The following is a 523,558-nucleotide window of genomic DNA, read 5'->3' as shown; positions in this document are numbered from 1 at the left end:
TCCCACCCCCTGACCTGATAGAGGCTAGTTGGAAGGGCTTGCTTTGGCCATACCCACAGACAGAGGCAGGGGCGGGGGGTGGGGGTGGGGGGGAGGCATGTTGGAAGCTAAATTTTTTTTTTACCACAAGCTCTCTCTCCTGATATTTACTTATTAAAAAAAAAAAACAACGTATCTTTTTAAATTTATTTGATGTGTCAAGTCTTGGTTACATCATGGGGATCCAGTTCCCCGACCAGGGATGAACCCAGGCCCTCTGCATTGAGAATGCAGAGTCTTAGCCACTGGACCACCAGGGAAGTCCCTCTCCTGATATTTAAAATAAGGTTGCAGGGAGCAGTTCCCAGTATGGTTGCTCCCTTCCCCCCTCTTTGTGGCAGACCTGAAAAAAAAAATCAAAGGGGACTGAAACCAGAAGTCTTCAGAAAGACCTCTGTGTAAAGCCCAAGAATGGGTGTGTCAGACCCCACCTAGATTCTGCATCAAAGTGGGCCACCCTGTCTAATTCATCAGCCGGAGCCTGTGTTCTGAAGTCAGATGAAGTTCCCATCTCAGTTCTGCCATTTGCTGACTCTGTGACTAAGGGCAAGCTACTTAACCTCTCAGAGCCTCCGTTTCCTGATTTGTATGATGAGAGCAACAATATGCAAAATATTGGTATTGTGGTTCATATTAAAAGACTGGGCCTATCTTTATCTTCTCAGCCTCATTTTCTGCATCTCCAAGCTTGAGTATAAATCTGTCGCTACAGTGTTATATATGCCTTCTCACCTCCACCCTTGTTCAAGCTATTCTTTCTGCCAGAAATTCCCCTGGAGAACTGGAATATCGCCTGCCATATCAGTAAACACAGGATGGGGAACTCAGGATGGAGACAAATGGGTTGCCCACTGCCAAGTCCATACAACAGTCAGCTAGATGCAGCCACCCCCCAACTGGTACCCCCTGAGGAGACCCAGGATGAGAAAGCACAGGATACCGGCCCCCAGGTAGTTGAGGCATATATCAAAGGAATGATTGCACTGAGACCAGACTCTTACATTTTCCCTTAACTTGAGGTATCTAATTTTCTTTTAACAGTAATCTTTTGATGTTCTGACTACCCAGTCTTTTGTTGCAAAAACGCCTGTATATCCTGGTTTCCCTCTTGCTTCTTTGGAGCAGTCTCTCAGATTTTTGTGAGATGCTGTCTTGAAGTCCTAAGAATGTCCACCGAATAAAATACAACTCTCAACTTTTAGGTTGTGCTTTTTTTTTTTTCGGTCAACACCCTCCTTTGTCCTACACCCTACTCATCCTTCAGTTGTAACTACTAGCCCTCCTTCAACTACTGCACCCTGTGTGCCTAGAGTCTTTGTTCTCCAACAAGAGAAGCCATCCACAGCAGTAAAGTGTAGCCCCTACTCGCCCCAAGTACAACAACGAAGACCCAGCACAGCCCCCCAAAAAATTAAATTTAAAAAATAAAAAGACAGCTGGGATGTCTTCTCCGGGAAGGTGACTTCTTGCCTGGAATCCTATCATCCACGAGGTCGGATTAAGTGGTTTGTCTCTGTGCTGTCTCAGAACTCCGTGCTGGGCTTCCCTGGTGGCTCAGTGGTAAAGAATCCACCTGCCAATGCAGGAGACTATCCCTGATCCAGGAAGGTCCCACATGCTGCCGAGCAACAAAGACGATGCGCCACAGTAATTGAGCCTGCGCTCTAGAGCCTGAGAACTGCAACTACCGAGCATCTGTGCCACAACTACTGAAGCCCGTGTGCCCTAGAGCTCGTGCTCCTCAACAAGAGAAGCCACCCCAGTGAGAAGCCCACACACTAAAACTAGAGAAAAGCTCACACAGCAATGAAGGGCCAGCACAGCCATAAATAAATGAAATTAAATTTAAAAAACAACAACAACAAAATAACTCCATACTGACTTTGTCCACCACCCCATCTTGCCTGCCACACCTAAAACTCATCTCTATCCACACTGCTGACCCGGGCATGGCATATGGAGGCCCTTTGCTGGGGAGATATGGCCTCCCCTGAAACACAGTTGAGCAAGCTCTCTGACCTCCATCAAGCCCCACCTGAACTCACTGTGGTGTTGGAGAAGACTCTTAAGAGTCCCTTGGACTGCAAGGAGATCCAACCAGTCCATCCTAAAGGAAATCAGTCCTGAGTATTCATTGGAAGGACTGATGCAGAAGCTGAAACTCCAATACTTTGGGCACCTCATGCGAAGAGCTAACTCATTTGAAAAGACCCTGATGCTGGGAAAGATTGAGGGCAGGAGGAGAAGGGGACAACAGAGGATGAGATGGTTGGATGGCATCACCGACTCAATGGACATGGGTTTGGGTGGACTCCGGGAGTTGGTGATGGACAGGGAGGCCTGCTGTGCCGTGCTTCATGGGGTAGAAAAGAGTCGGACATGACTGAGTGACTGAACTGAACTCTCTGCACTAAATATAGGTTCAAAAATCATGGGCCAACATTCCAGGCTTTATGATGAAAAATACTGATAAGAAAGAGAAGGGAACATACGTGCTCGGTTCAGCCTGACTTGCCTTCTCCCAGGCCTGATTCCTGATAACCAGCACCCATGGGAGTCACCTGGTCTCAGGCCCAGCTTCTTACCCCCAGGAAGAGGCAAAGACTCAGGCCTGCAAGGGACACAGACTTGGCAAGAGCTCCAATGTGAATTGCGGAGTGGGGATGGGGATAGCAAGGCACTGGAAATCAGGAGTGAGGACCAGATAGGGCTGAAGGCCTGTGGGGCCAGGGGTTGTTAGACACACTGCAGGCATCGTGCAGTAGAAGCACCGTGAGGACTTGAACCCGGGCTCCTCTCTCGGGGAACCTCGCTGCTTACAAAGTTCTTTCACAACGTGATCTCTTTTGAATTTCTTAACCCTGAGAACTAGGTGATATACATTGTCCCCCAAATTCAGAAGAGTACCCTGAGGCTCAGAGAAGTGAGGTGACTTATTCAGGACTGCGAGGCTGGTACCAGGCAGCTCTGAAGTCTGGCTCTTGACCCAGAACTCTCCCTGAAGGGAAGGCGCGGGAGGCACAAGACCAAGGGCTCTGTAGGACCTCCGTGGACCCCATCACTCGATGGGGTAGGTAGATGGCACTCGATGGCGGGGAGACTAGGAGGGAAGAGCAGGAGGACGGCCCCTGGCATACGCCCTCTGCCTTGGGCCTCCCAGACCCCCCCCCTACCCAGCGTGAGTCCCTGCAGTTGCCCTGTTTCCCCTAGAGAGGGAAGCTCTGGACTGGCACCATTTTTTCTGTACCCTGGTGGTTCAAACAGTAAAGAATCTGCCTCCAGGGCAGGAGACCCAGTTTTAATCCCTGGATTGGGAAGATCCTCTGGAGGAGGAAATGGCAACCCACTCCAGTATTCTTGCCTGGAGGATTCCATAGACAGAGGAGCCTGGCGGGCTACAGTCCGTGGAGTTTCAAAGAGTTGGACGTAACTGAGCGACTAACACTGGGGTTCCATAGTTGATTCCCAATGTTGTGTTAGTTTCAGATGTACAGCAAAGTGATTCAGTTACACATATATATATATGTATTTTTTTTTTCAGATTCTATCTCCTTATACAAAATATTGAGTATACTTCCCTGTGCTGTACAGTAGATCCTTGTGGATTTTATCAGACTGTTTCTCAAGAAGCAAGTCCTCTCTCACCTTTGACCAAAGAGATTAGGCCTCTTATACTTTGCCACTGGCAGAGGTCTGTTGGAGGCCCCATAGGATAAATACACAGATTATTTTGAATCCAAAAGGTACTTATTCATCATCTGTTCCTCCTCCCTCAAACGTCCTGAGGTAAAATGGTTTGCCAAACCTGACACAGGCAGTGATCCCTGGTCAGGACCCCAGATATCTCAAGTCTTGAAACACTCTTTTTTAATTAATTTATTTTTTCAGTTCAGTTCAGTTCAGTCGCTCAGTCATGTCCAACTCTTTGCGACCCCATGAATCGCAGCACGCCAGGCCTCCCTGTCCATCACCAACTCCCGGAGTTCACTCAAACTCATGTACATCGAGTTGGTGATGCCATCCAGCCATCTCATCCTCTGTCGTCCCCTTCTCCTCCTGCCCCCAATCCCTCCCAACATCAGGGTCTTCGATGAGTCAACTCTTCGCATGAGGTGGCCAAAGTATTGGAGTTTCAGATTCAGCATCAGTCCTTCCAATGAATACCCAGGACTGGTCTCCTTTCAGATGGACTGGTTGGATCTCCTTGCAGTCCAAGGGATTCTCAAGAGTCTTCTCCAACACCGCAGTTCAAAAGCATCAATTTTTATTGAAGGATAATTGCTTTACAGAATTTTGTTTTTTTCTGTCAAACCTGATTCATACCTATGAATCAGCCATAGGTATACATATATCGAGAAATGTTTTTTCTTTTTTTTTTTTTTTTTTTTTGTCTTTTTAAAATTCTCATCCTGCCCCCATCCCATCAGGCTTGGGCTGATGTGCTAGGGTATTCTCAACCGAGAGAGTTAAAAACAATATCCTCTGTTCTCTATTCACCTTTAGGGGCAATGATGATCCTAAGAAGGGCAATGGTGGAGAGCGGGGTTGGGCTGACCTGCAGACCCCTCCCCTGGCCTCTGGCCCTGACTTAACCAAAATTACCAGAAAATGCTCCTTACTCCCTGAAACTTTCCTCTCCCTTTCTTCTCAGCTGGGAGGTGGACAGCAGGTGGCCAGCTGAGGTTTAACATGGGGACCTCTCCCCATGTTAGCAGAACACTGAGCAGAACTCAGTGTCTTAGACCAACAGCAACCCCCACCCCAGGATCAAGCCCCAGCCAGGGCCCAGCACCCTCTTCCTGCCTGGGTAGTCATCTCTGCTTTCAGAGCAGAGGAATTCGAATCTCCAACTCTGACAAAACAGTCCAGCTCTCTCTAGTCACTACCACCATTTTTCATCACATCACCAGCTGAGTTTATCTTTTTTTTTTTTTTTTTGAGTTTATCTTTAGAAAAGGAATTTTGTTTATTACTTTTGGCAATGTCACACAGCTTAGTTCTCCAACAAGGGATTGAACCCAGGACCTCAGCAGTGAATGTGCAGAGTCCTAACCATCGGACCTCCGGGGAATTCCCAGGAATTTTTTTTTTTGACAGTGCTGGGTCTTCATTGCTGCCAGGGCTTTTCTCTAGTTGCAGTGAGCTGGGACTAATCTCCAGTTACAGTGTACAGGCTTCTCACTGTAGTGGCCTCTCTTATTACAGAACACAGGCTCTAGGGCATGCGGGCCTCAGTAGTTGTGGCTCCCAGGCCCCAGAGCAGGCTCAATAGCTGTGGACGGCGTGTGTGATCTTCCCAGATCAGGGACAAACCCATGTCTCCTGCATTGGCGGATGAATTCTTTTCTACTGAGCCACCAGGGAAGCCCCCGGGGATTATTTTAAATTAAAGAATAGTAGATGTACAGTATTATGTTACAATAAGTCCCCTATATACGAACCTTCAAGTTTTGAACTTTCAAAGATTCGAACGTGCGTTCCCATGTCCAGTCTCGTAAGTTAGTTCTTGTGTCTTGCGTACGTTATCACGAAAGTGCTTTTGTGTACTTTACTGTGCAATACTGTATAGAGTACTACGGTATTTTTATTTCAAGCCCAGGGGCTCCAGAAGCAAAAGGGGTAAACAGAAATGAATCCAGCGAGGAACCAGCACCTGTGCCATCACTATCACATGTGAGTGACATTGCAGCTTGCCCTCCATCTCCTATTGTTGACGACCCTTCAGCTCTACCATCTCCCACCTCCTTTTTCTCCTCCAGTCAGTAACTCCTTTTGCCTGTTCACTCGACGCCACCCCCTGTATGCTAGCCGTTGTACTGTATGTACTATTGTACTTTTCAAGGTACTGTACTGTAGGATTAAAAATATTTCATTTTTCATGTTTGTTTTTTAATGTATTACTTGTGTAAAAGGCTTCCCTGGTGGCTCAGATGGTAAAGAATCCGCTACAATGCAGGGGACCCAAGTTTGATCCCTGGGTTGGAAGATCCCCTGGAGAAGGGATGGCAACCCACTCCAGTATTCTTACCTGGAGAATCCCATGGTCAGAGAAGCCTGGTGGGCTACAGTCCATAGGTTGCAAAGAGTTGGACACGACTGAGTAACTAACACACACGTGTGTGAAAAGTATTAGAAATATATTACAGTATGTACTGTACAGTTAATTGTGTTAGTTGGGGACCTCAGTATGTGCTATACAGTTAATTGTGTTAGTTGGGGACCTAGACTAACTTTCTTGAACCTATGAAAGTGCCCTCAGAACAGAATTCATTAGTATGTAGGAGATTTACCATAGTTTCAGATGTACAGCACCGTGATTCAGTATTTTTATATATTATATTCCATTTAAACTTATTATAAAATATTGGCTGTATTCCCTGTGTTGTGCAATATATCCTTGTAGCTTATTCATTTTATACATAATAGTTTGTACCTCTTTGCCTCCTACCTCTGTCTCTCCCCTTCCCCCACCCCTCTGTCCATGGGTAACCACTAGTGTGTTCTCTATATCTGTGAGTCTGTTTCTGCTTTATTACATTCATTTGTTTATTTTTTAGATTCCACCATAAGTGATAACATACAGTGTCTGTCTTTCTCTGTCTGACTTATTTCACTTAGCATAGTTCCCTCTAGGTCCATCCATGCTGTTGCAAATGGCAAAATTTCATTCATTTTTATGGCTGAGTATATTCTACCATATCCATTTTGTGTGTGTGTCTATGTGAGTGTATATATCACATCTTTGAGAAGGGATTCTTTTAGCATTGTTCTCAGAAAGGGGTTATAAAATCTCCCTTTTTTTGCAATGTTTATGGAATACTATAATCTCGTAACTGCTAAAAAGTGGGTGCTCATGCTCAGTCGCTAAGTCGTCCTGACTCTTTGCAACCCCGTGGACTGTAGCCCGCCAGGCTCTTCTGTTCATGGAATTTCCCAGACAAGAGTACTGGTGTGGGTTGCCATCTCCTTCTCCAGGGGATCTTTCCAACCCAGTGATCAAACCCACATCTTCTGCATTGGCAGGCAGATTCTTTACCACTGAACCATCAGGGAAGCCACTGAAAAGCAGCACAATTAAAATTAAATATGATCTAGTAATGCCATTTCTGGGAATATGTACAAAAGAATTGAAAGCAGGGACTCAGATATTTATTTGTATACCCATGTTCACGGCAGCATTATTCATAATAGCCAAAATGTGGGAACAACTCAAGTGTCCATCTCTGTGTGGATGGATAAGCAAAATGTGGTATCTCTATAAATGAAATATTCAGTCTTAAGAAGAGTGATTCTGACACATGCTACTATATGAATGAACCTTGAAGACATTGTGTCAAGTGAAATAAACCAGATACAAAAGGACAAAAACTATATGACTCCACCTACATGAGGAACCCAGAGTACTCAAACTCATAGAGACAGAAAGTGGAATGGCAGTTGCCAGGGGCTTAAGAGAAACTGAAATGGACATTATTGTTTAATATGTATGGAGTTTCAGTTTTCCAAGACGAAGAGTTGTGGAGAGGGATGGTAGTGATGGTTGCATATAATGTGAATGTACTTAATGCCACTGAACTGCAGACTTAATGATGGTTAAAATGGTAAATTTTATATCGTGTAAATTTACTGTATTTTTTAAAAAGCATCACAATGATAAAATTAAACAAACTAGGGGCTTGAAAATTCAGATATATTAAATAGATGCAATAGTGAGTACATGAGAAAGGGGGATGACCCATGTTATTAAAGGATTTAGCTTGAAACTCTTTTAGAGTGTGGATTTTTTAAAATGCAATATAACACTCAGGAAACTCAAACTGAGGCTCTGTGACAACCTAGAAGAGTAGGACAAGGTGGAAGAGAGGCTTGGGAGAGAGGGGACTTGTGTCTGCCTATGACTGATCCATGTTGATGTCGGCAGAAACAAACACAATATTGTAATCATCCTTCAACTAAAGATAAATAAAAAATTATCTGATAAAGAAAAAATGCAATATACAATATAATTCTATGTACATAGACTCTGGAACAGATTGCCTAGGTTCAACTTCCAGTTCTGTCGCTTATTAGCTATGAGTCCTTAGGTATATTACTTAACATCACTGTGTTTCAAAGTCTCCGTCTGTGACATAGAGATACAAACCCTCATAGGGCTTTTTCTTTATCTTTTTAAATATTTATTTTTTTTTATTTTTTACTGTGCTGGGTCTTTGTTGCTGCATGCGGGCTGTCTCTGGTTTGCCGAGAGCAGAGGTTACTCTTGCTTTCAGTGCATGGGCTTCTCATTGTGGTGGCTTCTCTGGTGGAGCACAGGCTCAGGTGCTCTGGTTTCAGTAGTTGCGGCCATGGGCTTAGTTGCTCCCTGGCATGTGGGATCTTCCCCTACCTGGGATTGAGCACACGTGCCCTGCATTGGCAGGCAGCTTCTCGACCACCGGACCACCAGGAAAGTCCACCCTCATAGGATTTTTATGAGAGTTGTTAATAACACATATGAAATGTTTATAACAATGTCCCACACATGGTAGGTCCTATCTGAGTGTTTGTTTAAAAAAACATAAATTTTCTTCAAACACATTTTTTTCTAGACAAAAAGTAAATTTTCCCCACATTTTATCCTAGGCTGAAGAGTCTATCTGAATGTGTTTTTAAAATTATATCTCATTGCATGAGCCATAAAATGAACAGGTTGCAATAAAATTTGGTTATTCGACATTCTCTGAGGCCCCTTCTAGCTTCATGGGTTAAACAGTGTTCTGGATTAGAGAACAATTAACCAGCAGACTTCACAGTTCCAGCTTGGTTTGCTTCTGCCATCAGGAGTCTCTCAGGCCTGGAGCCTCTGTTTGCCGGGTCACCTTTCCTGGAAGATAGTTAAACTTGGATTTCACAGGTACGTGTGAGCTGTTTGTTCTTGTACTTCCCAGCAGAGGCTGTGTTACGCTCTGGATTTTCACAGAATAAGGGTTGAGTAATAATTACCCTTCACATCGCTGATCGTTTTCTCCATTTGTGTCCATTAGCTAGCTCTTTAGCAATCATTTGTCTATGCGTAGCTGTACACATACGTGCAGACACACATGTGTAATCAGAATATTGAGACAAATTGCCCAAATTCAACTCCAGTTCTGCCACGGACTAGCTGAGGACCTTGGACAATTTCTAAACCCCATTTCTCCAACCTCATTTTTCCTTATCTGTAAAATGGGAATAGGAAGTCTTTCTACTGCACAGGGTTATTGTGATGATTAACTGAGAAAACTTTCTGAGGTTACTTACCTCAGGCCTGACACCCAGTAAGTGCTCAGGGGCTGTTGGTCTGATAACAATAACAAGCAGCCTGCGTGGCACCTTGCCCATCCCATGGAGATGAGTGTCACTTAGGAAAGAAGGATGTCATATCTTTCCTTTTTTTGCTAACTGAAACTTTCCTCCAAGGAAAAAACATTATTTATACTGGCCATTTTCATGAGTCTCTTTGCTACATATATTATACACTTTTCTGGATCATACTGAATATAATTTTATTAAATTTCAAGCAACATAGCCACTCTCTTAGGTGGCACAGTGGTAAAGAATCTGCCTGCCAATGCAGGAGACACTAGAAAATTGGGTTTGATCCCTGGGTTGGGAAGATCCCCTGGAGGAGGAAATGGCAACCTATTCCAGCATTCTTGCCTGGAAAATTCCATAGACAGAGGAGCCTGGCAGGCTACAGTTCATGCGGTTGCAGAATCAAACGTGACTTAGCACACACATATTGATTATATATAATGCTGAAAAGAATCATACAATTGACATCCATGTACTGCCATCCGGATTAAAGAAATGCAAAACAATATTGTAGGGTTACTATGTTCGACCTTTGAGGTGCCTTAGACAAAGTTACCATTCCTTACTTCTTAACTCACTCTTTTTGGCCTCCACGCTGTCACACTTTCCTCCTACCTTCCTGGCCACTCCTTCTCAGTCTCTTTTTGTAAGTTCTTCCTTCTCAATATGATATTTCAATGTTGAAATTGCTCCCTAGGCCACACTTTTCTCCCAAACATTCTCTCCCTATCAGCACATACAATTGCTTACCTGACATCTCAACTTTGAGGTCTCATGTGCAGCTCAAATTCAATGTGTTCAAAACTGAACCATCCTCTTCCTCTCACTACTTCATCTCCCTCCTATGTTCTCTACCTCAGGGACTTTCCCCACCCATCTTAAATCCTCCTTGTCTCCTCTGTCATCCAGTTCGTTACACCACTGCAATCCAGATGTCAAATCCATCTGCCTCTCTCTACATTTGTCACACTAGTCCACATCTATCATATCTCTCTTTTTTGCTTGGTACACTTATTGCCTTCTCATAGACACCATGTCTATTTAGTCATCACTGAATCCTCAGTGCATAAAACAAGTTCCTGGTACAGAGTAGACACTCAATAAATATTTATTACATGAATAAACAAATGAGTGTTCATGACCTTATTTGAGGAGTCTTTATTTATTTTTTTTTTAGGAGTCTTTATTTTAATCAAAGTGGAAGAGGGAATGAAGGCCATATATGAAGAACCCACAGCTAATATCATATTCAGTATTGAAAGAATGAAAGGTATTCCCTAAAATCAAGAACAAAATGAGGGTGCTCACTTTTGCCACTTCTACTCAGCTTAATACGATAATAAGTACTAGTCAGAGCAATTAGGTAAGGAAACGAAATTAAAGACATCCAAATTGGAAAGGAGTAAGTAAACTTACCTCTGCTCACCTCTGATCACAGACTGTATGTCCTTACTTGTTAAGAAAATTCTAAAGATTTCTCTCTGTCACACACACACACACTTATTAGAGCTAATAAATATATTCAGCAAAGTTGCAAGATTCAAACTTTATACACACAAATCAGTTGCATTTCTATATACCAGCAATGAACAATCAGAAAAGGAAATTTTTAGAAGAGCAAGTTTATTTACAATAGCAAGAACAAAAGTATTTTACCGAGAAGGCAAAAGGCTTGTATACTGAAAACTACAAAGCATTGCTAAAAGAAATTGAGACCTAAATAAGTGGAAACACAGCCTGTGTTCATGGATTTGAAGATGTACGACTGTTAAGATGACAATACTACCCAAAGGGATCTACAGATTTGATGCAATTCTTATCAAAATTCTAGTGTCACTTTTTGAAGCCGTAGAAAAAAACCCATCTAAAATATATATGATATCTCAAATGATCTGAATACTCAAAAGAGTCTTGAGAAAAATAAAATAACATTGAAAAACTTACACTTTTTTATTTCAAAACTTACTACAAAGCTACAGCAACCAAAACAGTGTGGTACTGGCAGAAGGTCAGACATACAGATCAATGAGACAGAGTAGAGAGCCCCCAGATAAATCTTTATATCCATGGTCAACTTATTTTCTTCAGGGTTATTGAAGAATATATAATTGATATGGCCAACTGATTTTCTGACAAGGCTGCCAAGACCATTCAACAGGGAAAGGACTGTCTTTTCAACACATGGTACTGGGAATACTGGATATCCACATGTAAAAGAAAGAAGTCAGGAGAATTCCACAGTGGTCCAGTGGTTAGGACTCAGCACATTCACTGCCATGGCCCAGATTCAATCCCTAGTGGGGAAGATCCCTCAAGCCTGATAGTGAGAAAAAAAAAAAAGGCTCTTAGCTAACACCATAAACAAAATTAATTCAAAATGAAGAATATGTACAAAAAGGACTTCGCTGGTGGTTCCATAGTTAAGACTCCACACTCCCAGTGCAGGGATCACAGATCCAGTCCCTCGTCAGGGGAGATTCCACATGCTGTGGGGAAACTAACCCCCTGTGCCACAACCATGAGCCCACGTGCTGCAGCTACCGAAGCCTGGCACCCTAGAGCCCACGCTCTGAGACAAAAGAACCCAAGCCCCACAGCTACACAAAGCAACGAAGACCCAAGGCAGCCAAAAATAAATAAGACGAAGTCAGGAGGAGTTCCCTGGTGGTCCAGTGGCTGGGACTCGGCACTTTCATTGCCATGGCCTGGGTTCAGTCCCTGGTGCGGGAACTAAGATCCTGCAAGCCTCGAGGTGTGGACAAAAAGAAAAGAAGAAGAAGAAAGAAGGACTCTTACCTAACACTATATACAAAAAATTAACTCAAAATTAAGAAAACATACAGAAAGGACTTCCCTGGAGGTCCAGTGGTTAAGTGTCTCAGTGCAGAAGTCATGGGTTCAACCCCTGATCAGGGTACTAAGACCCCACATGCCTCACAGTGTGGCCAAAAAAAATACAGAAAAATCTTCATGAGATTGGTTTTGGATATGACATTTAAAAAATAAGCAAACAAAAGGAAAAAATAGGTAAATTGGACTTCATCAAAATTAAAAACCTTTGTGTATCAAAGGGCGCTATCAAAAGAATGAAAAGAGAGCCCACAGAATGGAAGAAAATATTTGCATATCATATATTTTATAAGGGGTTAATATTCAGAATAGATAAAGAAACTCTTACAACTCAACAACAGAAAGAAACACTCCAATTCAAAAACGGGCAAAGGGCTTATACATACATTTCTCCAACAAGCACAAGGAAAGATATTCAACACCATTGATCATAAGGGAAATGGAAATCAAAAGCACAGTGAGATACAACATCCCACCCATTAAAACGGCTACTGTCAAAAAATAGAAAATAACAAGTACTGGTGAGGATGTGGAGAAACTCACGTTGAGCATTATTAGTGGAAACAGAAAATGATTCAGCCTTTGTGGAAAAGTTTGACAGGTCCTCAAAAACTAAGCAAAGAATTACCATATGATCTAGCAATTTCACTCTTATTATATATCAAGAAGGACGGAAATCAGGAACTAGAACAGATATATATACACTCATGTTCATAGATGAGTGTTTTACAACAGTCAAAAGGTGGAAACAACCCAAATGCTCATAATTGATAAATGGATAAACAAAATGTTACAACATAAATGAACTGGACCACATAATGTTAAGTGAAAAAAGCCAGACACAAAAGGATAAACATTACAATTCCACTTACATGAAGTACCTAAAATAGGCAAATTCATAGAGACAGAAAATAGAATAGAGGTTACCAGGGTCTAGAGGGAGGGCAGAGTGAAGAATTGCTGTTTAATGGATGAAGAGTTTCCGTTTGGGAGGATGAAAAAGTTCTAGAAATATATAGTGGTAACATTTACACAATACTGTCAATATACTTAATGCCACTGAATTGTGAATTTAAAAGATAGTTAAAATGGTCAATTTTATGTTAGGTATCTTTTTGCCTTCCCCTGCTGTTCATGGGGTTCTCAAGCCAAGGATACTGAAGTGGTTTGCCATTCCCTTCTCCCCGGGGATGTTTTATCAGAACTCTCCACCATCTGACCCATCCGTCTTGGGTGGCCCTACACAGCATGAGTTAGGCAAGGCTATGGTCCATGTGATCCGTTTGACTAGCTTTCTGTGATTGTAGTTTTCATTCTATCTACTCTCTGATGGATAAGGATAAGAGGCTTATGGAAGGTTCCTGTTGGGAGAGACTGACTGTGGGGAAAACTGGGTCTTGTGCTGATAGGTAGGGCCATGCTCAGTAAATCTTTAACCCAATTTTCTGTTGATGGGCAGGGCTGTGTTTCCTCCCTCCCAAAGAGTTGATGCTTTTTGAACTGTGGTGTTGGAGAAGACTCTTGAGAGTCGCTTGGACTGCAAGGAGATCAAACCAGTCCATCCTAAAGGAGATCAGTCCTGAATATTCATTGGAAGGACTGATGCTGAAGCTCCAATACTTCAGCCACCTGAGGTAAAGAACTGACTCTAAGGAAAAGACCCTGATGCTGGGAAAGATTGAAGGCAGGAGGAGAAGGGGAGGACAGAGGTTCAGAAGATTGGTTGGCATCACTGACTCAATGGACATGAGTTTGAGCAAGCTCCGGGATTGGTGATGGACAGGGAAGCCTGGCATGCTGCAGTCCATGGGGTTGCAAAGAGTCAGACACAACTGAGCGACTGAATTGATGTTATGTATATTGTACCACAACAATAAAATATGTGGAAGGGAAAAAGACCAACATAAAATGACTATATTTCCAGGAGGAATATCATATTATCCATAAAATAGATGTCTACTTTTCATAAGTCAAGGTATGGTCAACAAAGCAAAAACCACTCCACGTGTTTTTAAATTGAGGGAATGAAATATAAGGAATTACTTACAAAGGTGTTGCAAGTGCTGGAAGAGCAAAGGGGGAAGTGAGACTTGGGCAAAACTACCACACCATCGGTCTTCCCTGGTGCCTCAGATGGTAAAGAACCTACCTGCAGTGCAGGGAACCTGGATTCGATCCCTGGATCAGGAAGATCCCTGGCAACCCACTCCAGTATTCTTCCTTGGAGAATTCCATGGACAGAGAAGCCTGGTGGGCTGCAGTCCATGGGGTCGCAAAGAGTCAGACACAACTGAGTCTCACACACACACACACACACACACACACACCAGCTCTCTTGGAGCTCCAGCTTGTTTCAGCTCACTCTGCAGATCTTAGGACTTGTCAGCCTTCACATCACATGAGCCAACTGCATATAATAAATCACTTTATTACAAGAGATTGTTACAGGATATAAAGAGAGATAATACACACACACACACCAGATATATGCATCTATCCATATGTAGATACCAATATAAGTCACAGACTTTAACGGCTCCATTTCTCTGGCTAATACAGGAAGAAATGGAGTTGAGAAAAAAGTGCACATCATTAAGGGTTTGGGAGTTCCTATTCAGTATGAGGGTATCAGTTTCATAGCGGAGTTGACATTGAGATGGACCTTAAAGACAGAGATGAGAAATGGAAAAGTGAGGGAGAAGATAGAGAATATTTCAAGCAGAAGCAATAGTACAAGCATAAAGCATAAAGACATAAAGACAGGAAAATTCTGGCTGTGTTTGAAAAATAATACATACAACATGGCACTTTATAGTTCATTACTTGCTGTCACACACTCTACTGAGTCACCACACAGGAGCCAATTCAAAAACGGTACCCTGATAAACTTGCCAAAGGGCCCACACAGCTAGATCCAAGTTGTTAGCTCCCTTCCCCAAACTCACAGCCTCTGGAGCAGAATACAGTCTCCTCAGAACACTTCACATTCTGGCACAGGATGCCTTTTCTCCCTCTTTCCCATAAGCTCTCTCTGGATATACTGTGTTTCAGCCAAAGAAGGCTTGAGGAATCAGGAACCAGAAAGTCACCTGGGTGTAGATGACTTGGCCAACTTGAGAAGGCCAGATCCTAAACTGCCAGCAGAGAAAGTTAATTTATCCCACAAAATCCTCAAAAAGCTCATCAGTTGTCAGTTCCAAAGACCTCTGAAACAAGTGTGTGTGTGTGTCTGTTTGTGTGTGTGTGAGAGAGAGAGAGAAAATAGGGAAGGGGTGTATGCTCGGTCATGTCCAACTCTTTGAGATCCCATAGACTATAGCCTGCCAAACTCCTCTGCCCATAGGATTTTCCCAGCAAGAATACTGGAGGCTGTTGCCTTTTCCTCCTCCAGGGGATCTTCCCAACTCAGGGATTGAACCCACATTTCTAATATCTCCCGCATTGGCAGGCAGATTCTTTACCACTGGGAAGACCAAGGCGGGGTGCGTTGAAAGCTGTTCAAGAGGCAGCTCTCTCAATCTCCCCCTTCTACCTTCTATTATGGGGTAACTGCTTTCCTTTCACTCCACAAAAATCTGCAGGTTTATTGTCTTAGTTAAAGCAGGGCCTCTGAACTGGAGGACACGAGGCACGTTTGAGAGCACAGGCGTGGTTCTTTGACTGACTGTGTGTATGCTGAACGCTACACAGAGATCTGCTGCTCTCCGCTCCTTTCACCAGCCAGATCACTAACAGCCAGACCAGCACGCCCCCTGGAAGTGGACTGCTAGATTCTTCTCCGGGAAATCTGATGAGCCTGAGAAGAAAAGCCAGAGATTCAAATATTTGGGAATTTTCCCAGTAAACAGCCCACTCAGCTACCCGCCACACAGCTTCCTTCCAGTCAGCATTTTGGTTCCTGTGTCAAATATTTCCCATCAGTTCCTCCACACCCCTCCTCTGCCCTGCCCTCTGCTTGGGGAAGCTCCCAGGTGTGGATGATGAGCAGCCTCCCATATCCTCCAGCTTCTGCTTGGCTGGGTCAATGTGGAAGCCAGGAAGAAAACAGGAGGGGCAGATGGGGGTGAGGTTGCCTCAGGCCCCCTGTGTCTCTCCACCAGACCCAGCTACTCCATTCTGCCTTCATAAACAGCCATTTTGGAAATAAACCCTCCTGTAATTATCCTAATTTCTGTGTATCTGTGTTTACTGTTGGGACCTGACCAGTCAAGGGTTACCAGACAACTGGGTAAAAAGCCTTCAACACACAAGATACAAGCAAACAAACAACAGAAGAGAAAAACAAATAAAAAGAAAGAAAAGCAATTGTAGAAACAGTCTATGCAGGAAAGAGACTTTTAAAAAGAAAAGTTTCACTAATATTCTCAGAGAGATGGCTAAAGATATTGTGTTCATGAAACAAAAATGAAACCTTATTCAAAAAGAGGAGGGACATTCAAAGATGAAAAAAGAGGTCTTTGAAAATTAAAAACATGACAGAAGAAATTAAAAACTCAGTAGAATAGTTGAAAGACAAAGAAATGTTTCAGAAATTAGAGCCAACAAACCCCAAAGGAACAGAGTATAAAAGGACAAGATAAGAAAATGAAACCGTCCAAGAAGTTCACTGTTTGAATAGTAAGAGAGAAAAAGAGAAAATAGAGAGAAAAAAAAAAAACAGTTTAAATAATTCAAGATTTCTCGGAACTAAAAGACATGAGTTTCTGGACTGAAAGAGCCAGGTGAGTGCCTAAAACGAGGAACGAAACTAGACCCACACAGAGGAAGCACTGAAGACAAAGACTTACAGACTTTCAGCAAGAGAGGAAAAATAATCACCACAAAGAATCCATGTGCCAGTTACCAATGTGTTGCTTCTTGGCTCCAAATCCACTTTTTAAGATCTACATAGGGCTTCCCTGGTGGCTCAGAGGATAATGTGTCTGCCTGCAATGCAGGAGACCCAGGTTCAATCCCCGGGTTGGGAAGATCCCCTTGGAGAAGGAAATGGCAACCCACTCCAGCGTTCTTGCCTGGAGAATCCCATGGACAGAGGTGGTCTACAGTCCATGGGGTCGCAAAGAGTTGGACACGACTGAGCGACTTCACTTTCGGTAAGGATGGCTGGGATTCTTTTAAGCATCTCTTCCTGACAGCCAGCACGTTGGAGGGACACTGGAAGAGGAAAGGACTTTTCTTGCTGGTTTCAGCAGCTGCACCATTGTTCAGAGGTGGGGGAAGGACATCCTGAGGAGCTCTGCCCCAGCCATGCTACAAGCCTCCACACCTGGCCTCTGCGCCCTGCAGGCTACTACACCAGCGCCCCCGCCCTCTGCCAGCGGTGGCTCACCTGTGCCCAGAAGGGTTGCTTTCTGCCTGCCCAGCACAGCCAAATAAATAGATTAAAAATACATACATATATAAAAATAAACTTATGAGCGTTTGGAGTGCCTCACAGAAATGTGGCCAATAACAGAACAGGCCTATAATAGAACAGGCCTGTGGGATTTGCAGGAGGGAGACGGCAGCAGCAGAGACTCTGAGGCCACCTGAGCACGGCTCAGGAAGCACAGGTCGACCCCGATCCCCGTACAGAAAGGCCTGCGGTTCTGCTGCTGCAGACACGCCGGTGAGGAACTGCCCGTTGTTTCCTCCTTGCCTTCAGAATCTGGCTGTCGCCTCTAGAAGGGCTCGGCTGTGGTTTGTGACCTGCCAGGCTCAGGGGACTTTCCGAGGCCTTTCTTTCCTCTCCCCACCCTCCAGCCCTCTGCCCTCTGGGTCCCCAAGTGAAACAATCAAGATGCACACTTTTGCCTCCAGACACCACACCCCATCCCTTTCCTGGAGCTCCACCCTGCCCAGGGTGATGGAGAGGAGGGGATTAGAGAGGAAGAACACAAGAAATGAATACAGTGGAAGTTAGTCCTATTGCTGTCCTTGAACCATAGGAAAGGGCAGGGTGAGAAGGACCCAAAAGCAACTAGGTCGGGGTGTGGCAGGCTCTCCTCCACTTTACGCCCCTCAGAGGCTCTGGCTTATTCCCAGGAGCAGGCTGAAATGCCTTGGCAAAGCCAATGGTGCTCCAGAAACCACCCCTGCTTTTATCTCTTTCCTCATCTCTGGCTACTTTCTCCTTGCAGTCTGGGCTACAGCCACAATAAACAGTGTTGTTGCGTTCAAGAACACTGGTTTGGCGTGAGTAAGTGAGGCTCCTGCCCTGGGCCCCACACATAGAACACCCCACCTTACACAACACACTCACTCCCAGGACACAGCAATTCCCTGGTTCAGCGTGAGGATAGACATGAGGGATGGCACAGGAGACATCTCCTCCCTCGTGCTCTGGATGGTGCTGAGAGAGATGTGAGGCCTAGGAAAAGCCAGAGCCAGAGCCATTCTTGGAGCATTGCCCCCTGGCACCTCCATCACCCAGAGGACAGGAGGGCAGAGGAGCTGAAGTCCATTCACCATCACTTGGGCTTTTCTGATACTCCAACTCAGGGTCGGCCTTTGGGCCACATCAGGCCCCTGACCTATTTTTATACAGCATGTGACAGATGAATCTCGTGACTATAAAAGGGCCGGATACAAAATATCATAGACTACCTGATTCAATTTATATAACGTGTAAAATTGACAAAACTGATCAATGGTGTTGGAGGTTACCTTTGGGGAAGTGGGGGCAAGCGTCTGGACCAGGGCACAAAGGAGGTTTCAGATGTGATTACATGGCTAGCTCACTCAGTATATTTGTTTCAGAAGCTTATTAAAATGGTATTTTTCTTTTTTAAAATACTTTTTAGGACTTCCCTGGTGGCACAGTGGATAAGAATCCACCTGCCAGTGCAGAGAACATGGGTTCAACCCCTGGTCTGAGAAGATTCTACATGTGGTGGAGCAACTAAACCTGCGCTCCACAACTACTGAGGCTGCGCGCCACAGTATTAAAGCCCACGCACCCAGAGCCGGTGCTCTGCAACGAGACAAGACTACGGGGAAGAGTAGCTCCTGGTCACTGCCACTAGAGAAAGCCCGTGCACAGCAACCAAAAATAATACTGTAACTATAAAAAATTTTAAAAATGCTTTCAAAATGGAATCATATTATACATGGCCACGAGGCAGACACTAAGCATATACCTTAAGTGTATAGTTCAATGAGTTTTTGCATATGTATGCATTCATGGCAGCTTTCCAGGTCACACTAGGGGTAAAGAACCCAACTGCCAATGCAGAAGACTTAAGAGATGCGGGTTCCATCCCTGGGTCAGGAAGATCCCCTGGAGAAGAAAACGACAACCCACCCCAGTATTCTTGCCTGGGAAATCCAATGGACAGAGGAGTCTGGTTGGCTACAGTCCATGGGGTTGCAAAGAGTCTGACTGAGCAAATGGCACTCTTACTTTCTTTCATATATTCATAATAGCTCCACACAGAGCAAGATATAGAATACTCCTAGCATCCCAGAATGTTTTTCTCCATCCCCAGCACCACAAAGTAACCACCACTGTGAGACTATTTTTGGTTCTGCTTCTTTTTTTTCCCCTGCACTGGAAGTATGGATTCTTAACCACTGGACCCCAGGGAAGTCCCAGTTCTGCTTCTTCTTGATTTGGGCATAAATGAAGTCATACATATTGTTATCCTTTGTGTCTGGCTTAGTTTGTTCAACAAAATGTCTCTGAGATTAATTCATGTTGTTGTGTGCACCCAATAGTTCATTCTTTCTGTTGCATGAGGTATCTCGTTGTGTGGATGTGCAATTTGTTTACCCATTCTGTTAATAGACACTTCGACTGTTTTGACTTTCCAGCTATTGTGAATACAATTGCTTTGGACATTCTTGTACATGTCTTTTGATAAATATATGCACATTTTCCTCTCTCCTAGGAGTGAATTTTCTAGTCACAGAGCAGGCATACTTTAGTGGGGCTTCCCTGCTGGCTCAGCAGAAAAGATTCCACCTGCAATGCAGGAGCCTCAGATTCCCTGGGTGGGGAAGATTCAGTCCCTGAGTGGGAAAGATGCCCTGGAGAAAGAAATGGCAACCCACTCCAGTATTCTTACTTGGGAATTCCCATGGACAGAGGAGACTGGCAGGCTACATACAGTCCATGGGATTGCAAAGTGTCAGACACGACTTAGCGACTAAACAACAACAAATACTTAAGCAGTTAAGTATTAAGTTATTAAGTTTTACTAGATCGCTCTACTTCAAAGTCATAAAAATAGCCACTTTGTTCTCTTTTAGATGCTTTATTGCCTTACCTTTTATACTTTGGCCTATGATTCATTTTGGCAAGACATCCTGGAATGCAAAGTTAAGTGGGCCTTAGGAAGCAATACTATGAACAAAGCTAGTGGAGGTGATGGAATTCCAGTTGAGCTATTTCAAAACCTAAAAGATGATGCTGTAAAAGTGCTGCACTCAATATGCCAGCAAATTTGGAAAATTCAGCAGTGGCCACAGGACTGAAAAGGTCAGTTTTCATTTCAACTCCAAAGAAAGGCAATGCCAAAGAATGCTCAAACTACTGCACATTGCACTCATACCCCACGCTAGTAAAGTAATGCTCAAAATTCTCCAAGCCAAGCTTCAATAGTACGTGAACCATGAACTTCCAGATGTTCAAGCTGGATTTAGAAAAGGCAGAGGAACGAGAGATCAAATTGCCAACATCCATTGGATGATCGAAAAAGCAAGAGTTCCAGAAAAACATCTACTTCTGCTTTATTGACTATGCCAAAGCCTTTGACTGTGTGACCACAACAAACTGTGGAAAATTCTTCAAGAGATGGGAATACCAGACCACCTGACCTGCCTCCTGAGAAATCTGTATGCAGGTCAGGAAGCAACAGTTAGAACTGGACACGGTACAACAGACTGGTTCCAAATCAGGAAAGGAGTACGTCAAGGCTGTATATTGTCACCCTGCTTATTTAACTTATATGCAGAGTACATCATAAGAAACGCTGGGCTGGAGGAAGCACAAACTGGACACAAGATTGCCGGGAGAAATATCAATAACCTCAGATATGCAGATGATACCACCCTTATGGCAGAAAGCAAAGAAGGACTAAAGAGCCTCTTGAAGAAAGTGAAAGAGGAGAGTGAAAAAGTTGGCTTAAAACTCAACATTCAGAAAACTAAGATCATGGCATCTGGTCCCATCACTTCATGGCAAACAGATGGGGAAACAGTGGATACAGAGACAGACTTTATTTTTTTGGGCTCCAAAATCACTGCAGATGGTGACTGCCGCCATGAAATTAAAGGACACTTGCTCCTTGGAAGAAAAGTTATGACCAACCTAGACAGCTTATTTAAAAGCAGAGACATTACTTTGCCAGCAAAGGCCTGTCTAGTCAAAGCTAAGGTTTTTCCAGTAGTCATGTATGGATGTGAGAGTTGGACCATAAAGAAAGCTGAGCACTGAAGAATTGATGCTTTTGACCTATGGTTTTGTAGAAGACTCTTGAGAGTCCCTTGGACTGCAAGGAGATCCAACCAGTCCATCCTAAAGGAGATCAGTCCTGGGTGTTCATTGGAAGGACTGATGCTGAAGCTGAAACTCCAATACTCTGGCCACCTGATGCAAAGAACTGACTCATTTGAGAAGACCCTGATGCAGGGAAAGATTGAAGGCAGGAGAAGGGGATGACAGAAGATGAGATGGCTGGATGGCATCACTGACTCAATGGACATGAATTTCAGTAAACTCTGGGAGTTGGCAATGGACAGGGAGGCCTGGCATGCTGCAGTCCATAGGGTCATGAAGAGTTGGACACAACTGAGTGACTGAACTGACTGACTGATGATTCATTTTTAATTAATTTTTAACACCACTGAATTGTTCTTCATTTGAATTTTTTTTGCTTCTTAATTTGAATTGTACATTTTTAAGTGGCTACAATGTTCAGTTTTATATTAATCTATTCTACCATAATTTTAAAAGTTACTGAGGACATCATAAGAGCTTTTCTTTATGCGGATTATATTTAACAATATATATCTTATTAGAAAATAAAATTAAGGACTTCCCTAGTGGTCCAGTGGTTAAGAATCTGCCTGCCAGTGGAGGGGGGCACAGCTTCGATTCCTGGTCGGAAAAGATTCCACATGCCACAGGGCTACGGAGCCCGTGGGCCGCAACTACTGAAGCCCATTACCCTAGAGCCCATGCCCAGAAACAAGAGAAGCCACCACAGTGAGAAGCCCATGCACTGCCCCTAGAGAAAGCCCACGCAGCAACAAAGACCCAGTGAAACAAAAATAAACAAGTATTTTTTTAGTTAAAAAAAAAGGAAATCATTAAAAAGAAATAAAAAAAAGAGAAAATCAGAATTTAAAACTAAGAACCCGCATGTCAATGCAGAAGACTTTAGAGATGCGGGTTCAATCCCTGGGTCAAGAAGATCCCCTGAAGGAGGGAATGGCAACCCACTCCGGTATTCTTGCCAGGAGAATCCTATGGACAGAGGAGCCTGGCAAACTACAGTCCATAGGGTCGCAAAGTCAGACATGACTGAAGCAACTCAGCATGGTACATACTTTAATTCATTCTAAAATAATAATAAATTAGATCATTAAAAAAAAAAAATAATAATAATAAATTAGATCATTTCAAATGATATATTTTATTTGGAGGTTATGTTTGTTCATTTGTTAAAAAAAAACAACACACAGAAACATGAGTGGCCTTGTTTGGAAATTCCCTGCCAGTCCAGTATTTAAGACAGGGCCCTTTCATTGCCACGGCCTGACTTCAGTCTCTGCTGGGGAAGTAAGATCCTGCAAGCCAGAGAGATGTGGCCCCCCAAAAAAAAGTTTGCACACCCATTGGATGGCTGCTACCCACCTCCTAAAAAAAAAGGGAACCTCAGAAAATAAGTTTTCTTGCAAATATAGAAAATTGGAGCCCTTGTGTGCTGTGGGCAAGAATGTAAAATGGTGCAGCCACTATGGGAAACAGTATAAATGTCTCTGAAAAATTAAAAATATACCATATGATCCAGCAATCCCGCCTCTAAGCGTATATCCAAAAAAACTGGAAGCAGGATATTGAAGAACTATTTGCACACCCATGTTCATTGCAGCACTGTTGATAATAGACAAGAAGTGGAAACAACCCAAATGTTCATGGATGGATGACTGGATAAAGCAAGTATGTTGTATACATACAACAGAATATTATTTGGCTTTTAAATAGAAGGAAATTCTGACACAAGCCACAGCATGAATAAACCTTGAGGACGTTATGCTAAGTGAAGTGTCAGTCATGAAAAAGACAAATATCCTATAACTCTGTTTACCTGAGGTACCTAAGGCAGTGAATTCATAGAATCAGAAAGTGGAATGGTGGTTTGCCAGGGGCCAGAAGCAGAGGCAAAAGGGACATTGTGATTTAAGAGGTCAGAGATACTGTGGATTCAGTTCCAGACGGCAATACAGTGAACATCGCAATAAAGCCAGTCACACACATTTTTTTGGTTTCCCAGAGCACATTAAAAAGTTATGTGTTTACATTATACTGTAGTCTATTAAGTGTGAAGTTAACATGATGTCTAAAAAAATGTACATATCTTAGTCTGAAAATATTTTATTGCTAAAAACAATGTTAATCACTATCTGACAGCTGAGAGTTCCCACAAACCTTCAATTAACAAAAAAATGTAATATCTGTAATTAAATAAAGTGAAGCACAATAAAACAAAGTATGCCTGTGAAAAAGAAAATTTGGCATTTGCAGAAATGCAATTGGAAAATGGAGGATTGTTTCATAGCCTTTTCAGATAATTGTGGATATTCTGTTTTATATAAAATTCAACAAATGATAGCTTCTTAAAGGCTAGTTGCAATGTGGAATATGAAATCATATTATTAATAACATTTTCATATTCTTTTTGTATATTAAAATAGATTGGTCTGTCTTGCACTTTAAAATGAACTTTTAAAAATTTGCTTAATGTTCATTTTTTATTTTTTAAATCTTACCTTTTTTTTTTTCTGGCTGCATCCCGCACAGCATGTGGGATATTAGTTCCCCAACCAGGGATTGAACCCTTGCCCCCTGCAGTGGAAGCACGGATTCTTAACCACTGGACCACCAGGGAAGTCCCTGCTGCACTTTATTTTTTTTAGTAATTTTTATTTATGTATTTATTTTTGGCCCTGCTGGGTCTTCACTGCAGTGTGGGCTTTTTTCCCTAACTGTGGGTAGCGGGGTCTACTCTCTAGTGGTAGCACGTGGGTTTCTGGTTGCCGTGGCTTCTCTCGTTGCAGAGCACAGGTCCTAGGTGCACAGGCTTCCGTGGTTCTGACTCTTGGCCTTAGTTGCTCTGCAGCATGTGGGATCTTCCTGGACCAGGGATCGAACCCATGTCTCCTGCACCAGCAGGCACATTATTTACCACTGAGCCACCAGGGTAGCTCCCCTCTTGCACGTTAAACGGGCTTTTAATCATGCAAGTTTTTATAACACTGTGCATTCTTCATGGTGTATGCTACTCTTAGTGGGCTATTAAATTCAGTCTACCAGTGTTTTTTTGCGAATTTTTGCATCTATATTCATCAGGAATCTTGGCCCATAGTTTTCTTTTCTTGTCTTATCCTTATCTGGCTTTGACATGAGAATAATGCTGGCCTCAACTAATGAATTTGGAAGTGTTTCCTCATCTTCAATTTTTTTGAAGTTTGAGAAGGACTGGCATTATTACTTCTTCAAATGTTTGATAGAATTCACCAGTGAAACCATCTGACCATTTATTGTTGGGAGGTTTTTCATTACTGATTCAATCTCCTTATTTGTGATTAGTCTGTTCAAACTTCCAATTTTTTTATGATTCAGTTTTGATAGTTTGTGTATTTCTAGGAATTTATCCATTGCCTCTAGGCTGTCCAATTTGCTGATGTATATTTGTTCAGGGTAGTCTCTTATGATCTTTTGTATTTCTGCAGTACCAGTTGTAATGGTTCTTCTTTCACTTATAATTTGATTTATTTCAGCCCTCTCTCTCTCTTTTTTATGTGCTAACCTGACGTCAGTTTGAATTCTCTACTTCTTACCTTATAATTCTAACAACCAGCCCATTTATTTAATTCAAAGCTGAGCAATTTCCCCTTCAGTTTTTACCTTCAGCAAATGTCTAAAATTTTCTTAAAGGGACAGCACATTTAAAGCATAATTTATTCCTTCTCTAGGGATTCTTGGGCTCCATTATTTTTGTGTGTTTTCGTTTGCTTGTTTGCTTGCTTTGGTCGCATCACATGGTTTGGGCTTGTGGGGTTAGTTCCCTGACCAAGAATGGAACTGGGGCCCCTGAAGCAAAGTTCAGAAGAACTAACCACTGGTTTGCCATCACGTTTAGATTTATAGAAGTACAATACTTACTAGTTTCTATACAGTAGTCAACACAGAAGCTTCTTTTAATTTGAGAAACATACTTTGCTCATGTGCCAGAACTCCAGGCAGAAGTGGCTGTTTGTTCCGAAGGAAAATAGCCCTTGGATCTGCAATCCCATCTCCATCCCCTTTTTCTTCCCAGTGGGCATGCCTACCAATGCAGAATCTTGATCTGCCCTGGATGAGGTTATTTTTATCTCTTACTCTGCAATGCGTGCAGCAGTTCCTCTCCCTAGGTGACCTAGGTGGTGACAATGCAGACTCTGTGGGCGGGGGCCAAGCTGCAGCTGCAGAAACCTTCTTTTCAGCATTCCCTTTAATGCTTCCAGAGGCCCTACCAAGCCTTGGTCATTGCTCTGGTCCATCAATGAAATCCCAGTCATTCATGATTGTGGCCGTTCCACCTCACATCTCATCCCACCAGCCTTTGTTGCCCCCCTCTCTTCTCTCTAAGTTCTTCTTATGTCACTGTGTGATGATTTCAAGTAAAAATCTTCTTATAGAAGACAGTAATGCTAGAAAGAAAGAATAAAGAAAACCTGTGCACAGTGATCAGAGCCCATATTCACACAACCAAAGAGTTAAAAAACAATGGATACAAAAAGAAAGAGAAAGAAATGACAGATTGATGGATACAGAATGAGAAATCAGCTATGGCTGGCAGGTGACACCATAGCAACTCCAGCTAAGACAAGGTAAAAAAAGAAAAAGGTAAGCAACCCCTTTAGACCTTCATAGTATTTGTTATATGGATAGCTGTTTAATAGTCAGGCTCTTCTCTTATAGAACTGATTTTCTTATTTACGAATATATAATCAGTCTTTGAGTCTCTTGTCTATCGTTGGCCACTGGCCAAGTAGAAGTCTATTGTCATGATACAGCATAAGCAGTTTTGGATTTCTGGATAAATTATGTTAAAATTCTACAGAGTTCAAGAGTCTATGTCCGCAAAGCAGGTATTATCCTTATATCACTCTTAGACTCAGGATAGAAGGGTTACTGTTCGGGACTTATCCAGAACATCCATCTCACCACCTCCTCCAGCCTCCCCACCCAAGGTAGCGGCTTATCTGGAGCCCACGCTGACTCCTAGGCTGGAGGAGGGCTCAGGGTGCTGGTGGTGAGGGGGGTGTCCTAAAGGAGCCCAGAATAGTAGCCTTTCTTGCCTGTCTCTAAAAGTAGTGTAAAGGTAAAACCTACTTTGGGGATATAGATCATTGAACTGTGTGGATTTCTAGCATAATTTATCCAGAAGTCCAAATTATGCTGTATCATGGCACTAGGCTTCTACAAGTATAGAAATTGAAAGCAAGCATTTCAAAACTTTTACCACAGTTTGACTTTGCTACAACTTCCTAGCTCCTGATGGTCCTCCATTTTCCCCTAGTGCTAGTATAATACATTGTATTGCTAGCATCAATACTAGTAAAAATACATTGTATTTTTTACAAAAGCATCAGTACATCCCGGATTGGAAACAAAAAAAAAAACTAGCCATTCACCAGAAACACTGTTTTAGACTCTGGCATTTTCTGCCCAGATAGCCCTGAGGTCATTTCCTCCAAGGCCCCTGCAGTCTTCTGTCTGGGGTGTCTTCAGGGCGGGCAGACCCTTCTACAAGTGTGCACACCTGGCCTCAACAGGTGGCCAGGAACCACTGTTCAGAGGGGTACAGATGGAGCTTGGGCTGGTGAGCTGGGGTATCCCTGTGTGCGTGCAAGGCCCCTCACACTGCAGAACGGAGGGAGGCGAGAGGAATGGGAAGGAAAGGGGGCAGGCTGAGGGCTGGGGAGCCATGCGTGACAAGCTGAAAATCCAAACTTGGCCTTCCAAGTTGTTATGAAGCTTTATCTGTCAAGGTAGAAGGATAGAACACGCTTTAACAGTCTGCTAGCCTGAGCTCTTAAGGCCTCAGTGGACAAGTGGGTATGTGCGCCTCCATTCCTTACTTGTCCTGACGCCCGTAAACGGACCCTGCAGGCCTGCCTTAGGCATCCCTGGATGGACAGCTAAGGAGTTCATTAAACTGTGTGCACTCTGTCAAGACGGGGTTTCCCGGATGGCTCAGCGGTGAAGAATCCGCCTGCCAATGCAGGAGACACAAGGCTGGTTCCATCCTTGGATCGGGAAGACCCCCTGGAGAAGGAAATGGCAAACCAGTCCAGTATTCTTGCCTGGGAAATCCCATGAACAGAGGAGTCTGGCGGGCTACAGTCCATGGGGTTGCAAAGAGTCAGACATGCCTGAAGCAGCTGAAGACACAAGCATTGAAGACGATCGACAAGGAGCCAGGCTCTGGCATAGCTCGGAGACAGGAAGGAGCTAGGATATACAGGAGTTTTTGCTAGAAAAACAAACAGTAGTCAAACATCAAAAGATTATTGCTAATCACAAAAACAGACATCTCGAGTTAATGATATTAGTACTTCTTTATGTATGGGAAGATGCAAGAGTCTGGGGTCACTGAAATTATTTCTTTGATATTTCTTAACTATCTAGGGCTAGTTTCCTGTTTTGTTTTGTTTTTTCCATCCTGAATTCCCCTTAGGGTACAGCACTGGGCCTTTACTGCAGGAGCTGATGGCTTGATAGTGGGCAGCATTCCTAGTTCACTGAAACAGCAGGCAAAAAAAAAAAAAATTTTTTTTTCTTTTGTCAACAAGAATAATCACAGTTCAAGCATTAAAAAATGGAGTCAGAAGGCCGTAGAGGATCTGGTCTCAGATATGTCTCTGCACCGCTGAGAATCTGAACTTTCTTTGAACTGTACCAGACCCAAGGGCATCACCAGGACACGCAGAACACTTGCCAGCTACAAACTTATGGTCTCAAGGTCTCCCCTTGTAACTACACAGCCATTCAGATCCCAGTCAGTCCTTACTTAACCAGCACCCTTGTGTCTTGCTAGCTTCTATTATAATTCTTCTGAACTCATGTAGCTAACTGTAACCTTGTAGTTACTGCCTTTACAAACCTCTCCCACTTTGTAGTCCAGCAGGACACAATGCAAGCGCTTCTTGAATCTGTGTCTCCGGGCTGCAGTCCTAACAAGCCCCAAACAAACACTTTTTGATTTTTTTTTTTTTTTTGGCTGCATTCATTGCTGTGTATGGGCTTTCTCTAGTTGCCGCATGGAGGGCTAATCTCTAATTTCGGTATGCGGGCTTCTCCTTGTGGTGGCTTCTTTTGTTGAGGCCCCGGGGACTTGGTTGCCCTGAAGCATGTGAGATCTTCCCAGACTAGGGGTCGAACCCATGTCTGCTGCATTGGCAAGTGGACCAGCAGGGAAGTCCCAAGTTTTTATTTCAGTCAGGCGTCTGTTTCTAACATTTGCGTTAACACTCCCACAGATCAGACTTGCTGCGTTTCTGGGAGTGTCCCTTCCTCTCCAGTAGAGACCCAACCCCTGGACCCGAACTCTTATGTTTTGTCTTCAGGCCTGAGGTTTGCCAGGCATTATAGAAACCACTTTCTCTGCACAGTCCACCGCTGGCCTTCCTCCTGCCCTACAGGTGGGGAGCCCCGGGCCACTATGAGAAATAGAAGAATGAACGGCCCCCAGCAGCTCTCCCCAGCTGGGAGCGAGTGCCTAACCTGGAGCTGTGGCACAGCCGTCCTGCACCCAGGCGTTCAGTGCAGAAGCTTGCCCCAAGCTGGAGGGTGACCAGGAAGAGAGGCACCTGGGCTCGCTCCATGGGATGAGCAGTGCTGAGACAGTGACTTGTGGAGGGAGTGGGGCGGGACAGTCTTTTCCTTACATCTGTACCTCTTCCTCACCTCCTGCAGGCCCTGAGTAAACCTGGGCACGCTCTCCACCTCTTCCTGGTACTTGAACCCACACAAGTCCCTGCTGGGCACTGGGGGACAGAGAGCTGACCTTTCCCAGGATGGCTGAGACCTCCAGTTCCTGCAGTCATGGGCAGATGGAAAACTTCTGCAGAATCTTCCACCCAGACAGACCTCAAGCTCTCGTGCTCTTGTCCAGAAAGTCTCATTTCTTAAGGGGAAACACCTCATAACTTTTTTTTTTTTTTAATAGATTCTAGGCCTGAGGAAATGTTTGGGAAAGACCTCCCTGTTTCAGCTCTGCCAGATAAAGGCTACACCCTCCCTGGCTGGCTCGGCAGCTGCCTCTGCAACGCAGCTCCCAGCAACTCACTGAGAACTGGATAGCTTCCAGAGGGATCGGGAGAGTCAGACAGGAGGTCAGTGTCTCTTACCAGGGTCAGGACACAGTCTTTCAAGATAGGAGGATGGAGCCCCTGAGGAGAGTCTGCACTAAGCCTAGAACAGACCACATTTTCTTTCATAGGACACAGAGCCACCCTCTGCTTAGGAGGTAGTGCTCCAAACCCAAACTCTCCCCCGCACAATGTAAAAGCTTGGGTGGGTTCAGGCTTCCCGACTTTGTTCTGAGAAATGAGATAAGAGGGAGAATTCAGCTCCTTCCTTCAGCTCCAGAGCTCCAGCTGCTGGTGCAGGGAATCTCCTAATAGCTGATCCCTCCTCAGTGGAGACCACAGTCCAAAGTCCTGGGTCTTCATCAGTGACTCCCTCCTCTGTGCTCGAAGGGGTGGTGATCATGGGACACTGCAGCCACTTGCCTGTCTGACCTGAGCGCTCTGGTCTCTTCCCATTATCTCCTGAAGCACCAGGGAATGTAGCAATAGCCAGCCTTTCTAGCAGACTTGTCTGTGTTTTGAATCTCAATCTATATGGCTCCTTGAGGGCAGAAATCTGGCTGGTTACAATCAGAGGGAAATAGTGGTTCAGGACGTTGCAGTTTAATTCATTTCATGCTGAACATCAAGGAAGATGAGATATACCACATGGAACGTGGTGGCACCAGAGCAGACATGTAGGGTTTTCTCCAGGACTTGTGAGTCTGACTTTGACAACTGGGGAGATTGTGTGTCATTCACTGAAATGGAGGATGCAGGTAGGAGGAGCAGGTACTGTGGTGAGGCATGTTCATTTGGAGGCTGGTGGAATGTGAGGTGCAGTAGATCATCCAAGTAGAAAGGTCCAATGTATAGTTAAATACAGGGTCACTCTCAGGGCTGAGGAGGGAGAAGTCAGATCTGGAGGTGACTGATGGTGGTGCTCCCAAATCTGTAAACCATGAACTTTGGCTGTGGCTATTCAAGGACCTTGCACAGACCAGAAGAGCTCGGAGACAGGATGGCGCCCTGGGAAAGAAGAACAGGGGAAGGAGCTCCAGGAAAAGAGACTGAGAAGGAGAAGCCAGGGAAGCAGAAGTGAAACCAAGAATTGTTTTTTTTTTTTTAAAGCCAGTGGAGTGCAGAGTTTCAAAGAAAGAAGTCAGCAAAGTCAAATACTAAGGATTGCCAGTAAGATCAAACCTAGGACTGTCCTTTGGACTTGGCCACACGAAGGTCAAAGGCGATTTTGGGGAGAGCATTTCAGGGGTGGGTCAAGGAGGAGCTAGATGGCAGGGAGTACAGAAAGGGGACGAGGACAAGGACACAGATCACTATGTAGTTCACAGGACTGATGATGGGGGAGGGGTGGGAAAAGCTGAGCATCCTTACTTGGGAAAGGGAAGAACCATGGTGAGGGAGTGGAAGGTAAAACAAAGAGGACAATGGATGCAGGATCGTGGAAGATGAGAGGATGCAGGCTGAGTGCCCCGCCTCTGTGGAGACTTGTAGGTGATGGAGAAAACTGAAGAAGTTATTTTCCTCTGTGAAGTAGGAGGTAGAGACATCTGCATAGGGTAGAGTGGGAGGTGGTGGGAAGGAGTTGAGGAAAGAGGTGAAAGTTAGGAATGTCATTGAAAGGAAGTGGAATGAAAGTGAGCAGAGATTCACAGCATTGCCTCAAAGTGTGACAGTCCTGCCGAGGTGGGAGACCGTGAATTCCCAGCTCCTCTATGCAACATGGGGGCTTTCCTGGTAGCTCAGACAGTAAAGAATATGCCTCAAATGTGGGAGACCCGGGTTCAATCCCTGGGTCTGGAAGATCCCCTGGATGAGGGCATGGCAACCCACTCCAGTATTCTTGCCTGGAGAATCCCATGGACAGAGAAGCCTGGTGGGCTACAGTCCATGGGATCACAAAGAGTCAGACATGACTAAGCAACACACACACATACGCACACACTACACAACACGGTCATGAGGCTTTCTCCTTCTTCATGGACAGTTTACCACATGGCAGGGCAGGCTTCCCCAGCATCAGAGTATTGCTGGGCAAAGCGATTTAATAGCAGACCACAGGCTCTGGGCTGGGATGAGAAGTGAGGGCCCACACAAAGGAGCTGCGTGAGCAGGAGAGACGGAAGAGTTTGTAACATGCACTGGGAGTGGAGGAGCTGAAGGATACAGGCAGTCAGATGCCGGATTGTGGCCTTGCAGAGGTGACCCTCCCAATGACGGTGGGCACCCACGGGAGCGTGCTGGTTTGTGGAGAGGAGGTGAACACCCTCAGAAGTGAGGAGGCCATGGGAGGACAAAGCTAGGGCATCAGACTTCTCAGACACTGGGCCGATGGTGGGAGAAGGGAGAAGATAGTAGGCCAGGCACTCAAGTCCTCAGTGAGCGCAGGGAAGAAAAACAGGAAATCCAGGAGAAGAGATGGATTATCTGAGTGGATGGGAGAAAAGATGTCTGGGAGCAGACCCGGCCTCTCAGATATGCATAATGGGATCTTGGGAGAGGGGAGACCTCATTTGCAGGGGAGAAAATTCTTGAATAGCACTTTGAAACCTCTCTTAAAGATCAGCAGTGGAGGTGGGGGTGGAGACACTGAGGATTGGTCACAGCGGGAGGGGGCATCAGCCCTTTGGTCAGGGTGAAAGGTGGCAGAACAGGAAAATTGGGATCCTAGCCAGCCTCAAGGGATTAAGGCTGGTTTCTGTGTCCTGGGGGTTGGGGATCGAGGCCAGATGCCACTTGCTGTCTGAGGCTCCAGGGTCCAGAAAGACCCTGGTGAGAGGCTGACTGGTACTTAGACAGGCTCTTCCTGTGTGGAGGCAGGTACACAGACCCTGGGGGGCGGGGGGGGGGGGGGGGTGGGGGTGGGGGGTGGTCGTGTGCTATTTCCCCCTGGACTATTCCTCCTTAAGAGGAAAACTGATTTTATCTCCGCATCTTTCCTCTAAGCTTAAGCACCTACTTGTAAATGTTTTTTCAGCCAGCCGTGCCTCATGTTTTGGTCTTATTTCCCCATCAGCAATGGAACCCAGGCTGCCTACAGTGTAAGTGCTGGGTCCTAACCACTGGACTGCCAGGGAATTCCTAGAAATCTGTTTTTGAGAAGGAAGAAGGGGAGGAAGAGGATTGTTACAACAGAGAAGACTGGTTAAGTCAGAAGAGGAAAGGCGTGTTGATCGGCATCAGAGTCCAGCACTGGCCTCGAGCTTCCTGGGTCCCTCACCCATCTCCCTCCCTGGAGGAAAGCTCACCTTATCCGCTAACCTTCAATTCCTGCAGTCTTCATCTCTAATACTTAGGCTCATTAATATTTACTTCTGTGAAAAGCCAGGAAGATGGAAGGCTATGAAGCCTGTGCCAACAGGAGAGGCATGGGGTGGGAATAAAAAAAATTTTTTTTACTCAGTACTTTTCCTTATGTGTACCCGACTTTCTGGTGTGTTAGGAATGAGAGTTTGGCTTCTGTTTGGAAAAGCAAACAGTCAAGGTCCTAAGTACCCAGCCATCAGCTGAACACAAAGTCCCTGTGACCTGCCTCAGTCCCGCCCATTGCCCCAACTTGCAGCTGAAACTCTGATCCCTAGAGGTGTGCAAAAGGAGGTGGGGCTCTACCCTGCCAGTCAGATTCAGTTTTCTTCACTTTGGTTCTCATCTACCCAGCCAATTCCGTAAGAAAACAGTTTTCTGTCTTTACTTTTAACACCAATCTTGGTAAAGCATCAGAAAAGAGACAAATCACACACTTTTCAGAAATCACAATTTTATAAAAAGGCATTTTTCTCTTATATCCATAAAATGATATAATTTTTGCAAGTATAGAAATGTGTCATAAATTATACAGAATGTTCCTTAATTACAGCTCAATGCAACTTGATACTTTCCTCCCTCCCTAAAAAATGAGAGAGAACCAAAAAAATAATATATATAACTGTATATATATATATATATTTATATTTATATAATATAGACAAACCAAATATGAAAAAAAATCATTTCTTCTTTGGTATAAAAATCAGACTCTCACCTTGAGAGACACACAAACAGACATGATGTTGAATTTGTAAACCGTGTGGCCAAAAGGAATTTCCCTGTCAAGCTTTCCCCACCCCTGTCCCCTGCCCACCCACCCGCCTCACCATAACACCTCCAATTCCCATGGGACTACCACATCCCTCACTCCCAGCTCCACCCCATTCCTGAGTAACCCCTCCACTACCAAATACAAGGAAAAAGTTCTGCCCAAGGTGATTTGGGGGCAACTAACTTGGGAGACACCTAACTAGGGGAAGAGCTCGTAGGTGTGGACTGTGGAGAGGAAAGACTGCCGAGCCGGGGCTCTGCTGTCCAGACCGGGCCCGGCACCGAGTCTCCTCTGCCTTCCCCCACCACCTCCTGCCGGATGCCGGGCCTGGAGCGGGTGGGACCCCTGTTGCCAGAAGCAGCAGCAGAGGTGGGCTTCCCTTCAGCCTCACCTCCCGGTGCTCAGCTTCCCATCCCAGGCCGCCTCAGGTGCCGAAAGACACCAACGAGGAGGGAGAAGGGAAGTCAGAATGGACTCTGCCCATGAACTTAGGTCTAAATTCGCAATTACAGAAAATGTTTTCAGGACGACTTTTCACACCCAGCTTTGGGTCACTGAGAAGGACGGGGCCACTCTCCCAGGCTCCAGTCCGGTACCAGCAGGACTTACGGAATCCAGGAGTTAGCTGTGTGGGGCGGGAGGGAGTGGGGGAGGGGGCAGCACATCACTCTCAAGGTGAGGAAGGAGACAGGACCAAACAGCCCTGTATATTCTCCCAACACCCTCTGGCTGATGGGCAGCTCCCTCCCGGGTCAGCCTCGGGGTCCCTCAAGGGCACCAGCTGCTGAAGGGCTCCCCCCAAGCTGCTCCCCTTCCAGCCAGGCTGGGGTACACCCGGGGCTGCCGGCCTCCTCTTCCCCCGGAGAGTTAAGACACCAACATAACATAAAAGTCACACAAAGGCCGCCTCCACTTGCCAAATTAAAAAAAAGACGAAACCAAACTGGACACAAACACAAATCAAAGAGAGACGCACACCCTGTGAGGGGCCCAGGCCCCGCAGGTCTCTGGCTTCCCGGCATGATACATTCTTGTGTAATTCAGGAACGGGGCCCTGGGGCCCCTCTGGGGAGCGGGAGTAAAAAAATACAGAGATTACGGTCTCCCTGTGGGCTCCCAGGCAGGGCAGGGCAGACACAATCTCTCACAGTTTTTCTACTGCTTTTGGGTCCACATCTGAGCCCCTAGCGGGGGCTGGTGGCCAATACCCCAGCCCCACTCTGTGATTGGGGCCCGCCCCCTCTGCCCTCCCAGCTGCTCAGAGGGCCCTGGGCTGGGGATGCCCCAGCCGCTCCTAGCAGGACCAGCAGGACAGAGTCTACCAGGAGAGAAGGGATGAGGACCTAGGCGAGGAATGAGGACCCGCAGCTCTGAGACAGACGCTGTCCTCTGGGCGGCCGGCCGGCCAGCCCCGCGTGAGCTGACTGATCACCGGCACGGAGCGTCCGCCTTCTGGCCTTCACCCCTTGAGGGGCTTGTCGGCCCCTCCGCTGGGGCTGCTGGCGCTGTCACTCTTCTTCCTGCGGAGGCTCTCGATCCAGCTGGAGCTGGAGCGGGTGGTGAAGGTGGAGAGCGCCAGGGAGCTGAGCCGCATGTTCTTGCCAGACATGATGAGCTCCCCGAAGCCCTCCTGGTGGGAGAAGGCGTAGCCAGAGCGCCGGGACCCAGTGCGGCCCACCCGCCTCATGCAGCGGTGCTGGGCCTTCTGCTTCTTCCTCACCAGCTGGGTGTAGCGGACCTGGCAAGAGTAGGGCAGCATGAGGGAACGAGCCTCTGTCAGCGAGCGAGCATCAGACACTACCTCTGAGAAGGGACCCAGAGCACGGAGGACTGGGCAGGCCCGGGAACCTCCCAGACAGCACAGGCCTCACCACCCACACACTTGACAGAAACTGCAGCAGTGTTTAAGCCCGAGGGCCTTGGGACGCACCATCTCCGATCCCCAAAGCAGACAGCCCGGCCTCTCACCGTGTCCGAGAGATCCGGCTTCAGGTTCAGCCTGAGAAACCGAAAGGCGACCACAGGCATGATGCAGACGACCGTGGTGAGCACGATGGTCAGCCACACTGTCGGCTGGGCCAGGGTGTTCTGGGCATTACCTGGGAAAAGAGGGGCCGGGGGCTTCAGGAGTCACAGAGCAGGCATAAGGCCAGCCCCTTAGAGCTCCCCATTTCCTTTTTTGGCAGCCCCACTTTCCCAGTCTCAAAACTTAAGTCATCTCTGGCCTCTTTCTGCTCCCCAAATGTTTATCTCCAAATTGGATTCCAGCTCCAAACTCTCCCCAAACGACTTCAGATTTGCTTTTGTTTTTGTGGGGTTTTTCTGGCTGTGCTGCACAGCATACAGGATCTTAGTCTCCCAACCAGGGATGGAATCCATACCCCTTGCAGTGGAAGTTCGGAGTCTTAAACCACTGGACCATCAGGGATGTCCCCAGACCTGTTTTTTTAACTGCCTTAACCTGACATCTCAGCTCATCTCAGTTTCACAAAGCTCAAAGTAAACTACTGTTTCCTCTCTTCGCAATTTTCTCCACGTCTTCCCTGGCTCAGGAGACGCTTCCACCCACTAAGCTGCTCCAAGTAAAAGCTCTAAAGTCAACCTGGTTCCCACCCCCACCATCTCAGGCCCCCATCCAATCTGTCAGCTCCATTTCCAAAATACCTATGGGATTCCACCACTTTTACTCTGCTCCAAGCCACCATCATTCTCACCTGCTACATTACTGCTACAGTCTCCTAGCTAGTCTCCCCAGGTTTCCACATCTGTCCTCTTTTTTAAATTTATTTGGCTGTGCCGAATCTTAGTTGGGGCATGCGGCATCTAGTTCCCTGATCAGGGATAGAACCCGAGCCCCCCACATTGGGAGCTCAGAGTCTTAGCCACTGGACCACCAGGGAAGTCTCTGTGCTCTACCTTTCATCATCCACAAAACAGGAAGAGTGAGCCTTTAAAAACATAAATCAGTTTATGACATTTCCCTGCTCAAAACCCTCTAAAATCCAAAGTTCTGGGCTTCCCTGGTGGCTCAGTGGTAAGGAATCTGCCTGCCAATGCAGGAGATATGGGTTTGATCCCTGATCCAGGAAGATCCCACATGCCTCGGAGCAACGAAGCCCATGCGCCCCAACAACTGAGCCTGTGCTCTAGAGACTGGGAGCCTGTGCTCTGCAACAAGAGAAGCCGATGCACTGCAACCAGAGAGTAGCCCCCACTCACCACAACTAGAGAAAGCCTGTGATTAACAATGAAGACCCAGCACAACCAAAAATAAAAATTACAAGTAAAAAAAACCCCTTAGTTCTTAGCCTTGACTTATAAAAGATCTGGACTGATTTTCATCCATAACCCTCTGCCTCAACCCTACCTTCCAACCTCATTTCCTCCACTCCTCCAGCCCCTCTGCCACTCATGACCTCTCCGCAATCCCGCAAATGAGGTATCTGTATCACTGTTTCTCTTCTTGTACCAGTCCTTCCCAGAGAGGCCAGGGACTAGATACACCTAGATCCCCATGGCATCATCCAGAATAAGTGACACATAAGGAGTGTTGAATAAATGCCAACCTTCCCTGTTAGTCCCAGAATGATTGTGATCCTTCACTGACTCAAGGGAAAGCCAGAGGGACTCACCCACAAACCGGAATTGGTTTGGAAACATGTCGAAGAGCCCATTGCTGTGCATGGCAAAGAGGATGGCAAAGTAAACCGCCAGGCTGCCCCAGATGAAGAAGTGGTTGATGGCTGTCCAGTAGCCAGTATCCAGTCCAATCTGCAAAAAGCAGTCGTCACAGGCAGAAGGAGCAGCCCCCCAAACCCTGTCCCCCTCCCAGGAACAGAACTGCAGTGCCCAGGGCACCCCAGGGACAGGAGACTCACTCTTTCTGGGAGTGGGGGCAGTTCCCGGACCACCTCCTACCTGCACACTGACCACGATGACCAGCGAGGTGGCCACGGTGACCGCAAAGGACTGGTAGTCAGCTAGCTGGGTGCCGTCATCCCGAGTGGCTTCAGCGAACACCCCATAGGGGATGAAAAACATGAGCACGGATGTGTAGATGCCCTGGGCGATGCAGATGAAGAACTCCCGCTTGTTGAAGAGGAGGTTCAGCTGGCCTGGCTCGTAGAGCTTAGGGTACTCCATGCTCCGCTGCTCCGGGACGTCCTGTACACAGGGCCAGCAGCACAGGAGGCTCAGGAGCTGCCCACCTCAGGGGGGACGAGGGCAGACTTTGTCCCTGCCTCCTTTTTTACAATCTTTGGCAGCTAGACTCAACCTCAAGCCCCAAGTCAATCTTTGTTCAGCAACCCAGGGGAGTTAAGGTCAGGAGTGGCTGAGAGGGAGGGCCAGTCAGCCACACTCTGCCAGCTCACGGAACTGCTTTTCCAGGGGCCACAGGCAGTAGGGACAAGTGCCACATGCCCACCACTATTGGGTGACCCCCTCTCAGCAATGCCCCTCTTCCCAACCCACTTGGTCACCCAGCTCCCCCATACCTGATCGAAGACCCCCATAGCCAGGACTGGGAGGGAGGTGTACACGATATTATAAAGGGTGATGAAGTACTGGTCATAGACTGTCTGGAAAGAAAAAGGGAGCAAGAAAGGGGTGAACACGCAGTCTCTCTTCACTACAAATCAGGCAGAGGAAGACAGCCAACGTGGTACAGGGGAAGGCCTAAGGAATTTTCTGGAACTTGCTCTCCACTCCTTCAACAAGTCTTTTTTTTCTTTAATGCATGCATCAGACAACAGCTAGACCCTAAGGGGACCAAGCAATGAACAGGACAGACACAATCTCCGTCCCCAAGGAGCTTAAGGACAGGCATGCCACGGGACTGGGGAACTCGTTACCTGGGCTGAGAAGCCGCAGAAGAAGCCAAACCAGAAGTGGACCATGGTGAAAGCAAAGTTCTTGTAGAAGAAATAGCAGAGGAACTTGCACATTCGCAGGTAAGACCAGCGTCCATGCACCAGCAGAAGGCGCTGCAGGAACTTGAACTGGGAGAAGGAGTAGTCAGAGGCCAGCACCGCCTGGATCCCTTCCTGCCCGCTGATGCCCACGCCAATGTGAGCCGCTGCAGAGACAAGAGACGACAGGAAGATGAAGACGGCCACACACTTCAGATTCCCACAATGTTCTGTCTGCACCTTCTGTCATCACTCCTCCCTGGGTCTCTCTCCCTGCCCGAGGGCCCAAGCCGCCACACGGGCACAGTCCACACTCACTTTTGATCATGCTGACGTCATTGGCTCCATCCCCGATGGCCAGGGTCACAGCCTTCTTGTACTTCTTAACCAGTTCCACCACCTGTGCCTTCTGCAAGGGAGTCACCCGGCAGCAGATGACAGCTTTGCAGGCACAGGCCGTCTCCAGAAACTCCAGCTCCATGTCTGCCTCTAACGCATGGGCCTGGAAGACAGATCGCACTGAGCAAACTCCATGTGCTCCAGGAGAGACCTGGGATCAATACCTTTAAGACCACAGCCCCAGTGACGTCCAGGGAACGGGAACAAGGTAAGACATAACAGCTGCTCTCTGAAAAGATCCTGCCCAAGCTAAGGGTGGCAACACTCACCAGGCTGTGCCCGTTGATAACTAGGGCATACTCCCCAGCCACAGCTTCCAGGACAGAGGTGAGCCTGGAAGAAGAAAGTTTCTCCTGGTAGGTGAAGCCATTGCCCACAGCACGGGATGAATCCATCATCTTCTCCCGGGCTTTCCTGTGAAGGGGAAACAAGACCATGGTCGGCCAGGACAGGAGCAGGATTCCAGCCCATTCAGCAAACCTGTGCATGACCCCTAGGTATGGTGCAGAGCATCTAGGTCTGTTTACCTGAGCTCCTCTCGCACTTCCAGGACCGTGTGGCCAGTGACGATGAACACCTCTGTCATGTCGTCCGTCAGCATCTTGCAGGAATAGCCAATGTTCACGGCCGTCTCTACCAAAAGAAAGTGCAGGCGCTCTAGACGGGCCCCTGACAAAGTCAGTGCACTTGCCAGCCCAGTGTTCTAGGCTTGCCAGGACCCCATGGGGCTGTATCCAGATGCAGTCTCCTCTGCCCTACAGATTTCTCACCTTGCTTGTCTCCAGTCAGCACCCAGATCTTGATGTTGGCCAGCGTCAGGAGGGCAATGGTCTCCGGAACCCCTTGCTGAAGCTTGTCCTCAATGGCTGTGGCACCCAGTAGCTGAAAATAACCACAAGGGTCCCTAGCACAAGAGTCTAGGCCCAGGCCCTCCTCACCCACCCTTGACCCACTCTGCAGACCATACCATCATGTCGCTCTCAACCTCTTCGTAGACACTGGCCAGCCGGTCCTCCCGGCTATCCTGAGCCAGGCTGGCTTGGAGCCGTCTCCCGGCCCACTCCTCGTAGTATTCTTCATCCAGATCCTTGTAGGCCAGGACCAGGGTTCTCAGCCCTTCGCCCGCATACTCCTGAAGGAGGAAGAAGTCAAGAGAGTCAGTCCCCAGTCCCCTACCACCACACTGAGAGCAGCAGAACCACAGGGCCTCCCTTCCTCATGCCTACATTCAGATGGTCAGTGGTGGTGTTGAGCAGCTCTTGGGTAGAATGATGGAGTCTGTCCAGCAAGATGGTGTCAGCCCCTTTGCAGTATAGTCTTATCTTCCCCTCTGGATTCCGCACTGTCAGTGGGGCAGGGGGAAAATGTCCCAGGAAAGAATGGGATATTCAGATAGGTAAAGCCCCTGAATTGCAACACACCAAGGTCATCCAGTACACCTCACCCATCCCAGGCCTGCATGCTGCCCCCGAACGCCCCCGGCAGCCCGATCCCGGCCTCACCTATGACCGACATCCGTTTGCGGATGTTGTTGAAGTCCAGGATGGCCAGCAGTTGGTAGGTGATGGCGGTGCCCATCTCGTGGACAGTGATGGTTTTGGGGGTACGAGAGCGGAATACAAAACCAAAGTTCCTGGCTGCAGTGACCAAGGCCCCCTCATCTGGCGACTGGGCTTTGTAGTAGAGCTCCCCTGGGCGCGGAGAAGGAACAAGCGTGGTGTTAGTGGCCCCACTCTCAGCCACCAGCTGCGTGTTCCTACCCAGGAAACCCCAGGTGGCCAGGCCACAGGCAGAGCACAGCTCAACCTGAGAGTCCAAGTCAGGTAGGGGAAGCGCAGGCCAGCACCTCGGCTCACCTTCGCTTTTCTCTTCTGACATGACGGTGTGACACAGAGAGAGGAGGCGGAAGAACTCGTGGGTGTGGGGGTCCCCCATCTTGACAGCCTCCAAGAGAGTGGGGTCCCAAAACAAGAACTTCTTGTCAGCCAGAGGATTAAAGGAGAAGTCGACGGGTTCGGGCCTCTGGAGCAGGTAAGAGGACAATCGGGAAAGGGTGGGTCCCCAGGCTGCTTCCTGGGGAGGGGCGGGGTGGTCCCCACCAGGATCCTGTCCACTGCTAACCTCAAGATTCCCACCTGCGCCACCAAGTCTTCCTTACCACACCCATCTCCTCCAAGCAGCTTCCACACCCTAGCCAGACAACACGTCACCCCTGACTATGCCAACCCTGGCCAGGCACCCTGTGTTTAACTAGCACCGAGAACCAGTATGGAGGCTGGACCTTACCTCTCCCAATTCAGCTTTGTGTCCCAGGACATCAAACACGTCACCTACACACGGCCAGGAGAGGAGGAGGAGCAGTGTCAGAGCCAGGGGAGGAGCCGCCAGCACCGAACCCCCAGGCAGCTGGGACCCGCGACCCTTGTGGCTGAGTGAGCGTCACCCAGATTCAGCAGGGCTGGCTAGGAGGAGGGGAGGCACAGGCACCGTGGGTCCTGAGAACGCCAGGACTCAAAGCCATGGCACTCTCGGCTCCCCATCCCCACCCGGGCTCCGGCTCTGCCCACAGGGCAGCTCCAAGGCCACACCCACGCCCCGGGGCTCCAGGCCCCTTCGCTCTTAGGCCCACACACCAGACCAAGCCTCACACCGGGCCTCCAGGCCTGGGTTAGTACAGAAAGCAGTTAGGAGAGGGGCTCACTCGGCATAAAAGACCCCAGGCACCCTGTCCCCAAGCCATCCCAGCAGCTCAGCCACGAGGCCACTGCAGTGGGGCCACGCTGGGAAGGCCACGGTCACATTCCAGAGACTCACAGGGACCCTGGGCAGCAACACGGGGAGAGGCTAGCACTCTGCCAGGGCTGACAAGGTCCCACCTGGCCGGGGGCGCCCAGCGGCCAGCATCCTGGGCATCTGTTCAAACCACCAAGGAGCGGCCCCACTGCCTGGAGCTGAGAGACGGCACGGGCACCAGCAGAGGAGAGGAGGGAGCACCGTCAGGGTCTGCCTCCTGATCTGGGCGCAGAGCAGACCCTCTCAAGGCCCCACAGACCCCAGTAGGAAAGAAGTAAAGCCCAGATGTCGAGACCAGCATGGGAGCCCCGGCAGCATGGTCCTTCCAGCCCCCAGCCCCAGTGGCATGGCCATACCATAGCTGCGGCCGTTGATGGAGCACTTGTTGAAGACCATGATGTTCTGGGTGAGGGTGCCCGTCTTGTCGGAGAAGATGTACTCCACCTGGCCCAGCTCCTCGTTCAGGGTGGTGGTGCGGGCCTCGGCGGGCGTCCGCTTCTTCATGCAGAACATCTTCTTGTCCCAGTTGATGAAGTAGCTGTGGCCCAGGCGAATGACCTCCACACTGCACAGGGGACAGGAGGTGAGGCTGCGGGTGGGAAGGGCAGCAGGGCCCACCCCCACGGGCCTTCGCTGCAGGCCGTCCGCCGGGGGAGAGACGAGAAGGAGCGGAGTGGACATCTGGGCCAGGGAGGGTGGCAAGGAGAGCCTGAAGGTGGAGCCTGCCACTCCCGACCGGCCAAGGGGGTCCCCGACCCCGACCCTCTGAAGCCCTCCAGACAAAAAGGTGCAAAGGGCCTGGGCAGGCGGGACAGACGGCACAGGCAGAGGAGGACGGACTGCGGACAAGGCACTCGACCAGTTCTTACCTCTGGGCTAATAATACAGAAACCATGCAGAGAAAAGAAGAGAAAGTGCGAGAGGGAAGAAGGAGAAAAAAAAGAGAAATAATGAGGGTGCTGCGCGGGCCACAGCATCACAGACGCCCTGCAGGGAGAGGAAACCGAGGCAGCCCCGGAGCCCCCACCTCCCTGCCCGAGCCCAAGCTGCCCGGCTCTGGGCTGCACAAGCCGACCTGGGGCGCTCAGGGAGCAGGTGGGGCACATTGAGATGCTGACTCCAGAAGGGGATGGGGCCTCAGGAATCCGGGGAGCAACCCCAATCCACACCATAGCGGGGCTCTCCTAAGGTCGGTTCACGTCAGCCTCTTTACAAGGCAAGGCTTTTGGGATCTGGACTGTCAGCATCTCAGAAACAGCCCCACGTCTGGGTCCTGCCAGCCAAGCAATGGGGCCACATCCGGAACCCTGCTTCCCACCTGACTGGGGCTGCTGTCAGAATCCCCTTACCAGGCCAAAAATGAGCCGGTGGGAAATGCCTTCGTGGCCTGTGCCCCACTCAGCTGATCAAGCGTCCCCTCCCTGCCCTCCTCCCCAAATACACACATTGTAACCTGAGGAGATCTAGAGACTTTCTCAGGCAGCTACCATGGGCTTCGCGTGAACTTGGATACAAAACCCAGAGAGCAAAATCCAAAGATGGAAAAAAAATTCAGATTGGAAACAAGAAAAGATTTAAATAGCAACAAAGAACCAGAGTCGCAGATAATGATGGACATGCTACCACCTGATATTTGTACAATAATCTAATTTTTTTAATAGTTTTTTGACCGCGTCACTCAGCATGTGGGATCTTAGTTTTCCCAACTGACCAGAGATCAAACCTGTGACCCCTGGATTGGAAGCACTGGGTTTAACCAATGGACCACCAGGGAAGTCCCAGTAAAAATGAAATTACATTTTAATTTTAATTTTTTATTTATTTTCTAACATTTTAATTTTTAAAGTGTATTTTCCAATCTATTTCTGATACCAAGATGTTTCTATGAAGAGGATGGAACTTGTCCCATTTTACATGAGAAAACCGAGGCCCTAAGCGACTGTGGATTGGCCTGAGGTCACGTGGCTATTGAGCGGGCAGGACTAAACCCCAAGCCTTCTGAGTCTCCTCCTAATACTTCACAGAAACCCCACTGTCCACCCTCAGCACAGAGATTCCTTATCTCCTGCCCACTGTCAGCAGCACTAGGACTCGGGGCGAGTGGGAGATCCAAGGAGCCTGTCTGGGGAATCTATGTGAACGAGAAAAAGCATAAGAGTTCTGAGCATCCCCCTAATGTCCTCAACAATGTCACAGGTTGGGAATCCTGGTGCTTCAGTGGTTAGGACTCTGAGCTTTCACAGTTGAGGGCTGGGGTTTGATCCCTGGATGGGGAACTAAGATACCACAAGCTGCACAGCCAAAAAAATAACAATAAAGTATACAATTTTATAAATTAAAAAAAAGTGACAGGTTGTCTCAAGCACAAGGCACTAAATACAAAGAGACCTCTCTTCTTGCCATTCTTTCTTCCTCCAGCATTCCCCCTTCCTCTCTTTACTTCCTGTTAACATTTTCTTTCCCAAAAATACCCAAGACGTCCTCTTCCTCCTATTTATGCTGTATGCCACTGCCAGCCAACATTTCCTAAAGCATTCTTTAGATTTTTTCTTAAAGAATCTTTTAATGGTTTACTGAGTGAATGTCCACTGGCAGAGATTCAAGATCCTTCACAACAGAGAACATGCTTATGTTCCCAGCTCTCTATCTCACAGGCCCCCACTCAGGGTCCATGCTCCTGCCGAACTGTCCCAGGACCAACCATTCCGAGGTCCCTATCTCCATGCCTTTGTGTCCAGCCCTCTCCTCCAGGCTCACCTTCACCCCTCCCTGCCACCACTCAAAGTCCTGCTCAACAGCCATCTCTTCAGAGATGTCCTCCCTGATTAACTGCATGGGGAGCAATGCTCTTCCAATCTTCATGGCACTCTGTGCCTCTGGGGTATCTCAGTGGGATGCATTGGTGTCTTACACTGTCTGCACCTCTCTTCCTGCACCAGTCTGCTGCTTTTGAAGGCAGAAGCTATGTTATGCATCAACTGTGTCCCCTTGCTTCACACATAAGCATAACACTGAAGGTAGGATGACTGTTAACAGCACTAGTTCCCCTTCTGTTTCATAACGTATTTAGATTTAGCTCCCTCTACTAGACTGAAGCTCCTGGAGGGAAGGAAATCCATTCCTAATACATCTGTGTGCCACCGCACCTAGCCTGCTTCTTTGCAGTCAGCATGTGATAAGTATGAGCTATATAAATCAACATGACTTTTGTTCTAATACAATCCAAAGTGCCAAGAAACTGCAGTGAAGTCTGCTTTGCCCATGAAGATAAACAGATAGCATAAAATGTTCACAGCACAGGAAGGAGAGGACCCCAAGTTCCCTCTCGAGGATTTCACCCTCAGAGAAGAGAGCAGTCTGCCAAAGGACTGCCTGAGCTCCCTGGAGACCCCGCGGCAGAGAGACGGCATACCTGACATAGAGTGATATGGGCACGACGGTGTTGAGGATGATGATGTAGGACCAGAAGGAGAGGAAGCCAGAGAAGAAGGCACTGTCCACCGCCTCATCCCAGGGCAGGTAGACCTGGAAGCGTGTCCCCACCTCATGTTCCCAAATGGCATTGCCAATGGCCAGGATCACCCCCATGCAGACCAGGAATCCAAAAATCTGGAGAGGAATGAAAAGTAGAAGCTAAGCTGCAAAACCAAGGAAGCCCTTAGGAAGTTCTCAAAACCAAGTGAATCCCTGAAGGTTACCACCAGTACCCAGAGCCCTCAAAGGCTCAGGTATCTTAAAATAGTTGCATGCTCTAGTGGGAAGCACCCAGAACTGGTGATCAACTGGCACGTGGCCTTCTCTCACAATGCTTTTCTCAACTGCTTTCTGAGAAAGCTGAAAGGGTTGTGCAGTTTCCACTCAGATATTCTAGAACCCTCAGGAGACCTCAAAGATGGTAAAGGTCGAGGTAAGCTACTTTCAACATACCAAAGAAATCTACTGGAAATCACCCATTTACCAGAGCTAAGCCTCTATAAGCCAACAAAAACACGTTTCTGTAATGTTCATTATCTCATACAGATTGCCAAAAATTAAAAAAAAAATTTTTTTGGCCATACCACGCGGCATGTGGGACCTTAGTTTCCTGCCCCCTGCAGTGGAACTGTGGAGTCCTGACCACTGGATCACCAGGGATTCCCCAACCAAAAAATATTTTTAACCAGGGACACAAATTGTGTCTTCATAAATGTAGACTTAATAGTCAAAAAACCTGCAAAGCTTGAAAAAGAATCATAAGAAAGCTTTCGTGGTTGAAAGAAAAAAAAATTGAGACCACTGCGTGATTTCAGACATCTATCTTCAAAGCTGCCTCCACTCCAGATGCTTCAAAGCAAAGCAGAAACCATCCTGATGCCCAAGGACCACCAGGGGGCGATAAGAGTCTTGGCCTGATAGCCTCTCAGACTAGGTTTCTGCAAAGCCTTTAAGGCCCGGGAGGAAACTCTCACAGGAGGCTGGCCCCAGCTTTCACAAGCTGGCATGTGGGGGGCAGGCAGTAGGCAGTGGGGGTGAAAGAAGGGGAGCAGAGCTCGACAAGGAGCTCAGATTTCTAGCAAAACAAGAGAAGAATTCAGGAACTGCCAACAACTAAAACAGAAACTTTTCCCTTGGGATCCTTTGCTCTTGGAAGTCAGGGGAAAAGACCCTGTTCTCCATCATCTAAATGGAAATTTTTCTTTTAATTCCCGCTCCGTCCCCATGAAGGCCGCCTTGTCCCTGGCAAAAGCAAACAGAAAGTCACGTGCTAGACTAAGTCACCATCATAACTGGAATCCAGAGAACGGAAGATTTGTTTTAACTTTAAGTTGTTGGTTCATACATGTTCCAAAGGTTTTTTAAATAACATCTTCCAAATCCAAAAGGAGCCTGAAATAAACACTGCCTCGGAGTGGTTGACCTGCCAGTGGCTTTAAAGCTAAAACCTGAAGACTGACTACTGACCAGGGAGGAGAGATGGGAGGAACGGGACCCACCCAAGGACAACCAGAAGGGTAGAGGCAGGAACCGTTTGTGGGAAGCCTTACCCAGAGCACCAGTGTGTTCATTAGGCGATCAATACTTGTTCTCTTGAATTTTGTCCGGCCACTGTTCTGCATCAGCTTAGTGTCAGGACCTAGAAAGGCATGGGAAGGGCTGGGAAAGCCAAACAACAGATCTGCCTCTAGGCTTCTGCCCGGGTATCCAGTCTATAGGACATCGGGGTGGATGAGAGGCATGGCTCCAGGACTCGCTCAAGTCTCTCCCCACATTGCTGAAGGCCACAGAGGCACCGCTCCCGCCCTCCCCTCCGTGGCCCGGGGGCTCACCTGCAGAGGTGCCGCTCCCACTCTCCCCTCCGTGGCCCGGGGGCTCACCTGCAGAGGTGCCGCTCCCGCCCTCCCCTCCATGGCCCCGGGGCTCACCTGCGAAGATGACCAGCCCGAAGCACCACTCCGTGTTGCGCAGCACGCAGCCCCGCAGCAGCATGTTCTGGTTGCTCAGGGGGAACTTGTTCTCCTTCCAGTAGAGGGTTCCGCTGAATTTGTCCAGCTTGTTGTTGGGAGGTTCACAGATCACTTCACCTGAAGGGAAGACAGGAGTGCACCTGCTCAAGGTGTGGTCTGTAGCTTGACCACAAGACAACAGCACAGAAAAACCAGCTGCGGCGACAGGGGGTTAGGATGTGGGCCCATCCGCACACTGCTGGTGGGGGTGTGAACTGATGCAACTTTCTGCGGAAGGAAGGAGGCAGCATGAATTCCTATGAAAAGCACACATACCCTCAGACCCAGTAATCCCACTTTGGGGACTTAGTCTACAGAGATAATAGCATAGCTGGCAAGAATTTTATTGAAGCATTATATATTTTTTTTAATTGAAGCATTATCTGAACAGCAAAAGATTGAAACAATTGTACGGTCAGGGGAGAGCTGAATAAATTACAAAGCATCAATTCTATGAAACATTATATAGTCATGAAAAGGAATGGTGTAAATTTCTTTACATAGAGATGTCATAAGATACTTATGATGAATTTAAGAGGTACAGAAACACTGGTTGAAGAGATCTCAGTACAGTATGATCCCACTGATTTATGCTCACATGTCTGTATAAACAGAGAGAAAAGTGTGGATGAATACACACTAAACTGCCAGTTAACCTGACGACCCTGAGGAGGCTAGAGTTGGAGGGCAGGAGAACTTTCTTTTTTATACCCTACCTAGTGTGTCTTGTTAGAAGAAGCATGTATAAGAAATAAGAATGAGCTGAATTTCTCTCAACATATACAGCAAAGAGGCAGCTAGCAGCCATGAGCTCTTGAAATGACCATCAATTCAAAAGTTAAGTGAGAGCCCCCCAGCATTCCTGACCCCCTCAGCAACCCCCAACCCCCCAAAAAAGTCCAGGGAGCTGCATAATCACAGCAAAAAGAAGCCAAAAAGAGAAGGCACAATTTAGATCCCCAAACCCAAGACATCTCCTCTGCCGGAAAGCTGCTTCTTTGACACTACTCACCATCAAACTTGGCAAGCTTACTGATGTCTCCCAATTCCGAGGTGATAGGAATCGCCTGTCGCACTTTCATGTTGGTCTCTCTGGAAGGAGAGTGTCCCTGAGTTCTGATGCCCTTCCTTCCCTGTAGATTCTCCCTGGGGACACCTGACCACAGCGCATCACCACCCCCCAGGCATTCCTGGGTAGGTAACACTTCTACACACCCAAAGCCTTTCTTACCCAGCGATGTTCCAAAACGTACAGACTCCAGACCTGGGAACCACTTTCAGAAACAAGCCTGCTAGCCCACAGGAGGAAGGAGGACTCACTGGGCATGCAACTCACCCGTCAAGTTCTGCTGTCTCTATGTAACACAGCCCATGGGGCTCGCTGCTGGAGAGGAGGAGGAGATCCGCCTAGAAAGAAAACCTAATGAGAAGGCCGAAGACCCAAACCTCCACCCCGTTGGACTCTCTGATGATCCCTCCTTCCACTAAGCACTCTTGGTCTGCTTAGCACCAAGCACATGAACAGCTAGAAAGGAGGCATATTACTATGACACAGAAGCTCCTCACTCAAGAAAGTTTCCTCCCAAGAGTGTTTAAGAGGCAATCGTCAAAAAAAAAGAAGCAATCGTCAACAGGAAACACTCACTCCTTTCTGCAAAGAAAAAAAAAAGGAGAGCCCTGTAGGCCTAAAGGGGCACCTGGTCCCTTACCGCCACAAACTGGTTGTTTTCTAGCTTGATAATATCACCAACACAGACATTCATCCACTGCTCCTGCTGGAGGCTGAGGCAACGAGAAGATAGAAAAAAGGCCATCAGTAGTTAGAGAAGTTCCCAGGGGACCCTCTTCCTTTCCAAGGCCCTCGGTCTTCAACAAGCACTCACATTCCATTGATCAGCACCTGAGACTGACGGTTATTCACTTGGTTATCACTCTTGTGGCGGAACTGAAAAGAGGAAAGCAAGGTTAAGCCACCTTCTGCTCCAAGGGACTGAGATGATCAGTGGGATGCAGAACATGCTGGGTACCACCATGTATACATCCACTCACATGTCTACTCCCTCCCTGACTCCCCCACCCTACTCTTGGTCAAGATATCATAGACCTAGTGGACCAGGTAAGGGATGGTAAGGTCACTGAGGAATTCTGCTAAGTGGAGGAGGGTGAGTTGCAGGGCTGGGGTGGGGTGGGGGGGTGGGATGGAGGGTGAGGAAACAGCTTAAGAAGGAAAACAACTCACATAGTCATCAGTGGCGTCTTTAACAGCTGTGATGGTGAGGACAAGAACCAAAGGCACAATGGTGGTGAACCAGGACAGGGAAGAGATCTGCGGGATCAACTGAAAAAAAAGGACAGAGAACACACACCTCTGAGGTCCTGTCCTTGGCTCCCCCAAACTTTTCTCTTCCTTAACTTTAGTTGGCTTTGTGAATTAATTGCAAAGGGTCTAAATTTACCAGAGGTCGCTTACCTGCAGGATGAGAAGGAACAGGAAGTAGGTATTGGCCACTTCCTGGAACTGCTCAAAGAGGTTGACAGGCAGGAAGGTGAGAATATTGTACTTGGAGGTCTTGATGCAGTTACTCTGTGGAAGGGGGAAGAAAAGATCATGAGGTGCCCTCCAATGCCAACCCAGAACCAGATTGAGGCTGCCCCCTCCACCTACCCTTTTCAAACCTCTGTCCCCCAAAACCAGGAGGTATAAGAGGAGGAAAAAGGAGGAGAGAAGAGAGTCTCATGGGGGTCAATGGTCTCATGGGTTCCCACTTCACTGACAGGTCAGGGCATGAAAAATTCAGCAGAGCAGCAGATGAAAAGTGGCAAGGAGCCTGCCTTCCCCTCCCCCAAGCACCCTCCCACAGTCAGTCTTCCACCCCCACCCGGGACAGACAGGATGCACCTGTCCCTCCTTCCAGACCCAGGAAGAGGGCAAAGGCAGTCTGGGGCCTCTCACCGCATACTGGAACTTCTCATTGTATTCTCGGTCATTGGCCCGTGCCCTCCTTTCTTCTTCTGCAAGAGAATGATGCCACAGTCAGGAGCAGACTGACAAGGCCCAACACCTTGTCAGGCCCACCCCACTCTGAAGGCCCCTGGTTCCTTCCACGGCACACAGTTTTAAGGAGTTTAGTGGCACATCTGAGGTGTCACTGAATTCTTCCCTCTGGTCCACCTCTCACCACCAGCCTGACCACTGGGCTCTGCAGGTGTGACACTCACAGGACAGGATGCCACTCTCCTTTCCTCACCAACAACCGTCAAGGTCTCCCACCGGGGGTACCCGGTTTCTCGCCCCCATCCCTTTGATTAACGCTGTAGGAATTAACGGTCCTGGGAATCTCCAGGGGAATAGCAGCTGAAGACACCAAGCTCCCTTGCCCCGGGACCCCCTCAGCTTCAGCCCTGGTACTGCCCTCCTCCTAACCCAGTGGGTGGGGTGGGTGGCAAGACGGAGGGTCATGGTGCCCTGGAACTGCTTTGCGGCAGCATCCCAGCCCCACGTGCAGTCCCCCCTACAGACGCCTCTGCTTGTCACATGTCACCAGCAGCGGCTTCTGACTGGCCCACGATGACATCATCTTATTTCAAAGCTCGTCTTCAAGTAGGAGAGGGGGTGGTCAGGGATATGGGTCATGCAGACTGAGACAGAGATGAAAGAGGGAAGAATGGGATGTAGTTGAAGCACTCGCTCTCTCACCGTAACCTTTCTTGTGCTGTCTGCACGTATTTCCCCTAAAACAACACATCTGTCACTAACCAAGTGACTAAAGAAATACACCTATTCTGAACACCCACAGATCTGGGACTGCAGGCACCAAGCTCGGGTCCCAGAACATAGAGGTGTCCTAGATGGGTTCTCCAGCCCATCTCTGGTGGTCAGGACCACAAGCTGAAAAACAGGGTACCCTGGTTAGGCAGTAAACATCAGGACAAATCTGTCCTGGAGTATAAAGCAGCATTCCAGATGCCTTCCCTTGCTCTCCTCAGCACCCTGCAGAGTACACTGCAGTAGCAAAACCTCAGACCACAGCATCCTCTGCCTACCCATCCTCTGCCTCCCTGCCTGGTCACTTTACTCCCAAAACTTCCCCAAAGGGGACCCGTCAGGCTGAGTCGCCTGCGCAGTCAACAACGAGCATGCAAAGGGAGCGGTAGAGCCAGACCCTTCGGAGCCGGGATCTCTGGGTCTGCAGAGGATATGGGAACACTGGGGGTAGGCCGGAGACAAGCGAACGGGAGGGTGGGGGGAACTAAGGGCTCAGGAGAGTTGCCAATAGCTGCCTCCCGTTACCTGTCCCCCAGGAGGGCTTCTTTCTGCTCCAGGAAGGGGGCGCCCCGGCCCGGGCCCACTTCTCGGGCATCTCCTTGGGGACCGTCATGATCCCAGTTTGAGCGGGGGAAGGGCGGGCTGTCTGTCGGTCTGTCCTCGGCCTCAGCGGCTCCGATGGGGCGGCCCCCCGGGGACGCACAGGAGCTGCGGCCGCTCAGAGGGGAGCCCCGGCCGTCGGGCGCGTGCCCCACCTGCAGCCCCGGCCATCCTCGCGGCCGCCCGCACCCGGCGACGCCACGCGCTCAGATGCGCCGCCGCCGCCCCCCATGCCCCCCGCGGACGCAGGCGCGCTCTGAGTGGCCCGGGACTCTGCGCGCACGCCCCAGGCTCCGCCCCCACCCGCTCCCCCGACTGCAGGGGCAGCCGCCTGCCAGCGCGCCGCGTAGGCGAAAGCCAGCACCGAGCCCCGCCTCCCTCAGCCCGGCCAATGCGGGTGAGGGGACTGCCAGCGTTGTCCAGGGCAACCGCTTTCATCCCACCGCCTCCCACCCCCACCCCCGCCCGCAGGAAAACAAGAAGGACCGGGATGGTTGGAAAAATGAGGGGAGGAGATGAAGTGCGAGGACAGAGGGGTGACGGTGGGAACACGCAACCCGGACTCCCCAAAACAGAGAACAGGCGCTCCAGGCGCCCCAAGATAAAAGTCTATGTGTTTGGGGGTGAAGGGCAAGTCTTCAGCAAGTTCCTGGGGGAAAAACCAGCTTAGAGAATCAAGGGGAAGAATGTGGTTTCCTAAGGCTTCCCCCAGGATGGACAGAGGCTGCAATCTACCCTCCTTCACACCCATTACCTGCTGTCCGTCCTCCCTGTGCTCCCTGAGCCATAAAAACAGCCACCCCAGGCAGGCCCAGGGACCCCCGAGCCCCGCCTTCGGACTGTCTTACCTGGGGGGCGCTTCTTTGCGCACAATGCCATCTCACCCAGCAAGGTCCCAGCAATCCCATGGGAGACCCTGGAGAAGGTGACACAGGCGTGAGGCCAGGAAGCTGAGGGCAACCCTTCATTCCCCTTTCCAGACTCCTCCCCAGTGCCCATCCCGCCCCTCCCCAGCCTTCCCCAGGAACTCCACACCAACTCTCTGCTCTCACTGCCCCCACAGGTCCCTGAAAAAGAGGCGACTTCCCCACACCTCCCCCGATGCCTCTGCCTTGGATAACATGGGGGGGACTGACACTTAATAAAAACCAAGACCTGCAGGGAAAGGAAGGGCACAAAGAGAAGGGGCCAGATATGGGCAGGAAGGCACAGTTCCAAAAGAAGCCAGCCCGGGACCACGGATGCCCTGAGTGCTCTCCTGGTGGCATGAGTGGGTGCCTGTGTTTACTGGAAAGCAGGATTTCCACCAAGCGGTGGGGCTGAGGGAACATGAGCCAGGAAACACCTGGCAGAGCATCAGGAAACGGTGGGCAGGCACCACCCTTCTCAAAAAGCTTATAATCTTCTCACTCCCCCCTCCCCACTACTAAGGCTTCCATTATCACCTACTCTAGGGGAGTTCACTGTAGAGGCATGGCCTTCACTTCCTGCACACAGTCCCCAAACCACTTCCTCTCAGTCTGGGACAGCTGCTCTTCTGGACCAACAAAGGGGTCTTCTCAACCCTGATGGACAGGCATCCCTCTCTCTCTCTTCCACCCCAAGCCTAGTCTAGTCAGTATGGCACTGGGTTGCAAGCTCAGGGAACATCAGATAGATTTCTGCTTCATCTCCCCATGTTCATCCTTTCACCTAAAAAGGTAAAAGGCCTGGCCTGTAAGACACAGTCACAGAGCCTCATCCTAGCCTGACCCAAAGGAAACTGCGAGCCAGGTCCTGGGTCCTCTAGTCACCTCCTTTTTCTTTATCTGGGTGGAGAGCCTTCCTCCCCTTTGGTTTCCCTGTCTCCAGCCTCCTGGGAACACTCCTCCAGCCTGTCAGCCCCAAGAGATACTAATTGTCTGTCTGCCCAACCTCTATAATTACACACTCTGGGCAAGGCCGTCACCCACACCAGTTCTTCGTTCACTAAGCTGGACTCCCTTCCTGAACCCCAATCAGGTAATACTTCTCAGACCCTCCCCAACCCTGGCAACCAGGGGTGCCTGGCTCAGGAATAAAAACCTCTTCCAAGATGCCAAGCCCTACTACAGGGCCCCCAGCCAGGGTCTCCACCCAGTCTACAGTATGAGTCATAGGAGGTGGGGCATGAAGAGAGAGGTTAAGAGAGAGGATGCAAGGGTGGGCATCACAAGTTCCATAGCCAGCCCCGCCCTCATCTAGAAGCACTCTCAGCCCCAAGATCTGGGTTTGAGTCCTAAGAAAGAGTTAATGAAGGAGCGGCAAGGCTCTCAGGAGTCAGGAGCCTGGACACCAACCAGGAAAGTTGTTTTACCTCTGAGACCCTGGGGGGACTGAGAGCTGGCTTGGCCCCAGACTTCACCCCCTCTGGGGGGCCATAATAGAAAGGAAAGGGCGGAGGGAGACCTGGGAACAGGGACCCTCTCTCACTGCTCCTTCCCAGTCTCACACAGCCTAGGTTTTCTGAACCCAGGCCCATTAGCCACGTCGCTCTGCCCCGTCACCCTGCCCCAGCCCCCTCTGCAGCCACATTTGGGATAAAAATAGCCAGCTCTGGGAAGAAGGCAGTGCTCCATGGAGGAAAACCGGCTCCTCCTTTAGGCCTGGCCCCTGCTCTCCTCCAGCCCAAACCCAGGAAGCCTGACCCCTTGTTTCAGAGGAAGCTGGCCAGGGATTTTTTTGGGCAGGTCAGGGAAACAGAAGGGAAGGGAATCCAGGACCCCCAGCTCACTTGCCACCGACACCTGGCCGCTTTCCGTCGTCAAGGACAGAACCCGGGACTCACTCCCAGCTCCCAACTCCCAGCGCTGCCACCTCTCCTTGAACCTCGGTTTCCTCACGCAGAGACCTCCACCTTACAGAGACAAAGCCTACTATTCCCTAACTCCCTTCTGCAGGCGCCCAAACCTTCGGACCCCGAGTACGCTCCTGACCCCCAAAACTCTCTGGGCGGTTCTGAGCTCGTCCGCGGCACTCCCGCGCCCCTGCGATGGTCTCCCGCGCCCCGCCGGCACCCCACCCTCCCGTCCTGCGGACGGCCTCCTGAATCTCTCCCACTCTCAGGCACCCAAGACCATCTTCCCTCCAGTCATCCAGTCCCTCCCCTCCACCTGACCGCAGCTCCGACTCCCCATTCCCTCCCTGTCCTCCCCGGCCACTCCAACCCCGAGTCCGCAGCCGCATCTCCCCCTGCCCTCCCGGCGCCGCGCTCCTGGGCTGCTGCCCCCGCCTCACCTCAGCGCTCAGCGCTCGGCGCCCGCCCCGGCGGCCCCGTCCTGCCCATGCCGGGGGCTGGGGCGGGGGGCGCTCGGCTCACCTCCCCGCGGGCTCCCGCCCCCCCAGCTGCAGCCCCTCTCCCCCCGGGGCCTCGGCCCGCTACTTTGTGTCAGTTTCGGCCACGGCGGGGCGGAAGTGACGGAGGTGGCGGGAGAGGGCGGGGGGCGGGAGGGGGTTTTGGGGAGGGGTGAGGAAGGGGGAAGGCGGGAGCCGCCATCTTTGTGCGGGGCAGGGGGAGGGTCTTAACCCCGCGGATGCTCCGCACTGCGAGGCCGCGATCCCCGCCCCACCCACTCCCAGATGCATCCATCCCAGGTCCAAAAAAATTAAAAGTCTGGAGGCGAGATAGCTCTGAGATTTTTTATTTTTAATTTGAAAAAAGGGAAACAGAAGAACGCTGCTTCTCTGCTAAAAGAGACCTCTCTTCGTCGGGGAGGTGTGTGAGAGCTGAGGACGCGCTGAACGATGAGAATTTTCCTCCGCGCCAGCTGGCCTTTACTCCTACTTTTTCCGCTCGGGGCCTTCTGCCCCTTCGCCTTCTCTCCTCGCCCTGGCTCATCTCTTCTCACTGTAGTTCAGCCTCTCCTTGAATGACACAGCTCGGAATGCCTAGGTATGGGGTCGTGCCTCAGTTTCTCCATCTTGCTCTCGCAGTCTCCAGCCACTTGACTGGCTGTGTTCTTCTGGCGGCCCTCCCTTTTCCGTCCCCCCCACCCCGTCCCACGCCCCCTTGGTGGAGGCGGTTTTCCTACCACCAACCCCTAATTACTATCTGCGGGGTGGCTGAATCTGGGCAAGGCGCCCCAGTCAGCTTAAAGGCGGGCGGCGCTGAGGCTACGCGATCTGGGAGTCAGTCAGTGGGGGCCAGGCTTTGGAAGAAGTCCCCTGGATTATGCCCTGCACAGGATGGTCGGCCCCCACCATCCTGCAGATTCCCGAAGCCTTCCCAATGCGGTTTCCAGGGTGCGCACCCTCTGGCGGCTTTTTGGAGGAACTACGTTCTTGGAAGTCCGGGGTCCGAAAACCTGCGTGAGCAAAGAGGGGATGAGAAGCCTTAGTCTGGTACCTGAGCCTCCTCGTTCTCCCTCTCCAGGCATCCTCCCCAGTTTAGGAGGAGGAGATGCCTAGATGAGTACACAGAGAAGCTGCCCAGGGCCTGGCGTATTAATAAAGAGAAAGAACATCTTGTCACCAGGCATGGGGTATCTGGCCCTCTCAAGTGTCCATGAGGGAGGTGAGGACTGTCTTGTCAGAGTCACAGCTTACTCTCCTGCAGCTGAGTTGCGGCCTGCCTTCCCGAGTCTGAGGCTTCCTGTAGATCCTGGGATGGCTGAGTCCTCAGGATTGTGCTGTGCCACCAGCAGCTGGTATGTGGCTGTGCCAAGCGTGGCCCCCGCTAGAAGGCCCACCACAGGAACCCACCACAACCATTGCCAGCACTGCCAGACAAGAACAGAAGGGAGATAACAGGGTGAGTCCCTTTGACTTCCCTCTGAAGAACTGAGGGTATTTGGAAAACTCCCTAAAGCAGTTCCTGGGGTGAGAGACACCAGAAAGAGTGTTGCGGCACCAAAGCATAGCATTTAGAGAGGACGAGACCCCAGAAGAGCTTGATCTTTAGGGATTATGTGATACATGCATTTTGTCAAACACAACCTCTAAATCTCACTGTTTCAATGAAAAGAGTAAAAGGGGAGAAACGGGACAAGACATAAAGGGAGAATTGGGGCTTAGACGAGGCTCAAACTGTCCTGAGATGCCAAGAGAACTCTATTTAAAAAGAGAGGGCTGGAGACCCAGGGTCAGAGCCCTTAGCAGAGGGATGTGAGTGGAAGGACAGCACCAGGGGAGTCCATCTCCTACCTGAACACTTCAGGGCCCCATCCAGCTACGTAGGTGAAAAGCCATGGGCCGAGGTCCTGGGCGGGGTTGATTGGGAGCCCACAGTTGGCACCCATGGATAGCATGATGGCCAGGATCAGTAACCCCACTATCACAGCCTCCAGACCTGCAGGCACTCCCTTGTTCTGTGTGTTCAGGATGGCCAGGACCCCCACCATCAGCATCCAGGTGCCTAGAACCTTGGAGTCGGCAGAGGCAGGGGGGCTCCTATCAGCCGCCAGGTTCTCCACCTGCCCTATCTCACCCAAACACTCCAGGCTGCCACCCCATGGCATCTGGCTTTGTCCAACTCAGGCAGCTGGGGAAGGTAAGATGCAAAGATAAAGCCAGCCCCACAACCCACCCAGAGCCTAAACAGCAGGCCGAGCTTCCAGGGGGCAAAGGGCAAAGGTGTGGCTTTCCCGGGTCACCCTCTTATGCCTACCTGATCCAGGAAGCCATTGCTCAGAGATAGACAGGGGGCAGGGTAGGTAGCAAAGATGGAAGCCATCTCCTTGGGACCAGCCACTGTCAGATTCCCACCTGTGTAGTTCTGTAGGGCATCTGTAGAGTAGGGGACACCCAGGATTTCCATCTTTGCTCATTCAAGACTGCTCTAAGGCGTCGTTAAGCACACACAGGTGCCCCCAACCTTGTTTTCTCTGTGACCATAATAGAGAGCATAGGTGACTCCAGAGGCACAGAAAGCAGACAGCAACTGCACCAAGGAGTAAATGAGAAACTTGGCCCAGGGGAGGCGTCCCAGGAGGCACATGGGCAGGGAGAAGGCTGGATTCAGGTGGGCCCCTTCAAGGATCAAGAAAAGAAAGCCAACATCCATTAGGTGTCACCATCAGGCACTGTCACCAGTAACACTGCTAGTCCTCCCCACAACTCTCAAGTCAAATGTTACTATTCTCATCACATACGTTAGGGAGTTGAGACTGAAGGAGGTTAAGCGACTTGTTAAGGTCATGCAGTGAAGCCAAGTTCAAACCTGGGTCTGTCTGCTCTTTCTATTACAGTACTTGATGCAATGTGCATCTGAGGAAGAGGCTGGTGAAGTCTTAAGCAAAGATGAACCCCAGAGGGCTTAGGTAGGAGACGCAAGATGAGTGCATTTACCCATGATGTCTTGCCATAGAGCTCTGTCTCCCTGAGCGGAGGATTAATGTGAAGTAGGAGGGCAAGGGAGAAGGGACTGGACTGGGCCAAAGGCATATCTCAGTCCAGGGCACTGGTCAAGCTCAAGGAGATAATGTCTGTGAGTCACCAAGGGATCCGCCTTTTCACTGTTACCAAGCTCAAGTGCACGTCCTACCCTGTCTGATGACCAGACTTCACCCTCCTCACCTGAGACGTTACCACTCACATAGATGGCTAGTATAACACCCAGAGAGCCAGCCAGAAACATGGTGAAGAAGTTTCCTTTGGTTCCTCCACTGGTGACAGCCTGGGCTGAAGACCCCTGTATGAGGAGCTGGTGGAGAAAAGAAACATGAGGAAGAGGGAACCAAGAATAGGGAGCCTGGGAGACCCATAGGAGAGAGAGACTGGGAAGAGAGGGGAATGGCCAAGATTGATGAACGGACTTGAGGGATCAGCAGGAAAAAACTGAAAGGGGAAAGAGAAAAGATGGGAGAAACAGAGGGAGAGTAAAGGAGGCGAAGGAGGGTAAGAGATGGAAAGTGACAGGAATAAAAATGGGAAGGTAGGGGAGAAATAGAGGAATAAGAGCAGGAAATAGAGACTGATGGAGGAGCTGTCTTCTAGTACACCAGAGGAGGAGGTAAGGACACTAGGAGGAGCCCACCTCCCTTCTTTCCTCCCCCTCAATGAGACTGCCTGCCACGAGCACAAACACAGCCAGAAACTCCGCCAGGCACTGCCGGGCCAGGAGGCTGCGGATTCAGAGCCAGTCCTTGACTTCAACCAGAGACTGCATGGAGACCATACTGGGGACACTCTGTCCTGGTCACCGCTCCCTCCATCTGCATAGACACACTGCTGCTACACAGCTCCTGCCTGTCAGGGGCAAAGATAAGGAAAAGACTTTAAAACCAGTTAGCTCAGTTACTGACCAGCAGCTGATGTCTGTCTGTGCATGAGTGGAAGCTCGGGAGGACCGAGATAACAAAAGAATGTCCGTGGGCAGAATTTGCACAGCCAGGGTCTGGAGTTTGCCCAGTCTGTCTCCTCCGTCTCGGCCTCAGGCCTCCCAGGAGTAAGGAGCCTCCTCTTATGCTGACAAACTGCTCGGAGTAGCCTGCTTTATGTGCATTAGCTCTCTTGGTCCTCAAACCAGCTGTGGAAAGTACCACTCTACTACTGTCCTGAGGATGAGGATACACTGTACTGAGACAGCCTTAGACTTCCCCAGGCCACACGGCTAGTTAATAGCTAAGCCAGGTCTTCTGACTCTCCGTCTGATATTCCACAGTGCCTCTCCTGTGGAATGTGAAGTCTTTCCCCCAGCCATTTGGATGCTTGGAAAATTTAACATGCATCCAGGCAGACTGGACTGAAGACCATAGGCTGCAGGAATAAAACCCTCATCAGGAGCGCTTGTGGCCTCCCCTTGACTAGAGAATGCTCTACCTTGTGTCTCTAGCCTTGGCTCCAAATGAGGGCTTCATGCCCCCACTGAGCTCCACGTCCCCTTCTCTGGATGCTTGCCACTCGTATTCTGCTTAACACATAGCCACTTCCTACTTCTTAGTATTTCAAGCCTCTAAGATTCATTCAATGATAAATCAAGCTCTAGCCCCTAGGGAAACATAGTTTCTGCCCTCCTAGAGCTGATGCTCTAGTAGGTGGAAGTAGACAATACATAGACTTTTTTTTTTCCTTTGCACCAGGCCGCATGTGGGATCTTAGTTCCCTGATCAGGGATTGAACCCGTGCCTCCTTAACCACTGGACCTCCAGGAAAGTCCAATATACAGGTTTTTCAAAATATATTGTATGTCATTTATGAGGTTCTTGAGAGCTGGACTGTATAACCCCAGGGGCAGGGGTGGGGGTGAGGGGCTCTAGCACAGTCCTGGGCACATCTCTGTGAAATAATACTTCTTCCTGGGTTTAGTGGATATTATGGTACTCCACCCAGGTCCCCTGTTCAGAGCCAGTGCACCCTTCCCCAGCTTCTGGGAGTAACAGACCCTGAGAGCACATGGCTTCTTCCCTCATGGGAGTGACTCCTGTGGCAGGAAAGTGCGTCAGCCAAGGTCACGTGCCCCCCATAGGGCCCAGTGAATGAATGGCTGATGCAGGGATTCAAAGACCAAGCAGAGTTTGGTAGTGTTGCACATAGACCTGGCTGCCAAGAGTGCTGGATCAAACGAAGTGGAACATGAAGTTAGATGTGGAAGAATTTATTGATAAGGGAGCACTCTCCTGGGACTTAGGATTTAATCCTGGCAAGATCCCCCTGGAATGTTGGATGAATACTCTTCTGGGACGCTTGGGGAAAATGATAGCTCATGTTAAGAAAAGTAAAAATGTCTAAACAACTCATTTACGTTGATGACCATTATTGAAAAAAGGGAGAATACTCAGACCTTCTGAGGGTTTCTGGACAAAGGATCTGAATTAACATTGACAGTTGACAATCCAAATTTGTACCATGGACCCCTGTTAGAGAAGTAGCACATGGGCCCCGGATAATAAATGGAGTCCTGGGCTAAGGTCTGGTTCAGAGGATATTCACTGAGACCAGGGATCCACCAGGTGGTCACTTCCCTAAAACCCTAACATGTAATAGCAGTGGACTTCCTTTGGCGTTGCAGAGCACTCATAGTGGTTTTTGACCTGTAGAGTAAGTGATGAAGGCCAACTAGATGCCTGAGACTACCCAACATCAAGAGAACGAATAAAAACAAGACCGTATCCTAGGGAAAATGGAAGAGGTTAGTGCCACCCTCCGAGACACAAAGAATAAAAGAGAGGTGGCCCCTTTCATATCACCACTTTGGCTCTTAAAAACTGGATAGATCATGACAGATGACAATGGTCTACCATAAACTTACTTAAACAGTAACTCCAATTGCAATTGTTGTGCCCCAAATGGTAACTTTACAGGGCAGTTTAATACTGCCTCTAGTTGGGAGTATGTGGTCATTAATCTGGTGAATATGTTATTTTCCATCCCAGACAGATCAGAAAGGAGGTCCACAAGCAGTTTCATACACATGGGAAGTCTAGCAATATCCACTTACAGTCTTACCCCAGGACTGTGTTAACTTTCTGGTCCTCTGTTGTAATAGAATCTGAAGGGAGCGTGACCATTTGGACATTTTGAAAAACATCATATTGGTCCACTATACAATGGACCGTTGAACAACACAGATTTGAACTCTGTGGGTCCACTTATATATGGATTTTTTCATTAAATATATATTATAGTACTACATTATCTGCAGTTGGTTAAATCCATGGACACAGAACCATATATACGGAGGGCTAACTATGAAATTATACTTGGACTTATGACTGTGCAGATGGTCAGAACCCCTAACCTCTGCGTTCTTCAAGAGTCAACTGTATATATAACATCATGCTAACCAGATCAGAAGAGGACTAAACGAAAGTATATTGGAGGTCCTGGAAAGATACATGATGAGAGGGTGGAAAATATTCCTGTAAAGGTCCAGGAAACTGCCATACTGGTGAAATTTTCAGAGGTCCCAGAGGTTCTGGGACATGCTAGATATCCTCTCTGAGGCAAAGGACTGATAGTTGCACCTCATATCTTCCATCACTAAGAAAAAACACATTACCTATTTACTCAGGATTTAGGAGAAATATATTTCATGCTTGAGAATACAACTCTGAAAAATTTACTTGCTGACAGTGACGGCTGTCAACTTTGAGTGGGGCCAAAGCAAAAAAAAGGCCCCTGCAGTCATATGACCCAGCAGACCTAGTGAGACTAGAATATCTGTAGTGTGTGTGGTTTGGCAAGCTCTAATAGGAGAATCATAATGCAGACCCACAGGGCTATGGAGCAGAGCCGTGCCATCGGCAGCAGAGAAGTGCATAGCATTTGAAGAGCAGCTCTTACAGCTCATTAGGTGACCCAATAGCCAGAACTGCCCATCACAAGCGGGACTCTACCTGACCCTCTGTGTCGTTGGGAAGGGTGGTCCCGGCAAGAACACATTGTAAAATGAAAGTGTCATCTTTGGGTTAAGGCATAAGTAGGGTCAGAGAGCACAAGCTAGCAGAAAATAAGTGACCCAGACTCTCATGTCATTCAACAAGCATCTCTCTCTCTCAGCTCACATGACCCTATGGAGAATCATCTTCATCCATTTGGGCTTCTGTAACATAATACCATAGACTGGGTGACTTATAAACAAACATAAATTAACCTGATAGCTCTATAGGCTGCTAAGTCCAAAATCAAGGTGCCAGCAGATTGAATGTGTGGTGGCGGCCCATTTCCTGTTTGATAGACAGCTGTCTTCTCACCATGTCCTCACATGGAGGAAGGGGCAGAGGAGCCCTCTGAAGTCTCTTCTGTAAGGGAACTAATCTGATTCATGCTCTGCCTCATGCTCTAATCACTTCCCAAAGGTCCCACCTCCAAAATACCATCACATTGTGGGTTAGGTTTCAACACATGAAAGGAGGGGGGCACAGACATTTAGTCTATGACCGGGATCCCTTGTGAACGAGGGATTAGAGAAGGAATAAGCTTGTTCAGACATGAGTTGGCATGGTATGTGGGTAAAAGCCAAAAATTGACTGCTGCTGCATTGCAACCCATCAGGAGTGGCCCTAAAAGATAGTGGTGAGGAGAGATCCTTCCAAAGGACAGAGATTTAGACAGTACATCTGATCATCCACTTTTTGTGGAACAAGAAGGTGAGAATATACATAGTCACAACTAGCCTGGTAGTCTGGTCAGGGGTTGAAAAGACAAAGAATGTAAGATTAGTGACAAGAAGGTCTGAGGATGAGATGTGGATGGACCTATGGGTGTAGTCTTCAAGTGTAAAGGTCTTTCAATCACACGTTAACACCCATCAAGAAAGCATCCATCGGACGTCCCTGGCAATCCAGTGGTTAAGACTCTTGCTTCCTCTGGAGGGGGCACCGGTTTGATGTCTGGTCAGGGAACTAAGATCCCACATACCTCACTGCTCAACGAAAAAAGGAAAAAAGAGAAAGAAAGAAAGTATTCATCACAGAAGAGACACTAAACAACCAAGAAGGCAGAAAGACTTAGCCACTGTCCATCATCAACCACCCAGTTCTGTATGATGGATGCACTGGGTAGAGTGACTGAGGGTAGGACAGAGGTTATCCAGGGCCCAGCAGCATGAGCTTCTGCTCGCTGAGGCTCAGCTAGCTACTGCTGCTGCCAACATGCAACTACCATTAAAAATACCAACACTAATGGGACTTCCTGGTAGTCCAATGGGTAAGACTCCAAGCTGCCAGTGCAGGGGGCCTGGGTTCGAGCCCTGGTCAGGGAGCTAGGTCCCCCATGCCCCAGCTAAGTATTTGCATACCACAACTAAAACTTGGTGCAGCCAAATAAATAAATATATATAAATATAAATATATATATATATATGTTTTAAAAATATTAGCACTGAACCCCTAACATGGTGTAATCTCTTGAGGAGAAGAAGTAGATAATTAGGGATAAGTTGGGGACACTAGATTTCCCATCACTTTTGACTGGGATTGACACATATTCCAAGTATAGGCTTGCCTTTCCTGCCCACAGGGTCTTGGTAGGGTCTTATACCACTCTATAAGGACTTATAGAGTACTTGATCTATTGGTATGGAATCCACATTATATAATTTTAGACAAAGGAACCCATGTTAGGGGAATGTGGCAGTGGGAACATGACCCAAAGATCCTCTGATCCTATAGTGCCCCACCCAGAGGCCATCAGTCTGATAGAGCAGTTTGGTGACCTCTTAAAAACACAGCTTCAAGATGAAACCCCAAGAGGATGAGGTACCATCCTCCAAAAGATAATATATACCCTAAATCAATGGCAACTGTATGATTCTGTATCCCCAGTAGGAAGATTACATGGATCTGGGAACTGACTGCATGGATGTAGGATAGAAATCAAGTAGCCTCCACTTATCCTCACTCACAGTGAAACATGTGGGGAATTTGATTTTGAGGTCCAGAAGTCCTGGAAACCAGAGATGTAATGCTTCCTCCAGGGGTCACAGTAAGAATCCCTTTAGAACTTTGGGGTCTTGGTAGCAAGAGACCAGCAGGCAAGAAAAGAAGTCCTCATACTGGCCAGAGTAATTGACTATGATGGAGGACGGATGACTGCAGCTACATGAGGGAGCCAGGAAGAAAATGCTGGCATTCAGGTCATCCACTCTTGCTGTTCCCATGCTCAGTTCTAACAGTAAATAGAAAAATATAGCAGCCACAGCCTGGGAAGGGCATGGTAACAAAGGGCACTCTCGGGTGAAGGCCGGGGTCGTCCCACTATCCAGCCGCCTAGACCAGCAGAGGCATTCACCAAAGACAAGGAAAATCTAGAGTTAGTGGTGCAGAAGGGGGGGATAATAAGAATCCATTAGAGCCGCAAAACCAATTGCAGTAGTTAAGGCTGTAGACTTTTCCACTAAACATTCTCTTAAATTTCCTCCAAGAAATAAAACCAATCAGAGTCCTATAGAAACTTTCCCCCCAACTGGCTAAACTAACCATAAGTATGGATCCAAGCAGTGGTAGTGGTAAACAGTAGTAGACACCATAGTGCTTTACCCAGATCCTCTCTTTAAGATCGTGAGCCTATGTCCCAGCTGCTGGGAAGATCAGTTGGTGATGGCTCTCAGCTGCCTCCCAACTGGAAATTAGCTCAGGCACATTGAACTGTGTCATCCTATCCCAGCAGGTTTCCTGAAGTCAACGATGGGCTGATTCAGGGATACAAAGTCCAGGCCCCTTTGCCTTTTCAGTTCAGTTCAGTTCAGTTCAGTCGCTCAGTCGTGTCCGACCCTTTGTGACCCCATGGACTGCAGCACACCAGGCCTCCCTGTCCATTGCCAGGTCCCAGAGTTTACTCAAACTCATGTCCATTGAGTCAGTGATGCCATCCAACCATCTCATTCTCTGTCGTCCCCTTCTCCTCCTGCCTTCAATCTTTCCCATCATCAGGGTCTTTTCAAATGAGTCAGTTCTTCGCATCAGGTGGCCAAAGTATTGGAGTTTCAGATTCAGTATCAGTCCTTCCAATGAATATTCAGGACTGATTTCCTTGGGGGTGAACTGGTTGGACCTCCTTGCAGTCCAAGGGACTCTCAAGAGTCTTCTCCAACACCACAGTTGAAAAGCATCAATTCTTCGGCGCTAAGCTTTCATTATAGTTCAACTCTCACATCCATACATGACTACTGGAAAAACCATAGCTTTGACTAGACGGACCTTTGTTGACAAAGTAATGTCTCTGCTTTTTAATATGCTGTCTAGGTTGGTCACAACTTTTCTTCCAAGGAGCAGGTGTCTTTTAATTTCATGGCAGCAGTCACCATCTGCAGTGATTTTGGAGCCCCCCAAAATAAAGTCTGTCACTATTTCCACTGTTTCCCCGTCTATTTGCCATGAAGTGATGGGACCAGATGCCATGATCTCAGGTTTCTGAATGTTGAGTTTTAAGCCAGCTTTTTCACTCTCCTTTTTTTCACTTTCATCAAGAGGCTCTTTAGTTCTTCGATTTTTGCCATAAGGATGGTGTCATCTGCGTATCTAAGATTATTGATATTTCTCCCGGCAATCTTGTGTCCAGTTTGTGCTTCATCCAGTCCACCATTTCTCATGATGTACTCTGTATATAAGTTAAATAAGCAGGGTGCCAATATACAGCCTTGACGTACTCCTTTCCTGATTTGGAACCAGTCTCTTGTTCTATGTTCAGTTCTTACTGTTGCTTCTGGACCTGCATACATATTTCTCAGGAGGCAGATCAGGTGGTCTGGTATTCCCATCCCTTGAAGAATTTTCCACAGTTTGTTGTGATCCACACAGTCAAAGGCTTTGGCATAGTCAATAAAGCAGAAGTAGATGTTTTTCTGGAACTCTCTTGCTTTTTTGATCATCCAGTGTATGTTGGCAATTTGATCTCTGGTTCCTCTGCCTTTTCTAAATCCAGCTTGAACATCTGGAAGTTCATGGTTTATATACTGTTGAAGCCTGGCTTGGAGAATTTCGAGCATTATTTTGCTAGCGTGTGAGATGAATACAGTTATGCGGTAATTTGAGCGTTCTTTAGCATTGCCTTTGTTTGGGATTGGAATGAAAACTGACCAGTCCTGTGGCCACTGCTGAGTTTTCCAAATTTGCTGGCATATTGAGTGCAGCACTTTCACAGCATCATCTTTTAGGATTTGAAATAGCTCAACTGGAATTCCATCACTTTGTTCATAGTGATGCTTCCTAAGGCCCACTTGACTTCACATTCCAGGATGTCTGGCTCTAGATAAGTGATCACACCATCATGATTATCTGGGTCATGAAGATCTTTTTTGTTTAGTTCTTCCATGTATTCTTGCCAGCTCTTCTTAATATCTGCTTCTGTTTGGTCCATACCATTTCTGTCCTTTATTGTGCCCATCTTTGGAGGAAATGTTCCCTTGGTATCTCTAATTTTCTTGAAGAGTTCTCTAGTCTTTCCGACTCTATTTTCCTCTGTTTCTTTGCACTGATCACTTAGGAAAGCTTTCTTATCTCTCCTTGCTATTCTTTGGAATTCTGCATTCAAATGGGTATATCTTTCCTTTGCCTTTTAATTTGGGACAATTCAGAAGAATTATCTCCATTCTAGTTGCTTTTTAGTTGCTCGGTCGTGTCTGACTCTTTGGGATCCTACGGACTGTAGCCTTCCAGGCTCCTCTGTCCATGGGATTCTCCAGGCAAGAGTACTTGAGTGGGTAGCCGTTTCCTTCTCCAGGGGATCTTCCCGACCCAGGGATCGAACACATGTCTCCTGTGTCTCCTGAATTGGCAGGTGGATTCTTTTACCAGTGAACCATCCAGAACTCCCTGTAAAATGCTAGGATCAGTTGAGTATCCTATCAGTTGAGGATCAATTGCAACCACACTGTGTCAGCCGCTCCCTTTGTGGAATCTTTATTTCTTCACTTACCTACAGGTATTTCTCTCAAGAGCACTCCTAAACAAACCTTCTACATTAAACTCTCCATATCAGAGTCTATTTCTGGGGGACCCAATCTAAGACATATTGTTCTCCCAGCCCTACACACTGCCTTCTATGGGCCACCCTCCTTGAGCCTTTCAGGCTGAGGAATACCAAAACTCATCAAAACCTCCCCACTTTCTCTCTCTTCTATCATTTTAAAGAAGAAAGGTAAGTTTTATTTTTGTAATTTCTCCTCCAACAGTGGGTGATTTCAAGAAGCCTATAGAAAATTATCTGAAAGGGATGTAGCAGTCAGTTCCCTATGACTTTTTAAAACTAACTCGCCTAGTCTCCCTTCCAAAACAGGGCCCCACATTAAGGAGAAACTATTGGGACTTCCCTGGTGGTCCAGTGGTTAAGACTGCACACTTACACTGCAGGGTGCATGGTTTGAACACTGGTTGGGGAACTGAGATGCCATAAGCTGTGTGGGAAGGCCAAAAAAAGGAAAAAGAAGCAAACAAAAAACTAGAAACAGCTGTGCTTGTTAATTTACATGTTAAAAAGTTGCAATAAATTTATTGTATATAAATAAATTTGTATACAAATAAATTGAACTTAATAAGTTGTATTAGATTTGTAGGTAATTTTGGGCAGAATTGCTATCTTAATATTGTTTGTGTTCCAAGGACACTTCCCAGGGGGCGCTAGTGATAAAGAACCTGCCTGCCAATGCAGGAGATACAAGAGGCGTGAGTTCAATCCCTGGGTTGGGAAGATCCCTTGAAGGAGGGCATGGCAACCCACTCCAGTACTCTTGCCTGGAAAATCCCCATGGACAGAGGAGCCTAGTAGGCTACAGTCCACAGGGTCACACAGAGTCAGACACAACTGAAGCGACATAGCACACACTGTGAACATGGTATTGCTCTCCTTTTATTTAGATTTTATCTCAGCAATTTTTGTAGTTTTCAGTGGTAAGCTTTTGCACTTATTCTTCCAAAATTATTCTTAAATATTTTACTATTAGTTATGCTACTGTGAATGACTTAATGTCATTTTCAAATTGTTGCCAATATATAATATGAAATAATTTTTTTGGTATATTGATCTTATATCCTGAAATCTTGTGATACTCATTTATTGTTGTTATTATTCAGTCACCAAGTCATGTCCAATTCTCTGCCACCCCATGGACTGCAGCATACCAGGCTTCCCTGTCTCTCACCATCTCCCGGAGTTTGCCCAAGTTCATGTCCATTGAATCGGTGATGCCATTTATTACTATTAGTAATTTTTGTGTTGTTTCTTCCTTAGGATTCTTTTTCTACATATAAAATCCTGATATCTTTAAATATAGTTTTACTTCTTCCTTTCCATTCCAAGTCTTTCATTTCATTTTCTGGCCCTATTATCCTAGCTGGAACTTCTATATGATGTTCAATAGAACTAGCAAAAGCACATAGCACATTTGTTCCTAATGTTAGTGAGAAAGCATCAGTCTTTTACTATTAAATATCTTTTTACAGCTACCTCTCTTTTAGATTTCTTTCATGTCTAAACATGACTATTATATTGCCATGTTTAATTCATAGTTTAACCGGATATACAATTTTAGATTGGAAACAATTTTCTTTCAGTATTTTAAGTTATCTTGTCTTCTAAATCCAGTATTGCTGTTAAAGTTTGAGAATATTGTGATTTCTCATCCTCTGATTTTTTTCCTCTGTCTCAAATTATTTGGATTCTCCTTCCTTCAACTCTAGTGTTCTGAAATTTCATATGCTGTGCCTTGGAGTGTGTTTATTTTCATCCTTGGTATCCAGCATGTGGTGAGTCCTTTCATGTTAGAAAGTAATATCCTTCCCTTCTGGGATATTTTCTCAAGTTATTGATAAGTTATACCATTCTAGTTTGCTTTTTTCCTCCTATTTTCTATCTCTGTTATTTGGTCTACTATCTTGGAGATTTCCTCAACTTTATCATTAAAATCTTTTAATAGTTTTTCATTTCTGTCATTTTTTTTTTAAACTCCCCAAATTTCCTCTTATTTTGTTTTTTCCTCTTTTGTAGCTTCTCGTTCTGGTTTATGGGTATATCATCTCGTATTTCGCTAAATTTTTATCTTTCTGCATAGTCTCTGCTTCTTCCAAGTCTTTTGTTTGTGATTCTACATCCTTCATCTTAAAAACTGTCCACGGATGTCTGGTAACATCTAGCAACATTTGTGTTTACAGTGGTACTCTAAAAAGCTGATTAGAAAAATCAATTGCACTCTTATACACTAGGAGAGTTAGAAAAAAAAAGTGGGAGGACATGTTCTACAAAACACAACTATAGTATTTAAAACTGTGATATGGGCACAAAGGTAGGCAAACAGGTTAATAGAAAAGAGTGGACATTGTAACATTTGTACATATATATATTTTTCCAAATGTAAAAAAATGAAGTTGGTCCCCTGATTCATACCATATATGGAGATAAATTCCGAGTGGATTATATTTTTTAAAAAAATATTTATTTATTTTGCTGTGCTGAGTCTTAGCTGTTGCATCTGGGATCCTTAGTTGCAGCATGCGGGATCGAGTTCCCTGACCAAGAATCGAGCCCAGGCCCCCTGCCTTGGGAGCATGGGGTCTTAGCCACTGGACCACCAGGGAAGTCCTGATTTTATTCTTAGAAAAGATAAAAACTTAAAAGAACTTAAATATTAAAGCAAAAATACAGATCTTTCTCAACTTACCAAAATACAGATCTTTCTCAACAGATCTTATAGGGTTTTGTCCCTATAAACTCATCATAAGTTGAACATGCCTTTAATATATCTAACCTTGCCTACCTTTACATGCTCAGAACACTTACATTAGCCTCCAGTTGGCCTCAATCATCTAACACAATGTCTATTTTATAATAAAATGTTGAATATCTCATGTTATTGGATACCATACTGAAAGTGAAAAACAGCACAATTGTTTACCCTTGTGATGCTATCGCTACCTAGCATCATGAGAGAGTAGTATACCACATATCACTAGCCTGGAAAAGACCAAAACTCAAAATTTGAAGTACAGTTTCTACTGAACACATGTCATTTTTGCACCACCACGAAATTGAAAAACTGTAAGTCAAATCATCATAATTTGGGGACTGTCTCTTGTGTTTTGAGATATGTGTTTTTGTGATATGTATGCCTTTAGAAAAACCTCTTTAGGAAATTCCCTGGCAGTTCAGTGGTTAGGACTCCATCTTCTCACTACTGGGGGGGCCTGGGTTCAATTCCTGGTCAGGGAACTAAGATTCCACAAGTTGTGCCCCCCCCCAATCTCTTTATTATCATTTTATTGGGGTTTTCAGAAGGAACAGAGGTAAATTTGTAAGCTCTGCCATTCTTAACGATAATGCTAAAAACTTTAATGAGAAAAATATCCAGTAATTAAAAAAAATTTAAGTATAGTTGTCTTATGTTAGTTTCAGATGTACAGAAAAGTAATTCTTTTTGCAGATTATATTCCATTATAGGTTATTATAAGTTAATGGGTATAATTCCCTGTACTATACAGTAAAAAATCCTTGTTACTTTATCTGTTTTATACAAAATAGTTTGTATCTGTTAATCCCTTTCTCCTGATTTGTCCTCCTTCTGTCCCTCTGCCCTTTGATAACCATAGGTTTGTTTTCTGTCTGTGAGTCTGTCTCTCCCCTTTATGTACATTCTTTTGTGTTATTTTTTAGATTCCACATATAAGTGATATATAGTATTTGTCTTTCACTTATTTCACTAAACATAATATTCCCTAGGTACATCCACATTGCTGTAAATAGCAGTATTAACATTTTACTTTTTAAAGGCTGAATAATATTCCATTCCATACACACACACACACACACATTTTTAAACTAGCAAATGTCACTTATTAAATTCAAAATGATGTCATCAAAACAAAAGAAAGATTTGTACAGATTTTTTTACTTTCTTGCAGAAATCACATATTACAAAAAATTTTTTATTCAAGTATAGTTGATTTACAATGTTGTGTTAGTTCTACGTACACAGCAAAATGGTTCAGTTATGTATGCATAATCTTCTTCAGATTCTTTTCCCTTATAGGTTTTTACAAAATAAAGTATGGTTCCCTGTGCTAAACAGTAGTACTTCCATGTCTTAGTTATTGTAAGTGATTCCACTATAAACATTGGGGTGCATGTACCTTTTCTTTTTTCTTTTTTTTCTTTCTTTACGACCCCATGGACTGTAGCCCACCAGGCTCCTCCATTCATGGAGTTTTCTAGGCAAGAGTTCTGGAGTGGGTTGCCATTTCCTTCTCCAGCATGTACCTTTTCAAATTATTGTTCTGATTCTTTCCTGATAGATACCCAGGAATGGAATTGCTGAATCAAATGGTAGCTCTATTTTTAGTTTAAGGAATTTCCATGTTGTTTTCCATAGTGGGTTTATCAATTTACATCCCTATCAACAGTGTGAGTTCCTTGTTTCCCACATCTTCTCAGTTCAGTTCAGTCGCTCAGTCATGTCCAACTCTTTGCTACCCCATGAACCACAGCACGCCAGGCCTCCCTGTCCATCGCCAACTCCCGGAGTCCACACAAACCCATGTCCATTGTGTCAGTGATGCCATCCAACTATCTCATCCTCTGTCATCCCCTTCTCCTCTGGCCCTCAATCTTTCCCAGCATCAGGGTCTTTTCAAATGAGTCAGTTCTTCGCATCAGGTGGTCAAATATTGGAGTTTCAGCTTCAACATCAGTCCTTCCAATGAACACCCAGGACTGATCTCCTTTAGGATGGACTGGTTGGATCTCCTTGCAGTCCAAGGGACTCTCAAGAGTCTTCTCCAACACCATCCTCTCAAACACTTGTTATTTGTAGACTTCTTGATGAGTCATTTGGACAGATGTGAAGTGATACCTCATTGTGATTTTGATTTTCATTTCTATAATAATTAGCTAAAGAGTCTAATAATGTCCGACTCTTTGTGACCCGACGGGCTATGGTCCATGGAATTCTCTAGGCCAGAATATTGGAGTTGGTAGCCTATCCCTTCTGCAGCAGATCTTCCTGACTGAGGAATTAAAGTGGGGTTTCCCAGATCTGAAAGAGACACGTGCACCCCAATGTTCATTGCAGCACTGTTTATAATAGCCAGGACATGGAAGCAACCTAGATGCCCATCAGCAGATGAATGGATGAGGAAGCTGTGGTACATATACACCATGGAATATTACTTAGCCATTAAAAAGAATTCATTTGAATCAGTTCTAATGAGATGGATGAAACTGGAGCCCATTATACAGAGTGAAGTAAGCCAGAAAGATAAAGACCATTACAGTATACTAACACATATATATGGAATTTAGAAAGATGGTAATGATAACCCTATATGCAAAACAGAAAAAGAGACTCAGATGTATAGAACAGACTTGTGGACTCTGGGAGAAGGCGAGGGCGGGATGTTTCAAGAGAACAGCATCGAAACATGTATATTATCTAGGGTGAAACAGATCACCAGCCCAGGTTGGGTACATGAGACAAGTGCTCGGGCCTGGTGCACTGGGAAGACCCAGAGGGATCGGGTGGAGAGGGAGGTGGGAGGGGGGACCGGGATGGGGAATACATGTAAATCCATGGCTAATTCATTTCAATGTATGACAAAAACCACTGCAATGATGTAAAGTAATTAGCCTCCAACTAATAAAAATAAATGGAAAAAAAAAATAAAAAAAATAAAGTGGGGTTTCCCACATTGCAGGCAGATTCTTTACCAGCTGAGCTACCAGGGAAGCCCCTAATAATTAGCTATGTTAAGCATCTTTTCATGTGTCTGTTAGCCATTCACATGTCCTCTTTGGAAAAATATGTGTTCATGTCTTCTGCCCATTTTTGATTGGATTTTTTTTTTTTTTTTGGTGGGAGATGGGGCACACAGCGTGTAGAATCTTAAGTTCCCCGACTAGGGATCAAACCAATGCCCCATGCATCGGCAGCATGAAGTCTTAACCACTGGACCACTAGGGAAGTCCTGACTGGATTTTTTTACATTGAGTTCTATGAGTTCTTCATATATCTTAGTTGCTAACCCCTTGTCAGTCATATCATCTGCAAATATCTTCTCCCATCCCATAGGTTGTCTTCTTGTTCTGTTGGTTTCTTTTGCTGTGCTAAAGCTTTTAAGTTTAATTAGGCTCCATTGTTTTTTTTTGCTTTTTTTGGTTTTTTTTTGCCTTGGGAGACTAATCCAAGAAAATATTGCTACAATTTATGTCAGAGAATGCTTTGCCTATGTTCTGTTCTAGAAGTCTCATGGCTTCATGTCTTACATCTTTTTATTTTTCTATCTGGTGTAATGGAAAGTTCTAATCTACTTGTTTTGTATGCAGCTGTCCAGCCTTTCCAGTACCACTTGTTAAAATGACCAATAATGCTTCGCTAGTTATATTTTCTCTGAATTATCCAATCATAGTAATTTCACACATAGGGAAGCAGTTTTTCCCCATACACTTACACACATCGTTTTTTTAAAAACTGATGCATCCGCATGTGGAAATTTCCCTGGAACTATCACTAGTTATCTATTCATAAGGAAAATCATTTCCTAAAGGTACCTGGTCCTTACTTATCAAAATCAGTTTTGCAAGTAAAGCAAAAAATTAAGAGATAATTTTTTGTGGGCCAAGTTAATTTGGGAAGCCCTGGATAGTGTGAGTAAGCGGAATAGCCATGACAAAACCAAGACCAAAGAATTAGCATAAATAAAGGTTTTATTGGTCAGTTTGGGTGACGGACACACTGACAGACCTTCAGTTCACTGCTCTGCACACCCGAGGTCCTGAGGGGACAGGAAGACAGCTAAGCCCATTAATACCGAGCAAGGGTAGGAGGTGGAAAGAATCTAAAGGCCTCTGAGGTTAATTAACAAGGCTACCGGGACCGGAACCAACGTCCTAGGAACAAATCCAGGATGGAAGAGGAATCATCCAAGGATGGAGGTGTTGGTGATTCTAGACCTAAAGGAAAAAGTGATACACACAGGCTAAATGAAAGGGATTGGAAAGAGGCAAAGGAGAGCAGTAATGTGAAAGGGCAGGAGAGTAGTAGTTTCCCTTTCCCATGGAATTGAGAGATGGATCCCTTTCATTTATACTCTTCACTTACCATCTCTAGGACTGCCGCCTGCCTCTTCATGGGTTACTGTGGTCTCTTTCCGGCCCTCACTGTCCACCACAGTCCGGCGCTCCTCTATAGTCTACAAGGAGAAGTCCCCCCAGCATATCCCTAACATCACTGAAGGTGAGTTCACTGGTTTCTTTACATAGTCCCCCTTTCCAGAACATTCTCTGGTTAGTTGCCTTTACCCATCTCTCCCAACTCACCCCATCTGGCTTAGTGATCTTGGTCACAGAGACACTCTTGAAATAGGATTTTGGGTTGGGGCTGCAGAACCGGGCCAAGACCCTCCTGAGAAACCTGGGAATCAAGATCTAGGAGGGCACAGAAAGGAAATAAGAAAGAGTCCAAAGCGAAGAAGGGAACAAATGTGGTGGACAGAAATTTCAGGGAGACAGACTACAGGGCTGGTAAATGTCCTCTCCCTCCAGACTTACCATTGTCTTCCCTGGCTCTAGAGTGGGGGGTCACAGGCCACGTATCATCAAACTGTAGAAGAAGCCAAAGTAGGTCACCCTTTCAATCTGAAATATGAGGGGCCCCAGAACCCAAACTATTTCCAAATTCCAAAACCACTTTTTTCAAGAGAAATGATCCCAGCAGGATGGCTTTCTTTACTCACTCCTCCTCCTTCCTGATTCATGTATTTCTCTACCAAAAAGCATTCCTGAACTGACACTTTTCTGTCCTCCTTCAACATTTCTGCTTTCTCCAAGGATCATCTACACTAATTTTTAACAAAAGCAGAACTCCCAGTTCCTCCCAAAGAAAATCCTACACAAAGTTTAATATAGAAAACAGATAAATACAACCCAAGTCTGTTAGATTCCAGCAAGGTTTCCAGTCTTTGCAGTCAGTCTTCTCCACAGATCCCACTTAAGGCCCAGATGTACTCACCCTATGAAAAGGTCTCTGGGGGCCCCAGTCTGGTGCTGGTTTGGGGGATTCAGATCTTGCATCACTCTCCAAGCCCCCACCAAAGATCTTGGGCTGGTGACTATCTGGATACTTAAGCATTGAGTCCCGAAGCGTCTGTCCTTCCTGCCGTCTCTCACCAGGTGTCTCTGACTCAGGACCTGGAAGTTCTGCAGAAAGGTGGCAGGTGGATGCTGGGAGTGGGAAAGGACTTGGGCTCTTTTAAATCTCCTTGAAATCATCAGCTTTCTCACACTTCCCAACCCCCGACTACTCTCTGCAAGTCTATTTTTTTCACCCACCGACCCAGTAGAAACCACAGGTTCTTCCCCAGGAGCATCCACACACCAGGAGGGCGGGAAGGCAAGGTCCAGGCCCCCATCTCGCTGAAGATGTTATTGAAATCCCGCACTAGGTCATCAAAGCCGAAGTTATCGTGGAAACGCATTCCTCCTCCAGGGCTGAAGCTGAAGCCAAAGCTAAATTCCTCGGGGGGCTGGGGACCCTCAAACCTCGAGTTCCCACGGCCCCACGTGACTCCTTCCTCCTCTTCCTCATCATCTTCGTCTTCATCGCGAGTCATTCCTCCAAAAAAGGAATCTCTGTGGCTAGGGGTGGAGGCAGATTAGCCACCAAAATTTCAGCACTTAAACCATAACATCAGCTAATGCGCGACAGAGTGGGACAAGAGTTGGGATCTGAGAACCTGAAGCGAGGGTAGAGGACTGGCCATCAGGTTTGTTTTGCTTCATCAAAGTCGTGTCCCGCCCCCGCCCCCGCCCCCGCCCCCAACGTTTCCTGCGGCTTTTCTTAAGTGTTTTCCAGCCCCTCCCCTCCCCCAAGGTCTTGCTCACTTGTCCTCTTCCCCAGAGTCCCATTGTCTTCCCCACCCGGTCCCCCTGTTGCATCACCCTAAATTGGAGAAAGGCTGAAGCGACTGTTTCTTAACGACCGCCCTGGTTACTGTCGGGTGTGTGTGTGTGTGTGTTCAATGTTGACCTTCTTTTCCGCAGGAGTTGTAGGAGTGGAGAAAAGGATGTTTTTCCAAAAATAGGGTGTCAAAGGTCAAGCTCCCCTCAGAGTACTCCCGCCCCTCCGTGTCTGGCCCGAACCCGCTCTCACCTTCGAGGTCCAGAAAAGCCGAAAAAGCCCCGAAAGAGGTCAAAAAGGCTCATTCCCGCAGTGGGACTCGAACCTTCGAAGCCCACAGCTGGCAGCAGCCAGAGCTACGCTGTCGGAAATTGAGCGAAGCGTCAGACCACGCTGCCGGAAAGCAAGCATTAGATCGCACACTGTCGTAAAACAACCGTAAGCCGGCCGTCGCTGAGGGGCGGGGCGGGCGATCCTATCAAATTCTAAAGGCTTTCAGTTTTGCCCCCACCTGTTTCCTGTGAAGGGAGCGGACGTACTGAATTATTTTCCAACGAACACTTGCCCTCTAAGCCAATTCTTTTGGCTGACCAACCCACTCCAATAGGGTTTCGAGGGGTTGACGCTTGATGGCACTGGAGACAGCCGCCAGAGGGCACCCCACCCACACAAATGAACCGGACCCAGACCCTCGCTCATTGCAGACTCGCCACACCCACGGAGCAGTGTTCTGTCTTAACCCACCTCACTCCCTTCTTTCATCCTCTTTGTTTCTCGCCTGACTTAAGTCTGGTATTAGAGGAATGGACAAAATGTATCAAGCTCCAACTTTAATAATGACATCCCCAGAGTAAAAGATACAGGAGTGCATGGATTTAACTTCATCTTTCCAGCTATTAAGTAGTTTGTCAAGATAGGCTCTGCAACCATCGGAATAGACTTTGTAAGACAGCAAGGGAAATCTGGTCTTTCTGGGAAGGAAGAATTTGGAGATATCAGTATCCCCTTTTGCCTATCAATGACTTTCAAAGCTTCTCCCCCTTTCTGTACCCCCACCTCCTTCCCAAACCTGGCCTTGCTCTAGCCTCCTCCTTTTCAAGGGTTTGGATATTAGCTATGTGAAACGAAAACACTCAAGAAGCAAGACCTACTGCTTCAGTTTTGCTAGTCAACGGTGCATGTTTTGCCTTCATTTCTTTCCAGTTCATTTGCCTGGACCCATCTAAATTAACTTTCTCTTGATAAAAAGTGATTTCTTTCAGTTCTTGCTTAATCCCTTCCCTTTCCACCCAGTATCAGCTATCCCACTCCCTTCACTGCCTAAAATCTGCTACAGATCTGAAGGAAATGAAGTTTGGCAATGATTCTTTCCAGGCACCACTGTGAAATTTTTGAGGGAGGGCGAGGGAATCCCCTCAAGGGCAGCACATTAAGGTCAGAGTTCTTAAAGGGCGAAGATTCCGTTTTTATTCCACTGCCTTCGGGGCCTGCTAGAGAAGGCCCAGTTGGTACAGTAATATTTATTCACCAAGCTGGTCATCGACGAGACTGAGGACATCCTAGACGGAGCAAGAATGGGCAGAGGCTGAAGGTAGAGGTTTTCTTTTTATATATACAAGACACATTAATCCATTAAATTTGAGGACACAGTACAAAAAAAAAAACCACTTCAACTAATTCATCTGACAATGCTGTTCATATTCATGACGCCATTTTTTGTTGTTGTTGTTTTGTTTCCTAATAATAAAGGAGGAGACTTAGGGCTGTTGGGCTGATATATATTTGGGGGTCCCCCCTCCCCACCTCACCCACACACCACCAGGGTGAACAGGAGGAGGAGAAGAGAGGGCAGGGCCCACAGCAAAGTTTCATAATCTTGAATGCAAGGGAGGAGGAAGAGAGGAAAGGAAGAAAAAAAAAAGGAGAAAATACAAATCCTATAATACATACAACAGAGTGGGGATGGTATGGGAATGGGACAGACATGAAGCTGAGGCATGGGGTGGGCCGCTGGGGGTGGGGGGTAGCAGAACCCCCCACATTCTTTTCTCTCTTTGATGCTGTTTCCATAGTTGCCAGGCTGAGAAGCCCTCTCAGAAGATGGGACCGGGAGAAGAGGATCGGGGCCTCAGTTGGCCCCCCAACTGTAGCTGTTGTAGGCAGACTTGTTGGTCTGGGGCTTCTGCGGGATGGAGCTGGTCTGGCTACGTTGCCCGCTGCCCGTCTGCAGGGGAATGGGAGGGTGAATGGGGAGGAAAAAGATGTCGAGTTAGTGGGACGAATTTATGACATCTTCAAGTGGAGATTTAGAAATTGTTTTACTCTCCCATTCCCCTGGCTTAGAAACTACTCTGAAGCTTGCTTCTCAACCATCAGAAATTTGGTTTATACAGCAGTTAAAAGCACCTCTGACAAGTAAAAAAGCACCTATAAACTTTAAATAAGGGAAAGATGAAAAGAGGGCAGGATACTTTTGGAGGCAAGATAGTGAATCAGGTTCTACTCATTTTCAATTCCACCTCCCCCCACCCCTCAAACCCATCCTCTCCTGTTCCAGAAGGCTACTCTCTAGAGAGAATTATGGCCTTTTGGAGATGGGTAATCACAAGGTGATTTCACTTTCAATGATCCCTATAAATGCCTCAATTTGGGTATCTGTAGTTGACAGCAAGGAAGTCCTTACTCTAGCTTCCCAAGCCACCTATGAGGAAGGGGGAGAGGTCACTTGCACCACCCCAGGGCTCCCCAGCCCTATCACACATCACATCTGTGAGCCTATTTCAGAGAAGATAAGAGTCTGAGGCCCCAGGCTCCAGATGCTGCTCCAAGAATCCTTTCCATTCCAGTAACCAAGTGTTTCAAAAGTCAGGGAAGGGTAGAAAGAAAAAGAGCAGTGAGGAGGGGAGGACGAGAGAGGAACGGGAGGCCAGAGAGCTCAGCAAGGTGTGTGTGTTCGTGTATCCCGCCTTGTGACCGTGCAATCTCTTCTCTTCACGTTCCCTGAGACTGTGGAGGTGAAATGGGGACTGAAAAGGAGTGGGTTCAAGCATATCATCATTCAGTTTCATTACCTGCTCCTCCTGCTGGCGCTGGCAACAGAGAATCATCTGCAAATATGGTAGCTGAGGCAGAACCAGGATATATGGAAAATAAAGGGACAAACTTTGACAATAGAACTCCACCATTAGAAGGGAAAGCTATAATGTCAGGGAAGGGGGAAGGCTGGGAGAGGTTAAGAGGGGAGGTGTGAGCCAGGTCTGATGGGATGAGGACAACTGTGCTATGGGAGGAGGTGGAGGAGAAAGGCACCAAAGGAATCGGGGAAAAAAGGTTGCAATCTGGCCCCTCTCTGACATATCCTTTGCCGGCCACTCGTGTTATGTGCGCTGTGTCTGTATGTGCTGTGTGCCCATGGCTGGCGCTGGGGAGGATTGGGTGAAGTTGGTGGTGAGGAAGGGTAAGAAAAGGAAAGGGGAGGTAGTTTTAGGGATAGGAAGGAAGAGGAAGGGAAAGGAAAGAGGGGGAAGGGCTATTACCTGGCCATCCTGCTGCAGGTGATGGTGAAGGATCTGGGAGTGCGGCTGCTGATGGGGAGTCAGGATGTGCATAAAGGGGGCAGGTGGGTAGGCAGCAGCTGTGGCCGGATTGATGGGCCCCCCACTTCCTAGGGCTGAAGGCAAGTTGAAGGAGGCAGCAGGAGTACCGGAATGAAAACCTTGTTTCTCAAAGGACTGCTATCCAGAAGAATAGGAGAGAGAGTAAAAGGATCAGCAAACTATTCCTTGGAAATTCTGAATCTAAGATCCCCCACCCTGAGAGAGCAGCATGGTGTCACAGGAATGCTGCACCTGAAGTCAGATATTCAGGTCTCTGCCTCAGTTCTAGTCTTTAATAGCTATGTGATCCTGAGAAAACTATTCAGTCTCTCAGCCTGTTTTCTCTTACATGAATCAGGGATGCTATTAACCTCTCAGTTTTAAGGACCAAATAAGAGGACAGATGTGAGAGCACTTTGTGAAATCTAACATCATTCATGAACACGGTGAAATCTGTTGACTATTAGCACTATTAGCACAACCTCTGGAGTTGGGTAAAAATTAGAACTTGTTGGATATTTTTAAAAAAAAATGAATACACTGAGGTATCTTAAGTGTTAATGGTCTTGGTCATGAAGCACTCCACCACAGCTCTTAGTACTTTACCTGGAACTTTTAATTATTTATGGTGTGCGTGTGGGAGCAACACAATACTAATCTGTGCATAATTTGGATGCCTGCTCGCTTTAATTACTGGGCTGTGTTGTATCCTTTCCCACTCTATTATAGTCTTACAAAGAATGGGAAGAACTAGTTTCCTTTCATTCCATATCTATTCTCTGAGAAACTTATGAAAAGGTTGGGAGTAAGCAAAGGGCCAGGAAAACTTGCACAGTAAACAACATGACATCACAACAATTTACCACACTTCACCTTCCTGTAACATTTTTCTTTTTTCCAAGAGGGCTAAATTTAAACTTTAAGAACTCACTCACTTTTTAGTAGGATGGGTTTCCTGATACCTCTCTTAAGAAGACTGTTCTTGTTCACTGTATTTTCCCACCCTTTGGCCATATGGCTTGTGGGATCGTAGTTCCCCAACCAGGGATTGAACCAGGGCCCATGGCAATGAAAGTGCCAAGTCCTAACCACCAGACAGCAAGGGAATTCCCATGTTCAGTGTTCTTCTATCACTGCAACTCCACCTCCGTGATATCCATCTCTCTTTCCACTTCTGTCCAGAGCCAGGCACCTACCTGGGTTTTGGAGTACACAGAACCCGAGATATCTGGCACGCCTGTATTACTGGAGGTGACTGACACACCTGGGGGAGGAGGAAACAGACAGGAGGATTAGCTCAGCTAACCGTCTGGCCCCATCCCTGGGAAATGATGATGCTTTTCTAGCTATAGCACTGCGAGAGAATTTTGGTCTGTTTTTCCAACTTCATGTCAGTCCTGAGGAATAAGAGCTCATGACACAGAAAGGTTCCCTAAGGGGTCCTGCCCTTTCCCGATATATACCGTTTATGTGGGACTGAGGTGTGTTGTTTCTGGGAGCACCAGGGAATATAGCCAAACTTCACTAGCCTATGACTTTCAAAACACTCTGTGCCAAAGCCCAACAGGACTGCATTAAACTTTTCATGTCCATCTCAAATCAGTCAGCCCAAACTCCACTCAGTTCTGCCGTCTTGCTGCTGAGTGGGCTCAAAATTCATGCCTCCACAGCATAAGGAAAGTACTAAAGGAGAAGTTCAGTTCAACCCCCAAGAGCACTTTCATTCTCAGAGCCTCAGTTTACTTAGTCCAGCTTCCCTATTGTCTTGGTACTACTAGGTTACATACTTACGATTTAAAGAGCAAATTTCCATTTACTCAATTTAAGCCTAAGTGTGGAGAGGAGAGAGGGTAGACAGGGTTAGGCTATCTCTTATAGCCTAGGTGGAACACAAAATCTAACTGTCATTCTAGTTTACAGTTTCAGCTTTTCCATGAAGTAAAAACTCTAATCCATACTGCAGCAACTTGTGTGTTTCCTATTTAAAAACTCCCTTACAAAAAAAAAAAAAAACCTCCCTATACCACCACTATAATTTTATGGAAACCACAATGATACAATTCCCCATTTTAATCTGTACTCCTTAAACTGAAATAAACATACTGTACCTCCCAGGGTATGAGGCAGTAAGAATAGGAAAAAAACCATCAGGTAAAATAACCCAGCATCTTACTAGCGAAACTGTATGCAAATATTGAAGAAAAAGTAACTGAAATTTTACTAGGAATTTAAAGCTTGTTTTCTAAAGATCTGTTTAATCTCAGAAAGTGAGCTAAAATGAGACTTCAGAAAAACTTCAGTCTGGGTCTTTGGATTTTCCTCTGCTGTTAGGAGCATTTTGATGAGTTTTTTAGAACTAAACTGATGGACTCACCCAACACACACACACACACTCTCTCTCTCTCTCTCTGATGGAGTGACAAATGAGGAATCCTCCATTTACCCACAATTCAATAATCTCCATTCAAACTCCAAAATCCAAATCCTCCCTAGACCAAGGCAGCCTTCAAATGCTAAGCCCACCTTGGACAGCCACTTTAGAATCTTCCCAGTAGAAGTGGCGTTTACCCTGGAAAACCCTCCCATATCATAAGTCCAGACAGTTTCAGGGAGGAACAAACACAAAATAGGAAAAGAAAAGAATTACAGACACCAATGGCTCAGTGATAAAGAACCTGCCTGCCAATGCAGGAGAGGTCGGTTTGATCCCTGGGTCAGGAAGACACCCAGGAAGAGGAAATGGCAACCCACGCCAGTATTCTGTGCATGGAAATCCCACGGACAGAGGAGCCTGATGGGCTACAGTCCACGGGGTTGCAAGAGTCAGACATGACTTAGCAACTAAACAACAACAGAAACCAAGCGTGAGAAAACACTTTCCCATCTTCAAAGTATCAACTCTACATTTTAATGGTGCTGGAGTAAAAGGGGACAACACAGGAACTAACCAGGTAGTTTTTTTCCTTTCCTTTTTCAGCTCCCAGGTGCCCATTTGGCACATCACTGGTAACAGGCATATGGGAACATAAATTCATTTATGAAAAAAGCTAAGCTAATGAGGAGGTTTGTGTAGAAGTGTTAAGAGTAAGGTGAAATGGGCAGGATAAAAATAGAACATCTCTGAGGGAAACCAGAAGAGACAGTGACCTTTACAGTGAAGGTTCAAACAGCTTGCCAGCACCCCTGGTCATCCCATACAGAATGGAAGAGATGGCTGTTCTCAAGCCTGGTGGTAGGAATTTAGTTCCAATGTGCCCTTAACTGGTCTCATTCTCTAGAGGCTGGACTGGCTCAAAAAACAGCTTCTAGTCTAGAAGCCTTGATTGGGCTACTGGTTGAAACAACTGGAGATGCAGAAAAAAAACAAAATAGTGTAGTAGCCCTAAATGGACTCGGTGTAAGCATTTGAGACCCTAGAAAATAACAGGCATTCATTTCCCTACCCACTATTCATCAGTTACAAATCTCAGAGTTTTTTTGCTTTCCTTCCAACAGTCAACATCCCCTAGTTAATCCACACTCCCAAGCAGTGATGATCACACAAACACAATGTGGATGGCGGGGAGGAGAAACAACAAGAAATCTCTCCCAGCATGGCAACCCCTGAGAAAGCTGAGCACACTCAAAAGGCAAAATTACTTCAGAGGGCTGGGAACAAATACAAAGAAGGTCAAATATCTGGGTTTCCAATTAACCAAGAACAGAGTTCTCAGTATCCAAGTTAACTCTACGAATGAAAGGCATTAAGAGGGGGTGAGAATTTCCGTAAAGGAGATGTCTGGCCAAACCTCTCCCATACATCCTTAGCTACACCCAACAAGTGCGAATTGACTAATAATCCACAATCCCTAAAAAGCCATCAAGGGACTATAAGAACAATGTTCCAGGCTAGAAGAGTTTCCATAGCCCGAGTCATCAACTAGCTGGTCACTCAAGAGTTTATCAGATCTCAGCCAACCATGTGGCCTCTGGGAACCAGACATGGGTACTAAACCTGGAAGATACTTTCGTAACAACAGTTCTGAACACCATCTCTTTAGCCTTTCACAATGACATGACACTCATTTTTCTGTCCTTTCCTCTCTGCTTATGTCAGAGACAAGGGGAAGCTCTAAACTGAAAAGTGAAGAGCTATAAGCAGCATGGAGAATGGAGAATTTTCTACAAATAGCTTTCTTTACCAACCAATCAACAGGCTGAGAACTGAGGCCACTTCCCCTCCCCCACCTTAACAGAGTCACCATACTGAAAAGTTAATGGTTCTTTGACTATGCTGGGGTTTGAACGAAAAGGCCACCCTCCACCCACAGCACAACATTGGCTCCTAGAGTCCAGAAAGACATGCACGGAAAGAACGCCAGAGTTAGCTAAAGAAATACCACAGTTTATTGAGGACTACAAATATTTTGTTACAAGTTGAAACTACATGCCTTCCAGAAATCAAAAGCAACAGCAGGTGTGTGCATTGATGCTTCGGAGGAGGTGCTGCACCACTTGAATTCGAAATGGGTAAGACAGGGTCAGACACATGGGGCAGAGGGAAATGAGGCAAGGGCAAGTTCAAAAGCCCAGAAGGTATCCACCAACTCATTCCCCCAAGCCACGCAGGCCATGGCCACAGCTCAGCAGGCTCTCCTCAGTGGTCTGGTTTCTGAAACAAGACTTCAGTGCAAATTTATACACACACACAAAACACAGCCCCCAGCCTTGGGCCAAATTAGCTCTCTGCCGTCCAGAAATGCTTGTAAGGGGGTGGATATTTTCTTCCTAAAAGGAATCAAATACATAAAAATAAATGAATTTAGAGGTTGATGAGGAATGGGATGACAAGAGCCCTCTGTGGGATTGGGAACTGGGGGTCCTCAAAGGGTTGTTATAAGTTTCTGAAATCGTAGGGAAAAACTAGGATTTCCACAATCAGGTAATGCCACCTTCTTATACTACCAATCATCTACCTCTTAAAATTCTTGAATCTGGTCCAGCTAAAACCTAACCCTAAACTCCTGTAATAGGGCCACTCTAAGACAAGAGCTTGTAAGCCTCCCTACCAAGGACTAGGGCTGACCTGCTCAGTGTGAGGGGTCCCGAGCCACAAGGAGTCTGTGTATTTAATCTCAGTGAGTTTAAATACAGGAGGTTTAATCTCAATGAGTTATCTCAGGATTTCTTTACTGTAAATCTCAACCCACTGTAAGTCATACAACACATTCAAAGCTCCACCTGATTGATAGTTTCCAGACCTACTGCCCTCTCAGCTCAGTTTCCCAATTATTGGACAATTTTAACCATCTGGAGCCCATACAAGGGTGAAGAACACAGGTGCAGCTCCATCCAAACCATCATGAAACCATAACTGAGCTAAGAATTTTAAAGAACAACCCTCAACTTCAACCCCAAGCAATGGCAACCACCTACTCTCCATACACATCTATTAGGCACTGAGAAAAGTAGAATTGTTTTATTCAAAAACCCTTACTTCCTGTCCCCCAAAAACAGACAGTAGGTGTCAGGTATGGGAGCAAAGGATAGGATAAATATCTTTTAGGTCAGCGTCCATTCAGAGGATCCCCGTATTTCCCTCCCTGCCTTCAGCTGTACAATGGACTTTGCGAAGAAACCAGCCATACAAATGAAGGAACCCAAAGGTCCAACTCTCCCTCTATTGAGCATTTGTGCCCTACTCCTTTCTTTCCACATCTTAGGCCCTCTAGATAGGGAATAAAATCAGGGGCCACATGAGGAAAGTAGTACTATAAAGAGATTTCAACCAAACCTATCACAGCGTCTTAGCTAAGAACCCATTTAACTCTTCTATTCAGTGAATGAATATATCACCTACTGTACTTACCAGTACCTTAAATGTTAACACCTGCCCCCACTGAAAAATCTCAGTAAAATCTTGCTTAGATTTGGGTGGGCCCCTTGCTTCCCACCCGAAGTGTAGGCCAGCCAACATATTCTAATAGCCAATTTGTGCCCCAGGGCATTCTCATCATGAGTAATAAATACATGTTCTACTATTAAGCTCTTCTGTTGGTGCTGCTCAGACAGTAACCCAAGTCAGACAAACATGAACACATACCTGGAGCAGCAGCACACCCTTACCAGCCCTATTTTCTCAAGCATAGAATCTTCCTCCCTGAAACTCACTTAATAACATCCCAATGACAGCCAGGGTCAAGGTTAGCTTACCAGTGTTGTATCCATGAGACCCATAACCACTTGGCTGTTGGAAAGGGGTGGCTGATGCATTCACACTGACATTCACACCATGCTGCTTGGAAGAGGTAGGAGCCACCTGAAGAACAAAAGGCCAGCACTGCAGTGAAATGGCGCAAAGTTACCATTTAACCTGCTCCAGAGACTGGGCATTCAAGACGGCTGCCCACCCTGATGCAGGCTGTCCAGTTTGCTTAGCAAAATGGCTCAGAGAGTGAATGACAGTCTGAGGGAAGCAAAGCTATACACTGCCCCTTTAGCTAATTCTAACAACAGGGAGTCCCTTATCCCAATACCACCTATCCAGCCCCAATCCCTCTCCCAGGCCAGAAGTGGAAATTGTTCATCCTTATTTGTTATCAAAAAGTCATCTAGCTTTGAAAGTAGCTAGCATAGTGTCGAGGATTCTTCACTACAAGTAAAAACCAAGTCCAAGCACTTACAGGGAACACAGCAGGCCCATACTGGAAGGTGCTGGGAAGGCCAGGAACCCCTGTATAGTATGGCAGGCTGGTGTAACTGTAGCCAGGAGGCAGCGCCGGGTTCAGGAATGTCTGCTGCGTGGTATGGTGAGTCTGCGTCTGGTTCTGTTGGGGTTGGGCCAAGGTTGTGGCTGGGGCCGGGGAGGAGGCATCCCCACGGCCAAACTTTGTGAGGTCACCTGTGAAAGGAGAGGCTCAATGTATCTGCCTCTTTATTCCCCACATCAATGTAGAATTACCTCTTCTGGTTTCACATGATCCAGGAGAGACTTGGTTAAAGTTCAATTCTTTGAATTTTATTTTTTTGAGGCTCCACTGAGCACTGCTCAGGACACACACTGCACAGTGCCAGTCAAGGACTAATGAGGCATGGCTGTGCAATGCTGTGGCAGAGACAAGCTTCCAGAACAAAGCTCCTATATGGTTTCTCTGCCCACCTATGTTCTTTCATCTCTTCCCCACCCGACCCCCTACTTCCCCTCTCTGCTTTTCCTCCATGGGGAAAACTCCATATAGGACCTGAAAAACAGTGACAGTCAATAAGGACAACAGGTCAGGCCTATGGCCTGGCAAGGCAATAAGACTGCCATGTAAATAGGGAACAGGAGTACAGATGAGCAAAGGAAGGTCAGTTCAACCACTATACTTATTCTAAATCTATTGACCCTGATTCATGACATCCATTTTGTATAATATTTCTGTCAAAGATCTTAAGGTCAAAACTGGATCTACTAATCAGGTTTCTCCCACCAATACCAACACAGCTTCCCTTTATTCAGCCTCATCCCAATCCTACCAGAATAAGGGTTGCTGGCCAGGCTACCATCCCTCCCAGTCAGCGGAGTGGTGGGTGTGGGAAATGGGATGCTGTAGTAATCCTGAAAGACAGAAATAAAAGAGACTCAGTGCCACTCATTATTGGCATGACACACTGTACAAGGTGAGAAGCAAGAGAATGTTGGAGAACTGCAGTTTATCCAGCCATTAATGAGCTGGCAAGAGCTAGCACAAACTCCGTATTACTCTTGCATACACTGTCCCCCCTGCCTGGCCATGGGGATAGTCAGGCAAGGTCTACAAGTATGCCCACCAGGAAAACGCTTCAAGTCCATCAGTACCAATAATATTCTAGATAAATTTTAAACCTCTAGATATAATCCTTAATAGTCTACCACTACGAAGATAATACATCTTCCTTCTAGAATTCATCAAAGTGTTTGAGACATAAAGGAAGCTTAAAATATGTTTAATTCAAAGATGCCACAACTTTTTTAAGTGACCTTCTATTAGAACCACTCTCTAAGTACATTCTAATATATCTTAAAGTATGTATATGCAGATATAGGTTGAGAAAAAGCCAAGTCTGTGACTTATCAAGTAAACATCCGGAATAATTCAAACATTAAGATCACTTTCTTTCCCTAAGCTCTACAACCATATACTCACCAATGGAAATCTTGTCTGAAGCATCTGCAAGTCATCATAACCATATACCTGTGGCTGAAAGATAAAAACATGTAACAGTATTAATGGGAACTGGTCATGATGGTAGCAAACCAAGGAGCTAAAAGACAAGATAAATCAACAGAACTTTCATCTTCATTCATGAGAAAAGAGAGGACATAGATTATTTCCTTCATTTTCTTTAAGAGATGAAATGCGAAGAGATTATATGATTCATGAAAGACCTTGGAAGTTTTCCTTGAGCTACATACTGATTCAACTAGGCTGTCCTCTGGGTAGCAGTGGGGTACATTAAGTCACACATGAAAAGTTAACTTTATTTTGCCAGTCTTTTTCTCCATTAGCCTTCAAAATATGGCTTAAAATTTCTCTCTCTCAGAAAGGAGTCACATTTTACTCTATTATAATTTAACTGCTGGATACTAAGGTAGTGTGTTAACTATTTAGAAAGTGCTACTGGGTATTTCATTTGTATGATCATCTAAACTCTCTGAAGGCAAAAACAGGTGTTTTGGGTTTTTTTTTTTTTTTGGGGGGGGGAGTATTTACAATGCTGTGTGAGTTACAGGTGAGTAGGTTCTCATATACCCACTCTTTTTTTTTTTGATCCTTTTTCCATATAGGCCATTGCAGTACAGAGCTGAGTTACTTGTATACAGTAGGTTCTTATTACTTACCCATTTTACATACAGTAGTATGTACATGTCAGTCCCAACCTCCCCATTTATCTCTTCCCCTCCTGTATCCCCTGGGTAATCATAAGTTCAAAAAACAGGTATTTAAAAAAAATGTTTCTAAATAAATATCCTTCATCTTAATAAGCACTGAATACATAAAACACAGCAAGACAAAAGGCTACTCCTGTTATTCACCTATTCTCAGAGAACCACAGACTAACTCAGGGAACTCTACTCTCATCAGGTCAGAGCCAGCATAGACCCCCAGGATTAGGAATCAATCCAACTAGAGAAAGTAATTTTCTAGGAAACAGGGATTCACTAACACAACAGACAAGTTCACAGTGACACTCTGGCCTCTGGCTTCTGAGGCCCAGTAACTTTCACACAGAGAAAATACACAATAGAGGACCTGGTCGAGGTTGAGTCCTTCCTCTTAAAAAAAATTATTTCCCCCCCAAACTACAAAGATTAAAGACTACACATGACAACCGCTCATTTATTATGTATAGTCTTCCACCTGAAGTCACAGCAATAAAGACTAGGCATACCACCTTCCTCTTTTGGAAAAGATCATTCAGTCTCACTTACCGGGTAGGCATGTAACAGCCCTGGAGCCATAATATATGGATTAGGCAACAATGGCGGGACCCCAGGAGGGAGGTTGGGAGGAGCTTTTCCTAAAAGAGAAATTATATTTTTATCCTGTCACACCATTACTTTGCTCCTCCATCCCAAAGGAAGGTAATTCCACTTCTACACAGGGTTACCTGAAGTCGTAGCAACTGAGCTTCGAGTGGAGGCTGTGACGGTAGAGTTGCTGCCAAGGCTGAGGCCCAAGCTACTGCCACTACTGAGACTGGAGGAGACACTGACCACTGGGGGAGGAGCAGAGACGGTGCTGGATGCAGTGGAGAAAGTGCTGGAGGAAGAATGGAGATTCGCCTCACTCTCCACGCTCGTGTGCTTCAAAAAGGCAGTGCAGTGCAAAAGAGGAGGAGACAGTGATTAGTGTAACAGGTCAGGAAAGACATTCCCTTCTGTTGATTTTGTCACACCAACTTCCCAATTAAAGAGGCTGAGGCAGGGTATTGGGCATCTTCTGCCAAAATAACTAGAATAAACGATTAAATACTCTCCAGCTACACATTCACCAAGATTTATCCGGTAAAGATGGTTAGCAATGGACCCACTGCACATTATCACCCTGTTCAAAAAGAGCAGAGCGAGTAGGGACAAACTCCCTAGAAACCAATACTGACTGCCCAAGGAGACAAAGGTAAGTTAGGTCTGAAAAATACATCATAGCCTCCTCGACTACTCTTCTTCACTAGGCTAACACAACAGACAAGTTCACAGGCTAGAAAAAAGTACAAGTTCTAATGCATTTAAACCTGAAATAGTATACTGGAGAAAAGAGAAAATCCTAAGAAAGCCTTAGCCTTCATTACCTGGTCCCAGGCTTTTGACAAACCAGACATGCTTTCCCTGAAACAGGTCCTTTTGAACTGAGTCTTTTTTCCTTACCATCTCAGCTTAATTCCACAAATATAGTTGTCACAAAATCACAACAGTGAAATTAATTCTTTAGCCAAAAGCACTCATCTGGCCTTTACTTTCATAGGATGCCTAGACTCCTTATTTTCAGGACTCAGGTTTGGCAAATCCCAGAGTGAAAATGGCTATATCAGTTAGAAAAAATGTTCTTACAGAATTTATCATAGCATACAAAGCCCCACCCAGTGTCAGTGTCTTAAAAAAAGTCATATACTAATGAAAGTAATTTCCAGGGTTTTAAGAATTAGCCCACAGCTCTGCAGTTATTTCTTGATTCTTCTGCCTTTCTTGGCTTCAAGTATCCTTTACCCCTTTTCCTGGAACCTTAGATCTGTTGTCATTTTGCCACCTCATGAATAAATTTTCAAGAGTTGCTATTTGGGAGAATCTTATGGTTAGATAATTGTTTGAGTATAAGAAGATCACATTTCCTTTTTCCCACATTCACACTTACCAAAAGAGTGGATGTCGAAGTGCGCCCAGAAGATGTTGATGACGAAAGGGTATTCTGCTGAGTAGATAACGTGCTGTAAGGATAAAGTGGTTGCCATCAGTCACAGTGCTATGGTTACTGCCTGACATGGAGCTTCAGTCAAGAACTGGGGACTAGGCTGGGGACTTCCCTAGTGGTCCAGTGGTTAAGAACCCACCTGCCAAAGCAGGGGACACAGGTTTGATCCCTGGACTGGGAACTAAGACCCCTCATGCCTCGGGGCAACTAAAGCTCACACACTGCAACTACTGAAGCCCGCACACCCTAAAGCCTGTGCTCCGCAAAGAAAGAAGCTACTGCATTGAGAAGCCCGCACACCATAACTAGACAGTAACCCCGACTCCCTACAACTAGAGAAAGTCCATGTGCAGCAACAAAGAACCCGTGCATTGCAATGAAGACCCAGCACAGCCACAAAAATTAACAGAGGCCAGACACAGAGAAAATTTGTAGTTGCCAAAGAGAAAGAGATAGAATTGGAGTTTGGGGTTATCAGATGCAAACTAGTACATACACAGAATGAAGGAACAATAAGAATGAAGGAACAATACAGTTCTACTGTACAGCACAGAGAACTATATTCAATATCCTGTGATAAACCATAATGCAAAAAATATAAAAAAGAATGTATATGTATAACTGAATCACTTTTCTGTACAGCAGAAATTAATACATCATAAATTAACTATAATTCAATTAAATAAAAAAACAACCCAGGCAAAGAAGGCAGAATATGGGACCAAGCAGATCTGAGATCGTAAGGTCAACACAATAGCCAGCGAGGGGTAGTGAGCAGTTAAAAGAAGAATGGGTTTTGAGAAAGGGAAAAAAGCCTCCTCTGTCTTTACTTCTCATAGCTTGTAGGTCATCCACTTAGATAATGTGGTCCCTGCTAGGCAGAGAGGGTAAGAGAGAACCAGAGAGTTCTGTTATTACTATTCACCAACCCAAACCTCCATCCTCACCCCAAATCACCTGCTGTGTTGTGTGGTGGTAGTATTTGCAATCTCCTCATTGTGGCTCAAGCCACCCAAGGAGGATGAGTGCTGATTGGTTGTCGTCAGTAAGGAAGCTGCAGATACCGTTTCACTGAGAGGGGGGATGCCAGAAGAGGAAGGTGAGTCAGATTTCACTGCAGACCCCGTAGCACCTGGAAATAAAGAAAGGAATTCACATCATCAGAGGAAGTTAAGAGGTGACAACAGTCCTAGGCTGTCCCGAAGACAAGAGTGTGAGTATGAGTTATTTAGTAATGGACCACTGGCATTTAGGTGCAATCTTTTTTTTTTTTTTTAAATTCCGAGCATTTCACAGTACCAATCTCATTTGTCCAATAAAGGAAACCAAAAGGATTATCACTGTTACAAGACAGAGAACCTGAAACTTAGGAAGGTTTGAGATTAAACATCAAGGTAGAAAAAAATCAAGCTAAGAATAAAACCAAAAGTTTTGATCATTGAGGTAGGGGTCTTTTCATGACAATCTGCAACATGCAAAAATATTGAAAGAGGAGTAAAAACACTATAATTTAGAGGAAAAAGCCTGGAGAACCCTCACCTTCAACAGATTGCGTGGTCTGTAACTGCGTGGCCTGCACAGAACTGAAGCCATTCTGATAAGAAGTAGACAAACAAATAGATTAGGTTAGTACACTGACTTACGTTTCATTTTTTGCCAACCAATTTCTTTCAGAGAAATTCTGCAAGTTAACAGAAGGATTGGCTAATTCATTTCAATGTATGACAAAAACTACTGTAATGATGTAAAGTAATTAGCCTCCAACTAATAAAAATAAATGGAAAAAAAAAAAAAAAAACAGAAGGATTAACATAATGTACACAACCCAAAGGAAAAACAACAAAAATTTTAAAACAAAAGATATACCGACCCTGTGTGACCCAGGGCAATAGGAGGCAATGCCCAAACTGCTGAGAGATCCCCAACCCCAAACAGATAAAAGAGAGGTTCAAATTCAATGATCCCTGGGGAAGGATGTGGGAGTAAGACAGTTCAGCCAAACCACTTATTCTGCTGGCTGCATCTGACAGTCATTCCACATTCTCCACATTTCCTCTGGCATATGCTGTCCCCCTCACCAAGCCAAGACATAGCAAGGTGAGGTCTACTGATATGCCCTCAGAACTCTAGCAATCAGATCTTTCAAGAAAACAGGTATTGGAGAATGATTCTACTAGACAGCATGAATCTTTAGTGGAAAGAGAATGATCTTCTGGCTCTAAGTCTCCAGGATTAGTGCACAGAACTTTTTTTTATTTCATCAACCACAAAAATAGGTTAAGCTTCATAATCAGCATTTCAGAGATATCTCAGCACCATTTGTCAAGAAGTAAAACACTGATATTTAAGAGACTTTGTCTTCTATTCTCCCAACCGATGCCCAGGGGCTAATGAAGCCAATACCTTTGCCTGAGTCAAGTCCTTTTGGGGTGATGAAGAGATGGAGCTGGGGTACCGCCGAGTCTGTGTGGATCTCTGTTCATATAGAGGGCCCTGAGCATTATTTTGGGAGGTATAGGTTGTCGACTGAATTGGGCCACTCTGATAACCGGACTCCTGACTCTGGTTAGATGAAATTGTGGATGAAGATTCACTGTGGGGAATGGAGAAGGAAAATCTCAAAAGAAATGAATAGAACAGATCTACTGATACTAGAAGAGTGGAGTAAGTTACTCTTACTAGAGTTGATTACAATCAACTTATAATCAAATTGATTATAATCAAAAAGACAAACTTCAAGAACAAATAAAAGATACTGCGACAATTTTCTCCTGGCAACAGTAGGAATTTTGACATCCTATAAAGCCAGGTATCTAAGCTAAGAATCAAGCTTAAAAACAATTTCAACTCCTAAAGGAAGAGAAAATTTTCTTGTGTCTCTACATTCTGCTGTTATTAGAAAAAGCAGCTAAAAGTCAGTAGAAAGGATACACTACTCTTGGTCCCTTTCATGCAATTGTATCAAGAACCCTAAGCACAGGAAAAAACACCTTTTGCTTATTTTAAGGAATTCTGAGTTCCTGGCTCTCTCAAAAACCCAAGAGCAAATTCTCTTGAGAAGAACTTTAAAAATACTCACATGCATTAACAACAATTATGATTCAATCGAGCTAGGCTAGGGCAAGGCATCTCTACTTTTAAATTCTAAGGATTGGGGGGAAAAAAAAAACCCTATTACTCTGAAATTCCAGGATTTTCTATTGCCTAAGATAGACTTCTCTGATATCTATCATAGGAAATAGAAAAGGTTCTACAGGAAAGGTTTCTTTTAATTCTGTACTACTAATTTTAATTTTACCTCCTTCCTAGGAGTTCTAAGTCACAACCTTCATAGGCTTTAAATCCACACAAAACGTCTCAAAGTGTCAAAAGCACTGTTCGTTGTGGCAGATGCCAAGGTACTTTAAAGGTGGGGTACACCTTTCTAGGAACTGTGCTTGGACATTCTTTAAGTACCCAAAGGATATATTTCTATCTGTTTAGAATTATGAAAAAACCTAGTAACAAAAGCATTCAACAAACTGCTACAAGTGGCTGCTTTTCCTTCAATCAGAGCCTTGGCTGTCCAGAGTTCTAGGAATCAACAAGAGATTTACAGAGAGTGGTAAAAGTCTAAAAGAAGTCTATGACAGCTGTTTCCTCTACCTGGCCGTGCTGGTATAGAGGCTACTTGGAGCCTGGCTTGAAGAGGCGCTCGTGGTGGGGGTGGACTCATAATCAGAAAGGACAGGCTCTGATCCAAACTGCAATGCCCCAAACTGCAGGTTTAGCCCTGAGATATCTGCTGAACCAGGCATCTCCACAGCCAGAGCAGGAATCTGTAGAGAAGATAAAGAAATGGTTTACTATAACCTTACTGTAAGACTGATAACAAACCTCCACATCAGACTTCCAAACTACATCCTTACAATCTCAATTCTCAAATCCCACACCCCTTTGCCCTAAAATAATATCTATCTTAAAAGTTCAAATACCTTAGAAGTCAAGGAGGCTTTTTTCTTCTGCTGTTTCAGTTTTTGCTGAGCTGGCTGAGGGCTGGAGGACTGGTTGTCTGAAGACCCAGGAGACATTTGTGGAGCCGAGGCGGGTTTGCTCGGCAGAGGAGACGATGGGGGTGGAGGCGCGGCTGTGGAGGTCGCCACAGCAGGCGGCTTCTCCTGAAGGAACACCTCCATCATGGCTGAAGACGGGGTGAAAGCCTGGCGCTTTGTAAAGGGGCTGTGCACTGCTGAATCATTTGGGTTCTTCAAATCTGCATGAGGACATCCAATAGGTATGAGGCCAGAGGTCCTCATTAACCTCAAGAAAATACTATCATTCTGTGACAACTATTGAGTTATATCAAATCAACACTATTACACTGCCTTTGTAAGAAAGCAATCTAGAAATGGCCCATATTCAGAGTATAAGGTCCTAAAACGGCAAAGTTCATAAACTCTTCCAAAGGCAATACACTGTTTTCAAATACTGAAGATAAATCTAGGAAAAATCCAAAACATCCTCACGTCAACAGAAGACTGCAAATGTGTACAGGGTTAAATTTGATGAAAGAGATATACAGCTTCAGCTTATATATTTATTTATTATTCCCCAGCTATCTAAACTGAGCCTCTCTGACAAGGGGAGATCAGTGTGGGAACTACTCCTGCCAGCCTCTTGGCAGTAATCCTCCAACGCTTAAAGAATTCAGTCACTTTCCATCTTTCTCACCATACTGCACCAGCGATGGGGACTGTGTGGTAGAGCCCATGTCCCATGAGGAGGTGGTGGTGGTTCCAGATTGAGAATGCTGAGCTGCCAACTGAGCCAGGGCCTGAGCAGTCTTGAATTGCTCCAAGAACTGGGAGCCTGTGGTGCTGCCGCCTTTAGCTTCACCGACATCACCAAATCCTTTCCCTAACATGCTCACCTGTAGATCAACAGAGATTAGAGAAATCCACAGCCAAATAACCTTGTTCAGCTACTCAAAAAGACACTCATCTGGGTTAAGAGTCAGTATAAAGAAATGTCACTAAATGGAATAGTCTATTACAGCATAAGGCCTGGACAGAGACTGTCTAGACTTAAATCCTGGTAAAGTAATTGTGGAAAAATGACTTGTAGTCATCTGTACCTCATTTTCCTCATCTGAAAATAAAAGTAGTATCTCATAAAGGTGTAGGAGGATTAAACAAACAATAGATAAAAAGCATTTAATATGTGCATGATACATAGAAAGCACGCAAAGAAATTTAAGAGCCATTAAAACTGATACCATTGCCATCACCCTTCCCTCCCTCCTTCTCAGGACTTCCTTTTCTTCTTTGGCCATGCCAGGTCTCAGTTGCCTAACAAGGCATCTCTAGTTGTGGCATATGGGATCTAGTTCCCTGAAACCAGGCCCCCTGCACTGGGAGCGTGGAGTCAGACACTGGGCCACCAAGGGAGTCCTCAGGAATTTCTTTAATGACTGGAGAAGGGGTTTCCCCCCTTCATGAATTTTTAAATCAACTAATAACTGTTTACTAAGCTAACATGAAGATGACATAAAATTTCACTTCAGTCATTAATGTCTTTACCCCTTCCACTGAAAAGCTCAAAGAGAACAAAAACAACTAATTGGAGCTTCATCTCAATGCTTCTAATAACTAGCAGAGAGAAAAGAGGCAAAATTAGGGACCATCCCAACTTCTTCACTAGACGATCATGGTAATAAAGAAAAACTTACTCTCGATGCTTCTGGGGGATCCCCAATACCAAGTAAAACTACCATCCTAGACCAGAAAATTAACCATTCTAAAGAAACTCTAAGGAGATTTAATCTAGTCTTTCTTAGGTTCTTATTTAACCACATCATGATTTTCATCATTAAGCAGCACTTATACAAAATCAATCTGTCCAACTCAAGGTAAGACTTTTTCTTTTGTACTTCAGTCTGTATTTCAAGATTATACAAATAAAAACCGAAACAGCAAAACCTAGTTGAAAGTACAGGATTGTAGGAGAAATGATCCCACACAGCAATGATTACCAAATACTCTGCAAGCACGAAACATTAAAAGCACAGAAAATTACTTTATATTCACATATTATTATGATAATAAGGACTCCTATATTACTTACATCTATTAAATTTTAAGGGAAATTAATCCTGTAATTTATCCTGAAAGGAAAAGAACTATATTAAATAGCACACTAATTAATACAGATAATAAGAAAGAACAGAATAGTATTTATGTTTAGTTTAACATATCACATGACACACATTAAATAGAATGTTAAGGATAAAGTGGAAATACACTGAAATTTCAATTTTTGATGAGAATTTGGATTTGGGTATAAATCTTAAATTCCAGGCTTTAAAGGTAATTTAAAGTGACACAAAGCACTTAACCCTTTTCAAGTCATCTATCTTAGGGGTTGGCAGTTATTTTCTGATCATCTTTATCCCATTTTCTTTCTTTCTTTTTGGTCCTAACACTTCTCTCCCTTTCCCTTCTCTTCCAGTTTTTCTCACCTGTCACCATTCATATATGGCAGAATATTAACCACCAAATTACCATTAACACAGGAAATTATTTTAGGATAATGGTTAAAAATGAAAAAACTTCTGGATTAGAGGCTGACTTGGCAATTTTCTAGTTGAAGCAATTACTATTAATATAATCTTACTACTAGATAAATAAAAGTATATGCATACACACTGTCTCTTACCTCTTGACAACCACCAAAAAGTAAACAGACAGCAAAGTAAAAGAAAGAAAAAGCAGTACTTTTAGGATTTACTGACCATAAGAAAGTTGGTCCTTGTATCATCTTTGTTTATTTAGCCTTTCCCGTAATTGACGACCTTGAATTTTTTTAAAATAATTCTGAATCAACAAGTCATTTGTTGTTAAGTGCTCCAGGGTGTTAACAACTAATATCACTACTGCCACCACATTGTATAACTTTTACTCATAATCTTATCTGTCTTCCTGAAGCCCTGTAAAACAGGCACAGCAAGCACCCTTATCCCCACTTAAGGAGAAAAAGGAGAAACAGTTATTATATGGGCAGATTCAGGAAGACCCAAGTTTTTAGAAGCCTAGCTCAGAAATATCTTGATTTAAACAAATACATATGGTAACTGTGCTCTATCAAGAAACAGGGAAGTGCTACCACCTCTCATCAATGTTTAATTACTGTTACTAATTCGTATTAGTGTTAAAATTGTCATTGATTTTCTCTCTTTAAGAATAACAAAATAAGGACTTCCCTGGTGGCCCAGTGGCTAAGACCCCACATTTCTAATGTGGGGGGCCGGGAGAGAGGACTGGGTTCGACCTCTGGTCAGGGAACTAGGCCCCGCATGCCACAACAAAGATCTAAGATCCCAAGTGCCACAACTAAGACCCAGCACGGCCAAATAAATTAATTTTTTCCCCAAAAAAAATTACATTAAAAAAATATATATATTCTTCAGCACCGTTAAGTATTCAGTAAATGGTGTCAGAGCTTCCCAGGTGACACAGTGGTAAAGAATCCACCTGCCAATGCCGGCGATACGGGTTTGATCTCTGGGTCAGGAAGATCCCCTGGAGTAGGAAATGGCAACCCACTTCAGTATTCTTATCTAGAAAATTCCCTGGACAGAGGAGCCTGGTGGGGTCCATGGGGTTACAAAGAGTCAGACACACTGAGCAACTGACCACAAATAAAATGTTTATTCATTTTTATAAGACAATTCTGTCTGTCCACAACTAAATCCTCTCCTAGAGCTATCCCCTATTACCCAACTCAACATTTCTATACTCAAGTCTGCTCAGGAAGATAAAAGATGCTTTTTACCTTGCCCCAAACCTTTAAGGTGTCACTGAAAGGACTTATGGTATTTGTAAGTATGTGCTAGGGTTGCAGAAAACTTTAAGATACACCTTGTTTCCTGCTTACCATACTGTGATGAGAAAATGTGTTCCCTGAAGCAGGCTGTGATATGGCACTCTGCTTCGAGTTACTGAACACCAGAGGCTGGGCAAGAGAAGGAGCCTGAGAGGGATCCAGATTAGATGAATCATTCTCCATGGAAGATGGTGTCTTTCCCAACAGAACAGCAAGGTCAATTCTAGTGGAGAGAGAAAGTTTGATGAATAATGACAGAATATTCTTGTCTCCAATACCCGACTCAGATTAAGGATAGATCAAAAGGAAGTCACTCGCAGAAACACAAAGCCCTAAAATGCTGAACTCATCAAAAATAACAGATGTATGAGTCACAAGAGTATCCAGATGTATTCCAATGGAGTTGACATCCTTAATGTTATTTAAATTTTTAATTTTAGTGAAATTTAACTTAATGAAATATCAAATGTTAGTTTTAATATAGCAGCTCCATAACTGCCCCCAAATTAACTAACTTTTAGCCATGATTTTCATACTGAATACCTGTCATGACCAATATCTAAGACCACAAGCAGAATGCTGGCATTCTCTAGTGGCTTTAGAACAAGGATTTAGGCAATTTTTTCCCCAGTTTTTAAAAAATTCCAGAAGTCACCTGTGGTATAATAAAAGCATATACTAGGGGCTTGGCAAATTTCCTTAGTAAGAGGGTATATCTTTTATTTTTCATAATTGGTCCCTTTCAACCACAGTTTAAGATAATAGTTACTCGGGGAGGGGGATCCCCACACACATAGTTTTGAGAAGGTGGCTGGTCACCAAAAACACCAAGAAAGTGAAAACTTTCAACCCCACTACACTCCACCCACCTCTAGGAAAGGAAGGGGAATTAAGAGATTGAATTCAATCACCAAAGACTTAATCAATCATGCCTATGTAATGAAACTTTGATCAAAACCTCTTGAACAGTGAGATTCAGTGAGCTTCTGGGTTGATGAACACATATGACCCACAGGAGGGCAGAACACCCGGAGAGGGCTTAAAAGCACCATGCTCCACTTCCCACACCCTGGCCTGTGCATCTCTTCCATTTGGCTGTTTCTGAATACTGGTTAAACTAATAAATCAGGAACATCAAGTAAAACTCTTTCCTGTATACGATCAATCATCCTAGAAAATTCTTAAATCTGAAGACGGGGCTGTGAAAACCCCCAAATTTGCAGCCAGCTGAGCAGAACTCTGTGAGTAGCCTGGGCACCTCTGCAGAAAGGCTGTCCTAGAGTACTGAGCAGTCAACTTGGGTCTGTGCTAACTCTGGAGAGTTACTGTCAGAACTGAATTAAACTGCTGAACGCTTAGCTGAACACACAACCTGTGTGGGGAAAAAATCACAGATATTTGGTGTCATTAAAAACAACACAACAATTAACCTCAGTTAATGACATCCTTAACATTCTATTCTTATCACACTTCTTATTAGGACATTCTGAGTCAGTTCAGTTCAGTCACTCAGTCGTGTCTGACTCTTTGCAACCCCATGGACTGCAGCACAACAGGCTTCCCTGTCCATCACCAACTCCTGGAGCTTGCTCAAACTCATGTCCATCAAGTCGGTGATGCCATCCAACCATCTCATCTTCTGTCATTCCCTTCTCCTCCTGCCTTCAATTTTTCCCAGCATCAGTCTTTTCCAATGAGTCAGTTCTTTGCATCAGGTGGCCAAGGTATTGATTGGAGCTTCAGCTTCAACATCAGTCCTTCCAATGAATATTCAGGGTTGATTTCCTTTAGGATTGACTGGTTTGATCTCCTTGCAGTCCAAAGGACTCTCAAGAGTCTTCTCCAACAGTTCAAAAGCATCTTCTCCACAGTTCAAAAGCATCAATTCTTCAGCATTCAGCTCTCTTTGTGGTCCAACTCTCACATCCATACATGACTACCAGCAGAACCATAGTTTTGACTAGGCGGACCTTTGCTGGCAAAGTAATGTCTCTGCTTTTTAATATGCTGTCTAGGTTGGTCATAACTTTTCTTTCAAGGAGCAGGTTCTTTTAATTTCATGGCTGCAGTCACCATCCAAAGTGATGGTGGAGCCCAAGAAAATAAAGTCTGTCACTGGTTCCCTGTTTCCTCATCTATTTGCCATGAAGTGATGGGACCAGATGCCATGATTTTAGTTTTTCTGAATGTCGAGTTTTAAGCCAGCTTTCTCTCTCTCGTTTTTCACTTTCGTCAAGAGGCTCTTTAGTTCTTCTTCACTTTCTGCCTTAAGAATGGTGTCAGCTGCATATCTGAGGTTATTGCTATTTCTCCCAGCAATCTTGATTCCAGCTTGTGCTCATCCAGCCTGGCATTTTGCATGATGTATTCTGCATACAAGTTAAATAAGCAGAGTGACAGTACACAGTCTTGATGTACTCCTTTCCCAATTTGGAATCAGTCTGTTGTTCTGTGTCCAGTTCTAACTGTTGCTTCTTGACCTGCATATAGATTTCTCAGGAGTCAGGTAAGGTGGTCTGGTATTCCCATCTCTTTAAGAATTTTCCAGTTTTTTTGTGATCCACACAGTCAAAGGCTTTGGCATAGTCAATAAACCAGATGTTTTTCTTGAACTCTCCTGATTTTTCTATAATCCAATGGATGTTGGCAATTTGATCTCTGGTTCCTCTGCCTTCAAGCTGGATTCTGAGTCAGAAACTATCATGAAAGTGAAAGTTAAAGTCACTCAGTCATGTCCAACTCTTTGCGACCCCATGGACTATACAGTCCATGGAATTCTCCAGGTCAGAATACTGGAGTGGGTAGCCTTTCCCTTCTTCAGGGGATCTTACCAACCCAAGGACACAACACAGGTCTCCCACATTGCAGGCGGATTCTTTACCAGCTAAGCCACAAGGGAAGCCCAAGAATACTAGAGTGGGGTAGCCTATCCATTCTCTAGTGGATCTTCCCAACCTAGGAATTGAACCGGGGTCTCCTGCTTTGCAGACGAATTCTTTACCAACTGAGCTATCAGGGAAGCCCTACAGCTATCATATACAGGTCCAGAAATAATCCAAGAGTTTTTCAGGGGATAAAATATTCCCTGACAAGTGTTACCTCCCTCTATTGATCCCTACTTATGTTCAAGTCCTAAAAAATTTGTAAGATAGATGCTAGGGGAAAAAATGATCATCATACTCAGTTGGCTAAAGCAAAGATATACTTAAAAAGCAAGAGAAGAAGCTACTGAACAGTTCTGCAAATTCTGAAATAAATCATGTCTTTCCACTTTTAGTTTTTCTTAACCCAACTTACTGTAAGTTTATATTATTCTAAGTTTTCATCAATATCCAGGATGCTGACTAGGCTAATGTATATATCTATTTTTTTCTGATGTATGTATTAATAAAGGACTATATGGAAGAGAGTTAACTTTAAAATTATAGTATATAGATTTCCATTCAGTAGATTAACTACTATCAACTCTTACAAAAACCTACCTATAAACTAAATAAGACCATAATGTAATTTAATTCTCATTATTATCAACACCATGGGCGTTCATAAAGGCCCAGTATCACTCCTTCCTTACAGCTCACTTAGCAGATCCCTTTGAGAAAAGATACTGATAATTCACACCACACACTTGCCTCTGACCAGCAGTGATTGTCACATTCTCCGCAGGCAGAGGCACTGAAGACACATTAGAGGCAGTGAAGATCTTGGTCTCAGAAAGCTGGAAAACAGAGGAATTAGTCACTCCGAGTGTTAGGCTAGATATAGTCCAGAAACCTGGCAGAGGTAAAGGGAGTGCAACGTCTAAGAAAAAGGGAAAAATTCCTCGAAGAGAAAACGATTTACCCGAAGGAATCCTGAATGGACTGACTTTCAAGCCCCTTCTATCTATCTTCTATAGATCCTATCAAAAGAGAGCAAAATCCATGAACCCAATAAAACCTAGTGGAGTCACATAATATGCACCCTGAACTTACTTACAAGAAGGTGAATATGCTAGATAGAAAAATAGAGAAAGCCCCTTTATATTTTCCCACTATGCCTCCCAACTCCTACCTTAATCCAAACCATACTTTATCTCCCACTAATCCTCTCAAAGAAAGGAAGATTCCAGCCAAAATGAAGACAGAAATAAAAAGAATTCTTGGCTGTTGAGCAGTAAGGGCCCAAGTTCTGATGTGTTGAAATTTGCAGCAATAATTTTAACGTGTTTTGCCTTAAAACTGACTTTAATCCATCTAGTCTCTCTCCTATAAAACATTAAAATCAGGTAAGCAATTGGAGGGAATAAATATTCCTATTGTTCAAAGTTGATTTAATTTTTTTTAGCCATGCTGCCCAGTTTGTGGGGGCTCAGAGTTCCCCAACCAGGAACTGAACCCTAGCCCTCCGCAGTGAAAGTGCGGAGTTCTAACCACTTGACTACCAAGCAATTCCCCAAAGTTTAAAAAAAAGTTTTTTAAAAAAACTTTCCGATTGAAGCCTCCCCTCTAAAGACAGGGAATTCACTCGTCCCAATATATCATTCTCTGAAAGGGTTAAGCAGACAAGCCAAATCTTAGGAAGTATTCAAAAAGCAGTCTAGCTGAGCTACAATAGAAAAGAATCACACTCCGATGCTGATATATCTGGAATTTTAAACCTCAGCCCCGAAAACCAAAACAGCTTGACACACCGTTTCCTCTTACCATATTCTGTCTTGCTTGAGTAAATACAAATACAGGAAAGTTCATCCATGATCATTATAATTCACAGCAAAGGCTTGACTGACCAGCGATCAGCAAAATCCTTTTATTCAGGTACTACTCCAGTGAATTCACATAGCTGTTTATATGCCACTCATCTATGAGGTTTCTAAGTTTAGTCACTGGAGGACAGCCAAACCTACATAGTCATCTCAATTAAAATCACCCAAGTTGGGCTCTGAGTACAATAACAAAATGGGTTTCAGAGTCAACCAAACTTTCACCATGTACCCACCTCTAAACCAATTACAGGACCGTACACCAAAGCCTGAATGTGAACCAAACAACTGCACTGCTCCAAGGAGCATCATGTGCTACCAGAAGCTACCTGCCTGACTCCATCTCTGGTGCCCTACCCAACCACCATTGCTTCCTGGGATAAATCCGACAATCAGATATTGGACTTACACAAGTGCACTTGCCCTTTCCATAGTCTGGTTCCAGAGAGTCCTGTTCATGCCCAGTCTCCTTCATATAACATATGTGAAATGTTCTGGCTCAGAACACTATTTTGGATGTAAAAGTTTTGGGTCAGAATCTTAAGGGTGAATTTTGAGGGGTAGAATCATACCCATTTTCTATCCCTAAAACATCACTTAGGGATAGAAGGTACTAATGAGGAATAACATGGGAATACTTACATCTTCATTCCAATCTTCAGTTCCCCACTCCTCTGTTGCAGTCCTCCATGCACCTGGGAATGAAGGAAACCATGGTGAAGGAACTTTTAATGCCAGTACAAAGCATGTGCAGAAAATACTAATGCATTAAATTTTTTGGCAGCCAAAAGTGTAACCAGCATTTAGTAATCAGAAAGGATTCTTGGGCTTCAGAGGGAGGAAGAGACTTTAGAATACTTCAGAACACCAGGGTTCTAATTAGATTAAATTTCACAGCTACTTTCAGTTTTTGTCACACAGCTGTAATAGGAAAGAGCATGAGACAGCAAGAGAGAGGAACAAAATACAAGAGAGAGCAAGACTCCAATAGACCCAGCACTCCAAGCAATCTCTTACAGCCCTTCAGGCCTGACTCAGTGGTCTGTTCAGTGAAATGGCAGCGGATAATTCAAGCCAAAACATGCACACTCTATTGAGTATAAGACAATATTGCCAGCAGTCTGAAGAGACGTGGCAGCAGGGGCAGAGGAACACAAATGGTCTCAGTTGAAGGGCAATGAAGAAGGCAAGGCCTGAAATCCAAACAGAGCACTGACACCTATCTGCTACGGGAACTGAATTAAAAAACCCCGCTGGCTGTTATTTTCAGAAGACACAAGGTAAAACTTGAAAAATCAAGTTCGTGTGGTAATTACTGTACTAATCCTAACTATACAAGACATGAAATCTGATCTGCTGAGCTCATGGCACAGACAATGGAGTTATACATTCTTCTCCTGTTGGTAATAACGTAGTGCAGATATAGTTTCAGTAGGAGAGGTCCATAAATAATAAAACTATCTTCCACATTCCCCTTGTTTTGCTTCACATATACACATGTCCACCCCTCAGAAAAGGAACCTGCCTTTTCTTAAGGAATATGGGTGAGTTTCTTTTCATTTTTTTGGGGTGAGTTTCTGAGACCTAAAATTCTTCCCTTCAAGCAAAGAACCACACTAAGAAATAGGCACTTATCTGTAGGAAACACAAGAAAAACTCCTGGTTTCCTTCTCTAGAATAACAGTACATATTTAATAATTTTTCTTTTTTAATAATTCTTACAGCATTCTCTCCAAATGGAGAAAACTTCTTACAAGAATCAAAGAATGAAGGTCTGGCATTCAGATTTCATGGTCACTGAAAATAAACATTCTAATACCTACAAAACCCATTTGAAATCCTTCTAAACATTTAATAATGAAAAATCCTATTTCCTAGAAAAAAATATGTCAGTGCAATGCCTTTCCCAGGACAGTGTTAAAACTGTACCACAGAAATTTCAAGCCACTTAACAATGACAATGTTCTCCAAATCAAATTTAAGTCCAACCTCAATTTAGACAAGCTACAAACAACATTCTTCTCCCCTTCTCTGGTGATACCATTCTTCCTCCCCACTGACATCCATCCCACCGTCATTAACTGGAATCCAAAATGTGGGTTAACACATACACACAATCCTAGAATTAGAAGTGATCTAAGAAGTTACATACTACTCAGAAGCTATCTCTCATGCAAGAATTTTCTTCCCCTGCACTCTGGTGACTGTATCTGGAATGGAAAGGAAGACTGTAGACAGCTACTTGACACCTTCCTATACAGGACATATGGTTAAAGCTAAGGAAAAAAAGACTGCACACTGAGGAAGCATTAAGACGCAGAAAGCGTTCAAATGTTCTAACAACAGTTTAGGGCTTCCACTCCATCAGCAAAAAGCACAGACAATGTAAATATTAAAGTGTTCATTAAGCAATTTTCTAATTAAGAAAAACAGGCACAGAATAAAAGGAAAAAGCAGAAAAATAAAAAGCAGGAAGACATAAAGATGACATATCCACAGATATTTCAGTTCATAAAAATCTATTAAATATCCGGGGCAGTTAGGCGCCTGGATGTATCATACCAGGAGCAGTCTCAAATTTTCGGGGATAATTTGACCCCTCAACCCCAATGAAATCAAGTCCTGAAACAAAAAAGAAAAGAAAAGAAAAAACAACCAGTGAAATTTTGCTTGTGAATGAGAATGACTGCCCCCAACACACAACTCCCACTGTACCTGTGGATATTTTAAGGGTAGATTTCAGTCTCTTTTTAAAATAAAAAGGGAATTTGAAGTTTGCTATCATGAAAATATAAAAAGAGATCATGCATGAAGAGTTCAAGTCATCAAACTACCACGGCTGAATCACGGAGCTGACCAAACACTGACGAGATGACAGCAGCAGCAGAGTCTCATTTGGCCACGAATCAACAGCTCTGATTCTGGCCTCCCAGATCTGCTCTTCTCCACACGGTGTGTGTGTACACACACACACACACACACACACACACACACACACACACACACACTCCCAGATCTGCTCTTCTCCACACGGTGTGTACACACACACACACACATGTACACACACACACACACACGTACACACACACACACACACATGTACACACACACACATGTACACACACACACACACACACACACACACACACCTCTTCCTTTCCTCTTCTTCCAACCAACCTAGGACTGCAACTTCATACCTAATTTTCTGTCCACAACTAAAAACAAATCCCTCAACTTCTGTTATTCAGACTGCTACCAATGCTCTAAAAAGCCATCAAGAGATGAATGAAGAGCAGTTCTAATACCTCCAAAGTTAAAATAGAAAAGGACATTTCATAGCCAATAAGGAAGCTCAAAAAGTTACCTGGCTTGACAATAACTTTTGCCTCCACCCCTGAGAAATTCATATTCAAAATGAGCTTTTAAGACAGCTTGATGGAAAAAAAAAAAAAGACAGCTTGATGAACAAAAAGCACATAATATTCAGGACCTGAGGTAAAGCATACTGTGGGCAGTAGATGAGAAGAAGTTTGTGCCAAAGACCTTCCTAACGATGCAAGATTAAGGTAACAGATCTCTGAAAGGGGGGCAAGGCAAATTTAAGTGGATAAGGAGTCAAGAGAGCCTATTTCATGCTCCTCTATTAACCCATCCCCTCTTTATAAGACAAAAAAAGTCTCAGGCTTTTCTTTCCATGTGCTGACTCAGCCAGAACGAGATAGCTGATCTCCTCAGAAGAAAATACTTTGGAACCCAGAGGCTGCTCTCATTTAAAGTAATAAAAGTATCTTACTTCCAAATACATCTCGATGTGTCCCACAAGCCTAACATACCCACAAACATCTATGCTACCCAGATATGCACCAAAATCAGCTAACAAAAAAAAGCAAATCCCATAATACCCTACCCATACCCAGAACACTATCCAACAATGAGAGGCTGAAAGTCTCCAGATTTTCTTCTTGCCCAGATACTGATTATTTCCCAAAAATTAAAGGGAAAAGACATTCCTATCTCTGTACACAAAAACAAATTAACAGTGGGCTTTGATTCTGGGCCCTGTTCACCTCTACAAGCAGTGGTTTGATTAATCCTGGATATCTTGTCAAAAGGCAAAGCCAAACAGAAACACTAGGAAATACAACTGGGAGCTGATGGTATAATGGAAAGAGTATGGCCTTACAGAGTCAAAAAATTCTGAGTTCAAATACTAGCAAATTTCATAATCACTCCTGCAATCTAAATCTTGTCATCTGAAAAGTGACAATAAATAATATCTGTTTTATAAAATAAGTGAGAGATCAGGTGAAACAGCATGTACAATGTGCCTGTAGGCACACAATAAATACAGACTACACAGTAATTCAACTGTTATCCCTTTCTCTCCCTGTCTCAGCACTCAGGAGCTATACCTCCACTTTTTTATGTTAGTATAATCTCAAAAAAATTACTTCCTTAGGTTCCTAGAGACAAAAAATGAATAAAACAGTCACTCACTCGTCCCATCATCTGGTTCAAAGTGGCCAGTGTTGTTCCACGTATTGCCGCTGTTATTGCCATAGTTATCATCAGTATTGGCCGGCTCTGCATAATCAGCTGGGTTAAAGGTTCTGGGAGAAAAAATAAATAAAAAGCTTAAGAGCCTCTGAGCTCTAAGCAACATCAGTTAAAATTAACTCAAAAGGAGGACAATTAGAAACTTGTCTGTTCACTTTTCCTCATTTTACCAGCTTACCTAAAATTTCATGATATAATCTTATATATATCTATCACTCCCCTTGCATTAGCACACCGATAAAATCCACATGAAGATTTTGGAAAAACAGCAGGTATATATATTCATATGAAGTTATGAGATAAAGTAATCCAGGTGGTAAATGCTTATCTCACTAAAATAAGCCCAATGTCTACACACATCTGATGAAATAGTGTAGCAATCTGTCTGATCACATTTGGTTACTTAGCTGCCTATTAATCCTCAGGATACCAGAATATTAACCACATCAAGCTACTATGGTAACAGTTATGAAAAAAAATTGAAGACTTTGACATTGGATCAATGAAACTCACCCCATTCCTTGAGCAGAAAATCTTCCTCCGCGCCTACCAGAGCCACCTAAAGAGGGAGAGAGATACATTTTAAAAGTTGATATAAAACCACCACACCAACTGAGGCAACTTTGGAAAGTAGGTGGTTGACATCATTAGATATTCCTTCTCTCACTCCGAAGCACATCAGTTAATACAGGAGGACAATCCTTATTACTGACAAGATTGTTTCTTTGGTGACTGAACTGCTGGATCCTTAAGCAAATACAGTAATAACAATAAATACTAGAGGAAATGATGTTTACCTTCATTCCCACTGCCCTCACAGTAATCTCTAGAATTTGCACTACATTTCAACAATTAAGGTATCCAGCATCCATTTGAATTTTTTTTTTTAAATAAAGCAGACCCCTACTAAACTAGTAAGAGTAGCATGTCCCCAGCATCCGTTCCCCCAACAAACTAATCACCTCTGCCTCGGCCACGACCTCTTCTGCCTCTTTCTGTGCCTCTTCCAGAAGGCCCTCCACTCTTGGTGCCATCTAATCCATTTTCCTGACCTCGAACTGAAATTTGAAGACAAAACACTACAAATGGCCAGAGTCAAGTGAATAGAAAAAATATATATAAACGGCATGCATACATGATTGGGGGGAGGGGAGGCAAAAACAAAGAAGAGAAAATGAGCTGGAAGGACAGAACATGATGGTTACTAGGGAAATGGTTCCCAGTCAAAAAATTTTACAAACAGCTAACAAGGTTATTTCATGCTAAACTGGTGGCTGTTGCTAAAAAAAACTCTATGTGAGAAATGCCAAGATCTTAGAACAGATGATTGTAAGAAAAATTAAAAAGATAATGGTTACTAGGTCCAGCCTCACAAGGCCCTGACATCCCTCAAGTCTAGACATTACTAACCCACAGCTGGTTTTGTTAAAGCCCCATGCATACACTCTCGTCCACGGCTGGCACCTCTTCCCCGTCTTGGTGGCCCACCACGTCGCCGACTATAGTCTCTGTCGCGGTCTCGATTTTCTTTGCCTTCCTCGTTGGATTCCGTTTGGCCACCATCCTTCTGTCCTGAGACACCCTTCTTCTTCCCGACCATCTCCCAGGAATGCTAAAGAAGGGAAGAGCATTCATGTCAAATCAGTACAGGCTGCTACCAGGAAACAGTTGGGACAACTGTTAACCATTCTCTCTCAGTATCCATATCTAAGATACTTCTATTCTGTTTAAGTTGAGGGTATAGACAGAACCTCAAAACAAATTCTGCACCTATCACTGCAAAATCGAAGCCCTTTCTGTGGAGGAGATGCTTATGAGCAAATGGACTGCAGGAATCATTCCCAAAAGAATCACCGAGATCTCAATCCAGTTCAGTCATTCGATGTCCCCTTAGTCAAAGGGCCCAGTTATTTACTGGTCCTTCCTTTCAAGTGTGTTTCCTGGGCTGAAAACACTAGTTCCCTATGCATTCAGTTATTTCCAATTTTTTATAGCCTTATCCATGTCAAATAAAACCGAAAACTCAAAATTTCTAAAAGTTAACTTTGAATTCAGAGTGAATGAACAGCATTTGACTCTTGAGTACAGTCTCTAATTAAGTAACCTAGAATTTAGAAGGAAAACAACTACACCTGCTCCCTAACCCACCCCTTCCACACACACCAATTTCCTTTATTTAAAAGAAGACCAAATAGCTGTCAGGAAAGCACAGCCCTGGCCCTGAGACATGCTGACTATAGGAAGCATGTCTGGTTTTACTCACTGTGTTCTCCTTACACATCTGAAATTGCTATAATACAATTCAACCTTCCTCAAAACAGTTCAGGAATAAATATTTATAGCAAGGAAAATAAGCTAAACAGCCATGCAAAAACTTATTCCTTAGGAAAATGAATTTTATAAACTTAAAAGTTCTTTTTTTTGTCTTGTTGTGTGGCTTGCAGGTTCTCAGTTCCCTGACCAGGGACTGAACCCAGGTGCTCAGCAGTCAAAGAGTAGAGACTAACACACACATATACTGATTTATAATGTTTGCAGAAAATATGTACAAATAAGTTCCAACATGTACAAGTAAGTTTCAGTTCAAATGCCAAGACTATCATGTTTACCATCCTGGATACCAGGATTCCAAATACCAAATTACGTAATACCAAATTATAATGGCCCTGTTTGCTCAGTAACAGCTATCAAATAACTTTAAAAATATGGAATAGTAACATGAAATTACTATTAATTTTCTCAGGGCTAACAATAATTTGTCATATAAAAACAGTATCCTTTTAGGAAAACATGCTGAAGAATTTAGGAAAAGTACTCTGATGTCTACAATTTATTTCTAAATAATCCGAAGTGTTCACCAATGATGAGTGGATAAACAAAATGTGCTATAAACATGCAACAGAATATTACTCAGTCTTCCAAAGAACTGAAATTCCGACACAAGTCACAATACAGATAAACCTTAAAAATATATTGCTAACTGAAACACAAAAGGACAAATATTTGACTCCACTTTTATGAGGTACCAAGAATAGGCAATACCTTATATGAGATACCGAAAACACAAGATGTTACCCGAGCTGGGAGTAGGGAATGAAACGTTAATTGTTTTATGGATATGGTTTCTAACTGGAAAATGAAAAAGTTCTGGAAATGGATAATGGTAATGGTTGTACAGGAGTGTCCCAGGTGGCTCAGTGGTCAAGAATCCACCTGCCAAGCAGGAGACACAGTTTGGATCCTTGGATCAGGAAGACACCTGGGAGGAGGTCAAGGCAACCCACTCCAGTATTCTTGCCTGGGAAATCCCATGGACAGAGGAGACTGGCAGGCTATGGTCCATGGGGTTGCAGAAGAGTCAGACACAACTTGGTGACTACACAACAAGAATGACTGTACAGCACTGTGAATGTCCTTAGTGACAAAGAACTATTTACTTAAAATGGTTAAATTGGTCAATTTCCTCTAGTGTATTTTACCACAATTTAAGCATTTTTAAGTTCCAAAACAAGTAAATTTAAAACTATACTAAAGGGTGCCATGGAGCAACTAAGCCCACACACTGCAACTACCCATGTCTGTGTGCCTAGAGGCTGTGCTCTGCAATGAGAAGCCACCGCAATGAGAAGCCCACGAACCGAAAGAGTTGTCTGCACTTGCCGCAACTAGCCCTCTAGTCCTCTTGTCTGGAAAAGTCCCATGGATGCAGGAGCCTGGTAGGCTGCGGTCCATGGGGTCGCTAAGAGTCGGACACGACTGAGCAGGCTTCCCTTTCACTTTTCACTTTCATACATTGGAGAAGGAAAAGGCAACCCACTCCATTGTTCTTGCCTAGAGAATCCCAGGGACGGGGGAGCCTGGTGGGCTGCCGTCTATGAGGTCGCAGAGTCGGACACGACTGAAGCGACTTAGCAGCAGCAGCCACAACTAGAGAAAAACCCTTAAGCAGCACTGAAGACCCAGCATGACCAACTAAAAATAAATAACTAAAGGAACTTCCCTGGTGGTCCAGTGGTTAACAATTCGCCTTAAAATGCAGGGGACACAAGTTCAACCCCTGGCCAGGAAACTAAGATCTTGCGAGCCACACAGCTTGGCCAAAAAAAAAAATTAAGCATCCACCTAGGACCCAGCAGCAGCGTGTTGCCTATTCTTCCAACCCACCTGATTCCACATTAAGCTGTAGGTCACTTTATGCTCATAGTAGCTTTAATTCATAAATTATAGTAACCTCATACCTAAACCTGCCATCAGGAACTCTGGAAACGAGACTCAAAACAGTCAGTCCTTAGGAGTTTGTGCTAATCTGTATCAAAATCTAGAAGGTTTCAGAAACCTGTCACCTTTTAGCTTCTTTATGGTTATTTATCAGCTGCTGGCACCAGCTGGTTTTATACATAAAAAGAATTATTTACTATGCTTTGCCCAAAGGCACTACCAGTTTTCTGATATGATCTCATCCACCCAAATACATGCAACAGTCCTGGCAGCTGACTGATTCCCATTGGTTTCACTAGTTGCTAGTTTATTTGGGAAATAAACCTACATTCTCCAGCTTCTTTTTTTAATACTATGGAAGAAGGTCAGACTTCTAGTACTAGGAAAGTGAAACGTGACTTGTGCAAAAGAAAATTTTTTTTCACATTTTTTCTGCTATGCAGTATGTAGGACCTTATCCCCCAACTAGGGATCAAACCCATGGCCAGTGCATTGGGAGCTTGGAGTCTTAACCACTGAACTTCCAGGGAAGTCTCAAAAAAAAAAAAAAATACACTTTTAGAAAGCATAGGTAGTCCCACTTCCATCTCCATCCTACTCCCTGAAAAATCCTGCAGCAATTATTCCAGAGTAAACTCAAAATGAACCAAAACTGCTATCTGATTATTCAGGAAGTAATTTTCAAACAAAAGCAATAATGTAAAACCTAATCTGGGGCCACACTTTTGAAGACAAAAATCTACAAATCTAAATTCAATGATTAAAAACAGTTTTCACTATTATTTCCCATTGTCTCAAAAAAACTGACAAACCTTCAACATTCAGCTAAAGTAACACTGTAACATCAATCAGTTACCCTAAGGATGAAATCTGGTTATCAATCTCAACCAAAAATCCCCTGAGTAAGATCAAGTAAATAAAAATGACTTCAAGTGATACACTGCTCATTTAAAAAACTAATAATAAAGGTCTCTACTAAACCCTGCAGAATATCCCAAAGATAATTTAGTAAAGCACAATCCTATTCTTAAGGGACATAACAATCTAATACAATAGTAAGACAGTAACAAAACACAGCATTCTCATTAAGTGGAAAGGAAAGGAGAGGAACAGGTGAAATCAACTCTAAATTCCAGGGCGAGTTCCTCCCATATCCCCTACCATCTCCAGGAATGGTCAACAAGCTGTAAAGTTTGTTTCTCGGGCTTCCCTGGTCATCCAGTGGTTAGGAACCCATGTGTCAATGCAGGGGACATGAGTTGGATCCCTGGTCTGGAAAGATCCCAAATGCATCGGAGCAACTAAGCCCTCGAGCCACGACGACTGAGCTCAAACGCTGCAACTACTAAAGCCCATGTGCCCAGAGCCTGTGCTCTGCAACGAGAAGCCACCAGTGAGAAGCCACCACAGTAAGAAGCCTGCGCACCTCAATGAAGAACAGCCCCTCGCCACAACTAGAGAAAGCCTGAGAATAGTAACAAAGGCCCAGTGCAGCCAAAAATTCATGAACAAAATAAATTATTTTCAAAAAAGGACTCTTTCTCTGCTACTTCAACAAAAGTAAGTTCACATGATAAAAAGGTATTGTGAAAAAAAAAGTTATTGTGAAATGTAAAGCTGATATTGCTGGGAATGTTCTGAAATCAGAATCCAGTAAGGGCTGTGGCTCTCTGTTCAACAGCAATAAAACAAGTGAACAAGAAATCTTCTATTAGTAACTAAGGCTATTTAGCAGCAACTCTTAATTCAGACTAACCAAGTCTTAAAAAGTAGTCATTAGCCTAGAATTAACAATTATTCCAGGCCAACTAAAAGAAACTGATTTTATCTGTTTCTCCTATTTATTGCACATAAATTTTAAGTGTTTGCAACCTCCAGCAAATAATCTCCAAGACAGTTCCTTGCTTTATTTGGAGAATAAGAGAGTATGCTTTAAGTTGACCCCTCTTGCTATTTTTGGAATTTACTAGCCTTTCAACCAGGGACCCACTTTCTAGAACACTTTATTAGCACTCTACCGTATCTGGGTTTCCTTCCAGCAGTACATTGATGGCTCTGTTGACATCTCCATTGCAGTCATGCAAAGCAATGACACATTCATCCTGGTTCTTGCCTGTGATATCAATCAACTGAAAGAGAAAGATCAACCATTATGAACAAGTTTGCACTCCCCAAAAAAGGAAAACAGATGAAGGAAAGGGAGAAGACACAGCTGAGTTTGAATCAGGTTTAAAAAAGCAAAACATGCAGAATTTTGACATTTTAGCTCCAAAAGCAAAACATTAACATCTGTGATTAAGGATGGGGCAAAAGTATTTATAAATCAATCGAACAATAAAGTATCTAATAATCAAATGCAGAAACAAAAAGGCTTCAGCATACCATGACTCTCCATATTTCCTAGATATCACAAATGCTAAATGTTGCTGTACAACAGTACTAACAAATTCATTCAATAAAGAGGTTTAAATTAAGATAAAATCTCTTTGAATAAGGTATCTGTCCAAAGGGGCACAGTAAATCAGACAATAAAAGCACTCATGTATTGGCTTAACCTATCATATTTCAAGTCAAAATTCTTTTAATACCTAAAGTAGAAAGTATCCTGGTAGGCATCAATCCTATTAACTGTGCTTTAATCTTCATGTTTTTTCCCACAACTTACGGCGAATCAAAAATACACTCACCTGTTTCACCTTTTCCTCAAAGTCAGCATCATTATGGTCCGAAATCATCTGTGCAAGTCGAATTTGTTCTGCAGTGGCCTAAAAAAGCAAGATCAAGAGACAACAGCTTAGAGAAATGAGAGGGACCAACAGTCAACTGGGCTTCCCAGGTGGCTAAGTGGCAAAGAATCCACCTGCCAAGCAGGAGACGCGGGCCCGATTCCTGGGTTGGAAAGATGCCCTGGAAAAGGAAATGGCAACCCACTCGAGTATTCTTGCCTGGGAAATCCCATGGACAGAGGAGCCCGGCTGGCTATAGTACATGGGGTTGCAAACGAGCTTAACTTAGCAACTGAATAACAACAATCAATATTCATCATCTCCCTCCCTGATTTCCTTCTCCCTGTTACACACAACCAAGTAATAAAACATTTCCACCACTTCACTTCACTTCAGTTGCTCAGTCGAGTTCGACTCTGCGACCCCATGGACTATAGAGCCACCAGGCTCTTTCCACCAGTTAAGATGCTCAAATGAGCAAAACAACAGAGTGAAACTGTCACTATTTCACACTACCTTCTCTAAAAAAGCACAGAGTTTTTCTCTTATGTTCACAGTTAGAGAGACTCATTTTGGGATCAAATACCACTTTGAAACATCTGTGCCTTAATTCAATTTCATGTATTTGCAAAGTCATGTGAAAACCCTATTCCTGTTTCTGTAATGATCACTGTCATTCTTATTCCCTAGGGATGAGAATAGCATAAGGTTTAGTCTGAGGATACACTGAGCATATCCTCCAAGTATCCAATGTATGCTTGTAAGATGTCAGAAATTTTAGCCCCAGCTGAGATAAGTACTAGAATTCTGCTAGAAATTCACCTGGAAAGAGAAGCAAAAGAAAAATGAGTAAGAGAAAAGTTCTAATCTTAACATTCAATTTATCTGACCATAACCAAATGTTAACTGATTCATTCACATTAGGTGCCAACAAATACCAAACTGGTTATTGAAAAAAATCTAAATTCAACTTAAAAAAAAAAAAAAAAAAACCAACTCATAAACCTCAGTGCCCAGGTTAATTTACTCTTTAAAACTGAGCAATACTCTAGAGTATCTCATTTGTTAATCTTAAAGGAACACAGTAAAGACGCTAACTCCTCATGGGAAAGGAAAAATCAGATTAGGGCTCAATGAGACAAGAGAGGAAAATAAAAGACAAGTGAGGGAAAAGAGCAAAGGAAAGGAAAAGGTGGGAAGACAAAGACTGGCTAAAGAGACATCAAAATGGAAATTACAGGAAATAAGAAATGTATTGCTGAAACAACCCAGATGAATAAAGGAAACTGCTATCTCAGAAATACAAAGCACAGGACCCATTCTTTCCAAGCCTCATAATGCAGTAAATTAACAATTTAAAAAATTAACAACAAAAAATAAGCACAAGGCATCAGTGTGTCATTAACAGTTATTAGGCCCCAAGTGAAAAGAGAAAAGGATAAGAACGTAAAAATAAAGAACCCAAACTAAAAACCCAAGCACAGAACGATGCTGTACTAGATGGAAACCAGTATCAACCAGCAAGGCTACCCCATGGATCCATATCCCTTGAGTTCTTTACCTGGGGCCGCTGCTTGTGCTGTGTCTGGTTTTGGTTTTGAGGTGGTTCCCAGTTTCCCCGGGCTCGGTTAGTGCCCACCGACGTCATCATTTACAGTATATACAAATAACAGTATTTACAAGGTAGAATACTGAAAGATTAAAAAAAAAAAAAAAAAAAAGGAAGAAAAAAAATTTAATGTTAAATGCAGGTAAAATGTTTTCAACCTTTTTTGCCAACACCTTCACCACTATCATTTCTTCAAAGAACCAACATGCACCTGTTCTTGAGACATTTATAGTCTGATGAATTCTTTAGGGTACTAATCCATTTTTGCAGAACAATAAATGTACAAAACATGTGTTAAGTGATGGTTTGTTTATTTTAAAGTTATGGGCACAATTTGGTTACAGTCCGTTATAAGCAGGCTTTGTTAAGTTTTGCTATCTTGATAGTTAGCAAAACAATGTCAATAATCAAGTTTTCCCATAAGTGAAAATGTCCGAAGTCCCTCTGACAGAAAGAAAGATAATCAGCAAAGCCTGGAAACAAAAGCCTTCCAGGAAGGGGATTAGCCTATACTTCAAATAAAAACAATTTAAAATGCTGTACTCAACCTACCTTTGAAAACAGCTTTACCTGCCTTACAACCTTTTCAACATAAGCTGCATGTGTCCTCCATCATTTGGGAAAGGACAAGCTCAAGTCTAGCCTTTCTCCCTCAAGTCTCTGTCCCTCAGTATGGTGCAGGGGCTCCCACAACTTTCAACAAGGCATGTATTAGCCCCGGTGACTGCTCAGAATCTCAGTTCCTTGGATAATAATCCCAACACCCTGCTTTTGTGGCTGCTTCTGTTGGTCTCCTAAGTCCGAAGTTCCAAGAAACCGGAATGGCAATTACCCTCCACCACTCACCTTAATATACAGAGAATCCCAAATCTGTCCTAAATCAAAAGCATTTGGCACAAAGTTTTATTTGGAAGAAAGTCCTTCAGGGAAATCATTTTAAACTTGAGACATTATTGCCAGCAAGATGACTTTGTTGAGTCTTTAAAGAGACAAGGAACACACAGGGCCTTCCCAAAACCAGATCAGTTTTTGTTACAACACTTCTAACAAGCAAAGATTCTATTGAATTTAAGTCGCCTTCATTCATACTTTGTTTTATAATGCAATCTCAGTTGCTATATTTAGTAAACAAAGAAAACATTCATATTGTGGAGTGCTCAAAAGGAGGTTACTCTGCATGTTTTATTCCATTCCAAAGAGAACAAGTTTATACTTTTCTATATTATTTATTTTTCACTAATAAAACTTCACATAGGGTAATTCTAGGCTGTCCAGAAGACATTGCCAGATATGAGGGACACGGTGGTTAGGTTTCTAAGGAAATATGAAAGCATTAACTATTGAGAGTGAATTTCACCTGTTTCTTGGGCCACAAAGAAAGCTAACTTCCCTGTGGATAAATCCTTCACCCAATTGGGTCAATGTGTCACATAGGTCTTTATTGTTTGATGCAGTCATTAAGAATTAACAGTTCTACATTCCCTATCACCAAGAAAGATTTTCAAGGAAACTTTGGGGCTAATTTTTAACCATTACCTCTTCTCCCTACACATGTGCACAAAAAGCCCTGCAAATTTGTCTAGATAGTACAGGATTATTTGATACACAGTAGTCCATTTCCCCAGGCTGCCATTATTGTCAAATTTCAACACTTAACTTACAAAAAAATCAAGTGATGTTCAACCAAGTACCTAGATTCAAATCAAACAGGAAAAAAAAAAAAACCTAGAGAAAAACTATTAGGCATTATTATAATTGGCTCAAAGATGAAGATTCTAACCATGGGAGTAGCCTCTCCTAGAACTTACAAAATATAGATTGTGTTCTACTCCACATGTGTTTTCCATTTGTGAGCATGAGTTATTAAGTAGAATTTCATGACTACCTGTAAGGACAATTTCATGTACAGTACCTGCCAGCGTAAATACATTAGTCATGTCAAAACCCACATTAATTACTCAGGAAGCGGGGGGGGGGGGGGGACACGACCTCCTGATCATTCTATTAACTTCCATTTCTCTCTTACAAGTGCTTTGAAATGTGTGACTAACAAAATTTTACCACCTATGTAGTAGCAACACTGAGCAACAGGTCAAAAATAAGTGATCTGGGATGGATCACTGCAGGGCACAGAATTAGTAGCCTTTTAGTAGTAAAGAGACACATACCCAAAGTTATCACAGTAGAGGTGAGGATCTTGTTAAGTACTCTTTCATATAGCATAAAAATATTTAATGAAAGTAGGTGAGAAGTATTGGAGACAAGGAACAAATACAGGTTTCAACACAGCAGTGCCCTTGACCATTTTTTGAAAACCAGCTACTTAAAAAAATAGCCAGAGAAATTTTACAGAAAAAAATAAATAACAAGTATTTATTGAGTATCTACTATGTGTCCAGTATTTTAGTAAATACAAAAGCAATATGACTTGGTTGCTGCCCTCAGGGAGCTTACAATCTAATTTGAGGAACAATTCGGAAACTCTGAAGCTGGACGGGGATGGGTTAGGCTTGCTACTTCCAAAAGAGCAAATAATTCCCCTAGATGCTCTGTGGAAATAACCCCTGCAACTCCTTCCCCATCAACTTGAACCTAATTTAAAAGAGTACTTCCCAGTTAGGACACATTTTGGCAAGAAGGGGCTTTAAAAATCATAATCAAAACAGTACATTTTAAGGTCTTTCATCATCAGTTTTCATGCCAGCAACACTTTCCGACTTCCCGTTCACAACGGAAATAATCACCGGGAGAGCCTAATCTTTTTAAGGACAATGGTTGCAGGATCTCAAATGCAGTTTTATCAACTCATACACGGCCAAAACGTTTTAGTTCTCCAGGAATTCGGGTTGTCAATGACCCTCATCACATCCCAGCAAGTCACATCAGACATCCATCCCCAAAGCAGAAGATGGGCAGTGGAAGCAAATGGGGAGGAGACAAAAGACAAAAAAAAAAAACAAAAAACAAAAAACACAACAAAACACGATTTCACCATCTAATAATCAGGGACAGTCAAAGGCAAAAGGAGAACAATAACAACAAAAAAGGCCTGTTACTGTGGTTTTTCTTTCCACAATATCCTACAGCAGAGATGGCTACATCTCAAGAACAGTGGAAAAGGAGCAGTCTATTTGTGACATCAGTATGCAAAGCAATTTGAGGACTGCCCACAAGGTGAAGGGTCTGAAGAAATTTGGGATTCCCGTTACATTATGAGAAGCGTGATCAAATACCCCACTGCTCTAGTGACGTCCCTTAAGCGTAATATACCCTATGAGGGCTTCCATGCCCAGTTTCCTAGATAACATCATAATTGTTTGGGGTACCCAAAACAACAGTATGGACAACAGGAAGCTAAAGACAGCAGCAAAAAAATATATTCCAAGAGCTGGGGCGGTGAGAAAGAAAGAAAGGTAATAAGAGGAGCTGACAAAGAGGCTGGAAACGGAGAGGGGACGCAAGCCCACGCGTGGAGGATGGGAGGTTCACCCCGCTCAGCACCACATCGGGAGCTCACAGGGCCAATCGCCTCCTTACCTCCCACCCGGAACAAATTAATCCTCCGCACTCCAAACTGAGGGCCACATGGGGGAGTTTGGGGCAGCTCCACCCCATCGTCCTCCCTCCCCCCCTCCCCGCCACCCCTAAACCAGGCCGGATCCGGATCAGAGGGGGCCCGCAGAGGGTTGGAAAGGGAGGAGGCCTTCTCGTTTTCTCCACAGGAACCAGCCAGGGTAAAGAGAGGGCCCTACCTCAGGCGGGCCCAGGCCTCGCTCACTCGCGCTCTTTCTCGCTCTCCCCCGTCTCAGGCTCTAGCCGCATGCCCCCGCCCCCCCCCGCCGCCGACTGCCCCAAGCCCCGCCCCGGCCACGCTCCCAAATCGAGGCCCCGGCTCTGGCGCGGCCCACTAGGCCGCGAACCCAACCATAAACAAAACCTCCAGCGGCCGACTCGAGGGGGGGCGCCAGGGCTCGCACGACTAGGTGGGGGGGGTGTACAGTGGGGAACACGGTACGGGGGGGCCTACCAAGGGAGGGGTATATGGCGGGGGTAAGGGAGAAAGAAGGGAGGGTAAAAGGGGGATCGCGGATTTAAAGGGGCCGCGGACAATACCCGGCCCCGCCGCGCTGCCGCTGCCGCCGCCGCCGCCGCCAACGCCGCTGCGCTCCCAACTTTACCTCAGTCTCCTCCACACTGACACCCCGGGCCGCGCCGCCCCTGTCACGTGATATAAGGTTCCCTCCTCCCCCCTCCCCTTTTCCCTCTCGCGCTCGCTCTCGCGCCTTCTCCCTCCCACTTGCCTTCCTGCGTCCCCCAGCACGTGACGCGAAAAGGGACGCGCACGTAAGCGTGCGCGTGCCGCCTCGCCACGAGACACCTCATTCCGGCTGCGCGCGTGTGCCCCGCCTCCTCCGCGGTGGCCCCGCCTCCGCCACGTGACGAGCAGAGGGCCTCTGCTTCCTCTTACTGGCGTAGTTCCGCGTCTCAGCACTCGCCGGTCCCGGTTGTCTTTGCGTGCCTGAGTCACGTGCTTGGGGGAAGCGGGAAGGCGTCCTTCTTCTTTCCTAGCCCCCCCCATCCGCCATGTTTTCAGGCCCGGTCAGCTTTGGTCTATGCCCGTAAGGAAATGGCCGGGGAGTTTCAGGAAACCCAGGCGCCGTTGCCTCAGCGGAACCCGGGCTGACGAGGCAGGGCAGCAGGTTAAACCGGAGCAGTTCCGCGCGGGGTGGGGAGGCCATGGCGTCCGGCAGTAACTGGCTGTCTGGCGTGAATGTCGTGCTGGTGATGGCCTACGGGAGCCTGGTGAGGAGATTCCCCCACCCCATTCCTGCGGTCGCGTCTGACCCAGTAGAGACCCTCCTCTTGAGCAGTCCCCCGTGTCCTCATTCTCCACCCACTCACCTGCACTTTTTCTGGGCTTTGACTCCTATCCCAGGAGTACCTGGGAGCGTGTCACTGCCTCGGACCGCCCCGCCCCCAGCCGAGAACCCTCCCTCTAAACCCTGGGACGCAGACCCCCCACGCATATCCGCCACAGGTTCGCCCGTACCCACCCCATAGGTCGTGGCCTTGCTTTGCCACAACTTATATCCCAAAGCACCCCTGAAAACCTCAATTGAGATGTTAATTGAAGGCATGCCTTTTATTTGTTTAATTTTTTAATTTAAGCTTCTCTGCCTTTTGGACAGGTGTTTGTACTGCTATTTATTTTTGTGAAGAGGCAAATCATGCGCTTTGCAATGAAATCCCGAAGGGGACCTCATGTCCCTGTGGGACACAATGCCCCCAAGGTAGGTCTTTAAAACATGAGATAGGCGTGATTCTCCAGATCTATTAGGGCTCATAATGAGATTTCCTTTGCCTTTAGAAATGACTGAATTCCCATATTTCTTTGTTCTGTTACCCATGTGCTTGCTTTAGTACACTGAGCGGTAAAGGTCATCTTGAGTCCTGGCTTACCTGCTCACTGCTATGCCACAGCTAGTAACTTATCCAAGGACTTCAATTTCTGCATCTGCAGAATGAAGGACTTGAATTAAAATTCCAAACTTTCTGTGGTAAGATACTTCCCTGTTAAACTTAAGCTACCCAGTGTTTTGTGTTTGAGGATTTTGTTTTGTTTCTGATTTGGGATGGAGTTAGAGTGATTAGAATTAGCCCCACATCAGTGAGGAGGCAAACTTTGCAAAACTTTAGATTTATGAAGTGAAGTCACTCAGTCATGTCCCACTCTTTGCGACCCTATGGACTGTAGCTGGCCAGACTCCTCTGTCCATGGGATTTTCCAGGCAAGAATACTGGAGTGGGTTGCCATTTCCTTCTCCAGGAGATCTTCCGGACCCAGGAATCGAATCCAGATATCCTGCATTGCAGGCAGACCTTTTACCGTCTGAGCCACCAGGGAATCCATTTAGATTTATGAGGGCAGCACAAATCATCTAGTTCCATCATTCATGTTACAAACTGAAACCTAGGAAAAGGAAGCAACTTACTGAGGACATACAGGAAGTGAATAACCAAGTAGTCTGTCTCTACTGTCTCCTGAAGATAACTGCCTTTCTTTCCTCACTTTAAATACTCTACTGAAATTTTATTTATATCCCAGTCCTTCCTGAGTTCCATACTTGTGTATCCAAACGCCTTTCTAACATTTCCAGTTAGATGTCTGATAGGCATCTCAAACCTAACATGTCTAAATCAGAACGATTAATACCCTACTGCCACCCCCATCCTGCTGCTGCTCTTCCACTTCTGGGTAAAAGGTGCCTGCTGCCCCTACCAACCTCCTTTTGTATGGCTCTCCATTGATCACTGGGATCCAGCTACGCTGGTTGAGTTTCTTGCCTTTATGCGTGCTGTCACTGGGGTAGAATGATCAACCTCTGGTTTTCATGTAGCTAGTTCATTTACTCTTTAGAGCTTACCTCAAATACAATTTCCTAGAAAGAGGAATGCTTATGACTCATTATAAACTAGGTCTTTTTTTTCAGATAGCATTTTACTACAAATTGTCTTTTATGTGTATTCGTTTAATGCCTGTCTTTTCCCTAAGCTCTAATAATGTAGGCACCATGCCAGTTTTGTTCACTGCTATAGAGCCAGGGCCTACATACAGTAGATAGTTAAAAATTCATTGTTGAGTGAAAAGCAGGTTAGTGGGAGGGCTAGAGCTGGTATACAATTATGTCAACTCCTAGACCAGTGTTCTTTCATTAAATAGTGTTGTAACTCTTCTCATTTTTCTTTGCTGGTACATTTCATGGAAAGCCTGAAACCTCAACAGTGCTTCCACATTCTCTCAGTTCTCCAAATGCCAACTGCCTCCCATAAGAAGGATATAGGGTTAGTTTACACTATATCATGAGTCAGTCATATAAGGTTAGTTTACACTATATCATGAGTCAGTCAAAACTTTTGACTATTTAGAAACACCCCACCACTGCCACCCCCTCCCAGCAACCATAGACTAGATAAGATTCCTTTTGCTCTAAAACATTCTGTCTTAAATTCTTAGCCGTTGCTGGTGAAAAGTGTAAATCAGTAAAACTGCTTTGGAAAATATTGGGATATTGTCTAGTAAGATTGCAAGTGTACCTAAGCCACAGCCCAGCAATTCCATTTCTACCATAGAGAAATTAATTTTTGCATGTGTACCAGAAGACATGTACAAGAATAAAGCATTGTTTGTAATTTTTTTTTAATATGGTATGCTAAACTTCCACTTGAAAACATATTCGTGTTCTGGAACACTATGAGAAATGAAAATAAACTGAAGATAAGAATATGAACACAAATGAATCCCCAAAATATTTTTGAATGGAAACAATAAATTACAAATATGAATGAATCTCAAAAACATGCCGAGTGAAAAAAATGCCAGAAAGCCATTCACAAAAGAGTACATACCATATGATTCCATTCCATTTGTAGAGAATTTTAAAACAGATAAAACATCAATGTTCCCTGGGTCATGGAGGGGGAGTTTAACTGCAGAGGTGGATGAAAAACATTTTGGGATGATGGAAATGTTCTGTATCTTGATTGGAATGGTAGTTGAATAAAAGTATTCATTTGTCAAGATTCATCAAACAACACATGTAAAGTGGATATATTTTATTGCATGTGAATTAAACCTCAATAAAGTTTATTTAAAATTTTAAAAGGTTGCAGAGAAATTCAAAATATTTTTCCATTTGTATGAAGTTCAAAGCCAGGCAAAGCTAAACATCTTCAGGGTAACATGATAAAACAGCAAAGAAAAATAAAACTTGAGAAATTAAGGTTGGAGGTTGCATCTTACCAGGGGTGGACACACAGGGCTTCGAAGTCATTAGTCATATCCCAGTTCTTAAAGTGAGTAGTGCATACAGGTGTTCATCTTAATGAATTTTATAATTATTTAAGGTGTACATATATGTGAAATATATTCTATGTATGACATACTTCACAATAGAAGTTTCTAAACAGTTACAAGAGAATACTTCTTGGGACTCTGGCAGCCCTTTTAAGTTAGAAAGATGAATATGAAACTCTTTAACAGTGGCTTCATATATATATATATATATATGTATATATATATATATATATCTTTTTTTTGTAATTTGACTGCACTGGGTTTTTGTTGCAGCATGTGGGATCCAGTTCCCTGACTGATCTAGGCCCCCTGTATTGGGACCTTGGAGTCTTAGCCACTGGACCACAATGGAAGTCCCTAGTTTCTTTTTGAATTACCTACTTAAAAAATTAAATATGTTCTTAGGAGAAAACCTCTAGAACTTCTGTGGTCCACCAGGTAGAGATAGTTCCCAAACTTCTAAACCACATACAGATCTCCTGATAGGGTTTTAGAATAGATTATGACCTACAATTGATGTCCATTTTTTCCCAGCTCAGGAAAAAGCAGCTAACCAAGACTCTTCTAAATCCAACTGAGGGGACCTCCCTGGCAGTCCAGAGTTAAGACTACACTTCCACTGCAGGGGATGTGGGTTCAGTCCCTGACGGGGAACCTAAAAGCGTTCATGTAGCTCCCTGGTACGGGAAAAAAAAATTTTTTCAGAAAGTCAGAAATAATAAAACTTGAAGGAATTCTAGCAGATTAAAAGATCTAGCTTAGAGATATGCATTTTGGAGAGGTTCTTAGCAAATCCAGCCCCATTCTTAAATTCTTGAGTCTTAACCTGGTGGTTTCATTAAGCCAAATAAGCATTTTCTCTGCTTCTGTTGTCTTAGTTGTTCCCCTGCTTTGCCCCATTTCCAGATTGAGGGGAAGCAAAGTACAGGCTAAATAGCCGTGTATTCTTTTCTCTACATGGACAGGACTTAAAAGAGGAGATTGATATCCGACTGTCCAAGGTTCAGGATATCAAGTATGAACCTCAGCTTCTCGCAGATGATGACGCAAGACTGCTACAGCTGGAAACCCAGGGAAATCAAAGTATGTGGCATGTTCTTGGAGAATACTTCAGTGAGGGGTCTCACAAATTCTGAATTCCTTTTCTCAGTTGTAAACATAGCTGCTGGCAAACTCAACAGCTGTGGTTCCTTGTTACTGGGCATATGTTAGATTGGGAAGCACTTTAAGTTTGCTGGAGTTTGGAGTATCTTCTGAGGTTTATTCCTGACACCAGTCTCTTTCTCAACAGATTGCTACAACTACCTATACAGGATGAAAGCTCTGGATGCTATCCGTGCCTCTGGTAGGTAAGGGCTGCTCAGCAGCCGTTCTGTATCCTGAGAGCTCACCCGGGAAAGAGAGGGAGGAACCCAATTTATGTTAGAATTTGTCCTTTCTACACCTACCCAACTGGTAGGAGTTTGCTAATTTTGAGAGTACTGGGTTACTGTTTTGCCTTAAGGAAATGATGTGGGTGAGTTATTTTTCTCCAGAGAGTGTGGATTTGTTTTGTTCTTTCTATACCTTTAGTTTCATGAACTGGTGGCAATTTGCTTGTTTTTCCACAGGAGACAGGCAGCATCTGCTTTTTCACCAAGCCTACATAGATGGTTCTTGATTTTTTTTTTTTTCCATTTGACCATTGTCAAAAATGCTCTTGAATTTTTTTTTCATTTTTTTCATATGACTATTGTCAGAAATGCTCTATCTCTACCAAAACATAGTTTATATCTTAAACGATGGGTAGGTAGGAGGGTAAATAGGAAAATGACAGTTGTGTACAATTGGTATAATTTAACAGTTGTATTGCTGCCACTGTATATGACCACTCAGACATAGCTCTAGATCTCTAGTCTTCTTAATTCTCTTAAAATTTCCCCCCCAACTCACTCATTGTACCTAAGTTTGGGAAATTAATTAGGAAGACTAAACAAATGGGAAAGGGGGTATCATTGTTCTTATTATCTCCACAGAGATCCCATTTCATGCTGAAGGCCGGCATCCCCATTCCTTAATGGGCAAGAATTTCCGCTCCTACCTGCTAGATCTTCGAAACACTAGTACTCCTTTCAAGGGTGTGCGCAAGGCCCTCATTGATACCCTGCTTGATGGCTATGAGACAGCCCGCTATGGGACAGGGGTAAGCCACAGTGGATGGCCGCTTTTTCCTTCAGGGAACTAAAGGGATGCCCCAGACTGAGAGATCCTCATTCTTCCTTCCTCTTTCTTCAGGTCTTTGGCCTGAGTGAGTACCTGCGCTATCAGGAGGCCCTGAGTGAGCTGGCCACAGTGTGAGTTTGGAGGGGAACACGTCAAAGGAAGCTGGTTAGAGAATACAGTAGTCCTGGGCTGTTCTCACAGTTAGATTACTTTCAAAAGCACTGTGAACAAAATCAGGTCCTAGAACTGTTTCTTACTTATGTTGGAAAGTAGATGCAAGCTAATAAGAGAAGTTTCTCCTACTTTTTTGTATCTCTTTTCTTGTTTTTGTTTTTTTTGTCCAACTCAGTAAAATGTCAAAATTGGTGTAATCTGTTACACCAGTAAAAGGAATAAAATAGTTTTTCAGCAAACAGAGATGTCTTCCTTTGTATCTTGGTCTGATGAAAGTAAGAATTAATTGTCAGCCATCTTTATTACCAAAGTATTAATAACCCTGACTGAAACAAAAGGTATTACTAAAGAGCTAGCTGTGTTTTATAGAAGAGACTTCATGACTTTTTGCTGAGAACATTTTAAATACCTACTAACAGAGCTTCAATATGTTGTTTATGCATGTATGTAATTATAAGAGTAAAGGGGGAAAGCCAATCTGGAATAAAGAGTTACCAGCCACGAAAAGAATACATCTGCTTTCTGCTGTGTTGATTATGACTCTTTCTCAAAAGATGAGGGGTATGTCTGTCCTGTTTTCTCTATATCCTTATAAACTACTTTGTTCTAAAGACAAAAGGTCCTATAAAAACTACTTAGAAAACTAATGAAAACACTTGGAAAGGGTGGAAAAGGCCTGTTCAAGTTCAGTTTCTTTGAAAGTAAAATACTGTATGACTCCACTTATGTGAGGTACCTAGAGTAGTCATATTCATAGAGACAGAAAGTAGAATGGTGGTTGGTAGCGGCTGGAGGAAAGGAGGAATAGGGAGTTGTTTAATAGGCAGAGGGTTTGTTTGCCAAAATGAAAAGAATTCTGGACGTTGGTTGCACAACATTGTGAATGTACGTAACACTACTGAACTGTAAACATTTAAAAATTGTTAAGATGGTAAATTGTATGTGTATTTTACCGCATTTAGTCTCTTTGATCTCTAGTTTCTAGAAAGTTTCAATGGGTATATTGAAGAGTATAAGCTCTAAAATCTGACAGACTTAGGTTTTAATCCCAGCTCTCTGTCACTTACTAGCTTTGTGACCTCAGGCAACTTACTTGATGGACCCTCAGTTTCCTAATCTGCAAAAGGGGTGATACCACCATAAAGGGATAATGGGATGTGAGTAAATTACATGTTGGTAAAAGGACCAGATTTAGTGTCCTAACTTGTGATAACTCAATAGTTAATTTCAGTATTATTTTTTAAAGGTCAGTTGTTTCAAAGGACCCTTTGGACTGGGAGTATATTAGTGGCATGCACACATTAGGTGAATCAGAATTAAAAGTTTTCTTTAAGCACAGTGGAATGAAAAAGAGGTTGAGTCAGAGGCAGGGACTCAGTGGGAAAATTGGTTTCTCCGCTATTTCTAAGCTACCACATGGGATTTTAGTAACTAGTTTATAAGATAGGACAGAGACCATGTATGGCTACAACTGCATGTATAGGATATAGAAGCCTTGAATTGTTTTCTTCCATTAGTCCTCTATCTGTCTGTGACCAGCCCTCTTTGTTTTCTTCAGGGTCAAAGCACGAAGTGGGAGCTCTCAGCGACAGCACCAGTCAGCAGCCAAAGACCTAACCCAGTCTCCTGAAGTCTCCCCAACAACCATCCAGGTGACATACCTCCCCTCCAGTCAGAAGAGCAAACGTGCCAAGCACTTCCTCGAATTGAAGAGCTTTAAGGACAACTATAACACACTGGAGAGTACTCTGTGATGGAGCTGAAGGCCTCTCACTGTTGATGGAGCCAGGCAGACTACAGTGTGCTTGCCAGGTGGCCCTCGCTCAGGTCATCTGGTTCAGCCCAGCTCTGGATCAGCTGAAGCTCTGGTTGTGTTCAGAGTTCTTAAGATTTCGTGCCTAGAGGATCATTCTCCCACCCTCTCTTATGGCCAGTTTCAGAACATCAGTTAAGACTTTATTTTCCCTTGGTATGACTTTTCTCTGGAGTTGAATTAGATGTTTTTCTCAATATTTCTGTCAAAGCTTCCTTAAAAATCCTCACTTGGTTTTTTGATCATGGTTCATCTGTCCTTTTCCAGACTATAAATTATCCCAAGGGTGATGGGGCTTGGTCTCTTGTCTTCTGTACACAGTTGAATGGGAGCCATTTGGTTTGAGACATCTAAGAGTTGACTGGTGGAAATGGCATACAGAATGGTGGGGAAATTGGTGGAGGCCATGAGTGGTACCTAGAACAACTTACCCTGGTGCTCCACTTAAACCCAAATGTTAATGGGAACATTAACAAGTTCTCTAACATGCAAGAATCTGCCTTCCACTTTCATTGTATACTGTCATGAATAAGTTGAAAAAGGAATGTTTTAACATCTGATATAATCCCATCACTCCTTATTTGTGGGATCGTGTGAAGGAATAGACCAATATCCTGATCTGACTTTATAAACCATTTAATGAATAATTAAAAAATAAACCATATGATTCATTCCTCTGTAGTTGTCTTTTAATAAAACAGGCATGTGAGGACTTCAGTGGTCCAGTGGCTAAGACTTCATGCTCCCAATGCAGTGAGTATTGGTTCCACCCCTAGTTGGGGAACTAGAGTTCGATCAAAAGTTTGATCAAAGATCCCACATTCGGCAACTAAGACCCGGTGTAGCCTGGTTTTAAAAAAAAAGTTTATGTTTATTTATATTTGGCTGCACCGGGTCTTAGTTGTTGAATGTGGGATCTTTGATCACACTCTTAAGAGTTGTGGTATGCAGACTCTTAGTTGGATCATGTGGGATCTCAAAAGAAGAAATCCTAAAGTTGCAACTGGGGTCCTTGCTCATAAAATTGCCTGTGTCACTAATAGAAGGCTGGAGAATCAGGATTCCCTTCAGGTCTCTGGGGCAACAGACCAGGTGACCAATCAACGCTCGTAGGCCTAGGCTTATTGTTGGAGGTGTAAATGTTGCTATGACTACTGAATCCTTGGTGACTAAACAGAAATGAGAGCTTGCTCAGTCTCCTAAGACTACATCAAGCAAGTCTGTAGACATGTCCACGGAAAAGATGGGAAAAGTAGAAGAGGTACGCAGAGTTGGAAAAGGCTGCTTTGTATGAGTTTCCCCTGGATAAGGTTTCCAGATGAATTTATCAGAAATTGACAGTTCTTGAGCAAGGCCTTTGATGTGACTGAAGGGTAGTAGCAGGAGTGGGAGATGCACATAGTAGGTATTCAGATATTTGTCGCATACTAACCTCTGCATAATAGGACTTTCTCCACACCTGCCCTAGGAAGTTGGCTACTCCCCTCTCTCTGAAAAGAAAGGTCTTTGTCTCCCACTGTGTTAGGGCGCTGAAGGTGAGGTACTAGAGATCAAGGCAGATAACAGAACTCCCTTTTCTTGCAGCATTTTCAAAGGGCCCTGGGACTTAAGAAGATGGTGGACAGGTAATCTCTGCTTCTGTCCTTTCCCTTACCCTTCATTTTCACTCTCCTGCCCTCCTCTGATATCCGCTTCATCTTGTTAGGGGCTCCTCAAAAAGGCAAATAGGTGTGAAGTGGGCAAGAAGCAGCCCTTGTTTCCCATCCTCTGAAGGAAAATTGGAGCAAGTTTTTTTTTTTTTTAATCTTTTTAAGGAAAATTCAAATATTTGTTGTCTGGCATCACACTCACCAACCACATGGTAGGTATGCAGTAGGTGTTTATTGAATGAATGAATAAGAAAACTCAAAAGATTAAGCTGTATATCTTTTATCACCTGGGGAGCTTTTTTAAAAAACAAAGGTCTTAGGACTTCCCCAGTGGTCCAGTAGTTAAGATTCCTCGCTGCCAATGCAGTGGGTGCAGGAGTGGGTGGGGAACTAAGATCCCATGTGCTGTATGATGTGGCAAAAGATTTTAAAAAGACCTTAACCCAGAAGAAGATTCTGACTAAAATGGTCTGAAATTAGATATAGGATAAGCCTGTTTTTTAAGGTTTCATAGGTTATACCCAGAGGTAGCAAGAATGTGACGTAAAAAGAATGGATATATAGTTTTTGTGGGAGTCAAGATTGATGCAGCCTTTTTTATAAAATTATCAAAATTTTAAATTCACAGATTCTTTGAACTGGCAACTCAACTTCTAGGAATTTACCTTACACACATACCTACAAAAGCAGTAGAATGTACACACACGAGTATTCATGACAATATTGTTATACAAGTAAAAAATTTAGAAATAACATGTAGCTGGTGAAATTATGTTATAAAAGTACTTGGCAGCCTTTAAACAGAGCGAAGCAAATCTCTTAAGTGCTGATATGAAAAGTCCAAATTGTTATGTAATACTGTTTATGTAAATGTATGATTTCATGTTAAAAATAAAAGTTATACTTGCTGATACATGATAGAAAATTTTTCTATAAAGATGCACAAGAAACTGCTAACTTTGTTGAGATGAACTGGGGCAGAAGAGTGATGCTTCCATCTTTCATTTAATATACCTGTATGTATTTAATTTTTCAGCCATCTGTAAAAAATGCTTGTTTTAAAGAAATGTCAACAAGATTATCTGAACAGAGGATATGTGTGTGTATCACGTGTATAATCCTGTTATGTATTAGAGAACCTTAACAAATGATTCCAGAGTGTGTCTAACCAAGACAGTATCACTGGTATGACGGAAGGAATCAATCCTTAGATTAGATTTGATACTGAGGTCTGCCATTAGGTGACCTTGGGCAACTCACCTGGACTTTTAAGTTTCCTTGTTTGTATAATGCAAAAATTGATATCTGTGACACATGGTTATTACAGTGATTGAATGATATACTTAATATATGCTAGGTTCTAAATCAGTGTTTCCCTGGTGGCTCAGACAGTAAAGAATCCACCTACAATACAGGAGACCCAGGTTGGATCCCTGGGTTGGGAAGATCCCCTGGAGAAGGGAATGGCAACCCATTCCAGTGTTCTTTCCTGGAGAAGCTAAGCCAGTACTAGTCACTGGTTCAAGGAGTTTGCAGTCTTCTCTGACAATGGTACAGAAGTTCTGATGAAGAAGAGCCTCCCTGACAGGGTTTTGTCTCTCCTCCCAACTCTAACCTATTCTACCGCTACCTTTGTGCCTGGGACAGGTGGCGAAGTTCACACACTCGCTGTCTGTGGCAGGTAACATTAAGCCAGAGGAGAAACCCATATGCTATCCTAAGGATGCAGGACACCATGGTACAGGAGTTGGCACTGGCCAGCAAGCAGTTGCTGATGGTGAGTTCTAGTGGCCTGAAGTTTCATCCTACTGCACTATTCCTCTGCCCGCTGGGATTCTCAAGCTCCTGGTCTCTGCCATTCCACCAGAGCAGCAACTCTTTAACCCTGAAACCAAAGCTCCTTTTCACTGACTCTCTCTATCCAGCTGTAGAGTCCCAGAGTGGTCTCGTCTCTGCTCCTCTCACCTTGGTAAAACTGCGCCTTGGTGCCCAGTATCTGCCTCTGGGAACCTCTCTCCCTGGAGTCCCCAGTTGCTGTCATGTCACCATCTTTGTATCCCAGATGCCTAGAAAAGTTTCTGGTTTTTGGTGTGTTCTCAGAAAAGATGTGGGTCTGCACACCCACAGAGAAAAAAATGGGTTGGCTTCCCCTCCAAAGTTCAGTCTTTATCCTCCTGCTTAATTTTAAGCCATAGCTAATTCCAGATCCAAGAGAAAACGGGGGATGGGAAAGCAACCAGGGAGAAAGAATGAGAAAGGCAAGTAAACAGAGGGCCAACGTCACACTCTTCTACCCACCCCACCAGGTCCGTCAGGCTGCCCTGCACCAGCTGTTTGAAAAGGAGCATCAGCAGTACCAGCAAGAACTAAATGAGAAGGGCAAAGCTTTTTATGTGGAGAGACTCTGATGGCATTCGGAACATTGTCCTTCCATCCTCACCGCGTCTGCTAACCTAGCCTTCTTGAGCCCCACTACCTCCAAGGTCGCTTCCTAAACGCACCTGGATATAGTTATCTGCCCAGGGCTTAATTTAGTCTTCCCACTCTCACATCTCCTGTTCTTGTCAACCCCCTGGTGCTATCTGGAAAACAGTCTATGAAACAATGGTAAAAACAACAGTGACGCCTTGTGGTCAGAATGAGGTATGCAGTATTGACGTGAGTGGAGGGGAAGTGGACAGATGAACAACGTGAGCAGAGCATCCTGATTTGGTTTAATAAAATAAAGCTAGTTCTTAAAAGTTCAGACTTGGACCGCTGGCTTATTCTCTCAGCCCACTTCAAAGTGCTTTGTTCACAGCTGCCAGAATCTTAATACAGCTCACTGCCTCTCTCTCTTCACAGGTCTTTTCTGTATACTTGGACAACAGCTCTGAATGTGCCTATTAATCCACAGGCACCATGGGGCTTGATATCAGTAGGACTGGATTTTACATTTTGACTTTGTCAATTATTGTGAGACCTTGGAAAAGTCTCTTTCCTCTGAATTTCTGTCTGAATGCTCACCTCTTCGAAATGACAGGGTTCCAAACTCAAATGCCTTCAGGGGTTAGGCAGGTAATATAGCAGTTATGAGGGGGAAAGAAATGGTGGGATTTATGGGGGACTAGAAAGAGCATGTGACATCTTAATCTATTCAAAATTCTGAAAAGTAGTAATCATACGCATCTATAGGCCACAGAGAACCTTACTCATAAAGATCCACTTTACAAATGATATCTCAAGCCAGAGAGACTCCCACTTTGCAGCCAGTAACAGGAGCAGAAACACACCATCACTCTGATTAACTGCCATCATACGTATTTTCCCCTCATCCCTCACCTTGCCATCTGCATTCTCATTGGTGACTCATCCTTCCCACACTGATGATTTCCTGCTCTCAACACTGTGGCTCTGTCCACACTGCAGACTCACACCTTTTCTTTCCCCCGTGCCCCAAGCCTGCCTCTGTCCTTCAATACGCCGTTTTCGTCTTAGCTGTCAGAACTTCTCCTTCCTCCTCTCCTTACTCACCGCGCTGATGAGCACAGGGAGGTAGCAAGGTATAAAGAGAAAAGCACACATTTTGGAATCACGTTTGGGTTCAAAGTCTGGCTTCACTTCTTAATTGTGTGCTGCTGCTGCTGCTAAGTCGCTTCAGTCACGTCCGACTCTGTGCGACCCCATAGATGGTAGCCCACCAGGCTCCCCTGTCCCTGGGATTCTCCAGGCAAGAACACTGGAGCTGGTTGCCATTTCCTTCTCCAATGCATGAAAGTGAAAAATGAAAGTGAAGTCGCTCAGTCATGTCCGACTCGTCATGACCCCATAGACTGCAGCCTACCAGGCTCCTCCGTCCATGAGATTTTCCAGGCAAGAGTACTGGAGTGGGGTGCCATTGCCTTCTCTGGACTTAATTGTATATGTATGTTATTTCTCTGAGCCTCAGTTTTCTCTTCTGAAAGTGAATATAATACCCATCTCATAGAAACATGAGGATTAAATAAGATAAATGTGTGAAGATAAATGTGTGTAGAGAGCAAGCGCAGCCCTTGGCATGCAATAGGTATCCTCCCACTTCCCTCTTAGGAGATTTCCTATGACCCAAGCCCTTCACAGGGGGCCTGCAGCCCCCTTATACAGCTCAAATATCATTCTCCATCCCAGCCCTGTCTTTCTCTTTCTGTCCTAAATGTCCATTCATCCTCCAATCTCCATCAGCCCTGCTTCCCAAGCCCTCTAATCTTTAGTCAATAACTGCTCTTGAGTTGTGACACCAAACAATACACGGAGCTCCAGGCTGGTGGGGGAGGCAGGCGGTGAACAAGTCATGACAGGTATGGTGGGAGTTTTATAGGAGACAAAACCACACACATGTGTCCTCAGTTTGACCCATTAAGCTGAGACTGAGTCTCCCCTTCCTTCTGCCTGTTCCTCCACTCTGTTCCCTATAGGTCTGTCTCACCTCCCTTCCCTCCTCTTTGTATCTGTCTCCCAGCTACCCCCTGCCTCATACATGGCAGCATAGCCTGGTGTTAGGAGAGCAGGCTTCCATATGACAGATTTGGGTTTGATTTCTGACTGTCACTTACTGCCTGTGTGTTCTTGAGCAAGTAACTTTAACTTTCTGGGTTACAGGGCCTTATATGTAAAATGGAGATAATGCCTACCTCACTAGATTACTGTGGTGATTAAATAAAGCACTTAGCAGAGATGATAACCCATAGTGATGTTTTCCTGTCCTTTGATAGTTTTTCTATTTTTATTTCAACTCCATTACCTTGTTGCCCCTCACCTCCCGCCACATTCCCTCATCAACCTCTTTTATTTCTTTTCTGTTCATTTGGGCCCACAGAACGCCCCACCCCTCTGCCATGATCCCTGACCTTGGCCTCTCTCCCCAGGGCTTGTCAGTGCCAGGCCAGCTCCAGTATTGGCAGTCCGGCCCCCTACGGAGCCCATCGCCTCTGCTCCTCTCTGCCTGCGCTGTCTGCTCTCATCACGTCAGCTGAGTAATTCACCCCTTCATACCTCCCCAGCCCCTCTTCCCTCTGTGGCCAGTGCTTTACCCAGCTCCTCAGGCTCAAAAGGGCTCAGTCTGGTTTGAAATGGCTACACAGAAGGTACTTCCGGGGGAGCTGGAAAGCTTTCATCAGAGGCCATCTGAGGTTTCCGCCTGGACATGCCACCCTGTCAGTCTCTTCCTGGGAGAGCTGCTCCTCTCCTACATCAATATTTCCTGTCTCTGCCTCTGTTTCCCGAGTTTGCCGAACACTACAGTCCTTTCAATTCCTGCTAAAATCCCTTTCCCAGCCTCTTGCCCTCCAGCCTGTGGTTCTCCAGGGCAGTCAAGGTTTCCAGAGAAGGGAACTAGAATTTGGGGCAGGTGTGGGTGTTAAGGGTAAAAAAGGAAGGTCAAGAAAGTGAAAAATTACACGCAGACTGAAAGCCATAAGACAACACCACAGGTGTCTACCTTGGGGCTTGTAGGCCCATTTGTTAGTCTTCCCTGGAAGGCAAGAGCCGCACAATACGAATTGACTGGAGCTTGGGACAAGCTATCGATCTAGATCAAGGGCAGTCAAGTTGGCAGATCGTTTGTGTGTGCACGTTGAGCAGGGTGGGGGTGTCCGGACTAATGGGAACAAGGACACATGGAACAGGCCTGGGGGCTGAAGCAGAGCTGCCTCCTCCCACCCCCACACTTCCATCCAAGCCCCCCGCCCCACCAGTGCAGCTATAACTCGGGCTCCTTTCTGCCACAGTAGAGAGAAGCATCTGCCTGCCACAGGACATTCAACAGACCTGATTCTCTTCAGCAGAAAAACCTCCCAGAAAAGCAGGCACCCATGAGGAAAGACCCTGAAAGAAGCCAGCTCAGGAGCACGCGTTGTAAAGAGCCCCAGAAGAGGAGAGTCCCAAGGACTGCAGGCTGTTTCCTGGCAGAGGCGTTTTCCTCCCTCAGCTTGTCCTTCTAAAATCTTGGTTTCAATTCTGCCAGGCAGGAGAGGCTGTCCTTAAGTCTTCTCTGGAGCCTGGGCTGGAGCCTGCTAGTGAGACAGGTCATGCTTCTCTTCTGGACATCCAAGGGTGACTTTAAGGAGGAGAATGCCTGGAGGACATGGGGAGAAGGTGAGAAGGGACAATATGGTGGGAAAAAGCAACCAAGCCTTCTGGAAGTTTCTCATGGCTACTCATCTCTAGTATTCAAGAGCAGGTGGCTTCCAGGAAAGTGTCCGCTGAAAGGCCCTCAGCAGTCTTCCGGGGGTGCTGGAAAGGTAAAGCAGGATGTGCAAGCCCCCACCCCCACTCCCGGAAAGCCTTGGGGCAGCTGGAGGGGAACTGAGGGGAGCAGGTGGCAAGGTTGACAAGGAGCTGCTGACACTGTTGATCCTCTGAGCGCTGAGGCCGTGACACCAGGGGAAGAAACTGTGTTGGAGCTTTTGGAAAGGATAGGTGCCCGGATGCAGAGGGTTGCCAGATATTCTTCCTGGTTTAGGCTAGCGTGATCAAGCAAAGGCCAGGCACTGGTAGCAAAGGAGCCAAGACAGGAATGGCACGAAGAGCCGATGAGTAAGAGCCGGCTGTCTTAGGAGGTGAAGAGCAGGGGTTGGTTGGTGCCCTTTCCCCAGAGAGATGGCTCTCGGGTTGGTGCCTGATGTGTCTGCTCTGCCCTTTCTTTGCAGTGGGGAGGAAGGCAGAGAGCCATGAAAGCTCTTCTGCCTGCTTCTGTGTGATATGTTTGATATTGAGTTGTTTAATTAGGAACCAACTAAATGTCAAACATATTGTTACAGCAGTAGGCAATTTGGCATCATACTCTTTCTTACCCCAACTTCTGGGGCTCCGGGGTTCCTGTTTTTTTACTGAACCTATTTTCTCCAGGACCCCTTTGGAAGACTAGTGGCTGCAACCCATGTGGATTTCAATCTTAAACTGGAGGGCTAGTGTGGGAGCAGGAGAGAACTGGAGTCTGGGTACTAAATGTTCCTCTATCTTTCCCTTGTGTCTGCATGCTGAGTCACTTCAGTCATGTCCCACTCTTTGCAACCTCCTGGACTATAGCCTGCCAGGCTCCTCTGTCCATGGGATTCTCCAGGCAAGAATACTGGAGTGGGTTGCCATGCCCTCCTCCAGGGGATCTTCCCAACCCAGGGATCGAACTCGCATCTCCTACTTCCCCTGCACTGGAAAGCGGGTTCTTTACCACTAGTGCCACCTGTGAAGCCTCTTTTCCTTGTACTAGAAGAGAAATGGCTCTGATCTTTTCCTGTCCTTGTGTTTTTCTCCTCCTTATTCAATCTCCCCACCTTATTATCCACTGCTTCCTGTCCCTGGGACTCCTGTTCCCTAAAGCCAATAGTAGGGGTCTTTGGTTTTTCTGTTTTCTTTCAAGAGTCAGCTGATGGTTCTATCTGTGTAGTTAGTGATTAGAAACAGGCATTTCAGTCACCCCATTGTTGGAGCCTAGTATTAACACCAGCCATCTATCCTTGACATAATGACTAATGAGCACCATTTATATTTTCCTCCGGGTCACCTTGAACAGTGCCCACCTCTCTCTAGCATATTCTCAGATTGTATGGTGCCTGTGTCGGGGATCAACTACCACCTGTCAGCAGCAAGGCTCCAAGTGGAATGAACACAGCCTGGAGCTAAGCCAGGGAGAACAGAGCTGGTAATGATGATTATGATGACGACTGAGGGCAGTTAAGAAGGGAGCAGAGGGTGAGAAGAGTAGAGAGCAACAAGACCTTGGTCTATGTGGGTATAAAAGTTCTATTTAAAGATCACTATGGGAAAATGGAGGACATGATCCTATCTGGTTTACTCTGTCTCCCACTTTTTTTCTCTGCCCACTGGCCTGAAACTCTGAGATGGCCATCCAAATTCCAACCCTATGCTCTTACTCCATCCCCCTGGTTCTTAAGTGGGGAGGAATAATGTCTCTCTGCCAGTTAGAGACTCTCAAAATAACAGTAATTTGATCTCGGGTTCTGGGGAATTGTCAAGGATCATGGGTGATCTCCCCTCTTCACTGTTGCTCAAGCTCCCTGAATACCAGGAATCAAAAGGTAAAACTCAACCAATGGAATTTGATTAGCATCCAACACAGTCTGGGTGAGAGTAAGGGGAAAGCTGAAGAGAAACTAGGAAAACTAGTCACGCTTTGGGTGAAAACTACCATTCTAGAATTGCCAAAGTACCCTTCTATATTTCAGTGTCCTACCCCTCCCCTTTCCTTGCTCTTTAAAATATGCTTGGAGCTGCCCAGAGTGAGTGGAAAGTTTCAGGGTCAGGGAGAACCCTTTCCCTCCCCCACTTTCCATTGTCTAAAATCAGCCTCAGCTGTTCCCTAATTTTTCTTTGCTGGTGATGTCAGTCCATCAAAGTGTCTCACCCAGTGTTCCCCTGAGAACAATGATGGGGCGGAGGGAGCTGGAAAGACCATATTAGGAACAAGAGGTGGAGCCATGGGCAGAAATAAAGGCCCAGGTCTGGGGAGCTAGTCACTCAGCCAGCAGCCCCTCCTTTCTTGCCCTAGTCTCCAGTCCTCCAGTATTCACAGGTGAGCTCCCCAACGGCCACCGTTCAGGATGGAGGCCATCAAGAAAAAGATGCAGATGCTGAAGCTGGACAAGGAGAATGCTCTGGATCGGGCAGAGCAAGCAGAAGCTGAGCAGAAGCAGGCAGAAGAAAGAAGTAAGCAGGTAGGCCTTAACCTTGGTCTTTCTTACTGGCTGGTGAACAAAACTGAAATGGAAGTTTTGGTGGGAAAGGCAGTGACCACTGGTGCCAGCTCATCCTTTGGGTGGGGGACCTCTTCTTCCCCAGCCCCACAGCACACGAAGAGGGCATCTAGGGTATTTGCCTTAGACTGCCTGTGTGACCTTGTGAAAGTCAGTGGCCCCTTCTGAGCCACAGTCTGTCTGCTGGATTTAAATGGGAGTGGATCGTGTTTTGGAAGAACTCCTGACTTCTAGAGGAAAAGATGGGAGCTTGACATGCAGCATCTCTTTTCCCTTAAATGGGGTGACAGACATTGACATCTGAAGATATTTACCATCCCAATGTCTTAATGAAAACTCAGCATGGCCTGGTCATTTCAGGATCAGAGATTACAAGGTCACAGGCCAAAGCTATAGCATAATTCCTGGTGCAGTTGACTGAAACTGATGAAGAAGAAAGTGTGTTGTCTCTCTGAGGATGGTAATATAGAGGGTGAGCTTAGGGGTCTGTCAGGCTCAAGAGCCTAGGGTCTGAGTCTGCATTGTTGTATATGTATGTCTTGTGTGTGACTCTTGGGGCTTCCATAGCTGGAAGATGAGCTGGCAGCCATGCAGAAGAAGCTGAAAGGGACAGAGGATGAGCTGGACAAGTATTCTGAAGCTTTGAAGGATGCCCAGGAGAAGCTGGAGCTGGCAGAGAAGAAAGCAGCTGATGTGAGTATAGGGAACCTGGGAGGTGGGTTTAACCTATGCAAATAGATCTTCATGTTAATAACTGAATTCTAAACACACTTGGACATATACATACTTGTGGATTCTCAGAACACAGGCATAGATACCCACATACATTTTTGCCACATGCTGGTATACCCTTATTAGCATATACTTTCATTCTTTAAAACATGCAGAAGTCTCATTTTTCTTACCCCTAATCCAGGAATTTAATTTTCTTTCCCAGGACCTGGACAGAGGGAGAGGAGTCAAAGCCCAGAATGCTATCACTTACCCCACCCGCCTCCCCCATGCCACATTCTTAGCTTTTGTGTCCAAGGACTGGCACGTAGATATGTGTATTAATAGGGAAACTCTCATCTCTCAACTGCCCAGCAGAGCTAGCTCAGATTTCACAATGGGACAAAGGAGGTCACACTGACCCTGGCCCTATATGGGTTTATTTCTCTTGGCCAACGTGGGCATCTGACCTTATGCCACAGAGATGCCATAGAAAGCATTGCTTATAGGGCAGCTGAAAGAATCTTATAATGATATATCAGAAATAAGAAGGACCAGGGAGTAAAGCTGTTACCAACAGACCTCACTCTGTGACCTTGACTAAACTATTCAGCTTCTCTAGGGCTGAGTTTTCCCACTTGAAAATGAAATAAATTCTCTTTTCCACTTCACGTTATCTCACAGTCACCCATTTCCCTTTATCGTCAACCTTGAAGTTAACCACAAAGATAAATGAGAGACTACACAGAAAAGATTTGTGAAAGAAAAGTAACATAGGAATCTTAACAGCAACAAAAGAATGTTCTGGTATTGATGGAAATACAGTCAATTCTCAGCACTGAGTTAGTAAGAAAGTATTTTTAAAATCACATTTGATTTTGGAAAACAGCTAGAAACAGAGTAGGAGGTTCAGAAATGTTTTCGGATCCTCTCATTCACATTTTTACTATTAGGTTTCTGATCTCCCCTCTGGCTTTCTGCCACTTTCAGTGACCTGGGGAAGTGGTGAGGGTTTTTGACTGTATCATGCCAGAGGTCAGAGATAGAGAGCATATTATATACATGATACATATTCATAGTTTCCAAAAGTTTCAGTTCAGTTCAGTCACTCAGTCCTGTCAGACTCTTTGCGACCCCATGAATCGCAGCACGCCAGGCCTCCCTGTCCATCACCAAAGTTTACACCACTACTAACTATTCATTCTCCCTTCTTGGAAAACTGTGAACAACACAGGTTACTCCCAGGACTTTGGGCTAGAGCTTGATGGCCTGCTTTACAAGGATAGATGACTATATCTCTCTGGTTCAAATAAATGGGCATGGGAGTAAGTTTTCACAAATGAACACAATGTCAGGTTGATAACAATTTTGTGAGATGTAACAAAATTGTAACAACTCTCTGGGAAAGTCCTTAGGCTGCTATAGCTAGTATATGGGCTTGAGGAGGTATTTCCAGGAACAATGAAAAGAACAAATAAGATTAACCCAAGATTTGGGGAGGGAATGAATGACATAGAGGCTCTAGACAATATACTGATACCATTGGGAAGATAAAGGAATTTGTTGGAGATGAATTCTATTTGTCCTTACACATACACACGTAAGCACACGTCAGCCCCCACCTAAGACAGGGTCTACTCGGTATATTCATTTGAAAGAAACTTCTCATAGGCATATAGGAAGCTACCAAAACCATTTAAATATACAAAGTATGGGTAAAAAACCTCATTCAACTTCTCTCCCTCTTGTTAGCTTTCCCAAAAAGTCATTAAGTCCCTTCAGAGATATATAAGAGAACAAGAAATAGGAGGAGAAGCTTGTAGACAAGAGGCAAACAGTGTTGTTGGAGAAGACTGTGGTGTTGGAGAAGACTCTTGAGAGTCCCTTGGACTGCAAGGAGATCCAAGCAGTCTATCCTAAAGGAAATCAGTCCTGAATACTGATGGACTGATGCTGAAGTTGAACCTCCAATACTTTGGCCACCTGATGCGAAAAACTGACTCATTTGAAAATATTTTCACGCTGGGAAAGATTGGAGGCAGGAGGAAAAGGGGACGACAGAGGATGAGATGGTTGGATGGCATCACCAACTCGATGGACATGAGTTTGAGTAAGCTTTGGGAGTTGGTGATGGACAGGGAAGCCTGGTGTTGCAGTCCATGGGGTGGCAGAGTCGGACACGACTGAGGGACTGAACTGAACTGAAGATGGAAACTAGAAGAAAGGTTTCTTTTCTCAAAGGTGGGGTCAGCAAACTATCACCTGTGGGATAAATGATGCTTCAGCCTGGTTTCCTACAAAGTTTTATTGAACATTTCCATGCCCATTCATTTACATATTGCCCTACTGACTTTCCCCCTGCAAGAGAGTGGCAGCCACACACTATGGTCCACAAAATCAGAAATATTTACTATCTGGCCCTTTACAGAAGTTTCAAGTAGAGAGCAAGGGTCAGAGTCAGCAGCACATAACAGATGCATCTTTGAAGGGAGGGTGTTCTTTCTAATAGGAAGGGAGTTCACAGCTCAGCTTCTGCCCTTGAGATTAATAAACAAGTAAAGAGAGCATATTACTTTGATGTAAATATAAGGGGAAAAGAAGGAGCAGGGAGTCAATAACTGCTTATTTACGCTGGGAGTCCTGGTTACCTGAGAAGCCAATTTGGAAAGCATAGGATTTGCTAAAACGCCTTGAACAAAGAAAGGGTAAGGGTGTGGCAAGGTCAGTCTGAACTTCATTTATTTCCTCCCTAAGTTCATCCAAGGTCCTTTTTGTTTTTTAATTGTGAAAAAATACACATAATGTAAAATTTGCCATTTTAACCATTTTTAAGTGTACAAGTCACTGGTGGTAAGAACACTGACACTGTGGTGCAACCATGTGGAAGGTTCTTTTGATCTGAGATGAAATCAGAAGCTGTTGAAGGTAAACAAAAGGAGAATGAAATAATTAGGACACATAAGTTTTACTTTTTTTAAGGACAGGAGGTGAAAGGGATGGGGAGAAGAGGGAGAGGACACCTGTTGATACATTGTACTGTTGGTTACCAGGAAAACAATAGCACTAGGCCCCTTGCTGCCCATCCATCCTGCTTTTAAAGGTCATTAGGAGTCAGTCCACCTGTTTCCCTGGATCAAGAGAAGATTATCTGTTCAAATCTACCAGCCTCAGGAATGCACTGGTGCTCTCAACACTCATTTGGTTTGTCTAAGATGAAGTCTTCTGTTTCTTCAGTAGGGCAAGGGAGCAGTGCAACAGTGTCCCCTGCTGATCAGCACTGAGATGTCAAAGTCTCATTTTTATTTCCATAACCCCTCTCATTGCTGCTAAGTTGCTTCAGTTGTGTCTGACTCTGTGCGACCCCATAGCCGGCAGGCCACCAGGCTCCCCCGTTCCTGGGATTCTCCAGGCAAGAATACTGGAATGGGTTGCTATTTCCTTCTCCAATGCATGAAAGTGGAAAGTGACGGTGAAGTCACTCGTTCCTGTTGGACTCTTAGCGACCCCGTGGACAGCAGCCTACCAGGCTCCTCCGTCCCATGGGATTTTCAAGGCAAGAGTACTGGACTGGGGAGCCATTGCCTTAGATTTCTCCAAAGAGAGCTGGGAAAGTTCTTAGGCCATCAGGGCAGAGCTTACTGAAACTTCAAAGCCTGCTTTTTTCTTTCCATTTCCTGGGGGGAGCGGGAGGGGGGGTGTAAATCAGCATATAGGTTACTCTATCAAGCAAATTACTTATTGTCTGAGTTGTTTCTGTTTCCTCTGATTAGTCTAAATGCTCAGTATTTCTAAATGCAGATAGTTGAAGACAGCCTCTGGTGGGAGTGTCTTCAGAACAAGGCACTGAGCGCAGCACCAATGTCTTACTTATCAATCTTCTTGGGGGTCAGGATTCGTAATTTTAAATCCTGGTCGACATCCTAATTCTCTAGAGAAAAAGAGATCTGCAACACAGGAGAGACTTATTACTATTACTTACTGAGAAGGTGGGAGGAATACAAAGAAATATAGGCAAGAGTAAAATCCTCCAGGCTCTTCATTACTGTGCTTCTAAAAATCCTGCAGGGCAATGCCTGTAGGGGTGGTTTCTAACTGACAAATAGCTCCTGGGGAACCTGAAAGCAGAAGTAGTGTGAAATTGGTGAAAGTTATAACACAGAGGGAAGGCTGAGATCCCTAATACTATATACAGTTTTTCAGATGCTCCTATCAGTGCTATTGCACAAAGGATCTGGTGACAATAGTCTGTAACAGAGGACTCCTGATAAAATGGAGCCTTAAGACACCTTCCTCACCTACAAAAGGAATTGTAAGCGATGATTAATTACAAAGTCCTGAATCATTCAAGGTTTGGAGAGGCTGGTAAATCAGTGGGTATACTGATTCTCAAAAGTAACAGGGGAAAAGACCAGTATTCTAAATAGAACACGTTCATAACTGGTGTCAAATAGAACGAGAATTTTGCCAAACCCCCCATTAATTCCCTTCACTGACTTTCAGGAGATGGGAGAACACCTACCTGAGCTGACTTTGAGAGGAGGCTGGAGAGCAGCACTCTTGAAGACGAGGCCCAGAAAGTCTAGGCTTTTCTTATCACCTGGGTTTGGAGCATTTGTGGGGTGGGTGAAGTAGAGGCTTGTGGGGTGTTTATGTTGTGGAGAGGACACAGGATGCCAGGAGTGAGGGGTCAACTGCGAGTGCGTAAAGGCCGCGCAGGCCATCCATTGTGGGCGGCCTGCCCAGCAGCTGGACAGGCTTAACCACTACGCGCCTTCTGGTTACCATGGTAGCCCTCCCTCTTCCCAACCCCGCCCTCCTTTGCTGGCCGGAGGGAGAGTCTGGAAGCGGTCGCCCAGGGGTACCGGGCGGGCTCGCCCCTCGCTTTCGGCCGCGAGCCTCCCTCTAGTGGACTGCCTTCCCGCCTGCCTGGCGGTGGGAGGGAGCGGCGGTCGTAGCGTCACATCCGGGCGGGTGGGTGAGTTCCGGTATTTCAGGGCGGAGCAGGCGGAAGTAGGGGTGAGAAGCGGCTGCAACGCCGAGCGGGGGAGGCAGGAACCCGAAGGCAAGCAGGAGCTGGGTGGGGACCATGGCCGGGATCACCACCATCGAGGCGGTGAAGCGCAAGATCCAGGTTCTGCAGCAGCAGGCCGATGATGCAGAGGAGAGGGCCGAGCGCCTCCAGCGGGAAGTGGAGGGGGAAAGGCGGGCCCGAGAACAGGTACGGCGAGAGCGAGGCGCGAGAGGGAGAGGCAGGAGCCGGAGCAGATGGGACCCCGAAGTGGGTCCGGATTTGTGCGGTGGAGCACGGTCCTTAGGGGGCCAGCATACTCCGAGATGAAGTTGAAGTCCGGAGGATGGGTGGGGCTTAGCTTCACTTGGACCTCAAGTGGGTGAGGGGGACACTGGCTGCTGGAGCAAGCAGATTTGACTTTTGAAGGAATTGAGCTTCACGGGGTCTGAGGCGTGGTTTTCTTCCTCTTTTCTCCCAGCTCATTCATTCAATCCCTTCAGGTCGGGCGCGGTCAGGGGAGGGGCTCAGCGGCCTCTCCCTCCCCCACTTCCCCGGTGGGGTAGGGGACTTTGCTCTCGTTTGGGGTTTCCGGCCCAAAGGGTGAGAGTAGGTGGATGCCTCTCTGATCTGGAGGGGAGCAGCGCCGAATTTACGGTGAAAGGGTGGGGTGTGGAGGGTGGGAACAGCCGGAAAGCCCCCGGCCTGGCCTGCTGGCAGCTTTTCCGCTCCCTCCTCCTGCTCAGGAAATGAGGCAGCAGTCGACTGAGGAAGCGGTGCCCTCCCTGGAGGAGGTTGAGGCCACAGCACCGCCTCCCATCCTCCGGTCTGGGGCCCTTTCCTCTTAGGGGGAACACTTGCCGCTGCTAAACCCACTCTGTCGGCGTGAAACTGGAGGGGAGGAGATAGTACCTCACTGCTTCTGTGAGTGCAAATGTAGGAACGAACAAAACCTGCCTAGCTCCCGTGGCTACCTGGAAGGCGGGAGCTTCTGCCAGATTCAGGCCTTTATTGCTGGAGTGTGAAGAGTGCAAGCTGAACCGTTTAAGAACACTTCTTCCAAGCAGAGCTGATAAGCGAGAGTATGTGGTAGAGAATCTGATGGAGTGCCAGTTTCTGTCAAGGTTTCTGGTTGCCCTAGTCAGTGTGGCTGATGGAGTTTCAAGGGGTCTATTAAGGGATGTTACTACTCTGCTACGTTCCCAACTATCCACTATAGTGTCTGTTGTTGTTGTTGTTTTTTGGCGTTCAATAAATATTTGCTCAACTAAAAGTTGAAACATAATATGCTAATCGATTGAATGGTGATTCTTGAAACTGCTTTCTGTTGAGAAGTGGTGAGCTAGTTTTAGTAAGCCATAGGTTTTGCACGATCTAGGGTGCAGTCTATGGGTAGGACTGATTTCCTGAGTTGAGACTTTGGTTTTGGAGGATCCTGAGGCTGGAGGGGAAAGTAACTGTTGCTAAAATTTGAAGACCTAATGAAAGAACTCTTGTGGTTTATTGGTATTCCTTGTTCTCCCCTCCCCTCTTTTGGGCAGTGGCTGAGAATTAATGTTTTGGGGAAATGAGAGAAGCAGCTGCCCTCCAGGTTAATACTTAAAGATTGTTAGAATAGTCATTTCTTTTTACAACTGGGCATGGAAATGCTGGGAGCTTGGTTTCCTCAGTCACTCATTTCTCAGTGGATTTTCCCTCCGTTCATTATACTTCTTTTTAATTTTTTTTTTTTCATAACTTCTAATTATCATTCTAGTGAGATGAACTGGCTGGGTGACTCTTTATGACTAGTGACACTTTCTCATCTCCTTTGTTCTGGAGACCAGATCCCCTTAAAGGGGGAGACAGGGTGGCTTTAAGGAACTGGCCTTGTGTTGACCTAGAGCCAGGCTCAAAGTAAGGGCATGCTGGGAATGGTTCTAGGGTAGATGATGTAGTTACCCGCACCCTCAGTAGCCCCCAGAACTTGGTTTCCCCCCTAGGATGTCCTGGACATTCACTGCACTCAGGATTTGGTAATTTTCCTTGCAGAGAAATTTCACTCTTTTTTTTCCCCCAGCCTGGGCTGATAGGTGAGAGACAGCAGAGTGAGCAGCTTCAGGTTTTTCTTAAGCTTCTCCCTCCCTCAGAGCCTGCCAGATTTGCTTACTGAGCTGAGTGAGATCTAGTGAGGAAGCCCTCACTCAGATGGGGAAGTAGAGTGATAGTTAAATATTTTTGAAACCATTATTTTCTACCCCCCAGCTTGAAAAGTGCCTAATCTTTTGACTTTCTGCTCTAGTGAACTTTGAGTTCCTCCTGAGGAAACACCTGTGGGAAGAGAGGCGGGGAGTGCCTGAACTACCTGTTATCCTCTTAGGGCATTCTGGAATGTGGATTTTGCAGGCTCTTCCCGCCCGGAGCTGGAAGCTCTGCCCTCCCTTATGATATTGCATGCCATTAGTGGGATTGTCACGCAATAACTTTTCTGGTTGCTTTGTGTTATCATCCAACCCTCCTTGGGAAGCTGGACGAGTCCAGAGCCCACCAAGTGGTTCTGGAAACCATCTCTACTCTCTTGACCTGGAGATGTATCTTTTATAATGTAGTGCCTTGTCAAATCCACTTTCGATTTTGAATCTCCTTTTACTTTTTTGCGAAACTGAAACAGATGGCAACATAATATTTCAGTGCAGTCTTTTCCCTCATCTGTGTGTGTGTGTTGTGGTGGTGGTAAAGATACACAGTGGTAAATGTTTACTATTTTAACCATTTTTAAGTGTACAATTCACCTTATCTGTTTTTAATACTTGTCTCCTAACTTCTGGTATTTCTCGCTCTTTTTTTTCCCCCTGGTCTAAAAAAATTTAGGGATACTATTGAGGGAGTGAGTGGGCTTGGAATAGCAGTTTGATTGTGGCCTTATTCCCAAATTCCTAGTCTGCAGGGAGTGGGTGGTGGTGGTGGTTAGAATGTCTGGCCATTGTGTGGCTCTCTTCTGTTGGTAGCATAAGCGACTGACTTTATCACCTTTCCTTGGTTTAGGTTGGCTTTCCTCTTGATTACCTTTCTTTTTCTTGCTTCATACTAAGAGCACATACTCATAGGGGAGAGGCAAATAGCCCTTTGCTCTGAGTGCCTCCGCTTAGTCTCCACCTTTGTTTACTCTGGAACAGATAACTCTGCTCCCTTCCTTCCAACTTGCCTCCCCCTTGATGAAATTTAAAGTCCCCAAGGACACAGTATCTCCCTGGGTAGATACATTTGTGAACACTGTAAACCAGAGCAGTCCTTTACTCACAGGGCTCAAGCCTAACTTTTCCATTACTCTTTTCCTTTGAATTTCATCTCTGGCTTTTGTCTAAAAAGAGAAACCCTAGAGTGGCAGAATACCAGATTTAGGCTAATCCCCTTCTGTCCTTGGCCCTGATCTGCCTTTGAACACCAGTCTCCTGTCTTTCCTGCCTTGATGGGTATGGTGCTCTTGGGCAATCTGTTCAGTGTGAAGGATGGTAGCACTTAAACTCATTTCCTAGCTGAAGCTGTTGTCAGCCATCTTCTGAAGTGACTCAGTCGCTGCTTTGTTCTCTCTGGCTTTGAGATCTTTGCTTACTGGATAGTGGAGAATCCTATTATTACCTGAAGGAAGGACCTCACAGTGTACCTCCAACCTAGGCAGGGGTGAGCGGGCTGAAAGATCAAAACTGCATGCTAAACCTAGGATGATATACAGCATGAAGTTAATGTTTCCTGGGGCCATGTTTCCCATTGTCACCTGCAGAAGTTAGTCCCACTTAATGGACCTGAAAGGGACAGGCATTGTGCATAGGTTCTGGCTGGAAGGAGGAGTCAGGTAGGTGTCTTTCCTTATTCCTTTAAATATTAAACAGATCTTGATTCTGCAAGCTTTTGTTCACTGTAAAGAGAACTGATCCTCTGTAGGAAGAGAAAAAAAAGAGAACAGTGACTACCTTGCTCTCCCTCTGCTCCCCACGGGGGTCTCCAAAGCTTTTGCTGTGGGACTCCCATCCTGTGTTCTGTTTTTGGTATGGGCTTGTTCAGTGTACGCGTGCTCTGATTAGGGCACCAAGTTGTGTTTTCTCCTCCTCCCTTTTCAGCCTTGCGAAGAATTCTATTGTAAATGCTGATTTGTGGGAGAAACTGCCCGAGCCAGCTTGTTGTCATGGAAACTCTACACCCCCGCCCCCATAGCCTGTTATCTTTACTTCATTTGGGTAACTGCTGGTGAGCTGGGTGGGGACTTAGATTTCGTGAGCTTCCTTCAAATCTGGGTTCCGTCTTCTTTTTTTTTTTTTTAAGTTCTAGGCATCTGAAGGTAGTGGGGTGGGATAAATGATTGAACTGTCAGTTCTCAGTTCTTCTTTCACAGTTCTTGCCTGACGGCCAGATTCATAACAACCTTGACCGGTTAGCCTTTTTGAGCTTGTGGGGTAAAATCTGTGTTGTCCTAGGTTTCCTGAGATAGGACCAGAGAATACTCATCTTTGTGCTGTTTTGAATAGAGATGCAAACGGTTTCTTAGTAATTTCGGCTTATGTAGACATGTTGACTTTCTTTTCTTGTAGGGCACTGGTTATATAGCCCCAGCCCCTGCAGTTCCTTGAATCTCCCATGTTTGTATTTGGAAATTTTTGTGTGCTACATAACCCAGTTCTTAACAGGAGTCTTTTGGGCTATATCCCTTCCCATAGGGGCTGGTGGCCCAGATTATTTCTATAGCTACCCCCACCCCTGACTGCCAGGAGGAAATCAGGGTAATAGAATTCAGGCACAATCTGGGCTGTAGAAGAGAGATCGTGTTTACCAAGCCTTTGGATAAGCATCTGAACTGGCTAGTGTGCGGGGCAGGTTAAATTCTTGTGCAGTTGTGACGGTCAGTGTGCTTGCCACCAGCAAAGGTGTGGGGAGGGGAAGGGCAATCATAAGAGAGAGGCTTCTTTGCCAGCAGAATTCATGCTCATGCGGCTGCCCCCTTCTTTCCTTGCTTCTTATTCCATGGCCCAGGAGGAGGCATGGGATAACTTGGACTCCAACCTGTGCTTTTTACTGTGGGGTGGGAGCCGGGGGAAGATTGTCATACACTGTAATGGAGGGTGAGGCTAAGGGAGTGACTTGAGGAACAGAAAGGGTCACAATTCAGAAATTCGGAGGGGTGGTGGAAGGCCTGGAGGGAACATTCTCTTCTGCCCCCAGTTTTTTTGGTAATGCCATCAAAGCAGATAATTTTAACCCAAAGAAACTCCTTGTAGTCAACTTTTAAAAGGTGCGAGGTGGGGGCCAGTTGAAAGGGTGGAAAGTATCCCAATATTCCATCCTTTTGTTTTCTGATCTGGAAGGTCCTTCTGGAAAACATTCTCTTTGGCTAGTCATCCTCTTGTTGGGTGTGTTAGGGTAAGGTTATCAGAGGGTTATCAGAGAGTTAAGCAGCAGATTAACAGGTAATCCAAGATTCCCTCTTTGAGAAACCTTTTTTTATTTTTCCACTTTATGTGACACTTATGGGAAAGCTGCTGTAGAATAAGACATGTCTCTAAGCCAGAACTCAGGCAGACCCCTTCACTGGCTTACCTTTTCTGACACTAGCGTGTTTAGGAATTTGAACTGAGTCCAGAAAGGGGGTGGTACTAACTGACACTGGGCTGGGCAAGGAACTGAGTTTTGAAACACTTTTCCTGTGGAACATATGGGAATTCATTGATGGGAAAGGGAGGAAAATGCCTGTAATAACACAGAGTGTATAGTCATGTCTGCTCGGTCTTAGGTGCATCTGAGTTAAGACAGGTTCTACCCTGCTTCCTCATGGTGGTATTCAACCCGTCTTAGTATCATAGTTTCTTTTCACCATGCCTCTGCTTCCTTTTCCCATTCTTTCACTTAAACACAGGCTGAGGCTGAGGTGGCCTCCTTGAACCGTAGGATCCAGCTGGTTGAAGAGGAGCTGGACCGAGCTCAAGAGCGCCTGGCCACTGCCCTGCAAAAGCTGGAGGAAGCTGAGAAAGCTGCTGATGAGAGCGAGAGGTATATAGCAGGGCCTGATGAAGTGTGGATTTCAAAGGTTGTTCATAATGGCTCTAATCAAACAGGTTCCTTAAAAACCTATTTCTTTTTAAAACAGTGACCTGTCTTTACAGGATCTTCTTTCCTTCTGTCCTTCATATTCTCTACATACGAAAACCGACAGTAAGGGTTACCTGGACCCATGACCCTTGTGTAATGGTGTTTCTCTATAAATAAATTCACCTAGTAATAGTATCCCTGTAGTGGCCTCCATTTAGCACCCACTCAAAGCAGTTCACAAAGTGAGGTTCCAGGCTAGCTGCACCTGGGAATTTGGAAGAAAGTCCCATCAGCAGCCTCTGCCACTCATCAGTGGATCAGAAGTGGAGCCCAGCAATCACTGATTTAATAAGCTCTCTAGTCCCTGGCTGCACTGTTAGAATCATGGGAGTGCATGGTAGGGATCTTTGGGGAGTTTTAAAAATACGTCAGAATGCCTGGGTCCCATCCCAAATCAGTTAGAACCCATTGTGAAAGGGGCCTGGTCATTTTTTAAAGGGGCCTGGCTATTTTTAAAGCCCTCCAGTAAATTTTTGGGGGAGTATTGCGTGGCCTCGCTTGCAGGATCTCAGTTCTCCAACCAGGAATTAAACCCAGGACCCAGCAATGAAAGCCCAGACCTCTAACCACTAGGCAACCAGAGAACTCCCCCCTCCATCGATAATTTTAATGTGTGCCCAGGGTTAGAATCACAGTCCTTGAACCAGCTCATCTTTGTTGAAAATAGCCAATTGGCTTCTATGTAACCTAAAATGAGAACAAAAGTGTGTGATGACTTGCACAAACCAAGACTTTTCAGAATTAAAAAAATTCCTTGTTGGGAGTACATTAACATAGTGCAGCCGTGAACATAAATAAGACAGCTATGTATATACTATTATAGAATAGTGGCCAAATTATAGAAAGTGAGGAAAACAAATTGCAGAGCAGTGTAGTATGGTTCTTTTGGGGCGTGGGGAAAGGTGATGAGATTTTTGGTATATAAAACATTTCTGGAAGGATTATCACATTTGATGAGCAGGACTAGAATTAGTGAGTCTTTCTGCATTAGACCTTTAGACTGTTCATTTAAATGTTTGATTTTTTAATGAGGATGTATTTATAAGAAAAGATTTTAAGCAGAATAATTCAACTAAGGTGAGAAGGTGCTATGAAAATTCTTTTTGAGCGACACAAGCAGGGAGGCATGGGCTTTACATGGTGCAGTCCCGGGTCCCTTAGAGTTGAGCTGATGACAGACTCCCCAAGCTGTCGGTGCTGCATTTGTCCATGTTGTTTCTGGCAGAGGTATGAAGGTTATTGAAAACCGAGCCTTAAAAGATGAAGAAAAAATGGAACTCCAGGAAATCCAACTCAAAGAAGCTAAGCACATTGCAGAAGAGGCAGACCGGAAGTATGAAGAGGTATGGCACTCTTAGCTCATCCCTCTCTCTGCAGTGGTTTCGGCCCCTTTGCTTCTGAACTGTACCCTTGTCTTTTCCCGTAGGTGGCTCGTAAGTTGGTGATTATTGAGGGAGACTTGGAACGCACAGAGGAGCGGGCCGAGCTGGCAGAGTCGTGAGTATCTTGCCCCCCAAATCTTGCCGTACCATTCTGTTCTTTTCCTTTTGGCTTGGGCACTAATGTGAATAAACTAGCATTTCTTCAACCTTGTTAAACAGGACCTAGAGAGTGGGAGTCACTTACAGTGTTTTTTTTCTTTTAGCCCTAAGAATGGCTTTGGGCTTTCTTAACTCACGCCATGTGACAAATGAGACTTCCTGATTTTTTGTTGGGAGGGTTTATAAATTGAGGGGAAGATGAAATCTAAAAAAAAAAAAAATGGTGAACTGTTGGCCGGTAGGCCTACTGGGTCCTTCAAACTGGGTTCTGCTTCTCCTTGAGGCATTGAAGTGGCTGTGCTGACTTAAGATCTGTCTCTGTTCTTACTACTTCTCTAAGCTGCTGGGGAACTTTCGGGCAAAGGCAGACAAGACCTGTTCCCCTGATGGCACCTTCTGGGCCTTGTTTAACAAAGTCCGTGCTGATACAGATTTATTTGTGCTTCTCTTGCATTTCCCTCTCCTAGACATGACATATCATGACCATGGTGATGTTTTTCTTTCCATTTTTTTTTAATTTATTTTTTTTCCCATTTTGCTGCTTGTTTCCTTGCTGTGTTCCTTTTTGACCTTTCTCCCTCCCCACCACCTGGCTTGTGCGATCCCTGTGACTATCACTAACAGCCGTTGCCGAGAGATGGATGAGCAAATCAGACTGATGGACCAGAACCTGAAGTGTCTGAGTGCTGCTGAAGAAAAGGTACTAACCATTAAACCCACAGAGAGGTTCTGTGTATGGTGTGATTTTGTTCGGTTTTGTTTTTGTTCTGTTTTGCAGCTGCCTCCCCTCCACTGGTTGGTTTGTTGAGTGCTTTCTCATCTCTTCATGGAATGCTCCATTCCTCTCCACTTACTTGGCATCTTTCATCTCTTCTTTCTAATTACTTCACTGCCTCTCCACAGGGTCTCGCCTTCCCTTGGGTGATTTGGGGGACTCTTTGGGTTGGGCATCCGTTCCCACTTCCACCCCAGGTAGCTGTTATGATTTGTTCCTGGTAGTGATCTCTCAAGTGTTTTCTTTACCAGTGTCCGAACACTCTGAGTCCCAGCCCAGGAGGGTCCAGCTCCTGATATGTTCTCTGGTGGAGGGAGGAGGGTTGATGCTTGCTCAGTTTACCTGGGAACTTCTCTTTTCCCCAGTATGCCTTCCAACTCTCTCTACATATAGGTTCAATTCATGTCTGTGTGTCTCTCTCCCTTTTTTTATTCTCTTCTTCCCCTTTCCTCTCCTGCGGTATTTAAAATATTCACAGTAAGTGTTCTGAGCTGGAGGAGGAGCTGAAGAATGTCACCAACAACCTCAAGTCTCTTGAGGCTCAGGCGGAGAAGGTAGGGGCTGGTTTGTAAAAGTGACAGGCTTTGGGGCCTGGGCCCAGCCCTGCCCTTGATGAAAAATGGGAGAAACTCATTCCTTATATAATCCAGTGAGAAGTATCCACCTATTCTCTCCAGATTCGGGTTTAATGCCAATTCCCATGTACTTTGACTGCTGCAGTTAAAGTAACTTCTTGGTCTCACACCCCCTGGGGCACCTTCTCCTCAGGCTGATACTGCCGTGCTGGCATTTGGGGGCAACAAGTAGGATCGGATCTGAAACCTAATGGGCATAAAGAAAGATGGCTTGTCTTCAGCTTCTTGTGGGACTGTTTCAGCCACATGGCCTCCAGGTGTCGTCACATTTACTCATTAACTTGGAGGCAGGAAGAATGCCTTCCTGTGCTGATCAAAGCCTAGGTCCATTTCAAAAATAATGGTCCTGGTGGAGTCTGAGGTTATCATGGCTCCAAGGACATTGATTTGTGGGTTTTAAGGACTGTTTGTTCTGAAACAGCCTTGTTCTTTCTCATGGATCATCCAACACATTCAATCCAAGAGGATGTTGAATGTAAATGTCGGGAGCGGGGTGTCATCTGTGTAAGCAATATCTATCCTGAGATGTTTATTCTACTTCTCTTACAGTACTCTCAAAAAGAAGACAAATATGAGGAAGAGATAAAGATTCTTACCGATAAACTCAAGGAGGTGAGCTCTGGGGATTATATATGAGGAGGGGGGGCCCAAGACATTGAGAGGCATATAAGGCATCGTGTTGACTTAGACTAGCTGGCTTTGGTTCTGAAAAGTATAGAAGCAGAAGGTGGAAAAGATAGAGGCCCTTCTCGAACTGTCTTATCTCTGATTCTGACTCATTTCATGTTCCCCCAGGCAGAGACACGTGCTGAGTTTGCTGAGAGATCGGTAGCCAAGCTGGAAAAGACAATTGACGATTTGGAAGGTATGGAGCCTGGTGAGGGATTAAGATTAATAGAGAGGAAGATCGTGCCCTTTGATGCTCTTCCCCTCAACACCAAAAGGATTTGGTAGTGACCTGGCGTGCATCCTATGCCCTGTCTGTGCCATAGCCAGGTGAAATGGGTCACATCTTGGAGCTGGATTTTTATACTTAATCTTTTCCTTTAATAAGACTTAACCTAATATTCTGGAATTTGTATCCTCCCCTTGGAGGAGATTGGTCATGGCATGTATCCTCATGTCGCCCCATGGCTACTTTGGGCAATCTTGCTCACCACTCGAGTTATGGGGGGAACCTCACCAAGGGAAGCAGTGGTGGAATGGCCACTTCTCAGAGCTGACCAATGCCAGGGGCTTTCTGAATGCTTCCTGCCCCTGCAGTTTGGCAGCTGCATCCACCCTAAGTCTGAAATATGCTGCTTTGGTACACTGGGTAGCAGAATATTCTTTGAGAGAGTTCAGGGCAGGCAACCTGTAGAGCAAAGGGACCAAGAATATTGGTTATGCTTGGTAGGTCTGAATATTAAGTGTCTGAGTATTAATGTGTATTTTCTCCTTTTCCTATTTTTGTTAAATTCAGCAATATTACTACTAGGAATTAGGTTCGCTGGGTGGGAATGGTATCCTCTTGAGTGCCTTTGGTAATTGGAATTTGTAGTCATGACTGTGCCCAGGTTCTCAACCTTTGCTGCAATTGATTAGAGCTATCAGAGGGATCAAGAAGTCTGGTTGGTCTTGGGGGCAGTGGATCTGAAATGGCCAGTCGTGGCTGCCAGGATAGATATTCTCCTAACGGTGGGATTAGACCCGTGGTCACGCTTTCCTTCGTTTCTAACGATTCCCTCTCTTCATCTGCTTCTGATACCTTTTACTGTGTGTCCTCATTCCTCCCTGTGTTCCTGTGCCTGTCCAGATGAGCTCTATGCCCAGAAACTGAAGTACAAGGCCATTAGCGAGGAGCTGGACCACGCCCTCAATGACATGACCTCTATGTAACTATCTGACAGCAGAGTGGGGCTGGGACCTTGGCTTGGGGCGGGTGGGGGTACAGACTGTGCGTAGTGTGCTCTGCTTTTGTCTTCTGGAAACTAGAATCTCCACTCTTATCTTTAAAACATTGGTGCTGGTTACTTGTTGGCAAAAGCTGCGGCGGCATGTAATCCTGGATCAGGGGTAGAACCCTGATCTACGTGTATAATTTTTGTACTTTTTATTCATGGTCCTTTCATTATGACACCGGGATTTTCCCGTTTGGTTCTTAAGTTTAGTCTCAGAAGAGTTACTGCTTAAGATAATCATGTTGTCATACAATTAAAGAACTAGGGCCCAGAGAGCCAGTGACTTGGGCCATAGCACCCAGACTTCCCTGGTGTGTATGGTTTGTACCCTGATGCTGAAGTTCAGGTGAAACACCCATGATTGGAAATCCCAAATTTACCTAAAAGGCTGAGCCACGTCCCAGAGCAAGCCAGGTAGTAAAAAGCACCAAAAAAAAGAGTTGTGGGGGCCTTCATCTGTTTGCTGTGGATCCCTGATCCTTGACGCTAATCTGCCTTTTCCCCACTAACCCTGAAAAGAAGCCAAATGACTCAGGCTGCAGTGTCTGGCTGTCTTTTACCATTCCTACTGCCACCTCTTCCTTTTTCTCCTCTTCCTTTCTCCCAAATTGCTGTCTAGATTGATGCTTGTCCTTCTCACCTAGAGTCTCCTTACTTTTTCACACAGATAATTATCACCGTTTCTGCTCTGTTCTGGATCTACCCCTTTCCTCGGGGAACCCAACGCCCCACTCTCGCTCTGGATTCCATTTGGGTCAGCCTGGCTGATCCCCAAGGCATTAAGATGGGCGGGGGGGGAGGTGGCCACAAAACAACTTATGTATTCTCTTCCACCCCTCACCCCAAATTAAAATGTTAAGCTGCCGGAAGCCTCATGCCACCCTGCATTTGTGTCATTGACAAAGCTGCTGCTGTCCCTAAAAAGGAGCCTTGGGGGTGTGATGTGGGGCGCAGCTATTGTAGGCTCTCCCTTCTCTGACTTATATAATCAAAGCCACTTTTGTGTGTGTCTATTTTTTCTTGACATTTAAATTCAACTGATCTATCAGAGTGGTGGACTAGGAGAGGTTCCTTAGAATAGGAGCTCTAGTTTGACACTCAAGCTGAGTGAAATTATCCAAGTCCTTTACTTCCAGGTTCTTAAATCATCCTATCTGGAATGTTTGTCTTCTCCTTAGGTTCTTCTTTTAGAGACCACTGAAGTACCTCTCAATATATCCTCTCTACCCTTTTACCAGTGGTTCATCCTCAGAATACACGGTGGACCCAAATATGTGACTGCTGAAATTGACTAAGTATATTGCCACAAGTCAGAGAAAGTACATAATAGGTAGAATTTCCAGCAGTTATAAACCTTTCTTACATATTTGAGGCTCACTACTATTTGCCTGCTAGTATATGCTAGTGGAATGTAAGTGATAAATGATTGTTACTAGAAAAATGAAAACAATCAGTCATGCATATTTCAAATGTTATACACAGGTACCATGTTTTTTAGTACATGCATAAATATGGTAAATTGCTTCTAGTAGGATTGTTCCTAAATTCATGTTGTGGAATTAAATATCAACCTTCCGGAAATTCCTTTGCTGATTTACATAGCAGAGATAGTTTAATCTGGGTAGTGTAATCATTGATTATACTTATCTAAGCACTTAAGTGTAATCCACTTAGTACTTCAGTTTCTCAGCACAGTATATATTTAAAATTTGGCTTTCTTTTAAACAGATATGGCCAGGTATAGAGGTTTTCTCTAATTTAAAACGTTAGGTCCCATTAAATTCAGTTTTCTTTCTGTCTATACCATTTCTTTTTGCCATACAGCCTTTGTGATTAAGGTACAGATTATTACTAGTTTGGGCACAGGGTATTAAGATGGAGGCATCTTCCTTACTCTCAGGTTGCTCATAATCTAGTAGGACAGAAAATATATGTATAAAACTAAAGATGATGTGTGATGAGTACCCCAAATAATCAAGTACCCTCAAGAGGGAGGAAGAGGTTGATTGCAGTGTTGATGATAAGAGAAGTGTCATGATAGGAGGCACATACAAGTTACTTAATAAACATGTTGAAACTTTCCTCTTCATTTTTATTGGATTCCAAAAGATTGGATTTTTGACAGTCTGGTTGAAGGAAAGTGGGTCTTGAGCATTTTCATCAAAGAGAAGCAAAAGAACAAAGGCATAGAATTGGGAAGGACACCAGGGGTTTAAGCGTCCATTTAGATAAAGTAGGGAACAGGTTTGTGCTAAGATCAGGCTGGGGAGTTTTAATTTTGTTTTGTAGGTGATGGGGGTACCACTAGAGATTTTGAGCAAGGATGTGTTCTTAGTAGAAGAGTTAATTTGGCCACTAAGTTAAGAACATATTGGAAAGGGAGCAGATTATCAACGTGATCCATTACGACAATGATTCCCGGATTTCATTCATTTGCATATCAGTTTTGACTGCTTTTTCCATATGTACATGCAGCCTACATTATTTTCTTTTAATTTACTCATTTTAAAATTTCTTAGGCTAAAAAAAAAATTTCTTACACTACACAATTCTAACTTGAAATCAAAAGTTTTGACATGTGCTAGTGTTTTTTTCCTAATGAACATTAAAATCATGTAGCTAATTAAGTTCACAAAAGTATGCTGTCTGCAATCTTCTCACATATCACTAACAGTGACTGTACTACAGTTTAGGAAATACTGGGATAGGTTATTGCAGTTTCCCAGGGAGAAAAATCTGACCTAGATAGTGGTATTAGGGGATGGTGATGACCATGGGCATTATGATGGGTGGTCACTAAATGCAAGAAGGAAGCATCAAGGATGACTGGTTCTGAACCTAGGAAAATGGTGGTATTAAAGGTGTAGGGAGGTCATATAATCCTGGTTTGGGAAGGCAAGGGAATAAGTCTGTAAAACTAGCTGGTATCCAAGATGAAAACAAATCCTAGCACTTGAGGGGGAGAGTTTGATACAAGAGAGATTTAGGAGTCTGTGAGGTTGGCAGGCAGTTTAGGCCATGGAAGTAAATTCGAATCCTAAAGACAATTGCAAATGTAAAACGAAAAACTAAGCAGAGGAAAATCTGTGTAGAGGTGGAAGCCAAATGGAACTGGTTGGAGGGATAGAAGAAATGAGTAGCTTTTTAAAAAATTTGAGTCACTGGGTGATTGCCAGTGATTCTTAACTTTTAACAGGTAGAGAAGGATGATAATTGAAAATTATGAAAACGTAATTATTGATGCTTTATTAATCAGGGTATATTTTGAGCATTAAGGACAAGGAGAGGAGCCATACTTCAAGGAGCAGAAGCAAATTGATGGAAAGGAAAAAGGAGGCATGAAGTATAGTGTAGAACAATGATGTCTGTCTGAACCTTTGACAGTGATTTCCAGTATTGCAACCACCAGCCACATGGGGCTGTTGAATACTCAGTGTGGCTAGTGTGACCCAGGAACTAAATTCTAATTCTGCTTTTAGTTCTGAATTTAATTAACCACATGTGGCTAGTGGCTGCCACGTTCATTGTATAGTATAGTTTAGGCTGTTTTAGTATGTGGGCAGAAGGAATTGACTTTGGCACGGAGGAAGGCTTCTAACAAAGAAAAGAACTAAGAATGGAGAAAGATTAGAAGAGTGAGGTGTAGAAACCATCTTATGTTACTTGAGCCAAGACTTGCTATGGGAATAGGGTGAAGCATCAGAGTAAAGTGCTTCATCCCTTCACTTTCCTCATCTTAATTTCTAAGGAAAAAACCACAGGCTGATGTGTTGGGATCCATTCTTCCCTTCCTCGTTACCATTGTTGGGAAAAGGAATAAAACAAAGTGTGACTGGATCCCAAGTTACCTGATGGGTGGAACTGACCTGTTATGTTAGGCAGCCTTGTCTTAGCCACACCCAGACTCTTCCATTCTCATGAGATTGGTTGAATATTCCTTAGCCTTAACATGAGGAAGGAGTTTAAAAAAAAAAAATCTGTTCTACATCATTCCTTGAATGTGAGTCTTTAACACTGATAGAGTTCCCCTTATTCCAGGCACTCCCATCCTTTTCCTGTTACAGAATGAAATTGACCTGATTCAAACTAGTGAAGCCTAAGAATGTGTAGCATCCATGGGATTATTCCCTGAAAGGAAAATCAGACTAAAGGGGGATTCTCTGACTTGCTTTTTGTTTGTTCATTTTATTTGCTCTTACAGGGAACCAAGAAATTTAATGAACTAGTATCTGGTCCTGAAATTTTAGTTAATAGAAATAACAGAGTTAGAAACCTTACTTATTACAAAGTTCAAGGTGAGAAAATAATCACATTTATCTTTCTGACCTTACGCAATTATAAAGGAACTAGAAGTTCTAGGATTTAATCAGACAATAAAATGCTCCCACTTATTCTCTGCCTCTTTATTTCTTCCCTAAGTGGAACAAAACTCTCCCTGACCAGACTTTTTAGAGTTAGGATCCTAATAACACCTGTCTTTCCTAAGATTGTGGGAGTCACACTAACTAATAGATATAGATGTTATGGAACAGCCAGGTTGCAGATGGTCTCTGGATGTAACATAACACCAAAAAGTGCAAGGAATGAGATTTCAACACAATTTGAACCCCTACTGTTTGTCAGGATTGCCCCAGTGAATAAGACAGGTCCAATCACAGACCCGATGGACTAGTGTAGACTAGTACAGTGTTTCTCAATGGTGGACTTTAGCCCTTTAGGTCAGGATAATTCTGGGATGTACAGAACAATCCTGTTTATTGCTGTCCCCTGCCCAATAAATATGTCAGACCCTCCAATTATTGTGACAATTAAAGCCTGCCCTCACACATTTCTCAATTCCCCTCTAGGGGGAGGGGAGGGAGAGTATTCCTCCTATTGTGACACTGGTTTAGTAGGAAGTGCAGTTTTTAAAATTCTCTTCCAATTCTGCCCCTACGGGGCAGAAACTCTTGTTTTTTGGTTATTCCCCCCAGGATCTTTTTATACATGTATGTTTTCTGTTTTGGATAGTGTACACAAAGTGGCAAGTATTATTGGGAACACACTAGTCCCCAGCTTCTGGGTAGAACTGGGAAAACTTCAGTCCAGAAGGCAAGGTAACTGAGCAATGCCCACGGTGAGCCCACAGATGAAAGACAGAGAAGTCTTTTTCATATTGAGGTTCTGAGACCATTTTGAAACAGACTGTAAAACATAGGAAAAAACTTGTTTATGAACACCAGAGGCTGACATTAGGAGTAGACTGGGAAGACCTATCCCTCAATTTCCATTACCCTTGTGTTAGTCACATGAGGTTGGACTCACTGTAGCCCCTTTTTTATTTATTAAAAAAATTTTTCTTGTGATGAGAACTTCTAGGATGACTTTTTAAAAACACCTTTCATATATAAAACATACAGAGCAGTACTGACTATATTATATTGTATATTACATCTCTAATATTTATTTTATAACTGGAAGTTTATACCTTTTGACTGCCTTCATCCAATACCCCCTTACACACTCTCCCTCTCTGGTAACCACAAATTTGATCTCTTTTTCTGTGAGATTGTTGAAGTGTAATTGACTTATAACACTATGTTTATATTAGTTACTGTATGATACACAGCATAGTGATTTGATATTTCTATACCTTACAAGACGATCACCATTCTCTACCTCTTTAAGATGTGCTCCAAGTGGAAAATCCAAATAAATCCAGGGGATTTGAGCACTTAATTACTTGTATCAGGAACGCTTTTAGTTAAGAAACATCTTAATAGCTGCTTAAATAAATATGGGGTTATTTTTCTCTCATAATAAAAAGTCTTGATTGAGCAGCTTTGGCTTGGTGTAGTTGGGGTTTCTGTGATTCTTATGGCCCCTTTTTTTTAGTTGAAATTTGCAACTCGAGTCATCATACCCATGTTCAAAGCAAGAAAGAAGGCTAGTTTTCCCAGAAGCCCCCAGACACACTACCTCCTACATCACTGGCCAGAACTGGATCACATGATCACCCTAAGCTGCTAGTGAGGCTGGAGAAACAGGATAGTCTTGATTGGCTTGCATTAGTAATGCACCTTCCCTGGGGCTGGCGACTGTGGCCACTAACAGGTTTGGTGAAGTTGAGTTTTGATTGGATGTGCCACTATGATAGGTCTTTCACTCAACACCTACCATAGAAAGCATTAGAAAGTGTAGGGTTGAGTGAGTATGGGCTATGTATCCCAGTCTTCTGTTCATAATGCTGTATTGAATGCTTTTACAGAAAAATATTCAACTGTTCACGTCGGTTCCTTACAAACGCTCATTTTTGTAAATGTATTTCTTGTAAGCCAACTATATTCCTTCTTTTGCTGTGCTTCACTTGTCTCAGTTTCTTAACCCAAGGAATAAATACTATGAAGGAGATATTTTTCTCCCTCAAAATGTCATCCTTTCACCTTGTTAGCCTGCATTTTTTATTTTACTCCTCTGTTGGTCTTTTCACCAACTGACTGAATCCTCCTTGCATCCATCCAGCCTTACAGATGCATGTTATGTATACCAGGTAGTTAAAAGTCTCAAGATTTACTTCTGGTACTCTACTAACTTTCCCTTTTTCTCTTTCTCCTCCTCTTTTCCTCTCCTTCTCTTGTTTTTCTTCTCTCCACTGCTGCTGCAGAGCGTCTCTACAGCCAACTTGAGCGAAACCGCCTGCTTTCTAATGAGCTGAAGCTAACGCTGCATGATCTATGTGACTGATGGGCAGGGCTCACTGATGCCCATAAAACCGAGCTTACGGCTCACACCACTGACCTGGACCCCAGCAAAAAGCTGATTGTCTTTTTAAAGTTTTTATTTTGCCCTAAGCAAATTGCTTTTTAATTGAAACAGTTAGAATAGTGTTGTCTTCCTAACTGCACTGTAAAGTGGGAACAGTTAAAATTAATACTGCCTTTCTGCTCTTTTCAAGAGATTGTGGGTGATGAAGGGAGGGACCTGAGAGATTATAATGAGGAAATCTGGGAGAGTTTTCTGTTTTCCACCCTTATTTGCTGCTCTTTCACTTGTGCACTGACTGTAGGATATGTTCCTTGCATGAATGTTTTCTAACAATAAAAGGACTGACTTGACAAGATGTTGTAACTGCTTCATCTGCAGGCCCGGGGATGGGCCCTTCTGACTGGGTAGAAAAAAGACAAGGGAGAGAAAAGGTTGTGGGATATGAATAGGTCAGTGTTGCCATTCTCATCCTTGAGCTGAAGAGCATTTTCCCCACCTCCCTAGAGCAGAGAGTGGTTTGCTTGCTGGGCAGCTTTGATTTTCCTTGATGTTCAGCTGCTAGTTTTCTTTGTGACGTTTTCCCCGTTTTTCCTCTTGTTTCGTTTTCCTGGTATAGTGTTTAATTGTAAGTAACTGTATCACAGGCTAGTTCCTGAAGAATAACTCTGCGAAAGTCTCAATTGAGGTTTTGCTTACAAGGATATGTTTTGCAGTATTCTTTTTTTTTTTTTTTAATTTGGGTGCATCAAATCTTAGTTTTGGCATGTGGAATCTTCAACCTTAGTTGCAGCATGCAGGATTTAGTTCCCTGACCAGGAAGCAAACCTGGTCTCCCTTCCCTGCATTGGGAGCTCAGAGTCTTAGCCACTAGACCACCAGGGAAGTCCCTGTTTTGTTGTATTCATGACTTTTTCTTTCTAGATTCTCTGACTTAGCTATGGGGGTTCTTTTATTTATCCCACTAGTCATTCCTCTCCTCTCTACTTGTTGAGGAAAACCTGTAGTGCACGAGGATCCTCTGGTACTCAAATTTTCAAGTTGAGCTTCTGCTGTTTCTACTGGTAGAAACATGCGCATCCTTGTTCTCAATATATTAGACTCCAGCAGGCTATTTGGAGTAGGTGTTATCCTGTGGGCAAAGACTTAGAAGAGTGGATGGCTGATGCTTAAGGCCACCTCCTTCAGTGACTGAAAACTAAAAGCCTTGCTTGGGGTGTGGGGAGGAGAGGAAATGACTGATAAGGTCCCCAGCTCCCTCCCCTAGAAGTCCAGCAACGCCTGTAACTTCCGTAGGCAAGTCTGAGGCCCTGAAAAACCAAGTGATGCAATAACTCACTTCTGTGGCTGAGAGGGCAGCTGCTTCATTAGTCTGCAGCTTCCCTGCAACAGGAGCAATTCTCAGAATGGGTAGACCTTGAAATTTACTTCTAGTTTTTATAACCTCTCTCCTTTACCCCCATTAGATAAACTGAAATGCACCAAAGAGGAGCACCTCTGTACACAAAGGATGCTGGACCAGACTCTGCTTGACCTGAATGAGATGTAGAACACCCCAGTCCCGCCCTGCCGCTGCTCCTCCCTCTCACCCCGACTCCGCTGAGGCCAGCCTGCCCGAAGCTGACCTTTAAACTGAGGGCTGATCTTTAACTGGAAGGCTGCTTTCTCCTTTCGCCACCTCTCCCACCCTCTTACTCCTGTGTCCTTTTCGCCAAACTGTCTCTGCCTCTCCCCAGAGATTCCAGTTGGGCTAGAGGCTGAGCACCTTTGGGAACAACGTTTAAGGGAATGTGAGCACAATGCAAAGTGTCTTTAAAAGCATGTTGTGATGTACACATTTTGTAATTACCTTTTTTGTTGTTGATGTAACAACCATTTGTAAAAAACATTCCAAATAATTCCGTAGTTCTGAAGCAGCAGTCTAATCCCTTTCTCACTTTTGGAAGGTAATGTTTCAGCTTAATGCATATTGCCTTCTCCAGAGAGAAAGGGAAAAGGTTTGGGCCTGCCTTACTGAGAGCCTAGCAGCCCAGAGAAAGGCTCCATTTGGGGAAACCTCATTGCTCTATAAAAAGTACCCGCCAAACCAGAAAGATGATTCCAGGAGGAGTTAGCCAAAAAAAAAAAAAAAAAGTGCTGTTCAGGTTTTCAGCTTTATGGTATCTTTGGACAAGTTTTTTTTTTCTTTTTTCATCAGAAGTGACCAAACAATTAAGATGGTGAAACCTCTGAGACCAAATCCTTGTCCCAGCTCTACCCTGTTCCCAACTGCTCACAGAATGGATCATGTGCCCTTTATGTTGAAGTGACCACTTAATTGCTCTCCTGCCTCCTTGAAAGGAAAGAAAATTATGTTTTGCCACTGATTTAGCCATATGAAATTCATCTCATCACCCTTTTCTGGGTCTGAAGCTGCTGTCTCCAAAAGTGCCATCTCATTGTGCTTTGTATCGGTTAGTGCTGGAGAAATCTTGAAAAGCTTATGTACAAAACTTTTTAAATTTTATATTATTTTGGAACTTTGCTTCTTTGGGGTTGAGGCACACTGGTCACCCCTCTGCCTGTGAGAGCTCTCTACAGTCTGTGGGCTAGCAGTGTGCTGATCTTTTGAAGTTTCTTTCCCTACCCAGTCCCCCTTTTTTGATGAGGTTTCAGTGAGGTCTGTTAGGTGTGCATCCTGCAGCTTAATTGGCTTAAAATGTTCTCTCCTTTGGTGTGGTCTCTTTGCGGACCAACTGGGAGAAAAAAACCAATAGTGTAACTGTTTTGATACTGAAAATTGATAAATGTCTTTTTGAAATAAAGAACCAGTCCCTCCAACCATCAGAAGTACTTGCTTTTATTTCCCAATCCAAATGGGCTTTCTCCACAGGAGCTGTGAAGTTTGGGTAAAGATCAGATCTTTGTGGGTGGCAGCAGTAGGATTTGACACAGCACACATGCTTTGGAAGTTGTCCAAACTGGGGTCAAAACTCAGCTTTCAGATCCCTAGTTGTGTGTTCTTATGTCAATCATTTAGTATCATTATCTGTAAAATAAAGATAATATGTATTTTTAGGTAAATGTAAAGATTAGAAATAACATTTATGTGTCAATGTTTAATAGTAATGTTACTTAATCTGACACTGGCATAATCAGGGTCAGCTGTACATTTCCTTTACAATCATTTATTCTTTCTTGTAAATCCCAGATTTATTGGACTCTGCTCACTGAACAATTTCAATAATATGACACTGATTACATACTCCTATATATGTGTGGTTTTAGTAAACTGTCCTGAGACAGCCTTTGAGCTAATACTTTGTTAGATATTTGGAGAAAACAATTTAACAAGAGGTGCTCTTAGGGTATTTGCTTACAGACAGGTTGTGTGAGTGGATAGCTTTCAAAGCTGCCTTTGAGACGCCAGTGCCTGGCATTTCCTACACTCTGGCCTTGAGGCTGCACGTGAATCTGACTTACTAGTAAAAATGACACAGCTTCCTTGACAAAGTCCAGCTGTTTATACCAGAGACTGGAACATTTTTTCCATTTATATGCACGGGCCAATGCTGACTGGAAATTATTGCCCCCCAAAAAAGTTGGTGGGGGGTTGCTCTAGGAGCCAAACACAAGGCAACAGAAGGAGAAATTTAACTGGGAGAGGTTTTTTTTTTTTAGATTTTTCTGCTTGTTCTTTACGATTAAAAAGGCCTGCCACCCAATATTTAAGGAGGTAGCCCTTTAAGTGGATAGCTAGCTGGGTTTCTGCCTTAAAATTTCCATAACGGCTTGTTGGAGCCCTGCCTAAAAGCATCCCCATAATTCCAAGCGGTACGGGCCCACCTGCTGACGTCACGCCTGCGGATTGGCTGATGTTGGAGCTGAGGGCACGGCTGTAGTTAAGCGAGGAGACAGGAGTTGACGGGCGCCATGGCTGCTGTTGGGTCACCAAATCCCCGAGGTTTCGGGCTGTTCTGCGTGACTCTACAGCGCCTCCTGTTTCTACTTCTCTTTTTGCTTGGAACCCTGGCCAACAAACTTAACGTACCACAGGTGTTGCTACCCTTTGGCCGGGAGCCAGGCCGGGTTCCTTTCCTGCTGGAGGCTCAGCGGGGCTGCTACACTTGGTGAGGGGTGGCGGGATCACAAGAGTATGCACACCCACGCCGCCCAGGAAGAATGGGAGGGGTTCATTGAACGGAAGACGCCACCGGAATACTGTGTGGTCACTCATCCTGAAGAGCCTTGCCTGTAGGGATCAGGGGTGGGGTGTCAGCAGGAATGGAGGGCCAGCCCTTCTGATATGGCCTGTCTTTCTTGTGTGCGATGTCTTCAGCTTATGTGTGGGTCCTTTTATGAGCAGTTAACGTGTGAGATTGGCTTTCTCATGGTATGTGTTGGGAGGAGTAGTCACTATGTGAACAGCTGTCAGGGTATAAGGAAACCCTGTGTTGGCGGCTTCAGACAACCATGGCTACCCACCGCAAAGAACTTTTAGTGTTAACAGCTAGGATGAGGAGTTCCCAAAGTCTGAGGAAATTTATTGAGGGGCTAGAGAGGCTTAGGATGCGCGAGTTCTCCGCCAACTAAAGTGAGGTTTTCAGTGTAAAAACACTTAACTGTTGCATACTTAACTAAGCACTTTGTATGTGTTAACTCATTCCATTTTTACAGTCTTATGGATTAAGCGCTATTCCATTCTACAGGTGAGTGAATTGAGGCATGGATAATATGAAGTATAAACTTGTATGAGAAGGTGTATTTTAGGTGGAGATAAGATTTGTCTGTCACATATTAATATAAATTTCCTCCCTCATATGAGTATTCTCGAAGTGTACACTCAAGTTTGGGGTAATCAACTCTGGGGGGAATGACTTTCTGACTGAGGATGGAAAGACATGATTTTCTGGCGTGAGAGAACCCAACCATAGATTGTATGGTTTCCTAAGGGTAAGGGAACCTAGCCGAAGTGGGCTCCAAGGTATCAGAGGGCTTATCCTCATTGGAGATTTCCCTTTACCATCACTGAAGAGAAGCACTAAGTTTTCTCCATAGTGTAAGAAGTTCATTTCCCATTTTATGAGAATGTATAAGGAAATCAGGCTTACACAGTGATCCAGTGTGACTTATCTCCTGACTGAGGATGATGGAAGGCATCAACCTAGCATTGAAAGCCATTCCTTCCATCCATCCAAAAATATTAATGATTTTTTAAACTGTATTTTGAGTTGGACTCACACCTCATAATTTTAGCAAGATTTCCACCTTAGATAGCAACAGTCCAATTTCTAGGAGGAAATTCATTCCTCAGAGTTTGAGAAGCCCGGTCTCTTATTGTTGGAAACAGCATCAATCCTATTTTTACATACTGAGGGAAGAATGTAACAATCTTACTTTAAATATTGAGGGAGGAATGTAACTTGGCACAAGGGATCACTGGAAAATGTTCTCATCAGTCTCTTCCACTTAAATCTTACATCTTTAAGCAATGTTTCTACTTTAAAGAAAAACATTTAAATACACCTGGTAGTATGTAATGTGGAAAAACTATAGGAACCTATTTTCCACCAAAAGTTAATTTTAACCCACATTCGTATTTCATACTCATAAGTATTTTATTCCTGGCAGGCATTCTACCCATCATGATGCAGTAACTGTTGAACCTTTATATGAAAATGGCACCTTATGTTCGCAAAAAGCTGTGCTCTTTGCTGAATCTACCCAACCAATACGCCTCAGCAGTGTTATTCTTGCTCGAGAGATAGGTATGTTGAGACAAAACACACTATGTAACTGTTCACCTGGAGTAGAAAAATCTGATATCTTTTATAGATGGTTAACACAGACAATGTTGGCTTCAAATGCCCGTTAAAGTAGAAAAAAAGGATTCCTGCAATATAAGCCTTAATTGTGGCATCCTAGCCTGTAACTTTTTTTTATTTTTGGACATCTAGCCCCTGGCAATGTGCCTGATACAGAGCAGAAACTCTGGTTGTTTGAATCAGTGGAGAAGGGAAGGACCTATTTATCAGAACTAGCTTGGTTGTTACGTTCTGAGGTTGGTCTTGAGTGAGGCAAAAGGCGGAATAAAGAGTAGTACTTCTCAGGCTTCCCTGGTGGTCCAGTGGTTAAGAATCTGCCTGCCAGCACAGGAGACACGGGTTCAATTCCTGGTCAGGGAAGATCCCACGTGCCACAGGCAGCTAAGCCCACATGACATAACTACTGAAGTCCAAACACTCTAGACCTCATGCTTTGCGACGAGAAGCCAACACAAGGAGAAGCCTGAGCACCACAACTCGAGAGTAGTCACCACTCACTGCAACTAGATAAAGCCCGTGTGCAGTAACAGAGACCAAGTGAAGCCAATAAATAAATAAATAAAATAAAAAACTAGTACTTCTCAAGAACTAGTGTCATCTATGAATCTGCATCTTCAGCATCACCTGGGAGCTTGTTAGAAGTGTAAATTCCTAGCCCCACCTTAGATCCGCTGTATCAGAATCTCTGGAATGAGCCAGGGGATCTGTGGTGTTAATTAATTTATGGCTTCAGTGGATCTTGGTTGCTGTGCCAGGGCGTTCTCTAGTTGCAATGAGTGGGGGCTGCTCTTTGTTGTGGTACTCAGGCTTGCCATTGGAGTGGCTTCTCCTTGGGGAGCATGGGTTCTAAAGTGTGCAGGCTTCAGTAATTGCAGCACTCGATGTCAGCAGTAGTTGTAGTCTACAGGCTTAGCTACTCCATGGCATATGGGATCTTCCCGGACCAGGAATCGAACCTGTGTTCCCTGCCTTGGCAGGCAGATTTTTTACCACTGAGTCACCAAGGAAGTCCCAGGGATCTGTGTTTTTAACAAGCTCTCCAGATGATTCTCATACATACCAAAATTTGGGAAGCACATGCTAGTCTGTTTTAGACCAGAGCAGCTTAAGAAATGCTATTTGTGTCCCTGAGTTTCTGGCACTTGGTATTTTCATATTGATAGGTCAGAAATACCTGCGTCACTCTTAAATGTTTTGATAAATTATATATCTGTACTGTATTATTAAAGATAAATTTAAGATGTTTGGTATACCATATTTCATATAATTGAAGATGCCATCTATTGTAACTATTTTTAATGTACAACTAAGAACAACATTGCCAACTAAACTGCTTTTTTTCACTTAGAATTTTTACTTTATACCTATTGAAGGGCTCTTTTTGACTTAGATGGTTATTTTTATTATGCATCACTCTCAAGCCTAATAAAAAGGAAATAAAATTAACTGGTTAAAATATTCCTAAGATAAATTTAACATTTTTGCCTCATCTGAATCACTTTTTGATTGGGAATCATCAATGTCTGTGTTTATCCCCACAACATCTTCCTTTGTACCATTGAGACTGTTAGTGATTTTGCATTTCTTAAAAGAATCAATTAAACCAAAACCACCTACAGGGTGTTAGTATTGGACTCATTAGTTGGCTTTACAATTTATAAAGCTGACCTGTTTTGTCTCCAGCTTTGAAAAGATTTCTAGCACATCTGAGTCACCACCTTTCCCACCCTGTGTCCTTAACTGTTTGGTTCCAGGGGAAAAGAGTACTCCACCATTGTTCACCATGTTTTCTTCCAACTACTAATACCCATTCTGCAAGTTTGATGTTGGTCCTTTTAAAGTTCTCACGAATGCGGTAAATGATAACTATGTTATGACTGCTGGTGGTTGACAGTTCTAAGATGTCATCAGTCATAAGATAAAACCCTAACTTCAGAGATGTTGAAATGTCAAAAAAATGAGTGTCTTGGAGTCAATGAAATATGAGATTTCAAAGATGAGAATCTTTGAGGACCGTGTCATGCAGGGCAGCTACAGTGGATAGAGAAGGATACAAAGATGAGAAAAGAAGTGTTGCTTTGGTCACATATGCTATTTTTAATGTAATTACTCTTTTCAAATTTTATTATTTTTTGGTTGCACTGGGTCTTTGTTGCTGTGGATGGGCTTTCTCTAGTTGTGGCGAGAGGGGGCTGCTCTTCATTGTGGTGCACAGGCTTCTCATTGCTATAGCTTCTCTTGTTGCAGACCACTGATGCTAGGTGCATGGGCTCAGTGGTTGGGGCTCACAAGCTCTAGAGCATGGGCTCAGTAGTTGTGGCTCACAGGTTTAGTTGCTCCTCTACATATAGAATATTCTTGAACCAGAGATCGAACCCCTGTCCCCTGCAGCAGGCAGATTCTTATCTGTACCTTCAGGGAAGTCATGTAATTACTCTTAACTACATGAATTCATTCTGATGTTGAAAGAGTACACAGTTGCTTGGAGAAATGTCAAATCTGGCTCTCAGCTTAGTTTCATCGGACTTGTGAATATTCCAAAATTATCTTTCAAATCAGCTTTCACAATTTTGCTAGTAAAACAATTGTGTACATAGATGATGGAGATTCCCAATAATGAATGGCAGTCTTAGGGTCCTACAAGATGCATTCTTATCTTAGTGGGAACTGGCCCTCTGACATGGAAGGGACATTTTGAAAGGGAAGAGCATGCCTTAAGAGAAACTCTTCATTTGTTTGCAAAATATTGAATTACCTACTAACTATAAGATATCTGTAAAGGTTAAAAGATTTAAGCACTCCATTGATGTTTAGGTGCTTGGGATTTTGTTTATGATATTTTTGGTGATAGTCTAATAGAGAAAATGAGTGGCTATGACAGAGATTAGCCACTAGCTACTAGGGAATTCCCTAGTAACTCAAAGGGTAAAGAATCTGCTTGCAATTTGGGAGACCTGGATTCAATCCCTGAATCGGGAAGATCTCTGAACAAGGGCATGGCAACCCACTCCAGTATTCTTGCCTGAAGAATTCCGTAGACAAAGGAGCCTGGTGGGCTACATGGGGTCAAAAAGAGTTGGACACGACCGAGTAACTTTCACTACTACTCAACTGTAACAGAGATGGATAATGGTGAGAGACGAGGTGGGCATATTCTGTTTGGTAAGAATGTTAGATTTATTTTGATTTTTCATTTTGTTTTGTTCTGACTAGATGTAACCTCCCTTTGATAAAATATTTAAAGAATATGGAAGGTTATATGTGAAAGTAGTGAAAGTGTTAGTCGTTCAGTCATGTCCTATACTTTGTGACCCCATGGACTGTAGCCCGTCAGGCTCTTCTGTCCATGGAATTCTCCAGGCAAGAATACTGAAGTGGGCAGCCATTCCCTTCTCCAAGGGATCTTTCTGACCCGGGGATCAAACAAGGGATAATCTGCATTACTGGCAGATTATTGTCCGAGCCACCAGGGAAACCCCAAAAGGTTATATAATGAAAAGTAAATCTCTAGTTTCATTTCTCCCAGAGACAACCACTTTTCTGTATCATTCCAGATGTAGTCTATGAATATATGAAAATGCCTTTTTGTAGTGGGATATCTAGATTTTCAACGTTAGGTACAGGACAGGTAGAGGAGTTTGGAGATGAAGGCATAAATTTTAGGTATAAAGGTTCACGTGAAGGATGAAGAAAGGGTTTAGACAGCTGAATGATTTTGGTGGAGAGAATAGAATGGAATGATCAGTACATTTTGCACTGTGCTCAGCATGTGGGTTATTGTTCAACAAATACTTAAACATTTTTTTAAATTTATTTATATTTCAGCTGCACTGAATCATTGTTTCTGTGCACAGACTTTCTATAGTTGTGGCAAGCAGGGGCTACTCTTTGTTGTAGTGCAAGAGTTTCTCATTGTGGTGGCGTCTCTTGTTGCAGAGCAGGGACTTTAGGCACATGGACTTCAGTAGTTGTAGTCCATGGTCTTAGTTGCTTCTTGGCATGTGGAATCTTCCTGGACCAGGGATTGAACCCCTGTCCCCTGCATTGGCCAGCAGATTCTTACCTACTGTACCACCAAGGAAGTCCCAAAATATTTTTTGATAATTTTTAAAAATTTATTTTTTGATTGCATTGGGTCTCCACTGCTGCTCACAGGCTTTCTCTAGTTGTAGTGAGCTGGGGCTGCTCTTTGTTGCGGTACATGGGCTTCTCATTGCAGTGGCTTCTCTTGTTGTGAAGCACAGGCTCTAGGTGAGTGGGTTTCAGTAGTTGTGGCACGCAGTCTTAGTTTCTCCGAGGCATGTGGGATCTTTCTGGACTAGGGATTGAAACCGTGTCCCCTGTGTTGGCAGGCAAGTTCCTGTTCACTGTGCCACCAGGGAAGTCCCCAAAATAATTTTTATTTCATCCTTATTTCATCTTTATGAAAATAAGTCTACTTTCTGTACTGTTTCAATTTGTGTTTCTGAAGTTAATCATGACTATATTGGGCTTCTCTGGTGGTTCAGATGGTACAGAATCTGCCTGCAATGCAGGGGACCTGGGTTTGATTCCTGGGTCAGGAAGACCCCCCTGAGAAGGGAATGCAACCCACTCCAGTATTCTCTTTCAATGGACAGAGGAGCCTGGCAGGCTGCAGCCTACAGTGTCACAAAGAGTTGGGCACAACTGAGCAACAAACATATTGAGTGGAAGTCTAGTTGGGTCTAATATGTGATTCTCAGGCTTTTTAATCTCATGGTCCAGGAAAAAAAATGGAAAGAAATAAAGTGAGAGAGAAATTTATTGGCAGACAGGAATGGCATATGGTTGCCACCCTCTTACTTTCCTAAATAAACACATTTTTTAAAATGTACTCTTTTAATTTCGTAAAAGGAAAAGCATTCTAACACTTCAAAAGTCGTATTGAACATATATTCCTTTAAAGTGAATATATTTAATTTTATTACTGTTTTAAAATCTCATTTTTTGATGGGTGAATGAAAACATTATTATAGATCCGTGTCTGGGAATCACTGCTCTAGTGTCTCTTCTTGTAAACAGATGCTCTTATATTTTGTTGCTATGCTGTTTTCTTCCATAGGTTGAAAGGAACTGTTATGCCTTTCTTTTTCTTAATATTTAGAATAAGCTCCTCAGTATATGAAACATTTACTAGATTCATGACCTGTTCAACTAAATTCTCAGTTTTTGGGTTCATTGTAGTGACTGACCATGAACTGCGGTGTGATGTCAAGGTTGATGTGATAAACAGCATTGAAATTATATCTCGAACACGGGAACTCTATGTAGATGATTCACCACTGGAACTGATGGTGAGGGCATTGGATGCTGAAGGTAAAGAATGTCAGAGGATTCAACAAAATTACTTAAAATGAACACTTTTTTGTTTAGTATTTGGAAACAAATTTGAGAGATAAAAGTAGGTTGGAAATAATATTTATTTTCTCATATGTAGTTCATGTGCAGGAAGAATTAACAATTCTGAGTGTGGTTTGATGTATTAACTACAGACTTTCATTAAAACTTCCTAGTTCAGAATCCAAATTCTGCTACTGAGCTTCTGCTAATGGTCCCAACAATTAAGAACATTTTTGGAGAAAAAAAAAGAACATTTTGGAATTTATTATTAGCTCTGTTTTGATCAGTCTACTTTCTATAGGCCAAGAGAATTAAATGTAAACCTGTGAAAATTTTATAATTTTATCTTTCTTAAGACTGATTTTACATTGTTTTTCATATACTACATAATGTAATATGTTAAAAAAATTTTAATTCATTGCTTCTTTCTTTGTAAACTAGTGAAGAGCAATTTTAAAATATGAGAAATGAGCATATTAGTAATATTCAAATCTAGTTTTTATAAAAATTTTTATTAGAGGGACCAGGATTTAGGGATGCCTGTCAATCCTGAGACAGATTATAAGGTGGCCTTTTTATGTTGAAAGGAACAGAAATAGTGCCATAATTTTGTCAACCAGCAGTTAACCAGCTTGAGTCATTTTCACTTTGAGAAAGCTTATACAGCAACCGTACTTACTCTGTGTAGGGGCCTTCCTGGTAGATGTGTTTTAATTCATTAATGATAGTGCATCTATTTGTTAATGAAAGAGGCTTAAAAATAATTTTCTACTTAAATTTCCCTTGCTTATTAAAGATACCTGAATATTTTTGAATATGTGATTCTGTCTTGTCTGCTCTTGCCTTGCTTTACAGGAAATACTTTTAGTAGTTTGGCAGGGATGGTGTTTGAGTGGAGCATTGCCCAGGATAATGAATCAGCAATAGAAGAACTGTCTAGCAAAATCAGGTAACCTTGAAACCAAACCTAACTATCTGACTTTGGAGGAGACATCTGCCTTTGGGTAGCACACTGAACAGCAATCATTTGTATGGGTTTTGATAATTTTTCTATCTGGAACTATTTGGAACAAATAAATTTATCATGGGGAAATATGGCATGGCTGTAGGTACTTTCATGATGGTTTAATTTTAGTCACTGCAGAGGAATTCATGAAATCAGAACTGTATGATTATTTGTCGTATCTTCTGACGCTTTTGTTATTCAAGCTATCAACACTCACTGAAATACAGTGAGTGGATAATAATATGAAATTTTCAGTACCAAGCAATAGCTCTCAGACAATCCAGGTTTTAGTCCTGCAACAGTTTTAGCCAGAAGCATATTAAGTACTTTTCTTCTATTTGTCATTGTGGAAATTTTAAACTTTTGACACTATACAGACATTGAAGAGATTATGTTTAAAGTCTCTCAGAGCCTTTTGGAAGAAGAATAATTTACTAGAAACAAAGTTTATCTCTTTAGGATTTTGAGATACTCTGAAGCAGAATATTCCCCCCCTGCATATATAGCTGAGATGGAAAAAGAAGAGAAACAAGGAGATAAGATTTTGGTGTCTGGCATTAAAACTGGTGCTGCTATCGTAAAAGTTCGAATTTCTGAACCATTCTATAAGGTAAAAATTTAGTGCTATAGACATTAAGTCTTGCCTATGGAATAGTTTCTTATGTTTATCTGTAATAGAAACCCTCTAACCTGATTGATTTAGGCCGATTGAAAAAATTATTTGAAATGAATAAACATTTTTTGAAAACCTGTCTTCCATAAACATGTTATTACCCAAGTAAAATTACAAATGTTAGTGGCATTTTTTTTTAAAACATATAACTGCATTTTATTCACCAGTTCTTTGATGTAGCTCTGAGACTTTTCTTTGTCTACAGATTCACTGGTTGAAAATATACATACTCATTCTTCCATAAATTAGTTTCTAGTTTCTTTTTCATTTTATTTTATGGGTGAGTAAAAAATTACACATGTGAATCAATTTGAGTGCAGAATTCTAATATATTTTTCAAGGGTTTTCCCCTAGTCTTTTACATTCCTCACCTACACCTAATTTGATAGCAGTACATCTTAGCTATCCTTTAATTTCTTTTTTTATTTAATTTTTTCTTAATTTAAAAAAATTTGAAAAATTTACCCTTAGCTTGCCTTTAACTATTTTTTAAAAATTAATTTAAAAAATTAATTTATTTATTTATTTGTGTGGTAGTTTGTACATTCTTTGGCATTGCCTCTCTTCGGGATTGGAAGGAAAGCTGACCTTTTCCCGTCCTGTGGCCACTGCTGAGTTTTCCAAATTTGCTGGCATATTGAGTGCAGCACTTTCACTGCATCATCTTTTAGGATTTGAAATAGCTCAGCTGGAATTCTATCACCTCCACTAGCTTTGTTTGTAGTGATGCTTCCTAAGGTCCACTTGACTTCACATTCTAGAATGTCTGGCTCTAGGTGAGTGATCACACCATCGTGGTTATCTGGGTCATGAAGATCTGTCTTATATAGTTCTTCTGTGTATTCTTGCCACCTCTTCTTAATATCTTCTGCTTCTGTTAAGTCCATACCATTTCTGTCCTTCATTATGCCCATCTTTGCATGAAATGGTCCCGTGGTATCTCTTATTTTCTTGAAGCTATCTCTAGTCTTTGTATTGTTTTCCTCTATTTCTTTGCATTGTTCACTTAGGAGGGCTTTCTTATCTCTCCTTGCTATTCTTTGGAACTCTGTGTCAGATGGGTATATCTTTCCTCTTCTCCTTTGCCCTTTGCTTCTCTTCTTTTCTCAGCTCTTTGTAAAGCCTCCTCAGACAACCATTTTGCCTTTTTACACTTCTTTTCCTTGGGGATAGTTTTGATCACCAATGTCACGAACCTCCGTCCATAGTTCTTCAGGCACTCTATCAGATCTAATCCCTTGAATCTATTTGTCACTTCCACTGTATAATCGTAAGGGATTTGATTTAGGGCATATCTGAATAGCCAAGTGGTTTTCCCTACTTTCTTCAATTTAAGTCTGAATTTGGCAGTAAGGAGTTCATGATCTGAGCCAGTCAGATCATATGTTTTGGCTGCACTGGGGCTTTCTCTAGTTGCGGCAAGTGGGAACTACTCTATCATTGAGGTGCACAGGCTTCTCATTGTGGTGGCTTCTCTTGTTGCAGAGCACAAGCTCTAGGACATGGGTTCAGTAGTTGTGATGCACAGGCTTAGTTGCTCCGCAGCACATGGGATCTTCCTCAACCACAGATTGAACCTGTGTCCCCTGCATTGGCAGGCAGACTCTTAACCATTGGACTACCAGGGAAGTCCTGACTACAACTTCTTTTCAAAACATTTAAATTTTTTATAAAAAACAACTCTTTTCATATAATGCTTTTTAAAATTAATTATTATTAAAGTTGGGAAAAACAAATGTCTTTTGGCAAGCATTTAATTGAAGTGGCAGGAACATGTATGTGGACATCCTAGAGAGCAGCCTATTAACCTTGTATTGGGTAAGCCTTCACAAGAATTGATATATTCAACAAGGGATACAGAGTAACTTAATCTGGAAAGTCAATTCACTGGAGGTTGGAATTTCAGTGGAATACAGTTAGGTCTTACTCTTTCCCATTTTATCACACTTGCCTTTTTATTTACCTGCCCTTCTCCTTTAGAAAGCTTGTTGTTTTCTTTGTTTGAGTGACTTAGTTTATAAGTGACTTAGAAAGCTCACGCTGTATTAATATTCATGATCACTTTTTTTTCTTTCTTTTTTTCTTCATGATCACTTTTTAAGGCTAACTGAAATAATGATCTGTGCTTAGAAAAGCATTTTTTTAATCTTGGCAAAATATTTTAGAAGAAACTTACAAAAATAAACTTTAATAAGGAGGACAATCTTGAGGATTTTGCCTGTGGAAACTTTCTGGTTTGTTTGTTTTCCCTTCTTTTAGAAAGTGGCAGCAGCATTGATACGTCTGCTTGTTTTGGAGAATATATTTCTTATACCATCCCAAGATATTTATCTCTTAGTAGGTGCATATATTAAATACCGAGTTGCAAAAATGGTTCAGGGAAGAATGACAGGTAAGTTGATTTAGCTTTTCCTAAGACTAACATTTCCCAAATCTTTTCTGCTGATAAGAGAAGCAGCTTCATATTATATATGCAAAATACGTCTTTCTGTTCTTTCGGTCTTAGATTTTTGTGATAAAGTACAACTGACCCTCAAACAACACAGGTCTGAACTGTGCAGGTCCATTTATATGGAGATTTTTTAACAATAAACACTACAGTACTACATGATGTCTGGTTGGCTGAGAGGGTGCATGCAGAACTGGGGTTATAGAGGATTGACTAATACGTGGATTTTCAACTGCATGGGGAGGTCGATGGGGTATGTCAGTGCCTCTAATCCCTGCACTGTTCAAAGATCAACTGTATTCTTTAATTGCTGTACTTGAGCTAATACTGGACTGAGGTAGCCCACATATCTTAAACAGGCTAATGCTACAGTTCAACTGCTACGTAGCTTCAGTGCCCATAAGCATCTGAATTGTGTATTAAAACAACAACCAAAAGTTTACTAACTTAGGACAAGTGAAGAAACTTTACCAGAAGGAATTTGAATGATCTTTGCAAAAAATTGTTTATTGAGAAACTCTGTTATCTGAAAAATTTAATACCCTGTTGATCCCAAAAGTCCCACTCAGTTTATAAAGTGTACATTTGCTCCATTAACATTAGTCCTTTATTTACTTGCCTAGTGGAGATCCTTCCTCCTATTCTCAGTTTACTGAGTTTTAAGAATACAAGCAACAATAAACTCATATAGTGCCCCCCTCAGTTTCTGTATATGTATAAATTCATTATAGTTTGGAGGAAATAAAGAGAAATTAAAAGCAGATTTTGCTGTTACTTTGACCTGCTGCTTCTTATAATCCAACAATATACTATTGTCTGTTGCTTTCATTATGGTTATGTATCTTTCATGTCTTACAGAGGTGAAATTTCCCCTGGAACATTATACATTAGAATTGCAAGACCACAGGGTTTCATGTAATATTTCTCTTTCTGGGAAAGTGGCTTTACTGGATGAGAAAACAGCCATGGTGACTGCTGTCCAGCTGGGCCGCACTAACCTTATCTTCGTCCACAAAAGTATCCTTTTGTCCAAGTTTTCACTGCCAATCTGTATTTCCTTGAGCATGCTAGACATGTTCCTTGGTAAAATAACTGGCTAAGCATGATTATAATGCTACTACATTTATTTTCTATAGGTTCTATCTTTTAAAAAGCACTATAAATTCTTATTGTCATAATTTCTCACAAAGGGTAGGTACAGAAGAGTAGTTGGAATTTGGAATCTGTTGACTTCAGAAGTTATGTGCAACATAATATAAATTGTAAATAGGTGGGGTTCCTTAGTGGCCCAGTACTAAAGAATCTGCCTGCCAATGTAGAAGACACAGTTCAGTACCTACCTGATCTGGGAAGATCCCACAGGCAGCTGAGCAACTAGGTCTGTGTACCACAGCCATTGAACCTATGCTCTAGAACCTGGGAGCTACAGCTGCTGAAGGTCACACACCCTACAGCCTGTGCACCACAACTAGAGAAAAGCCCATGCGGCAGCGAAGATCCAGCACAGCCAAATATAAATAAATAAATAAGGTTATATTAAAAAATTATAAATAGGAGACTGGGGAAAACTCTGGAGGAACTTGTGTAAATGTTATTTAATTTGTTCTTGTTTTAACATGAATAATTGAGGAAAGATGATATTGTCGGCAGTGGCTACTTAATATTTGTTAAATTGAGGCAAGAGTAATTTTTTAATTAATTTATTTTAATTGGAGGATAGTTACTTTACAATATTGTGGTGGTTTTTGCCATACATCAACATGAATTACTCCCAGGTGTACATGTGTCTCCCCATCCTGAATCTCCCTCCCACCTTCCTCCGCACCCCATCCCTCTGGGTTGTCCCAGAGCACAGACTTTGAGTGCCCTGCTTCATGCATTGAAGTTGCACTGGTCATCTATTTTACATATGGTAATATACATGTTTCAATGCTATTCTCTCAAATCATCCCACCCTCACCTTCTCCAACAGGGTCCAAAAGTCTGTTCCTTACTTCTGTGTCTAAAAGTAATTTTAAAATATTCACTAAACCTGCTCTGTAAGGATTGAACAAAGAGAGTTACTTAGAGCTCTAATATAGTCAATGAAAACAAAATAGTATAAAGATTAAAATTGTCAGAAAATTGAAATTTGCAGAGAATTCATAAAATTCTCAGCATTGATTTTGAAATATTTCCTATTTTTGAATCTTTGATTCTCAAATATTTAAATTAATTTGTTTAATTTATTCAGCAAATACCTATTATATTTCTCCTATATGCTCAACATTGCTCTAAGTGCTGAGGATACAGACTATTTTACTCAGGGTAGTTAGGGAAGTCCTCTCTGATAAGGCTGCATTTGAGCAATGAACCATACAGATATCTGGGTGAAGGCTCTCCAGAAAGAGGAAATAGCAGTTTCAAAGGTTCTTAGGCAGAAGCATATTTGGCATGTTTACAGAAGAGCAAGGAAGACACTGAGGCTGAGTGCAGAGAATCAGGGGAAAGTAGTAGAAGAGGTAATAGAGTAGGAGAGGGAGTAACTAGGTAGGGCTTAGTAGGCTTACTCTGAATAAGAACCTATCAGTCTTAAAGGATATAGTATTTCTTGTGGAATAGTATTTGTTAATTAGCTGTTATATTATTTGTCTAAAACATTCAGGAGGGGTTTTGGTTCAGAGTTGTTTGTTCTCTAGTCATTTCAAGGTGCCTAGGACATTTGTGAATAAATACAATAGTAACTACAAAGTAAACTAAGATATTTGATATTTATTGAGTTCCAGCTGTGTGTCAGGCACTTACCTGAATTGCCTTCCCTAGACATACTTATCATGATTTTTTTTCATATTCTCAGTTCATATTGTTATTCCAAAGTATTAAATATTAAAACATATTTACCTCTTGACATGGAAGGTGACAATTCATAATTTATTCCAGTGCCCTGCCTTAGGGTGGCTGGTGGTACTCATAGAGGTGGGTAATATAAAAGAAGGAGCATGTTTAAGGGAAAAGAAAACTAGTTTTTCACATGTCAACCTGAAGTATCTGTGGGGTAGACTTCCAAGCAGAAATTTTTATTATGCGTCTGGAGGAGAAAGATTCAGGATGAAGAAAGGTCTTTCAAAGTTATTAATTTATAGCCAGGTGATAGTTGAAGCTGTTGTTGTAGAGAAAGTGAACCTCGGGAGAATATACAGAGTGAGAGAAGAGGACCAGAGACAGCTGTGGACTGCCAGCATCTAAGGTTCATTTGGAAGAGGAGGAACTTTAAGGATGCCCAGAAAGAATGTTTAATAGGAAATTAGGAGAGTAGGAAATAGTAGGAAAATCAGGAGAGAAAAATTTCATGGTAACCAAGTGAGGAGTGTGCAGTGAGAATGTTCTTCAGGTGAAACTGGCAAAGATAAAGACTGAAAATCTCTAGTAACTAGAAGTCTTGGATCACTTTTCCAATAAAACAGCTTGGCTTTAAAAAGAAGGAATATTGTAAAGTAATTAGCCTCCAACTAATAAAAAAAAAGATAATAAAGGATATCTACAATCTTGTAAAAAAAAAAAAAAAGGAGGAAAACAAGACCGAAGTTTGAAGAAGACAGAATTTTTTTAAGTTAAGAGAAACTTGAATATGTCTATAAGTTAAACAGAGAGATGGCAGAGATATGGATGAAAAGAAGGTCAGTTGATGGAGCTAGATTTCTGAGCAGTAAGATTTTGGAGGAGCAAGATAAAATGAAATTCCAAACAGGGAAGGATTAGATAAAAGATCGATGTCTTATACTGATTATGGAGGGATGAACTGGTTTAGAGACCTATTGAGATCTGTTTACTCATCTGTAAAATGAAAGGAGTGATATACTCCTGAATTTCCTTCTGCGTGCACGTTCAGTCACTCAGTTGTGTCCAACTCTTGTGACCCTCATGGACTGTGGCCCACCAGGCTCCTCTGTTAATGGAATTCCCCAGGCAAGAATACTGGAGTGGGTTGCTGTTCCTTCTCCAGGGGATCTTCCCAACCCAGGAATTGAGCCCAGGTCTCCTGCGTTGCAGGCGGTCTCCTGCACTGCAGTGGATTCTTTACCAACTGAGCTACGAGGGAATTTCCTTTTAGCTCTTATAGTTTATGAATGTAGTACATACTAAAACCAAACCTAGACTGACACAGTGTTTAAGAGATTTGCTTTAATGAGTAGTAAAAGCAAATGGCTTTTAATTGTGGCTCAGCTGGTAAAGAATCCTCCTGCAATGTGGGAGACCTGGGTTCGATCCCTGGGTTGGGAAGATACCCTGGAGAGGGGAAAGGCTCCCCACTCCAGTATTCTGGCCTGGAGAATTCCATGGACTCTACAGTCCATGGGGTTGCCAAGAGTTGGACACGACTGAGCGACTTTGATGTTCCCTAAAAAACAATTTTAATTAGCATATCAATTGTATGTATATTAATAGTTCTTTTGGAGTACTTGGGTAGCTTTAAGAGTTTGATCCCTGAAATAGATTAAATATTTTGCCTTCATTGTCACTATAGATACTGTAGTGCCTAATTATAGCCTAGTGCATGACTGAATTAACAGCACTTCTAAATTAGTGTACTTAGAAATAACAAGAGTTTTCTGTCCAGTCATTTCAGTAATAGATTTCTCAGAGCAGAAATAATATCTTCTTAGATTTTGGATGTAGTATATTTCTGAGAAGGAATTACGTTACTAATTAGATTTTGTAGGCGTGCTAAGTTGCTTTAGTAGTGTCTGACTCTTTGTGACCCTGTGGACAAGAGCCCACCAGGCTCTTTTATCCATGGGATTCTCTAGGCAAGAATACTGGAGTGGGTTGCCATGCCTTCCTCCAAGTGATCTTCCCAATCCAGAGATTGAACCTGCATCTCTTAGATCTCCTGCATTGGCAGGAGGGTTCTTTACCACCAGCACCACCTTGAGAAGCCCCAGATTGTGTGTAGACTAACAGAATAAATAATGTGTAATGTGATGTATGACACAGAAGTATCTTTGGTGGAAGAGAAAACATTTTGATGTTAAAGAATTGCCACAGATAATAGAAAATCAATTAGTGATTTTTAAAACTGTCTGTGGAGCCCGAGGCAAGTTACTGGGCTAGATGACAAGTCATGACGCTCCCTCTCCATCCACACTGTCCATTTCTTCAGCCAGAGCAATTCCACTTTGTCCTACTTTCCCTAATGGGCGCCTATGAAACACTTTTATAGGGGAAAAGGATTCTGCAGCTAAATGAATATTAAAAACATGGGGCATGATCTTTTTTTCTCTCGTTTCATCTTCCTGATATTTGAAATTCAAGAATACCTGATGACTGTGTTTACCAAACCCTCAGATTTTTCTCATTATGTATGTATTTAAGTTTTGCTTTCCAAGAGATAATGAAATATAGAATTTTTACTTCTGTTTATTTTGGTTGCTTATATTTTTCTTTTCACCCAAATCTAGCTCATAAAATTTCCTTAAGCAAAAATTAAGATGTCCATATGCGATCTGTGTCTGGACTCCCAAATTGCACCATATATGTTGTAGAGCCTGGATTTTTAGGTATTTTTGATAATGATTTTCAGAAAGCCAAATAACTTAAAGTATGCCACTGAAATGAGTGCATTAAAGACTAGAATGCTTCATTTTGAGACTTAACTAATTTCTAATTCAACCTTACTTTGACATGTTTTCTCACATTGTTCTAGTTAAATGCTATTTGCAAGAGTAAATCATCTTTAAATAGACTGAAAAAGTATGAAACTCCATGTAATACAAGGTTTGACTAGAAAAAGAGACTTTGTGCAAAGAAAGAAGAAACCTATGTCCTTAAGCCACATGAAGCAATGAATCTGACTGAAAGCAGCTGAAATCTTGTCTGACATATCAGAAATGAGCAAAATTGTGGGTTTGGGGTGGGTGGTATTTGTATACAGATGTAAGTGAGAATGCTTCTTTTATACCTGAGATGAACTAAGTTAAACTAGGATCTTTGGAACCCCAAATTATTATACAGTTTTATAGAAGGAACTAAAGGATCTACTTTGGAAACCATCTATTAGTGACTTTTGCTCTTTAAATGACTTTTTAAAGTTTGTATTTTTAAAATTCATTATAGCAAAATGGCCTCTTATAGTTTTGTTTATTGATTTGTGTACAGGTTTCACAGTCCAACCTGGAGACCGATGGAGTCTAGAGGTGGGACAGATCTATGTAATTACAGTAGAAGTCTTTGATAAAAGCAGCACAAAGATCTATACTTCGGATGTGAGTCTATCTTTTGAATTTTTCTAGTCCCCTTAAGGATAACTCCTTCAGTGAGCAGTCTTTTTCTAGGAAGACTTTTTTTGCTTCCAGATTTTGCCTTCAGAAAATGCAAGTTACTACTTTATCATTATTGTTATTTAGTTCTATCCTTGAGGAATACTAAACCAGAAGTAAAAGATACAACTTGGTTAGAATTATAGGAAAGAGATGAAGTTGGCACCAAGGGTTACACTTTGGAGGGGATCCTCATTCTTAAACTTCATTTCAGAGAAGTTACCAGAGTTTTATAGTGTGATCATTAGATGTAAAATGTTGTAGTCATTCTCCAGCATCCATTCCCCTCCCCACCCCCAACTGTCAATTTCTGGAGTGGCACAGATTACACTAAAATTGATATAAGCTTTGATGCTTACTATTTCTAGTTGCTTGCCATTAATGGATCTTCCAAAAACTAGTACCATTTTAAAATGACATCTTTCCAACTTAGAATTTGATGAGGATGAGCAAAGATTTTTATTTTTACTTCTTTAAGCCCCAGAAAGCATAGTCACGCTTTTTTTTTTTTTTTTAATGATTTGTGTTTAAATTGGCGTTAGGGAAAAAAAAAAAAACATCTCTTCAGATTTGTGCTACTTTTGGGCTGATTTTTCAGAATCTCAGGATTATGTACCAATTCCTGAGGGAGTACTTTGAAGAGCAGCTAACTACTGTGAATGGATCTTACCATGTTGTAAAAGCTCTGAAAGATGGTGTGGTCGTGATAAATGCATCTCTGACTTCCATCATTTACCAGGTAGGAATTAAAAGGACATTTTTTGAATCCTGATAATACTGACAAGATTTGCCTGATTTGTTGATTTGCTAGCACATATATAGCATTTCTCACCATTATCTTTCACAAAATAAACTAATAAACAGTACACTTAGTAGTTTATACCTCTGCAAATTTTCCATTCCAATCTCTGTTATTGCATATATCTGCATTTGTGGTCATTTTGTATATGTGTCATTGAGGTTCCTTTAAAAATTATTCCATATGCATGTTTCCTTGTGTCATCAGATCCACATAAGAGTATTTTGTATTCTAAAAATACATAGGGTTAATATGCCAGTTTAACCATGCCACCAACTTTGCACTTTTAGCAGTTTTTTACTTTGTAAATGGCATAACTGAGTATCTTCATACAATTTTTATTCCTTTTGGTTAATTTTTGTATGGTATAATACAGAAATGGAGTTAGTGGATAAAAGGATAAGGAATTTATCTGTTTTTATTGCCTCTAAAAATGTGCAAATATCCGACTTTTAACAGTCCATCAGATTTGTTTCCCTCTCTAAACCTACTTTTTCTCCAGTGATCCTTTCCCCAGCTATTTGAGACAAAATCCCAAGAGTCACCCTTGATTCTACCTTCTCCCTCACCTCCTTCGTTCAGTACATCATTGAATGCTAAGTCAATTCTTCTAAATATCTCTCAAATCCATCTTACTAGGTGAAGGAGACACTGCTGTCTTTCACCTAGATTTTCACAGTAGCTTCTAAACTGATACTCCTACCTTAAGTATTATCTGTGGCTAGAATGATATTACAAAAACTATAAAAATGATTATGTATTTACTGTTTAAATTCCTTTGGCAGCTTCCCATTGATTTTAAGGTAAAGTTTAAACTTTGCGGTTCATGGGATTCTTATCTCAGTGGCTTCTCTTGTTGCAGAGCACCAGATCTAGGTGCATGGGCTTCAGTAGTTGAAGCATGTGGGCTCAGTAGTTGTGGTGCACAGGCTTAGTTGCTCCACAGCAACTAAGTGAAATCTTCCTTATCCAGAGATGAAACCTAAGTCACCTGCATTGACAGGTGGATTCTTAACCACTGGACCACCAGTTTTTGTTGTTCAGTTGCTAAGTCATGTCCAACTCTGTGACCCCATGGACTGCAGCATGCCAGGCTTTCCTGGCCTTCACTATCTCCTGGAATTTGCTCAGATTCATATCCATTTAGTTGATGATGCTATCTAACCATCTCATCTACCGCCGCCCTCTTCTCTTTTTACTTTCAATCTTTCTCAGCATCAAAGTCTCTTCCAGTGAGTCAGCTCTTCATATCAGATGGCCAAAGTATTGGAACTTCAGCTTCAGCATCAGTCTTTCCAATGAATATACAGGGTTGATTTCCTTTAGGATTGACTGGTTTGATCTCTTTGCAGTCCAAGGGACTCTCAAGAGTCTTCTCTAGCACCACAATTAGAAAGCATCAATTCCTCAGCACTCAGCATTCTTTATGATCCAGCTATTACATCTGTACATGACTACTGGAAAAACCATAACTTTGACTATAGGAAACTTTGTCAGTAAAGTGATGTCTCTGCTTTTTAATACACTGTTTAGGTTTGTAAAGCTTTCCTTTAAAGGAGCAAGTGTCTTAATTTTGTGGCTACAGTCACCCTCTGCAGTGATTTTGGAGCCCAAGAAAAGGAAATCTGTCACTGCTTCCACTTTTCCCCCTTCTATTTGCCATGAAGTGATGGCACCGGATGCCATGATCTTTTTTTGGATGTTGAGTTTTAAGTCATCTTTTTCACTCTCCTCTTTCACCCTCATCAAGAAGCTTTTTAGTTCCTCTTCACTTTCTGCCATTAGAGTGGTATCATCTGAGTATCTGAAGTTACTGATACTTCTCCCAGCAATCTTGATTCCAGCCTGTGATTAATCCAGCCCAGCATTTCATGTGATATAATCTGCGTATAAGTTAAATAAACAAGATGACAATATACTTGTTGTATTCCTTTCCCAATTTTGAACCAGTCTGTTGTTCCATGTCCAGTTCTAACTGTTGCTTCTTGACCTGCATACAGGTTTCTCAGGAGACAGGTGAGGTGGTCTGGTATTCCCATCTCTTGAAGAATTTTCCACATAGTCAATGAAGCAGATGTCTTTCTGGAATTGTCTTGCTTTCTCTGTGATTTAGCAAATGTTGGCAATTTGATCTCTGATTCCTCTGCCTTTTCTAAACCCAGCTTGTACATCTGGAAGTTCTTAGTTCATGTACTGCTAAAGCCTCGCTAAAAGGATTTTGAGGATAACCTACTAGTATGTGAAATGAGTGCAGGTGTTTGATAGTTTGAACAATCTTTGGCACTGCCCTTCTTTGGGATTGGAAGGACAACTGACCTTTTCCAGTCCTGTGGCCACTGCTGAGTTTTCCAAATTTGCTGGCATATTGAGTGCAGCACTGTCACAGCATCATCTTTTAGGATTTGAAATAGCTCAGCTGGAATTCCATCCCCTCCACTATCTTTGTAGTAATGCTTCCTAAGGCCCACTTCACACTTCAGGATGTCTGGCCCTAACTAAGAGATCACACCATTGTGGTTATCCCAGTCATTAAGACCTTTTTTTATAGTTCTTCTGTGTATTCTTTCTACCTCTTCTTAATCTCTTCTGCCTCTGTTAGGTTCCTACCATTTCTGCCCCTTATTGTGCCCATCCTTGCATGAAATATTCTCTTGATACCTCCAATTTTCTTGAAGAGACCTCTAGTCTTTCCCATTCTATTGTTTTCCTTTCCTTGTTTGCATTGTTCATTTAAGGAGGCCTTCTTATCTCTCCTTGCTATTCTCTGGAACTCTCCATTGAGTTGGGTGTATCTTTCTCTTTTTCCTTTGCTTTTTGCTTCTCTTCTGTCCTCAGCTATTTGTAAAGCCTCCTCAGATATTGTCTTCTTGCATTTTTGTTTCTTTGAAATGGTTTTGGTCACTGCCTCCTATACAAATGTTGTGAGCATCTGTCCATAGTTCTTCAGGTCAAACTTGTCTGTTATTCCAGGTATCTCTTGACTTTCTACTTTTGCATTCCAGTTCCCTATGATTGAGAGGCCATATTTTTTTTGGTGTTAGTTCTAGAAAGTCTTGTAGTTCTTCAGAGAACCAGTCAACTTCAACTTCTTTGGCATCAGTGGTTGGGGCATAGACTTGGATTACTGTGATGATGAATGGTTTGTCTTGGAAATGAACTAAGATCATTCTATCATTTTTAATTTTGCACCCAAGTACTACATTTTGGGCTCTTTCATTGGCTATGAGGGCTGCTCCATTTCTTCTAAGGGATTCTTGCCCACAGTAGTAGGTATAATAGTCATTTGGTTTAAATTCACTCATTCCCATCCATTTTAGTTCACTGATTAGTTCACTGATTAGATGTTGATGTTCACTCTTTGTCATCTTCTACTTGACTACAGCCTTGATTCATGGACTTAAAATTCCAGGTTCCTATGCAATATTGTTCTTCACAGCATCAGATTTACTTTCACCACCAGATACATCCACAACTGAGCATCATTTCTGCTTTGGCCCAGTTACTTCATTCTTTCCAGAGCTGTTAGAAATTGCCCTCAGTTCTTCCCCAATAGCACATTGGACACCTTCCGACCTGGGGGTGGGGGCTCATTGTCTGGTGTCATATCTTTTGCCTTTTCATACTGTTCATGGAGTTCTCATGGCAGGAATACTGGAGTGGTTTGCTGTTCCCTCCCAATGGACCATGTTTTGTCAGATGTCTCCACCAAGACCCGCTCATCTTGGGTGGCCCTACATGGCATGGCTCATGACTTCACTGAGTTATGCAAACCCCTTTGCCATGACAAGGCTATGATCCATGAAGGGGTGGACCACCAGGGAAGTCCCTTAACTTCTTAACCCAGGTCTCTCTACCAGAAAATTACTAGAGCTAATCATTGAATATAGTAAAGTTGCAGGATATAAAATCAACACACAGAAATCCCTTGCATTCCTATACACTATCAATGAGAAAACAGAAAGAGAAATTAAGGAAACAATACCATTCACCACTGCAACAAAAAGAATAAAGTACTTAGGAGTGTATCTACCTAAAGAAACAAAAGACCTATACATAGAAAACTATAAAACACTGATGAAAGAAATCAAAGAGGACACAAATAGATGGAGAAATATACCATGTTCATGGATTGAAAGAATCAATATTGTGAAATGAGTATACTACCCAAAGCAATCTATAGATTCAATGCAATCCCTATTAAGCTACCAATGGTATTCTTCACAGAACTAGAACAAATAATTTCACAATTTGTATGGAAATACAAAAAACCTTGAATAGCCAAAGCAATCTTGAGAAAGAATGAAACTGGAGGAATCAACCTGCCTGACTTCAGGCTCTACTACAAAGCCACAGTCATCAAAACAATATGGTACTGACAAAAAGACAGAAACATAGATCAGTGGAACAAAATAGAAAGCTGAGAGATAAATCCACATACCTGTGGACACCTTATCTTTGACAAAGGAGGCAAGAATATACAATGGAAAAAAGACAACCTCTTTAACAAGTGGTGCTGGGAAAACTGGTCAACCACTTGTAAAAGAATGAAACGAACACTTTCTAACACCATACACAAAAATAAACTCAAAATGGATTAAAGATCTAAATGTAATACCAGAAACTGTAAAACTCCTAGAGGAGAACGTAGGCAAAACACTCTCCAACATAAATCACAGCAAGATCCTCTATGATCCACCTCCCAGAATATTGGAAATAAAAGCAAAAATAAACAAATGGGACCTAATGAAACTTAAAAGCTTTTGCACAACAAAGGAAACTATAAGCAAGGTGAAAAGACAGCCTTCAGATTGGGAGAAAATAATAGCAAACAAAGCAACAGACAAAGGATTAATCTCAAAAATATACAAGCAACTCCTGCAGCTCAATTCCAGAAAAATAAATGGCCCAGTCAAAAAATGGGCCAGAGATCTAAACAGACATTTTCCAAAGAAGACATACAGATGGCTAACAAACACATGAAAAGATGCTCAACATCACTCATTATCAGAGAAATGCAAATCAAAACCACAATGAGGTACCATTACACGCCAGTCAGGATGGCTGCTCTCCAAAAGTCTACAAGCAATAAATGCTGGAGAGGGTGTGGAGAAAAGGGAACCCTCTTACTCTGTTGGTGGGAATGCAAACTAATACAGCCGCTATGGAGAACAGTGTGGAGATTTCTTAAAAAACTGGAATTAATACTGCCATATGACCCAGCAATCCCACTTCTGGGCATACACACCAAGGAAATGAGATCTGAAAGAGACACGTGCACCCCAATGTTCATTGCAGCACTGTTTATAATAGCCAGGACATGGAAGCAACCTAGATGCCCATCAGCAGACGAATGGATAAGAAAGCTGTGGTACATATACACAATGGACTATTACTCAGTCATTAAAAAGAATTCATTTGAATCAGTTCTAATGAGATGGATGAAACTGGAGCCCATTATACAGAGTGAAGTAAGCTAGAAAGAAAAACACCAATACAGTATACTAACACATATATATGGAATTTAGATGGTAATGATAACCCTATATGCAAGGCAGAAAAAGAGACACAGATGTATGGAACAGACTTTTGGACTCTATGGGAGAAGGCGAGGGTGGGATGATCTGAGAGAACAGCATTGAAACATGTATATTATCAAGTGTGAAACAGACCACCAGTCCAGGTTGGATGCATGAGACAAGTGCTTGGATCTGGTGCACTGGGATGACCCAGAGGGATGGGATGGGGAGGGAGGTGGGAGGGGGATTCAGGATGGGGAACACATGTAAATCCATGGCTGATTCATGTCAATGTATGGCAAAAGCCACTACAATACTGTAAAGTAATTAGCCTCCAACTAATAAAAATAATTGAGGGGGGTGGAAACCCAGGTCTCCCACATTACAGGCAGACTCTACCAACTGAGGCATCAGGGAAGCCTTCTTAGCATAATTTTATAGAAACCTGTATGACAGAAATCACAATCTGGTGGCCTGCAGACTATCTTGATTTGTAATCTTTTTTTTTTATTTAGGTGTGTAAGTTTCCTTTTGATTAGGAAATTTAAAATAAAATCTGGAAGTTTAAAATAAAACTACTTCCCTGGTGGTTCAGTGGTTAAGAATCCACATGCCAATGCAAGGGACATGGTTTGATCCCTGGTCTGGGAAGATCCCACATGTTGTGGAGCAACTAAGCCTGTGCTCCACACCTACAGCCCATGAGCTGTAAGTACTGAAGCCTGAGTTCTCTAGAGCCCATGCTCCACAACAAGAGAAGCCATTGCAATGAGAAACCCATTCACTGCAATGAAGAGTAGCTCCTGCCAGTTGCAGCTAGAGAAAGATTGTGCACAGCAATGAAGACCTAGCACAGCACAATCTATCCAAATTGTTGAGTGTATCACTATATCATTTAAAAAATTACTGAATAACAATAATTGGTGAATAATATCCCATTGTATAAATGTACTGGATTTTAACTACTCACCTACTAAGGGTGATTTGGGTTGTTTCTGTTGTTTGGCAATTATGGATAAAGCTGCTCTAAACATTCTTGTGGGGCTTCCCAGGTGGTTCAGTGGTAAAGAATCTGCCTGCAGTGCAAGAAATGAGGGTTCAACCCCTCTGTTGAGAAGATCCCCTGGAGAAGGAAATGGCATCCCACTACAGTATTCTTGCCTGGAAAATCCCATGGACAGAGGAGCCTGGAGGGCTACAATCATTGGGATCGCAAAAGAGTCAGACACAACTTAGCAACTAAAACAACAACATTGTTGTATAGAGTTTGCTGTGAATATGTTTTTATGTCTCTGGGATAAAATGCTTAAGAGTGGGGACTTCCCTGTGGTACAGTGGAGAAGAATCTGCCTGACAGTACAGGGAACACTGGTTCAATCCCTGGTCTAGGGAAGATTCCATATGCTGTGGAGCAACTAAGCCCATGCACCGCAACTACTGAGCCCATGCTCTAGAGCTCACAACCTGCAAATCCTGAAGCCCATAAGCCTAAAGCCTGTGCTTGAAAACAAAAGAAACCACTGCAAGGAGAAGTCTACACATGACAATTAGAAAGTAGCTCCTGCTCACCCCAACTAGAGAAAGCCCACAGGTAGTAATGAAGATCCAGCACAGCCAAAATAAATAAATAAATAAAATAAAATTAATTAATAAAGAAAAAAAAATGCTTGAGTGCAATTCTTGGGCCATATAGTAGCTACATGTTTAGTTTTATAAGAAATTGACAAACTATTTTCCTAAAATGGCTGTATTGTTTTATTTTATATCCCCACCAGTGATCTATGAGATACTATTAATAATTTTTAATGTTTCTTCTTTTTATTCATAGTCATTTCAAATTCTCTATTTTAGTTTGGTTCAATTCAGTGGCTCAGTCGTGTCCGACTCTGCAACCCCATGGACTGCAGCACACCAGGCTTCCCTGTCTATCAACAACTCCCAGAGCTTACTCAAACTCATGTCCGTTGAGTCGGTGATGGCATCCAACCATCTCATCCTCTATTATCCCCTTCTCCTCCTGCCTGCAATCATTCCCAGCATCAGGGTCTTTTCCAATGAGTCAGTTCTTTGAAACAGGTGGCCAAAGTATTGGAGTTTCAGCTTCAGCATCAGTCCTTCCAATGAATATTCAGGACTGATTTTCTTTAGGATGGACTAGTTGGATCTCCTTGCTTTCCAAGGGACTCTCAAGAGTCTTCTCCCACACCACGGTTAAAAGCATCAATCCTTCGGTGCTCTGCTTTCTTTATAGTCCAACTCTCATATCCATTCATGACTACTGGAAAAACCATAGCTTTGACTAGACGGACCTTTGTTGGCAAAGTAATGTCTCTGCTGCTTAATATGCTGTCTAGGCTGGTCATAACTTTTCTTCCAAGGAGCAAACGTCTTTTAATTTCATGGCCACAGTCACCATCTGCAGTCATTTGGGAGCCCCAAAAATAGTCTATCACTGTTTCCACTGCTTCCCCATCTATTTGCCATGAAGTGATGGGACCGGATGCCATGATCTTAGTTTTCTGAATGTTGAGCTTTAAGCCAACTTTTTCACTCTCCTCTTTCACTTTCATCAAGAGGCTCTTTAGTTCTTCTTTGTTTTATGCCATAAGGGTGGTGTCATCTGCATATCTGAAGTTGATATTTCTCCCAGCAATCTTGATTCCAGTTTGTGCTTCATCCAGCCCAGCATTTCTCATGATGTACTCTGCATATAAGTTAAATAAGCAGGGTGACAAGATACAGCCTTGATGTACTCCTTTCCCTATTTTGAACCAGTCTGTTGTTCCATGTCCAGTTCTAACTGTTGCTTCCTGACCTGCATACAGATTTCTCAAGAGGCAGGTCAGGTGGTCTAGTATTCCCATCTCTTTAAGAATTTTCCAGAGTTTGTTGTAGTCACACAGTCAAAGGCTTTGGCATAGTCAATAAAGCAGAAGTAGATGTTTTTCTGGAACTCTCTTGCTTTTTCGATGATGCAATAAATGTTGGCAATTTGATCTCTGGTTCTTCTGCCTTTTCTAAATCCAGCTTGAACATCTGGAAGTTCATGGTTCACGTACTGTTGAAACCTGGATTGGAGAATTTTGAGCATTACTTAACTAGTGTGTGAGATGAGTGCAATTGTGCAGTAGTTTGAACATCCTTTGGCATTGCCTTTCTTTGGGATTGGAATGAAAACTGACCTTTTCCAGTCCTGTGGCCACTGCTGAGTTTTCCAAATTTGCTGGCATATTGAGTGCAGCACTTTCACTGCATCATCTTTTAGGGTTTGAAATAGCTCAACTGGAATTCCATCACCTCCACTAGCTTTGTTTGTAGTGATGCTTCCTAAGTTCCACTTGACTTTGCATTCCAGAATTCTGGCTCTAGGTGAGTGATCACACCATTGTCATTATCTGGATCATGAAGATCTTTTTTGTGTAATTCTTTTGTGTATTCTTGCCATCTCTTCTTAATATCCTCTGCTTCTGTTAAGTCCATGCCATTTCTGTCCTTTATTGTGCCCATCTTTACTTGAAATGTTCCCTTGATATCTCTAATTTTCTTGAAGAGATCTCTCATCTTTTTCATTCGGTTGTTTCCCTCTATTTCTTTGCATTGGTCACCGAGGAAGGCTTTCTTATCTCTCCTTGCTATTCTTTGGAACCCTGCATTCAAATGGGAATATCTTTCCTTTTCTCCTTTGCCTTTCACTTTTTTTTCACAGCTGTTTGTAAGGCCTCCTCAGACAACCATTTTGCCTTTTTGCATTTCTTTTTCTTGGGGGTGGTCTTGATTACTGCCTCCTGTACAATGTCATGAACCTCTGTCCATAGTTCATCAGGCACTCTATCAGATCTAATCCCTTAAATCTGTTTGTCACTTTCATTGTATAATCAGAAGGGATTTGATTTAGGTCATACCTGAATGGTCTAGTAGTTTTCCCTACTTTCTGCAATTTAAGTCTGAATTTGGCAATAAGGAGTTCATGATCTGAGCCACAGGAAGCTCCTGGTCTTGTTTTTGCTGAATGTATAGCACTTCTCCATCTTTGGCTGCAAAGAATGTAATCAGTCTTAATTTTCATGTTGACCATCTGGTGATCAAGTTCTCTATTTAGTTATTATATAATTTTTTGGCAGGGGAAGCATGGTATCTTAACCGCTGGGCCACCAGGGAAGTCTTAGTACCATATTGTTTTGTTTACTGTAGTTTTGTAGTATAGTCTTGACAACAGGGAGTGTGATACCTCTGGCTTTGTTCTTTATTCTCAACATTACTTTGGTTATTAGGGGTAGTTTGTGGTTCCATGTAAATTTTAGGATTTTTTATTCTAGTCTTGTGGAAAATATCATGGGTGTTTTGATAGGGATTGCGTTAAAACTGTACATTGCTTTTGGTAGTATTGACATTTTAATAATATTAACTGTTCCAATCCATGAACTTGGGATATCTTTCCATTTCTTTGTATCATCTTCAGTTGTTTTCACCAGTGTTACAGTATTTTCAGAGTATAAGTCTTTCACCTCTTTGGAGTTAAGTTTATTTTATTCTTTTTGATGCAGTTGTAAATGGGGTTGTTTTTCTTTTTTTCTCTCTCTGGTAGTTAATTATTAGTGTATAGAAAAGCAACAAATTTCTGTATATAAATCTTGTATCCTGCAACTTGACTAAATGCATTTCATATGTCTAATAGTGTTTTGATGGGGGCTTTGGGGTTTTGTCTTGTGGCAGTGCTATTTATCAAAGAGACTCATTTCACTTATTGTATGCTCTTGGCATCCTTGTTAAATCCAGTTGACTATAGATGTCAGCTTATTTCTGTACTCTCAGTTTTATTCCATTGGTCTGTGTGTCTGTCCTTTTGTAGTACCACACTGCTTTGATCACTGTAGCTTTGAATTGTGTTTTGAAATGGGAAATGTGAAGTCTTCTAACTGTTCTTTTTCAAGATTGTTTTGGCCATTCAAGATCTCTTAGAATTCCATATCAATTTTAGGATGGGCTTTTCCATTTTTTCCCAAAAGGCCCTTGGGATTTTGATAGCAATTGCGTTGAATTAGAAGATCACTTTGGAGATTGTTGTCATCTTAACAATGTTAGGTCTTCCAGTTCATGAACGTGGGATGTTTTTCCATTTATTCAGGCTGTCTTTAATTTATTCAAGCAATATTTTGTAGTTTTCAGTGTACAAGTACTGCACCTCCAAGGTTGAGTTTGTTCTGGGTAGTTTATTCTTTTTTGATGTTGTTGTAATGTAATTGTAATTGTAAAAATCTTTCTAGTTTGTTTATTGTTAATGTATGTAAGTACAACTGATATTTGTGTGTGGATCTGGTATGCTGCAACTTTGCTGAATTATTTTATTGGCTCTAGTAGTTCTTCTGGGTTTTATAGGATATTTCATATATAATATCATATCCAAGAGTTGGTGATGGACAGGGAGGCCTGGCATGCTGCAGTCCATGGGGTCGCAAGGAGTTGGACACGACTGAGTGACTGAACTGAACTGAACCTGTGAATAGTGGTAATTTTGCTCCTCCATTTCCCATTTTGATACCTTTTATTTCATTTTCTTGCCTAATTTCTCTGGCTAGGACTTATAATGCAATATTGAATAGAAGTGGCAATAGTGGGCCTCCTTATGTTGTTTTTGATCTTAGAGCAAAAACTTTCATTCTTTTAGCACTGAGTAAGACGTTAGCTGTGTAGTTTTCATATATGGCCCTTATCATATTGAAGAAGTTCTTTTTTACCCCTAATTGTTGAGTGTTTTTTACTGTGAAAGGGCATTGGATTTTTCTCAAATATTTTTAAGCATTTTTTTCTTTCATTCTACTAATATGTATATTACATTAATTGACTTTTATATATTGTACTGCCTTTGGATTCCTAGAAAAATCCCACTTGATCATGGTGTATAACCCTATTAATATGCTGCTGGATTTGGTTTGCCAGTATTTTCTTAAGGAGTTTTATATTTATATTCATAAAGGATATTGGTCTGTAGTTTTCCTTTTTTATGATGTCTTTGTCTAACTTTGGTTTCAGGGCAAATGCTGGTCTCTTAGAATGAGTTAAGAAGTGTTTCTTCCTTTTTCTTTTTTTCTTCTTCATCTTTTATTTTTAAGTTTGAGAAACATTGGTGTTAATTTTGTTTTAAATGTTTGTGGAAATTAACAATTGAAGCCATCTAGGCCTGTGCTTTTCTTTCTTTTTTAAAAAAATTATTTATTTTAATTGGAAGTTAATCACTTCACAACACTGTGGTGGTCCCTGCCACACATCGACACTAATCAGCCACGGGTGTACGTGCATGCCCACCCCTATCCTGAACCTCTACTTCCACCTCCCTCCTCACCCCAACCTCTGGGTTGTCCCAGAACACTGGCTTTGAGCACCCTGCTTCATGCATCAAACTTGCACTAGTCATCTGTTGTATGTATAATAGATATGTTTCAATATCTCTCATATCATCCCACCCTCACCTTCTCCCACATAGTCCAATAGTCTGTTCTTTACATCTGTGTCTCTTTTGCTGCCTTGCATATTAGGATCATGGTTACCATCTTTCTAGATTCCATATATATGCATTAATATACTATATTGGTGTTTCTTTTTCTGACTTACTTCACTCTGTATAGTAGACTACAGTTTCATCCACCTCATTAGAACTGACTCAAATGTGTTCTTTTTTTTATAGCTGAGTAATACTGCTTGTGTATATGTACCACAACTTCCTTATCCATTCATCTGCCAATGGACATCTATGTTGGTTCCATGTCCTAGCTATTGTAAACAGTGCTGCAGTGAACATTGGGGTACATGTGTCTCTTTCAATTCTGGTTTCCTCAGTGTGTGTGCCCAGCAGTGGGATTGCTGGGTCATATGGCAGTTCTATTTCCAGTTTTTTAAGGAATCTTCACACTGTTCTCCATAGTGGCTGTACCAGTTTGCATTCCCACCAACAGTGTAAGAGGGTTGCCTTTTCTCCACACCCTCTCCAACACTTATTGTTTGTAGACTTTTTGTAGGCAGGGCCTGGGCTTTTCTTTGCTAGGAAATTTTTGATTATTGATTTAATCTCTTTGCTTGCTATAGCTTTGTTCAGGTTTTCTATTTCTACTGGGTCAGTTTTTCTAATTGATGTGCTTTGAGGAATCTTTCCATTTGATCTAGGTTATCTAATTTGTTTGGTGGACAGTTGTTCATAGTATTATCTCACAATCCTTTTTATTTCTGTGAAGTTGGTAATAATGTCCCCACTTTCATTTCTGATTCTAATGATGTGAATATTCTTTCTTTTTTTCTCCATGATTCTAGCTAAACTCAATTTTGTTGATCTTTTTGAAGAACCAAATTTTGGTTTTGTTGATTTTGTGTATTTATTTTCCATTCTCTACTTTTAAAATCACTGCTCACTTTATTATTTCCTTCCTTCTGCTAGTTTCAGGTTTACTTTGCTCTTCCTTTTCCAGTTTTTTTTTTTTTTTTTTTTTAGCTATACAGTCAGATTATTGATTTGAAATGTTTTCTTCTTTTTTGGCTGTGCCACATCCAGCTTACAAGATCTTATTTCCTTAACCAGGGATTGAACCCAGGTCACGAGAGTGAAAACACTGAGTCCTAACCATTGGACAGCCAGGACTTCCTTCTTCTTTTTTTTAAAATTTAATTTATTTTGTATATTTATTTATTGGCTACACTGGTTCTTTGTTGCTGTGTGTGGACTTTCTCTAGTTGGAGCAAGTGAGCTTTCTAGTTATGGTGCAAGGGCCTCTCATTGTGGTGGCTTCCCTTGTTGCAGAATATGGGCTCTAGGGTGCATGAGCTTCAGTTGTTGTAGCTCATGGGCTCAGCAGTTGTGGCACATAGGTTTTGTTGCCCCATGGTATGTGGAATCTTCTCAGACCAGGGATTGAACTTGTGTCCCCTGCATTGGCAGGCAGACTCTGCCTGGACCACCAGGGAAGTCCCCTGAAAATTCAAGGAGACTGCATTTGAAATAGTTTCAATTCTACTCTCTGTGGAGGACATTTGTTTTGTCACTCTGTCTGGTGCCCTCTGCCATATTGGGAAAGGAACTTTCCCTATTTAACATGGTTCTGCCATGTTCTACTGCCAGTCACAGCACTTTTCCCCTCTCTCTTGTTTTTTAATACAGGTGTTTACAGCTGTCTCTTTTCCTTTGAGCATTGTTTTCATTGAATCCTATAAGTTTGGGCATATTGGATTTTTGTTTTTCTTCATCTCAAAGTTTCCTAACGTTTCTTATGATTTCTTCTTTGACCCATTGGTTGTTTTATTTAATTTCCACATACTTGTGAATTGTCCAGTTTTCCCTGTGTGAAGTTCTAGTTTTTGTCCATTTTGGGTGGAGAAGATACTTTATATGATTTTAGTCTTTTTAAATTTATTGAGATTTCTTTTGTGATTTAACATATGACCTGTCTTGGAGAATATTCCTTGTGCACTTGAGAAAATTGAGCATTTTGTTGTTTTGGGGTGGAATATTCTTTATATGTCTGCTTGATCTAGTTGGTTTATAGTGTTGGTCAAGTTCTCTATTTCCATACTGATCTTTAGTTCTGGTTGTTCTACCCATTATTGAATCTGAATTATTAAAATCTGTTAACTGTTGTTATAAAACTATTTCTTCATTTCTTACTTCATTCCATCTGTCCATTTTTGCTTCATATTTTGGGGTCCTCTGTTGTTAGGTATGTGTATGTTTGTAATTGTTATAACTTGATGAATTAACCTTTTTGTTAATATATAATGACCTTTGTCTCTTATAACAATTTTTAAAAATCTGTTTTGTTTGATGTTAATGTAGATTGCTCCCCCAACCCTCTTTCAGTAATTATTTTTTAAAATAATTTGGTGATTAAAATGGAATGCATTTTTCCATTCTTTCACTTTCAACCTATTTATGTCTTTGAATCTAACATTAGTCTCTTATAGATAGCATATACTTGGATCATGGTTTCCTTTATTCATTCTGTCAATCTCTGCCTTTTAATTGGAGAATTTATGTTTAAAACAGTTACTGATAAGGAAAAGCTCTTGGTTTTGTTTTATTTTTTTCCTACAGATGGACATTATTTTATTCTTTTGTTTTCTATATGACTTTTTTGATATTCTTCCATTACTGACTTCTTTTATGTTTAATTGATTTTTGTAGGTTCATGTTTTTTATTAAATGTGAGACATTTTCATCATTAATTCTTCAGATATCCTTTCTGCACCTTTCTTTCCCTATTTCTGGGACTTATTATATATATATATATTGATTTACTTAATGATGTTCCACTGGTCTCTAAGCCTTGGTCATTTTTTTTCATCCTTTTTTCTTTTTGCTACTCTAAATAACTTCAATGGCCCTCTCTTTAAATTTGCAGATTCTTTCTTCTGCCAGCTTAAATCTACTATAAAGGTCTTCTACTGAAGTGTTCATTTCAGTTATTGTACTTGTAATTTCAGAATATCTGTTTGGTTCCTTTTTTATAATTTCTGTCTCTTCACTATATTCTCTATTTGGTGAAACATACTTCTTCTGGAGCGATGTCTATTGTTTCTATTAGCTCTTTGATTTATAATCTTTTTCAGTATCTGTGCTTCTTTAGGGACAGTTTGTGTTAATTTCCTTTTTTTTTCCCCCTATAAATAGGTCATATTTTCTTGTTTCTTTGAATGCCTTATTTTTTGTTGTTGCTGAAAACAACATTTTATTATAGTAGACCCTTGAGCAAGGTAAGTTCTAATTGTACAGTTCCACTTGTATGTGGATTTTTAAAAATTAATACATACTACAATACTATATAATCTGTGACTGGTTGAATCTGCAAATGTAATACCATGGTATGGAGGGCTAGAGTTATACACGGATTTCAACTGCACAGAGGATTGGCACTCATAGACCCCACTTTGTTCAAAAGTCAACAATATAATATAGTAACTTTCAAAATCAGATTCTTGTCTTTCTTCAGGGCTGCTGTTATTGCTTGCTGTGGGTTGTAGTTGCTTGTATATTTAGTGAGTTTTTGAAATCATTTTTAAAAGATTGTGTTATTTGTAATTTGTGTTATTTGACTGTAAAATCTTGATTCCTTTAGCTTGTAGTCAGTTAGTGGTTTGACAAATAATTTCTTTAATGCCTTAAGTCACCTTTTTCTTAATTCATCATACATTTAGTTGCTGTGAACCTTTGAGTATTTTCCAAAGTTAATTCTGACTCTCTCTCTCTCTCTCTCTTTTTTGGCATTTCTATGGAGGGACAGGTTCTTGGAGTTTCTTGCTTTGCCACTGTTGCAGACATCTCCTCCCTGCTGATATTTTTTATTAGGATTTATGAACATGAAACTTTTTCCACTTATTTAGGACTTTGAATTTTTCTTTCAGCAATGTCTTATAGTTTTCATCATACAGGTCTTGAAGATATTTTATTACATTTGTACTTATTTTATGTTTTAAGCCATATATATTTTTAAATTTTCTCCTTTTAATTCGTTATGCTAGAATATATAAATACAGTGGGTTTTTTAAAATCATTTTTAAAATGTATTTATTTTTGGTTCTGCTGGGTCTTTGTTGCTGCGGGGGCTTTTCTATAGTTGCAGTGAGTGGGGGCTACTTTTCATTGAATTGTACAGGCTTCTTATTGCAGTGGCTTCTTTTGTTGAGGAGCACAGGCTCCAGGGCACTGAGCTTCAGTAGCTGTGGCATATGGGCTCAATAGTTGCAGTTCCCGGGCTCTAGACCACAGGCTCAACAGTTGTGGCCAACGGGTTAGTTTGCTACCTGGCATGTGGGATCTTCCTGGATCAGGGATCGAACTGGAGTCTCCTGCATTGGTGGGCGAATTCTTTACTGTTGAGCCATGAATACAGTGGTTTTTGTATGTTACCTTGAATCTTGAAAGCTTGCTGAGTTGACTTATTCTGTTACTTCTTGTAGATTCCTTAGGAAGTGCTACATATATAATTAGGTTATATGTGAATAAAGAGTTAACTCTTTTCATTCTAATGTGTCTTTTCTTTCTTTTGCCTCATTGCACTGACTAGGACCTCTACTACAATATTGAATAGAAGTGTAAAGTGGATATATTGGCCTTACTTCTGACCTTAAAGTGGAAAATATTCACCCTTTCACCATTGAGTATGATATTGACTATAGATTTTGTGTAGATGCTCGTCCTTATGTTGAACAAGTTCCTTTTTATTCCTAGTTTATTGAGAATTTTCATCATGAACTGGTGCTGCATTTTGTCAATGCTCTTCTCCATCTATTGATAAAATGAATATAGTTTTTCTTTTTTAGTCTTTTAAATATGACGAATTAGTTACATTGATTGATTTTCTAGTATTAAACAAATCTTGCATTCTCAGGATAAACTTCATTTGATTATGGTTTGTTATCTTCACACATTGCAGGATTTAATTTGCTAAAATTCTGTTAATGACTTTTGTATGTATGTTTTTGAGGGCCTATAACTTTTCTTTTCCTTCTTTGGTTTTAGTTGTAATGTCTTTGTCAGGTTTTGATGTGAGGATAATATTGGCTTTATAAAATAAGCTGGAAAATATTCTTTTCTGTTTTCTGGAAGAGTTCTGTAGAACTAGTGTTACTTCTTCCTCAAATATTTGGTAGAATTCACAGTGAACCTATTTGAGCTTGGAACTTTTTAAAATGGTAAGTCTCTTATTATTATAGTGCTAAAATATACATACATAACATAAATGTTACCATTTTAACCATTTTTAGGCCTACAGTTCAGTGACATTAAGTGTATTGATGTTGTGTACCAATACCACCATCTATCTCCAGAACTTTATAATCTTTCCAGACTGATTCTCTCTTTCCCTTAAAAAATACCCACCCCTGTTCCTCCTATCTTCTATTCCTTGGTAACTACATTCTATTTCCTGTCTCTGTTAATTTGATTAATCTAGTTAAGTCATATAAATGGCATCATACAAGGAATTCCCTGGCAGTCCACTGGTTATTTCTTCATGCCTTCACTGCTGAGCATGTGGGTTCAATCTCGGTCAGGGAACTAAGATCCCAAAAGCCTTGTGGCATGGCCAAAAAAAAAGTGGAATCATACATTTGTCCTTTTTGTTTTTTACTTATTTCACTTAGCATGTCTTTAGGGTTAATCCATGTTGTACCCTGACATAATTTCATTCTTTTTAAGGCTGAATAATATTCTATTGAATGGATATACTGCATTTTGTTTGTTATTTATCCATTGATAGACCCTTGGGTTGTTTCCACCTTTTGTCTATTGTAAATAATGCTGCTGTGAACATGGATATACAAATAATTTGTCAAATCTTTACTTTCAGTTCTTTTATGTATATACCCAAAATTCAAATTACTGGATTATATGGCAATTCTATATTTAATTTTTTGAGGAATTGTCATACTTTTTTCCATAGTGACTGTCATTTTACATTCCAGCAGCAATGCACAAGGATTCTGATTTCTCCACATCCTAACCAACACTTATTTTCTATTTTTGATAATTGCCATTCTAATGGGTATGAAGTGCTATCTCACTGTGATTTTAATTTCCATTTCTCTAACAATTGGTGTATGAGAGGTTTTAAAACTATGAATTTAATTTTTATAATGTATATACAGCTATTCAGGTTATTTATTTCTTCTTTTATTTATTTTTGGCTGTTCTGGGTTTTCCTGGCTGCACGTGGGCTTTCTCTAGTTGCAGAGAGTGGGGGATACTCTTCCTTGTGGTATGCAGGTTTTTCACTGTGGTGGCTTCTCTTATTACAGAGCACAGGCTCTAACTGCACAGGCTTCCGTAGTTGTAGTGCGTGGGCTGAGTAGGTGTGACTTAAGGGTATAGAGTGCTGGCTCAGTAGTTATGACACACAGGCTTAGTTGCCACATAGCATGCAGGGTCTTCCCAGAGCAGGGATTGAACTCATGTCCCCTGCATTGGCAGGTGTATTCTCAACCACTGTACCATCAAGGAAGCCCCTATTTATTTCTTCTTGAGTGAAACTTGGTAGTTTGTATGTGAAGGAATTTCTGTTTAGTCTAAACTGTTGAATTTATCACATAAAGTTGTTGACAACATTGCCTTACTAATTTGTATCTGTAGTATCTGTAGTGATGTTGTCTCTTTCATTCCAGATATTGGTGTGTATGTGTCTGTGTGCACTAAGTCGCTTCAGTCGTGTCTAACTCTTCATGACTCTACGAACTGTAGCCTGCCAGGTTTCTCTGTCCGTGGGATTCTCCAGGCAAGAATATTGGAGTGGGTTGTCGTTTCCTTCTCCATGGGATCTTCCCAAGCCAGGGATCGAAGCAGTGTCTCATATCTCCTGCACTGACAAGTTCTTTACCACTAGCGCCACCTGGGAAGCCCCCCAGATATTGGTTATTTGTGTTTCTATTGTTTCAATTCTTTACCTATTTTTTCTTTTATTGATTCATGCTTTTTTCTTTGTTATTCTATTTCTTCTCTTTACTTTGGATAAAATTTGCTTTTCTTTTTTAAGTTCCTTATTATTGAAGAATCTTATGGTGGATCACTGGTTTTACGTCTCTTTTCTAATATAAGCACGTCTACTACACTGTATTGGTCATTGAAACCGTTCTTAATACAATGAAGAGGGAACTACACAAGGGTGTGAATACCACAGGGTGGGATCCGTGGAGGCCATCTTGGAGTTTGGGTTCTCCAAGTTGATTCTAACTTCTCTATTGTTAGATTTAAAGTCATTACTGACCCTGTTTCTTGTGATAAAAGGTGAGTGTTGATAGTCTATGGTGTGCAATAGCAAAACAGCTACTTAGAAGTGTTATCTGTAGACACTACAGTTAAATGCATACAGAAGACAAGCCTTTTGGTAACCAGGAAGTTGCTGCCATAAAACATGTTAGTGAAAGTCTGGGATATAATAGGGTTTGTTGATTGTTGTTTCTAAGTATGCTGGACAATGTTGGGGAAAAAAATGGTTAGATCAGGACTTTGAATTCTCAAGTCAAGATCCACCTAAGCAATCTATTAGGTTGATGAAAAGGTAATTTTGGTTTTACACTATGAATTTTAAATCATTATAACTAGGCTTAAACACATCTTTATTAAACAAAATAGGAACCATTTTAATCAACATATTTTTGCCAACAACAAATAAGTTTGCTTATTCATAAGTAGCATGAAGTAGCATAAAAAGCAGGTAGCATAAAAATCCATGCTTTAGGATTTGATGAACTCTTGGAAAGCATTTTCTGCCTCCTGCTGGTTGTGGGCATGTTTTCCATGCAAAAAGTTGTCGAATGGGGAACGCCTGTACACCCATGGCTGATTCATGTCAATGTATGGCAAAAACCACTACAATATTGTAAAGTAATTAGCCTCCAATTTAAATAAATTAATTAATTTTAAAAAAGTTGTCAGGAGAAGGCAATGGCACCCCACTCCAGTACTCTTGCCTGGAAAATCCCATGGACAGAAGAGCCTGGTCGGCTGCAGTCCATGGGGTTGCTAAGAGTTGGACACGACTGAGCGACTTCACTTTCACTTTTCACTTTCATGCACTGGAGAAGGAAATGGCAACCCACTCCAGTGTTCTTGCCTGGAGGATCCCAGGGACAGGGGAGCCTGGTGGGCTGCCGTCTTTGGGGTCACACAGAGCCGGACACGACTGAAGCGACTTAGCAGCAGCAGCAGCAGGCATAGACAGAAAATAAGACTGTATCAGGACTAGGGTTATGCCAGGCAGGTTCAACAAAAGAGGAATTAGGGAGCTAAATTATATTCTTCTAGCCAGTTCCTCACAAATAAGGAACATTTAAATATTTTTTAAATAACTGAACTTAAACTGTCAATAACAGTAAATCATAATAAAGGATCAACATATATAATAGTTTTACATAATTTTGGCAGTTTTTTTTAATTTTTAGTGTTGACATGTAATTTTAAAGCACCTAATTAAAAGCAAAAATATGGTTTTAAATATGGTTAATTATTTCACTTAGTAAAGTAATTCTTCCAATTATTAATGACAGTCATTACCTGCTTCTTTCATGGAAATTTGGTCTATCATTCCTTTTAGTACATAAATGTTGCCTGATTAAGTTCTAAGTTTGTTGTGCTTAATCCGTTCTATAATTACATTACTGTGCTAGTAAAAAAAAAAGTTGTCGAGATGCTTGAAGAAGTACTAGTCAGTTGGCGAGAATCTGGTGAATATGGTGGATGAGGCAAAACTTCGTAGTCCAGTTCATTTGACTTTTGAAACATTGGTCGTGTGACATGCAGTCAGGGGTTGTTATGGAGAAGTATTGGACTCATTCTGTTGACCAATGTCAGCTGCAGGCATTGCAGTTTTTGGTGCATCTCATCAATCAGCTGAGCATACTTCTCAGATGTAATGGTTTTGCTGGGATTCAGAAGGCTGTAGTGGATCAGATGGGCAGCAGACCACCAAACAATGACCATGACCTTTTTTGGTGCAAGTTTGGCTTTGGAGCTTCTTCTCAGTTCAACCACTGAGCTGGTCTTTACCAGTTGTATAAAATCCACTTTTCATCACACGTCACAATATGATCAAGAAATGGTTCATTGTTGTTGTGTAGAACAAGAGAAGACGAATGTAAAATAGATAGCCACTGGGAATTTGCTATGTGACTCAGGGAACTCAAACCGGGACTCTGTAACAACCTAGAGGGATGGGATGGGGAGGGAGGTTCAAGAGGAAGGAGACATAGGTATACCTATGGCTGATTCATGTTGATATGTGGCAGAAACCAACACAATATTATAGAGCAATTACCCTATAATTAAAAATAAATAAATAAATTTATTTAAATACAAATAAATTTAACTGCAAAAAGAAAAAGAGAAGACAACACTTCAGAACAACGATTTTTTTTATTTTTGGTCAGCTCATGAGGCACCCACTTATTGAAATTTTTTACCTTCCCAATTTGCTTCAAATGCAGAATGATCATAGAATAGTCAATGTTGAGTTCTTGGGCAACTTCTGTAGTTGTAAGAGGATCAGCCTCAATGATGACTCTCAATTTGTTGTTGTCAACTTCAGATGGCTAGCCACTATGCTTCTCATGTTCAGGGCTCTCATCTCCTTTGCAAAACTCCTTGAAACACCACTGTACCATACATTTGTTAACAGTTCCTGGGCCAGATGTGTTGTTGATATTGCAAGTTGTCTCTGCTGCTATGATCCATTTTGAATGGGAATAAAAAACTTGCTCGAGTTTGCTAACATCATTTCTGTGGTCTAAAATAAATATAAAATAAACAGCAAGTAATGTCATTAGCAAAAAAAATAAAATAAAGCAAGAAATGCATGTTAAAATGGTGTATAACATAACCACATTTATTTAAGAATGTATTCCAATGCTTGTGTGCTAAGCTGCTTCAGTTGTGTCTGACTCTTTGTGACCCTATGGCCCATAGCCCACCAGACTCCTCTGACCATTGGATTCTCCAGGCAAGAATACTGGAGTGGGTTGTCATGCCCTCTTCCAGGGGATCTTCCCAACCCAAGATTAAATCAGTGTCTCCTGCACTGTAGGTCGATCCCCCTATCCATACATACTGTACTCTTTTTCCTCCTGGTAAACTCTTTACTTGTCTTATTTCACTACTTTCCATCTTTGCAGGAATTCTTTTCTGCAAAGCCAAAGAGTCAGGGCCTTGTCACTGACACTGGTCTAGTGGTTAGCCTATGATGCTCTCACCACCGAGACCTTACCTCAGTCTCCCAGGTATAGAGCCTTGCTTCAAGCCGCTGCAGACCAAGGCCACCTGAGATCATATTTGGTGCCGCAACCTGTATGTTGGGAAATCAAGGGAAGGATTTCCTGGATGTTATTCCTAAACTGCGTCCCTGCTAATGCCAACCCAGTGCTGTCTGTGTCAGACAAAATGGTCAGACAAGGGACTTCCCCTATGGTCCAGTGGTTAAGAATTTGACTTGCAGTGTAGGGGACACAAGTTCCATCCCTGATCAGGGAATTAAGATCATATATGCCCCAGGGCAACTGAGCCCACACACCACTTGCTACTACTGAGCCTGCATACCACAACAGAGCATGCTGCGTGACGCAACAAAATCCTGCGTGCACAACTAAGACGTGATGCCACCAAATAAATATTTTTTAAAATTCTATGACATTTAAAAATTTTATTACCTTTTTTCTTATTTGGTCTAGCTCACTTTAAATTTCACCGTGTACTGAACTGTGTCCCTCTTTATCCCAGTTTGTTGTCTTATCTCTGCTTTTATCTCTTATTTCCTATCTGTATTTTCTTATGTGGCAAAGCAGACACTGTTGAAAATTTGTATTTGCTGCAATCAGTATTTTTGAAAAGCATGTCACTCTTAAAAGGGCATAGTGCCTTTTTAAATACTATGTTCTTTTTCCTATATGTTATAAAATATCTTCTTGGACCAACCTTTTTGTACTAATATTACCTTATTCTTGAATTAGAGTTCTAACCAGACCTAGCATATGCTTCCTACTCCTGAAAATTTCTTGTTTCCCTCAGTGATCACCTAAATACAGTCAGAATGATATTCTCAATCTTTCTCTTTTCAGCTCAAGACAATACAATTTATTATTAAACTATTAATATTATTATTAAATAATTATCTTACACTTGTGAAGGTTAAATGTCCAAAATCAGTGTCAGTAGGCTAAAATGCAGTGATGCTGTTTTAAGTGGAAAGACTTATTTTCAGTTTATGATCGAGCTAGACACCTTAAGGAAATGAAGAGAAAATCAGAGCCAGTGGGGTTCCCTGGTGGTCCAGTGGTTAAGAATCTGCCTGCAAATGGAGGGGACTAGGGTTTGATCCCTGGTCTTGGAAGATCCCATGTGCCATGGGCCAGCTAAGCCCGTGTGCCACAACTATTTAACCTATGCTCTTGAGCCAACATACGGTGACTACTGGGCCCCTGTGCTGAAATTACTGAAGCCTGTACCTAGAGCCTGTGCTCCACAAGAGAAGCCACAACAGAAGCCCATGTGCCACAACCAGATAGTAGCCCCTGCTCACCCCAAATAGAGAAAGCCCGCATGCAGCAACAAAGACCCAGTGCAGCCAAAAATCATTAATTAAAATTAAGAAAGAAAGAAAATCAGAGCCATTACTGCAAATGTTATATAGTTTATAAATACTTCAGAGCCTCTTTGAAAAATAATTTGCCTTTAAAGAGAAAAATGCCAACGTAGTTGAGTGTGAGGACTCTATTTTACCTGTATGAATACCCCCCAAACCCTGCTCTTGTTTTTAAGCAGGAGGGAATGTCTTACCTCAGCATCTATGACTGTTCTCTTTATTTTCTTCTGAATAGCTTATAATATTCATTTGCATTTACAACTTATATATTTAAATGATGAGTGGCCAAGGATCTTTGAAGCTATGACTTCCCTTTCTATGTTAATATAACTCTTCTTTCAAGAAATTTTAACTACTTTCCATGACTGTAATACTTATTTTAGGTCTATCAAAATCTCTTTCATTATTATTGAACTGTAGTAGCTGTGCTTCTCTAATGAACAAGAACATTTATTTCTTTTATTGATAGAAATTGGTTGAGTAGTCTATTAACATACCACTTTGCTGATGCTTTAGATGTGAATGTGGACCATAATAACAGTCCTTATAAAGTCTTGGTTTGCTCCTTTTTTTCTGTTCTTATAGAATAAAAATGTTCAGCCTATAAAATTTCCAATTAAACATCAGCAAGAAGTGAAGATTTATTTTCCTATCAAGCTTACACCTAACTTTCTGGCATTTCCTCATCATCCCATGGGAATGTTGTATCGTTATAAAGTACAGGTATGATATACTAGAATGAGAATTCACAAATAAGTCAGTTTCTCTGATAGCTTAATTAATTGAAATTTAGTTAATGTTAAATTTTACTTCCACCTAATCCTAGTGTATAACTCAGTTTTGGGTGACAACCAAATCATGAATACTCTTGAATCCTAACAAGACTTGGTGTACTTTCTCTCTTCCATATATCCTTTCCTTGTGAGTTTTATAGTTTTGTCAAGCTCTCTTGTGCTCTTTCTTTTTTACATTTTGTGATACTGCCATTACATAATCTCCCTTTAGTATTTCCGTTGCCCACATAATCTCTGTTTAGTGTTTCCCTCTCCCATTTAGCTACTTTCATATGGCATCACAGTTTTCTTAATGTTCCAGAAATAAATTATTGTGTAGTTTTATTATTTCCTAAACTTTATTTCACCAGATTTTACATCTTCACTTAAATTCCATTTTTCCCCTTATACTAATTAAATATAAGGTTGTATTTTTTCATAGGTAGAGGGTGGCAGTGGCAACTTTACCTGGACCTCTTCTAATGAAACAGTGGCCATGGTAACCAGTAAAGGAGTGGTGACAGCGGGGCGGGTGAGGGGAAACAGCACTGTTTTGGCCCGAGATGTACAGAATCCCTTTCGATATGGGGAAATCAAGGTAAGCAACTTTCTGCACCGTCTTCATATCTCCTCTGAAACATTGTCGTCTAAATTTAATTATAGTAACACGTTAAAATTTTTTTCTTTTTCACGTTATTTTATTTTTTTCCCATTTATTTTTATTAGTTGGAGGCTAATTACTTCACAATATTGTAGTGGTTTTTGCCATACATTGACATGAATCAGCCATGGATTTACGTGTGTTCCCCTTCCCTATTCTTCCCTCCCGCCTCCCTCCCCATCCCATCCCTCTGGGTCTTCCCAGTGCACCAGCCCTGAGCACTTGTCTCATGCATCCAGCCTGGGCTGGTGATCTGTTTCGTCTTTGATAGTATACTTGTTTCAGTGCTATTCTCATGTTGCTTATTTTAAAATGATCCTCAGAATTTCCTTGGTTGTCCAGTGGTTAAGACTTTGCACTCTCACTGCAGGCGACACAGGTTTGATCTCTGGTTGAGGAACTAAGATCTTGCATGCCGCTATGGTGCAGACAAAAATAAATAAATAAAATAATGCTCAAATTAAGTCTTATCATACATATTTCTTAAATATTCCTGGACCTGGGTTGAGTCTTGCTTTACTTAATAACCAATTATTTAATGTCTGCATTTGTTTCTTCATCTTTAAAATGGGGATAATTATAGGATCTGCCTCAAAGGGTTAGTGTCAGAATTAAATAAGATGGTATTTACACCTGTGCTGGGAATATATTCACTACTTAATGTTATCTATTTTGTTACTGTATTTTGTTGTTATTATCATGTAATGTGAACTTCATAGACACTTAATTTCTAGTCTCATTTTTTTGTTGCATATCTTGTTTCTGTAAGATTGAACTACTTTTTACTATGTTATATAACCATTTTCTATCTTCTCCCACTTTTAATAAACATTAATTTATGTCGTCTTTCCCTGCAGGACTACTTAGCGTGTGTGTTATCATTCAGTGAATATTTATTGAATACTAAGGAGGTACTTAACACCATACTAGGTATCATGGGACATTCAGAGAAATAACATGTCATCCCTACTTTAAAGAATCTGAAGTCTACTAGGAAGCTATATTAATGTGAAAAGTTAAATAACATTTTTAGGAAGTGGCAGAGAGTGAAGAGGAACTAAAAAGCCTCTTGATGAAAGTGAAAGAGGAGAGTGAAAAAGTTGGCTTAAAGCTTGACATTCAGAAAACTAAGATCATGGCATCTGGTCCCATCACCTCATGGGAAATAGATGGGGAGACAGTGGAAACAGTGTCAGACTTTATTTTTGGGGGGCTCCAAAATGACTGCAGATGGTGACTGCAGCCATGAAATTAAAAGACGCTTACTCCTTGGAAGGAAAGTTATGACCAACCTAGATAGCATATTAAAAAGCAGAGACATCACTTTGCCAACAGAGGTCTGTCTAGTCAAGGCTATGGTTTTTCCAGTGGGCAGGTATGGATGTGAGAGTTGGACTGTGAAGAAAGCTGAGCGCTGAAAAATTGATGCTTTTGAACTATGGTGTTAGAGAAGACTCTTGAGAGTCCCTTGGACAGCAAGGAGATCCAACCAGTCCATACTAAAGGAGATCAGTTGTTGGTGTTCACTGGACAGACTGATGGTGAAGCTGAAACTCCAATACTTTGGCCACTTCATGTGAAGAGTTGACTCATTGGAAAAGACTCTGATGCTGGGAGGGACTGGGGGCAGGAGGAGAAGGGGACAACAGAGGATGAGATGGCTGGATAGCATCACCGACTCGATGGGCATGAGTTTGAGTAAACTCTGGGAGTTGGTGATGGACAGGGAGGCCTGGTGTGCTGTGATTCATGGGGTTGCAAAGAGTCGGACATGACTGAGCAACTGAACTGAGCTGAACTGATTGAAAGCAGTATATGATTTAAAGCTACTTGAATTATAGAGGAAAAGTACTATTAGTTAATAAAAGAAAATCCTTGTGGATATGTCTAGTCGAGGCTATCATGAAGAGCTGGGAACTTGAATAAGACTTTGAAGGATGGAGCCAACCTAAGGCCTAAGGATCAGACTCAACTTGCTGCCTTTCTAGTAAATAAAGTTTTATCAGAACACAGTCATTCATTTATGTATTCTCTATAGCCGTTTTCAGGCAACAAGTACAGATTTGAGTAGTTTACAAGACCGTGTGATCCCCAAAGCTAAAGATATTTGCTCTCTGGCCCTTTAGAGAGCATTGCTGACCTCTGCTGTCAACAGTGGGAAGCCAAAGACTTCCCTGCTGGTTCAATGGCTAAGATCCCACACTCTCAAAGCAAGGGGCCCAGGGTTCTATCCCTGTTCAGGGAACTAGATGCTTTACGCTGCAACTAAGGATTCCACATGCTGCAACTAAAGGCACATATAAACAGTGACCAAAAAAAGACTCTTATTCTTTTTCAGAAGAGAAAACAGAAATATTTTAGAAATATTTATTTCTAAAAATAATTTTAGAAAACAAAATTATTCTGTTTTCTAAACTCTTGTAATGCTTATCATTTTCTACTAATAGTTTAATTTATTTAAATGTTTAGTCAGTCAGTCAGTTCAGTCGCTCAGTCGTGTCCAACTCTCTGCAACCCCATGAATTGCAGCACACCAGGCCTCCCGGTCCATCACCAACTCCCGGAGTTTACCCAAACTCATGTCCATCGAGTTGGTGATGCTATCCAGCCATCTCATCCTCTGTCGTCCCCTTCTCCTCCTGCCCCCAGTCCCTCCCAGCATCGGGGTCTTTTCCAATGAGTCAACTCTTCTCATGAGGTGGCCAAAGTATTGGAGTTTCAGCTTCAGCATCAGTCCTTCCAGTAACACCCAGGACTGATCTCCTTTAGGATGGACTGGTTGGCTCTCCTTGCAGTCCAAGGGACTCTCAAGAGCCTTTTCCAACACCACAGTTCAAAAGCATCAATTCTTCGGTGCTCAGCTTTTTTCACAGGCCAACTCTCACATTCATACACTCCCCATTAAAAAGTCCATTCAGGCTGCTATAACAAAATACTGTAGGTTGGGTGGCTTGTAAACAACAGAAATTGATTTTTCAATGGTTTTAGAGGCTGGAAAGTCCAGAATCAAGGCACCAATAGATTCAGTGTCTGGTGAGGAAAAGCATTCTGCTTCATAGAAGACTATATTTTTTGCCTTAACCGCATATGGCAGAAAGGATTAGGGAGCCCCAGGGGTTCCTTGTTTAAGGGCATTAATTCCATCTGTGGGAACTCCACTCTCAGGACCTAACCACCTCCCAAAGGCCCCATCTCCTAATACCATCATTTCAGGGGTTAGAATTTCTACACAGGAATTTGGAGGGAGACCTTCAATCTATAGCAAAAAGAAAAAGATTTTTTTAAGATATCAAGAAAGAGTGTTCTATATCAGAGGTCAGCAAGCTTTTTATATAAAAAAGATAGTAAATATGTTAGTATTTATAGGCCACATACAGTCTCTATCTCATAGTCATTTGTCATTGTTGCTTTTTATTTTACAACACTTTAAAAGACCATTCTTAGTTTACAAAAGTCAAGAAAATTGTTCAGTGCTCATATTTTGCCAGACTCCCACTGAGAGGTATTACATGCCTTAGAGAAGTTGATTGATTAAGGAATGAAGTGAGTGACAGGTTCAGCACCTAACACACGCACAAACACCCATATATGCATATAAATGGTACATAGTTTCTGTTTTCATATGCAAAACATATGTATATATATATATGTTATATATATATGTATATTTAAATATTTAAGGAATGCTTTTGTCTAAGATTTTCCTAATATGCCTTTGTTGAAAGATTAATTTTTTTCCCTTCAGGTACATGTTCTGAGACTGAACAAGATGGAACTGTTACCATTTCATGCTGATGTAGAGATTGGCCAGATTATAGAAATCCCCATTGCAATGTATCATGTAAATAAGGAAACCAAAGAGGCCATCACATTCACAGACTGCTCTCATTTATCCTTGGATTTGAACATGGATAAGCAAGGAGTCTTTACTCTTCTCAAAGAAGGTTAACAGTAGGCTTTTTTTCCCCCTCCTTTCTTTGTCTTTGAATTAAAGGGCCAATCAACAATTCAGAAACTATGAATTATAGTCTAAATTAACATATTGGGGATTCCATAGAGGTCTAGTGATTTGGACTCTGCTTTCACTGCCAAGGGCCTGGTTTCAGTCCCTGGTTGGGGAACTAAGATCCCACAAACCACAAGGTGCAGCCAAAAAATTTAAAAGTTAAATTCACATATTACCTTTCTTTATAATACTTTTATTTATTTTGTCAACTGCCTTAGGTATTATAATGTGATGTTAGAAACAAAGGCACAGAAATAGAATAAAATGTCCAGAGTTCATTGTGGCCAGACAATATCAGTTTTTAGTCATATGAAGGCCTTCTCTCTCCAGCTTCAAGCTCTTTTCTTCTTTCTTTAATTATGTAATATACCTCTTTCTAAGAGGAATTTAGTGCCATTTAATATATACATATATTAAATTTATTCTAAAAAACAAAATATCTTTTTAATAAGAAAAGAATATGAATAAGCTATTCATAAAGATCAGTATCATTTACTGTTATAGAACTTCATACTTGATCCTGATCACCATCATTTTTTCAGGAATAATGACAGTAGTAGCATCTGACATTTATTTGGCATTTACTATTTGCCAGGCTCTATTATGAATACTTTTCACATATAACTCATTTAATTCTCACAATACATCGTGTCCAACTCTTGCGACCCCGTAAACTGTAGCCTGCCAGGCTCCTCTGTTCATGGGATTCCCCAGGCAAGAATCCTGGAGTGGGTTGCCATTTCCTTCTCCAGGGGATCTTCTTGACCCAGAAATTGAAGCCAGGTCTCCTACATTGCAGGCAGATTCTTTACTGACTGAGCTATTGCAGGCAGATTCTTTACTGACTGAGCTACAAGGGTACGAGGGAAGCCCTATACATCCATAAGGTTGATATCAACTTGGACTTCTCTTTTACCCTTGCTAATTATGCTGTATAATATCTCTCAGCTCACCTCAGTTCTTAGGCTCCCCATTTTTAGGCTTTTATTATCTCTCACTGAGACTGTAACAATATCCTCCTCTAATTCTTCTTGCCTTTGATAATCATGGCTACAAGATAGATCTTCATGAAACTCAATTTCAATATTAATTTTCCTGCTCAAAAATTTTGAGAAACTTTTCATTGCCACTGGACAACAGCCAAAATCCCTTTAGTTTAGTATTCAAGGCCCTCTACAATATAACCCAGCCTACTTTTTGGAACTTCATTTGGAACTTTATATGAAGCTTTGGCCTCATATAAAGCTCTGGTTAAACTAACTATACTTAAAATTTCCCATGTTATTTCTTTCATATATGCATTTGTATCTCATTTATATTTCTATCTTTGTTCATTTATTTGTCAACTTAAGATACCCTCTTCTGCATATCTAAGGGGGCTTCCCAGGTGGCTCAGTGGTAAAGAATCCGCCTGCCAATGCAGGAGACGCAGGAGACATGAGTTCAGTCCCTGGGTTGGGAAGATCCCCTGGAGGAGGAAATATCAACCCACTCCAGTATTCTTGCCTGGAGAATCCTATGGAAAGAGAAGCCATGGGGTTGCAGAGAATCAGACATGACTGAGAGACTGAGCATGCACGCACATATATAAACCTTCCTTGATCTTTCCAGCTAAAAATAATTATTCTGTTTTCTAAACTTTTGTAATGCTTATCATTTTCTACTAATAGTTTAATTTATTTAAATATTCACTCCCCTTTTAAACTATATGTGCATTGAGGTCAGGATTCTTGTTCATATTTGTATCCTTACCTTACATAGAATTGTGTCTTACATGATATATATCTGTTAATAGAAAGAACATACTTTTATATATCAACTTAATATAAATAATTGGTGTATAATAGTGTATGAGATTAAGAATTTTTTGATATATTAAAATTCTTATATTTCTATAGACTGATTTCCTTGAAGATTGGTTGCTTATTACCCAGTGAAGTCATTTTTTGATTTGCAGGTATCCAAAGACCAGGACCAACACACTGTTCTAGTACACATATAGCGGCCAAATCTCTTGGCCATACTTTGGTAACTGTTAGTGTGACTGATTATGAAGAGTACTTGGATAGCAGTGCCACATTTGCTGCTTATGAACCCCTAAAGGTGAGCTAGTTCATTCTAAGGAATTGGCATATCTTCTCATGGACCCTACTATGTTCACTTGGGGTCTTCCTAGCTATCTGTGATCTCTATTAAAGATCAGTGATAATTGTGTTCTTCCTCACTTAACACTCTCTTGCTTCTAGATCTACAGCACCCTCATCAAATTTCAGTATCACAAAGGTTATGCTCTTATGTTTCTGCCACAGAAATATTTAAAAGTTGTATCGGCAAATTTTAGATATTCCCCTTTCTTTCCTCTTTTTTTTTACTGAAGTATAAAAAATTATAGTAAAGTACAGTAATCTTAAGTTACTATTTGAATTTTCACATATGTATGTATCTTTGTAACACTACCCTGCATAAGATATAGAATATTAGTATACTCTATTTTTTGAACTTTGATGTTGGAGAAAACTCTTCAGAGTCCTTTGGACTGCAAGGAGATCAAACCAGTCAACCCTAAAGGAAATCAGTCCTGAATATTCAATGAAAGGACTGATGCTGAAGCTGAAACTCCAATACTTTGGCTACCTGATGTGAAGAACTGACTCACTGGAAAAGACCCTGATGCTGGGAAAGATTGAAGGCAGGAGGAGAAGGGGATGACAGAGGATTAGATGGTTGAATGGCATCACTGACTCGATGGACATGAGTTTGAGTAAGCTCCAGGAACTGGTGAAAGACAGGGAAGCCTGGTGTACTGCAGTCTTTGGGGTCGCAAAGAGTCACACACGACTTAGCAATTGAAGAACTGATTAGTATACTCTTTTTTGAAGAACTCTGAAAGGAAGCCTTCCATATCAGGGAGAGAAATCAATTATCTTTTTACCCGTTATACTTATGAATTCTCAGCACAACAGTCATTATTTTGGACCCCAAAGACTGACTATTAAAATTGGGAGATTATGACAGGTGGCAGTTCAAAATAAAAGTAGATAGAGCCTGGCATGCTTTCTATATATTTGAATCCTTCAGGAACTAAAATTGATGTCCGTAAGTTCTTGCTGAAACATACTGACAAACCTGACTCAATGCCTTTTGCAATGAGGAGGCATCCATAGAGGAAATGTTAACCTTGGTGAAAGAAGCAAGATAAGTTGTTAATTTGAAAAAGGTAACTTTTTCGTTAAAATTTGCATTTTTGAGTTGGCCTCTTTGTACATTGTACAGCCTATTTATTTATTTTTGGCTGTACTGGGTCTTTGTTGTTCCATGCAAGCTTTGTCAGGGCTACTGTTAGTTGCGGAAACAGGCTTCTCATTGTGATGGCTTCTCTTGTAGAGCACAGGCTCTAGGCCCTCGGGATTCAGTGGTTGCTGCACATGAGCTCAGTAGTTGTGGCACATAGCCTTAGTTGCCCCATAGCACGTGGGATCTTCCCGGACTAGGGATTGAACCCGTGTCCTCTGCACTGGCAGGTAGATTCTTAACCACTGGACCACCAGGGAATTCCCCAGTCTGTATTAAACATACAGTCTGAGCATATTTCATTCATCCTCTTAGTGGTTGAATTATCCTTCTTGCCTAATTAAGTGAGAGTGCTTGGCTGCAGCTCATTGTCATTTCATAAGATTTTGTCTTAGTTTTGTCATTATCCTTACTCTAATTTTATATTTACTGAATGTCTCACAAATCAGATCTCCCCTAAATGAAAACTCTCCTTAAAAGAAGTAAGATGATTTTCTATTTCTACCTAGTGCTTTGGTCATATATCTTTTTTTTTAGCTGCTGAAAAATATATGTATGTTTTACTTTTGTTATCAATATTATGTTTTAGTACATGATATAGTTCTCAGTTTGTCCTTACGTATCAGTCCAATTTAGTTGATCTGATTAGTTTTAGACTATATACATCTAGGAACCAGGAATAACTCCAGTTTTGCTTTCTCAGGGAAACTTTCCATGAAGCCTCTGACTAGTTTAATTTCTTCTATTTGAGGTTTGTTTGGCACTCTCTGCTGTGCCTTTTTGTAATACTTATTATACTCTTTACCTACTTCAGATCTGTCTTTTCCAGACTATTAGCTTTACTGTGAGGCAGGGCTTTATTTTGGCTTCCTGTTGATATTACTATATCACCAGTAGGCCATCAATGAATACTTATTGAATTGAATTATGTGTACATTTTCAAGAGAATACTGCCATTAGAGGAATTTTAATGTTAATGGTATTCAGTATATATGAGTATGTGAATAATCAGTATATATGAATCATATATATATGATTGACTAGTTCAGAGAAGAAACACTAAAACATGGTTTGCTTACATTTTTGAAATGATTGCTTCAACTATATATTTAATTTTGCAATTTAGTCAGTGTTATAGACACTGGGTGCCGTACAAAACTAACCTACACTTTGAGAATACTCCATTCCCCTAAAACCAGTTTCCTCATCTATAAGTAGAATACAATTCCTCTGTATACTGGAGTGAATAATACCTGTCTTGACTACCTGAAGGTGAGAGTTCTTTGAGAAACAGATGAACTGTATAGATGTATTACATTCAGATTTTTATGGTGGGAATTCTTTGATACTTTAGTAAAATATCCATTTAAATTCTTTTTTTTTTTCATTTATTTTTATTAGTCGGAGGCTAATTACTTTACATCATTACAGTAGTTTTTGTCATACATTGAAATGAATTAGCCATGGATTTACATGTATTCCCCATCCCAGTCCCCCCTCCCACCTCCCACTCCACCCGATCCCTCTGGGTCTTCCCAGTCCACCAGGCCCGAGCACTTGTCTCATGCACCCAACCTGGGCTGGTGATCTGTTAGACCCTAGATAATATACATGTTTCAATGCTGTTCTCTTGAAACATCCCACCCTCGCCTTCTCCCAGAGTCCACAAGTCTGTTCTATACATCTGAGTCTCTTTTTCTGTTTTGCATATAGGGTTCTCGTTACCATCTTTCTAAAGTCCATATATATGTGTTAGTATACTGTAATGGTCTTTATCTTTCTGGCTTACTTCGCTCTGTATAATGGGCTCCAGTTTCATCCATCTCATTAGAACTGATTCAAATGAATTCTTTTTAATGGCTGAGTAATATTCCATGGTGTATATGTACCACAGCTTCCTCATCCATTCGTCTGCTGATGGGCATCTGGGTTGCTTCCATGTCCTGGCTATTATAAACAGTGCTGCGATGAACATTAAAAATATGGAACACTTCACGAATTTGCGTGTCATCCTTGCGCAGGGGCCATGCTAATCTTCTCTGTATCGTTCCAATTTTAGTATATGTGCTGCCGAAGCGAGCACTCCATTTAAATTCTTATACAGGGACTTCTCTGGTGGTCCAGTGGGCTGAGAATGCACCTGCCAGTGCAGGGAACATGAGTTCAATCCCTAGACTGGGAAGATCCCATATGCTGCCGGGCATTAAGCCTGTGTGCTCCAACTACTGAAGCCTGTGCACCTAGAGCCCATGCTCCACAGCAAGAGAAGCCACTGCAATGAGGAGCCTGCACACTGCAGCCCAAAACAATAAATAAATAAAATTCTTATACAATATGACAGATGGTACCTAGACATTGTGATTATTTTACGGTGTATGCAAATATCAAATCATTATGTTGCACACCTGAAACAAGTATAATGTTATATGCCAACTATACTTCAAGTTTTTAAAAAGAGAAAAAAGAAAAAGAAAATGTTTATGCAGTTATTTATTCAAATGCCTTTTGTGTGTACAACATCATACTAAATTCTACTGAGGAAGAGAGATTCTTTTAAAAATTTGGGGTATAAGATAATCTTCTCTTAAGTGCATGTAACTGGAGAGTTAAGAAGAATTATCAGATGTATATTTATGAAGATTTGACACATTTAAATAGCACAAGAGAATAAATAAGTATACAGATGAATGGTAGTGATAACTGCTATAAGAGCTTAGAGGATACAGAAGTAGTTGTGGTCTGGAATCATTAGACAAATTAATGGATAGGGTGACACATGAATTTGGTTGAATGATGGGTGGGATCCAAATTAGAACAGAGATTGAGAACCATTCCAAATAAGAGGCATGACACACATATCTCCTAATTTGGGAATTAAGTCTACTGTCTTTTACATGATAACCAGTTTTTCACTTTAGAAAACTGTTGAATTCTCTAACCATTTAGGGATTAATTTATTTAACTGTCGTCAGGCTCTGAACCCTGTGGAAGTGGCGTTGGTGACATGGCACTCTGTAAAGGAGATGATATTTGAAGGGGGCCCTCAGCCATGGGTCCTGGAGCCCTCACGGTTCTTTCTGGAGCTGAGCATGGAGAAGACAGAGAAAATTAGAATAACACAAGTCCGACTGCCAGCTAAAAGAAAACAGAATCAGTACATCTATCGGGTCCTGTGCCTGGATTTAGGGGAACAAGTAGGAAAATTATCTTTTTTAACATTTCTTTTAGCAACAATACGCTAAGTCTTTCGTCCTTCTAGCCATCCCTTTTCATATGCTAATGAATTTACTTTATGGACTAGATAGGAAAATTCTAATTATTGACTAAGAGATTTGTTTCTTTAAACCTTCAGTTCAGTTCAGTTCAGTCGCTCAGTCATGTCCGACTCTTTGTGACCCCTTGAATCGCAGCATGCCAGGCCTCCCTGTCCATCACCAACTCCCGGAGTTTAGTCAAATTTACATCCATCGAGTCGGTGATGCCATCCAGTCATCTTTTAAACCTTACTATCCTTTAAATGTACCCAAAGGTTTTAGTTTGCTCATTTGAGAATTCTAACAGTTCACTAACCAAATAGTTCAAGATCTTTTTGTAGCAGGGAGTTTATTTCAATCATTTTATCACTATAATTCAACTGCTTGTTGTATAGACTAGAAGATATATAGTTTTTCATCTCCAAAGAATGTGAGGAAGGGAAATTTTAAGTGTCGTCTGTGTTTATCAATTTAGAAGAACCAGTTGGATCTTTGCTGATATGAGTAATTAATATATTTCACCTTATTGGTTGAATTAGTTTTTATTATTTTTAGAGGTAGTGATGGCTTTAACTACAGCTACACCGTCGTAATTCTACCAAGGCCAATAACAAAGGTTTTCAGATTGACCATGATTGAGACTGTAATGTATGACTATGAAGCATAGCCCAGCTAACCAATCCTCAGGGAATCCATATATGATTTTAACTTAATAAGAACTGTGTTATATTCAAATGAGGTTCATTTTAATATCTCTAGTGAACTCTACTGTATAATATGACTAGCTACTAGTGATTTCAAGCCTAGTTACCCCCTTTTGAAGCTCTCTAACTTTTTGTTTTTACATCCTGTTATTCATTAGTATTTACATCAGAAATGAGTTGAAACACAAATTAATTTTTACCAACTGGTAACAAAGGTTTGCTGAAGGAAAAGACTGAAGTAATTGGTCAGTTAGATTTTTTTTAATGTTCCCTTTGTTTCTGTGATATCAAGTGTCTACCTGCAATTACCTCTTGCCCTTGTGTTTTCTTAAGATCCTGACATTTCAAATTGGAAATCATCCAGGTGTCCTGAACCCTAGTCCAGCTGTAGAGGTTGTACAGGTACGCTTCATATGTGCCCACCCTGCCAGCATGTCTATAACTCCAGTGTATAAGGTGCCAGCTGGTGCCCAGCCATGCCCTCTGCCACAGCACAACAAACAACTGGTAAGTGTGGTGTTTCAACTTACTTGCCCTTTGTCTCCCATGCTTTGAGATAAATGGTCGGAAATAGAGCTTTTGTCTTATTGAATTTAAGGAAACTCGTTTATGTGTTATACAATCTCTGATAGTGTCTGAGAAGTGGTTATAGTTGGCTATACTTAGTGACACTTTGAAGGCAATGGCACCCCACTCCAGTACTCTTGCCTGGAAAATCCCATGGACGGAGGAGCCTGGCAGGCTGCAGTCCATGGGGTCGCTAAGAGTCAGAGAGGACTGAGTGACTTCACTCTCACTTTTTACTTTCATGCACTGGAGAAGGAAATGGCAACCCACTCCAGTGTTCTTGCCTGGAGAACCCCAGGGATGGGGGAGCCTGGTGGGCTTCTGTCTATGGGGTCGCACAGAGTTGGACACGACTGAAGTGACTTAGCAGCAGTGACACTTAGTGACTTTGCTTATTGTACTTAGGTGCATGCTTGCGAACTAAGTCACCTCAGTCTTGTTTGACTCTTTGTGATCCTATGGACTGTAGCCTGCCAGGCACATCTGTCCATGGGATTCTCCAGGCAAGAATACTGGGGTGGGTTGCCATGCCCTCCTCCAGGAGATCTTCCCAACCCAGGGATGGAACCCACATCTCTTATGTCTCCTGTATGGGCAGTCAGGTTCTTTACCACTAGCGCCACCTTATGATGACAGACAATTGAGAACTCTAAATAACTACAATTGTTTTGCTAGTATCCTTCCCTACTAAACCTTTTATTAGCATTATCAGTAACATATAGAATTCACCTCTACTCCAAACTGATATGAAAAATAGTGATAACCAGTAACGTAGCTAAAAGCTAGGCAACAGGGATTGAGGAATAAATGAGTTATCTAACCTAGAAACTAGAACATTAGAAAGTGAAAGTGAGTGTTAGTCCCACAGTAATATCTGACTCTATGACCCCATGGACTGTAGCCTACCAGGCATCTCTGTCCATGGAATTCTCCAGGCAAGATTACTAGAGTGGGTTGCCATTTCCTTCTCCAGGGGACCTTTCCGACTCAGGGACTGAACCCAAGTCTCCCGCACTGTGGGCAGATTCTCTACTGTCTGAGCCACCAGGGAAGCCCAAACCATACGCTAGATTAGGTGCACTGTGGTCTCAAGCACAGGAGGAAATAAGTCACTTCTGAGAACAGAACAATCCACTGATTCTTCCCATTTTACAGTTGAAGAAACTAAGGATCCTAAAAGTTGAGTAATTTCCCCAAGGTCATAAAGCTAGAAAGTAGCATCTTATGTCTAATTCCAAAGCACATTATTAACTTTTTTTGCTACACTGCCTTTTCATTGTAAAAGAATGTGAGATGTTGCAGGTTAGGAACTCATTTTTTTTTTCAGAACCAAATTCAACATTAAATACTATTATTTGAACTTTATAAATTATTCACTTTTTAAAAAAGCACTTGGACTTCCCTGATGGTCCAGTAGCTAAGACTCCAAGATCCCAATGCAGGGGATTCTGATCAGTGTGTAATCTATTTACAATTAGCATAGTTACCAATAAGGTTGGATTTATAGCTACCGTGTTACTATTTATCTTATGCTTTTTTTGTTTTTCTATTCTTCCATTTCTTCCTTTTTTGTGTTAAGTAGATATTTTATAGTGTATCATTTTAATCCTTTTGTCCTTTCTTTTACTATATTATTTTAAGTTATTTTGTTAGTTATTGCCTTGGGGATTACAATTAACATGTTAACTTTTAACAAACTAGTTTGGAATAGTATCAACTTAATTCAATAATGGTTGAAACCTATTATTTCTTTAAAGCCCTATTTACTTTCCCCTTCTTTGAGCTGTTATTGTCATATATCTTTTTACATGTATGCTTATCAGTCATAATTATTGCTTTATGCATTTGTGTTTTAAATAAGATAGAAAAATAATTACAAGCAAAAGTATATTTATACTGTTCTATATATTTACCTATGTAGTTATTGTTACTAAACTCTTATTTCTTCACGGGGGTTCAAGTTACTATCTAGCGACCTTTCATTTTATCCAGAAGGACTCATTTTAGTATTTCTTGTAGGGCAGGTCTACTAGAAACAAATTCCCTCTATTTTTGTTAGATCTTGGGCTTCCCTGGTGGCCCAGTAGTAAAGAAACAGCCTACCAATGTGGGAAACACAGGTTTGATCCCTGATCTGGGAAGATCCCATGTGCCATGGAGCAGCTAAGCCCGTGCTCCTCAACTATTAATCCTATGCTCTAGAGCATAGTAGCCACAACAACTGAAGGTGGGTCCCATGCTCGGCAACAAGAGAAGCCACTGCAGTGAGAAGCCCCGGCCCCACAACTAGAGAGTATCCCCACTTGCCACAACTAGAGAAAAGCCTGCACAGCAACAAAGACCCAGAACAGCCTAAATAAATAAATACAATTATTTTTTAAAAAAATAATCCGCCTGCAATGCAGGAGATGTGGGTTTGATCAAGGAGTTGGAAAGATCCCCTGGAGAAGGAAATGGCAAGCCACTCCAGTATTGTTCTCTGGAGAACCCCGTTCAAAGAGGAGCCTGGTAGGCCCCAGTCCCTGGGGTCACAAAGAGTTGGACATGACTAAAGCGTGAGCACACAAGCAAGAATGTCTTAATTTCTCCTTCATTTTGAAGGATTATTGTCCTCAATATAGAATTCTTGATTGGCAGTCTTATTCTCTCATCACTGATTTCTATGATTTCTGAAGAGAAATTAGCTGTTAATCTCATGGAGGATCCTTATAAATGATAAGTTCCTTCCTCTGTTTAATAATTCTGTCTTTCTCTTTGACCTTGGATGGTCTGATTACGACATGTCTAAATGCAAATTTCTTTGATTTATCCTACTCAGGGTTCTTTGAGATTCTTGGGTGTTTAGAGTAGGTGTTTTACATCAAATTTGGGAGTCCTTAGCCATTATTTCTTCAAATATTCCTCCTTCCTTTCTTCCCCCTCTCTCTTCTTCTAAGACTTCCATTTTGCATATATTCACACTCTTGATGGTTTTCCATGGGTCTCTGATGCTTCCATTTTCTTCATTCTTTTTTCTTTCCGTTCATCAGCCTAGTTCAAAAAAGATGTCGTTTTCATTATAGGGGACTGGAATGCAAAAGTAAGAAGTCAAGAAATACTTGGAGTAACATGCAAATTTGGCCTTGGAGCATAGAACGAAGCAGGGCAAAGGCTAATAGAGTTTTGCCAAGAGAACCCACTGGTCATAGCAAACACTCTTTTCCCACAACACAAGAGAACACTCTACACACGTACATCACCAGATGGTCAATGCCTAATCAGATTGATTATATTCTTTGCAGCCAGAGATGGAGAAGTTCTATACAGTCAGCAAAAACAAGACCGGGAGCTGATTGTAGCACCATGAACTCCTTATTGCCAAATTCAGACTTAAATTGCAGAAAGTAGGGAAAACCACTAGACCATTCAGGTATGACCTAAATCAAATTCCTTACGATTATACAGTGGAAGTGACAAACAGATTGAAGGGATTAGATCTGATAGAGTACCTGAAGAACTACGGATGGAGGTCCATGAAATTGTACAGGAGGCAGGGATCAAGACCATCCCCAAGAAAAAGAAATGCAAAAAGGCAAAATGGTTGTCTGATGAGGCCTTACAAATAGCTGTGAATAGAAGAGAAGTGAAAGGCAAAGGAGAAAAGGAAAGATATACCTATTTGAATGCAGAGTTCCAAAGAATAGCAAGGAGAGATAAGAAAGCCTTTCTCAGTGATCAATGCAAAGAAATAGAGGAAAACAACAGAATGGGAAAGACTAGAGATCTCTTCAAGAAAATTAGAGATACCAAGGGAACATTTCCTGCAAAATGGCCACAATAAAGGACAGAAATGGCATAGACCTAACAGAAGCTGAAGATATTAAGAAGAGGTGGCAAGAATACAGAGAAGAACTATACAAAAAATATCTTCATAACCCAGATAATCATGATGGTGTGATCATCAACCTAGAGCAAAACATCCTGGAATGTGAAGTCAAGTGGGCTTTAGGAAGCATCACTACGAACAAAGCTAGTGCAGGTGATGGAATTCCAGTTGAGTTATTTCAAATCCTAAAAGATGATGCTGTGAAAGTGCTGCACTCAATATGCCAGCAAATTTGGAAAACTCAGCAGTGGCCACAGGACTAGAAAAGGTCAGTTTTCATTCCAATCCCAAAGAAAGGCAATGCCAAAGAATGCTCAAACTACTGCACAATTGCACTCATCTCACACACTAGTAAAGTAATGCTCAAAATTCTCCAAGCCAGGCTTCAACAGAACGTGAACCATGAACTTCCAGATGTTCAAGCTGGATTTAGAAAAGGCAGAGGAACCAGAGATAAATTGCCAACATTTGTTGGATCATCAAAAAAGCACGAGAGTTCCACAAAAACATCTACTTCTGCTTTATTGACTATGCCAAAGTCTTTGACTGTGTGACCACAACAAACTCTGGAAAATTCTTAAAGAGATGGGAATACCAGACCACCTGACCTGCCTCTTGAGAAACCTACATGCAGATCAGGAAACAACAGTTAGAACTGGACATGGAACAACAGACTGGTTCCAGATAGGGAAGGGAGTACGTCAAGGCTGTATCCTGCTTATTTAACTTACATGAAGAGTACATCGTGAGAAACGCTGGGCTGGATGAAACACAAACTGGATTCAAGATTGCCGGGAAAAATATCAGTAACCTCAGATATGCAGAGGATTTCCCTGGTGGCTCAGAGGGTAAAGCATCTGCCTACAATGTAGGAGACCAGGGTTTGATCCCTGGGTCAGGAAGATCCTCTGGAGGAGGAAATGGCAACCCACTCCAGTACTCTTGCCTGGAAAATCCCATGGACAGAGGAGCCTGGTAGGCTACAGTCCATGGGGTTGCAAAGAGTTGGACATGACTGAGCAACTAAACTTTTCAAACTTTCAGATATGCAGATGATACTACCCTTATGGCAGAAAGCAAAGAAGAACTAAAGAGCCTCTTGATGAAAGTGAGAGAGAAGAGTGAAAAAGTTGGCTTAAAACTCAACATTCAGAAAACTAAGATCATGGCATCTGGTCCCATCACTTCATGGCAAATAGATGGGGAAGCAGTGGAAGCAGTGAGAGACTTTATTTTGGGGGGGCTCCAAAATGACTGCAGATGGTGACTGCAGCCATGAAATTAAAAGATGCTTCCTCCTTGGAAGAAAAGTTATGACCAAGCTAGATAGCATATTAAAAAGCTGAGACATTATTTTACCAACAAAAGTCCACCTAGTCAAAACTATGGTTTTTCCAGTAGTCATGTATGGATGTGAGAGTTGGACTACAATGAAAGGTCAGTGCTGAAGAAGTGATGCTTTTGAACTGTGGTGTTGGAGAAGACTCTTGAGAGTCCTTTGGACTGCAGGGAAATTCAACCAGTCCATCCTAAAGGAAGTCAGTCCTGAATATTCATTGGAAGAACTGATGTTGAAGCTGAAACTCGAATACTTTGGCCACCTGATGCGAAGAACTGACTCATTGGAAATGACCCTGATGCTGGGAAAGATTGAAGGCAGGAGGAGAAGGGGATGACAGAGGATGAGATGGTTGGATGGCATCACCGACTCACTGGACCTGAATTTGAGTAAACTCCGGGAGTTGGTGATGGACAGGGATGCCTGTTGTGCTGCAGTCCATGGGGTCACAAAGAGTCGGACATGACTGAGCAACTGAACTGAACTGATCTTCAAGTGTTCTGATGTTTTCTTCTGCCTACTCTTATCTGCTGTTGAGTTCATCTAGTAAAATTTTCGTTTCAATTATTATAATTTTCAAATTAGAATTCCTTTATGGTTCTGTTTTATAATTTCTCTTTACTAATATTTTATATATGATGGTACTTCATATTTATGCTTTCCTTTAGGTATTTAAACATGGGCTTCTTGAGTTCTTTGAACAAAACTGTTGATTAAAAGCCTTCATCTAGTAAGTCCAATGTCTGGGCATCCTCAGGGACAGTTTCTATTGACTGCCTTTTTCTTTTTTCCTGTGTATGGATTCTACTTTCTTGTTTCTTTGCATTTGTAATAATTTTTAATTGAAAACCCAACATTTAAAATAAAATGATGTAGCAACTCTGAAATCCGATTCTTCCACTGATTAGGTTTTGTGATGCTGGTTTTCATTGTTGTTTGCAGTGGCTGTTTGTTCAGTGACTTTCCTGCAGTAGTTCTGTAATGTGTTATTCTCTGTCCTCTTTGTCAGCTTTGTGGACATAAATTTCCTTAAATCTATGTCTATGTGGATATAGATTCCCTTAAATTTTTGTTGGAATTATGTTAAATTCATATATAAACTCAGAACAACTGAAATTTTTATGATGTTGAGTCACCCTGGTCATCCTGTCCAAGAGTATATGAATATCAAAATCAAATTTATATAAAAAATTTTAAACAGGTATAAAAGACATTTGGGGGCATTTGGGAAAATTGAAATATTGACTGTATAATATATAACATTGAATTAAGGTTAATATTGTTATGTTATAGTACATAATACATAACATAGTTTTTGCTACTTATTCTTAAGAAATGCATGCCTTGGTAGTTAGGGGTAAAGTGCCATGATACCTACATCATTTGGCAAAAAAAAAAAAAGACACACACCCGCACAAATACACTCACAGGGAGTGTAAAAGTAGAGGCAGAGATAGAGAAAGCAAATGGTGAATTGGGGTGAAGTGTATATAGGTGTTCATTATACCATTCTGTTAACATATCTGTACCTTTGAAAACTGTAAAAAAATATTGGGAGAAAACATGATCTTCAGGAATATTTTGCCACCTCTTGAGATATTGTTTTTTTCTTTTCTTACTTTTTATTTTCATATAGATTCCTGTATCAAGCCTGAGAGATACAGTCCTAGAACTGGCAGTGTTTGATCAACACAGGAGAAAGTTTGATAATTTCAGTTCACTAATGCTAGAATGGAAATCCTTAAATGAAACACTAGCTCATTTTGAAAATTATAATTCAGTGGAGATGGTAGCAAAGGATGATGGCAGTGGGCAGACCCGGCTACATGGTATTGTAAACATTTATGAATCTTTTTATATACCTACTATATGGTTTTGCACTAAGTATTTCCTTGTGCATGAGAGTTTATTTATCCTATCTCACCTTTCATCTTCAATCTTTGTATTTTTTAGAAGACATAAAGGTAAATTCCCTTGTTTGCAAAGTTAGGGTCTAGAGTCCAACATTCCTCACAAGAACACAAAACTAAATTAATTATTAAATGGACTGGTTGCCTATTATTTGCCTAAAACTTTGGAAATAGTATTCAGTTGTTAGCCAGTGCTTATTGAGTGACTTCTACATGTAAGGCCCTCTGCTTGGAGGTTTAATGGTAAATGAGACACTCACAGCCTCTGCCCTCATAGGCTTACAGTCCAGTTGGGAACACCAGACTTTAAACATTACAATTGTGTTAGATGTTCTGAAGTGAAAATGTGAGGTGCATTTATAACAGAAGAACCTAACCTAGTTTAGATCAAAGAAGGCTGCCCTGAGAAAGTAACATTTACTCTGGTAAGGCAGAAAGAAGAAATAGAATGAACTAGATAAGTTGAGTGAGACTTACTTAGAGAGCAGGAGGCAGAAGATGGAATTCTAAGAGGGCAAAAAGCCCTCTTGGACAGTCACTCATCAAGCCTCTGCTGGTAACACATTTGCTGAGATTCTGTTCTCCAAAGCAAGTCATCTGGCCAAAACCAGAGTCTTGGTGGGCCAGGACTACTCCAGAGCATGGATACCACTGCAAGCCATTAATATAACAATCTGAGTGCATGTTCAGTTGCTTCAGTCAGGTCCGACTCTGCTACCCCATGGACTGTAGGCCTCTAGACGCCTCTGTCCATGGGATTCTCCTGGCAAAAATACTAGAGTGGGTTGCCATGCCTTCCTCTAGGGAATCTTCCCAACCCAGGGATCAAACCCACTTCTGCATTGGAGGCGGATTCTTTACCACTGAGCCACCAGGGAAGCCCAATATAACAATCTACCACAAATTAATCCCAAAAGTGAAGAAGAAAATGGTTAGAAGGGTAATTTTAGGTTTCTGGTGTGAACATTTGGTAACCATTTTTTTAAAAAGATTTATTTATTTTATTTTTTGGCTGTGGTGGGTCTTCGTTGCTGCACACAGGCTTTCTCTAGTTGCAGCCAGCAGGGGCTATTCTTTATTGCAGCATGCGGGCTTCTCATTGCAGTGGCTTTTTTGTTGCTGTTGCAAAGCACAGGCTGTAGGCACATAGGCTTCAGTGGTTGCAGTGCCTGGACTCAGTAGTTGCAGCTCATGGGCTCCAGAATGCTGGCTCAGTACTTGTGGCACACGGGCTTAGTTGCTCCACAGCATATGGGATCTTCCTGGACCAGGGATCAAACTGATGTCCCTGGCATTGCAGGGTGCATTCTTAACCACTGGACCACCAAGGAAGCCCACCATTTATTTTTTTAACTTTGAATTTTATATTGGAGCATAGTTGATTAACAATGTTGTGTTAGTTTTCAGGTGTACAACAAAGTGATTCAGTTATACATGTACATGTATCTATTCTTTTTCAAATTCTTTTCCCATTTAGGTAACCATTCAATTGAGTAAGAAACACCAGAGAGGCACTTCCCTGGTGGTAGTTAAGAATCCACCTGCCACTACAGGGGACACAAGTTTGATCCCTGATCCTGGAAAATCCAACATGCCACGGGGCAACCAAGCCCATGTGACGTGACTACTGAATCCACACCTAGACCACATGCTCCGCAACATGCATCATAACAAAGAGTAGACCCCATTGGCCACAACTAGAGAAAGTCTGCTCACAGCAACAAAGACCAAGCACAGCCAAAAATAAAAAATAAAAAGAAACATTAGAGAAATAAGTTTTAACCTTTTCCTTACCCTCCAGGAGTTTATAAATGAAACTGAAGTTGTTCAGTCATGTCCGACTCTTTGCTACATGGACTATAGCCTACCAGGCTTCTCTGTCCATGGGATTTTCCAGGCAAGAGAACTGAAGTGGGTTGCCATTTCCTTCTCCAGGGGATCTTCCAGATCCAGGGATAGAATCCGGGTCTCCCACATTGCAGGCAGACCCTTTGCCCTCTGAGCCACCAGGGAAGAAGCTCCCTCCAGCAGAGAGTTTATACTCAGGTTCAATTTAAGGGCTTAACTACAGACTATAACATAGTACTAATATGTATATGATACTAAACATTAAATAATGTTTAAATTAAATAAATAATTAAATTAAATTAATTAATTTAAATTAAATAAATACCAATAATATGATACAGTTAATGTAAAAAGTGGTAGGAAAGAAAGAGATGCTTGTTATACCCTGTAATGATAAATCACCAAATACCATCCATTTTATTTTCTAATTTTTTTTGGTTTTATCCTTTCTTCTCTAACTTCATCACTAATATCCTCATAAACTCTATCCTACATCACCATAGTTGCATCCTAACTGATCTCAGCGTGTATCTCCTACCGTCTAATCCATCCTGCATACTACTGTCCGGAATGATCCTTCTAAAGTATAAATACAAAACTCTGTCTTAAAATTCTTTTTAAAATAGTTTGTCTACTAATTTATTGAGCTCTTATGACATGCCAGATACTACATTAAATACTTTATATACTCTTTTATTTTTATCTTTTAATTTCTTATTGGTCTCAGTTGTGGCAGTTGGGCTTTCTCTAGTTCCGGCACGAGGGGAGCTTCTCTTGTGGAGCATGCGCTCTAGAGTGGCAGGCTCAGTATTGTGGCTCCTGGGCTTAGTTGCCCCACAGCAAGTAGGATCTTCGTTTTCTGACCAGGGATTGAACCCACATGCTCTGCATTGGAAGGTGGATTCTTAACCATTGTACCATAAGGGAAGTCTGATACATTCTCTCTTGTTATCCTCATTGCAGTTATCGGAGACTGACATATTATCCCTGTTTTGTAAGTTTACTCACTCATTAAACATTTATCGAGTTCTTATTATATTCTAGGCTGAGTTTTAGGCCCTGAGACCATAACAATAAACAGATGAAGCCACAAGTTCTCTGATATCATAGCCTATAGTATACTCTTAATTACTGACTGTACTGTGACCAGTGTTGTCACAGTGTCTTTCTGGATAACTTCATGCAGCTTAACATACCAACCCATACCTGCTTCTTTGGTTTCACCTGTTATTGCCACCCACATGTTTCTACATCTTTCTCAAACTCAATGACTTTAGATCCTTAACCATGACAAGCCTTGTCATTCCTCTTTCCTTTGCATAAATTGTATTTTCTCTCTCTTTATTTATTTATTTAAATTTTTGCATCTTTGCTTAGCTAAACTCTTCCTCTAGTAATCTAGGAATTTTCTGTCCCTCTATATTCCCAGTCTAAGGAGAATGTTCCTTCTTTGTGCTCTTATATATTCTGTGTTATGTGCTTTGTACATACTTCTATATTGTAGTGCATTGGTTGGTTTACCTCTCAGCCACCCTCCTAAGCTGAAGGTAAGAACAGTGTTGTCTTCATCTCTGTATCCTAATTACTGCCATAGTACCTAACATATAGTAGACCCTTAATAAATCTTTGTTTTGAATGAATGAATGTAAGATCGTGAGAAAATGTTCTGCAGATTTATGCATGATCATCATGTGTTGAGAATATAATAAGAATCGACCTCAGTAAAGTGGCAGATTCATGTTAGTTAAATTGAAAAGAATAAAGGAGTAAAGCAAGGTCAGATTATAGATGGTTTCAAATACCAGTTTAAGGAGTTTTAATTGCTCTAATAAGGGCTAGTTAGCCATTTAAAATTTTTGAGTAAGGGACTGACATAACATTTACATACACATAAGAGTTTAGAAATGTAAGAAGTCCCAAAGGACTTTCTCTTTATTTCTCATTTCTATTTTTAAATCAAACAAAAATTTCCCCATACACTACTGTCAGCTTATTTTTGGACTCACAAGCCATTAGAACTGGAAAGAATTTTAGATTTTTGCCTATCGATCTCCTGTTTAATAAAAGAACTGAGAAATAAACATTGCCAAGGTCAGGAAAGTCAGCACAAAACCCCAGTTTTCTCTTTCTTTTATATTTCCCTAATCACTGTGTGTGTGTGTGATTTTTTTTTTCTCCCTCCAATAAAATACCATTTGGAAAAAATTATGGTAGAGTTTGGTTTTCTGGGGACCCTTTTGTATTTTACATGTTATTGTTTCTCACAGGATATTTTTCTGCATGTCTCCAGGTCATCAGATCCTTAAAGTACATCAGATAAAAGGGACTGTACTCATTGGAGTCAATTTTGTGGGCTATTCAGAGAAGAAAAGTCCAAAGGTAAGTGGGGACTGTTATATGAAAAATATTAATTAACTGAAATTTAAGGCTCCTTCAGTTCAGTTCAGTTCAGTCGCTCAGTCGTGTCCGACTCTTTGCAACCCCATGAATCGCAGCACGCCAGGCCTCCCTGTCCATCACCAACTCCCATAGTTGACTCAAACTCATGCCCATCGAGTCGGTGATGCCATCCAGCCATCTCATCCTCTGTCGTCCCCTTCTCCTCCTGCCCCCAATCCCTCCCAGCATCAGGGTCTTTTCCAATGAGTCAACTCTTCACATGAGGTGGCCAAAGTATTGGAGTTTCAGCTTCAGCATCAGTCCTTCCAATGAACACCCAGGACTGATCTCCTTTAGGATGGACTTGTTGGATCTCCTTGCCATCCAAGGGACTCTCAAGAGTCTTCTCTAACACCACAGTTCAAAAGCATCAATTTTTCAGCACTCAGCTTTTTTCACAGTCCAACTCTCACATCCATACATGACAACTGGAAAAATCATAGCCTTGACTAGACGGACCTTGTTGGCAAAATAATGTCTCTGCTTTTTAATATGCTATCTAGGTTGGTCATAACTTTCCTTCCAAAGAGTAAGTGTCTTTTAATTTCATGGCTGCAGTCACCATCTGCAGTGATTTTGGAGCCCCCAAAAATGAGGTCTGACACTGTTTCCACTGTCTTCCCATCTATTTCCCATGAAGTGATGGGACCAGATGCCATGATCTTAGTTTTCTGAATGCTAAACTTTAAGCCAACTTTTTCACTCTCCGCTTTCACTTTCATCAAGAGGCTCTTTAGTTTCTCTTCACTTTCTGCCATAAGGGTGGTGTCATCTGCATATCTGAGGTTATTGATACTTCTCCCAGCAATCTTGATTCCAGCTTGTGCTTCTTCCAGCCCAGCGTTTCTCATGATGTACTCTGCATATAAGTTAAGTAAGCGGGGTGACAATATACAGCCTTGACGTACTCCTTTTTCTATTTGGAACCAGTCTGTTGTTCCATGTCCAGTTCTAACTGTTGCTTCCTGACCTGCATACAGGTTTCTCAAGAGGCAGGTCAGATGGTCTGGTATAGTCTATAAATATAGCTGATGTAAATCTGAACATCATGTACCTTTATGATTGTGCTATCTTTGGCTTTTGAAAGAGTACTGGACTCTTCACTCCCTGAGATGAGGAATTAACAGTTGGTGTTGACCATCATGGTTCTTCCTACATTTCTAGGAACTTTCCAACTTGCCCAGATCTGCGGCTGTGGAGCTGCTCCTGGTAGATGATGTAACAGTATTGCCTGAGAATGCCACCATCTATAACCACCCTGATGTGAAGGTAGGAGCTGTATGGTTCTAGCTAAATGGAATCATGATGGAGGGGAGAGTTCTAGCTTATTAAAATTAATAGTATAAATATAAAAAAGCTCATATGTGTTAAAAATCACTGATACATATATAATGTATATATAATAAGTATCCTTAGCACTAGTACTTTAATAATTATATTTGGTCTTTGGTCTATTGATTTTAATCTTTTATTTATTTATTTATTTTTTAAATAAAAAGTTTTATTGGAGAAAAATAGAACCACCGCGTACACAGGGAAAAGAGCACAAAAATTCAACTGATACAGAACTGAAAGTCACAACTACCCAATGTTGTTTGCAGTTATTTTTCAATTTCTTAAATGGCTTCCCTCAATTTTTAAATAGTCTTGCCAATTTTTTTCAGCTGCATCAAATTTCAAGTGCATCAAGTTTTCAAAAAATTAAGAGCCTTAGCGAAGGGACCAGCTTTTAAGATAACAAAGGTGACACCAAGTCTCCTAATAGGACCAATTCTACAGAAAAATTCCTGAAGCACATAGCTACTGAGTCTGGTAGAACAGTAGCTCAGAGACCATCAGGGATTAGTTAGAACACTGACTCAGACGGTCCAGTATGCAGAGAGGGCAAAAAAAAAAAAGCTGCATTTCCCTGTCAGATGAGTTCATGTAAGAAAACCAAGGAGGTGCTAAGAAAATACAGGCAATGGCTGCTCAAAATAATTAAGAAGGCATTCTAAATACCACATATTATTAGACAACAGTGTGTAAAGTGATGCAATTAGAAAACAGGCAACTTAAAAAAAAGTATGGTCACAGGTCTTTGAGAACTCAAGAAAACAATCAATAGCAAACACAAGAGCTGAAAGTCTTCTCAGCTGATGGTCGAAAGTGAAAGTGAAGTCGCTCAGTCGTATCCGACTCTTTGCGACCCTGGACTGTAGCCCACCAGGCTCTTCCGTCCATGGGATTCTCCAGGCAAGAATACTGGAGTGGGTTGCCATTTCCTTCTCCAGATTTTAATCTTTTTTTTTTTCAGAGGTGAAAACCCCCCTTTATTGTTCTTTCTGCACGCAAAATGCTGGTGGTCAGTTGCCTACATGCTAGCACATCTGAGAGAGCCCAGTTCTGGGTGGGAGGTCTCGTCATCATTGCAGTTGGTAGCCCAGTGCCCAAACATCTCGCAGATTTCACAGTATGGGCGTTCCTCGCTCCGACTGCCGTGGTGTGCAGAGTGGGGAGGGTCCTCAGACATCTGGGACTGGGTGGGACAATCCTCTGTGTCATGCAGATCAAAGCAGTCACATACGTCACAGAAGAGGCGGGGTTTCTTCTTGGACTGTTTTTCCTGGTCATCGCTGTCGTAATTGTTCAGGTCATCCCCGTCCCCGTTCTAGGCTGCTTCTGACATCATCTCCACCTTCATCGTGAGGTCCTGATTCTTGCTCTGAAGGTCTACTACTACTACTGAATTGAGGAAGCCAATCCGACTCTCCTGGGCTCTTTCGTCCTCTTCTGCCTGAGTATCAGTATTACCTGAGGAGCTGCTGAGCTGCATCTTGTTTTCTTTGAGTTGAAGCTCCAAGTTCTTTACCTTGAGCTCAAGCTTCACCTTATCAGACTCTAGAGACTGAACAACCGAATGCAGGGACTTGGCGGACGCGTTCTCTCCCCTGAGCACCGTGACCTCATTTCTTAGCTTTTCCAGCTCCGCATCCTTTTCTGTGAGTAAGGCACTAGTGAAACTGATGGATTTCTGCAAGGAAGCTTTTTCTTCATCTGCGTCTTTTATTAACTTGGATTCTCTCTTTTTCATTTCTAACAACTGATTATTGAGTACAGATCTCTCTTCTTCCAGCTTTCGGTGACTGGTGACTTCGTCCCTGCTCCTCCCCAGCTCCTGGTTAAGTTTCACGTTCTCTTCTTGCAGCGCTGAGAGCTGCTGGGACTTCTAAGCTGCTGCCTGCTTCAAGGTTTCCACTTTTCTTTAATTCTTCTAGTTTTTGGTTCTATACCATCAGAAGCTCTTTTGATTTGTTCAGCTCTTCCACGTTTTTCAAGTTGGTGTCTTTAAGTGTATCCAATTTGGCTCCTTCGGCTTGCTTCCCCAGCTCCTCCAGCTTCTGCAGCAGCTCGCAGTTCTCCTCCTGTGCGGCCTTCAGCCGCTCCTCTGTGTCCCGGAGCAGCTTGTGGAGGTTCTGCAGGACTTCTTCGTGCTTGGCTCTGCTCTCAGAACTGGCTTCCTCGTACCTGGCTTTCAGATCTTGACACTCGTTGCGGCTCATTTCCATCTTCTTTTCCAGGTATGACAGTTTTCTCAGCAGTTCTTTCTTTTCTTCCTCCTGCTTTTTAGCTGCTTCTTTCTGACTTTGTTCGGCTTTGAGAGTTACTTCCCCGATACTTTTCTGCAGGAGGCTTGTGTTTTCGTTAGCCTTGGTGAGTTTCAGCTGTAATTCTTCTACATCTCTTTCTTTCAGACATAGTTCGTCGTTCATTTTTGTCAGCTGAGAAGAATTGTCTCCAGACATTTTCATTATTGCTGCAATGTCATTTTCCAGTTTTTTCTTCGCCTTTAATAGCTGCTCTTTCCTTTCATCTCTCTCTCTGAATTTTGCCTTCATATCTTGCATACTTCTCTGAAAAGAGACTGCCTCCTCTGAAGCATCAGCGAACTTTTCTTTCAAAGTCTGCAGTTCTTTTTCCAAAGCCTCTTTCACTCGGCTGACTTCGCTCAAGTTTTCCTGAAGGTTATTAAGCATTAGCTCTTTTCCCTGCAGCTCTCTGGTGATGCTACTAGCCTTGCCGCTTTCAGCATCCTTTTCACTCTCTAAGCTTTTAATCCGTTTCTTAGCTGCTTTGAGCTCCTGTCTGAGGTCCTCGATTTCCGATTTACCTTCAGAGCTGGCTTTCTGAGGTGCATCAAGATCCGAGAGCTTTTCTTTGGCAGCCTTGAGCTGTGATGTAAAATGATCAATAACCTTGGTTTGCTCATTGCATTTGGCTTGTAGCACCTCTAGCTCCTTTACCTTTAGCTCGGCTTCCTGCAGTTTGTTTAAGGTGTCCTCCATTTCCACTAGGTGCTGGTCTTCCGCTTTGTCCAGCTTCGGCTGGATGGCTTCCAGACTGTTCTCCTTCTCTTTAATGACTTGCATCAGCTTAGCCTTTAGGGCTTCGAGCTCTTTCATGTGAGCACACCTTTCCGAGTCCTGTCTGTTCTGCAGCTTTTCTATTTCCTGCTGGTGGTCTAGTCTCATCTTCTCTATCTGCGTTTTTAACTCCGCAAACTCACCTGTCTCGGTGCCAACCCCCTTGCTGAAGGACACCTTCAGCTCCTCCATGGCCTGCTGGTGGGACGCAATGGCTGTTTCCAGCTTGGACTTCCACAGGATGATCACGTCTGAATTCTCCTTGTTGGCGTGGTCGAGCTTGCTTTTCAGGGACTCATTCTCACTGGAAAGCTTCTCTGTGGCGGCCTGCAGAGCCTTTAACTCCTTCTGGTGTGTTTCTTCCCAGGCTCCAAAATGCTACCTCAGAGAAGCGACTTCTTTCTGATGGTCACTATGAGTGGCTTCTATCTTCTCCTCCAAGGCGCTGATCTCTTGCAAGAGGGACAGTGACATGTCCACATCCCCAGCCAGCTTATTGGACTCCAGCCGCCTCCGCAGCTCAGCTACCTCCTGCACTCGCAAAGCGAGGTCTTTCTCGAGTTCCACGATGCGGGACTTTTCTGACACCGTGGCCACCTCAAGATCGCCCTTAGTAATTGACTCTTCGTCAATCCGGAACTGAAGGTCCTCAACCTTCCTTTTCTCCTCTTCAAGTTGGTTAAGTTCCACCTTCTCCCAGTCGGCAGCTTCCAGCATCGTTCTAAGCTGGTCCATCTTGGCCTCCAACTCCAGGACATGCTGGTCATGTCCGTCCCGGGCCAGGGCGAGCTCCTGCTCTATCTCCCCGACGTGGCTCGTGGCCTTGGCCACCTCCGCCCTCTCTAGATCTCGTTCGGCCAGCAGCTGCTCAATATGCTGCTGCTTCTCCTTCAGGGCCTCCGGGAGGGCGGTGGTGCCGGAGATCTTCCTGGCGTAACAGGAGGAGGTTTCGGTCAACAGTCCTGTCCAGCTGGGCTTGCTGCTCACGGAGGAGGCCATGGAGCTCATGGAGCTGAGAGAGGAGGCGGATGGGCTGCACTTCATGCTGGCCAGCGTGGTTGCCATCACTCGCCTCACTGCCGCGGCCTTGGCTTTGGCTGGCGTGGTGGAGGGGAAGCCAATCTTGGTGACTTTGTGGATCGGAGCAAACAGGCCGTATTTGCGTTGACACTGAAAATACCTTGTTCCAGCAACAGCCCTGTCATTCTTCCCCAGAGGTTCATCCAACTCCACGCCGTACCACTCCCCCTTGGCAAAGTCTGTCTCCCCAAGAAACCGGACTACACCAGCCTTCGTGCCACCAACCAATACTCAGTCTCCGATTTTTTAGTTCTCTCTCTCCTTTCTTGATTGAGCCGGCCTCTGATAGGTTGTAGATAGATTTGCTGGCGGTTTTCATAAAGTTGCTGATCTGAGATGCAGCTGAAGGTTCTTTTGCAGTGGGTTGGGACAGTCTGCGGGGAATATATGAGGGGGTGACTCGGGACGAGGACGCCATGCTGACTGCCGAAGTGGACTGAGGCAAAGGGGCCCTGGCAGCGGGAGTCGTCTGCGGGCCGTCAGCTTCAGCCCCGGCCCGCGCCTCCCTCGTCAGCTTTGAAGACCGGGTGAATATGCCCTTCAGAGGCTCACACTGGAAGTACCAAGCTCCTACCACCGAGCCGTCGTTCTTGCCGATGGGTTCATCCAAAATGATCCCGGCCCACTGGCCTGGTGCAAACTGGGTTTCTCCCAGGAACTGGATAAACCCAGGCTTATTCCCGTTCACCCAAACTTGCTCCCCAACTCGGAAGTCATCCACAAACTCCTCTTGTGTCTCAGAGGACGGAGTGCTTGAGGCTTTTTCAATGGATGGTGTGTTTTCTGTTGGAGCGACAACAGCAGCAGGTGTCTTCAAGGCTGTGCTTCCAGGCTTCAGGATCTTGGTGGGGGCCTTAAGCCTGCTTGGTTTTAGCATACTCATTGCCTTCTATGTTAGAGCTTTCTCTCCGTTGCCTGTTGCCACTATCTTTCCCTTGTCTTTGATACAACTGTGGTTGATGCTACAGTGCAGTCAGTCTCTGGGTTAAATCAGTTTGGTAGGCAGCTTCTGCTGCCATCTCTGAAAGACTGATGTCAGTCATCCAGGTGGTTTCCAACTTCAGGTACTCTTGCTGTTTTGAAGTCATCTCAACTCTGGCTCCTATAATCACCTGCCATACTTCATCTTCCTCCTGTGAATTCATTTTCCCAAGTAAACTTGTGTATTGTCGGTACAGAGAAATTAAGGTATAAACAGCCTTAGTATATTCAGTGATTGCTTCAATCAATGCATATGCGGTCTGAGAAAGGTAGAGGTGCTATCTGTTACCAAAGACACAGCCCTCCTCATTAATGTATCGTTACTAAGAGAATGAGGCTCCGGTTTCTGGGCAATAGGGACTGCACACAGAGTGACCCCGAATCCCACAGCCACCGTTTTGTGCCATGGTCTTATCAATTCCGAGAAACAGCGCTTCTTAAAGTTAGCCACGACAGGAACACACTGTCTGTACCTGAAAAGCGAGGATACGCTCCGAGAAAGGCAACTCTGTAGAGCCGCCATTCCGCGGCGGCAGGACTCCAGAAGCACACGCCGGCAGTAAACGCACTGCGCGAGCAGGGGGCGGGGAGCGGCCGCCTCTTGAGAGGGCTTAGTCCCATGACCACGCCCCCGCCCGAGAGCGCAGTCGGGATTGGACCAGATTTTAATCTTTTAATGTCATACTCTTTCTTAGGTAAGTAGAAATTATTTTCTTTGAAATAGTAATAATCCAAAGGGAATGGAATATTATTTGTCTTGATTTTTCCATAGGAAATATTTAGCCTTGTGGAAGGATCTGGTTATTTTTTAGTCAACAGTAGTGAGCAAGATATTGTCACCATCACTTACCTGGAAGCAGAAAGCTCTGTCCAGGTGAGTTCTGGAAATATACCCAGATCGACGGTCTCAGGTCAAAGCTCATTCTTAGGAGAAGGATTGGAAAAACTTTATTGGGCATTTCAAACTTGTTACAAACAATAACATTTGTGTCATTTTATTTTTTTAACCTATGTAGATTCTTAAACAAAAAAATGAGTTGTGTTTTTTTTGTTTTTTTTTTTGTAACTGCCTATAGAAGGAAATGGCAACCCACTCCAGTATTCTTGCCTGGAGAATCCCATTGCCAGAGGAGCCTGGTGGGCTACAGTCCATGGGGTTGCGAAGAGTTGGACACGACTGAGCGACTTAGAATAGCATATAATATGGGGAAATTTTTGGTTCTGATTGAATAGAAACAGTGTAGGAGACATCTAACTATAAGATTTCCATTAAAACAAGGTTCAGAAAGAGTAAAACAAGTATCATATATTAACGCATATATATGGGAATTTAGAAAAATGGTTCTGATGAACAGAACCATTCTGCGGACACAGTTGGGGAAGGTGAGGGTGGGACAAATTGAGAAAGTGATATTGACATATATACACAATCATGTGTAAAGAAGATACTTAGTGGGAAGTTACTAAATAACACAGAGTCCAGCCTGGAACTCTGTGATGACCTAGAGGGGTGGGTGGCGGGAGGGGAGGGCGGCTCAGGAGGAAAGGGATAGATATAAGACTATGAGCGATACACGTTGTACAGCAGAAACCAACACAAAATTGTAAAGTGATGGTCCACCAATCAAAAAATAAATAAAAAATTTAAAAAGAAGGTTAATTTTTTATAAATTTCAAAGCATAGAACTGTGTGCATAGTTAAATATACTGTTGACTTTATAACCTGAGTATATGGTGTTTTCAGCCAGACATGGCAACTCAAAATATTAATCTGGCTCCATAGTCAATATGCCAAGGGATTTTCTTTTAGTTGACTTGCAGTAATAAAAAGTGTACCTTAAAAAAAAAAAAAAGTGTACCTTAACATATGTATTTATTTCCTTCAAAGAGCTCAAAGGAATTTAACTTACTGTAGTCATAATGTTGCTTTTTGAATGGGGAGACTGAGGCCCTGCATGCCAGCAAAGGATGTAAAAACCATCCTGCTGTGCAGGAGCTGTGTGTAGCACAAGAAGGAAAAACGAAGCATCGATCCACCCTGTGCTCTCTCTCCCTACTCGTGATTGCACTGTAAATGTCCCTGGTTTTCTTCCTGAATCCTTTCCCTGTTCAGAATTTAAAAACTGGATATGAACGTTGGATTCTGCTTGAAATCAATCAATTTTAACTCTTCTCTTTATCATTAATAAATATTTGTTAAGGGTACATATTTTGCCACAAACTGAAGCATCACTTTAAGGGGACATATTATGCTATGCCTGAAACTTATAATGTGACTTCTCAGAGTTTCTATCACAAAGAAAATAAGATACTGTATTTTCTACTTTGGATGGAAATAATTGCTCTGATTATGCTTGGAGCATGTTTACTTCTTTATCCAGCTGCAATCTTCTTCCCTCTAGTTAGTTCCCTTACATCCTGGAATTCTCACCTTGGAAGTCTATGATCTGTGTTTGGCTTTCTTGGGCCCAGCAATGGCTCACCTAAGGGTGTCAGACATACAAGAGCTGGAGCTTGATCTGATTGATAAGGTGAGAAATGTTTGCTTTATCTCTTAAGGGAAGCAGGTGTCTTTCTCACTCACTAGTGTCACTTAAGATAGTCTGTGCTCAGCTACTGTGTGTGTTTGCCAGGCCCTTTGATAATGTTAATGGAAATACCTGCCCTTAAAGAACACCATTCCAACATTAATCATGATGAAGATAGAGTGTTAAAGAACAGCTTAAAAGAATACACATAGATTACACTTACTTGCTCAAAGGCTGATCAAGAACATTTAGCATGAACCAAAGGGCTTGCCACCTCTGCATTAAACTGCCCTAGGTAAATGAGACAGCTTTACTAAATTACCTTTTAATTTCTTTTTTAATTTTTATTTTTATCTACCAGGTTGAAATAGGTAAAACTGTGTCAGTAACTGTGAGGGTTCTTGGCTCTTCCAAACGCCCATTCCAAAATAAATACTTCAGAAACATGGAGCTCAAATTGCAATTGGCTTCTGCCATTGTGACCCTGGCGTAAGTACCATTTCAGTACTTCTTTCTCCTTAAGTTTATTTTCATGAGAATATCCCTCCTGGTAGCCTGGTTATCCCTCCCTTAGGTTATTTCAGATTTTCTTCTTTCCTTTTTTGTCACAGTATCTTTCAGCCCACATTCTCTTCCCGTATTCAACTCTTGACAAAATACCCCTTCCACATCCTCAGATGTCTTGTTTTGGGACTAATATGTGTCTCATTAACATTTCTATTTTATGGAACTTCTTGGATGATATACTTTGGGGATGCTTCAGGCTTGAGGACCTTCAAAAACTCTATCTAGAAGTAGAGGCACTGGTATTCCCCTCTGCAAAAGAAAAAATACAGAAATTCTGAGGCAATTTAGTATTTGTAGTTTTGCCAGGCTATGTTTATATTGCCCTTATTCCTTTGGAGACTTAGAACAAGTATTTGCCCTTCAGGAGCTTCCCGCCATTGCTCTGAACTTTGTCTTGACTCTGAAAGTTATTTTCTGGCAGTTCCTTTTAACCTGGGGTAAAATGAGCAGAAGATTGGGAATTCCCTGGGGGTCCAGTGATTAGGATTCTGTACTCTAAGGGCTATGTGTCCGAGTTCATTCCCTGGTTGGGGAACTAAGATCCCACAAGCATCTTAGAAAGATGTATAACTGGCCAATCTTAAAAACAAATCTTTCTCACCTAGAAATTCATGGGTCTTTTCAGGCTAATGGAGGAACAAGATGAATACTCTGAAAATTATATCCTTCGAGCTATCACTGTTGGGCAAACCACACTTGTAGCTATTGCCAGGGACAAGATGGGGAGAAAATTCACATCAACCCCTCGGCAAATTGAAGTAAGGAAGCTATCTCATCCAAAATTCATACTTCATCTTGTTTATAAATGTACAAGTTTTATAAATATCCAGTGGTTAGGACTCCATGCTTTCACTGCTTACATCATGAGTTCAATCCCTGGTTGGGGAACTAAGATCCCACAAGTTGTGAAGTATGGCCAAAAAAAGTAATTGTAAACATAATTTTAATGACCACTTTTATTCCAGTGAGCAGATACACAATAACTTATTTAAGCATTTTCACTTAAGTAATTTATAATTTTTTTGCTATTAAAATGAAAGTTTGTGTTTATAAAATAAAATACCTGTCTTTGTATACAACTTCATTGTACATAATTAAGATTTTTTTTTTCCCTTAGACTAAGCTGCATGATCATTTGTTGTGAAGTTAACTCTAGTTAACCACTGTTGTCCTTTTGGTTTTCTCCTTCAAGGTGTTTCCTCCATTTAGACTTGTTCCGGAGAAAATGACACTGATTCCAACTAACATGATGCAGGTGATCCTAAAGCCAAAAATGAGCCTTTGTCTTCATCCCACCTCTGCCCCACCCCAATACACATATACACCTCTTCCTGTTGGCATTCCCTTGTCCCCTGTCAACCAAGTACAACAGGATCTGATAAAGAAGAAAATTAGTATTTTCTTTGTTCTATGATAATCGTGGTATGAACTACTTCTTGGAATCCCATGGATTATTTATAGCACTTCTTTTTCCTCTGCATTTGAGCTGATATGGCATATGCTGGTTGAAAAGTGGGGGAAGATGAAGTTCAGTTGCTCAGACAGAATGTTGGAAAAGGAGATGTGACTTCTCCTCAAACTCCAGCATTCATTGGTGTGTTTAAATTTCAGGTGATGTCTGAAGGTGGCCCTCAGCCTCAATCTATCATTCATTTCTCCATCAGTAATCAGACTGTGGCTGTTGTTAATAGGAGGGGCCAAGTTACAGGGAAGGTAGTTGGCAGAGCTGTGGTCCATGGCACCATTCAGACAGTAAATGAAGATACTGGAAAAGTCATTGTGTTTTCCCAGGTATCGGTTCTTCGTTCTGCTCTGCTTCTGCTCTTGCATCTGGGAGTCATATTGGGAGGTAGAGGAGGAAATAGTGATGGGGAGGGTGTCAGTAGCCCATGGGAAATATGAGATTTTTAGTGAAAAACCCACTGAGTATTTGACATTGTTATGAGACATAGTCCCTATGCTTAAGAAATTGTTTCAAGAACAACAACAAAAATCCCCCCCCCAAAAAGCAAAAACAAAAATCGCATATATATTGCATATTTTTGTTGTCATTGTTGTTGAATGCTCCAAACAACAACAATCAAATGAGTTGTCATAAGCATCTCTGTCTACCCCACAGACACTCCCTCTTAGCCTAAGCTTGCTCTCTACCCTGTTGAGCAGGATGAAGTACAGATTGAGGTTGTACAGCTGAGGGCTGTTAGGATCCTTGCAGCTGCAACTCGACTCATCACAGCTACTGAGGTCAGTATGATGGTTCTGTTCCAGGTTCATTACGTTGATAATACCAGCTGGACAGGAGGTGTAGCACAAAACCATTCTTCCTTTTCAGATGCCAGTCTATGTCATGGGAGTGACCAGTACCCAGACCCCTTTCTCCTTCAGCAGTGCCAACCCTGGGCTCACATTCCACTGGTCCATGAGCAAAAGGGATGTGCTGGATTTAGTGCCCAGGCATTCAGAGGTATGAACATATCTGTTAATATATTACCTTAGGGGTTTATTTTATTCCATCCTTGTTTTTAGACTGACTTCCTTCTAAACTACATAGCATTATTACTTACTCTTTTTCTGATTGTTCTGTGAATGCTATAAACCTGAAAATCATATGAAGAATCCAAATTTGAGTATTCAGATAATACTACACAATATTTAACATACTTTGCCGGAAAGAGCTCTTAAGAAAGCAATGCTTACATTTGCTGTTGTATAATGTTGCATTTGTGAACAAATAACTGTGTTATATGAATAACATATTATGAATATAAAGTATTTTTACATAGAGTTTAAATTTAGCATACTTTGCTGGAAAGAGCTCTTAAGAAAGTAATGCTTAAGAAAGCATTGCTTCCTTTGATACATTTGCTGTTGTATAATGTTGCATTTGTGAACAAATAACTGTGTGTTACATGAATAACATATTATGAATATAAAGTATTTATACATAGAGTTTAAATATGTGATATAATCTTTCAACATACTCAGACATACTTAATTATATTAATAATCATGTTTGTACTGCATGATGGGCAGTTGACATTAAGACTTAAGAAAGCTGGATGCTGAGCACATTTCTGGGCCCATGCTACTAGGAGCTGGGGAAGAACTGGAATCTTCCCTCGCGCACGTAGGGTGCTGTGGGTGCCATAGGGTTTGTGTGGGCCACCAACTGGCAACTGATTCTGGACTGAGTACCTTATATCAATGGCAAATTTAAGGACAGTTAATTAAACTGTTCTTCCATGGTTGTACCGGCTCCTCCAGATTCAGCACCTGTTGCATTTGAAATGCCCAAAGCCCCTCAAGATGGCCACTGAGGAAATCCACAATGCAAGATGAATCTTAAATAGCCTTTATATTTGAATGCATTTAGCACTTACTCTGAAATCTGGAAAAAAAAAGAAAAAAATGAGGTGGATACTACCGACAAATTTTACCTACTTCATGACATTATTACCTGATCATCAGTTTAATGGCACCCACCCAAGATGGTCCAGGATCAGTGGCAGCCACCTAGGTCTGGACTTTACCTTTGGAAGAAGAAACCTGGGGCCAAGATACCCAGAAGGTCACAATTCAGTGCCTACAAAAACAAAGAATTAGAGTTAGACCTTAAAAGAAATCAGAGGGGTTATAGAAGCTACAATTAGTAAGTCATTTCTGGAGCCAGTTAAAAAGAAAAGTATGGAAAAACTAAAAATTTTCCAATTTTCTGAAAATATACTAGATCTATACTCTAAGGAAACTCTAGTGGTTGGGTCTTCTGTCATGGACTGCACAGAGCCTGGTTATACTTGGAACTGAAAAGGGATAGAACGATACTTAGTTTGGTAGAGTTCTGCAGAAGGATTTGGCTTTTTTTTCCAAATAGGAAAAAAAGGGATAGCAAATAGGAATTGTGTGAAAAGAAGGGATGGCATAAGCCTTATTAGCACCCGCTCTACTTTTTCCTTCCTTTAATTTTCTTGTCTAAAGAAGCACTCTTTTCTCTAACAGAAGAAATGATTGAGAGCTACACAAAGATTTTCTTCCCCAGCCTTTGACCTCACATAGACAAACTGGGTGATGAAATGGGCAAATACAAAGGTCTATAATGGGCAGTGTATTTGGCAGTTCCGTGGATCTGTTTCTTGCTTCAACAGTGCTTGGATGGAACAGGCCCAAGGACACCCCCTTGCCCCCGCCTCCTACCACCTGCCAACCTTTTCTCCAGTCGCAACCACTGGAATCAGTCACTTAGCTGTCCACGATCACCAGGGACCAGCCAACATCATTTTTTGGGCTTAACTCCTTATTACCAATCAACTATGAACTCCCATATTTGTCAGCATTATTCCACTGACATGGAGGCTATCATCAACCACCTGGTCAACAAGCATCTGTAGGCCTCCTACACCTACCTCTCTGTGGGCTTCTGTTTCAACTGCAATGATGTGGCTCTGGAAGGCATGGGCCATTTTTTCCACAGTGCGGCTCTGGAGGGCATGGGCCAGTTTTTCCACTAATTGGCTGATGAGAAGGGCGAGGGCTACAAGCATCTCTTGAAAATGCAAAACCAGCACAGTGGCTACACCCTCTTTCAAGATGTGCAGTAGCATCTGAAGGTGAGTGGGTAAAACCCAGAATCCTTTGGAAGCCTCTGCACTCATGGAGAAGAACATGATCCAGGCCCTTTTGGATCTCCATGACCTGGGTTCTGCCCATGCAGACCCCCATCTCTGTGACTTCTTAGAGAGCTGCATCCTAGATGAAGAGGGAAACTCATCAAGAAAATGGTGATCACCTGACCAACCTCCAGAGGCTGGTTGGTCCCCAGATTGAATTGGGTGGGTATCTCTTCTAAAGGCTCACCCTCTAGCATGACTTGGAGCCTCTGGAGCCCTGCAGCCTTTGAGGAGCCCCTCTGGTGTCAGGACTTTTGCATGACAACAGAAGCCTTTCTCTATAACCACTAGGCAGCTTTTCAACTATCCTGGAGCCCTCTCCTAAACCTTGGACCAAATGGAAACGTTAAAACTTTTTTGCAGCAAAAAAGGAAGAAAGGTCTCTAATGTCCTACAAGGTAGACTTCCTGCACTGTGGTGTCACCATTTAGAAATTCAGTTGAATTAAACAATTATAAAACACTTATTATTTAGCATAAAACTTCCTTCCAGACAATTGATCAAAATCTGCACAAGGGAAACGGGAATTTTTATGTAGGGGTGGAGGGAAAGGTGATTTTGGAATTTGGAACTCCTGAGTCAAGTGAGCAAAGGAAGGTCTTGAGGGCTCCAGACAGTAAAAAGGCAGAGGAGACAGGACATGAAATGAATAATAGGAGTGAAATTGCCAAAAAGTTAGGCGAGTGCCTACTTCAACATTTGCCTTAGTGTTGGACCTCCCTTCTCTCCCACCAGAAGTCTGTCAAGGTCTAATCCTCTTGTAGTCTAAACTAGAATGGAAGTGAAGCAAATAGAGAAATTGTCAGCTAGTTTTAACATCGTCCTAAACAGTGGCTTCCCTTTCTTGTCCTCTTCCTCACTTGCTATCACTGTGAACTCCAGGAATAGATTGCCTAACCTCTCTCTCATCTCAGGCTCTACTGTCTCAACCCATTTAGAAAACCCCTTTTTTTCATTTGCATTCTTCTCCTATCAATTAATTGACTTCAAGATGAGAATTCTTGTATAGGAATCTTCCCAGAATTAGTTGAGCACTGAACACAGAAGGGTACTTTAGAGGTGACTGTGTTGCTGGGAATATGAAAAGAAACAAATATGAAAGTAAGCCCTGTGGGAATTCCCTGGTGGTCCAGTGATAAGGACTTGGTGCTTTCACTGCAGGGGACCTGGATTCAATCCCTGGTTGTGAACTAAGATCCCACAAGCTGTGTCGTGTGGCCACAAAAGAAAAAAAAGAATGGGCTTCCCTGGTGACACAGTGGATAAGAATCCTCCTGCCAATGCAAGAGACACAGGTTTAATCCCTGGTCCAGGAAAATCCCAAATGCCATGGGGCAACTAAACTGCTGCACCAAAACTACTGAAAACCATGCATCCTAGAGCCCATGATCTTCAACAAGAGAAACCACCACAGAGAGAAGCCTGCACACCACAGCTAGAGACTAGCCCTCACTATCTGCAGCTAGAGAAAACCCATGTGCAGCAGTGAAGACCTAGTACATCCATAAATAAACAAATAAGTTTTAAAAAATTTTTAAAAATGAAGAATGAAAATAAGCCTGAAACTCTAATTCTTCTGGATAGCTATTTTCAACAAAGAGGGAAGGGCACAGTGTTTATTCGTGAATATTTCTTAATCCATCCCTTTACTGTCTAGGTTTTTCTGCAACTCCCAGTAGAGAATAACTTTGCCATGGTTGTCCACACAAAAGCAGCTGGTCGGACCAATATCAAAGTCACTGTCCGCTGTATGAATAGTTCATCTGGACAGTTCGAGCGGAATTTGTTAGAATTGTCTGATGAAGTTCAGATCCTGGTAAGGTCCCAAACCTAAATCTTGTTTTTGTTTATCAAGGAGAAGAAAGTTATATTCTCTAATATTCCATGAAGAGCTTTGTCTGGATAGAGATAGAGAAATTGCTAGAGGGATCTCTAAAATAGGCTTATGGTTTCTAGATCTTTGTTATTTCTGCTTATTGTTTGTCTATGAGTATTGACCTTACAAACTACAACACATGCATTCAACTCCAACACAATGAATAGTATACAAACACCACGATAACTAAAGAGGAATTGATTTCTGATTTGTTCTGCCTAACATAGATATTATGATACATTCCACTTAGCTATATTCACAGGTAGAATGAAATCCTGTCCTAACATCTGGTAAGGTATGAGTATGAAGTTTCTATAGATGGTCTCAAGCTGAAAGTTAAATGGCCCTACTGTTTTTAGAATTCAAAGAAAAAATATATTTTGTGTAGAGGAAATAAGTTTCTCTACCTCTGAATTTGGGATTAATTTTTTTCTTTTCTTTTTATCCTTTGTTTTGGCTTTGGTTCCCTGATTCAGTTAGGGGTAAAGGAAAAAGCACTTTACTGGGAAGTAGAAGACCTAAATAGTGCCCTTGCTAATTTAATACTATAGGTTCTTCATTCTCAAATCTCTTTTTAGATTACTAGAACTAAAATTAGAAATTTCAAAATCATTTTATACTAATATCTAAGTAATATAGGGGATGTGGTAAGTGCAAACTATGCCTAGTCCCTTGTAGACAGAAACAGGCTATGTTAGGTTATATATTCTAGACTACCTAAATATGTTTTAAATGCCTGGCTCATTTTGGAAAGCAATATTGTGGAACTTGGGCTCAATTGCAGTCAGGCAGACTTGATTTGTAGTTTGTCCATTTGTGAGTAAAGGTCATCATTTGTCTTTTCCAGAAATGAGGACAGCATCATTTTCTCATTCCAGGTGTTTGAAAAACTTCAACTTTTCTATCCAGAGTGCCAACCTGAACAAATTCTGATGCCCATGAATTCTCAGCTCAAACTCCATACCAACAGGTAAGGAGAATAGAGAAGAAGATAGGCTAGGATCTAACTTTACCCTCAGTGAAACACTGCACATGAAAAGAAATTGCCTTCTAGGTGATTTTTCTAACCCACAAGTAAATTTTTTAGTTGAAGTGAAGTCCACATAACATAAAATTAAATTGTCTGATTCAGTGGTGTTTAGTACATACACAGTATTGTACAACCATCACCTCTAGTTTCAGAACATTTTCATTATCACCAGAGACCCACACCCATTAAACAGTCACTCACCATTCTCCTCTCCTCTCAGTTCCGAGCAATCACTAATCAGCTGTCTCTGTGGATTTAAATATTGTATGTTTCATGTAAATAAAATCATACAATGTGACCTTTTGTGTTGACTTCTTGCAGTTAACGTAATTTCAAGGTTCATCCACACTGTAGCATGTACTTCATTCCTTTTTATGACTGAAGGATATTCCATTGTATGAATATACTATGTTTTGTTACCTAAGTGTCTATTGGTGGACCTTTGGTTTGTTTTCACCTTTTAGCTAGTGTGGATAGTGCCGCTGTGAACACTCATGTACAAGTATTTGTCTGAATACAGTTGTCCCTTGGCATCCACCAAGGATTGGTTCCAGGACCCACCCCTGCCCCCAAAATCTGCAGACTCAAAGATCCATTATATAAAATGGTATAGTATTTATAGTGCATTTATAGGTTATAATGTATATAACCTATGCTCGTCCTCCTGTATACTGTAAACTATCTCTATTGCTTATAATACCTAATACAATATAAATGTTATGTAAATAGTTGCCAGTCCAAGGCAAGTTCATATTTTGCTTTCTGGAACTTTTTGAAATTTTCAGTCTGTACTTGGTTGAATCTGTGTTTGCAGAACCTGCAGGTATGAAAAGCTGACTATACCTGTTTTTAATTATTTTCACTAATTTCTTGATGATAAATATGTAATAGTATTTGATTTTTAAGGAGCTAAGCATAATCCAAAAGCTGACTTTTACCTGAGGAACAAATAACTACACAATAAGGAGAATGAAGCAGTTTTCTGAGTACAGCCTCTAACAGTGATCTAGGCAATTGCTACTCCTTTTTACTCATCAGTCAGAACCCCCAAGAGATGCCACTTGCCCCCATTTATTCCCTAGGGAAGGGGCCGCCTTTGTGAGTTCCCGTGTTCTCAAGTGTTTCCCTAATTCATCTGTCATTGAGGAGGATGGTGAAGGGCTCCTGAAAGCTGGTTCCATTGCAGGTACTGCTGTGTTAGAAGTCACTTCTACAGAACCTTTTGGAGTAAACCAAACAACTATAACTGGGGTTCAGGTGAGTTCAGGGACTTACTCAAAAAAATAAAAAGAATACCATGGCCTTAAGAGGCAGATTTACTTTATTTAGAACTAAAAACTTCTCTGGAAGTCAGAAATGAACGGTAAGATAAGAGGACAATCTTGACATGAACCATCAAATTAAAGTGAACTTTAGAGTCCTTGTTATAAAAGAGATTAATCTCAAAATGGTATGACTGTTTTCTGAGCAACTTTGGCAAAAGTATTGGTATGGGAGAAATGCAGAACTATTACTATCAAAGTTAGGCTTTTTGATATGTTTTAAATGTTTTTAGACATTTAAAAAAAATTAGAATTAGAAGAGACCGTAGAAGTAAGTTAGTCTAAAACAAACAAAATGTTTGGGGCATTAAAAATCTAGTATGTTCTGCCTTGTGTTGCTCCTTTTATGTATATTTTTTTACCTACCACAAAAACCCTATTATACAAGCATCATTAGCCCTATTAAACTGATAAGAAATATAAAACCTTGAATGGTTAAATGAAGATATGAAATGATAAAGCTAGGTTTCAAAGCTGGACTTCCCTTACTGTATCACAGTATTTTACTTCCCTTACTTTATCGGTTATAGTGCAAAAACACAGTCTATAGTATTCTTGATAAGTTATCAATTACTTAACAATAAATATTGACACTCTTCACAAAAGAGGAAATACAATCCATTCCTCAAAAAACTCCAGCTTTGCTTCATATTTCTGCTGTTTTAATCATTAAAAGAGGCTTCCCAGGTGGCACAGTGGTAAAGAATCCACTTGCCAATGCACGAGATGCAAGAGACACAGGTTTGACCCCTCAGTTGGGAAGATCCCCTGGAGAAGAAAATGACAACCTGCTCCAGTATTCTTGTCTGGAAAATTCCATGGACAGAGGAGCCCGGTGGGCTACAGTCCATGGAGTCACTAAGAGTCAGATATGACTGAGCAACTGAGCACGCAGTGATAATTAAAAGCCATTTCCTGTACTGTCATACTTCTTTTTCATTCTGATTTAAGTCATCTGAAATCAAGAGCTAGCTACTTCCTACAAAAGAGGAACACGATTTTTACCATTGATTGTAAGTCTCAGAATATGGTCAAAGCTCCCCTCCAGTGCATTCTGCTCTGTACCAGTAGGTTTTGTCTCCCACAGGTAGCACCAGTGACATACCTGCGAATGAGCAGCCACCCCAAGCTATACACGGCTCAAGGAAGGACCCTATCAGCCTTTCCTTTGGGCATGTCTCTTACCTTCATTGTTCAGTTTTACAATAGCATCGGAGAGAAATTCCACACACACAATACCCAGCTTTATCTGGCTTTAAACAGGTATGGAAGGCAAAGGAATGGTGTTAACACTATGGCAGAAATCTTGTAAATTAGCCTGGTGTATAGCAGCCCTAGTAAATTCTTCTCATGTTATGCACTTGGAATCTGATCTTTCTTTCACTAAGATAGGGAGGGACAGTTGACTTTAGTATTGGAACTTCCCTGGAGGTTCAGTGGTTAGGACTCCATGCTTTCACTTCTGTGGGCCTGGGTTCAATCCCTGGTTGAGGAACTAAAGTCATACATGGTGGTATGACCAAAAGAGCAACAAAATAAAAAACTATCTGCTTTAAAAAAAAAAAAATGGGAGAAAGACCAGAATTAATTATTCAATGAAGAAAAATTTTAATATGTTTTGAATCTGATAAGTCCTAGCTCATATAAAACTCCTATAGGGAGCCAACTGGAGTATTATCAAAAAGCCAAACTGGAAAAAAAATTTTTTTAAGAAAAATAGCCTAGCTGGGCACCATGTATATAAATGTAATAGACCTGATCCCTGGCCCTAGTTGTTTACTCTCCACTGTAGAATTCCATCTGAATTCTTTTGAGCTATTAAATATAAAATGTTGTGATAGGGTCTGACTCCAGAACTGTTGACTCTTTTCAGAGATTTCTACCTTTCATGTCTACTTTCAGAGATGACCTGCTGCTCATTGGACCAGGGAATAGGAACTATACTTACATGGCCCAGGCTGTGAACAGAGGGGTGACACTTGTGGGGCTCTGGGACCGGAGACATCCAGGCATGGCAGATTATGTCCCTGTTTCTGTAGAGCATGCCATCGAGCCAGACACCAAGCTTACCTTTGTCGGAGATGTCATCTGCTTCCATACTTACCTCCTCAACCAGAATGGTTTGGATACTTTCCCTTTCTCAACCTCACAACTGACAGGATTAGAAAGCAACTCATCCCTTAGAGGATTTCTCTCTGAGAAAGAAAATACTTTAGTGTGTTTGATTATTTTTCATATTAATTGATAATTCTCAGTTTAGTGCCCATTTCTCTCCATAGCCAGCTGACTAGAAGTCAGCCAGTAGTATTTATCAAATGTCTGTTGAACACGTAGGCAGTGTAGAGTACCATGCTTTCTCTTCCACTCCCAGCTTCTGAAGGAAGATAACTGCAAAACTGAACATCAGTAAAGGATGAAATGAAAGGAAGGAAAAGACAATAAGGCTTTAGTTCTAAGAACCAATTGTGTGTACACTGTTTTGTGAGGCAACTTTAAAGGCCTAACTTCCACATGTACTATCACTGTAAGAAGGTTTGGCCTTGTACTGGACTATAGTATACTCATGATCAGCAAAGTATTTCTGTTCTAAGAAGTACTGTTGAGTTACAGAAAATCAGTCTTGGCTTTGGAAATGTGTTGTATCTTTAGGCTTACAGGTAACATATCCCAAAATGGTATGCTCACTGGTTGTATGCAATCAAATAATCCATCCAAGTAAGGCTGGCTGGGGTGGTATGTGGTTTCGGTTTTGCATCCTCTTTGGGGAATTATGGATACATGTTATTTGAGTAAAGTGATGTAACATTGGACCTGACTTTAACATTAACCATATATTTTGGACTTGATACAGAGGGAACTCTCTTCAGCCTGGGTCAAATCCTCCAATCCTGACAACTGACTTGTAAGCAACCACTACTTATTAACATGTAATCCAGAGTCAGTGAGCTAACTGCTTACAATACCATGACTGTTAATCTTTTGTCAATGAAGCAGAAGCTTTTTTACTTCCTTTTCCTAGGTTCTGTCAGGATGGTCACTCTTGTCATCCATTCTGGAATTTTGGGTCATCTCAAGTCAGTACCTCTTTGGATGAGAAAGCAGAAGGGCCACATTTGAGGATCAGTAATCCAATCTAATATTTGACATTTCTCTGGCACCTTGGGACTTAAGCCAAAGTAAACTAATCCTCTCTTCTGCCAGTTGATACTTGCTTGCAGTCTTCTTGCTGATATCAGTCAGTAGGTCAAAGCAGATTCATCCTTAGCAGGGTCTATACAAAGTTTAAGGAGTGCCAGTCCTATGTGTAAAAGATGTTTTTCTTTTTCCTAAGGAGAACAATTACATTCTCCAAGTAACTTCTTTTGTGATTCTAAGGTCAGCAGTTCCTATTTTGTTTTGCTGACATGATATATGAAGGGGAATCCAACATTAGGAAAACAAAGTTAGGGACTTCCCTGATAGTTCAGTGGTTAAGACTCTGCGCTTCCATTGCAGGGGGCACAGGTTCAATCCCTGGTCCAGGAACTAGTATTCCCACATGCCACATAACACAGCCAAAAAATGAAAAGAAAACAAAGTTATCCTCACAGCTGGGTGCTCCTCCTGGGAAGGGATATATGTATGTTTAAATGGTCTACTGATTTGGATTCTGAGTGAGGTTAGAGTGACCATGAATTTAGATCAAAGATTGCAGTCAACTGCTTTCTCTTATCTTTTCCTAGGTGAACCTGGGATGTGGATGATTTCTGCTGACAATATTCTACAAACAGACATTGTCACTGGGGTAGGAGTGGCCAGGAGTCCAGGAATAGCAACTATCTTTCATGACATCCCAGGACTAGTGAAAACATATCGAGAGGTAAAGTTAATGATATGAGTTGAAGAGCTCATGGGTGTTCCTTGGTGGCCTAGTGGTTGGGATTCCAGGTTTTCACTGCCGTGGAGCAGGTTCCATCTCTGGTTGGAGAACTGAGATTCCACAAGAGTCTGAAGTAACTATTTCCATATATGGGAATATATATCCTATTAAAAGAAATATACTCATATATCAGATATAAAACCAGACAACAAACTTTATTGAAACATAGATAATTTAAGCATAGATTAAGGTTCTTAACCAAAGGAATGACTAGTCTGATTTGTAATGTAAAATATCACTGTGGCTACTGATTGGTACTACTGTAGGGACAAGAGTAGAAGCTGAGAGACCAGTTATTGCTGTTCCCAGCTGAGATATGATGGTGGATCAGAGTGACAATTGAGGAGGTGGTGGAAAGTTGATCAGATTCTAAATATATTTTATAGGTATAGTTGATACAGTTTCCTGACAGATTATATGTAAAGTTTAAAAGAATCAAGAATGACTTAAGGTTCTTCATTGAACAATTAAAAGGATAGGACAGAATTGTCATCAAATGACAATAGGTGTAACAGTAGGTGTAAAAGACTGTAGGTGTAACAGTTTTGGAGAAAAGATCAGTTTTTGGACACATAAATTTGGATGTCTATTAGGTGTCAACTGGATGTGTTGAGGTAGCTAGATATAAAAGTCTGGGAATCATTGGCATAGAGATATTTAACGCCATAAGATCACCAAGAGAGTGAGTGTAAATAGAGAAGAGGTCCAAGAGCTAAATTCTGGAAACACGCCAGTATTAAGACCCCTGAAAGAAGAATAAGAACCAGCAAGGGAGATTTATAGGAGTTTATAAGATTTATAAGAATGACTGGGGAAGTGGGAGAGAGTTGGAATACTGGTGTCCAGGGAGCCAAGTGAAGAAGGTATTTCAAGGCAGAAAAGTGGTCAACCACATGAAAGCTACTGATGGGTCAAGTGTGAGGACTGAGAAATGACCACTTTTTTTGCAATATGGAGGCTGGTGACTTTGATGAGTAGCTTCAGCAGAATAAAGGGACTGGAAATTTGACTGGAGAATTGAAAAAGAGGACTTGGACATAGTCCTCTTCAAGGAGTTGGAGTCAAGAGTTTGTTTCACTGATCGCTTTTAAAATGGGAAAGATAATGGCTTAGGAATGATTTAGTAGAGAAGGAAAATTTGACTTGGGAGTAGGAAGAATTGATTAATAGGGAATCATACACAGGGAAGATATGTCAGAAGGAATAATGGACAAAGATCTCCTTTTAGAAAAAAATGTTATTTTCTTCTCAAAAGTAAACAGATTTTGTGTTTTTCAAAGTATGTGATCACTAGAAGGGCAATTTGCTCTTGTGTGAAACAGATGCTTTTAGCTAAACAAGTCATGAGGGCTGGAGAGGAAGGGAACCAGATTCTCTAAGAACCTAGATTCTAATTTTCCTTTGGTTTGCTAACAGGTGGTGGTCAATGCATCATCAAGATTAACACTCAGTTATGACCTCAAGACTTATCTCACCAATACCCCCAATTCAACTGTGTTCAAGCTGTTCATTACTGCTGGCAGAAATGGTATCAATCTTAAAGGTCAAGAATCTCTTTATAGTTCTGGGTGATTATTCCCACCTTTCCTGTCCTCTGTCAATTAATTCACCTCTTTGGATTAGCAATCCAAGTTTTCTTTCATTTCAAAATTGATTCTACTTTTACAGCAGAATCATTGAGAGCTGTGAGATCTCAGAATTATGACTGGATTAAGGTTTTAAAATAGGCTCAACCTTGTCACTACTGTCTTTCTGCTTGTAACCCTGCCGGAGAATAGGAGGCAGCCTAGACCAAGAATTTCCAAACATGGATGATTTGATGATTTTCAAGGTTACCCAAAGAAATCTTTTAAAAATACAAATTCTTAGGCTCCATCCAGAGATTTAGTAAGTTCGGGATAAAGCATAAGATATAATTCTTTCAAAGCTTCTCCATATTTGAGAATTGTTGGACTAGATAATTACCTGAAATGTTATTTGCTCAGCAAATTTGCCTTGTGTTTTTCTTTTTTCGTTTTATATTGGGCCATGATTTACTGTCAAAAAAAGGGTGAGAAGGGTTTCCTTGGTGGCTCAGTGGTATAAAATCCACGTGCCAGTGTAGGAGCCACAGGTTTGATTCCTGGTCCAGGAAGACCTCACATGCCAAAGAGCAACTAAGCCCATGTGCCACAACCACTGAGTCTGTGCTCTAGAGCCCAGAAACTGCAGCTACTGAGCCATGCACCGCAGCTGCTGAAGCCCACATGCCCAGGAACCAGTGCTCTGTGATACAAGAAGCCACTGAAATGAGACACCTGTGCACCACAGCTAGAGTAGGCCCCACTCGCTGCAACCAGAGAAAGGACTATGCAGCAGCAAAGACAAGGCCATCACAGCCAAAAATAAATAAGTAAAATTATTTTTTAATGTGGGGGGAGGAGGAAAGATAACTAAAATATAAGATGCTCCTAACAGATTCCAAATACTATGTTAGGAATTGTTATACCTTTTATCTCATTTAACAATCTCATCATTTAGTAATTACCATCATTTTAAAATGAGAATACTGGGGCGGAGAATGGATTGGGAGATTGGGATTGACATATGTATATTACTATGTATAAAACAGACAAGTGATGAAAACTGACTATACAGGGAAGTCTCCTCAGTGCTCTGTGGCGATCTAAATGGGAAGGAAATCCAGAGAGAGGGAACATACGTATACATATGGCTGATTCACTTTGCTGTACAGCAGAAACTTACACGACATTGTAAAGCAGCTATACTCCAATAAAAATTGTTTAAAAGATGAGAGTATTGGGAACTCCTTGGCGGCCCAGTGCTCTCACTGCTGAGGGCCTGGGTTCAATCCCTGGTCAGGGAAAAAAAAAAAAGATGAGAATACCAAGTGTAAGTAATTTGTACAATGTAACAAACCAGTTAGTGGCAAGAGTAGTAGATATGTTCCCCTCCAAAGTCCATGGACATCTTCCATTCATCTTTTTGTTTTTATAGAACAGATTCCAGATTTGGGGGGTGGGAGTGGATGGAGGGATGGGGGCGGGGTGGTGAGAAAACATGCAAAACCAACCAGAGAAGTCCAGAATAGAACAGAATATAATGGCCTATAAACATTAAGATAATTTAAACTCTGTTGACCTTTAAAAACATATATTTATTTATTTACTTGGCTGTGTTGTGTCTTAGTTGCAGCATGTGGGATCTTGTTCCCTGACCAGGGATGGAACCTGAGCCCCCTGCATTCAGAGTACAGAGTCCTAGCCACTGGACCACCAGTGAAGTCCCTCTAATTGGCCGTTTTGTCCTTCAATTTTTAAGCACTTAATATATTTTCTTTTCACAGTAGATATTTAACCTTATAAATACAATGTAAGTATGTATGTATAAATAAGAGTATTGATCTTTAAAATTCTCCAGGTTCTTTTACAAAGTATTAAATGTTTCTTCATAACATTTTCTCTCATTATTATTTACCTTATTAAATTTTACAGAGATTGCAGTTTTTTTCTTTGCAGATTCTTTCTAAAACCACAACTTATGAAACTTCATGTAACAGTTCCTTTGATACTGCTGATAGTCTCCAAAAGATGAGAATGATCACTGGACTGCTGGCAATTGAGAAAGAGCTTTAGCAAACCGAGACCATTAAGAAACTGTGCGAGGGAAAATCTTGTTACCAAGACACGGGTTTCTATTTAATTTAAAATGCATCCATTGCAGCTGACCCAACCTTGGTGCCAGTTGATTTCTTGCCAGCTGTGTGGCTCCTATTTAAGGCACCACTTGTAATTAAGTTCTAGAGATCTTTGACTTGACGCATACTACAATCAATTATGGAAAACAAATCTTCCCAGATTTAAAAGCTACCTCCCAAGTGTAGCATTTTATTTCTAATAACTGCCCAATTTCTCTGTAATCTTATTCCCATTAATGAATTCCAAAAACTTTTGAAAGAGAACACCAGCTATATTATTAATAATAGAAACTCCATTATAGTCACAGACTAGCAGAGGCAAGAGCCTTACACTCTCCTTTCACCTTGATTGTGGTAAGACCCAACAGAACTGGCAAGTAGACAGCTGTAGCAATTCAAACAGAGCTGACCCTTCTTTCTTATTTTTTAAATTCCAAACTTCCTCTATATATAATATATATATGTTTCCCCTTTTACAGATTCCTCTTCAAGCCACTGCCCAGCTGCTTCAGGAAAACGACCCTCTTGCCTCTGTGGCACCCCGTGAGGATGATCAGAACAGTCCCAGGAGTGATGCTGGCACGCAGCTTCCTCACGTGCTTACTGAACGGTTTCTTGCCGTGACTCAACAGTTTCCGAGGCACATCTTCAGTAGGGTAATACCTAGGCATTTTGCGAAGTTTGACCACTCGGGTACCACCATTCTTGTCGCCACCAACTGGTTTTGTGACAGTAGCAAGGACCCGAACCTTCTTTTTCTTTTCGACCTTGGATTTAGCTGCTGAATACTTTCTCTTGTACAGGGCCTTTCTGGAGTACATGGCTGATCGGGAATATCTGCCAATTCCTCTGACCAGGACAGGGTTTCGGCTGCAGTGGGGCTTGCCCTTCTTAACTTTCTTCACCACTTTCACCTTTTTAGCCTTGTTGACAGCATCAGCCTTCTTCTTGGCTTCAGGTTTTTTCTCCTTAGTATCTGGCTTCTCAGCCTTTTCACCCGCCATCGTAAACCCAGGAGAGAGAAATGAAGCGTCCGGGAGGCCTCTCAGTACGCGCCGAGCGTGCCTGACCCCTGCAGATGTCGACTTGATACCCTCTCAGCTAGGATGGCGAAGGATTGGGATCTTGAAACCTAGTCCTGCAAAGACATACAGCCATTCTTACCTTGCAAGATGGGAAAGAGCTACAGATTCCTCTTAGTGACAAAGCTATTTACCTCTTTTCTGCTCTCTAGGATCCTGCACCCCAAGTCAGGCCTTGGCCATTACAACACTTCTTCCAGAGACCCTTATGCTGTGCCATGTACAGTTCAGTAATACTTCACTAGACATTCCAGCAAGTAAAGTCTTTCATGTCCATTCAGATTTCAGCATGGAAAAAGGTGAGTTCCACTAGTTGAATCTGGTTTCCCCCTTGTTTTCATATTTGTACAAATGTCACTTTATTGGTTTACATTTCTGCTTCCTAGTTTCATCTGCTATGTAACTATGGCATCTTTCTCAGTCAGCATTTTTGTTCTATCCATTCAACAAACTTTTAACATGTATCTATAATATGCTATGCTTTTCTATTATAACTTACTATTTTCTCCTTTGTTAGCCTGTTATCTTTGTGAGAGCTTGGATTATGTATCATACATGTTTTGTTCCTAACTAGTAGCACAATGTTTGAATGCTGTTGAACTGAAGGAACTAAGCAGAACAGCATTAACTAGTGGAAAGAAAAAAATAGGCATGACTTTGGGAGGACATTAAATAAATCAACTGATCTAAAATAAGATAATCCACCCCAAATATAAGTAGGTAGTGCTATATCATGGGAGAGCTTTTACTCCAAGGTCAGACAGTTTGAATGATAATGAGAAACCACTGAAGGAAGGTTAATTCTGGTAAACTGTTGAGCCCCAAAGAGAATGCCTGGCACCAGGAGATAGAGGAGCAAGACAAGGCTTTTAAATCTTACTAGAACCACAATCTCAATCTCAAAAATGACAGAATGATCTCTATTTGTTTCCAAGGCAAACCATTCAATATCACACTAATCCAAGTCTATGCCCCAACCAGTAATGCTGAGGAAGCTGAATGGTTCTATGAAGACCTACAAGACCTTCTAGAACTAACACCCAAATAAGATGTTCTCTTCATTATAGGGGACTGGAATGCAAAAGTAGGAAGTCAAGAGCTACCTGGAATAACAGGCAAATTTGGCCTTGGAGTACAAAATGAAACAGGTCAAAAGCTAACAGAGTTTTGCTAAGAGAACCCACTGGTCATAGCAAACACCCTCTTCCAAAAACACAAGAGAATACTCTACACGTGGACATCACCAGATGGTCAATACCTAAATCAGATTGATTATATTCTTTGCAGCCAAAGATGGAGAAGCTCTATATAGTCAGCAAAAATAAGACCAGGAGCTGACTGTGGCTCAGATCATGAGCTCCTTATTGCCAGATTCAGACTTAAATTGAAGAAAGTAGAGAAAACCACTAGACCATTCAGGTATGACCTAAATCAAATCCCTTATGATTATACAGTGGAAGTGACAAATAGATTCAAGGGATTAGATCTGATAGAGTGCCTGAAGAACTATGGTCGGAGGTTTGTGACATTGTACAGGAGGCAGTAATCAAGACCATCCCCAAGAAAAAGAAATGCAAAAAGGCAAAATGGTTGTCTGATGAGGTCTTACAAATAGCTGAGAAAAGAAGAGAAGCTAAAGGCAAAGGAGAAAAGGAAAGATATACCTATTTGAATGCAGAGTTCCAAAGAATAGCAAGGAGAGATAAGAAAGCCTTCCTCAGTGATCAATGGAAAGAAATAGAGGAAACAATAGAATGGGAAAGACTAGAGATCTCTTCAAGAAGATTAGAGATGCCAAGGGAGCATTTCATGCAAAGATGAGCACAATAAAGGACGGAAATGGTATGGACCTAACAGAAGCAGAAGATATTAGGAAGAGGTGGCAAGAATACACAGAACTATACAAAAAAGATCTTCATAACCCAGATAATCATGACAGTGTGGTCACTCACCTAGAGCCAGACATCCTGGAATACGAAGTCAGTGGGCCTTAGGAAGCATCACTACAAACAAAGCTAGTGGAGGTTATGGAATTCCAGTTGAGCTATTTCAAATCCTAAAAGATGATGCTGTGAAAGTGCTGCACTCAGTAAACCAGCAAATCTGGAAAACTCAGCAGTGGCCACTGCTGGAAAAGGTCAGTTTTCATTCCAGTACCAAAGAAAGGCAATGCCAAAGAATGTTCAAACTACCACACAGTTATACTCATCTCACATGCTAGTAAAGTAATGCTCAAAATTTTCCAAGCCAGGCTTCAACAGTACGTGAACCATGAACTTCCAGGTGTTCAAGCTGGATTTAGAAAAGGCAGAGGAACCAGAGATCAAATTGCCAACATCTACTGGATCATCAAAAAAGTTAGAAAGTTCCAGAAAAACATCTACTTTTGCTTTATTGACTACGCCAAAGCCTTTGACTGTGTGGATCACAACAAACTGTGGAAAATTTTTCAAGAGATGGAAATACCAGACAACCTGATCTGCCTCCTGAGAAATCTGTATACAGGTCAAGAAGCAACAGTTAGAACAAGAGACTGGTTCCAAATCGGGAAAGGAGTACATCAAGGCTGTATATTGTCACCCTGCTTATTTAATTTATATGCAGAGTACATCATACAAAATGCCAGGCTGGATGAAGCACAAACTGGAATCAAGATTGCTGGGAGAAATATCAATAAACTCAGACATGCAGATGACACCACCCTTATGTCAGAAAACAAAGAAGAGCTAAAAAACCTCTTGATGAAAGTGAAAGAGGAGAGTGAAGTTAGCTTAAAACTCAACATTCAGAAAACTAAGATCATGGCATCCGGTCCCATCACTTCATGGCAAATAGATGGGGGAACAATGGAAACAGTGAGAGACTTTATTTATTTTGCATGGTTAGTGTTTTATTCTTTGAAGAATGGCTCTGAAACATCACAGTAAGTCAGGTTGAAAGGACAAGTTTAAAATAGTTTTATAAGGATATAACATATGTACTGACTGTTCACTCTATGAAATCTTGATCACCGAGCTTATGATACACCTAGTTAGCAGTAGCACCCAGGTTTTCCAAATAGTCATCATTTCTCTCTTGTTTGCATAGACTTCTTCTCATTGGCTGCCTTCTGCATTTGTTGCATGATCTCAGAGTCCTTCTGCTTCCTCTGAGAAGTAGTTAGGCTATCTTCTTTTCTTTTTCCCTTACTAATTTCCTGGGATTTCTTCATGTTTTTCTGGCGGGCAAGTTCTTGTTGATTTCCATGGGCTATGATAAAAACTGGACCAAGCCTGGAAGAGAGCAACTCGGAAAAGAAACCACTTCCTCGCACTCTCAGCCGCTGTCCCCACCCGTTGATCTGGAAGACTGAGCCCCCACGGGTCCCCCCTGACAGGATTCGGCTGTCGAGACTTTATTTTTGGGGGCTCCAAAATGACTGCAGATGGTAACTGCAACCATGAAATTAAGACGCTTGTTCCTTGGAAGAAAGGCTGTGACCAACCTAGACAGCATGTTAAAAAGCAGAGACATAACTTTACCAACAAAGGTCCATTTAGTCAAAGCCAAAGTTTTTCTAGTAGTCATGTATGGATGTGAGAAGAAAGCTGAGTGCTGAAGAACTGATGCTTTTGAACTGTGGTCTTGTAGAAGACTCTTGAGAGTTCCTTGGACTGCAAGGAGATCTATCCATTCAATCCTAAAGAAAATCAGTCCTGAATATACATTGGAAGGACTGATGCTGAAGCTGAAATTCCAATACTTTGGCCACCTGATGAGAAGAACCGACTCATTGGAAAAGACCCTGATGCTGGGAAAGATTGAAGGCAGGAGGAGAAGGAAACAACAGAGGATGAGATGGTTGGATGGCATCACCGACATGATGGACATGAGTTTGAGTAGGCTCTGGGAGTTGGTGATGCACAGTGAAGCCTGGCATGCTGTAGTCCTTGGGGTTGCAAAGAGCAACTAAACAGAACTAAGAACTGCACAGGCTGATTAGTTATACACATAGGACGCTAGATGGCAGAAAGAAAGGAGTATTTGTATCAAACCTGGGTGTTAAGAGTCAGGTTTTATAGGAAAAGTAACCTCTAGAAGGATGACCACAACTGAGGTAGATGTGAAGAGAACAGGACATTCCAGGCAATACAGAGCCCTGGAAAAGTTTTCAAAACTAAGTTTAAAGTATATACTGGCAGTACACAAAATGGATAAGAATGGAAGGTAAGGAGACTAGCAAATGCAATTTATGTTGCAGTGATCCAAGCATGAATTGACAAGTGTCTAGGCCAGAGTAACAGAAATACTAACAGAGGTGTCAGATATGAGATATTTCAAAGGATGAGTTAGCAAGATTTGGATATAGGAATGAAAGAAAGGGTGTCAAAAGACAACCAATGTTGACCATGGGTAACTAGAAAAACAATATTATTAACAGAAATAAGGCCATGAAGAGGTGGTTTGATAGAGAAGTGATTAAACATGTTCAAAGCTTGCCTTTCTTCCACAAACCCTTTACTGATCTCACCAACTCTGACTACTTCATCCTATATCCCCTTAATTTCCACTTATACTACATTATTTAATATCCCCTGACATGCTCACTAACCAGTAATGGCATCCTTACCTTAAGTTCAATTATGGGTTCCCTGGGACTGTTTCATCTTTGGTAAACTCCTTCATAGAGGCCAACAGTATGCTAATAGTGAATACTCAAAACTGAGTTCATTTCCTTTTGAATTTGCATGTTAACTATTTTTCCTTCCTATCCTAATCCAATTGACTAAATAGGGCCTCTGAACGTTTCTGCTCAGTTTTTCCTCTTTTCTTCAGGGGTTTATGTCTGCCTAATCAAGGTTCGACCCCAGTCAGAGGAGCTGCTCCAGGTCCTGAGCACCGCTGACACCTCAGTCTATGGTTGGGCCACACTTGTCAGTGAGCGTAGCAAGAATGGAATGCAAAGAATCATCATTCCTTTCATCCCAGCCTTTTATATCAACCAGTCAGAATTGGTTCTTAGCCACAAAAAAGACGTCGGGGAGCTAAGAATACTGGGAGTGGATAGAGTTCTCGAGAAGCTAGAGGTATGTTAAGGACTGAAGCAAAATAGATCAGGGTTTTGAAAATGAGATTTTTCATTCTTAGTCCAGGGTAAAGGAATAGATACTGAGCCACTTGATAAAATTCACATTAAAAAAAAAAAATTCACCACAGGAAATTCCTAAAACAGAAAAATCTGTCCACTTCATAATGCCAGGGGGGCTCCCAGACTCCAATATCTAGGTCATGAGCCTTGTCTGAAGATAATACAAATACATACATATATATATATATATATATGTATATATATATATATATATATACACAAACACCAATACTATCCTGAGACAGTTTTAGAATGCTAAAACCTTTTGAAGGCTATATTATTCTCATACAGATGGTTTTCTTCCCCTACCCTTCAACACATCTGTGTGAAAAAGTGACTTGTCAGCTAGCTAAAACTAGAAATCCAGATATCTTACTGTATATATTTATGATTGGAATGTACTGACACAAAACTGACTTTTCTTCTTTCAAACAAGTTCCATTTTCTTTTCTCCAAGGTCTTCCCCAGCTCCCCAGTTCTAGTGGTCTCTGGCCGTAGGCACTCTTCGCTCACACCTGGCCTGGCCATCTACCCCATAAGAGTAGTCAGCTTCACATCCCTCCAGCAGATGGAATCACCTGTCTTCATCAACATTTCCTGTGTGCTCACCAGTCAAAGTGAGGCTGTACGAGTGAGAGCTATGAAAGCTAAGTCTGGTGCAGGTGAGCATGGGGGGCAGGGGGCCTATTTTTAATCTAGAGGCAAAAAGAATGTATTACAGTTTAGTTTAGAATTTAATTAATGGGAAACATTCAGCCACTTGATCAAGATTATTCAAACTAGCTGGGACATGGATCTTTATTCTCGAAGCCTACCCTATAACTATAACCTTCAAGTAGCCTTCTTGTAACGTGTTTAGTCACTGTCCCAGGCTCCCAGTCAGTGTCGCAGGCTCCTCTGTCCATGGGATTCTCCAGGTAAGGATACTGGAGTGGGTTGCCATCTCCTTCTCCAGAAGGTCTCCTGCTTGGCAGGTGGATTTTTTTTTACCACTGAGCCATCAGGAGACTCAGGTTGGGTGGGAGGGGGGACTGGGATGGGGAATACATGAAATCCATGGCTAATTCATATCAATGTATAACAAAAACTACTGTAATGATGTAAAGTAATTAGCCTCCAACTAATAAAAATTTAAAAAAAAAAAAAAAAAAAAAAAGGAGACTCAGGTTGGATCCCTGGGTCAGGAAGATCCCCTGGAGGAAGAAGTGGCAGCTCACTCTCGTTATTCTTGCCTGGAAAACCCCATGGACAGAGAGGAGCCTGGCGGGCCCCAGTCCATGAAGAGTCAAACACAACTTAATGACCAATCATGAATGCAGTTTAACATGAGTTTACCAGCTTCAAAAGAATACTTCTTGCCCTGTTTTAAGCCCTTTGATAAATGTTTGATTTAATCCAGAAGTATTTAGCCAATCTTTGTGCATCAATCAGTAAATGGTAGTAATCCTAGAAGCAAGACTTAGCTCTGACAAATCCTGATTCTTACCTTTACCCAGTTCAGAAATGATGCCAAGTTTGTGTGGGATGGTAACAGTTACGGAAAGAGGAGTTAGAAGTTTCTTCCCAGGTGGCTGAGTAGTAAAGGAGATGAGGATTTAATCCCTGGGTTGGGAAGATCCCCTGGAGGAAATGGCAACGCACTACAGTATTCTTGCCTGGAGAATTAGGCTGAACCTTAGTACATCTAATGGGAGAAAGGTTTTGGCTTCTGTGATCCAATTTGTATGAGTCAGTAAATATTCTAAGCATATTTATATGCAGCATTTTAAATCTCATTCTAAAGGGTTTCCTAAAACTCTTTAAGAGATGTTTTCCCCTTTAAAGAGTTGAAATTGAGATGTTTAGGGTCCCACTACTAGAGAATGTTCAACCCCAATCTGTGCTGTGAGAGCAGTTTTTAAATCAAGTTCATGGATCTCTATAAAGGTTCTCAGATTTCAAGGTGTCCATGCCCTGAATGGGAAAAAACAAAATTACATTAAAATTACAGTAGTTATCAGACCTAAAAGTGTAGCTTTCTTACTAGAGCGCACATACTACTGTGTCACAAATTAGGCCTTTTAACATTTTGCTGTGTATTACAAAACTCTTTTAATTGGTTTCCTTTATTCCTACATTTTTTGCACTGAAAAACATTGAGTTGGGATCCATTGACTTCACCAGACTGTCAAAGTTACCCGTGGCAAAAAAGCTAAGAATCACCACCTTAAGCGATGAGGGAACAAATAGTACAGTTATTTTTGATACAAATATGCAACCCGATGTTCATTCATACAAGCATGATACCTACTTACAGAAACAAGTAGGTATTTAACACAGGGCCCAATTAAGACAGGAATTAGTTCAATGTAGACACAACAAAGGGGTGCCTTGAGTTAATATACCTCTTGATTTATTTATGACTTCCAGTGCTGGGACCAGATCAGGGATTGGAGTTTTTAGTATGTTGTTTTGTTTAGTTGCTAAGTCACGTCCAACTCTTTTGTGACCCCCATGAACTGTTGCCTGCTAGGCTCCTCTTGTCAATGGGATTTCTCAGGGAAGAATACTGGAGGGGGTTGCCATGCCCTCCTCCAGGGGATCTTCCCAACACAGGGATCAAGCCCAGGTATCCAGGCATTGAAGATTCTTTACCATCTGAGCTACCAGCGATGCCCTTTTTTTTTTTTTTTTTTTTAAGTACAAGCAACCTCAAATTATTCTTCAGAGTAAAGCAGTTTAACAGTGTGAAGTTGTTCAACAGTTGAGTGAGAGGTTAAGAGCAGTTAAGAGCCCAGAGGTAGAGGGCCTATATATGGGTTGCAGAACAAGAACTATGTATAAGGGCCTGGTGACAGTTTATCTGGAATGGCAATTTGGTGAGGCAGGAAGAGTTCATTTCTAGACACTGAAGAATTTGAAATAACCAAGGCAAAGTATGCTTCAAAAGACATAAGTCTTAACTTTTATTGAAGACAAAGTTATATACAAATCATGTTCCCTAGAAATGATAGCTGAATAAAAAAGGACAAGTGGTTCCTGGGTCATTGTTTCAGGTTAGAGGGATTAAAAGTTGAAGGATGTCACCTGGAGTTAAAATACACAGGAAAGATAACAGGCATTTTACAGTGGCAGAGAATTTAAACATTCTTTTGCAAACTGAAAAGAAAGGCTCAAGAATTGTAGTTTATTATGTTAAGAATAATAAAAAGCCAAAAAGGTAGAGGCACCAAGTGCAGTTCACCCCTTTTTCTCTGGTAAGAAACAAAAAGAATTTCCTAGAGGACTAAGTTTTGAGTGCTTCAGCTAGACATCTCAGGAGCATACAATTTTTAAATGCAACATCTGTCCTGGATATATTAAAAAAACTATCTTCTTTTATTCTGCCAATGCGTAGATCAATGTGACGGTTCAGGTGTTCTCCAGAAGTTCGCAGGTTCTTACCAGATTCTCCTCTTTACCCTCTTTGTGGTGCTGGCATCAACAGCTTTCCTCTTTCTAGGTAAGGAGTCCTTATATTCAGCACCGTGGAATTTAGACTTGGAAACTGCCTTCATTTTATTTCACAAACTAAATGAGGATGAAAATTAGCTGTTTATATCACATCTAATTTGGGACATGCAATTGAAACTGACTTATCTGCCCTACCCTTAGTCACCTTGTGGACCCAAGATCCTGCCCAACTTACTGAGAAGCAATAATCTGCATGTGGGAAACAGCTATCACTCAGAAGTGGAAATCACCGCTAAACTTTAGTAGATTATAACTAGTTTTGTTCAAATACATAGCGATAGATGATTCAAGCAACATAACACATACCGTTATCTACACGTGCATTTCCCATCTTTCAGCCAAAAGTTGGAATACCTCTAAAAATCACTGAATAAAAATTTCCTGTTAAGTATACAGAATTATTTAATTTGAAGCATTACTTTTTTATAGCAATACTTAAGAACGGACTTGACCGTTAAGGCCTTCCTCCAGTGAAAACAGATCTCCTTGTTGACATCTCTTTTTCTTTTTCTAGCATACAATGCCTTCCTAAACAAGATACAGACAGTTCCAGTTGTTTACGTACCAACTCTAGGTACACAGTCAGGTAAAGAATCACCATCTGTTATCTCCAAAAAAACTCAGGTACCACCCTCATTCACCTTTATTCATCCATCTTCTATTTCCTTTCCTCCTTTACCTCTAGGTTCTTACACATCCACACGGTCTCCCCCTCCGTTCATGAGTCCACAACCCCCACCAGCCCAGAATCGGCTGCAACACTGGCTGTGGAGTATAAGACACTAACCTCTGCTTGGACAAGTCTTTAACTATAGGGGACTGGAGAGTTTTAGCCCCAGACCAGGTACTAGCAGCAACCTCTACACTCATACGCTCCCAAACAAGGCTTCTGAGAACTGTAAATAAAGGATCTTAAGGTGTTTTCTATTAAAGTGGTGTGCTGGATTGCATTTTAAGTATCAATTGTCAGTTCTTAATTCTAAAAAAACATAAAAGTGAAAGGAAATACCCCATTTACATACTATTCCAGTTTTTAATCAAGCTCTGCAGATTTATTTCTAGGGATAGCAATGTCCCAAATGGACTTTTTAAGTTCTTGGCCACTTACTTGCCCCAAATGACTCTAGAATCCACTCTTCTGGTTGCCCCTGAATACGTGAGGTAGGAACTTCCTAGCAGTAAAACAAGACAATAAACAGGATGTATCCAAAACTTGTTTATTGGGATGGTCTCCCGTTCATCTTGATACAGGGTGCTTTTAGTGCTGCTTCCGTCTGAAGGAGCATCCTGCCCAAAAAAAAAAGTTCCAAAGGTTAACTGATAGCAGCCTACTTACCCTGCCTGAACCCCACAAAACAAAATGTGTCTAACCCATAGGAAACCTACATCTGTATTTTCTTCAACTCTTTTAGCTTCTCCCTAGTCACTAGACATCAGATTCAGCTCATATGAAGCCTTTTTATCACCCATCCACCCAGCTTTAGACAGTAGCACTTTGAGATGAATGTTTCCTGATTATGCATTTGGAAGACAAGGGAAAAAAGTATAAAAATTACATTAAACCATTTACCTTCTGTAAGCCTTGCTTTTCCTCCTGTAGGCTGGCAGAGGACAGTAGAGCAGCCAACACACAAAACTACTGTTTGTGCATGGCTAAAGACGGTGGTGATTTTATAGCATCCTGGGGGGAAACATCAAGGAGTTACCCTTTTCTCCCTAAACCTTTCTTTACTTAAACATATGCTGCCGTGCATTAACTGTAAAACAAGTATGCTATGAAAATTCTTGGAATTTACTTCCCTAATCTAAACTTGGAGCTCCAGGTATACATCAAAGTCAACTCAAAAGCAACCTCGACCATGTGCCCCAAATCATCCAAAAAACTATTCAAAAGTCAAAGAGAAAAAATCCTGTACTTGGTGAGGAGAGATGCTCAGTAACTGGTCAACGTATCTACCCCTTTGCCGCCAGGAATTAAGTACATAAATTACCACAGAAGCCCAACATTATCATTACAGTGTTTCCCAACACAAAGGTTGTGGTCTACACAGAGTTTTGAAGGGGAATCTCTCTGGATCACTCCTCCTAAAATGCAAAATTTTACTCATCTCTAACATTCAAGTTTGAATACATTAGGGCTTCACGGATACCTTTTTTCAACTCGTGGGATTCAGTGCTTTCCCCACTACATGTTATCTCCTCACCTGGGCATTTTACATCCATGAAATAGGAATTGGGGCTCTGCACCAGGCGCTTCTTCTTGTGTTTCCTCTTCTCCTCTTCTGGAGAGGGATGAAGAAGATCCTTTGCGAGCTAACAGGCAGAAATGTAGAGATTTAGAAACCAATGGTGAACATGGGTGATCGCAAACAGCCCACACTGCCACATAACGGGGAGAGCTCGCCCCTTGTCGCCCCTGGTGTCTGCGCAGCTGGGCCGCCATCTTATTGCCTCTCCGCTCCCGTCCATGCACGGGTCCCAGCTGGCCTCTGCGGCCCCTGTAGTTACTTGTTCTGGGAAGTGCGGAGGGCAAATGAGGGCCTTCTGTGATCCCAAATCAGCGTGAGAGGAGCGTGCAGACTGAAGAACGAGATCTCCACGGAAACCTAGCCGGAGGAACTCACAGGCATGTTCTCGTGAGGAGGTCGTCACCGCCGGAAAGGGGCGGAAGCGGAAATCCTGATCCTTAAATTCGCCGTCCCGCAGGAAATGACGTTAGGGCCTATCGCCGCCATGTTGAGAAGGTCCTTCACTCATGGTCTTGGGCCTTGGGGCGACGTGGGGGCTGCCATTTTGGGAAGGTCTCTAAATGACAGGACTCAGATGAGTCGCCATGTTAAGCTTGGTATCTTAAGGTCAGTGTCTGGTCCCCATCAAGGGGTAAATAAACATTTTTTAAAATTCGCGCTACACTTTAACAACAGGAACTGGTTAGGAAAACAGACTCAGTCATATATCTGTGACTTGTTAAATTTCTTTACTATTTTTCTTTTTTTTTCTTTACTATTTTTCCATTGGTTTAGTTTGCCCATTTTTAACAGTTCAGTAATAGTCACTTCTGTATTGTTCGGACTGCTTTTAATGTTAATCTTCACAACTGTGTCTTTACATTCCCGCATCCTTTCCGCCACATTTTCATCAGAAGTGCCTTTCCAAGATTTCTAATCTTGGCAGCACTGACACTCTGGGCAGGGAATGAAAAGGAAAAAAAAGACCAAATCATTATCTTCTACAGTAACAATCAAAGGGTTAAAATGTCCATTTGTCATAAAGGAGGAACAAAGATGACTCAAATGGTATATGGGGACCTGGTTAATTCCAAAGGAATAGAATGGGACAAGGGATGGAGTTCTTATCAAGGATACGCTGGCAAACGTTTAACCATTGACTTTATGGAGGGGAGCCCTGATTTGTTGTCCTCGCTAATTTCAATGGAGAAAATACTCGCAGCTTGGCCAGTTTCAGACTACCAATGTTACATCATTAAACACGGATTTGGAAAGCACGATTTGTTTTCATGAGCCAGTAATAATTGGTTCCAGCACACTACTGTTGTTGTTCAGTTGCTCAGTCATGTCTGGCTCTTTGCAACCCCATGGACCTGCAGCAGGCCAGGCTTCCCTGTCCTTCACTATCTCTTAGAGTTTGCTCAAATTCATGTCCATTGAGTCAGTGATGCTATCCAACCATTTCATCCTCTGTTGGCCGCCGCCCCCCCCCCCCCCCCCCACCTTCTCCTCCTGCCTTCAGTCTTTCCCAGCATCAGGGTCTTTTCTAATGAGTCCACCGTTTGCATCAGGTGGCCGAAGTATTGGAGCTTCAGCATCAGTCCTTCCAATGAATATTAAGGGTTGATTTCTTTTAGGATTGACTGGTCTGATCTTGTTGTCCAAGGGACAACTCTCAAGAGTCTTCTCCAGCACCACAGTTCAAAAGCATCAATTCGGGGAGTTCAGGATGGGGAACTGATTCATGTAAATCAGTTGTAAATCCATGGCTGATTCATGTCAATGTATGGCAACCACTACAATATTGTAAAATAATTAGCCTCCAACTAATAAAAATAACGGGGGGGGGGGGGGGGGAAGCATCAGTTCTTCATCCCTTAGCCTTCTGTATGATTTGGCACACTACTGATGGGTGAGAAAAGCCTCTGAGGAAGTGACATGTTCCCAGGTGGCTCAGTGGAAAAGGATCCAGCTGCCAATGCACTAGATGCAGTTTTGATCCCTGTGTTGGAAAGATATCCCGGAAGAGGAAATGGCAACTCACTCTGACATTCTTGCCTGGGAAATCCCATGGACAGATGAGCCTGGCAGGCTACGAAAAGAGTGGGACACAACTGAGAGACTGAGCACGCGCACACCGAAAGACAAGAAATTAAACAAGCAGCAATCTGGGAGAACAGCATTCTAGGCAAGAGTTTGTGAATACAAAACCAGAGACCAGGAAGAGCCTACCATAATTGAGGGGGGCAAAGGCATTATTGCAGAAGCTCTGAGAGCTAGTGGGAGAGTACTGTGGAGATGAGGTTCCAGTGAAAGCAGGTATCCAACAGCGTAAGTGACATCGGTTCAATCCCTGAGTCAGGAAGATCCCCTGGAGAAGGAAATGGCAACCCACTCTTCCCATTATTGCCTGGAAAATCCCATGGACAGAGGAGCCTGTCGGGCTACAGTCCATGGGGTCGCAAGAGTCAGACATGGAAAAAAAAAATCAGACACAACTTAGCAACTAAACAACAGCAATTTAGAGAGGTGAAAAAGAATAGTCTGTTGCTGGGATGAAAAGTCCAGATTCAGACAAAATAAGATGAAATGAAAAAGAACCAATAGGTTTTTATCAGACAAATCCATGAAAACTGAATAATTTAAAGCACTAGTGAGAGATGGTTTGACCAGCAGGGAGAAGTAGCGAATACTCAGGTTTTGTAATACAACTTGAAGACATAATGGGTGGTGAGATAAAGGATAAAAGAGGATTGAATAAGTTGTGTTTGAGAGGGACAAACACTGGCACATATTATGACAAGGATAACTGAAGTGACCAAAGATACCTTTTCATAACCAGTACACTATGTTTATAGAAGGACTATTCTACTGACCTGCTATTAGAAAAGCAAATATTTTGAATATTTTTTTCAAAGCAAAGATAAAGTTGGTTTTGTGTAGCCATGTTCTCCATATTTCAGCTTTCTGGTTGCCAAGGCTACACATTCACAGTCTGTTCATTAGTGTGTTAGGAGTACTGCGTCCGGACTGTGTTAAAAGATCCACATCTCATCAAGAGAATGACACCAGACATTTGTAGTCTCAATCTCTATCTTCCTGAGCTGGTCTGTCAGAGAATTCATACACAGGTTCCCAGAAGGAATATGGTTCAAGGTGAAGCTCCAGAATGTATCTAGGGTTAGGGTTAGGGTTAGGGCTTGGAGACGGAGAGGGAGTGTGTTTCTATAGTATAATTAATTTTGGAGCTGATTGTATAGTATAATTAATTTTAATTTACACTCTGTTCCAGCAGGGGGCAGACTGACTCAACAAATAGCCACCAACTCCAGCCATCCCGCTTTTTTCAAAAGGAGTTGGAATTCTAAAACTAAGGGCTTGGAACAGTACCACCAGAATTCTAGAACTGCCCCAGAAGTATTCTATTTTTCTCGAGTGCCCCTTTCAAAAATCAGTCCCCAATTTTTGCCAACTCCTGTGTTATCCTGGCCTTCACCCTTATTCCCCCAAACTTTCCTTTTCCCCGAATTTCTCTAAAACTCCTCTTCCCCTGGTCATTGTGATTAAATCTCCACTTCACCCCAGCCTCTCTGACTTCTGACTGGAAGAGCGAAGTCAAAAGAGGGGATGAGAGTAAGCAAAAAACTGCAAAATGGTTAGGGAGACAGGCCAGCATTGGCTGGGAAGGGAAAGCCCAGAGAGCAGGAGGCTGGGCTGGCCGAGGAGGCCAGCAGAAAGAGATGGGCGGGCACGGGGTGGGGCCCGGAGGAGTGCCGCCTCTCCTCTTTCCCAGAGCCTGGGCGGAGAGGGAGGAAAACTTCCTGGCCAGGGCTCCGGCCCGCTCCCTTTGCCAACCCTCCAGTCCCGCCTACCGGTGCCCTCCGCTTCCCTACCCCTCTCCCGGCACCCCCAGTGTCCGCCATGGCCAAAGCCTACGACCACCTCTTCAAGTTGCTGCTGATCGGGGACTCAGGGGTGGGCAAGACTTGTCTGATCATTCGCTTTGCAGAGGACAACTTCAACAACACTTACATCTCCACCATCGGTGAGCCCACTGGCCATACCCTGGATCCTCAACTACCCTATACCCTCATTCCTAGACTCTTGGATTACTAGTGGCCTGCTTTAGAGTCAGGCTTCTGGACTCCAGTCCCTCAACTCTCTCTCAGACCCATCCCCCTTATATATCTCAGGATGGTACCCAAACCTCTAACCTCTCTGAGACCTCCAGATTACTCCTCAGTTGTGCCTGTGCCAGCCCCTTATTTTCTTGGTACCACCTGTCTCCCTTGTCTCCACAAATCCACATGAACCCATGTCTGTTTCCCTCTCAGCTCCTCTTCCCCCACCCTCATCCATCTAGAACTCTTGATCCGTTCTCCACATTTCCTGTATCCCCTTTTCCCTGATCATCTGTCTCCCAATTTTGCCAGCCTCTTTCTGTCCCAACTGAGTTACAAACTCTCCCACTGCATTCCCACCTTACCATCTACTTTCCAGTCTCTCTGCCCCTCAACTTATTAGGTGGTTGGGGAGGGTGGCACAGAGGGGCTGGGTGTACTAGAGAGTGGCCCAAGGACTGGGATCATGAATATGCAGTCAGCCTGGTAAGGAAGGTGGGACTGAGGGGACTTTCGGGGTCTCTGAGTCAGCCTGGTGACTCAGCCTCCTCCCTGGAGCTCTTCACTGGTTTGGGGGAGGTACACAAGTTTCCACTAAGAACATTGTCTCCTCTCCTCCCCCTCATCATTCTTAACCTCCTCTGGCCTGGGTAGTAAGACCAGGAGAGTCTCAAGACAATTCTGGTTAGAAAGTGGAGGGGAAAATATCCCTCTCCCATATTTCAGTCTCAGGGGAATCTTGTTTAGACTCAAATTTTCTTGTTTCCAAGCCTGGCATACTATTAATTCACATGGACTGGTATCAGTTTCCTTTTTCCTTGCTCTTCACCCTGTAGGGTCAGGAGGCTACATGGGATAATGGAGGGTAGAGGGTTCTAAGAAAACAGAAGAGAGAAGAAATGAGAAAGTAATATTTTGGGGGAGACTGAATTGAGAGAGTTGTCAGCTGTCATGGCTGAGTGGACCCAAGAGGTGCCGTAAAGGCCTTCAGCCTCCTTGCAGAGTTTTCATCATCTTCTTTCCCACAAAGTCTGTAAGAGCTAAGTAAAAACAATACGCTTGCTGCACAAATACAGCTTTGAGAAAATCCCCGTAGTTTTATACTTCCTGCAAGACTGCTTCCCAAGTGCCTTCCCTGCAGAATTTCTGCACTGCTCCATTCCTGTCCCTCTCACCACACACTTGCACGTACACATACATACATGTCTTTATTTCAGTGTACCCTCTCCACCCCTAGGAATTGATTTCAAGATTCGCACTGTGGATATAGAGGGGAAAAAGATCAAACTGCAAGTCTGGTGAGTGAATCCCCCAGGACTTCAAAAAATCTCTCTTCCTGCTCACTCAACTATTTTCAACTTTTTTGTAATTCTGTTGCCTGTCCTGGACCCAGAGACTCCTCTGAACTTGGCAACTGTCTAGTTAGCTCAACTGTCTGTTGAGCTATAATGTGGAAACAAGCTCTCAACAGTTAAATAGCAAGTAGCAAAATTAAAACTTGACTCTATCCAGTGGAGGGCCCATAAAGCCAAGAGGAGAGATTTGACCTGACTCTCCTGAGGAAACTGGAGACCCTGAGGGTGTCAAGTGGTAAGAGGCTTAATGGAGGCATTATGATACAATAGACAAGAGGAGACTGTGGTTCAATCCTGTTCTGTTACAGAATGACCTTCATTAGTTATTTCTCCTCTCTAAATGTTTCCTCATTTGTAAAATAGAGGCAGTAAAGTATGTCTCACAAGGATAGAGTGAAGATTAGGTAAAATGACATAAATAAAATGACGTCTACACAGTGCTTGGCACAGAGTAAACAATAAAACAGATCTGTCTCTTCAGCCGTTACCTTTGCTCGATATCAGCCCAACAGTCTCTTATCCCTTTTTCCCTTTATCGTTTTCCTGATTCTGTTCAACATTCCTTGTTGCAAAAGCTAAATTCTTAGGGGATGGGAGTGGAATTCTCTCTTTGGAGACCTCTTCCCTCTATCTCACCCCATGAAATATTCTACCCCTTCAGGGACACAGCTGGCCAAGAGCGATTCAAGACAATAACTACTGCCTATTACCGTGGAGCCATGGTATGAAGCATATTTCTGGACAAGGGATGATGCAATAGAATGTACGACTACAGAGGGACAGGAGTTGGGGCAGAGAAAAATGGGGAGGGGCACAGTGTGGGTTGCAGAGGGCCCCATGTGGCCTGGTGATTAATCTTGTGGATAGAATTTACAAGGTCATTTAGAGGGCAGGGGGAAGCCTGAAGAGGGGCATATGGTACAAGGCTCCATTGTGAACTCTGCCATTCCCCAGGGCATTATCCTAGTATATGATATCACAGATGAGAAATCCTTCGAGAATATTCAGAACTGGATGAAGAGCATCAAAGAGGTGAGGACAGTTCCAGAGAGGTGGGGGAATTGGGTAGAACCTGGAGGATGAAGGAGCCTATGAAAATGAGCAGGACCCAGCTTCTACTCTTATCTTTGTTCCCAGAATGCCTCGGCTGGGGTAGAGCGCCTCTTACTGGGGAACAAGTGTGACATGGAGGCCAAGAGGAAGGTGCAGAAGGAGCAGGCTGATAAGGTAAGAGCTGGTTGGGCAATGTTCCAGAACTGGGCCAGGAGGGCCCAGGTAAGGCTAGATCGCAGAGGACTTGGCCGCTGCCCTTTGTCCAACTCTCTTCTTACCACTTCTTCCCATGCAGTTGGCTCGGGAGCATGGAATCCGATTTTTTGAGACAAGTGCTAAATCCAGTATGAATGTAGACGAGGTGAGACACACCCCATCCTTCACCCCCCAAAGAGCCCTGGAAGACAGACATAAGCTCCCCTTCAACCTATCCTGACCAATCTCACCTTTCCCTATTAGGCTTTCTGTTCCCTGGCACGGGACATCTTACTCAAGTCAGGAGGCCGGAGATTGGTGAGTTGGTTGTGCTGGGCTAAGTACAGCTGGGTGTGTGAGAGTGCATGTGTGGTGGGGGTAAAAACTGATGAGGGGAACAATGCTAATACTGCCTGTGAGGGTGGATCTCCTTTAGTTAATGGCCCCAGCTAGCCATTCTCACCCTGAGCCCTGTACCTTCTCCCTCTAGAAAAACAACAACAAGCCCCCCAGCACTGACCTGAAAACTTGTGACAAGAAGAATACCAACAAGTGCTCCTTGGGCTGACGACTCCTTTCTGCCTCTCCACCCTAAGCCTGGAGACTGAATCTGAGGAAGGCAGGGCTGAGGGGCTGGGCAGGGGAGAAATAGCAAATGGGGCTTGGAGGGGTAGAGATGGGTAGATGGTAGAAGAATGGGGAGAATATGGAGAAGAAAAAAAAGAAGGAGAGAGAAGGAAAGAGGAAAAGAAAGGAAGCAGGATAGAGCAGGAAGGAGAAGCAAGAAAAAGGAAAAGAATTGGGAAAGTGGAAGAAGGTGAGAAGGAAGTAGGAAGAGAGGGAGGAGGAAAGGAAGATGGATGGTCCTAGGCCTCAGACCTCTGGGTTTCCAGGGCAAATATAAATGTAAATAAATAGTTGATTTATTCTGTTATGGGATCAAGCTTTAGGGTCCTGAGAGAGGCTGGCTCAGTACCACCCTCTGAAGGTTTGGTCCTATGCTGTCACTCTGCATGGTCTTTCTCAGTATTAAAGGCCACCATTTGCACAAATGTTCCTGGTCTGGGTAACTCTTGTCATTGTCAGAATCACTCTACTCGTAAACCTAATTCTTGTCTCTCTGAGCTGGTTCATCTGCCTGAACCTGGCTGGGTTCCTGTGCTACCTAGTCTGTAGGTCTCAGACCTTCCCAGCTGTTTAATTGATGAGGAAGACAAGGAGCAGAGATTCTCTGAAAGTCTGTACATCCTCTTTCCAATATGGGATTTAGAGGACCCTGGCAGGCAGAGTCTTGTCCAGGAAATTCTAAGACAAGGACTCTTTCCTGGGCCTCCCCAGGAGAGTGATAGCCCGAGCCTCAGAGAAACAGGAGAACCAGTATTTTTTTATTCAGTGATTTCTGCAAGCATCTTTGATTCTGCCAAAAATCCCTTTAAGTAAGTGGTAAGCATTATTACCTGCTCTGATAGGAGAAGAAAATGAGACAGAAAAAGGATTCATTTAGTCATAAATATTTATTGAGCATCTACTCTGTGCCAAGCACAGTGGTCAAGTTAAAATAACCTCTGGGTGGTACTTAAAGGAAGAGGGACAAGTAAAATTTAACACAAACAGCCTCTAACGACTGAATAACAAAGAAGCAAAACTACTGACATGAACAAAAAACTGAGGCTTGAGTTCCCTTAAGTATACATAGACCCTATTTGTTCTTCACAGTATTTTTTTTAGTTTCCAATATTTTTAAGAAATATTGTCTTCTAAATAGCATTTGCACTGTACAAATGCTTGTTCAGAAAAAAAATTGAACAAATAGATTTTATAATTAGATGGTTTTGTAGAATTAGTATTTCTATAGTCCCCTAAATATGCTCCATAAATTTATGCTTATACCAACATTATATAAATATGCTCTTGCCAGCACCATTTTTTAAAATATTTTAAATCTTTGAAAAAGAAAAGACATGTTTTGATTTGCATCTGTTTGATTAGTAAACTTGCAGTTTCTTTTTAAAATTTAAATTAATTTTTTATTTTATTTTTTAATTAATTTTTTAATTGAAGGATAATTGCTTTACAGAATTGTGTTGGTTTCTGCCAAACATCAGCATGAATCAGCCATAGGTATACATGTGTCCCCTCCCTCTTGAACCACCCTCCCATCTCCCTCCCCATCCCACCCCTCTAGGTTGTTACAGAGCCCCAGTCTGAGATCCCTGAGCCATACAGCAAATTCCCGTTGGCTGTCTATTTTACATATGGTAATGTAAGTTTCCATGTTACTCTCTCCATATATCCCACCCTCTCTTTCCTACCTTCCTCCCTGTACTACCCCCCGCCCCCACCCCACTGTGTCTATATGTCTGTTTCCTATGTCTGTGTCTATTGCTGCCCTGCAAATAATTTCATCAGTACCGTCTTTCTAGATTCCATATATATGTGTTAGTATATGGTATTTTTATCTTTCTGACTTACTTCACTCTGTACAATAGGCTCTAGGTTCATCCACCTCATAGAACTGACTCAAAAGTGTTCCTTTTATGACTAAGTAATATTCCATTGTATATATGTACCACAGCTTCTTTATCCATTCATCTGTCCATGGACATCTAGGTTGCTTCCATGTTCTAGCTATTGTAAATAGTGCTGCAATGAATTCACAGTATTTTTTTAAACAGCAAAATTATCTCACAGACTTGATCTTTTACCAAGATGATGAAAATGTCAGATTTGGTTTAGACAAAAGTATCACTATAAGTTTTACTCAAAGATATGATCGATGTTCAAGGCATTTAAAACATCCCCAAGCCTACAGTGTAGAAGTGGATAGCACAACCCTGGAGTCATCAGCAAAGTCTTTTTGTGTGCTGCTGTTTCTGCTGGTAAAAGACAAGACTCAGAAAAAAAAAGTATGACAGTGCCAAGAGAAGGACTCAGAAAATTATTTGGTACATGAAAGTATCTAAGCTTCAATGGGGTAATAATCCTTATTATCTGTGGCTTATGTTTGAATTCTGTACTGGAGCCCAGCTAGTTTAATTCACTCAAGAGATGAGAAAAGACTTGCATTTTGTGAGTCCCGGGAAGAAGACTGACTGGCCTCTTTGTCATACCCCAGAGTGGATATTTTAAAATCCAGTTTCAGCATAGGGAACCCTATTCAGTTGCTTGGTACAACTAGTGGGACTGAGTAAGGAGTAACAGAATACTATGTTTTGACCAAAACTTACCATAGCTAAAAGATACTGAGGGGAAAAAACCCCATCCCCTACTTTCTATTACATACAACTATTGACAAATAATACACAGACAAACAGTAACCTAAAGGGACAAATTAACAGTTACCAGCAAAATTAAAACTCAGCCCTCACCAGGCTGTTGGTTTCTCATCTCCCACCCAATGAACTTTCCAGTCTGTTAGTTCTTGTCCGTAAGCAGTCAGATTTCAGTCTGACGGGAAGACAGAATTTACGGGACATAGCACCAGATATACTGTTGGTATTTTTGGCTGTGCTGTCTTCGTTGTTGTGCGCAGGCTTTCTCTAGTTGTGGCAGATGGAGGCTACTCTTCGTTGTGGAGCACAGGCTTCTCATTGAGGTGGTTTCTCTTGTGGAGGAGCACAGGGTCCAGGCCCACAGATTCAGCAGTTGCAGCATGCAGGCTTTAGAGCGCTTGGGCTTCAGTAGTTGCAGTGTGGTCTTGGTAGTTGTGGCTCACGGGATTAGTTGCCCTGAGGCATGTGGATCTTCCAGGATCAGGGATTGAACCCATGTCCCCTGCATTGGCAGGTGGATTCTTATTCATTGGACCATCATAAGAGTCCACATCACACATAATGTTAATTTCCAAAAGTGCTCTAGCCCTTATGGCTGTGGGGGAGAGTAACTGTGGCCTTTAGGCTAGAAAGACTTCTTGAGGGAGGAGAGTTTGGAGCAGAATTAACAAGGAAAAAGTATGGGAATAATTTCTTTGATCTTGAGAGGCAAGATACAGATTATTAATAGGGCCTAGATTTACTTGAAAGTGTTAGTTGCACAGTCATGTCTGACTCTTTGTGACCCCATGGACTGTAGCCCACCAGCCTTCTCTGTCCATGGAATTCTTCAAGCAAGAACATTGGCATAGGTTGCCATTTCCTTCTCCAGGGGAACTTCCTGACCCAGGGATTCTTCCCGACCCACATTTTGCCAAGGTTTGACTTCACCGGGATGGAAAACAGGCACAAATCTGTGGTCTGGGAGTTAAAAGTCTGGGCTTAGGTCTCAGCTCTCCTACTAGCTGTATGATCTTGGACAAGTAACAGACTGAGCTTATTCATTAAACAGGGACAATACCAACTGACTCCTCAGGATTACAGAAGAGAATCGAAATGAGCTAAACCTTAAATTCAAAGTATGATAGAAATGTGAGGCAATAGAAGAGAACAAAGTATTTTAATGAATATTTCCTTTGCGTCTTTCAGTCCCATGGACATGTAGCCTGGTGGGCTACATGTGGTCGCAAAGAGTCGGATACGACTTAGCGACTAAACAACAACAACAAGGTCCCATCCGAGTAGAACTGAGTGGGAGCCCAGAGACAGGGGAAGCCTTCACATTCACAAAGTTTCGGATATTGCTGCCCCTTGAGGGAGGAGAAAGTAACAGTTTTGCCTTCATCTCTGGAACGCCAACCCAGCTTCTCCCCTTGATCATCGCTCAAAATGGGAATGGGGAGGAGAGTCAGAAAATCGGATGCTTAATTGTGAGTCCTCGGGTTTTAAGGAGAGAGGAAAGTCCTGAGAGGGCGAAGTATCGTTCCTTTTCATGTCTCGCCGTTGCCCACAGGGGCAAACAGGTGACAGCCCAGGAAGCTACAGCAACGCACGAAAGTCTGACAGCCGCCATTTTCTCCGTTCCCGCAAAAAAACTACCAAGACCAGAATGCAACGGTGGGCCAAGCCAAAGGGTCGCAACGCGCCGCACGAGTGCAGGGAGATCCAACTCCCAGGGAGCAGCGGGCGGAAGACTACGAGGCCCATCAAGCCAGCAGCGGACCTCCACCTCCCATCACTGGCCTAGCTCTGGGAACGGGCCCGCGCCCAGGAGCCTCCGCGCGCAACATGGCCGCACCGGGAGCGGAAGCGGAGCAGAGGGAATGCTAGGGCCGTACGCCTCCTCGGCCTTTCGCCAGGACCGTATCGAAGAAGGAAGCTCACGGTCCTACCCAACAAATGCGTGTTGCCTTTTCTCGCCGTGGCCATGGGGGCGTACTGACAGAGCCTTTAATCTGATAGGCAACTCCAGCATTTCGCAGCCCTGAGTTGGAACCCTTCGGAGGACTGCCGTGTAAGCGCGGACTCTGCGTTCCGACCGAGGCACGAGGCCAGTGAGGCAGGTCCCTCTGTCCCGATAGGTGCGACACAGCACTCCATGCCTGCGGGCGCGGGGAGGCGTGGCCTCCCCCAGGGCCACCACCTCTGCTGGTTGCTCTGCGCTTTCACTTTAAGGCTCTGGTAAGGAGGGGCTGAGGGCAGGGAAAAGGAGGGGATGAGAGGATTGTATCGCATTGTATCGTCCCCGTTCCGCTTGTCCCAGGACCGCGGAGGTGAGGGGGCGGGGTTCCCTGTTTCTTGGCTTCTGACTCTTGCCCCTTCCCCCCTCCGCTGCAGCCAAGCAGAGGCTCCCGTGCGGGAAGAGAAGCTGTCAGGTGGGTGATGGTCTGGAACTCGTCTCTCCTATAATTTTGTTTTGACATCCTCCTGTATTCCAAGAGATGAGGTGGGAAAGGGCGGTACTACGTGGGACGAGGGCATTCAACTGTGCTGGGAAGTTGATGGGCAGAATTTAGGGGAGAAATATTTTCGGAAGGAAGTCTGAGGCTTGCATTTCTCTTTCTCTCTAGTGAGCACCTCAAATTTGCCGTGCTGGCTGGTGGAAGAGTTTGTGGTGGCAGAAGAGTGTGCTCCATGCTCTAATTTCCAGGCTGTGAGTACCTGTTTTCTCTCCCTTTTTTCTCACATTGAATCAGACTGGGATGATGTGATTGTCTAAGGTGTGCCTTTGCGTTGTCTTTTCATCTCTTTCCTTGAAGTCTCAGTGTAAGTCCAAATCTGAACTTGTCTTCCTCCTGAAATTGTGCCTGTTTCTTTCGAAGTTAATGGCAGTGTTCATAACCGTGGTCTGCTCAATTTTAATGTAGTAGGCTCCAGAACCTGCCCTTGCCTCTCCTAGGCTGTTGAGCCTGAAGGGTTCTTACTGACACACACTCCTGGTCATGTAAACACCACCCTGTCACCACCCAGGAGAACTCCTCCGTTCTCTGTTGCCTACCAGCCCCGAGCCATAGCACTTGCACACCCGCTCACGGTGCCCTGCTTCTCCTGCTGCCCCTTCCTAACATGTGCTGCGATGCTTTCCTCCGGGCAGAAAACCACCCCTGAGTGTGGTTCCACAGGATATGTGGAGAAAATAACATGCAGCTCATCTCAGAGGAGTGAGTTCAAAAGGTAAGTGCTGTTTCTCTTCTTGAATCCTCCTAGATCACTTCCTCCTATGACTTTAGGTAAATACTCCTGCCTCTTCCTTTTCCTCTGGAGGTAGCATGGCATATTGGAAAGGGGAGGGGATTTGGAGCCAAATTACTTGAACCCAAGTCCCAGCTCTACTCCCATGTTTTCTTATCAGTAAAATTGATTAGTACCAGCTCTGTTTATCTCACTAAAAATTAAATATTTTAGGGGGATTAATATACTGTAAACACATTAGAAGGCTGACTTTGGCTTCCTCTCTTTGCCATGGAGACACCTTCATTAGGAAAAAGCAGAGTGGAGGCGCTCTGATGTTTTCTGGGGATAACTGTTTCTTCTCGCCCTCAGCTGCCGCTCAGCTCTGATGGAACAACGCTTATTCTGGAAATTTGAAGGGACTGTCATAGGTCTGGCCTTGGTCTTTGCTTGCCTTGTCATCGTTCGTCAGCGACAACTGGACAGAAAGGCTTTGGAAAAGGTCCGGAAGCAAATTGAGTCCATATAGCTACTTTCTCTCCTTTCACCTGGGTCTTAGAAACCCTGCCTCAAACAGAAGGTAGAATAAACTGACTTGCGCCCCTGGTTCTCTGGAACCTTGCGGTAGCACCCCCTTTCACTCCTCCATCTAAATAATTAATGAGCAGAATAAAAAGAGTAAAATCATTTCCTTCCCTATCTATAATTTGGTTTGGGGCAGGAAATCATGGGGGGACAGAGAGGGAAAGGGGGTAGTGATTTTAGGCCCCAGTTTAACAGGTACCTATCTTCCTCCTCTTCCACTACTTACTTAAAACTGTCAGCATATAGTTTTACCAAAAAAAGTTTATTTCTTAGCCAAAACATCAGTTTCCCTTTAACCCTGTCCTCAAAGAAATAAAATCACAGATACATGATGAAAGTATTTGAGCTTCCCCGTGACATAGACCAACTAAGCCATGGGGTACAGACATCAAGGGCATCCCTATGGGATTCGGACCCCCGAGGCCAGAGAGCCCTGAGTGGGAACCCCAGGAGGAAGCAGAGCAGTAGCAGAGCCCTGGATTCCTTATTGTGATTGGGAAGTGAGCCAGGAAGTGTTAGAGCTCACATTTCATCTGCATGCAACACAGCTCTGATGTGCCTGCTGGGGCCTGCCCTCCCTGCCACCTTCTCCAGCAGTGTCCTTGTTGAGCTGTTTGCACCTTTGGCCCCAGGTGGCCCCTCCAGTCTGGACTCTACCACTGCGTATTCAGGATTCTCTGTCATGTCCCAGTGAGTAAGGATGTTTCTGGAAATCACTGCGGAGTGAAGGAAAAAGGGGAGTAGAATAATGCTCCCTCCCTTGGTCAGGGATCCTAGAGAGGACAGGGCCTCCTTCCCACTTCTTCACTACCCAGAAAACAGTTCCTTCTTGCCCTTGCCTCTCACCTCCATGAGGCTGGTAATCCTCAGGCCTGGCTTCTGGCAGGCCCTGAAAGGGGCTGAAGCTGGGCAAGATGATGAGAGCCAAGGAAAAAAGAAGGATCTGGGAAGAAGCAAGAGGACACTTGGGCTGCGGGGACCATCAAGGAAGGGAGCAGAGGGCAGAGTGAGTAGGGGGCAGTTGGGGTCATCAAAGATGGGACAATAAGTCTGGCCAGGAAGTAAGCATAGGGATGGAAAAGTGGCAGAAGGTGGAGGAGGTGAGGGGGGAGATGGGAAATAGATCAGTGGTACCAGAACACAAGTGCTAGTCTGGGCAGCTTTGTTGGAGGTTTGAACAATAAGCATCTGCAGCTGGCGGAGCTGAGTCACCAGGGAGCTGGGAAACAAGGAATGAAGAGTTAGATCTCTTGGGAACCAGGGCCCAAGAATGTGAGCAGCACACTTCCCCCAGCACGCAGACTGTTTTCACTCACATGTTGTGCCTCTCTAGCTCCTGGACTTTTTTCTGTAGTTCCTGGTTCTGTGCAGCACAGGCAGCCACCCTAGGGAGGGCGGAAAGGTAGGATAAGGCTTGGTAATCATGTGCATGCCTGACCTCACCAGCCTTGGTAAAGACAGGGGCCCAGGCGTGAAGCAAAGAAATGTGAATTCAAACATACCTGCTCTCTAGGCCATCAATGTACTCTTTTTTCCGCCGCCGGCTGTCCTGAGCTGACTGCTTGTTACGGATTTTCCTTCTGACCTTCTTGAGAACCCTCTCCTCTGCCTGGAGGCCCAGGGTGTGTCAGTCCTGGGCCCTCAGCCTTCCCCGGCTCCTCAGAGGCCCTGATAGGACTGCAGTATTTGGGATACCCTTTGGGGAAGCCTGTTACCTTGGTGACGGGCAGGTGAGAGGGTAGGGAAACGCCGCCGGCTGTCCTGAGCTGACTGCCTGTCACGGCTTTTCCTTCTGACCCTCTTGAGAACCCTCTCCTCTGCCTGGAGGCCCAGGGTGTGTCAGTCCTGGGCCCTCAGCCTCCCCAGCCCCTCCACTTTGTCCTGCTCTCCTGGCTCCTCAGAGGCCCTGACAGGGCCGCAGTGCTGGGATGCCCTTTGGGAAGCGTCTTACCTTGGTGAGGGGCAGGTGAGAGGGTAGGGAAACGCCTTCCTGTCCCAGCAGCCGCTTCTCCTCTTCTGTCAGGAACAAGGTCTGACAGGGCAGCTGCTGGGGCGTGAGAGAAGATGAGAATGGAGAGAGGGTCATCCCAGCCTCAAGACTGTTGCCCTCGCATGCCTCCTGGGGAGTGTGTCCTGTTTGCTCTGAGGAATAACAAACCATTAAATGAAATGAGGGGCAGGGACCTTAATTCAGACAGAGTCTCAGTTCAGCCACAGGGACTCCCTGAGGCTGACTAGGGAAAGAGGAGGCGGTTTTGTTGTATTTTTTGTCCACAGACTTAGGCCCTTGGCAGTCTGACCAGGCTAGAGAGGACCTATTCTGATGCACGTTTCTGCAGACCTTAGGAGTATCTGGAGAGGAGGGGGAGTAACTCACTAAGGTAGAGTCTGCTTAATCTTATGGCAGACAGATGATTCATCTTCAGCCATTAACTTCAGTTCAGCAGTATTACTGTTGACTGTCAGCCACAAGGAGATTCCTGGGGTGCTGGCTCATTCTCCCCTGGAGTCTGAGCCCTACTTCTTAGACTGAAGTTCTATTCCCTCTCAAAGAATGCCCCAGAGGCAACCAGACTGAACAGAGTATGTGGGGAGGGTAGATGTTATCTGGTTAATGTGAGCCCATCAACTGAGTAGCTTACTTTTCTAACTAATACTCCTTTTTGAAAGATTGATACTTCACTTTGTGACTCAAGAGGAAATTGCTTTTTGCCTTCTGATGATCTTTGACTTTTTTAGCTAAACCACTCTACCTCTGACTTTTTCTGATGTTCCTGTCTTGCTTCTGATACTGTTTGGTGCTATATTAGAGGGGTGTCCCTCCCAAACCACCTAATCAAAATCTCTGAAAATGAAGCCTAGAGGGTATTTATTTATTATTTTCTTGGCTGTGCCATGTAGCTTGCAGCCTCTTAGTTCCCAACCAGTGATCGATTCCATACCGCCTGCAGTGGAAGCCCTGAGTCCTAACCACTGGATTGCCAGGGAATTCCCCTAGAAGATTTTATCTTAAGAACAATACCAGGGCTTCCCTGGTAGCTCAGTGGTAAAGAATCTGCCTGCTAATGCAGGAGACGTGGGTTCAGTGTCTGATCTGGGAAGAGCCCATATGCCCTCAAACCTGTGTCCCACAAGAGAAGCTACCACAATGAGAAACCCGCTCACCACAACTAGAGAGTAGCCCTCACTCCTCACAACTAGAGAAAAGCCTGCACAGCAATGAAGACCTAACACAACCAAAAATAAATAAAACCAAACCAGGACTTCCCTGGCAATCCATTACAAATGCCCTAGTGTTTTTGATGCACACACAAGTTTAGATGCCTCAGGCTTTTTAAGATTCCTCAGCTCAAGATTCTAAGATGCTTGGCTTGGCTTCTGTTCTCAGCTTCAATTACAGATTTGCAGGGAGGCTAGAACTTACTCCCTGCCTTTTGCACACAAGAGTTCTTTTCAAGATAAAGGGAGGAACAGTGACCTGGGCAAGGCCCCCTCTTCATCCTCACTGCGAGGAACCAGCCCAGCTCCCCTTGGGAAGGTATGTGATGTGTCACACCCCTGTGCTATAACTATGGGCAGTGGGTGACTGCTGAACTGTTGTTCCAGTAAAAACTAATTGCACTTGCTTCTACACCCTGTGCCCAGTAACCAGTTGGATTCTCAGGTGGCCTATCCCATTTCCACATCCTGACTCAAGGCTGAGACAATGGCCCTAACTGAGCAGACAATGCACACAGGACCAGGCTTTCTCCCGAGCCCTATCCTTGGATTCCCTCACCCCACCCTCTCCTTAACTGAAACATTACCCCCTTAACCTCAAGGGCTTCTGTCTCTCTTGTCCATTCCTGCTCTTATAGTTGCTCACATCTCTCTGGCATTCAGGCCCAATGCCACAAAAACTGGGGCAAAGACAGTGTTCAGCATCAGTTTTCCCCTCCCTCAACCGCTTTTCCCCAGTTTTGTGTATCAGAGAGTACTGAGTCCAGTTGACTCCCCAAGACTCACCAGGGCTGCAGGAGGCACGGAGTTTACAATAGCTGCTGTGGGCAGGACGTGAGCATCAGGAGGCAGCTCACTGACCACACAGGCCTCGGGCACCATAAATGGTGGGCTCCACTGATCTGAGGGAGACATAAGTGGTTGGGAGAAAGGATGTGGATGGCCACAGGCTCTGGGTAGTGGCATAGGTTGGGGAAACCCCCTTAACTCCAGGGTTAGGACTGGACCTGGAGGGCCAGTGTCCCTTCCCCACAAAGAACACTGACCTAGTTGGATGGAGATGAGCCCTACAGCAGGCCCGGCTTCCCCCTGCATCCTCTCCAGGGTCCCTGTCTCATAGACAACCTCATAGAGGGCAGGGGAACTGGGTGGCTTGGGGGCAGGGGGACTGTCTGGATGGCCAGGATCCTCAGAGATTCCACTGTCACTGCCGGGAGATGCTTCTGAGCAGTAGACTTGATTGGGGTCAATGAAAAGTTTCAGGAAATCTTCAGGCTCACTCTCTTGAAGACCCTACAGTAGAAGAGGGTGTGAATGTGTATAGGGAAGAATTCTGGAAGTCCTATTAATGTCAAAACCAGATCAGTTTCAGTCCCTTCTGTCCTTGGACATGAGGGTAGTTACAGCTCATGTCTATTTTAGGGGCTCTGTCTTCAGACTTCTAAGTGGAAACTGAAGCCTCTTGCACTTCTTATCACAAGAGTTGTCTCAACCCATAGCCATTTCCATTCATCACACTCACACAGCCATGGCCCCCACTGCACTCCCAGCCTTGCAGCCCCTGTTCCTGTAGCCTAGTCACTGGAACCTCTGAAGGTGGACCGTGGAGTCCCAGCTCCAGGAAAGATCCTGTTGAGAAGACATCTTCTGGAGGTTCCAGGCACACGTCCAACAGGTCAGGGGTTCTGAAATCCATGGTTCTGCTGGGAGGCATGGGGGGGGGGGGGCAGTTGCAGAAGGAGAATGAGGGCTCCCCCTCTCCCCCACCCCACGGTTTCTGAGCTCCTCTCCCTTTTCCATTATACCCCTTTCTCCCCTGCGCAGCCCCCTCAAATGTCACCCCAGCCATCTCGCCTTTGGCCTTATCTCTCTGGTCCAGACCAACAGGCACCCCCCTGAGTATTACCTGTTTCGAAGAGCTCAGCCCTGCCAAGCCAGCCTAGCTCGTTGATGGCCCCAAACAGTACACCTTTTCTTTCTTCCAGGATCTTGCATCCTGGACCTGCCTAGCCAAACCCCGCCCCCAGCCTTACACTACAGAAGTGGGTTGTACCCAGCCAAGAGCCACGATAGAGGAGCAGTATCTGGAGCAGGGGTTTAGAGGCTGAGCGTCCACAAACCGGACTTAAGACAGCCTGGCCCCTTCTGCCTCAGTTTCTCCTAGTGACAGCAGATCTTCCTGAGGGTTTGATGGCTCCTCAGAGAAGGCTAGAGATGGTTGTGAATAGAGCACAGGACGCTTGGTGCCTGTTCTCTAGCCGTCAGTTTTATAGACGGGAAGACTACGGTGGGGCTGAAAACGGGAGAGGTGTCCATAGGACTGCCGAAGACTGAAGACTGACAGAGGCATCCCCTCCCCCACTCCATGGCGCTCTTCCCCCGGTTGAGTCTGATTGGAAGCTAAAGAGGGGCTGTGCCTTGAGCCCAAGGGATTACCGTCTGGAGGCAGGCTCCGCCGTAACTGGTGGGAATTGGCTGTCAGGGTGCAGCCAGAGCATTTATTTGTCTGGCAGGGATTTGGTTCCGCTGCATGAGAAGGAGAGTAAGAGCCAGAAAACTTACAGTAGGGAAGGGGATGGGGTGAGGGGAAGTTCCGGGAATGTGGGCAGAGGCTTGGTTTGGTTTCACTTGCCACATGACTCCGAAGCTCTAGGCCGGGAGTAAATAACCAGACAGCGCTTTGACTTTGGAAAGTCGTGCAATTGTGGGTTGTCCAAGTCCATAATCCATGCATTATGCTATTGATAAAGAACAGCAGTTACGTGTACACACTCACAGGTTAACTAATGGAGGGACAAGGGTCTAGAAAACTGCAAAAGGTTAAAATACTTGGATTTGGTTTGGGAGTTTGACTTATATTTTGCATATAGTTACCAGTAATAGTATGCAGTATGTGTTCTGCATTTGTGTAATTTACAATTTTACCAAAGAGGAGACAGATAACATGACACAAGTGTAATAATACCAAAAGTCGGGACATTTTGCCTTCACCTAGAGACTGATGACCCAGGAATTCTCTTTGAATAAAATAATGGGGACTTCCCTGGCAGTCCAGGGGTTGAGACTTCTTGCTCCCAATGCAGGCAGTTCAGGTTCATTCCCTGGTTGGGGAGCTACAATCCAACATGCATTTGGGCACGGCCAAAAAAAAATTTTTTTTAAATGGAGCTATACTGATTAGGTATGATTTTCATCTGCTTCCCAATAGTACTTCAGATAAGGAATAGTTCAGTGAATAAAGCACACAAATTTGGGGCATATATCTGGAGAAAACCATAATTTGAAAAAGATACATGCACCCAAATGTTCATTGCAGCAGTATTTACTACAGCCAGGACATGAAAGCAACCTAAATACCCATCAACAGAGGAAAGGATAAAGAAGATGTGGTACATACATACAATGGAATATTACTTAACCCTAAAAAAGAAAATTAATGCCATTTGCAGGAACGTGGATGGACTTTGAGGTTTTCATACTGAATGAAGTAAGTCAAATACAAATATCATATCACTTACATATGGAATCTAAAAAAAAGGTACAAATGAACTTATCTACAAAACAGAAATAGAGTTACGGATGTAGAAAACAAATTCACCATTTCTAGGGCGTAAGGGAGGGGGAGGCGTAAACTGGAAGATTGGGATTGACACATACATACTACTCTGTATAAAATAGATAACTGGAACTTCCCTAGTGGTCCAGTAGTTAAGACTCTGCTTTCCAATGAAGAGGGCACAGGTTCGCTCTGTGGACAGGGAACTAAGATCCCACATGTCTCAAGGTATGGCCAAAAAATAAATAATAAAATAGATAACTAACCAGGACCTTCTGTATAGCACAGGGAAATCTACTCAATGCTCTGCAGTGGCCTATATGGGGAAAAAAATCGAAAAAAGAGTGGATATATGTATAATTGACTTTTTTGCTGTACACCTGAGACAAACACAACATTGTAAATCAACTATATTCCAATAAAGAATTTTAAATCATAACAAATAAAAATAAAGCACAAAAACTTGGGATGTGGATTCAGAATTCAAATGGGTATTCTTCCTGTCAAAACTTAAATAGGTTGAAGGTAAAGAGAAGAATAGGATCTAATCGTTATTGAGTAACTGATATATGGTCAGGCATTTTCATGTTACTCATATCATTCTCATAGCAATTAACAGCTGGCAGAGGGAAGTTAAGCGATTTTCTCAAGATTACTCTCATTGACTAAAAAAATTGCACTATCTAAAAGCTCAGAATTATGTTTTATTTGGTGGTCTTTCTGAGGCCTTCAGGCCCAGGAGGCAGTCTCTCAGATAACTCTGAGGGACAACTCCAAAAAGATAAGGGAGGAATCAGGATACATAGTTTTTGCAACAAAGACCAGGAATTCAGAACATCAAAAGATTACTATTAATTAAAGAAAACCAGATATCTCAAGTTAATGAATTTAGCACTTTTCTATGTATGGAAAGACATTAACAGTTTGCACTCATTGAAATTATTACTTTGATTTGCACCTTAGCTATCTGGGGCCACTATCCTGTTCTTTCCTATCCTGAGTCCTCTCAGGGGTTATTTTATGGATGTGGCTACAGTGACTCGGCTTCGCAGCCGGGCAGCCCATTCCTCTCCATTTTGAGTTCCCTCTGGGCTCACCACGCAGCTGTAGTGGCTTGATGGCTTCAATAACCTTTGTTTACTCATACGGCAAGCAACGTTTTTCATTTATACTTTGTAAGTAGCTGAACCAAGATTTGAATGACTTGGTTCATTCAAGGAACAGAAAACAGAAAAGAGGCTGATGTAGCTGGAGGGAGAGAAGATAGAGAGATCCAGGTGAGATTGGAGAGAATCCTGGCCAGCTGCCCTGAGGCATGGTGAGGATAAGCTGGGGTGTGCGGAGAGAAGCTCCTCACCAAGTGGGGTTTCAGCAACTCCTGAGAGGGGTCCCACCACTTTACCCATTTGAAGGCAGAAGGCTGCACACAAGTCAGCTCCCACCATAGGTACTTCAAGAAATACTCTCACTTTGCTAGCCCCTGCTTTCAATTCTTGTCCTTTTTTCTTTCTTGTGGGTGCTAGCAAGGGAAATCAAGCAAGTCAGTCAGTCTAAGGAATGGAATGCTTTCCCTTTGGCGCCCTGGTGCCCAGAAGGGGATCTTGGAATCTTCTAAAAGAGACAAGAAGACTTTGGCTCAAGACCAGGCAGATATCCTCAGAGATGTGGGAGGTGGAAGACTTGGGAATGCGGGGGTGGGGTATGGAGCATCATCTTTGCCCGCGGAGAAGCATCTAGCTTTCTCTTTTAGAATCTTCAAAGGATCGAAGCCTTTGTAGACCAGTCAGGTCCACGGGTCTGACCACCACAGAGACCAAGGCTCTCAGACTCTAGATACTCTCTGAATTCCTTTCCCTTGCTCGGCCCCTCACCCGCAGCACCACACTCCCCGAGATCGCCCACGCCTCCATTGGACTCTGGCTGCCGACCTCTGATTGCTCCTAGCTCACGTCACTCCCAGTCTGGCCCCGCCCTCTAGGCGCTGTCATTGGCCACCGGGGGCCCGTACGCGGTGGACGCGGGGGGAGGGGGAAACGAAGGGGAGGGAGCGGGAATTCCCGACTCGAGGCCGGAACCGAGCGGATGCCTTGTAGTGAGACCCTCCAGAGGTGAGTGCTGGCTCCCAGAAAGCGGGATCGGGGTCGGCCACCCAGACCTCCCCGAGCCTACGAGCCAGAGTCCCAGCTCTCGCATTCTTCTTCAGCTTCCCGGCACTGTGGTGGCCTCAGACCCCGCCTCCCAGAGCCCGGACTTCCAGACACCGCCCTCAGTTGTTGGGTCAGCCCGTTCCGGGACCCAGGACTCCTAGGACCCCTCTTTGGTCTTCTGTCCCGACATCCCAGCCCGTGGCTTGCAACAGTCGCTCTCTGCTTTCAGAGGGATGGCGCTGGGGAAATGGGAGCGGGAAAGCACCCCAACTCGCCCTCTTCAGGTGGTCCACGAAGCTATCCTTGACATCTCTTCTTGAACCCCTTTCGCTTCATCCGTTCCTTCCTGGAGAGGGCGGCTGGCATCTACTTTGCTTAAAGGAGCCCAGCTCCCTAGTTTTGTGGGCGCCTCATGTGAAAGAGTAATGAGGTATTCACACAGCCCCCATACCTCAGTTTCCCCCTTGCTAGGTCCCTGAATAAGTCACTTGAAAGGGATCAAATAGGGGAAAGAGGAATAGCCTCAGGTCAGGAGTGGATGAGTCACACTGGGATAGGGAAGATCAGAAAGTGGCTGGGATGAGGGAGCTGCATTCAGGCCATCCTTCCCTTTCCCTTCATCCCATATTCCCTTGTGAAATATTTCCACTTCCCCACTCACTCTGTCTTCCTAGGTCTGAGAGTCATTGGAGCTACCACAGCCACCATGGGGCCCTGGGGAGAGCCAGAGCTCCTGGTGTGGCGCCCTGAGGCTGCAGCCTCAGAGGCCCCAGTGCCCATGGGACTGGAGGTGAAGTTGGGGGCCCTGGTGCTGTTGCTGGTCTCACTCTCATCTGCAGTCTAGTGCCCGTCTGTGTGTTGCGGCGGCCGGGAGCTAACCCTGAAGCCTCAGGTAAGCCCCTCCTTTCCCCTGTTCCATGGATGCTTGGCTTAGGGAAGGCCCTGGTGTTAAGGAAGTGGACCTATGGGGGGTCAGCAAGAGTGACTGTTGCTTTGATTGGGTAGTGGGGCCTAAAGAGGGTTCATTTACCCATTCCTCTCTGTGTTCCACTCCTGCCCAGCCTCCCGCCAAAAAGCCCTGAGCCTTGTAAGCTGCTTTGCGGGCGGTGTCTTTCTGGCCACATGTCTCTTGGACCTGCTGCCTGACTACCTGAGTGCTATAGATGAGGCCCTGGCGGCCCTGCACGTGACGGTGAGCCCTGGTCATCTGCATGTGACCCTGTGTATGTGGGTGTTCAGTCATGTACCTCCAGGAGAGGTGGTTTGTATGGATCTGTTCGTGTGTCACTCTATGACTGTACGAAGACTCTTGGCCTGTGACGCCATGAGCTGTGATTTTTAGTCACAGAGCAGCACAATGCTGTGGGTTCTTACCCCCTCAGTCCTTATGTGACCTCTGTGTACCCTTTGAGACAGTGTGAGGAACCTTATTACCAGGTGCATGATCTACTTTGTGGGTGTCTCTAGTTCCAGCCTCCAGGAAAATAATAGCACTCCAAGAATCATCTTTACCCTCTCAGCACTTTCCTGAAGGGTTGGAGATAGAGGTCCCTACAGGCCTGGGATGGGTAGGAGTCAGGTTCCAGGGCCCTGGTGTTCCTATAGCCCAAGGAAGAAGGATATGGGGAAGATCATGTCCAAGGCACAGAGCAGTCTTATTGGAAAAACTGAGACAGTTAGAGGAACTGAGGAAGTAACACTGACTGTAACCGTTTATGTCTGTGACTGAGTGACCTGTGTCTCTGTGTGACTGTGTGTAAGCCTGATTGTCCCTGTGACAGTATGGGGCTTAGCGTGTGAGCACTTGGGAAAGAGGGCCAGGGTGTGGCCTACTTGTCACACTTTTCTACATCAGTGACTTTCAACTCTCCAGTCCACCCCCCACCCCCACCCCCCAGGAAATATTCAGTAATGAAATATTTTTCGTTGTCCCAACTCAGGGAGGGAGGGCTTGCCTTGCTACTAGCATCTAATGAGTATAGGCTAAGGATGCTGCTAAACATCCAACAGGGCACAGGGCAGCCCTCTACAACAAAGAACTGTCCAATCCAAAATGTGAATAGCACCCAAACTGAGAAACCATGGTTTCCATGTCACACTGGGAGTGACAGCATAATCTGTCTGGCCATGTATCACTCTCAGTCTATGGCACCACGTGACTCTGTGTTTTTGCATAACTGAGAGTGGCTCTGTGCCTGTGCCAGACCCCAGGTCTGTGTAACTGGGACTAAACCCTGCATCTGACTCTTCCTCTCCCTTCTTGGCTTGACTCCTGATCTCCATGCTGTCCCCTCTGCCCACAGCTCCAGTTCCCTCTCCAAGAGTTCATCCTGGCCATGGGCTTCTTCCTGGTCCTGGTGATGGAGCAGATCACATTGGCTTACAAGGAACAGTCGGGACCACCACCTCGAGAGGAGACGAGGGCTCTGCTGGGAACAGTGAATGGTGGGCCACAGCACTGGCATGATGGACTGGGGGTCCCACAGGCAGGCGGAGCCTCATCAGCTCCTTCAGCCCTGCGTGCCTGTGTGTTGGTCTTCTCGTTGGCCCTGCATTCAGTGTTTGAAGGGCTGGCAGTGGGGCTGCAGCGAGACCAGACTCGGGCCATGGAGTTGTGCCTGGCTTTGCTGCTCCATAAGGGTATCCTAGCAGTCAGCTTGTCCCTGCGACTGCTGCAGAGCCACCTGCGAGCACAGGTGGTGGCTGGCTGTGGGATCCTCTTCTCATGCATGACACCCCTGGGCATTGGACTGGGTACAGCTCTGGCAGAGTCAGCTGGGCCACTGCACCAACTCGCCCAGTCTGTGCTGGAGGGCATGGCGGCTGGCACCTTCCTCTACATCACCTTCCTGGAAATCCTGCCCCAAGAGTTGGCCACTTCTGAGCAGAGAATCCTCAAGGTCATTCTGCTTCTAGCAGGCTTTGCCCTGCTCACTGGCCTGCTCTTTATCCAAATCTAGAAAGCTCCAAGACAGGCAGGGAAGGTTGGGTATCACGTGCCCTTGACCTTCCTCCCCCTCTCCCAGTGTGTGGGGAAAAGGAAGGAGTGGGGAAGGGAGGTATTGAGGGCCAAAAAGTTCTCTGGGAGATAGGCTTGGGGCCTTTGAGACTCTTTGTCCAATGAGAGGAAATTGGGCAGACAAGAGCCTGACCCCCAGGCCCAAGGGACAAAAGATGGTCAAGTCACTAGAGATATGATCAAGGGACATAAGTATTGGGGAAGGCAGTGAGTGCTAGTATCAGGGGTCAGACACTACACACAGGGCCAAGTGGATGCACCCAACTGCTGTGGGAATAGAGGCATAGAGAAGGCATAGGCTGAGTTGGCAGTCCTATTGGTTCTAGCCCATTTCAGCCCTCTTTCACTTGGAGTGGTCTCCTCCTACTTTTCTTAGCTCCTACTTTCATATCTATCTTCCTCTTCCCTTCTCCCAGGGAACTAGTGCCAAATGGCCTCTTTCTGCCAGTTTTGGTATCTCCTCTGGCTTCTCCAGTCTTGCTCACTACTCTATTTTTAAAGTGCCAAATAAATCCCGTCCCTCTTTCTCAAAGCACAAGTGAAGGTGCTGAGCCCTGGCCAGCACATCAGTGGAAGGGGTCTGCTTGCTCCTACTTTTGGTCCCAGATGGTGAACTGTGGTAGAAATGTTTGCTGAGCTGGGGTTGGGGGCATGTTGGCAGAGTTACCATCCCCCACTACTGTGCTGCACCCTAGGAGTACTGAACATGCACATGGTGCCCCAAGCCTAGATGATAAACACTGAGCTGCCAAAATTTTTTTATATACCAGAGGATCCCAAGGGGGAAGGGGAAGGCTCACCCCCAGGGTTATTTTTTTGGGGGGAGGGCTATGCATAGGGCCATATTCTCTAGAATCTATTTTACTAACTGACCTGTTTTGGGAAATGTTACCCAAATAAAACAAGTTTCTATACATCTGTTCGGTATCTGATTCATTTGTCTTGGGAAAGGGGTGGGCACGTGGGGAATCGAGAGTCTGAGTTTCAGATGTTTAGAGCTGTTTTAATGTGCCTGGTCTTACTGTCTTCGTTCAGGCCCCTCTAGTCCCTTTCCTAGAAAATGACCAAATTTTTCCTCTTGTCTCTTCCTGCTTCCCTCCCTGTCTCCACCCCTTCCTTTTCCTCCCCTTTTCCTTTACTCTCTTTAAACCCTCGCCCTTCGCATTTGTAGGCTCTGGACCAATGTAGAACTACTTTTCCCAGTTTGCCCCACGCAGGGAGGAACCGAGGAGGAGGAGCAAAATCCCCGGGTCCCGGAGTCAACAGGGCTGCTGGGAAATGGTGTCCGTTTCCTCTCTCGTATTGCGTGACTGGGGCTGTTAAAGAGTCACGTAAACAAACTACAATTCCCGGCGGTCCCCGCGCGCAGCAGGTCAGGGCTAGACTAGGGCCGGGTTCGCGGTGCTCGCTGAGGCGGCGGCGGCGGCTACGGCTGGAAGAGCCGGGCCGGGGCCCGCGGCGGAGGCCGTGGCTTGTATTGGGAGGGTGGCGGGGAGGGACGGGGGAGGAAGATGGCGACGTCGGGAGCGAACGGGCCCGGTTCGGCCACGACCTCAGCTTCCAATCCGCGTAAGTTTAGTGAGAAGATCGCGCTGCAGAAGCAGCGTCAGGCCGAGGAGACGGCGGCCTTCGAGGAGGTGATGATGGACATCGGCTCCACCCGGGTGAGGGGCCGCGCGGGGAAGCGGGAGCCGAGCAGAGCTGTCCCAGAGCGGGGAGCCGAGAGGCGGGGCGGGGGCGGGAGCCGCAGCGAAAGAGGCGGAACGCGGCAGGGGCAACGGGCGCCGCCGTCTGGGAGGCGCGGGTGGAGGGTCCGGGGGCAGGAAGACGGATTTTGCCGGAGGAGGTAGAAAGTCCTGAGGGGTTGGGGGGTTTGGGAACGACTGGGAACGCAGAGTAAGTGTGGCAGGAATGGACACAGAGAGGAGATGGTCCCCGAAACCCTGCGGAGTTAGGAGGTGGGTGGTCCTTGTGCATCTCTGATTGAGTTTCCTCAGGGACTTAGCATCTTCGATATTGCGTTATGGGGCGGAGGGATGGCCTGCTTGCCCTAGTCTGGCTTCTCTAAATTGGTGATCTCCTCTTATCTGGTCCCTCTGCCTTGTTGTACTACTCTCGGCACTTAGTATCTCCGGGAAAGGGCCCCATGAGTGGTTTGAACTGGGTATAGTGGGGCAGGAAGTCCCCTCCTGCGTCCCGTCCCTTTGCTTCCTTTTTCAAATACTTCTTGTGGTTTCCTGACGTGAATGAAGGTGAGGTCCATTGCTCACAGACTGGTGCTTGGTATTTTGCCCTGGACGTCTTGGAGGAGAGATAGGGCTTTGGATCTCGAAAGGGGGTAGGTAACCAGTAAGCGATAGGTTATATGGAACCGATGCTTTGCTGAACTTTCTAGGGAGATGGCCGTTTGGGGGGTTAGTTATGGAGTGCCTAGGAGGGTCTTCTATGGGGAGGAAATATTCATTCCTACGCAGTTCCAGAAAGAAGGCATCCTGGCAGAATTGCTTCTGAAGCTACCTACCCCCACCCCTATGTCAGGGAGAGGTGGGGTGGGAGCTTGCCCAGCTGGTTTGCAGTCCTAATTTAGGGACACATTATTCTCAAAACAGCAGGTGAGGATATTGCAGTGATCCCTCCTGGCCGGGAGTTAGAAGGAATGTAAAGCGTGATGGATGGCCGAACATGAATACCACATTTCAAAGTTCTTTCTGCTGGTCTGACTGCCTTTGATTGAATCTTTCTGTGACTGGGACTCTGGTTGTATTTGCCTGTGTGTCTCCCTCTGTTAGTCTTTTTTGTGCTTTTTTACTTTTTTGAGTCTCTAGAGACCATGTGTCCTAGTTTTGGGGAGTCAGAGAAAGTTAGATGGGGAAGTAAATGGTGTGTGTGTGTGTGCACATAATCTCCTCTAACTGCTACTAGAATCATGATCTAACTGTTGACTGCTCCCCTTTAGGAGCTTTTGATCAAGGTGGGGCAGAGACAAGAAGGTGGGCAAGAGGCTGACCTCCAGCTGACAGCTTAAGGCCATGCCCTCTGGACTGTGACTCCAGCGGAGGAATGGTGGAATCTAGGGCTAGTATGTACAAACAAAAGCTCAAAAGCTGGGCCTTCCTTCTTTGTGGTGCTTCAGTCTGTCAAAAGGCCCCTTCAACTCACCTTACCCCTGTTGGGTAACTTCTCTTCTGCACATAAAAAATCTAGGGCATACATGGTCTGTGCCTGGAGACCTAAAACTAGAGATTAGAGACCTGGAGTTCAGCCTGTTACCTGACCAGCTGGGAGGTCTCATCTGAGGCAGATATGGCCTGTGGGACCTATACTACTGAGAAACTGGGGTTATCATATATGTTAGTAGCGGTCTTAAGGTGGACCAAAGGTCAGCATGGTGCCCACTGAACTCGCTGGACTGATTTCTTAGGACAAGGAGTCAATTCTGATGTTGGACTATGCACAACAGCGTTAGCCATGGAAGCTCTTAGAATTTACCACTGATCAGCTGTCTTGGGTCTCCTTGTTTGGCTGGTGGCAGTAGCTGAGCCTCAGAAGTAGACGCTCATCTCTCACAGAGGGACATGAGATCTTTAGGAAGACTAAAACCGTGCCAGGCTGAGGGTTGTGGTGTCTTACACTAGTGCCAGACACATCTCCCCAAAGTGGGATGAGGCCAGGAGATTGCTCTGGGCCAGGCTGGCATAGACTACTGCTTCTCCCCACCACACACCCCCATTCTCCAGGCTCCCCTGCCAATTCAGGGGCTTTAGGACTAGGTAGAAGAATGCTTATTGGTTTCAGCTCTGTTTTTCCAGGTAGACGAGCCATCATTTAATTGTTCTGTTTTCGGAGGCTCTGTGTAGCCTTCCTGAGGCTGGGCAACAGCCTGTGCCTACCCTCCAGAGCAAGAAGGAAAGAGACTGGCAGTCGTGGCTCTATGGCATCCACCTGTGACCCTTCCCTTGTCTTCCAATTAGTCCTGTACGCATCTGGAAGGGAAAGCAGAGTTGCCCAGTAGTCACCCTGCCCCAGGAATTAACCCATGTGATTAGTCTGGGGGCTCCTGGCAGCCTCTCAGGAACTCTGTTTAGACTGATGCCAACTGGTACGGGCCCTGAGTAGAGTGTTAGGGTCGCCCGGGCAGGGCGATGCCTGGCATGAGTGATAGCACGGATGGATGCAGCCCGCGGAAGAGCTCGGGCAGATTGTTTGTACTGGGTCTCAGTGGATCTTTCCCCAGCAGTGGCTTTTCTTCTGGCAGGTCTCTTGAAAGCATCAGCAATAGTAACGTGTCCTGGAGACGGGGATGGCAAACGTGGCTACAGGAACAGTGTTCAGGACCCTCCCTGACATTCCCATCTGTCCTCCATGTCTCAGTTACAGGCCCAAAAACTGCGGCTGGCGTACACAAGGAGCTCCCACTATGGTGGCTCTCTGCCCAACGTGAACCAGATTGGCTGTGGCCTAGCCGAGTTCCAGGTGAGTGGCTGCTGGCTTGTGGGGTGTCAGGGGTGGAGAGCCAGCTCTCAGGGGGCTTCTTCCGTTGACTCGCCTGTCTCTTCTGGCAGAGCCCCCTCCACTCCCCTCTGGATTCATCTCGGAGCACTCGACACCACGGGCTGGTGGAACGGGTGCAGCGAGACCCCCGAAGAATGGTGTCCCCACTTCGCCGCTACCCCCGCCACATATCCTTCACTGAGGGGCTGTGCAGTCTGGCGGGCGGTGGGTGGGGCTCCTCGGGAGCTCATGGTGGGCAAAGGGGCTTGAGGTGCTGTCCAGTCCCATCTTGCGGCAGCTTCTTTACCCAGTCTCCCTGGAAAGTGCCGTTTGGCCCTTGTGTCAGCGCTGGCTCCTGTGGCAGGGAGCTGTCCCTCCTGGGATGGTGCCCGCCATCTCTGGCTGGTGCTGACTTCTTTACTTCAGCTTGCTCTTTGCTGCTCGATGCGCGGCTCCCTGACAACTCATGCTGCAGGGGTTTTGCTTCCCTCCTGCTCACATTTCTGTTTGTGGCTTTCAATTCAGAGACCATCGCAACAACCTGTCTCCCCCAAAGGCTGCTTAGACATTCACCTATTTTTTCTGACTCCCATTAGGCCTGATTCCCTTTTTTCTCTTCCATTCTTTGCCCTTATTTTTGCCCATGTAGAGGAGGAGGGACAAAAAAGGTGTTTGTTTCTTAAAACAACTCATCTGCTGCCTCCATTATTTTTCTCTTATCTGGTCTCTCTTCCACCCATCCCCTCCTCACTTTTTCCCTTAACTAGTGCTCTTCACATTGACAGCTCTCCCTATAGTCCTGCCTATTTATCTCCTCCCCCGGAGTCCAGCTGGCGGAGGTCAGTGTCCAGGGCAGGCAGGATCTCCTGCCCACTCTCTGACTTGTCTCTGGCTGGAGCTGGAGTTGGGTCTGGGCCTGCTCGGCCAGGCTTTGAGCCGTACCTCCTCCCACAGTGGCAGGGCTGGGAGGGGTGGGGGTAGGTGGAGTAATGGGTCAGAGTCCAGTCTTGGCCATGTTGACACGGGTGGCCAAGCCTCCCTGTCCAGCCAGAGCAGGACCAATGGTAGCTGGGGTGTGTGTGTTTGGGGGGGGGGGGAGGGGAGATGGGCAGGGTGGCAGGTGAAAGCGGCTGCCTCCTATCAAGAGTGGGTGCACTCAGATTCTGAACCCCTCCCCTGTCCATCTTATCCCTAATATTCATACCCAGCACATTTGCTTGGCTCTAAGATTCCTATTCAGCTTGTCCTGGCAGATAGAAGTTGAGGATTTCCAGATCTTAGGTTGTTTGTGGAGAGGGTTCACGAATCACAGGTATCAGAAGCATCAGAAAGAAAGAGGCATGATCCTGGGTGCCCAGCCCTCTTGGCGCCCCACATTTCCCCCCCTCCCCCCAGTACCTGTCTTCTGGTCCTTATGAGTCTTCCTCCTCATGACTTTGTTTTTCCATCCCAGGACAATGCCCTGGGGCAATTTCCCTGCAGAGAAGGGGCAGTTGTTTCGACTACCATCTGCACTTAACAGGTGATGGCCCTTGCCTTCTTTAGGCCACATCTCTCCTTATCTGTAGTTTCTGGGGCCCTGTTCCCTCACCCTACCCTGTCCCAGCCCAGCTAGTGTTTTCCCCGACTGAGCAGGGTGTGAGGAGCAGAAAGACTGTCTTGGGTGCCAACTCATCTCTGTTCCCCTCACAGGACAAGCTCTGACTCTGCCCTTCACACAAGCGTTATGAACCCCAGCCCTCAGGACACTTATCCAGGCCCTGCACCCCCCAGCGTCCTGCCGAGCCGCCGTGGAGGTAAGCAGGCATGTCCCAGGGTAAGGTCAAGCCACGGAATTTTTGTTTGAAGCAGGTAGGCAGGTGGGCACTACAGCCAACTCCACCACACACAGCCACTCCATCCTTTGCAGGTTGTCTGGATGGCGACATGGACTCCAAAGGTATGTGTTCCTCGCCGAATTTGGTATGTGGGGGTACTGAATGCCAGAGAATTTCTGAGCTGGTGCTGGGGGCTTTGTTCAGAGCCAGGCAGGGCTCCCCCTCCTGCCTGCATCTGACTCCTGTCCTGCCTTACTGCCTTTTCCAACCTTCTCATCACCAGTCTTTCTCTTTCAAGTCCCTGCTGTTGAGGAGAACTTGCTAGATGATAAGCACTTGTTGAAACCATGGGACGCTAAGAAGGTAGGCATGGCCCACTGTCCCTCTTCTTTCCATGGAGCAGGTCTTCAGGGTTCTCCACTGAGCTCTGTCCTCATCTGCCACCTTCTTCCCACTCTCCTCAGCTGTCCTCGTCCTCCTCCCGACCTCGGTCCTGTGAAGTCCCTGGAATTAAGTAAGTATTCTCTGAGGTCAGCTGAGGTGGGGAGGGCAGTAAAGGGAACAGTGCGGTGCTGGGCTCTGCTCTTTGCTGACCACTGCCCCCATTTACATATTGTCTTCTCCTTTCCCAGCATCTTCCCTTCTCCTGACCAGCCCGCCACTGTGCCTGTCCTCCCACCTGCCATGAACACGGGAGGCTCCCTACCTGATCTCACCAACCTGCACTTTCCCCCGCCACTGCCCACCCCCCTGGACCCAGAGGAGACAGCCTATCCCAGCCTGAGTGGGGGCAGCAGTACCTCCAATCTGACCCACACCATGACCCACTTGGGCATCAGTGGGGGCCTGGCCCTGGGCCCGGGCTATGATGCGCCAGGTGAGTGGCTGTCCTGGCTGTGTGTCCCTGGGGTGCTGTCCAGCTGGAGGGACAACGGGGTGGGAAGCTCAAGCACCTAGGATTTTCCTGTGACTACCCACACCCCACCCTTCATCTGTCTCCCCCCAGTTTCCCTCACTGCAGTTGTCTGCCAGTGAGAACTGGTAAGTGTGGCTTTTCCTCAAAAGATGATGTAGAGCAACCCCCAAGTGGGCAATGCCAGTTTGATTGTCAGGGACAGAGTAGGGAGGACATTGTGTTGCCACTTTCATAGTCTGGTCACTGCTACCCATTCCGAGCAGAAAGGGGCCCAGTTCCCATCAGTAATGTTGGCATTTCTGGTTTTTTGTCTGTGCCTACAGGACTTCATTCACCTCTCAGCCACCCATCCTTGCAGTCCTCCCTAAGCAATCCCAACCTCCAGGCTTCCCTGAGCAGTCCTCAGCCCCAGCTCCAGGGCTCCCACAGTCACCCCTCACTGCCTGCCTCCTCCTTGGCCCGCCACGCACTGCCCACCACCTCCCTGGGTCACCCCTCGCTCAGTGCCCCGGCCCTCTCCTCCTCCTCTTCCTCCTCTTCGGCTTCATCTCCGGTGCTGGGGGCCCCCCCTTACCCGGCTTCTGCCCCTGGGGCCTCCCCCCGCCACCGCCGTGTGCCCCTCAGTCCCCTGAGTTTGCCCGCGGGCCCAGCCGACGCCAGAAGGTCCCAACAGCAACTGCCCAAACAGTTTTCGCCAACAATGTCACCCACCTTGTCTTCCATCACTCAGGTATGCGTGGCTGCCTTCCCTACATGTCTGTCTTCCCCTCCTTCCTTCTTCTGCCAAGTTCTCTCCCTCCCACCCTGCTTTCTTCCAATACCTCTTCTTCACTCCTGGTGTTATCCATCCCCATCCACTCCTCTGTCCTCTACCAACCCCACTTGGATCCATCTTGTTTCTTCTTAGCTTTAAGAATGCAAACCCTGGGGTTAAGCTCTCTAATTTCAAATTCTGGCCCCACCTCTTAGCAGCAGTCTCCTTAGATGTTTATTTAACTTCTATGAGCCTCAGCATCCTCATCTGTAAAGCCAGGCCAGCAATGTAAGAATCAAAGGCAATCACATGTGGGAAGTACTCGGCACCATGCCCAGCCCAGGTGCACACTCAACAAATGATAGCTTGTCCTTTCCCTTCTCTCTCTCTTTGGTTCCTGTCCTTCTTTTCTTGTCTGTCTCTTTTCTCCTGCCTCCATTCTGCCCCGCTCCCTCTCCCGTCTCCCCACCTTCTTTCTTAGATTCTATAGAGTTAGAGACTGTCAGGTGATGGATTCCAGTTCCTTCATTTTACAGACGACGACGCTGGGGCCCAGAGGGAAAGTGACTTTCCCAAGTTTACGCAGCATGTGAGGGAAGAGTTGGGACCAGAACCCCAAATTCTTGGTTTAGGGCTTCTTCCTCGATGTTAACATTCTTAGCTCTCCCCTCCTCCCCTCCCCATCCCCGTTTCTGTTCTCTCTGCTCCTCTTCTCCTTTCGCTGCGACGCTCTTCTTTCCCTCTCCTCTGTCCTAGTTTCCCCTCCTCTGTCGTTCCTCCCTGGGATGTGTGTTCTATGTTCCATCTTTATGCAGGCCCCCTTTTCTGCAGGAAAGGCTACGGCCAGGCCAGCAAGGGCTCTGCTCTCCTGGAACTTGGAGTGAGCCTAACTTCCTTCCTTTCACCCTCCTTCCTCTCGCAGTCCCTCTGACCTCTTCAGGGCTTTAGAACAGTTGTCAGGGTCACTGTTGTGTGATCAGTAGCTTGTGAGGTGTCTCACAAGTAGTTGATTACTAATAGTAGTTAGAGTACCCAGGTTTAAGAATTGTTGATTCCTGGAGTGGATTCAGAATTATGCTTGTGTTAACCTCATTCAGTCACTTGCATTCCAAAATGCTTTTCTGAGAGTAGTTGCACCGCAGTGATGCCCAATGGAACACTTTTGGTTTTGCGTTGAGGATGTCTGCAACCAAAGAGGGTGAGAAGCCCTGACGGAGTTCCTCTGAAGGGGCACACTGAGGGGTAAGCTTCTCCCTTTCTGCTTGCCTCTCTTCAGGGCGTCCCCCTGGATACCAGTAAGCTGCCCACTGACCAGCGGCTGCCTCCATACCCATACAGCCCCCCAAGTTTGGTTCTGCCCACCCAGCAACACACCCCAAAGCCTCTGCAGCAGCCAGGGCTGTCCTCTCAGGCCTGCTCAGCGCAGCCCTCAGGGGCTCGGCCCCCAGGCAGGCAGCTGCAGTATGGGACACTGTACCCACCCAGCCCCAGTGGGCATGGGCAACAGTCTTACCACCGGTCGATGAGCGACTTCAGCCTGGGGAACGTGAGTACCTGGGTCCCTAGCTCAGAAGCAGGGGAGGGAATGGAGGTGGGTCAGAAGAGCCTGAGTGGTGTTGAGGGGGGCACTCTGAATTGGAGCATCTAGGTGGGGGAGAGCCTTCTTTCTTCTCTCTAGGTAACACAGTACCATCAACTTGGGGCTCCACTCTCCCTGCATTTGACCCCCACTCACGCCCCTTTGCCCCAGCTCCCTCCATGCAGCTTGCTCTCTGATGCTGCTGCTCTGACTCACTGTCTTCCTGGTACATGCGTGCTCTGTCCCAGGAGGTACAGTGCCCTCACCTCCTCTGGGCTCCGTGTTCTCTTCTGTCACTGTTTGTTGCCATTCCCTCTATCTCTGCTTTTGTTGCCACCATGTGGGAGGTGAGGTGGGGTAGAGAGAGGTGTATGAAGATTACTGGGCAAGGGGGGTGTGTGAGCAGTGCTCGGCAAAGCCAGGCAGCAACACCCTGCTCTGAAGCTCACTTACTCCAGGCTGTGTGTGTGTCTACAGCTGGAGCAGTTCAACATGGAGAACCCATCGACCAGCCTGGCGCTGGATCCCCCTGGCTTTTCCGAAGGGCCTGGCTTCTTAGGGGGTGAGGGACCAGTGAGTGGCCCCCAGGACCCTCACGCCCTCAACCACCAGAATGTAACCCACTGTTCCCGCCACGGCTCAGGGCCTAACATCATCCTCACAGGTGAGAGGTGTGGACGGTGCCTGAGGATAGAAGGAGGGCGGGATACATTGGGTGGCGCAGCAGGAGACTGGGTGTGGGGGGGGGTCTTGGAAGAGTTCAAGAGGCGGGGCCTCACTCATCTCTTCCGTCCACACAGGAGACGCCTCCCCAGGCTTCTCTAAGGAGATTGCAGCGGCCCTGGCCGGAGTGCCAGGCTTCGAGGTGTCAGCAGCTGGGCTGGGGCTGGGGCTGGGGCTGGAGGAGGAGCTGCGCATGGAGCCACTGGGCCTGGAGGGGCTCAGCATGCTGAGCGACCCCTGCGCCCTGCTGCCTGACCCGGCTGTGGAGGACTCGTTCCGCAGTGACCGGCTGCAGTGAGGCCACCTCATCGCCATCCCTCTTCTCAGCCCTGTCCCTCATCACTGCCCCTTTCCTCCCTTCCCCCTGGCCAGTAGAGATGCCACTCTCTGCCCCCAGGTCCTCTTTCTGACATGAATGAAGGATCCCAAGAATGAGAAAGGGCAAGGGGTTTTTTCCAGGTGGCCCCTGAATTCTGCACAAGGCGGGGGGACCTGGGGGAGCTCAAGGGAGGGCCTAAAGCACTTGTAACTTTGAACCGTCTGTCTGGAGGTCAGAGCCTGTTGGAAAGTGGGGGATAGAGGGGAACCCCGGAGGCAGGGCTTGTCCGGATGCCTAGGGGTGGGCAGTGCCAGCCCCTCCTCACCACTCTTCCCCTTGCAATGGAGGAGAGAGCCAGAGTGGATATTATTTTTTATTAAATATATTATATGTTAATAAAAAAATCCTATTAAATCCTTGGTGTGGTTGGCTCCTGTTTGGGATACAGCTGGGGATCAAGGGAGTTCTTGGGGACATGAGTCGTCTTGCCTGCTATGCTTTCTTTTTTTTTTAATTTGGCTGCACCAGGCCTTAGTTGCAGCAAGCGGGATCTTCATGGCATTCGGGGCATGTGGGGTCTAGTTCCCTGATCAGGGATCAAACCTGGGCAATTGGGAGCATGGAGTCTTAGCCACTGGAACACCAGGGAAGTCCCCTATTATGCATTTTGCATCTTCTCAACACCATGTGGTTTGTGGAGGGGCCCCCAAAGCCTCAGAATTTGTACTCAGCACTGGACATAGGGCTGCAGGCTGGGTGTAGGCCCGGTGGCAGCACAGGTGCCTCCTCATTTGTCCAGGGCCTTGCTGTGGCCTCAGGGGACAGTGGCTTTGGCTGCTACTACTCTTCCTCAAACTTGAGACCCTGGCAGGGAGTCAGGAGGTGAGGAGGTGACTGGTGGCTGAGCTCTCAGCCCTGGATATTTCTGGTAGAATGACCCCACCTCTCCCCAGGAGTATCTGGCCTCAGTGCTAAGGCTTCGGAGGAGAGAGGATTTAAAGACTACTGAGGCCAGATAGTAAGCCTGGAGGACCCGGAAGTTCGATGTACCCCGCCGGCCTCCGACCCAAGGCCTCTCATTCTTCATTCTGCCCCTCACCATGAAGGAATTCACTTTGCCCTCCCGCTCTTATCCACCACCGATTCAGAGGCTTGAGTGCTAGCTAACCTGTTTTGATGAGGTTTCCTCTTTGGCTGGGGTTGCTAGTCCTCTGGCCATCTGAGTTTCTGCCCTCTTCTCTCCCTCACCCAGCACAGAAGAGCAGTGCCCCTCCTCCGTCACCTCTACCTCTGCTACTTGCCCACAGCCCACAGTCCTGGCCTCTCTTCCTCTTTCCAAAACTTGTCATTTTCAAAAAAGAGAACTGAGAACTTCTGGCTTAGGCTGGAAGGGAATGCAGTGTGCCCTAAACCTGGAAGTAGGGGCAGCCACCTGGGTCTCCGCACACTAGACTTTAAGGGCCTTCACCCAGGCAGGCAAGCCACATCTGAGTGAGCTCGAGGGCGGGACGAGAGCGCGCCTCGGACTTGAGGGGCCGCCTAGGGTCAGTGTCCGGTGGCAATGGCTGGGCGGTGGGAAGCTCCCTGGGTGCAAGGGGCCCTCCCAGCCGCCAGGGGTCGCGCTGCAGGCGGTCGGGCGCTGGGCAGGCGCTGCCAGGGTCACGGCCGCCGGCCGGGGAGGGGGGGGGTGGGGGGAGCGGCGGCGCCCGTGGTCCCGGAGAGGGGGGTGGGGGGAGCGGAGAAAGCGGGGCGCGCGGAGAAGCACCGGGCCCTCAGCGCGGCGGGAGCTGGGAGGACCGCGCGGCGCGAGCGAGCGGCGCGGCAGCACAGTCCCCGCGTGGCGCAGCGCGCGGGGACGCTGGGATCGCCCGGATCTCCCTCCAAGGCGCCCTGCGCCCCGGCGCCCTCGGCCGCCTCTTCCTCCTTCATTCGCCGTCCCGGCGGGAGCGGCGCCCGAGTCGGGTGCGCCATGTCCGGGGCCGGGTAGCCTCGCCGTCCGCCGGCCCGCCAGCCCGCCTTCCGAGCCGCCCGCCCTCTGGCCGGCCGGCCGGGGAGTCGCGGGGCAGGCAGGTAGGGGCTGGACCGGGCGGGGCAGCGGGCGGGGAAGGGAGGGAGGGAGCGCGGGCGGGGCGGGGGCTCTCCCCAGCTGTTCTCTGGCGCTGCACATCTGGTTCCGGTTCCTCTCTCCTGGGGAAGTGAAAGTGGAGGGGAGGGCGCAGTCTGGAGTTCGCTAGCTGTGCCCGGCGCCCTGCACCCCTCCCGCTCCCGCGGGTCCCGAGCCTGAGCACCCCTCCCTCCCGCTCCGGTCACGCGGCGGCCGGCGCTGCTGCCGTCACGTCCCCGGCCGCCTGCGCGTCCGCTCCTCTCTGCCCTCCTGCTCCTTCCCCAGCCTCCTCCCGCTCGGCGCGCCCTTTGCCCCAACGCGAACTTCCCGCTGTCCGGCTCGCGGGCGCCGGGGCCCGGAGTGGTGTCCCTGCCCCTTGCGTTCCCTAGGGAGAAAGGGCTGCTTTCCTGCAGGACCCTTCCCTAGCTCGGTGAGGAGAGGCTCGGGTGCGCAGGTCCTGCCGATGGGAGCCACTTGCCCCTCAGCTGGTCTCACCTCGTGGCTCCTGCCTGCTGCTTGGGGCCCAAGGACATAGGGCTCCCATTCGCCTGCAGTGGACAAGGCACGGGGCTGGGTCCCAGAGCTAAATCAGGAGGCTGACGCTGACTCCTGGCTTCACCTCGCAGATGTGGAGACTAAATTTAGCTGGAGTTGGTGTATGTGTGAGTGACCAGAGGCCAGGTTAAGGAGACCCAGCTTGGGTCCATGAGATTCCCTTGCTCCCTCTTCTCTGGGCAAGGGTGGGAGGTTGAGTAGGACTGTACGTCCCGTATCTAGTCTGAGCTGCCTCTGCCTTGACCCGGGTCCTTTAGGCTAAGCTTCCAACTTGGAATGATGCTGTGTTGGCACCTTCTGACAATCCCCCCCTTGCACACCCCCACCAGCACCACACACACCCATAGGCTGACTTCCGCCGAGCTGCAGCTTCCCCTCCACTGTTTCAGGAAGTCACCTCCCTTCCCCTCTGAAGCAGTCCCCACGCCTCCAGTCCTCTGCTGCAAGCCACCCACCAAGCTGTTTCCCAGCTTCTGCACTCGGGGCACCCTGGGACCCTTGGGGCTCCTTCTCCCGGGGGTTGGGCCATGGAGGCAGGTGAGAAGAGTTACTGAGAAGCCCCTGTGGGCCTATTTCCGTCTCTGGGCTTCATGGAGGAGGGCTTGGGGATGGTGGGGACTGTCTCCCACAGCTGCTTTGGACCTAACTGAGGATACCTAAGGATCCTGGAGGTTGGAGGGCACTGATTTTTTTTTTTTTCGGGGGGGGGGGTCAGGTTAGTGGAGCTAGGTTAGAAAAAAGGACACTGGAGTCTGGTGAAAAGACACTTAAAGCCTGGGTTTTGTGGGTTCCTCACAGAAACCTAGAGATGGACTCTTTAAGAATATTAGCTGGCTCATGAGATTCTTAGAATGTCAACTAGAGTAAGAAGGCCAGAAATCCATAAAAAGACTGTAATGTTGGCCTGATGTCACTGCCAGAACGAATGATGTCATTGTAGGCCATTACAGAAAAGACTGATCTCTGTTCTGTTAGGGAGAGAAGAAGGCTGGGGTCTTTAAAAGGGGTACAGAAACCATGTGATGTCAGAACCCAGAGCCTAGGTTAGCTGTGTGCAGTGGGTTCTTTGGAAAGAGGGCTGGTACCAAGAGAGAGGGTCCTGGACTCTTTAAGGAGCTGTGGTGGGCTGTTAGGGCCTGGTGATGTCACAGGCGGGAGAGTTCAGGATTGGCTGGCCACTGATCCTGCTTTTCCTTGAAAGTACTGGGAAGAGGAGGGAAGCAAAAGGGAGACTCCCTGGTTGCCAGTTGCCATGGCAACACAAACCTTCCTTGCTTTATCTCTCCCCAACTTGACCATTCCAGATGCAGTGAGTGAGGGGGGGGCCATGGCGGAGGAGCGGCCCCCCCGGCTGGTGGATTACTTTGTGATAGCTGGACTTGCAGGCAACGGAGCACCCATCCCTGAGGAAACGTGGATTCCTGAACCCAGTGGGCCCCTGCGCCCTCCCCGGCCTGCTGAGCCCATCACAGATGTGGCAGTCATCGCTAGGGCCCTGGGCGAGGAGGTGCCGCAGGGCTACACATGCATCCAGGCTTCCGCTGGGGGCCACCCCTTGGAACTCAGCGCTGGGCTCCTAGGTGGAACTCAGCCCGTCATCTGCTACCGGAGGGGGCGTGACAAGCCCCCCCTCGTTGAGCTGGGGTGTGTACACCTACCTACTCCTGCTGGCACCAGCGGAGGCTAGGAGATCTGGGGTGAGGTAGGGAGAGGTAGGGGTATGGGATGAGGGATGTGCAATAGGAATGGGAAGAGACTGGTCCTGAGGCCAGGGAGAAGAGCCTGAAGTTGTGTGTACTTAGTCCTCACACAGATTGGGTGTGTGTACTAGTGCTGCGACTTGCTAGCTCTGTGACCTTTGGCACGTTACTGAGACCCTGTGGGTCTATTTCCTCAGCTGTAATTTGGGGAAAATAATACCTCCTCATAGGGTAGTTGAGATGAAACAAGATCATCCATATCTAAGGGACTTAGCAGAGAGTCAATAAATGGTAGCTTTTATTCTTGGTATTTATTAATGAGCACTGAGAGCCGAGGAAGGCCTGAGGTATTGTTACTGATCAAGTGGAGCCTAGGGATTTCTCTGGTGGTCCAGTGACTACGACTCAGCACTCCCAGTGCTGGGGGCCTGGGTTCGCTCCCTGGTCAGGGCACGAGATCCCACACACCACAACTAAAGATCCTGACTGCTGCAACTAAGACCTGGAGCAGCCAAAAAAAAAAAAAAAAAAAAGAGCCAAGGGCAGAGAAGGGCACAGGGTTTTGGAGGGCGGGTTCAGCAAGAAGTGGGCCCTGGTGTCGGTGTTCGGCTAGGCTGAGTAGGTAGGACTAGGAAGGCAGATCTAGCAAGACTGGGGGCCTTCTCCTCTGCTGTGGACTCCTGACCTCTCTCTCTGGTCTCTGTGCCCAGGGTGTTGTATGAGGGGAAGGAACGTCCCAAGCCTGGCTTCCAAGTGCTAGATACGACACCCTACAGCCACTCAGCCAACCTGGCCCCTCCAGGCCCTGGGCACCCCCGCACCTACCTCACTTACCGGCGGGCAGCAGAGGGGGCAGGGCTGCATGCCCTGGGCATCACTGACCTCTGCCTGGTACTGCCCAGCAAGGGCGAGGGTACTCCTCATACTTACTGCCGATTGCCTCGCAACCTCAACCCTGGCATGGTGAGTGGGGCCCTGGGCCAGGAGCCGAGACTCACGCCATCTCCGTGTAAGGGGTGGACACTGGGCACACAGAGCATCCTAGGACCAAGGCCCCTAGTGGCGGGGATGGGTCCAGAGGTGTGACACTGGTCTTGGGGGACTGGGATTGACAGGCGTTCTAAAGACAAAGACCACTTAGGGGTGGTGGAGAAAATAACCCCCCAGAAAGCTTTGTTAGCTGTGTGTCTGCTTGTCTCTTGCCATTTTGGGGCAGTGGGGCCCAGCCGTGTACCTCTGCTACAAGGTGGGCCTGGCCAAGGCCAACACGCTGGCGTATGAGGCAGGTGAGTAGCCCCTCTGTCTCTGGTCCCTCAACCCGCGCGTCCCTCTGCCCTGGTGCCTCTTGGCTGGTACCTTCAGTGTCCACAGAACTCATCTCCCCTTTGCCACATGGCCCTTCGCTGGGATCCCCTGGTTCTTTCCCCTGGAGTCTGATGAACCCTACTCCTTTTGGGTACCCCCCACTCTGCCGGGGGTGCAGAGCTGCTGGGCCGCTACCCAGAGGAGGACAATGAGGCGTTCCCGCTGCCCGAGTCAGTGCCCGTCTTCTGCCTGCCCATGGGGGCCACTATCGAGTGCTGGCCCGCCCAGACCAAGTACCCCGTGCCCGTCTTCTCCACCTTTGTGCTCACGGGTGCAGCTGGTGATAAGGTGGGTGTGTGGAGTGTGGTCAGGGGTCTGGGCTCCGCAGGGCCCGCCTGACTGCTGCTCTGCCCCGCAGGTGTACGGTGCTGCCTTGCAGTTCTACGAGGCGTTCCCGAGGGCCAGGCTGTCGGAGCGGCAGGCTCGGGCGCTGGGCCTGCTGAGTGCCGTGGAGCGGGGCCGGGCACTGGGGGGCCGGGCTGTGCGCAGCCGCCGCGCCATAGCTGTGCTGTCCCGCTGGCCTGCCTTCCCGGCCTTCCGCGCCTTCCTCACCTTCCTCTACCGCTACTCCGTCTCAGGCCCCCACCGTCTGCCCCTGGAAGCGTGAGCATGGGGCTTCCCTGATGCTGGGAAGGGTTATGAGCCAGGAGGAATGGAGGAGAGGATGCTGGAACTGGGGGGGACGGCCAGGGGGCACAGAGGAGTCGGGGACGGGGCTGTAGTGTGTGGCTGGAAAGTTGGTCCACTGCAGAAGTGCCCCTGGCTGAAGGGGTGAGTGGGGCCTGAAACCCAGGCTACACTTGCTTAGCTAAGTCCTGGCCAGGGCCTGTGCACGCCCAGAGGGAATCTCTTCTGATGTGCACCCATGCTGTGCATAATGGAGGCTCCGGGGGCTGACCCCAGTCTCGAGGTGGATCTCGGGGAGGGGTGAGGTCCTTGGGGACAGGCGGAGGGAAAGAGCCAAGGCGGCTGAGCGGGTGGCCGCGAGTCTGCCTCTGACCGTGTCCCTCTCTCCCCAGGCACATCTCCCACTTCATTCACAATGTTCCCTTCCCTTCCCCACAGCGACCCCGCATCCTGGTGCAGGTGAGGGCTGGGGCTGGGGCTAGGTGGGAGGGGGAGGATGGGCAGGGGCCAGTCTTCACCATCCTGACCTGCGGCTCTTCTGCCTCTCAGATGTCTCCCTATGACAACCTGCTCCTCTGCCAGCCTGTATCCTCACCCCTGCCCCTCAGGTAAATGCTCAGGTTGGGGGGCAGGGCTGTGATGACCAGGGGCATTGGTGGGTGCCAGGCAAGCGGGCACCGGTGTGGAGGGGCTGTACAGGCTGGGCCCAGGTGGTGTCTGTGCCCAGCGATGAGGGAAGGGCCTCCTGCTGACTCTTCCCCCACCTTGGCATTGCCCCCAGTGGTGCCAGCTTCCTGCAGCTGCTGCAGACCCTGGGCCCGGAGCTGGCGATCACGCTGCTGCTCGCTGTGCTCACGGAGCACAAGCTACTAGTCCACTCGCTGCGGCCGGATCTGCTCACCAGCGTCTGCGAGGCCCTTGTCTCTGTGAGTGCCACTCTGCCCAGCCTGCGTTACCCAGGGTGTTCTTTCTTGTGCCCTAGTCCCTATCTAGATTCTCCTTACTTTTCCTTTCTTGGGGAAGATTCCTCAGTCTTATCCTTGGGCGCGGCCTACAGGATGTACGGCTTCGGTCAGGAGCTTTTCTTTGGAGCTCAACTCCAACAGCTTCTGACAACAAGCACCACCGGTCAAGGTCGATGCCCCCTCTTCTGCTGCCCGCCGTGCCCTGCTCACTGGTCCTCATCCCCTGATGCTTTAGATGATCTTCCCGCTGCACTGGCAGTGCCCCTACATTCCGCTGTGCCCACTGGTGCTGGCAGATGTGCTGAGTGCCCCCGTGCCCTTCATCGTGGGTATCCACTCCAGCTACTTCGATCTGCATGACCCACCTGTGGATGTCATCTGTGTGGATCTTGATACCAACACGCTCTTCCAGTAAGAGGGCTGGGTCTTTTCTGCGGGTTTCGAGGATGGGAGCAGAAGAGGGCTGGTGAATGGAGTGCACCTGCTCAAAAGGGGCCTCAGGGAAAACAAGAAACACCATCACCCTTTTTTCCTTCTGTTTAACTCGCAGGACTGAGGAAAAGAAGCCCCTCTCCCCTCGGACCCTGCCCCGAAGACCCTACAAGGTTCTGCTGGCCACACTGACACACCTGTACCAGCAGCTGGATCAGAGTGAGGAGCCTGGGTGGGGGTGGGGGGCCGGAAACCGTTACTGACCTTTAACCTCTAGTCTGGGGAGACCTGTGGAGAGCTGGACCTTACTTGCAGATGTTAGAACTAGGCTTTCACTGGGGGGAAGTGAGAGGAATTCGAGTTCCAGTTTAAGTTAGAGGAAGGCATGTGTCACGTTAATGCTCCTGCGTATGTCAGGGAGGTTGAGCTTCCCCTGGCAGGCTTGAAACCGTTACCCAAGGGTAACTTTGTTGCCGTCGGTGCGGGTCTGTCAGGAGCCGCAGTGGTGGGGCAGCAGGTGGCGGCGTGGCAGCCTGACGTCTGTGGAGAGCAGGCTTGAGCAGGCCCTGTGGGTGCTGGCCCTGGCGCTCAGGCTGCCCTGGTCCCCAGCATACACTGGCCCCGAGGAGGAGGCCTCCCTGGAATTCCTGCTGACAGACTACGAGGCAGTGTGTGGCCGCCGGGCCCGGCTAGAGCGCGAGGTCCAGGGAGCCTTCCTCCGCTTCATGGCCTGCCTGCTCAAGGGCTACCGGGGCTTCCTGCGCCCACTCACCCAGGCCCCCTCTGAGGGGTCGCGCGATGTCGACAACCTCTTCTTCCTGCAAGGTAAAGGCGACCGGCTCCTGCTTGGGGAAGGTGTCGTGGGATGGGTGACCAGGGGCTGGGCTCCACGGGGAGGTCGGGGGCATGCGGAATCGCACGGTTACTTGTTTCTAAGCAGCTGGCGTTTCTGTGGGCACCAGCTCTGAGCCACGTGCTCTTCTGGGCCTGGTGAGGGGTTAGGGTGCAAGATGAGTCAGCTGTAGCACTGGCTCCGGGAAGCCAGGGCGTGGTGGGGACACAGTGACACCTGTGGTGAGCCAGCCCATGGGCAAAACGCTCCTCTCTTGGTGACTCCCCAGTCTGAGGCCCTAGAGGCCCACAGATAAAAGGGAGGGATGCCACGGGGCCGTGGTGCTGGGGCAGCTGAGCTGGTCAGCTTGGCGGGTGGGGCCAGAGGGGCCAGAGAGGATGACTTTTATGGCCTTGGATGCCAAGTTGGCGGGGAGACAAGAAAAGGGTTGAGAAGCGGGTGGCTGTGGTGGAGCCCCCAGTGACCACCCTCTTGGCCCCATTCTCACCCATCAGGCTTCCTCAAGTCCCGAGAACGTTCCAGCCACAAGCTGTACTCCCAGCTGCTACACACACAGATGTTCTCCCAGTTCATCGAGGAATGCTCCTTTGGCTCTGCTCGGCATGCTGCCCTTGAATTCTTTGACTCTTGTGTTGATAAGGTATTGGGATCATCCCTTCTTTTTGTGCCCTCTGCTCCCCTCTCGGCTGTCTCTGTTACCCCAGATATAAACACTATATCTCACGTGTGGCGAGGCTGGCGCCCCTGGAGTTAAACAGCACGTAGCCTGTGCAGCACACATGACCAGCCTCACAGACATACTGTCTTCCTGTTCCTCACTCATCCCCTGTCTTATCTCCAGGGCCCTGACAGAATCTGGGCCTATTACCTCCTTCCTTGTGGCTGTGCTTTCCTGGGAGATGCCATCTTCTGGATCCCCGGCCCTGCTCTATGCCCACTGTCTGGATGTCCCCTTTCTTACCTTCCTGCTTCAGGTCCACCCAGAGCAGGAGAAGCCTGAGCCCGCATCCCTGGTGGAGCTGGAGGAGCTGTCGGGCAGTGAGCTCACCGTGTTTATCACACCTCCCGAGGAGCCGCCAGCGCCAGAGGGCAGTGAATCCACTCCCCAGTACTGGTGAGTGCCTCCCGCCCCTTCTCTTGCTCTGAGGCCCGATCAGCTGACTTAGTACCAACTGCTCTCCATATGGCCTCTTTCCGCCCCTCTAGTTATGATGGGTTCCCCGAGCTTCGGGCTGAGCTGTTTGAGTCTCCTCAAGAACAAGCCGGGGCTCTGCCTGTGCCAGGCCCATCCCGCAGCGCCCCCAGCAGCCCTGCCCCTCGCCGTACCAAACAGGTAACCAGCAGGTGGGCCCCCTAGAGGCATCTGACTCAGGCCAAGGACTGCTGCTTCAGTTTCTTCATCTGTAAAATGGGTATAATAGTACTTATCCCATAAAGTTGTTGGGAGGTTTCGATATGTCTGGCACGAAAAAGGAACATGAACCATCACTGTTATTACCATTGTCATTGTCCTCATCTTCATTTTCTGAGGACTCTGGAAATCCAGGGGCTTGCTGCCTCTGCCAGGACACCTGCCCACGCTCAAGCTAAGCATCTGTGCTTGGGAATCCAGGACGGTGTGGGCACTGTCCCTGCCACCCCATCAGCACACAGACCCTTTCTCAGGGAGGGTGCTGCTTCTCCCACACTGTTTTAAGACCTGCCCTGGCATCATACTCACCCAGGTGTGTCCCCCGCCCTCTTTAGGAGATGAAGGTTGCACAGCGGATGGCACAGAAGTCAGCAGCTGTGCCTGAGCTGTGGGCCCGGTGCCTGCTGGGCCACTGCTATGGGCTGTGGTTCCTGTGTCTGCCTGCCTACGTGCGCTCGGCGCCCTCCCGGGTGCGGGCACTGCAGACGGCCTACCAGGTGCTGCGCCAGATGGAGAGCCGCAAGGTGGTGCTGCCTGACGAGGTGGGTGCCCAAGCCCAGTGGCTCGGGGTGCGGCCCGGGGGCTGGTGCAGCCCTGGGGGCTGTAGCTGACAGGGAACAGGGGCACGAGTCCAGGAGCTGGGCAGGTGCTCCGTCACATTCACTGAATGAATGAGCGTGTTCAGGTTGTAGCAGCAGGGACTGCAGGGTGGCAGGGTCAGCAGGAAGGGAGGGTGGCGGTGAGTGCTCACTGAGACTTGAGGATCGGGGCTGAGAGCGAGTCCACTTTCACCTGCATGTCTCCCGGCCCAGGTGTGTTACCGGGTGCTGATGCAGCTGTGCTCACACTATGGGCAGCCCGTGCTGTCCGTGCGGGTCATGCTGGACATGCGGCGGGCAGGTATCGTGCCCAACACCATCACCTACGGCTACTATAACAAGGTACCTAGTCACTGACCTCCGGGGTGAGGGGTGGGGTGGCGGCCTGTGGCAGGGGTGTGTGGGGAGGGTGCTGTCCCCGACACCTGTGGCTTTCCCCTCCCCCTGGAGATCGGGCCGTGCAGTCCAACAGGCCCTGCGGCCACTGCCAGGCACAGTGCTCTGCTAGAGCCTCAGCACCTGCAGAGGGTTTCCTCATCCTGGGCTGCTCTGAGTCTCACCCACAACAGTCCTGGCAAGGAGGTTAGAAAAGTACTGCCACCTCCCAGTAGTAGCTGATCGTGGGAGCCAGTATGCCAGGCTCTGCTCCAAAGACAGCATCCACGTAAAACCATCTTGCCTTTCCCACAGCCCCCTAAAGTGGAACAGTTATTGCCCCATCTTACAGATGAGGCCACGAGGTTGCAGGGGGTTAGTAACTTGTTTGAGATACCACAGTAAGTTAGGGAGTTAGGACACACACACAGGCATATCGTTTTCTGAATTCAGGCCCTTCACCATGACACTAAACTATTTCCAGTCTTTTCGACGAGGAAACTAATGACTAAAAAAAAATGAACTGATTTCTTCAAAGCCCATAGTTTATAAACAGCAGTCTACAGACAGGTTGTCTCCACCATTTCTGACTTCCTCTAGAACCCCTCAGGGTGGCCACTGCCAGCTCTCTCTCCTGGGCTCTTGTTCCTGGTTGAGCCCTTGGCAGGACAACCATAGGCAGGATGTCTGGAGGGAAAGGTGGTCGCTGGGCCCCCAGGTCAGGCAGTTGGCACCTAGCTGAGGCCCAGGGTATGGAGACAGGCCGTCTTCATGGGTGAACACTGCTTGGCAGGCTGTGCTGGAAAGCAAGTGGCCGTCGGGCACACCAGGTGGGCGACTGCGCTGGGCCAAGCTCCGGAACGTGGTCCTGGGGGCGGCTCAGTTTCGCCAGCCCTTGCGAGAACAGCGGCAGCGCCAGCGGGAGGAGGTGGAGACAGCATCCCAAGAGGCAGGCAGCTCGCAGACAGGTGGGTAGGGACTGGCGACACGGGCAGGGGACAGGCACGGAGAGCTGGGGCTGGTCTAGTGGCTGACATTCAGTGTGCTGAGAATGGATAAACTACACTTGGCTGGCAACAAAAGACATGAAGTTCTGCCTGGGAGGAGCCTTGCAAACCCAGGTCCCTGTGAGGAGCTGTTTTGGAGCTGGGGGCTAGGTTTCTAGCTGGCTGTCTTTTGACCCCCTCCCTGTCTTTTATAGAGCCCTATTTGGAGCGTCCCTCCCCTACCCGCCCCCTTCAGCGCCAGACTACCTGGGCCGGGCGAAGCCTGCGGGACCCCGCCTCACCTATGGGGCGCCTGGTGAAGAGTGGCAGCCTGGGTAGTGCCCGAGGGGCACAGCCCACCGTGGAGGCTGGCGTGGCCCACAGTGAGTGCCCTCATCCCACACCCCACCCTTCGGCCCATCAGCTTCCCTAACCACTTGCCAGTGAAAGGGAAAGGCTAGAGAGGCAGGGTGGAGGGGTGATGCTCTGTGGCAGGTACTGTAGGCTCTGGGGGAATCTTGCCCGGACTATCATCATGGTGGGGGCTGTGGTGCCAGATTGAATAGCCAGGAATTGTGTTTACTCATGTGCCAAGGAGGGCCTAGACTCCATCTTCCCCGATACTTTTCTGCCTTGCAGTGATAGAGGCCTTGGGGGTCCTGGAACCCCGGGGATCACCCATACCCTGGCATGATGGAAGCCTCTCAGACCTGAGCCTGACCGGGGAGGAGTCGGCACCTGGAGGCAGCCCAGGGGACTCAGGCTCAGCCCTGAGCACCCAGTCCACTGAAACCCTGGAAGGGCCAAGTGGGCGGGTGCCCAAGGCTGGTGGGCGTCAGGATGAGACCAGCACCCCCCGAAGAGGGCTGGGCGCCCGCCTCCAACAGCTACTCACTCCTTCCCGCCGCTCCCCCACCTCTCGTGTCCCCCCGTCTGAGCTGCCCCCTGACCTGCCTCCCTCAACCCGTCGCAGCCCCATGGACAGCCTTCTGCGTCCCCGGGAGCGCCCTGGATCCACTGCATCTGAGGTAACCAGTAAGGGCAGGGTCCAGACACTTCAGCACCTGGAGGCCTGGGGAGGGGCTGCCAACCCGCAGGGCCCAGAAGTGGGCCTTGAAGGGTGGCTGAGCCAGCTTCCTGGGTAAAGAGTAGCATGGGGTTGGCTGACTGTGCTTTCTCTCATAATGGCAGAGCTCAGCCTCTCTGGGCAGTGAGTGGGACCTCTCAGAATCTTCTCTCAGTAGCGTGAGCCTTCGCCGTTCCTCAGAGCGTCTCAGTGACACCCCTGGATCCTTCCAGCCACCTTCCCTGGAAGTGAGGATAACCCCTCCCACACAGACTGCTGGAGCTCACATATATACCACACCCAAGGCACCCTGTCAGAGGCAGGGCCTGGCGGGAGGTGGGAGGAGGCCGGGCGGGGCTGTGGAGGTTAGAGACTGGGTAAGGAGCAGGGGCTTCTGAGCCCTGAGGCCAAAAGGGGCCTGCTTCCTGGGCTCTTCTGCCCGCAGATTCTGCTGTCTAGCTGCTCGCTGTGCCGCGCCTGTGATTCCCTGGTGTATGATGAGGAGATCATGGCTGGCTGGGCACCTGACGACTCCAACCTCAACACCACCTGTCCGTTCTGCGCCTGCCCCTTTGTACCCCTGCTCAGTGTCCAGACCCTTGATTCCCGACCCAGGTGCCCAAAACCGGGCAGGGGCTGTGGGTGCGGCAGGGCAGGAGAGGTCTGAGGGCTGACCTTCCTGCCATCTCCCTGCAGTGCCCCCAGCCCCAAGCCTGCCCCTGCTGGTGCCAGTGGCAGCAGAGACGCTCCTGTCCCCGGGGGCCCAGGCCCCGTGCTCAGTGACCGCAGGCTCTGCCTAGCCCTGGATGAGCCACAGCTCTGCAACGGGCACGTGGGGGTAAGGGCTGGGCCAGAGCCCAGCTGTGTGTGTCACCCTGTGGGTGGCCCCAGTGATGCCGAGGAGAGACGGGCACAGAGGGCAAGGGGCATCCCAGAAGCTGCTGGAGGTGGTGGCTCAGTGGGAAGCAGGGCTCTGAGGATCGGGCTGTGGTATATGCCCTCCCCCTCTGTGCCTGACAGAGTGCCTCCCGGCGTGTTGAGAGCGGGGCATGGGCGTATCTCAGCCCCCTCGTGCTGCGTAAGGAACTGGAGTCACTGGTAGAGAACGAGGGCAGTGAGGTGCTGGCGTTGCCTGAGTTGCCTGCTGCTCACCCCATCATCTTCTGGAACCTTCTGTGGTATTTCCAGCGGCTGCGCCTGCCCAGTATCCTGCCATGCCTGCTGCTGGCCTCCTGTGATGGGCCCCCACCCCCCCAGGTCAGTTGCTGACACAGTCCCTGCCCTCTCATCTCCTAGCTCTGCTCCTCAGTCCTCTGTGCCCTTGGCGCTGCAGACAGGGCACAGCTTTGGAGTTGCTTGTACCTGGTTGACTCCTGGCCATTTCACGTCACTTCTCTGAGCTTCAGTTTTCTCATCTGTAAGATGGCATAATTGCCCCCTCTCAGGGCTGTTAGGCACCTAGTGTATGTAGTGCCTGTTACCCAATTACTAATTTGTTAATGTTCATCTATTCATCACTCTATTCATTGCACCAATATTTATTGAGCACTTTTTAGGTTCCAGGCAGAGTTTTAGGCACTAGGGATGTAGTAGATTACAAAACAAAGTACTTGCTCTCAGAGAACTTGTATTCCCATGGGGAACGAGAGTTCCTCTCTCTCTTCTCTTTAGCTGTGTCCTGTAATGTCCCTGTCCCTTGGAATAGCACCTGTTTCCCGTCCCCTGCCTCCCAGGCCATGAGCCTGTCTCCTTTATCTTGGCTCCCTGCAGGCCCCAGCTCCTTGGATAATGCCTGATCCAGCATCCGTGCAGGTGCGGCTGCTGTGGGATGTCCTGACCCCTGACCCCGATAGCTGCCCACCTCTCTATGTGCTCTGGAGGGTCCACAGTGAGTCTCATATTTGGCCCAGGATGGGAAGGGATAGGTCCCATGCTTAGAGGGCTCAATAATCCTGGTTACCTTCCTTTCTTCCACCCAGGCCAGATCCCACAGCGGGTGGTATGGCCAGGTCCAGTACCTGCATCCCTCAGCCTGGCGTTGTTGGAATCGGTGCTGCGCCACGTTGGTCTCAACGAGGTGCACAAGGCTATAGGGCTCCTGCTAGAAACTCTAGGGCCCCCTCCCACTGGCCTGCACCTACAAAGGTATCATGTTCCCATCTGAGAGGTCCTGGGTCTGTCGTGGGCTCCCTCCTGCCTTATCTCATTTAATACCCTTTTGACTCCATTCCAGGGGCATCTACCGTGAGATCTTATTCCTGACATTGGCTGCTCTGGGCAAGGACCACATGGATATAGGTGAGGGAGCAGGCGGGGTTCGAGGGGTTTAGCTCTAGGGCCAGGTGTGGGAGGCTGGGGATTGACCTAACCTACTGACCTCCCTCCACCCTCTTCCCTAGTGGCCTTCGACAAGAAGTACAAGTCCGCCTTTAACAAGCTGGCCAGCAGCATGGGCAAGGAGGAGCTGAGACAGCGGCGGGCACAGATGCCTACCCCAAAGGCCATTGATTGCCGGAAATGTTTCGGAGCGCCTCTGGAATGCTAGGGACCCTTAAGCTTTCTTCTCCAGTCTAGGCTGAGAAAGTGAGGGAGGAAGGATTCTAGAGAGAACCTGCTTCCCTGTTTCTTTCCTAGAGGAGTTGAGAATAGGCTAGGAAGCATGCCCAGCCATAGGCTCTGAGTGGGGGCAATGGGACCCACTGTTACCAAAAGTCACAATTTCCCATCTCCAGCCTGCCCTCTATGCTCATGCTGATGTTGGAGGAGGCCTGGGGAGAGCTGGCACATCTCTGTTCCACCCCATCCTATACCAGGAACTCCCCTCCAGGGTACCCACAGGTCTGCACTGCCCTGGCCATTTTATAAGTTTTTGTTTTAAAAAACAACTGGAGAGATACACAGCTACTGAGCCTTTGCCCTGAACGGGAGGGAGGGATGTCATTTCCCACCAGAGATGGTCCCTCTCCCCTAGAATTGCCGAAGGAGCCCAAGGCTCTCTATGCCTTTCTACCTTAGTGTTTGTATTTTATTTTAAGTTATTTATTCTCGAGACACAGCACCCTTGCTTAGGAGGTTCTTATGGACAGTAAGAGAGAGAAGGGTAATGGGGCTCCATGGTCAAGTGGTTTGTAGCTCCTTGAAAGTCAGGAGTTAGAAGCTAGAGGAGTCCCAAGCTCCCCTTAGGAAAAATTGGTGCCCCTCTAGTCCTAATCCTTCTTGTCCACTCCATCTTGGGGAATGCCTCACACACCCAGGGCCCTGACTGTGCAATAAGGATTGTTCCTTGTGAAGTTTTGTTGGATGTAAATATAGTAAAAGCTGCTTCTGTCTTTTTTCTTCTGCCTCCTGTTCTCTGGGATAAAGGTGGGGGGATACCACTGTTTTTCTCCTGGCTGCACATCCTCCTCTTCACCTTTTCATCCCTTGCTGCCTTTGGGGACACACTGCTTTCCCTGACCAGGTCTGGTGCTGGCCCCTTGGGGCACAGGGAGTTCTCAGAGCAGGAGAGGGGTGAATCCGGTGCTGGCTATGGTGGTGCCAGCCTGTGTGGTACTTCCGGCCCTCCCACACAATCACCTCCTTGTCCCTCATCTGTACCCCACACAAAGGCTCCATTCTCTGGGGGCCCTGAGCTCATCTCTGCCTTCTTTCCTCTCCCCCATATTCCCCCTCCCAACTTCTCCAGTACCTCCACAGGGATGACAGCCCTCTCCCCAATCACTGGTGTTGGCCACGCTCACACATCCTGGGAGCTGCTCTAACTGCAGGCAGTACTCTTCCAACCAGGGTCTCAGCCTGGGGACAGCACTAGGAGGACAAGAGCAAGGATTAAGGAGCTCACTGCATGTGGAAATCAGGCAGCCAGGCACGACTTTTCTAATCCTTTTGGCCCCACTTGGAGTTCTCCCTTTTTTTCCTATATAATGAAATAAACACAGGAAACAACTCCTAACAGAGCTGTAAACCCAATTACCAAAGGGAATTAACCAGCAAAACAAAAATGCCTTGGGGAAGGAGTGTCAATGGACGAAATAACTTACAGGAGCCTCTAGTGCAAATTCCTGGGGGTGGAAATCAGTGGATGAAGACAGCAGTACTACTTCTGAATTCTGGGACCTTCAGGCCAGAGGATGCTTTCCCATCCTGTCTGGCGCAGTGTCCTAAAGGAGCTGCAAAGGAAGGGAGCAGGGGCTTAGGAAATGCCATCTGTTTTTGTCAGGTAAGGAGATGACTTCTTCAGAGGGGAACCTTCACATTGCCCCAGGTTCTGATTAGACCTCACTACCTAGGATCAAACTTTACCTGTATCATCCCTAACAACCTGCAAGGGAGCAACTGCCTTCCTGAAAGCATAAGTTTTTGGTGAGTGTAGCATGCCCAGCCATGCACTGAACTGTCTGGAATTACAGAGAGAATTTTAGGGCTCAGTTTCTACCTTACTAGAGCATACAGTCTTCCTGATCTAGAGTGCCTCCCAGCCTACACTTCTCATTTTTGGGCTTCCTCAAGAAGCCTATAGTCAGATGGGTGGAATTACAGAAGTCTTGAACCACAAGGGTATTTCAGAATTCCAACAGCCAAGTACTCACCATAGCATCTGACATCTTTGACCTGTGGCCTGGGAAACTGAATGAAGGGAAGGATATATCCAAATTACCTGGTCCCAATTTCTCTTCCCTCACTTTAGAGTGTGTAGGCTCCAGTATGACAAATTTTAGTTAAATCTTGTCTCTGGCACTTGCTAATTTTATTATATCAGACAAGTTACTTAATTGCTGTGCCTCAGTTTTTCCTCATCTGTGAATTGGGGAGGGGTTGATTAAAGACTAATTTTGAAATCTAGATAAAGTGCTAAGCACACTCAATAAACGTTAGCTCCAAAATAAAACAAACAGGTAGAGCCTGCATAGGACAAAGGACATGTCCACTACTCAGTGGCCTTGCTTACTTGTCTTTCTTGGAGACTGATCACTCCAGACTGAAAGTTGCCCTACCACAGCCTGATTTTAATTTTGTTGAAAGGTATTTTCTCGGGCCTCACTCTTTCTCAGTTTCATATCTTCCACCGCTGTGTCTCTCGTGTATCGTCGCAGCCCTTGAAGAACGGCCCTTCAGACAGCACCGAAAGGACTGAACTGATAATGGCCAAAGCAACAGGTTAGGGAAGAGGGGCTGTACTTTCCACAAGGGCAGGGACTTAGTCCCACTTACTGCTCCATGCCCAGCACAAAGAAGAATGTCTGATCACAGAACAGGTCCTCTATCATGTGCGAAATAACTGAGCCAATGAAGGTATTTAAATGAGTGGGGGAGTGGTGAAATAATTTTCAGTGTAGTATAAGGCAGGTACTACAGATAGAATACCAACCAAAGCTGAATTTTGAACTAAGAGGGTGAAATTGTTGGAAAAGTGAGGAAAACTCTCACAATAGTTACTATTATGTTTATGGAGTATTTACTAAATCCTTGGCACTGTCCTGAGCATTTAAAATGTACTAATTTATAATCCTCACAATTACCCTATGAACTAGGTACTCATCAATCATTCCCATTTTAAAGATGGGGAAACTAGGGCATAGAGAATAGACGTTAAGTAACTTGCACCCAAATCACACAACTGGTGAGAGACCCAAACCCAGGCAGTCAGATTCCAGAGACTATATTCTTTACCTGGACACTACTACAATGAAAAAGAACGTGCTTTACCTGCTTTTGTACCTGTGTGTGTGTCTGTTCAGGGTCCACCTTTTTGTGCCCGTGTCCTTCATTAGTTTCATTTCCATTGCACAGCGTGACTTTTAAATTACTTGAAAAACACATTCTAGTGCTTCTGGAGCCAGTTATTTCTGAATTTGAGCCATTAGTCATTAATGAGCTGTCTGAACTTTGTAAGCTTCTTAGCCTCTCTGAACCTCTCTGAACCCCTTTCTGGATCTACCGGCTTCAAATTTCAGCTCTGCCACTTATCATATGTAACTCTGGGCAAATCATTTGACTTATACCTCATTTTCTTGATCTGTACAATGGGGCTAACAGTATCTACCTCACTGAGTTACAAGGAATAAATAATCCATGGAAAGCTCTTAAAAAAATACGAATGCACATACAGCACAGTGCCTCAGTCTCTGCCCCAAACGTTAGCTATTACCATTCCTTTAACACACTGACTCTGATACTTGGTCCCTCAGATGCTCAAGATGCTCAGATGCTCAAGAACAATACTTATGGTACGTGTTCGAAAAACGCTGGGTTCAGGCGCGCCTAACTGCTTTGGGGAAGTAGGGAGGCTAGCAGGAGTTGGGCCTTGAGTTGATTAGGTGTAGTCGGTGGAGTGGGAGGCTGTTTCCCTCACTGTGAACCTGATCAGACCAGAGATCCGGAGAGAAGGAGCTGCGAGCGCTCCGCGCGGCGTAATTTCTCAGCAATTTCGCTAGCTGTCTTTTTTCCCCCAGTCGTGGTTCGGTCACGACAGAACCGTGCTGGGGTACAATGAAGACCAGGAAGCTCAAGGCCTTTGGCAGACGGAGACAGGCCACGCCCCAAACAGACTGCAAGGCCCGAGCGCCTCAAGCTACTGCTATCGTGAAATTCCTGGATTCTGTCGCGATGAAACACCACCCAACGCAGACCCCACCGCCGTTCACCAGTCTCCATCTTTAGAATTGGAAGAATGAGAGCAGGCCAAAGGGGAATCCCGGTTTGGGGATACTGGGGTACGGCGGCTGCCTGGGGACCAAAACGTCTCTAAGGTAAAGTTGCAGCCTGAAGCGATTTTTTGACCCCCGACACTTAATGGGCTGCTGAAGACCCGGATGTGTCTGGGACTGGCCGAGGTACCCATTAACGCGCCCCCGCTAGACCATCCCCCTCCTCCGTTTATGATTGGGTCTTACGTACGCCAATCATCACTTCTCCAGCCACTCACTCTTCAAGGGTGGGGTGTAGCCCCGATAGCCCGTTTCCTATTGGTAAGCCCGAGAAGAGAAGGGCGGGGAGGCCGGCTCAGGTCGCCCAATGGGCGTCGTGGCGTGTGGGGAAGGCGGAGCCGAGGTGCTTGGCAGCTGCCCAATCAGCGTCCTTGTTTGTGTGGTGCCGCCGCCGCCGGTGCAGCCGCCGCCGCCGCCGCTGCCCCCGTCTGTACCGCAGTGTCTGCTCCGCCCGCCCGCCCGGGTCCGGCCCGCCCCCCTCCCCCACCCCCGCCCCCGGTCCCGTCAGCGGGGTCCGGAACCTACTGTGCCGTCGCCTCTTCCTTTTTCGACGCCGCCGCCGCCGCCTGAGGAGGCGAGCTAGCCGGGAGTTACACCGCCACCGCCAGGTGAGGAGCTTTGGCCTAGGCCAGCCTGGCCGTCCGCCCGCCCGGGGGCGGTGAGGAGCGAGGAAGGGAGGGAGGCTGGGAGGAGGCGGTGGTGGCGGAGGTGGGGGAAGGGAAAGGTGGAGGGGCGGGGGGAGGGGAAGCGCCCGCGAGCCGACGCCCGCCCGCGCGCCCCCGCCTTGCGTCCCCCTCCCCCCACCCCGGCACCGCGCGCCCCCGCCTCGCGCTCCCCCTTCACCTCATCCCCTCCCCCCTCTCCGCGCGCGCGCCCCGGTCTTTCACTTCGGCCTCGCGCGCCCCAGCTCGTGTCCCTTCATTTCTTCTCCTTTTACTCTTTCTCCCCTCCCTCGCGCCCCGTTTCCCCCGCCTTCCCCGCTTTAACTCACTGCCTCATGCCCGCCATGCTCCCCTCCTTGCCTCTCTAGCGCGCCCCCCCTTAACTCTCTCCACCCCCAGTGGTGCCCTCAGGGTGCGGGGGCCGCTCCCTACTCTCAGTCTTCTGTTTGCCGGCGGTTGGGACAAATAGGGGACCCTTAAGGGTGAAGGAAACACGGGCTGATTATCTTTATATAGGCAAAGGGATCAGGAGCGCAGAACCTTACCCCTTTATTTCATCGTTCACCGTTCCCTCGCCCTCCCGTAGAAGGGAATTGTCTAAGCCTGTGTGGGTACTTGTCTTCTGTAGTGACTAAACCACCCTTTTCTTCGGCTGGGCTTCTGGGTCCCACTGGATCTGTATCCCAGTTCAGTCAGTGCCTGAGGGCCGAGGGAACTAGAACTTACCCTTTCCTAAAGCAGATCCAGACTTAGAATACTTTTGGCCTCCCCGCTCTCAGTTGCACGGAGGAGATAGCTACTCCTCTTAGTGCCGAGGTTTGGGTGCCATTTGCGTGCTCAGGACACCTTTCCCCTTCATAAAGGTATGGTAGCCTTTTTGGATTCTTCCCCAGCATCAACTTCCCTCCAAACACATGATGTTAGTTCGTAGGGCTGGCACTGAAGTGGAGATGGAGGCTTTCATGGGGGCTGGGTGACATGTAGATGCTAACTGAGCTTGCCATCAACCCTTTTTTCTTCCACTGTCACCTGGAGAATCGGGTGAGAATAGTTTTCTCATTCCTGATAAATGATTATTTAGAGGGCCTTTGTGTAGGTGTGGAGAGCCGGGAGATACTTAAGGTAGTGTATTTCAGCAAAGGAAAAGAGCAATGCTTTCAAGCCAGATTGCAGCAGAGAGATTTGAACTTGCAGCAGCTGGAGTATAAAAGCAGGTTTAACAGATCTGTGTCCAGAGAAGAGCTGATGCTTTTGAGTTTTTAAAACATTTTTCCCCCTCTCAAAATGTTTATTTTTTGAGTAGACAATGCTTGAATGTGACCCAAAGTGAAAAGAAATCCCCTCTCTTACCTGTGTCCTCCCCATACAAATGACTTGTTTCCTTGCATCAGCATGGTGTCTGTGTGTTGTCGTCTGTATGTTGAAGATTATCCTGTTTGGGAGTTTAGTGCTAACTTTATTGCTCTTTCTTTGATTCACTGACTTAAATTCTTTCTTGAGATAACCACTTGGATTCATACTTTTGGTGCTTGGAGCAGTCTTGGTAGAGAATTGTCCTAGAGTGGCATTTCTGCTGGTGCTTGGTTGGGAAAGAGGTACTATTGGAGCTGCTAAAGGTGGTGCTCCGGAGGAGCTGAATATACTTTGAGGGAAGGTCCACACCTGTTGGAAATGGTGCTGGTTTTTTGGTGACTGATACTGTCTCTGGCTGTTTTGGAATGGGTCAAGGATGGTCTTTCCTTGGACTTTTTAAGCATGTAGGCTGTATAAATAAGGAGTTAATGGGAGTATGGATCTGGTAGTACTGTGTTCCCTTTTAAGAAGAATATAGTATTTTAGTCTAGTGGCAGTGATAGTCACCATGGTAAGGAGTGAAGTAGGTGAGTAATAATCAGCAGGAATCAGAAGGCTGGATCTTTAGCCTGAGTGACCCAATTTGAGAAGAGGTGAGGCTTACCAACTTGTGTCCTGACTGTTCCTTACTTGAGAACACTTTCAAGGAGGTGAGAGTGATTTGTAGCTGACAGCCGCATCCATCTTTATGACACTGTGGTTTGCCTTCCCTGACTATGTGTAATGTCTGTTAACTTCCTGTTTAAAGGCAGTCCCAATAGGGTCTGAATAGAGGCTGCATTCAAATACTTGTCTAGGAACAACGTTAACCAGGTTCCCTGATCAGCACTTCAGATCTAAGTTATGACAGTAACTTTTACTGCTGTGTTAAGCGTAACACCACAGGCTGGTGGGGGAGGGAAATGTGAGAATTTTGTTCCTAATCTCATGGTCTTAAAGTACTGTGTGCTGTCCCCCTCCCCTTTTTTTGGATAAATGTCTCTCCTTACTGCCCGCCCCCCCATTCTCACCCCAAACTGTACTCAACTTTTTTCTTTTTCTGGCTGGGCCTGGCCAGACCTCCAGGTTGGATTTTGTTAGAGAGTGGCAGTGTGGAAGAAAAAGAGTCAATGTGTCAATAATAGTATCCTAACTGCTGAGATTCATTCTTTTTTTTTTTTTTAATCTTTGTGTTTTTTTTAAGGGGGGATTCATTCTTGCTTTAAGCATTATTTTATATGTTGTATGTAAACCAGGTCTCTTGTTTCAGTTTTACTGATTGTTTCTTCCTTACCTCCTCCACCCATCAAGCTGGAGGTGCATATTTAGGGGAATAGCAGCTGTGGTGTCCTGGTTTCTGTACTGGAGCATATTCTTTGTTAGCCACCTCATTGGAATAAGCAACCCCTTAGAACCCTCTAAGGGACAAGTGGTCCCTCTGAACTCAGTCAGAATGCTTGTTTAGTTCATTGAGAAAAGCCAAACCAGGTTTGGTCAAGTAAAAAGATTGCTAGAGAGATCATGATTTGAGCCATAACTGGAACTCAAGGACTTTCTTTTCCGGACCCTTTGCAGTACTTAAAAGCCCTACATCATTATATATTAAGGCACAATAGCCAGGCATTCTCTGATACAGTTTAGAGGGGAAGAAGAAAAAAAAAACACACCCAGTCAGTCAGATTGACTATAAATCTAGACCTGGCATAAAGCTGTCCACCTCTTGCTCAGGAAGATCCAGCCTATCAGGCAGTGCCACACAAAGTTGCACTTCTTCTGTGTTGGCTAAGCCTGGGGAAGGAGATAGAAGGAATTTCAGTTTCTTTTGAAGAGGACTGGCTTTGGAGGGGAAATCTTCTATTAGCCATTTTGTTTGTTTTATCCTCAGTAATTCCTGTTATACTTTTTCTGGTTGGGAGTTTTGGTGGCTCCAGAGTTCATGAAGCAGAGAGCCTCCTGTATTTGCATAGTAGTGGTGAAAGCCTCTGGACAGTAGGATTGTTCCTTCTTTGTGTTTCATCTTTTACCTTCTCTTTTATGGATATATGAAGTATTCCTATAGCATTTGAGGTTATTCAGTAGGAAAGGAGTGACTTAGGGTCATTATGAGCCTAACCAGTCTGGATAGTATCTCAGTAATGTTTGGTGTCTCCCTCAAAATCCTCTGGTCTTTGCTTTAAGGCAAGAAACTATCAACAGTTTGGGGTTGTAGTACCAAAAGCAACAGATGAATGAGGACAAGTATTTTGTTACTTTTGAGGTATGAAATGGTCAATCCCAGACCTCAAAGAGTCATCATAATTGCAGAAGCTGCTTCTTTGACTGTGTATGAACTTGATTGTTATTAATACTAGCAGTGAGCTATTAAGGAACATGACAATACTTTGACATTTACGAGCCATTATTTTGTTTGTTTTCACATCTGACTAGTTTACATTTTTTAAAAGTAATTCAGATTATCTTTACATGAATCTAAAAGTCATGCTGTAAGTCTCCTGATAAAGCTTTCTTGATCTAGTCTCATTTTGGGAGGAAGCTGGAATTTGTAATCTCCTCAAATATAGGCTGGAATATTAGGATTTAGATTAGACTTTAGGATTAATCAATTCTAAATCTAGGATTGTGGCTGTGGGGGATTAGAAGTGTTAATTGGAGAGGTTGTGCATCTCTAACTTAGAAGGTATTTATTTATAAAGTTAGCTTTTTGAGAGTATTTAAATCCAGACTTCCTAGGAGGGAAGTTGTGGGTTAGTAAGTGGCAAGTTGGAATAGCAGAACACAGTTAGAGAGTCTAGAAATCCTGGGTTAAATCCTAGCTTTGCCATTTTTTAGGTACATGATTTTGGGTAAGCCTTCTAGTTGGGTGTTTGTTTTTTTTTTTTTTTTTTTCTTTTTTGCTGCAAGGCTTGTGAGATTTTAGTTCCTGAACCAGGGATAGAACCCACGCCCTCGGCAGTGAAAATGTGGCGTGCTAACCACCAGGAAAGAAGGTTGATACTCAGTCATGTCCGACTCTTTGTGACTTCATGGGCTATAGCCCACCAGGCTCCTCCATCCATGGAATTTTCCAGGCAAGAATATTGGAGTGGGTTGCCATTTCCTATTCCAGGGGATCTTCCCGACCCAGGAATTGAACCCACATCTCTTGTGTCTCCTGCATTGGCAGGCAGGTACTGTACCACTGGTGTCACCTGGGAAGCTCACCAGACCACCAGGGAATTCCCAAGCCTCCTAATTTTTGAATTCCTATTTTTTGCACAGTAAAAGCCAGTTTTTACAGTGAGCTCTAAGGTCTTACATGCTCTGCCCTCCCCTACCCCTTTTCTTTTTTGATCTTCTGTCATCCTCTCTTTTGCTCATGCCATCCCAGCCCCATTGGCTTGTTCCTTAATACATCAGTCACATTCTTTATCTCAGGACCTTTGTACTAGTTCCTCCTTCTAGTGGGAAATATCTGTTTTTCCCACAGAGATAATACAAATGACTAATTTTCTTACTTTCTTTAGTCGAGTGCTTAAATGTCACCTTTTGAATGAGACTTTATCCTACCTATATTTAAAATTGTACCTTCAACTTCCACCCCTCACTCCTAATCCTTCTCTGTTTTTCAGTTTACAGCTTTCTAACGTACTTAATTGTTACATTTATTGCTTATTGATTCCCCTGGTATGGTGTAAGGTCGAAGACTTGCATTTATTTGGTGTTTTGTTTATACAGTATTTGGCATATAGTTAATACTCAATAACTATTTCTTTTTATTTTTTATTTATTTATTTTATTTATTTATCTTTCCATTTATTTTTATTAGTTGGAGGCTAATTACTTTACATCATTGCAGTGGTTTTTGTCATACATTGAAATGAATTAGCCATGGATTTACATGTATTCCCCATCCCGGTCCCCCCTCCCACCTCCCTCTCCACCCGATCCCTCTGGGTCTTCCCAGTGCACCAGGCCCGAGCACTTGTCTCATGCACCCAACCTGGGCTGGTGATCTGTTTCACCCTAGATAATATACATGTTTCGATGCTGTTCTCCTGAAACATCCCACCCTTGCCTTCTCCCAGAGTCCACAAGTCAGTTCTATACATCTGAGTCTCTTTTTCTGTTTTGCATGTAGGGTTATCATTACCATCTTTCTAAATTCCATATATATGTGTTAGTATACTGTATTGGTCTTTATCTTTCTGGCTTACTTCACTCTGTATAATGGGCTCCAGTTTCATCCATCTCATTAGAACTGATTCAAATGAATTCTTTTTAATGGCTGAGTAATATTCCATGGTGTATATGTACCACAGCTTCCTCATCCATTCATCTGCTGATGGGCATCTAGGTTGCTTCCATGTCCTGGCTATTATAAACAGTGCTGCGATGAACATTGGGGTGCACATATCTCTTTCAGATCTGGTTTCATCAGTGTGTATGCCCAGAAGTGGGATTGCTGGGTCATATGGCAGTTCTATTTCCAGCTTTTTAAGAAATCTCCACACTGTTTTCCATAATGGCTGTACTAATTTGCATTCCCACCAACAGTGTAAGAGGGTTCCCTTTTCTCCACACCCTCTCCAGCATTTATTGCTTGTAGACTTTTGGATAGCAGCCATCCTGACTGGCGTGTAATGGTACCTCATTGTGGTTTTGATTTGCATTTCTCTGATAATGAGTGATGTTGAGCATCTTTTCATGTGTTTTTGTGCCATCTGTATGTCTTCCTTGGAGAAATGTCTGTTTAGTTCTTTGGCCCATTTATTGATTGGGTCATTTATTTTTCTGGAGTTGAGCTGGAGGAGTTGCTTGTATATTTTTGAGATTAATCCTTTATCTGTTGCTTCGTTTGCAATTATTTTCTCCCAATCTGAGGGCTGTCTTTTCACCTTGCTTATAGTTTCCTTTGTTGTGCAAAAGCTTTTAAATTTCATTAGGTCCCATTTGTTTATTTTTGCTTTTGTTTCTAAAATTCTGGGATGTGGGTCATAGAGTACCTGCTGTGATTTATGTCGGAGAGTGTTTTGCCCATGTTCTCCTCTAGGAGTTTTATAGTTTCTGGTATTACATTTAGATCGTTAATCCATTTTGAGTTTATTTTTGTGTATGGTGTTAGAAGTGTTCTAGTTTCATTCTTTTACAGGTGGTTGACCAGTTTTCCCAGCACCACTTGTTAAAGAGGCTGTCTTTATTCCATTGTATATCCTTGCCTCCTTTGTCGAAGATAAGGTGACCATAGGTTCGTGGATTTATCTCTGGGCTTTCTGTTCTGTTCCATTGATCTATATTTCTGTCTTTGTGCCAGTACCATACTGTCTTGATGACTGTGGCTTTGTAGTATAGTCTGAAGTCAGGCAGGTTGAAACTATTTCTTTTTAAAAGAAAATTTATTTGGCTGTGCTGGGTTTTGGTTGCAGCACCAGGGATCTTCAGTTTTAGTTGCAGCATGTGGGATCTAGTTCCCTGACCGAGGATTGAACCTGAGCACCTTGGATTGGGGAGCATGAAGTCTTAGCCACTCAGCTACCAGGGAAGTCCTTCAATGACTATTTCTTAATCAAATAGGAAAAATGATAACTTTTTCTAATCTGTTTGTTTATAAAAAAGCTATGAAAGGTGGTAAGCATGATACAGGATCTTAAAATGTTTTTTGAACTTTGAGGCATTCATTATACAAATAATGATGATAGAATGACTGCCTTCCCATTGAAATGGTAAGTAACACTTGCATTATGGAAAAAAAAATCCTCATATATATTCACATATATTATCACATCTCCTAAACTCCAGCTCTCTGTTTCCAGTTGTCCACTGTATGCTAAATGTATCCATCTCTGTATTCCATTGGTACCTCAGACTCAACATTTTCATCACCTACTCCCCTTCATTGAGTCATTGAAGCTAGAGATGTGAGCATTATTGTCAGTTCTCTCTCTCTTATCCATTACTTTCCAAATATTTCTGAATTGATACCTTTTTACTGTATCTCCATTGCTGCTGTTCAGGACAGCAACTTTTATTTGGAATATTGTCATGATCTCTTACAGTTCTCCCTGTTTTTAGTCTTGCTCCCTTTTAAACCATCAGTCATACTCTCTTCACAATAGTCTAATGGAGATCTGATTATTTGGTTTCCCCTTCTCAGAAGTATTCAGTAGTTTCCAATCATTTAAAGGTACTCTGCATGATATCAAGGGCCCTTTATAAATCTTGACCTTTGTCTTTCTCTCCAGCTTTACTTTTCTCCCTTTACAGTTTATACATGAGCAAATACAGTTCTCTTAGTTACCAGATCAGCTTCCAGATTTCATCTCAAATGCTACTCTCTCTGGGAGCCCTTCCTTGACTTGCCCAAAGAGACTTGATATACTTTCTTCTTTGATCTTACTCTAATTTGTATATATTGCTTATCACCCCTCAGTGGTCTGACAACATTCTGAAATAAAGAGATACCATGTCTTTTTACTATTGTTTCTCCAGTGCATTGCATGGTGTCTGTCACCTATAAAATGTTTTAAAATAATAATTCTGTGGATTGAGAAAATGCTGCATACATTTAGAAGATGCCCCATTTGTTATATTCTGGGGACAGAAGAACCCGGTTGGTGTCTTTGTTCCATTTATCATTTATCTGTGTGACCTTGGTTGAGTCACTTGAAGTCTCCCAAGCCATAGTTTTCTCAAATTAGAAATAGTCAGTAGCTGTTTTATCTATTTCACTATGTCTCTATCAGTCACACGAGATTACACATGTAAGAATGTTTCATAAACTGTAGAGCACTGTATAGTTGTTCGTTATTATGTGCTGACACAAGCTGAGCTTTTCTCACAACTCATTTTTTCTTGTTTATATTGATGTAGGCCCTTTCATTTTATCTTTGAAACCATAAAGAACTCTTCTACGACTTTTGTTTTCTTCATATCCTTTTTCATTAGTAGGCGTGATGTGCTCCTATATATCGTCTTAAACAGGGCAAGTTTAAAGGCTTTCTCGGTAGTCCAGTGGGTTAAAAAGGTTGCAAAGTCCTGGAAATTACTCTTCTCAAGGAGTATCTCAGTCATGGATTCTGTAATTTTTTCTTCAGTTTTTTTTTTTTTAAATGCATTTTTGCAGCTTTTGAAACTTGAAGGGAATTTTTAAAATGTAAATATAAACTCATTTGTTGAGTACTTTCTTTGTGTAAGGCTTTATGCCATTTTAATTCTTACAGTAACTCTGTGAGGGAGGTGTTATAATTTTACAGATTGAAAAAACTCAATTCTCAGGGAGGTTGTCATTTTGCTGAAATCTCAAAAATTAATGAAAGTGGTGAATCCAGTATTTGAACAATTTTGCCTGACTCCAAAAGTTATCTTACTGTTCTCTTAATGCTTCTCATAGAGTTTTGTTTTGCCTTTGCAAAAACAAACCAAATAAGAAAATGATAGTTTTCCTAATAGATCTTATATGAAAAAAGTTACATGATCAAATTAGGGTTTTGAAAAATTCTGGGTTAGGTTAAGGCAGACTTCTTTACAACATTAGATCCCAAAGCCTTGCATGTCTAAATATACATATATATTTGGAGTGGTAAAAGAATGACTAAAGGATGCAAAGCTTCTGGAAATTATTTGACCACGAAGAGCATCTCTTTGAGAAGATAGTACTGCATCTTGATAATCTGCTTTCTTGTAGTTCTTCTGTAGGTTGATTTTTTTTTTTTTTTTTTTAATTGTCACTCTTGAATGAGGGAATTAAGTGCTTTTGTGTGCTAGTTTTCCAGAGAACTAGTATGGTGGTATTATGCTAGATGTTTTTTAGAAACTTCACTGGTTTGGAGGCTGCAGTTTTTTCCCTCCATGAATCTTCAAAGGCAAATGGCACAGCTCATCCAACTTGGCTCTTACCTTCCATGAGTTCCCAGGAGGATAACTCTAACTGAGCTGCTGCCTCCACCTTCTTTCATCTTGCGTGCTAGGAAGCGGGAGAGTAAGGATTCAGCTTTGTGTGTGAGCAGAATCCCTTGAGCCAGGAGCAAGCAGCTCTTCCTTTCTGTAAGGGTGGTAGTTTCACACTAAGAGATCTGTAAAGCCCACTGTTCTTTCTCTTCCGTGATGCATGCAGACAGACATGGCATCAGAGGCGAGAAGGAACAATGGCTTTGATTTTTTTCAGTCATACTGGTCTTGAAATTAAAACTTTGAGGGATTTGTCTTCTGTTGTTTAAAAGCATAAAGGTTACCTGAATGGTGTTCGCCACTAAATAGGTTGAACTACCAGTGAAAAACGTTGAAAATATTTCCCCAATAGAATAACGTATTTTGGAGGGAGGGACAGGTTCTAACCACTCTTTAACATATATTTGGCTGGATTGATGTGTTGCTATCAAAGAGATTGAAGCAGATAGTCATATTTATTGCAACTGCCCTGGACAGTTTGCCAGGAAGACCCTATATTAGATTTCTATGGAAATTTGGTGTGAATAGCATGACACTCTTTCCATGTAGTACTGTCCATGAATAAATTGTATTACTCTAATGCTGTTCTTTTTCATTTTATAATTCACTTAGTAAAGAATGCTCACTGAAGTCTTTACCTGAGTGCATTGTGAATTTGAAAGTTTTATTTTCTTAGAATATTTTAAATCCAGATTATTTTCTGCCATGTGAATGGAAACTAGAATATGGGTCTCTTACTGCACTAAGATTCAGTCTTAAGTTTTCATTAGCCTGCATTTTTAACTCTTCACTTTCTGCATGGAAAGCTATTTCACAGTTGAGTTGTGTATAATTCATTAATATTGCACTGAAAACTTTCAAGGAATATGGGTGACTGGAAAAGGATCTTTTTACAGCTGTATTTACTGTGACCAGAAACATCTTTTTATTTATTTATTCATTTATTTATGACCGTGCTGGGTCTTGGTTACTGTGTTGGGTCTTTCTCTAGTTGCAGCGAGTGGCAGCTACTTGTGTTGTGGAGCATGGTCTCTAGGCATCTGGGCTTCAGCAGTTGTGGCTCACAGGCTTAGTTGCTCCACAGAACATGGAATCTTCCCAGACCAGGGATCTAACTTGTGTCCCCTGCATTGGCAGGTGGACTCTTAACCACTGGACCCACAGCGAAGTCCTAGACAGAAATATCCTAAAAATAGCAAGTGCAACTTTGAAAAATCTGGAGGGTTCAAAGGAGTAAGATGTCTCTAGCTTAAATAGTGGTATCAAAATTTGAGATCTAATGGATTACTGTACATAAAGGGGTACCACTTGTTACGAACTGTTTTGATTGTTGCATTTTTTAAAGTATTTATTTAATTATTATTTTGGCTGCGTTGGGTCTTCGTTACTGTGCACAGGCTTTGTCTAGTTGTGGCCAGAGTGGGCAGCTCTCTTGTGGTGGTGCATGGGCTTCTCATTGCTGTGGCTTCTCTTGTTGCAGAGCACAGGCTCCAGGGCACGCAGAATTAGTTCAGTAGTTGCTGTGCGTGGGCTCAGTAGTTGCGGCAAACAGGCTTACTTGCCCTGCGACATGTGGAATCTTCCCTGACCAGGGATTTAAACCATGCCTCCTGCATTGATTGGCAGATGGACTGCTAGGGAAGTCCTGATTGTTTCACTGATGCTACCAAAGCCTTGATGTATATCTGGAATTAAATTGTAGGTTCCCAGTTTTGTCAAAGACAGAGTGGTAGGTGTCCAAGAAGAGTATAACCAAGGTTGGAATCTGAGCGTTTTCTATTTCCAAATTAAACCTTCTATTCTGGCTGACTGAATACCTGATAATATTCACAGGAAGGGAGTAAAATACAGTATACTCAAGGGACTTTCTTGGTGGTCCAGTAGCTAAGACTTCCATGCTTGCAGTGCAGGGGGACCCAGGTTCAGTCCTTGGTCAGGGAACTAGATTCCGTATGCTGCAGCTAAAGAATCTTCATGTTGCCATGAAGATTGATGATCCCGTGTGCCGCAGCTAAGACCCGATGAAGCCAAATAAATAAATAAATTTGGCTGCACCAAGTCTTAGTTACAGCATTGGGGAGCTTTAGTTGCAGCATGTGGAATCTAGTTTCCTGACCAGGGATTGAACCTGGGCCCCCTGCCTTGGGAGCCTTGAGTCTTAGCCATTGAGCCACCAGGGAAGTCCCCAATAAGTAAATATTTTTAAAAAAGCAAAATGAAACTGTCTGTAGTTATGTCTCGTCTGTGCTGTCTTCTAGATTCAATTGGGTTAAGAGTGTGAAAAGGACTGTATAAGGGGCTCTTTATGGTACAAAGAGGTATTAGAGAACAGTGAGATTTTTACTTATTATTTTGTAGCTTTAAGAATTAGCTGAAGAAGCCTTTGGAAGTGATCATTTTTTAAAGCTCATTATTATTGGAGTATAGTTGCTTTACTGGGAGTGATCATTTTAGTTTTGTTATGGGAGCTGCTTACCACATCTGTATGTTGCCTAGACTGCACATTAGTTTTTGCTGGTTGTTTTGAAAAGCTTTGTGCTCTCTCCCGCATTAATCTTTCCGAGTCAACTATTCTCAGTGTTGTGCATAAGTATAATTCTGGTATCTGGATATGAGAAACTAGTCTAGTATTGGTACTTATCTTGGGTTATTTTTACATAATTAGTTGAAATCTCCTTCTGTGGTTAAACTGGAGTAACTTTTGCTCATTTAAAAAAGTATAGTTCTACAGTTAGAAAGCTTTGGGTTCACATTTCTTTTTTTTTGGGGGGGGTTCACATTTCTACTTTGCCACTTAACTAGTTGTTAGACCTTAACTTCATTTCTCTGTGCCTGGCAGATAGTAACTCTGTACCTATTAAAACATAGTTGCCCATCATTCCTCACCTTAACACCTGGCAACCTCCGTTCTACTTTCTGTATCTATGAATTTGAGTACTCTAGGGTCTTCATATAAGTAGAATCATAAAATATTTGTCCTTTTGTGTCTAGCTTACTTAATTTTAGCATAATACCTTCAAGGTTCATCTGTGTTTTGGCATGTGTCAGAATTTCATTCCTTTTTAAGGCTGAATAATATTCCTTAAGACCCTGATGCTGGAAAAGATTAAAGGCAAAAGGAAAAGGAGGCAGCAGAGGATGATATGGTTAGATAGTATCACTGATTCAGAGGACATGAATTGTAGCAAACTTCAGGAGATAGTGGAGGACAGGGGAGCCTGGTGTGCTGCAGTCCATGGGATTGCAGAGTCTTGCATAGGACTTAGCAGCTGAACAATAGCAACAACTGTCTATTTTCTTTTGTGACTATTCATTCCCACCAGCAGTGTACCCATTTTTAAATTGGGTTGTTTGTTTTGTTGTCATTGAGTGATAGGAGTTCTTTTTACTGCATATTAATCCTGTATCAGATATATGATTTGCAAATACTTTCTCCCATTTTGTGAGTTATTTTTTTATTGATAATGTCCTTTGGTGCACAAAATTTTGATGAGATCCAGTTTACTATTTGCTGTTTTTGGTGTCATATTCAAGACATTGTCATCATCTCTGTCATGAAGCTCTTCCCCCCTGTGTTTCCTTCTAAGAGTTTTTAAATTTTAGTTCTTATTTTTAGGTCTTTGATCCATTTTGAGTTAATTTTTGTATATGCTCCAAGGTAAGGGTCCAGTTTTATTCTTTGGCATGTGGATATCCAGTTTTTCCAGCACCATTTGTTGAAAAGACAGTCCTGTCTCTACTGAATGGTTTTGCTATCCTTGTTGATGATCATTTGATCATATATGCGAAGGTTTATTTTTGGAGTCTGTATTCTGTTCCATTGGTTTGTATATCTCTCTTTATGGTCGTACCACACTGTTTCACTAACTGCCGCTTTGTAATAAATTTTGAAGTCAGTAAGTGTAAGTCCTCTGACTCTTCTTCATTTTCAAGATTGTTTTGGCTATTTGGGATCCCTTGAGATGACATATGAGTTTTAGGCTGTGTTTTTCTTTTCATATCCCTTTTTTTATATTGGGCCAAACAATATAAAACTAAACTGAATGGGATCCTGTTATTATAATATGGCAGCTGGTTCTTGTCATATCAAGTTTTAATTTCACACAGCTCCTTGGATCACTTATTTTTCTTTACAGTGTTAGAAGCAGGGTTGCTCTGGATAACTTTTGCTCTTATAAATGAATTTGTTTGCTGTGGTTGGAGCATTTTGTTTATTGTTGAAAGTTTGGTTCAAATTTATTTTATTTATTTTTGGTTGCACTGGATCTTTGTTGCTGCATGTGGGCTTTCTCTAGTTGCGGTGAGCAGGGGCTATTCTTTATTGAGGTGAACGGATTTCTCATTGTGGTGGTTTCTCTTGTGGTAGAGCACAGCCTCTAGGGCACACAGTCTTCAGTAGTCGTGGTATATGGGCTTTAGTTGTCTGCGGCTTGTGGAATCTTCCTGGACCACGGATCAAATCCGTGTCCCCTGCATTGGCAGACAGATTCCTATCTATTGTGCTACCAGCGAAGTCCAGCATTGGCTTTTCTTTTTGCAGAGCATGTTCTCTAGGGCACTTGGGCTGGGCTTCAGTAGTTGCAGTTCACCGGCTCTAGAGTGTGGGCTCAGTAGTTGTGGCGCATGCGCTTAGTTGCCCCTCAGCAAGTGGGATTTTCCCAGACTGGGGATCGAACCATGTCCCATGAACTGGCAAGTGGATTCTTAACCCCTGGACCAGCAGGGAAGTCCTCAAATTAAAAAAAAAAAAAAATCAAGACACACAGTGAGAAGTTTCTCATCACTTCTCACCTGCCTAGTTTTAAACATCATCATTTGTGATTCCTTTTCTGTCATTTCAGAATTTTCTGTGTATGTGCAAGCATATGTGAATTTCTTTTTAGTTTTTCTTTTTACACAAAAGATAGCTTTCTACATCTGTTTTTTCATTTAATAATATAGGAGATTCTTTTCAAATCTATATACAGAGAATTTGCTTATTCTTTAAATGAAAATTTTGAGGGTGAAAATCTTTTTATGGATATCAGAACTTTGTAGGGAAAGAATATTCAAGTTATGGCTGTGTACCTTTGCTATTGTCTACAAGTCTGGCTCTTTAATAACTTTCATTGCTATTATTCTCTTAGTGAGCATTGAATAAACGTAATTTGAGTACCGCTATGTTATTAAACTTAATTTAGGAGTGCTGATTACCTAGTTTATAAAGTCTGTTTTGTTTTTTCATCTGTAGTCCTAAGTCCCAAATTACATCAGAAAACCCAAGTCTCTGATAAGTGATACAGGGTAATTTTTCTAGTTCCTAGAGTATATAGACCCCAGGTGGTTTTTCTCTATCCTCGACTAGTTTGGTCTAGAAGAAATGACTGATAAAGAGAAAACTTGGATCTCTTTACCCATGTGTCAGCGCTCTGTTTACTTTGTAACCACGTAAATCTGCTGGTTGTGGGGAACTGAAAAAGCCTGGCTATTCATATATTCATATGAACATTCATAGGTATTAGGTACTTATTGTATATCTACTATGTAAAAGACATACACATAAGTGTTGTATAGCAAGTAAAGATTAATTATAAAACTTCAGTCCTCAAGAATATACATAGTCCCGAAGAGAAGACATGTATTAAAATAACTACGATATTAGATACAGTGTGTTTATAAATTAAGTGACCAATGTATTAGGAAACAACATATCAGCACCTTTTACAGCTTGGTTCAGAGTGTGATTTAAGCTTACCAAATCCTGAAAATTCTACTTTCAAAAACATCTCTGTATCCCATCTATCTGTATCTGTCCTAACTTGTGTTGTTTTAGTTTTAGCCATTGTAATTGCTTGCCCATATCATCTTAGATATGTCTCTCTTTTTTTGGCCACGTCTTGTGGCTTGCTGCATCTCAGTTCCCAAGCCAGGGATTGAAGTAAGGCTCATGGCAGTGAAAGCGCCAAGTCCTAATCGCTGGACCACCAGGGAATTCCCTAAGATAAGTTTTTTAATAATAACTAAGATTACTGGGCTTTTTTATGTGTGAGTACTATTTTAAGCACTTCACATTAACTTGTTTAATCCTCACAGTACCTCCATTTTTACAATTAAAAAACTGAGGCACAAAAGAGGTTAAGTGATTTCCCTAAGGTCACAGACCTAATAAATAGCTGGGATACAGAATCAGGAAGTTTTGACTGTTTGGCTCAAATTGTTTAGCATTGTACCATACTATGTGTATGTGTGTATTACATACATGTTTATCATTGTTTTGGTGATCGTACAGTATCTCATTGTATGGATATACTTTAGTTTGTACCCAGTCTATCCCCACTGAGGAATATTTAGGATGTTTCTAGTGTTGAGTGTGTTGTCATAACCAGGGTTCCAGTGAAACATCTTACATACGTTTTAGTGTATCTGTAGGTAAAATTTCTAGAAATACAATTATTGGACCAAAGGGCATGCACATTGAAAATTTTTTCAGATATTAAATTATCCTCCTGTAATTTGTACTAGTTTACATTCATACCAGCAGGTTATGAAAGTTTCTAAAACAACTTAATTTAAATCTAAATTTGAGGGTAACTGTGGTTGGATAGTGATGAGTACTGTCTTCAAGTGCCTCTGTATCTTGTTAGCATTTCTTTTCTTAAAAGCATGTATCTCTGGATTTGATTATTGGCCATCTAACTGTAGCCAGTTGTTGGGAAGAGGAGTACACAGTTTAACAGAAAATTTTACTTGTTCGAAATGGCCTTCAAACCGATCAGTTGTCAAACATGGGACTTCCCTATGGGTCCAGTGGTTAAGAATCTGCCTGCCAATGCAAAAGACACTGGTTCGATCCCTGATCGTCAAACTGAGATTCCATATGCCACAGGGCAACTGCTGAGCCCGTACTCTAGCACCCTCGAGCTGCAGCTACGAAGCCCACATGCCTTAACTACTGAAGCCCGTGCTCTGCAACAAGAGAACCTTCACTGAAATGAGAAGCCCACACACCACAGCCCATATGCTGCAGTAAAGACCCAGCACAACCAAAAATTTTTTTAAAAAAATGTTAATCTAAACCTTTTAAAACTTTGGTAAGTTGATTTGTCACCACAATCTTTTAAGATCAGGACAACCTCAATAAGACTGAGCATGTACAGTTCCCAGTTGACTGCTTTCATGGAAACTCCTTACTGGAGTCCCTATTAAACTCCCAGTGGGCAGAGGCAGAGAGCCAAACACTGCTAAAGCACTGTTTTCAGGGAATGGGGACATTAAGACAAATAAGACCAAATGCTTTATACAACTCAGATTTCCTTCCTAACTAGTTTTCCTGCTCATTGGTAAGTTATTTGTCTTCTTCCTCATTCCCATTTCTGTTTTTAGAGTTAAGGTGATTGTTTTATTCAGTAGATTTAAATTTTGTCTAGTGAACTTAGAACTTACTAGGAGGCCTTCACTTGCCCAGAGTAGGGTGTTATCTTTGGTGGTACCATGACCCCACATTGAGGGCCTACCGGCAGGAGTAAAATGAAACAAACTTAGTTTTCATACACATCTTTAAGGGGGTGACAGGAAATCTGATTAATTCAATGGCATGCGTGCTGAGTCGCTTCAGTCCTGTCTGACTCTTTGTGACCCTATGAACTGTAGCCTGCCAGGCTCCTGTGTCCATGGGATTCTCCATATGTATTCAAAGTTACCATCTCCTTTGAAGTGGAAAGAGTATTGGAGACTGTTTCCATTAATTATTGGTGATGGTGATGTCTTGCTTCATTTCTACTCAGGAAATTTGTCATTTTATTTTCAAGGACTGAGTGTCTTCTGGGCCTGTTAATATCTGTTCTATTAAGTTTTGGATTACTGTAATATTTCCTCCTGTTTACTGATCAAAGATTTAGATCCACTGCTGATCTTTGTCTTCCTTATTGCTTGACTCTAGTTTTTGGAAATGAAAAGAAACTGGGAACTCCAGATGTCTTATCATCAGTACTACCTGTTTATCAGTTCATTTCAGTCGCTCAGTTGTGTCCGACTCTTTGCGACCCCATGAATCACTCAGCATGCCAGGCCTCCCTGTCCATCACCAACTCCCGGAGTTTATTCAAACTCATGTCCATTGAGTCGTTGATGCCATCCAACCATCTCATCTTTTGTCGTCCCCTTCTCCTCCTGCCCCCAATCCCTCCCAGCATCAGGGTCTTCTCCAATGAGTCAGTCTTCGCATGAGGTGGCCAAAGTACTGGAGTTTCAGCTTCAGCATCAGTCCTTCCAATGAACACCCAGGACTGATCTCCTTTAGGATGGACTGGTTGGATCTCCTTGCAGTCCAAGGGACTCTCAAGAGTCTTCTTCAACACCACAGTTCAAAAGCATCAATTTTTCAGCACTCAGCTTTCTTCACAGTCCAGCTCTCACATCCATACACGACCACTGGAAAAACTAGCCTTGACTAGATGGACCTTTGTTGGCAAAATAATGTTTCTGCTTTTTAATATGCTGTCTAGGTTGGTCATAACTTTCCTTCCAAGGAGTAAGCATCTTTTAATTTCATGGCTGCAGTCACCATCTGCAGTGATTTTGGAGCCCCAAAAAATAAAGTCTGACACTGTTTCCACTGTTTCCCCATCTATTTCCCATGAAGTGATGGGACCAGATGCCATGATCTTAGTTTTCTGAATGCTAAACTTTAAGCCAACTTTTTCACTCTCTTCTTTCACTTTCATCAAGAGGCTCTTTAGTTCTGCTTCGCTTTCTGCCATAAGGGTGGTGTCATCTGCATATCTGAGGTTATTGTTATTTCTCCCGGCAATCTTGATTCCAGCTTGTGCTTTTTCCAGCCCAGCGTTTCTCATGATGTACTCTGCATATAAATTAAATAAGCAGGGTGACAATATACAGCCTTGACATACTCCTTTTCCTATTTGGAACCAGTCTGTTGTTCCATGTCCAGTTCTAACTGTTGCTTCCTGACTTGCATGTAGGTTTCTCAAGAGGCAGGTCAGGTGGTCTGATATTCTATCTCTTGAAGAATTCTCCACAGTTTATTGTGATCCACACAGTCAGAGGCTTTGGCGTAGTCAATAAAGCAGAAGTAGATGTTTTTCCGGAACAGTCTTGCTTTTTCGATGATCCAGCGGATGTTGGCAATTTGATCTCTTCAAGAAAATTAGAGATACCAAGGGAACATTTTATGCAAAGATGGGTTCGATAAAGGACAGAAATGGTATGGACCTAACAAAAGCAGAAGATATTAAGAAGAGGTGGCAAGAATACACAGAAGAACTGTACAAAGAAGATCTTCATGACCCAGATAATCACGATGGTGTGATCACTCACCTAGAGCCAGACATCCTGGAATGTGAAGTCAAGTGGGCCTTAGAAAGCATCACTACTTGTTTATAGTGAAGTCTAAATGAAGACAACCATGAATGGGTCTCTAATATTAAAACGTTGAAAGCTTAACAGTTTTTATATTTGGGGCAAAATTTATTTTTAAAATTTTCTTTTATCTCTTAGTTTTATAAGAAATATTTTTATGAAGGAGAGAGGATTTCTCTTCCATTTACTAAAATTGATCACTTTTTCTTCACTTTCATATTTTGGATAAAATTAGGCTCGAGCCACTTTTGAGACTTCGCTTGGAAAGAGAGAATATCAATAAAGAGAAAGTGTTAGTGTGCCTCAGAGTACACTCCGTAGAGAGAATTTTGCCTTATTCACTATTGTAGCTCTTACAGCTAAAACAGTGCCTGCCATATAATATGTAATTAATTTGTTGAGTGAATAGGAAGTAGAAAACTAAATTGTGATACCTCATAGTTGGCATTCTTTATACCATTTAAGATGAATAAACTAGTTACATGTGTCAACTTGGATAAATGTCAAGGACTTTCCTGGTGGTTCCCTGGCTAAGACTCTGCACTCCCAGGGCAGGGGCCCAGGTTTGATCCCTTGTCAAGGAAGTAGATCCCACATGTCATGGCTTCCCAGGTGGCTCAAAGGTAAAGAATCTGGCTGCCAGTGCCAGAGACACAGGAGATGCAGGTTCGATCCCTGGGTTGGGGAGTTGACCTGGAGGAGGAACTGGCAACCCACTTCAGTATTCTTGCCTGGAGAATTCTGTGGACAGGAAAGCCTGATGGGCTATAGTCAGTGGGGTCACAAAGAATCAGACATGACTTAGTGACTGAGCATGGATACATATACCATCTGAGATGAGTAAACTGTTACATGTAGTAACTTGGATAATATCAGAGGTAGTTTCAAAGAAAAAATTAAGTTGCAAAGTGATATACATATGGATATGATATAATACCATAAAACTTAAACTTGAAAAATGATGCAATATTTTTTATATAGATATAGCTACACACATAAAGGAAAAGTACTAAAAGAAAAAATGGACAGTGATAAACCAAACTCATTGTGGTGATTACTTTGGGGAAAGGAAGAGAAAAATAGGATTGGATTAGTTACTCAGAGAGCTTCAGTTTTATTTGTAGTATTACATCTCTTAAACTAGTTGATAAGCAAATGGTTGTTTGTTATATTATTCTGTACACTTTTTGGTACAATTGAAATGTCTAATAGTCAAATGAGAGGTTACAGATCAGAAGTCAGCAAACTAAGGGCCAGTAGGCCAAATTCTGCTTGCTGCTTGTGTTTTGTCCAGTCCATGAGCTAAGAATTATGATTGCTTCTTATAGTTTTAAATGGTTGGAAAAAACGGAAAGAAGGGACTCACCTGGTGGTTCAGTGGTTAAGAATCTGCCTGTCGAAACAGGGGACAACGTGTTCAATCCCTGGTCACACAAGATTTTACATGCCGCAGGGCAACTGAGCCTGCGCACCACAACTGCCGAAGCCCCAGAGTCCTAGAGCCTGTGCTCTGCAACAAGAGAAGCCCCATGTGCTATAGCTAAGAAGAGCAGCAATGAAGACCCAGTGCAGTAAAAAAAAAAAAAAAAAAATTGAAAGCAGGATATTTCATGATATTTCATGTGAAAATTATACAAAATTCTGATTTTGGCATCCATAAATAATTTAATTGGAGATAACCACACTCATTCTTTACATATTGTCAGTGACTGCTTTCACACTGCTATAATATCAAAGGTAATTGTCACGACAGAGATAAGACTCTCAAAGCCTAAAATATTTATCTGAGCCTCTACAGAAAAAGGCCAGTCTGTAGTATAAATGAATTCTGATCCTGGAATAATGGTGATACAACAGAGCAGATGAGATGCTATTTGGTGAATACTTGTAATAAGTTGGATGTAGTTTTTCCCAGATTGTGTTTTTTAAAAGAACATTTTAATCAAAAGTCAGAGAGATATTGACTTTCATGGAAGTTTAAAAGTGGTTGCCCAATAGAATTTCATCTTCTTGAATAAGTCTAAATCTAATATAGATGCCCAGGTTGTTGGTGGAGGGAATCCTTTGTTGTTGTTCGGTCACTAAGTCCTGTCTGACTCTATTGTGACCACGTGGACTGCAGCCCACCAGGCTCCTCTGTCCATGGGATTTCCCAGGCAAGAATACTGGAATGGGTTGCCATTTCCTTCTCCATATTTGATAGAAAATACTAATAGCTCTGTGATTTGGGATTGGTATTATGGTATCTTATTGCTTATTTCCAACGATTTTCAGCAGAGCAGCAGCTTTTTTTTTTTTTTTAAAGTCTGAGTGCATCTGATTCTTTTTTAATATTTGTTGATTTATTTTTGTGGTTGTTCTGGGTCTTCCTTGCTGTATGCAGGCTTTCTCTGTGAGTGGGGGCTCCTCTGCATTGAGGTGTGCAGGCTTCTCATTGCTGTGGCTTCTCTTGCTGCGGAGCATGCAGTCTGGCAGACAGAATCCAGTAGTTGTGGCATGCAGACTCAGTAGTTGTGATGCATGGGCTTCAGTTGCTCCTCGAGGCATGTGGAGTCTCCTGGACCAGGGAGGTAGATTCCTCTCTACTGTCCCACCAGGGAAGCCTCAAGCAGCAGCATTTTAAAGGAATGTGGTGTTTGAGTATGCAGACATAGAAAGTTACTGAAGTAGGGACATCTTTTTTGGTAATCCTTTTTACTTTTAAGTGTATTAAACTTTGGCCAAGTATTTAGTTTTGGGTCCTTAACATACACAGCAGAAGTGGTGATTTGAATCCATTACAACATAGTTGGTATCTTTTAAAGACATAGTACTGGGTACCTATAGAAGAAACTTTTCCTGTGCAGATGCTTTCACTTCAGAGCAATATGATAAAATTTTGATTATTTGGAGAAAAGTAATGACTTATTTGGGGTTTCCTCAGTGGCTCAATGGTAAAAAGTTTGCCTGCCAAGCAGGAGATGTGGGTTTGATCCCTGTGTCAGGAAGATCCCCTGGAGGAGGAAATGGCAACCCATTCCAGTTTTCTTGCCTGGGAAATTCCATGGACAGAGTAGCCTGACGAGCTACAGTCCACAGGGTTGCAAAGAGTCAGAACACAACTGAGCAACTAAACCACCATCACAATCACTTATAAAGTTCGCAGTATTTCCCTGGGAAACACTAACTTTTCCCTTGTACTCAATTGGATAGTCTGAGACATTTAGCACCGAAAATCAAGTAATCATATTTGAGGAAACTGTTTCATCGCATTCTCCTGGTGTTATGTAAAACTATTCTACAGTCATCGTATTAGAAGAAACACAAAGGGCAAAATCAGATGATGTGAGGCTCTTCATCTTTTCTTTCTTCTAAAAAGTGTTTTAAGCTATATATATTGTTTTAGTTTTCAAAGTCATAGTTATGGTATTTTTAAATTAACTGGAAATATTTGGTTAATGAATTTTTCTTTACTAAGAGACCCTTCAAACAGGGATCTTAATACAATTGTCTTGGATTATGAAAAGCAATGAAGCATTAAATATCTAGTCTGATGACAGTTTTTTCTCTTAAATTTATGGATGTACAAATAGAATATAGAAAGATCTTTTAAACTGTAGTTAATATTTTAGTCAGTACTAGGAACTGCCTTCTTGATCTGAAAATTTTCTCGTCCACTCTCAGGCTCAGAAGCTGTTTAGTTTTTATGATCCCACCTACTTTCCTTTTTGTTTCAGATTATCCCCTTTATCTGCCCTACTTGTTGGAGTAGAGAATCCAGTTCTTGTTTGAGTGAGGTTTTTGCTTGGGGATAGGCAGTTGTCTTGCTGTTAGGAGCCATTCTGTTTCATACCTGATCTCATGCAGATGTCTTTAGTGCTACGTAGAGAATTTTCTTGTTAGAGGAGTTTTTGAAGAGCCATTCTTAACTTCCAGAGTCAAAGATATGAGAGTCTCAGTGAAAGATATATATGACCCTAATCTCAGATGTGATTATCAATCTTAGAAAGCTTTATAGGTTAAAAAAAAAAAGAATGAGTAATTGGAGCTGTGTGGCCAGAGGAAGGATTTGAATACTGTCAGGTATCTTAAAATCAAGAATAAATCATTGCATCATCAAATATTTAGGGACTCCTTTCCCTGCACCTCAGATGTCTTGGTTCTATACCCTTTGTACCTGATTTCTAGTAGCACTGAAGCAAGGAAATACTATCAACGCTTCTTGCTTATCAGTTTTGTTTTGTCGTGTTTTTTGGTAAACTCTGTTGTGTTTTTTTTGTTTGTTTTGTTTTTTAACCTGAGATACAGTGTACATACAGAACATGTTTTATAAGGTGACCACCTAAATAAGAGATACAGAAGATTACCTCTACCCAGGAGCCTTTTTCATGCTTCCTCCTAGTTATCCTTCCCTTCTCCTAAAGATATTTGATACAGTTCTTAACTTTCTTATTTCCTTTGTCAGTATTTATGTTAAATTGCAAGGTTAAGATTGTTGGTAATAATAGCCACAGACTTCCTTGAGGGTAAAATCATGTTGGTGGCGTTCGCTCTAATGTAATGGTTCTTAACTGGGAAGGATTTTGCCTTCTACAGGACATTTGGCTCTGTATGGGAACATTTTTGGTTCTCAAATGGGGGTGTTGATGCTCCTGGCATCTATTATGTAGAGGCCAGAGTAAGCATCCTGCAGTGCACAGGACAGAGGCCTATAATAAGAATTATCTGGCCCCAAGTGCCAGGAACACTGAGGTGGTTAATTTTAATGTTGAAAATACAGAGACCATATTTTGAAGATACTTAAAATTTAGTAAAACAGACTTCTCTGTAGCTCAAACGGTAAAGAATCTGCCTGTGATACTGGAGACCAGGGTTTGATCCCTGGGTTGGGAAGTTCCTCTGGAGAAGGGAATGGCAATCCACTTGAATATTCTCGCCTGGAGAATTCCATGGACAGAGAAGCCTGGCGGGCAGCAGTCCGTGGGGGTCACAAAGAGTCAGACACATAACACATATAACATAAAATTTAATAAAAGGAAAGTTTATTTTAAATTTGACAGTCACACATTTACCACCTTTTTCTTTCAAGTCTTTCCTTTTATATTGACTTCCATTTTTCTGGTTAGTGTAAAACAAGATGGTTGTTCTGAAATTCTAGTATCTTGATGCCTCATAAGTGTACCAAGATTGTCACAGATTGAAGTGATTTCTGAACTTGCCCAACCAGGACAGTAGGCTAGATTTCAAAGTGATTTCTCCATCTCTGATAATTAAATGGATAGTTAGATCTAGTTTTCTAGTATAGTCTGTTGAGCATAGGAATTCAGTGTGGTAATTATTGAAGTGTAGGATAGATTTTGAAAGTTTATGGAAGTCATTGTGTAGCTGCAATAATTCATTTTACCTTAGATAGTTCCTGGTTGGAGGCTCTTTAAAGTCAGTGATTGACTAGAACATGAGCATACAGAATGTAGCTCAGTGTGCGTGTTGTGTACATGTACATATACATATGTGAGTGAGTGAGTGAGTGAAAGTCGCTCAGTCGTGTCCGATTCTTTGTGACCCCATGGACTGTACAGTCCATGGAATTCTCCAGGTCAGAATACTGGAGTGGGTAGCTCTTCCCTTCAGGGGATCTTACCAACCCAGGGATCGAACCCAGGTCTCCCACATTGCAGGCCCATCTGAGGCACCAGGGAAGCCCTATATACACATACATATATATGGGCATTGTTTGTGACTTAGTGATAAAGTTAAGAGCAGTCTTTGCAACAGAAGTGGAAGATGAGAAGCTTAATGTAGAGTTAAAATATCTGAAACTCTAAGCAAAGTTGTTCATAGACTAGGAGCTTTACCCATTGAAAGCTAGAGAGGGAGAGACACTATTGGATGGATATCTAGTAACAGGAAAAACCCAGATGAAAAAGAATCCAAGTACTTAGAAAATCTATGACAAAATGTTGATTTGACTACTAAAAGGCGACTTTCCTCTACTTCCTCAGGGGCACTTAGCTGATGACAGGTGTTAGCACATTAGGATGTTTGGGCTGAATTTTGGTTTGTTTTTTATTTTATTTTTTTGACCACGCCATGCGACATGCTGAATCTTATTTCCCTGACCAGGGATCAAACCCATGCCCCCTGCAGTGGAATTTTAACCATTAGACCACCAGAGAAGTCCCTTGAGTTGAATTTTTATATGTATGAACATTAGTGATATGTCTGAAAAGAACTTGGTGCCCCAACAAAGATACAGGGAAGGAACAAATAGGAGAGAATGAAAATAGCAGTCAAGTATTAAGAAATGAGATGTTCTTAGGTATGGTCACTAGGAATCACTAGCATGCTGCTGATACAAGGATTAGAATAAATTAGGGATTCGAGACTGTAGTTACTTTGTGGATCCCTGCTTTGTCTTTTGAAAGAGAAGGTTCCAAAATATTCTTTTGTAAGCGTTAAATACTTAATGCTCTAGGTGATTTTCCTGTTTCTTTTTCCTCTGGATAGATAGTGAAATTTCCTAGTGCCCTTGGGAAAGTAAGTAGAAAAGACTGGCTTAGGAACATTTTATGTCTCATGAGAGGTGAAATGGTTGATATAATTTACTTCTTTTATATGGTGATTTAAAAGGGCTTCCCTAGTGGCTCAGCGGTAAAGAATTTGCCTGCATTGGGGGCATCGCAGGAGACACAAGTTCGATTCCTGGGTTGGGAAGATCCCCTGAAGGAGGAAATAGCAACCCACTCCAGTATTCTTGCCTGAAAAATTCCATGGACGGAGACGCCTGGTGGGCTACAGTCCGTGGGGTCGTAAAAAGTCAGACACAACTGAGTGATAAGCATGCATATGGTGATGAAGTCATTGAGGGTAGGGTATAGCAGTAATTTTTATTTTATTTTATTTTATTTTATTTTATTTATTTATTTATTTATTAGTTGGAGGCTAATTACTTTACATCATTACAGTAGTTTTTGTTATACATTGATATGAATTAGCCATGGATTTACATGTACTCCCCATCCCAGTCCCCCCTCCCACCTCCCTCTCCACCCGATCCCTCTGGGTCTTCCCAGTGCACCAGGCCCGAGCACTTGTCTCATGCACCCAACCTAGGCTGGTGATCTGTTTCACCCTAGATAATATACATGTTTCAATGCTGTTCTCCTGAAACATCCCACCCCATCCCAGTCCCCCCTCCCACCTCCCTCTCCACCCGATCCCTCTGGGTCTTCCCAGTGCACCAGGCCCGAGCACTTGTCTCATGCACCCAACCTAGGCTGGTGATCTGTTTCACCCTAGATAATATACATGTTTCAATGCTGTTCTCCTGAAACATCCCACCCTCGCCTTCTCCCAGAGTCCACAAGTCTGTTCCATACATCTGAGTCTCTTTTCTGTTTTGCATATAGGGTTATCGTTACCATCTTTCTAAAGTCCATATATATGTGTTAGTATACTGTAATGGTCTTTATCTTTCTGGCTTACTTCGCTCTGTATAATGGGCTCCAGTTTCATCCATCTCATTAGAACTGATTCAAATGAATTCTTTTTAATGGCTGAGTAATATTCCATGGTGTATATGTACCACAGCTTCCTCATCCATTCGTCTGCTGATGGGCATCTGGGTTGCTTCCATGTCCTGGCTATTATAAACAGTGCTGCGATGAACATTGGGGTGCATGTGTCTCTTTCAGATCTGGTTTCCTTGGTGTGTATGCCCAGAAGTGGGATTCCTGGGTCATATGGCAGTTCTATTTCCAGCTTTTTAAGAAATCTCCACACTGTTTTCCATAGTGGCTGTACTAATTTGCATTCCCACCAACAGTGTAAGAGGGTTCCCTTTTCTCCACACCCTCTCCAGCATTTATTGCTTGTAGACTTTTGGATAGCAGCCATCCTGACTGGCGTATAATGGTACCTCATTGTGGTTTTGATTTGCATTTCTCTGATAATGAGTGATGTTGAGCATCTTTTCATGTGTTTGTTAGCCATCTGTATGTCTTCCTTGGAGAAATGTCTGTTGAGTTCTTTGGCCCATTTTTTGATTGGGTCATTTATTTTTCTGGAGTTGAGCTGGAGGAGTTGCTTGTATATTTTTGAGATTAATCCTTTGTCTGTTGCTTCGTTTGCTATTATTTTCTCCCAATCTGAGGGCTGTCTTTTCACCTTGCTTATAGTGTCCTTTGTTGTGCAAAAGCTTTTAAGTTTCATTAGGTCCCATTTGTTTATTTTTACTTTTATTTCTGAAATTCTGGGATGTGGGTCATAGAGGATCCTGCTGTGATTTATGTCGGAGAGTGTTTTGCCTATGTTCTCCTCTAGGAGTTTGATAGTTTCTGGTCTTACATTTAGATCTTTAATCCATTTTGAGTTTATTTTTGTGTATGGTGTTAGAAAGTGTTCTAGTTTCATTCTTTTACAGGTGGTTGACCAGTTTTCCCAGCACCACTTGTTAAAGAGGTTATCTTTTTTCCATTGTATATCCTTGCCTCCTTTGTCGAAGATAAGGTGACCATAGGTTCGTGGACTTATCTCTGGGCTTTCTATTCTGTTCCATTGATCTATATTTCTGTCTTTGTGCCAGTACCATACTGTCTTGATGACTGTGGCTTTGTAGTAGAGTCTGAAGTCAGGCAGATTGATTCCTCCAGTTCCATTCTTTCTCAGGATTACTTTGGCTATTCGAGGTTTTTTGTATTTCCATACAAATTGTGAAATTATTTGTTCTAGTTCTGTGAAAAATACTGTTGGTAGTTTGATAGGGATTGCATTGAATCTATAGATTACTTTGGGTAGTATAGCCATTTTGACAATATTGATTCTTCCAATCCATGAACACGGTATATTTCTCCATCTGCTTGTGTCCTCTTTGATTTCTTTCATCAGTGTTTTATAGTTTTCTATGTATAGGTCTTTTGTTTCTTTAGGTAGATACACTCCTAAGTATTTTATTCTTTTTGTTGCAATGGTGAATGGTATTGTTTCCTTAATTTCTCTTTCTGTTTTCTCATTGTTAGTGTATAGGAATGCAAGAGATTTCTGTGTGTTAATTTTATATCCTGCAACTTGACTGTATTCGTTGATTAGCTCTAGTAATTTTCTGGTAGAGTCTTTAGGGTTTTCTATGTAGAGGATCATGTCATCTGCAAACAGCGAGAGTTTCACTTCTTCTTTTCCTATCTGGATTCCTTTTACTTCTTTTTCTGCCCTGATTGCTGTGGCCAAGACTTCCAAAACTATGTTGAATAGTAGTGGTGAGAGTGGGCACCCTTGTCTTGTTCCTGATTTCAGGGGAAATGCTTTCAATTTTTCACCATTGAGGGTGATGCTTAGCAGTAATTTTTAAATTATTTTTGATACTTGAACAACAGAAGGCTTTTGGCCTTTCTTCTTTAAAAAAAAAAAAAAAAAGTCTATCAAAGTTTTTTTTTTTGGCTGCACCATGGCTTGTGGGATATTAGTTCCCTGACCAGGAATTAAACTCAGGTCCTGGCGGTGCAAGTGCCGAGGCCTAACCCACCAGGAAATTCCCTCTACAATAATTTTATTTCCTATAAGTCCAGGAGTGAACACACTGAGGAATATTACTTTGCAGGGGGTTGGGGACAGGGACAATATTCCTTAATTTAGATACTGTCTCAGAATGGGAAGCCTTGTTCTTATTTCCTTTGTTCCTGTATCAGACCCAGTCCATATTCTACTTTATAAGGCAGTGTACTTAGTTTTTATTTGACTTTAACCAAATTTTTAATACATACATTCTCCCAATTAGTGGTAGATAACTTCAATATCAATGAGTCACTAGTTTATAACTCCCAAATATTGAAGACTGATTTTTTTTCCCCATTAAAATAGGTATTATTTTAACTACTGAGCACAAATCATCTGTTCCTAGAGACTCAGAACATTATTTTGGAATTAATTTCCAATTTGTGCATCAAACTTGGGATAGCAAAATTGTTTTCTTTGTAGTACTGTTGATTGCATGCTGTATTATTTCAAAATATGTGGAAATATATTTCCATCAGAAATATATTTGCCATCTCCTCAGAACTAACTTTTGGTTAGTTGAACTTTTCTACACTTAATTTAAAAAATGGGAGCTTATTGATCATATGCATAGAATTCTGCTGTTCTGTCTGTTGTTGTAATGGTGATTTTGAAATGTCATGAACTGGTTTTCCCAAATAGAATAGACTTGCTGGAGATGGCACTGTACAGAGTTTGCAGGGGAGGACTAATAGCCGGGTACTTCAGTGTGGCTTTCTGTTTTTGATACCAATAAATAACTTGTGAATTTTATATAATTAGATATAGGTTAAAATTTTTTTTTAATTTTATTTTTTAACTTTAGCAGTGGTTCCTATTTTAATCTACTTGTTCTCTGAGCTCAAAGACATATATTAAAAACTGGCACCAGAAATTTAGCAAATTACTTATAAAATTTGTGAAGTGCAAAGATGGGGTAACTGTGTGGTTCTTGTAGATTTGTTTCTGATATTGCTGAGAACCAGGTCTGATATTGGTTCTATGAAGTGCATTTTTGTCTTTTAGGAGTACCTTCAAGAAGACTTTTAGTTATTAATTTGAATCCTGTTTCCTGAGTCCAGAAAGATAATCACCTCTTTCCTCATAATGATTACCCTTTATGATTTGACCCTCCCAGACATTTATCTATCAGATCTCTTTCACATATTTAGATTGTATATGCTTATTAGCCTTTCTCGAGTCTTGGATGAAATCTTCTAGGAGTAGAAATTATATGTGCTTGTAAAAGAGTTTGTTACTTCAGTTGTATTTGACTGATACCTCCTTTAGTGCAGGAAATGGATTAAATAAATGGAGACTTAGAATGGAGATTGGCACAACAAGCGCAGTGAGCTGGGCTCTTGAGTTTTGGCCAAGAAATAGCCAAGTCATCATGCTGTAGTGGACCAAGTGTGGGCATTGGAGCCAGCATCTACTGAATGAGTTAGCTGAATGAGTGACTTCATTCAGATTTATTAATTTTACCAAATTAGTTTCCATATCTATAAAACGGGAAAAGGATCTCACTCTACTGGTTTATTGTGTGGGTTAACTAAATATTTAGTGTATTAAATGCTCAGTGAAAATAAATAAATAAATGCCCAGTGAATGTTAAACCTTTTTTTTTTCTTAAAGAATTTTTTATTCTTCAGAGCATCGCAACTTGAATAACATTTGCCAAGGAGTATTGCTAAGTTTACAATTTTCAGCTCATACAATTAAAATACTTTTGGTTTTGGATGATGATGATTTAGTTGAAAAGAGCAGAGTCACTAGCTCCCATATTGTTTTTTTTAATATATATATATTTATTTATTTGGGTACATAGTTTTAAATCTTAGTTGTGGGATGTGGAGTCTCCAGTCTTCGTTGCAGCATGAAGGATCTTTAGTTGTGGCATGCACGCTTTTAATTGTGGCATGTGAGACCAAGTTCCCTGACCAGGGATTGAACTCGCACCACCCCTCTCCACTCCCCCCCCCTCTCCACTCCCCCCCCCCCCCCGCCCCCGAATTGGGAGCACAAAGTGTTAGCCTTTTCATACTGTTCATGGGGTTCATGAGGAAAGATTGAAGGTGGGAGGAGAAGGGGACGACAGAAGATGAGATGGTTGGATGGCATCACCGACTCGATGGACATGAGTTTGAGTAGGTTCCAGGAGTTGGTAATAGACAGGGAAGCCTGCTGTGCTGCAGTCCATGGAGTTGCAAAGAGTTGGACATGACTGAGCAACTGAACTGAGTGTTAGCCACTGGACCACCAGGGAAGTTGCTACCATGTGGTTCTTTTTTTTTTTTTTACCATGTAGTTCTTAACTTTTGAAGATCCTGAAGAAAAATACCTGTTGGTTTGAGCATCTCTGGTATGTCTGCACTACTAATCAGTTTAATATAAAGGCAGGCATTGTAGTAAACATAGTATACTATCTTAGCCTGTGTAATGTTGGAGAGTTAATTCTTTACTAATGGAGTCACAGAGAGCCAGCCAGCCAGGACTCAGCACAGCACGGCAGCAATGGTGATCATTCCTGATGGCCTGACTGTATCTTAAGCCTTCTATATTATCTTAAAGACTGATAAAAATTGACCAGTGTTTAAATGCAATCAGATGTGTGTGGGCTTAAATGGGCATGCTCTCTGAGTGATTGTTAAAAGATAGACAGTCTTTCCTACCCTGATTAAACATGGAGCTAGTGAACTTCAGTTTGCAATTCATAGTTGGTCTCTGGTGGAAATGTGTTGAGTAAGAGGAAAACTGATTATATTCGTTGCCCCATTTATCACAGACATCATATTTTCCTTTATCTCCTAAAATGATAGTGTCTAGATCTGGAGACCTCTGATGGACTCCTATTAAGTACAACTTACTGTGACTGAGATGGTACAGCATCAACCACTCGAAGCCTAGCTTGATTTAGATGTAGGGTTTTCCTTTATAGTTTGTAGATTATTGAATGCCTTATACCAGTGATCAATATTACCTATTTCACATTTAGCTCAGTATTCCTTTTCTGAACATTGAAGGTAATATTAGGTTGTTCAGAAATACTTTTATTTACAAATTAATATCTTTGGGTAGAGTGTTGATTATTTTTCTCTATATTCTGTAGACTCTAGAAGCTTTAATATTTGGACAAAGCAAAGGTTTTGTGAGAGATTCTGATGGAGTAAGCACAGTTATGATTTGAGTTTCAGAGACCCAAATGAGGCAGGTATTTGGGTGACATACTTGGGTGAGAGATAGATATCAATTTGAAAAGTAAGAAGATCTCTCCCCTGCTCCCATTATTCCTTGTTAACTGTTTATAAAGAATTTATTTCCTCAAACAAAGATCCTAGAGTAAATGTCCTCCAGCCAATAGATCTTGAAAACAATTATCACTGCCTTAGCTCTTCCTTGGTTTGCTTGGATTTCTTCCCTGCCACTTTCTGACCCCTAATCAGTACTTTTGGGAAATAAAAACTCCTTATAAAGTGATGGGGGACATTTGTTCTAAAACAGGAAAAGAAATATTAGGAGAAACTGCTGTAAAATATACAATACAAGGACTTAAGCCATTTTTTATAGAGTTTGTGTATACTGTTATGACTACTTCACTGTGAAACCTTGCTATATGATTTTTGTTAAACGTGAATTCAGCTGTCCTGAGTGGTGTTAATTGATAGGGGTAAATACCTGTGAGACTGCTTCAGGAAAAAAATCTTTAGTGAATACATCTACAGTCTTATCAGTGTCTTTTCCCTAGCACTAGCAGTAAGAGATAAAGAAAAGTAGCTTCGTTGGCAATATTTCTTTGTTTTTTGTAATTTGGGATATGTTTTGGTGTTGATGCTTTGATTTCCTGTCTTGGATGTTGGCTTTGGAAACTAAACAGTTAAAGCATCATGATTTGAGAGGAAACTAGCTCTCATGAATGAAGGCAAAGTTTGGCACTAGTCCAGAATAATGGGGGTGATAGTTAGGGTGGGGAGACTGACTGACTTTTGTACCACAAATGACTTTTAAAAATTAAGAGATAATCCATGTCCTGAGGTTACAAACCGGCTACAACTGGTTTTCTCCCCCCGCTCCTGCCCCCGCTAGGCATCATGGGTAAAAGTAAGCATCCCCCTGTTTCTTTTGTTTAATATAACAGTACGCCATGTGATTGGCAGGGCAGTGCCCGCTTGGAAACCGGGTTTGTACAGGTCTCTCAAGGGGGCTGGCACGTATGGGGCCGCCCCTGTGCTATAGAAAGAGCTTCTCTTACGATAGAAGAGAGAAAGGGAACCTCTGCCCCCTCCCCCCAAAACAAAACAAAAAACCTAAACCCATCTCTTATTCCTTTTTTTCCTCCTTTTTCTGTTTCCCCCCCTTTCTTGTCTCCAGCTTCCCTGGCAGCTAGAGGAGGGAGCAGAAAAATGTATACCTGTAAGTACATTTAACTGTCTTGCCCCAGCCCCCTTCTTTCTTTTTCTAAAAGCAGAAACTGAATTCTTCACAACCTTTTCCTCACTACATGTAGAAGGTGATATGCTGAGGTTTCTGATGGAATTGAAATAATAAATACCATTGCTTTTAAAAATTTGTTGGGGAATAATTGTTCTCATACAAAGCCCCTTTCGATTTTGATTCTCAGCCCTTCTGCTTCATCTTTTTGCTTTTGGTAATGGTTTCTGGATTCTAGTTTTCTTCGAGCTGAAGCTGTGAGAGGAATGTTATGTTAAAGTCTTCTTTTTCTTTTTTAAAATTTCTTTTGTCTATTGCAGTGATGGTTCTAGCTCCCCCTTACCCTCACTACCCACCTCCCCACCCCCTTTTCCATGTCAGCTCCAGCCCTGCTCTGTGAATGGAGTCGACCAGCTGACTGAGTGCTGGCATCATGCCAGGGGCTGCAAAGCAATGAGAATGTGCGCGCGCTCGCGTGTGTAAGTGTATACAGAACACAAAGGGAAAGGCCTGCAGTCTAGGAAATCACAGACTATTATATAAGGAAGTCTGCGTCATCTCTGCTTATTTGGGCTGATGGACCAGGAAAAGGGGAAGGCTTAGAACAAGAAAAATACCCTTTTGATATAAATACACACTTTTTTCCTAGCCATCCTTATTAAAAAAAAAAAATACTTTTGTTGTGGCACAATGAGAGCTTCTCTGTCCAGGTGGTAGTGACCATGTTCCTAGTGAACTGTAACTCTTTTGGGACTTGAAGCAGTTTGTTCTGACTCTTCTTCTTGTCCCAGTGCAGAGGTGTGTGTGTTTGAGGAAGAGGGGTGACTGGAAGAAAAATGCCTCCTGAATTTAACAGCTGTAATTTGTTAGATACTTTTTTTTCCAAACTGTTTCAAATCATTCAGGATTGCCAAGAGTATTGGGGGGGGGGGGGTGCTCTTAAGGAGAAGCAAAAGACCTTGTCACAGAGCAAATTATGTATTAGCTATTCCTTTGAATCACCACCCCCCATTTTTTCTTTATTTCTTGTTGTTGTCTTATTTAGTATATTATAAAAACGCAGTAGTCTCCCCCTGCCATCTGCTGCAGTTAGAGTTGTTCAAAGAGAAGGTCAAATAGCACTTGAAAGGGGAAAAAAGGAAAGATCTAAGCTTCCAGATACTGCAAGTGTTACAGTTTTGGAATTCAGTTGGCATGATTGTATCTTTCATTGGTCATTAAGAGCTCATTTAGAAATTATATTTCAATTTACCACCAATTTACCATGGTTCCTTTTTTCTTAATTTCTCTTTATGTGCTTCTTAGATGTGTTACATATATATGAACAGCTCTTGTGTTGAATGGAAATGTGAAATAAAGTATATTAGTGAATAAAAGAATGTCATACTGGGACTTCCCTCCCTGCGGGTCCAGTGGCTAAGGCTCCACACTAGCAATGCAGGGAGCCTGGGTTCTATCACTGGTCAGGGAATTAGATCCCGCATGCTACAGTCAAGACCTGGTCCAGCCAGTCATTTTATGTAAGTTTATTTTTGGTTCTGCCCGACTATTTGGAATGATAGTGCTGATGTGCAATAAGTGGATAAGGAGAGTTTGGAGTGAGAGAACTTTTTAACTAGTTTATCCTGTAATAGGGGCTCCTCACGTGGGTCAGTGGATAAAGAATCCTCCTGCCATGCAGGAGACATGGATTCAATCCCTGAGTGGTGAAGATCTCCTGGAGGAGGGCATGGCAACCCTCTTCCAGTATCCAGTATTCTTACCTGGAGAATCCCATGTACAGAAGAGCCTAGGGGGCTACAGTCCTTTGGGTCGCAAAGAGTTGGACACAACATCCTATAATAAGGTTTATCTTGTTGCAGTCTAGAGGAATTTGCTTAATTCAGTCTTTTTTATTCTTTTTTAAATTAATTTTATCTATTTTTGGCTGTGCTGCATCATTGTTGCTGCACATGGGCTTTCTCTGGTTGCAGCAAGTGGGGGCTATTTTCTAGTTGCAGTTTGTGGGCTTCTCATTTCAGTGACTTCTCTTCTTATGGAGCTCAGGCTCTAGACTGTGCGGGCTTCATTAGTTGCAGCCTGCGGTTTAGTTGCACTGTGGCATGTGAAATCTTCCTGGACCAGGGATCGAATCCATGTACCCTGCATTGGCAGGTGGATTCTTAACCTCTGGATCACCAGACAGTTTGGAGTCTTTTTGATTCTTTGTATTACAGCCCATGAATTTGTGTTCTTGCCAATATTTTAGTATACTGTGTATATTTTTCTCTTTGGTATGTAAGTTTTGGTGCAAGTGTTAGGAGGTGCGTATGAAGTTGTACTTTAAGGGTTGTTGGTTAGGACTTAGCAGAGTGGCTGGCCTGCTTATTCCCTAGTCTGTCCTCAGTTATTTCCCCACCACAAGTAGCTGAGGTCTACTCTTCCAAATGTCTGTTTTGAATTAAGAGAGATTCCCCCCCACCCTTGCTGTCAGTTGAATATTAGAAGACAAAACAGCAACAGAGACCAGCTTAGCTCAAACTTAGAGGCTAGATAAAGATTCATTCAGAGCTGTGTGATTCCCTAGTTCTTAGAAGTAATAATTGCATTTTTGAGTTGATATTATCCTCTTACACTATTATTTGGTAATGCTCTCCGTGGGAACCAGCCATTTTACAGGTGTGTAAATATAATATTGTTTTAATTCTATGTGATGCTTGCTTATTAGACTGATAGGTTTCATAGAAGATCTTTTGCATTCTTTAACTTGTAACTTTTTTTTTGTACTGGGAAGCAGATTGGTAGGGATAATGTTATAGTTAGATAGTTATAGAATCAGTGAGGCATAAGTTAACAGATTCTATCAATGGACAGATTTTTTTTCTTAATTCCCATAGGCCCTGGTTACTGTTTAGGAGTGACTGAAGAGTAGTTTTGAAGAGTGTGTAAAATATGCCCTTTGACCACCTCTTATCTCCTTCATTCTAACGTTTTTAATGTCTGTCAGCCTCTCTTTGGTATATATCATAACTTAAACTGATTTACTATAATTCTTTATAATATTTTTTATAACATGTATTAGTATAAAATAGTATATTTGGGCTGATTTATTATAAGATGATAGTGGGAGAGGGCTGCTTACCTCCTATTCATTAATTTTTTAGGCAGGACATCCTCATCTGTCACATTTACACATAGGAGTCTTTATGGTCCGTGGTGTGTATTGTTAGACATAACTGTATCATCTAAGACTAGGTCATGTAGGCTCTTCATTCAAGGATGTGAGTCAAGGTTTGTGTACTAGACTCAACAGGTAAACAATAACGGTGTGTCGGCTTTTATTTAGAATTACTGTCTTAAGAGTTTGGAAAGATAGCATAGTTTGATGACTAGAAACATGGGCCTTGCGGTAAGAGAGACCTCAAACACAGGTCTTAACTATTTACAGACTAAGGCTTAGCTATTTACAGACTAAGACCTTGGAAAGTTACTTACCTATTTTTGTTTTCTCTTGTGTAGAAGGAGAATTACTTAAATTATTAAAGCCCTCCTTTAACGGATTTAAATGAGGTAATGCATTGTAAAGCATTACTAGCACAGTGCTTAGTAAATAATAAGAGCTCAGTGAATGTTAGCAGCTATTACTAATATTTCTTTCTATGGGGTTTGGGTATACTGTTTTCAATGTTCCTGTTAGTTTCTTTAGCCAGTCAGTAACTATCTCTTTTTTATTTTTTTTTTTTATTTTTTTTTAACTATCTCTTTTTTAAACTTTTGGCATCTTTTGTGTTACACTGGGTTGATTAACCTATATGTTGGAAGAGCCTAAATCAGGAGTCAGTCAGAAACTACAGCTACTGCCTGTTTTTGTAAATCAGGTTTTATTAGAACACAGTTATACACTTTTGCTTACAGCAGCAGAGTTGAGAAGTTAGCCCACAGAGTCTAAAATATTTATTATCTGGCCCTTTATGGAAAAAGTTTGCAGACTTTTGGATCAAAGAGTCTGTTGGTTTTTTTTCCCTAGAAAAGTGAGCCAGAAAGCAAGTTCTGGAAATCAAAAGGGAAGTAATTAAAATAGACTAGAAGAATTAATCATCTTAGGTTTTTAGGAATAAGATTTTGTAGTGTGGAGAATAGTGGGAAGAGGTCCATTGGCATAGCTGATATGAGTTAGGTGAAGGAAAGTACCATTTGGAGTTGGTTAAGTACTTTCATGGTCTGTCAGGACATCTCATAGTAGTGGGTAATAAGGGAACTACAAAGAAAGAAGAGAGATTTGCTGCCAAGGAGTTTGCATTAAACCTGAAAAATAGTATGAACTGATAGGTTGCCTGTTGAAGTAATGGGTTAGTTAGAGTAGACCAGTAGTTTTCAAAGTGTGGTCTACAGACTCCTGGAGATCCCTGAGACCCTTAAAGGAAGTCTCATGATGAAAGCTATTTCACAGTAATACAGAGGCATTATTTTGCCTTTTTCCCTTTGTTGACATTTGCACTGATGATCCAGAAGCAGTGGTGAGTAAAACTGCTCTGATGCCTTAGTATGATGAATCAACACAGTGGCACTAAACTAAATTGTACTCTAGTAGTCATTCTTCATTGCCATGCAGTTTAAATTTGCAGATTAAAAAAAAAAATCTAGTTTCACTTAAGAATGTTCTTGATAGCAAAGTTCTTGAAGCATAAAAATAAATTTTATTTAATCATGACTTTTCAGAACATGGGTTTCAAATATTTTGTGTGATAAAGTGAGAAATCCTTGTAAAACACTTTTGCTACATATTGATGTACAATGGTTACCTCAAGGAATAGTGCAATCAGGTTGCAAGCTACCTAGCTGTTTTCTTCATAGAACATTGTTTTTACTTGTTAATTGATTCAGGACTTCCCTGGTAATCCAGTGGTGAAAGTGTCTCCCAATGCAGGAGGCACGGGTTCAATCTCTGCTTGGGGAATTAAGATTCCCTATGCCACATGGCATGGCCTAAAAAAGTTTTAAAAAAGAAAAGAATAATCTGTGAACTATGATCTTTAGATTTAGGTTTTTGGCAGACATATTCTTGAAATTTTTCAAGGAAAGCACCTGACTGTATTTGTGCCTCGTGATAAAATTCAAGTAAAAATTAAACCATGAGTTTGACAGCTTCCAGGACTTAAATACTTTTCTGATGAGAGTGGTTGTGGTATTGACAAATGTGATTAAGAAATATATATATGTATATATAAAATACTGAACTGTATTGGCATTTGAAATTTACCTCTAAATGACCAGAATGACCTCTCGTGGACCAGAATTTTTCAAATGATCAATGCATGATGTAAAAATAACCTTGCCTGGGTAAAAGATCCAGTCAGAGTATAGGACAGTGGATTTTAAAATAACAGTATGAAAAGTTTATTGATAAAATTTCAGATTTCACTTCGTAGCTAACCTTTAGAAACTGGTTGATTTTGTTTTTAATTGAAGTAAAATTCACTTAACTGAATTAACTATTTTAAGTTGTGTAATTTGGTGGTGTTTAGTGCATTCACAATGTTTTGTAACCACTACCTAAGTCAAATTCCAGAACATTTTCATCACTCCAAAAGGAAACTTGTGCCCATTAAGCATTTGCTTCCCATTAGTATTAGCATAATGTTTGAGATTCATCTATGTTGTAGCATGTATCAGTACTTTATTCCTTTTTATGCCTGAATAATATCCTCTGGAAATATACCACATTTTGCTTATCCATTTGTCAGTTCACAATTGGGATTATTTCCACCTTTCTAGCTATCGTGAATAATGCTGTTGTGAACGTTTTGTACAAGTTTTTGTTCGAATACCTGTTTTCAGTTCTTTGAGTTCTTTACCTGTGAATGGAATTCCTGGGACAAATGTAATTCTGTTTTTGATAATCCTAACTTTTTGAGGAACTACTAAACCAGTTTCCAAAACAGATGTCCCACTTTATATTCCTGCCAGCAGTATACTAGGATTACACTTTTTCCACATTCTCACCAACACTTATTTTCAACTTTCTGATTATAGTCATCCAAATGTAATATAATATTAGTTGCTCAGTCGTGTCCGACTCTTTGTAACCCCATGGACTGTAGCTGGCCAGGCTCCTCTGTCCATGGAATTCTCCAGGCAAGAATGCTGGAGTGGGTGGCTGTTTCCTTCTCCAGTAGTCATTCTAGTAGGTATAAATTGGTATCTCATTGTGGTCTTGGTTTTCATGTCTCTAATAACTAATGATGTTGAGCATCTTTTCATGTGCTTTTTGACCATTAGTGTATCTTTTAGATAAATCTCTATTCAAGTCCTTTGCCCATGTGTATTGAGCTTTGACTATATAAAAAATGAAGATATCCACAATTCTGACCAGTTAAAAAAGTATGAGAGTACCCCTCTATCAATATGAAGTGGCTCAGACAGTAAAGAATCTGCCATGTAGGAGACCTGGGTTCGACCCCTGGGTTGGAAAGATCCCCCTGGAGAGGGGAATGGCAACCCACTCCAGTTTTCTTGCCTAGAGAATTCCCTGGACAGAGGAGCCTGGTTGGCTACAGTCCATGGGGTCCCAAAGAGTCGAACACAACTGACTGACTAACACACATTAGTATGAACTCATATGGGTTTTAATCTGTATACATAATTAGGCATATATATATATACAGATAAATATAGAAAAAGATACAGATGTGTGTTAATGTGTGCATGTGTATATTTCCTTGTTCACCATAGCAGTGAGCACATTTGACATCGGTTCTTGGTTTCTAGATGCCAGTCTGAAATAAAAGGAACCAGAGCTCCTTGGAGAAATGACTAAGGAAGAGAAAAATTCACATGAGTCTGAAACATCATGTGGTACCAGAAAGTAATGAAATGCTTTAAAAAAAAAAAAAAAAAAATGGGGAGCCAACATGAAGGAACTGCCAGTGACCAAATCTGGGGACAATTTGAAGAATAAAATAAATAAAGATAGAAATGGATTATAAACCATGGAATAAGATAAATGTGCACAAGTCCATATTGTGGTAAATAAATACTTGAATAAATGGGGAAATGAGGACAGCTATTTATTACAGTAAAAAGTCAGATTAACATATAAGAATTTTGAAAACATCTGGCAAATACTACAGTAATAATTGTTGCAGGCAAGTATTATCTATAGATATTAAAATTAGTGGGTGGAAATTTGATGCAAAATGGAGTTTAATGTAACCCCCTGGTATCTCCCATAATAACTTTTCAGTGGAGAGGCCTGGCAGACACCACCTTAGTCAAGTGACTAAAGTTAACAACACCCATAGTTCAATATATCAACACCACGTATGTCCTGATATACTGAAAAGGGCACACCATCACTTTTGTGACATTGCCAAAAATGCATAGCCTCAGTGTAATGTGAAAACATCACACAAATCCAAAGTGAAAGACATTTTACAAAAAAACTGGCTGAAAGTGAAACTGAAGTTGCTCAGTGTGTCCAACTCTTTGAGACCCCGTGGACTGTAGCCCGCCAGGCTCCTGTGTTCATGGGATTCTCCAGGCAAGAATACTGAAGTGGGTTGCCATTCCTCCAGGGGATCTTCTCGACCCAGGGATCGAATCCAGGTCTCCCGCGTTGCAGGCAGACGCTTTAACCTCTGAGCCACCAAGGAAGCCCAAGTACTCTTCAAAAATTTGAAAGTAAAGAAAGACTAATAAAGGACTTCCCTGGTCCAGTGGTTAAGAATCCACCTTGTAATGCAGGGGGACGTGGGTTTGATCCCTGGCCAGGAAACTAAGATCCCATGTGGTTTGGAGCAACTAAGTCCTCATGCCTCAGCTAGAGAGCCTGTGTGCCACAATAGAGAGTCCATAAACCACAGTGAAAGATCCCACATGACGCAACAAAGATCCCATGTGCTGCAACTAAGACCCTGATGCAGACAAATAAACATTATTTAAGAAAAAAAAGACTAGTGAACTGTCACAGGTTGGAGGAGACCAAAGAGACATGACAGCTAAGTACTGTGTGGGATTGTGGATTGTATCTTGGATCTGAAAAGGCTGTGAGTGGGAAAACTGATGAAATTTGCGTAAGGTCTGTAGAGTAATTAATAGTATTGTATCAGCTCTTCATTTCCTGGTTTCAGAATGTTATACTATGGTTATAAAAGATGTTGGCACTGCAGTTTTACTTTAATTAAAATTTAACTAATTTAAAAATATTTCAATTTTTAAAATAATTTTTTTTAAGTTAATGAACATCAGGGAGAACAGAATGAAGAGTGTATAGGACTTCTCCAAACTATTGTTGCAACTTTTCTCTAAATTTAAAATCATTTCAGAGCTAAAAAAGTTTTTTAAATAATGAATTCATTAAAGACTTTAAACTAAAAAAAACACCCTTCCTTTTCTAACTATGTATCTGTTTAAGACCAGATTTTTTTCTCCATATACTTCAGCTAAAATAACATATCACAGCAGATTGAATGCAGCAATAGCTAGGGGAATCCAGCTGTCTTTTAAGCCAGACATTAACAAGATTTGCAAAATTGTATAATAATGCCACTAGTATCACTAAATTGTTCTTTTTTGGGAGAAACAGTTATTTTGTAATAAAGGATATATTATTTATATTAATGTGGAATGTGGGCTTATTTTTTAATGGATTGATACTTTAAAAATTGTTTTAATTTCTAATATGGTAACTATTGATATTATAGCCGACAAGCAAACTCTCTTTGGAGTTTTAATTTTTAGGAGTGTCCTCTTTTTAATATATATATATATTAATTTATTTGGCTGCGCCAGGCCTTAGTTGCAGCATGCAGGATCTTGGATCTTCATTGTGACATGTGGGATCTTTAGTTGCGACATGCAGACTCTTTTATTTATGGCATGTGGGATCTAGTTCCCTGACCAGGGATCAAACCCAGGCCCCCTGCATTGGGAGCACGAAGTCATAGCCACTGGACTACCGGGGAAGTCCCTAGGAGTGTCCTCTTAAAGGGATCCTGAGACCAAAAGTTTTTAAAACTGGGAGAATATGCCTAACAGTTGGAACAAAGATAAAAATGCAAGAGCTCAAAGAAAATATAATAGAAAGTATTTGTTACAATTTGAAACAAACTGTAATTTTGTAGTTATACTTTGTAAAACACTTTGTAATTGTCCAAAGTGATTGCGTCCTGATACTCTATTGTTTCATGTGGTAATTCAGGAACTCAGGTAATTTTATACTGATTTACCTGCTGATCTCTAGAACAATGATTCTCATACTATAGTGTGCATCAGAGTTACCTGGAAGACTTGTTAAAACATAAAAGAAAGTTTCTAGTCCTTATCATCAGAATTTCTGATTCATGGATATGGAATGGGGCTCTAGAGTTTGTATATCCAACAAATTCCCAAGAAATATTGATACCACTAGCAGGAGGGTGGTAGGGTATTTCTAGGGTATTGTCCTTGTCTGCAGGCTTGAAACTGTGTGGCAGCCAATAGGAATGGGAAAAAACATGAAAGAGTTTGCCTACTTTTTATAGTTATTAGGCTGAAAGTAGCACATGTCACTTTCTCTGTATTCCATTGGCAAGAATTTAGCCTGACAGTCACCAACAGAAGCTAGGAAACATAGTGAGCGGAACATCTAGGGTAGCCAGTATTTCCATTGCTGTGGAAGGAGGAGGGGGAATCAATTTTGATGGGCAGTGAGCAACAGTATCAAGATATTGGAAGAATAAGTACTTGGATAGGATTAATTAACTCAGGAATATGTTTTATCAGATAAAGAACAGGAATTTGTACTTAGAAGTGTGTCAGGGGAAAGACTAGGAGAGTAGTATATGCACATGTAAAAAGAGGCTGTCTTTTGGAAGATTGGGGCAGAGAACTTGGTTAGGTGGGCAGAGTAGAGGGGGCCAGGTAGTAAGTAATAGTGGAAGGTATTATATTCAAGAAGGCTTATCAGATTTAATAGAAGATAAATTGAAACAGCAGGAAGCCAGCTGAGAAGCTGTTCTTTCTTGCTGTAAGGGTCATAAAGTGAAAGTGGAAGTCACTCAGTGATGTCTGACTCTCTGTGACCCCATGGACTATACAGTCTATGGAATTCTCCAGGCCAGAATACTGGAATGGGTAGCCTTTCCCTTCTCCAGAGGAACTTCCCAACCCAGGGATCGAACCCAGATCTCCTGCATGGCAGGCGGATTCTTTACCAGCTGAACCACAAGGAAAGCCTGTAAGGGTCTTAAAGTTCTTCTTTATTGAAGATGCCTTGCGTTGATATTTTCCCATTCTAAAATCATAGTCACAAAAATCATTTTAGGAGCTCTTGGTGCCCTGGTGTTGATTACCCATATATGTGTATCTGATCCATAACTTTCTTTAATATGACCCAAGGAGGTGAATGAAAATGAAAAATGCAAAGCCAAAACTGAGCTGACTACCTAGAATGAGGGTGGGTGGGATACTGTACAGAGGTTGAGGCTTCTTGCTCTAGAAATGGGAAGATGTTTATACAGAGAATATCATCAGAAGTCTTCCAACTAGTAAAGAAGGCTGAATAATCCTGAAGTAGTAGAAATGAATCACTTCTGCTTAAGTTAGAACTGTATAGCATTTGCTCAGTCTCATCTACTCCCTTTTCCCCTACCAAAACAGCATGCAAATGAAGGGTCCAGTTATTCATTTAACAGGTAATCATTGAGTGGTTTTGTTTTGTCTTTTACATTCCAGGAAGTTATCTCAAAACTGAGGATAATAGCAGTGAACAAAGTAGACAGATCCCTCACTCCATAGTCTTTATAAGTTAATGGAGGAAGGAGAAAAGCAAAAATAAGCAAATGCATGCTGTATCAGAAAAATAAATCAAGATTTAGGTGAAAGTGTTAATGTGCCTTTGTTTTCAGTGTAGATCAATTTAAGTACGACCCAATGAGTACAGGTTCCTCATTGCAGTGGCTTTTCTTGTTGGGGAGCACAGGCTCAAGGACACACGAGTTTAAGTAGTTGCATCACACAGGTTCAGTAGTTGTGGTTCCCACTCTCTAGAGCACAGGCTTAATAGTTGTGGCACACAGGCTTATGCATGTGGGATCTTGCTAAACCAGGGATCAAACTGTGTCTCCTGCATTGGCAAGTGGATTCTTTACCACCAAGCCACCAGGGAAACCCAAGACAGATTCTGATTGTGTCATATATGTGATTTTTGCATCTTTTACTTGGAGAAGTAAGTCTTGACTCAGCAGAAAGTTGATAAAAATGGATTACGGTTTCTTTGGATCTCAGCTGCTTTCTTTGCAGGCTTGGGGCTCTGTAACAGCTTTTAATGATATTTGTGGCAGTCCCTGGAAAAACCTAAATGAACATTTTGGTCAACTCACTAGCAATCTGCCTGTGTCTTCTATAGTTGTGTCATGTTAATTTCTAACCTGTGATTGATAATATTGCTAGATATATTGTAGATATATTGTAGTATAAGCTATACTGTGTTCTGTGTCCTATGCAGAGATCAGGTGGTCTCTCTTGGTTCCCTGTTTTCTAAATCTTCTTTTAATGAGAAATGGTTAATAGAGGAGACTACCCTGGTGGTCCAGTGGCTTAGAAACTACGCTCCCAATGCAGGGGGCCTAGGTTAAATCCCTGGTCAGGTAACTAGATCCCACATGCCACAACTAAGACCCAGTGCAGACAAATGAATAAAAATAAATATTTAAAGAAAAAAAAGAAATAGTTACTAGAGCTTAGACATTCACATTGATGCATACTCTTCTTGAGCCCTCGTCCACAACCTTTTCTATTCCATCAAGTGATAAATTCCAGAGATTGTTATCTCTAGAATTATATGGATATGTCTAAGATGATCCAATAAAATGGTACATTAGAAGATAGTTTCACTCTTTGTCACATCTAACATACTCTATAGCTATTTTGTCTTTCTTTAGGAGTTTTACCCCTGTTTGAAGAATTTGTTTTGCAGTTTGATTTGTATATGTTTAGGTTCCTTTAGGAAACTGAAGCAGAGAGAGTCCATCCTAGGAAAGTGTCAAGATAGTTGCTGGAAATGATTGGCTGTAGGAAGCATTAGATAGCTTGGAAGGAGCTTGGCTGTCTGGTGTGCCTTAGGGTAGTTTGGAGATGTGCAGTACAGAACCATTGCTCTGTGATCTTTGGCAGGACCTAGAAATACAGTTTGCTTCCAGTTTGGTGGAAGTCAAATTGCAGTTCATTCAGGTCACATTTGCAAATAGTAGGCATGAGCCTATTAATCTCTGAAGCCCCATTGAGGTAGAATTAATTGTATGGTTTTGTTTGCCCCTTTAAAGTACAAGAATTTTCATTAGGAGAAACTTGTTAGACTTACTCTTTGTGGGATAAATATCTGGCTAGGTTACTACTTATAACATTCTTCCTTCTCTGTTATGACTAATTTAGTATACAGAGCTGTGAATATGCTTGAGGTATGTTCTGGAGAAATTTTTGTGAAGCCGAAAACATTTGTGAGACTCTCCTAGGGCTTACAGATCACTGCCATTTCCCTTTCATGACCACCCCCCAGCTCTTGTTTCCTCAAAGTGCAAAAAAGTGGTTACTCTCACAGGCCACTGAGTTAAAATATCTCTGGTTTTACTACTCTTGATAGAGTGTGTATATAGTAAATAATATGTGTGTGTGCTACTGTTCTCATATGTTGTACCTGTGGTGGAGTTTTAATAAAGCATTAAGATAGTAATTGAAGTAAATTTATTTGGCAAAAACAGAACTATGTTCAGCAACATGGAACTGAATTTTATTCTTCATACAAAGTTAAAAGCACATTGTAGTTCCATCTTGACCACTTGCCCAGTCCCCATCTCTTCGAGAGAGAAGCTTCATCTAAATTATTTCATCTGATTGATGATTGTCATTTATAATTTATTGCTACTTCTGTCTCATGTATTCATTTGGAAAAGGTGTATGGATTCATTACATATTCTAATGTATCATCTATATATTATAAAATAAAGTCAAGCATGTATCTGCTGATACTTTTTAAGTTGACCTGTCTTTATACTTAGAGATGCCTCTGTAGGCTTCCCTGGTGTCTCAGATGGTGAAGAATCTGCCTGCAATGCAGAAGACCCATGTTCAATTCCTGGGTTGGGAAGATCCCCTGGAGAAGGAAATGACAACCCACCCCAGTGTTCTTGCCTGGAAGAAGTCCATGGATTGCAGAGAGTTGGACACAACTGAGCGACTATCACTCACATTTACCTATGGCAGAATAAGTCTTTACTGATGGAACAGAATGTTACAAGTGACCACCATCAATTAAAAAAAAAAATTGACATGAGAGTTGAAAACCCACTTCCTTGGTGTAGTGATAGGTTATAATCATGGCTCTCCTGTGTATTTGTAGGGTCTTCCCAGGTGGCTCAGTGGTAAAGAATCCACCTGCTAATGCAGGAGATGCAGGTTCAATCCGTGGGTCAGGAAGATTCCCTGAAGGAGGAAATGGCAACCCACTCCAGTATTCTTGCCTGGAAAATTCCTTGGACAGAGGAGCCTGGCGGGCTATGGTCCATGGGGTTGCAGAGTCACACACGACTGAGCATGCACACACGCGCCTGTCTATTATATGACTTTAGACAGGTATATTTAGCCTTTTTAAGTCTCAATTACTTCATTCATAGGCTGGAGATAGTATGGAATTCATAGGAATGTTTTGAGAGTTAAATGAAGTGTTGTTTCTATGGTTTGTAGCCCACAGTTTTGATATTTAATCTCACTCAAATATTTGTTATTCATCTTTCTCCTATTTCCCCTGCTCCTTTATCCCTGGTACACACCATGTTACTTTGCTTCTTATTGAAGTGCACTCCCCCACCCCCCAACTGTTTTCAAATTTGTGTGGTGAATATATCACTTGAAAAAACCATTTATCTGAGAAGAGGCTCTCCTGAGTAGTGTGTATCAAATGTACCTAAGAGATATGTTTTTCAGAGTAGTGTGAAAAGTCAAAACCATTTAAAGCTCCTCTCTCCTACCACCTGTTGTTATTGGTGCCCTCGAATAAAACAATTTTTTTTGTTTTCTTCTTTTAAGTATTATTTAAGTATTGTTTTAAGCATAACATTCCTAAAGAAAGCCTACATTTTCTCTGCTTTGCCCAAAGAAGAATGGAATGTAGTAGATAAGTTCTGAAGGAGATTGGAAAAATGTGGTTAACTCCTTGTTGTTCAGTTGCTTAGTTGTGTATGACTCTTTGCAGCCCCATGGACTGCACAGCATACCAGGCTTCCCTGTCCTTCACTGTCTCCTGGAGTTTGCTCAGATTCACGTCCATTGAGTTGATGATGCCGTCCAGCCATCTCATCCTCTGTCACCCCCGTCTCCTCCTGCCCTCAGTATTTGCCAGCATCAGGGTCTTTTCCAAGGAGTCGGTTCTTCGCATAAAATGGCCAAAATATTGGAGCTTCAGCATCAGTCCTTCCAGTGAATATTCAGGGTTGATTTCCTAGTCAGTTTGCTCTCTTTGCTGTCCAAGGGACTCTAAAGAGTCTTCTCTGCACCACAGTCTGAAAGCATCAATTCTTTAGCACTCAACCTTCCGTATGGTCCAACTTTCACATCCCTACATGACTACTGGAAAAACCATAGCATTAAGTATACGGACCTTTGTCAGCAAAGTGATGTCTCTGCTTTTGAATACACTGTCTAGATTTGTCATAGCTTTTCTTCCAAGGAACAAGTGTCTTTTAATTTTGTGGCAACAGTAATCATCCCTAGTGATTTTGGAGCCCCAAAAGATAAAGTCTGTCACTGTTGCCATTTTTCCCCATCTGTTTGCCATGAAGTGATGGGACCAGATGCCATGATCTTAGTTTTTTGAATGTTGAGTTTTAAGCCAGCTGTTTCACTCTTTTCTTTCACCTTCATTAAGAGGCTCTTTAGTTCCTCTTTGCTTTCTGCCTTTGCGGTAGTGTCATCTCCATATCTGAGGTTATTGATATTTTTCCCAGCAATCTTGATTACAGCTTGTGATTTTTCCAGCCCAGCATTTCACATTATGTATGTACTCTGCATATAGTTAAATAAGCAGAGTGACAATATACAGCCTTGACATACTTCTTTCCCAGTTTTGAACTAGTCCATTGTTCCATGTCCGGTTCTACCTGTTGCTCTTGACCTGCATACAGGTTTCTCAGGAGGCAGGTATTCCATCTCTTCAAGAATTTCCCATTCTATTCCTTTATTTAATTATATATTCCCTAGGTTACTTACTTGCGTATTTCTATTATGAAAGTTTAGAACACTAATTCTTAAACTATATGGAGTGCCTAATAACCACCAGGAAAACATGATAAAATGTAGATTTCTTGGCTCCTCACCAAGAAATTCCAGTTCATTATTTTGAAATGGGCTTGGGAGGATTTATTTTAAACACGAATCTAAAGTAATTCTGATACAGGGTCTAAAATGATACTTAGCAAAACATGGATATAAAGTAAAAGGAAGATGACAAAGTTAAAGTTATTGAGTGACATATTGATCTACATTGCCCTTTATAGTGATACTTCTCCAAACCATCTGTGATGAAGGACCAACTTTTTGTTTGGTTTTCTAATATAGATAGCGTAGACCAATAACTTTTGTAAATATAATCAGGTGAATTACTGGAAAAGAGATATCCAAATTCAAGCCCAGGATTTTTTATTGTTAGCTTCAACAGGCATAAAGTTACTCTGTCAAATTAAAATAAAAATTTCTAAATGCTTACTCTGAATTTCTATGCTTATCTTGTTGCAGAGTGGTAATAAACAGTTCATGGACCAGCACCAGTCTGTGGACCACAGTTTGAGTAGCATTGCTCTTCAGAAAGATGAGTTTGTGTTGAAACTGGCAAGTTAGAAACCTAGTCTCTTCTATAAATCCCAGGAAGCCTGATTTCTTCATGTATAAAATTGAGACTGTTTTACTACTCTGCCTGTCTTACAGAGATGTTGTCCTCATATAAAACGTAATGTGTGTAAGAGTACATTGCAGACTAAAAAACTAATGTAAGTTATATTAATCATCAGAAGCATTTATTAAACATTATTATTGTATAGGGACTTTGTTGGCAACTAGGGAAATCAAGATATGGTAAGGAGCTTACTGTTCAGTTATATCTTTGCCCCATAAGGATGGCAGTATCCTGAGCTGATTAAATTCCAACTTCATAAACATTTTCCTAGACTTGTGCAGGCTTTTTTCTGAACTCCAGTAGCTTTTTTGTATTTTTCAAACATGTAACTTTGGAATGTTTCTTTGTAATACCTGAAATAAGAATTTTTGAAAGTATAACATATTTCTCTAATAGATTGAAAACATTTTGGTGGCAGGCCCTCTTTTGAGTTGAAGTTTCTTGTCCTCTTCTTGTATCTATCCTTTGCTGTTAATCCTGGAACAGATTACCCCTTCTCCTGACTGGCTCCCAGTTTCAGACTTGCTGCTCAACACCATACTCTTTCTCTCCTCTGACTACCTTCTCTTCTGAGTATTTACAGGAGCTAAGAGTTCCTTGAAACGAGACATTTTTGACTGTTTTTTATGAACAGATTAGGTGCAAGAGATAAGAAAATGAGTAATACCTAAAGTTCCAGACCCCTGGGAGCTCACAGTTTTTAAAGGGAAAAGGACAGTAATTCAGTAATGAGACAGGTGCTGACATGTTCAGAAATGGTTTGAGAACACAGGGGGAGAAAAAACTGCCTAGGGGAACAGGGAAGTTTTCATATATAGGACAACCATCTAATTTACCCTCCAAAATGACACTATTAAAGGTGAAAGGATCATTGTTACCATCAGGAGGGCACACCAGGTATAAATTGGGACTGTCCCATGCAACCAAGATATATTGTCACCCTATCAATAAAAGAAATATCTGTGTAGTCTTAAAGTAAGTGTTGGAGGATTTACTAGGGAAAGAAAGTAGCATACAGAAGAGCTTGGAAGAATGAAAGAATATGTAGTTGTGCCTAGCTCATGAAATACTTAAGAGCAGGAGTAGCAGAAGATAAAGTTGCAAAGGTAAACTGGGACAAGATGATGTAGGGACCTGTGTGCTAGTGTTGTCGATAATGGGGAGTCTTTGATTTTAAAGATGGGATAATGAGATTAGATTCCTTTTTTTTTTCTAAAGATCACTTTACTGGCTATATGGAAAATGAAAGATGGGGGCGAGGGACTTAGGTACTGAGACCATAAGATCTTTTAAAATATTTGCTATAGATTAGGGGAGAAAAGATGATACTCTGAACTAAGGGATGGCAGGAAAGTTGGAAAGAGAGACTCCAGAGATATTTAAATATTTTAGATTTAGATTTGTAGGGGAAAAGGCACGTGGCTTCTAGGACACCATGTTCTCCTGGTTTTCTTCCTACCTCACAGACCACTCTTCAATCTTAGTGCTAGATACTCTGTTCAATTTATAAATGTTGGATACCCCCAGAGCTCAGCCCTGATACCTCCTTTCTGTTTGCATTCACCTCTTCTTCTCTCTCTTTTTTTTTTTGTTTGTTTATTCATTTGGCTGCCCTGGGTTTTAGCTGTGTCATGTGGAATCTAGTTCCTTGATCAGGAATTGAACCCCCCTGCCTTGCACTGGGACCGTGGAGTTTTTTAACCACTGGACCACCAGGGAAGTCCCTGCATTCACTTCTTAAATGATTTTGTCTACCCCCTGACTTTAAATTCTGTCTGTATGTTTATCACTCCTGAATTTGTATATTCAGCCAAACCTCTCCTCTTAACTTTAGACTTGTATCTAATAGACATTTCAGACTAAGTATGTTAGAACTACATTTTTCATTTTCCTCCAAACATATTGTTATTCACCATTTTCATAAAAAGCTTCATCATTCATTGTGGAGATAACAGTGTTGGAGTAATGCTTGACTACTTCTTTTTCTCATCCTTCTCATCCGGTACACCAACATTTCTTTTGGCTCTTTTTTCAAGATATATCCTTGGTTTGACCCCTGGCTACCTCTCCTACTTCATTTCCTGCCACTCTCCTTCTTGGATATGGCACTTTATCTTTACCTTTTTACTGTTTCTGCCGTATGCTAAGCACCATTCTGTCTCAGGCAGCATTTTTGCTTTTTTCCCTACCTGTTATATTCTCTTCCAGATACATGCAGAGCTCACTTCTCCACTTAACTTAGGCTTTAGCTCAAATGTTATCTTTTTAGATAGGACTTTCCCAATTTTGCTTTTAAGAATAGTCTCTTCCTCCCATCTGACACTCCATCCCCTTTTCATGCTTAACTTTTTTCAGGGATCTTATCTATGCTTTACCTATTCATGTTGTTAATTTGTTCATTGTTTCTTTTCCCCGCTGGATTGAAGTCCATGAGGATAGAGACTTTGTTCAGTGTTGTATCCTCAATGCCTAGAAAAATACTAATAATAAATGTTAGGCATTTCATAAATATTGTATTTCATGGACTCTAAGATGCTATTTATATTTGGTTTTAAATTCAAGTGTAGATGATAATTACATTCTTGTGATTCTGGTATACAGCAGAGTGATTCAGTTATACATAAAAATGTTTTTTTCATATTCTGTTCAATTATACTTTATTATAGGATACTGACTGTAATTCCCTGTGCTATACAGTAGTACCTTGTTTATCTATTTTATATATAATAGTTTGTATCTGCTAATCCCAAGCTCCTACTCTGTCCCTCCGTTACCCCCTTTCCCTTTGTTAACCATGTTTGTTTTCTATGTCTGTGAGCCTGTTTCTGTTTTGTAAATAAGTTCACTTGTGTCATACATTAGAATCTACATATAAGTGATATCATATGGTATTTGTGTTTTTCTGTCTGACTTAGTACGAGAATCTCTAGGTCCATACACGTTGCTGCAAATGTGAAGATGACATTTATTTTAAGGTGTATCAGTAATTTATAAACCAATAAGAAAGAAGAAATACTGTCACTTGTTAAATGCTGTTGGTTATAAGATACACACTGATACCAAAGGTTAAAATAGAGAAAAAATATGTATATTAGAATCTATGAAAAAATTACTTGTTTGGATGAGTGAAGTAGGAAGGAGTCACATCAGATGACTTCAGTTTCTAACTTAATTTAAAAAATTTTTTAAATAGATAAAAGTATCTATTATAAATACAAAATACAATAGAAACAATAAGGTTGATAGAGGAAAGGATTCCTCCTCACGTTTGTGTAACTTGTGTGGCAGAAGCAAGAAGAATCTTGCAAGAATGGGGAAGAAACCAGCTATATAGTCTGAAACCTAGAGTCTATCCTTGAAGTCATCCACATTTTAACACTCTTATTATGAGGTCACTTTTTCTGTGAGGGTAAACACATCTCCAGATTTCTCAATTACTGTATGATCCTTGAATTAATCCTTGAATTGCTTGTATTTCTTAACTGCTGTGTACATACTAGGTGCTTCAGAATAGTTTGATTTGAAGAGAATGTTCACTTGATCCCTTCATTGAGATGGAGGTTTTCATTTCCTCAACTTTTTTTCTGTGTTGTCGGATTGTCTCATTTGGAGATATTTAACGTATTATCTGGGCTTCTCTGATGGCTCAGACGGTGAAGAATCCACCTGCAGTGTGGGCTATCTGAGTTCAATCCCTGGGTTGGGAAGATCCCCTGGAGGAGAGCATGGCAACCCACTCCAATATTCTTGCCTGGAGAATCCCCATGGACAGAGGAGGCTAGCAGGCTACAGTCCATGGGTCGCAAAGAGTTGGACACGACTGAGTGATTCAGCACAGCAGCACATTATCTGCAGGTGAACAGGTCTTAGTAGACCTGTGGCTGATGTCTCCCAGTGGTAGAAAGTAAACCAGGGTTTGCCCTCTTTTAAAATGTAAGAACAGATGATAGTTTCTGCACTTTCTGTTTATAATTTTCATAAGGATTTGTTTACTAGGACTGCCCCATTCTGAACACCATAGCATTCTTTAGTCTGAGTTTTCCCTATGTCGCTCTTTTCTTCCTCTTTACCACTCCACTTTTGATCCTGAATTCAGAGATGAATATAGTAGATTTGATGGCTAATCTTTATATATTTTATTAATATGCAACTAGTTTTATTAAGTGCATACAGTTGAAAAGGGAATCTTTGTTCTATGAAAGAACACAAAGGCAAGACAAGGTAGCAAAGAACCTGAATGAACATTTTGGCCCACCTGATACTGAAGATTGCAGTGTTAGAATAATGCCCCATCTCCCAAGGTGTCCACATCCTCATCCCCAGAATGATTGAATATGTTCAGTTTCTTGGCAAAGGGGAGTTAAGACAGCAGATGGAATTAAGGTTGTTAATAAGCTCACCTTAAAATATGAATATTATTCTGGATTATGCAGGTGGGCCCAGTGTAATCACCAAGGTTCTTAAAAATGGAAAATTTTAGGCAAAAGAAAGTCAGAAATATGGCAACATGAGGAGTGGGCCCAACATTGATGGCTTTGAAGATGGAAAAGTGGCCGTGAGCTAAGAAAAGCAGGTGGTCAACTAGAAAAGGCAAGAAAATAAACAGATACTGCTCTAGAAATTCCAAGAGGAATGTAAAAAGCCCTGCTGAAGACCTGAATTTGGTCCAGTGAGACCCATTTTAGACTTTTGACTTCCAGACTGTAGGATAATAAATTTGTCCCGTTCAGGGACTTCCTGGTGATCCAGTGATTGAGAATCCACCTTGCCATGCAGGGGATGCAGGTTCCATCCCTGGTCCGGTAACTAAGATCCCACATATCACAGAGCAGCTGAGCCCATGCACCATAACTGTTGAGCCTGCATGCCGTAACTCGAGTCTGTATACCAGGATGAAGGGTCCGGCGTTGAGACAGCGAAGATCCCGTGTACCGCAACCAAGACCCGACACAGCCAAACAAATAAATATTTTAAAAAATTAATTTGTGATGTTTAAATCACTTAGTTTGTGGTAATTTGCTGTAACAGCCATGGAAAACTAATATAATTGCTTCTCCAAACAAGGGCAATTTTCTGTTCAACCATAGTACCCATCACACCTAACAAGATTAATAGTTATTCCCTAATATTATCTAATGCCCAGGCCAGTTGGAGTTTCCCCAGTTGTTCCTCATAATATCTTTTGTAGATTTTCTTTTTAAACCAAGATCTAATAATATATACCTTGTATTTGGTGTGCCTCTTAATCTAGAATAGTTTGCAGCCCTCTCCACCACATTTTTCATGTCAGCTTTTGAAGAAACCAGACTAGCTGATTTGCAGCATGTTCTACGTTGTAGTTTTGTCAGATTATTTCTGTATGGTGTCATGTATCTTGTTCTCTGATTCTCTGTATGTCCTGTAAACTGGACTTCAATGTAAAGTTTATATGTTTTTGGAAAAATACTTCATGGGAGATGCTGTGTCTTCATACTGCATCACATTAAGAGGCGCATAATATCTGATTGTTTCACTATTTACACTGCCAATTTAGATGCTTGGGTTAAGGTGACAGCAAGATCTCTCTGTTGGTAAAGCTGTGTTTTTCTCTCTGCAGTTAGTAGTCTTTGGTCTTATTTTGTTTATTGTAAGTTGGGAAGCCTTTCTGCTCTGAGCCTAGTTATTATGAAAATAAATTTTAAAATTTCAGACCATCATTTTTGACTCAGGAATATGGCACACCATGTTACTAAAACTGTTTGCAATTCCATTACAAAACACCACCTAGTGATGCTGGGTAGAATAAACTTTTTTTTTTTTTTTTTAAACACATAACCTGAACTGAAAGAAGTAAGGAAAATCTCAGGGACCACAAAAATAAAAGGGAACTAAAAATGAGCAGTGTGCATGTGACTTAATGCTGTGGCAATTCTGGGGGGCTTTTCTAGTTTCAGTAACCGAAAGACTTGCTTTTTTTTTTCCAGCTGCGCTATGCGGCATGCAGGATCTTAGTTCCCCAACCAGGGATCGAACCCAGGCCCCCTACAGTGGAAGCGTGGAGTCTGAACCACTGGACCACCAGGGAAGTCCCTAATAGACTTGGTCTTAATGCTCACAAGGGGTCCAAGAGGCAACATTTTAGGCCTGTACGGAACAGGAGTAGAGGTGAGCACGCCCTAAGAAAGCCAGGATCCTTAAAGGCTCATGTTCAGGGAAGGGAGCTGACCATAACAAATTCCATCCCCTACAGGAGTAGAGGTGAGCACGCCCTAAGAAAGCCAGGATCCTTAAAGGCTCATGTTCAGGGAAGGGAGCTGACCATAACAAATTCCATCCCCTAGTTCAGGAAACAGAAATTTTCTGTCTCAGCCTAGGCTTTGACTAGAGGTGGGTGGAAATCTCTCCTGAAAATTTAAGTATGAACCAAACTCATATGGGTTTAAATTATTTTTGTCTGAGATTGCTAAGCTGAGAAATAAATACAAAAAATTATTCAGAACACTTTATATATCCTTGCAGTAACTGGCAGAAGCACATGAAAACCTTCTCTGGAGGAACAGGTTCACAATCCAAACCATACGGGATTCTTACAGATAAAGTCCTAGTGAAGACAGGGTGCTCTTAAAAAATGAACAAAAAGCACAAGAAAACAATTCATATACTATGAACAAAAGTCACAGATACAAGAGGCAGCAGCAGGAACTGAAAACTTCAGACAATAGAGCCATTGACTATATAAAATAAATGTATTTAAACTATTAAATACAGAGATTTGAGAAGAGAAGAAAAAATACTTTGGAAGAGACAGATTTGAAAAAAAAGAACTAACTAGAATATCTTAAAAAGTGAAGATTGTGGTCTTCTATTCAGCAGGTATTTATGTAGTACATATTATGGGCCAGGCACTGAATAAAATAGGAAGAAAAAAACTGTTCCGTGGAGCTTATATTTTAGTGGATGGGAAACAGACCAACATATATAAGCCTAATATGCTAGGTAGTCATAATTACCAAGAAGAGTAAAACTTTTTAAGGGGTTACAGAGTAATGATGAAAGGTGATAACTGTTTTTGCTGTTGTTTTCCCTAGTAGACGTATTAGGGAAAATCTTTCTGAGATGTGAAGGAAATAAGGGAGCAAGCCACATGGCTAACAGGAGAGAACAGGGAGACTTAACAGACTGGAAAGGGAGCAATGGGAGGGTATTGGAAGATGTAAAGTCAAAAGATAGTGGGTCAAATTATGTAGGGCCATATAGGCTATGACAAAGACTTGCAGTGCTCTTCTGGTTACTATTACTGTATATGTAACAAATTAGTTACCTTAAACTTAGTAACTTAAGACAACTGTTTTATTCTCCTTTTGGATTTTGTGGGTCAGGAATTCATTCAAATTCGGCACAGCCCTGATGGCTTGTTTCTGCTTTAAGGTGTCTGGGGCTGCAACTGGAAAGCTGCAAAAGTGGGGAAGAGGTGTTAGTTGGGGGCTGGAATCATCTAAAGGCTGACTTACATGTCTGGTGCCTGGGCTGAGATGACTTGAAGAGTAGACCTGCCAACTGAAGTGTCTACATGTGACCGCTGCCTGAGGCTTTGCTTCTTCACACCATGGCAGCCTCCGGGAAGCTGTACTTCTTAGAAAGCCATTCAGGTTTCCAGACTTCAGTGTTCCAGAGAATAAGACAAAACCTGCATTGCTTTTTATGACCCAGTGGCAGAAGTCACCCAGCATCACTTCTGCTATATTCTACAGAATGAAACAGCCATGAACCCACCTAGATTCAAGAGAAGGGAACATAGATCCCCATCACCACCACCTTTTGATGTGAGGACTTTCAAAGAATTTAGGGAAACAGTGTTTGTAAACTACCACAGATGCCATTAGCGCATTTTGAGCAAAGAAATGATACCACTTAAATTTTAGATAGATCACTCTGATTTCTCTATGGAACATAGACAGAGAAGGGCAGGAGCAGAGGCAGAGTTTAAAAAATTGCAATAGTCTGACCAGGGGAGGACAATAGCCTGGACTAGAATAATAACGTGAAAGTGGTGATAAGGGGTTGGGTTTGAAATATATCTGAAAAGGAGTGCTGACAATTTACAGATCGAATGCATGTAGGGTGTGAGAGGAACGAAGAGTGACTACATAGAGTTTCATATGAGCAGTTGGTTAAATGGTGGTGTCATTTACTGAGGAGGGAAACACTAGGGGAAGAGAAAGTTTTTATCCCAGGAGTTTATGAATTCAGCTTTGGACATAAGTTCATAAAATGCCTGTTAGACACCCAAATGAAGATAGCATTTAGGCAGTTGAATATATACAAAAAAATTTTAGAGGAGGGATAAGGTCTAGGAATATAAATTTGAGAATTAGCATATAGATGCTTTTTTTAAGATATAGGAATGTATGAGATTATGTGGGGTAGGGAGTAAGTGCAGATAGAGAAAAGGTACACAATTGAACTCAAGGGTGTGCATACAGTTAGATTTAGGAATATGAATTAGAATTAGGAATATGAGTAGATACAAGTGAAGGAGAGTAAGAATAAATGATCATGAAGACAAACAGATGTGGAATTCCGAGGCGGTCTAGTGGTTAGGATTCCAGGCTTTGACTGCTGTGGCATGAGTTCAGTCCCTGATTGGGGAACTCCAATCCCTCAAGGCCGAAAAAGAAAAAGACATAGATGGCAACAGGTATGTGAAAAGGTGTTCAACATCACTAATCACCAGGGAAATAACAAATCGCAACCACAATGAGACATTATCTCACACTTGTTATAATGGCTGTCATCAAAAAGACTAGAAGTTAGTGTCGGTGAGGATGGGAAATGGGAATCCTGTGCACTGTTGGTGGTAAATTGGTGTAGCCATTTTGAAAAATAGTATGGAGGTTCCTGAAATAAAAATTGAAACTAGAGCTACCATATCATCCAGCATTTCCACTTTTGGGTATTTACCTAAAGGAAACAAAAACACTAACTTGGAAAAATAATGCACCCTCATGTTCTTTGCAGTATTATTTGCAATAGTGAAGACATGGAAGCAACCTGAGTGTCCATCAGTGGGTGAATAGGTAAACAAAATGTTATATGTGTATGTATATGCACACACACAAAATGGAATTATTAGCCATAAAAAAGGAAATCTTGCCATTTGTGACACCATGGATGGACCTTGCGGGCCTTATGCTAAGTGAAGTAAGTCAGACAGAAAAAGATAAATACTGTATAATCTCACTCACATGTTGAATTTAAACAAAACAAAAACACCAACTCTTGGGTGCAGAGGACAGATTGGTGGTTGCCCGTTGGGGTGGAAGGAATGAAACAAAAAATGAGGGGACGGGATCCAAAACGGCAAACTTCCAGTTATAAAATAAGTCATGGAAATGTGATATATAGCATGGTGATTGTGGTTAATAATACTTTTTATAAAAATTGAAGTATAATTGATTCATAACACTGTGTTTCAGGTGTATAGCAAAGTAATTCAAATTATTTTCCATTATAGTTTATTATATGATAACACTGAATATAATTCTTGTACTGCACAGTAAATCCTTGTTGCTTACCTACTTTATGTATAACAGAACTATGTATATAGTTTTCAGACAAAATAAGCTTTGAGGCTATAATTAGAAGAACTTTTAAAAAAAAATTGTATTTACTTCTGGCTGACTGGGTCTTTGTTGCTACAGGAGGGCTTCCTCCAGTTGCTGTGAGCTTGGGCTGCCCTGTAGTTGCAGTGTGAGGGCTGTCACTGCGGTGACTGCTCTTGTTGCAGAGCACAGGCTCTGGAGTGCCTGGGTTCGTTAGCTGTGGTGTGTGGGCTCAGTAGTTTGCAGCTTGCAGGCTCCAGATCTGGGACTCGGTAGTTGTGGCACACAGGATTAGTTGCCCCAAGGTATGTGGAGTATCCCTAGACCAGGAATCGAACTCATGTCCCCTGCATTGGCAGATGGACTCTTTACCACTGGATAACCAGGGAAGTCCTAGTGGAACTTTTATGATACAAATAAATATAAATTGTAAAGGGAAAAAAAAAAGGAAACAAATTGTAAAGGAGAAGATTGGTAAAGGAAATTTTAAAAGACTGAAAGTCTTTATTTCATCTTTGTTTATAAAAGATACTTTTTGACAGGTATGGTGTTTTAGATTGTCAGATATTTTTTCTTTCAGTATTTTAAAGATGTTTCTGTGTTCTCTTTTGCATTTTTTCCATCAGGAAATCTGATGTTATCCTTGTCTTTACATGTAAACATATCTTTTCCCCTCTCACTTTGGCTGCTTTCAAGACTTTGTAGTAGGTTTGTTTTGTTTTTTTGGCTAAGCTGGGTCTTCATTGCTGTGCGCAGGCTTCTCATTGTTGTGACTTCTCTTATTGCAGCGCGTAGACTGTAAATGTGCAGGTTTCAGTCATTGCCGTGCAGGGGTTTAGTTGCCCCAAGGTATGTGGAATCTTCCTGGAACAGGAATTGAACTTGTGTCCTCTGCATTGGCAAATTCTTAACCACTGGACCACCAGGGAAGTCTGTTTATAGTAGTTTTGAGCAATTTGATTATGATGTCCCTTGGTGTGGGTTTTTTTCCCCCCCTGTTTCTTGTGCTTGGGGTTTGTTGAGGTTCTTGGATTTGTAGATCTATAGTTTTCATCATTTATTCATTTGGCCATTATTTCTTCATATTTTTTTTTTTTTTCTGTGCACTGCATCTCCTGTCTTTGAGAGACTCCAGTTATCTGTATACTTGGCTGCTTCAAGTTGTTCTCTAGTCCTCTAGAAAGACTTCTATTTTTTTATTTTTTTCTCTTTGTTTGATTTTGGATAATTTTTATTGCTATTCTTCTGGTTCACTAGTCTTTTTTTTTCCTTTAATAATCGAATCTGCTCTTATTATCATCCCTTGTGTTTTTAAACATCTTTATTGAGATATACTTCACATACCATAAGATTCACCCATTTATATACAGTTCACTGGTCTTGGAGTAGTCAGAGTTGTGCAAATGTTACCACAATCTAAGATTAGAACATTTTCATCACTCCAAACAGAACCCGCCTACCCCTTAGCAGTCATTCTCTATTTTGCCCCTCTCCTCAGCTCTAGGCAACCACTGGCTACTTTGTTTCCATAGATTTGCCTTTTCATGTTAATGGAATCATACAATATAGGGCCTTTTGTGACCGGCATCCTTTGCTTAGAATAGTGTTTTCAGGGTTCATCTATGTTGTAACACGTATCAGCACTTCATTCCTTTTTATGGCTATTATACAGTGTTTATACAATGACTATATATCCATTGTGTGAATATACCACATTTTATTTATCTGTTCATCAGTTAATGGACGTTTGGGTTGTTTCCACTTTTTGGCTATTATGAATAATGCTTCTTGCGCACTTGTGTACAGATTTTTGTGTAGAGATAATGTTCTTGGTTCTCCTAGCAGTGGAGTTGCCGTGTTATATGGTAACTCTATGTTTAACTTTGTGAGGAACTGCTAAGCAATTTCCCAAAGTGACTGTATCATTTTACATTCCTACCAGCAGTGTGTGAAGATTCTACTTTCTTTACATGCTTGGTACTTCACCTGTCTTTTTTATGATAGCCATCTTTCTGCAGCTCTTAGCTTCTATGGTACTTTGTCCTTTTTGAAATGTAGCTGTCTTTGTCTCACTATACCCTTACACCCTCATCTCAGTCTCTTCAACTCAAGAGTCTGCCTGGCTCTCCTCTTTTCCCATCCCTGCATCATGTCCTAGAAATGCTCCTGTGGCAGTAAACAAGTGAGTTACAGAGCTTATTTCATTTGTTTCCTGTCCTCTGGGATCACTGTTCTTGGTAGCCTCACGTTCAGTATCTTGAAGACCTTGTTTCAGGTGTTTTGTCTAGAGGTTTTTTGTTTCAGGTGAGCGGGCATATCCGGCCTGTGTTACACCATCTTGACTAGAAGTGGAAATCACAGCATTGGTTTTAGCATCAACAAATTGGTGCCTAACTGCTGAACTAGAGAGTGGATTACTAAATCAAATATTTTTTGCTTTGGAATTCTACACAACAGTTAAAACAGATGAACTAGAGCTTCATATATTTACTTGGATAAATTTTAAATATTAAAAAATTAAGCATTAAAAAAGCAAAATGAAAAAGGATACATACAAGAGCTACTTTTAAAATTATACCAACTAAGGAATTCCCTGGTGGTCCAGTGGTAGGACTCCACCCTTCCACTTCAGGGTACCTGGATTTGATTCCTTCTCAAGGATCCTACATGCTGTGTGGTGCAGCCTAAACAAATAAAATACATAAACTATATTATTTATGGAATCATATATATGTAATAGAATGATAACAAATCCATTATAATGCCTTTCTCTGAGGAGGGAAGGAGCGAGGGTAGAATGATTTGGTGGGAAAGTTACACAGGGTGCTTCAACTATATCTATAATGTTTGCATGCATGCTAAGTCACTGCAGTCATGTCTGACTCTTCATGATCCCATGAACTGTAGTCTGCCAGTCTCCTCTGTCCATGGGATTCTCCAGGCAAGAATACCGGAGTAGGTTGCCATTTCTCTTCCATGTCCCTTCTCCAGGGGATCTTCCAGACCCAGGAATCAAACCAGGGTCTCCTGCATTGCAGGTGGATTCCTTACCAACTGAGCTATCAGGGAAGCCCAGTCTATAATGTTTAGTTCACTAAAAATAACTTTAATGTGATTAAATGAGGGAATACATATACAGGGCCTTATTTATATATTGCCTAGTAAGTAGTGGTTGACAGAATAGATACTAATTCGTTTTGGTCACCTCTATCCCTCCATCCTCTTCCCTCTCAGGATCTGATAGTCTTCACTGCAGACCTGTATTTTGATTTGGGGGTAACAGTGATTTGAAAACTTGACAAGCATGATTCTAAAGCTGTGTCACCATCTGGCCATTCTTATGTTTTTACAACAGTTAGCAATGAATTTAAAGCTGGATATTTTTCTGCTGTAATTGTTGGACACAAGTACTCCTTTAATTTGTTGACGTGTCATGCTTTTCTAGTTTTCCCTTAGCTCTCTTAGTTTCCTTTGACCAACTAATCCTTAAATGTAGTTATTGCCCAAGGCTCTATCCTTGGCTCTTCTTTTCAACTGTATATTCAGTTTCATTCATCCCCATACATTATTTCAGTTATCTTCTTTACCTGTTCAAATATTTATCTCCAGCTCTGGCCTGAACTCTGGTGCTCTTGTTTGTGTACCATATATTCACTTGTTTAGTGGGTATCTCCACCTTGATTTCATTTCAGCATTTCTGACAGAGCTGTCTGTCCATTTGGATATTTTCGGTTTACGTAACAGAAAATCCAGTTCATACTGGCTTAAACGTTAAAGGTATTTGTTGGTCTGTGTGACAGGACTAGCTTCAGAGTAGTTTGATTTGGTGGCACAGCTATGTAATTAGCTCTCCTCTCAATGTTCTACTGTGCACAGCATCTGCTTTATCTGCAAACTGACTTCCCTCATGACCAAGAAGGCTGCCAGTAGCAGCATGCCAGCACTACCTGTTTTCTCATTTGGGGCTTCCCTGGTGGCTCAGAAGTAAAGAATCCGCCTGCAATGCAGGAGACCCAGGTTCGATCCCTGTGTTGGGAACATCCCTTATACAAGGGAATGGCTAAATTTTCTCATTGAGAGGAAGGTAATAGAATTGATAGGACTTAGTGAATTACATTTAAAAGTCTGGAAAAGTTAAGGATGATTTCCAGGCTTCTAGGTTTTGCCTCTGGATGAATTGAATTCAGTATGAGGAAGAAAAAGAAGGATATAGCAAAGGCTTGTAACATCTAACTACTTTATGTATGTAACTACTTGTATGTAACATCTAACTACTTGTATGTAACTACTTTAGTTACATACACATCTGTCTCCTATCAGAATGAAATTGTTAAAGACAGTAACCTGGTCTTTTTTTCACCTTTACTTCTAGTACCTAACCCAAAACTTGGCACATTGTATATACTTAATGTCTGTGGGAGATGGATGGGTTGGATGCATATGCAAATGCATGAATCTACAACACTGCTTCTTAAGATTATTTTGCTCTGAGTAGGGAGATGTACTATATGACAGATTTTTTTTTTGGCAGGGTGGAGAGGAATAGCTGTAAAAGATACAATAGATTTTTTTTAATGATTTTTTAGTGTGGATGATTTTTTTTTTTTTCAGTTTTACTTATTTATATTTGACTGTGCCAGGTCTTTGTTGCTGTGTGGGCTCTTCTGTAGTTGTGGAGAGCAGGGGCTACACTCTAGTTGCAGTGCGCATGGCATGTGGGATCTTCCCAGACCAGGGATCAAACCCATGTCTCCTACATTGGCAGGCAGAATCTTTATCATTGAGCCACCAGGGAAGCCCTGTAATAGATTTTTGAAGTGAGCTAGACGTGCATTGGAATTCTAGATTCACTGCCTAAAGCTTTGCAGGCTTAGAGTACTTGATTTGACACTTTTTCCACCTCTAAAGTAGAGATAATACCACTTAGTAACATGTTGAGGAGATTTAAATAAGGAAACATGATAAAGTGTCTAGTAGCATGTTTGGCTTTTAAGTAGGCACTTAAGAAATATGGTTATTATTTGAAGCCTGGAAAAAGCAGAAAAGTTTGATTAGGTGTTAAAAGGCAACATAAAACATTCATTTTACAGAAGTTTCATTTTTCTTTTTGGAGAGAAATTTGTGTGTGACCAGCTTAACATTGGAGCAGGAAATGGCAACCCACTCCATTATTCATGCATGGAGAATCCCATGAACAAAGGAACCTGGTGGGCTACAGTCTATGGGGTTGCAAAGAGTGGAACACAACTGAAGCAACTTAGCACTAACTCAGCGTACATTGAATATTATTTTTACAGCTTTATTGGCGTATAAATATATGATTCAGCGATTTAAAAAAAAAATAAATGTACAGAATTCTGTGACTATAACTACAATCTAGCTTTAGAACATTTTCATCACCCTGAAAATACCACTCGTGGCCTTTTTTAATCTGTTTCTACTAAATTGGGTTTTTTTTTCCTTATTGTGGCAAGCTATACATAACATAAAATTTACTATTTTAACCTTTTCTTTTTTTTTTAATATTTATTTTTTATCTATTTAATTTATTTATTTGACTGCACCAGGTGTTAGTAGTAGCATGTGGGATCTAGTTCCCTGACCAGGGATCAGACCTGAGCCCCCTGCATTGCAAGCACAGTCTTAGCCTCTGGACCTCAGGGAAGTCCCTAGTTTAACCATTTTTAAATGTTGAATTCAGTTTTTATTACTTTCACAATGTTTTGCAACCATCACTACTATCCATTTAAGAATTTTTTCTTCATCCCAGAGACAGTGTTCCCATTAAATAGTAACTCCTCACTACCTTCTCTCCACCCCCAGTCACTGATAGCCTCTCTTTTGCTTTGTCTCAGTGAATATGCCTTTCTGAGTCATTTCAGTCATGTCTGACTCTTCTCAACCCTATGGGCTGTAGCCCACCAGGTTCCTCTTATCCATGGGATTCTCCAGGCAAGAATACTGGAGTGGGTTGCCATGCCCTCCTTCAGGGGGAATATGCCTTAGGTTACTCATATAAGTGGAACCGTAAAATATTTGTCCTTCTCTATCTGACTGACTTCATTTAGTCTGGTTGTTTTAAAGAATCATCCATATCTCATTGGATTTTGAGGCAGGCATTGCTGCGAGTACATAAAGTTGGGTCAGTAAAGTCAAGAGTGGGCAAGGAAAATTTAATCAGAGTTATCAAGCCATCTGTTGGGAACGATTGCTTACCTTAGACATTGAAATATCTGGTTCTGGCTTCTCACAACTTGCAGTGTACCCATTTATGTCATTATAATAAAGGGGAAATTATTTGAACTGATTTAGTTATTTGTATAACCATCATTTGAAGAAGCCACGCTAATGATGGCACCCCAATTTCCAACCAGCACCAGGTTGTTGAATTTTGTCATTTTGTCAGTCCCTCAGTGCTCATAAATATAATTTATCTCAAAACTTAGAACAGTATACTGTATTAACACACATTCGTATATTTTGCTGTGTACTTTTCTGAAGTATTTTTTTCACCTAGGTGTATAATTAGTTGACTTTTTACCTTTTGCAACTCCTCATGGTATTCTCAATCATACTCTCACTATGAGGTGTTGATCAAGTTACCCAGGACATTGTTACTGTGGAATTAGGGCTTAACTTTTTGGTGTTCATTCAACTTTCCAGTCAGTCCATCTGGGGGTATTTTTCAGAGGTAAACCACTTCAGAAATAACACATGTCAAAATAAGAAATCTTTGGGGAACCTGCAGCTAATGAATGTTTCTATGTGTTATAATATGTTTCATATCTGAAGCTGTTAAAAGAGAATTAAGAGGATATGGAGAAATTGGAGCCCTCGTACTCTGCTGGTGGTAATGTAAAAACGGTGCAGCCACTTTGGAAAAACAACCTAACAATTCTTCAAAATGTTAAAGAGAGAGTTACCATCAGCTCAGTTCAGTTCAGTCGCTCAGTCGTGTCTGACTGTTTGCGACCCCATGAATCGGAGCACGCCAGGCCTCCCTGTCCATCACCAACTCCCGGAGTTTACCCAAAGTCATGTACATCGAGTCAGTAGTGCCATCCAGCCGTCTCATCCTCTGTTGTCCCCTTCTCCTCCTGCTCCCAATCCCTCCCAGCATCAGGGTCTTTTCCAGTGAGTCAACTCTTTGCATGAGGTGGCCGAAGTATTGGAGTTTCAGCCTCAGCATCAGTCCTTCCAATGAACACTCAGGACTGATCTCCTTTAGGATGGACTGGTTGGGTCTCCTTGCCATCCAAGGGACTCTCAAGAGTCTTCCTCAGCACCACAGTTCAAAAGCATCAATTCTTCGGCACTCAACTTTCTTCACAGTCCAACTCTCAGATCCATACATGACCACTGGAAAAACCATAGCCTTGACGAGACAGACCTTTGTTGGCAAAGTGATGTCTCTGCTTTTTAATATGCTATCTAGGTTGGTCATAACTTTCCTTCCAAGGAGCAAGCGTCTTTTAATTTCATGGCTGCAGTCACCATCTGCAGTGCTTTTGGAGCCCCCAAAAATAAAATCTGACACTGTTTCCACTGTTTCCCCATCCATTTCCCATGAGGTGATGGGACCAGATGCCATGATCTTAGTTTTCTGAATTTGAGCTTTAAGCCAACTTTTTCACTCTCCTCTTTCACTTTCATTAAGAGGCTCTTTAGTTCTGCTTCGCTTTCTGCCATAAGAGTGGTGTCATCTGCATATCTGAGGTTATTGATATTTCTCCCGGCCATCTTGATTCCAGCTTCTGCTTTCTCCAGCCCAGCATTTCTCATGATGTACTCTGCGTATAGGTTAAATCAGCAGGGTGACAATATACAGCCTTGATGTACTTCTTTTCCTATTTGTAACTAGTCTGTTGTTTCATGTCCAATTCTAACTGTTGCTTCCTGACCTGCATACAGGTTTCTCAAGTGGCAGGTCAGGTGGTCTGGTATTCCCATCTCTTGAAGAATTTTCCACAAGTTTATCGTGATCCACACAGTCAAAGGCTTTGGCGTAGTCAATAAAGCAGAAATTGATGTTTTTCTGCAACTCTCTTGCTTTTTCGATGATCCAGTGGATGTTGGCAATTTGATCTCTGGTTCCTCTGCCTTTTCTAAAACCAGCTTGAACATCTGGAAGTTCACAGTTCACGTATTGCTGAAGCCTGGCTTGGAGAATTTTGAGCATTACTTTACTAGCATGTGAGATGAGTGCAATTGTGCGGTTGTTCTAGCATTCTTTGGCATTGCCCTTCTTTGGGATTGGAATGAAAACTGACCTTTTCTAGTCTTGTGGCCACTGCTGAGTTTTCCAAATTTGCTGGCATATTGAGTGCAGCACTTTCACAGCATCATCTTCCAGGATTTGAAATAGCCCAACTGGAATTCCATCACCTCCACTAGCTTTGTTCGTAGTGGTGCTTTCTAAGGCCCACTGACTTCACATTCCAGGATGTCTGGCTCTAGGTGAGTGATCACTCCATCGTGATTATCTGGGTGGTGAAGATCTTTTTTGTACAGTTCTTCTGTGTATTCTTGCCACCTCTTCTTAATATCTTCTGCTTCTGTTAGATCCATACCATTTCTGTCCTTTATCGAGCCCATCTTTGCTTGAAATGTTCCCTTGGTATCTCTAATTTTCTTGAAGAGATCTCTAGTCTTTCCCATTCTGTTGTTTTCTTCTATTTCTTTGCATTGATCGCTGAGGAAGGCTTTCTTATCTCTCCTTGCTATTCTTTGGAACTTTGCATTCAAATGGGAATATCTTTCCTTTTCTCTTTTGCTTTTCGCTTCGCTTCTTTTCACAGCCGTTTGTAAGACCTTCTCAGACAGCCATTTTGCTTTTTCGTGTTTCTTTTCCATGGGGATGGTCTTGATCCATAGGACCCAGCAATTCTACTTGTTGGTATATGTTCAAGAGAATTGAAGACATGTCCGTACAGAAACGTGTGTACAGAGGTCATAGCAGTGTTCATAATAGTAAAAAGTAGGGGACTTCCTTAGTGGGCCAGGGGCTGAGACTCTGTGCTTCCACCGCAGGGGCCATGAGTTCTGTCTCTGACCACGGAATTAGGATACTGCATACCGCACAGGGCGGCCAAAAAAAGTGGAGGAAAAACCCAAATGTTTATCAATTGGTAAATGAATAAACAAAATATATATCCATACAATGGAATATCATTAGACCATAAAAAATATGAAGCAGTGATATATGCTACTTGAATGAACCTTAAAAACATAATGGTGAGTGAAAGAAGTCAGTCATAAGAGACTACATATTGTATGATTCCATTTATATAAACGTCCAAAATAGGCAAATTTAGAGATAAATTCAATTAGTGAAGTACAGAGGTAAAGGGGGAAGAGAGTGACTGCCAGTGGGTATGGGTTTTTTTTTAAGGAGGAGATAATGAAAATATTCTAATACTGATTGTGCTGATCATTGCACAACTGTGGGTATACTAAAAACCACTTGATTATACACTTTAAATAGGTGAACTGTATGAAATGTCAATTATTTCTCAATAAGGGTGTTTTTGAAAAAGAGAAAGAGAGTTAAGAAACATTACCTGAAAATTCAGAGGTCTGAATTCTGACTTTTCTCTGTTCTCCAAAAGGTCTGTTTCCTTTTGTTGGAAATTCTTTTGTTGGTTACTGCTTTTTCTCATTATAACTAGAAGAGTTACATTTTACTCTGCACTACAGGAAGGAAGATGCTGCAAGCACATACATACTTTTCTCTGTAAGAGCACCAATTAACATTGGTAATCTGCTCTGTCCTACAAAGCTGAATCTTATATCTTACGTGTGAAAGTTATATCCTGAGGGTATAGAAATTAAATTTTACTGAACCCTTTTCTGAGTGCCCACTTTTACAGATGAAATTGAGATTTGGGGAGGTAAAGTAACTTTTAAAATATTTGACCTGTAAAAGTAAATAGCAGTTTGAACTGTGTTTTGATGCATCAAAAAATTTTCTTTCCAGTGTCACATTGCTGTTTCCTACCAGGAAGGTAACCCTGGATTTAAAAGTGTTGGAGAAATTTTGCAGCTAGATTTTAGTGTAACAAATCAAAATAAGAAGGAAAAATCATACTTAGCTTGCCTGTAATAATTTTTCTGTGAGAGTAACAAACATAGTACCTTTTATCTTCCTGTGTGCCTGAGTTCTTTGCTGAACAAAGTATCTTAAGATACTCAATCTGTATAGGATTGAGGGCAAATAACAATGGGACCCTCTGACCGTTGCTGTATCCAGACAACTGAGGATTCCTGTTAGATGCCCTTTGTCTAATTAATCTTTCTCATGTTTCTCCATCAGTAAAAATGTCTAGTTAAAGATATGCATGGGTGACCTAAGGAACCTCCCATTCATAAAAGAGTCTTTTCCAGGAGAAGAATTTGGCATGAGAGTTAAAACCAAAGCATCTGACTTTGAGCATGCATACACAAAAGGCCAGTCACCAAAGAATGTTTACTTTTTTGAGAGATGTAGGCTCTTAATGGATTATTTCAGTGAGTATGGTCTTTGGTTTCAGACATCTATACAGTAAGAACCTCGATGACTGGAAGGCATTTGAAGGTTTACTTTCACTGCTGAGGTTGAGATGATACCTCTTTTAATACAGATCATCTAGGAAGTTAATAGGGTAGAACGTTAGCTCAGTTAACTTTAACCTTCCATTTATATGCCTGTGATTCTTCTTTCCTTGTGGACTATTTAAGGGACTTTATTCTGATTGCACTCGAATGTTTCTTTCCATAGGATGGATAGAATGACAGAGGATGCTCTTCGCCTGAATCTGTTGAAGCGGAGCTTGGACCCAGCTGATGAGCGAGATGATGTCCTGGCTAAACGACTCAAAATGGAGGGGCATGAGGCCATGGAACGTCTGAAAATGTTGGCACTGCTCAAACGAAAGGATTTGGCAAATCTTGAGGTGCCACATGAGTTACCCACTAAACAAGATGGCAGTGGTGTCAAGGGCTATGAAGAGAAGCTTAATGGGAATCTCAGGCCTCATGGAGACAACAGGACTGCTGGAAGGCCAGGCAAAGAAAACATCAATGATGAACCTGTAGATATGAGTGCTAGACGGAGGTATGGCTTGATTCAGCTGCCTCCATAGTTAAGATCTTCTCATAAACTAAGCCTATGAAAAAGGAATGAATTCCAATGAGAGAAAGGGGTATTTCTTCCTAAAGCTTTTTGAATGAAGGTGTATCTGTGCCATCTGGCTTGACCATGAATTCCTCTTGTTTCCAAATGAAAATAAGTGCCTCTAAAAATTATTATCCTTAAGATAAAGTAGCTGTTTCTGGATCAAGGAGGCTGTAAGAGTTGGTACCCCAATTAGAATTGAGTTAATATACTTTCACTCTAATCTTAGGCCATTTTAGGAGGCAAAAGCAGTCATTTCTTCAGATCACCCCAGGAGTTTTGAGATCTGTTGATTATGAATACCCAGCTTTTATTACCTCAGAGAGTATGGTCCTCTCTTGTGTGTTCTTTCTTCTTCATGTGCTGATCATCTGCATTTTTTACTTCATTTGTGCCACATTCCCCAAACCCCAAATATGCCTACACATTCACTTACACAAGTACACTCATGCTTGTGCTCTCTCGCTCACATACACATGACAAGAAAGAAAAAAAAAAGGAATGGTTATAATCTTACTTAGGTTTCTTTCTCTACCTTTTCATGTTAACTTATTAGCATTGTCCCAGAGTTATTTTTTTTAAATCACACCCAGTAGGGGAACAGTATTCTTGGTAATAGCATTAAAAACCCTTAGGAAACATCAGAAAAGTTCTGTAGAGGTTGTGAAAGAAGAGAAAAATTCTTGGGAGCAATATGTGGTATCAGCAAAGTATTGCAGACTAATCCTTAGACATTTTTAGAAAAAAAGAAAAGTGGATGAATGAGATAATGCACCTGAGTAATCCACTTGCCCCGTAATCACCGTTAGCCTTCTGGAGTAAATGACTAATCCCCCTTCACTGGGGTCAATGAAGAGGAGAAATGTTAGGTGGATTCCTTACATCCAAATTTGGAACTGAAAATGTATTTTTCATAAAAACATTGTTACACATTTTGGTAAGATCTCAGTGCTGTTGGAATTGTACTATATCACAGATAAATTCTGTTGAAAGTTAGAGTACCCTGAAAACTCTCCCATTGCATTTAATTTTATAAGAGGATTGAACTTTTGAAACTTGATTCTTTGGAAACTGGGAACTGTTCTTAATGTTCTCCAGGAAAAGAGGCTTGATGTAAACCATCTAGATCCCCATTCTGCATGAAAAAAATAGGCCCTGTCTGCCCTGTCGCTCGTCTTCCCTTTCACCAGACCAGATACACTGACAGCTATTTCCACTTAGCCTCAAGCTTTTTGTAAGAAGAAAGAAGATTGATAGATTGCTCAGCATGGAGAACAATGGTTTCTTTGATGTGGATAAAAGGAGGAGGGACTTTAAAAGCAGAAAGAAGGAAGGGCTCTTTACATGATAGCCATATCATAATTGCCTAAATATCTTTTTTTTTTTTTTGCCATCAGCTGTGCAAGTTATGGTATCTATGAAATAAGATATGCATGAAACCAGCACTGCTTATGTTTTGGAATGCTATCGAGAACACGGCAGTTCTGATTTTGTTTTTATTACCTGGATAAAGATTAGGAGTTTTATAGTTTCTGGGAATCTGCCAGTCCGAGTTACAAAGTGATATCAGCAGCAAGTCTGGCTTTTAATAATACCTAATTGGTAGGTTGTTCATACCTAAGAACAGCAAGTATTGTAAATCATATGTATGTTTGGGAGAGTAGCAAAGTAACTTCTATCCCCAGAAAAGTTTTAATAAAAAGCCAGAGTTCCACGTCAAAAGTTAAAAAAAAAAACAGGAATGAAACTTGACTTGGGCTTTTCCTTACCTGTGCTGTTTATGTAATAAGAGTCAGTTATATTTGGGAATAAAATATCATTTAGGGTTTTCTCAGATACAACTTCCTGATAAATTTCGCTCAATTCCAAAATCTTCATACTGTAATGTCTCTGCTTGTTCTGTTGCTGGATAATCCTTAAGTAATAAGTGGCACTCATTTGAGCAAGGAAGAATTCCTTAGGTTAGAAATAATCTGTGAGGTGTGTATCCAGCCAGGTCAGGATAGAAAGAGCTTCTGACTGTTGATGTAAACATTAGGGAATCATATAGAAGAAAGAGAAATCTACCAGACCTCAAAGTTGTTTACTCATGTTAGGGATGGGGGTGGGGCATGAAGGAATATAGAAACTTAAATAAAAATGCAGTTTGTTTAGGCCTGACCATTACTCCAGGAACTGGGGGTTAAAGGATAAAAGGTTCTCTTCTCCCTTTAGTGACTTCTTTTTTCTGTAACCCTACACTTTCAGCTTGTGTCTGTGACCAGTGGTTATAAAGTGATGCAGACAAATTTAGTAATTCCCAAGATAGTTACTATTATCATTGTCTTTCTATTTTATTTCCTCAGCTAAACTTGGTTGTTTTAGTAACCTCAGTTTTACCCTGTTGAGGAATTGAATGCCTGTCCCAACCAACAAGGTACCTTGTTCAAAAGGCCTCCAAGTCCCAATGGCATCTGAGACAAGACCCCCTGAGAAATGGTCAAGAGGCGCTCAGGACTAAAGATCTGTGGTTATAAAAGGCTTGAGTTACAAGTTTAAGTAAGACCTAAGAACACATTGTTTTAGACCTACACACTCCTGACTACACTGTAGATTTCAAGAAAGTAGTCAACGAAGATATCTGAGTTAAGAAATCAAGAGAGAATTATAGGATATGGTCATTGACGTGGGAACCTCAGGCAGTTAGAATTCGTAGGATTCTTGTTATCTAAGTGTTAAAAAGTGATTGAGTGCCATTTTTTATTTTAGAGGGACAAGATGCTTTTTTTCTTTTTCTTTTTTTTTTTGACAAGAAGCTTTTAAGACTAGCCCAAGAAAGATCAAAACTAGAGTTGTCATTTAATAACTATGATTGGCCATAGGGCATAGCTGGTGTGAAAGGTTTAGATCAGAGTCATTTCGAGATATTTTTTTTTCTGAGGGAAGATGGTAAGTAGAACTTGCAATTAGGTACAAGACCCATACATTTAATTGTGGAGTTTTAATCCTCCAGAAGGCTGTAGACATTATACTTAGCACTGTCCATTCTCTTAAGCCACTGACAACAGTACCAACAGTACCTTCTTTTGGCCTAAACCCTTGGCAGGATAGACTTCACTGGAGTTACCATATAACCTCCTTTCTTGTAAATCTTCAGATAGCCAGGATCATCATCTTATCAGTATCATCATATTGATAAAATGCCCCCTTGGCAATGTGTCCTCTGTACTGGGGTGGACAAGTAGGCTCTACTGCCTTTGCCTTTCTTCCCCTGTCAGGCTAACCATTTCCTTCTTGAACCTCAAGACAACCCAAAAGGAGACTGAGATATAAGGAAAGCACTTGGACTTTTGATTAAAATTGGTATGATAAAAACAGTTATCTCTTACTTTCATTCCTAAAGCCATTCAGTGTCTTTCTGTCTGCATCCTCTGTAAGGAATTTAGATGGAAAAAGTTCTTTTTGCTAGGGTTTTGTCAACACTTCCATTTTGGTTTCTTCTTTATCCTTTGATTTGGATGTTTCTGTCTTCCCTGGGTGAATTAGAACAGACTTAAGTTTCCTTGGATTTCTTTGTTCAGTGTAGAAAAGTTTTCGTAACTTTTCTATGAACTTTGTTGGAAATACCTTAATTTTTCCTTTTCTTGTCCAGTGAACCAGACCGAGGAAGGCTAACTCCCTCCCCAGACATCATTGTTTTGTCTGATAATGAGGCTTCCAGCCCCCGTTCCAGCTCCCGAATGGAAGAAAGACTCAAAGCAGCCAACCTAGAGATGTTTAAGGTAAAAAAAATAGATTCCTTTCATCATTTCTTGCTTCTACTATTCTTTTTAATTCCCTGAGAGTCCCATTTCTGTTTTTCTTTTAGTGTTTACTTTTTGGATCTAAATAACTACAAGTGGAGAAGAAAATTTGAAAAAGCATATTCAGTGTAGTTTATCTTTGGAAAATGAAAACTTCATAGTTCAGATCATGTAAACTCAACTCTTAACTAGAAATACCTTCTATACTGTATCCTGGGTCTCAGAATATGGAGGAATTCCTAAGTTTTTATGTATTTCTGGAGGAGACACGAGTTTAAAAGATTAAGGAACATTATTTTCAAGAAAAGCAATATCTCCCTTTGGCCATTCTTCTGCCAGGAATCTGTTTAGCATTTATATATGATCTCTTCTTTCATTCTGTAAGCTATTTTTGAGTACCTAATGAATACCAGGCACTGTGCCAGACTGTGTGCTAGGAACACAAAGGTAACAGTTCCATTGCACCTGTGCTGCTTGTGGGAGATGAAGGTTCTGACCTAGAAGAACAGGTCACCTTGCAGGGATGGGCTCTGAGTGCCTACTGCTGTAGCTGATCGTCTCCGTGCTTCCTCAGGGGAAAGGCATTGAAGAACGGCAGCAGCTCATCAAGCAACTGAGAGATGAGCTGCGATTGGAAGAAGCCCGACTGGTGCTGTTAAAGAAACTGAGACAGAGTCAGCTACAGAAAGAGAATGTGGTTCAGAAGGTACTGTGCCCAAGAAATAAAGGACTAGCAGAAAGCAAAGAAAAACTGAGAATGGGCTACCCCAGGTAGATTCAGCAGGGTGGCTCATTCTTCTCTGGTCCCCTGGGTTTTAGTCTCTAGGAATAATGTTATTTTTTTATTTGGGGCCTTAATCAAGAAAACTGTGATTCTATTTTTTCATTTTCCCTTCTGCTCAACAGGAGCTTCAGACTGACAAGGAGTTTTGAAAGTCTAGTACCAGATTTCTACCTCTGATTACTAGCCTTTTCCACTGTCTCATTTTCTCCTCTCTCCCAGACTCCAGTTGTACAAAATGCAGCATCTATTGTTCAGCCATCTCCTGCCCATGTGGGACAGCAAGGCCTGTCCAAGCTTCCCTCCCGGCCTGGGGCCCAAGGGGTTGAACAGAATTTGAGAACATTACAGGTATGTGACCCATAGTGTGATCTTAGTTTCAGGGAACTCTGTTATCCTATCTCGGTTTCGGGGCTTTTGTGAAGATCACAGCAAGAACCTGGCCTTGATAGACATGTCATTATTATCAGTAGTCCTGTTGGTCCTTAATGGCATGATTTAGTCTGCAGTAGAAGGATGAATAACTGATCTTTCCACTGTAGTCTTTCTAATTCCTAGCCCTTTTCCATAGAGGGTTAAGATAGTTTATACCAAAAAAGCCAGGGAATTCCTAATTACTAATCAGTTTTTACAGTGATGACAGATTTATCCCATAGATCATTAGACAAACTTACCAAGTCTGACTGTATTTCTACCTAGCTATATATTATAGACAGTGTTTTCTGTTTGGCATTTTGTGAGGCATTTGCCACCTACGACTGTATCTTCTCACACTTCAGGGTCACAGTGTCATCCGTTCAGCGACCAATACCACCCTCCCACACATGTTAATGTCTCAACGTGTGATTGCGCCAAACCCAGCCCAGCTACAGGGTCAGCGGGGCCCACCTAAGCCTGGCCTTGTACGCACCACAACACCCAATATGAATCCCACCATCAATTACCAACCGGTAAGAGGGAGCCCTAATGTGGAAACAGAAAAAATCTTATTTGCTTTCCCTGTTGAAAAGGTCATAGATTTTAAGTTTTTGGACTAGGACAACAAAGGAAATTTTGGTGGGTTGACAGTGGTCCCAAAAGTGAAATCATGAGGAATTGTATGAATATAGCATGTGTGTGCTTAGTCACTAAGTCGTGTCTGACTCTTTGCAACCCCACGGACTATAGCCCAGCAGGCTCATCTGTCCATGGAGTTTTCCAGGTAAGAATACTGGAGTGGGTTGCCATTTACTCCTCCAGGGGATCTTCCCAACCCAGGGATCAAACTCGAGTCTCCTCCATCTCCTACATTGGCAGGTGGGTTCTTTACCACTGAGCCACCTGGGAAGCCCACGTGAATATAGCAGTTGGAGAAGAAGGGTTAGATGCAACAGAGCAGCAGTAAGCTAAAATATGTCTAGAAGAAAAAGCTGGAGGGGTCTAAGGAATAAGGAACATAAAGGACGTAAGACAAAGAATCCTGAATCTTTGCAGTTTTAGTTCATAGCCACTGTCATTCTCCTTTGCTGTGTGCCAAAATCCTTTTTCAGTGGAGAAGTTGGACACCTCATGTCATTTTCCAAGTTTGGGGGAAGCTACGTAGGTCAGACTAGGATCAGATAGTGTTCTCTGCCATGAAAGTAAAAATTGGTTCTCTCTCCCACATATCATCACTGACCCCTACATTCAATCTGTTTCAGCAGTCAAGTTCTTCTGTTCCCTGTCAGCGCACAACATCCTCTGCCATCTATATGAATCTTGCCTCCCATATCCAGCCAGGGACCGTGAACAGAGTGTCCTCACCACTTCCTAGCCCCAGCGCCATGACAGATGCTGCCAACTCACAGGCTGCAGCCAAATTGGCTCTTCGCAAACAGCTGGAAAAGACACTCTTGGAGATTCCACCCCCTAAACCACCTGCTCCCTTGCTTCACTTCCTGCCTAGTGCAGCCAATAGCGAGTTCATCTACATGGTAGGCTTGGAGGAAGTTGTACAGAGTGTCATCGACAGCCAAGGTAAGGCTGTTTGTTGGCCAGTCTTTTTATCTAAGCAAGAGATTGCCACACCTGATTAATATGGACAGAGTATCACATGGTACTGTGTAATATTAAATAACCTCTCCCTGACTTTTACCAAACCACTCCCATCCTTTATTCAGAGGCTGTTTAGGAACAGCATATCAAAAAGCTTTTTGTGTGTCTGTATGTCTTAGGCTTAATATTTTTATTGTGTATTTTGTATAGCTTGTCTATTTTTTTGTTTCCAGCATATCATTTAGCTCTTTTTTTTTAATTAATTATTTTTGGTCACACTGGGTCTTCATTGCTGCACAAGGACTATGTCTAGTGGCGGCAAGCAGGGATTGCTCTCTATTTGCAGTGTGCGGGCTGGAGCCCTTTGACTCTGACACACATTTTCTTCTCATTATTGCATAATAGGAAATCAGAAAACTTGAGTTTTTATCATCCCAGTTTTGTCATTTGGAGCTATGTTTCTTAATTTCCTCATTTGTAAATAAGGATGGTACTAATTCCCTAAAGTGATACTTTGCAATCAAATGAAATGTAAATATTTTATAAATTACAGAGTCACTTTTTTAATTCAGAGTAAACTTCCTGGAAAAAGATTCATCTGATGAAGAGAAACAGAGGAGATAGAGAGGAAATGTGAAACCACTGATTATTGTTTTTGTTGGCATCTAGGGAAAAGCTGTGCCTCTCTTCTTCGGGTCGAACCCTTTGTTTGTGCCCAGTGCCGCACAGATTTCACCCCTCACTGGAAGCAGGAGAAGAATGGTAAGATTCTATGTGAGCAGTGTATGACCTCCAACCAGAAGAAGGCTCTAAAGGCAGAACACACCAACCGGCTGAAAAATGCTTTTGTTAAAGCCCTACAGCAGGAACAGGTAAGAATTTTGACTTCTCACCAACTGCCTGTCCAGGTTGGATTTTACCAAAAGGCAGTTCTTTCTAGTTTAGAGGAGTTGTCTGTGTGAAATCTACAGTCCAGGTGATCTAGGTTTCTGAAGCGAAGTTCCTTGAACCTAGAGGCCTGGGTTCCCTTTATACCCTTCTTACCATCCTGCTTCTCCCATTTCCATTTGACTACTTCTGATTGAGTAAGAGTTTAATGACACATAATGTCTGAGGTTAAGGGAAAGGGACAAAAGGCTTGAGAATCTTGGTTTTCCCTGATAGCACTGTGGAAATTCCTCTGTTATTGACTTCATTTCCTCAGACAAATGGATTTTGGTGAAAAGGATTTACATTTGTACTAGAACTCTCTTTTAGAGAAGTAATTATCTGCAGTCCATATTTGACAAAGAAATGACAAAGGGAAGGGTAAATTATAAAGTAGCCCAGTGAAGATTAGTGATTGCTAGTGTGTGTGATTCTTCATACAGTATGTATTAGTAGAATGAGAATATCTTGGAGCAGGGAAGATGTATTGGGAAGCTCAGATTATTTTCTGCCCCACCACCTATCGGACCCCTCTGGGTAGCATCATAGGTCTTCTAGAAAATGAGTAGACAGGAGTCAAAAATAAAACTTCAGTAACTCATTGGCCTTAATTAATTACATTAGTCAGCTCATCACCACCACCTAGAACTCCAGCCAACTTCTGAGAGCCAGCTTTCCTGGAGAGAGGGATTCCTTAAGCATTGAAGTATTGCGGTTACTGTACCCAGAGCTCTTAGTGCAACTACCCCACCAAAATCTTTTACCTTTTCCATATCCCTCCAACTAGCTGGCAACATTAGAGATAAGAAGACCTCTAGGTTTTCTGGTTAGGAAATTGGGTGCTGTCCTGCCCAACTTGACCTGATGACTCCCAACAGGAAATTGAACAGCGATTACAGCAGCAGGCAGCCCTCTCCCCCACTACGGCTCCAGCTGTGTCCAGTGTCAGTAAACAAGAGACCATAATGAGACATCATACGCTTCGGCAGGTGAGGATTTCCCTTACGGTTTTTTCAGTCATTTATTCTAGTTTGTCCTTTGCTCTGTGGAAAATCATATTGCTCTTTTGAACTCCCATATTCTTTCCTTCCCCTTACACCTTCCATCATGGCAAAGTTATGATCACTTGTCTCCTCATCATTGCAGGCTCCACAGCCCCAAAGCAGCCTCCAGCGTGGTATACCCACATCTGCCCGTTCTATGCTTTCCAACTTTGCACAGGCACCCCAGCTGTCTGTGCCGGGTGGCCTCCTTGGTATGCCAGGTAAGAAGGGTTGATCTGAGAACTTTTCTTGGGAATTGACTAGCTAGTTTGCAGTTCTTTAGCGGCTCCTTTAGGTGATTGTTCTGTCTTTTGTTTTCTGCTCTGTCTTTAGGCCCTCCTCCCTTCACTCTGGTTATTCAGCAGATGTTTGCTAAATCAATAGTACATGCCAGGCACAGTACACTAAGGCTTTGGTGGTGAAAATGACATAGTCCTCTCTAGTGTGCCCTTTTGGTGGGCATGTGGTTATTGATCTCTTTTGGCCAGAATAGCAGTGTTAACTGTCCTGATCCTGGTTGAGTGACCTAGGGAAGTTTCTTCAAAGTCAGCTGCCCCTAAACCAAAGCTGATTCAGTAATTCCCCTCTCTTTGTCTTGATTATTTTACTCTCACCACCGTTTTCTTTGACTCTTCTATACCATCAATACCATGTTGATTAGTCCTGGTAGGTTTGAAGTTTAGGAAAGACCTCTACCTAAAGCTTGGGAGCAGGGTGGGTAGTTGCTACTGAAATAAAGCTTAACTGAGACTGGACTGATGTAGACAACTTCTAATGTTCCCTCTGCATCTCCAAGACTGTAGCCTCAGGGTATTGCGGAAGAAGGTATTATTTCCTCTTTTAATACCTGCCCTCCACTTTTGTCTCCTGGGTCTAGGTGTCAACATTGCATACTTGAACACTGGTATTGGAGGACACAAAGCCCCCAGTCTGGCAGACCGACAGCGGGAATACCTTTTAGACATGATCCCTCCCCGGTCTATATCGCAGTCCATCAGTGGACAGAAATAACGCCTGTTCCACTTACACTGCCCGACCTTGAATCCTTTACCCCTCTCCTCTCCCATTGTCCCCAACTTCCGTCGCATGCAGTGCCTGTACTGGTGCCTACCATACACGGAAAACAAAACAGAAAAACAGAAGACAAAAAGTAGGAATCAACAAGAAAACACACGCCCTGCCCCGCCACCTCCCCTTTGTTTTACACAGCTGCGATCTCTTCTGCCACTTTCTCTCTTCAGTTTCAATAGTGAGGTGGATCTCTGCCTCTGATAGAGGTCAGAACGAGGTCCTGGGGAGAAATCTAAGCCCTTTGATGTGTGTTTCTAAAATTTGTTTTTATGCTTTAATTATTATTATCATTTTTAATGATGTTGTGTGTCCTCCCTTTGTTTAGTGGACGGTTAAACCTTTTTATTTTCACCCAGTATTTTTTTCTCTTCTTTTTTGTTTTTTGTAAACACAAATGACACTCAGTTAAGTGATAGGAGCATTGCAGTAGGGTCCCCAGCTGCCAAGTAGGACATGACTGGGAGTGTTAGGGGCAAAAGTTTTTAATGCACTTAACCCAGGGTTGGGGGGAGGTGGTGGCATCAAACAAGGAAGAATAGCACACCAGCTGTGGGGTGTCTCTGAACAGGACAGTTCAGAAGGCAGTGTTGAGTATTGAAGTTGGGCTCTAAGAATGAGGGGAAAGAGCCTGGAAGGAGAAGCTTTAAAACTTAACCACTCTAAAAGTGACCCATAAAGAAAAGAGAGAAAGGGGCATGACAGTGAACATAATGTTGAGCCAAGGAGGACTGAGACAAGGTCCTAGCCTTCTGGATGCTGGGTGAATGACATTGGTCTCCTGACCCTAGTGGAGACACAGAAGACTATTCCAGGCCAACTAGCCCCAAATTATTTCATCTTATTTTTTTGTAAAGTTCTCCCCCATCCCCATCTCTTTTCTTTTCTTTTTTTAAAAATCCTAATCTGCCCTCAGTAACCACAGCCCCATCTGTAATATAGAGTGGCTGTTCCCAGCCTGACTTTGCTGGGTGTCCTGGAAGTTGGATGGGCTTGAGTGAGTGAAATGTCAAAGGGAGGAAATAGAGGAAGAAAGAAAGAGGGGTTTCCCTCCCAACAGTTGCGACTTTCCCGTTTGTCTCTTTACCTTCTGAGCGCCAGGAGATGAGGGTGAGGGCACCTCATCAGGTTGGAGCCCTGCCCTGGCCCTGCTGCCCTAACTGCAGAGCCGATCGCTCACAGCTGAACAGTTCATGTCAGAACCAGTCCTGGGCCTGTGCTACGAAAGTGGTTGTTGTCTTCTTTTCTCCCCAGAATTCTATAAATTTTGCTTTCTTGTTTGTTTTTATTCTTAAGTGCTACTAATGTAGAGAATGAATTGAATTGTGCAATGTTGCTGTTCTGGGGATTGGGGAGATTAGCATCCCATTTGCCCACACCATGGGGGATGGGGGAAGGGACCAGGTTGTTTTTGAGTAAGGGAAGCCCATTAAAGTTAGGGGTTTCTGCTCACTTCATAGTGTATGTCCACCTGCCTCTCCAGCTCTAATAAAAGCTGTCAGAGTTTCAGGAAGGGATACTCTCAGCAGAGAGGTGTGAAGAGCAGTGTTACATTTTGCCCTTGAAAGCCACCTGGAGAGGTTCCCCCATTTTTATTTTTTAAAATTAAATAATTTTTTAAAGTAAGAAGGCACTTTTAAAATTAACACACACACAAACTGCACATCCTCCCCATAAAGTTTGGGGAGGGGATAGGAGGAGCTGGAATCAGGCTCAGTTCCCCCCACACTGGCCTCTACTCCCCATATTCCAGAGCCACTGTGGGTGATTATACTGGCCCTACGGGCCTTCCTGGCTTTTTTTCTTTCCTCCCTTTCCCCCAATTCATTGAGCACTTAATAAAGGAGCAGAGATGCAGCCTGTGTCTGGGCTCCCCAGTGGTGAAATGATCTGGAAGCTAGACGCTAGTAACAGGTAGTGATGGGGTCGTTTCAAGTATTTTTCTGGGGAATGTGGAACCCCTGACTAAGTGGTGGGAGAGGGAGGGGGGTTAGTGGAACTGGGTCTGGGATTATTTTAAAATTATATATATATATATAAAGATATATTCTTACATCTTTCCTTTGCCCTCTGTGCTTTGAAAGCACTGGATAAATCGTTTGGTTTTGCTTTTCTCTCTTCCACGAAATTGGAAGCTTTTTAAAAAATATTTTCCCTGCAAGTCATCTTGCCTTGTGGCATGTCTGTCTAGCCTCCCTCCCCCCACCCCATGATGAAGTGCCATTTCTGTTATGTCTCCCCTCCCCCAGCTCAGAGGTGCTCAGAGGTACGAGGTGCCCAAGTTTGTCAGTTGAGATTAAAAGTAAGGAACAGAGAATGTGCAATACCGTCTGGCTGGGGGCTGTCCCTGCCCTGAGCTGAATCCCTTCCCTGGGAGCCAGGCCACCTTTGAATGGGGTTTGGAAGTAAGATGTGTAGAGATAGGGGATGATGGGGAAGGAAAGCCTGTAGTCGAGTGCCTGCCAAGGTGCTGAGGCGATAGGGGAGAGGGTGGAGTCTTCCCTGTTTTTATCCCCTCAGGGTCAGTTACATAGAGGCTGCTTGTTGACTAGTATAGCTCCGTGACCCTTTGCTCAATCGCTGAGATTTGATTTCTTACCCTCTCTTATCCCCATTTTCATACCCTTCCCAGGGATTAGTGACGGTGGGGGGGAGGGGGTGCAGTGAGGTTCCTCTAATCATGGTAAAGTATTAGCCTTCCACCTCCTCCCTTTTCCTCCCTCTCCCCCATCCTTCTGTCTTCCTCATTTCTCTACTTTTTCATCACTGATTGCCTTGTGTCCCTCCAAGTCTATTGTTGCTGTCCATCCCCAGGCCTTGGGCCCCATAGACACTAAACCTTATGCCCGAAAGATAGGAGGAAAGACCCTCTGTACAGAGTTATCCTTTACCCCTGGAGCACTGAAGCTCAGGGTGATACTAGAATGAGGATCCCACCAGTTTTGCCTGGCTTCCTCCATCACCAGAGGCTTTAAAAGTAGTAGTTTATGGACAGTGGCTTACTCTCTCTAAGCCTGATACAGGTGATTGAGCGGTAAGGCTTTGGTAAAACTGAGGGACAGAGGTCCTTATTTGTCTTTTTTTTTTTTTTTTTTCTTTCTTTTTCTTTTTGTCATTTGACCACAGCATCTGGACTTCTTTCATCCCTGGAATAAGTATTTTTTCCACATTTTTTGGATGTATGTATGGTAGACAATTTTTTTTTAAGACACAAAGATAAATGTTTTCCTGCTTTGGTTGCCTTTCCTTTCCCCTTTAAAAGGAATTAGCTATAGAACTGCTTTGTAAAGATGCTTCTTGATATTTTACTTTTGTTCCTTTTCCCTAACCTCTCCCTTTTCTCCCCACTTCTCCAGAAGGCATAACCTTCTCTCCACACCCCCTACCCCCTCCTCAGTCCTAGGCTCCCTTCCCCTCCAACAAGACCTTCATTAGCTTATGATATTTGCTGCCGAGATGTTATAACAAGGACTCATTCATGTATATAAGCTATTTCTTGATCCATTTAAAAGGAATTGTACATTGTGTAGAAAAAAAAAAAACTGAAAAAGAGAAAAAAAAGCCCTAGCCATGGATATTGTGAAACTGTGTTATGTCATTTTGTAATGTGCCCGTTTGTGTATGATCCGTGCAAAAGGGTTTCTGGGGAAGGGGAGGGGGTAGGGAGGCAGGGCTGTGGAGGGTGGGGAGGGGAGTGGGCCGGGCCCAGCACACTGAGACTGGCAGCTGCTCCAACCCCATCCCTCCTTAGAGATGCCACCTCCCCCACCACCCACCCCTAATTTGTGCCTTGCCTCCCCACCCTGGAGTAGTCCCTCCGGGTCACCAGCACTGCCTTGGCAGAGCCCACTCCCTCCCCTAACCTGCCCACCCTCCCTACCCCCCAGCATTAGGTTGAGACTGTGGGGAAGTGCTGGGGGTTGGGAGGTAGCCGAGGAATGGGGCAGTTCCCGGGGGCATTGAAACCAAGTATTATTATGAATTGTAATTGTATTTGCACTGTTTTTTTTCTCTGATTGCATCAGCATATATACAATATACCTATATAACAAAATTCAGTGTCAAGCTTTCTTATGCAAGGGATTTCCCCACCCCAAAAAAAGAACCTAGTTTCATGGGGCTTTGAGGGTGGATTGTCAGGGGATGATAGAAATAATTTAAACAAGTCATCCTAAGAATGTCTCCCTTAGGGGAGAGCCATATCCATCTGTACACAGTTTTAGGCTTTGTAAATTGGGGTGAGGCTGGGTTACTGCAAAAGCTAAGACTCCTAGTCCAGACTGTGGAGAGTAAAGAGAACCACAGCACAAAGGGGGTGGGATGGTGGCACAGCCTGGAGACCTGGGGTTTAGTCTCTAGCTTTCCTGCTGACTTGTTGCGTGACCTTTGGCGGAGCTAATTTTTGGGGTCTCCGTTTTATTTGTGAAGTGATGGCAGGCAGGGGAGATCCTCTAGCCACCAAGTTTATAAAGCTTCCTTCCCCACCTGAAAACAAAACAGCTTGAGGTGAGGAAAGTGTTGGGCTGAAAAACCAGGGAGGAAACCAAAGTAGCTAGTGTTGAAGTGGGTATATGTGTGATAGTGCCCTTGGAGAGCTGCCAGGTCCCTGCTGTTCCTTCTGGTTTAGGAAACGCAGCAGAGTGATGTTTAGAACCTCAGTTAAATCTGGGACATTTTTGCCCTCCTGCTTCTAGTTACCCAAGGGCAGGAACCAGGCCCTAAGCCCCACCTCACAAGCAATTGCCCTCAAGGGTGGTTGACCAATGAATACCCCAGGTTGGCAGTCACTCACGCCCTTTGTGAGCTACAGAATGCAGATCTTTCCCCCATTTTTTGGTTGGAGAGCTCAGATATAGTCCACATCTTGTCTCCTTCCCTCAGATCTCATCTGAACCCCCTTAAAGGCAGCTCTCTCAACAGCTGTTTCCTTCAGGGGCCCAGTTTCCCCACAGCCTGGGCTGCGTACTCCCACTGTAGGTCCTTGGCTGGTAAAGCCTGGAGAAGGGTATAGGATGGTGGGTGAAGCCCTGGGGAAGGTGGAAGGATAGATTGGGGGTGGGGGGTGGGGAGCAGGGAGGTGGGATGGGGAATGGCCTTCTCTGAATGGGGTGGGTGGGAGGGGAACAAGACCCTTTTGCACAACTCTTTTAAGTTTCCTTTTTTAAAAAAAAAAAAAACTCATTCTGATTTTCTGCATTGTGTTTGGGAATTAAAATGAAAAAACTAAGACCAATAGAAACTGGTTTTCAAAAAGGCAAATACACTCCCATCTGTTTCAGATGCTGCTGAGCATTTCAGCGGTGACAGATTCAAATAATAAGCTAATTTTTGGAGAAAGGATTAAAAGAAAAAAAAACTTTGTAATATTTATCACTTGCAAGCTATGTTTAATAAAGAAAGGAATGGTTTCTAAACTTTCCTGTGACTTGTGCTTTAGTCATGGTGGAGGGTGGGGATGGCAGTTTGGTGGGAGCAATTTTAGGGGCAATTTGGAGATTGGCTATGATTTATACTCCCTGCAGTCACTGGGGTACCTTTATAGTTTGTGTCCTTTCTTCAGTTTTAAGGATTTAAAGCCCTTACCTATTTGAGTATTCTTGTTCCCCTCACTTTTATGTAGATCCATGTTCTGGAAGCCACTGATATGACTTTAATTACCTGATGAGTTAAGGTCTAAAGGTATCCCGGAGGAGGCTGCATTTAACCCAGAGGCTGGACCTCCATCCTGTCCGAAGGAGAGGTGTACTCTAGTTGTCCTTGGCCCTTCTCACTATGCTGCTCTAGTCTCCAGTAACAGTTCTTTGTAGCATGCTGGTCTCTCCAGGGGGAACCTTAATACAGCCCACACTGTTCTTAGCAAGCTGCATAATATGTACTTCCTTAGTTGGAATGCAACATCCCCTGAAAGATCTGCAACTGCTGTGTCCTACCATGTCACTCACCTCCACTCCCCCAAGTTCTCCTTTCAATCCAGAACATTAATCAGATCCTAATTTATTTTTTCCATCTTGGTTTATTTCCAGCAAAGCATTTAGACCAGGCCCACCCAGAGGAGAGGATGGTACTTCCTCAGGGAGCTGAAGTTTGGGGCTGTTCTTAACCTCTTGGTCCTCTGCCACACTGTTTAGTCAAAACAGCTTCTGCTCCTTGGGCGGTTCGGGAGGGGCAAGGCCCAGCCTTGCTGGAGTCTTGTCATTGGTACTAACATCTTTCTACAAGAGCACAGGGGAGACAGTGATTGGATCCCACCAAGACCAGCAGATTAAGAGCCTGGGGTTTTGGTTTTAGGGCATGGAAGGGCTGGACAAGGAGGGGGCAGGGGCCAGGACTGCCACAGGTCATCATGAGCAGAGTGGGAAAGACATGCTCTTTGGACACCTAGAACAGAGGGGAATAGATGTGTAGGGTGTTCCACAGCCTCTGTGCTCATTCTACAAGGGATTCAAGGCCACCAAAACCTCAGTGCAAACTAATCGTTCCTTTCAAAAACAGAAAAATGGAAAAATGTCGAGGGGTGCCTCCTGAAAGGGGGCCGATGCTTTGGATCTGGAAAGGTGGAGAGAGGCATTTGGTTGCTGAGAGAAGCAGTGCACGTGAGCTTAGATGTCCGAAATGCTTCTGGTGTCGGAACAAAGTGGCAAGGAACTCGGAGCCCCTTTGCCCACCTGCCTTTTTAAACAACCAGGAACGCAGAATGCCTGTCCCGGGTCAGACTCCAGCTTGGGCACAGGAGAAACGTTTCAGACAGGAGGTTCAGGTTGGAGAATGTGTGCCCTTGCCCCACTTTCCCCTTCGGGGGAACCCTTAGAGCTATCTGTCTTTGGGGATCATGGATCCTTTGGATCATGAGGATATGTTCAGTGGGGTGTGAGGGAGGATTAACGGAGAGAACTCCCACCTGAGCATGGTTTAGTTTTAAGTTATCTGGTGTGTTGGGGATGACACAGATTCCCCCCTTTCTTGAGGAGAAGGGAGAAGCGGAAGTCATGTCCTCTTTTCTCTTCCTATGGTCAGGCTTGCCCCTCTCCACTGAAGGGGCTCAGGGACCTTTGGTTCCTTCCTGCCTCCAGGGTGGCAGGGAAAGGTGAAGTAGGTTCTTAGGTAGGGCTGCAGTTAGTGACATCGGGAGGGAGCCAGTTTGGAGGGCCCTAGGCTAAGGGCAGCTGCTCCACGGTCACAGGAGGGGGAAGGCGGTGGTCAGGCATCAGATGCGGGGCCTCAAGCATACCACTCTTTGCTCCCCAGTCCCCCTCACTAGACTCCTCACCTGGGTATTGAGTTCAGTCTTCCCTGGCTTCCCTCCACTCACAGCCTGGCTTCTGCAGCCCCCAGCTCCATCCCAGGCAGTCTGAGGCACTGCTTAGCACTCCTGTGACTCCTGTCTGCTGAAGAGGCTGCCCGGATGGAGAGGATGAGCACCATGAGCTGTCTGGGGCTTCCCTCTGGCTTAGCGTCCATCAGCCCCAGCCTTTCATCCTGTTCTGTGCACCCGAGAGACAGGAGAAGCCAGACCCTTCCTTGTGCAGAGTCGCAGGAATCCAGCTCTGGCCTTTTCGCCGCCTGTCCTTTGCCCGGGGAGCCCCTGTGCTCCTGTTTCATGCAGCCACCAAGCCTCCTCCCGCTCCTAGTACCACACAACTGAGAAGAACTGGCCCTCGCTCGCTGCCTCAGTCTCCTCATTTGTAAAACAGCATAGTCATGGATAAAAGCCCTTCCCCACTCTTTGGACCTATGCCGCCATAGTGCAGACCGTCTTCCTAGCAGTTCTCCACATTAGCCATCCTTATCTATGTCTCCAGCCCAGGAGGAGACAGAGGAGGCAGAAGATGAGGGCAGCCAGGCCCACGTGTATGCCCACCACAACCCCAGGTGGCGAGCTGCTCTCATCCTGGCTGCAAGAGCGCCCAGCCTTGGACTCTGTGGATACAGTGCCATCTGTCAGAGGACCAAGGTGGAGGCAAAGCTCAGCCCCTCCTCCTCCTCGAAGATTGGCGGCCGCAGGTCCTATGTTAAGGGCCTGCTTGGACCCCAGGCCTGCCACCCTGCTACCAGATTCCACTCACCAGGGGTGGCCAGGGGCACATCGTGCCGAGAGACAACATGGGAACAGTGCTTGCCATCCCCATGGCCACTGAAGGCCTGGAGCTGGATCTCAGAGAGGGCCTCACTCAGATCTATGTAGAGAAAGAAACTGACAGTGCTAGCCAGAAGCAGGGGCCCTTCAAAATGGGCAGCAGGCAGCTTGCGGTGAAAGAGACTGAAGCCTTGGATCGACCCCAGCTGGAGTGGCAGCTCCCACGAGGCCTGCACAGAGGTGACATTGAGCGCTTTGGTGGGGAAGCCGAGGGCAGCAGGGGCTGCAGAGGAAATGAGATGAGCTGGTTGGCAGTTCTGTTTGCCCAAGGCCAGGGGCTCTGCAGGGCTGGAGAAGCTGTTGCTCACTGCTGCCCATGCTGGAAGCGTGGATAGAGGCCGAGTCCTGGCTGGCACCCTCTGCTGAGTAGACCCGCACATGGATGGAATAGACCATGGCAGGCTCCAGGTTGGAGAAGACGTGCTCAAAAGGTGCCTTTGCCCCCACCCTCTTGGAGCTCTGGACCAGCTGGCTTGGAGAAGCAGAGAAGCTTGGCAACCAGCATCCCTCTCCCTTACTACAACCATCCCCCACCACCACAAAGTGGGCACAGAGCCCCAGCTAGGTCTCCAAGGAGAGAAGGGAGTGGGGGCTGCAGGAGCCAGGATGAGAAATGCTGAGGATAAGAAGGGGGTTGAAGAGCAAAAGGAAGTACCAGAGGTCCAGGCAGGTCTGGGCATCACTAAGAGTAAGAGAAACTTGACCAGGGACTCCTGTCCATCCACCCACACCCACCTCCCACTGGCTGGAGGTGCGACACAAAGCTGATGACGTGTCCCCACTGGGGGGCAGTGGTTCCTGGGACACTCAAACGGCAGAGGTGGAGAGAGCCGCTGCCACGGGCAGGCCCTTGGGAACGGGATGGCTCTGGATACCGTCACAGCCAGGCAGGCACTGGCCTGGTTGGAGCCTGCACTGTTCTCTGCCGTGTATTGGTAGATGGCCTCGTCCTCTGCGGATATCCACAACAGGGAAAAGCAAACACAGCCACTGGGGCTCCTTCCCTCCGGGTCCCCTGCCCTGGTGGAGTGGCAAGACCCACGGACCAGTCCAGAAGCAGAAGGACCCACCACCCATATGCAGGTGTCGCTTGTAATGGAGCAGGCTGGGCAGAGCCTCCTGTGGGTGGAGTTAGCTGCAAGGGTTGTAGACAGTAAATGTAGGAAAAGAGTGTTGTATAAGGTGGGGGTGGATGCCTGGGGCAGCTGAGGGGACCTCAGCAGTCAGGCAGAGTGGAGGGGGTGGAACAGGCGTACCTCGGGTACCTGTTGTTGTAGGTCAGCCGAATGTCATCCCCAGGACTCAACCCCTTCCTATTCTTCAGCCAGACCAGCCAGGGCTCAGGGACACCCTGGGCTACACAGATGAAGATGGTGCTGCTGCCTGGAGGCTTGGACAAGGACTGTGGCCAGTGGACAAACTCGGAGGGAGCCAGGCAGGTGATGGCATGTGGGAGGTGCCATGAGATCTGGCCTCTCACCCTCCTCCCGCTCCTCTCCTCATCCAGGTTCCCGTGGAGGGTGAGGTGACCCAGGACACTCCCTAGCTGGCCCTTGGGGTTCACCCTGCACAAACAGGATGCCCTGTGCTATCGTCGGATCTGAGTTCCGAGCTGATTGACTGACTGCGCAGACGTAGACTCTTGAGTGCTGGACCAACACTTCGGAGATCATGAGGTTCCCAGGGCCCAGGACTTGGATGCCCCCTACGCTGATGGAGCAGCCACCTACGGGGAGACAACTGGTCAGAGCTGGAACGGTGCAAAGGGCTGGGGTCTCCGGAAGGCGGGACGGGGCAGGACGGCTACACACCCAGGTAGCTCCAGACCAGTGGCTGTGGGTGGCCTGTGGCGATGCATTCCAGCACTGCACCCTTGGGTTCTGAGCTCCAGACAGGATCTCTGGCTCCTGTGGCAGCTGTGGGGATCCCACTGAGAGGCGAAAACAGAAAATTGAAGGATCAGGAAACAGAACTCTCCCCTCGAACCCAGGAGACACTTCAGCTCCGCTCCCAGAGGCTCCTTCTAATCCTCAAGTGACCAGACCCCAGAGGTGTTGCCATTTTACTCCTAGATTACATATAAAGAAAATTACTTGCCCAAGATCCTATGGCAGTAAATAGAAGTGTGTGTGTACATGTGTGCGCACTAAGTCACTTCAGCCATGTCCAACTCTTTGCAACTCTATGGACCATACCTGCCAGGTTTCTCTGTCCATGGGATTCTCCAGGCAAGAGTACTGGAGTGGGTTGCTGTGCCCGCCTCCAGGGGACCTTCCTGACCCAGGATCGAACCCATGTCTTCCTGAGGCTCCTGCATTGCAGGTGAGTTCTTTACTAGGGAATCCCACAAATAGAGGTATACTTCATTTTATTGCGCTTCACAGATACTGTGGTGGTTTTTTTGTTTTGTAAACAAATCAAAAGCTTGTGGCAACCCTGCATTATCAGATGATGGTTAGCAATTTTAGAAATCAACTTTTTTATATGAGGTATGTACATTGTTTTATACATAATGCTATTTAATAGGATACAGTATAAACATGATTTTTATATGAACTGAGAGGCCAAACAATTCACATGACTCGCTTTATTGTGATAGTCACTGTAGTCTGGCACCAAACCTGCAGTACCTCTGAGGTCGGCCTACATCAGAGCTCAGGGTACTAAGCAGCCCCAAGTTAAACTGGAGGGGTGGAGGGAGGAAAGGGTGTCAGCAGGGCCCCCGCCAGCACAGAGTGCCCCTGGAGGGCCTGCAGCAGTGTCAGAACATGAACTGACCAGGTAGGGAGGTAGTGGCGGATACCCAGGGACCTAGTCCCCCTCCCTAAGTCACCCACAAAACTGGCAGGAGACCCTGCCCTTAGAAAGAGAGCCAGGCCCCGCCACCAAGTGAGCATGTCTCAGCTGCTCAAAAGGGATGCAAACGTTTTCTGAAATAAACTGCTCTCTGGGGCTAACAGCATCTTCATTTTCTGGCACCCTCTCCCATCTTATTAAGTGAATCAGCACGTCGTCACTGCGGGGCTGCCTTGTGTGAGGTGCTATTCTCACACTGGGAGCACAGGTGTGAACAGCAAGGGACCAGGCCTTTGTCTTCCTTCATCCTGTCACCCCTATTCTTGTTTTGCTACTTTTTATTTTATGAGATTTTGTAACATATTTATTTAACCTTTTCATAAATGTCCTTTATTAAAAATTTAGGAATTCCCTGGCAGTCCATGGGTTAGAATTCTGTGCTACCACTGCAGGGGGCGGGGGGTGGGTCCTGAATTTGATCCCTGGTTGGGGAACTAGGATCCCACAAGCCATAGCATGACAAAAACAAAAAAACTTCTCATACAAAGTTACATCTCTCAAAGTTTCTGGGCTTCCCTGGTGGTGCTAGTGGTTAAAAAAAAAAAATCTGCCTGCCAATGTAGGAGACGCAAAAAATGTGGGTTTGATCCCTGGGTCAAGAAGATCCCCTGGAGTAGGAAATGGCAACCCACTCTAATATTCTTGCCTGGAAAATTCCATGGACAGAGGAGCCTGGCAGGCTACAGCCCATGGGGTTGCAAAGAGTCAGACCTGACCGAGCTCACACACACACACACACACACACACACACGGTGACTCAGCCGGCAGAAAATCCACCTCCCAATGCAGGGGACTTGTGTTTGACCCCTGGTCCGGGAAGATCCCACGTGCTGCAGAGCGACTGAGGCCATGCTCCATGACAAGTGAGCCTGTGCTCCAGAGCCCAGGAGCTGCAACTACTGAGCCCACATGCCAAAACTATTGAAACCTGAACGCTCTAGAGCCTATGCTCCGCAGCAAGAGAACCCGCCACCACGAGAAGTCCGTGCGCTGCACTAGAGATTAGCCCCCGCTCACCACCACTAGAGAAGAGCCCACGCAGCAACGAAAACCCAGCATAGCCAAATATAATTTTTAAAAAAGCTCCTCAAGGACTGGTATACAGTCTTACACATCTTTAAATCTGGTTCAAGGTCTAGCATAGTATTTCATCCATTCTCCATTCAGCCCACCACCATATATTGAGAGTCTACTTTGGACCAGGCACTCCTCAGTTTGCCGCCCAAAGCTCGAGCTCCAGCTGTGGACTGTCTTGAAATGTCCTGGCTTTGGCTGAGGAGGCAATATTCCACCTGGTCAGGCCGTCTCGTGGGGCAGAGCTGGTCCATGTGACATCCATCCCTGGCTGGACGCCTCCGCATGCCAGGCTTTATACTGTGACCCCCCATGCACCGTCCCCTTTAATCCTTACTACAAGCCTGTGGGGCCAGTGCTTTTAGTTCTCCAAGTTCACAGATGAGAAAACAGTGCCAGAGAGAGCAAGTGACTTGTTCAACCCCAGAGGGCCTGGCAGAAGTGGAACGCAATCCTGGGTCTTGGAGGCACTGCTGACAGCATTCCCTCTGGGCACTGTGAGCTCCTTGAAAGTCTGGGAAATCCCGTGTCCCTGGTGCCTGCCCAGGGTAATGCCCGCCCCAGGGGGTGGATGGCTGGGGCCTCGGTACCCAGCTCCTGTCTCCTGTCCCTGGGGGAGTGTCTACACTGATCCCAGCTTCTTCTGTGAAATGTAGGCTATCATGTAACTCAGTCACCGGCTGATCCTCTGTGCCCAAAAAGCACCTGCTTGTCATCTGCCTAAAGCTCTCTGGCCATTCAGTCCCCTGCTTCTGCGGCCAGCAGGATGGAGGACCCGTGCCTGCCCAGTCACTTGGCCAGGAGCACTGATCATCATGGAAGCCTGGCATCCTGCCCTGCCCTCATGCCTGGGATGGCCGATGGGAACAGGAAGTGGAAAGCCACAGGAACCTCACCCCAGCTTCCCTCTGCTCTCAGGGAGGAGCCCCTGATCCCCACTCTTTGCTTTCAGTTTCGAAGTCAGCTCCAGATAAGAGACACCATAGATGTCCCCTTCCTCTTTCAGGCTTCAGTTTAAAAATTAAGCATCTTTTGGTAGAATTTTGCTTTGAGGCTTGCCCAAGGTTCACTTGTTATCTGTGCTGCGGGGGCCCCCTAGTGGGTAATTCAGGCATGCTATCCCCGCACACTCCCGTGGCCTCGGCTTCAGGCTGTGGCAGGAGTCTTACCTGTTTCCCACTGGGTATCATCTCTTCATAGGTTCTGCTGCAACCCTCATTTTAGGCACAAAACTCTCCCATCCCACATGGCCTGTATTTCGGGTCATTTGGGGCATTTCATCTCAGGTAAAAGGCTATTTTCACCCAAAGGAGGAAACACGCAAATGTGTGTGTATGCGTGCACACAAACACACATGCACATACATCTGAGCACACCATGCACAAACACAAGTGTACCCAAGCATCCACTCCCAGCCGAGTCCCAGGAGCCCCTAAACCCATCAAAAGGGCTCCCACTACTCTGGATCAAGTCCAGACTCGTTTCCACGATGGGAATCACCTACCTTTTCTACATCAATTTTTTGTTACCTTGAATTCTCCCCATTCTCTGGTCCAGCAACGTGGAATTGCCTGCGTGAACTGCACTATTCTAACCCTTGTGCTTTTACATGAAGCAGTGCCACCCTCTCCATCTTCTTGACCTTGGCCTGCCTCTCCGCTCACCCTTCTACTCTCAGCTTGGTATAGCTTTCTCTCAAGGCCCCTTACCAGCCCTTGCCCATAGCCCAAGGCTGGGTTAGAGGCCTCTGCCCTGGGTTCCCACAGCACTTCCCTGTCTACTCAGTTGCCAGCTCTGGGAAGCCATGATGGACTGACTGGGCCTCTTCCACCTGCTTACTTCTGTATTCCCACACCCAGCACAGTCCTTATATGAGCCAGCGCTCCAAGTATCTGTACCACATGCAACCACATCAGCCACACCCACTCCCTGTGGCGCCAGCTCCCACATCCTCCTCTGCCCAGTGCCTGCTCTGATCCCCCTGGTCCTCGCTTCCCTTTTAGCATCAGCCGCGCATCCTGGCTGTGGCGAGTATTGGCCACATTGTGAGCCACGCAGCAGTATGTGCCCAGGTCCGCCTGGCTCACACGAGTGATGCGGAAGATGCCACCAGGGGTCCCTGGCTGGGCACTGGCCCACAGCCTGTCAGCCTACTACACTCCTTACTGGTGCTCACCTCTGGTCAGCGGTACCCAAGGTCATGCCATTGTGTTCCCAGGAACTGGAAGGCTCAGGCACTCCCCGGGTCATGCACTGGAGCAGGTGACTCCACCCAGCTCCTCCTTGGCAGACTCTGGATGTTGACGGAAGCATGATAGGCCTAGGACACAGGGACCACCTGAGCTCCCGGACGGCTGGCCCCCACCTCTGCCGCCAGCAACTCTGTCCCGGAGCCCCAGCTTCCCCTCCATGCCCACAGTTGCCACTCCCCACTGACTGCCTTTTTGCACCCCTGCAGTCTTGCATCTGTGGTCTCTGGAGGCCATGAGCACTTTACCTTCATGACATTTAAAATTATGATTTACATTTGCATTGGTATCAACACAAATATAATCCAGAACTATAAAATAACAACTCACTATTATATATTCGTTATTCATTTTTTCTTCTGGTTTTAAAGAAATTATATTTAAAACAGGTTTGTGATCCCCTGAAAAGGCCCTCAGTGCATACTGTGTCTAATGGCCAAGTCAACACTGCCCAGGCCACCCTGGGCAATTCTGTGCCCTGTGGGCGCCATCTGTGGGTACCCCTATGCACTCATCCCCCATAACCCTCACAGGAGCAGCCCAGTCACTTACTTGCCAGTTGTATCTGGGCCCACGAGCACCAGGCAGTTCTGGGCCACACAGTGGGACTCATGGGCACGGGAGGGGAGGCTCCAGCGAGAGGGCAGGCAGCCAGATGCAGGAGCGGTTGGGCATCAGGGTGGTGCTGCTGGCGTTGGTCAGGGCCAGTCTGTCCCACTGCCAGGAAATGGACATAGGTGGCTCACCCTCCACCTGGCCAGGCAGCACCAGCGGGCACTCCCGCACGAAGGCCAGCTCAGAGCCTGCAATGGGACCTGTGGGGACAGCAAGCCAGGCCTGGGCACAGCAGCCTCCTGTAGCCCACCACCTCCAATCAGTTTTGAGCCCCTCTTGGCTGGGTGAGGGGTAGGGAGGCAGGACTTTACTTTGGTGGGGGCCTTGGGGAAGCACACGAGGAGGGCCTGGCAGTCCAGTCCAAGGAGCAGGGCCGCCACTGTCCGGCTGGGCCACTGCAATTGATGGCCTCTTTCAGCCGGACCCTGGCAACAGGGAGGGTGCGGGGCGGGCACAGTGGCGAGGTCAGGGGCCCAGGCGTGGGCACTGTGCTCCCCAGGAGCCAATGGCATCACCTCCTCTCTCCCACACTGGCCCATCTGCCCGTCTGCCTGCAGGGTCAGCTTCCTGGGACTCCTGGCTCTCTTTTCCCACTGCCGAGATCCCAGCCCCTGAGTGGGGGAGGAGCACACTCACATATTCACTCACTCACATATTCACTCACACCCATGTATTCACTCACACCCACATATTCACTCACACCCACATACTCACTCATACCCACATATTCACTCACACTCACATATTCACTCACACCTGGACCGAAAGCCCAGCCTCACAGACCCGGACACTGCTTCCATCCCAGAACTGTCCTCTCACAGAGGACTCTCACATGAAGACATCCCTACAGACTCAAAGTCACAAATGCACAAGCACGCAACGGCAGACACCAATGTTGCAGGTCTAGAAAGGCAAGCTCAGAGCTGTGAACCCACATGCACAGACCACCCTACATGACACCAGAGCATGCGATGACTCAGCCTTCCAGGCTGAGCAGGAGCCTGCCCAGCAGATGGGCAGCCTTTGAGGGGAAGAGCCCCCAGGCCTAGGGCTCAGCCAGCCTCGGCCATCGATGGGGAAACCTCCTGGCCCCTGCTCCTCCAAGACCCTCTGCTCCACAGCCGCCCCCCAACCTGTGTTCCCTCAGCTCTCCTGCTGCCTGGCACCCCCAGACTGCAGTCAAAGCCTGCTCTCCCAGACCCTCCCTCCACCTAGCTCTTCCCCACAGGCACGTGCCTGTCCGTCCCACTTTCCTCCAAGGCTTTTCAGCACCTCTGCTCTCATCACCTTGGTGTCCCGCACCCCCCGCCCCCGTTTTGCCATTGGCTCTCCCATCCCAGTGTCTTCCCCCTTATCCTCCCATCCGCCCCTCTCACCCCACCTTCCCCCACTTCTCCCCCACTGCCCTCCTCTTCCTTCTCCCTCTGTGTCCTGCAGGCCCCGACACTTACCCCAGTCTAGGAGCAGCAGCAGCAGCAGCCCCGGGCCCTGTCCCCACAGGTTTGGCCCCCTCAGTCCTAGGCTGCTCCCCAGGCAGCTCTGGTCTTCTGCCTTCAGCCTGGGGTCCCCTGGGCTGTGGGCATTTCCCACACAAGCACTTGAGGGAGCTCAGTATGGGGGCCCAGGGTCCAGAGGGCTGAAGTCTGGGGTAAAGGTTGGAGGCTGCTGTCTTCCCTGGAGCTGGGTCTCTCTCTGCTTTCAGCCTGAGCCCCCCACACCCCCAGCGTCTCCTCCTCCCAGGGCCAGGACACAGACACTAAGACAGTTGGAGCAGGGATGGGGGGTGGGGTGGAGGCCAATGAGAGGAGGGCAAAGTTGGGGTCAAACCTGTCCCTTTCCCAGCCTCAGACCTAACTTACTCCTTCCCAAACATGGATTGAATGAGTGAAGTTTGCTGGTGGGGGAGGCCTCTGTTTCCCCTAAGCCCAACTCTGGGGATCCAGGGCCAGAACTGGGAGGCCCGGAGTCTGATATGGGCGTCCTGGGTAGGGGTGCAGAGCCCCCGTCCTCCTAGAGGACTCACTGTCCCAGGTGCTGAGCCAGGCCTGTAAGGGAACTCATCCATTAGTTCGGTCTTGGCCGCAGCAGCCCCCTCACCATTCACAGTGTCACTTTCCAAAGCTGTTCTCCCCACACTTGTTGGGACAACGGATTGGGGTCCTGGTGACGGGAGGCACTGGCAGGCGGGGGTGAGGACCCAGTCTCCACTGCCCAATCTGAAAGAGAAGAAAGCAACCTGGGCCCTCTCCTCTTGCCGGACTGACCATCTAAACAGGCAAGAAGGAGGGGGGCGTTGCCTTTTCACCAGAGGAGAAGGCCCCAATTTTCAGACTTACTTGTTTTTGTAGGACCCCCTTCACCTAAACTGCATCCTCTGCCCTCCAAAAGCAACGGGCAGAACACAAGGCCACAAGCAGCCAGGCTTCTGGCCCCAGAAGCTCCAGCCTGTCTGGCCCCAGACCGAGTCCCCTGCCCCTTACTCTTTCTCCTTGGCGTTACCCAGCTCAGGCTGTGCCCCTCATCTCTTTGGCACAAGCGCCCATCGCTGGTTTTCTCTCCGACATGTTCAGCCTCCTGCCTGGCTCCCCGCCTCATGCAAAAGCGTTTTCAGAATCAACTCTCCCAACACTGCCTCTCCCGGCTCAACCTCCTCCTCCTCCGAGACCAGCAGTCCAGGGTGGGTGACTGAGCCTGAGCTACCCTTAAAAGAGACTGTGGGAAGAGAGCCTGCAGCTTCCCCCTGGGCCTTCCTCACCAGCCCTGCATCTCTCTGTCTTGGAGCCTCCAATTCAGGTTCTCACTCTTTCTCCGGAGGGGCTTACTGAGTCAGCACAGCCTGGATGGGATCACTGGCCCTGAGGTGTCAGGAAGATGTGGTTCAAGTAACTGATAAATTGTATCCTTTGTAGGAGGCTTTACCTGGTGGTTTAGTTGGTAAAGAATCTGCCTGCAATCCAGGAGACCCCTGGGTGGGGAAGATCTCCTTGGAGAAGAGAATAGCTACCCTCTCCAGGATTCTTGCCTGAGGAACCCCATGGACAGAGGAGCCTGGGGCGCTACAGTCCATGGGGTCGCAAACAGTCAGAAAGGACTAAGTGACTAACACTTTTACTTTCCCTCTTAAACCTGTTTCATTGATAAAAATGGGGGTGGATGTGATAGAAACCACCTCCCCCCATGACTGGGAGGATTAAGTGAAGCAAGGACTTAGGATAGTGTGTGGCCCAGATCAGCGTTTGCAGTCTTTGGTCTTGCCTCTCTATCCGGTTATCCTGCTGTCAAGACCTCGCTCCAGTACCTACTAACAGGATGTCTCCTTATCTCCTGTGTCTACCTTGTCACCTCTGAACTCACCAATGTGGCCCACAAGACAAAGAACCATCATCAATACAGAAGACCTGGGTTCAAGCACAAGCTCTGTCCTCCCCCGCCATCTCGCTTTGGGCTGGTACCCCTCACCTCTGAGATACCCCACCTGTCATGTAGGAGGATGAGCAAGACCTGCTTGTCAGGGTTGTGATGAGCAAATGAAAGGCTTTGCACTTTAAGGGCCCAGTTCCACTCCTCCTCCTTTTTAAAAACAGTCTGGGGACTTCCCTGGTGGTCCAGTGGCTAAGACTCCATGCTTCCAAGGCAGGAAGCCCAGGTTCCATCCCTCTCTAGGGGAACTAGATCCTGCAGGCCACAGGTAAAAGTTTGCATGCCGCAACTGACGAAGACCCAGCACAAGCAGATAAATAATACACATTAAAAACATAAAAATAAGACAGCAGCTTGAGAGTTTACAGAGCTTAAAGTCCGTCCATCTTAATCTGTACAATTCAATATCTTTAGTATATTTTACAGAGTTGCACAACCATCACCAGAATATATTTGAGAACATTTGCATCACTTCCAAAAGAAATAGTGCACCCATTAACATTCACTCTCATCCACCTCTCTCCCATGCCTCCCCTGCAGGCAACCACTCTACTTTCTGTCTTTGCTATTCAGGATATCTCTTATAAGTGGGCTCATACTACATATGTTTTTTTGTGTGTGTATGGCTTATTTCACTTAGCATGATGTTTTCAAGTTTCCTTCACGTTGCAGACACATGTTAGTACTTCATTCCTTTTTATGGCTGAACACTCTTCCATTGTATGGTTCTACCAGTTTGTTTATCCATTCACTAGATGACGGACGTTTGGATTGTTTCTCCTTCTGGGTATTATGAATAATGCTGCTGTGAACATTCATGTACAGTTTGTGAGAGACATGTTTTCAGTTCTCTCAGGTCCATGCCTAGGAATGGAATTTCTGGGTCATACGGTAACTCTGCATTTTGAGGAACTGTCAAGCTGTTTTCCAAAGTGGCTGCAGTCAGTGACATTCCAAGCACTTCTTTTTGTAACCCTCAAGATAGGGTTAACTTTCTATTGGTGCCAGGACCCTTTGAGATTTGGTGAAAGCTTCCCCCAACTTCCAAGGAAACTTACATTTGCATACACCCCGAGCCCCAGGTTAGGAGGTGCTGTCCCAGGAATAAAGGTCCGAATGGCCTTTTTTTTTTTTTTGCTGCACTGCATGGCCAGTCATCTGACTTTAAAAGAAGAAGATTACCCTGGATGAGTCTGTGGGTCTTTAGCAGTGGAAGAGGCCAGCAGAAGTCAGAAGGAAAGGTCAGAGTCACGTGAGGGGAGAGGGGGCCGAGCTGTTGTTGGAGACAAGGGATCAGATAGCCAAAGAATGTGGATGACCTCTAGAAACCGGAAAAGGCAGGAATGGAGTCTCCTCTGAAGCCTCCAATAGGAATGCGGCCCTGAGAACATCTGGCTCTTAGCCCATGGGACACTTCAGAGCCTAAGAGAGTAACTTGGTGTTGTTGGAAGCCGTGACTTTTGTGGTCATTTGATACAGCAGATAGAAAAGTTTTCAAGATCCCTGTCTATTCTATCACCAACACTGTCACCCGCTGACTCCTCATATCAGGTTTCCCGGGCATCTCCCCGAACTGAGCGTGAGCTCCACCAGGTCAGGAGCTGTGCATGATCCCCTCTGGGTGCCCAAAGCCAGAGCAGGTGGCACTCCCTGTCAACACGGGGTAAGGGGAAGATGAAAGGAGAGCCAGCCAGCCTTGCAAAGTCATGCCCAGACCTCCCTCGACTCTGATCTGCATCCTTCTCTCCCTTTTGTGAACACCCGATAGGCGGTCCATGAGCAGAGCTGGGCAGAAAGCGGGTCGAGGCGGCTCCAGCCCACCGCCTGTGCGCAGGAGCCCTAACACTGCCCTGACGTCGCCACGCCCCAGTCCCTCTTCCCCTGGCTCCCCACACTCCGTCAGAGGTACTGTCCCCGCCCGGGATGTTTCTCCCGAAGTTCAAGCGCCGCAGGACGTGGTCCCAGGCAGTGTCTCCACCCCCCTCCAGCTCCCTCCTCGCCGCAGCCTTTGCCAGTCACTGGCCCTTCCGGCTCTCTGTTCCCCCTGCTGGGCTCATCTTCCCTCAGTCTTCCCTTTGCTGAAGCATTTTCAAATAAATCCTGGACATCATCTCATTCCACTCCTGTATACTTACTGTGTATCTTTTTAAAAAATGCAAAATTTTCCATACCTAATGTCATTATCCTATCTAACAAAAATAATGCTACCAAGTCCAAGCTCCTGCTCTTGACTGACTGATCTCTCCAGTGAGAAGCTGATGAGTTGTTGGGGCAAGGAGTAGCGATCATTTAGAAGCCGCCAGAAGCTGAGAAGGTGGCAGACTAGCATCCCAAAGAACCACCTTCCTAGAATTCAGGCTTGTTTTATACTGAAAGGGTAGAGAGTAAAGTCCTGGTTCCAGCCATCCACTGGAAGCGATACCTTAATTTCTTCCAGCCAGTCATTCCCAGGTGGAAAAGTGAGCTAAACAAAGGTATTTTACCTTAATGTTCATCACCTGGGGGACAAGGTTCCCATTATGTGTAACTTAAGTTTATAGGCAACATGCCTTTAGTGACTGATTTGGAATACAAAATCTTTTCCTGTTACAATTCCCCACTGTCAATGATCCATTCCACAGTCCCCTGCGAAAGGGATGAAGATTGCTCTAGACCTACTGGACTGTGCCTAAGAAGAGGTGATCATGGAAAGGAATTGATCAGTCCTGGGTAGGGAATATTCTTTAGTCCTTTAGTCAGTAGTACAGTCCTTTTTGGAGAAGGAAATGGCAATCCACTCCAGTATTCTCGCCTGGAAAATCCCATGGACAGAGGAGCCTGGTAATCCTCTTTCCTTTTTTATATACAACTATTTGAACCTAGGGCTTCCCAGGTGGCTCAGTGGTAAAGAATCCACCCACCAATTTAGGGGACACAGGTTTGATCCCTGGTCCTGGAGGATCCCACGTTCTGTGGGGCAACTAAGCCCATGTGCCACAACTACTGAGCCCTTGAGCCGGGGAACCACAACTGCTGACGCCCGAGCAGCCCAGGGCCTGTGTTCCTCAACAAGAGGAGCCACCGCAATGAGAAACCCACACACCGCAACTAGAGAGTAACCCTGCTTGCAACTAGGGAGTAACCGAAGAAAAGTGTGAGCGGCAACAAAGACCCGAAAAGAAACACCTTCTTCTACGTATATATGTTTTGGGCTGCTGGCGCTCAGCTGCGGCACGCAGGATCTTCACTGTGGCCTGCAGTCTCCCCAGCAGTGCTGAGCTGGCTTAGTTGCTCCACAGCCCATGGGATCTTCCCAGATCAGGGATCGAAACTGTGCCTCTGGCATTAGCAGGCGGATTCTTTACCGCTGAGTGACCAGGGGAGCCTGGAGGGCTTTTATTTATTTATTTACTTAGTCCAGATGGGCTATGCTTCCACCCATCCTGAGAACGTGTCTAAACACTAGCAGGTATCTGAAGTTTCCTGCAGCTCGAGGCCTTTAGGTCTATTTGCCAGTTCCTGGTGTGGCAGGTTCCTGTGTTGAGTCCTCAGCTGGGGAGGTCTAGCAGCAGTCTTTGGGTTATTTTTAGCACAAATGATGCAGTTCTGAGAGCTCGCTAGATGGCCTTTTGTAGGCTAGGCCTTTTGTAGGCTAGGCCCCATTGTATACTTTTGACTCCGCTGTAGGGGGCCTCTCTCACGTGATGGGTACCACCGCAAATGTGCTGCCACCGTGTCCAAGGGCACCTGGGGGATCAAAACTGTTCCCTGTGCCCTACATTTGCAGCCAGGCGAGGTGTGGTCAGAGCGAAACCCCACTCTCTGGTCCTCTCTTTGTCCTTCTCTGAATGCACTGGCTGGCATTTTGATAACACAGTCTGTGGGAGGAGGGATGCTATCGTGGCTCGCTAATGGCCTTCCTTTGCTGCTTGGTCAGCTGCCTTTTACATGGAGAGGGCCATCAAGGTGAGGTGCTCTACTTGGCATTCTAGAGGTTGTAAGAACCAATGATTTTGTACTTCTCCAGAGCCTCCATGCCTGGGAGGATCAAGAGGTTTTCTGTGCCATCTTGGTGTTAACCAGACTATGATGCACCTGTGTTTATCAGAAAGTCTTCGCTCATCTCCCACTGCCCATCTGACCTGGAGCTCCTGTGGGGAAATTGGAGTTGGATGCCTCAAGTCCAAGGGAGCCCCTGGGCTTCTTTGTTAAATCAGAGTGTTCCTCTCTTTCTACCACACTGCTGCTGGAAGGGGTCCCTTCCAGGATCCAAGAGTGGGTTCTTGTCTAACACTCAGAAATTGTCCGAGATGACATATGCACTGACAAAGAAAGAGACTTTATTGGGAAGGGGCACCCAGGCAGAGAGCAGCAGAGTAAGGGGACCCAGGAGGACTGCTCTGCCCCGTGGCTTGAAGTCTCGGGTTTTATGGTGAGGGGGTTAAGTTTCTGGGTTGTCTCTGGCCAATCATCTTGCTCGGCCCATATTCGGCCTGACTCAGGGCCGAAAAATCCTGGGACATTGGGAGGATGATATTGTGGAGTAGCATCTCCTCCCTCCTTTTGGCCCCTCCAGAATTTTCCCCATGTTAGTTTTTGGGGGGCAGCACTGTGTTCCTGATTGGGACCTCCTGTTGTGAGACAACTTGTGCAAGTTGTTATCATCATGCCTGACCAAAGCATGTGGTTTGGGTCAATGATTCCCTAACAATACAAGAGGCTCCTGTCTTTTTATTGTTTTTCTTATGTTTTAGCCTAGGGCAATCTTTTTCTGACATCCTTCCTCCTCACAGTAAGCATATTGTTCCTTCCCCAGTGGCATTATGTCTCTTTGGGTTACTTGCCTTTAGGAATCCAATGCTATGGTCAGAAAAGTGGTGTTGCATTTTGCATCTTCTTTCTTCTGTCATCGTTCCCTGTTGTCGCTACCAACTGAGAAGGGTTCATTCCAAAAACACCATCTAATTTTTGCCCCAATTTATATGAGGTGTTTTGCCCAGAAAAGGTCAAATTTACTATTCTATTATATTCAGAGGCCTCGGGATCTGCATCAGTCTGTAGGCCTGCTAATACTTTTTTGCTGAATTTCTTGGATTTTGTTCAAACTCTTCTGTTTTGGTTCCCCTTTCAAAGCCTGGCAGGATACATTTATAGTAAGGGCTGCTGCTGCTAAGTCACTTCAGTCGTGTCCAACTCTATGTGACCCCATAGACAGCAGCCCACCAGGTTCTGCCATCCCTGGGATTCTCCAGGCAAGAACAATGGAGTGCCCGGCTCCCGGAAGTTCGATTCTCAGCAGCGGCTGAGGCCGCCCGGGTGAAGGTTGGCCGGCGAAGCCGGGGCCGGCGTTCCTGAGGGCAGAGTGACGCCAACTCTTCATGAAGAAAATTTTGAAATCACTACACTGAGGATTGATGTAGCCACTGATGGAAGACACGCCGAGGTCGAATTCACGACCGACTGGCAGAAGAATGCCGAGCGCAGAGATCTCACCATAAATTCCATGTTTTTAGATCACACAGAGCACTGAGTACCATTCTCCAGGCTGCACAGACTGTCATGAGTTAGCTGTTTTTACGTAGTATCCAGTAGTGTTTATATGTGCGTTCCACCCCCTCCTCCCCGCCTTGGTGTCCGTGTGTTTTCTTCTCTACCTCTGGGTCTCTGCTTTGCAGGTTTTGATGGTACTTTATTTGACTATTTTAATGGTTATGAAGATTTAAAAAATAAGAAAGTTAGATTTGTTGGACAAGCTAAACAGAGGATACAAGAAGATTATCTTCGGATTTTAGGGTATTTCAGGTTTTACGGGAAAATTGTTGACACACCTGGTGACCACGATCCTGAGACTTTGGAAGCGATTGCAGAAAATGCAAAAGGCTTGGCAGGAGTATCAGGAGAGAGGATCTGGGTGGAACTGAAAAAAATACTTACTGGTAACCACGTGAACCATCTGATTCATCTCATCTATGAACTTGATGTGGCTCCTTACATAGGCTTACCTGCTAATGCAAGTTTAGAAGAATTTAACAAAGTCAGTAAAAATGTGGAAGGTTTTTCACCAAAGCCAATGACTCTCTTGACCTCATTGTTCAAAGTACAGGATGATGTCACGAAATTGGATCTGAGGTTGAAGATTTCAAAAGAGAAGAATCTTGGTTTATTTATTGTTAAAAATAGGAAAGATTTAATTAAGGCAGTAGATAGTTCAGAACCACTGAAACCCTATCAAGACTTCATTATAGATTCTAGAGAAGCTGATGCGGCTGCTCGTGTGTGTGAGCTGCTCAAGTACCAAGGCGAGCACGGGCTTCTGAGGCAGATGCCGCAGTGGTCCATCCCCCCGTTTCCTGTGAGTGGCCATGACATCAGGAAAGTGGGCATTTCTTCCGGGAAAGAAATTGGGGTGCTGTTACAGCAGTTGCGAGGACAGTGGAAGAAAAGTGGTTACCAACTGGAAAAAGATGAACTACTGAGTTACATAAAGAAGACCTAAAGTTGAAGAGAGCTGACTACTAAAAAGCAGGAAATTTTTGGTAAGACTAGTTTTCTCCCCCTCCCTCTTAGTGAGATTTAAAAGACTCGAATATATAGCAGAATACAAGCCAGCTTAGGGGATCTCTTCAGAAGAATAACGGTCTTATTTTGTGAAAACTATATTTCAGGTACTAAAGTGAAGTCTGCTTCTTCTTAATCTGATTTGTTATCACTGAAGCTTGTAATTCTTTTGGAATAGTTCTTACTGAGAAAAGTAGAGTGGATTTTTGGTGCTTTTGTTGCATACGACAGTGCTAAGTGTCCTGAAAAACATGTTTCTTTGTATTTGCAATTGCAATTTTGTACGACGATTGTGTATGGTGTCAGTTTTTTTTCTGAATTCCAGAATAAACTTGTGTTTGAACATAGCTGAAAAAAAAAAAAAAAAGAACAATGGAGTGGGTTGCCATTTCCTTCTCCAATGTATGAAAGTGAAGTTGCTCAGTCGTGTCCGACTCCTCGCGAACCCATGGGAACTGCAGCCCACTAGGCTCCTCCGTCCATGGGATTTTCCAGGCAAGAGTACTGGAGTGGGGTGCCATTGCCTTCTCCGTATAGTAAGGGCATATGCTCTAATAAGGGCATTCCTCCGTTATTGTGGTCCCAATGTGGTTCAGCTGTGGGTACCACCAAATGGGCTTCTGGTGTGCTGTTTGGGTCTGTTAGATGGAGCTGGTACACTTCTCTCTTGGACTTATCAATAACTATCCTTTCATCTAGAGGATCCCCCCTATAATAAGGGCCACCAATTAGACAAGCCTGACCTGGAGAAAGCCCAAGGAAACAGCTAGCTGGCCATTTGCATCCAGGTCCCCTCAATAACTGTGTAAGGGAAACTGTCCTGCCTCAGGAGTGACTCCTGGCCCAAACTGAGTGCCTTGTTGGGTCTTGGATGGTGACACCACACCAGGTCCCTGTGCCTCAGGGACTTTCTAACTGATCCCTGTAAGGAGCGGGAGCTAGTTGGACCGCTTCCTGAGCCCCAGGTGGGGAACTGGAGCTGAATAGGAGTGGGAGGCGATGGAAGGAGTGGATATATTGGCACAACAGCTGGGGCAGCTGGGACAGCGCGCTTGGCCCAAGGTTGGAGCAATCTATCCTCACCCTTCTTCCTACTCTTTCCTTCCTGTATGATAGACTTTCCTTGGGCTTCTTTTACCATAAAGTGACACTGTCTGACTTTTTCTCACCCTGATGTAACAGCACAAATGCTTGCGCATAGAGGGTTTCATCACTCTTCCCCACTTCTTCACGGCATAGCTATGTTATTGTTTTGTTGTTTAGTCGCTAAGTTGTGTCTGACTCATTCAAAGGCCACTATAAAACCATAAATAACAACTGACTATCAGAAGGGTGCCTTTTGCCTCGGCATCCACCAACAAGGCTGGGTTCTGGGGTGGGACTTCTGGTGATTTTAGGAACAAGTGGAACCTTTCTCTTCTCCCTGGGAATGTCCTTTCCTCCACTGACAGTCTCAATGGAGACATGATACCAAAACTAAATGGAATAAAAAACCTAAAGAAAACTCTGAATTTACCCTCAAATTTGGTCTTGGGGTTTGACATGTCATAAGAACCATCAACTAAAACCCCATGTAATGTGACTCCTTGGAGAGTTGCTGGATCCAGACCATCAACACAGGAGACCAGAGACAAGGCAGCAGAGCAAGGCTAGTGGTCACGCAGGGATGTGAGAGCCAGACCATAGAGAAGGCTGAGCGCTGAAGAACTGATGCTTTCCAACTGTGGAGCTGGAGAAGACTCTTGAGAGTCCTTTGGACAGCAAGGAGACCAAACCAGTCCATCCTAAAGGAAATCAACCCTGAATGTTCATCGGAAGGACTGATGCTGAAACTGAAGCTTGCAATGGCTGATGCGAAGAGCCAATTCATTAGAAGAGACCCTGATGCTGGGAAAGATTGAAGACAGAGGACAAGATGGTTGGATGACACCACCTGACTCAATGGACATGAACTTGAGCAGATGGTGAAGGACAGGGAAGCCTGGCGTGCTGCAGTCTATGTGGTTGCAAAGAGTTGGACACGACTGAGTGACTGAACAATACAGCAGAGGTGACAGTACAGAGTCCCAAGACAGCCCTGCCTAAACCCCTCCTGGAGATCACAGCAGGCACTGTGCTACACTTCGTTACACTAAAACACCCCCTGCCTCTCAGTCAGCCTCATAGCTGTCATCAGATCCCTTATCCTGAATGTGCCCCGGAGGGCTTTTTTTAGGAAGAGTTAAAAATCCCAATTTTTTTTTCATTTACTTTTATTAGTTGGAGGCTAATTACTTTACAATATTGTAGTGGCTTTTGCCACACATTTGACATGAATCAGCCATGGATTTACATGTGTTCCCCATCCCGATCCCCCCTCCCACCTCCCTCTCTACCAGATCCCTCTGGGTCTTCCCAGTGCACCAGGCCCGAGCACTTGTCTCATGCATCCAACCTGGGCTGGTGATCTGTTTCACCCTAGATAATATACTTGTTTCAATGCTGTTCTCTTGAAACATCCCACCCTCGCCTTCTCCCACAGAGTCCCAAAGTCTGTTCTATACATCTGTGTCTCTTTTTCTGTTTTGCATATAGGGTTATCGTTACCATCTTTCTAAATTCCATATATATGCGTTAGTATACTGTATTGGTCTTTATCTTTCTGGCTTACTTCACTCTGTATAATGGGCTCCAGTTTCATCCATCTCATTAGAACTGATTCAAATGAATTCTTTTTAACGGCCGAGTAATATTCCATGGTGTGTATGTACCACAGCTTCCTTATCCATTTGTCTGCTGATGGGCATCTAGTTTGCTTCCATGTCCTGGCTATTATAAACAGTGCTGTGATGAACATTAGGGTGCACGTGTCTCTTTCAGATCTGGTTTCCTCGGTTTGTATGCCTAGAAGTGGAAAATATCCCAATTTTTAAAGACAGAAATACAAGACAAATGAAACATAAGTGGCACACACATGCTAGCATACAAGGAAACAAACCAACCAATTCACAAATTGGGTAAAATATCTAGCAATTATTTTCTCTAACTGGGAACTCCACTCAAGTACAAAGCAAATTGGCTTATTCCACATGAAAAAACTCAAGAGAAGTAATCACATTTCAAGTTCTAGCTCTACACACCAGAGTGGCTTATCCAACTGCACTGAGCCCGTCAACTCCCAGATCTTGATTCTTTGCTCCCACTAGCAAGTGCTGGAGTAGCAGTGCCATTTTGGGGAACTTGAAGGGGAAGATCCTCAGGACAAGAGGTCCTAGCAGCTATTCGGGACTTACTCCAAAATGCCCCAACCAAGTCAGAGGGCCATGAGAAGCAAGGGTCCTTGATGGTTTCACCAAAATCTGTTAACAAGTCTAAGCTCATACTGCTTTCTGAATGACAGGCCAACCAATCAAGAGATGGGTTGTTGTGGCAAGGAATGGCGACTTTATTCAGAAAGCCAGCAGACAAGAAGACAGCGAGCTAACTTCCCAAGAAACCACCTTCCCTGAGTTAGAATGCAGGCTTCTTTTATACTAAAAGGGGAGGGGCTGAAGTCCTAGTTCCAGGATGTGTTAACTTCTTCCTCTTGCAACCATTCCCAGGTGGGCCTGGTGAGGCTATTTTTTTGTGAGCTAATCAAAGATATTTTAGCTTAATCCTCACTCCCTGGGAGGCAGGAGTCCCAGAGATGGGCCAATATGCATAATCTAAACTGATAGGTAACATCCCTTCAGTAATTAACTTGTAACAGAATAATACTAGGGGCTTCCCCTATGGCTCAGTGGTAAAAAATCTGCCTGCAATGCAGGAGCCCCAGGAGATCTGGGTTCGATCCCTGGGTTGGGAAGATCCCCTGGAAAAGGAAATGGCAACCCACTCCAGTATTCTTGCTTGAAGTATCGCCTAGAGGGTCACAGTCCATAGATAGGGTTGCAAAGAGTTGGACACAACTAAAGCAACTTAGCACATACACTCAGAATAATACAAATTTTCCTATCATAGTGACAATCATTTCTTAATATCACCTAGTAATTAGTTCATAATCAAATTTCCCTGATTGTTTTAAAAAAACATGTCTTTTTATTCTTTGGACCACTCAGAACAAGGTCCATATACTATAATACATTTGGTTATATCTTAAGGATATAATTGAGGCAAGCCTTGCTCAACCCCCTCCCCCCACCACACCTCTCTCATATATCATTGAGTTATTGAAGATACTGGATAAATTTTCCAGTAGAAGTACCTGCATTCTGGATCTCTTTGATTTTTTTGGTGTTATTAAATATGTTCCTCTGTAAATGGATGTTGGCCCTAGAGACTTGGTTAGCTTCACGCTCCACTCTTAGGAAAGAAAACCTTACAGGCAGTGCTGTGTGTGGCATACTGCATCTCTTCTTGAGGCAAGAAATGCCTCATGGGTGGGGTTCCACTTTTAGTGATTCTAAGATTGACTGGTGGCTTCAGGTGGTGATAACCTGACTGATCCCTTGTAAAATTCCCTTTCAGGCTTTCATCTGATAGTTTTATTCATTGATGATAATTTCCTGCCTTAAATTTATTAGTGGCTGCAAAATGGTAATTTTCCAATTCTATCATTTTTTCTCACTCATTAATTGGAAGTCTCTTGTAAAGAACTTTCCCTCATCAACTAGGACAATTTGGTGACCCTGAAATACAATTCTCGCAGTAAAGGAGGGACTAATGCTTATTAAAGGATAAAAGCAAATTAAAGGACAAAATTCTTTCCTTTAATGGCCAGTATTCTACCCCACCTGTTTCTCTAACCCTCTAGCTCTTTATCCTCTTAGCCCCTTTCAGTATCACTCTGAATGGCTACATTTTGTATGTTCAGTGTTTCGAGTGCCTTTATTAATCTTTTTCCTAGTTTAGATAGCCCTATCTTAGGCGACAGGAATGATGGGAGCGTTGTGTACTTTTGCTGTTCCCCTATTTTTTTATATCTTTGCTTTCTGGTACAACATGCCCCAAGTCTCATCCTGAGTATCCCCTGCTGACCTGGAACCGACCTTTCCTCCAAGGACGTGTGCACCAGGACATCTCACTCTCACTGTTGTCAAATAGTTTGTTGCTTCTAGGGTTTTTGAATGACATTATGAGATTTTTACTTCACTTATTTTATACTTCTTTTTCTCTTGCTCTGAAAACAGTGATTCCTAATGTTTATTATTATACAATATGCCATAAAATAGTTTCAAATAATGCCAATTTTATTATTAATATGTACACTACCAAATGAAATGCAACATATCTTCATATCTTTGTCCTTGGGGGAAAACTAACTCTTGCCATATTCTCCCTGTATTTTAAAAGAACAAACTGTACTTCATCAAAAAATAAACTGTACTTCATCAAAATTTAAAATCTTTATGTTTCAAAGGACACTAACAAGGAAGTGAAAAAACAAGGGAACTTGAGTCCAGAATATATATTTAAAAAAAAAAAACCCTAACAAAACAAAAAAAGAAATCTCACAACTCATCAATAAAAAGGCAAAAAAAAACCCCTAAATTAAAAACCAAGGAGATAATCTGGATAGACATTTCTCCAAAGAAAATATTCAAATGGCCGGTATGCACATGAAAAAATGTTCAATGTTATTAGCCATCAGGGAAATGCAAATCAAAACCACAATAAGATACCATATCACCCCCACTATTATTGCTATAGTCAAAATACAAATAATAGCAAGTGATACTGAAGATGTAGAGAAACCCTCATACCTTGCTGCGGGGGCTGTGAAATGGTGCAGCCACTGTGGAACAGTTTGGCACTTCCTCTCAAAGTTAAACACAGAGTTTCTCTAAGACCCAGCAATTCCATTTCTAGATATACACCCAAAAGAGTTGAAAATATTATGCCCACACAAACACTTGTACATGTTTAGGGCAATATTATTCGAATAGTAAAAAAGTAGAAACAGCCCAAATTCCATCAACTGATGAATGGATAAACAGATTGTGGTATATACATCCAATAGAATTATTATTTGGCCATACGAAAGAACGAAGTACTGATACCTGCCACAACAGAGGTGAATCTACCTCAAAAATGTTACATTAGGTGAAAGCCACTGGTACACAAAATGTCACATATATGACTCCATTTATATGAAATGTTCAGAACAGATAAATCCACAGAGACAACGCAGATCGGTGGCTGACAGAAACAGGAGTGACAGGAAGAATGCTAATGGGTAGGGGCTTCCGGCGGGGTGGGGGGTGAAAATGTTCTAAGTTAGGTAGTGGCTATGGCTGCACAAACCTATGAATATACCAAAAACACTAAACTTTTGAAAAGGGTGAATTGGATTACATCTCAATTTAAAAAAAACAAAAACAGTTTTCTTCCCACATTTGTTCCCTCCAGGCCCAAAGAAGAAAACTTCCGTTACTTTGACCCTGTTATCCCACTTGTCTCTTAGCCAGAGCGCCAGGCTTCCCAGGTAATTTCCAGTGGTAATAAGTCTGCCTGCCAATGCAGGAAACGTGGGTTTGATCTCTGGGTCGGGAAGATCCCCTGGAGGAAGAAATGGTAACTCATTCTGGTATTCTTGCCTGGGGAATTCCATGGACATAGAAGCCTGGCGGGCTACAGTCCGTGGGGTCACACACACACACACACACACATGGAGGGACGGTCTCACACACACACACACACACACACACACACACGAGGGAGGGACGGGGCGCGCGCGCACACACACACACACACACACACACACACGAGGGAGGGACGGGGCGCGCGCGCGCGCACACACACACACACACACACACACACGAGGGAGGGACGGGGCGCGCGCGCACACACACACACACACACACACACACACGAGGGAGGGACGGGGCGCGCGCGCGCACACACACACACACACACACACACACACACACACACACACACGAGGGAGGGACGGGGCGCGCGCGCGCACACACACACACACACACACACACACACACACACACACACACACACACACACACACACACACACACACACGAGGGAGGGACGGGCAGCAGGGCGCAGGCGCCCTTCTCGATCGGAAGGCGGGGAGAGGCTCGCCCCGCCCTTGTGGGATGGCTCCTCCCACTCCCTAGCTTGCCCCGCCTCCCTCGCGCAAGGATGTGGGCGGTGGCGAGTGGCCGGCGCCAATCAGCGCTGGCGCCCCAGGTTCGGTTTCCGCGGGTGTGCGTGGCTGCTCCTGGGATCTTGCTGGCGCGTGGGCGCTCAGCAGTGAGCAGGACCTGGCGTGTTACTGCTTTTCCCCACATAATCGACTCAGGCGGCGCCGCATCCCGGGTGCTTTTTGCCAAGCCCTGCTGGGAGCAGTCGCCGAGCGTCGCCGGGCCGTCCCCCTGACACTCCCTGCCCTTGCGCGCTGGAAAACTGCTGCCCAGCAGCGGGGTAGGGACGAGGCCCTGGAACAGGGCACTCTTTCTGCCAAGGGCCACATAGTAAATATTTTATGCTTTTCAGGTCATATGGTCTCTGTCACAACGACTCTGTTTTTGTAGCAAAGAAGCAACTATAGATAGTATGTAAAGGAATGCACGTGGCCTGTTTCATTAAAACTACGCGTGGACTCTGAAGTCTGAATCCCATACATGTCGTGAAATATTCTTCTTTTGCTTTCTTCAACCGTCTAAAAATAAAAAAAACCATTCTTAGCCTCTGGCTGTAAAAGAGCGTGGTTTACCACCGCCAGTGCCCCTTTACTGGTTCCTCTATTTGTCAAGGACTCGTGGCCTAAGCAGCCCGGGGAATTCACAGACACAGAGCTGAGAACATTGCTCTAACTGAAGATGAGGTTAGACAATTCTCTGATTCCACTACCCTCCCTTTCCAGCGCCCAGCATCTCAGGGACAAGGGCCCTGAGAAACAGAACTTACCTCTTGAGGACCAACCTATCTCAGCAGATTTCTCATAATTCCATTTTTTTATTCCCTTGGACTTTTTTGGTAGGAAAACTTAATTCTTTTGAAGTTTATTTGATATTTGATTGTGGTAAATGGAAAACTTAATTCTTTTGGATCCAGAGTGTGCCTTCTTCCAGCATCTCAATTTTAGAGGTTATATAGCCTCTGCAACAAAGCTGGTTCAGAGAGCTGCGATTCCGTCTGGAGGACAGCATGGCAGCCTCAGCCACCTGGCTCAGCCCATTGGAACAGAAGCCCCTCCTCTGGCTGTCCTCTCCAAAGTGCAGCAGCTCAAAAGCAGTCATCATACAGGGACAGCTGATGTGTTACATTCAGTATTTGTGGGTCTGCAGTGGGAGGTGTGGGGACAGGATTTAGAGCAGCTGTATTTGGTGGAGATATAATGTGGCTGGTCTGTAATTCTACATTTTCTAGTAGCCTTCTTTTTGTTGTTGTTTTATTTGCTAAGTCGTGCCTGACCCTTCGAGATCCCATGGACTGTACCTGCCAGGCTCCTCTGTCCATAGGATACTCCAGGCAAGAATACTGGAGTGGGTAGTCTTCTCCAGGGGATCAAACCTATGTCTCCTGCATTGGCAGGCAGATTCTTTACCGCTAAGCCACCTTTACAAAAGGGAAACCCCCTTTATGAAAGTAAAAATAAACAAGTGGAATACATTTATTTTAACCCAATATTTTGACATGTAGCAATATAGAACAGTTATTAATGAAATACTTTTTCCCCTTTATTTTGGGTCCTAAGTCTTTGCAACCTGGTGTGTAGTTCACACATCTCGTTGCAGACCCGCCGCATGTCAAGCACTCACTAAACACTGGCTGGTGGCCATCATACTGTGCAGTACAGGTTTCGACCAAATGAGACAAGGATTGGGTGCACCTCTGGTCTGTCTAGTCTGTTGATGATCTGAACTGGGTTTGTTGGTGGAGGGTGGGACAAGGTGTATGTTTTGGAATAGGAGGATAGGCCACAGGGACCCAAGATAGGTGATGGGGTGTGTCCCTTGCCCTCTCAGTTGGGAAGAGGGTTTGGAGGGGGAAAGATAATCCAAAAGAAAGTAGTAGAATTTTTTGTGGACCCACAGCTTAAAACAGGAGGAGAGTTTAGTTCTAAGACAAGCAGCAGTTTCATCATTTCAAGCTTTTAAGGTGATTAACTTTTTTAAAGCTATTTTGAATCAGTTTTATTTATTTAAAAAGATTAAAAAAAAAACTTTTGGTGATGCAATGCAGCTTGCGAGATATCAGTTCCCCAACTAGGAACTGAACCCAGGCCGCAGTAGTGAAAGCATGAATCCTAACCACCAGGGAACTCCCTGATGATTAACCTTTTTGACACCTCATTCAGGAGCTAAGGAGAGGCCCTTTTCCTTGTGATTTCCCCATCCCTCTGCCACCACCAAAGCATACATGTGTTTGGAGCCCTGCTCCAAGGAGGGCTTTCAGGCAGACTGTCCCCAGAAACTGCGCTGCTACTTTTGGGAATACAGGACTAAATGTGGGTAAAATTTGGAACATCTGAGTTGTACTGGCTGGCTGCACCCCTCCCCCTCATGGATGAATAACAAAGTCAGTTTTGAGGGGTGAAGGGTGTCATTTCCCTCGAAATGAAGCCTCTGTTTTGCCCATTTAAGACCCTTCCCCAGGCCCGAACCACAGGTGAGCTTGTGGAGATGTCTAGCTGCCCACAGGGGGCAGTGTTTCCAAACCTCTGTCCACTGAGGCCGTTGGAGCGAGCCCCTCCGGACCTCTAGCTCCCCAGAGGCCCCAGCTCAGGGAGTGAAACTGGGACAGAACACCCACAGCACAGACATCAGTCACCAGGGGTTTTCCAGGGACAAGGATCACACGGGGTCATCTGAGAGGAAAAATACTGAGGTCCAGACAGTGAGCTCAGGCCCAGAGTCGGGGCAGGAGCGCCTGTGGCTGCGACCGGGAGAAAATGTCAGCGAGAAAAGCAGTTCCACAGACAAACAGGAAAGCGGACACTGTGGAGCAGAAAGGCAGAGCCAGAGGAGCTCTGGTCACGTTTATTACAAAATAAAGATCGCAAACCTGGTGCAGAAAAGATCCCTAAGAGCAGCTCCCCAGCCCACAGAGGCCCCGTCAGGCGCGCTGGCGCGGGGGCTCTCAGATGCGAAGGTCTCCGGCCAGGAGGGCAGTGTACCGGGCCGGGGTGAGCGGCAGGTAGGCGCCCCCGGCCTGGTCCAGGACGTAGAGTGGGTCGGACAGCGCGCCTGGGTCAAAGCCCTCTTTTGCCATCCGAACCTTCTGCTGCTTGAAGGTCTCTGTGGTGGCCAGGGACTCCTGGGGAGGGGGAGGTCAGAGGAGGCTGAAGGAAGGGGTATTCTGCCCCAGCGGTTCAGGGGAACTGCCTGAGTTTTGTGAAGGGGCAGGTCTGGGGAAAGAGGAGATGAGGTCCAGGTTTAGAGGAGCGGGTGACAGGGAAGAGAAGGGGCCAGGCCCGAAGGATGAAGGGGTGAAGAGTATGTGTCTGGGAAGGAACTGTGTTTTTTCTCTTCATAGAGTATGTTACGTGGGGGTCCTCTGGTGGGGTTTGGGAGCCAATGACTGCTGCAGATATATAGGGTGAAGTAAAGGGTCAGAGCAGGGGTGACCACTTACCTGGAGCCTTAGGAATCGAGGCCGGGCATAAGGTGGCAAGTTCTCAGAAACATGGGCATAGAGCTGCACAAGGTCCAGAGAGTGGGGGGGACGGAGAGCCAGGGCTGCCATCCCAGCCCGGCCTTCATGCCCTGGTGGGCGTGGAGGGCAGGATCAGCCATGGGCGCTGACCTCCACGAGGCCCTCTGCTCCCTGCACCCGAGGGGACACCACCACCGAGCGGTGGGCCTGGCGCCCTCCCCGCCGCCTGGGCACCTGGCACAGTGACTCCGTAGACGTTCACCTCCTGAAGAAAGTCCAGGGCCTCCAAGGCCTCGGCCACCTCGGTGGTGGCCACATTCTCCCCCTTCCACCTACCAGAGATGAGAAACTGGGAGTCAGGGGGCAGGGCTTGGTGGGGAGAGACAGAGGCCGGGATGAGGGCGAGGTGCCAGATGGTCTCCGGGAAGAAGTTGGAGGCTGGAGAGGAGAGGTTAGGTGAGAAGCTAGGTTGGTGCATGTTAGAGGTTTAGAGGGTTTGGGTCCCAGAGATTCAGATGCCCAGGAGAAGAATCAGAAAGTGAGGGGCAGGTACCTAAAGGTGTCTCCAGTGCGATCATGGAAGCGGAGAAAGCCCTGGTTGTCGCAGACTAACAGGTCCCCGGTGTTGAAGAAAACATCCCCAGGCCGGAAGACGTTCTTCAGCAGCTTTCCCTGGGCCAGCTCCGGGCCCCCAGCGTAGCCCAGGAATGGCGACTGCTGGCTCACAGGGGCCACCAGTAGGCCAGGCTCACCTGCCAGAGCCACTGGGGTCAGGGGTGGCCGCCCCCCACCCCACTCTCCAAGGACACCACCCCCGCCCACCCCACCTGGACACAAACCTGGAGACGTGGCCACACAGTGCCCCTGGGTGTCCCGAATTGGCTCCCCTGTGGTGACATCATAGCGAATCAAAGAGAAGGGGAAGACATGCTGGGGGAAGGGAGACCCAGGGACTGGGTCATTTCCGGTGCATGAGCCCCCTCCCCGCTCTCCCCCCGCCACCGTCCCACGGATTTCCTGGGTTCCTCCTGAGACTCACCCTGTAGAGCCAGGAGGCGCGCCCCACAGCGCCCTGCTGTCCGGTGTAGTTGAACGTGGCCACATTGCCCTCGGTCAGCCCGTACGTCTCCAGCACCTGCAGGGGCCCGAAGCGCCGCACAAAGCGCTCCCAGGTGTCCGGCCGTAGCCCGCTTCCCACCACCAGCCGGACCTGGTGTCCACGTTCTGCCTTGTTCTGAGACGAGTGGGCAGAGGGGTGGGAGCTTCAGGCTCCAGGTGCCAGCCAGCTCCCCGGAGTGGGGCCCTGCTCCCCATTCTCCTCGACGCCCTCCACTAAGCATCCACTTCTGACCACCCAGGCTCCTTCTCCCCCCTTCCATTTCTTCTTTTTGCTTCCTCTCTCTGACTCCCAGACAATGGTCTCAGTGCCCCCTGCCAACTGGCCATCTCCCCGCCGCCGTGGATTTGCCAGGATCTGCCCCACGCACCGGGGGCTGGTTGACAAGGTACCGGCACAGCTCCCCGATGTACTGGAACACCGTCACCCCGTGCTGCTGACAGTCCTCCCAGAACTGACCAGCTGAGAACTTGGACTTCAGCACCACCGTGGCCCCTGCCAGAATCAGGGAGGGAGAGGAGGAAGGAAGGAGGTGAGGTTAATAGCTGGAGGGGGGCGTGGGGCCCTGACTCCCTTCTTCCCAGACATTAGCCTTCACTATAGTGTAATTCCCTGAAAGACCAGGCTGTGACATTCATCCTTGCCACAGGCCAAGCTGGCCCTCATCCTTTCCCACCTGTAATTTAGGGAGGTTACCGCCTTGTCCCCACTTCCATCCTCACACAGTCCATTCTCTGAACCCTGCCCCCAGGTCCCAAACCTCTTCTCCATTTCCCCTTCCTGGGCTGACATTCACAGCCCTCCCATCCCCTGGCCTTTGGAGCCTGGAGTTCTGCAAACTGCATGCCCCCGCTGGTTGCTCAGCCTGTAAGTCTGAGCAGGTGATGCTTCTCCATTGAACCAGGAACTCCTGGAGAGGAGACCCAGCCTCCTTCCTCTCCATTCTCTACCGTGAAGGACTCAGGAAGCATCCCCAGGTGAGCACACCACAGTAGGTACTTAGAGGTTTGCTGGCATAAACACTTGCCAGAGGGCTGAAGGAGGGGTTGGGGTGAGAGAGACTGACCAATGCCCAAGCATCCCACGATGCCCAACAGGGAGCCAGACATGTGGTACAGTGGGAGGGCGAGGTAGATCACATCCTCCTGGTGGGCACCGCACAGCTGGTAGAATCCCTGGCATTGCAGGACCTTCAGGTGACTGATCCGAGCAGCCTTGGGGAGGCCTGGGGGTGGCGGTGGGGGAGGTCAGGGAAGGGTCTGAACCCCTCTTTGCCCCTGCTGGGTTTCCCACAGCAAGAGGCAGAGGCAAGGCTGAGACTGAGAAGGCAGGTCGGGATGTCCCAGAAATGAGGGACCTTCAGGGAAGTGGAGAAATGAAGAGGGGTGGGAGGATTGGTGAAGTAGGGGATCCTGACCCCTGGGATCGCCCTTCTCTCTGGGGTCTTTGGAGGAGTGGCCTAGGAACTGAGGAGGTCATAGATCCTGTTCCCAGGCCCCTGCCTTCCTTGGCTTGAGATTCTGGGAGGTAAATATCCTCACCCGTGGTGCCGGAGGTGAAGATATACAGGCATGTGTCCGTCATGTTCTGGGGGGCAGACAGGTACCCGGGCACTGGCCCATCCACTTCAGCTGAGGCCTCAGCCAGAAAATCGCTGATTCCAGCAGGACGGCTGTCAGAGCCCACAGCCCACAGGTGAAGCCCCATGGCTCTCAGGGCCGGTAGATCAGGCTCCAGGGACTCCAGGAATTCTGGATGGGGTGGGAAAGCACAGCCCCGCAGTTCCACCCGACCCGGAAGACTCCCCACCCCCGACTCGCACAGCTCCCGCGTGAGGCTGAAGACGACAGAACCGACGTCCCATCATGGGCCTGGGACCTGGAGCCCAAGTCTTGGGGAATCCCTGGGAAACCACAGAGAGAGCCAGCTGCCGCCCGTCACAAGCCCGAAGAACTCTTCCGCGCCGCTTCCGAACCCCTTGGAGAGATGCTGCCTCCTCCCCAGCCCACTCCAGCTCGGCCCTCGGCACGCCCCTTTCCGCGGCTGGCCCCGCCCCCGTCTGTCGGGCGCTCCGGCCTTACCTGGCGCCAGCACCAGCGCGCGGGCGCCGCAGCTGCGGAGGCAGTGCTGGAGGGGACCCCGGCGCAGAGCGGTGGGCACAAAGGCCGTGCGCAGGCCGGCCTTGGCCAGGCCGAACCAGAGCCACAGGAACTCTGGGCAGGCGGGGAGCAGCAGCGCCACGGTGGCCCCAGGTGCCAGAAGGGCCGCACCATCCCCTTCCCTCACGGCCCACGCCGCGCCGCTTCCGGCCGCCTGGTCTCCAGCGCAGTCCGCCGCCAGCTCGCCTTCCCCGGCGACCCCCGTGCCGCCGCCGCCGGGTCCCCCGTCCCAGCCTCGCGCGCGCAAAAAGGCGCGCGCAGCCCGGTTGCTCTGGCGCTCGGCCTCCGCGTAGCTAAAGCGCTGCGCGCCGTGAATGAGAAAGGTGTGCGCCGGCCGCTGCCGGGCCAGCTGCGCGAGGCGCCAGGCCAGGCTGCAGCCCCCCTCAGGACCTTCTGGGTCGGCGGCAGCGGCGGCCAGAGCGCGCGCTCGAAGGGCCCGTTTGCAGCGTAGGGCGCGCATCGTGAAGGCCAAGTCTGCCGCGAACCAGCGCAACTGAGACCATAGGCGCAGCGGTAGCAGCAGCAGAGGCAGCAGCAGCAGCAGGGGTAGCAGCAGGAGAGAGGCCATGGTGCCCGCTTCCTCCGCTCGGCCCGGTCTGGCCCCAGCAGCTCGCAGACAGGCCCGATACTCCCGACAAACTGGGGCCGCTGGTCTAGCGCTCAGACCTCTCCTTCCCGGGAGCGCGCGCGCTGGCACACGCCCCTTCCCACCCGGCCCCCCTCCCCACGGGCGAAGAGCCGAGGCCCGGGAGGAGTGCTAGTGGGGGGCGGCCCCGCAGCCCGGCCCTTCCCAGAGCGACGCTCCGCCCCAGGCGCCTCCCGCGGCTCGCACCCTACCAGCTCCTGGGCGGTGCTCAAGCCTTCCCTAAATCCCAGGGTCGGGTCTGGTTCAAGGTTTTCTCTAGGACAGTCTAGACATCTGGCTGGACTTTGGACCCCCGGTCAGAGAGCCATGGCACTAAGAGCCGAGTCCATCTTTCCCTTTTCCCTCTGTTTCACCGGATGCGAGGGTGGCACTCTCCCAGGAGACTGAGGAACTCGGCCTCCGGCCCACAGGGTGCTGCAAGTTGCGGCATGCCGCCAGTAGCAGCAGCCCCAGGAGATGGGTGGGGGGCTGAGAGCGAAGTAGGGGAGAGGTGGAGGCCCAGCCAGGCAGATTTCTGGAGGGGCCACGGCGGCAGAGGCCCCTCCCTTTGGGCAAAAGGACAATAATTGGGGCCAGCCAGCGAATGCTTTCCATCCTGGTTTTAATTGGGGCAGAGGAAACGGGGGAAGGAGAGAGGGGAAGGAAAAGAGGCCTCCTGTAGTTTAAGTTTTCAAAAGAAGGAGCAGCAGCTTTGAGGGATGGGAAAACCTGGATTCTGTGAAAGACAAATTTGCCGGCTGAACAGGAGGAGCTGTCTGCAGTCAGCCCGAACTTCACTCCTTTCTCTTCAGCCTGCCACTCAAGCTCCCAGGACAGCAGGGGAACAAATGCATAGCCAAGGAGCTTTTCTGCTGGTACACATGGATGGGCAAGTGGCTAGACAGGAAGAGGGCTCCTTCGCTCAGGTATCTGAACTCTCTACTCCAGGCACACATATTAGCAACCCCTGCCCCACCCAGCCCCCACCCAAGCAGGCAGTCCTCCAGTAGCCGGTAAGCATTAGAGTATGACGATAGCTTCTAGAAGGAAGCTATGCTCACCACTACACCACCAATGTAACACCAGCATTCTGGAAGCTCTGGAAGCCTCTAGTTTCTTGAGAGATGGATAAGGACAGACAGGCTTCTGGGAGATGGTACAGCATCGATTTCTGCCTGGACAGGTCAGTGCCTGGCCTGCATAGCCAGGAGCAGCAAGAAGGATGTGGTGGTTAAAGCCAACTAACTCCCTCCTGCTCTGGACAAGAAGGGGGCAGGCAGGAAGAGAGAGGGGGAAGAAGGGTGCCAATTAAACCAAGACCACCGGTACATGCACAGGGCAAGTGGGGCAGCAACTCTGGCACAGAAGAGGTTCTGGCTTGTTTTATTGTCATTTAAAAACAACTTTTAAAATGCGATTATCTCTGCCAAAAAAAAGAAAAAGACAAGACAGACAGATCCAAGGAAATGGGACCATTTGACAGTTCTGTGGAACATGTCTCTGGGACTCCCAGGGCTCTGGCCCGGCGTGAGGTGCCAACTTCAGGTCAGCACAAGCCTCCAGGGCAGCCTGGGTGTGGCTGTGGCCCCCCTCTCAGATTCCTTCCTGAACACCTGTGGCATCTAGCCCTCGGAGAGGAAAAGGCGACTTGAGCACATCACAGATTAAATGCTCATTTCACACCGATGTGCAGAGGACAGCCATAAAATGCCTGTTCAGAGCAGATCAAGACCCAAAAGGGGAGCGGGGAGGGGCGCACACACAATTTTTGCTCTCATCCTAGCCTCTGTGGCCAGCTGCCCCTTGGCCATTTCTCTCCTCTACTGAAATAGCTTTTGGGGAGGCTGGGGGAGGGGGCAAGGACTTCCACCACAGTCCTGGCTTTGCACAGCCTCTGGCTTCAGTGGGAATCGAGTATCAGCGGCAGCAGCAGTGATGGGGCTGCAGGCCCCAGAGGGGGTGGGGCTGGGGCCGATGGCAGCTTCTCAGGTTGCGCTGAAGGGGGCAGCTCGCCCTTCTCCCGAGAGAGCTTTGGGATGGGGACAGGCTGCTCCCCTGCGATCTCCCAGCCTCTGTTAACCTCTGATGCACCACGGAGGGGGGTGCGGGGACGGCCTCAGTCACTGTCAGACCCCACCGCAGAGGACCCTTTCCGCTTCCGCTTGGTGGGCTTCGGCTTTGTGTCTTCTTCCTCCTGAGGGAGAGGTGGGAGAGAGTCGCTAGCCCGGGCGGCTGCTGGGCCCAGCTCTGCCACACCCCGCCTCTCCCCTCACCCCGTGCGTGGCGTGCCCGGCCAGGGGTCTCACCGAGGCACTGCTGGAGCCAGACTCCTCCTCGGCATTCGGCGGCTGGGTGGCATTCTTCCGACTTCGGGGGCTGGACAGAGCGGCTTTTCGCCGGCTCTTGGGCGGCTTGGTGGAAGAGTCCTCGTATTCCTCGGCCAGGGAGAAGAGGTCGCTGAACCTGAGGGGGAAAGGGGGCGCTCAGAAGGTGGGTGTCCTGGCCCCAGGGCCACCCTCCCACCCCTGTCTCTGATCTATGTTCAAGCACCTGGTCTCGCCGGAGACTCAGTCTGTGCCCCCGGCAGGCCGCCCTCGCCCACGCCCTCCCCCTTCTCAGGGCCACACGCGCAGGGAGCCTCACTTCATCTTGTGAGCTTCATCACAGCTCGCCTGGACGTGCTGCAGAGCCTGCAGAATCGGAGTCTGGCTGAAAACTAGAGGGAGAAGGGAGAGCAGGGAAGGAGAACAGTGAGCTGTCTGCGCGCTGCCCCACCCGGATCCACAGGTGGTCGGAGTACTTGGACAGGGCTGGGGAGCGTACAGTTCTGCTTGGTGTTGGTCAGGTTGAGACGCAGATTGTCCAAGTGCTCTAAGATCTGCTCCAGAGTCAGCTGGGCCAGCTTGCTGCTGGAACTCCTCAGGCTGCAGGGAAGTCACGAGAGTGAGTCTGAGCTTGGGGTGCAGGCTCCAGGAGCATGGACAGCCTCCCTTACTGGGGTTCCTCCTTAGGACAGAGGCAGCCCCACAGAGACAGGGAGGACAGGCCTGGGAGGGGCCGGGCAGGGTAATGGAGGTGTGCTTAGAACAGGGACCAAAGAAGGGGCACAAGAAAAAGAGGTGAAGGGGCCCCAGTGGTCCTGCACGCCAGGCTGCTTCACACCACTAGGTGTCGCCCGCAAGCTAGGCAGGGACCAAACTGGCCCGCCCTGCTGCCGGACTGTGGGCCAGGGCAGAGGGTCCCACCTCTGCCTCTTGCGTGGGAGGCTGTTGTTCTTGATGAGCAGGGACTTGATATGCTCAGCCAGCAGCTCGTCATGCTTCATGCACCAGTGCCTCAGGATGCTGGTGGTGAACTGGTCATCAGGGTGGCAGGGCCGGCTCAGCACCATCTTCACCATCTCCTCACTGGGCCTGGGGGCAAGAGAGGGGTGTGGGCAAGGGGCTCCTGGCTCACACAGCTGACCACAGGAACCCCTGACACTCTCTCATGGACTTTTCCCCAAAACCCTGGCCTCCCTACCCCGTCCTACCCAAGGCTTGCGGTAGCTTTCTACTCTCACATCCTTCTCCCTCTTCTCTTTGGGCCAAGGAATGCCTGGTTTCATCCTTTGCGGACGCCAGGAGACAAGAAGTGAGACTTTTCAGTTTCACTTTTCAGTGGCAGTAGAAGGTGTGTATGTGTGTGTGCTGGGAGGGAGCCCCACTAAATCTCCCCCATGCTGCCCAGAACAGTCAAGAAGTGGGCCGGGGAGGCAAAAGGACAAGCCTGTGGTGTGTGAATGCTCCCTGTCCCCTGCCCAGCTGGAGCGGTGGGCCACCCTGGCATCGAGCCCGAGGAAGGGACACACAGCCCCCCAACCTTCCCACTTCCTGTAGGAAGCTCTGCACCACTTCCAGTCTCTCAGCCAAGAGAGGAGAGAAGGTGGAAGGATGGCAAGGAAGGAGGCAGGAAAAGGTGTACAGCTGCTGCTCCATCCACCTGGGGTTTCTGGAGAAGCGCTGTGACAGAGGGCGGGGCCTCCGCCCGCTCTCCCTCAACGCCCACGCCTGCTCAGACGGCTCACCCTCCGCAGGCTGAGGCAGGGGGCTGTGCGGCTCGGCACTCTGACCCTTCCTCCTTCAGGACTGGCCTCGTGGTGGCCTCAGGAGCAAGGGGGGGGGGGGGGGGGGAGGGGGAGCAGCAGCCTCCGGGGATTAGAACTGCTGTGGCAGCAGGAAACAGGGATGTCCGGTCCCCACCTCTGAGGGCAGCTCCTGGTGGGCAGGGGGGTGAAGTCCAGAGGAAGCCCAGATCCCAGGGGACCTGCTTATTTGTAAATCAGTTTGGGGGAAGGGTGGAATAAGCAGATGTCAACAACAGGAAAAAACACGGCAGCGAAGGGGCAGGACAGGAGCCCTTATGCGACAGGGCCTCTTGGTGTGCGCAGAGCGGGGACTAAAGAGCCCCCACGGGCGGGGGCAGAACTCACTTCTCTCTTCGGAGCTGAAGCAGGAGACAGGACAGGGCCTCTGGGTGCTCTATGGAGGAGGGTAGAGGCTGTTCAGAGGAATGCAAAATTCTGCAAAGAAATTCTGGCACTTCTCCCATCCCCCAACCACAGCTACTGGAAGGAATAAAGATAACCTTCAACAAGAAACCAGGAAGAAGGCCCCCAGTCCTGCACCACCTGAGCCCCAGTTCACACCTGGCTCAGTGGCGGCCTGCGGGACATACCTAGGGAGCAGAAGTGACTGAGGGGCCTGCCTTCCGGCACGTGGCACTCCGGTGGGAAGGGGAGCTGTGGATCTGGGCTGATTGCCAAAGCAGCCCGGAGGCCCAAGCCCTGGAGTGTCCTATCCAGTCACGTTCCCCACCCACGACCCTACTCACCCTTGTACTTGAGGTGCTGCAGTATGGGGATTATGGTCTCCAGGGGGATGTTGTGGGCCAGGAAGAGCTGCCAGGCACAGTACTGCTCAAAGGTTTCCCAGTCCAAGCTCTGGACTGAGCAGACCAAGAGGAGACACACGTCACATTCTTGTCACACACACAGAGAAGGCTAACCCACTGACTATCAGCACCTCACGCAAGGACGTACAGGGGTGGGAACTGCCATCCTAAGACCACGGGTACTTTCCCTTTCATGCGACGCACACTTCGAAAGCCTTCATACAACTTCTGTAATCTCATCACCCTGAGGCTGGAAGGTCAAGGAACTCTTATAGGGCCAAAAAACAGATCCAAACAGATGCTGCCAAAGGCCCACGGCAGGCTGGAAGGACCTTCTACCTCATTCTCAGCCCCAGAACCAGCTTTCCTGTTACTAGAAAGTACACAACCACCTCTGGGAGATAGTGAAGGACAGGGAAGCTTGGCACGCTGCAGTTCATCGGGTTACACATCTGAGCGACTGAACAAGTACACAGGGCTGCCACCCCCTCACCTCCCAGGGAACCTCAGGGCTTGGCACACTTACTGAGTATATTGAGGACTGAGTCTTTTCGAAACATGACCAGGTTTCCCATCATCACGTGGCAGACCAGCTCCTGGAGCTAAAGGGGATGAGGAAGAAGGCAGAAACCATTGGTTTTAAAAGAGGCCAGGAAGCTAGTATGGAAGGAGAAGCAGAAGACCTCATTCAGGGAAAAATCAGAGGACGTGAAACCCAAGTGATAAAGGGATGCGAAGGAAAAGGCATCCGACAGACACTGCGACTCTGAAGGCTTGAGGGCACTGGCAAGCGGGCAACTGGCGTCAGGGGGAACCAGACCCCCCTGTTCGGAGCAAACACTGTTACAGAAAGCCATCCCTTATGTCCTGATGGCAGAGTGAGAAGAAGCAACTTCTCTGCTTGGACGTAGCCTGGGCCCCGATCCATCCCAGCCTGTGCTGAGGGAAGGGCTGTGGGAGGCTGGATTACAGGTGTAGGGAGGAAAAAGCACAGGTGGGAGGGCTCCTGGGTGGGGAGGAGCAGAAATGGGACCCCAGTTTAGGACTGAGAAGGGGCCACAAGCCAAGCTACAGCCTCGGAGGGACGTGTGCAGGAAAGGTCAACTAGAAGTGGTCTGACCATTTTTGTTCTGAGCCAAGGGGAAGACCAACAGAGAGCTGAAAACAGTCCCCTCAGTTTCCCTGAAGAACAGGAGTGTCCCCGAAGCATGGAGAATAAGGGGAACTCAGCGGGACTGGCCTATACCCAGCCTGCCGTCCTGGGGCTCCACGTTCCTTCCCAGCCCCTGGGGCCGAAGGTACACACAGTGGCTGCCAGAAGCAGGGTGCCTGTGAGCAGGACTCCCTCTCTGCAGGCAGGAGGGCGGAACAGGGCCCCACCTCCCCAGGCCTCTCGGGATGACAGCTGTGTGTTCACCTGTGCTGAGTCAATAACAGCCACGATCATGTTGAGCAGCTCCCCGCTCCGCAAGGTCTCATCTGGAAACTGGAGGAAAAGAGGGAGAGAAGGGCAGAAGTCCAAAGTGCACCCCTCAGCTTTCCTCTCATAGCCCATCCCCACACCCTACATGCTCAGGGGAAGCTGAGCTAGCCAGACGTGGGGTCCTAACATAATCTCTAAACAAAGATCCAGTAGCTATGAGGCTGGGAATTTAATCCTTAAAGAACCCACGGTTTTAAACATGTGCGTCCACACAGTGAGTATGCGTGTGTAAGGAAAGGAATGGGGAGCCACCTAGAGACAAAGCTGGAGCTGAATGGGACTGGACATGATGTTAGTTCTGTGTGAAGCGATGACAGAATTAGCATTTGCATCTCTGGCAGCAAGGAAATCCAGTGTGTACTGACCCCTGCCAAAGAAGGTACAGAGAGTGGGTGTATTTGGGGAGGGTGCAGGGTGTGGGGTGCACAGGGCCCCTTCTGGAGAGGGGAGGGGTGCTGGGCATGAGTGCCCTTCCTCCCTTGGGTTTTTGGCTAACATCGCACTTCCTCCTGTGATGCCCACACCCTGCGCCCTGATTTCCCTGTTCCTGGGAACTCTCACCAAGAGGAGGAAAAACAGCTGTTATCTCCTCCTATGTCCCAATTCCTAGAGAAGACTGCTAGTAAACAAGGGAAATGAGAGCTGAATCTCCACTACAGAGGCCCTGGTCTTGGAAAAAAACAGAGAGAAATGCAGGGGCAATCAGACGGCCAGAGAGCTTGGATATGTGAATATGGATCTGGTTGGGAGCCCTGTCTGTCCTAGGTCCAGAGGATGGGGCCAAAGCAGAGGAGACAAGTGGACAGGCCCAGACACCAGCTCACAGGACAAGAATTCTGTGGGTTTTAGACACTTCTCAATTGATGGAGAGAGGCAGGAGGAGGGGACGGCTGCGGTGTGGGAGAAGGGGTCTACTGAGGCCAGCAGTGAAGGGTAGAGGAGGGTAAGGGTTGTGTGCAACGAGATGTCGTGGTCTCTCATGAGCCCACGGGCACAGCTGTGCCATCCCAGGGACACAGATGGAGGTGCTGACCTCTGTGTAGATGGAGGGTGTGAGGTGGCAGAGCAGTCGCACGTCGTCCTCCTGGCAGGCCTTCATGTCCATCATTAAGCAGGTGTGCAGGTCGCCCAGCTGGGTGGCCTGGGCAAATGACTCGTACAGGTTCATCTTCCCGGCGGCGGCTTTGCTGCAAGACCAGTCGGGCCTCAGCCAGCAGCCTGACCCCGGCCTCAAACAACCCCTAAGTAGACCCCCACTCTAGAATCCCTTTGCTGCCCTGGATGCCCCGGGCTAATGTGTCTCACGGCCCTCCCTGGCCTTCCCCAGAGACTTGGTGACTATGGAAATCAGGAGACACTCTTCTTTCTCCCCAACTTTCCCCTGTGCTCCAGACAGGGTTCAGACCACAATCAGTGAAGTTACTACCTGGTAAGAGTAAAGAACAGGAAAAGAGAGAGGGCTCACGTCAGGTTAGAGAAAGCTTTCTCTCTCGTTCTTTGGGCTGTAAGCAATGAGGGCAATAATACCTACAGATCCTTACCTCACACCATATGCAAAAAACTTAACTAACTCAAAATGGGTTACAGGCCTAAATGTAAGAATTGAAATTATGTAACTCTTATAAGAAAATAGGAGTAAATCACAAGCAACAAAAGAAAAGAAAACAAAAACAGGACTTGATCAACATTTAAAACTTTTGTGTTTCCAAAGATACCATCAAGAAAGTAAACAGACAACCTACAGAATAGGAAAAAATGTTTACAAACCATATATTTGATAAGGGACATCTACCCAGATGATGTCCCTTATCTGAAGAACTCTTAAAAATCCACAAGAAAAAGATAAATACCCAACTGAAAAACAGAGATTGAAACAGACTTTTTTCCCAAAGAAAATGCAAATGGCCAATAAGCACATGAAAAAATGCTCAACATCATTTGCCATCAGGGAGATGCTAATCAAAACAATGAGATGCCACTTCACGTGCATTAGGCTGGCTATACTCAAAAGCCAACAACTGTCCAGGAGCATGTGGAGAAATTAGAACTCACACAATGCTGGTGGAACCAAAGTGCTTGCATCACTTTGGAAAGCAGTTTGGCAATTCTCACAGATGTAAAAATAGAGTTATCATTGGACTCAGCAATTCTACTTCTAGGTATATACTCAGGAAAACTGAAAACATCTGTCCATGCAAAAATCTGTATATGAATGTTCACAGCAGCTCTATTCACAACAGACAAAACAGTGGAAACAACCCAGATGACGGTCAACAGGTGAATGGGAAAATAAATCATGGTAATAGCCATAAACTGCATTATCTGGTCATTAAGAAAGAATGAAATGCAGATACACACTACAATGGGATAAACCTTGAAAACACTGGGCTAAGTGAAAAAGTCAGTCATGAAAAATCAGACACTGTATGATTCTATTTATATGAACTATCCAGAAAGGGAGAATGGGAAAGTGAGTGCTAACGGGTATGGGGTTTCTTTTTGGGGTGATGAAAACATTCCAAATTAGACAGTACTAATAGTTGTGTATCTTTGCTGCTGCTGCTGCTAAGTCGCATCAGTCATGTCCGACTCTGTGCGATCCCATAGATGGCAGCCCACCAGGCTCCTCCATCCCTGGGATTCTCTTTGTGAATATACTAAAACCACTGTACACTTTAAAACTGTTACACACACACCACACACACACACAGAGCTCTGGTGATGACAACCAAGGGGGCTGGGGAGTCAGGTATGATAGGAGAGACACGCTCCAGGATGCTTCCCGACACCTTCTTACACAGGACCACACCCACCTGGCCCTTAGGTAGTAGAGCAGGTGGTAGCCAATCTTGGGCTGCTTTTGGTACAGCTCAGAGAGAAGGTCCAGCAGCAGAGAGAAGCTGCTGTTGTCTTCCTGCATCTGGCACAGGTTCCTGGAGTGGGAGATGGGAGCACAGAGGAGAGCTTTACCTGGGGCAGACTCTCCCGTGGCACTTCCGGGGGGCACCGCTGTCTGTGCCCACTGCATACCCCTCCTTTCTGGAGGAGCCTCATCACCCCAGGACAGAAGCATAAGCGTGCTGACAGGGAGGGTGGAGAGGGCAGTATCTCCTACAGCTGGACCTAAACATCAGAGAGGCTTACCTAAATATTAGGTAGAGAGGCTTCCCCACAGACTCCTCCAGGGACCTACAAGACGAAGGTGATATATGACAGTCCATGCAGGACAGAGGAGGAAAGGTGAGCTACAGCCACCTATTATGGAGGACCAGCCTGAGGCTAGATGCCAGCCTGCTCCTTTCTTAATGAGCATGGAACTTCCTGCTGCCCAGAGGCTTGCTCACAGAGAAATCAGGGGTCTAACATGGAACCAGTCTGGTTGTTGTCACTCTGAGACTCCTGCCCTTCAGGGAGCTCTAGGCAACGGTCCAATCCCACCTGAAGCAGCAAAGACTTGGGGCTGCTGGGTGCGGAGCAGGGCAGGACATGCAGGGAGGGGTGCGAGTCCACTGACCCTGTATGCCTGGTGTTCAGCAGGCAAAAATAAATCCTCTTTAGGTGAATCAGTATGTGTGAGAAGAAAAAAAACAAATGAAGAGACAATTTTTCTTGAGTCCCCAGCAAGGTACCTCTTGGACCCCGGGCCATAAGAGCATACCCCTAGCTTCCTGAGGCTGGGGTAGGGGTGGGGGTGGGGGGTGGGAAGGGTCCAGAAAGATGAGCCTTACTCCTCAGTGATCTCCTCGGGCAGCACTTCCCCTCGGAAGTGGCCCTTGAAGAGCTCCTGCAGGCAGGAAGCGAGGACAGACAGCTGCTCCGAGTCAAAGTCTTCCTGGGTGGTGAGAAGAGGAGAGACTGTCACCACCCAGACCCAGCCTCACTGCCCCCACTACCCAGAGCCTCTGAACTCATCTGCTTGCGGCTCCAGGATCAGCAGGCCCCTCCCCCAGCAGAAGGGACCCATCCAGAGGAGGGGAAGGGGGAGTCAGCTGCCTGCGGGGCTCTGGGCTGGGCTGCTTCCTCCTCACCTCCAGGACCTGGTCCACGATTTCCTGCATGACCTCACACTGGGCCTCTGTGTCGCTACAGAGCAGAAGGGGGAGGAAGTCTCAGGGACACAGAGGAGAGCAGAGAGAGGGACACACACCCAGCACACTCGCGTGCACAGAGACAAAACAAAGGCGCTCTGTGGGAAGTCAGGCTGTGGGCCTCAGGGCAGAACCTGCTGCTCCCTGGGCAGCGGCCAAGGAGAAGGGGAACCCCCACAGCACAGCTTCCACTCTTCTATTCAGAAGCTCTTCTACTCAGAACCTTGGAGTGAGAGCCTGGAGGGCTGGGAAACAAGGCTGCCCCTCCCAGCCCACACCCCGAAACCTAAACCGTAGAAGGCCTCTCCTGTGCCGCTTCGGTCACCTCTCCACACAGCCCCGCCAGAACCCCTCCAGACCCACCAGACTGCACCCACCAAGTGCCAGGCAGACACCCAGGGCCGGCACCCACCTCCCCTTCTGGAGCTGGAGCACTTTGTCCCTCAGGGATTCATCGAGCTGGTCAAGGTAAGGGGTAATATCAACTGGTTCCTCCACCACTGTCTCCTTGATCGGGTGGAAGCGAAACTCTCTCTTCTTCCCTGAAGGGAGAGATTTAGGAGAGCAGTCACTCAGCCCAGACAGGAAGCCAGACAGCCCCCTGAACAGTTGGGCCCTCCAGACCCGTGCTGGTATGCACCATTCACTCAGAGCTCTTGAGTGCCTGAAGCACTTCCCTGAGTGTGGCGTGTTCTAGCCTCAGGAAGCAAGAAAAGGCAGGGACCACTTGTCCTTTTTTCCCTCCTGCTTCAGTGTCAGGTTCTGGAGTCTCATCCAGGAGCACGATAACAAAACTAACTCAGAGGCACAGAGAGGACACAGAGGCTGCTCCCCGCAGCTAGTCCTCTTAGGACTGACACACGCCTGCACTACCTTTGCTGTTGAGATCCTCCTCATCGTCACTGAAGGCTGCCTCTGCGTTGTCATAGCAACTCTCATCCTTGTCTGACATGTGGTTGTCCATCTCCATGGAAACTGGCTCCTCGATTTTGACTTGGAAGTAAAGAAAGACAAGGCATTGATGGCCTCCTGTGCTCCACGCTCTTGGGAAGGGGAGACGAGAGGGCAAGTGGGAAGATGAGGAGCACATGACCTAAGTGGAACACAGACACTGAAAGGACAGGCATCTTCTCCTCCACCTTCCAGGGCTTTTTCTTGCCAGCAATGAGAGCAGCAGGGCACCTGAGGCCTCTATGCTCAGCTGAGGATCAGCCAGTAGGTAAGATCAGGCACAGTTCCAAGTGCTCTCAGAACCGAGTTGGAAAGCTCTGCCTAGCTTAAGCCCTTACCCCAAAACCAAAAAGGGGATCTGCCTGGAATTGGAAGCAAGATTTGAGACCCAACATGACAACCTCTCATCAGAGGACAGGGCCTGGGGCTGGGAAGAAAGAAGAGATGGACAAAGCTAAAGTGAGATAAACATACATTCCATGAAGGCCTTCTACCTACTGAGGAGAGGCCGGTTAAAAACAAAAAAGAGGAGTTAAGAGAGCAAAGGATGTCAGTGAAAAGCAGGTAAGATGGAGAAGGAGAACCAGAGAAGATGACATAAAAATGAATAAAAGAAAAAACTGGGGCAAGAAAAATTGAATTGGACAGAGTCACAGAGGTGGAGCACATGGCATCCTAAACAAGGGTTCTAGTCTGAGCATCCTGGATGTCTTCATCCCTCTTCTGAAATCAGTGATGGACTGGGTGGGTCTATACCTTCCACAGGTGGGCTGGGTGAACTGCAGAACTCAGGAAACTTCTCCCTCAGCATTGCCCGCAGCTCCTTATCCAATTTAGGGTTGTCAAAGAGGGGAGCCAAATGCCTAATGGGGAACATGAATGAAGGTCAATATCAGAGCTCCTCACTTCTAATGCTACATGGCACTAAACAATAAATAAGTCTAAGCCCAAAGGTATAAGTGGGCAATACTCTCTGGGAAGGGTCACTGGGGCACAGGTAAGGCATCTGAATCCCTCTGCAAGAGAGAAATTCCTCTAAGAGACAAGAGGACGTATGCCTAGCAGTCTGTGGTAGAGCTAGTACTTTCTATCTCAAGAGAAAGGGTCGGCAGTGGTACAGCAGTATCTGGACATGCCTGACCTAGTGAAAAACGAGTAGTTTCCCTGCCCCACAGACACATGAAGTGCTTACGCCAGGACCCGCTTCTCCACAATGTGATTGAGGGAGGAGAAGACACCCTGCCGCACGTGGCCCTCCAGCGGCGGATAGAAGTTGGGAATGATCTGGAAGGGAAGAGGAGCGGAAAATGAGCACAGGACAGGACCTTCCATCCAGACTGTTCTGCTGAACTAGACCTAAAAGCAGCTTTGGTGCCAGTCAGGAAACACTGGGAGGTATGGCTGCAGAAAGGACAGGAATGTTCCTGATTGTCCTGCGCTGTTAAAATGGGAAAGTCTTACTCAGCTGCGGTGCTCCTCAAGGAGACAGGGTTTTACCTGAAGTCATCATCCCTGCGGCTAAGAAACCCCATGGAGACACGGAAAGATCCAACTGCAGACAGGGGGAATGTGGGAGAGAAGCTTCACCAACTTAGGACAAAGGACCAATGACCATGACCCACTTCTGCTCCCACAGTCAAGGGGCACTGGGGAGACCTATTCACTGACTGCCAAGGTTAGGACACACATTTAACTCTGCTGGGCAGACATGGGGAGAAAAAATGGCTATGGCACTTACACGGCACATGAAGTCCAGGAGTGTGGCAGTGATGGCTGGGTGGGGCTTCATGGAGTGATGCATGACCAGGATGGCTGGTTCTGGAGAGTGTGGAATTAAAGGGCCCCCCCACATCAGAGAGTCCCCATAAAACAAGGTATCAATATATACAAATGGCTCCAGAGAAAGCTGTCTTCCCCGCCCCCTTCTAGTTCTGCTGAGCAGACCCAAAAGTAAACACTCCCCACAACGGCTCACAGCCCTCATCTCCCTTCCTGTCCCAGCGTTCAGCTTGGAGGAGGGAGGTGGCAGGAGATAGCATAGGCTTTTCCTCTGCCTGGACCCTCCCTACTCAAAGCACGAACATAAGGCTATGGGGTGAAGGGGGTGGGATGGTCGCTCAGGCTCATCAAAGCAATTTTCCTTCTAGGTCAAGGGAGCACGGATGAGGAACAACGGAACTGCTCCAGATAAGCTGCCTCCACCCCACGCTGCCCTGACATTTATGGCCACTGTCTCTGAGACGAGGCAGCAGCGCTGGGGGGCTGGGCAGCGGTGCTGCCCGATCTCGGTCACATACCTATGTTCATAATGCTATCCTTGTCTGGGCTGAAGAACAGCCAGTCGTAAAACAAAGCCAGCTTGGCATTAGAGGCAGCGACATTTGACTGGAAAAAAAAAAAAAGAGAAAAAAGAGACTAATTTCATCAACTAGCTCCCTTCCTGCAGAAGCCCAAGGCAGATTCCAGGGCTCACTTAACTGCTCCATCCACGAAATTAAGTTTATAGTGAGTCAGGGTGGAACTGCCCTGGGGGTGAAGACACCCAAATCTGTATATGTGGTCTCACCATCCAAGGGGCTGGGGATTGGTCTGGGTTCTTGATCCCACAAGGAGAACTCTGGGCCTGGGGGTCCCCTGATCACCCCCAAGCTACGACACTCAGACTAGACCCTCAGCTGCCTGTGCTGAGCTCCCCAGGCACATTCCTGAAGGGAAGACCCTTAGGCATAGCTTGCTGTTACATCTGAATCAGCACATTCCAAGGACCCAGTCAGACAGGGAGGGGGAACCCTGTCAGGAGAGGTCAGAGGGCAGCTAGATGCCAGAGAACAGTTTCCCACCCCAGGCACAGAGAGGAAACGCTGGGAAGGAAATGGCTCTACTGTGGATTCACCCTGTTCAGAGAAGGGAAGTATCCAGAGTTGACGCCAAAAGGCCCGGAAGTAAGGGTGTAAGGAACACAAGACCTGAATGTGAGTCAGGAACACGTCAGAGGAATAATCATACGTGGTTTCTGGAAGCTAACAGGAAAGACAGGGATGCCTGAGAAACCCAGGCTTCGAGACTGGCAGTAAAGGTTCAGATGAAACTGTTCAACCCTAAACTCACATGGGAAATAAAAAATGTGAGTAAACTTCTAGAGATATGAAGGGAGGCAGGGCAAGGCTGAGATACTCAGGAGGAAGAGGGTGAAAAGGGGCCCTTCGGGGTCAGGTGGCCCAGAGTCAGGAGGGAGCATGGAGGTTCAGGACGTGAGGGAGAGCGGGGTCACCACCCTGTAACCTCCACCCCTCGCCCAGCCGCTCACCGTGCACGTTGTCAGGAGCCAGCCAATGATGGCCCATCGGGGCAAGATATCTGAACTCAGCACTTCATTGGAAGGGTGGACAACTCCACAGATGTAGCGAATGAGGTCACAGCGCAAAGACTGACTGTCTGGGGTTGACAGGTACTGACGCTGGAACCAATCCTGGTATCGCTTTTGTTGACCAAACCGCACCTTGGGGGAAGGAAACGTTAGAAAGAAGAGCTAGGAAGGGAGGGTGGGATCTCTGGCCAGAGGGAAATGAGCACCATTCGACTCCAGGTTTGACTTAGACCTCAATTTCTTCCCACGATTTAGTCATTAATTCTAATTGTCTCTCAAGTCTCTCTGCCTTTGGGAAGACATTCTGATTTAACTCTTCCTCGATTTAGAAAGAATGCTGTCTACTCAGCACTGACTGAAAGCTTTCCTAGGCTGAATGACCTAACAGGATCATTATCTAAAACACAGAGATTCTCCAAACCTTCTTCCACCCAAGTCCTTCCCTTAAGTGGACTCAAATAGCAACCCTTCCTAAGGGGAAGATCTAGATTTCCTCTTCTATTCCCAATTCAACCAAAATAGAGATGAGAAAGGTTTAAAAAAAAAAACAAAAAAACAAAACTAAATCAACACAGTCCAACAGAACATTCAGCAAGGATGGTGCCTATTGAGCTCCTAAAATGTAGCTGCTAACTGAGGTACTGGACTTTAAATTTTATTTAATTGTAACTAATTTAAATTGCAACATGTGGCCCAGATGTAGACAGTTCTCCTGGATGACTTGGGAAACCGAAAGTTGGCTACAGCAGTGGTTCCTTAACATCAGACTAGCTGCACAGAAGTTGCTGCCTGGAAAGTCTGTTAAAAATACAGATGCCACAATCAGATTCTCTGGGAGAGTAAGGTCCAGGAAGGTGTATTTTTAACATGCTCCTCAAGCAATGCTGTCATATTCAGCCATGTTTGGAAACCAAAAGGCCGCAGCTCTCTTCCTGAGAGGTCATGGCTCACCCAGAGGAACCATGAGTTTCCCAGAATGAACACTCTCACTCTACTCTTTTATGGCACATTTCACAATGGTAAATTACATTACTTATATACAAGTATTGGTTTAATGACTGCTTTAGACAGACTGAAAGCTTCGTAAGAACTGGAACTGTTATGTCTTTCTCAACACTGTATCCCCAATTCTTAGCTCTATGCCCAATCGCACACTTGACCCACCCTCCACCAGACATCTGCAGGCTGAAGGCGGAAGTCCAGCTAGCACCTGCAGCTTCCCTTCTTGCTGAAGTGGGTTAGCTTACCCGGGATGTCATGAAGAGGAGCTTAGTCTCCATGTCTGGGGTTAGACGACATGCTAGGAATTTTCGAGATGTTCTTGACTGAAGAAGCTGTAGGATACCTGAACCAAGTATGGAAGGAAAGAGAAGAGAGCAGACTGATGACCAGGAGGAACAGAAGGCAGGCGGGTGACCTGGGCCAGGGACTGATGGCTCTTGGGGAGATTCTAAGACTCGACCAAGAGGTGGTTCTAACCAGCATCTGAATGACCTGCTCCATCCAACCACCATCCCCAGGACCCAGATGTATTCATTCTTTTCTTCTACTGGCCGTCCAGAGTCCCCTACTCACGTTATTCCAGTTGGCAACATGTGGGAAAGTTAGGGAAAACTTTGGGAAACCCTAGCCTCTCTTTCTGCTCCTGATGGTCCCACCACTGGGTCCTGGGATCAGTGTGGTGTTGTGGCATAAGCATGAGCTGTGGAGTCAGACAGACCTGGATCCAAATCCTGCCTCTGACACTTACTAGCTTTGTGGCCTTGGACAAATTACTTAATCTCCTTGAACCTCATTTTCTTTATCTGTAAATATGGAAAGTAAAATATCCACCTTACAGGGGTGTTCTGAGTATTAAATGAGTTAACATACACGAGCCTAGCACACAGCAGGCACTTAAAACAACTCAGTACATGTTTCCATAAAAGAAATTGTACAACATAACATAGAACCAGAGCTTGCTTCTCCTCTTCCCTGACTTCCTAGTCCTAGACTGTTACTCTCGTGTTGTATGTGCACATGTACACATATCACACACAGATGCATGCTGGAGAAAGGCTGGGAACAAAGCTGTACAGTCATTGTTTAGACCATAAGGACCCTGGGAAGGCAAAAGGGAGATAAAAAGGGCCTCGTTGGGGGAGGCACACAGACACGCTCCCTCCCCCACAGGGGATTCTGGCTAAGCTAGATCCTTGGAATTCAGAGGCATCACGGTTCCTGGGGAGGAGCCTTTGCTTACAGGACAGATTCCAGTGCCTCTGCTGAGTCAGTCTCACAAGATGACCTCTGACACTCCTGACACTCAGTGAAGCTGAAATTGGTCATCGGCTCACCTCTTGAGCCCAAGAGTTGCCGGGACAGGAGGAGGAGGAGGATCACAGTTCTCTATCTCACTTTTTCTTAAATGACAGACAACCAGAGCCTGCCACATAGGGACTGTCTGGGAACATGAATGGTTCTGTGTACTCCCGCCGTTCCCACATCCAGCTGTCCCTGGCAGAGCTTGCCCAGTCCCAAGCTTCTTAAACCTGACTGACTGCCAAAGCCTCTCCTATCCACCCACTTGTGCCCTCTATACTGACCTCTCAAGGAAAGGATGCTCCAACCCTTACTTACCTGTGAACTGAGGACTCAAGGCCTGAGGGTTATGGATAATATCTTTCCAAAGCAGTTCAAATTCTGGTATCCTGGCAACATTCTGAAGCAGTCTGACGAGGTCTCGGCCAATCATCAAACATTCCATGAACTAGATGGGGTGGGTGGTGGGAGATGGAAAGAGAATAAAAACAAGAACTGTCTACCTGCTGCAGGGAGGAAGGAACAATATGTTCTAGAGAGGTGAGGAAAGAGGGTCGAATGGATTACACAATTTTTTCTGGAACCAAGGGATTGGCTCCAAGCTGTTCAAGGGGAAGAGAGCTGAAGTTGGGGACCGAAATCAAGGAGAGGTTACTGAAAACTGCTGAAGTCCTGCTGCTGTCACGCTAATCTGTGGTCCTCTCCTCCTAGAATGGTTTCAGTCCAGGTCAAGGGACACAAACATTCCAAAAGGCTAGGGCTGGTAAGTTGAGCCCCAGACACCTTACCCCAGAACTTGCTTGGTCCAACAAAGCTTTCTGTGTAATGACATGACCTCTAGTCGTGCTGTCCAAAAGGATACCCATTAGCCACACGTGGCAAATGAGCACTTGAAACGTGTCTGATTCAACTAAGGAACTGAATCTAAAATTTTTATCTAATTACAACGTGCGTGTGTGTGTTTTTCTTGGCCACACTGTGCAGCATGTGAGATCCAAGTTCCCCAACCAGGGATTGAACCCATGACTCCTGCACAGGGAGCACAGAGTCCAAACCACTGGACTGCCAGGGAAGTCCCTAATATCAATTAATTTTAATTTATATTGTGACACAAGGCTAGTGGCTACTGCATTAGACAGCTTTAACTCTAGGATCTATCTCTCCTGGGAGATCTGACAGTGGACAATTCATTACCCCCCTTGACCATGGCAGTTACCCAGGCAGGCAGGGGGATGGATGGGGGTAACATAACAGTGGGAACACAAGACAGCTTCTGTCTGTGATGTGCTGTGGGACAGCGTCCATGAAGCTGACCAGGAAAATCCCTAGGATGCCAGTGTAACCAGCAGCATTTTAATAACTGGGGCTTTGCTGTTGTTTAGTCCCTAAGTTGTGTCCAACTCTTTGGGACCCCAAGGATTGCAGCAAGCCAGGCCTTCCTGTCCCTCACCATCTCCCACAGCTCACCAAGTGCATGTCCACTGAATCAGTGATGCCATCCAACCATCTCATCTTCTGCCATCATAGGAACTAGGGCTACTCCACACTTATTTCTCCACCCTGATATCCTCATCTGTCTTACAGTGATGAAAAAACAACAGAACCTTAAACCACCTCCATATCTCCAACACATCTCTGGCCCCAGGTCACCACAGAACTGACAAGAGGTGTCCCTTTCTGGGTCTCACTTTCCTATGGGTTTTTTTGTCCTCACCCGCTCCCGAAGCAGTGAGATACAGAAGTCCACCTCCTTCTGCCGCAGCGCCTGGAGCTGGGCGGTCCCGTGGTGGTCGACAATGAGGCGGAGGTATGTGTAAACAGCCATGGCAATGAGGATGCTACTCTTCAGTACCCATTCCCTGCAGGGAGGGAAGACACGGAAGACATGGGCACCTGTGCTCCATCCAGACCCACCCAATTTACCCCCACACTTGGCTCCAGCGCCTCGGAAATGTCTGATGATTAGCACTGGGAGTAAGTTTCTGGTTCCTTAATTGCTCACTCGTGCTGTTGTTATCTATCTTGGACTATTAACTGGCTAAGGTGGGGACAACTTCCTCTCACCCTACCAGGTGCCCAATAAAGATAAGTGCTAAATGAAAGCAATCTCTCTCTACCACTTAAGTACTTAACTTCTAATAAAATAAGTTTGTTTGTTGACTCAGTCATTCAAATATTAATGGAGTGCCTACTATGTGCTAAGCCCCGAAAGAGATACAAGGGACAGAGGTAAGCCATAGCTTCCACCTGACTCAGGCCAGGAAGAAAAAGGTGTGCAAGCGTCCCTCAGTCTGCAGTTCTCAAAGTGCAGCCCAAGGACCTCTGGGGATTATCAAGACCCTTTCAGGACCGTGGAGGTTTCAGAACACACTGGGTGTGCTTGTCATTACCAGCCCACCATGTCACAAATGTTCCCCTGGTTTGTTCTCTGGCCACTAATCCCACTCCCAGTCAATGAGTCACCTGCCTTAAATAATAATCTGAAAAGAAGAACATGATTTTGGATGGCAAAGCCTATTTTCCCAGGAGTTTTAGACATTCCCTGGAGCAAAGGAGGTAATGGAAGAATTGTGTTCCCTGATGCTTGAAGAGGAGTACCAAAAACTGTGGGGAGATTCAAAGACTCCAATGCTGGCTCAAATCACCAAAACTGGGGAGCTGTCTCCCCTAAGCAAGCAGTTTGTAAGGGTTTTAGCACCCCTGCTGGAAGACAGGGAACCAGAGGAAGAAGATGGGGAGTTTAATTAATCCAACCAGGCAACATCCTGATTCCGGAAAAGTGCCTCAAGCCACCTAATTAAGAGACTCTGGCCTTCTCCTTTCACAGAGTAAAAGCAGCAGCCAAGGCCACTGGGGTGGGTCCCCCTCCTCCACCTGTTACCTTTTAATTCCACACCCCTAAAAAGACCTGGGAAGGAGTGGGAAAGAAGGTGTGAAAGAGGACAGTTTTAAACTTCAAAGGATTCATTTGCATTAAAAGATATGAGTTTTTTGAAGGGTAGGAGAAAAGGCAGGGCAGTTATCTGACACCTGTACAGTAAGACTGTGCTCTGACTGCCCAAATGAGAAAAATTCTGCTTTAAGGTATGGGAACAGGAGGTATCTGGCACCAGGAACAAAATTAGAAAAACCACTTAGGAAGATTGCCAGTGGAGGTGATGAATGTATCTGAGACGTGGGATGGGATAATGAAGATACAGATCGAAGTGAAACCCTCTGACCCAGGATGTTAGGAAGGCACAGTGACTAGACAAATCTGATAAGAAACTGCTAGGAGCGTGTGTGCTGTGCGCTGGTGCCAGTGAGGGAAGACGTGCTGCCAGCCGCACCTGCAGCTGCACATCCAGGCCCAGGGCACTAGGTGGCACCGCCTGGCAGAGCTGGCACAGCCCTCCGGTTCCGCAGTGCACAGAACACAGCCATCTCTTTCACAAGTGTGAGGAGGGGTTGAGGTCCCTTCTTCTAAGCCACTGGAAATACAGACTAGCAGCTGTCTCAATCATGTGACCACTGTGGTGTCCTCTCCCAGAAACAGACTCTGAAATCACGCAACAGGAAGACTGAGGCCACAGGACCAAGAGGTTGGCCTCACACCCAAACAAGTTCAAATATGGAAGAGCCCTCAGATTTTCTGATCCTTTACTCTGATGGAGAAGGGAAGGAATCAGCTGGTCTCATGCCCTCTGTATCACTGGCCTCAGTGACCTCCTCATTCTCACCACCCCCTGTGCCACTTCAACAAAAGGAGGGTGTGAGGAGGATGGACAGTCTTGGAAGGGAGAACAGGGGTACCTGCCAGGCCTGGGTGGTTGGCTGGCCCCACTCTGCTGAGTTCATTCTCCCCTACCTCCCGCCAAAGATAAACATTCCATGGCGGTCTGGATCAAAAATAAACCCTTATCAGATAAAATGAGTTTTTCCTGGGCTCCGAGATATTTTAGTAAAAACCTTCTTTCCCACTCCTTCATCCCTGGGCCACAGCATGGCATTCATTCCTTCTCTTGCCACCAGTACATGGCCGCTCCCTCCCCCACCTCACTCCCTCTAACCTGAGGTGTTCTTGGGCCACTAACAGCTCCTCACACAACCACTGCAACCCACACTCATACCCACTGTGGCCGTATCCAGCTCTTGCCCCACCCTTCATGACAGACTCTACCTCTGCTCCATCAGGATATCCAGAACACTCTCTGCCAACCAGATGTTTTTTGCTGTAACATCCCCACCTGATCAAAGGGGGAGAAAACAGAGAGTCAGAATGGCTCTGATTAGTGACTCAGCTGAGCCAGTACACGTCTTCTCCCTCTTACTGCTCCATCCCTGCGATCCCATCACTGGTGTTCTGAGGGCTGAAAAAAACTGTCTTTGTTTGTCAGGCTTTAAAATTTCCCTCTTTGCCTCCAGAGAGACAGGAAGGGAAGGTTTGGGGTTTTTCCAGAAATCAGGGCTCCTACTTTCCAATGACAGGGGGTTGCAGTGGGATTACTTTGATCCCTAAAAGGGAATGTCTGGAAAGGAGATATGAAAAGTCCATAGTTGGAAAGAATAGAGGACATTTCAAATAGGGCCTGACAAGTGCAGGAGGCAAGCAACAGCTGCAGTCCAGCCACTGGATGTCCCAAATCCTGTGTTCAGCTCGAGACGGGCCAAGGGTTTTTGTCTCCAGGTATCACAGTCTCGAGTGCTTGCTATGAAACTTCCTGGGGCAGAATTAAACAAGCAGTAATGCCAGATCAAAATCGTAGGATCAGAAGTGGGGACTAGGAGTGCCAAACAGGGAAGAAAGTGCCAGGAGAATGGATAAAAATAGCCAGCACAACAACACTATGCCATGCCCCAGGTCCTAATGTAAAAATTCAATTTACAGAGTCACACATCACGTAGATTAAGGTTTATACATATCACAATGGGAGCATCACGGTTATATAAAATCCTGAAGAGGAAGCAAAGAACCAAGGGGCAATGGCGAGGTAGAGAGACAGGGTCATTTCTGAACAAACACATGTAATCTTGGGAACAAGTAGCAGGGGCAGGACTCTTGGATAATCAGTGGCTCAGACAGATGTCTCTGATGCCAAGAAGATAACGGAGCCTAAATGTCAGGGTCTGTTCTGTGACACAGTTTGTCCCTCAAACTGGCCCTAAGTGTTTAAGACATTGAGGTGGAGCCAGAGAAGATGTCGGGGGCTCTGAAAGTACAGTGAGATGAGAACCAATTATTTTACCCTCACTTCTCCCCCATTTCTTCCAGATTCTTCCTGATCCAATAGGCCACGAAACCCCAGAGTGAGGACTGGTTACAACAGGCCAACAACAGGCTAAATATTCTATATCAGGCCTCAAGTTTGGCAGGAAGAAAAACGAGGCAAGACTTATCGCTTCAAAAGGCCCCCTGTAATTTTTCAATTTCTTTGTGCAACATATGTGGCCAGAAGATGCCTGGGTCAAAAGTAAAGAGTCTAAGAAATCCAGGAATCAAGTCCCTTAGGCACTCAATCTTTCTCCACTGCCTGGACTTAGGCATACTGCATACTCCTTTCTTCTTTATGCTCTTGCCATCCAACTCACCAGCAATCTGCTTCATGAATGTCATGCAAACACCATCAGCTCCCAGAACCCCACTCTTCACTAGTTCCCGTACCAACCACACCAACTAAAGGAGAGAAAAAAAGACATATGAAGTGAAGGGCCTGTAAACTTGAGAAAGGGTTCAATCCAATCATTTTATAAGTTAGGTGTACAAACACAGGAGTGTGTTACCCCTGATTCCTCCTTCCCTTCCCCTTAGGAGAGGATCCATTCTCTGTTATGTCTCTGAGCTGGATCTCTCTTTTCTTCCTGGCCTTACCTGAGTACGGCAGGTATCCTGCAACTTCAAGTACTTCTCCATGAGTATCTGGTTGATTTTATTCAGAACAATATTCATGCCATCACGACTCACTAGAGCCAAGTCCCGGTAACACTGTAAGAAGTGAGGTTTGTGAGCAGCCAGCAAGCTAAGGATAGGCTCCTGACCCCCCTCATGGTGGGCCCCCTGTCCCCTAGCCTCTCCAATGTAAATACTACCAATGGGATACAAGTGGCAGTGAAAAATTTTCTGCTCTAGAAGGCATGCTTACCATTCAATGACCAACACACAAGACTTTCCACTCTGGAAAGGCTTTCCACAAGCCTTCCACAGGCTCCAGCATCCCAAACCTATCCCTCGCTCTGTCACTCAGGGTAGGGAAAAGGGACCGAGTTACTCTAGTAAGACAGAAGGCCTGCTAAGAAAGGCTCCCTGTCCCCTCGCCTCCCTCCTGAGGGAGCGTCATACTGTTTGAAGCCACCAGCTGAGCAAGACCAGGTGGGGGCCATCTGCTTTTCATCTGCCAGCGAAAGGTCGCTGCAGACGGGTTTGGTTGAACAGGCCGGAAAGGATCTTAAAGAGACTTTTAGACTTGTACTGACACAGCCAGACGAAACAAAGGGCTAGGAGTATTAAGGAAAGAGGATCCATGGACCAGGATCCCGGAAAGAAAGGGCAGACCCAAACCAAACTTCCTTAACGAAACATCCTTCTTCTTTTCTCCAGGCTGCCCTTTGCTTCTGCCCAGTACTGAAGAAGGAAGGGCCTTTAGCACGTCTGACTTGGGGGAGGTAAGGGGATGCACGCCATCTCCTCCGAGCTCCCGCTTCTCTCGCCTTGTCTCTCTAAGGAGGCCAGGCTCCTGGAGGGATGCCTCAGGGGCCTCATCAGCGGCCTCCTCAGCCTGCTGGGTTCCATGCTGTCAGGGTCTCAGCACAAAGGGCAAACTTATAGATGGGCAGTACCTCACAGCCTCGGGTGGCCAGTGGCAAGGACAGAATCAATAATAATAGCGATTGTAACAGTGAACATGCATTGGCATTATGCAAAAACTTTATATTCTATTTACTGCATCTGAATCACATAGTCACCTTATTTATTACCATCTCTATTTTTATACATGAGGAAACAGGCACAGAGAGGTTAAAGTAATTTGCCCCAGGTTACATTAGAGATAAGAGAAAGACTCAAATCCCAGTAGTCCAACTCTGGATTCTTAATCATCCCAACACTATCATCAGAAATAACTAAAAGGAGAAGAGGCTGCTGGGGATGGAGGTTAAGAGTTTACAGTGGCTTTGAGACTACTACATTCCTAAACTCATTCATCCTAAGCGTTCAAAAGAGAAATACTCCAGGACTTCCCTGGCGGTCTGTCCGTTAAGACTCGGAGCTTCCAATGCAGGGGGTGCAGGTTCGATCCCTGGTCTGGGAACTAAGATCCTACATGCTGTGTGGCATGGCCAAAAAATTTAAAAATATATAAAATTTTTTTTTTAAAAGGAGAAAGAGAGAAGTAATCCTCAAGACCATCTGCTCCCTGGACTTGGGTATGTCCAGGGACTCCTAAGAGATTAGCTATCCTACTTCCACTTCTATTATCCTTAGGTCAAAACAAGCATTCTGATGAAAATACAAATACTTAGAGATTCCCCCATGTGCCATAAACTTTTCATACTCAAAGGAGAATTTTATTATCCTCTCACTCCATCTGCCAGAGGGAGGGCTGGGAGATCAAAAGTAAAAGCAAGGGAACAAGAGGTAAGAGAAGCCAGTGAACTACTGCCAACTTGCTCGTCAGTAAATGTGGTTCAGCCCTGGAGCCTTCCCTAGAGGAGTGAGTCACAGAATGGGCAGAGGATGAGGGATGCAGAGGCAGAAGGAAGACCTATGTCAGGCCAAAGACAGAGACACGACTAATAAGAGAGGAGCTGTTTCCTTCTGCTCAAAGGAAAGCAGAAATCCCAGAAATGCAGAAGAGACCCTGACAGGGAAAGACAGCCCCTCAGGAGATGCAGGGTCAGAGGAAGCAAGCAGGTTCTGGCTGCCTAATTCCATGCTCCATCTGGGACCTTATTAACCACAACTGCTGGTAATGCATGCAGCTGGTAACCAGGAGGATCACATCATATCATATTCCTGATGCTGCCAGTTGTCTCTCCAAACTCTGCGCCAGTGTGCTGACTGGCTTAGAAGATAAGTAGATGGGTGGAAAAACTCAGTGGGAAACAGAGGGTCCCAAAAGAGAGGAAAGGTGACAGGATGGTGCTGAGGCAGGATACCTGTCCTGTGCTGGGTACAGTGATGTTCCAGCCTCGGCCCTCAAAGCCCCCAACCTTCTTTCTAGAGCTATCTGCCAAGAGAAGCACCTAGACCAAGAACTGCCAGGGCCTGGTGTTGTATCTTTGGTGACGAAGGACCTTGGTATCTTTGGTGACGAAGGACCTTGGTATCAATGTTAAATCCTTTCCTATCACCTAAATCCCCTGGCTACTAGAACCAGAGCAGAAGTTAAGGCCCTCAACTTAGCCTCCCACCACACTGCAGTCCCCCAGCCAGGCCTGCTCCCAGCGATTTAGTTTGGACATTAAATAGCAAATAAAATCAGAGAATATAAACACAAGGCTGCCAACAGAGCAGATGCAAGTTAGGAAGGTAGAACTGGAACAAAATCCACCCCACGTACATTCCACTCTCCGCCAACAACTGACAGCTCTTTCCTTAACTGAATTTCTGTTCCAGAGACAGAATTCACTCCAAGTAAACCCTTAGGAAACACTCCCCTTGGTTTAAACTTAAGCCTAAAACAATGCATTGGGATCAGTTATCAGTTACACCCACCCAAAACTTCTGCGGACAGAGTATTCTGTAAGACAATCACCCTTTTAGGAAGAAGGAAAAAGCTCTAGGAGATGGGGCACAGATTCTTCCACCGTTCTCTGACCTGGCTCAAGGCCTCTGAATGAGTCATACCTGATAGTTCCTCATTTGCCTAAAACTGTATTCTCCTAATTCCCAGTCTCCACCTGCTTTGTCTGAAGAGGCTCCTAGGTAGGGGATGTGCTTGGAAATTTTCAGCATGTGAAAATAACCCTGATGCAGCCAACCCTGTCAACCAATTATGAGACCCAAGGTGAGGGCCTGGGCCATGCTCCTGGGGCAAAAAGACGACCAGGTGCTCTAGTGCCTTGTCATGTCTGGATGGCCAAATTCATGACATAATAAGCATTTACAATGCATAGCCCTATGCTCTCTCACTGACTGGTCAGGCAAAAAGGTAGAAATACCATGGGGCCCTGCCCTCTTCACTGAGATTTACTGATTTACCCTAGCTGATTCAGATCTCACTTGAAACACAAAGAAAACCAGTGGGCAAGATGAATATGCACTGAGATGACTAAATAAGGTTTTAATTGTATGAATAAAAACTCACATGAGAGAAAACTAAACCTTAACCCCAACCCTTCACCCCCATCTTTGTCAACACTTTCTTTAAAACAGTGAGGCTGGGCTGGATCACATTACTGATTAACAACACCAAACTGGAGATGTTCATTCGTCTTTAAGGTTCTCAATGATAAATTTGCTATGAAAATGAAATGCCAATTTAACTCAACAATGTCCCAGCCCAGAAATGGCCTGGGAAACCAGGGCCTTGTCAATACTTGCTGCCCTACCACCTACCCTCACCCCAGGTTTGCCATGACCACAAGCAGCTAAGCCAGGGGACCATGGACATCTGGTCCTTGTCCCTGAGAATGCTGTTCCCTTGGTTCTCCTTGAACAAACAACCTCCATGTTTCTCATAGGTGCACTGAGAGCAGTTTGGGGGAAGGGAACAAAGCCACCAGTTTCACATGGGCTTTCCGGGAAGATTAAATGTCCGGATAGAGCTGAACACAATGCTGGACACAGCATGACTGCTTCCTTTCACACTCCCTCTGTTCAAGGAAAGGGCATGGAGAAAACTGAATTCCCCCACACCAAGCTCTTCTCCGTTAGTGCCACGCAGTTAACGCCAGATACATGTGTCTCCAAACCATCTCGCAAGACTCAAGGACACAGAAAGCGGAAATCCAGAGAGGCAAGAGGCAGGATTTTGCTACTTTATTATAGAAAGAATGGAGTCCAGAGAACATCCTGCTCAGTCCCTCACCTCAAGGAAGGATCTCTCTTAAACCATTCTATTAATATCAATACGTAAAAGAGACTCTTCCATTTGTGAAGAACTCCAGACTAGTTTTCATATAGTATTCCTCAGGAAGTCTGACTCCAAAGTATTCCAGTCTTCTCTTAATCACTACATTATAATGGCATCACCTAACATTAAGCTTTCTAGGACTTTCCTGGTAGTCCAGGGGTTAAGAATCTGCCTGCCAATGCAGGGGATACAGGTTCAATCCCTGGTCCAGGAAGATTCCACATGCCTCGGGGCAACTAAGCCTGTGTGCCACAACTAGAGGGTAGCCCCCACTGTCTGCAACTAGAGAAAGCCTGTAGGCAGCAACAAAGACCCAGCACAGTCAAATAAATAAATGTTTAAAAGCATAATTAATTAATTAAGTTGGGGAGGGGGAGTGGGGGAGTGGGTCATGTTGCACGGCTTGCAAGAACCCAGGCCACAGCAGTAAAAGCCCAGAATCCTAAGCACTAGGCCTCTAGGAAACTCCCAAGCTGTCTAATTTAAATCCTACTTGCTGCAATGTTAAACCTGCTTTCTGTTTACCTGCAATGATAAAATCTGCAAACCATAGGTCACACTCTTCTGGATAAGAACTCTCAACAGACTTCCTTACAGTTGTGCTCTTCTCTGGATTAAATCCCAACTCTTTCACTCCTGACTCAAAAATCTACAATTTAAAACTCTTTAAATCCCTTTTCACTCTCACAACTGCCTTTTCTTGCCTTTTAGCTTCAGGATTTGAAGAGAAAGGATTTTAGTAAGAGAGTGATCCATTTACTGAGTGAAAAGGGAGTTGTAACTATATTTGGAGAACAAGATGATCCAGCCCTGGTCAAAGGGTCTGATACTAAACCAGTTAAACCAAAAGTTCCACCATTCTCTCAGATCATATCTGAGAAGGGAATATGGGACCAGAGTAGGGAGTCTTACCTTCTGGGCTTGGGCTGGTTCAGTAAGGACAAGGGTGAAGAGGCCCAGGCAGATTTCCTCATGTTGCGGGGGGCCTTTGCATACCTGGGATAAGAGGAAAGAAAAAACTAGTTGTCACTCAAGAGACAAGTTCTTGAGCACAGTTGCTCCCAGAAAACCTGGGACTCTTGAGTAACCTGCAAAGGAGAATCATCAGCTAAAAGTGATGGGCATCTCTTTTAGGAGAGAGGTGGAGAGAAAGGATGGACCCATACTGCTTTCTCCAAGGCTTGATGAAGGCCAGAGGCAGAAAATAAAGTGTTTGAAACGGGGGTGGGGGGTGGGTGGAATCCTACTCCACACCTTAACAACCTTCAGTAGAGAGGGAGCCTCAGAGAAACATAGTCAAGACTTTGGGCAAATCACTGAACCCCTGGTATCTGGAAGGTGAAGACATAATAAGAACAATTACTAACAATAAATATTTACTGAACATTCACTGTGTGCCAGAAACTACTCTAAGTCCTTTCCACGTATTACTTTAAATCCTTCAACCTCAGAGAGTGATTAAGAAATGTAAAAGATCAAACATGTGAGGATGATTTATAAAGAAAATTAGCCACCAGAGAACTGTAAGTCATTTTTTAAAGTTGTTATTTAATGATGCCTAAGGCTCCAAGAGATAGGACTCCCAGATTAGGAAAGACAGAGAGGAGCTGGGAAGTCTGGTTCAGGAAACTAAGACATTAGCTTCAACCCCTCGCTCCTAAACACTGAAGTCTTTCTATCTTTCTGATCATGTCTGAAAGCTTTCAAAGAAGCAGAAATGGGTACAGAGAGAGTATTATACTCACATAGGCATTGAGGGCATCATTGGCCTCTCTCTCTGAGACACCAGTAGTCATCGACGTCACAATGCTCATACATCTTTCCAATCTCTGTGAAGGGGTGAGAAAAAAATTTAGAAGGCTTCATACCATCACTGATGACATATTTCTGGTCCCAAAAAAGCTTTTTAAAAATTTAAATCACGTCACATCTCCAAAGTAGAGAAAACCACTAGACCATTCAGGTATGATCTAAATCAAATCTCTTATGACTGTACAGTGGAGGTGATGAATAGATTTATTCACTGGGATTAGATCCGATAAACCGCGCCTGAAGAACTATGGACAGAGGTTCATAACACTGTACAGGAGGCAGTGATCAAAATCATCCCAAAGAAAAAGAAATGCAAGAAGGCAAAAGTGGGTGTCTGAGGAAGCTTTACAAATAGCTGAGAAGCAAAAGGCAAAGTAAAAAGGGAAAGATATACCTAACTGAATGCAGAGTTCCAGAGAATAGCAAGGAGAGACAAGAAGATCTTCTTCAATGAACAGTGCAAAGAAACAGAACAGAACAATAGAATGGGAAAGACTAGAGATCTCTTCAAGAAAACTGGAGATATCAAGGGAACATTTTATGCAATAACGGGCATGATAAGGAACAGAAACAGTAAGGGCCTAGTAGAAGCAAAAAAGATTAGAAAAAGTGACGAGAACACATAGAAGAACTATACAAAAAACGCCTTAATGACCAGGATAACCACAATGATGCGATCATTCATCTAGAGCCAGATATCCTGGGGTGTGAAGTCAAGTGGTCTTTAGTAAGCATTACCACAAAGCTATGGAGGTGATGGAATTCCAGATGAGCTATTTCAAATCCTAAAAGATGACACTGTTAAAGTGTTGCACTCAATATACCAGCAAATCTGGAAAACTCAGCAGTGGCTACAGGACTGGAAAAGGTCAATTTCATTCCAATCCCCAGGAAGGGCAATGCCAAAGAATGTTCAAACTATGGCACAACTGCACTCATTTCACAGGCTAACAAGGTAACGCTTAAAATTCTCCAAGCTAGGTTTCAACAGCACGTGAACCAAGAACTTTCAGATATACAAGCTGGATTTAGAAAAGGTAAAGGAAACAGAGATCAAACTGCCAACATCCATTGGATCATAGAAGCAGTAAAAGAATTCCAGAAAAACATCTACTTCTGCTTCACTGACTATGCCAAAGCCTTTGACTGTGTGGATCACATCAAACTGGAAAATTCTTCAAGAGATGGGGATACCAGACCACCTTACCTGCATCCTGAGAAACTTGTATGAGGTCAAGCAGCAACAGTTAGAACTGGACAGGGAAGAACTGATTGGTTCAAAATTGAGAAAGGAGTACAACAGGGGTGCATACTGTCACTCTGCTTATTTAACTTCTGTGCAGAGTACATCATGTGAAATGTTGGGCTGGATGAATCACAAAGTGGAATCAAGACTGCCAGGAGAAGTATCAACAACCTCTGATATGCAGATAATACCACTCTAATGGCAGAAAGTGAAGAGGAACTAAAGAGCCTCTTAATGAGGGTATGAAAGGAGGAGTATGAAAAGCTTGCTTGAAACTCAACATGATAAAAACTAAGATCATGGCTTCTGTTCCCATTACTTTATGGCAAACAGAAGGGGAAAAAGTGGAAGCAGTGACAGATTTTCTTTCCTTGGGCTCCAAAATTGCTGTGGACAGTGACTACAGTCATGAAATTAAAAAGACGCTTGCTCTTTGGAAGGAAAGCTGTAACAAACCTAGACAGTGTATTAAAATGCAGAAACATCACTTTACCAACAAAGGTCTGTATAGTCAAAGCTATGGTTTTTCCAGTAATCATGTACACATGTTAGAGTTGAACCATAAAGAAGGCTGAGCACTGAAGAATTGATGCTTTTGAATTGTGGTGTTAGAGAAGATGTCTGAGAGTCCCGTGGACTGCAAGAAGATAAAACCATTCAATCCTAAAGGAAATCAACCCTGAGTATTTATTGGAAAGGCTGATGCTGAAGCTGAAGCTCCAATACTTTGGCCACCTGATGAGAAGAGCTGACTCACTGGAAAAGACCCTGATGCTGAGGAAGACTGAGGGCAGAGGGACAGGGAGTGACAGAGGATGAGGTGGTTGGATGGAGTCACTGACTCAATAGACATGAGCTTGTGCAAACTCCGGGAGATAATGAAGGACAGGGTATCCTGGCGTACTGCAGTCCATGGGATCACAGAGTCAGACACAACTGAGCAACTGAACAACACATCTCCAGACCTAACTACCAGTTTACAAGTCAAGTCACCATGGGGGTATAATCAGCAAAATCCAGAAAAGTGTAAACCATGACAGGCTTTCTGGTTTCTTTAACATTTAAATTGCAAGGGGAAAAGCAGGGAAGGGGAACCTCATGTATTAGAAGAGGCTTACGTGAATTCCCTGGCAGTCCAGGGGTTTGGACTTGGCGCTTTCACCACCAGGGCCTGGGTTTGATCCCTGGTTGGAGAACTAAGTTCCCACAATCCATGTGGCAGGCCAAAAAAAAAAAAAAGACTTAAAATGACAACTCCTTGAACAGAATAAGGCCCATGAATCCATGCTGATAGATACATACATACATGACAAATAAAGAAGGGAAAGCTCTTCCTTACAGTGGAATGCCAACTAAAAACACTGAAGGAATGACGGGAGTAATAACTGATTCAGGGAAATATCATTAATGCTAAAACTAGAGGTGAAACTTTCACAAGAGTTTATAGTCACATAGGCTCAAATACTTATTAACTGAAGAGAAAATAACTGAAGTGAATTCTAGAGGATAACATCTTAACCAATCAGCGTTAGTATCCCAAGTAACAAGACAAACTGACAGCTGAAATTTCAGACAATGCAAATTGAGAGATTCTGTAACATAACTGGCCTGTTAAAGTGTTTAAGGTGAAGGATAGAGACAGGACTAAGAATAAAAGAGATAGTACACCTAAATTCAATGTATGATTCTGGGCTGCTATAATGGACATTATTGGTACAACTGGTAAAACGTGAATATGTACTATAAGTAATATTAACATACTGATGTTAAATGTTCCAATTTAGATAAAAAACAGGGATTATGTAACTGAGAATCCTGTTCTTAGGAAATACTCATGGAAGTATTTAAGTAGCATGCGGCTGCAACTTATTCTCAAAAGGTTAAAATAATAATATGTATACAAAATGAAAAGCAAATGCAACAAATGTTAACAAGTGATGAGTACGGAAGAAGAGTATTTGAGAGTTCTAGATCTTAACAGTTTTTCTATAAGTTTGAAATTACTTTAAAATAGTTATTAAAAAATTAAAGGGACATGTCAACTGAATGCAACAATGTGTGTTCCCTGTTTGGTTACTGATCTGAAAAAACCACTTACAAAAAGAATTTATGGGAATTCCCTGGTGGTCCAGTGGTTGGGAGTCTCTGCTTTGATGCTTGTGGGCCCAGGTAAATCCCTGGTCCAGGAACTAAGATCCCACAAGCCATGCCACACAGCCCCCAAAAACAAGAAACCCAGTAAAGCACATGAGGAACCTAAGGGAAAAAAATCTTAAAAAAAACAAAAGGATTTATGAAACAGTCAATTTGAACAATGAGTATTTTATTACATTGAGGAATTATTAATATTTTAGGCATGCTATTGTGGCTATGTTAAAAAGAAAAAAGTCCATCTCTCATAGACATATATATGAAGTACCTACAGATGAAATGATATACCTTGGATTTGCCTCCAAATAATCCAGAGGAGACTAAAGGGAGATATAAGACTGCCATGTACTGATAAGTACTGAAGCAGAGTGATCGTTCCAGGGCAATTATACTACTCTCTCTACTTTCTCATGGTTGAAATGTCCCTCCAAAAACTTAAAAGATAAACTTTAAAAAAAAAAAGGTGAGCATAAGAAAGAAAAGAACTAGTGGAGAACAGAAGACCAAACTAAAACTTGCAGGGTCTCTAGTGAAACAAAGGTGAGGAGTACTGCATTAAAATTCAGGTGGGGTTAGTGGTAAAGAACCCGCTTGCCAATGCAGAAGACACAGAACAGAAGGGTTCGTGAGGAAACCAGAATTGAAAAAGACACGTGTACCCAATGTTCATCACAGCACTGTTTACAATAGCCAGGACATGGAAGCAACCTAGATGTCCATCGGCAGATGAATGAATACGAAAGCTGTGGTACGTATACACAATGGAGTATTACTCAGCTATTAAAAAGAATGCATTTGAATCAGTTCTAATGAGGTGGATGAAATTGGGGCCTATTATACAGAGTGAAGTAAGTCAGAAAGAAAAACACCAATACAGCAAATTAATGCATATATGTGGTATTTAGAAAGATGGTAATGATGACCCTATATGCAAGACAGCCAAAGAGACACAGATGCAAAGAACAGACTTCTGGACTCTGTGGGAGAAGGTGAGAGTGGGATGATTTGAGAATAGCATTGAAACATGTATATTATCATATGTGAAACAGATTGCCAGTCCAGGTTCGATGCATGAGACAGGGCACTCAGGCCCGGTGCACTGGGACGACCCTGAGGGATGGGATGGGGAGGGAGGTGGGTTCAGGATAGGGGACACATGTACACCCACAGCTGCTTCATGTGAATGTACGGCAAAAACCACTACAATATTGTAAAGTAATTAGCCTACAATTAAAATAAATTAATTTTTTTTTTTTAAAAAAGAGACAGGGTTCGATCCCTGGGTCAGATCGGGAAGATCCCCTGGAGGAAGGCATGGCAACCCCCTCCAATATTCTTGGCTGGAGAATCCCATGGATAAAGCCTGGCAGGTTACAGTCCAGAGGAGTCGCAAACAGTTGGACACGACTGAAGCAACTTAGCACCAGCATGCACCAAGGACCATTCTTAATTATAAAGGCAAACTCTATAACACAATATGTGCTCAATATTCTAAGGAGATTTTAACTCACAGATCCTGTTTCAAAGAATTTAATACTAAGGATAAAGAAAATATTGACAAAGTGTATCTCATATTAGTCAGTGAGCCTCTTCCTAAACTACCTAAACTACTTCCTAAGTCTTTTAAAACATCTTGTTGAGAACTACTGACAAATAAGAACATAGGAAAGAGGTCTGAGAATGAAAGACCATCATGTTTCTCCTTTGACCATCATCCTGAAGCTGTCTACATCCATCCCTACCTAAGAGCAGAGGAACTGAGTATTAAGGCAAGGAGCTCCCAGAGCCAAGAAAAATTCAACCTAAATTAGGCTCAAAGCTGCTCGGGTTTGACAACATCACTGTCCAACATCAGGTCTGACTATCCTCCAAATTAGGTCACATCAGCGTGCTTAGCCTTCATCAACAGCACCTGTGTACTTGTGAAAAAGAGCTGTGAGATCACATGAAAAGCTGAGCTGTAAATCTCACAACCCACCTCTCCCACAAACTCTGAGATCCATCATTACCTCGTCCAGCTCCTATATGATAAAGGGAGGGAAGAAGAAAACCCCAGGTTGTATTTTCTCTTTTTAAGTCTTATCCTTTTTCATCTAAGACAGTTATCAGTTCCTCCAGTTGCTAAATCCAGGCTGTTCTTGCTGGGCGCTCTGGGAGGCCCTACTTACCCGGCCTAGGTTAACAAGCAGCTTCCGAGTGGAGGAAGACGGTGAGCAAGCAGCAGCACAGCATCATAAGATCCTACACATCACTTTGTGATAAAAAGGAAGAAATCTCTGCTGAATCAACAGAGACACAAGAGAAGTCAAAAGAGCAGCTGGCTGTGAAGCCAATGGACAAGCAAGCACCAGGAGAATCCCTCCACCCCTTGTAAGCCTTGGGCTAATCTTAGGTGAGTTACCTAAATTACCAAAACTTACTTAACCTTTTACTTATAATACTCTGGTTTTCTGACCTAAAAAAATAAGAGACAGAGCCCATATAAGACTGCTTTGAGGATTAAACACGGTTAACATATGTGAAAGCACCTAGCATACAGCCTCAGTTGAATCAGACTCTATTCCACCTGTGAAGAAGCTCAGCGATCACACAACTCAATCTATGAGGACCAGACCACCCTTCAATGCCCCCTGCCACTACTTTTAATGGGATGTCCTCAGAGACTCCTGAAAACTGAGCCCTACACAGGACATTGGTAAATCCCTAACCAAGCTGAAAAGCTTCCTCTCCTACTTGTGCCTTCTGTGAGAGAAGAGGAAAGAGTACAGGAGGCGAAAAGGCCTGACAGATGGACCCTGCACCAAGATCCTGGAGCAAAGCTGGAGGGCTGGCCTAGTTTCTTCCTGTGATGTAACACACAGAGACCTTGGAATGAACCAGGTTTCTCGAGGCCCCTCCTTGATATCTAAGCTCCACTCAGAGGTCTGAGTCATTTCTGTGGGTCACTGCTGAGTCAAGAAAGAAAACTGGCATCTTGGAACAGGGAGGCCTAACTAAGGATGTAGAAAATGGGAGAGTCCAGAATTTGGATGGGTGAATAAAAGCAATGAGGAAAAAAATATGACGGTCAGTTCTTCCCAGGCAATAGAAATAAATAAAGGATACTGCTCTTCTTGAACCACAGAAATTACTTGCCCAAACAGAGATGAGTGAACTAATTACAAATCATTCATAGTGACTGGAGGACCACATCTCCTCAGAGGACTGTAGAGAGCCAGATCCCTACATTCAAGTAGTAGTACCCCTTCTTCCCGCAGACAACCAAGGCCCTTAGTAAAGACGGAACCACACGTGCAGTTGCCAACAACTGCTGGCAGAGTGACTGTTCAGACTAAGTCCTTCACGACAGCACCTCAGACAGTTGAGTAAATATTTACCATCTCTAGGAGCCTCTAAAATAATTTTTCTAGCACTAAGACTACCTTACCATGGTTTCCTTGACAGTAGCAGTAGATGGAAAGTGGGTGGAAAGCAGGGAGGCCTTCTAGTTTGCAAGTATATACCTGAAGCTGGAGACTAAAGTCTGAGGATTGCTCTAACCTCTCAGGGTCTCCTCCTTTCTCCAGGTAACATACAGTTTGCTAAAAATTATATTATTTAATGGCTTTCCAGGTTGTTCACTGGTAAAGAATCCGCCTGCCAAGCAGGAGACTCAGGTTTGATCCCTGGGTTGGGAAGAACCCCTGGAGGAGGACACGGCAACCCACTCCACTATTCTCGCCTGGGAAATTCCATGAACAGAGGAGCCTGAATGGGGTCACAAAGAGTTGAACATGACTTAGCGACTAAACAACAACAATAATAAATACTTAAATACTGTCCCCTTATGGGAAGTCAGTGGCCTTCAGAGACTAAAATTCAAAGGCTTAAAGAAAAGATATGATCTGACCTACAAAATCCCCAAGGACTCACATTAGTAAAGAGTTCCTGAACAAACTGGGTTCCAAGTATTCTACAACCGAGAGTCACTTGTAAGTGAAATGAGGATTTAAGGGGGAAAAAAATCAGAAATGACTCAAAGCCCATTCCCTGGAGAATCTTCACAGACTGGATATGCCTTGGAGAAAACCTGGAAGGGACATACCTCTAACCAAATGCAAAACTGAGACCTGTCCAGCGCTTAAGAGAAGGTTCCAACTTGTTTCAGCCACAGCTCCTGCCTTTAGCCTTACTTCAAAGTGGACAGGGTCCTTCTCCACATAGGAATGACCAGGAGCTTTGAAGGTTTGTGAGATTAGGAGCTACGTGTTCTAAATGCCTCCAATCTTTGGCACTATTTTTACTTCATTCCTCAAATCTGGATGGGGATGGGCAAGAATTCCCCAAAGAAAAGAACAGGGCCAAAGAGAAGAAAGGACACGACAAACGGTCTCTTGGGTAGAAGGGTCACAGCCCCTGCCTGTGATGCTCCTTACCAGCACTTCACACTCCAGGCCTCGAAAGGCCTTTCCTCATCACGTTCAGTTATGACTCTGGTCTCTTCACAGCCCTCACTGGGTTTTTGTTTTTACCTCTCTTGTGAGTGTTAACTCAGTCTTTAGATTATAAGCTCTGGAAGGCAGGCCTTGGGTCTCCCTAGTGTGTTCCTGGGCAACAGGCGGGACTATGCTGGAAACAACCAAGCCAGAACAACCAGAGATCTGTCAATACTAAGTTTTGAGTGCGGAGATGTGTGACGAGACCCAGAGGAAGAAGCCAGTAAGTCTTAACCTTAGTCACTCTGGTCTAGTGGGAGCCACACACGAGGTTAGAAACTGGCAAGGCATGTTGGAAAATTCAGATGCAAAGGACAAAGGGCATAGAAGGAAAAGAGGAAGGCCAAGACAAGCTGAGAAACATCTACAGCACAAAGAATATAAAGAAAACAAGGAGACCCTCCCTCCCCCTTCTCTCTGGAAACAGCTGAAAGTTCACTCTCAGACAGTCCAAAAGCAAGAAAATAGATGCTTCATCTGAGATCCCCTTTTGCCATATTACTTCACTTGCTAGCAAACATGTCACTCCTTGGGAAATAGGGTGCTGTGGTACAAATCAGAACGGGATGACCCTTCCAGCAATCAGGGTGGGAAGTAAACAAGGGCTTCACTACCCTTGGGGTCTTTTCCCCTCCACCCAACTGGTGCAGTGATCAAAGGTAATCAACGACTTTCTTGCTACAATTCTAGAGGTCTAGTGCTAGAATCCAGGGCTCAATAAATACTTTGACAACGACAGTGGCCATTTCTAAACATGTAGATAACTGAAAATGCCAGGCAATCCTGACAAAGTCATTTGTATTTGTTTCTGGAATACATTACTTTTAGCATTTGTTAGCTGCCTTCTTAGTGCAGCAGGTAGCACTCAAGTTTCATATAGAAGCATTTTTTATGTTCCTACTTGGATTTACCTTAGCTGATAGCAACAGGAGAAAACAAACTCTGATTCATCTCATACAGAATTACAAGGGAGAAGCATGATGGAAAGCATGTCTGTGAACAGACATTTTTGATGGATAACCCACAAAGTTGCTGTTCAGGTGCTTCTTGATTCACAAAGCTCATTTTTGCATGTGTTCTGCCATCTTGCATCTGAACCAACATTCCTTCAAACTTACAGTATGAATTCCACCTATCTGCTTGACCACCTTCTAACATTTGATCAAGAGCCATGACAAAGTCAGAAGCAGGGAAATTGCCCATGAAGAGACAGAGCCTAATAATTTACTCGTCCCGTCCCCGGATAACCACTGAGTTGAATGTACTAGGTCTTACAAACAATCCAGCAATCATGTCACACTTCTCAGTCTCATATTCCTAAGTATGTCTCCTCATGTATAGCACAGAGAAGGGATAAATGATCAACTCCGGATTGTCAGGGACAGGGCAAGAGGAACAAGTAGGGGGTCAATTATTCAGTAGTTTAAAACCCCTACTCAAGCCCAAGGCATCGCCTCACCCTACCCTCCTTCTCAGCATCTGTATGTTCCCTCCCTTGTGTGTGTGCTATCTAGTTGTGAAGGACAGTCCCCTAGGTCCCACTCACTCCTAACAAAACACAACTCATTTTTCCTTAGGTCTTCACTCATTCTAAATGCCCAGTTAACATCACTGGCAATTGAGGGTCTACATGAAGTCAACACTATCTAAGAAGAGGCTCCAAGGTCTTGTGCAAGCTCCTATCAGACCCACCCCCCAAAACACCTACACACACATACATTACTCAATATATGACCTAACTGAAATAGGGTTAAATATTAATTATAGCTGTGACCTATATGTGAAAGGAATGTAAAAAATCCAGATCTGGATGCTATATCCCTTCCTCATCAACACGCCCCCCCCCCACCCATTTTCACAGTAGTGGCTGCTGTTGCTATGACAACCTGTCCAGGAAGTTGGCCCACACTTCTTCCTTCAGGAGCAGGAAGTCAGGAGCCGTGTTTGTGTTGCCTTAGAAAAAACTTTAAGGCCTCCTCCCCCACCCCCACCCCATATCCGCTCCAGTATCCCTCCTCAACCCCATTTCTTAACTCCCTTCCCCACCCCCCACACCTACCTCCTCTAACTCATCCTTGGCATCCAAACTGGTTGAAAGTAGCAGCCTCCCCCCTCCTGGGGCTCCTGCTCCCGCTCCTCCTCCACCTCCCGCTGCTCCCGAAGCAGCTGCTGCTGCTGCCCCCTTTCCCTTCTGTAACTCCATGGCTGCAGCCGGGAGATGGGAAAAGGCCCGGGAGTGGATGGGTAGGAAGTCCTAGAAAAGGGAAATCTAGGGCTGACAAGGACTGGGGGGCAAGAGGGACAAGGGGGGGTGGGGAGGGGATAAGGGCCCCTGGCCTCTGCACTCGTCCCTCCTCTCCGAAAGGGCGCTCCTGTGCAGGAGGCGAAGGCAGGAGGGCCTCTAGATCGTGCCTCTGGACTGGCAGTGCTGAGGAAACGCCGTTAGCTCCTAAGTATGCAGGGCTAAGGGTCTGCACCCCTACGGGAAGTGTAGGAGAGGCTTCTGTCCCTAAAGAAGTGGAAAGGGAGCCCTTTCTGGCTTCTGACCCTAAGAGAAGCTGGGAAAACCTTAAGTTTCTACCTCAGGGGGTGGGGGGAAAAAGGAGTCCTGCCCCTGAAGTAGGGGATAGGAAACCTTCCTGGCTGATGCCCCAAGGACTGGGGAGCGAGGTTCCTTTGGTTCCGGCCCCCAGGGGGTGAGGGTGAGGCAGTAAGCGCTATAGGAGGACACGGACGACCAGCTTCTCCCTACACCACACAGAGGCGGCCATGGTGGAAGGGCGGGGGGTGGGAAGGCCAAGAGCGACCGCAGGGGAGGGGGAGGAATCGTGGAGGCCTGAGCCGGAAGTGAGCAGTCGCGGTCCCTGGCCTCCGCCAATAGCGGCTTCCGCGGTGGCTCTCAGTTTCGAAGGGGTAGGTCGACGTCGGCCCACAGGCCTTTACCCCGGCTGCCAATGGTATAGAGCAGAAGAGAAACCAGTCTGATGGACAGCCAGAGTGCCCAATAATATTCCTCTTCTGCTCTCGGAGGGCGGGACGGAACGACTTCCCGGAGGTGGGGCGGGAGTGACAGATCAGGAAGGAGAGAGGCTGCGCCTGCGTGCGTTGACGCGCGTGCGCGACGCTGGTCTCCACCCTCCTTTCCTCCCTCGTCCAGAAGCTAGGGTGGTATTGGAACCAGGGTACTGTTCGTCCCTAGGTGGCTCTGAGAAACCCGAATCCTAGTTATAAATTGACATAGCAGGGCCAAGGAACAGAACCCTAACCCTTAAGCAGTGTCAGAGCAAATGCCATTGGATGGTGTGCAGCCAGCTTCCGGAGCTAAGAGTATATATGACACAAGCTATTGGAAGCTTCCATGCAACTGCAGTTATCAGCCAGACACTGAGGGGAAAAAAAGCGCATGGACCCACTTTTGCACACCGCTCATTAGAATCGTGCACTGATTCATTATTAGAAAGGCTTCTGGAAGCTCTATTGTCCTACTTTATCTGTGTTCGTGTCAGCATTTGCCCCTAGCAATCTAGTGTGGAAGCTTGTTTTTGGCATTCTTTTCCCCTCCCATAATTCAGCCAGTAAAGGCTTTTTATTAGAAATGTTTCTGGAATTTGGTCTTCTCTGGCCTATATGTGTGTGTGTGTGTGTGCGTATATGCATATATATAGTATATCCTTAGGAATCACAGTGGATTCAAGCCCATTCAACATCCTGCCACTTGTCTAATCATACTAAACTACCCTCTCAGACACCTGAATTTCCCAAATCCTTAGTAGAAATTATGTGACTCACCCTACCTAATCAATATAGTTTCCCAAGACTTATTTTTAAAATTATTATAGTTTAAAAACCTGTAATAAAACTCATAACAATGCAAAGTAGAAGGAACCCTCTTTTTTCCCTGTCACCCCATCCAGTCTCACTTCTCTTGAGTCATCAATGTTACTAATTTGTTGTATATCTTTCTCTACTTTTTCAAAATACATAAACACAAAATACATATCCACAATTCTTTGGTTGTTTTCTTTTTTTAAAAAAACAAAAATAAAATTGTTTTACGATTTCTTTCTTCTTGCTCAATTAGTATTTCTATCCTGACCGTTGTTTTCTCCCAAATCAAAACATGGAAATTAACTTCATTCTGTCTAACAACCTCATAATATTCCCCTCCTCTCTTGTGGAGAAATTGAGCTCTTGCCTGATGCTGCTCCCACCTAGCTGATTTCCAGAACGAAGGACCTTCCATTTGTTAAAATCCACCCACTGTTGAAGGCAATTGAGGTTAAAAATAGCAAGGTGGTGTTTTTTTCCCCTCCCTTGGTAGAGGAAGTTATAGTTACCATTAATAAGAATCAAATAATAAGGTCCTAGAATCAAGAAAAAATGAAAAGATTCCCAGTGCTGCAGAAAGTTCCTCCATCACAGAAAGAGCATACAAATCAATGCCTAATAATCCTGAGAGACTTTTGGGTTTGACAATAAAGGAATCTCCCTACCTCAGAGAGAATGATGAATTACAGGGTTTGGGTAAAGACTAAAAAGGCATACTTATAAAATTTATAAAAACATAAAGCTGAGACTAGTAGCTAATAGACCAGATTGCCATATAGCACTGAAAATGTTATTAATGAGGTCAGAGATTGAACTAACAGAACACAAAGTTATTTAATAATGGAAAATGTGCTTACTTGTATGCCCAGGCCTAGGCTAGAAAGGATTTAAAACAAGGATAAATGTGAGTTCCTGAAATTAGTATTAAAAAATTAGTGAAGTGAGATAGGCAAAGATTTCTTTTTTAAAATATTTATTTATTTTTGGCTACACTGGGTCTTCATTGCTGTGCGTGGGCTTTCTCTAGTTGTGGAGAGTGGGGGCTTCAGTAGTTTCATCATGTGGACTTAGCTGTCCCAAGGCATGTGGAACCTTCCCAGACCAGGGATTGAACCTGTATCCCCTGTATTGGCAGGTGGATCTTAACCACTGGACCACCTAGGAAGTGTGCAAAGATGTCTTAATAGATACAAAAATCATAATGGAAGGATGGATGAACTAGACTTAATTAAAATTAAGATCTGTTGGACTTTCTTGGTCCAACTTCATGCCAACACAACATGGTGCAACTTGGTGCAATTAAACCTGTGCACCAAACTACTGAGCCTGTGCTCTAGAATTCATGTGCTACAACTGCTGAAGCCTCCACTCTTCACACCTAGAGAAAGCTCACTCACAGCAACAAAGACCCGGCACAGCCAAAACTAAATAAATAAATACATTTTTTTTAAAAATTAAGAACTGTCCATTAAAAGATGTCATTAAAAGGATAAAAGACGTCATTAAAAGGATAAAAGACAAGCCATGAACTGGGAGAAAATATTTTTAATGCACATATCTGATAAAAACTGTCAGCACAAGATGATATTAATAGGTAGGCAGGTAGATAGAGATATATAAAACACAGAAGACTCTCATTTGAAAAGTGGACAAAAGACGTAAGCTGGCATTTCACAAAGAAGGACATCCAAATGGTTAAAAACACATGAAAAGTTTGTTAATATCAAGTCATTAGGGCAATATTAATTAAAACTACAAAGTGATACTGGAAATTCTAGCCAGAGCAATTAGAAAAGAAAAAGAAACAAAAGATATCCAAATTGAAAAGGAAAAAATAGTATTATATCTATGCATAGATGAAATCCATAACCCCATATAGGGGAAACCCCCAAAGAATCCACAAGAAAGACCATAGAACTAATAAATGAATTCCGCAAACTTGTAGGGTACAAGAACAACATAAAAAGCCCCAGCTGTGTTTCTGTATAATAGCAGTGAATAATCTGAAAAGGACTTTAAGAAGGCAATTCTGGGAATTCCCTGGCTATTCAGTGGTTAGGACTCTGAGCTTTCACTGCTGGGTCCTGCAAGCCACATGGTGTGCCAGAAAAAAGAAAAGCAGCAATTCCATTTATAATATCTTCAAAAGAACAAAATACCTAGGAAAAAATGTAAACAAGGGAGTAAAAGACTTGCACACTGGAAACTACAAATTATTGCTGAAAGAAATTAAAGAAGATCTAAACAAATGGAAGAAAGCCTATGTCCATGGGTAAGAAGACAATATTGAAGTCACAAAGCAACTGACCTGCAGATTTAATGCAATCTCAATAAAAATTCCAAAGCTTCTCTTTGGTAGAAATGGAAAAATCAATCTACAAACTCACATGGAATTGCAAGGGGCTCTGAATAGCCAAAATAATCTTGAGAGAAAAAAAAAAGAACAAGGTCAAGGACTCATACTTCCCATTTTTAAAATGACTACAGTAAGCTATAGTAATAAAAACAGTGTTGTGTTGGCATGAAGATAGACATGTAGATCAAGAGAATAGAACTGAGAGCCCAGAAATAAAATAATAAATTTATAGCTAGTCAATTAAAATTTTTCTTTTGGTTGTGCTGGGTCTTCGCTGCTGTGAGCAGGCTTTCTCCAGCTGTGGTGGGCTGGGGCTGCTCTCTAGTTACGGTACGCGGGCTTCTCACTGCAGCGGCTTCTCTTTCTTGCAGAGCATGTTCTTTTGTTCCGAGGCATGTGGAATCTTCCCGGACCAGGGATAGAACCCGTGTCCCTGCATTGGCAGGTGGATTCTTATCTACTGTACCACTAGGGAAGTCCCAATCGCTAGTCAATTCTTGACAAAGGTGCCAAGTTCATACAATGGGGAAAGAACAGTCTCTTCAACAGACAATGATGGGACAACTGGATTTCCACAAGCAAAGAATGAAATTGGACCCCTACTTCACACCATTTGCAAAAATTATCTCAATGTATCTGAAATCTAAATATGAGAGCTAAAACTATAAATCTCTTAGAAGAAAACATAGGACAAAAGCTTCATGACACTGGATTTCAAAATGGATTCTGAGATATGATACCAAAAGCATGAACAACAAAACGAAAAAGAAATAAACTAGATATCATTAAAATTTAAAACTTTTGTACATCAAAGGATGTTATCCAGCAAGTTAAAAGACAACACATAGAAAGGGAGAAAATATTTGCAAGTCATCTGAGAGTTTAATATCCAGAATACATAAAGAATTCCTAAAACTCAAAAAAAAACAAAAAAAAACAAACCCAATTAGAAAATGGGCAGAAGACTCAAATAGATATTTTAGCAAAGAAGATATATAAATATAAGCACATGTACAGCTGGTCAATGTCATTAGTAATAAGGGAAATACAAATCAAATGTATGTTATAACATGGATGAACCTTATAAACAATATGCTGAATGAAATAATCCAGATAGGAAAGAGTAACTATTACATGATTCCACGTATATGAAATATCTAGAATAGACAAATTCATAAAAGTAGAAAGTAGATTAGAGGTTACCAGGAATAAGGGAGGTAGGAATAGGGAGTTATTCTTTAGTGGTTACAGATTCTCTTTTTGAGGTGATGAAAACATTTTGGGAATAATGGTGATGGTTATATAATGTCGTGAATGTAATTAATGACACTGACTTATACACTTAAAAATGGTTAAAACAGTAAATTTTGTGTTACATGTATGTTACCACAGTAAAAAAAAATAATCTTTAAAAACTACAATGAAAAAATAACCTTTGACAAAAATCATAGTAACAAAGATTTAAGCAAGAATATGAGAAACCCAAATTGAGGGACATTCTACAACATAACTGCTCTGTCCAAAATGTTAAGCCTGTTAGATCTAAGACTGAAGAACTTTTCTAGATAAAAAAATATCATGGATTAAAAAAATATACCATGGAGACATAAGAACTGTACATAATGTGTGATCCTGGACTGAAGAAAAATGTTTTCTATAATATGCATTACTGGGACAATTGGAAATTGGAAAAATTTGAATACATGCTTATAGACTAGATATATGCTTATAGACTAGATATATGCTTATAGACTAGATAGCAGTAAATTTCCTGATTTCAATCAATAAATAATAGTAAGAAATATCATATATATTTTTAATACACATGTAAAAACAATATATTAGTATGTATATTTATACCTATATATAATCCTAACCCTTTATGTTATAGACATACAGCATATATAGATAGGGAGAGAGGATGATAAAGAAAATGTAGTAAAATGTTAATCGGTAAATCTAGTTGAAGGGTGTATAGAAGTTCTTTGTACCTTTCTTGCAACATTTCTGTAATTAAAAATTACTTCAGATTTTTAAGGCTTCAAAAAGAAACTTATGAGATACCACTAAACACTTATGAGAATTAAAAGACTGACAATACCAAGTGTTGGTGAAGATGTTTAGTGATAAAAACTATCATACACTGCTGGATAGTGTGGAAATTAGACTAATTACTTTAGTAAACTCTTGAATAGTATTTACCAAAGTTAAACAATTGCCCGTCCCATGACATATTAATTCCACTCTAAGTTTACAGCCAAGAGAATTTACTGCATGTGTCCACAAAATGGCAAGTATAAGAATTTCCATAGTAGCACTGTTCATTACAGTAAAACAATCAGACACAATTGTAAACCAAAAACTACTCTTAAAAAATAGTTTTCTTTAAAAAACTAGAAACAATCCGAACGTCCATCAATAATAAAAAGGCTGTAAAAAGGAATATCTCTATATATCTTTATATTTCTATATGTTTTAAACCGGAGCTTCCCTGGTAACTCAGCTGGTGAAGAATCACCTACAATGTGGGAGACCTGGGTTCGATTCCTGGGTGGGAAAGATCCCCTGCAGGAGGGCATTGCAACCCACTCCAGTATTCTTGCTTGGAGAATCCCATGGATAGTGGGCTGCAGTCCATGGGATCGCAAATAGTTTGACATGACTGAGCGACTAAGAACAGTACAGCATATTTTAAACTGACACAACATTGTAAAACAACTATGCTTCAATTAGTTGAAGTATACAGTCTAGGGAATTCTCCAGGCCAGAATACTAGTGTGGGTAGCCTATCCCTTCTCTAGGGAGTCTTCCCAACCTAGGAATCAACCTGGGGTCTCCTGCATTGCAGGGGTATTCTTTACCAACTGAGCTATCAGGGAAGCTCATACTTCAATTAAAAAAAGAAAAATAATAGAAAGGATAAATAATTATAGATACATTAATACAATGGAATGATATATAGTGGTAAAAAAGAACAAACTCTCACAACATTATTGGATGCATTTCACAGACATAATGTTGACTGAAAGAATCCCAACCCAGCACCAAAAAGAAATGATGCATTAAGCCATGAAAAAACATGGAAGAACCCTCAATGCACATTGCTTAGTGAAAGAAGTCAATCTGAAAAAGGCTATATACTGTATGATCCAACTTTATGACATTCCAAAAAAGGCAAAACTGTGTGGAGAGCAAAAAGATCTGGTTGCCAGGGGGTGGATGATGGGCGCAAGGATGAATGAGGAGAGCACAGAGAATTTTTAGGGCAGTGAAAATACTCTGTATGATATTATAATGATGGATACACGTCATTATACATTTGTCCAAACCTGTAGAATGTACAATACCAAGGTAAACACTGAGGTAACCTAGTGAGTCTGGATATGATAATGTGTCAGTGTAGGTTCATCGGTTGTAACAAGTGTACCCATCTGGTGGGGGATGTGGGTAATGGAGGAGGCTATGCATATGTGGGGGCAAAGGGTATGTGGGAAATCTCTGTACCTGGCCCTCAGTTTTGGTGGGACTTTAAATTGCTTTTTATAAAGTCTTACAAAAAACAAGAAAGAATCTAGACTTAGTAAGTACACTAAGTATATATTGTGCCATTTCATGTATATGAAGTTCAAGAATACTTAGTCATCTATGCCAGTAGAAATAAGAATAATGACTAACTCTGAGGAGGCGAGGGTTGGAGGAGGTATTGATTGGGAAGGGAAATGACGGAGACTTCTGAGATACCAGGAGCAATCAGATCTTTATTTGGGTGATGGTTATATGGTTTATTTGGGTGATAGCATGCATGTGTATGCATGCGTGTTAGGTTGTTTCAGTCATGTCTGACTCTTAGCCACCCTGTGGACCTTAGCCTGCCAGGCTCTTCTGTCCATGGGATTATCCAGGCAAGAATACTGGAGTGGATTGCCACACTCTCCTCCAGGGGATCTTCCTAATCCAGGGATCTAACCCACGTCTCTTATATCTCCTGCATTGACAGGCAGGTTTTTTGTTTGTTTTTAATCACTGAGCCACCTGGGAAGCCTGGGTGATAGCATACATATGTAAAAATTGATTGAACTGTATATTTTACTATGTATATATGCTTTACCTCAATTTTTTTAAATGCGGCAAATGAAACAAAATTGAGACACCACTTTTCATCTGTCAGGTTGGCAAAAATCCCAAAATTGGAAATCCCAAATTTTCCAAAGTTTTAGGGAATTAGGCATACTCATGTTTGGTTGTTGGACGTACGTGTTGGTAAACTTTATATGGGGACAATTTGAAACAGATATAACAACTACAAACATGTATACTCTTTGACTCAGGAATCTCACTTCTAGGAGTTTACCTTGCAGATATACTGCATGCAACATGACAAAGATATGAGAGTACACATTTGGTAGGCGAATCAGATTCAACATTATTACGTTGCATAAAACAGCAAAATATTTGACTTCCGGGGTTGTCCAGTGGTTAAGAATCTACCTGTCAATGCAGGGATCACCAGTTTGATCCCTGGTCTGGGAAGATTCCACATGCCACAGGGCAACTAACTAAGCCCGTGCACTTCAACTACTGGAGCCTGCATGATCGAGAGTTGGTACTCCACAAAAAGAGACGCCTCTGCGATGAGAAGCCCATGCACCGCAATTAGAGAGTGGCCCCTGGTTGCCACAACTAGAGAAAGCCTGCACACAGCAACAAAGACCCAGTGCAGCCAAAATAAGTAAATAAACAAAATAGACTTCAAAAAAGAGCAAAATATTGAAAACACGTCAGTGTTTATCAACTAGGTTAATAGATTATGACATAAACACAAAAATTAATACTATGCAGCTCAAAAAGAATAAAGAAGCTATTTCCAGGTGGGATAGGGTGGGAGGTGGCAAGGAGGACATAAGTATACCTATGGCTGGTTCATGGTGATGTATGGTGAAAACAACAAAATATTGTAAAGCAATTATCCTTCAATTTAAATAAATAAATTTTAAAAAAGAAACTATTTCCAAGTTGAATGAAAAGAGTTCAAAGATATGTTATTAAGTGAGCTAAGCAAGATGCTACCATTTGTGTAAGAAAGGGAAAACATAATATATATTTGTGTGTGCTCATGCTCACATAAAGAAACTTGGTAAGAACAAAAAAAAGTTAATAAAAGTGCTTACTTATATTTACATGGATATAGATGACAATGGGGCAGATGCAAGAGAATTTTTTTCACAGTGTATCTTTATATACACATTTTGTTTTTCAGCTGGGTAATTGCTGACTTTATTTTTTTTTCATTTATTTTTATTAGTTGGAGGCTAATTACTTTACTATATTGTAGTGGTTTTTGCCATACATTGACATGAATCAGCCATGGATTTACATGAAAAATATGGAACGCTTCACGAATTTGCGTGTCATCCTTGCGCAGGGGCCATGCTAATCTTCTCTGTATCGTTCCAATTTTAGTATATGTGCTGCTGAAGTGAGCACAATTGCTGACTTTAAAATTCAACTAGTTTAACTTAAAAGAGGCTATAAGGGGCTTCCCTGGTGGCAAAGAATCTGCCTGCCAGTGCAGGAAATGCAGGTTCTATCCTTGGGTTGGGAAAATCTCCTGGAGAAAAAAATGGCAACACACTCCAGTATTCTTGCCTGGGAAATCCCATGGACAGAGGAGCCTGGCAAGCTACATACAGTCCATGGGGTTGCAAACAGTTGGGCACAACTTAGTGACTAAACAACAACAACCATATGCGCTAGCAATTCTGCTTCTGGATATTGAGATGAAGGAAATGAAAACATTAAGTTGAAAAGACATATGTATCCCCACGTGCACTGCAGCACTATTTAAAATTGCCAAGATATGGAAACAACCCAAGTTTCCGTTAACTTAATGGATAAAGAAAATGTGGTATGTATATTCAATGGAATATTATTTGGTCATGAAAAAGAATGTAATCTTGCTATTTAAGACAACATGGGACTTCCCTGGTGGCAGAGGGGATAAGAATCCACCTGTCAACGCAGGGGACACAGGCTTGATCCCTAGTCTGGGAAGGTTCCACATGGTGTGGAGCAACTAAGCCTGTGACCACAGTGACTAAACCCTGCATGCTCCAGGGCCCAAGAGCCACAACTAATGAACCCTTGTGCTGCAACTGCTGAAGCTTGTGTAGCTAGAGCCCTGCTCTGCAACAAAAAATAAGCCTGCTCTCTGCAACTAGAGAAAGCCTGCACGCAGCAACGAAGACCCAGTGCAGCCAAAAAAAAAAAAAAAAAAAGACAACATGGATGGACCTTCAGGACATTTTGCTAAGTTAAATAAATCAGAGAAAGACAAATACCGCACAATCTCACTTATATGTGAACTCTAAAACAAACAATAACAATTACAAAAATTTAACTCATAGATATAGAGAACAAACTGGTAGTTGCCAGTGGTGGGAGTGGAGTGGCAAAATGGCCAAAAGGTACAAACTTACAGTTATAAAATAAATAAGTAATGGATATGTAATGCATAGCAGGGTGACTATAGTAAATGATACTGTAGTGTCTATCTGAAAGTTGCTGAGAGAGTAGATCTTAAAAGTTCTCACAAGAAAAAAGACTGGCTCTGTATGGTGATGGATGTTAACTAGACTTACTGTGGTGATTATTTTGCAATGTACACAAATATTGAATCCTTATGTTCTATACCTGAAGCTAATATAATATATTGATTATATCTCAGGAAGTGGCGAGGCTCTGTGACCCCCTGGGAACTGGATCCTGGCAAATTTTAGAGGTGATGTGTGAGTGTGTGTGTTAGTCCCTTAGTCGTGTTTGACTCTTTGTGACCGAATGGACTGTAGCCCACCAGGTTCCTCTGGCTGCTCTGTCCATGGAATTCTTCAGGCAAGAATACTGGAGTGGGTTGCCATTTCTTTCTCCAGGGGTGATGTAGGGAAGGTGATATAAGCTGGATATAGAAGAGGTAGACTTTTTTTTTAGATTCATTTACTTATTTGGCTGTGCTGGGTCTTTGCTGCGGTACATTGCAGTGGCTTCTCTGGCTGCAGAGCATGGGCTCTAGGCACATGAGCTCAGTAGTTTTGATACACAGATTTTAATTGCTCTGCGACATGTGGGATCTTTGTGGATCAGAGATCAAACCCATGTCTCCTGCATTGGCAGGCAGACTCCAAACCACTAGACCACTAGGGAAGCCCAAAGAGGGAGATTCCATATGGAGCTCAGGCTTCAGAGCTACTCACTTTCACTGATTGCTCCCAAGGCCCTGGAAGAGGGTCTAGCAATGTGCTCACAAGTGTTTGTAAAATTGGCAAAAGGGAGATATTTTAACTATAATTTGCTAAGACCACTCTTTCACTCTGGCCCCTCTACAAGCTTCCCCTTTTGTTGTATAGTATGAAAGTGGCCATAGCCTTGACCAGACGGACCTTTGTTGGCAAAGTAATGTCTCTGCTTTTTAATATGCTATCTAGGGAGCTGGTGATGGACAGGGAGGCCTGGCGTGCTGCGTTTCATGGCGTTGTAAAGAGTCGGACACAACTGAGCAACTGAACTGAACTGAACTGATGAAAGTGGCCATAGGCATTTTGATGATCTGGCTAAGGTGAGGTTGAGTTGGCACTACATTTTATTGGAGTTCAGTTGTATATATTGACATAGTTTGAAGTCACTTTCATACACAGTTATTGAGAATCATTTCCATGTAGGAATAGCTTTCAGGAGGAGTCTACCATGGTCTAAGCAGGCTCATCCAACATGATAACAGGAACAGGGCCAGAGGCTATACAAACACAGCATGTGAACATATCCTTTATGCTGAGCACTGGAAGCACATGGTTAGCAGAGGAGAAACAAGATTTGAAATATACAGAGCCAGAAAATAGTCTATGGAAAATCCTTCCAATCATCAGATATATAAAACTGTAAAGGGAGAATTCAGCTTTCATTGATAACTAGTCAAGACAGAAGCTCTCTCCTATCGGGAATATATTCAGTTATCTAACATGCACTATATGAACTAGATCAGAAAAAGACAAATATCATATGATATTGTATATATGTGGAATCTAAAATATGACACAAATGAACATATCCATGAAACAGAAACAGACTCACAGACATAGGAAAAAAAAACGGTTACCAAAGGGAACAGGGAGTGAGGGAGGGATAAATTAGGAGTTTGGGTTAGCAGATGCAAGCTGCTGCTGCTGCTAAGTTGCTTCAGTCGTGTCCAACTCTGTGCGACCCCATAGATGGCAGCCCGCTAGGCTCCTCTGTCCCTTGGGATTCTCCAGGCAAGAACACTGGAGTGGGTTGCCACTTCCTTCTCCAAAATACAAGCTACTATATATAAAACAAACAACACGGTTCTATTGTGTGGCACAGGGAATCACATTCAATGTCTTGTAATAAACAATAATGGAGGGACTTCCCTGGGTGTCCTGTGGTTAAGAATCCACCTTACAATTCAGGGGATGCTGGTTTGTTCCCTGGTCAGGGAACTAAGATTCCACATCCTTCGGAGCAACTAAACCTGTGCCCTGTAACTACTGAGCCTGGGCGCCAGAACTAGATAGCGTGTGTGTGTGTGTGTGTGTGTGTGTGTGCCGCAACAAAAGATCCCATAGGACGCAACTAAGACTCAATGAAGCCAAATAAATAAATAAATAATAAATGGAAGAGAAAAAAGATAGCTATTTTTCTGGATTTTGGTATGTCTGGATGTTTGTCAGCTTTTGGAAATTTAAAATTTGTAAAATTTTTAATTTGTAACTTTATCTTCACATTCTAATTAAATATTTCATTGCCAATTTTGTATTGTCTTTCTTAAAGAGGATCCACCAAATTGTATAAGTTTCCAGACCCACAAAACTTTGGATCCATCCTGGCTGGTGGCTGGCTGGAGAGGGAATTTGAGGACGGTGAGCCTGTCTAATGAGTTTTTAGGTAGGAATATTGTGCTATCACATGGCTCACAGCCTTGTCTAACTCAGTGAAACTATGAGCCATGCCAGGTAGGGCCACCCAAGATGGATGGGTCATGGTGGAGAATTCTGACAGAAAGTGGTCCACCAGAGAAGGCTAACCACCTCAGTATTCTTGCCCTGAGAACCCCATGAACAGTATGAAAAGGCAAAAAGATATGACACTGAAAGATGAACTCCCCAGGTCAGTAGATGTCTGATACGCTACTGGAGAAGAGTGGAGAAATACCTCCAGAAAGAATGAAGAGGCTGAGTCAAAGCAAAAATGACACTCAGCTGTGGATGTGACTGGTGATGGAAGTAAAGTCCAGTGCTATAAAAAATAACATTGTGTAGGAACCTGGAATGTTAGGTCCATGAATCAAGGTAAATTAGAAGTGGTCAAATAGGAGATGGCAAGAGTGAACATCGACATTTTAGGAATCAGTGAACTAAAATGGACTGGATGGGCAAATTTAATTCAGATGATCACTACATCTACTACTGTGGGCAAGAATCCTCTAGAAGAAATGGAGTAGCCCTCACTGTCAACAAAAGAGTCTGAAATGTAGTACTTGGGTGCAATCTCAAAAATGACAGAATGATCTCTGTTCATTTCCAAGGCAAACCATTCAATATCACAGTAATCCAAGTCTATGCCCCAACCACTAATGTAAAAGAAGCTGAAGTCAAACAGTTCTATGAAGACCTACAAGATCTTCTAGAACTAACAACAAAAAAAGATGACTTTTTCATCATAGGGGACTGAAATGCAAAAGTAGGAAGTCAGGAGATATCTGGAGTAACAGGCAAGTTTGGCCTTGGAATACAAAATGAAGCAGGGCAAAAGCTAACAGAGTTTTGCCTAGGGAATGCACTGGTCATAGCAAACACCCTCTCCCAACAACACAAGAGCAGACTCTACACATGGACATCACCAGATGGTCAATACCGAAATCGGACTAATTATATTCTTTGCAGCCGAAGATGGATAAGCTCTGTACAGTCAGCAAAAACAAGACCAGGAGCTGACTGTGGCTCATATCATGAACTCCTTATTGCAAAATTCAGACTTATATTGAAGAAAGCAGGGAAAGCCACTAGATCATTCAGGTATGATCTAAATCAAATCCCTTACAATTGTACAGTGGAAGTGACAACTAGATTCAAGGAATCAGGTCTGATAGAGTGCCTGAAGAACTATGGATGGAAGTTTGTAACATTGTACAGGAGGCAGTAGTCAAGACCATCCCCAAGAAAAAGAAATGCAAAAAGGCAAAATGGTTGTCTGATGAGGCCTTACAAATAGCTGAGAAAAGAAGAGAAGCAAAAGGCAAAGGAGAAAAGGAAAGATATATCCATCTGAATGCAGAGTTCCAAAGAATAGCAAGGAGAGATAAGAAAGCCTTCCTTAATGATCAATGCAAAGAAATAGGGGAAAACAATAGAATGGGAAAGACTAAAGACCTCTTTGGAGAAGGTAATGGCAACTCACTCCGGTACTCTTGCCTGGAGAATCCCATGGATGGAGGAGCCTGATAGGCTTTGGTTCATTAGGTCACTAAGAGTCAGACAGGACTGAGTGTCTTCACTTTCACGTATTGGAGAAGGAAATGGCAACCCACTCCAGTGTTCTTGCCTGGAGAATCCCAGGGACTGGGGAGCCTGGTGGGCTGCAGTCTATAGGGTTGCACAGAGTTGGACACGATTGAAGCGACTTAGCAGCAGCAGAGACCTCTTTAAGAAAATTAGAGATACCAAGGGAACATTTCTTGCAAAGATGGACACAATAAAAGACAGAAATGGAATGGACCTAACAAAAGCAGAAGATATTAAGAAGAGGTGGCAAGAATACACAGAAGAACTATACAACAAAGATCTTCATGACCCATATAACCATGATGGTGTGATCACTCACCTAGAGCCAGACAGCCTGGAGTGCAAAGTCAAGTGGGCCTTAGGAAGCATCTTTACGGAAGAAGCTAGTGGAGATGATGAAATTACAGCTGAGTTATTTCAAATCCTAAAAGATGCTGTTAAAGCACTGCACTCAATGTGCCAGCAAATTTGAAAACTCAGCAGTGGCCACAGGACTGGAAAAGATCAGTTTTCATTCCAACGCCAAAGAATGTTCAAACTACAGTACAATTGCATTCATCTCACACTTTAGCAAAGTAATACTCAAAATCCTCCAAACCAGGCTTCAATAGTACATGAACCGAGAACTTCCAGATGTCCAAGCTGGATTTAGGAAAGGCAGAGGAATAAGAGATCAATATCCGTTTGATCATAGAAAAAGCAAGAGAATTTCAGGAAAACATCTGCTTCATTGACTATGCTAAAGCCTTTGACTGTGTGAATCACAACAAACTGTGGAAAATTCTTCGAGAGATGGGAATACCAGACCACTTTACCTGCCTCCTGAGAAATCTGTTTGCAGGTCAGGAAGCAACAGTTAGAACCGGACATAGAACAATGGACTGGTTCCAAATTGGGAAAGGAGTACAACAAGGCTGTATATTGTTACCCTGTTTATTTAACTTATATGCACAGTACATCATGTGGAATGCTGGGCTGGATGAGCACAAGCTGGGATCAGGTTGCCAGGGGAAATATCAATAACCTCAGATATGATACCACTCTGATGGCAGAAAGCAAAGAGGAACTAAAGAACCTCTTGATGAAAGTGAAAGAGGAGAGGGAAAAAGCTGGCTTAAAACTCAACATTTAAAAAACTAAGATCATGGCATCCAGTTCCACCACTTCATGGCCAACAGATGGGGAAACAGTGGAAACAGTAAGAGACTATTTTCTTGGGCTCCAAAATCACTGCAGATGGTGACTGCAGCCATGAAATTAAGAGATGCTTGCTCCTTGGAAGAAAATCTATGACCAACTTAGACAGCACAATAAAAAGCAGAGACATTACTTTGCCAACAAAGGTCCATCTAGTCAAAGCTATGGTTTTTCCAGTGGTCATATATAGACGTGAGAGTTGGACCATAAAGAAAGCTGAGCGCCGAAGAACTGATGCTTTTGAACTACGGTGTTGGAGAATACTCTTGAGAGTCCCTTGGGCTGCAAAGAGATCAAACCGGTCTATCTTAAGGGAAATCAGTCCTGAATATTCATTGGAAAGACTGATGCTGAAGTTGAAGCTCCAGTATTTTGGTCACCTGATGCGAAGAACTAACTGGAAAAGACCCTGATGCTGGGAAAGACTGAAGGCAGGAGGAGAAGGGGACTACAGAAGATGAGATGGTTGGATGGCATCACTGACAACAGACATGAGTTTGAGCAAGCTCCAGGAGTTGGTGATGGACAGGGAAGCCTGGGTTGCTGCAATCCATGGGGATCACAAAGAGTCGGATACAACTGAGCAACCGAACTGAACTGATTGTGCTCTCAGTGACATAACCCTCCTCCTCCTCATCATCTATATGGAATCTTTAGTAAAATAGGTATTTTTTATTTTGAAATTGAAAAAAGAACACAATATGAGAGACTTGGATTAACAGTAGCAACGTCAGAAAAACTGTGGAGGTCGGGGGAGAGAGGTATATGTGTGACCACAAGTTCCATAATAGCCCATCGTGTGACAGATGCTAGGAGGTGACAGTTTCCTGCTCTGTGCACTCCTTAGACTTCACCTGAGTGATTGTGCTCCAGACAGGTAGGTAGGCTGTCAAAAGGGCGTTGATGAACCAGAGTGAACACATAGGAGCTCACCCAGAATGGTACAGAGTTTAGAGTCAGATTTTAGAGAAATCTCTAAAGAAACTAGTGATGTTATATTGCTGAGACTCCAATGGAGAGGATGGAGGGGGAGGAAGAGGGGTTAGGATTAGGGGGTCAGGTTGTCCTTGGAAGAGAGAGGAGACTTTTACAGAGCTAGAAACGGCAGTGATAGGGCCAGCGGAAAAGGTAAGAGGCAGATTGGCCTTTCCATAAACACAAATGGAATTTATATTAAATATCCAACATCAAAGAATTTTTAATTCACACCGGAATGATGTTCATCAAATGCTAACAGTAACTATTCAATGGCCAAGTTTTAGTTTCTTCTCTGTACCTCTTTATAGAAGTGTGTCATTTCTAGAAAACAATAAAGTCACAAGTTTTTTGTTTGTTTGTTTTCTTGTTTTTGGCAGTGCTTGTGGGATCCTAGTTCCCCAATCGGGCATTGAACTAGGCTCTGAAGGTTAAAGTGCCAAGCCCTAACCACTGGACCACCAGGGAACTCCAATCACTACTTCTTTTTTTCTTTTTTTAAAGTCTCTATTAGATATATCTGGTCTCCAAAGTCTCTGTTCAGCTACTGGAATATCTCTATCCTTGCTTCTTCTCTAAACTGTCACACAAGCGGATTTATTAGCCAAGCTCATCCTGAGCTCACAATTTACATAAAAACTCAGCTCGAGGCTCAGAAAAACAAAGGACTCTTCATACAACAAGATGCGCTTTCCTTAGAAGGCAGTTGAAGGAGCATGAGCATGCTTCCTTGTCTGTAAACAAAAATTATTTCCTCAAAAGGAATTCTTATGATTGAAATATCTCCATCTTCTTATATCAGGAAGAATATTCTAATCACAGCTGTTCAAAAATAGAATGGTCTTAGTTCCAAGTCCCTGAAAGTTTTCCAGTAGAACATGAAAGATACACAGACTTTTTAAAAGGATTTCAGTCCCAGATAAGGAGTTGAAATGCATAACCTCTAGCTTATCTTGTAAGATTTTTAGATCTTACCTCTCATTGAGGGGTCTAATCATGTTGTATTTCACTTACAACTGTTCCTGGATATCAGTAACTCCTTACATTTAGCATTATAATTTGCATAATATAGACATTTAATAATAGCAGCAAACTTAATAAGTTCCTATTACCTGCCCTAAAGTGTTCTAAGGATATGATGGGAAAAAAACATAATCCTCCAGGCAACCCTATGGGGTAGGTCTTTCTATGATCATTCCCATGTTAGAGCAACAGAGGATGAGATGATTGGATGGCATCACCGATTCAGTGGACATGAACTTGGGCAAACTCCGGGAGATGGTGAGGAACAGAGAAGCCTGGTGTGCTTGGAGTCACAAAGAGTCGGACATGAGTTAGCAACTGAACAACAACAGCCACATTAGAGCAGAAAATTGACACTTAGGGAAATTGAGAAGTTTGCCCAAAGCTACTTGGATTATAGGTGGCAGAGGGTTGTCCCTTGAGGTCCCATGGTTAAGATTCCACCCTTCCTTTGCAGGGGGCACAGGTTCAATCCATGGTGGGGGAAATAAGATCCCACATGCCTCACAGTAAGGCCAAAATATATATTTTAGGTGGAGCTGAAATTTGAATCCAGAATTAGTCTCTTCAGTTCAATTCAGTTCAGTCACTCAGTCGTGTCCGACTCTCTGTGACCCCATGAATTGCAGCACGCCAGGCCTCCCTGTCCATCACCAACTCCTGGAGTTTACTCAAACTCATGTCCATTGAGTCGGTGATGCCATCCAGCCACCTCATCCTCTGTCGTCCCCTTCTCCTCCTGCCCCCAGCATTAGGGTCTTTTCCAATGACTCAACTCTTTGCATGAGGTGGCCAAAGTATTGGAGTTTCAGCTTCAGCGTCAGTCCTTCCAATCAGCATCATACAGCCTCTCACTTGCTAGAGGTTTGAGGTTGCTCCAGTTCTGAATCCTGAGTTCTATATGGTATGATGGCCTGGTTTTGGCCTGCGGGGAGTTTGATGGGCTGAGACAAGAGAAGCTGACCTGATCACAGGACATTATCAACAGTCAATGTATGCCATGTGCAGTCCACATTTGAAAGTCTAAGGCAGACAGTAACAGTGGGATGCATCAAGTCCAGAAGAGGTGTCATAGTGATTAACAGATGCATCTGATTATGGAATCTTTGCTATGGAAAGGTTCTTACAGGGCAATCAGCCTGACCACTCACTCACGGGTGAAATTTGTGATAGGGAACTGGGTGGGTAGGACTTTTCCCCATCTGGACCCCCTCACTACGCCTGCAGTTAGCACTGCAATTAAGTGGGTTCCTGCCCCACAACTTCTCTCTTCTAAGGCCTTATCCTCCTCACCAGCATCCAGATTTATCAGCATCTTGATGGTAAACACCTCGCCTGGACTCTTAATTGCATTCCAGTTCAATGAGATTAAATCTCCCTGAACAGCATTAGGTATTTTTTTATTAGGTATTTTTTAACGGTTAATTTATTTTTATATTTTTATAGCTCTTGCAATTAAAAAGAAAAAAATGACTTTCAGGCTGCAAAACTGGCCTCTACTGCTAGTTAGATTCCCTGGATCTGTCCTGAAAGGTATAAACCATTTTTAAAACATTATCACTAAATGTATGCTATAATAAATAAACTACCCAAGCTCTTAGACCTACAGAAGAGAGAGGATGGAGGGGGGCGTGATGTGTGAAGATATTTGTCTTTTTCTGTCAGCGCTCTCTCTATTTTTCGGGTCCCAGGCTCTCGCACCGCTGGTTCCCTCTGCACACTGTTTACAGCGGGCCCTCCTACCCGCAGCTGGACCATAGCTGGGCCCTCCTACCTCCAGCTGCGCTCCCTCCCTCCCCTTCCAAGGGTGTCACGTGGGCTGATGAGCTAATGTATGTGAAAGCCTTAGTCAACTGCAAGGCACAATCGAATGCCAATGATTACTGTTGTTATTATTCTTATCTTACTCCAGGGAAACCCTGTTGCCTCCCACCCTCCCAGACCCACTCTGCAGGACAGCCGGCGAAACTCAAGCGAGGCTAGACAGCCCCTCCCACGTGGGCGGAGGTCCTGGCGCAAATCCGTCTCCCCGGCTAGCGGGTGGGGGCGCTACTGCTCGGCTCAGACCCTGCCCGCCTACCCGCCCCCCACCTCCCCTCAGTAATGGCTTTCCCAGTCCTTCCTGGCTTCGGGAGCCTAACTCCGGAAGGAAATCTCCTGAGTTCCAGTGAAAGTTCTCGAACTACTGAAGTCATCGACTCCCTTGGCCTGTCTTCACACCCACTCCCCCAGCCCCCTCCCCTCCAAGTGCCCGCAGCGGAGCCAGGCTGCCCCGGAAGGATCTGACCGGCAATTTCCTACAATTGTCTGACTGGGGCTCCTCAGTCTATCAGCTCCCCGCTTCCTTCCCCACCTCATCTCTTGCAGTCTCCCCTCTCCAAAGCCCCAGTCTCCTGGATATCCCAACCTCCACCCTGATCTGACTTCTTAGGCCCCACAGTTCTCTTTAGTATTTCCTCTCTCTTCTAGGATTGTCACTACCCCGGGGGAGGTGGAATGGGAGTTTGGGAGTCAACATGGCCACCAGGGCCCATCAGGAAGTTGGATGTGCTGCCGTGTTACCAAGGCAACCACCCTTCTGTGTTAGGCCTTCCCAGAGCTATTTGTCCCCAGCTGAGGAGGGTGAGGACTTGACTGTGCTAGCTCCCTCTCCCAATAAATCAAATCTGACTGAGGCCAAAAAGGGTGGGCAGGGAGCACAGGATATCAAGACGACTCATTAGACAAAGGGAGGACAACTTAACCTTTCTTCAGCCACTTTTGTATCAAGGAGCGCTGTCCCCAAGGCAGACCTCCAAGCTCTCCCTGGACCATCCTGACCTCCAGTGCCGCTGGGCGTGGACTCCAGGAAGAGGCTTGGGGAGGTCGGAGGAGGGGCCTGTCTGCACTTGATGGATGGTACTGAAGAAATGTCTGGCACTTTCTTTCCCCACGGGGGAGGTGAAACTGCAGCCACCTCTCCCCCGCATTCACATTCCTGCCTGCCTGCTCAGGAAGGGGGTGGGGTGGGTGGCCGGAGCAGGGAAAGGAGGGCCCTGAGCCCCACTGAGAGTTGTAAACTATCACTCACATTTGTCTACACCGGCAGGGGAACGGATGGGCAGGTGGACAATTCCTACATTTCAACTGAGGTAAAAAGGGATCCCTATGTTCCCACCGCACCCTCCTTCTTGGCTCCCAGACCTCCTGGGGCAGGTGCCAGGACTGCCCATTCAGTCTGCACTCATTATATTCCTACTGTATGCTGGGCATTGGGTAATAGAGCAAGTAAATAGAGGTCTCAAAGCGTAGTCCACAGATTTTGTGAATCCGCAAGATCCTTTCAGGGGATGTTGTTCAGTCAGTCAGTTCAGTCATGTCCAACTCTTTGCAACCCCATGGACTGTAGCCTGCTTGGCTCCTCTGTCCATGAATTCTCCAGGCAAGAATACTGGAGTGGGTTGCCATTTCCTTCTCCATTTCAGGGGATGGATGAGGTCAAAATGATTTTCATGATTATTCTCTGACAGTGCAGTGGTTAGGACTTGGTGTTTTCACTGCTGTGGCCTGGGTTCAATCCCTAGTTGAGGAAGTAGGATCCTGCAAACTGCGCAGCATTGCCAATTTAAAAAAAAGTTTTTTTCCCCCATAATCCTACTAATTATATATTATTTTCCCTTTTTTGGCTGCACTGAGTAGCACACAGAATCTTAGTTCCCTGACCAGGGATGAAACCTGTGTCCCTGCATCAAGAGTGTGGAGTCTTAACCACTGGATTTCCGGGGAAGTTTTTTATTTACCTTATTGACTGTTGTTATGTACACTGATGGTGCAAAAACAATGGGGTTAAAAGGCCGATGTCTTAGCATAAATCAAGGCAGTAGCACCAAACTAGTCATTGTAATCTTCAAAAACAAAACAAAACAAAAAGCCAGTTTCTCTCAAGAATGTCTTTGATAAAGCAGTAAAAAATTAACATGTGATGGGTTTATTAAAGTTATTTTAAATGAATTAATAAAGACTTGTTTTAATTTCTAATACAGAATATATCGATAGATATAACCCACATAAAAGCTCTTTGGGGCCCTCAGTAGTTCTTAAGGGTGTAAACAGATCCTGAGACCAACAGAGTCAGCACTGCTGGGGTCACTCATAGGCTGTTACACTGGTCCCTCAAAGTTGAAGGGAACTTTCTCACATATTAAAATGCCAGCTTGAGAAACGTCTTATTTAAAGTTGAGGGTAGAGAATATGGGTGTGTTTCCTGGCAACCCTGGCTTGAGAAAAGACACTGTCACTGGAATAAAGATTTTAATGGTCTCCACTCACAGGAGAAGCAAGGCATACAAGCCCACAGCCCTCTGTACTTCCCTTTCTCCCCTATGTGCTGAATATCTTGTGTTGGGTCATGGGGGATTCGGGGTGTTTGTGGCCCCTGTGGGCTAGGCCCAGATGTGGGCTCCCCCCAGCCCCTAGATTCATCTATAGTCCCTTCTATTCCCACTCAGGGGGCTCTTCCCGCCCCCCCAATAATAGTCACAGTGTAGCAAGGTTGAGGGAGCAGGGCACAGGGAGGGGCAGGAGGATTCAGGAATCCACATCCCAGCCTGGCCTGGCCTGGGATAGGGTGAAGAGTGAGTGTGTGTGTATGTGTGTGTTCCCTGGGCATGACTGTGAGTTTTGGTCCAGTCCTGTGGGCTCCAAGTTCTCCCCCATACAAGTCCTCTTTCAGAGGTAGTATCTGGTGTCGCCACTGGGGTCAGCACATCTGAGTTGTTCAAGCCACTTCTTTGGCAGTGTGGGGTTGCTGTGGACGGGCTGATGCTGGCATCTCTCTGTCATCTCTGGCCCAGGGAAGAGGGGAGTGGAAGGCCAGGAGGGGAGCCAGGTCAGCCTCGGGTGCTACTCCCTCGCTCCCCCAGGAGCCAGTAGGTCCGAACTTTGCCTTTGCCCTGGAGGGAAAAAGAGGACATTGGGGTAGGGAGTGATACATCCACTTTCCCAAATGATGGGAATGGGGATGGTTGCTTGAGAAGGGGCCTGGGGGAAGGTGAGCCCTGCAGGGACCTCAAGGGGTCGTGAGGGCAGGGACTTTCTACCTTCATTTCTACATCCCCTCGAAGCTCCAGCTCGAAACCACCAAACTCCTCCAGAACAGCTTTGGTTTCAGAAGATAAGTGGATCTTCAGGGCTGGGTAGGATAAAGGAGGAGAAGGGAGACGAGAGATGCAAGAGTTGGGAGCAGGAGATTGGGGGCCGTAGGGCTAGAAAGATGCTCTCCCACCTTCCTTTAGCCCTGAAAGAAGCCTCCTAATTCAGAGTCCCACCCACCCACTCCACGTGGTGTCTGACCACATAGGCCTCACCCTAAGAATTCCAGAGCTGTGCTGTCCACCATGATAGCCATAGACACATGTAGCTATTTAAATTGTAATTAAAATGAAATACAGTTAAAATGCAATAAATAAATAAAACACAATGCCTCAGAGGCTACCATATTGGACAACACAGCTTATAGAGCATTTCTATTACTGCAGAAAGTTCCATTGGACAGCACTTCAGAGCATCACCAGGCTCTAGACAGATAGTAGAGTGTAGAGGTCAAGGGCTCAGACAGTGGAGCCTGCACTGCCTAGTACAAATCCCAGCTTGGACACTTGGCTGGGGAAGTAATATTAACTCTCTGTGCCTCACTTTCCTTGTCTACAAAATGCTGAGAGTGACAGGACCCATCTCAAAGCACTCTTGTGTGGATTAAATCTAATGTTACTCATACACTATTTTAAAAGAATCTGGCACTTAGGAGGCACTATACAATCGGTTGCTATCATCATTTTTTAACTTAACACCCTCATTTTAGGGTTGAGGGTGCCCAGGCCTTGGAGAGGAGATCTGTGCAGGCTGCTGAGGTCAGGCCCAGGCTTCCTGACTGCTGTTCCCTGCAGCCCTTCCTTGAGTCCCTAGCAAACTGTGGTCTAGGTCATCTTAGTATTCCAGGGCCTGGTATTCAGTAGTTGCTCAATAAATGGTGACTGAATTGAACTGTGTTGACTACAGCAGGAAGCAGATCGACAGGAAGCAAGCCCAAGGGAAGAGCTGGGAGCAAGCATTTATCAGGTACCCATTGTGTTCCAGGGGTTGTGCTGTGTTTTTTTATAACCCAAGACATCATCATTTTAAAGATAAACAGCTGAAGCTCAGACAAGCTGAACAATTACGTGCTAGTCATGTTATATGACTTTCTCAAACAACTTTTCTGATAGATGTTTCATTCTCATTTTCCAGATAAGGAAAACAGGGGTTCAGAGAGGTGTAGCAAATTGACATGAAACATCAGTTGTAGAACTGAGATTCACACCCAAGTGGGCGGCTCTGAAGCCCTCTTGACCACACTCAAGAGGGCTCTAAAGGTAAGATTCCTGCTGGAAACTGCCAGACGTTGGTCTGGAAAGACTTCTCAGTCATTTGGCAAGAGTGGGCAGCTGGGACCTGCGTCTCTGATTAGACTCAAAGTGACCTGGCCAAGTTGAACCCTTATAAGAAGGCAACTCGGGAAGAGAAAGAACAGGGAGTGGAAGGCATCCGCTGCCAGGCGGGCAACTACAACCCCCCTGCCCACCCTGTCCCGCCCAGGGGACCCAGAGTACCTTCCCCATTAGACTCCATTCTTGAGGCAGTGTTGACTGTGTCCCCAAAGAGACAGTACCGGGGCATCTTCAGCCCCACCACGCCGGCACACACGGGTCCTGAAGGGAGTGGAAGCCCATCAGTTCAGGTGGGAGGAATGGAGGGTGACCTAGGTGACCTAGGTGGGGCCAGAGGGTGAGGCTAGGGTAGGGTGCCCCAGGAGAGGCAGCAGGTGGGGTCTGTGGTCGGTGGGAGCCCAAGGGTGTGTGTGTGGTGGGGGGAGGTGAAGGTGTATGCGCGCGCGTAGGTAGCGCTGCAGAGAGCTGGGGCTGGTCTCCGGTCTTTCGGCGGCCTCACCCGTGTGGATGCCGATGCGCAGGCGCAGCTGCTCCTGGGGCCGGTGGCGGATGCGGAAGGAACGCACCGCGTCCAGCAGCGCCAGGGCCATGCGGGCCACCTCGCGGGCGTGCAGCCGCCCGTTCCGCACCGGGAGCCCGGACACCACCATATAGGCGTCACCAATGGTCTCCACCTGTGAGGGTCGTGAGAGAGTGCAGGGCCTGAGGGCTCCAACTTTCTCTTCCCAGCGTGGGCCGTCACCCAGAGGGCACTGTCTCCCAGTCTACCCGCCTACCAGCCATTGTGTTTGCTCATCCTCCATACTCCGCCCGGTTTTTCTGCCGGTTCCTGGGTCTCCTTGTGACACCTCCTCGTGACACTGCCTTTGCCCATGTCCCTTAGTCTTCTCTCTCCTTTTTCTTCAGTTCTACCTGTTTATTACCCATCTCCCTCCACCCACCTCATGCGTGCATGCTCTGTCATGGGACCCCATGGACTGCAGCCCACCAGGCTCCTCTGTCCATGGACTTTTCCAGGCAAGAATACTGGGGTGCGTTGCCATTTCCTTCTTCAGGCTAGTCTTCTCTCTTAAGGCTCTGTGTCATTCTACCCTTCACTTTTCTGTAACCCTGTCCACATCTGTCTGTCCCTTCCCATCTTTACTTACCTTGTATACATCAAAATTGTCTATGACAGCATCAAAACAAGTGTACAGGTCGTTGAGCAGGGTCACCACCTGGAAGAAAAGAGCATCCACAAGGAGTGAGGAGTAAGGGGCCCCACCTGGGCTCAGGTGGAAAATGCAGACCCAGAAGGCAGACCTGTGGGATGGAGATGAGAAGCCAAGCACACCTGGCTGCTCTCACACCTGTAGCTGTGCCTGACTTACCTGCATGGGCGTGCTCTCTGCTGATAGGGCTGTGAAACCCACGATGTCACTGAAGTAGATGGTGACGCTGTCAAAGGCTTCGGCCTGGACCGTCTCCCCACGCTTCAGCTGCTCAGCCACTGAGCTGAGGGGCCAGGGACAGGGGCAGGATCAGAAGATGAGCCGGGGCCAGGGCAGGGCTGGCAGGGGCACGAGGCGCAGGCACTCACTGAGGGAGAATCTGGTAGAGCAGGGCCTCAGCCTTGCGCTTCTCCTCCAGGTAGGCCTGGGTCCGCTCCTCCACCAGCTCCTCCAGGTTGTTGGCGTACTGCTCCATGCGTGACAGCAGGTTGTCCAGGATGTTACTGCTGTTCTCCCTGGGAGCAGGGTGGCGGAGGGGGTGGTGGTCAGAGGGGAGCAGCATGCCCAACGCTGCAGTGCCCACCCCAGGCTCTCACCCTCCCCAGACTTAAGTTAGCTTATACTGCAGCAGAGTCCCTGGAGATGGTCAGGGTTGTGGGACACAGCAGGATGGGAGTGCAGGGGCAGAGGGTAGGAAGAAAGTCCAACTCTTCCTTGAGTCCCCAGGGTCAAGTCTGAAGCTTCAGATGTATTGACTCTTCTGCTCATTTTGTTGAACACAAGTAGGCTAGAAGGAGGTGGAGGAGATAGAGGGCTTCCCAGGTGGTGCTAGTGACAAAGAACCCGCTTGCCAATGTAGGAGACCCAGGAGACGAGGGTTCGATCTTCCTGGGTCAGGAAGATCCCCTCGAGGAGGGCATGGCAACCGACTCCAGTATTCTTGCCTGGGAAATCCCATGGAGGGAGGAGCCTGGCAGGCTATATAGTCCATAGGATCTCAAAGAGTCAGACACGACTGAAGTGACTTAGCACACATGCACACAGAAGAGGTAGAAAGGAACAGGGATCAGTTGAGAAGAGTGAGGGCACAGACTAGCTAAGGGGTGTGCCTGGAGGAACCGGCCCCCATAGAGCACACTGGGAAAGGGCAGCAAAGGATGGGTGGGAGCTCCCGTGGAGGACAGAGAGGCAAAGGGAGGAGGTGCAAGGCCATTTACTCTGCTTACCAGTGAAGACTGTGGAGCAGGGGCCGGGGAGCACACTGGTATGAAAAGTGGGTGGCTGTGGGGACAACTGGGTCCCACAGTATTCACAGAGGGGGCTGTGGTGGGCTGGAGCAGGCTGTGTCTGGGGGACTGTGCATGGGCTCTGCCACCCACCACAGGGATAAGACTTAAGCGTGGGATACATGGTGGCTGCTGTGGGTGGAGGAGGCTGGGACAGCCCAGGACTAACGCCAATGACCTGTTAAATTTTCGCAACATCAGGCGGATCTGCTGGAAGGGCGGCCGCTCCTGTGGGTCCTCGGCCCAGCAGCGCTGCATCAACTGTCCCAGTTCCTCCAGGTGATTCTGCAGGACCAGGGAGGGCCGGAAGGGGGGCTGCTCGCCCCGAGTCACACGCTCGATGATCTCTGTGTGGTTGCAGGGAGAGAGGATGAGGGATGGGTTCAGCCTGGGGCCTGTTGAGTAACGAGGTGGGGAAGCCCAGGACCAGAGCAAGGGCTGGGGAAGCCCCGCAGGGACCTGGGCCAGCTGTGCTTGGGGTCACTGGCCACAGTGGAGGAGAAGGGGGCAGTGTTTCCAGGATTCCCTCTCTCTCGAGCTGGGGTCAGTGGAGTGTGGCGGCATTAGGGGAAAGTGTGGTCCTCTCACCTTTGGGACTGAGGTCCAAACCTTCCACGTGGAAGGCGCCACTCCTCAGGGCAATCTCCTGAAGGATGATCCCAAAGCTGTACACATCACCAGCCTGGGAGCCCCGGGCAGGGGGCGAGGCCATTCGCAGGAGCTCAGGGGCTGTCCACAACTTTTCTGTGGGTCAGAGGTCAGGAGTCACAGGGTGAAGGGCCCCAAAGCTAAGGGGTGACGGGAAACAAGGAAGTGGCTGGGCTGATCTGGAGACAAAACATGGGGTGCTAGAGCTAGAAGCGACTTGAGACAACTTCGTCTGACTCGGCTTTCTACTGATGATGAATTGAGCTGGCAGTCAGGAAAGGTGGGCCTGAGCCCATCGCAGGCCAGGGCATCAGTGTCCCCATCGGGTTGTGCTGGCCGTGGGGGTTCGGGGTCAGAGTCATGCAGGGCTCACTGGCATAGAGGGTGTGTCCTTGCTCTGGCTCTGGATCCCTGAAGCTCTCCAGCCCGTAGTCGGTGATCTTGAGCACAAAGCGCCCATCTACCACGCAGTTGGATGACTTGAGGTTCCCATGGGAGCATATGGCCCCATTGTGTAAGAACAGCATACCCTGGGAAGTTTGGGGAGGCAGGGGTCTGAGTGGGACCTCCAACCAGGGCCAGAGAAGAGGCCTGTCTGGCCCCTCACCCCACACCCAGTGGGCTATACCCGACCTACCTTGACAATGTCATTGGTGAGCGAGTACCGGAACATCCAGTCCAGGGTGATGCTCTCATTCTCCAGGATGTCCTGCAGGGCAGTGAGAGTCAGCCCTGCACCCTGCATGTGCCCCCAGGAGGAGGAGTGCAGGGGTCCCACTGACATAAACTGGCAGAAGAGAATAAAGCTTCGTATTTACTCTGGTGCCACCGCCCTCCCCCACTTCCATTTTACAGATGGGGAAAATAAAGGTCAGAAAAAAGGAGAGGCTTGCGCTTATGGTCAGTCAAGGGCGGACTCAGGGCTGGACCCAGGTGTCCTGACACTCCCTTGTTACCCTCACCTGTAGGCTCCCACGGGGACAGTACTCTGTGAGGATACAGATGTTGGGGGGATCAGTGCAGGCTCCCACAAACCTGGTCAAGTGTTCATTTTGTACATCCCGCATCTGCAGGCGAGAGCCAGCATCAGAGCCTGGCAGAGACCTCACTCCGCACCAAATCGCCCCTACCCTCAGGGACCCCTCACTCTTCCTAAGTCCCGATGTATTCTCTCTAGACATTCTAGGAGCTTCCCGTGATTCCCACTCCTGTTTGAAAGAACCTGTCCCCAGAATCTGCTCCCTATTCCCTCTGCCTCCTAAGCCCATCCAGCGGAGCCCCTAGGAAATCTCCAGTAGCCCTTCTCGCATCTGTGATTCTACTCACAATGTGCAAGGGCCCCTCCCACGGCTCTAGTGCCCACCCTTTCCTAGGATACACTGTGGTCCCTCCATGCTGCTTCTGTTGGCCAACCTCCCCATATCCCCAGATTCTTCCCCAGGCCACTGCCTCCTTCCCTCCCTCCGCACATTACATGCTTCAGCTCAAACAGGACTTCCCGTGTCAGCTCAATGCGTTTCCGGTTCACACGTTTCACAGCCACGAGGTTGCCCTGAGCAAGGAGTGGAGGTGGTCACTGTGAGGAAAGAGCCCAGCACTGGGAACCCCACCGCTCTGACAGCCCACCACTGCCCTAAGACCCTCCTCAGTCCTTCATCAGAGCACAACCCTGTCCCATCCAGAGGACCAGTGGTCTTACGCAGACTTACCTTATAATACGCTGTCTTGGCAAAGATTTGGAATTGGCCCTCTGTGGTCAGTAGGGAGCCATAATTGGAGCCTCTCTGAAGGGGTGGAGCACAGGAGGGATGGTCAGCCAGTGGGCCCAGTTCTCCATCCTGGCTGTTTGAGCTCTGCTCTTCACTACCCTGCCTTATCTTTGTGTCACCCTGCCTCATCCTGTCATCCAGCTCAATGTGTGGAATTTTAGCTCATCCTGAAATCCTTTCCTCATTTACTTACTTTTTAAAAAACAAGATTTATTGGAGTGTAGTTGCTTTACAGTGTTGTGTTGGACCCTGTTGTACCGCAAAGTGAATCAAATGTATGTACACACCTATCCCTTCTTTTTCAGATTTCTTTCCCGTTTAGGTCACCACAGAGCATTGACTAGAAGTTCCCTGTGTTATTCAGTAGGTTCTCATTATTTACTTTTAAAAAAATGTATTTTCACATATGCTATCACTGACCTGTGAGGGAGGCTCTGTGGATGTAATCATTATCTGAGATGGGCTCAGAGAGGGTATGTGACTTGCCCAAGGTCACATAGCAAGTAAAGGCAGAGCTGGGACGAGAATCTTGCTCTTTACCCTAACTCGTCAGGTGCTAACCCCCATACCCGTACCCCGCTCAGCCCCCTTCTCCCCAGTAGTGGAGTTCTTACCCCGCTCAGGGTCAGCCGGCTGCCTGCACTCCGGAGATGCCTCTCAAGGCTACTGGGCTGCAGGTCCTCCCAGCGCACGCGCCACAGCTCTGAGGCCAGTTCCTTCTCCAGCTGCATCTTCCTGGGGCACGAAACCTGCACCTGAGCCCACGTCTGAGCTCCTGACCCAGGGCGGGGGTACTCAGCAGCCCCTCCGCAGAGCCCTGGGATCTCTGCAGGAGCTGAGAGATGGGTGGGGCAGTTACAGCCTCTCAGCTCGGAGTCAGGAGGCTTAGGTGAAATTCTGCCTCACTGGGGACCTTGAGGTAGTCATTTCACTTCTCTGAGGCTCATGTTCATGTCTAAATGTCCTCATGTGGAAACTGGGGATCTTGACGTTTATTTCAAAGCATTGTTATAAGAATGAAAAGAAATGTGTGTGGAAGTGCCTGGCACACAATTTATGCTCAACCAGCCCTGATTTTCTTCTCTCCCTCCTTGCTTCCCTCTGTCATCAACTTTTCCTGCACCTGTCAGCCTCCCACCAGAAGGCAGGAGTGAGTCTTCCTTATCTCTCTCCTCTGCTCTGGGTTCAGCCCCTGGTACATGGCCGAACCATCATCCTTGGTCAGCTAATATGGGTCCAACACATTGCTTCCCATCTGGTCTGTATAAACAGGAAGGGAGGATAGACCAGCCTCAGCTCAGAACCCACATCCTATGATGCTCCAACAGATCCGCTCCTTCTTGGATCTCCCAGATCCTCCTTGGCCACTCCTATCTCTGGTGCCTCCTTAAGTCTCCTGCGTTGGCAGGGGGGTTCTTTACCACTAGCACCACCTGGGAAGCCCTTTCCCCTCCTTCTTCGTTGGAGGGCTTTTTAGTCTCTTTTCTCCCCCATCTCCCTGGGCTTTGCTGTGCTGGCCCTTCACCCCCCCCCCCCCCCTCCACTCTGGGCCCCTGCCACTTCCTCTGCTACTGGTTCTCCAGGCCTTCCAGCCTCAGTCACCACCCTCATCCCCAGGCTCACCTGTATATGAAGAAGGAGACGATCAGGATGCTGAGAAGGGAGAGGCTCCCCACCAAAGCCAGCACCTCCAGGGTGGAGAAGTGGTCTACGGAGGAGGACAGAGTTGCAGCAAGAGAGATGTGAGATAGACATTGGACAGGAGAAAGAAGAACTTTTTTATATATAATTTTTTTTTTTGGCTGCCCTGCATGGCATGCAGGATCCTTTCCTGACTGAGATTTGAACCCATGCCTAAAGTGGAAGCATGGAGTCCTAATCACTAGACTGCCAGGGAAGTCCCAGCACTTTTTAATATTTAATCAGTGAATGCAGATGGTGGGCAAAGGAACAAAAATGGCAGGCGGAGTCTCTGTGGGAAACCCTCGGTGCCAGAGAGCAGCACCTATTCGATCCCCTGAACAGGAAGCATGCAGTGTCTCCAGAATGGAGGCCAGGAAGGCAAGGGGCAGTCACCTTGGTTGCAGGCTGGGTCCTCATTGTCAAAGCCGCACTTGGGGACATCAGGAGGTGGATACCCCAGGGGCCAGTTCAGTTTGCGCCCTGACATGGTCAGCAGTTCTTGGGAAGTCCCATTGAAGTTCAGAACAACCTATGGGAGGGCAGGAGTGGTGGGCGGGCAAGGGCCCTTGGTGAGGCCTCCTGTCCAGGGAAGCAGTCCTGCCCCCCACCTACCCAACCTCCGCTGCCAGAGACTGAGTCTGCCCTGTCAACAGTTCACCGAGCCCCTGGCGTGACTGGATACAGACAGCTTCATACCCACGCCCCATGTTATCAGAATGGACAAACTTGACAATGACTTAAGCACTTCTATATTCTGTTTAGAATCACAGTCCCACACTCAGGAAGTTTGTAATCCGGGATTGAAGCACCCAGGAAATAGGAAAAGGCAGTGTTTTCAGTCCACATCCCAGGCCTAAACCATATACTCCTCCTTCTGAGTATAGCCTGTCTCTGCTGGGAGGGGATCCTGCCTCCCTTCAGAGACATGGGGCTTGCTGAGGGCAGGGCTGTGTTCCCTACTTACACATGGGGCTCCCCAAGGACAACACCCAAGTCCCTATCATTCTGGTTGTTCCTCCAGATTGGCTGGATCGCTTTTATCCAGGGTTCGCTCTTATGCACTGAGGTGGGAAGGTGAGATGTCACTCCCAGTCGGCACTGCCTTCTTGGGGGCACAACCTTACCCTGAAGGCGCCAGTGTTAGGATCCATATCCCAGAGGGAGAAGTCAGTCTCCCGGTCTCCATTGCTGTCCATTTTCAGGTATCCTGTCACACCTGGGGGTATGGAGGATGATGGCTGTGTTTTGAGAGTGAAAGTTCAGGGACTCCAGACCTCATCTCCATCTTTTGATCTTGTCTGTCTTGCCCTCCGAATACACACACACACACACATATAATAAAAGAGACAGACATGTCATCAGCAGGAATGACTGGCGTTGGGCACTTAAGAAGACTTCTAATGACACTAGTGAGATGGGAAAGAAAGCCTAAAGGCAGCTTGGAGGAGAGGAAGAGACTGGTGTGTGTAAGGACTACCTGCACTGCAGGCCCAGAGGCTTCTTGTTGCCTCCTGCCTGGGGTGCCCCAGGGTAGCCCATTCCTGCCCCCTGCAGTCCCTGACCTTGGAAGCTTCGGTTCCACATCCGCTGAGTGATGCCCTCCCCGTCGGTGACAGCTCCCCCGTGTGCTAGAGTCTCCGTCACCGCCTGGATGTAGAGCAGGAGCCCATCGTGGAAGGACGCTGGGATGGTGTTCACCTGCAGGGACAGAGAGAGCTGGGCTGGTGGGGGGAGGTACGAGGGGTGCAGAGTGGGGTGCTGTGGGGCAGGGAATGGGAGGGAATGGGAACTTGGAAGAGGATGGGCGAAAACAACCCTACCCATGTACGTGCAGAGAGATTTCAATACTTATAAGACACACCTGTATACACCTGCTAGGCACATGGGGCAGGACGTATCATCCTCATTTTACTGATAAAGATTTGAGGTTCAGAGGTTGGACAATTGTCAGTGCCGCCCTCCATCATCAGGAGAGATAGGGGAGCAAAGGGAAGGGAGAGAAGGGCAGACCGGGAATAGGAGGGAGGCTGAGATAGTGGGGTAGAGACCAGCAGAGGGCTGTGGAGTGGAGATTCGGGGTCCACATCACCCAGGACCGCTCCTACCAGGCCATCCTCCATGGTGAAGTTGAACTGCTCAAGGGCCAAGCGTTTTAGCTTCTGTAGGAATTCCAAGTACTCGGGATTATCCGGCTCTTTATATGTAATGATTTTGGCAGCCTGAGGAGGAGTCAGTGGAGAGGGGAGAGCTGGCTGGATGCTGACTCTGGTCCTCCCTGTATCCTGAGTGCCCACCTCCCAGAGTTGCACCTCTGCTTAGCTCAAAGTCAGATTGGACCCCATGTTCCGCATGAGGTGCTGCCTGCATCAAAACAGGGGATGAACTGGGATGGCATTTCTAAGTCCTGATGGTTGACGGGATGTGAACATTATCCCGCCTCAAGGGCATTCTCTCATATTTTTAGCCTCCTAGTTCTGAAGTCTTCCGACCCTCTATGTACCCGTGGCCCCAGCCCCCTGTCCTTCTGTCACCTAACTCCCTACAAGCATCAGTAACTTCTTTTCTGGAATCCTTTCAGACACTGAGGCACCCAGGAGCTAGAAGCGATGTGCCCCCAACCCAGAGCCCCACAGCCTGGGCTTCCAAGCTGGACCCTCACCTGAAAGGCCTGGTGGGCACTGACATCCTGCCCATCTCCTCTCTCCCAGGGCCTGCGGGGAGCAAGGCCGTGTGCACCTTGCAGGCTTTGCCCAAAGAGGTCCAGGTGGAAGAAAACATAGTCGTCCCCACTCAGGCCAGCTTCCAGGGCCAGAAGCATGAGGGCTCTGAAAGTATCCGGCGAGCTGCAGATGTAGATAACTGGGGAGAGAGAGAAGCCAGGGAAGCCAGGGTGTCAGGGAATGGAGGAGAAACTGAAGCGGGGGCACCCACAGAGAAAGTTCAGAGACCCTGTGGTGGTTAAGTGGAACTTCTGGCTCAGTCTAGGCTAAGCAGGAGAAAGACAACAGAGAAGGCTGTGGGAGGGGGAGGAAGAAGGAGGCCAGACAAGGAGAGCAGGAATAATGGAGCTGAAGGTGGGGAAGGTGAGGGGTGGGGCAGGGAGAGCAGGGGAGGGCCAGCTGGAGAGGGGACTGGAAGACAAGAGGGCATATGGAGCTCCGGGAGGAGAAGCTGGAGCAGGGAAGGAGGCTGCTGGGAAGAGATGGAAAACGGGGGAGAAAAAGAGGGCTAGGAACTAAGCTGGGGCCCCACCAAGTGTCAGGGTGGTAGCTGGAGGCTTTTTTACCTCTGTTAAATTAACTCCGGAGGAATCGGTGGGAAGGAGGCGAGGGAGTGGGGAGGTGAGAATCGAGGCGAGCCTAGGAAGAGAGGGGGCCATGGAGAAAGACAGGGAAATAGAAACTCAGAGGTGGACGGGGCGGAGGAGGCCGAGGCAGCAGTGAAGGGCCCAGAGGAGGAGACGTTTGGTGCAGCCAGGAGAGAGGTCAAGTCCCAGGGAAGGCCCGGAGGCCAAGCGGCCAGACGGGTGTGCCCTGCCTCTACCTCGGCCTTTACGCCGCACGGTGCGCAGCAGCATGGCGTAGTGATCGCGGTCTCCCTCGGCGAATTCCAGGTGGTCCACCGTGATGTTGAGGCGGTCGCGAACCCGCATGTACAGACCCTCCACCACGAAGAAGCAGGGCTGGTCGTCCCCCGGCTGGTAGGCGTAGAGCACGAGCGCCTGGCGCTCCCAGCCCAGCCGTCGGTGCAGCGCCGCCACGAAGTCGCCTAGCTTGGCGTGGCTGGGTCCCGCGCGGGTGGTCAGCGCGTACTCGTCCTTGGCTCCGAAGCCCACGGCGGGGGCGCCGGCGGTCAGCAGCGGCACCCGCCAGTGCGCGGTGAAGCGGCCCACGGGGGCGGCGGCGTACACGCAGCCGGGGCCCAGGAACACCGCGGGGCTGTGCTCCCACTTGAGGTCCACGGCGGCCAGGGGCGCAGCGGTGTCGGAGCAGACGCCCAGCGCGCTCTCGCTGCTGCCCAGCACCGTGCGGACTGTCCAACCCGGCAGCAGGTCCGGCCGCGCCTTCACCCGGGCCAGGGCCAGCTCCACCGCCGGTCCCACGCGCGCCCAAGACCACGGGTACGAGGTGTTGGTCAGAGGCAGCACCACGGCCACCGTCAGGTTGCCAGCGTAGCTGCCCGGGAGCAGTAGCAACGGCGGCAGGAGCAGAAGCAGGCGCAGGCGGGCGCCGGAGGGGCGCCCGGGGCGCTGCATGGCCTCAGCGGGCACCGTGGTGGGCGAGCGCTCCCACCATGGCCTCGAGCGTCCACTCCGGCTCAGCGGCCGGTACTGGGCACCGGGAGCGCCCCCGTGGGAGGGAAGAGGGGCGGAGCGGGGGCGCTCACCGGAGCACGCCGCCCCCTCTAGTTGCGACAGTCCGCGCCGGGAGCGCCAGGGGCGCGACCTAGGGGTGTGCCCAGGGCTCTGCGGAGCAGGTGGGTGCGAGGAGAGCGCGGGGGCCGAGAGGACCCGAGTGTGAACCACGGGGTGCGTGTGTGTGTGCGTGCGTGCGTGTGTGTGTGCGCGTCTGTTAGGAGAGAGAAAGAGAGCGCGAGCGAGCGCTCGGCGGAGAAGGATGGGAGAGAGGGCGCCGGGGGGGGAAAAGAGGAGTGTGAGGGTTTGTATGTGTGCCTGAGCGCTTGGCCCAGGGAGTGTGCCAGAAGGGGCGTCCGGCCGGCCCGAGTCTCCGACAGTCCGGGGGGAACTGGGGAGGACCCAAGCCAAGCTCAGAACCCTCCCTCCCGGCCGCTTCCCCTCCCAGACTCAGAGACAGTAGAACCAAGCCTGGATCTTTAACTCCTTCCTCCCTGCCCCGAAGTCGCGGACTCTCCCGAGCCTCTCAGCCCGCGCGGTTTCCTCTAGATCCTCTTCCCGCTTCTCGGCGGGCCTAATGTGTTTCTCCTCCGAGAAGCGGTACCCGCAGAAGGGGCTCCCTCAAGGGGATGGGGAGAACAGAGATGTGTGGAAGTAACAGCTTGCCTCTTGCGCCCCACCTTGTCCCTCTCCTCCTACCTGACTCCGTCCCGGGAAGAAAGAGGTGAAGGTTTGGGATCTTAGCCGGAAAAGGTGTTTGGTTGTGTGTCAGGTTGTGGGGCAGGAGGGTGACGGTTTCTGGAAAATAAAGTAGTTGAATCCAGGGTTCCGTGGCCACTCTATCTAGGATGTCACCCACCCCCAGCTACCGGACAGAGCGGATTAGTGGAGAAAAAGGACCGGGTGGAGGGCGGAGTTAACTCTTTAGTTCCCAAAAGGCCGTAGGAACGGGAGGGAGAGCTGGTGGGTGGCCGCTGAAGCGAAGAGGTGTGACCTCAGGGCCGCTGCCGGCGTGTGCATTTGCTTCGTCTTAAAGAGGATGAGTAAAGTGAGATTTGTCGGGACGGTGGCAGACAGTGTTGGAAATGACAAGCGGAGGCGTACATTGGGGAGTGTTTGGGGGGCCCTTGACAGCTGGGCCGGGGGCAGGACAGCTGTGAAATCAGTCTGCCCTCTAGTGGCCAGAAGAAGTCATTGGCGGTATTGCGCGCCAACCTCTGAAAACTGCCTCAGTTCAGTTCAGATCAGTCGCTCAGGACCAAAGATCAGCAAACTTCTACACTGTAGACTTTCAAAGGACCTAGTACATGTTAAGCACCAACTAGATGCTGAAGGCATAAATATGAAGATTCTGTGTGTGTATATTTGTCCTTGCTGTTGTTCTGTCACTAAGTCATGTCCGAATCTTTGCCACCCCAGGGACTAAAGCACACCAGACTCCTCTGTCCTTTACTATCTCCTGTCCATTCAGTCGGTGATGCTCTCTAACCATCTCATCTTCTGCCACCTCCTTTTCCTTTTGCTTTCAATCTTTCCCAGCATCAGAGTCTTTTCCAGTGAGTAGGCTTTTCACATCAGGTGGCCAAAGTACTGGAACTTCAGCTTCAGTCCTTCCAATGAATATTCAGGGTTGATTTCCTTTAGGATTGACTGGCTTGTTCTTCTTGCTGTCCAGTGGACTCTCAAGAGTCTTCTCGAGCATCACAGTCTGAAAGCATCAATTCTTCAGCGCTCAGCCTTCCTTATGCTCCAACTCTCACATCCATACATGACTACTGGAAAAACCACAACTTTGATTATATGGACCTTTGTTGGCAAAGTAATGTCTCTGCTTTTTAATATGCTGTCTAGATTTCATAGCTTTCCTTCCAAGGAGCAAGTGTCTTTTAATTTCATGGCTGCAGTCATCGTCCATAGTGATTTTGGAGCCCAAGAAAATAAAATCTGCCACTGTTTCCACTTTTCCCCCTTCTACTTGCCATGACGTGATGGAACCGGATGCCATGATCTTAGTTTTAATCGTGTTGAGTTTTAAGCCAACTTTTTCACTCTCCTCTTTCACCCTCAGCAAGATGTTCTTTAGTTCCTCTTCACTTCCTACCATTAGAATGGTAGTATCTGCATATCTGAGGTTATTGATATTTCTCCTGGCAATCTTGATTCCAACTTGTGATTCTTCCAGCATGGCATTTCACATGATGTACTCTGCATAGAAGTTAAATAAGTAGAGCGACAATATGCAGCCTTGTTGTACCCCTTTCTCAATTTTGAACCGGTCTTCCCTGTCTGATTCTAACTGTTGCTTCTTGACCTGCATTCAAGTTTCTCAGGAGACAGGTGAGGTGGTCTGGTATTCCCATCTGTTGAAGAATTTTCCACAGTTTATTGTGATCCACACAGTCAAAGGTTTTAGTGTAGTCAGTGAAGCCAAAATAGATGTTTTTCTGGAATTCTGTTGCTTTCTCTATGATCCAATAAATGTTGGCAATTTGATCTTTGGTTCCTCTACCTTTTCTAAATCCAGTGTATACATCTGGAGTTCTCCGTTCACGTACTGCTGAAGCCTGGCTTGAAGGATTTTGAGCATAACCTTGCTCTCATGTTAAATGAGCACAATTGTACAGTAGTTTGAACATTCTTTGGCATTGGAATGAAAATTGATCTTTTCCAGTCCTGTGGCCACTGTTGAATTTCCCAAATTTGCTGACATCTTGAGTCCAACACTTTAACAGCATCATCTTTTAGATTTGAAATAGCACAGCTGGAATTCCATCACCTCCACTAGCTTTGTTTGTAGTAATGCTTTCTAAGGTCCACTTGACTTTACACTCTGAGAAGTCCAGCTCTCGGTGAGTGACCACAGTCACTATCATTAAGACCTTTATTGTATAGTTCTTCTGTGTATTCTGGCCACCTCTTCATCTCTTCTGCTTCTGTTAGGTCTTTACTGTTTCTGTCCTTCATCATGCCCATCCTTGCGTGGAAAGTTGGCTTGATATCTCCAATTTTCTTGAAGAGATCTCTAGTCTTTCCCATTCTATTGTTCTGCTCTATTTCTTTGCATTGTTCATTTAAGAAGACCTTCTTATCTCTCCCTGCTATTCTCTGTAACTTTGTATTCAGTTGAGTTTATCTGTCCCTTTGTCCCTTGCTTTTTCGTGTCTCTTCTTTCTTCAGTCATTTATAAAGCCTCCCCAGACAACCACTTTGCCTTCCTGCATTTCTTTTTCTTTGGGATAGTTTTGGTCACTGCCTCAGGTACATGTTACAAACCTCTGTTCATAGTTCTTCAGGCACTCTGTCAGATCTAATCCCTTGAATCTATTTGTCACCTCCACTTTATAATCATAAGGGATTTGATTTAGCTCATACCCGAATGACCTAGTGGTGTTTCCTACTCTCTTCAATTCAAGTCTGAATTTTGCAATAGGGAGCTCATGATCTGAGCCACAGTCAGCTCCTGGTCTTGTTTTTGCTGACTGAATAGAGCTTCTCCATCTTTGGCTGCAAAGAATATACTCAATCTGATTTTGGTATTGAACATCCAGTGATGTCCATGTCCATCTCTTGTGTTGTTGGAAAAGGGTGTTTGCT

General features: G+C 44.6%; 19 protein-coding genes, 3 long non-coding RNA genes, 3 other non-coding genes and 6 pseudogenes across 99 annotated transcripts; 13 read left to right on the top strand and 18 right to left on the bottom strand.

The window, feature by feature from the left end:
• The first annotated feature begins 32,454 nt into the window (after nucleotides 1–32,454).
• On the top strand, nucleotides 32,455–33,186 carry LOC139035029 (uncharacterized). The gene is made up of 2 exons (XR_011487546.1): nucleotides 32,455–32,597; nucleotides 32,798–33,186. It is a non-coding gene; the product is annotated as an uncharacterized lncRNA (long non-coding RNA).
• Nucleotides 33,187–33,521: 335 nt separating this feature from the next.
• ATP8B2 (ATPase phospholipid transporting 8B2) lies at nucleotides 33,522–55,212 on the bottom strand. Of its 2 annotated transcripts, XM_070467419.1 has the most exons (28): nucleotides 55,066–55,212; nucleotides 52,659–52,726; nucleotides 50,398–50,456; nucleotides 49,915–50,028; nucleotides 49,684–49,782; nucleotides 49,328–49,389; nucleotides 49,154–49,226; nucleotides 48,781–48,851; nucleotides 48,457–48,536; nucleotides 47,364–47,522; nucleotides 46,986–47,074; nucleotides 45,374–45,570; nucleotides 42,318–42,526; nucleotides 41,455–41,498; nucleotides 41,025–41,190; nucleotides 40,671–40,859; nucleotides 40,395–40,510; nucleotides 40,136–40,300; nucleotides 39,939–40,050; nucleotides 39,696–39,801; nucleotides 39,438–39,582; nucleotides 39,088–39,271; nucleotides 38,713–38,936; nucleotides 38,356–38,439; nucleotides 37,778–38,023; nucleotides 37,492–37,630; nucleotides 35,828–35,958; nucleotides 33,522–35,597 (listed from the first exon to the last, which is right to left on the bottom strand). In XM_070467419.1, exons 2-28 carry the CDS (start codon nucleotides 52,687–52,689, stop codon nucleotides 35,319–35,321), a joined length of 3,573 nt encoding a protein of 1,190 aa, XP_070323520.1. In that variant the 5' UTR covers nucleotides 52,690–52,726; nucleotides 55,066–55,212; the 3' UTR covers nucleotides 33,522–35,318. The 2 variants fall into 2 exon arrangements, with proteins under 2 accessions (XP_070323520.1, XP_020743036.2); XM_020887377.2 differs by lacking the exons at nucleotides 52,659–52,726; nucleotides 55,066–55,212 and adding an exon at nucleotides 51,736–52,020.
• A 241-nt stretch (nucleotides 55,213–55,453) lies between these two features.
• On the bottom strand, nucleotides 55,454–58,897 carry AQP10 (aquaporin 10; the record flags this gene model as incomplete). The annotated part of the gene is given in 9 exon segments (XM_070467125.1): nucleotides 55,454–56,132; nucleotides 56,300–56,444; nucleotides 56,446–56,533; nucleotides 56,536–56,546; nucleotides 56,971–57,188; nucleotides 57,434–57,552; nucleotides 57,658–57,795; nucleotides 58,342–58,468; nucleotides 58,838–58,897. Coding segments are annotated over 8 exon segments (843 nt in total), but the record flags the coding sequence as incomplete, so codon positions are not given.
• A 14,978-nt stretch (nucleotides 58,898–73,875) lies between these two features.
• On the bottom strand, nucleotides 73,876–76,759 carry HAX1 (HCLS1 associated protein X-1). Its single transcript, XM_020887373.2, is given in 8 exon segments — nucleotides 73,876–74,139; nucleotides 74,288–74,378; nucleotides 74,506–74,559; nucleotides 74,561–74,613; nucleotides 74,737–74,788; nucleotides 75,197–75,384; nucleotides 75,563–75,822; nucleotides 76,337–76,759. Coding segments are annotated over 8 exon segments (837 nt in total). The 5' UTR covers nucleotides 76,390–76,759; the 3' UTR covers nucleotides 73,876–74,053.
• Nucleotides 76,760–76,901: 142 nt separating this feature from the next.
• UBAP2L (ubiquitin associated protein 2 like) lies at nucleotides 76,902–121,291 on the bottom strand. Of its 27 annotated transcripts, none has more exons than XM_070467383.1 (29): nucleotides 120,415–120,520; nucleotides 116,254–116,383; nucleotides 114,654–114,731; nucleotides 113,985–114,095; nucleotides 109,159–109,360; nucleotides 108,711–108,806; nucleotides 108,262–108,307; nucleotides 107,689–107,801; nucleotides 105,754–105,813; nucleotides 103,834–103,886; nucleotides 102,083–102,168; nucleotides 98,502–98,673; nucleotides 95,301–95,499; nucleotides 94,565–94,842; nucleotides 94,236–94,408; nucleotides 92,994–93,183; nucleotides 92,130–92,184; nucleotides 91,548–91,722; nucleotides 90,534–90,606; nucleotides 89,293–89,488; nucleotides 89,114–89,202; nucleotides 87,828–87,881; nucleotides 87,178–87,259; nucleotides 86,343–86,560; nucleotides 85,873–85,978; nucleotides 80,877–80,944; nucleotides 79,621–79,818; nucleotides 79,156–79,206; nucleotides 76,902–77,643 (listed from the first exon to the last, which is right to left on the bottom strand). In XM_070467383.1, exons 2-29 carry the CDS (start codon nucleotides 116,341–116,343, stop codon nucleotides 77,605–77,607), a joined length of 3,351 nt encoding a protein of 1,116 aa, XP_070323484.1. In that variant the 5' UTR covers nucleotides 116,344–116,383; nucleotides 120,415–120,520; the 3' UTR covers nucleotides 76,902–77,604. The 27 variants fall into 27 exon arrangements, with proteins under 27 accessions (XP_070323484.1, XP_070323487.1, XP_070323490.1 ...); XM_070467386.1 differs by having other exon boundaries at nucleotides 109,192–109,360; nucleotides 120,415–120,519; XM_070467377.1 differs by lacking the exons at nucleotides 76,902–77,643; nucleotides 120,415–120,520 and adding exons at nucleotides 77,762–78,308; nucleotides 121,204–121,291.
• On the bottom strand, nucleotides 87,335–87,469 carry LOC139035364 (small nucleolar RNA SNORA58). The gene has a single exon (XR_011488027.1). It is a non-coding gene; the product is annotated as a small nucleolar RNA SNORA58 (small nucleolar RNA).
• Nucleotides 120,779–130,907, top strand: C5H1orf43 (chromosome 5 C1orf43 homolog). 3 transcript variants are annotated; one of them, XR_011487666.1, is made up of 8 exons: nucleotides 120,779–121,104; nucleotides 121,491–121,592; nucleotides 125,122–125,239; nucleotides 125,448–125,501; nucleotides 126,172–126,338; nucleotides 126,431–126,489; nucleotides 128,091–129,606; nucleotides 129,930–130,907. XR_011487666.1 is itself a non-coding variant. In XM_020887375.2 (7 exons), the coding sequence occupies exons 1-7, from the start codon at nucleotides 121,039–121,041 to the stop codon at nucleotides 128,284–128,286; spliced, it is 762 nt and encodes a 253-aa protein (XP_020743034.1). In that variant the 5' UTR covers nucleotides 120,779–121,038; the 3' UTR covers nucleotides 128,287–130,907. The 3 variants fall into 3 exon arrangements, 1 of the variants encoding a protein (XP_020743034.1); XR_011487667.1 differs by having other exon boundaries at nucleotides 128,091–129,970; nucleotides 130,051–130,907; XM_020887375.2 differs by having other exon boundaries at nucleotides 128,091–130,907.
• Nucleotides 129,517–132,740, top strand: CFAP141 (cilia and flagella associated protein 141). Its single transcript, XM_020887376.2, has 4 exons — nucleotides 129,517–129,606; nucleotides 129,930–129,970; nucleotides 131,642–131,771; nucleotides 132,301–132,740. The coding sequence occupies exons 1-4, from the start codon at nucleotides 129,574–129,576 to the stop codon at nucleotides 132,400–132,402; spliced, it is 306 nt and encodes a 101-aa protein (XP_020743035.1). The 5' UTR covers nucleotides 129,517–129,573; the 3' UTR covers nucleotides 132,403–132,740.
• A 2,702-nt stretch (nucleotides 132,741–135,442) lies between these two features.
• Nucleotides 135,443–144,349, bottom strand: LOC110133439 (uncharacterized). Of its 3 annotated transcripts, none has more exons than XR_002312767.2 (3): nucleotides 143,954–144,346; nucleotides 143,414–143,549; nucleotides 135,443–136,085 (listed from the first exon to the last, which is right to left on the bottom strand). It is a non-coding gene; the product is annotated as an uncharacterized lncRNA (long non-coding RNA). The 3 variants fall into 3 exon arrangements; XR_002312768.2 differs by lacking the exon at nucleotides 135,443–136,085 and adding an exon at nucleotides 141,725–142,350 and having other exon boundaries at nucleotides 143,954–144,347; XR_002312769.2 differs by lacking the exon at nucleotides 135,443–136,085 and adding an exon at nucleotides 142,381–142,562 and having other exon boundaries at nucleotides 143,954–144,349.
• TPM3 (tropomyosin 3) lies at nucleotides 138,477–165,011 on the top strand. Of its 18 annotated transcripts, none has more exons than XM_070467412.1 (10): nucleotides 138,477–138,684; nucleotides 139,291–139,416; nucleotides 150,327–150,460; nucleotides 151,785–151,902; nucleotides 151,986–152,056; nucleotides 152,725–152,800; nucleotides 154,060–154,122; nucleotides 154,306–154,375; nucleotides 155,306–155,384; nucleotides 163,658–163,699. In XM_070467412.1, exons 1-10 carry the CDS (start codon nucleotides 138,571–138,573, stop codon nucleotides 163,659–163,661), a joined length of 855 nt encoding a protein of 284 aa, XP_070323513.1. In that variant the 5' UTR covers nucleotides 138,477–138,570; the 3' UTR covers nucleotides 163,662–163,699. The 18 variants fall into 18 exon arrangements, with proteins under 18 accessions (XP_070323513.1, XP_070323512.1, XP_020742998.2 ...); XM_070467411.1 differs by lacking the exons at nucleotides 152,725–152,800; nucleotides 163,658–163,699 and adding exons at nucleotides 153,354–153,429; nucleotides 162,094–162,547; XM_020887339.2 differs by lacking the exon at nucleotides 163,658–163,699 and adding an exon at nucleotides 162,094–162,547.
• An 855-nt stretch (nucleotides 165,012–165,866) lies between these two features.
• Nucleotides 165,867–269,554, top strand: NUP210L (nucleoporin 210 like). Of its 10 annotated transcripts, XM_020887325.2 has the most exons (40): nucleotides 165,877–166,300; nucleotides 167,802–167,938; nucleotides 173,201–173,332; nucleotides 174,212–174,305; nucleotides 174,822–174,972; nucleotides 177,295–177,427; nucleotides 178,343–178,501; nucleotides 182,953–183,021; nucleotides 183,620–183,726; nucleotides 184,379–184,519; nucleotides 208,782–208,919; nucleotides 209,412–209,567; nucleotides 213,376–213,574; nucleotides 215,594–215,739; nucleotides 219,900–220,121; nucleotides 221,219–221,392; nucleotides 228,293–228,485; nucleotides 232,705–232,793; nucleotides 234,018–234,122; nucleotides 240,090–240,191; nucleotides 241,720–241,848; nucleotides 242,207–242,334; nucleotides 243,038–243,170; nucleotides 243,605–243,667; nucleotides 244,024–244,203; nucleotides 244,576–244,656; nucleotides 244,745–244,876; nucleotides 248,734–248,892; nucleotides 249,831–249,922; nucleotides 251,065–251,239; nucleotides 252,392–252,567; nucleotides 253,207–253,424; nucleotides 255,027–255,163; nucleotides 256,640–256,766; nucleotides 260,155–260,301; nucleotides 264,818–265,068; nucleotides 265,588–265,792; nucleotides 268,507–268,611; nucleotides 269,137–269,208; nucleotides 269,308–269,554. In XM_020887325.2, exons 1-40 carry the CDS (start codon nucleotides 166,104–166,106, stop codon nucleotides 269,406–269,408), a joined length of 5,655 nt encoding a protein of 1,884 aa, XP_020742984.2. In that variant the 5' UTR covers nucleotides 165,877–166,103; the 3' UTR covers nucleotides 269,409–269,554. The 10 variants fall into 10 exon arrangements, with proteins under 10 accessions (XP_020742991.2, XP_020742990.2, XP_020742984.2 ...); XM_020887324.2 differs by having other exon boundaries at nucleotides 165,879–166,300; nucleotides 256,640–256,751; nucleotides 269,137–269,554; XM_020887323.2 differs by having other exon boundaries at nucleotides 165,880–166,300; nucleotides 269,137–269,554.
• Nucleotides 218,904–219,010, bottom strand: LOC139035406 (U6 spliceosomal RNA). Its single transcript, XR_011488053.1, has one exon. It is a non-coding gene; the product is annotated as a U6 spliceosomal RNA (small nuclear RNA).
• On the bottom strand, nucleotides 232,312–239,219 carry LOC139035135 (CAP-Gly domain-containing linker protein 1 pseudogene; annotated as a pseudogene).
• Nucleotides 236,457–239,933, bottom strand: LOC139035136 (diablo IAP-binding mitochondrial protein pseudogene; annotated as a pseudogene).
• On the top strand, nucleotides 245,252–248,727 carry LOC139035137 (cytochrome b-c1 complex subunit 10 pseudogene; annotated as a pseudogene).
• Nucleotides 259,394–260,075, bottom strand: LOC139035004 (large ribosomal subunit protein eL6 pseudogene; annotated as a pseudogene).
• On the bottom strand, nucleotides 263,060–264,530 carry LOC110133450 (small EDRK-rich factor 1 pseudogene; annotated as a pseudogene).
• Nucleotides 268,063–271,348, bottom strand: RPS27 (ribosomal protein S27). 2 transcript variants are annotated; one of them, XR_011487668.1, is made up of 5 exons: nucleotides 271,247–271,348; nucleotides 270,827–270,935; nucleotides 270,193–270,303; nucleotides 269,731–269,909; nucleotides 268,063–268,679 (listed from the first exon to the last, which is right to left on the bottom strand). XR_011487668.1 is itself a non-coding variant. In XM_070467418.1 (4 exons), exons 1-4 carry the CDS (start codon nucleotides 271,250–271,252, stop codon nucleotides 269,881–269,883), a joined length of 255 nt encoding a protein of 84 aa, XP_070323519.1. In that variant the 5' UTR covers nucleotides 271,253–271,348; the 3' UTR covers nucleotides 268,063–269,880. The 2 variants fall into 2 exon arrangements, 1 of the variants encoding a protein (XP_070323519.1); XM_070467418.1 differs by having other exon boundaries at nucleotides 268,063–269,909.
• Nucleotides 271,349–274,629: 3,281 nt separating this feature from the next.
• RAB13 (RAB13, member RAS oncogene family) lies at nucleotides 274,630–278,626 on the top strand. The gene is made up of 8 exons (XM_020890846.2): nucleotides 274,630–274,895; nucleotides 276,209–276,269; nucleotides 276,988–277,048; nucleotides 277,281–277,358; nucleotides 277,464–277,553; nucleotides 277,675–277,740; nucleotides 277,839–277,892; nucleotides 278,065–278,626. Exons 1-8 carry the CDS (start codon nucleotides 274,772–274,774, stop codon nucleotides 278,140–278,142), a joined length of 612 nt encoding a protein of 203 aa, XP_020746505.1. The 5' UTR covers nucleotides 274,630–274,771; the 3' UTR covers nucleotides 278,143–278,626.
• A 2,646-nt stretch (nucleotides 278,627–281,272) lies between these two features.
• Nucleotides 281,273–284,743, top strand: JTB (jumping translocation breakpoint). The gene is made up of 5 exons (XM_020890843.2): nucleotides 281,273–283,066; nucleotides 283,223–283,260; nucleotides 283,456–283,538; nucleotides 283,980–284,059; nucleotides 284,429–284,743. The coding sequence occupies exons 1-5, from the start codon at nucleotides 282,984–282,986 to the stop codon at nucleotides 284,583–284,585; spliced, it is 441 nt and encodes a 146-aa protein (XP_020746502.1). The 5' UTR covers nucleotides 281,273–282,983; the 3' UTR covers nucleotides 284,586–284,743.
• A 141-nt stretch (nucleotides 284,744–284,884) lies between these two features.
• CREB3L4 (cAMP responsive element binding protein 3 like 4) lies at nucleotides 284,885–290,849 on the bottom strand. 10 transcript variants are annotated; one of them, XM_020890836.2, is made up of 10 exons: nucleotides 290,297–290,834; nucleotides 289,383–289,563; nucleotides 288,907–289,153; nucleotides 288,647–288,762; nucleotides 286,593–286,685; nucleotides 286,144–286,250; nucleotides 285,958–286,026; nucleotides 285,776–285,860; nucleotides 285,488–285,584; nucleotides 284,885–285,357 (listed from the first exon to the last, which is right to left on the bottom strand). In XM_020890836.2, exons 1-10 carry the CDS (start codon nucleotides 290,356–290,358, stop codon nucleotides 285,164–285,166), a joined length of 1,251 nt encoding a protein of 416 aa, XP_020746495.1. In that variant the 5' UTR covers nucleotides 290,359–290,834; the 3' UTR covers nucleotides 284,885–285,163. The 10 variants fall into 10 exon arrangements, with proteins under 10 accessions (XP_020746495.1, XP_070323506.1, XP_070323510.1 ...); XM_070467405.1 differs by having other exon boundaries at nucleotides 286,593–286,688; nucleotides 288,647–289,153; nucleotides 290,297–290,839; XM_070467409.1 differs by lacking the exon at nucleotides 284,885–285,357 and having other exon boundaries at nucleotides 285,367–285,860; nucleotides 286,593–286,688; nucleotides 290,297–290,842.
• A 2,717-nt stretch (nucleotides 290,850–293,566) lies between these two features.
• SLC39A1 (solute carrier family 39 member 1) lies at nucleotides 293,567–297,498 on the top strand. The gene is given in 5 exon segments (XM_070467374.1): nucleotides 293,567–293,847; nucleotides 294,238–294,381; nucleotides 294,384–294,455; nucleotides 294,625–294,755; nucleotides 295,867–297,498. Coding segments are annotated over 5 exon segments (1,041 nt in total). The 5' UTR covers nucleotides 293,567–293,810; the 3' UTR covers nucleotides 296,524–297,498.
• Nucleotides 297,499–297,986: 488 nt separating this feature from the next.
• On the top strand, nucleotides 297,987–307,595 carry CRTC2 (CREB regulated transcription coactivator 2). Its single transcript, XM_070467371.1, has 14 exons — nucleotides 297,987–298,246; nucleotides 300,954–301,055; nucleotides 301,145–301,263; nucleotides 301,853–301,912; nucleotides 302,527–302,595; nucleotides 302,766–302,869; nucleotides 302,983–303,012; nucleotides 303,189–303,253; nucleotides 303,355–303,404; nucleotides 303,523–303,767; nucleotides 304,130–304,536; nucleotides 305,837–306,106; nucleotides 306,617–306,803; nucleotides 306,940–307,595. The coding sequence occupies exons 1-14, from the start codon at nucleotides 298,094–298,096 to the stop codon at nucleotides 307,158–307,160; spliced, it is 2,082 nt and encodes a 693-aa protein (XP_070323472.1). The 5' UTR covers nucleotides 297,987–298,093; the 3' UTR covers nucleotides 307,161–307,595.
• A 1,572-nt stretch (nucleotides 307,596–309,167) lies between these two features.
• On the top strand, nucleotides 309,168–323,554 carry DENND4B (DENN domain containing 4B). Of its 2 annotated transcripts, none has more exons than XM_020890819.2 (28): nucleotides 309,168–309,251; nucleotides 311,145–311,484; nucleotides 312,251–312,503; nucleotides 312,757–312,826; nucleotides 313,024–313,193; nucleotides 313,264–313,508; nucleotides 313,925–313,991; nucleotides 314,082–314,140; nucleotides 314,314–314,458; nucleotides 314,733–314,908; nucleotides 315,048–315,148; nucleotides 315,539–315,754; nucleotides 316,277–316,422; nucleotides 316,757–316,896; nucleotides 316,989–317,115; nucleotides 317,529–317,735; nucleotides 318,006–318,134; nucleotides 318,961–319,135; nucleotides 319,369–319,536; nucleotides 319,793–320,181; nucleotides 320,345–320,467; nucleotides 320,665–320,834; nucleotides 320,916–321,057; nucleotides 321,240–321,476; nucleotides 321,990–322,107; nucleotides 322,199–322,364; nucleotides 322,453–322,517; nucleotides 322,619–323,554. In XM_020890819.2, the coding sequence occupies exons 2-28, from the start codon at nucleotides 311,168–311,170 to the stop codon at nucleotides 322,762–322,764; spliced, it is 4,467 nt and encodes a 1,488-aa protein (XP_020746478.2). In that variant the 5' UTR covers nucleotides 309,168–309,251; nucleotides 311,145–311,167; the 3' UTR covers nucleotides 322,765–323,554. The 2 variants fall into 2 exon arrangements, with proteins under 2 accessions (XP_020746478.2, XP_020746479.2); XM_020890820.2 differs by lacking the exon at nucleotides 309,168–309,251 and adding an exon at nucleotides 310,163–310,377.
• Nucleotides 318,534–327,540, bottom strand: LOC110135669 (uncharacterized). 4 transcript variants are annotated; one of them, XR_002313424.2, is made up of 4 exons: nucleotides 327,452–327,540; nucleotides 324,260–324,388; nucleotides 323,908–324,026; nucleotides 318,534–321,634 (listed from the first exon to the last, which is right to left on the bottom strand). It is a non-coding gene; the product is annotated as an uncharacterized lncRNA (long non-coding RNA). The 4 variants fall into 4 exon arrangements; XR_002313426.2 differs by lacking the exon at nucleotides 327,452–327,540 and adding an exon at nucleotides 327,117–327,290; XR_002313429.2 differs by lacking the exon at nucleotides 327,452–327,540 and adding an exon at nucleotides 327,145–327,290.
• Nucleotides 327,445–410,437, top strand: GATAD2B (GATA zinc finger domain containing 2B). Of its 3 annotated transcripts, XM_020890824.2 has the most exons (12): nucleotides 327,447–327,534; nucleotides 360,076–360,117; nucleotides 396,374–396,709; nucleotides 400,401–400,530; nucleotides 401,126–401,257; nucleotides 401,555–401,683; nucleotides 402,112–402,282; nucleotides 403,012–403,327; nucleotides 404,015–404,217; nucleotides 405,151–405,261; nucleotides 405,419–405,536; nucleotides 406,193–410,437. In XM_020890824.2, exons 3-12 carry the CDS (start codon nucleotides 396,375–396,377, stop codon nucleotides 406,324–406,326), a joined length of 1,779 nt encoding a protein of 592 aa, XP_020746483.1. In that variant the 5' UTR covers nucleotides 327,447–327,534; nucleotides 360,076–360,117; nucleotide 396,374; the 3' UTR covers nucleotides 406,327–410,437. The 3 variants fall into 3 exon arrangements, with proteins under 3 accessions (XP_070323473.1, XP_020746482.1, XP_020746483.1); XM_070467372.1 differs by lacking the exon at nucleotides 360,076–360,117 and having other exon boundaries at nucleotides 327,445–327,534; nucleotides 403,015–403,327; XM_020890823.2 differs by lacking the exon at nucleotides 360,076–360,117 and having other exon boundaries at nucleotides 327,445–327,534.
• A 19,857-nt stretch (nucleotides 410,438–430,294) lies between these two features.
• On the top strand, nucleotides 430,295–431,641 carry LOC110135688 (CCA tRNA nucleotidyltransferase 1, mitochondrial pseudogene; annotated as a pseudogene).
• A 9,548-nt stretch (nucleotides 431,642–441,189) lies between these two features.
• On the bottom strand, nucleotides 441,190–445,865 carry SLC27A3 (solute carrier family 27 member 3). Of its 2 annotated transcripts, XM_020890861.2 has the most exons (10): nucleotides 445,045–445,865; nucleotides 444,505–444,714; nucleotides 444,030–444,188; nucleotides 443,334–443,458; nucleotides 442,886–443,080; nucleotides 442,686–442,776; nucleotides 442,400–442,598; nucleotides 442,081–442,178; nucleotides 441,826–441,956; nucleotides 441,190–441,507 (listed from the first exon to the last, which is right to left on the bottom strand). In XM_020890861.2, the coding sequence occupies exons 1-10, from the start codon at nucleotides 445,688–445,690 to the stop codon at nucleotides 441,331–441,333; spliced, it is 2,031 nt and encodes a 676-aa protein (XP_020746520.2). In that variant the 5' UTR covers nucleotides 445,691–445,865; the 3' UTR covers nucleotides 441,190–441,330. The 2 variants fall into 2 exon arrangements, with proteins under 2 accessions (XP_020746520.2, XP_070323471.1); XM_070467370.1 differs by lacking the exon at nucleotides 444,030–444,188 and having other exon boundaries at nucleotides 445,045–445,785.
• A 1,249-nt stretch (nucleotides 445,866–447,114) lies between these two features.
• On the bottom strand, nucleotides 447,115–485,476 carry INTS3 (integrator complex subunit 3). Its single transcript, XM_070467369.1, has 31 exons — nucleotides 485,184–485,476; nucleotides 484,662–484,856; nucleotides 474,664–474,747; nucleotides 473,831–473,914; nucleotides 468,718–468,831; nucleotides 468,438–468,522; nucleotides 467,029–467,095; nucleotides 464,584–464,728; nucleotides 463,188–463,317; nucleotides 461,816–461,913; nucleotides 460,509–460,700; nucleotides 459,499–459,586; nucleotides 458,940–459,019; nucleotides 458,394–458,485; nucleotides 457,958–458,064; nucleotides 457,124–457,243; nucleotides 456,663–456,792; nucleotides 456,191–456,245; nucleotides 455,891–455,994; nucleotides 455,307–455,351; nucleotides 454,976–455,095; nucleotides 453,196–453,349; nucleotides 452,097–452,165; nucleotides 451,206–451,281; nucleotides 450,620–450,733; nucleotides 450,219–450,267; nucleotides 448,993–449,160; nucleotides 448,571–448,671; nucleotides 448,391–448,463; nucleotides 448,054–448,210; nucleotides 447,115–447,941 (listed from the first exon to the last, which is right to left on the bottom strand). Exons 2-31 carry the CDS (start codon nucleotides 484,803–484,805, stop codon nucleotides 447,864–447,866), a joined length of 3,123 nt encoding a protein of 1,040 aa, XP_070323470.1. The 5' UTR covers nucleotides 484,806–484,856; nucleotides 485,184–485,476; the 3' UTR covers nucleotides 447,115–447,863.
• Nucleotides 485,477–494,163: 8,687 nt separating this feature from the next.
• On the bottom strand, nucleotides 494,164–494,270 carry LOC139035410 (U6 spliceosomal RNA). The gene has a single exon (XR_011488057.1). It is a non-coding gene; the product is annotated as a U6 spliceosomal RNA (small nuclear RNA).
• Nucleotides 494,271–506,500: 12,230 nt separating this feature from the next.
• Nucleotides 506,501–519,946, bottom strand: NPR1 (natriuretic peptide receptor 1). Its single transcript, XM_020890817.2, has 22 exons — nucleotides 519,154–519,946; nucleotides 518,270–518,469; nucleotides 517,716–517,829; nucleotides 517,173–517,308; nucleotides 516,735–516,826; nucleotides 516,004–516,139; nucleotides 515,551–515,635; nucleotides 514,542–514,662; nucleotides 513,868–513,942; nucleotides 513,633–513,710; nucleotides 513,121–513,225; nucleotides 512,796–512,867; nucleotides 512,532–512,688; nucleotides 512,099–512,254; nucleotides 511,689–511,857; nucleotides 510,593–510,739; nucleotides 510,384–510,507; nucleotides 510,162–510,230; nucleotides 509,513–509,687; nucleotides 509,176–509,274; nucleotides 507,628–507,719; nucleotides 506,501–507,480 (listed from the first exon to the last, which is right to left on the bottom strand). The coding sequence occupies exons 1-22, from the start codon at nucleotides 519,863–519,865 to the stop codon at nucleotides 507,418–507,420; spliced, it is 3,177 nt and encodes a 1,058-aa protein (XP_020746476.1). The 5' UTR covers nucleotides 519,866–519,946; the 3' UTR covers nucleotides 506,501–507,417.
• Between the last annotated feature and the right edge of the window lie 3,612 nt (nucleotides 519,947–523,558).

The sequence above is a fragment of the Odocoileus virginianus genome, chromosome 5 (genome assembly GCF_023699985.2).
Source record: "Odocoileus virginianus isolate 20LAN1187 ecotype Illinois chromosome 5, Ovbor_1.2, whole genome shotgun sequence".
Taxonomy (NCBI): Eukaryota; Metazoa; Chordata; class Mammalia; order Artiodactyla; family Cervidae; genus Odocoileus; species Odocoileus virginianus.
The sequence above is the reverse complement of the archived record's forward strand: the minus strand, read 5'-3'. Positions and strand labels throughout refer to the sequence as shown.

Coding starts and splice junctions, on each gene's coding strand:
- RAB13 (XM_020890846.2), top strand. CDS start 274,772: ATGGCCAAAGCCTACGACCACCTCTTCAAGTTGCTGCTGATCGGGGAC. Junction 277,741..277,838: donor CCAGTATGAATGTAGACGAG/GTGAGACACACC, acceptor TTTCCCTATTAG/GCTTTCTGTTCCCTGGCACG. Junction 277,893..278,064: donor AGTCAGGAGGCCGGAGATTG/GTGAGTTGGTTG, acceptor TTCTCCCTCTAG/AAAAACAACAACAAGCCCCC.
- CRTC2 (XM_070467371.1), top strand. CDS start 298,094: ATGGCGACGTCGGGAGCGAACGGGCCCGGTTCGGCCACGACCTCAGCT. Junction 301,264..301,852: donor CGCCGCTACCCCCGCCACAT/ATCCTTCACTGA, acceptor TGCTCTTCACAT/TGACAGCTCTCCCTATAGTC. Junction 301,913..302,526: donor CCGGAGTCCAGCTGGCGGAG/GTCAGTGTCCAG, acceptor TTTCCATCCCAG/GACAATGCCCTGGGGCAATT.
- CREB3L4 (XM_070467402.1), bottom strand. CDS start 290,358: ATGCTCTGGCTGCACCCTGACAGCCAATTCCCACCAGTTACGGCGGAG. Junction 289,564..290,296: donor GCGGAGCCTGCCTCCAGACG/GTAATCCCTTGG, acceptor CATGCCTCCCAG/CAGAACCATGGATTTCAGAA. Junction 286,689..288,646: donor CCGTGCCTCCTGCAGCCCTG/GTGAGTCTTGGG, acceptor CTCACGCCCCAG/CAGCTGCCCTGTCAGACCTT.
- SLC27A3 (XM_020890861.2), bottom strand. CDS start 445,690: ATGGCCTCTCTCCTGCTGCTACCCCTGCTGCTGCTGCTGCCTCTGCTG. Junction 444,715..445,044: donor CGCGCTGGTGCTGGCGCCAG/GTAAGGCCGGAG, acceptor CACCCCATCCAG/AATTCCTGGAGTCCCTGGAG. Junction 443,081..443,333: donor ACCTTGTCAACCAGCCCCCG/GTGCGTGGGGCA, acceptor CACTCGTCTCAG/AACAAGGCAGAACGTGGACA.
- JTB (XM_020890843.2), top strand. CDS start 282,984: ATGCCTGCGGGCGCGGGGAGGCGTGGCCTCCCCCAGGGCCACCACCTC. Junction 283,261..283,455: donor GCGGGAAGAGAAGCTGTCAG/GTGGGTGATGGT, acceptor CTTTCTCTCTAG/TGAGCACCTCAAATTTGCCG. Junction 284,060..284,428: donor CAGAGGAGTGAGTTCAAAAG/GTAAGTGCTGTT, acceptor TCTCGCCCTCAG/CTGCCGCTCAGCTCTGATGG.
- ATP8B2 (XM_020887377.2), bottom strand. CDS start 51,823: ATGACGGTCCCCAAGGAGATGCCCGAGAAGTGGGCCCGGGCCGGGGCG. Junction 35,959..37,491: donor AAACCAATTCCGGTTTGTGG/GTGAGTCCCTCT, acceptor CTCTTTTCCCAG/GTAATGCCCAGAACACCCTG. Junction 35,598..35,827: donor AGCCGGATCTCTCGGACACG/GTGAGAGGCCGG, acceptor TACTCTTGCCAG/GTCCGCTACACCCAGCTGGT.
- NPR1 (XM_020890817.2), bottom strand. CDS start 519,865: ATGCAGCGCCCCGGGCGCCCCTCCGGCGCCCGCCTGCGCCTGCTTCTG. Junction 512,255..512,531: donor AGGACACACCCTCTATGCCA/GTGAGCCCTGCA, acceptor TCTGACCCACAG/AAAAGTTGTGGACAGCCCCT. Junction 507,720..509,175: donor AATGGAGTCTAATGGGGAAG/GTACTCTGGGTC, acceptor TATCCTACCCAG/CCCTGAAGATCCACTTATCT.
- TPM3 (XM_070467411.1), top strand. CDS start 138,571: ATGGAGGCCATCAAGAAAAAGATGCAGATGCTGAAGCTGGACAAGGAG. Junction 138,685..139,290: donor CAGAAGAAAGAAGTAAGCAG/GTAGGCCTTAAC, acceptor GGGCTTCCATAG/CTGGAAGATGAGCTGGCAGC. Junction 154,123..154,305: donor TTACCGATAAACTCAAGGAG/GTGAGCTCTGGG, acceptor ATGTTCCCCCAG/GCAGAGACACGTGCTGAGTT.
- RPS27 (XM_070467418.1), bottom strand. Junction 270,304..270,826: donor CATGGATGTAAAATGCCCAG/GTGAGGAGATAA, acceptor GTTTCCCCCCAG/GATGCTATAAAATCACCACC. Junction 269,910..270,192: donor AAAAGCAAGGCTTACAGAAG/GTAAATGGTTTA, acceptor TTTTTTGGGCAG/GATGCTCCTTCAGACGGAAG.
- GATAD2B (XM_020890823.2), top strand. CDS start 396,375: ATGGATAGAATGACAGAGGATGCTCTTCGCCTGAATCTGTTGAAGCGG. Junction 400,531..401,125: donor CCAACCTAGAGATGTTTAAG/GTAAAAAAAATA, acceptor GTGCTTCCTCAG/GGGAAAGGCATTGAAGAACG. Junction 402,283..403,011: donor CCACCATCAATTACCAACCG/GTAAGAGGGAGC, acceptor AATCTGTTTCAG/CAGTCAAGTTCTTCTGTTCC.
- UBAP2L (XM_070467377.1), bottom strand. CDS start 116,343: ATGATGACGTCGGTGGGCACTAACCGAGCCCGGGGAAACTGGGAACCA. Junction 114,096..114,653: donor TTGAGGAAAAGGTGAAACAG/GTGAGTGTATTT, acceptor TTTCTCTTTCAG/TTGATTGATATCACAGGCAA. Junction 109,361..113,984: donor TGGAAGGAAACCCAGATACG/GTAGAGTGCTAA, acceptor TCCCTTCTTTAG/CATTCCTGGGAGATGGTCGG.
- C5H1orf43 (XM_020887375.2), top strand. CDS start 121,039: ATGGCGTCCGGCAGTAACTGGCTGTCTGGCGTGAATGTCGTGCTGGTG. Junction 121,593..125,121: donor TGGGACACAATGCCCCCAAG/GTAGGTCTTTAA, acceptor CTACATGGACAG/GACTTAAAAGAGGAGATTGA. Junction 126,339..126,430: donor CAGCCCGCTATGGGACAGGG/GTAAGCCACAGT, acceptor CTCTTTCTTCAG/GTCTTTGGCCTGAGTGAGTA.
- NUP210L (XM_020887323.2), top strand. CDS start 166,104: ATGGCTGCTGTTGGGTCACCAAATCCCCGAGGTTTCGGGCTGTTCTGC. Junction 213,575..215,593: donor CTTTACTCTTCTCAAAGAAG/GTTAACAGTAGG, acceptor TTTGATTTGCAG/GTATCCAAAGACCAGGACCA. Junction 249,923..251,064: donor CTCAAACTCCATACCAACAG/GTAAGGAGAATA, acceptor TTTATTCCCTAG/GGAAGGGGCCGCCTTTGTGA.
- DENND4B (XM_020890820.2), top strand. Junction 320,468..320,664: donor TCCAGCCACCTTCCCTGGAA/GTGAGGATAACC, acceptor TTCTGCCCGCAG/ATTCTGCTGTCTAGCTGCTC. Junction 320,835..320,915: donor ACCCTTGATTCCCGACCCAG/GTGCCCAAAACC, acceptor ATCTCCCTGCAG/TGCCCCCAGCCCCAAGCCTG.
- INTS3 (XM_070467369.1), bottom strand. CDS start 484,805: ATGGAGTTACAGAAGGGAAAGGGGGCAGCAGCAGCAGCTGCTTCGGGA. Junction 473,915..474,663: donor ATGATGCCCTCAATGCCTAT/GTGAGTATAATA, acceptor CTCTTATCCCAG/GTATGCAAAGGCCCCCCGCA. Junction 461,914..463,187: donor CTTGAGTCCTCAGTTCACAG/GTAAGTAAGGGT, acceptor TACTTGGTTCAG/GTATCCTACAGCTTCTTCAG.
- CFAP141 (XM_020887376.2), top strand. CDS start 129,574: ATGTCCACGGAAAAGATGGGAAAAGTAGAAGAG. Junction 129,607..129,929: donor AGATGGGAAAAGTAGAAGAG/GTACGCAGAGTT, acceptor CTTTTCTTGCAG/CATTTTCAAAGGGCCCTGGG. Junction 131,772..132,300: donor CCAGCAAGCAGTTGCTGATG/GTGAGTTCTAGT, acceptor CCACCCCACCAG/GTCCGTCAGGCTGCCCTGCA.